The following is a 576,716-nucleotide window of genomic DNA, read 5'->3' on the forward strand; positions in this document are numbered from 1 at the left end:
AATCTTTAAAGCAAATTCTGTGGAAATTCGCTCTTTTTCAAATAATTTTCCGTTCAAAGCTGCCTCGAAACCTACATGGCCACAGTACTCTACAGATTCCACTACTTTTCATAAATTCTCAGCTGCTTCTATTTGCGTTTCTGCGGGTTTCTTTGAAGTGAAGGGGCATTTGTCCATATACTTTCGCGCTTTGCATTAAAACAAAATCTCATGTATTTTACGTCTCCGTAAAAATCTTTTTGGAGGTATTTTGAGGGGAATGACATGCACGCATTTTAACTAAATCGACATTCTTTATTCTGTTATTTGCACAAGGTCTTTTGACATCGTTAATTTTGGTGAAATGTTTTACATAAAACCATTTAAAGTGCGTCCAGAGGTCTGGTAAGGACTTGCATTATTTAGTCAAAATTAACCGGACGTTACGGGAGAAATTCGAAATTCCTTTAAAATTGAACTTAATTATTTGCACGCGGGAAATTCGACTAAATGCCTTTTGCAGAAGACAAATTTACAACCGAGCTAATATATCAGTGAATTGGCAGCATATTGAGGTTCGCACTGCTGTCACAGGGCGCTCTAAGCAATCTAGAATGCTCTAATCTAATTTGTATCATTTTCGTTTGTTATGTGTAGCGGAACTAAGGGTCAGTATAGCGCCGGCCTTAATACTTTTGAATTCTTTTTAATGGTTAACATTTATAATCGAATGTGAATAGCCTTGGAAATTGGAATTATTGGAAACCAATCATTTTGTTGGCAGCTGCCACGTGGACTGCATTCTTCCAACAATTTGAATTCACATTGAGCCAAAGCACGCTAACTAGAGCACCGAAGCTTGGTTATTGGTGCCTCTTCAACTTGAGCGCGTTTAGGAAATTCAATTAATTTTCATCTCAGATTTGATTAGCGTTAATATATAATTAGTATAGTTTAGATGTTTGAAACACAAGATAGTTTTTTCCGCGAGGAAAGCAAGAAGTTATTATTGAATTGTTTATAACTTATTTTTGTATATAGAATTTATTTATTTATTTTTAATGATAATGATAGTGACTATTAATCTCTAGTCTTATTTATATGGTTTATTTAATTTCAAAAAGATAATAGATTAATATGAATTCTTCAATATTTTATTTCTAGTTTGAAAAGCAGTTAGGGAAGCGTTCCAAAATTATCATAGATCAGTTCATTTATAAGGTCAAGAAGGTTGGTTGTGTGAAAATATTTTGAAAATTAGATTGAATGTGAGCATAAGATGGACAATCTAAGAGAAAGTGATTTTCATCTTCTACCCTCTTAATATCGCAAAGATGAAAGATTCTTTCATCCCATGGTGTTTTGGGAATTGACCCACACCCACTTTCACTATGAAATACATGAGAATTAGTTCTCATTTTAGAAATGTCCATTTATTCTTATAACTAATCAATACAGATAGATATTTTTAATATTTGAGATTGTGGTTGCTCAACTCCTTATAATATCTTAATTTCCTTTTTCCCTCTAACTCTTTATCAACCCATAATTTCAACTTTAATTTTGAAGTAATAATATATTATCTTTATGTTGCAAAATGATATCCTCCTTAATCCTCCCAATGGTAGCCAACACTGACCATCCTTATGTCATCCTTGCTTAAGTTGAAAGTGGGTGTTTTGGCTAGAATTAGAAGCAATTTTAGGAAACCTCTTGGCTTACATGTTGTATAACTTCTTATATATAAGATATCTAGTCATAACCATTCTTTCAAAGGGGGAAAAACTTGCCTCAATCAGGAGGATAAGGTAGGGAGTGTTTCCTTTAACTTTGAGATTGTAGGTTATAAACTGTTTTTTGATTTGTTCAATCTTTCTCCACATCTTCCTCCACAACTCTCTAGAGACATTGCAACTCCAAATCTCACATCCATTTAAAATAACAAGAGTGACGAGAGTCTAAAAGAGGTTTTTCTTTTTTCTTTTTATCCCAAATCCAAAGATCTACTGGTTGACAACTGTTTTCAAGCCCATAATAAGCTTTCTATCCTCAATTTATCCTTTTTTGAATGCTATAAAACCAATTGAGCTTGTGATGGATGTTAATTCCAAGATATTTATATGAAGAAACTTCCTCCAAGTAGTTGTTCTCATATATGAAGTATCATATATGATATTTTGGATTTAATTATTGTGACTTTAGTTTTGTTAGTATGAACAACCATACCTATCTTAGAGCATAAATCTTGGAGGATTCATAGTTTTTTTCCAAGATTGTAATGACTTCTTGCTAAAAGAACAATATCATCACCATAAAGGAGAAGATTTATGACTATACCAGGGAATGTGGGGCCAACACAACATGCATCTTCCAAACACTCTTCTATCTTATTGATGTTTATGCCAAATATAGTAGGGGATAAGAGACACTCTTTCTTAACTTTGATATTGCATTTAAATTCTTTGGACCAACCTTTAGTGGTCTTAACCTTAGCAATAACATTCTTGTACAACCTTGTCACAACAACCTCAACTTGAGAAAAGCCATTATCTCTTCTCGCCTACCTTTAGTGGGGTCTTAACCTTAGCAATAACATTCTTGTACAACCTTGTCACAACAACCTTCAACTTGAAAAAAACTATTATCTCTTCTAGCTTTTTCTATAACTTTTTCGTTACCAAATATCCTAAAAACAAAAATATAATAAAAATATTTATTTTATATTATATATATATATATAACTATTTATTAATTACCAAACTAACATACTAAGTTATACTATTTACTATCCTTTGGGTTCCATACTACATACTATTTCCTATGGGCTAAGATGGAAAACATTCTTACTTTTCTCTTGGTTTAAGAAGAATGTGAGATGATGTGAAATTCGCATGAAGCATTCTTACTTTTCTCTTGGTTTAGGAAGAATGTTAGATAATGTGAAATTCGCATGTATAATATTTTTTTTTGTAATGGATCGACTTTATGTTATGAGGCAAAATCTATACGTCTTTTCGAGTGTTATGGGCCGCCTGATGGGAAACTGGCCCAAAAACACCCAAGCTATCTGATAAAAAATATTGAGTGTGCGTAGCATGGCTACAAAATTTCTGATTACAAAAAGGTTGGTCTCCTGTAGAGGAAGAGCCTGACTGAGTATGAAAAAAATGAAAAGACTGAGACATGGGCAAAAGTTACATAACTGTGAACTTAATTGACCCTGGAGTTGACCCTGGAGTTGACCCTGGCATGAGCGCTTGAAGAAAATTGTGAGCTTTGAAACTCCTTTCGGCCACAAGCTTGCTTTACACTGCTGACCCCAGCGTGAGTAGGGGAATGTCCATCTGTAGGCTCTGCCATCTGAGCCGCGGAACCTTCACTGGGAACCGACAGACACCTTTGAGTTGCTGGATGAGTGACTCCAAGTGAGGCAGGCATGCGGAGACTTGAATTGTCGAGCCTTCGACTTAGAACTTGCCACTGAGTTCTGCTGGCTGTTCCTCTTGAGGGGAGGAACAAACTATCGAATTTCATATGGAAGAATTTAATTGAGTCCCCTGTTCTCGGCCAGTAGGTATGCCCAGACTCACAATGATAGAGCCGACCGTTGAAAGCCCAAATTTGTAGAATTGTTTGGCAAGGAACAGAATCATTGATCGAGCTGGCTCCATGATTGCATTAGGAGAAATGCTTTCCAATTCCGCCCCAGATTTCGGAGCCATGTCCATGCGAGGATGACGAGAGTGCCCATGCACATTATACTGCAAATTACAGCCTGTGAATGATAATGAACCCGGAGAGGCGACTAGAGGGAGAGATAAAGACTGTAAGGCCAGGATGCCACTATAAGAATCATGTCCAACCAGCATATTGGGGTCTGGAGGGTCTGAGTGCGATGCCCACTGCAATGAGAGTGTTCCATCACCTCGACAACCAAAGTAAGCTCGCACAGGGCCAATTGACGATTGGGAGGAGAGGATGAGCATGAAGGGCATGGCTTCTACCTAAAGATAACACCATACTCACCATTATTGCGGACATCCAATTCGCAGTCGAAGGTGGCGTAGTTATAGGGTGGCGCGATGGGGGATGGCGGCTCAATCTGACCCTAGCGCCGTCCTGCTTGATCTGAACTCGCATGATTTCATAATGGCACACTGATGAATAATTATGATTCACGACGATCCAGTAAGTAATTCCCCTGATGTTCCCACAGGTGAAACGATATGCAAGGTACAATCTATCACAGTCGATGTGAATGTGAAGCAGGTTGAATTGAGTGCCGGCGTGCTAGGGATTTAATGGCCTATCCAGATGTCCCTCGCCTTCCTTCATCGCCGTACACTCGCCGAGCGGTGTCATGGTTACGCACCCGCAGTGGGGGAAATTCACGTGTATAATATCATTTCCATATTTAAGATTGTTTACACAATAAGGGTTTTCTAGAAACACTGAGCTAGTGTGCATTGCTGCAAATGACCTTGCTATCTAAAGGAGGAATACTACGGGGTCCTTGAAATAATGTTTTTTGTAGGTGTTGAAAATGATAACCAGATTCGAGAGTGCTTTCTTGAATGGAGCATGGATTCCACTTCAAGTGATTTCGTTGGTTTTGCTTTTAGCCCAACTTGACACTGAATGGGAGCATCTTCTGCAACAACTTTTGAATATTCACTTTGATGTCACTTCATGAGCTTGACGCGGTAAGCTTTTATGTATTCACCCTCTTTGATCTTTTAATTTTGAGGGTCCTCTATTTCTTTATATTTTTTTGAATATCAGATAGTCACACTTGCTATCCCTTGCATGTCTACCATTCTCTTTTGCAAATGAAATTCAAAATGCTTGTCCACCTATGCTTGGTTACTCCAATATATTGAATTCCATTGTCCAAATGTGTTGAAGTAGTTACTTTTGAAGTAGTTGTCTTGTTTAGGATAAGATTCTTCTTTCTATTAGAGAAAGAGGTGTTGAAGGTAATATTTTGGGTTGTGGTTGGGACCAATGGCTAGCAAGGTGGTGGATTGAGAAGTTGGGCTCTAGAGGGATTTAAAGATTGAATATTTGTGAGCACAACCATACTCTCTTTCGACTAATCAAGATTTGTAGTGGTGGTAGTTGTTGTGATCATTGAACATGAAGCGACACTGCATAAAGGTATTGCACAAATTAGTCATGTTACTCTCTGTAGAGGAAGAAGTGGGTTGAATCTTCAACCATGACTTGATCATGGGAAGTCCAGTTATATTATTATTGTTACGCTAGATGTTTGCAGGAGTTGGAGGCTGCATTTGGGGAAGTAAGTACCTGTTGTAATTGTAATCATATGAATCGTTAAGATTCGTGTTGTGAATGGCACTAATGTTGAATAAGGATTCAACCTTAACATTTTGCTAATCCTCCAAACTTTCAAAGAATTAGTGGCCAATAAATGCAAGCTAGATGGAGGCACTATTTTGAAATTGAGGCACTATTTTGAAATTGCTAATCATTGATAAACTAATTTTGCTGCTGTTAAATCTGTTGCTAGAAAAACTATTGTTGTCATTGGAACAATTAATTCATCTGTTATAAGAAAAACTATTGTATTTGCTAGAACAAGTAAATCTATAGATCTATGATTTTCTAGAACAAGTAAATCTATAGATCTATGAGAGAGATGTCTTCATCTTGCTATTTTTTGTGGGGTGCCATGTGTGACACTTGTTACACCTCATTGCATTAGGGATACATGTGATTATCATCACACATTCTAGGTAATTGTGGGATGGTATCTTCATTCGATGTATTGACTTGAAGATGGTAACTTCCATTTGTTTGTGCTGAGTATTTTGGATTGGATGAGGTTCATTTCTTGTGAATAGTAGTGGTTAGGGCTCATTCATTTAGTTTCTCTTCATGGTTGATGGATTAGTGCACAAATGGACATGTAGTGATAATGCTTACACTTATATTTATGTATGATTGGTCTAGCCTCTCTAAGAGGTTGGCTTCAATGGTGATGATTTTATTGGTTGATTAGTTAGGACTCAAGAGGGTGCTTCTCATATATTCCCTCTTTCTTACATTTTGACCATTACTTGGCATTGAGTTAGCCTTTCACAAAAAAATACTTGAAGATATTTGTTGAAGTACCCTAAAACTTATGGATGCACAACTACTCTAACACTTATTGATGCATTTATTATGACTTGAAGATGTCACTTCCATTTGTTTGTGCGAGTATTTTGAATGGATGAGGTTCATTTCTTGTGTAGATTAGTGGTTAGGGCTCATTCATTTAGTATATCTTCATGGTTGATGGATTAGTGCACCAATGGACATCTAGTGATGATGCTTACACTTATATTTATGTATGATTGGTCTAACCTCTCCAAGAGGTTGGCTTCAGTGATGATGATTTTATTGGTTGATTGGTTAGGAGGGTACATCTCATACATTCCCCCTTTCTTATATTTTGACCATTACTTGACATTGAGTTAACCTTTCATCGAAAAATACTTGAAGATATTTGTTGAAGTACTCTAACACTTGGATGCACAACTACTCTAACACTTATTGATGCATTTATTATGACTATCACATATTAGTTAGGTTAGAATTTTATTTCTCTGTGCAGTTCGAAACCCTAGCCAAAAATCTAATTTGAAGAAGCTGATGAATTAAGGAAATCATGTCTTCATTTGGAGGGCCGATCTATTTAAGGGATCAAGTATTATATGCCAAGTTCGATGGGAGTCCAATTGGTTTTGAGAGGTTGAGTTAATGCATTGCAGGGTTGACTCAAGTGTTGATGACGTTGTGACCCTGGATCGAATTGAAGGTTGAGTTCTCAGTTTGTTATTCATGGCAGACCAATTTTCCAATTAAATTGAGGAAGGGCCGAATCCGGTAGCTGGAGTATTTGAGTTTATGGGAGTGGAAACCCCTGGAGTTGGTGGACCATGGGACAAATCTGAATCTTGCAAAGCTAGATATCTTGAAGCAGTGAATTGAGGATTTAATTGGCTAAGTCAATTGTCTGGAGCATAAGGAAACAACAAAAGGATGGATATAAGGTAACTCAATTAAGTTATGGTAGTCTCTCTCTCTTTTCCGGGAAGACGAATTCTTATAGCGAAGCTAAGTGAATGTAATTACTTGTTCCTCTCTTAATAAAACTAGTTGGTGTTTTGATATTCAAGCAACAAATGTAATGTGTCGTTTCTTGAATATTATTGAGCAAGGGTCTTATTTATTTGTGTGTCGAACATTGTTTATAAGTGTTGCTTGTAGAATTAACTATGAAAGGAACACTATAGAAATTTCAATTGCTTGAATAATTTCCTTTGCTGTAATCATTTTATTTATTTTCTTACAAGGGGTTGATGAAATACTGGTGCATTAATTGTTCGATGTAACTCATCAACAAAACACTTAGAGTTTTGGCAAGATAGGTGTATGTCCTTTTGAAGGGGACATTACACTTTTAAAGAATTAACATTGATTTACCCCTTAATTATCAGTCATCTTCTTGTTCATCAGGGTTGGGACATACAAGGGTTCCTTTATTGTGTGATGGGGCATTTAAGGCTCAAGAACTGGGTGATGGCTAATGAGGGAAGTAGAGCTCATGCTAGGCTTTTTCCCTGGATAATCAATGCCTCGACCATATTTTGCATTTTAACTTTTTGTTTTCTTTTATTGTGGCCATCTTATGCTTTTACCTTCCTTTTAGCTACATCAACCTCCAGGGCAAAGTTTTTCAGCCTTAGCTCAAGTGTGCATATTTGAGGGTGCTAAATCCCATTGAAACAATGACAACAAACCCGAAGGTTGGATTTGAAACCAAGGGAATGGTGGAGAGTGGTAAGTATGGAATGGTTATGGACACACTAATTCAATCCATGTTTCCCAAGTTGTGCCCTTCCTATAATCCTAAGGCCTTAGAGGAGGTCCCACTAGACTAAGGTCAAATACGAAACCCCTGGTAGGGTCAGAGAACAAGTTTACAATCAAGATTGGTCAATCATCCAGATGACCCCTTTACCCATGTTATGTAAGCTTCCCTTCCAGAATATCTTCAAAACAACCCACTAATATTCTGAGTTTGATTGGTTTAGTTCACTGAGGGTTTCTTACAAGCAGTTTGCAGTTGATGTACTATGGATATCTCTTTCATAGTTCAGAATTAAATTCTCATGAAAATTCTAAATACATATGAGGGGAGCATTTGAGAACAATAAATATCCACTTATAGTAAATCTTAAGCAAACATATCACTGGTGCATGTTAATCTAGGGGCAGCAAGTGTAGGTGATTTCTCTTATTGTGATAACAACGTGTGATGTATTTTTACTTTGATTACTTAGCTTCTTCTTTCATTTGTTGCTTATTAGAGTTTTACTTCATCAAAAAGTTACCAAACCATAAAGAACAATAAGACAAAGGACACAAGATATAGGCGATCAGCTAGGTCCAAAACCTCTCCAAACTGAGAGGAAAACCCACACAAATTCTTCTTATAGAATCTTCAATTGATGAATTCCAAGACCTAGACCCTTGACCAAATGACCCCTCCAAGACCAAGTCTCAATTCTTCTTGTAGAACTTGACTTCTAGTAAAGTCAACCCAAGTTTCTTCCTTACATCATAAGATCAGTCCTGTACCTTGATTGTAACTTTCGGCTTCTTTTGCACTGCAACCTTTCGATATCTTTAGAAACCCTAGAACAACACGTGAGAACAAAACATGAGCAACTTCATCTTCTATCTTCTTTGCTTATCTTCAACTTGCTTCCTTAACAACTCGGCTTGAGAAGGAAACTTCCTTTATTCAAAACTCGGCTAGTGATGATGACTGTGACATGTGAAAATTTCTAAAATGGAAATCCCACTGCAGTGATTAATATAATTTCTTCTACTTATTACCTCAGAAATAAGTTATCTACTGTATTCTTACAGAAAATATCGAAACATATTCTACTGCAGCCTTCACAATTAAAACATTACAGAAAGTAAACGTAAATAAAATGTTGGCACATATACAAACACAATGACACAGTTATTTTTGGACAATTGTCCTCGGAAAAACCCAATGCAGGAAAACCGGTGCAACAAATGAGGGTTTTATTATTCTTCAGCAAAAATCAACATGTACAAATTACACCCAGCAGTATAGAACAAGGCTTTTTGAGAAATATTTACAGACGTTCTTGAACAAGTATCTGACCCGAGAGAGAGGTTCCTCCACCCTCTGTGTCTCTCTGGCTTGTTCAACGTCACTTTTTTTGGCCTCTGGACTGGCCTGCACAATGCCTACGTCACTCAAGCCAGCGCTGCCTCTCCCAGCGTCAACCTGCCCAGCGCTGTCCCTTTTGCTGCTCTGCATCTTCGTCCATGCCTCCCTGACTGATGTTGAACCCTCTCTGTCTCTCCTCCACCTGCATCTCTCCCTCTAAATCAATTTTCTCTTGTCGAACTTCGACTAGTGAGAAAATCGATTTTACTTGGGCAACTGAGTATCTGTCTGGGTGTGTTTTTCAAATGACCCTCAAGCCCCTTCTTATATCTTCTTGTTGGGCAACCAACGACCTAGATTAAATCGTAATCAAAGGCTCAGATCGTTTTGGCTTGATCCGTGGCTTTTTCTAGAAGTTTCACCCCTGATTAGATTAATGACCATTAATATTTTAATTTTCCTAAGTTTAGACTTAGGAACACTATTAAAAATATTAATTATTTTAATAAAATCACTTCTGGGTGGAATTTACCAAAACGCTTTCTAGGTTCTTTGGAATACATGTGCTCAAGCTTCCCTACAAAATTTGAGGCCTAGAGCACATCCAATGCTACCCCAAATCAACACTCCCTCTTAGCTAGAGATGTGCTCTAGCAATATACTGCTACTGCATATTGCTTTGACTCTGAAGCATCGTCCTCTGCATTGCTGATATCTGACATGCTGTCCACCAACAACTGCGCTGCTGCTGCAACTGTACTGCTGCCTTTGACATTGCCACTGCCAATGCTACATCTGTACTACAACTCCCTCTGAATTGCTGCATCTGTGCTGTTGTTGGCACTACCACTGCCAATCGTCCCTGCACTGCAACCTGCTGCTGCTACTGAAACGGATTTTCAACCATACCCAACTCCTCTTTGAACTGAGTAAACTTAGCTCTTCTGAGAGCCTTTGTGAGTATATCGGCCACCTGTTCTTCTGTGGGAACATATTGTAGCTATATTGCCCCATGTTGAACACAACCTCTGATAAAGTGACAACATATATCTATATGTTTAGACCGATCATGAAATACTGGATTCTCAGAGAGTTTGATGCCACTCTGATTATCGTAGTAAACATTGGTCGCCTCCATCCTTTTTATGAATAGGCTCACTGTGAAAAATCTATCACTGCAACGACTGGTTTACTTTACCTACTTATTTTCCAATAAGTTATTTATGAAATTCCTTCAATAAACATTAAAATAAATTTTGCTGCAGATATCACACCATAATACAGAAACAAACACATGCACAAGAATCGACACAGATATTTTGGACAACAATCCCTGGAAAAACCCAATGTGGGAAAACTAGTGCAGCAAGGGAGGATTTTATTATTTAGCAATTCTTCAGTACAACAGGGTGCCAAACTGGCTTACCCAATAGAGAGAAAAATTCTCCAGCACTTCTCTAGTCTCTGCGTTAGCCTGGCTGACCTCTGCGTAGCTCCCAGACACTCTGCGTTAGCCCCTGCCTCTCTGCGTCAGCACTGGGCCTCTCTGCGTCACCCACGCAGGCCCTCCAGTGACTGCGCAGTTTGCTGTTGCCTCTGCGTCTGCCTCTCCAACCTCTGCGTTGGTCTCCTGGTGTTGTTCTTGACTCTCTGCTCCGTACTTGCTGCCTCCTGCTGCTCTCCAGACCACTAGTTCGAATTTCTCAGCTAACCCCGCTCCAGAAATCGAACTGACTGGTCTCCCTCAGTGTGTTTTCCAATTGACCCTCAAGCCTCTTCTTATACTTTTCTCGTTGGTCCATCAACGACTGAGATTAAATCTCTAATCAACGGCTAAGATTAGATTTGGCTTGATCCATGACTTTTGGACCCTTCTAACCCAGTTTTATATTAATACCCATTAATATTTTATTTTTCCTAAGTTTAGACTTAGGAACTCCATTAAAAATATTAATTATTTTAATATCTCCCAAATTGGTTAGAATCTGCCCAAACCATTTCTGGGTCTTGGAGATTTCATGTGCTTTAGCCTCTCCACCAATTTTCATGGCTAGAGCACATCCAATGCTACCCAAAATCAACACTCACATGCAATTTTCTTAGCCATATGGCTTCGCACATCGCTGTGCTAGGTGCCATATATTCGGCTTCTGCTGAACTTAGTGCTATCGATTTTTGCTTCCTGCTGCACCAGGATATCATCCCTGATCCAACACTGAAGCAGTACCCTGAGGTACTTTTTCGGTCTACTGAATTACCTGCCCAATCTGCATCGGTGAACCCATTCAAGCTGATATCCTCCCCTCTAGAGTACTTCAACCCATATCCGACTGTTCCACGTACATACCTAAGTATGTGTCTTGTTGCTGCCCAATGCACCCTTTTTGGTTCCACCATGAATTGACTAAGAGTGTTGACAACAAAACAAATGTCTGGCCTAGTGTTGACCAGATACATAAGCGACCCAATGAACTGTACAAGGTGGGATCTACTTCTTTATCCTCTGATGCATCAATTTTCTTCCAGTTTGTGATCATGGGAGTAGCCATGGGTCAACAATCCTGCGTTCTAAATATCTTCAGAATCTCTGTAGCATATCTTCCTTGTTCAAGGAAGATCTTCCCATTCTTTTGCCAAACTTCCAACCCCAGAAAATAATGCATCAATCCCAAGTCCTTCATGTCAAATTCGACTTCAAGATTCTTCTTGCAGTCTTGGATGAGCCTAGATGATCCAGTTAGGAACATGTCATCTACATATAGTACCAGGATAAATGGCTCATTCTCTACCAGTAAATAGTAGAGATCGAGATCAACATCACTCTTGACAAATCCTAATTGTTGCAAGTAACTACCAATTCGACCATACCATGCTCTAGGTGCCTGCTTGAGCCCGTACAGGGATTTCTTTAACCTGCAAACATGAGACTTCTTTTCATGAGTTTTGAAGCCTTTGGGTTGTTCTATATACACCTCTTCTTCTATCACTTCGTTCAAGAATGTTGTCTTGACATCCATCTGGTGAATCTCCCATCCCATTTGAGCTGCTAGGGATATAACAGATTTGATAGAGGTGTAACGAGCAACTGGGGCGAAGGTCTCTTCATAGTCTATCCCTTCTTTCTGAGCATACCCCTTTGCTACGAACCTTGCCTTGTACTTCTCTATGCTGCCGTCTGCAACATACTTGATCTTGTAGATCCATCGTGATCCTACAACTGATCTATTTTCTGGTCTAGGTACTACTTCCTAGACATCATTTGTCATGATGGAGTTGTACTCTTCCACCATGGCATCCACCCATACTTGGTGTTGAACAACTTCTTGAAAGCTAGAGGGTTCTCCAACCTGAGCTACCAATGATTGGTATCTATTTGGTTGTCTACACTGCTTCTTCTCGGCTCTAGGAGCTCCAACAAACTCCTCTGCGTCCCTCAGTGTCTGCCGCACCTCTCTGCTCGTTCTACCACTAGTGGTGGGAGGCTCAACCAACTCTTCCTCTTGATCTTGTTGTTCCGTTTGCTGAGAAGCATATGAATTTCCTCCCTCTAAGGAAATATTGGTACTGGTCATTGTACTCGACCTAGATGTATGTTCTCTTGTCTGTCCTTCTTGCTGCCCCTGCTGCTCTTGGACTAACGGAACATCTCCTGACTGATCTTCTGCAGGCATTTCATGAGATTTCTTGAAAGCTCTATCTTCCATGAACTTAGCATCTCGTCTTACTACAATCTTCCTACTGCTTGGAATGTAGATTCTATATGCCTTTGAGGTTTCGTTGTATCTTATGAGATACCCCTTCTCTGTAGTCTGATTCAGTTTGTTGCGCTTCTTGTCTGGAATGTGGCAATAAGCCACGCTTCTAAATATCTTGAGATGACTGACTTCTGACTTCTTCTCCGTGAATACTTCTTCAGGCGTTCTCTTCCCCAATGCTCTATGAGGAGTTCTATTCTGGATATATACTGCCGTGTTGCAAGCTTCTGCCCATAGATACTTAGGTAGATCTTGATCATACAACATGGCTTTTGCTGCCCCAACAATTGTTCGGTTCTTCTATTCTGCCACTCCATTTTGCTCCAGATTATATGGAGCTATCCACTCCCTTTTGATGCCCTCCTTTGCTCAGAAATATGTGAAATCTTTGTCTGTATATTCTCCACCATTATCTGAACGCAATACCTTTGTCTTTTTCCCTGTCATATTTTCAACAAGAGCCTTAAACTCACGGAAACGATCAATGACCTCATCCTTGGTCTTTAAGAAATAGATCCAAGTTTTCCTGGAGTGATCATCGATAAAAGTGACGAAGTATTCGCCACCACTAAGAGCCCTTGTGGATATAGGACCACAAATATCTGAGTGTATTAATCCTAATACATCCTTTGCTCTATTGTTACTTCCGGAAAAAGTTGCTTTAGCATACTTTCCTAGCGCACATCCTCTGCACAAGTCATCATGTCACTACTTAAAGATTAGTACCCTTGTAACAATCTCTCTGAGCATCCTCAGTGCTCCATGGTGTAAGTGCCCCATTCGCCTGTGCCATAATTCATTTTGCTCCTTCTCACCATTATAGTTTCTGTCTATCAGTGCCATTGGCGATTCGAGTTGCAACCTATACAACTTGTTGCTTCGAACCCCAATTTGCTTTTTCTTCTTCTAGCTTGGATGCTTAACTTATACTTTCTTCCCAATGAAGTATACATCATATCCATTGTCTTGTAACTGGGACACTGAAATTAAATTCATTCCTAATCTTGGCACATGCAAAACATTGGTGGCTCGGATGTTGGTCCCTGCTTCCATCTGAAAAGCTATGGTGCCCCTCCCTATTGGAGTACATTTCATTATGTTTCCCATATTTATTTGGAATTCCATCTGTTCTTCTTGATAGCTCGAGAAATGTTCTCGTACTCTAGCCATATGAGCTGAAGCCCCGCTATCAATGTACCAAATATCTGCTGATGCTGAATTAGCTAGGCATGCGGATTCTTCATCTAATCTGGTAGATAAATATGAGATACTTTGAGTATCCATTTTGTGCCAATTTCTGACGCTAACCTATCCCAGCAACTGCTGTAGGAAAAACTACATCCCACCTGAAATAGTCCTCCTTGCTGAATCTTCTGCTGCATTGTCCCTTCTATCACTGATAAATTTCGATTGGAAAAGACTTACCTCTTTGTCCGCTCACTCAGAGAGATTTTTCCCACGAAATCCAATCTCTTTGGTTTGAACTGCGTAATCCTCTGGGAGATTCGAATTTCTGCCCTTGCAGGAATTTCGAATTCCCTTCTTTTCTCAGCGCTGGATCCTCCAACTTCTCTCTTCTCCTTACCTGTAGCTTTGATACCATGTGAAAATTTCTAAAATGGAAATCCTACTGCAGTGATTAATATGATTTCTTCTACTTATTACCTCAGAAATAAGTTATCTACTGTATTCTTACGGCAAATATCGAAACATATTCTACTGCAGCCTTCACAATTAAAACATTGCAAAAAGTAAATGTAAGTAAAATGCTGGCACATATACAAACACAATGACAATTATTTTTGGACAATTGTCCCCGGAAAGACCCAGTGCGGGAAATTCGGTGCAGCGGATAAGGGTTTTATTATTCTTCAACAAAAATCAACATGTACAAATTACACCCAGCAATATAGAACAAGGCTTTCTGAGAAATATTTACAGACGTTCCTGAACAAGTATCTGACCCGAGAGAGAGGTTCCTCCACCCTCTGCGTCTCTTTGGCTTGCCCAACGTCACTTTCTTTGGCCTCTGGATTGGCTTGCGTAATGCCTGTGTCACTTAGGCCAGCGCTGCCTCTCCCAATGTCAGCCTGCCCAACGCTGTCCCTTCTGCTGCTCTGCGTCTTCGTCCCTGCCTCCTTGACTAATGCTGAACCCTCTCTGTCTCTCCTCCACCTGCAACTCTCCCTCTGAATTGATTTTCTCTTGTCGAACTTCGACCAGTGAGAAAATCGATTTTACTTGGGCAACTGAGTATTTGCCTGGGTGTGTTTTCCAAATGACCCTCAAGCCCTTTATATCTTCCTTTTGGGCAACCAACAACCTAGATTAAATCATAATCAAAGGCTCAGATCTTTTTGTCTTGATCCATGGCTTTTTCTAGAAGTTTCACCCCTGATTAGATTAATACCCGTTAATATTTTAATTTTCCTAAGTTTAGATTTAGGAACCCCATTAAAAATATTAATTATTTTAATAAAATCACTTCTGGGTGGAATTTCCCAAAACGCTTTCTGGGTTCTTTGGAATACACGTGCTCAAGCTTCCCTGCAAAATTTGAGGCCTAGAGCGCATCCGATGCTACCCCAAATCAACATGACATTCATGATTCGACTACAGTAGATGACACCCTGTAACTTTCGCATGTGTGAACAGATTGAGCCCAAAAGACAGTCCTAAACATTATTATCCTTCTCTTCTTCTTGGTTAAGTATTTCGACTTCCTTTTGTTCTTCTGTTTTTCTCTTGATTGAATCTCTTGATGATTGTCTCTCTCTTTCCAAATGAAGTCGAGCTCACATATATATATGCTTTCTGGCAGTTTGAATAGTCCCTTTATTTGGCCGACATGTCACCTAGTAGTCCGACTTGATCTTTCTAGAATGCCGACTTGATCTTTCTTGATAGACTTGGTCTTGGAGGGTCTTTTGACTCTAACATGGACTCAAATAATATGTAACGTGCCTGAGAAGGGTCTTCCAACCATGACAATAACTTTCTTGACTTGTAGACTCAAATGACAAACCCTAAGAGCTTACAATGGGAGCTAGACCTAAACATAAATGTACTTGAGCATGAAACCAATGCCTCAAGGCGAACAATAATAAATTTATTTTTCATTACATCAAATACATAAAATCATGATTACATATGTCATTATGAAGACCGAACCTAGTTACATATTTCAACAGTGCATACATTCTAGCCAAAATGAGAACTGAGATATCGAAATACCAGTGTATAATAGGGAGTGTACTAGTTGTAGATGCCTACACAGGACCAGAACTCCACTCAGTCCAATCGTACAACAATGTGTAATTAATACGTGGTCTTCTTCAGCAAGGAATTCATCTAAGAGTGGAGATTATACGCTGCCCTTCAAATGAAGTCCTTCTTGCATGAAATGATGGAACCCATGATCCTCTTGGTCCATTCTATGTATGATCTTCAGCTACAGGACAAAGCTAATGTTCTTCCTTCACACATTCTCTGCTGCTGAAATGAATATCTTCTTGTCCCCTTTTCAGCAAGAGGTAACTCGACTTTGGCTGCCCCTGGGTTATAGAGGTATGCACATCATTTGAAAGGTAAACTCGCCCTTCAAATGTCAACCACTTAGCATACCTTTCTCCACAAATACTATTCGGCCTTCACCAAGTATACTGCTGTAGATTTCACTGATTTGGTCTTTCCCTCTTTGTGCAAATCTGGGAGATGATTCGATCCACTTCTACTATGATGATATGGCTCAGTAGGACCTTGATTTATCTGTCTCACATTTGTATTCGACCTCCCTATGTGGAGCAACAATTCGACGTTGGAACTATTACTGGAACTCACAATAATTCGGTCCCTGTCTCTGCTTGTAATCTGGCCTCTTACTTCTGGCAAAACTTGTGGAGCTTGGCACTAGAACCCTTGATCCAAAATGAAGAGAAATACGACCTCATTTGGTCTATCAATTTCGGTCTCAGATCCTGGAAGAGGAATGGCTGCTCGGCATTATTGAATATGTCCTTCCCTTGGCTTGAAAATGAGAACTCAGCCTCCTGAACTTAGCAATTCTATCTGGCTTGGAAACAAGATTTTCATCCCTCTAAACTTCTTGCATTTCATCCCTTCTGGAAGATGGATCTTGGCCTTAGGAATTCGATGCTTTGGGACAAGAAAACATTCCCCAGAACTGCCTTTTCAATTTGGTGTTCGATGCTCCTAGCAACAATTATACTCGGCCCCTTTGAAGTAGGAAGAATTGCCCTACAAAACTGAATTAAAATGCCAAGTAATCCCCTTCAGTAAATCTCGTTAGATCTTCAGAAATAAGCACAAAAATAAAATCCCACTAGGGTGGCAAGAATTTCCACCGAAGGAGGGAAAACCAGCTAGGGTAGCAATTAAGTGGGGTTGAGGATCTCCCTTGAGACGCTCTGGTTGAACTCTCTTGAGCTCTTCTTCAGCTGAGAATAGAAATGGCAAGTTAGGATGATCCCCAAATGGCTCTTTTCCCTTCTTTATAATTTCTCTAGCAGCTCCTAGAATTTCTTCTCTAATAGTATTTTATTAGTTGGGGCCACTTTCCAGTAAATAGCCTTTGCTGCCTTTTCAATAAAATAATCATTTGCTGCCCCATTCAAATAAAATATTATTTTCCCTTTTTTAATCAATTTTACCAAAATTGGGCAATGCTCCAAAATTGGGGACATTAGATGTTAGAATGCCCAAATCATTAACTAAAAGCAGTTGATTGCAAAATGGTAAAAGTACCTGCCGAGTGTGACCCACTTTCCTTTAAGAGGAATGCCAGATGGTGAGAGGTGTATAACTGGTCTAAATGGCATAGGAATGTGGCATATCATCATAACTGAGCAATGTATAGGGCTGCTGGTTGGCACTCTGCCCAAGATAGGAGAAAATTTTCTTCTATGGGGTTACCCACTTTTGGTGGGTAACAGGCTTAATTGGTTCATCATTGTAAGTGGCATAACATTAGTTGATATACTCAAATCTATCATGCAATTGTGCAACAACATGTCATTGACTAGAAGAGCTGAAAAATGACTATTACTACCATTCTTCCTTGTTTGATTGTTTGCAATACTATAGGGTCATCCTTAGCAACTTCAGTAACTTCTTCAAAGCCCAAGAATTTTTTAACCTTTTTTCCTATGTTGGAATCTTTAACAGTAGGTGAAAAGGAACCAACACTCGTACCTTCATCAAATACCACGTTAAATCAATGTTCATGTCTCTATATGTACTCCTTGAAAGCCTACTGATAACATTCAGGATGGCTCCAAGCCTCCAACTATTTGGGTAGACTGTTTGATTATAGGAGCCCCTTGTGAAGTCTACCTTCCTACATAATGTTCTTGCTAACTTGCCTGATTTTTCCTCTAATAGGTAATCAACTCTTTTTCTCTCATTGCCCTCCTTATTTCTACTTGAGAGGGTGTTTCAAAAAACAATCAGCAATGGCACTTGTATTGATGCTCTTTCTTTTAATTTGCTTTCATTTGGTTCTTGGATATGTTACATGCCTTTGTCATGATGTTATTGATGACATCTCTTCACCTACAAAATTGATAGTGCCAAACTTCACTTGATTCTTCATTGCATTCTTCTCTTGATCATCTTAAAAAAAATTTGCTGCTTGCAAAAGGGCATGCATCTTGGCCATGAGGTTCGTCACAAGCATTGCACCATGAAATTGCTTTGTGATCAACCACATTATTATTGCTTAGAGGAACCAGGATTCTATGATTCTAATTTTGGTTCTAATTCGGGTTTCAAGGACCTCTTGGTGTATCCCATCCACCATTTCCCCTGGGAGGATATCTATTGGGTTGTGTCCTTTCCAGTTGCACTAATATGTTTTGCATTATTGTATTTTGTTATGTGAAATTGGTTTCCATGTGCTTTATAACTTCTGTTAAGGTAGTGATGGAATCAGGAGTTGGGTTAATTGTGTTTAATGCCTTGGATCTCATTTCATTTTTCATGGGATGGGATTTGGAAGAATTGGATTGATTTGATTGGCTTGCTGCAATCATGTTTCTCAGTTTTTATCATTAACTCTTGGGCTATCTTGAGTTTTTGGGGATCCTTTTGTCTCAACTGGAAATCAAGTTTGCCTTCAAATGCATCAAGGTAATAAATAAGGGTGGGCACTGCCGGAGGTTTAATGTCAGTATGCAGTCTCTGTACTATCTGAATAATTTTTTTTTTAAAATTCTGCTATAATCTCATTCTCATTTCTTTTAACAGTATTTGTTATCTTTCTTTTCTTCCCATATCTTCATGAAAGTGTTCTCCAACTCATGCTTAGTGCTAATATTGTTGTTTGGAAATCTTGTACACCAATCCTGGCCATGTCATCCAAGACTAGACAAATAGATTCATGACAACATCTAGGTACCTCAACATCTTTCTCAATTTCACTCATGAATGTCTTCCAATGATCTCTAGTAGATACGACATTATTTCCTTGAAACTAAGGCATTTTATATATAACTTTCTCTATTGCAACATGAGGGTATTCATTAATGTTCATGAAATTCAATGGTATGTACAAATCATCCAGCCATGGTGTAGGATTAGGGATGGCCATGTTGATTGAAATGGGATTTAATGGATTGCTTTCAGACGAACTCCTTATGTTTTCAACAATATTAAGGTCTTGATTGTTTGAATTGTGAGCCCAGTTTATTCTTTTCCTATAATACCTTTTAGGTTATAAGATTGGGTGAACAAAGTTCGAGAAGAGGTCCTTCTGGATCTTGGGCAGAGATTCACTTAGTGGATTCACTATATCAGTTCTTACAATATGTTTCAACTTAAATCTTGGGCTCATCAAATACTGAATCTAAAATATTCAAGACACAGGCTAATGGACTTCATCCTTGGCAACAACACCAAAATGTTATCTCTTAGGTTCTCACTTGATGTAAATAATATATCCACAGTCACCTTGGTAGCCTTATCTCTCCCTTTAGGCTAGCTCTCCTCTAGCTAAAGGAAGGTTTCCCTAAGACAATTTAAGTCGAAAAATAAGTAGTAAATAAAGTTACTGGAGGACTTTGGAAAATCTGCTTAAGTAGTAAATAAAGTTACTGGAGGACTTCCGAAAATATGCTTCTTAGGTATAAATTCCAGATTTATTAGTGTATTAGAACCCATGTCACACGGTTCGAGTTCAAGTTCGAGTTCGACAACGATTAAGTTTGATTCGAGTTCGAATTTTCCGATCAGGTTCGAATGAGGTTCGGCATTAGGTTCGACTATACATATTTTTCAATATATATATATATATATATTTATATATATATCTATATATGACAAAATAATAGAAAATTCAAAATCAATCCATAAACACATGAACACAAATTCTTATTAGTAAACATACATCAATAATGTAATCATTCTAACATCTAGTTAAATGTGCAAAAAGAAATGACATAATTTTCAGTCTTCAAAATTTAAATGAATGTCAAATACTAGTAATCTTTTAAAAAATCACATAATCAAAACATGATCAAAATTTAAACATACACATCATTGTAGGACATCTTCAAATTTCAAAATTTTAAACATCATCAAAGTCATAATATCATCAAAGTCATCAACACATGGAATTCCATCATTTGGCTCATCATCATCAATGCTAATATAATAAGGAAGTCATAAAGACCATTGCCAAATAGTTATAATCCATAAAATTGTTCTAGGAAATTCAAAAAACATAGATAGTCTATACTTATGGCCTACTAGACTCTAGTATGATCAAAAAGCTCTCAATCATCATGTGCATATGGCATAGTAAAGGCACTAGAATGGTGATCATCAAAGTCATCAATAGATGGAATTCCAACATTTGGATCATCTAGTGAATCACCATCAGTGCTAATATCATCTTCTTCTGGCTCTAAATCAGAATCAAACCATGGCTCATAGGAACTAGATGCATCTTTGGCCACACTACTCAAGGCCAACTTCAAATTATTGCGAACATAAACAAGGTCTTCCAACCTTGTAGACAATAATTTGTTTCTTTTCTTGGACTGGATATGGTTAAAGCTACTCCAGTTCCTTTCACAAGCAGAGGCACTTGATCCCTGGCTCAAAATACGAACTGCAAAACGTTGCAATTCAGGAGTCTCTGATCCATAAAACTGCCACCATCTCCCTGGAGGAATATTGGGCCTATCTTGTACTGCACTAGACCTTGCAAATATTCCCTCTTCCAACCTGTATGCTCGGAGCTGCTCTCTAATTCTCCTGCATTCTTCTTGATCAGGGACCAACCGTTCAACTGCATCATAAAGGCCATTCATGACTTCTGCATCATTTGTTCTTTCTATCCCAAAGAGTCTAGGATCCAAATAACAAGCTGCTGCATGTAAAGGACTATGCAACATATTCCATCTTTCATCAATCATCTCCCATATTGCAATGTACTCATTTTCCTCATTATTAAAAGATTTTGCAATGGCTTCTTTAGCACGATCCATGCCCTCATAAACAAAACCCATGGAAGGGGTATCACTATCAACCATGCGAAGCATATCAACAATTGGTTCACATACTTTTAAGACCTTCTGAGCATTGTCCCAAAAAGCATTCCCTAAAATCACCTGTTCCAACTCCTTTCCTTTAGCTTCCTTTGAAAGATGAGACTTTTCCCACTCATTGTTGCAAAAAACACCTCTTATACTCCCTTTTTATTCAACTAACCTTTTGATAGTAATATAATATGTGGCAAACCTGGTGTCACAAGGCCTGAGCAACTCTCTAGATGCATTATTCTTGTACAAGCTCAATGTGAGTTGATGGTTAAATATGAAGTGAGAAATTTGTTTCCCCCTCCGAACTGTCTCGTTAATCCATGGAAACTTTGCCAAGTCATGTAACAATAAGTCAAGACAATGGGCAGCACAAGGTGTCCAATATATTTTTCTGTATTTATCCATGACCATTTTTCCTGCTCCAACACAATTTGAAGCACTATCTGTTATAACCTGGACCACATTTTCTTCTCCAACCTCAAGAATAGCTTCCTCTAAAATCTTGAAAATAAATTCAGAGGTCTTCTTATTCCCTGATGCATCAACTACTTTCAAAAAAAGTACCCCTTTAGGGCAAGAAACCAACACATTAATAAGAGGTCTATGATTCATATCTGACCAGCCATCTGATAAAATTGTGCACCCTGTTTCCTTCCAAGAGTCTTTGATCTTCTGCAAATTGTTTGTAACTCTTTCTTTTGACCTCTTCAAAATAGTGGTCCTTATGGTCTCAGAACTAGGAGGGAGATATCCTTTACCAAAACCTGCCATCATCTTACATGCGTTGATGAAGTAAGGGCTTCTTGCCACATTAAATGGAATTGCACATTCAAAAAACATATCACCTACAGCATCATCAACTTCTTGTTTCTGCATGGGCTTCCAAAGAGTATTTAATGTGGCTGTCCCACTTGATTTACTGATCTTTGACTGAGATGAACTCCCAACACCAACCGTGCTTGAAGAAAGTGCAGATAATGAATTGTAATTCATTGCAATTTCTGTTTGAATACGTTGTCTTTTGTTTTCATTCACTTTCTTAGCCTTTTGTATATTGTCATAATCTTTCTGAAGTGTCTCCTTGAGCTCTGCAGACACATTCTTGCAACCTTCAATGCCACCTCCTTTGCCATTAGTGACAAACAATAAGTGGTCCATGACTCTAGTTAAAGATCCAAAATATTCATTATTACATAACTTGCATTTCAAATGCCTCCCATGAGGCCCGTCCAATTTCTCCACATATTTCCATCCTTCTGCCGTTGACTTTGGAGGTGCCATGACAAATATGTTTGCATTTTTGTTGGCAATGGCATATTAAAATTCGAATTTAAATAAATGATAAAATAGTGAAATTCAATTTTCAAATACAAATAAAACTTGATATTTTGATGAGCATCCAAATCATGCATAACTTGTTCAAATTTCAGTTTTCCAATTTCTTCAATTATTTCAAATTTAAATAACAGTAATTATCACTTCCTATTGTGCCTATAACATGTGTATTTAATGAATTTGAGGAGAAATAAATTGGTAGCAAGCTTTATTGAATTTCCATTAAAAAGTCAAAGCAGCCCAAACGACTGCAAAATGAAATAAAGTGGCATGTAAGGCTGAATTGTTGGCATAAATAGTTATAGAGGTTGATTCTCTGAAGTTTATTTAACAAAATGGAGGGCGATGGCATATTGGATCATATTCACCAAGCAAGTTATAATCCAGTAGTCCTGCTGTTTTAAACATAAATGGTATAGCAGCTGTACAAGTTGATTGTCTGAAGTTCATTAAACAAAATGGAGGGCAACGGCATATTACATCATATTAATTCATTAAATTATGATCTCATAATGTTGCTACGGAAACCATAACTTCAAGCACACTAATTAATTTCAAAGATTGAATGGTTATAGAGGTTGATTATCTATGGAGATTGGTGAGGTGCTTTACACTTAGTATATGAAAAATGGCCATGAAGTAATGAATAAACGAAATAAACAATAATGAACCTATCATTAAAAGAAAGTACAAGTTGGCTCCATCTAAAATAATATAAAGTTAAATTGAATAAAAAGTAAATAACTATTTACATAGGTGTGAGAGATAAAATATAGAAAACAAAGTTAATCAAGATTCATCTTAAACTTGGATATATCGAAAATCTGAAAGATTAAATTTATTGAGGTGTATTTTTTTTTAATTTTTTTGAAAACTCTGGCAGACCATCAACAGATAATTGATAATTGGCTCTATGGTGCAATCATGGAATTTTGAGTCCAACCACATTGCTTTAAAAAAATTCTATTACCATGACAGGAAAATAAAAAACTTAGGTCAAACCAGAATTGCCATGGTTTGCTAGAATAGGAATGTGGATTCACTGGAGATTCCGGACAAAGTTGAATAATTGTGAAGAAAATTGGAAAAGCTGGAATGTGCCAACAAAGAAAAAGAAGAGAACTAACAAACCATCAAAAACTGGTTAAAGAGACTGGAATGATTGGAGTGCAGGAAGTTACAAGTACATGGTCCTTGGAGAACTCTACCACAGGCCACTCATTATCAAAGAGGAGAAGGACAAAGTAGCCCTGATGGTGAACCCTCCCTACATAATGTGTCCCTCAATCTCCACTATCAGGCTGTAAGTTTGTAACTACCAGGTGTAAGTTGTAACCAAACTATGTGCTGCTTAACTGTATGTCTTCAAATTGTTTGACACAACAAATATTATGTAACATTTGTTTATGATTTTTCTTCATTTGACCCACTTTGTTATCAGAGAAAATGGCTTGATTCTGAGATTGCTTTTCACAACATCAACCTCTTCAGTTCTGTCAAAATCTTCGAAGGTTTTGATAAGCTACCAGCCTACATTCTGATTCAACTCATGTACATTGTAGAGTTACTTATTCTACTCATTTGGTGTAAGCCTTAAGGTATGAAATTATGAATCATGATCCGACAGACCTGCTACTTAGAGGCAGAGCATAGCATCATATGAGTAAATTATTCTCAAATTTTAGGCATTATGGGCATAAATAGTTATAGAGGTTGATTCTCTGAAGTTTATTTAACAAAATGGAGGGCGATGGCATATTGGATCATATTCACCAAGCAAGTTATAATGCAGTAGTCCTGCTGTTTTAAACATAATATCATTTGTGTAATTTATTCTCAAAGATGTTACTAAATGGTATAGCAGCTGTACAAGTTGATTGTCTGAAGTTCATTAAACAAAATGGAGGGCAACGGAAACCATTTAGGGCCATAGATAATTGGAAATTCTGAAACCAGTTAGAACCTGGCACTGGGCAGTTGGATTTCATAAAGTTTGACTGAATATCAAGTAATTCACATATTGTCCAGACAGATTGATTGACTTGAGTCAGATTAAGCTTCATACTCTGGTCAGGACTCAGAATGAAAGTATTTGATCCTAAAAGGCTAAACCAAGCCAACCATGGACATGTCACATGACAGTTTTAGGAATTTTTTGTCCAAGGTAAGCGGCTTAATGCTGTAAAGCATACACAGATTTATCATTTTGATTTAGCTGACATCTATTTAGTATTGCTATCCTAGATTCCTACGTAAGCGTCGCTTATAAAAAAAATGCACACATTATTTTGTATGTCGTCTTGACCCTGGGGCCTGAACCAGAAAATGAAATCGCTGATGAACTACAAAGACTCCCATCCCAAGCTCTGGAAAAAAATTCTGGACAGCCAAACACAGCTAAACCTACCATTGCAAATTTGCAACAATGGAAATTGATGAGACCACTGGCACAAGGAACAATGCACAGATAGAAGACATGAGGGCTCCAACAGAGAATTTTGACATAGCTCAAAAAAATATAGAGGCAGAAGTTCTAGCTATGGATAGAATAACAGAGGAAGTAACTGCTGGAATGATCAGAAGCACAACTGTTGAAACTCCAGAGGAAAACAGCACAGATGTTTACCAACAGTCTGTCTCATACCACAATCTGGAAGAACATCTTGCAGCATCAGCAGCAGTTTCAGAGCATTGTGAAATAAAAGAAATTGCAGATGCCCTTCTCACAAGCGAGAATACCTGGACTATGTATGAAACAGTACCGATAGAACAAAAGCATGAAAAAATAGATAAATCTAGCATCCAATGAAACAACAGAGCCATAAGTTCTATGCATGGATGCAAGAAAAAAGAGCATAGAAATTGGGGAACTCAACAGCTGTAATGCCCAACCCTTAGAAAAGTCAGAAAACATATAAGCTGATAACAGACAACCAGATCCATTTCAGGAATCAAGCAGCTTTGAGTATACTGTATAGGAACAACAATGGCAAACATTTTTTTAAGAAGGAACAATGAAGGGGCACCAGCCCAGAGCAACGAATCTGATGCAAGCAATATTGTGGCTCACCACCTCAGAAAAGATGATTGAGGGAATCTCTTAAATCTCGTGACTTTGTTTTTCAACGCAAGAGAAAAATTTAGATGCATTTGTCAGGGACAAACTGAATTAGTTTTCAAGGAAGAGTATGCAGTTTCAGACTGAGGACTCAGGAGCATACCAAATCTGATGATACTTCGGCCCTCGGGTGCTGCGTGCAAACTGGTGCCGCGGTGCGTGCAGCGTCGATGGTCTGGACTCTGCGTGCAGCACTGCAGCGTCGTGCCACTGCTCAAGACTCAAAGCCGCAACTTCAAACGTCTGCAAACTCACGACTAACGACTCAGTCTCACTACAAACAAACGCTCAGCAATCAAGTTTCAACCCGACAGTGTGTGCCAAAACCATAGCCCGCGATTGTTTATAAAGAATTATTTGGCGGGAACTTGGAAGAACTGCTACAAAGCGGTATGCGGCCCACTGTTTTTCTTCGAAAACTGTCCAGGAAAACCGTCCAGAAAACCATCGAACCTCAAAAACGCGATTCGGTTCGATCAGGTTCGACAGGTTCGATTAGGTTCGAATTCGACTTGAGGTTCGGCTTTCAGGTTCGCCGAACCTGAACGAACCTCAATTTTTTTTTACAGGTTCGGCGAATTTCGAACTTGAAGCTTCAGGTTCGCCGAACCCTGTGACTTAGATTAGAACGAGTCTTAATCGGTTCCTTGATTTTTGCTTTAATCATAGGAGCCAAAATGAGTTTCTTCTTTGGCATGCTTGAGCTCCTAAAAAATAGGAGTCCAGGACGAGTTATGAAGCAGTTAACCAATGTGTTAAAATAGAAGGCCGAGTTATTTGTCTTCTAGTGTGAGTTGTATTGGGAACAGGACAAAGAGTTTGAGTTAGCCTCCTAAAATTTAGGAAGGACGAGTTAACACTAGCAGTGAGCCTTTGTTAACTTGTGAACCACCAGTTCGACTTGCCTAATATAGAACTCACTAATTTTAACCATTCAAATTGCCTTTAAAAGGAGGAACGAAGGCACAAGTTTAATCATTGTTTTGGTGAGCACGAGTTGGTGAGACCAAGCAATAGGAAGCACGAGTTTGTGCGTGGAGCTTGTGAGAGAAAGAGAACGAGCCTAGGTGAGGCTTGTGGGAGTTTGAAGAAGGACGAGTTCCTTGGGTTAGGAAGCAGGGATCAAGGTGCAAGCAAGGGTGTTTCAGTTTAGTGTAAACAGAGAGAACATGGTTGTTCTCTAATGAAACTTTATTGTATTGTAAAAGATCCATTGTTCAACCTTCTTCAATAGAATTCTCAATAACAAGAAGAGGGTTTTCCTAGTTGGGTTCCCTAGACAATTCTGTGTTGTTGAATTGTGTAATTGTGATTTTATTTCTGTTCCTATTCCGCTGCAAAATTTGGTAGAGAAATTGTGTCTATATGAAAAGAAAATTGTTTTCAGATTGTTCATATTAGTAGATCAGAATTTCATGGATTTTCTACAGTCTAAATATAGGTGATTAAATAAATACTTAGTAGACTTGTGACACATCTAGTTTAGGGTTTTTCTCGAGGTAATTTTCAGATTTCTGCAGTCGAAAGTTAAGACTAGTTTAAGGTAGTATATGAGGATGATTTCCTATACTTAGTGCTGATCTTAACTAAGAATTTTTTGCTGTAAATTTCAGATTGAAAAATTGAAATAGAAGTTATTTTTTATAAGTTTTTTAGGTGGTTGAAAGGGAAGGACAATTTCTTAATTTCCAGCTTGGGTGCATGGGCCTCTTAAAGGGCAGTTCAACCAAGACTATTCAGACAAGTATGGCTGCAAAAGCATTGCGTGCTGTAACAATCCTAATATAACTAAAAGTTAATACAGAAATTTAACAAGAAAAAACTCTCTCAGAGATGTACCTTCAAGAAAATCACTTTGAGGATAGTTTTATCAAGGAATAAAGCCAAAAACAACTCCTATATGTGATAGACTATTTATATTTATTCCATTAACAAAGCAAATAATAAACTAGAGAGAAAAGGGAACATTCACACCTAGTTTACTTCCAATATAGCAAATGTGCTCCTCCTTTGTATTCAAAGATGAACTCCTTAAAGCAAACATCCACATAATCTTCCAAAATATAACTCTATGAACATGCTTGACATTAGAAAAATAGCACCATTTGTTCCACAAAGCCTTAATAAGAATATAGAGAAAAATGATCTCCAAGATTAATAGCACTTTAAAGATGTGAAAAATCGGTTACCCGATTCTTACTGCAGCAAACTGATTATATTTCACCTACTTGTTAAATTACTTGAGCAAGTTACTTGTAGTTTTCTACGGCAAATACTGAAATACATAAATTGCAACCTACACAAAATAAAATACTACGGAAAACTAAATACTGCATTGGAGAGAAATAAACACACACATCAACACAGTTGTTTTTGGACAATGTCCCCGGAAAAACCCAATGTGGGAAAACTAGTGTAGCAGTTGAGGGTTTTTAATTATTATGCAGTAGTTTTTGAATGCAATCTTTGGATGCCTTATTGGCTATCCAATACAAAGAATATCACTGGCAGAGAAATTAGTGAGAAATACCTCACACTATCACTGGCGATTTGACACTGATCCAGCCATTGAATGGCTAGCCCCAAGCTGCCTCTGTGCAGTCACTGCGCTGCTCTGCCTCACAACTGATAGGGATTGCATCACTCCCTCTCGCTGATCGATCTGCTCGCTCGATGCTCGATCCTTTGGCCCTCCGGTCTCACACCCCAGTTCCTGGACTTGGATCTGATCTGCTCTGCAAATTTGCGAATCTCATCAAGGGCTCTGCGCTGCCTCAACGTGGCTCTACGCTGCCTCTTCTGGATCTCTCTCTGCCTCCTCTGCAATGTATCCCCGGATCAAGAAACTCTCTAATCGGAAAACTATTCCTGCCCCTCACTGCAAGAAATCTCCTCGATGACTTCTCCTGCAATTGTTGCGCTGCGCTCTTGAGATATCGATCTCTTGATCTCACTCAATGTGTTTTTCCCAATGCCCATCAAGCCTCTTCTTATAATCTTCTCGTTGATCAATCAACGACCCAAATTAGATAATCAATGGCTCAGATCATCTTGACTTAATCCTTGTATTTTTCTAGAAGATTCACGCTGAGTTTACTTAATACACTTTAATTATTTTAATTTCCTAAGTTTAGACTTAGGCATCCATTAAAAATAAATAATAATTTTAATTAAACCTCCTCTAGGTGGAATTTCCCAAAACGATTTCTGAGTATTGTGGAATGCATGTGTCCAAGCCTTCCTGCAAAATCTTGAGGCTAAAGCACATCCGATGCTACCAGAAATCAACACTCCCTCTTAGCGAGGAATGTGCTCTAGTGCTACAACCAACTAAAGCATCACTCTGTCTCTGCATCATCTCTTGGTGTGTTACTGATGTCTGGCCTCACTTCCCACCAACTACTGTGCAACTCTAATTTGCGCTGCATCCGTGTTGCTGCTGACTCTGCTGAACTGCTGTCAACTACTGCATCTACACTGCAACTCTGTTGTTGCTGCCACTGCAACATCTGCAACGGTAAAAATCCAAAATACTGAACTAACTGCGTTTAGTATGATGCATCCGTCGTCTGAGTTCTGACTGCTGCTACACTCTGCGATTTCACTAAAGCCTTTGCGCTGCTGCTGACTCTGCTTTGTGCCAACTTCACTGTTGCCAAATATGCTCTGCACTGCTCAGTATCTAACCGCTACTAGCTACTGCATCTGTCACTCTAGCACCTGATTGCACCACCTGACACTGGTCCATCCTGCTACTGTTGACTATGGGCCTCCGTAGCAAGGTCTTGATCCAAGAGGTGGACTCCTCAAGGATCCTGCCCATCCTGTAGCTCTCTGAGGCTACAACTCTAGATCACCCCACCTCCGACTTGGAGGCATCTCGACAATCATGGCAAACTCTTCCTCCAACCTAGAGGAAAACCTGTCAATATCAGCGGATGTAGCTTGTTGATCCTGTTTCTCCTCCTTGTCCCTCTTTTTGAGAGGACACTGAGTGCTGTAGTGGCCCATCTCACCACACCTGAAGCACTTGATCTTTGAAACGTCCTTTTTCCTCCTGCACTGCTCTTGCTGCCCCTTTGATGCAAGGGCCACGTCCTCCTCTTCCTTCACAACCTTCGTCCCACTGCTGCTACTGCCACTGATTGTGGCCTTCACTAGATCACGCCTCATCTCCTGTTGTTGCAGATCAGCCCATACACATTCCCAATTTGGTAGGTGTTCTCTGCCCAGGATGCTTTGGACAAACACTTGCCAATCTTCAGAAATGCTATTCAGCGCTAATTGAACAAACTCTATAGGTTGGGGCCCTGACCCTACTGAAGCCAGTTGATCCTGGACTTCCTGAAGCCTCTTAAGGAAGGGGTCTATTCGCTCCCCTTTCTGCATCCTCGTGCATCTCAACTTCTCTTCTAAGTACATCTTCCGCTTCTCGGAAGATCCTTCGTATAGCGTAGCTAAGGCTTCCCAGATCTGCTGGGCAGTATCCCTGTCGGCTATATGGGATACTACACGATCTCGAACCCTGTTGAGAATGATCCTCTTAGTTTTCGCCATCTCAGCCTTGTACTTCTTGAGTGGATCTGCATTGGCGGGCACAACTACCACACTATTGACATACATCTTGAGATCATGCTCATCTAGAAGGCAGGAGATCCTAGCCTTCCAGAGCACATAGTTGGAGGCTCCTTCCAACCGATATTGATCTCTCAATCTGTAGTGCCCACTCTAGTTTCCTGACCCTAATATGACATTATCTTAGATACTTTAGTCTATCAGGAACTCAGGTTGAGGATCCAGAAACGTGACTCTATTATTAGTGAATGTGATGGTTATGTATGTTCTCTATTAATATTATGATTACGATATAATTAATGGCTATGTGTACTCTCTATTGATATCATGATGGTGATAGTAGTAAAGGATAGACATGTTTTCTATTGATGTTATAATGATGATATCTTGATCCATATGTATGGTTCCATTAAGGTTATGATGATGCTAGCCATGATGGAGGTATCCCCTATGTTAGCTACTTACATTAGCTCTGGTTCACAATGAACAATGATGTGAATGACCAGGTGATGGTAATAATGCTATTATGACAATGACTAACACTGAGAAACCTGGTTACTGATTATTATTGAGTATGGCAGGAAACCACCAGAGGCACTCGCACATGATGAGTTGACGACACCTGGTTTGATAAAAATTTATATTATTTTATCTTTGAAATTCTAAGTCGATTTTGAAACTTGCTATATATGTTTATCTATATTCTGATGATATGTTAATGGTTGCAGGCACAGATTAGTTGCTTGGCCGAATGATTCACATATGGGTGATGGGGTTGTACAAGTGGATGGAACTACATGGGAGGGGTGGGACAGTGTCCCTGATCTCACCCACTAGCACTCCTGCCGTGACTTGGGCTGGAAGGGTTGAAACACCTTCGCCTTGAAGATCACGATGCCATGAGGGCAGGTCCCAAAGTTGGGTCGCTCATGAGGATTTTACGGGGGGGCGCACATTAAGGCGGATTCATTGATCCTCGACACCATTAGTCTCACTATAGCAGGCAACATAAGAGATGATAGTAGTCTATGACGTTGCACCTATACTTTCCCCTCGTAGTCACTGAATGCTCGAAAGGCAAGTGGCGTGGCACCCTTGGAACTTCAAGGGAATTTCTCGAAGGGCACGACCAACTTGGCACCCTTGGCATCACAAATAAAATGTTAGGCGTGGTACCCTTGGAACTTCAAGGGAATTTCTTGAAGGGCACGACCAACTTTGCACCCTTGGCATCGCAAATAAATTGTTAGGCATGGCACCCTTGGAGCTTCAAGGGAAGTTCTTGAAGGGCACGACCAAACTTGGCACCTTGGAATCATTAAAAATAAATAAATTAATAATTATAATCAAGAAATGAAAACTAGGTAAATTTATATCAAGGGTAAATGATGTTAGAAACCGAGGTAATTAAATCAAGAATAAAACTTGGGTTAAGAGGATCATAGGAAGAAATAAAATAGATTACCTTAAAAACTCTACCCTTCCCATGTTGGAAAATATTAGGTAGATTATGTGGTTTAACTAGGTAAAAGGGGAAAGAGGGACATAATTGTAAGGATAAAGATTAATCCTAAACTAATTAAACCTAATTAAGAGAAGAAGAAGGTGAATTAAAATAAGAATAATAAATTAATTTTAGAGAAATGTAGAGAACCTCCATGTGGCAACAACCAACATAAGAATATCCATCTAAGAGATAACTTGAGTTAAATTAGGGAGTAGATAGGGGATCAAATCTTGACTCATTAATTGACTTTAGTAATGAACACAAATTAAGGAATAAAAAGGGGGGATAAAGAGGCAACTAGGAGAAGAAATAGGAATCTTGTTGAGGTGAGGAAAATATTAGTTTTAAATTAAAATTTAAGTAAATAATTTTGGGATACCCTTGATGAGAGAGTGACACATGGGTGGGTGAATAATCAAGCTATTGAATTATAAAAAAAAATTAATTATGCATGACATGCCAAGTGTCACCTATGAGGACTCCTATAAAAGAAGGGGCAAGCCATGGGAGAAGGGACTTTTTGGGAACCCTATGGTTGGATGGATGAGACTATGTCAGAGTAGTGATTACGATCCTATAGTGAGTTTGGTGAGGTAGAGGATTTTAGAGAGGGGACTCTTGAGCCAAGGAGTGCTCTCCTCTACCAGCTATTGCATTCCTCCATTGTATAATCCCATTGCAGTTCGGGGGTCTGCGTGGAAGAAGAGTACCCAAGGAGTAGGCTGGGAGGTTAACCGGTGGGTCATCGCATTCGGATCAAGTACGTCGTCATTCACTCTCGGAGGTGACCGACAACAAGAGAAGACAAGTAACGACAATTCAAGAGGAGTCTCATCTTCTAGTGAACGGTACATATGTGTTGCAATATTATTTTGTATGATTTCTTTATGGCCTTAGCTAAATATATGTAAATTTTATGATATGTTCAGTGAAATTTATTCAGGAATGTGTTACACAGTGCAAATTTTTTTTTTGAATTCCCAATGTCTTTCTCTTCTGGTTGTATTTTATTGTGATTTATTTTAAACATATATAGTATACAACTGGTCCTTACACAATCCTCCTGCTTCCATCTCTCCTGAAAATAAAGTCGAACTTCTTCCTCTTCTCCTCTACGCAGCTGTTGCCCAGCTATTCACACTCCCTTCTGGAGTGAGAAACCTAGCACATAGCTACTGCTGCTCTGTTAGAAATATTCGACTTCTTGGATGGAAGTCCTCCGAGGAAGAAATTCCCTCAATATGTGTTCTTCTCTCCCTCTGACGTTATTCTGCCAGCAACTGCTGCTAAATATTTGCGTGCCAGCTGAAGATCTGCTCTGCAAGGAAAAATATGCTGCTCCCTTCTACCTCTGGAAAATTTCGATCTGGAGATTGAATTTCTCTATTGACTCTCTTAGAGAAATCAACTTCTCCTCAAAACTTCGACCTCTTGGCCCAAGGACTACGTTGCCTCAGGGGTTTCGAATTGCTGCCTCTGCAGTAATTTTGAACTCCCTCTTCCTCTGCTCTGAGCTCTCCTGCTTAAGATCTGTGCTTTGATACCATGTGAAAAATCAGTTACCCGATTCCTACTGCAACAAACTGATTATATTTCACCTACTTGTTAAATTACTTGAAGAAGTTACTTGTAGTCTTCTACGACAAATACAGAAATACATGCACTGCAGCCTACACAAAATAAAATACTAGGGAAAACTAAATACTGCATTGGAGAGAAATAAACACACATCAACACAGTTGTTTTTGGACAATGTCCCCGGAAAAATCCATGTGGGAAAACCAATGCAACAACTGAGGGTTTTTAATTATTATGTAGTAGTTTCTCAATACAATCTTTTGATGCCTTACTTTCTATCCAATATAGAGAATTTGACTAGCAGAGAAATTAGTGAAAAATACCTCACACTATCATTGGTGATTTGACACTGATCCAACCACTGAATGGCTAGCCCCAAGCTGCCTCTACGCAGTCACTGCGCTGCTCTGCATCACAACTGATAGGGACTGTGTCACTCCCTCTGGCTGATCGATCTGCTGGCTGGATGCTCGATCCTTTGGCCCTCTGGCCTCACATCCCCGTTCCTGGCATTGGATATTATCTGCTACTCGGTAGATTTGTGAATCTCCTCAAGGGCTCTACGTTGCCTCAATGTGGCTTTATGTTGCCCAACGTGGCTCTACGCTGCCTCTTCTGGATCTCTCTCTGCCTCCTCTGCAATGTATCCCCAGATCAGGAAACTCTCCAACCGGAAAACTATCCCTGCCCCTCACTGCAAGAAATCTCCTCGATGACTTCTCCTGCAACTGCTGCACTGCTCTCTTGAGAAATCGATCTCTTGATCTCACTCGATGTGTTTTTCCAAATGCCCATCAAGCCTCTTCTTATAATCTTCTCATTGATCAATCAACGGCCCAGATTAGATTCTAATCAATGGCTCAGATCATCTTGACTTGATCCTCGTCTTTTTCTAGAAGATTCACACCCAGTTTAATTAATACACTTTAATTATTTTAATTTCCTAAGTTTAGACTTAGGCATCCATTAAAAATAATTAATAATTTTAATTAGACCTCCTCCGAATGGAATTTCCCAAATGTTTTTTGGGTATTGTGGAATGCATGTGTCCTAGCCTCCCTACAAAATCTTGAGGCTAGAGCACATCTAATGCTACCAGAAATCAACAAAAGAGTTATTACTAGTGGGCGTCTTCAGGATATAGAGTTTACAATCAACAACCTCAGTAAAATAATAATATTTGTATGAAACCTTATATCTATTGTACAAAAACATAAACTAGCATTATCCTCTCACTAATCAAAGAGGACAAGTCAAACAACAAATCAAATATGGTGGACCAATGCCACAAGTACAAACTTCAAGCATGCCGCATGTCGAAAATAGGTTCAATGGCTAGGGTTTGAGCCTCCTGGCCTCTACATGTGAGGGAAAATATTATAAGAGGGTTTTCCCCTCAATCTCCGCCAAGACCATGGTTGTGGTAAAGTGGCATGTGCGGTCTCCCAAGAGAAATACCACAATCAAATGATAGGATATGTGTGAAGCAAGGTTCTCCAAGTGGCACATGTAGCATCACAAGGTAATACACCCTCCTCTTATGTAACTGATTTGAAAATGGGGCACTTAGGCTTCTTGTCTAACTTACAAGAACCTCCCAAAACTTTAAATATTCCCAAGTCTTATTGATTAACCAATGTGGAATTAAGAAATGCTTGAAAATATAGGTGTACGCTTATTTTTATCTTAAACTGTTTAGGTGCTGTAAATTAATGTGCTAAAACTGATATATAAATACATATAGCAGTAAATAATGTAGTAGTAAAATAAGCACATAAGACAACAATTTAATTTGGAGTTCACCCAAAACTCTTGGGCTACGTCTCCTTGAGCTCTAGTCAACTTGACTAGGCTCTCTGGGATTATGGCAGGTCCTTTTTACAAGCTCTTGGCTCAACTCCACTGTTTTACACAGAAATAATGGGCTCAGAACACCATCTCTCCCTGGCTCTTGAAGCTCTCGGCTTTCTGGCTCTCGGCTCTCGCTTTGGCTCTTGCTCTTCGGCTTTGGCTTATTTGGCTATCTGCAATTTACAGCTTTCTGGCTTTTCACTTGAACTCCAAGTGACTCCCTTGGCTGCTCTGCGCTTCAACTTTTGCTTTCTGCGCTGCTTGTTTTCGTTCCCTCTGCTCAATTGAGCTCTCTCTGCTCTCAATTGCCCTAGCTTCCTGCTTTGGCTTAGCTTTTTTTAGCTTTTGCTCTTTTTTTTTTTGTTCGCGTTCCTGTCTCAGTGCTACTTATTATCTTCTTTTTCTATCATTTTGTGGCTTTTAGCCAATCGGCGCTGTCTGTTCATTTTCCCTCTCGGGCTCTCTGGCTTTCGGCCTCTGTCTGCTTGAATCCCTCTTTTGAGTGTTAGCAATCACTGCATAATGTCTTTAGGGGAGGTGGCCACCTGTTTCGTAACGGAATGGACCATTGGTACCCTTGAAATCCCAAAGAATAGCGTTCTTTGTTTCCACAGAGAAATACGTTAAAACACAGGAAAACTCGTCACTTTGCCATTTATCGAACTTCAAATATCCTGAATTCTGCCTTATATTTCTATCGGGTCCACCTGAAATTGCGATCGCTATCGCAAGTCGCCATGCCCATGTTTCATGGTTTTCTTTTGTATTTTTAAAAATACATTAAAATATTAAAAATCCCTTAAACGGCTTTTAGACGGACTTGAAATATTATGTAATGGCGTTTACAAACCCTTTCAGGTCCGATCGCATCGCATCGACGCCTATGTATATATGGTCCACTCCGTCGTATTACTCCGACATGATGTTGCGATGCGATTGATCGCAATTGCGTATCGCATGGGCTCGGGGTTCCCATATGGCATGACCGGTGCCGACGCCGATTGCGATCTGCCGATATCGGCGATTGCGATATCGCGCGTCGCGGGGTCCCGCCTTTGCCTCGTGGCATCGCCGATTGCGATCCACCAATATCGGCGATCGGCATATCGCTCTGCTCGATCCCTATGTTATATCACATGTGCCTTCCTCCGACCCGATATGCTGGGGATCGACGATCGGGGGTGGTTTCCCTTTTTCACTTAAATCTGCTCTTTTGCCCTGGTCCGATGTGATTTCCCCTTTTGAAGGGTTTTTGCCTTTTTAAAGGATTTTGCCTCTTTTTCTAAGGAACAAAGGGCATCTTCCTTAAGCGATAACTTCTACATCCTAAGTCCATTTTTGCCCATTCAAGTTGCAGTAGATTCAGGAAGAGAAGATCTCTGTAATGAGGCTATTTCCAGGAACTTCCTTGGACTTTCATTTTTCCTCTGTGAGGAACACTTTGACTTAGGAATCTATCCAAAATCAATTTTGGATCACGCCTTCCCACTAAAAGAACTTTTGGTCTCCAAAAGACTGATATACTGATCTGAACAGTACCTGAGAGTAATAGCACCCCCTTCTTTCAGCCTCCATACACTTGCCTTGCATAGTGCCTCTGAACCAAAGTTTCTGACCACTTCCTTTCTTGGATGGGCTGGTCTTCCCGGGAAGAACTGTCTTTCTCCTTGCCTTCCTGCAAAACTTCTGCTGAAATGGTCACAAAAGGTAGTTTGAATTTCCCTGCCTTGATCATTGATCCAAGGTGGCTCAAACAAATGTGAAGTACACCTGCTCCACAAAACTTTCATTTGTACCTGTTTGAAAAGCTGCCAACAACAACTGTTAACAACAACAGGTATACAGACAACAACTGGATGGACTAAACTCCTGCTTCAACAAAAGAAACAGATTTCACATCTTGTGAACACCTCCCTGTCTTACATCTGCATACAAATGATGGACTAGACAACAAGCCCACAAAACATGCCTTTAAAACAAATGACCCTTCAAGTCAAGCATGTAGGAAAAGACTATTTGGACTCTTTTCAAAAGATGAACATTTCATCACTATCTCCATCTTGGAGACCAAGCCAACTTTTCTCAAGTCAACATTACATTACATGCATGTTTAAGAACAAAGCAATCAACCCTTCAAGTCAATTACATATACATGTTTAAATACAAGGAAAACATCAACATCCCTGTGTTCATGCACATCATGCTCATGCATGCATTTCATCCTTCAACTTTCGCTTAAGCACATTGTGCTTTCGAAGCTGAAATGAAATATAATGTTGCAACAACAAAGTGAGTCTCCTACTCAACCTTTTTCCATTCACCATCTTGGTAGAAACTTGCAACTTGCATCTCATCAACAAAGAAATGCAAATAGATGCATCAATAGACATGCAACCTTAATTGGAAAAGAACTCTAACCATTTCTTACCAATCCAGTTCAAAGGTTTTTCCTTTGTCTGCACATCAACATCAACATGTGAATCATTCTGAAGCACATCATCCCTGGAAACTTCCTTTCCATTTCTACCATCTTTTCTTTCCACTTTCTTCAACTTTTGTGGAAGCATAGCTGGATGCAAAGTCCAACATTTTGCAGCAAGATGCCCTTGATTATGGCAGTAAGTGCAACACATGTGCATCCTCTTGACAGCATGATTTGCCTTGTCCAATGGACCTTTGGCTTTTTTCTTCTTTTCCTTCAAAAGTTTCCTGTATGTGGCCATTCTCTTCCAACATCTAGAAACATGATGGTTATCCAAACCACAAAAGGAACATGCAATTCTTTTCCCATGCTTATGTGGAAATTTATCATGCTTTGCAAAATCAAAAGGAAGATGATTAGAACCAGATTTATACCTGCCTCTTTCACCTTTATTGCCTTCATGAGGAGGTGAAGCAAATGAAGAAGTGACTCCCTTTGGAACACCATCAATCTCTTCAAGGTTGTCAGAGTTTCAACAACTCTCTGGTTCAAGTGTGTGCTTCTAAACCCCTGCATCCTGCAAGTGATGTTTCAAGCTATTGCATTCCTCCTGTACACAATATTCACACTCTGCATTGCAACCCCTTCTTGGAGCTGTTTCAGTGGCCTTCATGGTAGCTTTGGAACTCTCTCCACAAAACTGTCCATAGCCAAGACCCAAATACTTAGGCCTTTCCTCAACCATTATTGGCTCAACAATACCTTGTGCATGCTTTCCCAAGCCCTTTCCTTCATAGCCCATCTTGGACATTAGCTTGGAACCTATGCCTCTAGCGTGTTTTTCAAAAGAACCAATATAAGCATTCTTAGAAGAATTTGAAGACATACTGGAATGTTTTACCTCTTCTTCAAGCTGATACTTGACCAAGGCTTCTTGGGCAACAAAGAGCTGTGACTCCAACTCATGCATCCTCTTCAGGTTCATATTTGCAATATGAAGTTGCCTCTCCATTTCTTGCAGTCTGTCAAAAAGCAACTGCTTCTCTTCCTTCATGGAATTCAACTGCTTTCTAAGTATGCTGCTCTTTCTTCCATCCTCATACATTTCTCTCACCTTGTCCATCATGATGAACAAGTCTTGCTTCATGTCTCCATCAAAGAGTCTTGTGATGGAGAAGGAATTTGAGGATACACTTGGGGAAGTTGTCATTATACCAATGAACAAAGAACTTCAACAAGATTAATAAAGAGCTTATTTAAGCAACCTTTTGCAACAAACCTCTTGTGCTCCAAGGATTGCCTTGAGGTCCTTTGGGATAGAAGAATGCCTTTAGCCCTTCTTCCTATTTGTCCTTCCTGGACTGAGCTATCAATAGCTTTCCCTTTACCTCTGCAAACTCAGAAAATAGTCAGTCTGCAAAACAAGCATATAATCAGCCTCTTGCTGTTCAAACACCTTTCAGACAAGTAGTCTTTGCTTTGTCAATCAAGCATTCTGATATAACCTTCTTGAAGATGTGGTTAATCAATCTCAAGCTCTGATACCACCTGATCTGAAAATGGGGCACTTAGGCTTCTTGTCTAACTTACAAGAACCTCTCCCACTTCCAAAGCTTTAAATTTTCCCAAGTCTTATTGATTAACCAATGCGGAATTAAGAAATGCTTGAAAATATAGGTGTACGCTTATGTTTATCTTAAACTGTTCAGGTGCTGTAAATTAATGTGCTGAAACTGATATATAAATACATATAACAGTAAATAATGCAGCAGTAAAACAAGCACATAAGACAACAATTTAATTTGGAGTTCACCCAAAACTCTTGGGCTATGTCTCCTTAAGCTCTAGTCAACTTGACTAGGCTCTCTGGGATTATGGCAGGTCCTTTTTACAAGCTCTTGGCTCAACTCCACTGTTTTCCACAGAAACAGTGGGCTTAGAACACCATCTCTCCCTGGCTCTTGAAGCTCTTGGCTTTCTGGCTCTCGCTCTGGCTCTGGCTCTTCGGCTCTGGCTTCTTTGGCTCTCTGCAATTTACAGCTCTCTGGCTTTTCACTTGAACTCCAAGTGACTCCCTTGGCTGCTCTGTGCTTCAGCTTTTGCTTTCTGCGCTGCTTGTTTTCGTTCCCTCTGCTCAATTGAGCTCTCTCTGCTCTCAATTTCCCTAGCTTCCTGCTTTGGCTTAGCTTTTTTTTTTTTAATTTTAATGTTTTTCTTCGCGCTCCTGTCTCAGTGCTGCTTATTATCTTCTTTTTCTGTCATTCTATGGCTTTTAGCCAATCGGCGCTGTTTGTTCATTTTCCCTCTCGGGCTCTCTAGCTTCTAGCCTCTGTCCGCTCGAATCCCTCTTCTGAGCGTTAGCAATCACTGCATAATGTCTTTAGGGGAGGTGGCCACCTGTTTCGTAACGGAATGGACCATCGGTGCCCTTGAAATCCCAAAGAATAGCGTTCTCTGTTTCCACAGAGAAATACGCTAAAACACAGGAAAACTCGTCACTTTGTCGTTTATCGGACTTCAAATATCCTGAATTTCACCTTATATTTCTATCGGGTCCGCCTGAAATCGCTATCGCAAGTCGCCATGCCCATGTTTCATGGTTTTCTTTTGTATTTTTAAAAATACATTAAAATATTAAAAATCCCGTAAACGACTTTTAGACGGACTTGAAATATTATGTAATAGTGTTTACAAACCCTTTCGGGTTTGATCGCATCGCATCGATGCCTATGTATATATGGCCCGCTTTGTCGCATTACTTCGACGCGATGTTGCGATGCGATTGATCGCAATTGCGTATTGCATGGGCCCGGGGTTCCCATATGGCATGACCGACATCGATGCTGATTGCGATCCACCGATATCGGCGATCGCGATATCGCGCGTCGCGGCGTCCCGCCTTTGCCTCGTGGCATCGCCGATTGCGATCTGCCAATATCGGCGATCGACATATCGCTCGGCTCGATCCCTATGTTATATCACATGTGACTTCCTCCGACCCTATATGTCGGGGATCGACGATCGGGGGTGGCTTCCCTTTTACACTTAAATCTGCTCTTTTGCTCTAGTCTGATGCGATTCCTCCTTTTGAAGGGTTTTTTGCCTTTTTAAAGGATTTTGCCTCTTTTTCTAAGGAACAAAGGGCATCTTCCTTAAGCGATAACTTTTGCATGCTAAGTCCATTTTTGCCCATTCAAGTTGCAGTAGATTCAGGAGGAGAAGATCTCTGTAATGGGGCTATTTCCAGGAACTTCCTTGGACTTTAATTTTTCCTCTGTGAGGAACACTTTGACTTAGGAATCTATCCAAAATCAATTATGGATTAGTAACAAACTCATCAACATGTATGCAATTGGATGAATCCAAGGGAGGAGTCAATTATCAATATTATAGTGCCATGATCCCTTTGTCGTATCAACAAAACCTCAACGAGCTCCAGAGAAGGGGATGCCGTCATCTCTAGCATAGAATAATAATATATGGGTGAGCACCTCAACATATGTGCCAAGTAGGTGAGTGTACCTGCAAAGAGGCAATATGTCTGACATCAATGCATCACACTGAACCACACTATCCATCTTGGAGTCATTCACTAAAGAAGGGTAGACACATCATCATATCACTGGAACACATCAAGGTGCCACTAGTGCTATGTAATTAATATATCATTGGCTACTCAATGGTGCTAATAGGCTCTAGGGGCATAAATAAGCCACTCTACACTATCCCCTTTCCTCTAGACATCACACACCTAACTGTTGAGGTAGTTAGTTAGTAGGACCATAATGGTAATGCCAGGGAAAGTGTGTGTGCCCATAAAATAGCCCCTATATTTGATCAGTCAATATCATCAAAGTATATCCTCTACAAGTAGTTGTGATAAGGATCATAGATGTGACCTCATACAATACTAGGGGTAACATACCCAATTAATTTGGCACATTATTTGAGGTCACTCCACTTTTTGGAGTTGTTGTAATAGCTATATGGACCTTCTTTCAAATATTTCTATGGGATTTTCTTGAGGAGTGAGTTGTTAACCTCTTGGAGAGAATGCCCTAGCCCATTTTCACTATTGTGAGCATATTTTGGTTTCTCTAGGGTGTTGAATACTTAAATTAGTGGTGCAATCCCCTTCAACATTATTTTTAGCACACCTATTGAGGCATAACAACCATTTGACACATTATTCTAGAGTGCCTTCCTTCTTTTAGGCAAGGGTGGTTGTATTGACACATTCTTCTATCATGCCCTAGCCATTTATACTATTTTGAGTATGTGGTTGAAATTTAATTATGATTTATCCCTTATTTTAGTGGAGCACTGCTTTATATGGAGTATCCTGGCACATTTTTAGAGGTTATCTTGAGGGACATACTCTTTTATAATGCCATGTGGCATTATGGGGGTTTTTCATTTCCAAATTAACCAAGTTCAAGGAGACATTTTGCTTGTGGAGAGGACAAGTGGCATCCCCATTACGTTGTCCAAATATTTTTATTGCTTTAGGTTTTGACATGTTTTAAAGGTAGTTAGAGGATATAATACTTTATGTTTCCCTAGGAGAAGTCATGGATCTAAGAAATTGATTTTATTATTTTATGATTGAGTGTTTTCAGCTTTAACTCTATAAAAGAGAAGCTCCCTCACATTGTAATGGTTTTCGATGGTTTGAGAAAAGGCTTTATTGGCTTTACTTGTATTGAAGATCTCTTTGAAGGCTATGTGGATTTTTGGGTTTCTACTCATGTGTGCCATTCTATCTTTCATCTATTACTGATTTGTGTTGTTGGTAATTGCTCTTAATTCTGCTGCAATAAGGATTCAAGTTAGGGTATATTTGTCACTTGAAGGAGAGCTTTGGATGAGGTGCATTCTGCTTAATATTCTGGCTGTTTTTACTAAGTTGAGCAATTATTAGGATGCCATTTCTATGGAAGATGTATCATTGATTTTCAACTAGAAGTAAGATCTCACCTTAATTGTCTTTGCTTGTTTATACAAGCATGTCTTTGGAAGGGCTTTTCACTATTTCATTTTCAGCCATATAAATTTTGCAATCATTGGTGATTTTCTAAATGTTATTACAACATATTTTACTTCTAATTTTCATCCATATTCAGCCCTTACTTATTTTATGTAATATTCTTGTAATTCTAAAATTCCTAGAATTTATATTATGGATTTTCTTTGGAAAAGCACACCATGATTTTTGCAGGGAAATTCAACCAATTTAAACAATTAAAAATTCAGCAATCACAAAGCTGCAAATAATTTACTGCAAACCCAAGCTATTTTATTTGTAATTATGAGAGGAAATTACATCAATTTAAATTGAGAAAAACTGATGGATATATCATCCAGAAACTCTTGGCTGGGTATTTCCTTAACAATTTCGCTGGCTCCTCGGCAACTCGACCTTCTTGGAGATATTAATTTGGCCCACCAACTCGATGCTCCTGGAAATATAAAAATCGGGCGTTCTTAGTCTTTTGACACCAATGAAGAACATGAAGTGGTTCTCCCTCTTGACTAGCTAGGGTGGATGTTTCACTACCAGCTAGGGTGGATAGTTCTACCACCAAAGCCGGGATTTCCACAAGGGTTTCCCCTTACACCTAAGCTACTAGAGCTCTCGAAACAATGATCAAAATATCAATAACCAGTCATATCCTTGAACTCCCTTCTTTTTTTATAGTTTTCCCCATCCAAATACCATGGGTCGCCGAAATACCATGGGTCATCAAAATATCATAGGTTTTCCCTTTAAAATCCTTTTTAATTTAATTATTCATTTCACTTTTTAATGTTGCTTTTCTCCAAGTGGAAATGAAGAATTAAATTGATCTTCTTGGAAAGAGGCATTACATTTTAAGACACCATATGCCCTATTTGATATTCGGCACTAATCATTCCCCATCAACCATTCTCAAAGATAATGATAATAAATTATTGGATTTATATTTTACTAAAGAAACTCTTCATTATAGCCTAAGCCTCTATTGCATAAGTAATCCTGACCCTAGGGATACCCCATTGTTTTGGAGGAGAGCTGGCCTTGAAAGAGAAGAGGTGCTATTGTAGTGACAATGATAGCCCTCTTGAGTTACTGGTTAGGCTTGCATCGGTTTTTGGGACTTCGTAGCTTAAGTGCAAGATTAATTGATAACACAATGAATGAGGAGAGAAATTATTGGTAACACATTGAAAAAAGAGATAAATTATGTGATGATGTATTAATGAGGCTTATGGCTTTTATTTATATTTTTCAAGCAATCTATTGAGGTCATTCTGATACTGTACTCTAGGCTGCCTCATATAACATATTTTGTCATTTTGTAAGGCTGGCCCCATTACATGTGATTCTGTGTCATATTTCTCGATTCAATTGGTCTTACGTTTTTCACCAAAATAGCCTTTCTTTTTTGTGATTTTAGAGTCTCATAGGATGAGTAATATGAATTCTATTTTTGTAATAATCTTTTTAGTCAGGCATTTTTTTTTCTAAAGTTTCGACTTTATTAATTGATATTGAATAGTTACAAGGCTATAGGTGAAGGTTTTAACTCTGTAAGAATTATACTTGCAAATAAATTCTTAAAACTAACAGAAAAGATACAATGTAAATCACAGAGATTTTCCCCTAGAACCCAAAACTGAGAAAACCAGATTGATTTTTCATTATGAATATGTTCCTTTACAATGTTACAATATGTTATATACATGATGTAGCATTTATAAACTCCCAATCCATTAACCTTGGTTTAGAATATACTGCAGTTCCTTTGACCAGATACATGAAAGCATGGGCAAAACCAGCATGTGCCTGAAAACCGCTTATTGTAAACCTTCGAAAATGGATGCAAAAACCACCCAAAAGTATGTGGGGATAGTCATGCAAAGAATATAACACATACCCAACATTAGTTGCCTCTTTTAGGCTTTGTAATCAAACAAACTGAACATGAAAATTATAGAGCTTTTACTTACATGTTGCTATATTTAGAAAATATAGAACTTTAATTTCAGATTACTATATTTAACAAATTAGCTTTTACTTATACATATGATCATTTGACAAATAACACACACACTGTTGTCTGATTTTGTGAACATTAGACATAATTCTAACTGGTGCATATTTTTGAATGACATGGGTTTCATGGAAAAATACTGAAGTCAAAAAAATCAATACAAAACAGGTAATCTTTCTTTATCTTGTAATTATACTCCAATTTACAATCGAACATTTGACATGAACCTTATTGGCATGAATATGTTAATTTTGAGATTAGATATGTGTCCAAATGTCTACGGTCTTACAGATGATATGGTGTGCCTTTGTTCTCAGTTCAATTACTTTTCTTAGTGCTTCAACATTCAGATGTTATCATTTTCTATTTTTATGAGATGTATCTTTTATGTGAATATTTTATTATATAGTTGTGATCTCACTTTGCTTACCTGTCTCCTCTTAAAATATCCATTATACGAGTTCCTATGTCAGAAATGTGTTCTATGCCCCCTCGTAAGATATCATATACTAATTCTTTGCTAGATATTGAAAGTGAAATTAGGCTTCAATGTGCATTCAACCACAAACTTACAATGGTAACAGTGCAATGATGGAATTTTCTTTAGAAAAAGTTCTGAGATATTTACTCAAATAATTGATTGCTCCTCTAGTATGATTAGTTGTCATTTACGTAGTTTGCAGTTCTATGATAAAGTTAACAACAAAATATGTCATGTGGCTTGTCCTCAATATTTAAGGGTAGTTAATAGCAATGCAAGTAAAAAGAATGAAGCAGGAGAAATTTCTTCGAGTGATTGCAAATTCATAAACAAGGTTGTATAGTTGATAGATTGTGGCCTGTTATCCTTTAAGAGTAGCATGTCTCAAATAAAGATCTAAACTGGCTTTAGCTTTGATATCATCACTACCCATTTCGCTAACTATATCATATCAAAGTGAGTTATCATGTTTTGCTAAGAGCCCCAAAGATTTATTCATAAATGGTTATGGCTGCTGCTTTGTTTCTGACCTTGTAACTTGTGTCAATAAATTAAATTTGCATGTATTCATTTCTCTGCAATGATGTCCCATTTCTAAAAGAGGCCTAGGATAAGTTGCAGGAAACACCTAGTTTGGCCACATTCTAGTCTTGAAATGCCTAAAAACGTTTAAGTGAGTACAAAATGCTTTAGAAATGTCATTGGCCATACCTTGGTGTTTCCACCAAGGTGACAAACTCCTCTTCTCTATTCCCTATCTTTGTTTTGTCTTAAAGGGTCATTCAGATGGACAGGGCAATATTCTCCTATGGGTCACACGTCCCACTAGAAATGGCTGAAATGCCTTAAAAATGTCGTTTCCCATACCATACAACATTTCAAATCTTAAAATGGTAGAAATATCTTGGAAACATCATTAGCTGTGCTGCATAGCATTTTCAAAATTGGAAACACTATACGGTGGCATTTCCAAGGCATTTTGGCCATCTCCAGTGATGTTTTGGGCGCCTTTCTGGAAGTTTCTAGGATGTCCTAGGTTCCTGAGAGAGGCATGGGACTTGTTAAACCTCATGTTGACAGGGGTACATATATTTTATTCATTTGCATTTATTACCATTGTAATCCCAAAATCATTAGTCAAAATCCTTGTAAAAATCATGCGAGTCTTTGTATTTAGGTGTCCCAGGCCTTGTGATAGTCGACCATGGCTTGTCCTTTTGGGCTAAAACCTTGGTCTCTTTGTCCTATATAGGATTGGGAGGTTGTGGATAGATCTCAAGAGGACTCATGGTTTGGAGGAGCCTTGGTTATGTAGGGTAATCATTGGTGTATGGGCCAGTCCAACTCGTATCAAGGTCCACCTATGTCTCACAGCATGGTTATTTATGTAATCGAGTTTGTATGTGGTCTTGGCCTTGATGCAATATTCCTTAGATAGTTTTCAACATGGAAGTCTGACAAAATCAATAGTTTCACATTCCCCATGCAATTCACATTTCTTGATGCAAGTGGTCTCGGAAGTCAAAAAGTCAACTTGGTCCCAAAATGCTCAAATTGATGAGGAGATGACATGTGACATTGAAATTTTTGCAAACAATGAAGGCATGATGTAGTTACAGGTGGTCAAATGGTGCATGGGGCTTCTAGGTGGCCAAGCAGGGCTAGAACTTGTTAGTTTTCTACATTCATTACATCAAATTTGGTCTACAAAAAGGGAGGAACAAGGCCCATGTTTCCATTTTCTCATATTCCTAACGGCATTAGAGATCCAATAGTTGGGCGTGACGAAATGCTGTAGACAGTGATGATGTGCCAACATGGGGGTTACTTTAACCAATGAGGCTAACTACAGGTGAAATCAAGGAATTGTAAGGAAAATCAAATGAAAACCATGAAAAATTCACTAAGTTGTTGGATATCTCCAAAAAAGGTGGCAAGTCGACTTACTACTAGTTGTTTAAGTCAAAAAGTAGCAGTTGGAGGTCAAATCTAGTCATTCTATGATCAAAAGGTAAACATTGGGGGTCAAAGGGACTATTTGTTGATTTGTGGAAACAAAAGTAGTTGTTATAATGGAATATTGAGCATCTAAGGACTGAATTGAATTCCAAGAGGACCAGGTCAAGTTGCATGGACCAAGTCGAGCCTCAAGCTAGTCTTTTCGGTTGAACGTTGAGCTTCCAAAGGTTACTATTCTTCATTTCTTGGCCTTCCAGGCACATTGGAAAGGAAATGTGGGAATCCTAAAGGATTTGTGAGCTAACTCGAATCCTTAGGTGGGAAAACTTAATGTAATAAATATTTTTATCAAAAATTTTACTTAGTCTTTGACTTGGGGATGACAATGTAATACTTAGTTTTTGACTTGGGGATGACAATGTAATATCCCCCTACTAATATTACTAATTTAACTTGCAAAATTTTCAAATTTTCTTTTAGGTGTTTTGTCAAACACTTGGCAAGCAATTATTTATTCAAATTTTTCGCATGCATTAATGAGGAGCAATGCACAATAAAGTTAAGAAACCTCTGCTAATTAATTTTTATGCACTAAATTCACTAAATGCTCTGACCAATTTTTTTAAAACCAAATTAAGGGTTTACATTGTTGGAAATAATACTTAGAGGGGGGTGACTTAGTATTTCTTTAATATTTCAAAATTGGTTAGTTCATTTAAACATTCAGAGCATCAACAAGTAAAACATATTACATCATCACATCAATAACAGAACACAAAATATGTCGTCCAAACAAGCTTTGTTATGTATGGTTACACACACATTTACCAGTTGAACTGGAAGGAAGTACAAGACTCCCCAGGGGTTTTTACTAGCAGAGATGGAAGGAAGCAAATGTTCCTTGAAAAGGGTTTAGGCTCCCGTACCAGGGACAATGGCCCAATTACAACTATCCACTCTCAATGCCACTGCTGCCACTACTACTCCAACTGTCCACTGCTGCCACTGCTCCTACTGCTGCTGCCACTTACTACTGCTGTTGCCACTACTGCTACTGCTGCCACTGCTGTCAACTGCGCTACTACCACTGTCCACTCATTTTTCCACTGCTATCTCTGCTGATACACTCAATGCTCCCAGTTCAACTCCCTGCACACTTCACTACTACCACAACTGCTGCCACTGCTGCAATTTATAGCTTCTCTGCAACTGAAAACATCCTCAATACTCTTACTGTTCAAAAATCATTGTCAAAGAGACACTGACATCACAATCATCACTCATCAAGGGTTACTATCTAGGATTACAAGCATAAGGATTTTGACCAACATATCACTGGCATTGTCATATCTCCAAGTCATTTATACTGTACTGTCACAAAGATGAATGTTAGGAGTTCAAGCATTGTCACTGTCCTAGGGTCACTGCCATTATTGTCTTAGAATGGTGTCATATATCTATAGGCACTGTGAAGTCACAAATTTTCTTATATCATTCTTGTCGTATTATTGTCTCACTATTGTATCAAAACCACTGTCATATCAAAGTCACTACACATGGTTTACTGTTAGGCTTCAATGTTACTAGGTCACTTCCACAAGAATCACTGCTAGTCAAGGTTACTGTTGTGTAATGTAACAAGGTGACTGTGTTTCATAGTCATGTATCCACCTTCTATCCAACAATCACTCATACAAGCTTTCATACAATACTTAACACCATCAATCTCTAGTCATATATCTATAGGCACTGTGAAGTCACAAATTTTCTTATATCATTCTTGTCGTATTATTGTCTCACTATTGTATCAAAACCACTGTCATATCAAAGTCACTACACATGGTTTACTGTTAGGCTTCAATGTTACTAGGTCACTTCCACAAGAATCACTGCTAGTCAAGGTTACTGTTGTGTAATGTAACAAGGTGACTGTGTTTCCTAGTCATGTATCCACCTTCTATCCAACAATCACTCATACAAGCTTTCATACGATACTTAACACCATCAATCTCTAGAGAATATCACACTTAAATCAGATCATTCTTTGCTCAACCTCCACAGTGCTCAAGGTCATACAATACTCTGACTAAGTTAAGTCTGCTCCTATGCAACCAACTGCTCTGAATTCAATCACTTGTCAATGGAACCCTTTCAATAATATTATTAACATATTCAACAATCACTTGCCAGATATAGCATAAACTTTGCCCATCATCAATCACAAGCTTTCAAATCATTGGCAACTACACACAGGTCTTACAGTCAAGGTTATGACTTTTATTGATCCACTAAGATAATTGTTAGGGTTATTTAATATAGACATTTCATGCAACAACAACAATACTTCTTTGTGTCACAATCATCATAGTCAGATTACTTCAGATCACTCCAGTAATGCGATTCAGAGGATCACTTCAAAATGCGAATTTTGCAAGAATAGTGGTGCAAGTTTCAAAAGGCCTGGTGGTCTTCAATTTTTTTATTCTTGTCCTAAAACGATTGGCTCAATGAAGATGTATCACCCTGAACGATGCCACTGTTTCTAAACTCAGTTTCAAGAAAGGTCACAGGTGTTTATGTTGCCAAAAGAGTTGGTTGTCAAGGACCAAGGTTTCACAAAAACCATGATGCGAACCCCAGGGTATGTCCAAGTGGAAGTGTTGTCCAAGATACCACAAGTCCTGCAATATTCTTGACAACTGAAACAATAATTTTTTTGAATTCCAACAAACACCATAAGCAATAGTGAAGAGCCCAGAAAGGATAGATTGGTAGGTTCAGATGTCAATGAACAAGTTTGGTGTCAAACAGTGCTGCATTCATGCCATAAATATGCCTCTCTTGCTTCAGACTTGCCCTGCAAAGGGCTGAAAGTAACCACCGGGAACCCTTATCTGAATGAAAACCAGGAAGGAGTCGTATCTCAGTCAACACCTTGAATTTTTCCCATCAAACTATCAGTTATTAACGCTAAGAGTAATCTCTATTTAATTGGATCTACCCTAGAAGAAGGGCTGAATAAGATCTTCGATCTGGCTTCGAGATTTCTTGAATCGACCTTCACATTTTTCCAAAAGTCCGCAATTTTTTCTTAGATCTGCTTAAGTTCGTGCCAACATTATCTTTGGTTGGTATATTACTTCCTTCAGGCCACCCACAAACTCCTAAGGCCGTAGTCAAACCACAAATGAGATTTACTTGATTTGATGCCTAGAACAATGAATTTCCAATCACAAAGAACCCTCGTATGAATAATTCTTGCTCTTGAATGATAGACATGCAAGAGAGCCGAAGCTTGTTATAAAAACCACTGAGATGGATGCTCAAAATCCATCCACAGCGATTGATCACATATTTACAATCCAAACTTCAGTTTAGGCTTGGGGTTACGGAGAATCAATGAAATTTTCAACGAGTTGATCCATGTCACTAGGAAAATCACATGTCTGCAAAACTTAATCAAAAAACCCAGCGAATCCCTGTAGAAAACATTTACATCCCAACGAAAACCCTTACCAAAATAAAAAAAATATAAAACCCTTCCAGAATTCTTCAAGGCCGCAGAGTTTCTCCACAGGTCTTGCGACATATCACTTGAGTGTTTTTGTACATACTTTAGAGGGAGAACAAGGTATGTTTAAATACTTTTTAGAAGTCTTTGGACCACAAGCAAAATTAAATTCTGTAATGACCCATTTCAATCTATAAGCAAAAGAGTATTAGCATGCATACGATGTATGCATATGATAGCTACATATGCACACATCGCATGCTTTGCACTAGTATACTTATTAAATAATTAGGAAAAATGTTTAAATGAATGAAAAGGGACTAAAACACCTAAATTATCGAGAAGAGAAATATTACCTAAAATTTGACATTCAAAAGATACATATGAAATACTTCATACTTCTAAGGTTGTTAAATAAAATTTACAATTTGAATCATTCTAATATAAATATTGATCATTATAGAGTTTAAAGTTATAAGTTAATTATTGTTAATATATATATGTATATAAATATATATTTATAAGTTAAAGTTTTTAAATTAATATCATAAACATTTGATAACTATTGACTTTGTTATTATAATTAAAATTTTATAAAAGATAAAATTATTAAAGTTTAAAACATGTCAAACACTTTAAGATATATATTCATATCCTCACCTCACTTTACACGTAAAGTTTAAATCTGCCAAATAAAATCTGATGAGGGCGGTGGAAGAAGGCGGTGACCACCTAGGAAGGGTACTTATCCCAAGCATGCAGAGGTAGAAAGGGAGGTTTTTTTGGGGAAAGAAGAATCAGAGTCAGAGATTGGATTGAGAGCTGGATATCCGAATCAAAATTTCAGAATTGAGCAATTATTCTTGAGGCTTTTGGGCACGGGGGACCAAAATACTCTAATTAGGAAGTATTTTGGAGCTGAGTACCCAGGGCTGTGCTCAGCTTGGCTGGGAGGATTGGTCATTTGGTAACCAGAGCGAAATTGGAGTGAGGACAACCCAGAATCTGGGATCGACATCAAACTCAGAAGAAAACAGGTATTTACAGTGAATTGATAAGTTATGTGCTTAAATTTCATTGTATGCAATGTTCGAAGTAAATTTCTAAGTTTAAGAATTAAGAACCCGTACAAATTCACTTCATTAATTTAATTAATTGAGCCATCCTTAATTTAAGCCAATATTTGACAGTCCTCTTTATAAATGAAGAACCTCCTTTTTCATCACGAGCCCAATTAGATGAGGATCTTTCCATAGGTAACAGTCAATTATACGTTGCCACATCATTACTGTTGAACCTGTGACATCATTCAACCAACAATGTCATGCCACCTTAGCAACCCTTAGGGTTTTGGACCACTGGTTGGGGTCACTCACTCTCACTGAGTGTTTCTCTCAAATCGTGAAGGCACACGAGACACTCCACATATCAATGGAATCAACATAATGAGGAGAATCTGATGACGAGGGTTACGAAGGCAAACCCACTACTTTGTTGCTTCAAAAACTCCAAAAAAAGCGGGGTATGAGCATCGTCCAAAGAGTCCAAACCCTAGAGCTAGAGTTTTACCAATGCATCATCTTCATCCAAGACAACCAACATACCGAGGACATCAATGATGACATCTTGCACTTGTTGCACCTGCTTGTCATCTTGCACCTGCTTGTCATCCTACCCCTGCTCGGCATCTTGCACCTGCTTGACATCCTGCACCTGCTCGACATACTGCTCCTGCACTTGCTCCTGCTTTGACATTAATGACAACATACTCAACAATCTCACCCTTTTTCATTGACGTCAACCCACCTAGCATAACGAGGCATGTTGCATCATGCATCTCTTTCTTCCTTGATTCTTCAAAAATTCTCTCCCCCTTTGACATCAATGGAAAAGGGTGGCTGACATGTCCTTGACGATATCTCTATGTGATGTGGCCCCCCCCATTGAATCATTTCTACAAGCTCCCCCTGATAATGTGCTTTCCTACTACATCATCTCTTCCATTGCATGCTCCCTCTGAACAATATGTTGTCCTACAAACTCCCCTTATCTTTGTGCATCTATCAATTGTGTGAGACTTCATTGTGAAACCTGTTTTATCTACCAGACCTTGGTGGTCTTGTCTTTCTGCTTGGTGAAAGTCCTCCCTTCCTGGTTCTGCAGGGTCCGCGTCAAGCAGCTTCTACAATATCGTAAAAAATGGCCAAAATTATGGCATAAATAACACTCTACATCTGGTCTCAATAATGTAGAAAAGGTTTTGTAACTTCTGCTGTCAATGGCATATGCGATTTTGTCTTGTCTTCCAAAAAATATTCTTCTAGGGCTTTGATAAAACCCTCTATCAATACTCCTGCTATATCCCCTGCAATCTCGAGCTCTATGTCCATAGTTAGAACATGTGTAACAATAACCATGAAATGTGCTTGCATACTTGGGTGTATAGGGTGATGATCTGCTAAAGGTGTCTCGCCCTTGAGAGTATCCAAGGCTTTGCTGCTTTTCATCATTAAATGTTCTACTATGGATTGGCATCTTGAATGCATCATCTTGATTTCTTGAGGTATTGGTCTTCCAACTTTTGGTGTTGGTTGATTTGTGCAAGACTTTGACTTTGGGCTTCTCTCCATTTTTGGCATGAGGCTTCCTTTCATGAGACTTCTTTTCTTCCTTGACATGTGGTTGCTCTTCATCATTAGGATGAGGCTTCTCTTCTTCGACATGTGGCTTTTCTTCATTTTTGGAGCATGAGGACTCACCAACATATCCAAGACTTGTCTTGATAAGTGGTGATCTCTGGCAATTGATAATGTCATCCAAGACCCGTGAACTCCTCAATTTTTGTTTCAACTTGTCCACTTCTGCTCTCAATGTGAAAATTTCTTGTTCATGTTTCATGCAATCTTCTTCCTTCTGCTTCATTTGATTCCTTACAACTTCCTCAATCCTTTTGGCTTCTTCAAGTTCCCTCTTCAAGGTGGTGATTTGCTTGCCAAGTTCTTTATCGTACTTGTTCCATTTATTTGGCTTTTCCTTTTACTTGAGCTGGCTTATCAAGGTGCTTTGCCTCTTCTTTCTGGTGTTTGTTGTTTATTAATTTGACCTTGAAGCTGGGTGATTTCAACTACGGACCATCTCTTGTTGTTGTAATACTTCGTCTTCTCGGTCTTCATCTCGTCAATTTCTTTGCAAGCATTATTATACCAGCCTTTGACCAAATCCCTGTCCCATTCCAATTTAAATATTTTGTCTTTGAGGGATTTAACATCTTCTTCGAGATCAATAACCATCTTATCTTCAACTGCAGGTTCCACCAGTCAAATATGAATGCTATGCATTTGCCTTCAAGCAATAAAGCTTTAAAGAATTTGGCTCTGATACCAGTTGTTGGAAATATTGAGTCTGGGGTGAATCAATATTGCCTTAATATTTCACAATTGGTTAGTTCATTTAAACATTTAGAGCATCGACAAGTAAAACATATGACACATCATCACATCAATAACAGAACATAGAATATGTCGTCCTAGCATGCTTTGTTATGTATGGTTACATACACATTTACCAATTGAACGGGAAGGAAGTACAAGACTCCCCAAGGATTTTAATAGCAGAGCTGGAAGGAAGCAAATGCTCCTTGAAACGGGTTTGGGCTCTTGTACTAGGAACAATGGCCCAATTACAACTGTCCACTCGTAATGCCACTAATGCCACTACTACTCCAACTTTCCACTGCTGCCATTTCTCCTACTGTTGCCACTCACTGCTTCTGCTGCCACTACTGCTACTGCTGCCACTATTTCCCACTGTTTTCAACTGCGCTACTACCACTCTCCACTCATTTGTCCACTGCTATCTCTGCTGATACCCTCAATACTCCCACTTCAACTCCCTGCACACTTCACTACTTCCACAACTGCTGCCACTGCTGCGATCTATGACTGCTCTGCAAATGAAAACATCCTCAATACTCTCACTGTTCAAACACCATTGTCAAAGAGACACTGACATCACAATCATCACTCATCAAGGGTTACTATCTAGGAGTACAAGCACAAGAATTCTGACTAACATATCACTGACATTGTCATATCCCCAAGTCATTTACACTGTATTATCACAAAGATGACTGTTAGGAGTACAAGCATTGTCATTGTCCTAGGGTCACTGCCATTATTGTCTTAGAATGTTGTCATATATCTATAGGCATTGTGAAGTCACACATTTGCATATATCATTCTTATCATATACTGTCTCACTGTTGTATCAAAAACACTTCATATCAAAGTCGCTACACATGGTTTAGTGTTAGGCTTCAATGTTACTAGGTCACTTCCACACAAGAATCACTGCTAGTCAAGGTTATTGTTGTGTAATGTAACAAGGTCACTGTGTTGTTGTAATGACCAAAAACATTAACTAGAATCTGAAGTACAGAAAGCCTGAAGAATTTAAATTTGTACTTACCTTAACTGCGGCTGATTCTGCTGGTGCTGCTGATTCTGCTGGTGATGTCGTGGCTGTTTTGATCCAGTCTCCGGGAGACCAATACCACCCAGCCAGATTGAGCAAACCTAGCTGCTCAATCCAGAAAACTTCACAACAGAAGCTCTCTGTCCCTCCGTGCCCAGAACCTCAAACAGCTTAAAGCTCTTCCAATGGATAATTAACTTCCTCCTGGTTTTCTCCTGGTGAATTTCTGCTCCTGGTTCTTTCTGCTCCTCTCTTGTTTTTCCCCCCTTCTCTCGGTTCAGGCCTCTGCTATTTATTTACCGGCCTGGCGGTGGCCGCCCTCCCACTTGCAGCCACCGCCTTCCACGCATTGATGGCTCTCAGATATTTTCTTACTGTCCTCTGCGCTCTGTAATAAGTATTCAGTTGGTTGGACGCGTCTTTATTAATGGACTGTGGTATATATATAGATTCTTTAGGACAGCTTAGATTTACGTTTATAAATTCCCTTTATGTTTTATAACATTTCCTGTATATACGTTATAAAGTTCACTGATATCTTTTATAAATTTACATTATAAATGTTATAAAGTTAAATGACATATTTTATAACATTTACATTATATATGCTATAAAGTTTAAGTGATATATTTTATAACATTTAAATTATATATGTTATAAAGTTAAGTGATATATTTTATAACATTTCTTTATATATGTTATAAAGTTTAATGATATGTTTTATAAATTCATATTATAAAGTCTAATTATATACTTTATAAAATTTAATATATATATATTATAAAGTTTAAAGTTTAAAATTTTATTAATGGGTCGTTACAGTTGTCTAGTCAGGTCTCCACTTTCTATCCAATAACCACTCATAAAAGCTTTCATACAATACCCAACACGATCAATCTCTAGAGGATATCACAGTTAAATATGGTCGGGGCATACAAATTTAACACGTGGGAAAAAGTCAAACATGAGCTCTAACCCTTATCCATGGCCATCACCTTGGTTCCTATGGGCCCTAGATGAGCCCCCCTCCATCATTAAGGAAGCCATGTTTGTCCCAACCCCTAGTGAGCGACGAACTGCCTCACCTTAAGGGGGTATCCACTGCTATATATTACACATCATGCTCTACCCTAGAGCCTCGAGCTATTATGATGAAAAATCAATCAAAGGAAAAAGGCATATGAAGAAGGTTGGAAATACAAAGACCGGGGTAACTCATGTACCACGATTTTCTCCCTCCTACACCCATATACCCAAGTGTGGGCTTCCCCTATTATAGCTACCCTTGCACCTTGACATGTGGTCTGGATGATTCCCTTGATCCCCACTCCATTCCACCATTATATCATTTCCACCTACCACTTGAGGGATGTACCATGGACATGTCACCCCCTTTAGAGGTTGAAACCACCTAATAGGGTCCTTGGTTAACCCCCCTATTGAGCTTGGAGACACTTGTACATGCCAAAGCACAATATGGAAGGGCATGCCACCATGAAGTGCCTGTAATGTTCCAAACTAGGAAAAAAGAGTGATATGCAAAGAAAATAACAAATACAACACCAAAAATTTCAAACATTCAGCAAACACCCATATAAACTCCATAAATAACAACCAGCGTAGCCATTTTATTAATCAATTGGAGCAAGTACAATATTGTGGCAGGAATTCACCTGGGCTTGCCTCAATGGAAAGCGTGGCAAAATCTCAGGTGATGAAATGACAAGCCCAAATGCTAACAATAGCCACTCCAATGATGCTCTGCGCTGCCCAAAAATCTGCACTGTTTGCTGGAAAGAAACTGCTAGAAGCCCCACCTCCGGTGCTCAAAACATTCTGCAAAATTAACCTCAAGCTCCTCAACCAAAACCCAAAAAGGGTTTGGCTTGGTTTTGACTCCCGAAATTCAGCCCCCAAATACCACGTCCTCCTCCAAGTGCTGGAAAATACGGCCCGCCTATAGGTCACAGAAAAAGCCCCACAAATCACACCCAAAGGCTGAGATGCTCTCCTCTGAGTTTGCCCTTATTTCTCCTGGCAATCTTCAGCTCCCAAACTTGTCCCCCAAGTTCCCACATGTGTCCAGTGGGAGGCCTTTGTGCAGGCCTAGGTAGCTGCAAATCGTGCTACCCACTAGTAACAATCTCCTGCTCTAAAACTCCTCCAAAATGTTGATCCTCCACTGAAGCTCCAATGCCAAAATTCTCCTAGCAAATGTTGCTCGGAAGACCCCCGAAACAACCTCTACGTGCTCCCTTCCTGCGTCCTCCAGAAACACGCACTAGCTGAGCAAAAGGCTGAAAGATAAGCTCTAAAATCCCTCCGGCTCTCCTCCAAAGTGGTACAATTTGACCTTCCTAGGGTGGCACTCAAAGTCCCCCAAAGAAAGGGTGAGTTCTCCGCTTGGAAAACTCGGTGCTAAATAGTAAGTGACCGGCTAAGCAGCTCGAGCAACAAAAGTGAGTTCAATAGACAAAAGACCCTTTGTGAAGATGAACTCCTCCTATTTATAATTTCGTGGGCCTTCCTCCCCATGTGGGCCCCTCCTCCTTGCCTTTCGATTTCCCCTCCAAGGCTATTCGAACTCCCCGCTTAGCCAAGTGCCTTTTTTTGTGTGGTCCCACATTCCACCAACAAAATATTTCGACCTTCTTTCTCCCCTGAGTCCTTAAGTCAAAATTGGATGGGTTCCATGATCACCAAAATTATCCAAAATTGTAGGAAATCAAATTAGTAACAAAATAATTTAAGAAGGGACATTACAGTGCCCCATTGATTCCATGACTTGTAATCTCTTTTACTTGATTATTCTAATGATTTTTTGTATTGGAGGGCAAGGGGATGCATTGGATCTTATGCAGGATTGCAGGTGGGTCTCCATTTGGGTTGGTCTCCCTATACGGGGTCCTAGCCCTCCAAAGGGCCACATTGGCACTTGTAGGGTGAGCGTTGAGAGTCACGTGCCTCCAACATAGTAGACATTACTTCACGGATCAACAATGCTCATTGATTTCTCATGTTCTTCCTTTTGGATGAGGATGATGCACCTGCTTCACCATGCCCAGTCGGCTCGACACTTGCACCATACACTTGGCAGATGTTCCAGGGTCTAGAGGATCCGTTGCAAAGGGAGGGCTTACATCATCATTCTAGCCCTTATAGATGGTCTACAAGCATTTCCGATCCACTTGGAGACCCATGAGGATGTCCTTGTGCCCCCACAACCACTTGGGAGCACCACAGGTTCTTGCTTAGAGAACAAGGGGCCAACCCCTTGTCCACTATGTTTGGAGTCCATCTCTACATCATGGCACCTCTTGGACTTCATTGGACCTCTCCTCAAAGGCCCAACGACTCACTTTGTTGATCATTCGACCCTATTGAGAGGCTTATCTTTACATTACTGAGCTATTTGGTGGGTTTGTCACCAAAAGTATTGTTATTATGCACATTGATTTATTTTAGCAGATCATTTAGGCCATTTTAGCTAAATCGAATTCATTAGAGGGTGTATGAATAGAAGTGAGATGATTGATTTTGATCGTCATCACTTGGATTGGGTTGTTCTCTCTTGTGAGATTTTTGCTATTCCTTTTGGAGGACAAATTTGGATGACATGAAATGATGAATGAATTTTGATGTTTGGTTCTTCTCTCTCTCTTATCTTGGAGCTTCACTATTGGCATAATATGATGGTTGGATTAGGATATACTCTTTTACACATGTAAGTGATCTTTCATGCATATTCTTGTCATCTACTTTAATACATAAATGTTGCTAGGATTTTCGCTATAATAGGTCTGAAATTTACTACTTTTCTTATGCGAAATTGTGGAAACATTGGTCTTTTATAGCTTTGCAACATTTTATGTATCATGTGTGAATGGGCAAATGTTCCTAGAGATTTTTTCTATTGAACATATCTTGATAAGTCATCAATTATTGCACATTGAAGTATAAAATGTCTTAGCAGCTGCTCTCATGCACTTATTGTCATGCGAAGTTGTCTAGGAGGCTCCTTGTTTGGGTATAGTTCCTCTAAATCACAAATTTCATATTGACTCCATATTCCCCCAAGGATTAGGCACTGATCCTTCATTGGTGATCACTCAAAAAACATATTTTTATCACCTCTTTCTCTTTCTTTCTAGGTCTAGCCTCCATAGGTGGCCTAGGGCATCAATTTTCTCATGATTCATCCATTAAAAAAGTTTGATCTCTTCCTCACTACTGCGTTGTTGTGTCTTTTAGAGGCCCTCCAAATTTGAAGCAATTATGACTGTGAGATCTCGAGATATATCAAGCCCTAGCTCCGAGATCGATTCTTGCCCTTGGTTTCCCTTGGCTAGTGACCTCATTGGGATCATTGCATCAAAATTATCGAAAATTTCTCTTTTGATCCCTTTCTCCCCCTCAATTAGGTCAAGCACACCCCTTGTTAATCAATTCCATCCCCTTGACCTACTTTTGGGTCCACTTGGTCCCATGTGGTCCCACAACCTATTGAAGTTAATTTCACAAAGATCACTTGGAAATCAATTTTTCACAAAGATTTCTAGGACTAGGTATCTTCCTTACAAGTCTTATCCTCAAACCCTAACCCTTGAAATCCCCTTGGCCCTTCCTAGGGAGCCTTATACCTTGCTTATCAAACAAGCAAACCATACAAACGAGTTTGTCTTGTGAATAGGTCTTAGAAATAACTCCTCATTCTTTCATTGACTCGTTCATCTAGTGGTTGCCTTTATACTGGATCTCCTCCCATCAGTGAAAGTCCATAAAGAGCAGGGAGACTTAGCTGAGGTGAAAGTGGGCTATCGCTCCAATGTTGCCCTTGACCTAGTAGTTTCCCTTTTAGGATCCCCTCCCAAAACCCCTGCTAGTTTGAGTGGTAACATCACCTACAACTAGTATTCATGTGATTGGATGAAAGATCTTGAAAGAAACATGCCTTGGAAGAGGTAGTTGTATGAAGAAAAGCCAAATGTGGACTAGAAGATCACTTTCTGATGAAGAGAAAGATGACATGACTATTGGTTCAACCCTATGGTTCGTTAAAGGAAAGTGATGGATGGTTGATGCCCTACGAAGAAGATCTATAATATAAAGGCTCCATGATGAAGAATTTGAAGTTCAAAACATCAAAAGGAGGACCCCTACAAGCATTTGATAATACCATGATTTCCACCAAAGAGCAGAGCTGTTATTGTAAACAAGTCCCTAGTTAACAGGGAGCTTAGACAAGTCCTTGATTAAGAGGGAGCTTGGTTAAGAGGGAGTTTGAATATATTCATTTTTATAGGAATGAGCATATCCTCCCCAGTTGAGAGGGAGAGATAGACACATCATTCATGTCTTCATGTTATGAAGAAAGAATGGAGGATTAGGTAAGCATCTAAGATTGATTCTGATACTCTTTGAGGATGTGGTAGGGCATCCAATAAGCAAGAGTAGTCGAAGAGGAAATTCCTTGAGGACGTGTTATTCCAAGACAGGAATTGTCCTAAAAGGACATACCCTTTGAACACCCGGGTGGGGTATGTACCTTGAGAGACAATGATGATGGTGTCTATCAGTCATTTGTCTCGCCAGCATTGTGCTCTAATCTCGTGCAGAGATAGAGTTGTTAGTCAAGGCCTTGCTATCTGACAATGCTTATGATATGGCTTACCAATCCGCCTCTTCTTATGAGAATTCTTCAGTATGAGAATGTCCAAGTACCATGTATGGATTATGAATACCTCCCTAGTTAAAAGGGAGTGTTGAAAAGTGTAACTAGTTTCGGTCTTCATAATGACATATGTAATCATGATTTTATATATTTGATGTAAAGAGAAAAATAAATTTATTATTGTCATTCTTGAGGCATGGGTTTCATGCTCAAGGAAAATTTATTTTTATAGGTCAAGCACCCATTGAGTGCTTCTAGGTTTGTCATAGAGTCATGAAGTCAATTAAGTCATTGTCATGTATGGAAGACCCTTGTGGGCATATTGTAACATGTCAAGAAAATTATTGTAAGTAATTAAATGTGTCAAAGACCCTCCAAGACCTCGTCAAACAAGAAGCAACAAGTCGGCCTTCAAGAAAGAACAAGTCAGTCTACAAGGTGACAAGTCGACCTCATGAAGGGGCTATTCAACCTGCCAGAGAGACTATATATAATCTCCGCCATAGTATGACCAAGAAATTGTCTGATTTTTTGCCAATAAATACTCTTACATCTACAAAGAAAATATCCTTTGGCATAGTTTTGTAATGTGCAAACTAAGGAATTACCAAATAAAAGTTTTCTATTTGCTTATAGTGAATTTAAAATTTTCAGGAATAGTTTTCTTGCTATCAAGAGCTAGTTTTGTTATTCTAAGTATTCACATGGTTCTACCCTCTGACTGCATGATACAGATTGAATACTGTCCACATTTTAATGTTAGAGCACATCCTTTTAACTCCTGAAAGGTAGTTTGATAACTGGAAACAACATGCTTAATGCACGAACAATAGCTGAAGCCTTGTAGGCTTTCTCCATAGAATGATTTTACAAGAAATGGACAACAGTAGCACTGAATATGTTCTCATCTTAGTAGTCTAAGCAGTAAGTGGAAATTATTCTTTCCATCTTGAGGTTTACGCTGACATGGCATTGAAACTTTTATATGCATGTAATAGAAGCGTCATCTCTTGTAATTTATCAATAGCAATGTGCATAGTATGCCTAGAAGAGGAAAATGTTCACGTAAATGCGCTGGGAATTTCTTTTTTGTTTTGGCATATCACCAGTTTTTAAGAAATAAAAATCCCTGAAAGGTAGATGAATTGGCAGATGTAATTTTGCAGGCAACACCAATACTTTGAGCAGCGTAAGCGTCTACTAAACTCTGAGGGGCTGGAGCAAGATGTGGGTGACTCAATGAATACATCACAGAATCTTCAGGATGCTAGGTCACTAGATGTTGCCAGTTTGATGAATATATGCTTGGCTATACATGGGACAAGTCAACCAGAGTTCTCCTCAATTGAAGGTCGAAATTATATTACTCTATTTTCCGATAATTTTGGGTGGTCACTCTCTAAAAATTACTTAAATTATAAACAAGATCTATGGTTAAACCTGCTTGTCATGGAAGTATGGACTTAAAAGGTTAAACAAGAGTTTGTGGATCCTTGGAGTATCTACAAATGGAGAAAGTTACATCATCTTCTTGTGTGTTTTGTCTTTGGTGAGTTTTACTTTCACAATAGATTATAATTTAGACTCAACTCCTATCTGGACATTAGACGTAATTTATAACTCCACCAAACATTCAGGTGTCATTTGTCTGAGAGAGACCTTCACTTATAAAAGACTCTCCATTCTTGCAAGCAAATGCAGATTTTCTTTTTTCTTTTTTTATATGTTATGGTCGAAACTTAATGAAGTATTGTGTTGTGTTTATAATTAAGTTCTTTAGTTTATATTTATGATTTATAAGAATTTCTATTTAGATTTCTCAATTTATATTTTTTTATTTTTGACGATATTGATTGTTATTAAATCTTACAGATCTAGTTTTTTTTCCTAATCTAGTTTTGTTGTCTTTGGATTCTTATCGCTTTTTGCAATCCTACAACAATTTGGTATCCAGATTTCCATTTTAAGGGCTTTATGCCTTCAGCCAAGATTACTTTTCCATTGTCTGATTGCTCACACATGAAGGTGATTATCATAATCCTAACACTCCAAACCCCATGCTTCATAATTCTAGTGCTTTCCACACCAAATAATTTAAAGAAGAGGATGTCATGAGGCAACCACCCTCTATCTTGTCTATCTTCTAAAACAAGAGGTATATGGGCATTGAAAAAAATGAGCAAGAGTTTTTAACAAAATAAATGCATGATTATTTATTGATAAATCCTGGGCTAGCTTCAAACAAATACTAAATTGGATTCCAATAAGTATTAGGCTAGCTACCATAGGAAATCATCATAACAATTTCAACACATCAACCCACATTCAAATCAGGCACCAAAATTAGTTTCCTTTGTTTGGAAACATGCTTAATGCTAAGAAATTAATTGCTTGAATCATAATTTTGGATGTCTAATCCCAGTCCCAACAACTTAACGATCCCTAGAAAATCATAGTGTTGAAGTTTACACGGACTATCAGGCTTGATCATGGTTGCAGGAATTTGTGTCATTTTGAAGCAAAAGAATGACCACCCATTTGGGGATTTGACCTATTCAAAACTCTTCTCAAGGAATCATTTTTACCCTCTCAATGATTGTGAGGAGGGTTACCACACAAACTAGCACCCTAGCTCAAATTTCCAAAGGGGTGCTAGTTTTGTGGAACTCAAGAAGTTGTCAACTATCACCTCATCACCTCTCCCCTGTGATTCGGGCTTAGGGAAGGTTTCCCTATGGGTTAATTGGGCTCATTTCAAGTAATAAGAGTTATTCATTGAAAGGCTCGGACCTATAATGAATCCGTAGAAGCATAGCCCGCGACCTGTTAAAAGACTGCATAGACAAGATTGTTTTTGAACACACAACTTGAAGCAGCGACAGTCACTCCTCTGAAGCAGTTACTCCTGAAGCGTTACTCCTGAAGCAGTTACCGTGACAATAAGAACAGAGGGTAGAAACAAAGAGTTGTTTTTGTGCAAACATTGAGGCCTAGCGCAGATATCTTGTTGAAAAGCATCAGCAGATCTTGAAGATATTATTGAAGATCATGATGCATTGTTGAAATCATCATGAGGTAACTTTGCAGACTCTGTTGGGCAATATGAAGAATTGTGAAGACTCCTTCATATGAAGACAGGTTGTCATTGATGAAGTAGCATGGAGACTACAATGAAGCTGTAGATTGACAAGAATTCAGAAATCATCATGAGGTAACTTTGCAGACTTTGTTGGGAAATATGAAGAATTGTGAAGACTCCTTCATATGAAGACAGGTTGTCATTGATGAAGTAGCATGGAGACTACAGTGAAGCTGTAGATTGACAAGAACTCAGTGAAGAAGATTTTGGGAGCCGTGAATTACTATAAAACATATCTAGACAAAGTATAGCAGTGGGTTGGAGCCCAGAGGGTTGGTGCCTTGAAGGTTGGAGCCTCGAACAAACAAGGTAGGTGCCTTGAAGGATAGGGTTGGAGCCCTAGAGGATTGGTGTCCTCAAGAAACCAGGTCGGAGCCTGTACCAGAGAAGGGTTGGTTCCCTAGGGGTTGGAGCCTCTAAACGCAAGGTCAGTGCCCTAGAGGTTGGAGCCTCACAAAAGACCAAGTTGGTGCTTGGCAACAGGTTGGAGCCTGGGGAATTGAAGATCGGTGTCTTCATCAAGGGTTGGAGCCCTATATATTGTACTTGATTCATTATAAAGATTATATTAATAAAAACATTTATTCCTATTGCTTATTTTGTGTTTTAAATATAATTGATTTAACTGGTAAAAGTAACAATTGAAAAGGAATACTGATTCACCCCCCCCCCCCCCCCTCTTAGTATTTCCAACATTCTCAAATTTTTTATAATGATTTTTGCTTTGAAGAAGAGAAACAACAACAAATTCAAGATGAAGTTCAGGAGGATAAGATACAACCAGCTGAAGATGACGGGATATGGAACATGCACTTTGACGGTTCTACTAGCAAAGATGGTTCAGGGGCAGGTATCTGGATAATTCCTCTAGATCTTACTAGTCAGCTGCACTCTTTCAAACTGTACTTTGAATGCACCAACAACATTGTAGAGTATGAAGCTCTGATCATTGGACTAAATCTGTTGAGAGAGCAGAAAGCAAGGAGGATTCGTGTCTTCGGAGATTCAAAGTTGGTTGTGAAGCAAGTCTTGGGCGTATATCAAACCAAACATCTGAGGATGAGGGCTTATCGAAATGAGGTATGGGATATGTTTGACAATTTCTTTTTAGAACATAAAATTTCTACTATTTCTAGAGAAGAAAACACAATAGCAGACTCCTTAGCTACTTCTGCTAGTTCTTTTAAAATTCCCATTCATCCAAACAGAAAATATGAGATTAAAGCATAGGCCCTCTATTCCAGACAACATCAAGCATTGGCATCTTTTTGAAGATGATCAGCAGATCTGGAGATTCTTAGAGATGGTTGATGAATTTACAAATACCCCTGTTGATCAGAATGGAGATGAAGAACCAAACTTGAATGCAAAATCAAATGTTTTTATGAATGCTATAGCTGGACAAGAAATTATTCAGCTAAGCAACAATTTTATTCCAAGAGGTTTGGTCCCTCTAGAAAGACTGTTTGATAACAATGATGTAGCTGTAAAACCTAGGATTCAGCCAAGTGATAATGAGTTGGAGGATTATAATTTAGGAACAAAGGTTGATCCTAAGTTAGTTAAGGTGTCTAATTCTTTAAAGGTAGAGCATAAGCAACAATATGCTGAATTGTTAAAGGAGTTTTCAGATGTGTTTGCCTGGAGGTATGAAGATTTAAAGGTTTATGAGAAGAACATCATTCAACACACTATTCCACTTAGGGAGAACGAGAAACCTTTCAAACAGAAGCTTAGAAGGATCAATCCAAAGCTGCTGCCATTAATAGAAAAGGAGGTTAAGAGATTACTTGCTGCTAAGATCATTGTACCATTAAGATTTTCTAATTGGATTGCCAATCTGGTTCTGGTTAGGAAAAAGAGTGGAGAAATCAGACTTTGTGTAGATTTCAAAAATCTGAATAAGGTTTCTTTGAAAGACAACTATCCGCTACCCAAGATGGAATATATATTGCAGAAAGTGGTTGGAGCTGAGAGAATTTCCATGCTTGACGGTTTTTCTGGATATAACCAAATATTGGTGAATCCGAGAGATCAAGACAAGACAACATTCACTACGCCATGGGGCACCTTCATGTACTCCAAAATGCCTTTTGGGTTGATGAATGCTGGAGCAACATTCCAAAGGGCGATGGACATAACATTCGTGGATGAAAAAGATAAGTTTGTAGTGATTTATCTTTATGACATAACAATTTTCTCACCATCAGATCAAGATCACCTAAAGCATCTCAGACAAATTTTTCTAAAGTGCAGAAAATTCGGCATATCTCTCAATCCAAAGAAGTCACACTTTGCTATGCAGGAGGGTAGATTATTGGGTCACATAGTTTCCAAAGAGGGAATTAGAATTGATCTAGACAAAGTCGCAGCAATCAAAAAGTTAGAACTGCCCAGAAGTAAAAAGGAAATACAATCTTTCCTAGGTAAGGTTAATTTTCTATGAAGGTTTGTTCTGAATTTTGCAAAAATTGTAAAGGCAATTACCAACATGCTGAAAAAGGGAAGCGATATTAAGTGGACAGCTTCAGCTCGAGAAGCATTTGATGGAATAAAACATGCATTAACAAAAACTCCTTTTCTAATAAGCTTGGATTTCTCAAAGAAATTTCTGGTTTTCTCTTTTGCATCTAAACATACCATTTCCGGAGTACTGCTACAGAAAAACAGGGATAATCAAGAACAACCTATTTCTCTTTTTAGCAAATCATTAAGGGATGCAAAGTTGAAGTACAATATCATGGAAAAACAGACCTTCACTCTTGTTAAGACATTGAAAGACTTTAGAGTATATATTCTGCATTCTTAGGTTAAAGCTTTTTTTAAGTCAGCATGATAGTGATGGAAGAAGAGGTAAGTGGATCGCTGAGCTGCTGGAATATGACTTGTAGATCAAGCCAAGAAAGTTGATTAAAGGTCAGGACTTAGTAGAACTGATGACAAAAACAAATGTTGATGCTTTTGGTATGTATTTTTTATCAATATGTTCGAATGACAAAGATGACAAGATGAGTTTAAAAGTGTCTGATGAACTAAAACAGTGCCCATGGTATAGTGATATAATCTACGTTATGCAAAATTTAGAGGCTCCACTAGGGACAGCCAAAACCCGAGCAAGATTGCTAAAAATGAAAGCAATTAAATATTGTTCTCTCGATGGATATTTGTATAGGAAGGATCCATCGGGAATTCTTCTAAATTGTTTGATTGAAGATGAAGCAAAGAAGGTTGTAAAAGATTTCCATCAGGGAGTTTGTGGAGGACACCACTATTGGAAGGCTACAACAAATAAGATCCTCGGGCAGGTTTTTATTGTTGATTTGGGGTAGCATCGGAGGTGCTCTAGCCACGAAAATTGGTGGAGAGGCTAAAGCACATGAGATCTCCAATACCCAGAAATGGTTTGGGCAGATTCTAAACAGTTTGGGAGATATTAAAATAATTAATATTTTTAATGGAGTCCCTAAGTCTAAACTTAGGGAAAATAAAATATTAATGTGAATTAATATAAAACTGAGTTAGAATGGTCCAAAAGTCATGGATCAAGCCAGATCTAATCTTAGCCGTTGATTAGGGACTTAATCTCGGCCGTTGAATTCTCAACGAGAAAATTATAAGAGGAGGCTTGAGGGTCACTTGGAGAACACACCAAGAGATCAAGATTTTGACTTTCTGGGGCTGGGTTTGCTGAGAAAGTTGAGAGTGATCAAAGTTGCTGCTGAGGGGCAGTGAATACAAGAGCAGAGAGATAGAGATAGCATTGGGAGGATTAGCGCAGTAGCTGGAGAGAGGGATGCAGAACTAGCCAGGGCTCACGCAGAGGCAGCCAGGAGCTGCGCAGTGCCTCAGAGGGCTAGCGTGAGTGACGCAGAGGGCCAGAGGACTGACACAGTGCCTCCAGAGGCTAACGCAGGCCAAGCCAGAGTGACGTTGGGCTAACGCTGGGCCAGGAAGGGTTGACGCAGTCCCTAGAGGCTGATGCTGGGGTTTCGTGGGGCAGATTGGAGTTGTTGGAGTGTTTATCCGGGGTTTCAGTCGGAATATCTTCTTCTGAGTAGAGAGGTACTACTGCCGAGATTTTTCTCTATTGGGTGAGTCGGATTTGGCACCAAAATTGTATTATGAAACTGCGTAATAAATCAAACCCTCAGATAGCTGCACCAGTTTTCCCGCATTGGGTTTTTCCGGGGACATTAGTCCAAAAACAATCGTGTCACTTGTGTGCTTGTTTCTGTTTCCTTCAGTTGATGATCTGTAATGTGTTGAGTATGTACTTGTATTTATTTCCAGTATTTACATGGTAAATAACTTGTTAAGTAATTGAACAAGTAGGAAGAAATAAATCAGATAGTACATGAAGAATTTCTAACGGGTTAAACTTAGAAATTCCAACATGGTATCAGAGGGTGGTTGCAGATCATAGGAGAATTGAGGACATCAGCTGAGCAGAGCAGCAACAACAGAAAACAACTATCCCAAGTGACAGAAGATGTTCCTAACAGAGAAGCAGCAAGGAAGGGATGACGCAGTGCCTGCGTTATCAAGTTCGAGCCAAGACGAGGAAGCGCAGAGGCTGAGGGAGGCAAAGACAGGCTCACGCAGAACCCAGAAGGGCTGATGCAGTTGGTCGAGGAAGCTGATTTGCCCGTGCCAGGATTGCGCAGAGCCTAGGAGCTCTAACCTTCAATTTGCTGGGGCTTAGGAGGCTATGGGTAAGTTGTAGAGTGGAGTCAGAACAGTACCTAAGAGGGCAAGGCCAAGGAGAAGGGAGTTTCTACCGAGGATTTCTAGCCGAGAAATCCGGATCAGTGATGCAGCTGCACTAACGATCGGAGTGGGGGCATCTCGACATTGGCAGAAGGGTTTCCAAGAGGGAAATCGAGGCTCAGAGGGAGTCACACCAAGAACTTCCAAGAGGGAAGTAGAGGAGCAGCGAGATGGCGGTGAACGGGGTAAGAGACCAGGACAGACTGGATGGAGCCTCAAACTTTGTAGTCTGGAAGGCCAAAATCCTATCCGTTCTAGACAGGAATCGTGTCAAGCACTTCGCCTTGAGGATGATAGTAATCCTAGTTGACCCAACTGATAACGACAAGTACGAGGAGGTAATGGCAAGGGCCAAGAGCATCATTCTTGATGAGGTCAAGGACCATGTAGTACCACATATTGCCGAAAAGGACACGACAAATGAGATGTGGGAGGCCCTAAAGAAATTGTACTAGCATACTTCTGTGCAGAGAAGGATGTTACTAGAAAATCAGCTGCGGTCATACCAGATGCAGAAGGGAGAACAGATCGACCCCTTCCTCGGTCGATTGAAGGAGATCCGAGATCAACTGACTTCCATAGGAGCCACGCTGGATCAAGAATTGATGGTGAGAACACCCTTGAACGTAGTCTTAGAAGACTGAGAGGTGTTTGTCCAGAGCATACTGGGCAGGGAAACCCTTCCAGATTGGGAGGAAATGTGGGCGGCTCTTCGCCAAGAAGAGATCAAAAGGCTGAGCAAGGCGGGAAGTAGCAGTAAGGGGATCAGAATCAAGGAGGAGGAGGAGGTGGATGCTGCCCTAACATCTGAGGGAAAGCAGGAGAAACGAAAGAAGGACCTCTCCAAGGTCAAATGCTTCCACTGTGGGGAGCTGGGTCATTATGCGACCCAATGTCCAAGGAAGAAGAGCAAGGGAGAGGCCTTCGAGACCCAGGCTACGCCAACAAGGGTAGAGAAGTAAGTGGAGACAGACGATGACTGTGCCATGAGTGCACACACTCCACTTGAGCAGAAGTGGGGAGACATCGAGCTATAGTCAGACGAACTACAGGCGATGAGGGGCAGGATCCTCGAGGTACCCAACCACTTGGATTAGACCTTGCTACGGGAACCCCGAAGAGTAGTAGTACTGGCAGATGTCAGTAGAGATGGATGCGTATGGAGCGATAGAGGGAGATATAATGCAGGATTCCTAGGACAGCGTGAGGTAGCAGTGCGAGAAGCACGAGAGTGTTGCACCAAGTGTAAGATGGCATAGAGAGGTGTGCAATGGTGTGAGATGCACAGAGTTGTTGCAGCAGCGTAGAGGTCAGAGAGGTAGCACTTGTTAGTGACAGAGTGAGCTTCAACATCGGGAGTGTTTCTAGCCAGACGAAGATGTCAGAGTTGGGAGATTAGTTACTTACTTCTCAGTAAATGAGTTACAGTGCAGTAGTTAGCAGTGGTGTGCTATGGGCAGCACAATGCAACATGATGAGAGGGGTTGCAGTGCAGATGCAGATGCAGCAGTGGCAGGGCCATGGGCAGCAACACGGATGCAGAGTGAGCTGTTGTACAGATGCAGTAGTGCCAGTCGCAGGGTCATGGGTAGCAGTACATGATGCAGCAGTGTAGAGGATTTTGGGCAGCAGGCCTAGTACCAGCACAGGGACCGATGTCAAATGATCAGGGTGATGCTCAGTGAGGAGTATTACTAGAGCACAGTCCTCGCTAAGAGGGAGTGTTGATTTGGGGTAGCATCGAATGTGTTCTAGCCACGAAAATTGGTGGAGAGGCTAAAGCACATGAGATCTCCAATATCCAGAAATGGTTTGGGTAGATTCTAAGCAGTTTGGGAGATATTAAAATAATTAATATTTTTAATGGAGTCCATAAGTCTAAACTTAGGGAAAATAAAATATTAATGTGAATTAATATAAACTAAGTTAGAATTGTCCAAATGTCATGGATCAAGCCAGATCTAATCTTAGCCGTTGATTAGGGACTTAATCTTGGCTGTTGAATTTTCAACGAGAAAAGTATAAGAGGAGACTTGAGGGTCACTTGGAGAACACACCAAGAGATCAAGATTTCGACTTTCTGGGGCTGGGTTTGCTGAGAAAGTTGAGAGAGTGATCAGAGTTGCAGTTGAGGGGCAGTGAATATAGAAGGAGAGAGGCAGAGATAGCACCGGGAGGATCAGTGCAGTAGCCGGAGAGAGGGACGCAGAACCAGCCAGGGCTCACGCAGAGGTAGCCAGGAGCTGCATAGTGCCTCAGAGGGCCATCGTGAGTGATGTAGAGGGCCAAAGGACTGACAGTGCCTCCAGAGGCTGATGTACGCCAAGCCAGAGTGACATTGGGCTAACGCTGGGCTAGGAAGGGCTGACACAATTCCTAGAGGCTGACGTTGGGGTTTCGTCGCGTAGATTGGAGCTGCCAGAATGTTTATCTGGGGTTTCAGCTGGAATATCTACTTACGAATAGAGAGGTACTGCTGCCGAGATTTTTCTCTGTTGGGTGAGCCGGATTTGGCACCCAGATTGTATTCTGAAACTACTTAATAAATCAAACCCTCAGATAGCTGCACCGGTTTTCCCGCATTAGGTTTTTCCGGGGACATTAGTCCAAAAACAACGGTGTCACTTGTGTGCTTGTTTCTGTTTCCTTTAGTTGATGATTTGTAATGTATTGAGCACGTACTTGTATTTATTTCCAGTATTTACATGGTAAATAACTTGTTAAGTAATTGAACAAGTAGGAAGAAATAAATCAGATAGTACATGAATTTCTAACGGGTTAAACTTAGAAATTCCAACATTTACTGGCCAAATTTATTTTCAGATGTTCATAATGAAGTGGCAGCTTGTTTCAAATGTCAGATCTTTGAAGGAAAAGCTAAGCTATTGCCATTACCTCTCAAGCCTATCTCAGTAGAAACTCCCTTTCAGCAATGGGGATTAGACTTCATTGGAGAATTGACCCAACTTCTTTAGGTCAGCATAAGTGGATCTTGACTACCATGGATTACTTCACAAAGTGGATTCAATCAATTCCAACCAAGAAAGCTACAAATAGTGTAGTAATTCAGTTTTTAGAAGACATTTTCCATAGATTTGGCTGCCCAAGAAAGATCAAGTTCTGTGAGGAGCATAATGTCAAGTTGGGCCATTCTACGACTTATTATCCCTAGGGAAATGGCTTGGCAGAGTCATATAACAAAAGCCTAATCAAAATTATTAAAACGCTGTTTAAGGACAACAAAAAAGCCTGGCATACTAAGCTAAAATTTGCTTGATGGGAATGAACCATAACAAGCTTAGGAGGGATTCTCATCCTTGCAATATTATTAATGAAGCATAATTAGAGAAGGGGAGAGTTAGATCGACACCATTAGTCGAAGTTGCATAAGAATGTAGAGGAAGCTGAAGTAAAAAGGCGGAGTCGAGCTCAAAGGAGTGTAACGCTTAGTTTTTTTTTCTTAAAGTCCTCACGGAAGTCCATCGCTTAACAATGACGGGAGACGAAACTTGAGAAAAAGTAGTTACTTGATAGCGTCGGTCTGGAGGCTTTATTTCAGAAGGACAAGAGAAGCGCTTAACGGGAATAGGTGGGTTGACTGCAACTGGGCTGATGTGCGATCCCAACCAATCTAAGGAGGTCAGGATTGTGTGGAGTAAGTGGGACCGTGAGAGTAGCGCTAACTCCGAGCAAAAAGAAATCTGGATATGCTTTTAGAAAGAAGCGGGATCGAAAATTAACAGGATTCAGGTTCGACAATTAACGGAAAATCCTGGAATCAGTTTCCCTGAGGTTTCCCTTTGTGCGCTCTTTTGGGACAAGCTAGGGCAATGGAAGTTGGGAGAACATGGCAACTGGCCAATAGGAAGAGAGCTGGGTTAACGCGTACAAGACGACAAAACAATGAGTCGGACTAGGCTCCAGGTCCTTTGTTTCGGTCGCATACATGAAGCGGGAGAACAGTTTAAGATCTAAGAGATTGCAAAGGGGGGTTGTGCCTGTATACATATAATATATACGTGCTTGGTCTCAGGGGCTATTCTTAATGAGTTCGGCTATAGTGGTTTTGACTTGAAGAATAAGGAAATAAAGGGGATTGAGCCGCTCGTGAATGTGGCAATAAGGGAAAGGTCTGAGCTTGTGTTGAAATGATTATTTATCCACAATGATTGCTCTTGCTGTCTTACAATTAGAAGCATTATCGGTGATGATTTGGATGACATTGTATGGCCCAATATTTTCAATTGTTTGAATTAATGGTTATGCAATGTTGATGGCGGCCGTGAACCTTTCTAAGTACTCATGGGATGAAAGGAAGACTGCACTAGTAGCAGACACACCAATAACATTTATCAATGGCTTTCCTTTTACGTTTGTCCAACCATCAGATACAATGGATACCACATATTCATTCCAAGCATTTGTGAACCTACCCAAAGCATTTGTTATTTTGGATTTTTCACGATCAAGTCCCATGATTCTAGCTTTCTCATACCCAGGGCTCTTGTATTTTTTAGGGGCATCATTGATGGCGGAAACCATTTCATGCCAATAAGGTGAGCGAAGAACATTGACTGGTATCCCACATGCATAGAGAAACCATTTTTTTTGCATCCACATCATCCCTACACCCTTGTTCAAGGAATTCTGATATGGTTCTATGCCTTAAAGAGATGTCTATCCTTGTGCCTCCATATCCATTACCATGGGTGGATGCTGATGGATTTATTACTCTATTTGATTGTGGGATAGTTGTGTCATGTTCAAAGTCACCCATTGATCTTCTAGATTTGTATTGGGCTTCCTCCTCTTCCCTTATGTATTTGGCTCTTTTTTGTGCTGACACAGTTCCACAGGTTTTGATTCCTATTTGCTTAGTTCCATCACATGCCATTTTCCCACAGAGATGCTTTCTGTCACGGGTATACAAACCTGTGTCAGTGATTTTGTAATGGGGGCATGTAAATTTAGTGGTTCCACCCCCTTTCCCTCCTGAAAATCTAGTAATGTATTTCCACAAGGTGGTTTGGTCTAACTTGGTTTTCTTTCCATCATCATCTCAATTCTCATTATCCTCCTCCTCTTTCTCTTGATACTCCTCTTCTCCAGGTTTCCAAATCCACTAATATCCACTTCATCATCTTCATCACTTCTTTTTCTGGTCCCCAACAACATCGTAAGTAAAAAAGGAACCAACAAGAGAATGCCAAGTCATATACCCATCATGTTTGGTGGAGTTATAGTTTCTTGCCTGTAATAAAATGGAGGAATGGTAATTGGGAAAGAGTAGGAGAAGAGAACATCATTCATTCAACATATAAAGACATAAATGCTACATGGAGAAAAAAATGGGATTAGACCCTACCTCTTTGGCTCTCCAATGGTGGTGCCTTCTATCTCCCAACCTCTCTCAGATGGTAGCATTCAATCTCCCTTGCAAGTTCCTCAATATCAAACCCTCTCAATCTTCCTCACCTCAAGCTCCTCAAGCCCTCTCAATCTCTCTCAATCTCATGCAAATGATACATTGTGGGAGGGGAAGATGCATTTTATCCTTATGGCCCCTTCCTTCCCTCCCAAAAAAACCCGCGTGCTTTGTTTTGTCGTGGGAGCGAACTTTTTCGCGTTGGAGCAATCACTCCTTGACTTTAAAAGTCGCTCTCGGAGCGATATATGAGCGATCGCTCACCAATCGCTCCTGGTATTGCTCCCAACAGGGTAGGGAGTGGAAATATTTTTAGGGAGCACGCTCCCATGGCCGCTCCCGATGTGTTCTGGAGAAGAACGTTCTTTGGGAGTGGATTTAGGTGGGGCGGGGGGTGCTCTGTCACAGCCTTGGATCATCCTAGAGTTGTGGTGAAGTATATCAAGGTTGAGTTTCCTGAGGTAATTCATAGGAGTTTAGGGAAATCCAAGTTCTAAGTTAGGGCTGAGTTTACTCTCATAGCATCGAAATACTTGTAGCCTGTGTGGAGGTTGCAAGGAGGACGTGTGGCAGGATGTTTTTTGGAGAAGTGCTAAGTGATGGCAGTATTAGGTTTGTCCAAAAGTGAGTTTTGGATGTGTAAATATGTGCAAAGGAGTGTCTATTTGGAGTGGAAAAACAAATATTAGTGGGAGGCTTACATAAGCCCTAGTTTTGTGCAATTTGAGGAACAAATTTGCATATATGTGGGCAGTACAATGATTCCCTAGCTTAGGGTTTCTTCAGTGTAAGAATAATCACTAAGTTCTACCCTAAATATTTGTCCTTAAGATTGTAACAATTCGCTATGGATGTCTGTGCATGATTGATGGACGCCGAGACCTTGATGGGTCTAACAAGACGGTTGTCTTGTCACTGTAATTAGGGAAACATATCTATGATATCAAACGAGCTGTGCAGTGATCAAGTGAGGTCGAGTTGTGTCTTTGAGTTAGGACAATGGTGTAAAGTAGGCCAGATGGTAGGAGTTGTCTTGAAGTGAAGAAAGGAAGTAGATTTGCTGATGTGGAGGTCTATTCATAGGGTTTGAACAATAGTTATTGTGATCCCTAGTTCAGAGGTTTGAAGGGTCAAATCTTTGATGTGTGGGTTGGTTGATATTGTGCCCTAGTTGGTGTATGTAGGTGGGCATATCACTGAAAAAAGGGATGTGGCGTGAAGCCCTAGTTCAACATATGTAAGGAGGCATATTGTTGATATCTGGGTAGATTTGATGATGCCCTAGTTCAGTCATCTAAGGGGCAGCGAGAGGACTGATAAGAGGGCTGAGTATGAACGCCCTAAGAGAGCAGAGATAGGGAGCAACCTTATCTATGCTAGAGGGAAGTTTGGTGAAGTCCCTATGAGCAGTTTATATTGGTGGAGCAAAAGGGTTGCTAGAGGGCAGATCAGTGAGCCTGTGTTAAGTCATCTTGGAGTTGCCAAGAGGGTTGATAGTGGCAGATTGACGGATGGAGATGCAACATTTTGAAGTTGCAGAAGTTGCAGTGATCAACAAAAGAGGAGGCAAAGTACCTGCCAGATGTGTTCAAGGTATGTGGACTTAAAGGACTCTAGTGTGCACCTTCAACAAGTAGGTCAAGTGTACTTTGTTCAGGGAAAGATTGGTTGTCATAGTTGTTGACACCAAGCCCTAGTTGTGTCTTGTGTCGGGACTGTATGTAAGGGCCATGATCCTTGGTACGGGAGCCCTAAGATTGTTGTAGGAAAGTTTTAATATAACAAGTTGTGGGTTAAAAATTGTCTTGTGCACGAGATTGATTCACTGCTATATGTTTTTTGCTGTGTAAAGTGCTTGTGTTGTGGCATGTGAGTGTGTTGGTGATCGTGATCTTAGATGCAAACTTGATTCTTCAGTGCCATGCAAAATCAACACTTTTCTACTCTAGATCTCCCGGCAAAACCAACTCAGACTCAAGTGAAATCAACCATTCATTAGAGACAAAGATCATGCATGCATCTAAGTTGACCATACTTAAGTATCAAGGGCATATTAATACTTCAAATTGGGATCACCTTCAAATATCTAACTAGACCAAGTCTTGTGAAGGTTTTCCCTACCTTTGTATGGGTGGCTAAGTAGTCAATCATATTAGGTGCTTCCAACCCTCAATGGGAGGTGGCATTTCCAAGGTTAACCCTTCAATCAATAGGTGTTGGGATAAGTGTAATGCCCACCTACTATTACAAACAAAATACGAATTGTTGATTTTTGGGTAGCATCAGATGTGCTCTAGCTTTGAAATTTTGTGGAAGTGCTAGAACACATGAGATATCCAAGACCCAGAAATCGTTTGGAGAAATTCTACCTGGAGTGCATGTTATTCAAATAATTAACTATTTTTAATGGTGCCTAAGTGAAAAATTAGGAAATTAAAATAATTAAAGTGAATTAATGTAAATATGGGTGAGAAGCTTCTAAGAGATGAGGATCAAGTCTAATTTAATCTTAGCCTTCGATTAGAGATAAGATCACGGTTGTTGATATCTCAATAGGAAAAGTATAAATGAAGACTTGAGAGTCATTTGGAGATACACTAGGCAAATACTCAGTAACCCTTGGGAAGTCAATTCTCCAGAAGTAAGAGTTTGATTTCAGAGGGAGAGTTGCAGGGGGAAGAGGAGAGTATCAGCATCAGTCAGAGACTGAAAAGGAGGGGACGTAGTGCATCAGAGGGAAAACTCAGAGAGGCAGCGCAACAAAGGACGCAATCCTCAAGCAGAAGATGATGCAGAGGTGACGCAGTGGAGGCTGTAGGGTCTCTTGAGTGTCAGAATTTCTCTAGTGACTGGAGGAAAATTATCTCAGGTTTTTTCACAAAGGTTTCTATATGTTCTGCAAATCATTCCTTGTAAAGAGATTGTTGCTGAAGAATAATAAATAAACCCTCATCTGCTGCACCGATTTTCCTGCATTGGGTTTTTCCGGGCACTATTGTTGATCCGAATTGGATCCTCAAACAATTCCATGATTGGTAAGAATGAATGACAGACTTCAAGAAATCTTATAGCTATCAGAAATAACCTCTGAATAATGGCAATTTGCAGCCAGCACGGAGCAACGAGGACCTTCGGTCAAAGCGCGTTGACTGTTGGCCCATGGAGACCGCGCATGGCGCAAAAATGGCAATTGGGAAGCTCAGATCCGGAAATGGAGGCTGTTTCGCAAAACCCCTCGAGAAGGAAAGACCTCGAGCGCTCGGTCACAAGGGAAACCAGAAAACCGTGGAAAAGCGCTAAAACCGACAAGGCGGGTCTCGCGCTCAAAACTGGCAGAATATCGGAGGCATTTCAGGCAGTAAGTGGGTTTGGCCGAGGACCCAACAATTCCATACACTGAGTGACGCGTGTCCGGCGGGGAGAGAGAGAAACCACTTACATCGCGGACTAACGGTTGAGCAACTCAACCGCGCGATATAAGCAAAGACCGTAGGATCTGGGGGCTCCAGATCAACGACGAAGGTTCAACCCGATGGATGACCGGACTCGAGGGAGAAATAAACTGCGGCGCATAAGATTTGAAGTCCGATTTGACCAATGAATCAACAGAAGGATCTGTTTCACAGGGATCTGGGAAATAACAAAAAAATGACCATTCAGGAAGAACTGACACTCAGTTCGCAAAGAGACAGGTGGCCACCTCTCTGCGAAGCGTTACACAACGATGATGATGCAGGGCAGAGGAGTCCCAGCAGACAAAGGCAGGCGATCTAGAGAGCCAGAAGCAGAAACGAACAGTCAGAGGAATGAACTGGCTTTAAAGCCATGAGCTGACAAGAAGTAGGGGGATAGTGAGGCAGAGAAGCAGTGAAGAAGCTGAAGGCCGAGAGACACAGAAAGAGAGGCAAAGTTGCAGAGGGCAGAGAAGCCGAGCTGACCATCAGAGTAAGGGCAGCATCAAGCAGACAGAGACCAATTGAGGTCGAAATTCGGTAAGGGGAGTCTGTGAACTCTAAGGACTTGGGAATTCCAAGTGCCATCCTACTGATCATCCTCTGTCAAGTGAGACTCAGATTGAGCTCCTTATTGTAAGACTCTGCTTTAAAAACATAATAAAAAGGCCACCACTGAAGGCTGGACCAGGAGACGTAGCCCAGGAGGATTGGGTGAACTCCTTATTAAATTTTGTTGTGTTTATGTTTGCTTACTGTGATCTCTTATTGTTTCAAGTGTCTGTGTATTTCGCAATCTTATCGATCCGTTGCACAAGATAACATAGACACACACACCAGCACATGAGTCTGTAATACCTTCATTAATTTCCTGAGGTCACCTAGGGGTGATTTCAGATCAATTGTCCAAAAACAACTGTGTTGGTGTGATTGATTCTTGAGCTTGTATTTCACTGTTCTTTTTTCTATGCTATTATGTGACAACTGTAGTAGAATTTACTTTGATGTTTACTGAAGGGTTTTTTTAAATAACTTATTGTGAAAAATAAGTAGGAGAAATAAATTAGTTACTGCAGTAGAATTTCATGTTAGAAAATTTCACATGGTATCAGAGCTGAGATCGGGCAACAGGATTAGAGAATCTGCAATGAGTCGTGAACATGATGCTGTTAGAGCAGCAACTCAAATGGACTCATGCAGTACTCCCGGGAAAGAGGAAAGCACGAAGAATATAATTCATCATGACAGTTCTGTGTTGGCTTCCAGACTGGAAGAAGTCGCTTGCTTGTCAAGCTCTGCTTCCTCTGAGGTTTGGTATATTGATAGCAGGGCTTTTGCGCACATGGCAGGAATACGAGAATATTTCTCGAGCTATCAAGAAGAACAGATGAACTTCCAAATCACCATGGGAAATAAATAAAAATGTACCCCCTTAGGAAGAGGTACTGTAGTTTTTCAAATAGAAGCAGGGGATGGGCTTCGAGCTACCAATGTGCTGCATGTGCCTGGATTGGGAATGAACTTACTTTCTGTATCTTAGTTACAGAACAAGGGCTATGATGTATACTTCATTGGGAAGAAAGTATATGTCAAACATCCAAGTTGGAAGAAGGCCCAAATTGGAGTCAGAAGCAACACACTGTATAAGTTACAACTAGAATCTCCAATGGCACTGATAGGCAGCAATGGTGAAAAAGATTTGAATCAACTATGGCGCAGAAGGATGGGGCACTTACACCATGGGGCCTTAAGAATTCTCAGAGGAACCGTCACAGGAGTTCCAGAATTAAGTACCAAACGAGACGATGTATGCAGAGGTTGTGTACTGGGCAAGTACGCCAAAGTGACTTATTCTAGAAGTAACAATAGGGAAAAGAGTGTTTTGGGATTAATACACTCAGATATCTGCGGACGTATGTCCACAAAAGCTCTTAGTGGTGCCGAATACTTTGTCACCTTCATTGATGATCACTCCAGGAAGACTTGGATCTACTTTCTGAAACCAAGGATGAGGTTTTTGATTGATTCAAAGAGTTTAAAGCTATGGTTGAGAATTTGATAGGGAAGAGGATAAAAGTGTTGCGCTCAGGCAATGGTGGAGAGTATATTGATAAAGACTTCATTGGGTTCTGCACAAAGGAAGTCATCAAAAGAGAATGGACAACTCCATATCATCCGGAGCAAAATGGAGTAGCAGAGAGGAAGAACATAACTATTGTTGAAGCAGCGAGGGCAATGTTGTATGATCAGGATATGTCCAAATTCCTATGGGCAGAAGCATGCAACACCACAGTATATGTTCAGAACAGGACTCCTCACAGGGCATTAGGTAAGATTACTCTGAAGAGTGTCTTCACCAACAAGAAGCCTGAAGTGAGTCATTTCAGGATATTTGGGAGATTGACATACTGCCATATACCTGAAGAAAAGAGGAAGAAGTTGGATCACACTGTAGAAAAAGGATATCTTGTGGGATATAGCGAGAATGCTAAGGCATATAGAATCTACCTTCCAGGCAATAGAGATCGTAGTATGACAGGATGTAAAATTCATGGAGGACAGAGCTTTTGGGAAATCCCGAGAAATGCCTTCCGAAGAGCAGTCAAAAGATGATCCATTGGTCCAACCACTTAGACTAGCAAAAACCAGCACCGATATTTCTCCAAGGCATAAGAATCCAGAAGCATGACAATAGGTGGAATCTCAGGAGGAGAAAATAGATCACTCCACTACCAGTGGAAGAACGAGCCGGGAACTTCGACAGATACTACGGGATGCAGAGGATTTCATTGGAGCTCCTAGGAACGTGAAAAAGGAGCGTAGACAACGAGATAGATACCAAGCTTTGGTGGCTCGGGTTGGAGAACCCTCTAGTTTTCAGGAGGCCGTTCAACATCAAGTATGGGTAGATGCTATGGTGGAGGAATACAGTTCCATAATGACCAATGATGTCTGGGAAGTGGTACCTAGACCTCAGGATAGATTAGTTGTAGGTTCGAGATGGATCTACAAGGTCAAGTATGCTGCAGATGGCAGCGTGGAAAAATACAAATGCAGGTTCGTGGCTAAGGGGTATGCTCAGAAGGAAGGGATAGACTATGAAGAAACCTTCGCCCTAGTAGCCATGTATACTTATATTAGATCAGTGATATCCCTTGCAGCATAGATGGGGTGGGAGATTCACCAGATGGACGTGAAGACTGCGTTCTTGAATGGGGTGATAAAAGAAGTGTACATTGAACAACCAGAGGGCTTTGAGATACATGACAAGAAAACTCATGTATGTAGGCTGAAGAAAGCTTTGTATGGGCTTAAACAAGCACTTAAAGCATGGTATGGTCGAATTGATGGTTACTTGTGGAAGATGGGATTCGTCAAGAGTGATGCAGATCCCAACCTCTACTATTTGACTATAGAGAATGAGCCTCTAATTTTGGTGTTACACATGGATGACCTTTTTTTGACAGGTTCAAATAGGCTCATCAAAGATTGCAAGGAAAAACTAGCTATAGAATTTGACATGAAGGATTTGGGAAGGATGCATTATTTTCTAGGGTTGGAAGTTTGGCAGCAGAAGGGTGAAATTTTCCTTGGACAAGGGAGATACGCTACAGAAGTTTAAAGAGGTTCAGAATGCAAGATTGTAGACCCATGGCTACAACAATGATTACCAAATGGAAGAAGATTGATGCGTCTGAAGATAAAGAAGTAGATCCTGTTGATTTGGGGTAGCATCGGATGTGCTCTAGCCATGAAAATTGGTGGAGAGGCTAAAGCACATGAGATCTCCAAGACCTAGAAATGGTTTGGGCAGATTCTACTCGGTGAAGGAGATATTAAAGTAATTAATATTTTTAATGGAGTTCTTAAGTCTAAACTTAGGAAAAATAAAGTATTAATGGGTATTAATATAAGACTGGGTTAGAAGGTTCTAAATGACATGGATCAAGCCAAATCTAATCTTAGCTATTGATTAGAGATGTAATCTCGGCCGTTGAAGGACCAACAAGAAAAGTATAAGAAGAGGCTTGAGGGTCAGTTGGAGAACACACCAGAGTGATCAGTCATTCGATTTACTAGAGCGGGGTTGCTAAGTAAAGTCGAATTAGTGATCAGTAGCGAGGGGCAGTGAGTACTAGACAGAGAGGTAGAGATAGTGCCGAGAGACCAACGCAGAGGCAGAGAGGCAGACGTAGAAGCCAGAGTAGGCCACGCAGAGCCCAACAGAGACAGCGCAGAGGCCAGAGGGCCTGCGTCATCCATGCAGAAGGCAGCAAGAGTGACGCAGAGGGTCCCAGAGGTTGCGTAGTGCCTCAGAGGGTTGACACAGAGGGTTCTGAGGTTGACGTAGAGGCCAGGAGGGCTGACGCAGTGCTTCAGTGTTGTTGGAGAGGGTTTCGTGGGGCAGGTTTTCTGAATACCTGCTTCTGAATAGAGAGGTATTACTGCTGGCTATTTTTCTCTGTTGGGTGAGCTAGTTTGGCACCCAGTGGTACTCAAGGATATACTGCATAATAATATAACCCTCAGAATTGTTGCACCAGTTTTCCTGCATTGGGTTTTTCCGGGGACGAGTTGTCCAAAAATAACGGTGTCACTTGTGTGTTTGCTATTTCTTCCAGCTGTTGATCTGTAGATGGTTGAGACTGTATTGTGTTTATTTCGATGTTTATGTGTTCAAATAACTTGTTTGTATTTAACAAGTAGGAGAAATAAACCAGAAGAATACAAATAAAATTTCTACTTAGAAATTTCAACATGGTATCAGAGTGTTGGGGACAGATCACAGGAGAGATGAATGCATCAGCTGAAGCAGAGCATTTGCAGCAGAGACAGCTATCCTGAGTGACAGAGGCTGTTCCTTGCGAAAGCGACAGAAGAAGGGTTGATGCAGAGGGACTGCGTCATCAGTACGGGCCAGAGAGAGGCCAACACAGAGGCTGAGGAGGTCAGAAAAGGGCTCACACAGAGCCACGCAAAGACTAGGAGGGTTGACGCAGTTGGCTGAGGGAGTATTTTAGCTAGTGTCGAGATTGTGCAGAGCCTAGAGGCTTGGTCCTTCAGTTGTTGGGGCATAGGAAGCCGTGGGTATTTTGCGGAGAGTGAAGCTGGTGGGGTGCTATGGGCAGAACAATACTTAACGGGGCAAAACCAAGGTAGAGGGAGTCACTACCTAGGCGGATTTTTAGCCAAGGAATCCAGATCAATGTTGTAAGTGCACAAAAGATCAGAGAGGTGCGACTTGACGATTGGCAGGAGGATTTCTAGAAGGGAAATCGAGACTCAGAGGGAGTCTAGCAGAGAACTTCCAGGTGGGAAGTAGAGAGACTCAACAAGAGTCAAAGAGAGAACTTCCAGAGGGAAGTAGAGAGACTCGAAGAAGTCGACAAGAAGAGCAGAGAGATGGCCATTAATGGGTTGAGGGATCAGGACAAGCTGGATGGGGCGTCCAACTTTGTGGTCTGGAAGGCCAAGATCCTGCCCATTCTAGATAGGCATCGCGTCAAGGCCTTCGCCTTGAGAATAGTGGCGATCCCATTTGACCTGGTTGATAATGAAAACTACGAGGAGGCAATGGCCAAGGCGAAATGCGTCATCCTTGATGGGGTCAAGGATCATGTGGTCCAACATATTGCCGAAAAGGAGACGACAAAGGAAATGTGGGACGCCTTGAAGAAATTGTACCAGCATACTTCCGTGCAGAGGAAGATGTTAGTTGAGAATCAGCTGCAACAATACCAGATGCAGAAGGGGGAGCAGATAGATCACTTCCTCGATAGATTGAAGGAGATTCGGGATCAACTGACTTCCATAGGGGCCATGCCGGATCAGGAGTTGATGGTAAGGACCTCTCTAAACTGTTAAAACTGGCAACTAGGGCCAAACTCCATGTGGGTCATTATTTATGGCCGCCGATATTTTTCTTGGATTCCTCTCATCGAGAGGTGTAGGATTGATCTAAAGATCATCCGATTCCGACAAGTATTCATGGAGATATGAATTTATTTGTGTTATGTGACAATTCATCAAGGTCGGCCAACAACCAAATAACCCCCACTTGTCCTCCATGTTTTAGTATAAATAGAGGTGCCTTGAAAGTCATTTGGGACTCACCTCTTGTGATATCTTCTCTCCATTGTTTTGGGTTTTAGTGGAAGGGAAAGTCCTCAAGAGGATACGCTGTCCTAAGAAGAGGTCTGCCATGCCCTAAACCGAAATTCTACAAGGGACTTGGACGCAGTTCAACAAGGGACTAGAACGCAGTAAATCCAAGGGCTTGTATGCTGGTTGCAACAACCCTAAACGCTGAGATGAAGAAGCCCTACCTACAGCTAAGTAGAAGCCCTAACGCTGTTCTAAATAAGGGATGCCCTAACTGCTGTTCAGATTGAAACACAGTCATAAAGGATAGATCCAATCACTGTCATGAAGGGATCCTATTGTTGTCACCCTAACGCTGTCATGGAGGATCTATCCTACCTTAGCCGCAGTAAGGAAGTAAACACTAATGATGCCCTAAATCTAATACGTTGTCATGTGAGGATGATCTAACACGGTCATGATGAAGAAGGCTTTAACGTAGTGGAGAAGGCATCTATAACGTAGGTCTAAGAGACCTTATGACGCTGATCTATGAGACCCTAAATCTACTGTCAATGTGCCCTAGCCGCAGGCTTGTATGAAGATTTATTAGCAGAAAAAGGAGACATATATACAGCCTTCTAACGCTGTCCATGTGCTCTAAAAGCAGGTCTAATAAGAGACCTTAAGACGCTGTCAAAAGGAAGGCTATTCGCTGTCCTAAGGATGTTATCTACAACAATCCTATATACAATCTCTCGGAGGAATGACTTCAGACGAGGACAGTATATGGATCTGCCTTCTTGCAATGTATATCAGTGATATATATATGTGTGTGTCTGCACTCTTTCATGGTTTGATGAAAGTAAAGTTTCGAAGACATTCTCTTCAGCATTGCTATGTGCTAGGCCGCAGGCCATAGCACCATAGCTAGGACTACCTTGGTGCTGCTATCTTAGTTTGAAGACATCATGATGATGAATGTTGCAACATGATGTGATGGATGCAGTAGCATGGTGTTAGGTACAATAGTATGATGGTGCAGCATAGTGCACAGTGACAGTGGTGCAGCACAATGATGCATAGTGCAGTATGATGCATAGTGCAACATGATGAATAGTGCAGCATGATGATGAAGAGTAGCATGTTGGGTACAACATGATGAGGTACAACTCAGTGATGGTGCAGCATGGTGCAACACAGTGATGATGGACATGGTATGATGGTGCATCATGGTGCAGCACAGTGATAGGTACAACAAGGTGATGGAATCACCTATGTCCAGATCAGCTACCTCATGTGACATCTTCTTAGAGAATATCTCTGCTCTTATTTTGATAAGTCAAGATGCTGACTTGTGATGTATATGTACTATCTCTCTCTCTCTGTGCTGAACTATTGAAGAACATATAAGAAGAATTGATCAAGGGTTTCCCCACATTGGGGTTTGTCCCTGGATGGCTCCACATCTTGTGTCCTCTTGTCTTGGCTTGTTTTCTGTGATTTATGTTTATGTTCTATTTGCATTTTACTATCATGCTTAATGTGATTGCTAATCTGGAATTGATATTGAGCTAATATGGAAAATTGAAGTAAATTTGCTCTCAGCTTAGAACATACCTAAAATTAACGTAAACGCAGTCTCCGAGGAGTGGGAGACATTTGTCGAGAGCATTCTGGGCATGGCAAATCTTCCAGATTGGGAAGAATTGTGGGCAGCTCTTCGTCAAGAATAGATCAGACGATTGAGCAAGATGGGAAGTAGCAGCAAAGGAGTTTGGATCAAGAAGGAAGAGGAAGAGGATGCAGCTCTGGCATCTGCGGGGAAGCAGGAGAAGAGGAAGAAAAAGGACCTCTCCAAGGTCAAGTGCTTCAACTGTGGGGAACTGGGTCACTATGCGAACCGGTGTCTGAGGAAGAAGAATAAGGAGAGGCGTTTGACTCTAAGGCAGCGCTAGCAAAGGAAAAAAAGGAGGTAGAGGAGGATGACGATTGTGTCATGAGTGCTCATGTACCTCTAGAGAAGAGGTGGGGAGACATCGAGTTGTAGTCAGGAAGACTACAGGCGATGAGGGGCAGGATCCTTGAGGTACCCAACTTCTTGGATTATACCTTGCTACGGGAGCCCCAAAGAGAGAGTAGCAGGACTAGCAGATGTTGGTAGAAACGAATGAGGATGAAGCAGCAAAGAGTGCTACAGTGCAGGAGTCCTTGCATAGCATGAGGCTAGCAAGCTGCAATAGTGCGAGAGGCACGAAGATTGTTGCAACAGTGCAGGATGGCACAAAGAGGTTTGCAGTGGTGCGAGAGGTAGGGAGTTGTTGCAGCAGTGCAGAGGTAGTAGAGGGAGCACTTGATAGCGGCAGAGGGAGCTTCAGCATCAGGAGTGTTTCTAGCCTGGCAAGGATGTCAGTGGTTGGGTGGATTAGTTACTTCTCAGTAACTGAGTTGCAGTGTAGTAGCAGTGAGCAGTAGCACGATGCAGCATGATGAGAGGAGGTTGCATTGCAGATGTAGTGTTGGGAGAAAGAACCAGCAACAACACGGATGCAGAGGGAGCTGCCGTACGGATGCAGCAGTGGCAGTGGCAGAGCCATGGGCAACAATACAGGATGCAACAGTGCAGAGGATGTTGGGCGAGGAGGCCTAGCATCAGCACAGGTACCGGTGCCATATAATCAGAGTGATGCTCAGTGTGGAGTATTACTAGAGCACAATCCTCGCTAAGAGGCAGTGTTTATTTTGGGTAGCATCGGATGTGCTCTAGCCATGAAAATTGGTGGAGAGGCTAAAGCACATGAGATCTCCAAGACCCAGATATGGTTTGGGCAGATTGTACCTGGTTAAGGAGATATTAAAATAATTAATATTTTTAATGGAGTTCCTAATTCTAAACTTAGGAAAAATAAAATATTAATGGGTATTAATATAAAACTGGGTTAGAAGGTTCTAAATGACATGGATCAAGCCAAATCTAATCTTAGCCGTTGATTAGAGATGTAATCTCGATCGTTGAAGGACCAACAGGAAAAGTATAAGAAGAGGCTTGAGGGTCAGTTGGAGAACACACCAGAGTGATCAGTCATTCGATTTACTAGAGCGGGGTTGCTAAGTAAAGTCGAATCAATGATTAGCAACGAGGGGCAGTGAGTATTAGATAGAGAGGCAGAGATAGTGCCGAGAGACCAGCACAGAGGCAGACACAGAAGCCAGAGCAGGCCACGCAGAGCCCAACAGAGACAGCACATAGGCCAGAGGGCCTGCGTCATCCACGCAGAAGGTAGTAGGAGTGATGCAGAGGGTCCTAGAGGCTGCGCAGTGCCTCAGAGGGCTGACGTAGAGGGTTCTGAGGTTGACGCAGAGGCCAGGAGGGCTGACGCAGTTGTAGGAATTTACAGGGTAAGTTCCTTAGAAAGAACACCAAAAGGACACCGCTCACAACCAGATCACAGATCAATACACCAATATTTTTGACGTGGTTAAAACCCTCAAAGAGGGAAACAGTCCACGGCCTGCGCCAACGTGGCTACTACAGGCAATTTATTAATCAAAGAATGAAAATTTACATAAGCTTCTCTCATGCATGGATTACCCGAACAATGACCCTCCATGCGCTTTAAATAGAACTCATGGACCAATCGGGTGTCAAGCCACGGATCAAGTGTCGGTAATACCGAGGAGAGAGTGAACCGTCGGATCACTACATATCGTGACCGTCGGATTGTAAGTTACAAAATGTACAACGGTAAAGAAACACACTTTACCTAACTCTATACCTAACTCTATACTAGACCAAGTTGAACTTAACTATTTCCTATGTGTCGGAATATCCTAACATCCCCCCTTAAGAACAACTTGGGATAGGATTGAAGGATTTACAAATATGACACAATAGGAGAAGGAAGGAGGCACTAGAGCCTATCCCCCCTTAGTGACAACTTCCTGAACTCCAAGCATATATCGAAGTTTAGTGAACTTCGCCTCTGTGAGAGCCTTTGTGAAGATGTCTGCAACCTGATCATCTGTTGAACAATATTGCACTTCAAGAACATGGTCATGAATGAGCTTTCTGATGAAGTGCATGTGTAGTTCAATGTGTTTGCTGCGCTGATGCTGGACTGGATCTTTGCATAGCTGAATGGCACTTTGATTATCACACCAAAGTGTGGTTGGATGCTGCTGCTCAAAGCCAAACTCTGATAGGATCTGACGAAGCCACAAGGCTTCCTTACTAGCTTCCACGGCACCACGATACTCTGCTTCTGCTGACGAAAGAGAAATGGCAGCCTGTTTCTTACAAGCCCATGTAATAGGTCCTGAACCAAGAGTGAAGACATAACCGGCAGTAGACTTCCGATCATCAGGGTCACCAGCCCAATCAGAATCAGTGAAACCAACTAATAGAGGAGCTGCTTTGGCACTGTAATGAATCCCAAACTGTACTGTACCTCGAACATAACGAAGTATTCTTTTGGCTGCTTTCCAATGACTTTCACGGGGGTTTTGCATAAAACGAGCAACAAGGCCAACAGCAAAGGAAAGATCAGGACGAGTATGGGTTAAATACAAGAGTTTTCCTACAAGTTGACGGTATAAGGTAGCATCAACTTCAGGAGAAGTACAAGAGACTGAAAGTTTGACTCCAGACTGAAAGGGAGAAGGGGCTGGCTTACAGTCTTCCATGTGAAAATGACGAAGAATATCACAAGCATACTTGGACTGGGAAAGGAAATACCCTCCTTGGATTGCAAGACTTGAAGACCGAGAAAATAGTGTAAGTGTCCTAAGTCTGTCATTTCAAATTTCTTTTTAAGGCTGGACTTCACATGGTTTATAAGGTTGGGATCACTACCAGTAAGAATAAGATCATCAACATAAAGAACAAGGATGATAAGAGAGTTGCCCACTTTCTTGGTGTAGACAGTATTGTCAGAATAACACCTAGAAAAGCCAGATTCTAAAAGAAAGCTATCCATTTTGGCATACCAAGCCCGAGGAGCTTGCTTGAGACCATAAAGAGATTTCTTAAGTCGACATACAAGGCTGGAGTCTGTTTGTATGAAGCCAATGGGTTGTTCCATATAGATTTCTTCATGCAAGTCCCCATGCAAGAAGGCAGATTTAACATCCATCTGATGGACTTCCCATTTTAAAGAGGCAGCAAGGGAAAGAACAAGGCGGATAGAGTTCATTTTGGCAACAGGGGAGAAGGTTTCAGTGTAGTCAATGCCTTCAACCTGTGAAAAGCCCTTAGCAACAAGACGAGCTTTATGTTTATCAACTTTCCCATCTGGTCCATACTTGGTTCTGTAAACCCATTTACATCTAACAAGTTTGCGTCCCTTTGGTAGAGGAACAAGATCCCATGTATCATTTGTCAACAATGAATGATATTCTTCATTCATAGCTGCTTCCCAATGTGGATGGCCTGAAGCTTCTGCAAAAGTGTCAGGATCATGATTTACTGGAGCTTGAGCCAGTAAAGAAGAGGCTCTTTCAAACTGAGAACGTGTACGTCGCTGATCTGTAGGATCACCGGCAAGATCACCTGCTGCATCCCGAGTAGCACGGACCCATCTTGGAAGTTGAGGATCCTGAGAAGGTGGGGGAGGATTATCATCCTCACTTTCATCATCTGAAGAAGAAATGTTTTCAAAAGTAGAAGAGATAGGAAGAGGTGGCACATCCGCCGGACTAGGCTCGCAGGCCGATTTATTTTCATCAAATTTTACATCTCTTCTAATGATAACATTTTTGGACTTAAATGGAATAAGTCTATAACCTTTTACATCTTCAGAATATCCAACAAAAGTACATTTCTCACTCTTAGGTTCTAAAGCTTTATGCTTTTCATCTGGAATATGGGCCCATGCTTCACTTCCAAAAACACGAAAGTGACTTACATCTGGTTTAATGGAACTCCAAGCTTCTTCTGGAGTGATATTCTCTAGAACCTTAGTAGGAGTGCGATTGATTATATAATTTGCACAATTAATTGCTTCGGCCCAAAAACTAAGACTGAGTCCTTTAGATTGCAGCATACAATTAGCCATTTCCTTTAAGGTGCGATTTTTCCTTTCAGCTACACCATTTTGTTGTGGAGTGTATGGAACAGTATGTTGCATTTGAATTCCATTTTCGGTGCAAAAGTTGATGAATGTGTTTTTAACATATTCTCCACCATTATCAGTTCTTAGCTTAAGAATTTGATGTCCAGATTGTTTTTCAACAAAGGCTTTGAAGGCCAAAAATGTGTTAAATACTTCGCTCTTGAGTTTTAAGAAGTATACCCAAGTGCGTCTGGAGAAATCATCAATGAAAGTTAAGAAATACTTGCAGCCAGAGAATGAAGCAACAGGAAGTGGACCACATAAATCACTGTGCACAAGCTGTAAAGGGGCTGAGGCGTGCCAAGAGGCACGTTTGTCAAAACTGTCCCGATGATGTTTTCCGAGTACACATCCGGAACAAACACCATCTCTGCAAGATACCATAGGAAGACCTGTCACCATATTTTCTTTACATAGATGCTGAAGGGAGCGATAGTTTAAGTGACCAAATCGCTCATGCCAAAGTTTGCTCACTTCATCATTATGAGCAACAAATACTGAGGGAAGATTTGATGACCCAAAGTTGTGAAACTTATACAACCTTGTGGAATCATCAGCAATACCAGTAGCTAGAATCTGTTTAGGATCTCTTAGATCCTTGATTACAACATCATGAGGTGAAAATTCAACAATTTTACCTTCACCTGAATGAGTTATCTGATATACAGATAGAAGGTTGCAGGATAAGGTTGGAACACATAATACATCATTAAACTGACCATTGTCTAGATGAACAGTTCCAGTCCCTACAACATTAAGAGATCTATCATCACCAACATATATATTTTTGGTGTTACAATCATTTAAAGAAGAAAACATGGCTTGGTTTTTGGCCATGTGATAAGAGGCTCCAGAATCAATGAGCCACTCATGAGAAGGAGAAGAAGAAGATACATTTAATGCATAACCAGACTGAGATGATTGACAACGACATGCAGAAAGTGCCATTCCGGAAGTTGAAGTTGAAGTAGGCTCCACATGGATGTTATGTTTCTTCATTGCGGCTTCCAAGGCTTCCATCTTCTTAAAGCATTTAGATTCTAAGTGGCCATCTCGATTACAAAAGTTACAATGTCTATCAGTCTTCTTCCATTTGTTTTTATTGGTCTTATCATTTTGCTGAAATGATCTTTCATTTTGAGGCTGAGTTTGCTTAGGACCCTTGTTTGGTTTAGGACCATTCTTTTTAGGATATGACTTCTTAGGATTCTTTGAATTTGGTTGCTGCTGGGCGGCTAACGCTTTCTTGGAAGAGTTTCCAAGATTAAGAAGACCAAGGTGTAAGAGTTTTTCTTGTTCTCTTATTAAGGAATCACAAAAGGAGTCAAAGGAAGGGGCCTTGTAGTCTTTTCCTTGACAAATGAAAGCTTCCCTTGTAGAATGGAAAGTGGAAACAAATACAGAGTAGGCTGGTCCCAACTTAGTAAGGATGGAATAAATAAGGTTACCATCTTCTTTCTTAACCTTAACACCTTCCAAGAGATATCTAAGGGTCTTGAATTTGGACAAGAAATCTTCAATGCAAGAAAAATTATTAGGATCCAAAGTAAGCAACTCATTTTCAAGTTGATGGGCTCTAATTTCATTTTTAATCCCAAAAACTTTAGCGATTTTTTCCAATGCTTCATGAGGAGTCTCAAGTTCTGCAATATGGAATCTAAGATCAGGAGAAATAGACATCCCTATCAAACCACGTGCTTGATCTTGTCTATTTTCCCATTTTGCAGCCTTGTCTTCATCTTTTGGTTTCTTCTCTTGGTCTGTGGCTATTCTGTAGAGACCTTTACTTCTAAGTAAATCTTCCATGTAGGCTATCCATTGGAAGTAGTTAGTGCTGTCAAGAATGACTTGGCATGGACTTTCCATTTTTTTAAAAAAACTGAAGCTGAAGATGCTGAAAGTAAGTGTTCCAATGGATAGATCTCGAAAAATTAGGCTGTTTTAAAAAAAACGGCTCTGAAAAAGGCTTCCGGATGAAGAAGTTATGGCTTTTTGAAAAAAATTTGTTGAAGTTGCCGGCAAAGTGCGCGAATGTGCGGGAATGAAAAAATCCGCCCCCACAAAATGGAGACTTGAACCCAAGACCTCTACTCTCTTAAAATAGCTTTGAACCAATTGATCTATACAAAAAATTTGAGAGAGAGAGAGAGAGGGGGGGGGGGCCTTGGTTTGCGTGCTTGCCTTGAGAAAGCTCTTTTTCCCTACAAAACACAAAACACAAAACCCAACACGAATATGCAAAGAAAAACGAACCTTGCGGCTCGAAGTTAGCTTTAGCCAAAAAACTAGATATTTTAAAAAAAAACCTTGCGGCTCAAAGTTAGCTTTAGCCGAAAAACTAAATATTTTTCTCAATGTTTCTGATTTTCCGAGATCACACTAAGGTGCAGGGAAAAGAGCATACGCATGAGAAAAATCCTTCCTTTCTGTTTCTGATTTGCCCAGATCGCACAGAGTCGCAGGGCAAAGAGCATACGCAGAAATGAAAGGTATAGATCCGGTTAAAAAAAAGGCTAAATAAACCGAAACCGAAATAAGCAGAGAGAAAATAACAGTAAACTGCAAAACACTGTATACCTCCCGATCTGAAAAATGACGCAGCTAGGGCTACCGGAAACCTTTTCGCGTGAAACGAAAGGGGTTCCTCACTGGAACAGATGCTCCGAACGCAACAGAGCAGTCCTCTCGGCCCGAAAGCAGTCAGAAACAGCAGATCTAGGAAACGACAGCCGCATGCAGTTCTACCGGCTTCAGATTTGGATCACCAACGGACGCGACCCTCAAATAGCTCTGATACCATGTAGGAATTTACAGGGTAAGTTCCTCAGAAAGAACACCAAAAGGACACCGCTCACAACCAGATCACAGATCAATACACCAGTATTTTTGACGTGGTTAAAACCCTCAAAGAGGGAAACAGTCCACGGCCTGCGCCAACGTGGCTACTACAGGCAATTTATTAATCAAAGAATGAAAATTTACATAAGCTTCTCTCATGCACGGATTACCCGAACAATGACCCTCCATGCGCTTTAAATAGAACTCATGGACCAATCGGGTGTCAAGCCACGGATCAAGTGTCGGTAATACCGAGGAGAGAGTGAACCGTCGGATCACTACATATCGTGACCGTCGGATTGTAAGTTACAAAATGTACAACGGTAAAGAAACACACTTTACCTAACTCTATACCTAACTCTATACTAGACCAAGTTGAACTTAACTATTTCCTATGTGTCGGAATATCCTAATAGCAGTGCTTCAGTGTTGCTGGAGAGGGTTTCGTGGGGCAGGTTTTTTGAATACTTGCTTTCGAATAGAGAGGTATTACTGCCGGTTATTTTTCTCTGTCGAATGAACCAGTTTGATACCCAGTTGTACTCAAGGATATACTACATAATAATATAACCCTCAGAATCGCTGCACCGGTTTTCATGCATTGGGTTTTTTCGAGGATGAGTTGTCCAAAAATAACGGTGTCACTTGTGTGTTTGCTATTTCTTTTAGTTGTTGATCTGTAGATGGTTGAGATTGTATTGTGTTTATTTTGATGTTTATATGTTTAAATAACTTGTTTGTAATTAACAAGTAGGATAAATATACCAGAAGAATACAAATAAAATTTCTAACGGGTAATAGTTAGAAATTTTAACAGATCCCACCTTGTACAGGCAGCTCATAGGGTCCTTGATGTATTTGGTCAACACCAAGCCAAACATTTGTTACGCTGTCAACACCCTTAGTCAGTTCATGGTGGAACCAAAGAGGGCACACTAGGCAGCAACCAAGCATGTTCTCAGATATATACGAGGAACAATCGAGCATGGATTAATGTACACCCGAGACAATGATATCAGACTGAGTGGGTTCACTGATGCAAATTGGGCTGGAAGTTCAGTAGATCGGAAAAGTACCACTGGGTACTGTTTCAACATTGGATCAGGAATGACCTCCTGGTGTAGTAGGAAATAGAAGTCCGTAGCTCTAAGCTCAGCTGAAGCTGAATATATGGCAGCTAGCACAACATCGTGTGAAGCCATATGGCTTAGAAAGTTGCTTGTGAATCTATTCAGGAGAAGGATGGAAGCAACCAACATTTTGTGTGATAATCAGAGTTGCATCAAGCTCTCTGAGAATCCAGTTTTTCATGATTAGTCGAAGCACATTGACATCAGGTGTCACTTTATCAGAGACTGTGTCCAGCGGGGTGTAGTATAGTTACAGTACACTACGACAGGAGAACAGGTGGCAGACATTCTCACCAAGGCTCTAGGAACAAAGTTTGTTTATTTCAAGGAGAAGATGGGGATGATTGAGAATCCGTTTCAGTAGCCGAAACGGATAGTGCAGTACTTAAGAGGGAGATGCAGTATAGATGCAAAAGTGACAGTGGCAGTGTCATGGGCAGCAATATAGATTGCAACAGTGCAGTGGATGAAGGGCAACAGGCCGAGCATCAACAACGTAGAGGACCGATACCTTGGATCAGTGTGATATTTCTACTGGGAAGTATTGCTAATGTAGATTCCTCACTAAGAGGGAGTGTTGATTTTTGGGTAGCATCGGATGTGCTCTAGCTCCAAAATTTTGTACAAGGGCTAGAACACATGAGATCTCCAAGACCCAGAAATCGTTTGGAGAAATTCCACCCGGAGTGCATGTTATTCGAATAATTAATTATTTTTAATGGTGCCTAAGTTAAAACTTAGGAAATTAAAAAAATTAAAGTGAATTAATGTAAATATGGGTGAGAAGCTTCTAAGAGATGAGGATCAAGTCTAATTTAATCTTAGCTGATGATTAGAGATTAGATCACGACCGTTGATGTCTCAACAGGAAAAGTATAAATGAAGACTTGAGAGTCATTTGGAGATACACCGGGCAAATACTTAGTAACCTGAGGGGAGTCCATTCTCCAGAAGTAGGAGTTCGATTTCAGAGGGAGAGTTGTAGAGTGAAGGAAGAGGAGGGTATCTACTATCAACATCAGCCGGAGACTGGGGAGGAGGGGACGCAGTGCATCAGAGGGATAGCGCAGAGGGACAACTTAGAGAGGCAGCGCAACAAAGTACGCAGTCCTCACGCAAAAGATGACGTAGTGGAGGCTGGAGGGTCTCTTGAGTGTCAGAATTTCTCCAGTGATTGGAGGTTTTCTTGAAGGTTTCTATATTTTCTTTAAATCATTCATTGTAAAGAGATTGTTGCTGAAGAATAATAAATAAACCCTCATCTGCTGCACGGGTTTTTCTGCATTGGGTTTTTCCAGGGACTATTGTCCAAAAACAACTGTGTTGATGTGATTGATTCTTGTGCTTGTATTTCGTTGTTCTATTCTCTATGCTATTATGTGACAACTGTAGTAGAATTTTCTTTGATGTTTACTGAAGGGTTTTGTAAATAACTTATTGTGAAAAATAAGTAGGAGAAATAAATCAGTTACTCCAGTAGAATTTCATGTTAGAAATTTTCACACGAATATTAGCATACATACGAGACATCCATACGATAGCTACGTATGCATGGACCCGCATGTATCGCACTATATATACGCTGGTTAATATAGGGAAATGTCTAAATTAAGGCAATGAATTGATTATCGAAATAAATCCCTACCTCACCAGAATATCATGAATATGTCAAATTAGATAGGTAATACGTATACCACCTTAAATACATATATATATATGATAAACCCTTAACTAAAAGAAAATGTTAATTTTAATTTAAAATTAATAAAATAATAATTAAAATTAATTAAAATTATAAACTAAATAAATTAAACTAATTTATTAAAATCATATAAACTTTAATCAAATCAAATCCTACGTATTCAAATAAAATCCATAAAATCAAATGAGATTGATTTTATAAAAAGTTCCACATAACAAAAACAAAGACACGGAGATGGGAGGAAGGCAGTGGGTAGAGAAATAAAAGGAGGAAGGAAATCTTGAGGAAAGGGGGGGCCGAGAAGAGGAAATTTCCGAGAGTCTTACTTACTGAGAGGAGGAGTTTCAATTGTTCTTAAGTTTTTGGGCACGGGGGACTAGATTGCATCAATTGAGACGCATTCTAGAAATGAGTACCTAGGTTGTACATAGTTTGGCTGGGAGGTTTGGTCTTTTGGTAATGGGAGCGGGTGTAGGAGTAAATCAGAAACATCTTCAACCACATAAACCCAATCAGGTAGTCAACATTAGACTGATAAATTCTGATATTATAGATGCTGTTTAAATTCTTATAACAGGTTTCATGTTATGTTTAAGGTAAATATTTGAGTAAATTATTTCAAGCCCTACAATAAGTAAGTGGAAATGGAGGGGAAAGACTTCATGGCCAAGTGCTATGGTTAGGGGGACCAACTATGGGGAGTCCACATCTTGAGTGTATAGATGTACTGGAGAGATCGATTGTGGATGCATGAGTTACCATACTCAATGTGTTTTTTTCTAGCCCTCTGGTGCACCTTTTTCTTCTTTTTGATAATTGTTTTTATTTTGGTGCATAATTCAAGGATCAAAGCTTCCTCTTAATGATATAGCATTTAATTTACCCCTTAAGATGAGATAGTTTATCGCTCGTCAGGGTTGGGACACGCAAGGGTTACTTTTGATGAGATGGAGCATCAAGTGCTCAGGCACTAGGTGATGGCTAATGAGGAGGGTAGAGCTCATTCTAGCCTTTTGCCCACGCACTATTTTATGTTCTGACCATCTTTTGCATTTTGGCCTTTTTTTTCATTGTGACCATATTATTCTTTTTCATTCTTTTAGCTGCATCAACCTCTAGGGTAATGTTTTATGGCCGCACTCAAGGTTGTGGATAAGAGGGTAGTGCCAAATCCCAATGAACCAATGACAATGAAACCCGAAGGATGGAGATGGTATCAAGGGATAATAATGTGATATGGAGAATGTTAAGTATATTAAAGGGAGAATGAATGTGCTACTTCAATCCAAGTCTTCCAAGTAATGCCCCTCCTATAACCATAAGGCCTTAGGGGAGGTCCCAATGGACCAGAGCTAAGATAAACCCCCCTTGTAAGATGAGAGAACAAGTTTATAGTCAAGATCAGTCATTCATCTAGATCACCCCTTTATCCATACTAAATGCCAAAAAAATTACATAAAAGCATCCAACTGCAAAATTATCAAAGTACATGTTGAGTGGTAGCCCACCTTTATCCAAAAAGAATGCCATATGGTGAGAGGTGTATGACTGGCTCAGATGGTGGAGGAACTGACATATCATCATCAATAAGCAAATGTGTAGGGCTTCCGGCTGGTTGGCTGTCCAAAATTGGAGAATTTTTTTTCTCCTATGGGGTTACCCATTTTGGTGGGTAATAGGACCCAAATTGCTGCATCTCCTGGCAAAGAAAACCTTTTAATTTGGTTGAAGTAAATTTCAACCTCATAAGTCTATTCTAATGTTCTTCAAAAGGAGAAACCAAAGAAAAGTTTTTAACTTGGTTTTAGTAAATTTCAACCTCATAAATCTAATCTAATGATTCTGGGAAGGAGAAACCATCTTGATTAGACCTTCTTCAGTCCTGCTTTTGTCAAGGACTAATAATCCCCTCCCATAATTATAACCATAAGAATTAATTTACCTTGTAAGTACTTATATGGGCGTTTTTTCTCTTTGTATAACACATAAATCTTTGTGTTGTACAAAGATTGTAAGAAAGAATATCTTAACAAAGCTTCTTCGATGTTAGGAAAAAAGGTTCTCTTTCAAGGCATGATGCAACCAAGTATATCCTAATGACTTGCCTAAATTGATCAATGATCTCTACCCGAGTCAATGTAAGAAACTTGCATATTCATATTAGAAGAGCAGCAGAATAATATTATGCTGGTCAAGTATTAGTTATAACGACGTATTGACCAATAATAGGAGAATATAAGGGATGATCATTTATTGAAGAAACGTGCAATTAGAGAGATAATAGTTCAAGAAGGCCCAACGCACTGAAATCAATTTGTCCCATTTTGCATTGTACTTTAATTTCTTCTCCTTAATACCGGCTTGCCGTCAAAGTTCATGTGTACTACTGTTTCTTATTTGATTTCTTTTGGGCAAACTTTTGCAGGAGTGGGTAACAACAAGAAGGGAGTCTTGCAGCAGAGGAAAACTGGTCTGACAAATGAGAAAAATAAAAATCATATTCCTTCAACGTTCAATGGTAATCTTCCTGAATTAACAGGAAACAATAATATTTTTGCATTTACTACCAAGGTAGAACAGCATTGCCATTCACTCACTCGAATCAGAATTTGATTTCTCTAAAATATGCAGCATGTTTCTCCATTCTGAGCATCAACACAATTACAGCTATGCTACAATTCTGTAGTTACTTTTAAGTTGGACAATTTTGTAGGAGCATAATTCATGACTGTTTTGTCATTTTTCAAGCAGTATTAAAGACAGAGTATCATCTTGGGCAACATGTCTTTCTGAAGGCAGAGTAAGGATTTTAACATAATTTTGAAAAATTACTGAGTGGAATACATAATTTTGAAAAATTGCTTCTTAGCCTTTATGCAAGTTTCTTCTATTAAATGCCCTTTCTTTGGCTACATTTCCATAACACATTTGCAATATTAGTGCTGGAACTCAGTGGACACCTTCCTCTGCTGAAGAAGCCGCTAAGGCCTTCAAACATACGGAAGGTCTTCTTTTATTCAATTCTCACGACAGGCAACGAGGAGAGAAAGAAAATGATTTGAAGGACCACAGTTCTAAGCCAAATTGTCCTCCGAAGGGTAGGACAATCTTTCAGCCCATGCTTTGTATTGGCTAGCAACAATAACTTCAATTTTTAGTTACACCGAAATTCAAATAATGAAAAATTAAAGTTCAATATTTGTCACTTTGGCTAATGCATATCCCGTGACAAAGGCTCACAATTGTCATGGATAAAGTGTTTAGGTTTCTCGGTGAAATTCTGTTTATTTTTGCAGAATTTTCTCTTCTGGACATCATCAGTGATAGTAGCGATGGAAGTTTTCGGAAAAGGTCACCATTGGAGTTACATGCAGCTTTTGCCATCGAAGGTATGCTTAGATCCTATCATATGTATATTATAACATCATTTAATAATTGTTAATTTTAGGTATGTTTTATGCTTAGAACAATTTATTTCAATTTTCACAGTTAGGTCAATATCTTTTCCAGATTAGCAATCACATGAACATTAAAGTAAATTGCAGATAGAACATAAACATAAATCACAGAAGACAAACCAAGACAAGAGGACACAAGATGTGGCGCTAGCCAGGGACAAACCCCAATGTGGGGAAACCCTTGATCAATTTTTCTTATATGTTCTTCAATAGTTCAGCACACATAGAGAGAGATAGTACATTTACAACATAAGTCAACACTTAGACTTATCTAGGTAAGAGCATAGATCGTCTCTAAGAAGATGATACATGATATCAGTTGAAGACATGTTGCTTCAACTGATTCTCCAAGGTGACTCCTTCATCTATCATTGTGCTTCATCTCGTCACCATGCTGCACCATGCTGCACCCATCATCATAATGCTGGACCTCATGATCATGCTGTACACATCATACTGCTGCACCTTGCCTGCCATGCTGTCCATGCTTGCTGCTGTCCCATGTGCCTTTGCTGCCATGTCACAGCTGCTGTCCCACTTTGCCTTGCCATACCTTGCTGCTGTCCCATGTGTCTTAGCAGCACTATGTACCTTGCTGTCCCATGCATCTTAGCAGCACTATGTACCTTGCTGTCCCATTTACTTTGCTGCACTAGTGTGCTAGTCGCCTTGCTGTCCCATGCATTGTGCTGTCCCAACCTGCTGTTCATGACTGATCTGGTTAGGGCACTAGGCAGCCCTAACTCCACCTAACAGTCATCAAACAAGTCCCTTGATGACTACGGCCCACCTTGGCAAGCTTCTTCCATAGCTACGATGCTTCCTTAGGATGCATATCAGCCCTTCACAGATCCGCTGTCACCTACAGCAGTTATTCCTACCACAGCCCTCCACGTTGCTCCTTATGCTTCCTCACGCTGTCCCTTTGAGATGACTGTGGCCTGGTTAGGAGGGCCTTTCTAGGCCTCTCGGCCATCTAAACTTCACCTCCCAATTGCTGCTGTAGCAGTCCCTCACTGCGGCCCTATAAACAGAAATATACACCCCAAAACCATGCACAAAACAGTCATTAAACTTACCTATAGTCTGTGGCCTGATTTGCAAGGTGAGGCTGCAACAACGTGTCACAAAACTGCCCTCTTCTTGCCTCCTACAATGTGGCTAAGAGCTGCGGCTCTTCTTCTCTAAATTCTGCACCCAAAACAGTGAGAATATCTCCACAAACTCAACTACCTTCTAGACTGCGTAGATACCAGCGTTAGGGCTTCCTCCTTGATAGCGTTAGGGCTTCTCACTTGACTGCGTTAGGGCTTCTCACTTGACTGCGTTAGGGCTTCTTATTTCATGACTGCGTTTTAGGGCATCATCTCCATTAGGGCAGCATTGTCTTCTTAGGATCTCTCCTCCCACCAAAACCCAAGACAAGTGGAGAGGAAGAGATCACTAGAAGTGTGTGTAAGAAATGATTCTGAAGTCATCTCCTTTTATACTAAAACGTTGAGCACATGTGGGGTTTATTTGGTTGCTGGCTGACCTTGATGAATTGTCTTATAACACAAATAAATTCATAACTCCATGAATACTTATCGGAATCGGATGATCTTTAGATCAACCCTACACCTCTCGATGAGAAGGATCCAAGAAAAATATCAGCTGCCATAAATAAGATGACCCACATGGAGTTTGGCCCTAGTTGCCAATTTTAACAATAATGAATCAACACATACCGCTTCTTAGTTCCCGTATTTGCAAAATTTGAGGATCCTAGTTGGTTTCCCAGTATAAGAAAGCTACATTCATGCATTGCAAGAAAGCTCAATCTATCAAAGTCAACTTTCATTTTTCCATGTAGTTGCAACCCTTACAGAGAACGAGACACTCCTACTATTTCATGTTTGAGAAACAATGCTGTTATAAATTTTGAAATTTCAGCAAATGGCACTTGGATGCCTTTCTGAAATTGATGTTTTGAAAATATGAATCTTATGTCATATTATTGATGGTCTAACTCATGACTATGTATACACATTCAACTCTCCTTGCCCCTACATGCACATGGAGTGTGTTAGCAAAAAAGGTGAATACTCATAGTGTGTTAGACCAAAATGGTCATTACTACGAGTTTTTTAGAGTCCCCTCAAAAATTGATTTTTTTATTATCACCAAATATACAATATACATATGAATATTATGTTAACTACAGTTTGTGGCATTACTTTGTTTGATGTGTATTAAATGAGTTATGTTATCGTGTGTACACACATTTGAATTAACTTTTTTCATGCATTTTCAAACAATGCAAAATTGGTGGAAAAATTACATTCAACATTTGGTGTCATTGTTGGGTTTGAAAGCAAAGAGAGTTGTGTGATGCAAAAGGGAGTGTTATGTGATGTACAAGAGAGCGATGTGCAATGCACAAAGATTGTTATGTAGTGTTGAATTTTCTAAGTCTATCCGTTAGAAAATTAATCTGTATTCTATTGGTTTATTTCTTCTACTTGTAAATTCTGAACAAGTTATTTGAAACATTTAAATACCGAAATAAACACAACACAATCACAACATCGACAGATCATAAACTGAAATAAAACAAGCACACAAGTGACACCGTTATTTTTGGACAAATGTCCCCGAAAAAACCCAATGTGGGAAAACGGATGCAACTATTCAGAGGGTTATATTGTTATGTAGTCTTTCTGAGTACAATAGGGTGCCTAACCGACTCACCCGGACGGAGAAAAATACACGGCAGCAATACCTCTATATTCAAAAACAGGTATTCAGAAAACTTGTTCCACGAAACCCTCTCTGGCACAACTGAAGCTCAGCGCTGGCCCTTCTGGCCTCTGCGTCAGCCACCTGCTGACCTGTGTCAGCCTCCTGTTGACCTGCATCAGCGTCCTGCTGACCTGCATCAGCGTCCTGCTGACCTGCGTCATCCCTCTGACCCTCTGCATTAGTTCTCTGAGGCACTGCGCAGTCTCTGGGACCCTTTGTGTCACTCCAGCAGCCTCTGCGTGGATGACGCAGTCCCTTTGGGCTCTGCATACCCTGGACTGGCTGTTGCTCTCACTCTCTCTACTTCTCCGCTGGTCTCTCAGTACTGTCTCTGTCTCTCTGCCTCGTACTCACTGCCTCTCGCTGCATTGATTCAACTTTGCTTAGCAACCCCGCTCTAGCAAAATGAATGACTGATCACTCTGGTGTGTTCTCTAATTGACCCTCAAGCCTCCTCTTATACTTTTCTTGTTGGTCTTTCAACGGCTGAGATTAAATCTCTAATCAACAGTTAAGATTAGATTTGGCTTGATCCATGACTTTTCGAATCTTCTAACCTATTTTTATATTAATACCCATTAATATTTTATTTTACCTAAGTTTAGACTTAGGAACTGCATTAAAAATATTAACTATTTTAATATCTCCCAAACCGGGTACAATCTGTCCAAACCATTTCTGGGTCTTGGAGATCTCATGTTCTTTAGCCTCTCCACCAATTTTTATGGCTAGAGCACATCCGATGCTACCCCAAATCAACACTCCCTCTTAGCGAGGACTTTGCTCTAGTAATACTCCTCACTGAGTATCACTCTGATCATCCGGCACCGATACCTGTGCTAATGCTAGGCCTCCTCGCCCAACATCCTCTGCACTGCTGCCCATGGCCCTTCCACTGCCACCGCTGCATTTGTATGGCAGTTCCCTTTGCATCCGTGCTGCTGCTGGTGCAACACTGTTAGTGCCTCTCGCATTGTTGCAGCCTGCTAGCCTCGCGCTGCCCGGGGACTCCTGCACTGTAGCACTCTCTGCTGCTTCATTCGCATCCGTCTCTACCTACATCCGCCAATCCTGCTACTCCTCTTCGGGGCTCTCGTAGCAAGGTATAATCCAAGAGGTTGGGTACCTCAAGGATCCTACCCCTCATCGCCTATAGTCCTCCTGACTACAGCTCGATGTCTCCCCACTTCTTCTCAAGTGGCACATGAGCACTCATGGCACAATTGTCATCCTCCTCGACTTCTTTCTCTGCCCTCGCTGGCGCTGCCTTTGAGTCAGAAGCCTCTCCCTTACTCTTCTTCCTCGGACATTGGTTCGCATAGTGACCCAGTTCCCCACAATGGAAGCACTTGACCTTGGAGAGGTCCTTCTTCTTCCACTTCTGCTTTCCTGCTGATGCTAGAGCCGCATCCTTTTCCTCTTCCTTCTTGATCCCGACCCCTTTGCCGCTACTTCCCGCCTTGGTCAACCGTATGATCTCTTCTTGACGAAGAGCCGCCCACAGTTCTTCCCAATCCAAAAGACTCGTCCTGCCCAGTATGCTCTGGACAAATGTCTCCCAATCCTCAGAGATTGTGTTAAGTGCGGTCCTTACCATCAACTCCTGATCCGGCGTGGCCCCTATGGAAGTTAGTTGGTCACGAATCTCCTTCAATCGACCGAGGAAGACATCTATCTGCTCTCCCTTCTATATCTGGTATGACCTTAGCTGATTCTCCAAGAGCATATTCCTCTGCACGGAAGTATGTTGGTACAATGTCTTCAAAGTGTCCCACATCTCCTTTGCTATTTCCTTCTCGGCAATATGTGGGACCACATGATCCTTGATCCATCAAGGATGATACACTTTGCCTTAGCCGTTGCCTCCTCGTACCTTTCATTAGCTACCGGGTCAACTGGGATAGCCATCACTCTCAAGGCGACGCCCTTGATACGATGTATGTCTAGAATGGGCAAGATCTTGGCCTTCTAGAGCACAAAGTTGGACGCTACGTCCAGCCTATCCTGATCTCTCAGACCATTCACGACCATCTCGCTGCTTTTCTGTCGACTCTTCCGAGTCTCTCTACTTCCTGCCTGGAGGTTCTCGGTTCGATTCTTGCTGAGTCTCTCTACTTCCCGTTTGGAAGTTCTCGGTTCGACTCCTCCGAATCTCTCTACTTCCCGTCTAGAAGTTCTCTTTTGGACTTCCTGTGAGTCTCGATTTCCCTCCTGGAAATCCTTCTGCCAACTGTCAAGTTGCTCCTCTTTGATCGTCTGTGCAATGACAACAATGATTTGGATTCTTTGGCTAGAAATCCGCCTCGGCAGCAACTCCCCCTACCTTGGTCTTGCCCTGTTAGGTACTGTTCTAACCACAACACCCCACCAGCTTCGCTCCCGCAAACTGCCCACAGCTTCCTTCGCCCCATCAACTGAAGGATTGAGCCTCTTGGCTCTGCGCAATCCCGATACCGCAAAGCAACTCCCTCAGCCAATTGCGTCAGCCCTCTTGGCCTCTCCGTGAGCCTCTCTCTACCTTCCTCAACCTCTACGCTAGCCTCTCTCTGGCCCAAACTAACGACGCAATCGCTCTGTGTCAACCCTTCCTCTGTTGCTTTTACAAGGATCAGCTACTGTCACTCTGGACAGCTGATTCTGTTGCAAATGCTCTGCTCCGCTGATGCCTCCATTTCCCTTGTGATCTGCAACCATGCTTTGATACCATGTTGAATTTTCTAAGTCTATCCGTTAGAAAATTAATCTGTATTCTTCTGGTTTATTTCTTCTACTTGTAAATTCTGAACAAGTTATTTAAAACATTTAAATATCGAAATAAACACAATACAGTCACAACATCTACAGATCATCAACTGAAAGAAAACAAGCAAACAAGTGACACCGTTGTTTTTGGACAAATGTCCTCGGAAAAACCTAATGCGGGAAAACCGGTGCAGCTATTCAGAGGGTTATATTATTATGTTGTCTTTCTGAGTACAACAGGGTGCCTAACCGGCTCACCTGATAGAGAAAAATACACGGTAACAATACCTCTATATTCGGAAACAGGTATTCAGAAAACCTGTTCCACGAAACTCTCTCCGACACAACTGAAGCTCAGCGCTGGTCCTTCTGGCCTCTGCGTCAGCCCTTTGAGGCACTGCGCAGCCTCTGGGACCCTCTGCATCACTTCAACAACCTCTGCGTGGATGACGCAGTCTCTTTGGCCTTTGCACTGTCTCTACTAGGCTCTGAGTAGCCTGGATTGGCTACTGCTCTCACTCTCTCTGCTTCTGCGCTAGTCTCTCAGTACTGTCTCTGCCTCTCTTCCTTGTACTCACTGCCCCTCGCCGCTGATCACTGATTCAACTTTGCTTAGCAACCCCGCTCTAGCAAAATGAATGATTGATCACTCTAGTGTGTTCTCCAACTGACCCTCAAGCCTCCTCTTATACTTTTCTCGTTAGTCCTTCAACGACCGAGATTAAATCTCTAGAGTCTAATCAACGGCTAAAATTAGATTTGGCTTGATCCATGACTTTTCGAACCTTCTAACCCAGTTTTAATTAATATTTTAAAAATATTAATTATTTTAATATCTCCCAAACCGAGTACACTATGTCCAAACCATTTCTGGATCTTGGAGATCTCATGTGCTTTAGCCTCTCTACCAATTTTCATGGCTAGAGCACATTCGATGCTACCCCAAATCGACATGTAGTGGTGCACACAATAGAGTAATGTACATAGTGTTAGTTTTTGTAGCATCAGATGTGTTCTAGCCACGAAATTTGGTGGAGAGGCTTGAATACATGTATTTTAAAAAACCCAGAAATTGTTTCTAGAAATTCCACCTAGAGACGACTGACTTAAAATAATTAATATTTTTTTAATGGTGCCTAAGTCTAAACTTAGGAAAACTGATTAATTAAAGGGTATTAATTAAGTCATGGTGAGAACGTTCTATAAGAAGACATGGATCAAGTTCTAGTTAATCTTAGTCATCGATTATGTTTTAATCTTGGGTGTTGATGTCTTAACGAGAGATTATAAGAAGAAATTTGATGGAGGTTGTAGAACACACTTGAGACACCAGAAATTCGATTTTTCTGGGAAATCGATTTCCAGAGTAGTAGTCATGTGTTGCTAGAGGTGATTTAGTAAGATTGAAGTAGTGAGAGAGGGGCAGGGATAGTAAGGCTGAAGGGAGATTTTCCGGTTCAGTGAGTGCATAGCAGAGATATAGTGGGTTCCACAGAGGGGCAGCGCAGAGCAGATAGGCAGCGCAGTGCTTCAAAGGGGAAGCCGTATTTTGCTAGGGAGAAGCACCGATTTAGTGCCAGAAGCCGGAGTGGGAGCCTGGAGGCCAGACGAATCGATCCTCTAGACAACAGCTGACCAGTTAGTGAGAGAGATGCTGGTCCGAGTTGTGTGACACAACACTGTGTAGGCTAACGCAGGGATTGCGCTGAGGCAATAAAGAACAACTCATCTTGAACCAAGGTCAGTGTTAGATCACCAGTGAGAGTGAGATTTTTCTCACTAGACTTCTGTCAGTTATTTCTCTGTATGGATTGCTATATTTGAGCATCCATAGATTTGTACTCAGATTTACTACTGCATAATAATAAAACCCTCAGCTGTTGCACTCGTTTTCCCAAGTTGGGTTTTTCTGGGGACATTGGTCCAAAAATAACAGTGTTATTTATGTGTGTGTGCATCTATTCTTCCAACATTATTTTTCTTCCAAAGTATTGTATTTGTGAAGGCTGTAGTGTATTAGTTTCGATATTTACTGTAGGATGCAGTAAATAATTTGTTCAGTTTATTTAACAAATAAAAGAAACTTAATCAATTGCTGCAGTGGGATTCGGGGTTTCCGAATTTTCACCCATAGTGATAGTGGTGTGTTATGAATAAATAATTCATAATACAATAATAATAATTTAATAATTAATTAATTAAATTAGTAATTAACATTAATTAAATTAATTATGTAAGTGAAAGGTCAAAAGGCATGACCAATCAACCCTTGTGACCAGTCAAGGCCTATTTAAGCACACCATTCGAGGGAATGTAAACCACCATTCATATTTATATAATACAATGACTACTTACTTACACATACATATATCATCTACACACAGATACTCTTATGACATGGTAAAACTATGCTTCAGTGGTATCAGAGCCTCCCTCCACCGCATCTGCATAACACTGCCATCGTAGCCCTTCGTGTTTCTCTGTCATTGATCTGCAAATGTATCACTGTTCTATTGTCTTATCCGACCACACATGTTCTCTGATCGCTCCCACTGTTCCTCAACCACCTGCGTATGTGGAAGATCCGTTGTCCATGTCGTCAGACACGACCGCCGGACACGATTGCCATCAACAATACTACAATGGTCTGTGGTCTGTTGTTCAAATTGCCTGTGCGCCGCAGTCCATTCATCAACCACGTGCTGTCGATACACTACGTAAATCCCTGCCGGACAGGTCTCATATGTCACACACTTTTTTTTTTCACCATCACGTTGTTTTAAAAACAGAATTCGTGGTGGTATATAGCAGTGTTGTTAAAATCGCGATTTAATGAAAAAATCGCGATTTTTTCATCTTGCCGATCAAATCGCGATTTTTATACGAAAAAATCGCCTACTTTTTTTTTGCCGATTTTTACTGAAAAAATCGCGCTTTTTTCAAAAAATCGCGATTTTTTCGAAAAAAGCGCCATTTTTAACGAAAAAATCGTGGGGGTTCAGGACAACATAGTTTTATAACTTTTTTTGGGTTTTTTCATGCAATGTTTTTTGAAAGAAACAAATAATTTTTGAGTGGGGTAGCTTAATGATCAAGTCTAGGCCCTAGTATGGATATGCTATTCATGGTAATGTTAAATTCTTAAAGTAAAAGTGACATTCTCCTTAATCTTCATTTTCATCCTTTTACTTAAATTTTTAACATTACCATGAAATGACTCAGGATGTTTGAGAGTGGTTCCAGCCTCATTGGATTTCATATGGAGAAAGTAGAATTTTAGATTTCATTTAAAATCCAGTAGACTTATCAGTTTTTCAGGATTTCAGGATTGGGAGATTGTAATGTTTCCAGGTGACACCACATGCCCGGGCTACCCCTGCCACCAGTAGAGGATGTGGTCTACCTCCTATAGCTCCTACTTCTAGTTCTTCAACGTCTAGAGCACATCAGACTCCACTGCCATTTCCACCTGCACGGGCACCAGCATCTACATCTAGAGGGAAAGGGAAAGCTGTGGCATTTTCTCGCAAGAGGGGCAGAGGAAATCAATAGGATTAGACTTTCATTTTATTGTATATGACATTATGACATGATGAGATACATTATCATATTTTTTGTTGATATTTTGAGGCTGAGTTGGGACTCAGGAGTCAGGACTTACTATTCAGGACATGATTCAATGTTATGTGTGATTTTAGCGCTAGAAATGATATTAAACATCTTATATGTTAGTTTTTTTATCATATTTATGTGTCAATGTATTTATTTTATGTTGTAGATGGTTTAGATATTAAAAAAATTGAAAAAAAAATGAATATTTTTGTGCCAAACGCTTTTTTCCCGCTTTTGCCGATTTTTTCCGCTTTTTTCCCGGCGCCGATTTAATCCCGATCGCGCTTTTAACAACATTGGTATATAGGTCATAGTACTTTTATATAATTACAATTAATTAATTTATATAAGCTAATTAATTTATATAAGGTAATTAATTTTATTAATTTGATTATATAAATTCATGAAGTTAAGTTAATTAATTTAATTAATTTGATAATATAAAATAAAATAAAAAATATTTAATTTAATTAATTAAATTATCAAAAAGAAAAAATGGGTCTACAAGGAAGAAGAAGAACAAAATGGGAAGTAATAATAGTGACGATAATTTGAAGAAATTTCAAGAAGAACTTGACAGAAAGCGCAATCGCCTTGACGATATCGAGAGGAAGCAAGATGAATTTGGGACGAGTCAAGACCAAATAACAGGAGATATCATAGCAATAAAGAACATGATGAGCCATTTTATGGGAGGATCCAACCCACCTTTTAATCCCTCAGAGCCGCAAAGTCCAAAAACTTCGTAAGGCAAAATTTTTCCAAGTCATGGAATTCCATCGATGCACGAAAAGCTGCGAATAACGTATATACAGTTTGAAGGGAGTCAATACCATACAAAGTTCTTCGACAATGATTACCTCAAAATTAAAAGAGAGTTACCAAAATACGATGGTAAGGACCATAAAGGTGCCATTGTATGGGTAAATAAGATGGATGCCATTTTCAGAGCAAATCCACCAATAGGTGAACAAGAAAAGGTCATGACCGCATCCAACTACCTGGAAGCAGAAGCATATGATTGGTTCCTATGGTGGTCTAACAAATGTGCAACTTGCTCGTTCAATTGGAAAAATTTTAAAAACGCCTTGTTAAAACGATTTCACGATGAAGAAGAAGATGATGTTTATGAAAGATTTGTTCACCTCAAACAGAAGGGATTGGTAAGTGAATACATGCATGAATGGGAAGTGTTAGAGATAAGGAAAAGGGGATTCTTAGACGAAGAGCTATTAAAAATGTATCGTTGTGGCCTTAAGGATTACATTTGGGAAGAATTAAAATTATATAAACCCCAAACCATTGAAGATGCCCGACACGCAACCATAATTATTGAGAGAAAATATAAGCTCAAAATGTCATCATTCAGGGAAGACGAAGACTAACAACAACACTCGGGAAGAAAAGAAACTAACAAATGTAGGTATTATGGAGACAAATGGCCATCAGGACACAAATGCCTTCACAAGAAACTGTATACTTATGAAGTCAAGAAGGAAACAAACACTTCAAGTAATGAACTAGAAGAAAAGATAAAAATGAAAAATAGTTGTCGCAAATGTGGAGAAAACTGGATGTCAGGCCATAAATGTGAAGACACATCCCTGCGCTACTATAAAATAGTAGATGGGAAGCAAATTGAAGTACAAGAGCGTGATGAAGGAATCGTTGTCACACACAGTGAAGATTCAGATTCTGAGGAACCATCATTAGTTGCAATCTCATGTGACTGGAAAAACCTTGATGAAAATAGTAACTCATTCGGAGATCAAGAACAACAAGAAACTGCAAAATATGTTACACAACATCTTCGAAAGAAGAGCCAATTTCCAAGAAGGAACATTAAACTTACTACACCGTCAACAAACATGAGGAAGAGACTATGTCCTAAAACCCTAAGGCTCAAAGGACTCGTAAAAGATAGAAATGTCAATATACTTATATATTCTTGTAGTACTCACAACTGTATAAACATTGATCTTGCTAAACAACTCGGTCTTTGTATATGCCCAATCAAGGGCCTCACCATATCTGTCGCTACTGGGCAAAAGTTCAAAGAAATAAGAGAATGCCTTAAGGTTTCAATCCAAATACAAGAACTAAGCTACAAACAGATCTATTTTCCCTACCACTCAAATAAATGGATGTAGTTCTAGGTGCAGAATGGCTAATATGATTAGGAAGCTATACTAGAAACCTTAAAGAACAATTCATGGAGTTTAACTGGAAAGGACGACATTATAAACTAAAAGGTGTTAACACTCCTAGTTCCAAGGAAGGTACAATTACTCGTGATGAATGCACCAATCAATGAAAGGATGCCATTCCATCGCAACACTATTCAACTAGAGAAAACCCTTTTGGTTATGCTTTGAGGACAAAGCATCTCTAAGGGGGTGGCAATGTTATGAATAAATAATTCATAATATAATAATAATAATTTAATAATTAATTAATTAAATTAGTAATTAACATTAATAAAATTAATTATGTAAGTGAAAGGTCAAAAGGCATGACCAATCAACCCTCGTGACCAGTCAAGGCCTATTAAGCACACCGTCCAAGGGAATGTAAACCACCATTCATATTTATATAATACAATTACTACTTACTTACACATACATATATCATCTAGACACAAATACCCTTATGACGTGGTAAAACTATGCTTCATGGTGATTAGCATGTGATCACCTTGGGACTAGAGGAAGTAAGTGAGCTGGTTGGATAAGAAGCCATCTTGTCCAAATCCACCAAGGCTCAATGCGCATGACTGGAAGGTTTATTTCAGCACTAGAGATGTTTGTAGAGAGTGGGAATTAGTTTTGTACCAAAACGAAATCCTCATAGCATGCCTTGTCCAAGTCCAATGAAAAGGAACTAAGAGGATTGGTAGAGCAATTGTTGAATATTATTGAGCCTAGTTTAGGAGTAGAGACCAATATTTATAGAGAGGTAATACCCCTTCTTATATTATTCAAATAAAAGGAAGAGATACAACATAAAATGCTTTCACAAATGAAGCTATGAGGGTAGACATGTGCATCACACAAACCAACATCAGAGGAAGCCTCCCTAAGTCATTGTTACTCACCCATGTTGGCGTCCCCTAGAAGAAAAAAAATTCTCTTGTTGTTTTAGCTTACCAGCCAACAACCCTTTCATGATTGTAATATCCCTAAGGAAAATTAACAGTAAATATGCAAAGCAAACATAGACAAAAACACCATAAAACAGTGACAAACAATCAGATCACAAATTGGCACAAAAACTGTGTTGTTGAGCTCTTTTTATTAATGAAAATGGGTGTACAATAAGGTGCTGGAATGAGTGCACCTGGGCTTGCTCAAGGCAAGCTAGCAAAGCCCTTGATGATAAGTAAGACACGCTCCTCTGATCTGCTGCTATGCTGCTCAAGCTCTGCGCTGTAGCTAACCAGAAATATGTTGTTGGCTGAATGGAATTGCTGCTAGGGCCCTCTCCAGTGCTCAAAAAATTCTGGGAAATTAATCCCAGCCTCTCCACCAAATACCCAGAAATACCCACGAAGGAATTGGCCTTTGCTTGACTTCGGAAATTTGACCCTATTTCTCCTCTATGGCCCAACTGTTGGGTAATTCGACCCACCTGTAATTTCTACTACAAATGGTCTCCAAAATGGCTGCAATGCTCCCCAAAATGTCCCCTAGGCCCTCACTCAAAGTTTCAGCGCAATCCCCAATCACTCCTCCACCTCCTGGAGTGCTCCCACAAAGATTGCGCAACCCCTGCGCTGTTGTAGCTGCCTCTCTCCCAGAAATTTGACCCTCCTGCTGGAACTGTGAAAATGGCAGGTGAAACTCCCTCCTTGGGTTGGGACTCGAAGTCCACCGAAACAGGGGTTGAGATCTCCGCTCGGAGACACTCATGTGCTAAACAACACTTGCAAACTTGGCTTAGCTCAAGCATGCTCTTGTCTTAGACAATTTTGTAAATGATAGATGAATGAGCAAAATGAGAGTCTCTTCCTCCTTTTGTCAAGATGCCTCCAAAATTGCCCATGTGGGCCCACATCGAACTCCTCACACCAATTCCACTCCAATGAGAGTGTACTTCCCATGTGGGCCAAAATTCTCTTGTGGTGGCCCCCATGCTCCACCAAAGCCGCAATTTTTCCTCTAGCTCTAATGTTTGAGTGCCTCTTAAGCCAAAAGTCAAATGTGGGTCCTCTAAGCCCACTTCTCCTAAGTGCATCCATGTAATAAACCAAAAATGAGCAAAATTGATATTTACTTAGTAAAATACTAAGTAGGAATATCACAGTCCTCCTTGCCAAAACGTTGCTTGTCCTCAAGCAACTGCAATGAAGGATGTTGGAGTATCTGCTCCCCCTCCCAGGTGGCATCCTCATCCGACAAATTCCTCCATCGGATCAAAAACACCCTGATGACCTTGTTACGTAGATGCCTCTCCTTGGTATCCAAAATGGCCTTTGCTTCTAGCACCAAATGCTCCTCATCGTCCATAGGGGGTAGCCTTGTAGCTGCTGTAATGTTAAAATTGGCAACTAGGGCCAAACTCCATGTAGGTCATCTTATTTATGGCAACTGATATTTTTCTTGGATCCCTCTCATTGAGAGGTGTAGGATTGATCTAAAGATCATCTTATTTTGATAAGTGTTCATGGAGATATGAATTTATTTGTGTTATGGGACAATTCGTCAAGGTCGGTCAGCAACCAAATAACCCCCACATGTGCTCAACGTTTTAGGAGAAGAGGAGGTGACTTGATAGTCATTTGAACACACACTTCACTCTTGATTTCTCTCCACTTGTTTTGGGTTTTAGTGGAAGAGAAGTCTAAGAGGAGGAAGCCCTAGACACAGTGGGGAAGGAGCCTAAGCTTGAAGTCTAAATGCAGTCTTAGATGATGCCCTAGCAGCTCTACACATGACCTAAATCAAGGAAGACGCAGTCTGACCTAGTCAAGGAAGACGTAGTCATGTTGCGAAGGAGATAGCCCTAAGTTGGAGGCAAGGGAAGCTCTATCTTATCCGCAGCAAAGGAGAACTGAACAACATGGTTATAGGGGCTTGTTTCTTGAGTCTTTTGAGGGCCGAGTTTGCTGTAAGGGAAGCCGAGTTAGCTCACTAAAGGGTCGAGACAAGGGAAGGTTGTTTCAACCTGCGTGGAGGGTTGTTCCATGCTACAGGGAAGCCGAGTTAGGTAAGGAGAATTGCGGACTCTTTGTGGGCAGCTTCAAGGTAAGGGTGACACTATTTTGGTTGGCTATAGGTGACAACAAGTCCCTGTGGTAGGCCGCAGGCCTTGCCTAACTAAAATAGGGATAGCGTGGAGGCTTCTTGGGCTGAAAAGTGCCCAGAACAATGACAAATGGAGGAGACCCTTCCTTGATAAGGCCGCAGTCATTGAGGGATGTTTCAGGTGACTGTTTGACGGTTGTTATAGCACATGGGTGCCCTAATGTTAATTTTAGGCATGTTGTATGCTGAGAGCAATTTATTTCAATTTTCACAGTTAGCTCAATATCTTTTCTGGATTAGCAATCACATCAGCATTAAAATAAACTGCAGATAGAACATAAACATAAATCGCAGAAGACAAGCCAAGACAAGAGGACACAAGATGTGGCGCTAGCCAGGGACAAACCCCAATGTGGGGAGACCCTTGATCAATTCTTCTTATATGTTCTTCAATAGTTTAGCAGAGAGAGAGAGAGATAGAGATAGTACATTTACAACAGAAGTCAACACTTTGACTTATCTAGATAAGAGCATAGATCATCTCTAGGAAGATGATACATGAGATCAGTTGAAGACATGCTGCTTCAACTGATTCTCCAAGGTGACTCCTTCACCTATCATTGTGCTGCATCTCGTCATCATGCTGCACCTCACCGTGCTGCACCAAGCTGCACCCATCATCACAATGTTGGACCTTATGCTGCACTGCTATCCCAGTGTTTAGCACTGTTGTACCTAATGCCACAGTTGCACCATGCTGTCATCCATGTGCTTGCTGCATCATTGCAACTTTGTGTACTTGCTGCGCCAAGTACCATGTTGCTGTTCCATGTACCATACTATTGCTGCACCATGAACTTGTTGTTGTTGTTGCAATAGATCATACCATTGTACCTCATGTTGCACCTCATTGCAACATTCATCATCATTGTGCTGCACCCTTATTACAATGCTGTCACACCTTATTATATCATGCTGCTGCACTTATATCAATTCACTATTAGGGGATTCTCTGATTGCCACATTGTTGGATTGGTAAGGGTATTCTATCAGCTGTTTGGACAACCTTCACAACATCTGTCCCAAGGCTATGATCACCCTTCTCCAGCATTCCTAAACCACACGTTGGCTTGTTATACCCCAGCAGTCACAACTAGCCCTTACGCCCTCCTTGTTAGCCTTAACGTAGACCTGTAGGTGTATAAGGGACTGCGGCTTGCTACAACAAGCCTATCCCTTGTTGCGGTACCCCTTTCCAAGGGTTCTAACCCCACGAAACAGTTCCTTATGCCTTCGGCCGTCAAGAGTAGTCTGCGGCATCCAAGACAACCTCTAGGCCTCCACCAAAGTGACCAAAAACAGGTTACTGCTCCAGCAATTAACTCAGCCTTCATTGAGGAACTCAAGCCTCCTCCACGCTGTCTTAGAGCCTCCCTCTCTTGTTGTGGTTAGGGCAATTTCAGAGCTTTCATTCTTCCATAGACTGCGTTAAGGTTCTAGGGCATCCATCTAGGGTAGAGACCCTTTTCTAGGCTGCGTTGAGGGCTGCCCTTCTTGACTGCGTATACCTCTTCATAGGTTATGTTAGGGCTTCTCCATAGGGCAGCATTAGGGCTTCCTTGTGGCTGAGATAAGGGTTGTCCTCCATGACAACGTAGAGCCTTCTAGGGCATCTCCTATGATAGCGTAGAGCCTTCTCCATTAGGGAAGCATTGTCTCTTAGGATCTCTCCTCCCACCAAAACCCAAAGACAAGTGGAGAGGAAGAGATCCCAAGAAGTGTGTGTTCAAATGACTTGCAAGCCACCTCTTTTTATACTAAAACGTTCAGCGCAAGTGGGGTTGATTTGGTTGCTAGCCGACCTTGATGAATTGTCCCATAACACAAATAAATTCATATCTCCATGAATACTTATCGGAATCGGATGATCTTTAGATCAATCCTACACCTCTCGATGAGAGGGATCCAAGAAAAATATCAGCTGCCATAAATAAGATGACCCACATGGAGTTTGGCTGTAGTTGCCAATTTTAACAACCAGTCACAGTAAGAAACAACAACAACCACAGTCTTCTACACTTCCTATCTGCTGTAAGAAAGAGACATTGTTGCGTTTTAGGTGCACATCTTGTCCGCTGTTCTAAAGACCAGCCACGCTGAAGGGAGAGGTCTCTTTAGATGAGGAGATCCTATGTGTTGTCACAAAAGGTTCTTGTTTAGATAAAGGAATTGCTACCCATACCTTTGATGAGTAGAAGCTCCTAACACACAGATCAACAATGTACATATTGATGACAACATTGTGTGTATCCTAAGACTGTGGATCATAGTCTATCTTGCTGCTGGGCTAGGCCATAGGCCATAGCCAACAGCTAAGGCAGTGTGGCAGCATGACTAAAGCAGTATGGCAGCATGACAGAAGTAATGGTGCAGCATGGTGTAGGTCAGTGTTGATTGGTGCAGCCAATGTTACTTGGGAGCGGGAGCGGGAGCAGGGAGCGGGAGCGGGAGCGACCATTTTCAGAAGCTCCCGGTTTGGGAGCGAATCTGGGAGCGCTTTTTAAAAAATATATATATCTTTTATATTTTTTAATTTTTGATACATATATGTCAACAAAAACATGTAGAATGATGAATTAGACATAAAAAACATAAAAAAAACATAGATTGATCATTGAACCATATCACATCAATCATCTAGAAATTATAATCGTCATCAACCATGTCCACAAGTTAGTAAAATACATATTACAACTGCAACATATTGAGTCTTATAAATCATGATTCATCAAATTCAATCTTAAAGTTTCAACTTCAAGCTTTCAGAATTGAAAATTCAATAACATTTATCATTATTGATCACCAAAGTTGTACTTGTAAGCTAAGTTTAACCATTACAAGAAGTAATATTGAAGATATTTCTAAGTCCTAACTTCTAACTGTTAACATGATATGAAATGTTAAAAATTTATAAAATGAAACATGAATAATGAGATGAAATGAAACAACTTTAGTCTTTCACAAAGCATCATATTCATAATTCACAATCATTACCAATGAGTTATAATTGCCAAGGCCCAACTTCAAACTTCAAATTTTCATTGTCACAGTGATATAATGTTTACAAAAAATATCATTATGATATGAAAGAGTCAAGAGTCAAGAGTCAAGGACTCGAAACTCAACAGTTATGAAAACTAAAGTCTAATAGAAACTAAAAAAGACAAGTAAATTGTAAATCTACATGTGGCCCTTGCCACGAGAGTCTCCAGGAGTATAAGCAGGTCGTGGTGGTCTTCTAGGAGTCTCCCGCACATACCGACGACCAGAACTAGAACCTCCACGCGAGGGTGTAGATGGAGGTGGCGACAGCAAAGGAACAAGACTCGGACCTCGAGCACTGCTACTGGATGGTGGAGGTGGAGGTGGAGGTGGCATGGCTGCTGCAGCTGCTTCATTTTCATCCCTTACAAGTTCCTCTTCTAGTTCTTCAATATGTACAATGCCATCCTCCAAATTGTCATCCTCTGGGTGATTGTCCCAAATTTTATATGTGGGATCCTCATTAGCCCGATCACAGTAATGACTCAACAACCTCAAGTTGTAGTGCACATAAACCAAGCTTTCTGCTCGGTTTTCATTGAGTGTTTCTTTTCACATTATGTATATAGCTGTAGGTGCTCCAACACCTCTCTGCAGAAGAAGAATTTACAACCTGTGAAAGAACTTTTTTTGCCAATTTTGGCAAAATTCCGTGGCCGCTATATGTTTCCCACCATGTGAGAGTATCAAATTTATCTTTGTCGTCCATTGCATGGAAGTTACCATACAAACCAGTGCCACTGAAGTATCTGCCTATTTCAAGGCGCACAACTGCACATTCCTCCCTGTCAGGTACCAACTTTTCTAATGCTTCCAAATATCCTTTAGTTACCTCTAGATCTAAATGGGGTTTGGTCCTAACCCCACCCCCTGCTGCAGGTTGGCCCAACCAAGATGTAGAGTAGTATTTTGGCGTAAGGATATACGCCAAGCAATGTAGTGGAACATTAAGCTTATTCCACCGTTCACACACACAATCATGAATTAGTTTGTACAAGTTGGGATCTCTATTATGAACAATATCTTTTATTTGCCCCAACATGGTATCCATTTTCTCATACACCTCGCCAATCACTGGTTTGTCTGTATCTGCAAACCGAATCATGTGATAAATTGGCTTGGTGAAATCCAATACCTGCCTCACACTTGTCCAAAACTGCCCATCAAGAGCGGCCTCCTCCACCATTTCAAAACCTCCCATGTCAACTGCATTTGTAGCCCTTTCCTTTAATACCTGCCAATGTGGACTTGATACCATGCTAGCTAATGCCTCTCTTACCTTCAAAAGGCGCCTGAAGGTGAGGTAATAGCTACCAAATCTAGTCTTCGCAATCTTCAGCAACTCCAATCTCGAGTGACTGCGGAAAAGGCCATGGGTATTGCTATGATTTGTAATAAATTTTATCATTTGTTTGCCTTTCTTGTACAAATTACCAATCCATTGGTATTGTTCATTTTTGTTTTTGACAATATCATGCAACAAAAGGTTCAATGTTTGAACCAAACATCCAGACCAAAATATGTTGGGGTATTTATCCTCAATAATTGCTCCCGCTGCCTTACAATTAGGAGCATTATCAGTGATGACTTGGATGACATTGTATGGGCCAATACGCTCAATTGTTTCAAGTAATGCTTCTGCAATGTTGATGGCGGTCTTGAACTTGTCTGAGTAATCATGTGCAGCTAGAAAGATGGGACCACTAACAGACACAGCAAGAACACTTATCAATGGCTTGCCTTTTACATTTGTCCATCCATCAAATACAATGGACACCCCATGGTCAGTCCAAGAACTTGTCATTTTATTCAAAGAATGTGATATTTTTGCTTTTTCATGATCAAGGCCAACGGTTCTTGCCTTGTCATACCCAGGGCTCTTGTATCCTTTAGGGGCATCATTTATGGCAGAAACCATTTCGTGCCAATAAGGTGAGCGAAGAACATTGAATGGTATCCCACATGCATAGAGAAACCTGTAAACTTTTGAATCCACATCATTCCTACACCCCTCATCAAGGAAATCTGATATGGTTCTACGCCTTAAAGATGATGACCCTGTGCCTCCATGTCCATATCCACTGCCTTGGGAGGATGCTGAAGGAGTTCTTTGTGATTGTGACCTTGGTTCAAAGAAACCCCGTGATTTTTTTGTTCTGTATTGGGCTTCCTCCTCTTCCCTTATGTATTTGGCTCTATCCGCTGCTGACACCGCTGTACAAGTTTTGATTCCTATTTGTTACTCTCCATCCCATGGCCTTTTCCCGCAGAGGTGTCTTCTAGCACGGGTGTATGAACCTGTGTAATCAGTGTTGCAATGGGGGCAATGAAATTTAGTGGTTCCACCCCCTCTCCCTGTTTCAGCCCTGTTAACATATTTCCACAATGGAGTTTGGTCTTGTTTAGTTTTTTGAGGGTCATGTTCACCCTCCTCCAGCTCCTCACCGGGGTTTTCACCCATTTGACTTTCTCCGGCTTCTTCATCCCCCTCTTCAGTTTGGGGCTGGCCCCTCCGTTTCCTACTCTCCAGCACCATAATAACCATAAAAGGGACCAGGAAGAGGAAAATGCCAAGAAATATAGCCAGGTCCATGGTGTTTGATGTTTGTAGGGTTTTGATTCTTGAATCTGCAAATTAATTTAATTTATTGGGATTAATTAATTTAATTTATTAATTTAATTTAAATACATGATTTTTAAACTCAATAAGCTAAATTAAATTAACTAAATTACTACCTAACCAGCTAAACTAACTAAATTACTAAGTTACTTACCTCTGCAGGCTTGCTCCTCGCTCCTTGGCACTTGCTCCTCGCTCCTCAGCACTTGCTCTTCGCTCCTTTGCTCTTGCTTCAGCTCCAAACTCAAGTTCAATGAAGTAGAAATGAATATTTTTTTGGCCCATTGGCCTTTTAAAACCAAATTTTTTTAAATTTTTTAAATTTTTTTTTTTTTTTTTTTAAGGGTCCGCGGAATTTTTTTCCACCGGATCGCTCCCGGCCCCGCGTGAATCGCTCCTGGAGCGATTTTTAACGCCTGGGAGCGATCGGGGAGCGATCGCTCCCGAGCGTTAAAAATCGCTCCTGGAGCGCCGGAGCGATCGCTCCCTATGGCAATTCCTAACAGACTAGGGAGCGTAAATTTTTTTGAGGGAGCGCGCTCTCGAAAAGATTTTGGGAGCGCGCTACCGAGCCGCTCCCGCCCGGAGCGCGATTCGGGAGCGTGTTCGAGGGGGGGGGGCGCTCCCCCGCAACATAGGGTGCAGCACTAGTACATGGTGCAACAATGGTACATCGAACAGCATGGTACATGATGCAGCATAATGATGATAGGTGCAACATGGTGCAGCATAGTGAAGTGAAACATGATGATGAGGAGCAGCACAATGATGGGTGCAACAGGGTGATGGAGTCACCTTGGAGAATCAGTTGAAGCAGCTTGTCTTCAACTAAGTTCAACAACCTCATGTATCATCTTCTTAGAGATGATCTATGCTCTTATTTAGATAAGTCAAAATGTTGACTTCTATTGTATATGTACTATCTCTCTCTCTCTCTATTGAACTATTGAAGAGCATATAAGAAGAATTGATCAAGGGTTTCCCCACATTGCGGTTTGTCCCTGGCTAGTACCACATCTTGTGTCCTCTTGTCTTGGTTTGTCTTCTGCAATTTATGTTTATGTTCTATTTGCAATTTACTATTATGCTAATGTGATTGCTACTCTGGAAAAGATATTGAGCTAATTGTGAAAATTGAAATAAATTGCTCTAAGCGTAGAACATACCTAAAATTAACATGGTATCAGAGCTGAGGTGAAGACAAAGCCCAAGCCAAAGTGAAAGAGCAATCACTGAAAACAGTTCGGAAAGGACAAAAGGCTTTTCATCCCTCTCCAAATTCACGAAGGGTGAAGTCAAAGCAGAGAATATTATTAGAATGGCGCAACGGAAGCTTCTGATGGCCTACCTAAAGATCACTTCAATGGGAAGTCTTGATCTAAGGGTGGAAGGAAAGGCAGATACCTTGTTTGTAATAAGTTCGACCATTATGCGAAGGAGTGTCTGAATGGTAGGGATACATCACTTGATGATGATAACAATCATTCCAGGGACATCTTCAATAATTAGAGGAATGACAGGTGTTAGGATATTCCAACACATAGGAAATAGTTAAGTATAACTTGGTCTAGTGTAGATTTAGGTAAAGTGTGTTTCTTTACTATGTACTTTTGTAACTTACAATCCGACGGTCACGATATGTTTTAGACATTAAGTGATCTGACGGTTCATTCTCTCTTCGGTATTATCGACACTTGATCTGTGGCTTAACACCCGATTGGTCCATGATCTCTATTTAAAGAGCTTGGAGGGTCATTTGTAAGGTGACCATTCATGAGAGAAGCTTATGTAATTTTTTTTTCTTTTATTAATAAATTGCTTGAAGTGGCCACCTTGGACTGTTTCCCTCTTTGAGGGTTTTAACCATGCCAAAAATACTGGTGTATTGATCTGTGATCTATTTGTGAGCGGTGTTCTTTGGTGTTCTATTTGAGGAACTTACCTTATAAATTCCTACATGGTATCAGAGCTATTTGAGGGCTGCATCCATTGGTGATCCAAATCGGAAGCCAGTACAAGTGTATCTGACTGTCGTTTCCTAGATCTACTGTTTCTGACCACTTTCGGGCCGAGAGGACTGCTCTATTATGTTAGGAGCATATGTTCCAGTGAGGAACCCCTTTCGTTTCACGCGAAAAGGTTTCCGGTAGCCCTAGCTACGTCATTTTTAAGATCTGGAGGTATACAATCTTTATTTGCAGTTTTAGTTATTTATCTTTCTTTTTATTTTGGTTTATTTATCTGTTTGTTTTTTTATTACCGAATTTATACCTTTCATTTCTATGTATGCTCTTTGCCCTGCGACTTTGTGCGATTTGGGCAAATCAGAAACAAAAAGGAAGGATTTTTCTCATGCGTATGCTATTTTCCGCTGCATCTTAGTGTGATCTCGGAAAATTAGAAACATAGAAGTAAATATTTAGTTTCCGGCGAAAGCTAACTTCAAGCCATAAGGTTTGTTTTTTTTTTTGTATGTTTGTGTTGGGTTGTGTGGTTTTTTATTTTGTAGGCAAAAGAGTTTTTTCAATTAAGCACGCACCCCAAAGCTTCAGTGACTCAAAAAAAGCCTTCCACTTTTCCAAAAATTACTAACCTTTTAAACTAGTTCACTTGGTCCAAAGTTACTTTATGAGAATGCAGGACTTCCAATGGTGGTCCTACATTGTGGATTTACTTAGAAGTAAAGGTCTTTATAGAATAGCCTCAAGGCAAGAAAATAAACCTGAAGATGAAAATAAGGCAGCCAAATGGGAAAATAAGCAAGATCAAGCACGTGGGTTGATAGGGATGTCTATTTCTCCAGACCTTAGATTCCATATTGTAGAACTTGATACCCCTAATGAAGCAATGAAACAACTCAATAAAGTTTTTCGAATTAAAAATGAAATTAGAGCCCATCAACTTGAAAATGAGTTGCTTATGTTGGACCCGAATAATTTTTCTTCCATTGAATATTTTTTGTCCAAGTTCAAGACCCTTAGACTTCTCTTGGAAGGCGTTAAGGTTAAGAAAGAAGATGGTAGCCTTATCTATTCCATTCTTACTAAGTTGGGACCAGCGTACTCTGTGTTTGTTTCCATCTTCCATTCTACTAGAGAAGCCTTTATTTCTCAAGGACAAGACTACAAGTCCCCCTCTTTTGATGCCTTTTGTGATTCTTTAATAAGAGAACAAGAAAAATTCTTACTTCTTGGTCTTCTTAATCTGGGAAACTCTTCTAAGAAAGCCTTAGCCGCCCATCAACAACCAAATTCAAAGAATCCTAAGAAGCAGTATCCTAAAAAGAATGGTCCTAAAACAAGCAAGGGTCCTAAGCAATTTCAGTCTCAAAATGAAAAATCAATTCAACCAAATGATAAGGCAAATAAAAACAAAGGGAAGAAGATTGATAGACATTGCAACGTTTGTAATCGAGATGGTCACTTAGAATCCAAATGCTTTAAGAAGATGGAAGCCTTGGAAGCAGCAATGAAGAAGCATAACATCCATTTGGAGCACTCTTCAACTTCAACTTCAACTTCATCTTCAAGAATAACACTTTCTACATGTGGTTGTCAAGCATCTCGGTATGGTTATGCACTAAATGTATCTTCTTCCTCTCATTCTCATGAGTGGCTCATTGATTCTGGAGCTTCTTATCACATGGCCAAAAACAAAGCCATGTTTTATTCTTTAAATGATTGTAACACCAAAAATATATATGTTGGTGATGATAGATCTCTTAGTGTTGTAGGGACTAGAACTGCTCATCTAGACAATGGTCAATTTAATGATGTATTATGTGTTTCAACCTTATCTTGCAACCTTCTATTTGTATATCAGATAACTCATTCAGGTGAAGGTAAAACTGTTGAATTTTCACTTCACGATGTTGTAATTAAGGACCTAAGAGATCCTAGACAGATTTTAGCTACTGGCATTGCTGATGATTCTACAAGGTTGTATAACTTTAACAACTTTGGGTCATCAACTCTTCCCTCGGTATTTGTTGCTCATAATGATGAAGTGAGAAAACTTTGGCATGAGCGATTTGGTCACTTAAACTATCGCTCCCATCAAAATCTATGTAAAAAAAATATGGTCACAGGTCTTCCTATGGTATCTTGCAGAGACAATGTTTGTTCCGGATGTGTACTGGGAAAACATCATCAGGATAGTTTTGAAAAACGTGCCTCTTGGCACGCCTCAACCCCTTTACAACTTGTGCATAGTGATTTATGTGGTCCACTTCCAGTTGTTTAATTCTCTGGCTACAAGTATTTCTTAACTTTCATTGATGATTTCTCCACACGCACTTGGGTATACTTCTTAAAACTCAAGAGTGAAGTATTTAACATGTTCTTGGCCTTTAAGGCCTTTGTTGAGAAACAATCTGGACATCAAATTCTTAACCTAAGATTTGATAATGGCGGAGAATATGTTAACAACAAATTCATCAACTTTTGCACTGAGCATGGAATTCAAATGCAACATACTGTTCCATATACTCCACAACAAAATGGTGTAGCTGAAAGGAAGAATCACACCTTAAAGGAAATGACTAATTGTATGCTTCAATCTAAAGGACTTAGTCTTAATTTTTGGGCAGAAGCAATTGACCGTGCAAATTACATAGTAAATTGCACTCTTACTAAGATTTTAAAGAATATCACTCCAGAAGAAGCATGGAGCTCAATTAAATCAGATGTAAGTCACTTTTGTGTTTTTGGAAGTGAAGCATGGGCCCATATTCTAGATGAGAAACATAAAGCTTTAGAACCTAAGAGTGAAAAATGCTATTTTTGTTGGATATTCTGAAGATGTCGAAGGATATAGACTTATTCCACTTAAGTCCAAAAATGTTATCATTAGAAGAGATGTAAAGTTTGCTGAAAATATATCGGCCTACGAGCCTAGTTCGGCGGATGTGCCACCTCTCTCTATCCCTTCTACTTCCGAAAATATTTCTTCTTCAGATGATGACAACGAGGATGACAATCCTCCCCCACCTTCTCAGGATCCTCCTTCAGCTCCTCAGCTTCCAAAATGGGTCTGTGCTACTCGGGATGTAGCAGGTGCTCTTGCAGGTTATCCTACAAATCATCAACGTACACGTTCTCAGTTCGATAGAGCCTCTTCTTTACTGGCTCAAGCTTTAGCGAATTATGATCCTGACACCTTTGTAGAAGCTTCAGGCCATCCAAATTGGGACACAACTATGAATGAAGAATACCGTTCATTATTGGCAAATGATACATGGGATCTTGTTCCTCTTCTAAAGGGACGAAAACTTGTTAGATGCAAATAGGTTTACAGAACCAAGTTTGGACCAGATGGAAAAGTTGATAAACATAAAGCTCGTCTTGTTGCTAAGGGTTTTTCACAAGGTGAAGGCATTGACAATATTGAAACCTTCTCCCTTGTTGCCAAAATGAACTCTATCCACCTTGTTCTTTCCCTTGCTGCCTCTTTCAAATGGGAACTCAATCAGCTGGATGTTAAATCTGCCTTCTTGCATGGGGACTTGCATGAAGAAATCTATATGGAACAACCTCCTGGCTTTATACAAATAGACTTCAGCCTTGTATGTCAGCTTAAGAAATCCCTTTATGGTCTCAAGCAAGCCCCTCGGGCTTGGTATTCCAAAATGGATAGCTTTCTTTTAGATACTAGCTTTTCTAGGTGTCATTCTGACAATACTGTCTACACCAAGAAAGTGGGTAAGTCTCTTATCATTCTTGTTCTTTATGTTGATGATCTTATCCTTACTGGTAGTGATCCCAACCTTATAAACCATGTGAAGTCCAGCCTTAAAAAACAATTTGAAATGACAGACTTAGGACACTTGCATTATTTTCTTGGTCTTCAAGTCTTGCAATCCAAGGAAGGTATTTCCCTTTCCCAGTGCAAGTATGCATGTGATCTTCTATGCCACTTTCACGTGGAAGACTGTAAGCCAACCCCTTCTCTCTTTCAGTCTGGAGTCAAACTTTCAGTCACTTGTACTACCCCTAAAGCTGATGCTACCTTATACCGTCAACTTGTAGGAAAACTTTTGTATTTGACCCATACCCGTCCTAACCTTTCCTTTGCTGTTGGCCTTATTGCTCGGTTTATGCAAAACCCATATGAAAATCATTGGAAATCAGCTAAAAGAATACTTCGTTATGTTCGATGTACAATTCAGTTTGGGATTCATTATAATGCAGAAGCATCTCCTCTATTGGTTGGTTTCACTGATTCCGATTGGGCTAGTGACCCTGATGATCAGAAGTCTACTGTAGGTTATGTGTTCACTCTTGGTTCTGGACCTATTACATGGGCTTGTAAGAAACAAAGTGCCATTTCTCTTTCTTCAGCAGAAGCAGAGTATCGTGGCACCGTAGAAGTTAGTAAGGAAGCCCTGTGGCTTCGTAAGATCCTATCAGAGTTTGGCTTTCAGCAGCAGCATCCGACAACACTTTGGTGTGATAATCAAAGTGCCATTCAACTATGCAAAGATCCAGTCCAACATCAGTGCAGCAAACACATTGAACTACACATGCACTTCATTAGAAAGCTCATTCATGACCGTGTTCTTGAAGTGCAATATTGTTCAACCGATGATCAAGTTCCAGACATCTTTACAAAGGCTCTCACAGAGGCGAAGTTTACTAAACTTCGATTTATGGTTGGAGTTCAGGAAGTTGTCACTAAGGGGGGATAGGCTCTAATGACTCCTTCTTTCTCCTATTGTGTCATATTTGTACATCCATCAATCCTATCCCAAGTTGTTCTTAAGGTGGGATGTTAGGATATTCCGACACATAGGAAATAGTTAAGTATAACTTGGTCTAGTGTAGAGTTAAGTAAAGTGTGTTTCTTTACTATGTACTTTTGTAACTTACAATCTGACGGTCACAATATGTTCTAGACATTAAGTGATCCAACGGTTCATTCTCTCCTCGGTATTACCGACACTTGATCCGTGGCTTAACACCCGATTGGTCCATGATCTTTATTTAAAGAGCATGGAGGGTCATTTGTAGGGTGACCATTCATGAGAGAAGCTTATGTAAATTTTCTTTCTTTTATTAATAAATTGCCTAAAGTGGCCGCATTGGCTCAAGCCGTGGACTATTTCCCTCTTTGAGGGTTTTAACCACGTCAAGAATACTGGTGTATTGATCTGTGATCTGTTTGTGAGCAGTCTCCTTTGGTGTTCTATCTGAGGAACTTACCCTGTAAATTCCTACAACAGGTAATGCAGGTCATCAAGGAAATAACCAACTCTTCAAAGAAAGCAAGGAACCCCACGTATGAAGAATCAAATGTTGTTTCTGATAAGATAAATAAGCATTATCTCCTCCAGACTCTTTGGGAATCTGGCTTATTGATTGTAGTGCTTCAAGGTACTTCATTAGATAGAAGGGTGCTCTCTCTAATTTGATAGAGATGGAAACAATCGTGGGATTATACTTGGAGTCAATGCCACCTATCCAGGAAGGTGTAGGGAATGTTACCCCTCAATTGAATGAGGGTAACTCGATTCATTTACAAGAATCTCTTTTATGTACCTGATCGCAAGAAGAACTTGGTATCCATTTCGGCAATGGAAATCTAAGGTTTCAGGGTGGCATTCATCGATGGAAAGGTACATGTTTGAAAATAGAATTTTCAAAGATGCTTTTACTCATGGGTTCAGGGTTGGCAATTTGTATCAAGTTACAGGATGGTCCATTGGAGACCATGTCAGTTGACACATCTCATCTATAGCACCAGAGGTTTGCTTATTATGAGGACCTACCCGATGTGAGTCAGATGGTGGCAGGGATGCCTGAATTCAAGAAGAGCATGAAGGTACATGTCCGAGATGTACCGAAGGAAAATCTTACAAGGTGACTATTCCCCTCATATAGCAGGTCCACAGGTTTGGAATAGCCCGAGGGGTTTGAGATTCATGATCGAGAATCTCATGTATGCAGGTGGAAGAAAGCTCTCTATGGCTTGAAGCAAAACACCCCGAGCTTAATATGAAAGGATTTATAGCTGTCTGATGAAGCTGAGATTCACTAGGAGTGAAGCCGATCCAAACCATTGCTTGAAGGTTGTGGATGATAGACCTCTCATGCTGGCACCTTCTACGGACGATCTCTTTTTGACAGGTGCAGACCCTCTCATTTACAAAAGTAAGAGGGAGTTGGATTCCAGAGTTGGAATGGTGAATTGCAAGCCCGTGACTACCTCGATGGATCTTAACTTTCAGAAGTTATGTGGTAGAGATGCCGAACTTGATTTGGGAAATGCCTCTTAGTTTCATAAACCCATACTAGCATTGATGTTCTTGGTGAACTCCCGTCCGGATATATGTTTTGCAGTTAGCATGTTGAGCTCATATATGGATGAGCCTCACTGGATTGGTGCCAAGAGTCTTCTGAGATATCTTCGGGGCACAATCTCTCATGGATTGAGATAGACTGCTGGAAATATGAAGCTGCATGATTATTTGAATGCTGACTGGGTAGGCAGTGTGGAGAATCGTAAGAGCACTTCTTAGTGCTGGTTCTCTTTGGGTTTTGCTATGATATCCTGGATGAGTAGGAAGTAGAGGACGATTGCTTTGAGCACCACTGAGACTGAATACATAGCTACGAGTATGACCTCGTGTGAAGCTGCCTCGTTGTGAGCTCTTCAGTGAGCTGTTTGTACACATGATGGATATCACTGTGATCTTCTGTGTCAACCAGAGGGGGATTCGATTATTGAGGAATCTAGTATTCTATGATTGCTCTAGCATATAGACATCGGCTACCACTTTATTTGGGATATGGTGCATCGTTGAGCAAGAAGGCTTTATCGCATTGGGACTGATGTGCAGGTCATAGACTTTCTGTTGAAGCCACGAAGGAAAGGTCAAATTTGTGACTTTCCAGAACGACTTGGAGTCGTTGAGAGACCCTCTTATGAGGGTCCTGTATGATGCATGCATTGAGCTCTGGGAGCTCCGGGGGGCTTGGGGTACTTCTTGGAGCAACAAGCAGCCAAAGGGCGACTCACCCTCCCCTAATGGTGTGCTGTGTACAGGGTGAATGGTTCAGCCTTCCCCTGTGATACCTCGTGGCGAATTATGGACAGGATGAGTGGTTCTCCTGTTGAGGCATCCTACCCATGCAATCCGGGACTCATGGGAAGTACCTCTCATTTGGCCAATGAGTAGGGAAATGGGGTTAGGGACCATAGTAGTACCGATGGACGCATTGTGTATCTACCGTACTCCCTATGCTATGATGACCGAAATTGATTTGGGATCAATTGGAACTGACTTCGGGTCAGTAAGAGTTATATAGCTCACTCTCTTGGAACTGATATGGGATTAGTAAGAGTGGTATGACACACTCTCTGGAACTGACTTTGGGTCAGTAAGAGTGATATGGCTCACTCTCTTGGCACTGATCTGGGATCAGTAAGAGTGGTATGACACACTCTTTGGAACTGACTTCAGGTCAGTAAGAGTGATATAGCTCACTCTCTCTTGGAACTGATCTGGGATCAATAAGAGTGGTATGACACACTCTTTGGAACTGACTTCGGGTCAGTAAGAGCTCTATTGAACACTCTCTTTATATGGGACTGACTTCGGGTCAGTAGAGAATGGTATGAGACATTCTCGATCAATTCTTCTTCTTCATGGTTCAGCAGAGTAGAGTAGTGCAGAGCAGAGCAGTGCAGGGCACTGATGGCAGAGATAGTACCATCTGGCAGATGGATCAGTAGATGGAGTTCTCCCTAGTTGAGAGGGAGTGTTAAAATTGGAAAATAGGGCCAAACTCCATGTGGGTCATCTTATTTATGGCAGCTGATATTTTTTTGGATCCCTCTCATTGAGAGGTGTAGGATTGATCTAAAGATCATCCGATCCCGATAAGTATTCATTGAGATATGAATTTATTTGTGTTATGGGACAATTCGTCAAGGTCGGCCAGCAACCAAATAACCCCACATTTGCCCAACGTTTTAGTATAAAAGGAGGTGACTTGATAGTCATTTGAACACACACTTCGCCCTTGATTTCTCTCCACTTGTTTTGGGTTTTAGTGGAAGAGAAGTCTAAGAGGAGGAAGCCCTAGAAGTAGTAGGGAAGGAGCCTAAGCTTGAAGTCTAAATGCAGTCCTAGATGATGCCCTAGCAGCTCTACACATGACCTAAATCAAGGAAGACGCAGTCTACCCTAGTCAAGGAAGACGCAGTCATGTTGTGAAGGAGATAGCCCTAAGTTGGAGGCAAGGGAAGCTCTGTCTTAGCTGCAGCAAAGGAGATCTGAACAACGTGGTTATAGAGGCTTGTTTCATGAGTCTTTTGGAGGGTCGAGTTTGCTGTAAGGGAGGCCGAGTTAGCTCCCTAAAGGGCCGAGACAAGGGAAGGTTGTTGCAGCCTGCGTGGAGGGTTGTTCCATGCTACAGGGAAGCCGAGTTAGGTAAGGAGAATTGCAAACTGTTTGTGGGCAGCTTCAAGGTAAGGGTGACACTGTTTTGGTTGGCTATAGGTGACAACAAGTCCCTGTGGTAGGCCGCAGGCCTTGCCTAACTAAAATAGGGATAGTGTGGAGGCTTCTTGGGCTGAAAAGTGCCCAGATCAACAACACAAATGGAGGAGACCCTTCCTTGATAAGGCCGCAGTCATTGAGGGATGTTTTAGGTCACTGTTTGAGGGTTGTTATAGCACATGGGTGCCCTAACCAGTCACAATAAGAAACTGCAGCAAACGCAATCTTCTACACCTTCTATCCGCTGTAAGAAAGAGACATTGTTGCGTTTTAGGTGCACATCTTGTCCGCTGTTCTAAAGACCAGCCACGCTGAAGGGAGAGGTCTCTTCAGATGAGGAGATCCTATGTGCTGTCACAAAAGGTTCTTGTTTAGATAAAGGAACTGCTACCCATGCCGTTGATGAGTAGAAGCTCCTAACACATAGATCAACAATGTACATATTGATGACAACATTGTGTGTATCCTAACACTGTGGATCATAGTCTATCTTGCTGCTGGGCTAGGCCATAGGCCATAACTAGCAGCTAAGGCAGTGTGGAAGCATGAGTAAAGCATTGTGGCGGCATGACAGAAGTAATGGTGCAACATGGTGTAGGTCAGTGTTGATTGGTGCAACACTGGTACATGGTGCAACAATGGTACATGGGACAGCATGGTACATGATGCAGCATAATGATGATAGGTGCAGCATGGTGCAGCATAGTGAAGTGCAACATGATGATGAGGAGCAACACAATGATAGGTGCAACAGGGTGATGGAGTCACCTTGGAGAATCAGTTGAAGCAGCATGTCTTCAACTGAGTTCAGCTACCTCATGTATCATCTTCTTAGAGATGATCTATGCTCTTATTTAGATAAGTCAAAGTGTTGAATTCTGTTGTATATGTACTATCTCTCTCTCTCTCTGCTGAACTATTGAAGAACATATAAGAAGAATTGATCAAGGGTTTCCCCACATTGGGGTTTGTCCCTGGCTAGCGCCACATCTTGTGTCCTCTTGTCTTGGCTTGTCTTTTGCGATTTATGTTTATGTTCTATCTGCAATTTACTATTATGCTGATGTGATTGCTAATCTGGAAAAGATATTGAGCTAACTGTGAAAATTGAAATAAATTGCTCTAAGCATAGAACATACCTAAAATTAACATGTAACCTGTTGTCCTAGTGCCTTTTTCAGGCAAAACACATGAGAGATGTTGTGCACCTGGCTCCGCAGGGGTAGCTCCAACTCATATGCTACCTCCCCCACTCTCCGAGTGACATGCTATGGTCCATAGAAGCGGGGTTTGAGCTTCTGTGCCCCCTTTTGTTTGAGTGTAGACAGTCGTTACGGTTAAAGCCCCAAGAATACCAAGTCCCCTACTTCAAATTGCCTCTCAACTTTGCCTCTGTCTTCATAAAGCTTTTGCTGGTTTTTGGCCATCCGCATGTTGTTTTTCAGAGCCCTCAAGGTATCTTGGCTCTCCTGTATCTAGTCCTTGGCCCTTGGGGCCCTGCTATCTCCCAACATAATGTCAGCGAAAGACAATGCATTGTAACCATACAAAGTTTGGAGTGGTGACATACTTATGGACATGTGGTACATAGTGTTGTAGCAGTATTCATGCAAGTGTAGCCACTGTATCCATGCTCTCTGCTGACTTGTCACATAGTTACGCAAGTATCCCTCCAGCCACTTGTTAACTATCTCCGTCTTCCCATCTGTCTAAGGGTGATAGCTGGTACTTGGGGTGAGCTCAGTACCTACCAACTAGAATAACTCCTGCCAAAATCCACCCATGAACCATCTATCCCAGTCACTGACAATGGTCTTTGGGAGACCATGTAGCTGTAACACCTCCTTGAAGAACAATTTGACCACCTGTGAGGCTGAGTACCAGGTTGAGATGGTGAAGAAGTGAGAAAACTTCGTCAAGCGGTCCACCACTACGTAAATGCAGTCTTTGCCTTGTATTGTGGGTAACTCGGTAATGAAATCCATCGATATGCTCTCCCATTTCCCCTCCGGAATGGGAAGCGGCTGCAATAGGCTTGCGGGGTGTAATTGCTCACCCTTGTTCTGCTGGCATGTGTCACACTCCCTGATATGCCTTAGAACATCATCCTTGAGGTACGATATGTCTTTGTGAAACCCCGGTGCCCTACTAGTGGTGAGTAGTGGGAAGCCTGTAGAATCTTCTCCCTAGGTGGGGAGTTGGGTACCAAGTAGATTTGGTCTCGATAGTAGATCACCTTGTTCATCACCCTGTACTGATCATCTGTCCCCAACCCATCATGGACCTCAAACGTGAACCTGTCCTTGGAGTACTCCACTAGTAGCTGTGCCCTCCAATCCAGGGCAATGCTCATCAAAGAAAGAGTGGCTAGCCTCCTAGACAACACATCAGCCATTATGTTGTGCTTCCCTTTGACATACTCAATGTCAAAGTCATATGCTTGGAGCTTGCTCACCCACTTCTACTGCCTCTCCTGCAACTGTTTCTGCTCCAAGAAGAACCTGAGGCTGTTGTGATTTGTCTTGACTTTAAACCTGTTCCCCACCAAATATTGCCTGAACTTGGCCAACACATGCATGATGGCCAACATCTCCTTATCATATATGGAGTACAGTAGCTCATGGGGCAGTAGCTTCCGACTCTCGAAAGTTATGGGGTGCCCTCCTTGCATCAACACGACCCCCACACCCACTCCTGATGCATCACACTCCAACACGAAAGGCTGAGTGAAGTCAAGAAGTGCCAACACCGGACAACTACTCATGACCTCCTTGAGGCGATCAAATGCCTCCTGCGCTGTAGTGGTCCACTCAAATGCCCCTTTCTTCATCAAGTCAGTGAGGGGTGCTGCTAGTTGGGAGAAGCCCTTCACGAACTTCCTGTAATAAGTGCAGATGCCTACGAATCCCCTCAGCTCAGTCACATTTCGGGGCTCTGGCCAATCCCGGATAGCTCTAATCTTCTCCTCATGTACTCTCACACCGTCCACCCCAATGATGTGCCCTAGATAGAGCATCTTAGTCAACCCAAACTCGCACTTGGACAATTTAGCATAGAACTGTTGCTCCTCCAAAATGCGCAGTACTGTCTCAAGGTGTTGCAAGTGCTCCTTCCAAGTCTGGCTATAAATCAATATGTCATCAAAGAACACTAGCACGAACTTCCTCAATTGCCCATGAAACACGTGGTTCATGCATGACTGGAAGGTAGTTGGTGCATTGGTCAGCCCAAAGGGCATAACCAAGAACTCGAAGTGCCCATAATGGCACCGGAATGCTGTCTTTGGGACATCCTAGTCCCTCACCCGGATCTGATGGTACCCCGACTGCAAATCAATCTTCGAAAAGAACTTAGCCCCCCTCAACTCATCCATCAGCTCATCTATACGTGGGATGGGGTAGCGGTTCTTCAGTGTCTTCTTGTTGAGGGCCCGGTAATCTATGCACATGCGTAAGGACCCATCCTTCTTCTTCACCAGCACAACCGATGAAGCAAAAGGGCTAGAACTGGGCCTGATATGCCCAAGTGCCAATAGCTCGTGGATGGCCCTCTCTATCTCATCCCGATATGCCTTGGGATGTCGATAAGGAGTGGTGATGATGGCCTGCACTCCCGACTCCAGCTCAATAGTGTGCTCAAACCCCCGGTTAGGTGGTTGACCTGGTGGTATGTCCCCAAATACAACTGGATACCTGTCAAGAATAACATGTATCTCTAGATGTGGTGGCTTGGGCTTGCCCCCAGCCTCTGAGATCCTCAACTCCATAGCCCACTCAATGTCCCCATGTCTCAAATCAACCTCCATCCTATGGGCCGAAACAGTCTGTGGTGGGTATGAGTGCATTCCCCGTAGCAACACTAACTTGCCATCTGGCCCTACAAACTCCATCTCCAACTTCCTCCAGTCGGTTGTGACTTTGCCAAGTGAATAGAACCACTGGACTCCCAACACCACGTTGGTGTCCGATACGTCTACTAAAAAAAATGATCCGTCATGGAGTAGTTCCCCATGGTCATTGTGAAAGCTGGCACATAGTGAGTGCACTGCTTGGTTTTGTCCCTAGGCACAAGAACTGAGAATCCCTCAAATTCCTCAGTTGTGATGCCTCTCCTCTGAACCAACTGAGCATTAATGAAATTGTGGGTAGCCCCACTGTCCACCAGAACTGATACATGCTGCCCCTGAACAGTGCCTTTGATCCTCAAGGTCAAAAACTTGGGTACCCCACGCAGTGATGCAAGGACTCCTCCAGAGGGTGCAAACTAAACTCCCCCTGATGGTGGCGGTGGTGGTGGTCCTCCCTCCGAGGTGCTACACTGTCATCTCCACCCATCTCAAAATAGGTCACATCCTCTGCATCATTGTCAGAAAAGACCTCAATGAAGTGGGCCTTGCCTGCTGCACATCTGTGGCTTGGTGCCCATGGCTCCTGACAAGTGAAACACAGTTTCCTCCTCCTGAGGTCTCTCTGAGTCTCCTCATCCAGCTGCCCACGCCCTTGATTGGCCCTCGGTGGTGGAGCCCTGGTGTCTTTTCCCCTCTGCTAGAAACCTTATCTAGGGGGTAGTGGTGCTCGAGCCCTAGGTAGGGCATCCTGTAAATCTCAGGCTCTCCCTACTGCATCCTGTAATGTAGTGGGCCTGTTGGACCTCACTAACCCACGCAATGGCTCTGCTAGCCCATCCACAAACATGTAGATCCTCCTAGACTCCGACAAATCTAGCACCATCACAGACAATCACAAAAACTCTGAAATGTATGCTTCTGCACTCCCGATCTGCTTGAGCCTTGTCAGCTCCCCAAAATACTCCTTAGGATCTTTCCTCTCAAACCGCTCCAACACCCTCCCGGTGAAATCATCATAAGCAGTTACTCCTGGATGTCCCAACGTGGTCAGCCCATGGAACCACTAGTCATTGGCTCCCCCCTCCAAATGCAATGTGGCAATATTGATTGCCTCTCCTTTCGTCATTTGATTCAGTTGGAAATAAACATCCATCTTTTCAACCCATGCCTTGGCCGAGCTCTTGGAGGACCCATCGGAAGTTGGGAGAAACAACCTCCCCACAGTGCGTTGCAAGTATATCCCCTGCATGTAGCCTCCTCCACTCTCTACCTTGGGCTTATTATTGCCCTTCAACTGGCAGAAATCCTTGAAAGTAATGGCCCTCCCAAAATCAGGTCCATAGGACTGATACTCCAGGAAATAGTCCCCATAAGGCGCATCCTCCTCCTCCAGTTGCCCACCAACTCCAGATTGTAGGAATGGTGGACCTAGGGTGTGTGTTTGGAATCAATGGCATGTTGGCATTGAGAGATGCGTGGTGTTGCGAAGTGCCAGACCCTTCTCCAAATTGGAAATCCCCTTGGACTCCCTTACCCTTGTTGCCATTGCCATTTCGCTGGCCCATTCCTTCAATGTTCCGGGACAAGTCTTGCACTGCCTTTAGTAGGAGTTGGGCAAACTCCTTTTCCTCATTCCTTTTGTCTCCTTCATTGTTCCCCATGTTGGCTTCTTCTACTTTAGGCTCCGTAGTCACAGGATCAGGGGTAATTTCCAACTGCCTTTCTTGCTTCTGTACCTTTGCCTTCAGTATGTCACTTTCCGCTTATCCTCTGGTGTCATAGACTACATTGCTCCCACAGGCTGTTCCAAGTCTATGAGCTCTGATACCACTGTAATATCCCTAAGGAAAATTAACAGTAAATATGCGAAGTAAACATAGAAAAAAACACCATAAAATAGTGACAAACGATCAGATCACAAATTGGCACCAAAATTGCGCTGTTGAGCTCGTTTTATTAATGAAAATGGGTGTACAATAAGGTGCTGGAATGAGTGCACTTGGGCTTGCTCAAGGAAAACTAGCAAAGCCCCAAATAACAAGTAAGACACCATCCTTTGATCTTCTGCTATGTTGCTCAATCTCTGCGCTGTAGCCTGTAGCTGCCCAGAAATACGCTGCTAGCTGAATGGAACTACTTCTACGGCCCTCTTCGATGCTCAGAAATTTTTGGGAAATTAATCCCAGCCTCTCCACCAAATACCCATAAATAGCCACGAAGAAATTGGCCTTTGCTTGACTTCAGAAATTCGGCCCTATTTCTCCTCTATGGCCCAACTGCTGGGTAATTCGACCCACCTGTAATTTCTGCTGCAAATGGTCTCCAAAATGGCTGCAATGCTCCCCAAAATGTCCCCCAGGCCTTCACTCAAAGTTTCAGCCCAATCCCCAACTCACTCCTCCACCTCTCGGAGTGCTCCCACAAAAGATTGCACAACCCCTGCATTGCTGTAGCTGCCTCTCTCCCAGAAATTCGACCCTCCTGCTAGTAGTGCGAAAATGGCAAGGTGAAACTCCCTCCTTGGGCTGGCACTCGAAGTCCACCGAAGCAAGGGCTGAGATCTCCGCTCGGAGACACTCGTGTGCTAAACAACACTTGCAGACTTGGCTCAGCTCAAGTGTGCTCTTGTCTTAGACAATTTTGTAAATGATAGATGAATGAGAAAAATGAGTCTCTTCTTTCTTTTGTCAAGCTGCCCCAAAATTGCCCATGTGGGCCCACATCGAACTCCTCACACCAATTCGTCTCCAATGAGAGTGTACTTCCCATGTGGGCCAAAATTCTCTTGTGGTGGCCCCCACGCGTGACCTTCCTTGAGGCATTTCTTTCACTATATAGGAGGGGCATGTTACCCACCGCAAGTAGGTGACCCCTATAGGAGAATTTTTCTCCTAGATTTGTCTTCAGCCGACAGCCAACAACTCCTTGCAGCAACCTGATTGCTTGATGTGCCACTTTTGTGTGCACCTGAGCCAGCCGTTGTGTGCCCTCGCCCATCTGTTTTGATCATATGTTTGAAGGTGGGCCTTCCAACACAAAGGTATGAATTTTCATTATGTAATTGGGTGTTTATGCTTGATTTTCTTGGGCACATTTGGGCATGGATTAGTGGGGGCATTCGGCAAAAAAAAATGGGCTTGGACTGTTCTCTTGTTCCCTTGCCTCAACTTGATGGTTAGACTTGTATCCTAGTCCCATGGGGTCTCCTTTATGGGCTGTCAGCTTTAGGAGTGGCACTACATGGGAAACCCTAATTTTGGTTACATTGTCCCGCTTCTTGACACCATATATCTCGCTCCCTTCCGCTCATTATAACCCACACAGTTTCCCATCCGGGTCCACATTTGTCCATTGGCTCCACGAAGTGTTAGCCTCCTCCCCTCGTCCAAACTTTGGGTCGGGCCTCGAATGATGCCTTGAAGGTTGATGCAGCTAAAAAGAAAGTTAAAAGCATAATTTGGCCACTAACAACAAGAAATGTACCACAAAATGCAAAAGATGGTAGGGACCTAAAAATTTAGCGCGTGGGCAAAAGCCAAACATGAGCTCTACCCCTATCACTATGGCTATCACCCTGGTTCCTGGGGCTCCTATGAGTGCCCCCTCCATCATTAAGGAACCATTGATTGTCCCAATCCCTGGTGGGCGATGAACTGCACAACCTTAAGGGGGTAATTGCTACTTCATCATATGCATCATGCTCTCATCCCTTGGAGCCCTGAGCAGTAAAAGAAAGAAAAATCAATAAAAGGAAAAAGGCATATGAAGAAAGGTGGAAAAACAAAGGCTAAGGTAACTCATGTAACATGATTGCTCCCTCCTACATCCATACACCCAATGTGTGGTCTTCCTCATTATAGCTACCCTTGTACCATGGCATGTGGCTTGGATCCTTACATATCGCCCCATTCCATTCCACCATCATTTCACATGATACCTACCATTTGATGGATGTACCATGGGACCCGTCACTCCCTTAGAGGTTGAAATCACCTAATAGGGTCCTTCATTAACCTCTCTTATCGAGCAAAGTAACACCTGTACTTTCTAAAGACCATTTGGAAGGGCATGCCACTATGAATTATGCACTTTTCCCCTTGATTAACAAACTTATTTACTCAATTACACTAATGGATTTTTGTACTGGAAGATGAGGAGACGCATTGGGTCTTATACAGGATTGCGGGTGGGTTTCCATTTTGGATTTGGTCTCCTTATACGAGGTCCAAGCCCTTTTGAGGGTCATAACGGCAATTATAGGGTGAGCATTTAGAGCCATGGGCCTCCACCATAACAGATCATTGATTGGCACACCATGGGCTTCTTCAGCACCACATATTGTCTGTTCGTGCCCCAACAATACAAAGACGATGATGCACTTGGATCACATTTCCTAGACGGCCACACACTTGCACCTGAAACTTGGCAGATGATCCAAGGCCCAGATGGGGTTTGTCTCATTTGGAAAGACATGGGAGGACATGCATCATCTTCTATCCCTCACTGATGGAGCATCGACTTGTTATTGAGCCATTGAAGGTCCATGAGATCATGGACTGTGTCCCACAACCACTTGGGAGCAGTGTTTTAAAAACTGGCTGGATTGAACTAGAAACCGGTCAAACTGGTCGGTTCATAGGCTGACCAGGTCAAACCGGTACAAAAATCGGGTTTATGCCTCCTCTTCGCTCGAAATTCACACAAACTGGTCCTAACCGGCCGGTTTAGGACAAAACCAGCCGATTTATGGTCAAACTGGTCGGTTCACTGGAAAGGCCGCGACATACCCACACAATGTCATTTAGGAAGCTTCCTGGGCGTTTTGGAGGGAAAGTAAGTGTTGTTTGCCTACAAAAACACCCTCTCCAACCCTTTAAAAGGAGCTCACCCCCCTCATTTTCCTCACACGACTCATTTGGAGTTTTTGTGAGTTTGATTGGGAGCTTGGAGAGTGTTGAGTTTTTGCTAGAGTAGTGGAACAATAGAGAGTTTGAGCTAAGTAGTTGTCATCATGCCTCCAAAAGCCAAGGATATTACATGGGCTCATTGTGATATGATTGATGGCAAAATGATTTGCAAATATAGCGAAAAATCTATTGAAGGAGGGGGTATTAATAGGTTCAAGCAAGACTTAGTTGAGATAGGAGGCCATGTAAAGCCATGTGGAGCACCAAATGCAGTAATAGGGCATATTAGGGCAGAATACCTTCAGAAGTTTGAGACTCAAGTCACTAAAACAATAGAGAAGTTTGTGACTCAAGCAGTTGCAAAGTTTGGGAGTCGAGACTCAACCGAGTTTGATCATAATGAAAAGTTTCAAGTGATAATGCTGATCACTAATATCATATATGTAGACTTGTAGTAGGCCAGTGGCCCCATAGTTTGTAGGCTTTGTTTTTGAACTTTAGAGGCCATTTAGAGCCTCATTGATTATATATTTTGTTGTTGATATGTATTGCACTTGGTGCCATTTTGATATATTCACCTTTACATGGTATATATATGAGCAAAATTTGCATATTTTGTGTCTATTGGTTTGGAATCATGGTTTTAAATCTTAAAAATAATTTTTTTCATTAAAAAATAATTATTTCATGTGTTTTTTTAAAACCAGTTTAGTTCTGGTTTTTAAAACTATGTTTGGGAGCACCTCACGATGTTTTGCTTGAAATCAAGGACCCACTCCCTTGATCATCATTTTTGGAGCCCTTCTCTTCATCGTGGAACTTAGAGGACTCATTTTGGCCTTCCAACGACCCTTCCTACTCAACTATGCACTATTTCGTCCCTCTTGGGATGGCTTATCATTCATTTTTGTAGTTATTTGGTGGGCTTGTCACCAAAAGGGTTGTTATTTGCACATTAAAATATTATTAGGGGCTTAATTAAGCTAATTAGACCAAACTGAACTTGTGAGGCTCGTATAAATTAAAGAGACCTCATTTGTATTTAGATATCATCATCATTTGGAAGTTCTCTCTTAAAAAGAATTTAACACCTTTTCCTGGATGCTGCTTGGAGATTCTATTGATGCATTTTGATATCCTTGGAGGCTAAAATTTCGTACTATCTTCGAGCTACTTGTCTTTCAATGGTTGGATATATCTATTATCATTTTGTAAGTGCTATATTGTGGAAATTTCCTTTTGCATAATGTCTAATGTGTGGAATTATGGAGATTAACTAGATCTTGTGTGCCCTATTGAAGTTCATTGTAAAATATTTGTTTACTGCAAATTGCACATGCTACTCATGTTGATCAGTGGTTGTCATTGATGTCAACCTAAGCAGCACCGGGGGCCTACCCCGATCTTGCAGGGGAATTTTGACTTGACAACTTATTCTATTCTGAGTCAAGGATCTTCTAGACGGATTCTACTCCTCGAGATTTTTCCATTGATATATGGCACGCTAAGTAATTCTTCACGGTTTGAGAGATATTCATGTTTGAAGTTAGTAACCCCAGATAGTGGGCTAAAACACCATGGGGTTATGGCATGGCACTCATAATTGGTTGTGGTCATTGAATAGTCAATAATTAATTAAAAAAAGTTTGCTCCTAAAATCCCTCCAACATTCACTTGTTGAGGACTCTCCCAACTCAAGACATTCATATAAATAATGACCCTCATCCTCCTCTAGTAGGGATTTTGTGGCTTCAAATAGGTCATCATGGCATTTTCGTTATAACATTTTTTTTGCAAAGCTTCAGAAGCTGAAATTAAAACCCATTTGAGCCGAAATCTTGATGAACCTCGTCACTGAATTTCAAATCTTGGTTCGCTATATTTTCAGAGATATGATCTGAGGAAGTTAGGGTTTTTGTAGGCTTCCAAATTCCATGTTGTTAAGTTATGGTATGTTCTATGCTTATAACAATTTACTTCCTTTTTCTTATTATATTCCATAGATTAGAAATCACATGTACATAAAGTAAAGTGCAGATAGAACATCAAACGATCGATAGAAAACAAGCCAAGACAAGAGACACAAGATGTGGCGGCTAGCCAGGGACAAACCCCACAATGTGTGGGGAAACCCTTTGATCAAATCTTCTTATATCTTCAATAATTCAGCAGAGAGAAATAGTACAATAAATCTGATTCATATCAGCAGTAGCAAACCCTAGATCAGCAGCATCAGCATTAGCGGCTTCATCATCAAACTAGGGCAGACGATATCTCACAAACCGACCGTTGAATCAGCTTGATTCCACCACCAAAAGTTGTGGCTTCCAGAGGAGGTTTAGATGAACCTACAACACAGTTTAGATGAAGAGATCTTCTAGTCTACATAGATCAATCTTTACTTCTGCAGTTGCAGATTCAGTTTCGGCAGCGTCCGGCTTCAAACTAGGGCAGTCGATATCTTGCAAACCGCCCATCGGATTGACTTGATTCCACCACCGAAAGTTACGGCTTTCAGAGGAGGTTCAGATGAACCTACAGTGCAATTCAGATGAGGAGATCTTCTAGTCCACGTAGGTCAATCTTTACTTCTGCAGTTGCAGCTTCAGTTTCAGCAGCTTCCGGCTTCAAACTAGGGCAGTCGATATCTTGCAAACCGTCCATCGGATTGACTTGATTCCACCACCAAAAGTTGCGGCTTTCAGAGGAGGTTCAGATGAACCTACAGTGCAATTCAGATGAGGAGATCTTCTAGTCCACGCAGGTCAATCTTTACTTCTGCAGTTGCAGCTTCAGGTTCAACAGCTTCCGGCTTCACATGTGTGAGAGAGAGACCCTTTTCTGCGTAGTAGAGAAGAGACTCTTTTCTGTGCAGTAGAGAGAGAACGATGTGATGAGATGAGTGAGTCCAAATGAGGAAAATTCCTCCTATATTTATACACAACGTTGGTGTTTGAATAGATGTGACTATTGGGCTTCTGAGCCTACATGAGTTGTAGGTCGGCTTGATAATAATTCCATAATCAATATAAATTCATATCTCCATGAATACTTATCGGAATTGGATGATCTTTATATCCATCGTACACCTCTCGATGAGATGAATCTAATAAAAATATTATCAGCCATGAATAAGATGACCCACATGAAGTTTTTCCCTGGTTGCCAATTTTAACACTCCCTCTCAACTAGGGAGAACTTCATCTGCAATCTGTCTATCGGTCGTTACTATTCATCCATCAAATGCACTATCCTTGTATAGCCTAACCTTTGCCCTGCTCTGCTCTATTCTGCCTGTTCTGCTTTGTCTTGTTCTGCCCTGTACTAATCTCTATTGTTCTGCTCTGTTCTGCTTTGCTCTTGCATTGTTCTGTTCTGCTCTGCTTTTGTCCGAATTATGAAGAAGAAGAATTGATCGAGGATGTATCATACTGGCTCAAAAGTCAGTCTTAGAGTATGTACCACTGGTCCCAGACCAGTCTCAACCAACCCGAAGTCAGCTTCATAGTGAGTACAACTCCACTGGTCCCAGACTAGTATCATCCTCCAATGACTCAAAGTCAGTCTCAGAGTGCGTACCACTGGTCCCAGACCAGTTTCAACCAACTCGAAGTCAGCTTCATAGTAAGTACCACTCCTACCACTAGTCCTAGACTAATATCGCAATCTCAGAGAGTGTACCACTGGTCCCAGACCAGTCTCAACCGACCTGAAGTCAGCGTCATAGTATGTACTACTCTTACTGGTCCCACCAGTACTGCACTGACACGAAGTTAGTCTTGGAGTATGTACCACTGGTCCTAGACCAGTGTCAACTGACCCGAAGTCAGTGTCATAGTAAGGTACAACTCCTACCACTGGTCTTAGACCAGTATCATTGATCCTAGATCAATGGAGGTCATCCTAGCGTAGGGAGTATGGTAGATACAACGATGCGTCCATCGATACTACTATGGTCCCTAACTTCATTTCCCTGCTCATTGATCAAATGAGAGGTACTTCCCATGAGTCCCAGACTACATGGGTAGGATGCCTCAATAGGAAAACTAATCAATCCTGTCCTCACAGGAGAACACATCAATCCTGCTACAATCGCCATGGAGAACACATCAATCCAGGCCGCCATGGAGAACACATCAATCCAGGCCTCATAGGAGAACACATCAAACTAGGCCTCACAGGAGAACACATCAAACAAGGCCTCACAGGAGAACACATCAATCCTGCTACAGTCGCCATGGAGAACACATCAATCCAGGCCTCACAGGAGAACACATCAATCCTGCTATAGTCGCCATGGAGAACACATCAATCCAGGCCTCACAGGAGAACACATCAATCCTGCTACAGTCGCCATGGAGAAGACATCAATCCAGGCCTCACAGGAGAACACATCAATCCTGCTATAGGCGCCATGGAGAACACATCAATCCAGGCCTCACAGGAGAACTAATCATCCTGCTACACAAGAGAGCGAATCATCTTGTCCCACAAGAGAGCGAATCATCTTGTTCTAGTGCGCACCACCAGGGGAGGGTGAGTCACCCTGTGGTCGTATGTTGCTCCAGTAAGAACCGCAAGCCCTCAGAGCTCCCATAGCCCAATGTATGCAACATGCAGGACCCTTGTACAAGGGTTTCTTGACGACTCCAAGTCGTTTGGGAAAATCACAGATTAGATCTTTCCTCGGGGCTTTGACAAGGTGTATCAACCTGTACATCATCTTAATGCGATGGAGCCTCCTTGCTCATCGACTTACCATATCCTAGATGATGTCTATCTGCTGGAGCAATCGACGAATACGAGATTCCTCAATAATCGAATTCCACCTCTGGTTGTTACAGAGAATCACAGTGGTATCCAATGTAAATCCAAACAACTCACTGAAGAGCTTTTGCAACCAGATTGCCTCACACGAGGTCATGCTAGCAGCAATATATTCTGCTTCGGCGGTGCTCAAAGCCACCGACTTCTGCTTCCTGCTCATCCAGGATATCGAAGTAGATCCCAAGGTGAAACAACACTCGGAAGTGCTCTTATGGTCCACCACACTGCCTGCCCAATTAGCATCAGTATATCCAAGTAGTCTCACATCTCCAGCAGTGTATCTTAACCCATTGTGCCACGAAGATATCTTAGAAGATTCTTGGAATCAATCCAGTGAGGCTCAACCAAATATGAGCTCACAATGCTATCTGCAAAACATATGTTCGGATGGAGGTTCACCAAGAACATCAATTCGAATGAGTTTATGAAACTCAGAGGTATTTCCCAAATCTGGTCCGACATCACTAACATATAACTTCTAAAAGTTAAGATCCTCGAGGTAGTTACAGGCTTGCAGTCCATCATACCGAATCTTTTCAATATCTTTACCACATATTTTCCTTGAGATACGAAAATTTCCCCTGACTTCTGCCACACTTCAAGTCCTTGGTCCTTCATTTCAAATTCAGAAGCTAACTCCCTCTTACATTTGTGAATGAGAGGGTTTGCACATGTTAGAAAGAGGTCATCCACATACAGCACCAGTATGAGAGGCTTGTCATCTTCAACCTTAAAGTAAAGGTTAGGATCGACTTCACTCCTAGTGAATCCCAGCTTCATCAAGTAGCTATCGATCCTCTCATACCATGCTTGGGGTGCTTGCTTCAGCCCATAGAGAGCCTTCTTCAACCTGCATACATGAGATTTCAATCATAAATCTCAAATCCTTCGGGTTGCTCCACGTAGACCTCTTCCTTGATAGAACTGTGCAAGAACGTGGTCTTGACATCCATCTGATGTAGGTTCCATCCTTGTGAAGCCGCAAGGGCTATGATCAAGCGGATGGTCGTATATCTGGCAACAGGTGCAAATATCACATCATAGTCTATACCTTCCTTCTAGAAGAAACCACGAGCAACAAATTGAGCCTTATACTTTTCCGTACTTTCATTTGCTACATGCTTTATCTTGTAAAGCCATTTAGAAGTGACAATTGTCTTGTCCTGGGGTCTGGGAACTACTTCCCAGACATCATTCTCCATAATAGACTCATATTCTTTGGTCATAGCATCCTTCCATACTTGATGCTTGACGGCATCTGAGAATGATGGAGGCTCATTTTGTATGATCGTGCTCATGATGGTCAGGTATCCCTGATACCTGTTAGGTTTCTTACTTTCACGGAAGGTTCCTCGGGGTGCAGCATGTCCTTCAACATCATCAAGTATCCCCCTAAGCCATGAAGGCCTCTTCCTAGAAGAGGGAGGCTCAGGTGGATAAATAAGATCCATGGGTTCCTCCACATCAGGCATTGTTACATCATCTACCCATAGAGACAGTTTCCACAATCGTATGGTTCTTCCTTTTCGCCACACCATTCTGCTCAGGAGTATGTGGTGTAGTAGTCTCCCTCTTAATGCCAGCCTCAGATATGCTTGAGTGAACCAACTGTAATATATCGGAGGTCTTGCTTTGGCTTGAGGGGAATGGTCCCCTTTTGAGCTTTCCTTCGGCACATCATGGACATACACCTTCTTTCTCTACTCGGAATTCGGGCATCCCTGTCACCATTTGTCTTACACTGGGTAGAGCTTTATAATGAAGGTGGGAAAACCTCCGATGCCAAAGTTCGGACTGAAGAGATGTGTCATAAGACATGACACCTACCTGACTTTCATCGACCTGATAACATGAAACCCAAGAGTAAAGGCATCTTTAACATTATTTTTCGATACACGTACCTTGCCATCGCTGAAGGTTACCTTGTAGCCTTTGTCTTCCATTGCCGAGATGGACACCAGGTTCTTTCGGAGGTCAGGTGGATTTAATACATCCTGGAATTTCTAGCCTTCTTGAATGCTTGTCCTCTTCCTTGATTCCCAACTCTCCTCTTACCTTTGCTATTGAATTTGTCATTCCTTTGATTGCCATCAGAGGGATTTTTGATCATTGTCCCAGTGCGAGTCCTTTCTATTAGGGCACTCCTTTGCATAGTGACCTACTTTATTGCAAATGTAACCTCATCCTTTTCTTCCACCCTTAGGTCCAGCCTTTCCTTTTGATTTAGTCCCGGAATTATTTCTTTTCTTAGCATGAGAAGAAAACGCATCAAGAGGACCTTTAGGCATGGGAATTTCTTGCTCTTCTACCCTTGTTTCTTCTTGAATGCATCTAGCAATTAATTCCTTGAAACCAAGAATTAAATATTGTTCAGAGGAGTAGTCCTGAACACGTACCATTCGGATGGTAATCCTCCAAGAGTCATGAGTGCCATTCCCATGTCAGTGATAGCCTCCCCAAAAGATAGGAGATCGTTCCTAATTTCGGTGTTCATTAAGAAGTATGCTTGCATAGTCTCATCTTTACCCTTCTTAATTTCCTTCAGCTTATTTCTAAGAAACAAAACTTGATTTGCATCATTTACTTTAAATAAACTCACTAGTCTATCGTAGACTTCCTTGGAGGTGTCCAGTTCAGAGATATAGGCCACCAAGTGCTTCTCGATAGAGTCCCAGATGATCTTCTTTGTTTTGATTTCTCCGTTTTTCCATTTGTTCCAGACAACGGCGGATACATTTGATGGAGGCTCAACAATATTGCCTCTTACATGGTCCAGTACTCCTTGATCTTCTAGAGTTAGATCGATAGACATCTTCCATCTGTGATAGTTAGCTTTCTCACGGAGCTTGTCTTCGACATTAAAGAGTGTTGAGGACCCCATTGTTCTTTTAGGATAGCCTTGCCAATCTTCTCTTCGGTGATTGCTCTTGCTCTTGCTCGGGCTTTGTCTTCACCTCAGCTTTGATCCCATGTTAAGTTATGGTATGTTCTATGCTTATAACAATTTACTTCTTTTTTCTTATTATATTCCACAGATTAACAATCACATGTACATAAAGTAAAGTGCCGATAGAACATCAAACGATCAACAGAAAACAAGCCAAGACAAGAGACACAAGATGTAGCGTCTAGCCAGGGACAAACCCCACAATGTGTGGGGAAACCCTTTGATCAAATCTTCTTTTATCTTCAATAATTCAGCAGAGAGAAATAGTACAATAAATCTGATTCATATCAGCAGTAGCAAACCCTAGATTAGCAGCATCAGCGTTAGCGGCTTCATCATCAAACTAGGGCAAACGATATCTCACAAACCGACCGTCGGATCGGCTTGATTCCACCACCAAAAGTTGTGGCTTCCAAAGGAGGTTTAGATGAACCTACAACAAAGTTTAGATGAGGAGATCTTCTAGTCCACGTAGGTCAAACTTTACTTCTGCAGTTGCAGATTCAGTGTCGGCAGCTTCCGGCTTCAAACTAGGGCAGTCGATATCATGCAAACCGTCCATCGGATTGACTTGATTCCACCACCAAAAGTTGCGGCTTTCAGAGGAGGTTCAGATGAACCTACAGTGCAATTCAGATGAGGAGATCTTCTAGTCCACGCAGGTCAATCTTTACTTCTGCAGTTGCAGCTTTAGTTTCAGCAGCTTCCGGCTTCAAACTAGGGCAGTTGATATCTTGCACACCGTCCATTGGATTGATTTGATTCGACCACCAAAAGTTGTAGCTTTTAGAGGAGGTTGAGATGAACCTACAACGCAATTCAGATGAGGAGATCTTCTAGTCCACGCAGGTCAATCTTTACTTCTGCAGTTGCATCTTCAAGTTCAACAGCTTCCGGCTTCACGTGTGAGAGAGAGACCCTTTTCTGCGCAGTAGAGAAGAGAATCTTTTCTGTGCAGTAGAGAGAGAGAGAGATGTGATGAGATGAGTGAGTCCAAATGAGGAAAAGTCCTCCTATATTTATACGCAACGTTGGTGTTTGAATAGATGTGACTGTTGGGCTTCTGAGCCTACATGAGTTGTAGGTCGGCTTGATAATAATTCCATAATCAAAATAAATTCATATCTCCATGAATACTTAGCGGAATCGGATGATCTTTATATAAATCCTACACCTCTCGACGAGAGGAATCTAATAAAAATATTATCAGCCATGAATAAGATGACCCACATGAAGTTTTGCCCTGGTTTCCAATTTTAACACATGTCAAATAGGTGACGTTGGGAAAATCTTCATAACTTTCTCTCTGAGCATTGGATTCAAATTTCGTAAATAGTACAAAAAGAGGACAGATTGTAGTTTGTTGAGTAGCGTTTTCAGGGCCGAAGGTCGTAACAGTGACACATGGAACTTCTTACAAGTCTGTTCTATTGAACCAGTCTATAATCAGGTCATCATGGGAGATTGGGCATAACTCTTTCTTGAAGATCCGATCTTGATTAGACATGTGGCATTGGAAAGAGGACTCAAAGGGCTACCATAAAATGAAATTTCAGACCCTGGAGATCCGAAATTACATAGATACAACAGATTCAATATCGAGCTCCTAGAAGGCAAGAAAAAATATGCATTCAAGGATCACTGCAGTAAGGACCACACATCAACAATCAAGGGTAAGTCTCCTACAACAAGGTATGTATGACTAGTGTCTACATTTGAATTTTGAGTATCATCTCTGACATATGTTTTTGCAGGACAGTGTAAGTACATACAGGGTCTTGGTTATATCTCTATGTCTCTATATGTCACAGTTAGTTTTGATACCACATTTCATGTGTCCTATTCTTGATACTACACATTTGATGCTACACTAAGTCTGCTAAATCTATATGATGTTGTAAGTTCATGTTACTTGTCTTGTCATAGTTGATAGAATGGTCTTTATTGTTGTACTTAGAACTTGGTCCATCACAAGTCTAGGGTCAGTCATTAGTTTTTATTGTATATATCTTTATGTTAGTTTTGGATATAGTCTTGCATAGAGTCTAGGCCTATATCAAGAGTGGGAGTCTTTGTATACTGCTGCAACAAGTCAACATGAAAAGTGACAAGCACACTTCAGGTACACATTGTAATTTTAATTTGTATTTATTCATTATTATGCACTTACATGTGTTTTGTAGACAAAGGTAAGTTGAAGGGTATTTTGTTTTGTTTTAGGATTGGTTTCGCCAGGCAAATTTTGCATGCAGGTAGAAGAAGATTCAAGTACAACTTCAAGAAAGAATTTAAGAGCAGAAGTATCAAATCAAAGGAAGCATTGCATCGGGACATCCTTTGAAGACATGACAACCATCTGCATATTGTGAAGAAGTATCAAGGCCAAGAGTCAATGGGACATCCTTTGAAGACATGACAACCATCTGTATATTGTGAAGAAGTGTCAAGGCCAAGAGTCATCATTATAAAGTTGTAAAAGAATCATTTGTAAAAGTGTCATCATTGGAAGAGTCATTATTGTAAAAGAATTAATCTTCCTAGAGTTGAAAAGACATTATTGGGGGGTATAGGAGTCTCGGTTGGGATGATGTCATGGTTGGGTTGCAGGTCACAGTGTGATTGGGTGTTCGGTCAAAATCATTGTAAATCATATTGTATCATGGACCATTGTCCCTGGTACAGGAGTCCACACTTTTGCATTTAATTTTTGTCTTTATAGGGTGGTAGGGTTGTGTAAGGCAGGTGAATGAACTCACCTACAGGTTGGGGCCTGTAAACACTTCAAGGTGGTACTAGGGCGAGTTGAGGCTCAGTAGGGTGTTGGGGCATCCATTCAGTTGACTACTAAAGAAACCAGGGCGTTGGGGTGTCCTTCCAGTGGGAGCTAGAGAAGAATGCTTTTCTAGAATTATAGGAAGTTGTAACTTTCATTTCAGTTGGGGCTGAAGATTAAAGAATTGATTAGAAAAGCGTTTGGTGGTTTTTGACCCGGAGGGGGTTTTCCACCTAAAATTCTTGTGCCTACTGTGTTCTATTTTTACTGCATAAACATTAATAATAATTGAAGATTAACTAATGCTCTGAAAGATTTAAAAAGTGCTAATTGCTAAGGAATACTGATTCACCCCCCTATCAATATTTCCAATAACTCATTGCATGATATTAGATGTATGTTCTTAGTGGAAGGGATTTGGTTCTTGTTCCATGAAAAGCCATAGAAATTTAGTAGGTAATCGTTGAAGAGTGCTTTCTAGGGCATCACTTTTCGGCCTGCTTGAAGGCAAATTTTGGCAAATCTTTATTCATCATAGACTCCATAGCCCAAGAATAAGACACTAGTCCGAAGAAGATTGGTGGTGACCACTCTTTTCCCTTTCTTTTTCTCCTCTAAATTTTTCGGCATTCAAACCTAGATGACCTAGCTAGGGCTTCCTGTGAAATTAATTAGCGGAGGAATTTTTCGAATCCGCTTGGATAAGGCACTGAGTTGGTGTCTCCTCTAGCGATACTCCAGGTTTCATGTAGTTCTTGTTACCCACCATTTTGTGGGTGATATCCCTAGATTTAGAGGCATATAAACATCATTCAAAGCTTCCTGAGAGGTCCTAATCACCTAGGAACCTTGATCGTAGGAATTCTCATCATCATCGAATATCATTATCCCTAGGTCTAGGTCTCCTCATAGGCCTTTTTTGGAGAGCCATTAGCTTCTTCTTGAAGCACTGAACTATTATTTGAACCTCTCCTCTGAATGGGCCTTGGAAATCACATTATTCCTAATTGTTGATCCCACCATTGTTGGTGATTTCCTTCATACCGGGACTCCTCCCATCGGTGAAAGTCCGTAAAGAGCAGGGGACACTGACTAGGTGACATGTGGGTCTTTGTCCCGTTGTTGTAATTTGGTCTAGAAGTTGTCCCTTAGGTGACCCTCTTAGGACCCTTGCTAGATTGTGTGTCTTGTTCCCATGCAACATCATTGATATATCCATTTGGTGACTCCATTGGACGAACGAACCCTAGTTCTTCATCGAACTTCAAGGTCAATGCTTGTAGGGTGAAGCAATCATTTGTTAAGGCAATTTTCATTCACCCTGGTGACTCCCATGTTATTAATATATAAAGATAAATGCATAGCAAGAAACTTCATGGATGGTTCCTTGCCTTGGATATCACATGGATCCCAGGGTACCCAAATGGCTTGGATAGAACGCTTATGCAAAATAAGTTTTGTTTTGATGGTGACCCATGTTTGACAAATGATCACATAGCAAAATTCATCAAATATGCTTCTGAGATGAATGTGACTCATTTGGATAGCCTCATCAAGTTATTTATCAACCCTATTAAATATAAACATAGGGGTTGACTTGATTCATGTGAACCCTACAAGTGCCATTATGACCCTCTAGAGGGCTTGGATCCTGTATAGGGAGACCAAGTCCAAGATGAAGACCCACCTGGAATCCTGTATAAGGTCCAATGCGTTTCCTCACCTTCCAGTACAATTAATCATTAATGCAATTGAGTAACTAAGCTTTCTAATCAAGCGCAGAAGTGGGCACTTCATAGCGGCATGCCCTTCCAAATGGGATTTAGAGAGTACATTTGTTACCTTGCTCGACAAGTGAGGTTAATGAAGGACCCTATTAGTTGGTTTCAACCTCTAAGGGAGTGATAGGTCCATGATACATCCATCAAATGGCGGGTTTCATGTGAAATGATGGTGGAACGGAGTGGTGTGATAGGGAAGGCTTCAAGCCACATGCCATGGTACAAGGGTAGCTATAATAAGGGAAGCCCACACATTGGGTGTATGGATGTAGGAGGGAGAAATCGTGGTACATGAGTTACCTCGACCTTTGTTTTTCCACCTTTTTTCATATGCCTTTTTCCTTTTATTGATTTTTCTTTCTTTTATTGCTTGGGGCCCGAGGGGATGAGAGAATGATGCGTACGATGAAACAACGATTACCCCCTTAAGGTTAGGCAGTTCATCACCCACCAGGGGTTGGGACAATCAATGGTTCCTTGATGCAGGGGGCACTCATAGGGGCTAGGAACCAGGGTGATGGCCATAGTGATAGGGGGTAGAGCTCATGTTTGGCTTTTGCCCATGTGCTAAATTTTTATGTCCCGGCCATCTTTTGCATTTTGTGGTACATTTCCTGTTGTAAGTGGCCAAATTATGCTTTTAACTTTCTTTTTAGCTGCATCAACCTTCGAGGCATCGTTCCAGGCTTGCTCGAAGTGTGGACAGGGGGAGGGGGAGGATAACACCTTGTGGACCCAATGGACAAATGTGGACCCAAATGGGGAAAATGTGAAAAGGGCTTGTAATGAGCGGAGGGGAGTGAGATATATGGTATTGGGAAGCGGGACCATGCAACCAAAATTAGGGTTTCCCATGTAGTGCCACTCCTAAAGCTAGTAGCCAATAGAGGAGATCCCACGGGACTAGGATACAAGATTAACCCCCAAGTTGAGGTAAGGGAATAAGAGTACAATCCAAGCCCATTCTTTCCGTTGAATCCCCCCACCAATCCATGTCCAAATGTGCCTAAGGAAACAAACATAAACACCCAATTACATAATGAAAATTCATACCTTTGGGGTTGTAAGGCCCACATTCAAACACACAATCACAATAGATGAGTGAGGGCACACAATGGTTGGCCCAGGTGGCAGAGAAAGGTGGCACATCGAGCTATCAGGTGGCTGCAAGGGGTTGTTGGACGCTGGTTGAAGACAAATCTATGAGAAAATTTCTACTATAGGTGTCACCCACTAGTGGTGGGTAACATGACAACTGCTAGCCTTTCTAGCTTAGCCCTGACAATTTATTTCAACTGGAAATATATTGGGAAAATACTTTTCCCTCACAACAATTCGATCTGGCTTCTCTAGGCTACTCATACTCCTTGACACTCGCACCTCTGCCCATAAATGCGCATTGCAGCCTTAGATAAATTCATTCTACATTAGAAACCCTTCCAGGAAAGTTGTTCTGCCTCCCTCTTCCTCTGGAAACAATTCGCTTTGCCTCCTGGCTAGATCTGGGCACTAGCAAGTGAAACGATGCTCGTTTCGACAACTCGCACTAGGAATTTGGCTAGCTCGCACTACAGAACGCGACCTCCTCTGTTGGATAATTCAACCTCCTGTCCTGACTCTGGATCACTTGAAAACCTCCTCAGAAAATTCTCACTAGTGCTCCCTCTCTCCGATGCTCTTCCCTAGCTTCAACTGCACCCTTGTTGAATGTTGCAAACTGGGTAGTGAAACTGCTCACAATACAACTGATGCCTCTCTCCAAGCCCTCAAATTGCTCTTATAATCTTCTATTGGGAAACCAACGACCAAGATCTAATCTTGATCAATGGCTTAGATCACTTCGACTTTTCACTCCATCAATAGAAGTCTCTAGAGAAACATCGAATTACCTTAATTAATTAACTTTAATTTAGACTTGGGAAAAGTTTTAATTATGGTAAATTAATTTAATTAAGATGTGTTGCAAGCTTATCTCGCAAAACCTTTTCTGGGTTTTGGAGATCTTGTGTTCCTTAGCCCCCTAGCATCATCTGAGACTAGAACACATGTTCGCTGCTACCAAATCCATAAAAAACTAACAGTTTACATTATTGCTATATGTGTTTTTAGCCGTTGAAAATTGCCATAATTTATTCTCTTGTTTATCCATTGGCCAACCCTAATTTTACATTTGTTTATCATAGATGTTGAGGCTGTTTTCTTATTGTTTTTATAAAATATTTTCTTCTTGTAAATTGTTGATTAAAACGCTAGTTTATAATAGCAGGGTGTAATTTCTTGATTGCATGTGTTTGGGAATTATTACTGCAAAATATAGTAGCCTAATGCAAAGCCTTGCTATGCAATCTAGGTCTTAGGGCAACAATGGGATCCACCACCACTATCACTTTAGTGGTTTATCCCCTACTATTTTGTTGTTAGACAATATCCCCATAAGGGAGGCTTCTTTTCCAAGATTTATAGGTTATATCACCTAGGAATCTAAGCCAAATAGATTTTTAAGGGACTTGCAACTAAACACCCTATAGGATATTCAATAAAGATAGGCTCAAGGGTGGACAAAGAGTTTATGAGATAGATAGAGGTATTGGCAAAGCCTTGGAGGCCAAGATATGGTTTATAGATGTTCAAGTACGATTTCCCTCTAGCCACCATCAACTAAAGAATGCTCTTATAAGTTAGGGTTTCATAGGTATGCAGATTTTACAACATGCAAAATAGTATAATAGCAATAAAAATAACTAATGTTTCATGAAGCGGGGACAAAGCGGGTTCTTTTTTTGGAAGCAAAGCATCTAAAGCGTCATTTTCCAAAAATATTTGGAAGTGAAGTGTCGCGGAAGTGTTATATATATATTATTTTGCATTTATCTTTTAAAAAAACATCTACAATGCCAAAGTAGTTGTAGAAGATATGAAAACACACATATTTGTACATAATTCAAGATAGAAATGTCATTCATAGTACATTAATGATTAATTATTTGAGCATCAACCATCTTGATTATGGAAATTATCGACAAACATCAAACTTTTAAGGATATCACATAAATTATAAGGTAGAAAGTATCAAATTTCTAGGAATATAATAGAAAGTAACCATTAAAAGTTAAAACATTAAAATAACTAGGGGGTTAAAACATTAAACATTAAAATAAGTTGGATCTCCAACGCCCATGACTTTCTGACAATTCTAGCACCTGGATATGTTGAAACCAGCTGGGATCTGAATTGGGTATCTCTCATAATTTTCAAATCTTGTCCAACATTGTGATGTCATCCCCTGTCTGGCACATCAACATGCCCTATTGGAGCTGTAACACCTTTGGAAATTTGGAGAAATCAAGGCATGGATTTTGTTCATCTCATTCTATAGATCAAGTTTGACATATTATATGTCAAATTTTGTTAAGTTTTTCCCTTGTAAAGACTTCTAGAAATTTGTCCTGACTTGTCTCATCATCACACCAAAGTGGTTGATCTCTAACACCCTTGGAGATTTTCAAAATCTGAAATGAGAGTCTTGTTCCTATCATTGAGTATACCACTATTGACATCATGCAAGTCACAAACAACCTAATGCTTTGCCTAAAATTCCCTCTGGAATCTTTTCTTATACTGCCATCCAAGTTTGATTGAGATGTAGCTAGCCAGCAGATGCATAGATCAAGAAAATTCCACATGGTATGGAATCCTCTCATCATGCTCTACAATGTGAGATTTGGTTGACTTTTTGACCTCTTGGACTATTTTGCAATGGGAATCGTGAACTTCCTCTGGAAATGTGAATGTTTTCACAGAAGATGTCTATGTTGTGAGAGTTGCCATGAGTAATGTTGCACGAAAGCCAATTTCACCCACAAACTCTAAAAACACTAACCATGTGGAATGACATGGATGCACCTTGATTCGAGCTACACTGGCCCATACATTGGTGATCATCCCTACAAAACACAGGCTCCCATAAAACCTTGAGTTCTTGTGAGAATCCTACCAAGGTCCTCTAATCTGATCAGGGATGAAATTGCCTTGGTGAAGCTTTCAAGGGATAGGGCATTGTCCAACCAAACAAAGTAGATACAAACTCAAATTGATAAGACATAGGTCTAGGATACGTAATATAGGGCCTCACATGGTTTCTACATGGCTTTGACTTGTGACCTTACGCTTACAATGGTAGTCAATGGTGCACCGAAAAAAATCTATGTAGCCCCACTGATAGAGGGGTAACAATGTTGAGAAATCTAGGGCATAGGGATGAGGTGATTTCTCTTGAATGATAACTGCTTGTGATGCAACTTTTACTTAGTCTTTTATTAGCTTCTTTCTTTCTCTTGATTATATTAATGTTTTCTATCATCAAACAACTACCAAATCATAAATAAGCATGAGACAAGGGACACAAAATGTAGGCTATCAGCCAGGGCCAAAACCTCTCCAACTTGAGAGGAAAACCCAAACAAATTCTTCTTCTTATAGAAACTTCAAGAGACGAATTCCAAGACCAAGACCCTTGACCTATTAACCTCTCCAAGACCAAGTCACAAGGCTTCTTTGAGTGAGTTCTTCTTCCTTGAGTCAACGTTAGTCAAACTGCTTGCTTCTCCTTAGATCTCGACCACCCTTCAGATTTCGGCCTATTGGTTCAGACCTGCAACTCTCGGCCTCTTCAGAAACCCTAGGTTCAACACATGTGAGGGATCTATCCCTTGACTCCCTTTGCTTAGATGGAGACTCGTTCTGTAATTCAGCTTGCGAGTTAACTCGTTTTTCTTCCTTAATTCAGTCTTCTAGTGTGACTGTGATAACTCGGCTTCCTCTGCAGCAAGTGGTGCTAATCTTTCTCGCACGTGTGAGAGATATTCACCCAAAATAGACTCAAAACACTTTGGCTTCTTCTTCTCCTTTCCTTGCTGGATGAGAGACTTTTGTTCTAGTGATTCTCACACTTCTTACTCTATTTCAGATGCTTGATCGAATGGTTTCCCAAGAGAGGTCGAGTCCTCTCTCTATATATAGTGATCTGCCCATGAAATAGGCCGACTTGTGCAAGTGAGTAGGCCGACATGCTCTTCTAGAATGATCTCCATCTTCTTTTGAGGATCGACTTGAAGGAGTGCTTGTGACAAGGTCTTGGAGGGTTAATGACTTAAACAAATTCTCTTTTTACAATATGTAACATGCCCAAATGGGTCTTCAATACATGACATTGACTTACTAGACTTTATGACTTAATAACCAAACCTAATAGCTCACAATGGGAGCTTGATCTACAAAATAAAATTCCTTGAGCATGAAACCCATGCCTCAAGCATAACAAAATAATTTTATTTTTCTTCTTTTCATTAATTACATAAAATCATGATTTACACATGTTATGAAGACCGAACCTAGTTACATATTTCAACACTCCCTCTTAACTAGGGAGGTATTCATAATCCATACAAGGTACTTGGACATTCTCAATCTGAAGAATTCTCATAAGAGTCGTCGGATTGTTAACCCATCTGTTTAGCATCATATCATCCAACATTGTCACATAGCAAGGCCTTGATTAACAACTCTATCTCTCCACAAGTTCAAAGCACAATGCTGGTGAGACCAATGATTTATAGGCACCCTCATCATTGTCTCTCTCGGAACATACCCTACCTGGGTTCTCTTAGAGTATGTTCCATCAGGACTATTCTTATCTTGGATTCCTAGTCCTCAAAGAATATCGGTCCTCTATGAATACTCTTATCTTGGATGCCCTACCACATACTCAAAGAGTATCAGATGCGAGATGCTTAACCAATCCTCCATTCTATCTTCCCAAGTGAAGACAAGAATGATGTGTCTATCTCTTGTCATGGCCTTCACTAAGGCTTACGACTGTTAGTCCTGGTCTAGTGAATGACACATGAATTAGAGAACCATATCTGTCACTCCCTCTTAACCAAGGATTACTAGCCCATTCCATAAAAGGAATGTACCCAAGCTCCCTCTTAATCAGGGACTTGCCCAAGCTCCCTCTTGACTAGGGACTTGCTTCCAGCAACTCTTTAGGTGGAGATCATGGGACAACCAGCTGCTTGTAGGACTTCCTCTTTCGATGTCATGAACTTCTTCTTTAATATGAAGCCTACATCTTTTGGGACTTCTTTGTAGGGCACAGACCATCCATCACTTTCATTCATGAATCATGTCAGTCATGTCATCCTTCTTTTTATCAGAAAGTGATCCATTAGTCCATATATGGCCTTCCTTCATGCCTTGTTGCCTTCTTCATGTCATGTTTCCTTAAGGACCTTTCATCCTGCCACATGAGATCCATTGTAGAAGACATCCATAGTTCTTCCCTTGGCAGCCCTGCATAAGCCCATCCAAATATTGTTCAAAAATAGAAAATGAACATTAAATCAAAATTACCTTTGTGATGGTCTTTCATCATGACATCTCCTTGTTTGCATCAACATCCTGCATACATATTGACACATCTCCAAAAAGATATATAATGTCAAGGGTCTCTTTCTTTTTCAAACTTCATATCTTTCCCATGGAGATATCATAGTCAAATCTTTTAGTCCTTGGATGTTGATTGTCTTCTCCATAGTTGCATTTTTCATGATCTCTTCCTTTCTTTCTTCACACATTTCTTTTCAGGAACTTCCAATCATAGTTCCTCCAATTTTGTCAACCACCTCATATTTCATATGAGGACATATTATGTTGATTTCATCTTGTCAATGTGTGAATCATGCCTTCCTGCATCCTTCCAAAGGTGGAGATCCTTTTCTTTTGATCATGCTCTCAAGGTAGAGCATTCATTCATGATATTTGCAACCATATGACATGACTTAATTAAATATATGCATACATACCTCATTTCTTTCTTTAGGTCATCTAGACTTCCTTCAACAACTTCCTTGATTGAAAGAGCTCCAATCATCTTGACCTGCTTCGTATCTTATGACATCATACCTTTATTCCATGAATCCCATACAAGGTGGAATTCTCGAAACACTTGCTCCTTTCAATAGGTGAACCTTCCAGTGAAGATTCCAACGGAGGATCTTGATTATCCTCATCCGGCAAATGCTCCTCTTGAATGATGTATGATGAGATTTTTATACTAGATGACTTTCTTCTTTCCATAAGTGCTACTTATGCTTCTAATGAGGTTACCAAGAGCTACATCTTTCTATAGGTGGCTGCCATAGACTTCTATTTCAGCTATATGTAATGTCATGAGCTCTTGCTTTCAATCGTATGCTTCTATGATGCCATGATGCATCCTATCATGCTTCTTAGTACTTCCTACCATGATAGCTATACAACAAAAAAACAAAAACTTGAAAAGAACTAGGTGAGGAATAGAGATCTTTTACTTCCTCTTTCTTGGATTTCTTCTTTTCAACTTCCTCCACTTCTTCAGTGATTGGGCTTCTTCTCTTTCTCTTTTGTTGTCGTCCTTCTTTAGGACAATCTCTCTTGTAGTGCCCATATTCTTGACATCCATAGCATTGAATCTTTTCCATGTTCTTCTTTCTTTTCTGAGGACCAAATTTCCCAAACTTCCCTTTTCTCTTTGCTATAGCAGCATATGCTTGAGTTTGCTCATTTGATCCTACATCATATTTTTCCTTCAACCTAGTTTCTTCTATTTTACATAGTGACCATAGATCCTTGAATGGAGTAGCTTCCTTCTTCCCATAAATGCTTGATGTAAAGTTACCCCATTCCTCTGGAAGTGCATTTAGTACTATGGTAGTCATCTCCTTGTCAGAAATTAAACACACCCAAATCTTGTAGTTGGTCCTATTACCGCTCAAACTAGTAGGTGACTTGAAGGAATCCCAAAAGGGCAAATGCTAGAACAAGGGCAACAAATGGAGTCTTAGCCCACTGTCACCTCGGCTAAGGCTCCCTTCTATTTACGGACTTTCACCGTTGGGAGGAGACTCGATATGTATGGAGTCACTAATGAATGATAAGTCAATGGATATGAGTGACCCAGACCCTTTCCCAGAAGGTTTTGAAGGATGGAGCTTGTCATGTCCCCATTTTTATTCTTCTTTATAGTACAACCAGGGTGGATTTCCAGGGTCGGGGATGGCCAGGTTAGTGGATCAGGTTATGTCATCAGGGGTCCCGAGGAAGTTTTGAGGAGTTTCTATAAGGTCCGATGGCATTCGCTTGGTATATTCCATCATCGACAAGTGATGAGTTGGTACGCAGTTGGTGGGGAAACATTCACAGCCAGTACGACAGGAGCAATGGAGCATTGATGCTCCTTCTTGGTGGCATTGGGATCCAGGTGGATCTAGTAGTAGCAGGTTGAGTCAGAGATGGACATGGGATCCAAGTATTGGAGGATCCAGTTATGTTTCGATCACTTGGAGGCGGATGTGGACTAGTGGTTCGTATGGGATCCAGGAATTTGGTCTTAGGTGCGTTAGGCCAGCAGATTGGTCCACAGATCTGGATTGCTTGAGGGCAATCAATTTTGGGGTGGGAGAATTGTCATGTCCCCATTTTTATTCTTCTTCATAGTACAACAAGGGTGGATTTCCAGGGCAGGGGATGGCCAGGTCAGTGGAGCAGGTTATGTCATCAGGGGTCCCGAGGAAGTTTTGAGGAGTTTCTATGAGGTCCGATGGCATTCGCTTGGTATATTCCATCATCCGCACAGTTTGCCTTTCGTTCCGGCGCATTTCGACAACTTTCAGAAAACTGAGTTATTAGTGGGCTTAACTCAATTAATTATGCTTAAGGTGGCATTTTGGGAGGAATACGTGGCAAAACACCTTAGTGTAATAGCTTGTTGGAACCAGAGCAAGAAGATATATATGATGGGATGGTTAGATGAAGTTTCACTGACTTAGTGAGACAGGATGGCCAATTTACTATTTCCCGCATTAAAAAGAATATTTTAATTAAAATAAAAGAGGGAAAAGTGCTCCATGATTAAATTAATAATAAAATGATAGGTTCTAGAGGGATCCATCAAATCTATAAAAGAGGAGGAGGAGGCCATTGGAGGATATCTTGGAGTTGATATTGTTTCTTGTATGTGAAGTCAAGAACATAGTTCTCTACTCCATTGGTAGCCCCAGGACGAAAACCCTCAGGTGATATAGAGAGATTGGGCGAGCACCCATCTTCCCTTGGTGAATCCATCCAGGGTTCACAGGTTGCAGTGTATTGATTTTTCAGTTTGTTTTGGAGGCCGATTTGTGGCAATATTGTAGATCTATTTGAGGCCAACTTTTCATCTCAGCTACATGGGTTGTTTGTGCATGTAAAACCCCAACTTACCTAATATAATAAAGCTGAGAATTTTCTTGTTCAGTGTGTTATGGATTGCAATGCTCTGTTGTCTTTAATTTTACATGGCAATCTTCTGTTAAATGCATAATTAGTTTTTATGTGAAGTGTTTGTTCCAAATTTTCTGCATTTGGGACTGTTGTCGCGCAGAGTGTCTAGGCACCGCGACAATGCTTAGACTGGGGGCTGTCACCTTGATCCCTGATCTCTCCGTTTAAGCCGTCTCCCTAGGCTAAGGGGGGTAGACCCTATGGGATAAAGGAAGACCAACTGGGAATCAGCTGGCTTGGGAGACACAGTGAGGGAATCAAGCACTTGATTGATTTTAAAACTTGATTGAATTTTTAAATGTTTAAGACCAGTGCCTTCGATAGATGAAGTGAAAACTGAGTGATTAACTTGCTGTTGCTGCTTAGGAAATAGAAATATGAACAAACCCTTTAACAATTGCTTAAAAATATTTACTGAAATGTCTAGCATACGATGAGCATCAAAACATTCAAGCAACCATGATTAATTTTGATGACTTAGCAAGGCTCCAACAATTTAATCTTCAAAAGATAGAGTACTTTGAATAACCACAAAATTCTAACCAATTCATAAGATGAATCACCACTTTCAGATAGCTAACTTTAGATAAAACCTAAGCACATTTAGCTATGTCGAATACCACGATTTTTTTTTTCTTTCAAGGCTTTAAATCCACAAACTTAAAAAATCTTTTTGCTGAGCAAGAATCAATGCAAGATCTTCAAAAAATGACCAAACACATCGAGATTGGTTAAAAATGTTTTTTTGGGACATTTAATTTTTTTTATTATTTTATTTTTATTATTTTTTATATATATTTTATTATTTTATTATTTTTATTTTTGATTTAATATGACATCAAAACTAAAACTAAAAGCTAAAAAGAAATCAAAATGAGGACTAACACCTAATCTATATATATATATATATATATATATATATATATAACAAAAATATAAAGTCTAAATCTTGACTAAATAAAATTAAAATCTAACTCTTTATCATATCAAACATGTAAAAAAAATCAAAATCAAAATAAACAAAATTTTAAATCTAAACTAAATGAAACTGAAACTTAAAATAAACAATAAATATGTACAAATGAAATGAAATCTTAAACTAATAAAAAAAAATTCTAAATGAAATCGAAACTTTAACAAAGATAATTAAATTCTAAACTATATAAAAATAAAATAAAATCTAAATTCTAATTAAAATTTTCAAAACACTGAAATCTAAATATATGAAACTAAAATAAAAATTACGCTAACCCTAAGCTAAACTATACGCATACATTTAAATCGAAAGATGAATCTGCTGTGTGTAATGTGTTGAACGCAGGTCCGGAGGCGGAGCAAACTGGACTTCGGAGAGGTCGACGGATGGAGAGTAGTGAAGGAGAAGCTGTTACAGCTGCGCGGAAGGATTAACAGCGGGTGAGGAGTGCGATTCTTGCTGTGTGGATGCGGGTAGGATGCAACAAGCAACAAAGGAGTGGAAAGCGGATGGACGCGGGTTTGGGCAGCGTGGGGCTGGAATGGAGTGAAGACTGCATGCAGAATAAGGCGTGGAGAGGGTTAGGGAAGATGCAGTAAGCTTGGATAGTAGCAGATTCATTTTGCAGGTGTGCTGATGAGGGATGGAGCAAGGAGTTGCAGCGATAATGGGCAGATTTGGAGCTGTGGGTAGCATGGAGATAGATGAGAGCTAGGGTGAGGGGACGCAGATACAGCGACGTGCAGGTTTTTGAGGGTGTATACACCACAACAGCGAGGGGTGAATGAGGATGAGGGACGGAGAGATGCGTGGACAGGCAGAGAAGAATAGGCAGATGCATGAGGAATTTAGGGTAGCATGTGAGAAAAGGGAAGGTAGGTGGCCTCTTTTACAGGTCTGCGTGAATGGATAGTTGAGGCTGAAGAAAGGTGCTAGCAGAAAATGAAGGGAGAAGGGAGCTGCGGATTCGATACAAGGACAGAGAAATGACTGCGTGGAGAGGGTTTGGAGTGAGCGTAATGGGTGAGGGAGCACCCAGGCAATAGGAAAAAGCTGCGGACCCTGAAAAATTTCGAAATTTTTATGCAGCATGAAACCCCACCAGGCAACAAATCTGAAGAAACCAATCAGAAAACAGATGGTCGGAAAACCCTTTAAAATTTACCAGAACTCTTTTCCAGAAGTCTTGATTTAAAATTTTGAATCAGCTGCTTCCGATTGTCAAATGAAAAAACCCACAAAATTTTCCAGATCTTGAAACGAATACCCCTGCAAGAGCTGACTCTGAGGCCAGATCTTACCCTCCAGGGCCTAGATCTGGCTTCAAGATTGAATCTCACCTTCAGATCTGCAACTTGTAATGACAAAAACAAACACCCAGAAACAAAATATGCAAGAAACAAAACTAAAAACCCTAAAACCAGCTAAATAATTACAATATTCACAGTTTAAAGGCTCTAAGCAGCCAGATCTGTCATTATGCCACACATATTTTTAAGATTTTAAAATTAAGATGAGGTGCTTCAGAAAACCCTTCATGCATCTGCAACAGAAATTCTAATGATAAGCCCGGGATCAAAACCAGCTGGGCTATTTAGAAAATGCAATTCAGGAGTTGGCTGGTTCAGCCGAGAACTTCCCCGAATGCCCGATAATTTCAAAAAAAAAAGATTCCCTGCACAACTTAATTCAACCATTAACATAGAGAGAGAAAACCACAATGAAATTTAGATCTAATGGAGATACCTGCCATTATATTCAGAAATTAAACTATCATTCAAACCCTAGTGATCAGATAAGATACCTGTGTCTAAATCACTCTTCAATAAGCTAATATCAATGGCTGAAAGTAAATCTATGCAAGAAAATAAAACATCTTAAAACATTTCCCGTAGAGTAACACCAACAGAGATTAACCCCAAAGTCTTTCTTTATTTGCACATGAAAAACGATTACAAGAGAGCTTTCACTCAGCACACAACTCCAAGGTCGAATGATCTCAATGGACAACTGACCTCCTATTTAAAGAAAAATTTCTCAACGGCTAGTTCGAGTGATCCTTGTCAAAGCGATCTCGATCGTTGATGAGGATCAAAAAATCTTTTAATCTCATCCGTCGAAATTAAAATAATGAGGAAATTCGAAATTACCATTTAAATGCATTTTAATTAATTCAAAATTTTAATTTTTGAATTAATTTCCTCAAAATTTTGACTTTGACTTAACCCAAGGGACCAAGGGCCTAAAATTTAGCAAAATAATCATTTAACCTTAGTCCTTGGACCTCTTAAAATTTATTTTTTTAAAAGACCCTCGAATTTAGCCTTTGGAAAATTTAAAAATACCTAGGACCTAGGACTTATGAGGGGATAAAACATTTTTCTAACCCTCAAGACACTTTACATCATGATTTTTACATTTTTACATCTCAAGGGGGAAAACCCATTTGACATAGACCCTCATAGACTACCCAGTTCTGCGACACAAACATAATCTAGTAGATCAAGCAATTTGTAATAAAATAACCTAACCAAATAGTTAGGATTATTCCCAAATCACTTTTACATAGACTCGACCTAGCACACTAGGACTCCCCTAAGATTCTAATGACAAAATCCATTCTGGCTTTGGGGTTAGGCTGAAGGAAAACTCTGCCGACCATGGGTCAGTGAGACAAAAAACCTTCCGGAACGTAGATCATCACTAGAAGATTAGGTTTACCTAGGCAATTACATACATGACACAGATCTGCTAAGATTATTTACAATTTACACATGCAGACTGGGTTTACAAAATAACATGATCAGGCTGATGATGATAGTTGAATGGCACAGACACGTTGATCAAGCGATATCCCCTTTGCGAAAAAAGGGGGTGTACTACTACGGGTAGTTGACACGTGGTGGTCAACATCTGGCTCTACTTGGGGACACGTTGCTGCATTGGAGAAATGTGAGAATCCAGAATCTGCATCCAAACAACACACAACAAAACATAAGTAGCGTCCACCCAAAAATCATCATATAACTTTAAGCACAAGAAAGATATAAGCTCTTCGTTTATTAACTATCTAGTAACATGAAAAGGTAAATCTAATGCTAAAATAGAAATGAAATGCTGAAAAGACAAGGAGTAGGGTTAGAAATACAGAGGATGCCCCATGGCATCAGATGCATTCAATATAGTGTATGCTGAGCATTTGCCTGCTTCCGGGCAAATCTGTTGGCTGCTTCGCGGATGTCCTATGTCCAATTCTGCATACGGTAGGACTTTTTCCTATTCGAAAATCAAGCTGCTTACGACTATCTGATGTATCAAATCGCCTTCTCGTTCTCTTTCTCTTGCGTTTTTTCTTTGCGGAACATTCTGCTTCAAAACCCTCAGATGAAGTATGTAAGATATGTGTGACATGTCTTTCTTCATTTTGCATCTGATCTTTATCGTTTTTAATTTTATCTGGGTCACCTTCAATTAACCACTTTTAAATGGAATTAATGACCTCCTCATAATAAGATGTAGCTTGTTGCAACAAATAAGGAGGCTTCTGATCTATTGACATCTCCTTGTTTCTTCCATTCTCTGACCACTGTTGAAATTTCTGTACCTGTATTGTAATGGCATCCATCTGGCTAGAGTGTTCAATCTTCATAACATTGATTTCCTTGGCATGGTCTTCTTCCATATCTTTTATTACTATATCGTTCTTTTCCTTTATGGTCATCAAGCAATGCTGCATAGAGTTTATCTCTTTCTTATGATTTGCTTGCATGGTAGCCAATTGATTATTATAATCGAATGTCATGATAGTCATTTCTTCATCCATAGTTAATAACTTGTTTTGCATAGAATTAATTTCCCTATCATGATTAGCTTTCATGGTTTCCATTTCCTTATCTCGCTTTTCTAGGTGGGTGTATAAAGTTCTCATATCATTGGCATAATCAGTTACAAATTTTTCTTGATTGATCTCCATATTTTTTACCAACTGCATTAGTTCTTCTATAATTTGCTTCTAATTTTCCCTTTCATTGTCGACATTGATTTTACAATTTGTCCCTGCTTTTCCACTATCATGGATTTGATCTGCAATGGTACAGGTGGATGGCACATTCTGATATGAAGAATTGTCTTGAAATCTTTCATCGACAGCTGGACCCTTCATAAGATTACTTTCATTCTGTTGCACAATTTTAGGGGCACAATGTAAGAATTGAAAATGAAATTAAATAGCTTTTTACTTTGAACAGGATATGAAATCTTTATGAACATGCTTTGAAATTTCACAATAAATTTCATATATCAAATTGAATGATTTGATGAGAAGTACCTACCTGATTTCCTGCGAACGAAGAGACTTCAGATTTGCTCCAGCTTTCGCTCCCATTACCAAAAGACCATAACCTCCCAGCCAAACTAAGTACAACCTAGGTACTTAGTCCAGATTGCTTCTCAATTGCTGCAATCTATTCCCCCGTGCCCAAAAACTTCAGAACAAACAAGGCTCAGTCTTTTCTGTTGAAAAACTCTGTGTTACAAATTTTCCTCCTCCTTTCGACCCCCCTTTCCTCCAACCGTCCCTTCCTTCTTATAAGTCTCCATTTACCGACTTCCTCCATCTCCGTGTCCAAATTATGATACATGTTGATTTTATAAACAAAATCTGATTTGATTTTATTCGAATATCTTAATTTGATATAAAGTTTATTTATTTATTTTAATGATTTAATTTAATTTATTTAATTTTTAATTTAATTAATTTTATTTAATTTCATAAATTTTAATTTACTATACGTGGTTCATTACACACAAGGCGAGTTATCTTGATAACCATATCTATCTTTAAAAGCATTGACAATGTCTTGTAAAGAAGTGAGAGAGTCTTCGGGACAATTATTAAACCAATTCAAAGCATCACCCTCTAAAGAAAAGACAAATAGATGCATTTTGACATCTTCATGATCATACTGAGGAGGTCTACAATATATGAACATTATACGAGAAAACCTGCATAGATGCTTTCTAACAGCGACTGAATCACCACCCGAGAACAAAGACAATTTAGAAATGGCCACTACCGAAATATCATGGAGAACATCAGTAAAATGACAAGGGGTAAACGAATAATCCATGATGAATAATGAGGGACCAATTGGATGATAGAGAGAGATCTTTGCTCAAGAAAATCAAGAGATGAAAGAAGTGGAGTTGCCACTTGAACATGAATGTAACTCTAGGATCCAAAAGGCAACAAACAACTAGATATAAGGGAGGCTTCTTGTCTGGGAAAAATAAATGAAAAGAAATGGAGTCGCCACCCAAACAAGAAACGAACTGAGAAGTCCAGGTGCTAAAGGTACGATTAAACGATATGATGAAAGATAGGGTGATGAAAAGATCAAATGACGCCAAAAAATGTTGGCCGTTTGACAGAGTAATGAATGGCGGAAAAGATGAGATAATTGAAAAGATGAAACGACGCCAAAAAATGTTGTCGTTGCCGGCCCAGATGAAAAGATGAGAAATGAAAAGTCGTTGAAACGCCGAGAATATAATATCCTCGGCAACAGTGCCAAAAATTGTTGTCGTGCAGAGTGTTTAGGCACCGCGACAACATTCAAACCGGGGGCTGTCACCCTGATCCCTGATCTGCCCCCTTAGCCTAGGGAGATGGCTTAAACGGAGAGATCGAGGATCAGGGTGACAGCCCCCGGTCTGAGCATTATCGCTGTGCCTAGACACTTTGCGCGACAACAGGGACATTACAAATCTTGCTTGCTTTCTAAGCAAGGTACTATGTGCTTCTACGGAAAGGAAGAGGATTTTGGGGGTTAGGTGTATGGGAAAAAGCTTTGAAATGAGTTCCCCACAGCCTAAATCCTTGTTAGAATTGGTATCCTGGATGGTTCTTCAAGAATGGTCCTTTGAAGGAGCGGGAGCACACGGGGCCAAGTTGACCTGGTCTAGGGTATGAGGAAGGTATGAAACAATCAATGATATTCTTACCCTAGACAAGGTGGGAAGGATCAAAGAAATTATTTCACTTAATAATGTTGCTTTGACCCTGGGAAGTGCTAGCCTTGGGGATGGCAAGGCAAGTTTTGGTCTTGGAGCTAGGGCTTGGATTTTCTCCCAACTCCATTGTTGGAATGTTTTCAAATTTGGAGGAGAGCTAGAGGAAAGGCCAACGCAGAAGACCCTAGGAGATCGAACTTTTCTAGTGGCTAACTTGTCGGGAAATTGATGCCCTAGGCACCCCAATGTGGCTAGACTTGGGAGAAGGTGAAAGAATAAGTGTTTTGGTGACCACTCTTGGTATATTAGTGCCTTAATCCTTGGGAGAATGGAGTCTATGTCGATTATGTGTAAGATTTCATGGTTCCCAGTCAAGGAGGCTTCAAAATTACTTCACAAACCCTTCTAGGTCAAGTGAAAGCAATCTTGCAACTTTTATACTTCAAATGCACAAGAGGAATGGCTTATCAAGGTTAGTTTTACCCCTAGGAGATTTCGCTCATACTACATGGCCCATACTTGGAGAGAAACATTATAATAGAGACAATCCCACAATATTAAGCAATAATTTGCAGGCAACAATTAACCCTAAAACAACGAAAATCTCAATCCAACATACATGACAAAAGTAACAAGAATAACATCAAAATTTTGTACTTACATGCAGTAGAATATATCCAACCATTCACAAATGACAATAGAGAAGCTCCAAGAGAAGATAGACCAATAACCATACATCAAAATTCATCCATAAATGCTCCAATTCATCCTCTAGGAAAAAGTGTGAAATTCTCTAAAGAAGAGAGAGATCCAATCCAAAGTGATGATGAGAAATGATCTCACCTCACTTGTATTTATACACATCTTAGGAGTTCGAATTAGCCTAAGCCCCAAAAATAAAATAATGTGCTAATAATACAACTTTTGGTGACAAGCCCACCAAACTAGCTCATAAATGAAAAAGTAAGCCTCTCAAGAGGTCGAATAATATACTATGCATGTCGTAGGGCCCTCTTAGAGGCCTAATGAGGTCCATGGGTGCCATAACGAAGAGAAGGACCCTTAAAAGCAGTGGTCAAGGGGGTGACCCCTTGTAATAACTTGTGATGCTCCAAATGACATCTGGGGGCACACAAGTGTCCTCATGAGTGTCTAAACAAATCGAATATGCTTGTAGTCTGCCCTCAAGCACTAGGATGATGGTGTAGGTGATGCCACATTATCGTGGAAGTCTAGGATCATCTTCCAAGTGTATGTTGTAGATTTGGGGCCGACTGGGCATGATGGATCAAGTGCATCCTACTCGTCCAATAAGTGAACCATGAGCAATCTCTGAATGGCTTTGGGGATCCATGGAGTGAAATTTGCTGTTGTGGAGGCCCATGGCTCTCAATGCTCACCCTACATGTGGCAATGTAGCCCTCTGGAGGACTAAGACCTTGTATAGGGAGACCAAACCCCAAATGGAAACCATCTGCAATCCTGCATAAGATCCAATGGGTCCCCTAGCCTTCGAGTACAACAAGTCATTAGAGAAATTGAGTAAATGAGCTTACTTAATCATGGACCACAGGTGGGGACTTCATAATGCTTTGCCCTTCCATAATGGGCTTTGGGATGTGCCATTGTCTCCTAAACTCCAAATGGGTTAACCAAACACCTTATTAGGTGGTTTTTGCCTCTAAGGGGGATAATATAGTCAAGGTGCATCCGTCAAAAGGTGGTGGCATGTGATAGATAGGTGAATGAAATAGGGGATGAGAAGGGGTAGCCCTGGGTCACATGCTGGGGTACAAGGGTAGCTAATAAGAGGGAAGCCCACACTTTGGGTTTATAATGTGTAGGAGGGAGAAATTATGGTATTTGAGGTGCCTCGACCTTGGTTTTTCCGCCCTTATTTATATGCCTTTTTCTTTTTATTATTTTCCTTTGATTAACTGCTCGGGGCTGAAGGGGCTAGAGCATGATGTGTAAGATATAGTAGTGGAATCCCCCTTTTAAGGTGGGGCGGTTCATCACCCAGCAAGGGTTGGAACAATCATGGGTTCTTATATGATGAAGAAGACTCATAGAACCTGTAGGAACCAAGGTGATGGCGGGCTAGAGCTCATGTATTGGTTTTTTGCCACATGCTAAAATGTTTTTGTCCTAGCCATCTTTTGCATTTTGTGGTACTCTTCCTGTTGAATGTGGCCTTATATGCTTTTAACTTTCTTTTTAGCTGCATCAACCTTCATGCTTCATTCCAGGCCATGACCCAAGGTGGGGGCAAGGGGAAGGGGCAAGCTAACCCTATTTGGACCCAATGGAGGAATGTGGACCCAGGCGGGAAAAATGATCGATGGGGTGATAATGAAGCGAAAGAGGGTAATATAAGGGAATAAGGGAGCGGGACCACACAACCAAAATCGGGATTTCCCATGAAATACCATCCTTGAAACCAAATGGTCAGTAAAAGAGATCCCACAAGACTAGAATCCAAGGTTAATTTCTAAACGAGTTCTAGGGGACAGAAGCACAAACCTAGCCTATTCTTTCTGCCAAATCCCCCTATTAATCCATGCCCAAAAGTATCCATGATAAACAAACCACAATGCTCAATTTCAAAATGACAAGGCATACCTTTAAATTCGAGAGGCCCACCTTCAAACATACGATCATGGCAGATGGGTGAGGGATCACATGGCTGGCTTAGGTGGCAGAGAAATGTCAGTTTGAGCTAGCTAATGGTTGCAAGGCGCTGTTGGTTGCCGGCTAAGGACCATCTTGGAGAAAATATTTCTCCTAGCGATATTACCCACAAAATGGTGGGTAACAAGTCCCTTATTTCAGATATCCTCATAAAGTATGGAGCTATTCCTTCTTCTTTTGATATCCTCATCTTGTATAGTTCTTGTCTTAACGTGATTACTTGCCTTGTAGTGCTTACGGAAACCAACTCTACAAGTTTGTCATATATTTCTTTTGATGTTTGTAGTTTTGATACATAGGGAATGAGGGGATCCTTGATGGCTTCTATGAGAATCCTTTGAGCCCTTACTTCCCCTTTCATATACATTGCAAGTGATTGAGTATTTTCCTTTGGAGGTTTAGTGATTGAGCCCTTAACATGTTCCATGACCTCATTTTCTATGAGGTTCAAATCTATCATCTTCTTCCATGAAAGAAAATTTGAAGCCCAAACCAATTTGTTGCTTTCCTTTCAAAAAGACATTTTGACATATTCAAATGTAGACATAAATATACTTACTTGTGAGGATGCTCCTTCAACCTGTTGCCTTCTTGAATTTGATGATGATATAGGTATTTGAAAACTTCTTCTTGATGAATATGCTTTTCTTGAAGAGTGATCCTTGACTCCAAAGAGAGGGAGATCACCTTGAATTCTTTGATGATGATGACAACGTCCTTGACCTTGCTTCTCTTGGATGAGTTGACTTCAAGTTACTTTAATTTGTAGATTTCTTCAACTTGAGTAGAGGTAGGGTTTTTGTGGTCTCTTTGCTATTGAAATACTAGGTTCAGTCTTCATAAATGTATTTGAGTCACAATGAAATGTATTTATCAAAAGAATGAAGAAAATGTTTATTATTATTATTATGACTTATTAAAGCATGGGTTTCATGCTTGGGTCATCTTGTTTTAGGTAAAAGTCCTCATTGAGGACTTCTAGGATTTATTTTGAGTCATTAGAGTCATTGTCCATTAAAAGAGACCCTTCTTGTGCTTTTGAATCATGTAAAACGAATTAATATTGAGTTAAATATACTATTTGTCCACTCCACACCAAGTAAGCCTCAAAGAGACCAAGCCGGCTTCAAGAAGGACAATTCGATCTCACTGGAAGGCTATATATACAAGGCAGTTCGAATTCATTTGGAGCAATTCATTCTCTCTCTCATAAGTTCAATATCCAGAAGCAAGAAGTTGGGAAGTGCGAAGTTGGAAAAGAGTTGGAAAGGGTGTGAAGTTTGCAGGGAAGAAAGAAGACTTCAAGGTCTAAATTTTGAGCCATCTATCTCTCACTTTATAGGAGTATCTAGGGAGATCAAAGTTTTTCTTTGTCTAGTCTAAGCTGCTGCTGCTACTACTGCCTGTTGCTGGGTCGAAGCTGCTACTACAAGTTGACGCTACTAGGTCAAAGTTGCTATTGAAGGGTTATCATCTGCAAGAAGGATTGAGGGTTGACTTGGTGTGGAGGAAGTCTTTGTCTAGGTCAAGAGTCTTTGTCTTTGTCACAGCTGGTTCCCTGCCCACGCAATGTCTCCATGCCTCAGGCCTGCCTCCATCCTATGTGCTAAAATTGTCCGTGGTGGATACGAGTGCATACCCCTAAGCACAACTAACTTCCCATCTGACCTCGTGAACTCTGTAATGTCTCAAATGAGAAAAATTTGGAACAAGATCTTCACATAAAATTTATCATACATTTAATAGAGGATTTCCATGTAAAAATAATCAAATAAAGCACTGTAATCTTAGAACACAATGAACAGGAAATTCTCAACTTTATTATATTAGAAGAATTGGGGTTTACATGCAAATACAGCCCATATAGCTGAGATAAAATGGCCTTAGCCAGATCTACAATAATGCTGCAATCGACCTCCAAACAAACTGAAAAACAATAACTGAAACCTATGAACCCTGAATGGATTCACCAAGGGAAGAGATGGGTGCTCGCCCACTCTCACTGAATCACTCGAGGGTTTCCGTCCTGGGGCTATAGCTTGAGTAGAGAACCGGGTTCTCAACCTCACATACAAATATCAAAACCAAGATGTCCCAAATGATCTTCTCCTCCTCTTTTTATATATCTGATGGATAGATCTCCAAGCCTCTAGAAGCATCATATTTTATTATTTTATTATTATTCTAGAAGCTCCTCCATTGAATTTATCTTAAGTGATCCCTTTTTACTTTATTTTATTTTACTTAAGTCACTTTTGGCCCATTTCCTCTAATTAATTGTTTTTCCTTAGTTAAATGACTAATTAAAGTCATTTTTAACTAAGGAAAATGGTAAATCGCCCACCATACTCTCTTCGGCCACTGGAAATCACTTCTCAGCATCCCATATTGTAGATCTTCTCGTTTTAGTTCCAATGAGCTATTACATTGAGGTGTTCCATCAATTAATCTCCCCGGAATGCCACCTCGACCATAATTAATTAAGCTATGCCAATAATAAATCCGTTTTATGGAAATTATCAGAAAGTCACGGAACCAAAAACAAGATGTGCGAAACTGCTCATAATGATGAATATGCCAAGAAAATGACATTGGACCCCATGAAAACTCCTCAAAACTCCATCAAAACCACTAATGACATAAACATGCTCCATTGACCTGGCCATTCCCTGCACTAGAAATTCACCCTGGTTGCATTATGAAGAATAAAAATGGGGACATGAACATCCTCCCGCCCCAAGATTGGTTTCCCTCAAGCAATCCAAATCTGTGGACCAATCTGGTGGCCCAACGCAAATGAGACCCAATGCCCGAATCCCATACGAACCACTGGTCCATGTCATGCTCCAAGCTATCGAAACATGACTGGATCCTTCAATACCTAGATCCCATGTCCATCTCTGACTCAACCGGCTATTAGCAGATCCACCTGGATCCCAATGGCACCAAGGAGCATCAATGCTCCATGGCTCCTGATGTGCTATAGCTCTGGCTGTGAATGTTTCCCCACCAACTACATACCAGCACATCACTTCTCTCCAACCCAACCTTGGGCATAGGCCAAGGTCATCCCCAATCCGCTAATGCACAGGGCTAATGCTATGGAAACACTGGTGAACTGTCGGTCCACCTCCCACTGCTCCCTGAAACATATAGTAACCTCCTCATCTAAGTGCCCTTGTTGTACTGCGCCCCGAACTAAGGTTGATACTCCATCAAAAGGATACCAACTCATGATCTCCCGCCAATCTAATGTATGGACACCTGTGCAAGGGATACGTCTGCTATGTTGAAACTGGTCCACGCTCAACTCTTGAGGCTCTACCCAGTCAATCAAAATATGTCCAAGAAATTCTGCCTTCCTCCCTCTAATGGGAAGAAGTGGGCACACTGTGCTACAATCCCTATCTATATACTCCTGGAGAGGGTTGCTCCTTGAAAGTCTTGCGGCTTTGCCAGCTGCCTGTGCATCTACCCGCACCTCATTAGTGGGTCATCTTAAAGATGGATGCACCACTATCTCCGACAACTCTTGCCGTCTACTAGCCTCCTGCAAGGCTACCCTGTCAATCTTCAACATTTCCTGCGGACAAGTGTCTACAAATACTGCCTCCCTAGAGGCTGCCTGCACATCTGTCTGCTCCACTCTAATGGATGGCCCCAAGGGTGTCTGCTCATCCTCCATCATGGGCACAACATGAGCCACTAGCCGACTCTGCAACGCTGGCCCATCTCGCACGCTGTGTGTGTTATATGTCTCATGCTCCTCTATGTGCTCCCTATGTTGAATCATTAGTCGCTCATCTGCTCTCAGATCTCCTTCCCTCATGGGAACAATCAACTGCTCGTCATACTCCTCTACCACACATGGTTGCACATCTGGGCTACTGACATCAACTCCACATCACTGCTCGTGCTCCTCAGAGGTATCATCATATGAACCCATGGACTTGTCCGAAGAAGAGTCCTCACCTTGAGAGTCAGAAGGAATCTCCTCCCGATCTACCACTGCCATCTCCCCAACGTCACTCAAGCATGATTGGTTAGGTCCCCAAGGTCCCTTGCAGATAAAGAAAAGTCCCTTCCTCCTCATCTCATTCTTGCTGCATGATCCCCCAATCCTGAGCTACTCCTCCCTAGTGAACCGTCTCCTGAACAACACAATGTTCTTCTCAACCAACCTCTCGGCTAGTTCATAAGAAACAGGTGAGACCAACTGTTCTCTCCTCCAAACAGACTATAATCGAGATTGCAACTCTCGACAAATGGCATTAGGACCTCTCATACATGATGAAAGGATGGACTGCATGTGTGCTACGATTGTGTCAGAATGATGTTTCCTAATGCTGAAGAAGCATTGAAACATTTGTAGGATCAAACCGTCACACTCCAGATCAAACATGATCTCATAAGTCCTAGTCATGGCCATGCTGCCTAAAATCTCAAGCTTCTTCCCAAAGGTAGAGCCTTCACTATTGTCCAAGTCTCGGAAAGTTTCTATCAGCAGTTTGAAAACTCTCCTCGTAACATCATCACTGTAAGGAGCTATGGGGGCAGTCAGTGTCATGATGTTACTGAGACAAGATGCAATTGGAAGTCTAACCCCTTCACAAGGTTCCTCCAAGAACTTGTGTTGTATGAGAGCAAGCATCACTGGTTTTAGAGCCCAAATTAATTTCCTCCCTTCTAACTGACTCACTTTGGAAAGAAGGGTATCTAGTTCATCAAGTTTGAAAAGGGCGGTCACTGTGACCTTCCTGTGTTTCAGATCTGCCCCAATTTTAAATATTTTGTGTCTGATTTCTGGTTTCTTCTGCAAATCTCTTGGCTTCTCATGGTTAAGAATGGCATTGATCTCCTTGGAGAAAGGTCTATTTGCCAATTTTGTCTTCTGTTCTATATTCCAGTCCATTGACTTACGATTGTGCTAATTTAAGAGTTGCTTCAAATACTCCATCAGTAGAAACAAGGCATCAACATACAAGACATAACAATAATGCTCTCAAGACACCTTCTCAACAACACTCAGTGGCAGCATACATATCAAACCCCTCAACTCAACAGTGGATGGACAATCATATCAGTCTTTTATGTATAGCAGAAAAGATAATAGACTCTACTAACAATATACCCAAGGTTATGGAATCAGTGTTACAGAACAACTATAGACTCTTTAAACATTAAGACACATAATGACCTCACAGGGAATTTACTCCAATGACTCATGACACACTAATGCTCATTCTTAGGTTAATGTCATAATGATTTTCCTGAAAGTAAATGGGTACATTGTTTAAAAAGGGTAATTGCAGGTGAGTTTTAGAAGGCTCATACAACAGACTTCAAAGACAAGCCCAACAGACTCATATTACTCATTTCATACCCAGACATTAACATAAAACACCCAACAGAACAACTTCATTTGTACAGTGAGCATACATGAAAGATTGCACCTGGTGTGTATTCCAACAAGTAGTTCCCACGCAATATTACATGTTACCCAGGCTAACGACACCAAATTGACTCTCCGTGTGCTTGTCTATGCATACTAATTCCTTGTCATCATCAACAATGAATTATAGGAAGAGTAATGAATAGAATGCCTTCAGTATACCCACAAACATTCATCCAATGATATGAAGAAATTGGTGGCCCTTTATAGCAAAGATGCATCACTTTAAGCTGCCTAGATTCATTCAGGTTTCAAAACACATGCACAACCATGCCGTATTTAGCTGAAACTGCCTCAGAAAGTATAGGTTTGCGGTTCTGAACTTGGACCCCTCTCGAAATGAATATGACCCTCAAGAATGTTAATGTTTCGGCCTTCAAAAAAAAAAAAAAAAACACTGGCAAACTTCACAATGTGCTCTTGCTAGTTGGGGCACTCGGCCTCCCTTAGTGATATAGTTCCAGGTTGAATGATGAATAACTCATAGTTTGAATTCCTTCTGCCTGGTGAAAAGAGAGGTGAATAGAAAGGATATTCGACAAATTGATCTTCACGCTGAGACTTGCAATTTGGTTGTCTATTCGGCCTTTCTTCCAGCAAGAAATTTTATCCCCACATTTGCAGAGAGATATAATGCTCGATTTGCTAGGAGAAGGTTCTTGGCTTCAACAATTGCATCTCAGCCTTCTGAGTTGGTAAAATAGCAGCTTAAATGTGCCAAGCCCGCATCAGTTGAAACTTTGACCTAACACGTCCAACAAGCAATGATCAACCATTGCCTTTATTCTGCCCAAGAGCACGCCCATAAACGATCCCTTCAGCTGAGAAATTCAATCTCTGAGTTGAATTCTCTTCCAGAAGTTGACCTCTGACAATATTATGATACCAACAACAACATGTATACATCCGGCAGTCACAGGAAATAATGATAACGATAGCTGAACCTTCGAATGGATAACACCCCACTGTGTTTTGCTACAGGCGTCACACAATTTGTTTGTCCAACCATACTACTGGTAATAACTCGTCCCGACAGGGATTAAACAGAACCCACGCTGCAGGAATAGTGGAAGAAATACGACCCAGTGAAAGAGGCTCTCCCACGAATGGTTCACGAATCTTTGGGTCTTCCTCTGCAATACTGTGATCTTCTCAAATAAATCAGAGATGCAATTGATGCAATTCTGAGCAAATGCAAAGGAACCGCTGTTCGAATTCGGCTCTTATTCAAGAAATTGGATTGCGCACAGTATTGGACTAGGGAAATTGGATTTCCGTTCAAGACAAAAAAATGAAAGAGTCGACCCTTTATGTTTTTACTGAATTTTAATTCTCTGTGGCTTTTGAAAACATTGGCCCACCGTAACACTCCTTGCCTTCACCAAATATTTGATCCTTTAATGCATTTTGTGGTCATATAATAAAAATGGTCGGCCTTCTCAAAAGTTTATAATGTGATGGCCACTAATTTGATTTGACAGCTCCCCCTTATAATTCGATTCTCAAATTTGTCAAACAATTACTAAACAATTGACAAAATCAAGAAATTTGGCCAATAGTTTGGAGCAGAAATTTTGCCAAATTGATTTTTTTGCAATGAAATTAGCTCCAACAATTCTGGTACCTTCACAATAAAAACCCTTGAGCATTTAAAAATTGGAATTGAAAACCTGAACCCGTAGGCTGAGCCAAGATTAATGCTTTGATACCATTGTAATGTCCCAAATAAGAAAAATTTGGAATAAGCTCTTCACATAAAATTTATCATACATTTAACAAAAGATTGCCATGTAAAAATAAGCAAATAAATCACTGCAATCTCATAACACAATGAACAGGAAATTCTCAGCTTTATTATATTAGAAGAACTGGGGTTTACATGCAAATACAACCCATATAGCTGAGATAAAATGGCCTCAGACAGATCTACAATAATGCCACAATCGGCCTCCAAAACAAACTGAAAAACAATAATTGCAACCTGTGAACCCTGAATGGATTCACCAAGGGAAGAGATGGGTGCTCGCCCACTCTCATTGAATCACCCGAGGGTTTCCATCCTCGGGCTACTGCTAGAGTAGAGAACCGGGTTCTTAACCTCACATACAAGAAACAATATCAAAGCCAAGATATCCCAAATGACCTTCTCCTCCTCCTTTTATAGATTTGATTGATAGATCGCCAAGCCTCTAGAAGCATCTTATTTTATTATTTTATTATTATTCTAGAAGCTCCTCCATTGACTTTATCTTAAGTGACCCCTTTTTATTTTATTTTATTTTACTTAAAGTCATTTTGGGCGATTTCCTCTAAGTAATTGTTTTGCCTTAATTAAATGACTAATTAAAGTCATTTTTAACTAAGGAAAATGGTAAATCGCCCACCATACTCTCTTTAGCCGCTGGAAGTCACTTCTCAGGGTCCCATCTTGTAGATTTTCTTGTTCCGGTTCCAACGAGCTATTACACTGAGGTGTTCTATCAATTAATCTCCCCGGAATGCCACCTCGAGCATAATTAATTAAGTTATGCCAATAATAACTCCATTTTACAGGAATTATCAGAAAGTCACGGAACCAAAAACAAGATGTGCGAAACTGCTCATAATGATGAATATGCCAAGCAAATGCCATTGGACCCCATGAAAACTCCTCAAAACTCCATCGGAACCCCTGATGACATAAACCTGCTCCACTGACCTGGCCATCCCCTGTGCTGGAAATCCACCTTGGCTACACCATGAAGAAGAATAAAAATGGGGACATGAAAAACTCCATCTCCAATCTCTGCCAATCTGTGGTAACTCGCCCAATAGAATAGAGCCACTAAACACCCATCACCACATTGGTGTCTGAAACATCAACCACAAAGAAGTAGTCAGTCATTGAATAGTTCCCCATGATCACCATCAAAGAGGGAACATGTCGGGTGCATTGCATGGTCCTGTCTCTTGGCACAAGGACTAAGAAGCCCTCAAAAGTTTCCGTGGGAATGCCCCTCCTTTGTACCATCTGTGCATCAATAAAGTTGTGGGTAGCCCCATTGCTACATGTGGACCACTGTCAACCCTATTTGCTTTCTGCTCTACATCATCCTCATGTTTGTTGTCAGAGAAGACCTCAATATAATGGGCTTTCCCATGGTGCATCTGTGGCTTGGGGCCCAAGGCTCCTAGCAGGTGAAGCATAGATTCCTCCTCCAAAGGTCCCTCCTAGTCTCCTCATCCAACCTCCCATGTGTCAGTGCCTCACGCTGTGGTGGAGGTCTAGTGTCTCTGTCCCTCTGTTGGAATACGGGTCTGGTGGGTGCCTGTGCTCTGGCCCTGGGAAGCGCATCTTGCAAATCCTAGGCTCTACCTATTGCATTCTACAAAGTGGTGGGCCTGTTGAATCTCACCAAGCCCCTCAGTGGCTCTGCTAACCTCTCCATAAACAAGAAAAATCTCCTAGCCTCTGATAGATTTGGAACCATCACTGATATCCTCAGAAAATCAAAGATATGAGGGCACTATTGGTCTATTTGAGGTGCATCAGCTCTTTGAAGTTCTCCTCGTGGTCTTGTTGAAATTTCTAAGTCTAACTCGTTAGAAATCCCTACTGCATCTTCTGGTTTAAATTCTCCTACTTGTTTATTACATTAACAAGTTATTTATAAATATAAATATTGAAAATAAACATAGATGCAGTCTTATCTCATATACAGATCAGCAACTGAAATACTAGAACAAACACACGAAGGACACCGTAATTTTTGGATAAACGTCCCCGGAAAAACCCAATGTGGGAAAATCGGTGCAGCAGTTTTGAGGGTTTTATTATTATGCAGATTCTTGAGTACCACTAGGGTGCTAGAAATGGCTCACCTAACAGAGATTGTTACACGACAGTAATACCTCTTCTCGAAGACAAATATTTAGCTAGTTTGCCCCACGAAAATCCTTCTGGTGCTTCCTCTTGGCTTTGCGTCAACCCTACTAGCTTCAACTCAGCTCCTGAAGCCCCTGCGTCAGCCTTTTGATTCTCTGCGTCAACTCTCAGGCCTTTCCTGTCACCCATGCAGGCACCTCAGCCTCTGCATAGTCTCTAGTTGCCTTTGCGTAGCTTCTGTTGCCTCTGCGTCAGCCTCTTTGGTCATTGTGCTGACCCTCAGGCATTATCTTTGCCTCTCTGCTATGTACTCACTGCCCCTCGTTGCAACGGATCACTTGTTCGAAAGCCCTGCTCCAGAAAATTGAACTAACTGATCAATCTTGGTGTGTCTCCAACTGACCCTCAAGCCTCCTCTTATAATTTTCTTGTTCAATCTTCAACAACTAAGATTAGATTTGGCTTGATCCATGTCATTTATAACATTCTCACCCAGTTTTATATTAATACCCATTAATACTTTAATTTTCCTAAGTTTAGACTTAGGAACTCATTAAAAATATTAATTATTTTAATATCTCTCCAACTGGGTGGAATTTCCCCAAACCATTTCTGGGTCTTGGAGATCTTATGTTCCTTAGCCTCTCCACCAATTTTCATGGCTAGATCACATCCGATGCTACCACAAATCAACACTCCCTCTTAGCGAGGAATGTGCTCTAGTAATGCTCCACCACTGAACATCACACTGATCCTTCCGCATTGGTACCTGTGCTGATGCTTGGCCTGCTGCCCCACATGATCTGCACTGCTGCTTCCTGTACTGCTTCCCATGACCCTGCCACTGCCATTGCTACATTTGTACTGCAACTCCCTCTCAACATGCTGCCCATGCTGCCCATAGCACTGCCACTGCTAACTGCTGCACTGCAACTCAGTTACCGAGAAGTAAGTAACTGATCTACCCAAACTCTGACATCCTTGTCAATCTGGAAGCCTCCTGATGCTGAAGCTACCTCTGCTGCCTCTGCACTGCTACAAACACCTCTGTGCCTCTCGCACTGCTGCAACCACCTTTGTGCCTCTCGCACTGCTGTAATCCCCACTGCGCTGCTACAGACATCTGCACTCTAGCACTGCCTTGTCGCTCCATCGCATCTTGCTTCTATCGGACATCCGTCATCTTACTACTATCGTTAAGGGCTCCCGTAGCCGGATATGATCCAAGAGTTTGGGCACCTCAAAGATCCTGCCCCTCATCTTCTGTAGTCCTCCTGACTACAGCTTGATGTCACCCCACCTCTTCTCTAGAGGTGCATCAACACTCATGGCAGAGTCGTCATTAGTCTCAACTTCTTTCTCTGCCTTAGTCGGAGCTGCCTTGGAGTCATAATCCTCTCCCTTGTTCTTCTTCTTAGGACACTGGGATGCATAATGACCCAACTCCCCAGAATGGAAGCACTTCACCTTGGAGATATCCTTCTTCTTCCTCTTCCCCTGCTGTCCCGTATATGTTAGAGCCGCATCCTCTTTCTTAATTCGACTTCCCTTCCCACTACTCCCTACCTTGGACAACCGTCTAATCTCTTCTTGGCGAAGAGCTGTCCACATCTCTTCCCATCCTGGAAGAGTAGCTCTGCCCAAAATGCCTTGGACAAATGTCTCCCATTCCTCGGAGACTGCATTCAGGGTGGTCCTCACTATGAACCTCTGATCCGGCGTGGCCCCTATGGAAGTAAGTTGGTCACGAATCTCCTGCAATCTGAGGAGGTATAGATCTATCTGCTCCCCCTTCTGCATCTGATACGACCGCAGTTGATTCTCCAATAGCATCTTCCACTACACGGAAGTGCCCTGATACAATGTCGTCAAAGTATCCCACATCTCCTTTGCTATGTTTTTTTCAACAATATGTGGTACGACATGATCCTTGACCCCGTTAAGGATTATGCACTTTGCCCTCGCCATTGCATCCTCATACTTCTCATTATCAGTTGGGTCAACTGGGATAGCCATGGTTCTCAAGGCGAAGCCCTTGATGCGATGTCTATCCAGGACTGCCAGGATCCTGGCCTTCCAGATGACAAAGTTGGAAGCCTCGTCCAACCTGTCCTGATCCCTCAGTCCATTCATTGTCATATCCGCTCTTCTTCTGGACTCCTTCTGAGTTTCGACTTCCCTCTTGGTGATCTCCCTCTAAGTCCTGATTTCCCTGCTAGAAATCTTCCCTCCAAATGTCGAACCGCTCCTCTCCAATCCCCTTTGCAACTGCAACTCAGATCTGGATTTCTTGGTTAGAAATCCGTCAAGGTAGCAACTCCCTCTACCTTGGTTCTGTCCCGTTAGGTACTGTTCTGTTTCGACAGTAACAACACCCCACCAAATTTCCAATCCGCAATCTGCCCACTGCTCCCTAGGCCCTGACAACTGAAGAAACTGAGCCTTCCAGCTCTGCGTAAATCTGGAAAAGGCTGAATCACTCCTCTAGCCAACTGCCTCAAGCCTACTTGGCTGAGTAGGATGATGTGGCTCTTCGTGAGCCTCTTCTGCCTCTCTCTGACTCTGTGTTGGCCCTCTCTTTGGCTCAAAATGATGACGTAGGCCCTTTGCATCACTCCTCTGCTGTCTTCTGCTTAGGAGTAGCTTTGCCTCTCGGGACAGCTGCTATTGCTGCAAATTTCCAATATCGTTGATGCCTTCTGTCCTCATTTGATCTGCAACGCTCTGATACCATGTTGAAATTTCTAAGTCTAACCCGTTAGAGATCCCTAATGCATCTTCTGGTTTAAATTCTCCTACTTGTTTATTACATTAACAAGTTATTTATAAACATAAATACTGAAAATAAACACAGATGCAGCCTTAACTCGTACAGATCAACAACTGAAATACTATAACAAACACAAAAGGGACACCGTTATTTTTGGACAAACGTCCCTGGAAAAACCCAATCGGGAAAACTAGTGCAGCAGTTTTGAGGGTTTTATTACTATGCAGATTCTTGAGTACAACTAGGGTGCTGAAAATGGCTCACCCAACAAAGATTGTTACACGATAGTAATACCTCTTCTCGGAGACAGATATTTAGCTAGTCCGCTCCACGAAAATCCTTTCGGCGCTTCCTCTTGGCTCTGCGCCAGCCTTACTAGCTTCAGCTCAGCTCCTGAAGCCCCTACGTCAGCCTTTTGACTCTCCACGTCAGCGCTTTGTCCTTTTGCATCACCCATGCAAGCCCCTCAGCCTCTGCGTATCTTCTGTTGCCTCTGCGTAGCTCTAGCTGCCTTCGCGTCAACCTCTTTGGTCACTGCGCTGACCTTCATGCACTATCTCTGCCTCTCTGCTATGTATTCACTGCCCCTCGCTGCAACAGATCACTTGTTCGAATTTTCTCAGCAAGCCCCATTCCAGAAAATTGAACTGACTAATCAATCTTGGTGTGTCTCCAACTGACCCTCAAGCCTCCTCTTATACTTTTCCTGTTTAGTCTTCAATGACCGAGATTAAATCTTTAATCAAAAACTAAGATTAGATTTGGCTTGATCCATGTCATTTAGAACATTCTCACCCAGTTTTATATTAATACCCATTAATATGTTAATTTTCGTAAGTTTAGACTTGGGAACTCATTAAAAATATTAATTATTTTAATATATCTCCAACCGGGTGGAATTTCCCCAAACTATTTCTGGGTCTTGGAGATCTTATGTGCCTTAGCCTCTCCACCAATTTTCATGGCTAGAGCGCATTCGATGCTACCAAAAATCAACAGGTATTTCCCCTCAAAACGCTCCAACACCCTTCGTGTGAACTCCTCATACGAAGTAATACCTGCATGCCCCAAAGTAGCCAATCCATGGAACCACCAATCATGAGCCTCTCCCTCCAAGTGAAAAGTGGCAATCTTGATTGCCTCCACCTCTATCATTTGGTTAAGCTGGAAATAGACATGCAAATTCTCAACCCATGTCTTGGTTGAGGTCTTAGAAGAGCCATCAAAAGTTGGAAGGAATAACCTTCCCACTGTGCACTACAAATCGGTGCCATGGGCATAAGCTCCCCCACTTAACACCTTGTTCTTGTTGTTATTCTTGAGCTTTCATAAATCTTTGAAGGTAATGGCCTCTCTAAAATCAGCTCCATATGACTGGTACTCCAAGAAGTAGTCTCCCATGGGTATTGCTACTCCTGTTGCGTACACCTACCTACAGGTTAGTGAGAAAAGCCTTCAACCCCACAAGGTGTGGTTGGTGGTAGTGAACTCAGAGAAGGGGCTGTCACACTATTCCCGGCTCTCTTCATTTAAGCTATATTTTAGTTTAACTAAGGGGGGTGGTTGTAATGAAAAGTTAAGTTAAAAGTGATATGAGGTTCTAGGAGAGTGTTATAGTGAAAATGGATTACTTATAATGATCTATGAACAAAATACGATGTGAGCAATAAAATTCATTAACATAATAAAACCATAAAACTAGTTCCTTATAAAGAGTTTGCTCAACAAAATAAAAGACACATCCTGCTGAAAGTAAAGATAGAATGCTTCCAATAATGAAAGCAAAGTAACGCTGAAATGCAAACAAAAGACGTTAGCACAAGATATTTGTAAGACATAAAATCAATTCATGAATCAAAATATATCTTGCCAAAACTCAACAATTAGAAAATTTACTTTAGAAAAAAGGGTAAAATAAGAGATGTTAAATGCTAAATCAAGATGTTAATATGGAGTTAGATTTGAGCATGAAATGAAAACACTTATTACCGATTTGAAGAATCTTAATACTTGTTTTGAAATGTTTCTTGAAAATAAACATTGCAATAAGACAACTCAAAACATCAAGAGACAAGTAAAGTAAATGTGATGGAAGATGCTCTTGGTTAATTTTATTAGGTAGTTCTAAAGCAAGATTGCAATTGAGCTCTTAAATCCTCAAGCCTTACCCTCACCCAATGATATGGATCTCACAGTGAGAAGTCAATAGAGGAATAGAGGGTCCCTAAGATGTCTACTTCAACCAATTTATGTTGATGGTAAAATTTTAATGAGGCTCTGAGCCTTCCTATACTAAAATTCCTAGATGAGAGTGCAGATTGTGTTAATTCCCCAATTAAAATATACTTACATGCAAATGCTTCGTAAATGGAAAATGATATAGCTTGTAAAACTTTGAGAATTTAGAATGCAAATGAACTCATATGTGCTTACATGGAAAATAAACAAATGAAATAGATTGTTTTAAAGTTACGGTTGTTGCAATAGGATTGTTTCAAAAGTTACCAATGTGTGAGATCAAGAAAATGTGAAGCATGTACTTGAAGGAATAATCAAAACTTGCCACAATGTTGAATGTTTGCACATAAGATAAAATTTACTCAAAATTTACATGTTGAAGCTTATGCATGTGAGAGATTTAAAATTAGGAAAAATTGCATGTGGATTGAAATGAGTTAATTTTTAAGCATGAAATTAAGTGTTTTGAAGTTAAGAAAACTAGAAGCAAAAATTAGTCAAACCATAAGAATTTCCTCTTCAAATGAGGAAGGGGAATGCCATGGGAAAAATCCCAAGCTCTCTCAAAACATAAAATTTATTTTATTAGTGCTTGAGATGGGTTAAAATGCCTCTAAAAGGTTGCCCACAATATGAGAGAGATCTTTACAAAGTGTAGAAATTTAACAAGGCTAGATTCTCTCTCAAGAATATACAACAACAAGCTACAAGACTCAAGTCCCTTCAAAAGATAGTTGCAAGGCTCAATAACGCCCACTGCCTGAATGAACTTGCAACTTCCCCTGAAATGCTCACGGTCTCCCTTGAGTGCTCACAGCTTATTTTGAAAAATCAATCCTTGGAATGGGTGAGGGGGTCCTGCATGCACACAAGTAAGTAGTTTCTCAATGTCTCTCTTCAAAGCTTTTCATTGTCCAATGCTTCAAGCTTATGGGATGCAAATGCAAACAAAAAATTAGTTTAAAATAAATAAAAACAAACAAACTAAAATGCAAATTTAATGTACCAAAATACTAGCTCAAGTATTGGGAGTAAACCCCCATATTTGCCTAGTTTTGATGATAGCCCTTGAATAACAAATATGACTTTAAAAAAACTAGAATCAAATAAGTATTTAAATGATGATCAAATAACTATAGAGTAAAGAAACTCTCTCTTGCTTCGTTGGATGGAAGACTTTGGAGTGGAAGATGGCTAAGTCTTGGATCGCTATGGCTCCAGGAGTTGGTTGATCTCGTGAAGATTTCCCCCACTTCCAGATGGATTCCTGCACACAAAACGAAAATCTTTCCTACACACTTGAAAGAGATATTAGTTCATACATGGATTAGAGCAATATAATAAACAGGATAACCAAACATTTCTCCTAAAATGAGTTGGAAAGCCTATTCCTAGAATATTACTCTAAATCAATGGGTGTGCAAGATAGTTTGCACACACTAATCCAAATAAAATGGCAAAATACAATCTAATATTCATTCAATATGCAAAAATAAATGAACATAAAAACAATAGCATGAAAATAAGTCACGTCATAGCGCCAAGAGAACATAAGCCATATATCCCCAAAGTCCTGATTATATTAAAAATATTCAAGTACAAATAGACAAAGTCTCCTCAAGCCCAATAGCTCATAACATGATACAATATGAGAGTCCATAGCCTCATTATATAGAGAGTCAGGAGAAAATCCCAAGGAAAAATGCATGTGAGAACTGAACTTGGAGCAAATCCCAAGGAAAGATAAGTCAAGTTCGATGTGGAGAAGATAGAGATACCAAGGCAAATTGAATTCCTCACGTGGCACCCAAGGAAAATCGAATTTTCTATATAGCAAGTAAACATATCCATGACTGAACCAAAGTAATTAGATAACTCCAGTCAAACCATCGATACTCGAACCAAGTGTTGCCACCTCAGATGATGATCCCAAAGATGCTTTGTGTAGATCCTAGAAATTGCGTGATTTTCTCCCAGAGAAACTCATGGTCCTCCAAAGTGAATCTCGTAATCCTCTGAAGTGAAGTGCTAAGTGTAGAAGCACTTGATATAACAGTGAGAGAAGTCCCCAAAAAATCCTCAAACCAAATATTCGATCGAATATTCCCCTAGTGCATGAGCTCCTCTAATTAATTCGATTTTCCACATGTGCAACTGCTGCTTTATCTTTGGGAAATTCGATTCTGTGAAATAATGGTGTATTTATGTTGCAGTGCTCAATCATCCTCCACATGTCCGTTGACTCAACTCTTTCACTTAGGATAATTTCCAAGTCATTTCCACATCATTCTGTCACATGGAATAATTTATCTCTCTATTTTATTTAATTCTAGCCTAATTAAATGCCACAATTTCCACTAAACTTGGGAAATGTGGGTTTTGAGAGTCCATAACACATTATTAACCACTCAAAGTGTGTCATAGTAGAAATTGAGGGTGAGAGGTGTAATTTTTATTACTCATACCCCATACAACTTCTCTAGACTACACTTATTACAATTTAATTTGCAATTTCAACCAGTGTTGATAATATCGCCGAAATATCGGCGATATTCGCAAATATCGCGATATTTTCCCTGAGCCGAAATATTGCCCCCGAAAAATCGCGATATTTTCATGTTTTGAATTTCGCGCGAGAATTCCGAAATTTCGGCGATATTTTAGTAAATATCGCGAGACGAGGGTAAATATCGTCGGTTTAGGGTTGTATCGACTTATAAAATGGTTTTTGAGTTTTCGATGCCCGTCATTTTGTTTTCGTGCGAGCTGGAGAGTGAGACGGAACCGGTCGGTGCTGCGAAGGAGGGTTTACCGTTTGGCTGCCAAGAAAACTTAAAAGGTATGAATCATTGAATCCGACATCGTCTTCACACTCTTCAGTGCCGCTGCGTTTACTGTATGGCAGTGTATATACAAACGCTGGTTTACAAACGCTGGTTTACAACTGTGTTTTATCATTTATGCTCTGTTCATGTTGCATATAGTTCACGCTGTCTGTGGCCCTAGTACCTACAGTCTCTGCAATCCGCTACCATATGCGTTTAAAAATTAATACTACCAGTTTTCGTTTTAATCACCGCTACCACTATAATATATAATATATATAACCGTCAGGAATCCACGAAGACTGTAATCGTTGTCTTTAATAAAAACTTATAATATTGTGTATCTCAAGGACAGAAATAAGGGATATTGACTTGGATAGCCATGCAAAAAAATAACATGGATAGCGACAGAAAAAAGATATTGTGACGCTGCATGTCTAAAGATTTCGAGAGAAAAAAGGATTTTCGTGATTCGTTAGTAGTAATAGACGTCAAGACACTGCAAGTCTTCTGCAATCGCCATATGTGGCGCTGCAAATCTAAGTATCTCCATTGAAAAAGACAGTAGAACCTATTCATAATCAAAACTAAATAAATCTTATTATTATTATTACCGACTTATGTTAAAATTAATGCTCTCTATATATTTAAACTTTAACTCAAAAATATAAATATAGATTTATTTTGGAGGTGTATTTTGTAATTTTTTATTTTAAAAATGAATTATTTTATTTTAAATAAAATTTTGTTTTTATTATTGTTATTAATTTAATACTTTAAAAATTCTCTGGACAATTCAACTTGGGATGGTAGTGAAAATGAAGACTTACTCACAAATTCCTATAAATACAAAATAAAAATTAAATAATTAAAAAAATTCATTTTTATATTTAATTTAAATTTAAAAATATGATTTAATTTTAAATTTAAAAATATAATAAGTTTAATAAAAACTTATAATATTATATATTACTTATTAAGTTACTAATTCCAAATTTTTTTTGGTGCTGTAGGTTTCCTTTTGAGTTAGCCCACTACAAAATACAAATATGCCAAAAAACTTGGACCCATTTTGGGAGTATGGGATCCCTGATGGTGGGACAAATCGTGCATATCTTTCATGCAAATTGTGTGGGGACAAGATGACAGGTGGGGTTACACGACTGAAATACCATCTTGCTAGACTCACTGGACATGATGTTGGCATTTGTCAAGTTTCTAGTCCGGAGCTTATACGAAAAGCTCTTGAGGCAATTGAAGAAAAGGACAGAAAGAAGGAAGAGGCGGAAAGAAACAAAGCTGAACGTGCAGGTAGATCTTTGGGATATCTTCTCCTGATTTTGATGTTCAGGGTAGTGGCCCTACTGGCCCTAGTGGGAGGGGCTCCACAACTGGCACACCATCACATGCTAGCGCTACTGCTAGTGTGAATGCGAAGTCATCATTTTTTGTTCCACGAACAGGAGCTGGAGCACAACCTGGCATAAAATCGCTTTATAAAAAAAAAAGGAGAAGGAAGAAGCAGATAGAGTCATGGGGAGGTGTATTTTTTGGAGCGACTTACCTCTCAGCATCACAAAAACCAATCCATTTTGGCAACCAATGTGTGATGCTATTGCTGTTGTGGGCCCAGGGTACAAAAGTGCCACATATGAGGAGTTGCGGGGGCCAATTCTTCAAGCAGAAAAAACAGGACATCAACTCTAGATTGGCGGAGTTGAAACAGACATGGGAAGTCACTGGATGCACAGTGATGTCTGATGGTTGGACAGATAGGAAGGGTAGGACCCTTCTAAATTTCTTGGTACATTGTCCTAAAGGTACCATGTTTATTAAATCGTTGGATGCATCAGAACATATCAAAGATGCAACAACGATATGTGAGTTGTTAGATGGGTTCATTCAGGAGATTGGTGTGCAGAATGTGGTGCAAGTCGTAACAGACAATGCAGCTAATTATGTGTCTGCCAACAGAATGCTTATGGAGAGGCATCCCACATTGTTCTGGACTCCATGTGCAGCGCATTGTCTTGATTTGTTGCTTGAGGATATGGGGAAACTCTCCTTCATCAAGGAGGCAGTTGATATGGCTAGGAGCATCCCCAAGTTTATTTATAACCATGCTTTTGTTCTTAGCCTTATGAGGAGGTTCACTAGAAACAAGGAGTTGCGGCGTCCTGCCATCACACGTTTTGCCACAACCTTTATTACTCTTCAGTCTTTGCTTCGATGTCAGTTCGAGTTGAAGCAAATGTTTGTGTCTGATGATTGGCGTGCTTGTAGATACAGCAGGAGACCTGATGGGAGAGCCATTGAAAAAATGGTGTACTCTGAGACATTTTGGCGTGGAGTACAAGAAGCATGTGCAGTTAGCGAACCTATAGTAAAGGTTCTTAGATTGGTGGATGGAGAGAAGCCTGCAATGCCTTATTTGTATGAGGGCATGGATAGGGCCAAGGAGGCCATTCGTTCCTATTATGCAGACAAGGGTTCTGCTGGCCTTAATAGGCAGATGATATTATGGGATGTGATCGATAGTCGGTGGACAGGGATGCTTCATCGACCCATTCATGCAGCAGCACTCTTCCTCAACCCTGCATTTGCATACAAATGCAAATTTCGTTTTGATGGCGAGGTGATGGAAGGGCTCCATTCCTGTATTCAGAGGATGGTACCTGATTCTGAGCTTCGTAGCAAAATCAAGCGCGAGATACAGAGTTATCAGGATTGTGTTGGCCTATTTGGCTTTGATGATGCCATTAAGGAAAGGGCCCTCTTCATGCCACGTAAGTGACAAGTCATCACTCATTAGAAATTAGAAATTTGAATTTAATTATGTTTTAACTTTTAACTTTTAACTTTTAAGTTTTTGAATTTTTTATTTCATTATTTTGTTGTAGATCTTTGGTGGCGAAGCTATGGTGCAAGGGTACCAAATTTGCAAAATTTGGCTATACAAATCTTGAGTCAAACATGTAGCTCTTCAGGGTGTGAGCGCAATTGGAGTGTATTTGAGAAAATACACACCAAAAAGCGCAACAGGTATAACTTTGAACTCAAGCCTTCAGTTGAGCAATTACACTTATTGTAATTTTTACTTTTTAATTTATGACCTTCAAGTGTCAAGAGTCAAGAGTCAAGACTCATTACTTTTTTTGACACTCTTACAGGTTGGAGTTCGCACGCCTCAACGATTTGGTGTATGTGCATTACAACATCCGACTTCGAGTGAGGCAAATAGAATCACCAGTGGATCCAGATGCCATTTCCTTAGACAATATTGATGTATTGTCTCCGTGGAGGGTGGAGTCTCAGGAGCCCATATTGGAGGAGTCACCTTCATGGTTAGAGCCAGTGGCAGATGATCCATTAGAGCAGGGGCAGCAAGAGGAGGACTCGGAGTCAGAGGAGCAGCAGCACTTAGAGGAGGAGCAGGAGGAGGAGGACACTGCGGGAGCATCAGCATCAACACCATCTGCTATAGATATAGGAGAGCATAGCTCCATGCCTATCACTCATTATTTGACATTAGGTGCAGAGGCAGTGTCAGGGCCTTCTACTACTAGGGGCAGGCCTGGCAAACAACCCATCATGTTTTCCCGTAAAAGGGGGAGAGGGCAGTAGATAGATAGCTGCTAGTTTTATTTGTTATGCTACATGTAACTCATGATGATGAGATACTTTTATTATTATATGTGATGTTATTTTGTATTGGTTCTCCACATTTGAGTCCTTGAATGGACAATTATCAGGGATTAGCACGATTTGGTATCGCCTTTGATATATCATTTCTATTTGACATCATATATATCAGTGTTTTCTTCATATTTATGTGCCAATGTGTTTATTTCATGTTGTTATTGCTTTATATGTTTAAAAATCTGAAAAAAATGAATATATTATGCATTTTTTATGCTTGCTTTTGTTGTTTAAATTCTGAACATGAAGATGTTGCTTTAAAAATTAAAATAGTTTCTTGAGTGTTTGCTGGGCACTGTATAGTTATACTCATTTAATGCCAATTTTTTGTTTTTTTTTGTGCCCTAGGTTTGAATTAGTTCACTACAAATGTCAAATACGCCAAAAGCCTTGGACCCATTTTGGGAGTATGGAGAGGCTGTTGGTGGGGCAAATCAGGCATATATATCATGCAACTTGTGTGGGACCAAGATGTCAGGAGGGATTACACGATTGAAATACCATCTGGCTAAACTCTCTGCATATGATGCAGATGTGATGCCTTGTATGGTTTCTAGTGCAGAGGTTATACAAAAAGCTCGTGAAGCAATTGTTGAACAAGACAGAAAGAAAGCTGCTAGGGAGAGGCCAATGGTCTCAGATAGATAGCTGCTAGTTTTATTTGTTTTGCAACTTTTGCTACATATAAGTTTATAACTCATGATGATGAAATACTTTTAAAGTTTTATATATGTGATGTTGTTTTGTTTGAGTCCTTGATTGGACAATTATCACTATCAGGGATCAGCAGGATATGTGATGTTATTTTGTTTGAGTCCTTGATTGGACAATTATCAGGGATCAGCAGGATTTGGTATCGCCTTTGAAGTTTGATGTATCATTTCTATTTGACATCATATATATCAATGCCTTCTTCATATTTATGTGCCAATGTGTTTAGTTCATGTTGTTATTGCTTTATATGTTTAGAAATCTGAAAAAAATGAATATATTATGCATTTTTTATGCTTGCCGATATTTGCCGATATTTTCGCCGATATTTCCGATAAGATATTTTCCGGACCCTCGCCGATATTTTCCCGATACCGATATTATCAACACTGATTTCAACAGTGCAGAAAATCTAAAAAATTAAAAAATGACTACCTAGACCTAACCAAATTCTACGAATTTTTTTGTATAATCTAGTATGGTAATATACATCAACTATAGACGCTAAGATGTGTTAGGGGATCAACGTTCAAACCGTCACCCCGGATTTGGGGTAAAAAGTGAGTGAAAAAACCTAGAAAATTATCCACCTCTAAAAAAGAATGTTATACTTAGATCACAACCAATTAACCTTAAAATAAAATTTTTCTCAATGATGCACAATTAAAGCTATGCCAATAATATTATTCAAATTCACTTAAGAAACACAAGATGATATTCAATTATGGATTAAGTGCTTATATGAGTGAATTTAGTGCCAAATTAATGATCTTTAAAGACTATGAGAGAGCTTACAAGAGACAAGCAAACATTAGAATCCAAAAAACCAATGCTTAGCAACAAGTAACAATTAAAATGTAAAGCAATGAGAGCACTTATGTAAATTGTATTCCAATGTTAATATAGATCTATGACAGTAGTAATTAAAACCACTTTAGATCCTCTTTTGAGTGCAAAATGATAAGATTATGAGTAACTCACAAAGGAAAAGAAGTGTTAGTTTTCTTATCCTATGTCATCAATGTCAACAAGCACATTAGATAATGAAAACAATTTTTTTCTCACAACAAGGCATGAATTATTGAAAACACTTCAAGTTACTTATGATCTTATGATATTTAGTGACATAAATGAGCAATTATAACAACAGTGAGATAATCATGAAAACAGTGAGCTACCAATGAGTTTTTTCTTATGCCAAATGCATTAAACAATCCCAAATCACTTACTTCCTTAAGAACACTTCAAATGAAAATGTAAACCATGAAAATTTACTTATGTCACTGTTAAGATCAGATTCGATTATGTTATGGCAGTCAGCAATACATCAAAGAGAACTAGTCAATTTAAAGTTACCCAATTTATGCAACAATTAGCTAATGAACTCCAGGTAATTTTTAAATTATTTGTGGGCTTTTAAACTTAATTTTTATACTGTTATGAATGTATTCAGAGAGCTGTAGCAAACAATGAGATAAAATAGGGTTTAAAGATCAAACCCTTAGGCCTAAAGGCCTTGGAGAACTTTCCCAACTTGTCCACAAATTTTCCAAGAGTTATGCCACCTGAAAACACAAGAATTTGACCCAAAATCTCTGCAGCAACCCCAGCTACTAGCTCAGAAATCAAAATGATCAGACAAAGATGAATGGAGGGCAAAGGAGGGCTAAGAATAGAGCTAGAAGCCAAGGCAAGGCTACACCAAGACTTGGGAGGCTAACGACTAAAAGGAAAAGGCCCAAAAGGCCTGCGCTAATGCAAGAGGAGCCCAATAAGTGTTGCAGCTAGGGTAGCGGCAGCCTTAGAGGCCTGCAACTCAAGGGAAGGAGCCCTAAAGGGCTCACGACAGGCCCAAAAGGGCTGCTGTTTGGCTTGAAGGGAAGGCTGAGAGGCCTGCTATGGCTAGCGGAGGGGAGGAGAGAGGAAATGAGGGGAAAAGGAGGGAGAGCGGAGGGCTAGAAGGCTGACGGAGGGAAAATGAGGGAGGTTGAGGGGCTGAAAGGGCCATGACAGGCCTGAGGAAGGGCGTCGAGGCCCTCTAAGGGCTAGAAGGTTGCCCTAAAAGGGAGCCGCAAGCCTTAAGAGGCTACGACCAACCTAGGAAAGGCTACGACCAAGAAAAAGAGGGGGACAAAAGGCTAGAAAGGGTAATGGCTAGGCAAGGAGGGTTTGACACTAGGCTTGGAGGCCCTAAAAAATTCGAAACCCCTCAAAAAAAATTCAAATTTGCTTTAGATATTCAATATTACTGCAAAATTCTTCAGTAGCTGGCCTTGCAAAAAACTGAAAGGCTAGATCTTAACCTCAAGGGCCTAGATCTAACTCTAATCCAACAAATTTTCTTTGATCTCACCTGCACAAATAAATTTACAATTGGCCAAAACCCTAATATATAAAAAAAATCAAAATTCCCAAAACCCCAAAAAACCCCAACTGCAGAACACGGGTTAGGAAATAAAATAATTTACAAAAATCATTATATAAAATATATTTACAAAATATACAAATGTAAAATGCTTATAAAATTTTGGAAAATCGAATATTTTGTAGATCTTAACAATGGCTAGATGTATTTCGAAAAAATAAATGTTAAACCACAAACTTAGCGAAGTTAGAAAATCACATAAAATATTTAGAATCCAAACATGGTTGGCTTGTGCCCACAGTTTGTGAACTTGGAGCCCAAGCACTGGGGAACCTGCAAACTCTATATATTTTCTCAAGAAGAAACAGTTAGAATACACAATGTATCAAGTCACCTAAGATAAGCCCAAAACTTACCAATATAATGTTTTTATCATCTACAAATGAAATAACGATTTAATTAATATTTGAAGCACAATATAGGAATGCCTGTACCTAGCACATACCACAAATCAGCGAGACAAAGACACCATGAATTGCACCCCAAAGTCTTTTATTATGATGATCAAAACGTTCCTAGCGGGACAATGGCTTTACACCAGCTTTTACAAAGTTACATCAGAGTAGAGATCAAGATAAAAATAGAAGCAACAAGTCGTTACATCAGAGTAGAGCTCCAGATCAAGATGAAAATATAAGCAAAAAGCCTTCTATTTATAGGGTAATTCCTCCAAGCAGAAAATAACAGCTAGTTGGCTTGATCCCTGTCAAAATAATTTTGACCGTCGATAAATCTTTGATGATATTTTAATCTCTGCCATCGAAATAATTATTTTGAGGAATTTTCGAATTTCTCATTAAAACTATTTTTTATTAGCTCAAAAATAATTATTTTGAGTTAATTTCCTAAAAAATTTGACTTTGACTTAACCACCAAGGTCCAAGGGTCCAATTTTTCTTGAAATTTCCAATATTCCCTTAGTGGGGGACCTCCAAAAATTAATTTCTTTAAGACCCATGAATTTTTCCACTTGGAGAATTTAATTTCTCTAACATTTTAAATTTTGACTCTAATTAATTAATTTTTTGGCTTAGGATTTAATTTTAATTTTGCCAAAAAATTTAATTAATTGACACCTGAGGAGATTAATTATTTTTCCACCCTCAAATGTTTTATGCATGGTGCCTAAGTATGAGAGACCATGCACTAAAATATTTTTTACATAAGATTTTACAAATTCAATCCTCAAAGGGGGAATACCCATTCGTTATAGACCCTCAAATAACTTACCCAATTCTACGACACAATATGATCTAGTAAACCAAGTGACTTGTAATAAAATAATTTAGCCAATTAGCTTAAATTATTCCCAAATCACTTTTACAGAAGATTCGATTAGAACACTAGGACTTACCTAAGACTTTGATGATAAATTCCACCTCAGCTTTGGAGTGAGGTTGGAGGGAAAAAGCTTTGCTAATCATCCATGTTTAGAAACACAAATAATGAGAGACGAAAAACCTCCTAGGATGAAATTCGTCACTAAAATAATAGGCTTACCTAGGTTGTTACATACATACTTGGTCTTACTAGCATCATTTACATTACAATTTTGCAGAATGGGTTTACAATGACTCAAAAATTTTATGGCTAATGATCCTGATCCTTTGAAAAATTTGGCACAACTACTTCTTTGGAATTTTGACAAAATGTGTGCAATAGGACTAACACCAAGCTGTAGTTGTATTCCTTGTATCGATGATTATATGAGGGCCATGATCCTTGTTACGAGAGCCCTAGAGAGTTGTATTAAAGTTTGTTAATATAACAAAATTTGGTTGAAAAAGTTAAAAATTGTCTATTGTGCATGTGTTGATTTACTACTGTGTTTATTCCGTTGTGCAAAGTAGTCTTGTTGTGGCATTTGAGTTGGTTTTGTCAAAGATTCTAAGACCCAAACGTAGATTCTCTAGTGCTGTGGAAAATCAACAGTTGTTTCCTTGAGACTTCAGCCATATAGGCAATCATCCTTGACGAAGAGCATCTTTGAGAAATCTATGGACCTCACAAGGTGATCAATAAGATTGGGGAGGTTGCTTATGAATATGAATCACTAAAAGAAAGCAAGATTCACATTGTTTTACATGTATCTTGCCTTAAAAAGGTGCTTGGGCAGTGAGTCAAGACCACAATAGGGCTTCCACCCGTGGACGAGGAAGGGAAATTGGTCCTTATTCCTGAGGAGGTCATGGGCATGAGGGAGAAGAAGTTGAGTAGAGTCATCCGAGAGTAGTTACATTGATGGAAGGGATTGCTAGTAGATGATGCCACATGGGAAGGTGAAGAGATGTTGCAGTTGCTGAGGACAAACAAATTCAGGAAGGGAGGACTATGATGTCCCTTTCCAATCCATAAAAGCATGAAAGGGGTTGGAGTCATAGCCTATATGGATTCCATGTGCTATTGATGGAAAATAAGGGGGTCACCAGAATGAAATAAATAATAATTAAATAATTAAATAATGGTGGTAATTTGAAAAAGTCACTTTAGGAAAAATAAAGTGACCCATGGTTTTTGCTTACCACTTATGGTTTTCAAGGAGGTAAATATATTAAAAGGAGAAGGAGACTCAAGGGGAGAGACATGAAGAAATTATTTGTGAATTTAAAAGAGCTTGTGCAGCTTATGTGTGAGGGAGAAACCCTTGATATTTCCTAGTTTTGGTGTTGAGATATACACTCTAGCTGGTGGCGGTTGGTTTTAGTTGTTGTAAAGCCACCCTAGCCATTTATTTGTGATCTTGCAGTGATATCGGATTGATCCATCAAGGGTCAATTTGTCTTCCCTAGAAGTGGGCTGAAAATATTTTGCTATGGAGATTAATTCAGTTGGAAGGAGGTCGAGTTGTGCATCTTGCCGAAGATAATTAATTGTGTTCTAGAGGGCTGAGATTCTGTTCATAGGAGAAGGCGAAATTGTTTCATTTTAGAGGCTGAATTTGGTTGTAAAAGCAGGGGGGCGAATTGCTGTCATATTCTTCAGAAATCAAGTGATTATTTGTGAAGGAATGAAATTTCTGCTGAGTTATCATCTCGAATGGGCCGATTTGTATTCTAATTGGGAGGCCAATTTGGGGCTGAAAGAAGTTTAGGGCCGAATTACTCTTTCTCAGAAGGCCGAATTGCTCATCACAAGGGGAATGAGTTGCCATAGATCTTAGGGGCTGAAATTATCTTGCAAAGGTGGTCTGCTTTGAATCTTTGCTAGGTCAAATTGCATCAGCTAGAGAAGTTGAGTTGAGAAGGGTAGGAACAATTGCTTCAGGAGGGCTGAATTAATAATTTTGTTGTGGAGGTCAAGTTGCATTTCCCACAGGTTTCCTCTCAATTAATTGATGTAAAATCCCTTCCAGTTTTATTTATAAAGTCAAGTTGGGTTTTCAGTGTTTCCATTTTCAATTTTTGGGTTGTGTATTTGTGAAATTTAATTGAGAGCTGGAAATTTCATGGTGCGATTTTTATTGTGTTTCCAGAAGAATTCCATGATATATTTTTCCTTGGATATAATTTTCTAGAAATTTAGCCAAATAAATAAATAGAGATATTACATAACTCCACCACATAAGTCAACCATCCTCCTCATAGATAATGAAGAAATGAATGCTATGATTTACCCCAAACGCGATGATTAAGGTGGTGGCTAGGAAAATATAGATTCATCTCCTCATCACAACTCTGCAGAGAAGAATCCCTTTGACAATGCAAAAATGAAACATGCATTTTTATGCATTAACCACAATTATGTGAGCACGAGGAGATTGTTAAACTATACAAATGTTGAACACCTCTATATTCATCATGTGTTTATAGAAGTGCATAGAGTAGAAAGATGGATTAGAATCAATCAATCGAGAGATTGATGGAGAAATTAGTGGGATGAATGATGTTTTTCTCCAAAGAATGGAATCAATTAGTGGAGTGATTAATAAAAAAATTAGTGGGTGATTCATGGAGCAATTAATGGGTGTTTGTTTCCTTAACATATGGTAGGTGAGAGTTGGAGTGGCAAACGGGTTGTTTCCTAGCATACGAATATAATACATGGTTGACTAAGTCAACTATGACCAAGTCTTGTCCACGGATGGGGACAATGCCTATGTCATTGTACTTTGATTCAAGTCTACAGTAATTACTTTTTCTTTTATATATAATTTCAAATTGCTAAGATATTACGAAAACATTGTACTTTTAAGTGTAGAGATTAGTATGGTGAAGTGAATTACTATTTACACATACATTAGATAAATATAAGTTACATTGTCATCCAATAAAACATTTAGGAGCTACATGTTTCATCTTGTACAATTTTCCAATCTGTGTAGTTTTCTATCATTAGATAAATATAAGTTACATTGTCATCCAATAAAACATTTAGGAGCTACACGTTTCATCTTGTACAATTTTCCAATCTGTGTAGTTTTCTATCTATCTTGGGGAGAACAGGTTTCATGTACATATTTTGATCAGTAGAATATAATGTTAGTAAAGGTAGAAGGCGCAAATGAGAATTAATTTCCACCTTTTGGTATTTTAAGCATACATTTGCTATTTCATGATGAATTTACAATAATTTATGTTGATCTAAGTGAAGTTTTATTATTTGTTTTCTGTCGCCTATTTGAAGGCACTGGTAAAATGAGGAATCAAACTCCAAATAATTTTTCACTTTTAGAAGAAAGGAGTCCCATTCTAACAAGGTAATTCCTAAACTTGATTTAGTTGATTTTTATTTATTTTTTTCCAAGTAAAAACACAACAATCCTACATATGTTCTCCATGTGATCCAATGAGAATGTTATCTCTCTAATATTTCCTATATATCTAGACACTTGAGTGCCCCCCCTTAAGAAGGGAAGTTAGTTAAAAGGAGTGAAAGACAAAATATTTTTGTCCCCATTCGATCCCCTTATCTTTAATGACATCCAGATTGGAGACTCAAGGGGAGATCTTCAAACAATTGTTTCACTCAAGCGTATCTTTTTGTGCTTAAGGTAAAGACTTAGTTGAGGCTCAAGCCTAAAAGAACTTTAAGACACCAGTTTGACAGATTTCTGTCATATCATAACTTTCTATCTCCTTTCTGCCACTATTACTACCTTTAAACAGTCTTATGATCCTTTTTACATCGCTATTGAAATCTTTAATATTTATAATATAGAAATTTATGAAAAATAAAGACAAAATATGTCATTTCATCGAGTTCTTAAGGTACACCCTAAATATATCATCATGGTTCCATTACTGATTGTTTGGTTGCTTTTATACTTGATAAATTCGTAATATTAGAGTTTGTTATCATTTCCATATCCTTTATTATTTCCACCTTCAATTGGTGATGTTGTGTGATTTTTTTATACAATGACTACCTTGAAGGGATCAAAGACACAAAATAGGAAAAGGGTTCAACTTGAAAGCACAACCTAATCATTATACTTTTTTGCATATTATGGAACTAACAGGGGATTGAAAGTGTTTACATTGAAACAATGTAACCTTTTGACTAGTACAATATACTTTGACACTATACTTTGAAGGACATAGTGCTAAGTAAAAAGATCCCAATAATAGTTCCCTCGTCCTTACAACAGTACTTGTTCCAAAGTGTTCATTTTTAAAGAGTACAACTGTAACAAAAATAAGTATAGAGTGGAGATAATAGACAAATCTAAATGTATTAAATGTTGTAGAGAATATAGATCATGGGACTAGCTTGAGGCAGGTTGCCCATGTACATACTCATGTAATACTTTCTCAAGTACATCATCTCCAAATAGATTATCAATAGTGTTATTAACACATAATGGTTATCCAATTCGTTTAGCCATATAAACTAACTTTTAATAGTTGCATATTGGTCACATGTCAAGCAACTAACATTAGAGTTCACTAACATCATTTGATCACATAATACAAAAGAACACTTAATATTACTTAATGTTGGGGATCATTGTTTTCTCTTCTGACATCCACATTAAGTGAAATCTAAAAGAAAAAGGAAACACTTAGGCTCATAACATTTTCAAAATCATTATCTTTTGCAAAAGGTTGATTTCTATGTGAATTCTTCTTGTGGAGAGGTTTGAGAACTCGGTTCTCTACTTTAGCAGTATCCCCAAGACGGAAACCCTTGGGTGATCTTGGTGAGAGTGGACGAAAACCCACCCCATCTCCTTGGTGGATTCAGCCAAAATTCACAGGTACAGTGATTGATTTCAGTTCAATTTTGGGAGAGTCGGTTTTAGCATCAGAGTAGATCAGTTTTGGAGACCGGATTGTCTATCTCAGCTATTTCAGTTATTTCATCATGTACATTCTTTCAGTTATTTATTATAATGAAAGCTGAGATTATTTCTGCTCATTATGTTATTGAATTGAATGCACTCTAGTTGTTATATATTACATGGCAATCTTCTGTTAATTGAATGGTTATTTTATGGAGAAATTTTGGTTAAGCTAGATTTATGCAAAGTTAGCAAAATATCCCATTTGGGACATTATAGTGGTATCAGAGCCTTGGTCTTGGCTCACCTTGTGGAGTTGCAGCGATTATGGTCCGCCAAAATGCCCAACAAATTGTTGTCCCATGAGAAAATTGTCGGATGCATAATAATCATTCTACAAATTGAATCCGTTGTGAAAAGCCATAAAAAATCCGAGAATTAAAAAATGTTATGGAACCAAAATTGGCCATCATATTTAAATGGGCATAGATTATTAAGTGGAGCTGTAATTTTTTTTATTGAAGGGAGTCGAATCTTTTATGAAGGCCATTCGAAGCCCAATATTTCATTGCTGTGAGAATTTTAAATTATTAAAAGGGTCGTAAGACATTTTTTTTTCAAAGTTGAATTGAGGGCCGACTTCATGATTTGATCAAACCCATAATTGAAGACTCTCAAATATATTTCAAGGTTTAAGGAGATCATTTTACAGTGCAAATTTGTATCTATCGCAGGATGAGTCACATTGCAAATTTGTGACAGATCGCAATTTTCCAGAACGGAGTTGATGTCTTTGTTGCCAAAGCCACGCTCGCTGATCCTTGTAGTACTCAACCAAAAGATGTGCCTTCCAGTTGTGGCAGGATGCTCATGAGTGAAGTTTTGCGGGTCTCCTGGATAGGGCATCGACCACCACATTATGCTTGCCCTTGACATACTCTATGTCAAAGTCATAGGCCTGGATCCTGCTGACCCACTTCTGTTGTCTATCATTGAGGCCCTTCTGCCCCAGAAAGTGACAAAGATAGTTGTGATCAGTCTTCACTATGAACTTGTTGCCCACCAAGTACTGTCAGAATGTTAAATTGGCAACTAGGGCCAAACTTCATGTGGGTCATCTTATTCATGGCTGATAATATGTTCATTAGATTGCTCTCGTCGGGAGGTGTAGGATTGATCTAAAGATCATCCGATTCCGATAAGTATTCATGGAGATATGAATTTATTTTGAATTATGGAATTATTATCAAGCCGACCTACAACTCATGTAGGCTCAGAAGCCCAACAGTCGCATCTATTCAAACATCAACAATTGTGTATAAATACAGGAGGACTTTTCCTCATTTTCACTCACTCATCTTATCACACCTCTCTCTCTCTAGTGTGCAAAAAAGAGTCTCTTCTCTACTGCGCAGAAAAGGGTCTCTCTCTCACACATGTGAAGCTGGAAGCTACTGAAATTGAAGCTGCAACTGCAGATCCAAACTTTGACCAGCGTGGACCATCAAACCTCCTCTTTTGATTTGCGTTATAGGTTCATCTGAACCTCCTCTGAAGGCTGCAACTTTTGGTGGTGGAATCAAGTCGATTCGACGGACGGTTTGCGAGATATTGACTGCCCTAGTTTGAAGTTGCTGAAACTGAAGAAGTGAAGTTTGACCTGCGTGGACCAGAAGATCTCTTCATATGAACTGCGATGTAGGTTCATTTGAACCTCCTCTGAAAGCCGCAACTTTTGGTGGTGGAATCAAGTCAATCCGACGGATGGTTTGCAAGATATTGACTGCCCTAGTTTGAAGGAAGTCGCTGAAACTAAAGCTGCAACTGCAGAAGTAAAGTTTGACTTGCTTGGACTAGAAGATCTCCTCATCTGAACTGCACTGTAGGCTCATCTGAACCTCCTTTGGAAGCCGCAACTTTTGGTGGTGGAATTAAGCCGATCCGATGGTCGGTTTGTGAGATATCGATTGCCCTACTTTTGATGATGAAGCCGCTAATGTTGATGTTGCTGATCTAGGGTTTGCTACTGCTGATATAAATCAGATTTATTGTACTATTTCTCTCTGCTGAATTATTGAAGATAAAAGAAGATTTGATCATACGGTTTCCCCACACATTGTGGGGTTTGTCCTTGGCTAGCCGCCACATCTTGTGTCTCTTGTCTTGGCTTGTTTTCTGTCGATCGTTGAATGTTCTATCTGCACTTTACTTTATGTACATGTGATTGCTAATCTGTGGAATATAATAAGAAAAAGAAGTAAACTGTTATAAGCATAGAACATACCATAACTTAACATGGTATCAGAGCTGAGGTGAAGACAAAGCCCGAGCAAGAGCAAGAGCAATCACTGAAGAGAAGATTGGCAAGGCTATTCTAAAAGAACTATGGGGTCCTCAACACTCTTTCCTGCCGAAGACAAGCTCCGTGAGAAAGCTGACTATCACAGATGGAAGATGTCTATCGATCTAACCCTAGAAGATCAAGGGGTGTTGGACCATGTGAGAGGCAATAATGTTGAGCCTCCATCAAATGCATCCGCTGCTGCCTAGAACAAATGGAAAAACAGAGAAATCAAAACAAAGAAGATCATCCAGGACTCTATCGACAAGCACTTGGTGGCCTACATCTCTGAACTGGACACCTCCAAGGAAATCTACGATAGACTGACAAATGGCACTCATGACTCTTGGAGGATTATCATCCGAATGGTACATGTTCAGGACTACTCTTCTGAACAATAATGTAATTCCTGGTTTCGAGGAATTAATGGCTAGATCCATTCAAGAAGAAACAAGGGTAGAAGAGCAATAAATGCCCTTGCCTAAAGGTCCTCCTGTTGCTTTTTCTTCTCATGCTAAGAAAAGAAATAATTCTGGGTCGAAATCGAAAAGAAAGGCTGGACCTAAGGGTGGAAGAAAAGGACGATGTTACATCTGCGATAAAGCAGGTCACTATGCAAGGGAGTGCCCTGATAGAAAGGACTCACACCGAGACGATGATCAAAATCCCTCTACTGGCAATCAAAGGAATGACAAATTCAATAGCAAAGGTAAAAGTAGTGCTAGAAATCAGGGAGGAGAACAACCATTCAAGAAGGCTAGAAATTCCAGGATGTATTAAATGCACCTGACCTCAAAAAGAACCTGGTGTCCATCTCAGCAATGGAAGACAAAGGCTACAAGGTAACCTTCAATGATGGCAAGGTACGTATATGGAAAAATAATGTTAAAGATGTTATGCTCTTAACCTGCAAGATGATACAAGAATACCAAATATGCGCAGAAATATACCCAGAACATAGAATAGTGAGAAATAACAGCAGGTATTTTATTATTCAGAAAGTAATGTTCACTGGCCTCTTTGAGGGGGCAACCTCCAATAGAGCAGAGCTCAATTACAAAATAAGATACGATGCTCCTCGCAGGGAGTCTCTATCCTTTATATATGACTCATACATGTAATACCATGGAGCAATACCATGGTTCTTATTAATACCATCTATCTAATACCATGGCCCATTTGGAACTAACTGTGGTCCCGTTATTAAATGCGGGTTAACCACTTACAATTATTAATATGGGCTTTATTGACTCTTTACTTAACTATAACTATGAGTCGATCCTACTACATCAATAAGGGGGTTAGGGTGGGACCCTAACATGCCCTCCCCTTAAGAATAGCCTTGTCCTCAAGGCTGAAGCTGCGGAAACTGCTGAAGAATAGTGGCTGGTTCCCAGGTTGCATCTTCCAGAGAGGTGTCTTTCCATTTAACGAGGACTTCCTTGATCATGCGGCCACGCAAGTGTCGTTCTCGTGTGTCGAGGACCTGTTCAGGTTGGAGCCAGATTGACCCTTCGTCATCCAATTTAGGTAGACTAGTTTGAATTCTGCAATTGTTCCCAATCACTTTCTTGAGGCATGAGACATGGAAAACTGGATGGATTTTTGCAGTGGGTGGCAAAGCTAGCTTGTAGGCCACTTCTCCAATGCGCTGAAGTACTCGATATGGTCCGTAGAATTTTGGAGATAGTTTCTGACAACCCTTGTCTTTGAGTGATGTTTGCTTATATGGTTGTAGCCTCAAAAATACCTGATCCCCTTCTTGAAATTGGCATTCTGAGCGATGCTGATCTACCTGTTGCTTCATGCGGTTTTGAGCTTGATGAAGATTCTCTCTAAGATGGGCGAGCATGGTTGTGCGGTTCTGTAGGAGTTGATCCACTGCTTGTACCTTTGAGCACCCCTTGATATAAGAAGTAGGGGAAGGAGGGAGTTGACCATAAACTGCTTCATAGGGAGTCACTTTGGTGGTGGCATGATAGTTGGTGTTATACCACCATTCAGCGAGAGGTAACCTCTGTACCCAAAGATGTTACTTTTCTGAAGTGAAACACCTAAGGTAGGTTTCCAGACATTTGTTGATTGCTTCAGTTTGACCATCCATTTGTGGATGATAGGAAGTACTGAGTTTTAGTTGGGTACCTTGTAGCCTGAAGAGTTCCTGCCAAAAATTACTGGTGAAGATTGGGTCACTATTAGACACAATAGAAGTGGGCATGCCATGCAATTTGAAGATTTGATCCATGAAAGATTGAGCGACCAAAGTCAGTGTAAAAGGGTGGGGTAGGGCGCAAAAATGAGCATACTTAGAAAGTCGGTCCACAACCACCATGATGACTGACTTGTTCCCTGACTTTGGAAGACCTGTAATGAAATCCATAGAAACCTCCATCCATATTGATGTCGGGATGGGCAATGGTTGTAATGTGCCTGGTGCTTTGACTGTCTCCCCTTTGTGGCGCTGACAGACATCGCATTCTGCTACAAAAGTAAGAATGTCCTTTTTCATGCCTGTCCAAAAAAATGATCTTCTAGTGCGAGCATACGTCTTCTGAAAGCCTGAATGTCCTGCAGTGGGGGATGAGTGCAACTTCGCCAAAATGCGGCTTTTGAGGGTGGATGTTGGTGATATTACGACTCTGTCCTTGTAGCGAAGAATCTCATCCTGCCACGAGTAGCCCTTGGTGGAATTTGGATCCGCCTGCAATTGAGTAATGAGTTGGGAGAGCTAAGGATGTGAAAACCATTCACTGCAAGCCTCTTCAATCCATTCTGGAATGGGAAGGGAAATTGCGAGCAGGGTACTTTCCTCCTCAAATTGGCGAGATAATGCATCTGCTACAATATTTTCGCGCCCTTTCTTGTAAATGATCTCATAATCATATCCCAGCATTTTGGCGAGCCATTTATTTTGTTGTGGTGAGGATAGGCGTTGCTCCAAAAAATATTTAAGACTATGATGGTCTGTGCGGATTTGGAAACGTCGCCCCAATAAGTAAGGTCGCCAGGTATCTACTGCATGTAAGATGGCCATCATTTCCTTCTCATAGGTAGATTGTCCCAGATTCTTCCCACTTAGTTGTTGGCTTGTGAAGGCCAAGGGTCGACCTTCCTGCATTAAGACCGCCCCAATACCCGTACCCAAAGCATCACATTCAATGACAAAAGATTTGGTGAAGTTGGGTAGTGCTAAGACTGGAGTGGAACACATGGCATTTTTGAGAGCTATAAAGGCCTGTTGTGCTTCATCATTCCAGAGGAATGAATTTTTCTTGAGGAGTTGAGTGAGGGGTTTCGCAATGCGACCATAATTGCGGACAAATTTGCGATAGTAGCCCGTGAGACCCAAAAATCCTCTCAGGCTCTTCAAGGTCTTAGGTTGAGGCCAATCCTGCATTGCCTGGATCTTTTTGGGGTCCACCCTGACACCTTCACACCCCACAATGTGGCCCAAATACTCAACTTCTTCCATGCCAAAAGAACACTTGGACATCTTAACAAATAATTTATGCTTGCGGAGTAGTTGCAAGAGCAGATCGACATCCTGAAGATGTGCAACCCAAGTGCAACTGTAGATGAGGATGTCATCAAAGAAAACAAGGACAAATTTTCTGAGATATGATTTGAGGAGGTGGTTCATAAGGCTTTGAAAAGTAGATGGGGCGTTACAAAGACCGAATGGCATGACCAGGAACTCATAATGGCCTTCACGAGTTCTGAATGCAGTCTTTGGAATGTTGACTTCTTTCATGCGAATTTGGTGGTAGCCTGAGCGAAGATCCAGCTTAGTGAAGAATTGAGCCCCATTTAGTTCATCCAGGAAATCATCAACAACCGGGATGGGAAATTTATCTTTGATTGTCAACTTATTAAGGGCTCTGAAGTCTGGACACATACGCCATTCCCCATCTTTCTTGAGCACCATGACCACCGGTGATGAATAAGGACTAATGTTGGGACGAATGACTCCTGCTTCCAAAAGTTCCTTGATTATTTTTTTCTATTTCATTCTTTTGGGCGAATGGATATCGATATGGGCGCACATTTGGTGGTTGGGCCCCTGGGACCAAAGTGATGCTATGATCATGTTCCCCTCTCGAGTGTGGAAGCTCATGAGGCTTGTCAAAGACTGGCAGATGGTTATTTAAAATCTGTTGCATGTAGGATGAATCGGAAGCGAATTGGGTTCGACGGCCTGGATGGCATTAAATTGAACTATAACTCCATGATGGCCATTTTTTAACAATTTTTCCATCCTATGTGAGCTAATGATAGAGGGAGCTCCCGCCTAGAGTCCGCGGAGGGTATGTGTGGAGTTGTTCTGCTTAAAGCTCATATATAACTCTTGGAAATCCATTGTGATTGGCCCAAGTATGCGAAGCCATTCAACATCGAGGACAATGTCGCACCCTCCCATGTGTATGGCAAACATGTGGGTCTTCAACTGATAATCCCCCATTTGAAGTTTGACATTTTCACATCGACCTTCACATTTCATTGTTCCCCCATCCGCAATTTGGACTTGGAAGTTAGAAACGGCTCGTACAAAACAATGCACTGCTTCCGCGACTCTTTGATGGATAAAATTATGTGTGTTTCCACTATCAATCAAGACTACTACTGGGCGGTGCTTAATAAAACCTTTGATTTTGAGAGTTTTTAGGTGAATAAATCCCTGCCAAAGCATGCAGCGAAATAACTGGTTCGTCAGGGACAGTGTCCTTCTGGTTGTCCTCTGCGTCCTCCTCAGGTTTCTCAAGTGGTGTGGCTTCCTCCGATGAGTTGTAATCAGTAGCATCAATTTGAAAAAATTTGGGCTCCTTGCATTTATGACCTGGGGAGTATTTTTCATCACAGTAGTAACATAATCCCTGCTTTCTTCTTTCTGCCATTTCTGCAGGTGACACCTTTTGAACCTTAAGTGTTTGAGTAGTGCTGTGAGCCTGTGGGGGGCGACCCTTGGCGGTGAAATTTGGGCGATTGGACTGGGCCGCTAATGCACGTTCAACTTTACGAGCTACCCTGCAAGCCTCCGACCATGTGGGAGGGTGGTGCAGTTGGACATGAGCTTGTATGGCCTCTTTAAGACCACTGATAAAACATTTCGTGTAGAACGCATCTTGGAGACCCGTAGTGCAGAAAGCTAAGGCTTCAAAGGCTGTAATATATTCATCCACTGTGCTAGTCTGTTGCAGCTTAGTGAGACTACCCAAAAAAGCAGAGTCATGATCAAAGCGCTCTATAAGAGCTTTTTTGAAGGTGTCCCAAGTCAAGAACCTTCCATTGCAACGTTGATGCCATTGCCACCATTGCCATCTTTCATTGTCCAAGTACATGCTCCCCACCATAAGCTGAGTCTCATTATCTAAGATGTAATTCAGATTGAAATACTGCTCCATTTGTGCTACCCATGTTGCCGGTGAGAACCATCAAATTTATGCATATCCAACTTGGGTGGTCGCAGACGGGATTGTTGGTGGGTGCCCCAGAGGTGAAGAGAGTGGCTAGACTCACCCTCACTGTGTTCATTGCCAATATATGCCTCCTCGTGGGCTTCTGCCTTGCCCTTTGAGAGTGCGTTAGTTAGTGTCATCCGCTGATCTTGGAGGTCTTCCAAGGATTGTTCAAGTTTGTCGATCTTCTCACTGGCCATAGCTTGAGCCCTAGTTTCTACCATGCACCGATCCGATGTACTTGAAATTTGGGACTGCCCAAATTTTTTTTGCACTAACAATTGAATGGTACCACCTTGCTCAGCTCGTCGTCCTGATTCTTATGGGCTAGATCACCAATAAGCGCCCCGGGGGGTCTCAGACTTTTTCTTTTTTTCTCTTTTTTTTTTGTTTCTCTGAAGAGTTTTACTCCTTGCTTAGGAATACTGCAGTAGCCGAATCCCCAAAATTTTAATACTGCCAAAAGTCCTGCGAAAATCACGCCCTAGTATAGGAACCCACACAACTACTTAGATCTGGATGGTGGCTCTGGTGGATCTGAGAGATCTGAATGGCTGATCGGATAAATCTGAGTGGCGGAACAGATTGCTGCTACGGATCTGATGGATCTGAGCTGCGGGACTGATTTCTGCTACTGCTGCAAACCCCACTTGCGAGATCTGATCTGGCAGAGATTATGCGTGCTCCAGAGATAGAAAAGGGAACTATGGTCTCGAGGAGTGTCAGGTGCTACAGATCGCAATATACATAAGGGTCTGACAGTAGTACTCGGCCCAATTTTTCAGGGCACTAACCAAGGAGGATCAACCATACCCTTAGCCGTACAACCCGACTACCCTATCGTACGGGCGAGTAATCTCTCTGAGTGCTGTTCTCGGTGTACTGTAGCAGCCAGACGGCCGACGTTTTATCTATGGCGAGGTTTCAAGGGAGCTAGGGGGCTTCCGATATACCTAAGGGTACTTGGAAGACAGTCCGTGCGCGGTTCTGTCTAATGCGCTACTACTCAAAGGGGTACCCACAGGGGTTACAAGGGAGTCCAACAAGTGTGACCACCTCTTGTATTTCCTGCGTGCATGCCTCCCCAAATCCGTAGGTTTATGCGCTCAACAACAGATCCTGTGGTTTAAAGACGCCAGAACACGTCTCTAGCCAAAAAAAAAAATTGCTAAAAAATGGAGATCCCACCGGCCCTGGAAAGTGCTCTGATACGACTTGTTATGCTCTTAACCTGCAAGATTATACAAGAATACCAAATATGCGTAGAAATATACCCAGAACATAGAACAGTGAGAAATAACAGCAGGTATTTTATTATTCAGAAAGTAATGTTCACTGGCCTCTTCGAGGGGGCAACCTCCAATAGAGCAGAGGGACTGTAAGAAACTCCTCCTCCGGTGCTCAGAAAATTGTGAAACTTCAGCCTCAAACTCCTTGGCCAAAACCCAAAAAAACCAAGAAATGTTTTGGTCCGATTTGGACTTCCCAAAATCGACCCCCAAAGGCACTATTCAATCCCCAACAATTCTCCACTGTTTGCAACAAGGATACGGCTGAAAACCCCACCTCTTGTGCTCAGATAATTATGAAAATTTATATTTGGGATCCTTGTCAAAAACCCAGAAATGGTTTGGACGAATTTTGACCTCCCAAATTTGACCTCTTCTATGGCCCACACCCTCCAAACAGCTCCAGAAATACGGCCTGCAAGGAATGACCACAAAGTCCTCCTCCAAGCTCTGAAATGGAAGCAAACACCACTCCAAATATCTCCTCTAACCTCCACGGCAAAGCTCAGCCTCAAGGACTGATACTCTACCCACCAAATGAGCTCCCACACATTGCCTCTGCGCTAGCCCAGGTAGTGCGAAAGTCACACTACCAAGCCAGAAGCTCAATCAGCTCCCAAACTCTCCTAGATGCTGACAATCCTCCCTAGCCTCCTCCCTGAAAATCTCATGTCAAATCTCCACTGCTAAGCACCACCAATGAACTCAGCCTCCTCTCCACTGCGTCCCCCAGTAATACGCACAACCTGGAAGGGAATGCTACTGCTGGGAATCACAATGTGATCCTCCTCCTGAAGAAATGAAGAAAACCTTCCAAGGGTGGCACTCGAAGTCCCCTGAAGGAAGGGTGAGCTCTTCGCCTGAAGAATTCATGTTAAACAGCGAGTGACTCGGCTAAGCAACTCGAGCAACCAAAGAGAAATCGATATACTCCAATAGATGATTGAAATGAGGAGAGCTACCTTCCTTATATAGATTTCGTGGAGCACTTTTGCCTCCAATTTTACCTCCATCGTGGGCCCTCACTTAACCAACTACATGCAAAACGTAACCACCTTCATGCAAACCGAACTAGGGAGTGCATATTTCCCTACTGTGGGTGACCCCATGTGTAATTTAACCTAATGTTTTAAAACTCCGACTCGGCCGAGGGTCGACTCCGACTCGGTATCGACTCGGTTGGCTCGATTTCAATGACTCGGTTTTTGTAAAAAATACATTAATTTTTTTATTTTTTATTTTTATTTTTTTTTATAAAAAAACATAATTTTAAAGATTTTCATTCATGTTTCCAAACAAATAGCATTAGAATATAGATAGAAGACAACATATAATCAAAGTAGGCTCATGAATATATCCATTATATCAAAATGGTACCCAGTGCATTGTCCAATACATACATGATCATGATATAGAGATCAAAACAAAAACACATAACCAAGGAGGCTAGAAATGGCCTCTACAACAAAAGTAAACTGTGACCAGTACTACTGGCTACTGCTAGAGGAGCCGAGATCATGTGGATCAATCTCTGGATCAGAGTCAGACAGGGGGCCCCATGGCTTCTCCTCATCATCTCCAACTACAACTGTAGAAGTGGTAGCACTAGCAGGCTGTGCAGCAGCTGCTGAGATAGACGAGATATGCGCTTCTGTCGTCACTGAGCAGTGGCGCCTGCAACTGGAGGACTTGCTGGCTCTGAGGCCGAGGCCGGTACAAGTGGATCAGGATCTGAATTCAACTGAACATTATGTTCGAGTGATGCTATTGTCTGTATTTCATAATCCATATCCTCATTAGAAGCAAACTCTGCTGGATGACTCTCCACTACCCAATCTGATGTTGGATCAATGTATTCCAACACAATGGGATTTGAATAAGGTCTTTTGTTCAGCAATTGGTTGCGCCTGAGCAGGAGGTTGTATTGGACATATACTAGATCATTTAACCATTTTTGATCCAAATGGTTTCTCTTCTTTGTGTGAATCCTCTCAAAGACAGACCAATTGCGCTCACACCCAGTAGCACTGCAAGTTTGACTCAAAATACGACTTGCAAACTTCTGCAATTCAGGACAATGGCTACCAAAAGCCTCTCACCATTGTGCTGCAAAAAACATAGGAGTGTAATGAGTTAGCTCAACAAAATTACAAATTATATCCAACTTTCAATTTATAAACGATTTAACAAAATAAGTATTAAGAATTTGAAAATTGAATTTTTTTTTTACCTGACTCATCTGCTTCCCTTGCAATCTTTGCTAGGTTCTTCCCAAAGGTACTTGAGGCAGTGCTGAAGGTTGTGACCTGTTGGTGTATCTCCAGCTGATCACACTCCAATGGGATCATGCGATCAATGCAGTGAATCGATCCATCTCTAACCTCACCCCTCAAAGCTCCTGTTGCCTTAGCTTTATAATGATACCGTGGGTTCAAAAAATACCCAGCTGCATGTATAGGGCGATGGAGTTAATTGTTCCATCTTTCACCAATGATTGCCCAAATGGGCCCATACTTAGCCACTTTATCCTTGTATGCCCTCTTTATTTGCTCCTTTGCTTGATCCATAGCCTCATAAATGAAGCCCATAGCCAATCTTTCCCCATCCACCAACCGCAACACCTTAACCGCTGGCTCAGCAAGCTTCACAATCTCTGCTGCCTTTCTCCAAAATATTTCTTCATTAACTTTCTTTTTCAATTATTTTCCTTTCAGTTTGTGAGACCACTGGCTTTGACTCCATTCTTCACTGGAAAAAATCTTTTGCAAGTTTCTATGTTGTGAAGGCATAGATTGCAATGTCAAAAAATGAGTAGCAAATCTAGTGATGGCAGGCCTAATAATATCCCTACCCCCCGTGTGTTTCCTCATTAGGCTCAAAATCCATGAATGATTGTAGATAAATTTGTTATTCTTTTGGCATGATCTACAATGTTTTTGACCCAATCTAATTTGCCAATATCCTCAAGCATGAGGTCTATGTAATGTGCAACATAGGGGGTCCAAAAGATGGTTCTGTGTTTTTCCTCTAACAGTTTACTAGCAAGAACATAGTTAGAGGCATTATCTGTGATGAATTGAACAACATTAACCACCCCCACCTCCTCAACAACCTCATCCAATAGCTGAAACAACAATTGCCCATCTTTTACCTTATCAGATGCATCAACTGATTTTAGAAACATGGTTCCTTGTGGGCAGAAGATAAGAAATTTTATGATGGTATGGTTTCTTTGATCAGTCCATGACATGATGGTACATCCTGTTCTTGCCCATGAGTCCTTGAAATCTTTCAAATACTCATTAATGGAGGAAATTTCTTTCTGCAAACGATACCCCCTTAGCTCATGCATAATAGGGCCTTTGAAGCCTTTTCCAGCAGCATGTATGGCATCAAACATATGCTCATAATATGGTGAACGGGAAGCATTGAAGGGGATATCAGCGTCATACCACCATCTAGCTATGTAATCACAAGTAGTCTCTCTCAATTCTTTCTTCCAATGGTCATCTAAAGTGGGCTGCATATGAGTGGGCTGCATATGACTTCTACTAGCTTCAGGACCATGTGCATCTGATGGAGAGGAGGGAGTGAAATAAATTTTGATATTCATATCACCCTTTTACATTTTACCCTTTCCCTTTTCTTGAATAGACCCAAAAGAGGGAGGAACATATCGGAAGGGGTTGGATGCATCAGTACAAGGGATAGAGGAAGAACCCTCAAAATCAAAATGGGGGTTGGTAGCCAATATTTTTTGTGTATTCCTCTTCCTTTCAATTTCAGCCTCTAACTCTTTTTGCCTAGCCTTATCTTCTTTGAACTTCTCAAAGCTGGCTAACAAATCCTTCCTAATCTCCCCAATTTCTGGTAAGGTACATGGAGTAATTTGGCCTCTAATCCCCGCCAAGTGTTGTTGCAACCTATTAATGCCTCCAGGACCTTCCTTAATTTTCCTATGGCAAAATTTGCAATGCATTTGACTATCAACCATTTCAACATATGCCCAAGTAGCATCTTTCACTCTAGGTGCCATTTTTTGACTTGGAAATGAAAGCAAAAAATCTGAAAATGTAAACAAAAAAAACATTGAATCAATGTTCATTTCTTTCACAAAAAACACTCTTTAGGATTTCCAAATTTGCACATAAAATTTAATAAGCAAAAACAGATTTTTACAAGTGAAAAAAATTACCTCCAGGCACAAACTGCCTCCTCAAGCTTGCTCCAAGAAACCAACTCCTCAATGGCAAATGCTGCTCCAAATGGCTGCCCAAGAAGCTCCTCACTCCAACTACAATGCTTGCCCAAGACTCCTCACTGCTGCTCCAAAAACAAACTCAACAACTCCTCACAAACTCTCACTGAAATTCTCACTCAAATGCATGAGATGGCTGTGAGAGAATGAGAGGGGTTGGGTGGGTTAAATATGGTTTAGGAGAGGGGAATGGACCCCAAAGACAAAATAGACAAAATACAATCCGGTTTGGAGTCCCCCAAAAGAACAAATTAAAAAAAAATTCGTTGTTTTTCGTGGTTAATGGGCCACTGTTCCAACCTGGCCGAGTTATTGCGGGCTCGGCTGAGCTGGTCGAGTTGTTAGACAACTCGGCCGACTCGGTATTAACTAGGCTGGCTGAACCGTTTCCAAGGCCGAGTCATAATTTTTGGCTCTGGCTCAGACCAACTCGGCCGAGTCGGTTCCGAGCCAGTCGGTTTTGAAAACATTGATTTAACCACAACAAAATAACTTCTCCTAAGTCTAATCTGCTAATAAAAATCGAATAGGCCCCACTATCTCCAAAATTGGCCCCAAAATGCAATAATTAGTCTTGTTCCAAATTAATTTAGGAAGGGACCTGACATTGTTGCAATAAGATTCCAGTGTAGGAATTTTCACCTGGTATCAAAGTGCAGTTGATCAACTGGAGAGCTCAGAAACAAAGGAAAGGAATTTCGCTGCATAGCAAGGGCAACAGGCCGAAATTCCCAAGGGCAACGTAGTCTTTTGCCAAGAGGCCGAATTGCTTGAAGAAGTTCGATTTTTCTGAGAGGGGCAAAAAAATTCGATCTTTCTAGATTGAGTGATTCCAGAGGCAGAGGAAGCAACTTAGATTTTTCATTGGGAAGATCTCTAGCTGGACGCAGAGGGTTTTGCAACAGTTCGCAGATCTTTCTAGATTGAGTGATTCCAGAGGCAGAGGAAGCAACTTAGATTTTTCATTGGGAAGATCTCTAGCTGGACGCAGAGGGTTTTGCAACAGTTCGCTAGAGCAGAGCCAATGTCGGGGTGGAAGAGAGAAGAGCACAAACAGAGGGAAATTTTCCTCAGGGAACTTCAAGTCTCAAGAAGTTCGATTTTCCTTACAGATCGACAATATTTGTGAGCAAATCTTCTCACTCTAGAAGGGAGTGCGAGTAATAGAGCAACAATCAAGTAGAAGGAAAGAGGAAGTTTTCGACAGTTTGTTAAGATGGCCATTGTTGGGCTTCGTGATCAGGACAGGTTGGATGGAGTTTCCAACTACATCATCTGGAAGGTAACGATGCTTGAAAGCCTATATTGATGCTATACTAGCAGTTCCTCAGGATGTAGATCTGCAGAAAGAATATAAGAAGGAAATGGCGCGGGTGAAGCGGTTGATCCTAGATGGAGTCCATGATCATATTGTCTCACATATAATTGGAAAAGATATTTCCAAACAGATGTGGGGTGCTCTCTCCACGTTATACCAGGGTACTTCTGAGCAGCGAAAGATTTACCTAGAGGAGAAGTTGAGACTCATCTGGATGCAAAAAGGGGAAGACATAGACTCCTACCTTACCAGAATTTAGGAGGCCCGAGACCAGCTGTCAGTTGTTGGGCCAGCACCTCAATCCATGGAGATAGTGCGATTGGAACTCAATAACGTCTCAGAGGATTGGCAGGTTTTTGACCAAAGCATATTGTGAAGAGATAGGCTACCAGACTGGGATAGAATGTGGGTTGATTTACAGTAGGAGGAGTTGAGACAAGCTCTATTGAAGAGCTCCATCAGTGGCAGCAGCAACAATGAATCGGAGGTGGTGAAGGAGGAGGAGAATGTGACCCTCGCATCAAAGGGTCCCAGTCAAGGGCAGGGGGAGTAAAGGAAGAAGAAGAAGGACCTGTCAAAGGTCGAGTGCTTCAGATGTGGTGAGCTTGATCACTACAGTACCAAGTGTCCTCTCAGGAAGAAGGACAAGGAGGAAATGCAGGACCAACAGGCAGCTTCTGCAGACATCGATAGGATTTCCTCCATGCTGGAGGAAAACTTTTCTATGTTTGTCGATATACCTCCAGGGGTGAGGTGGGGTGACTTGGTGTTGTAGCCCTAGAGCGCTACAGTTCGGCAAGATCCTTAAGGAGTCCACCTCATGTGTAACAACCCATCTCAAATCCCGAACAACATAGCAATATTAGCATGCATGTGAGGCATGCATGTGATAGCTACATATGCATGCATCATATACAATGCACTAGTATAAGTATATATATATATATATACATCGACTATTCATGGAGAATGTCTATAAGATAAATGAATTAATTATCAAAGGTGTAACTAAATACCTAATTCTCGTAAATAGAAGAAATATACACTCACTAAGAAATATTGAGTTTATTCATATGGTTACATATATATAACCCAAAAGGTGTACTAATAAAACTAAACTCATAAACCTTATGATTAAACTGGATATTTTATAAGACATAAAATAATATGTAATATTTAAATCATCATGGTTTTATACTATTTAAATTAAAGTACCATCTGTCATAAATTAAAGTGACACCATCCGATGTTGTGAAAATCTGATTCTATTAAAGGCAAATATCAAATCTGATTCTATTAAAGGCAAATATCAAATCTGATTCTATTAAAGGCAAATATCTTGACAAAGCGGTCACCGCCTTACAAAATCTTATCCTTTCATAAAGACGGTGGACTGATGTGTAGAGGGGGAGGAACCTCTGCTATAAAAAGGGGGGGGTGTTCTATGTCTCGAGGGAGGATGGATGCCTGTGGATGGGGAAGGTGGTATTTACTGTGAGTGGAAATACTGAACAGGGTGCTGTTGAAGGAAGAAGGAGAGGATTTATCCATACTGCTTGTAATTCGGAACTATTGAGCCTTACTTGTTTTGAAGTCTCTGGGCACGGGAACGTATGCTTCGGGATGAGAGGCATACTGGATTGAGTATCCAGGTATACTCGGTTCGGCTGGGTGGTTTGGTCATTCGGTAACGAGAGAAGTTCTGCAGCATCCTCATCGCAACAGCCGTAGCAGATCAGGTAAGTACTCCATCAAGTCATTACATATGGTATCAGAGCGCTGGTTCAACTTTCGGACCTGTTAAGTTGTTAAAAGATTTAAATTATATCAAAATAAGGTGGTAGTAAAGCCATTCAAATCATGCATTCAATAATAAATCTGACTGAAACTGTCTGTTAGCACTCTGCAAACGTTAGGTAACCAGAACTGTAAGCTATTAATTACAAAAGTAATCCAGAAACTGTAATCTAAATGGTGTCATGGGCTGTGATCTAAATTATTACGATCTGAGCCTTCTGGACTGAGATACGAAGCTACTATGACAAATTCAAAGTGGTGCAAAATTCATCTCCTTTGATCATGTTTGCTTGTCCTGCAGCAGCTATGATGATATCTGCCTCACTTATTATACTCTTTGGATCTGAAGTTCTAGAATGCACCATTGTCACAGTTGCATCTAATTTGATTAGCAGCAATGCAACTAGTAATCCTACTATGTTCTATGTTACTCCTTCCAACCACAACTGCTCTTTTATTTGATATGGAGACCCCACTCCTTTGCAAGAGTTCTGTGCACCCCTTTGGTGTACATGGAACAGATAGAGGTTCCCTTCCCTTCATTGCAAGTTTGCCAATGATGAGAGGATGAAACCCATCTACATCCTTTTCTATGCTTATTGCACTCAGTATCTTCTCTTCATTGATGTGTCGTGGTAGTGGAAGCTGGACCATGATGCCTATTAAACAATACAATAATTAGAACAGAAATGCATTTATTACTTATTTTATGCAGGTTCCTTCCATTGATTGAAGACAGTGATATTAGATTCAAGTCTCTACTATATGCTATAGGAGCATCTCTTACCAGCAAGTAAACTGCATTCTATTATTTTCATTTCAATTTTACTTATTTTGATCTCTAGGCAGTGAATCTGCCTACCCCTGCTCATCACAAGGAATACAGTCAACTGAGATATAGGCATGAATGCTTCTAAATATACGAAGTTTCTGGAATGCATGGTAGATAAGATAAAATGTTACTGTAACCTCCCTGATATACTACCAGTATCCCCATCATGACTCTTATGAATATATTCATTTGATTTTGTAAAGAAAAGGCAGGCAGACTGATGATGAAACATTGACCATCCATCTCGAGAAATATTAAGAAAGATATTGCATTTGCTTAACATCAAGATATTCATAATATTTTCAGCGATCTCACAAATCTTGCTTGTTCACAAAATGCATGAATGAAATCAAACAGAAATACCTTTCATTCAAGCAAATTCATCACTAGCTTGAGCCACTGCATTATGAAACAAGGTCACCAAGTTTGAATTTGAATTCAAAATCAATACAGTAAAGAATTAAAATCGTATTAGAAAAATCCAATTTGGAAAAATTTGGGGAGTACACATCTAAAACAAACATAAATTCTTTTATGAATAGAAAGGAATATGTAGGAGAGCAACAGAAAATGCTTATGCAGAGGTAGCAGCCACCAAATCTGAAAGCCACAATCATGCGGATGGCCATAATAATTTCCCGGATTCTCTGTAACGATAATAAGGCTCTGTCCACGGCGCTGAAACTGGCTGGGGACGTGGTACATTTGGCGGAGTCCAGTGATATGGAGGATAGGCGCGTGGGCTGGGTTCGCCATACGCGGACATGGGACTCATTTTGCAGCTTCAATCAATCAAGCGGCACTTCGTCCGCTAAATTATCTCCAAGAAACACAGAAATTGATGAAAATCGATACCACAACTGATATCAAATGCGAAAAACGTTAATCGACAAAATTAAATAATCGCATTTAGATCCGATCGAACACAGAAAACTATGGAATTCGACACCGAAATTAAAACCAAACAGGAAGAATTGGATGATTAATATATAACTATACCTCACTAACGATATGCGCTTATAAATCCACTAACACCTGTAACGACCCTGCATGCATAAATCACTCGGTGCTCACTCATCGATTTAAAACACCTGACGCGTTGAAATTCATTCTTAGATGGCGATTAGTGTTAAACGATGAAATTAAGGATCTGAATCTTTGACGTGTGCCACTACCGTAAGATAAAGGGGCATGCGGTATGACGGTGGGAGCGTCCATCAAGAGACAGGTGTCAGTGGAATTGGTGTCGCTCGGTCTCGCTTGAGGGAATTGAAAGTATCAAGAAGCATTACAGTGTTTAAAGTGACTATGTTGTAGCCCATTTTATGGACGTCGTCGTCCCAGATACAGCACGGTGCAAAATTGTTGTGAGGATTCGAAGTTAGAGTCTTCTAGTGCCGGCAGTGGGGTTTCTGGAGAAAACAATAAAAATCGCGGAACGGAAAATTATGGTTGTGGTCAATTTTTTTTAAGATTATGGCCGACAAAGAGCTGAAGCCCCCATTTATTTGAAAATTCTGATCGGCTGTCTGCGTTTTCACTGCAATTTTCTATCTATGCAAAGATTCCGACGCTTCTCGTAGAGAAGAAAAGCATGGACAAACTGCGGGATCTTGTCGAGGAAGCCAAGAACCGCGCAGTATTGTATGCCATATTCATCATTGTATTTGCCAAATTTCTATCACTGACAAGCAATTCAGTTTTGTTCAACATTCCGCTATCGATTCTTATAATTTCAGTGCCCAGATATTTTCCTTGGAAGTAGAGATTCGGAGGAGGGTTCCTGTTCAGGAGTCTCATCTTTTGCATTTTCACCATAGACAGGAATCTCATATTGATCGGCTTCTTTTGCCTCCACCGATCTCAAAGAAATGGAAGAGGAAGATTGATTCTCCAGTCACTACAACAGCAGTGGAGGAGTTTACGAGGAATATTGTACAAGAGTTTATTACCGATTTGTGGTATTCGTCAATTACTCCAGATCAAGAACTTCCTGACCAGATTTGTTTATTAATCAATGAGGTACTTGGGGAAGTGTCTCAGCGGCTGAAACATATTAATCTCATTGACTTGCTCACCAGGGATATGGTGGATCTGATAGGGAGTCACATAGAACTTTATAGAAGAAACCAAGATTGTATAGGGGTTGATGTTATGGCGACCCTCTCTTCTGAAGAAAGGGATGAAAGGCTGAAGCACTACTTGGCTGCTTCTAAGGAACTGCACCCAGCCCTTATTTCTTCAGAGGTTGAGTGCAAGGTTCTCCAGCGGTTAATGGGAGGAGTAGTGGCAATTGTCTTAAGGCAGCAGGATGCTGAATGCCTCTTGTTCGATGTCTTGCTCGAGAGCTTCTAGCCTGTGCAGTTATGCAGCCAATCATGAACTTTGCAGTTATGCCACATTCTGCCACAGAACCAAACAACCTCAGAAGTAGATTCCCTAGAAAGGATATAAATGAAACAGAAACTGATGATCATCGAGGCGGAGGTCTAAGTTCTCTTTGTAATGATAAAAAAAAATCCAGACTATCAGGTAAAGCCTATATCTTATCCACAGTCTCTATCATGTGATTGGGCACAATTAGTGGAAGCTAAAAGAAAAGGGAAAACTCAGTTTCTGGCACCTGAAAACCCTGACAATCTTTGGATAAAGGGGCAGAGTAACAAGTTGAAGGATACTAGCACAGGTCAATGTAAGCCAGGTCCTTTGGAAAAATCATCAGTTCTATGGCAAGATACAAGAGGTACATTGAAATATGATGATCCTCTGATGACAAAGGAATCTATTCAGTGGGGAAACACATGCAAGTCAACTGAAACAGACATGCTTAATACTCCTGGAGATGCAAAAAGGACTGAGAAACTGAAGCATGTTCCAGCTTCTGACTCGCGGAGCAGTGGTTTAACAGAATGTAGAGATACAGATCAGAGTAAAAGAGTTTCACATATAAATGTCAAGCTAGCATCGGAGAGAGGTTATGAAAAGCAAGAAAATAGCAGAAGCCGAGAAAATCAACTGTTAAAAGTTCAACACAGACGATCAAAAGTAGTGGTACTGCATATGAGGGTTCTGAAAAGTTTGATAGATCATCTTTTCTGGAAGATAGGGTGAATTCTGTTGTCAAAATTTCACAAGGTTCAAGAGTAGGTGAAATACGAGATCATTTACACATTGGAAATCAATCAGCAGTGGAACGGCCTCATACTGTTAATGCATCTGTTCGCAAGCTGGAATGTTGGGTTCTTGGAGTCCATTTTGAAAGAGTAGGATTAAAGTCTATTGCTGTTTATTCAATTGCCGTAACAAATTCAGAAAAGAAAAGTTGGGTCGTTGACAGAAGGTTCCGCAATTTTGAGCAATTACATCGGCATCTTCGAGATTAGACGAAATAATCCTCTTTGGGGGTAAATGAGGGCTATAATTCGGTATATCTCGAAGATGGTGGTGATGGGGACACTCATTTCTTAGTACGAACTGATGGTTGGCAGTCTGACACTGATTTGCACGAAGAATATTTTGCTCCTCATTCAAATCTAAATTCAGGAGGAAATCCTACGAGTTCATCTTTTGAGAAAGGTCAGCAATCTGACAAAACATATGAGACCATTGACTCGGATGAATCGTCCGCCACTGGCTCTTTGACAGGGTTTGAAATTATGGTGATGGAACTGGAGTTCCTCCAGAGTGGACTCCGCCAAGATTAAGTGTTCCTATTCTGAGTTTATTGATAACATTTTTTTCAGCTTCAGAGAGGGGCTGGATAAGAAGGCAAGTATTCTGGATTGCAAAGCAAATCCTGCAGTTGCTCATGGAGGATGCTATTGATGACTGGCTATTAAGGCAAATACAGTGGTTAAAGAGGGAAGATGTTATCGCTTATGGTATTAGACAGGTGAAAAATGTTTTGTTGTCCGATGGCATCTTCACTTCTGAAAATGGCTTTCAACAACAATCAGAAAGTGCAAGAGCTGGCAACTTTGGTGGTAAAATTGCTGATAAGGTGATGATACACAGCAATATCTCCCCACCTCCATCATTTCAGCAGCATCTTGAATCAGCTCGGAGGGCAAGACTTGTTCATGACATAATTCTTGGATAAGGAAGAAAGTCGAAGATTACTTGGTTCCTGAAGTGGAAGTTGGGGTATCAATCCTTGCACCTTGGAATCATCAGTAGTATTTCTCAGAAGTTTCAATCTTGGAAGGTACCAGTGAAAGAATGGTTAAAGGTATGATCACCTATCTGATTCTAACCTTTCTATACTCAGTGATCTCTAAGTAATGTATCTATGGCTCCTGAATTTGTACTGATATTATTGATCCTTTAAAAAGCCAGGGATCAAATTGAGCAAAGTATTAACATCATATATCATCCTTGTTATTGTACTTCTTGGCATCTTATGGAAATCCGAATTGGTTTTTATTTCGGTGATTTAACCTCTCTAGGGTATGGTCCAAATATATATGAGTAAGAAGAATCGATAACAAGAAGTCGTGGTATTGGTCCTCTTGAAATCTCTGCAATCAAAATCAAGTCCCTTGGATCCAATAAACAAAGTCTCTCTGATGAGCTAGTATCTGCCTCTGTAGCCAAGTTATAATCTTTGTGGCATTTTAAATCTGAGGCATTTTTCTGGAAAGATCTATTGGTTGGCAAGGGCATCTCTGTAGGTTTGCAATCAAGATCATGCTACCATGAAACTTCTATCATTCTGAAGTTTATATGACGAGTTCGACCTTTCCTTCTTATATACCTCAATTTCAACTATATTAGTGATGATCCAAGTTATAACATATCTCTATGATAGACATTCTGTTAATTTTAGTTATGTTCTTTGTTAGGACAATTACTTCTTCGATGTTCCATATTATCCCAATTAACAGTTCCATTTCATTTGCAATACCAATCACATAAACCATTATCACATTGACGGGAACTGTAGAAAGAACAAATTTGATTGGGAAACTATAACGAAGAATACAAATGTAGAAGATTGTAGATTAAAAGAGAAAGGGACTCAAATACCGAGGATGCTGTGAATTGAGATGCTTCACACAGACCTAGGCAGCATTGACCTAGAGTGGTTGAAGGATATTCCACCTGATGATACAAACTGGCCTTTCCTGCCGATGATGATATGACTTCCTGATGAGGATAGTATGGACGAGCTTAACTCCTTGAAGAGTTGAACGAAAAGGAGTTGACGTATTCTCTAGAGATAAGTACTTCTTGAATATTTTGATATTATGCTTTTAATTATTATTAGTCTCTTGAAATTGTAAATTTTGCTTGGATGAATTCGTTTTATTATTATTTATGCTCTAGTAACAAACAAGTGGTAATGATGGTTATATTCTTACAAACTTCTAGATATTCATTTTTGTTTAGTCATCCTCCTTTATAATTACTAGGGGACTCACTCCTCAAACTGTCTTCTTCTATCTTGCATAGAAACCACAAGATGTTGAATGGTTAGAATCTGCTCTTGCCTTTTATAAATCAATGGTGCTCTGTAATGATATATTCTTCACTGTTGGATTGATGCAATTTAGGAACATCTTTAACAATTGTTGAAGGCTAGTTCTGTTGTTACATGCCTACCTCATGCATGAGCAGAACCATCACATAAACCTTAAACCTCACACATTCTACTGCTGGTGCATTTGATTACAGTTAATACAGTCTTTTGTTATTGACTCCTGTATATTCTCTTAGTTTCTAATAAATCTCTGAGTTTTGTGTGAAGGTTACAGTGATCTTTTTTTTTTCACATCAGTTATTATCTGTTAGCTGTAGGTAAACAGTTTTCCACTATACTCCCAGTTAAATGATAACAGTACCAGCCAATTGAGCTCAAGCGGGTATATATACCATTCACAATTATTCAACCAGGAATACACTACTATTAAACACCGTGTGATGAGGAACTAACTAAGAATTGCAACAGTCATTAACTCATTTATTTAGAGGCATAAAAAAAAATAATAACTGGTATAATGCATAGAACTTAAGTTTCGGACCCTGGAATGTGCGCTGGCAAAGGATCTGGAAACAGTAGTTTACTTGGCATGAATATCAAGTCCTTGGTAGTAGAACAGTCAATAGGATCGGATACTACGCAACATTCAGACCTAATTTAGCAATAAGATAAGTGATGAATACAACCTGAGCAAAGGTTCCATGAGCATAAATTCAACCCATAGGGCCAAGGTATTGAAAGAGTACTACCATTTAAACATAGAGCAATGTTCGGTGTATTATTGTTAAAGGAAATGTTGAGTTCAAAATATGTTCCCCAAATATGTTGCATACCATACTTTTGAGCTAGGTATTTCAATCAATTTATATATAGAAGAACACAACAATTAACAGTATTGTTAAAAAGAAGGAATTGAGAATTGTCCTTGCTAATGACTGTCCATATGATGCATTTTGTTACCAAGTAAGACAATAACCCAGTTAGTTGTTACTGAGCAAACACATACAGATCAATGAAAGTTTGGAACATAACGATATGTGCTCGTAAGATCAATATCAAGTGTCAGTTAGCAATTTAAAGTCATGAGTTTTATGCACAAACAATACACGAAAGAATGATTATATTGTAAATATGAAAGCTAATGACATGAATAGATTATGGCAAGGTATGTTATACTTTAGATGACATGTATGAAATATACATAAGCTATGTGTTTTTTTTTTTTTTATGCACATGTTATAAATGCATGGACAAGTGTTTATGATTGCAGATAAAATCCGTTACCAAATGACCACGTGATGACAGAAACTTCAGAACAATTAAGGCTCAAAGAGATTCCATGATAGGGTATTAACCCTGATTCTACTGGGAGGGGTGGAGGTGTTGCCCACCGTTTATCCTCTAAAAACCTGGGATCATGGGAGGATTGTGCGAGTCACGCTCCCCTAGACGTGTGATGATGATTGCCGGATGCCTACTGGGAAATCAGGTCGAGATAGTCGACGCTGCCATCCTTAGAGTTTATGCATGGTTAGGTCAGTATAGCTGACGCCATGGCATACTCCAGTAGAGGACGGATAGGATGGGAGCGGAAGAGATTAGGAAGGATAGGATGATTTTAGAATAGCTTGGGAACCTGGTTTGGGCAAGGCATGACTATTAAAATTGGAAATCTATCAGCGTCCAAAATCTCAAATTTTAAAGTGTCCTCACGATCATAAATGGAAATTCAATCACATAATACAATCCTTACATACCTTAAAGGAATTATCAATATACTTTATAAACCTTAACTTCGGGACGAAGTTCTTTTGAAGGAGGGGTGTATGTAACAACCCATCTCAAATCCCGAACAACATAGCAATATTAGCATGCATGTGAGGCATGCATGTGATAGCTACATATGCATGCATCATATACAATGCACTAGTATAAGTATATATATATATATATATATATATATATATATATACATCGACTATTCATGGAGAATGTCTATAAGATAAATGAATTAATTATCAAAGGTGTAACTAAATACCTAATTCTCGTAAATAGAAGAAATATACACTCACTAAGAAATATAGTTGAGTTTATTCATATGGTTACATATATATAACCCAAAAGGTGTACTAATAAAACTAAACCCATAAACCTTATGATTAAACTGGATATTTTATAAGACATAAAATAATATGTAATATTTAAATCATCATGGTTTTATACTATTTAAATTAAAGTACCATCTGTCATAAATTAAAGTGACACCATCCGATGTTGTGAAAATCTGATTCTATTAAAGGCAAATATCAAATCTGATTCTATTAAAGGCAAATATCTTGACAAAGCGGTCACCGCCTTACAAAATCTTATCCTTTCATAAAGACGGTGGACTGATGCGTAGAGGGGGGGTGTTCTATGTCTTGGGGAGGATGGATGCCTGTGGATGGGGAAGGTGGTATTTACTGTGAGTGGAAATACTGAACAGGGTGTTGTTGAAGGAAGAAGGAGAGGAATTTATCCATACTGCTTGTAATTCGGAACTATTGAGCCTTACTTGTTTTGAAGTCTCTGGGCACGGGGAACGGTATGCTTCGGGATGAGAGCATACTGGATTGAGTATCCAGTATACTCGGTTCGGCTGGGTGGTTTGGTCATTCGGTAACGAGAGAAGTTCTGCAGCATCCTCATCGCAACAGCCGTAGCAGATCAGGTAAGTACTCCATCAAGTCATTACATCATGGATCAATACCTTGCTACAGGGGTCACAATATTTAGTAGCAAGATGGATCAGTGGCCGTTGATGCAGTCAGTACCAGAGTGACAGTTGCAGACTAGTAACAGTAAAATGTTGGGCAACAGTGCAGTGCAAAGTCGGCAACAATGCAGTGCAAAGTCAGCAGCAACGCAGATTCTTCAGTGATAGTGTAGATGCTAGTAGCAGTGAAAGACTCAAGAGACAGATGCATCATAATGAACGCAGTTGATTCAGTGTTTTGGATGCTTTTCAGTTGTAGATGTTGCAGTTGCAACGACAACAAATGAGAGGGAGTTGCAGTGCAGATGCAGTGTTGGCAGCAGTATGGCAATGTCAACAGCAACACAGATGCAACATATATCAGAGTTGCGCAGTGGTTGGTCGACAGTATGGCTTGACATCAACATCGTGACAGGAGATGATGCAAAGACAGGATGTTGTGGTAGGGAGTGCAGCACTAGAACACATTCATCGCTAAGAGGGAGTGTTAGTTTTTGTAGCATTGAATGCGTTCTAGCCATGAAATTTTGGTGGAGAGGCTAGAATACATGAGATCTCCAAAACCTAGAAATTGTTTATGGAAATTCCACCTAAAAATGACTTAATTAGATTATTAACTAGTTTTTAAATATTTCCAAAATCTAAACTTAGGGAATATGGTTAATTAATCAGTATTAATTAAATGAAGGCGAGAATCATCTAGAAACTCACATGGATCGATTCGGAGATGATCCCAGCCATCGATTATGTTTTAATCTTGGTCGTTGGTGCTCCAACAAAGGATTATAAGAGGAGGTCGTTGGTGCTCCAACAGAGGATTATAAGAGGAGGTCGATGTGGTGATGGAGAAGACACTTGAGCAATTCGATTTCTTGGTAGATCGATTTCCAGAGTAGCAACAGTCAGTTGTCAGAGAGAGCAAGAGATCAAAGTGGTATGTGAGGGGCAGAGACAATGAGGCTGGAGGAAGTATTCCAGGTATAGTGAGTGCATTTGCAGAGAGGCAGAAGAGCCACAAAGAAGCTAATGCAGGGGCTGTGCAGTAGCTTCTAGAGGCAAGTTCGATTTGCTAAGAGGGAAAGACATCTTCAGTTCCAGAGGTCGGGAAGGAGTTCCAGAGTGCTGGAGAAGTATTTTTCCAGCTAGCAAAAGGCAGAACGACTTCATTAGAGACCAATCAGAAGCTTGATGTCAAGCAGACTGTGTAGAGCAGCGCGAGGGTTGATGCAAAGGGTTAGAGGGCCGAGTTTTCTGTAGGCAATTTGTGTCGGGTTTTCCCTGTGGGGTGAAGAAATTCTTGGATTTTTTGCTACTATTTTTCTCTGTAGGTGCTGATCAATGGTTGTCATTGATGTCAACCCAAGCAGCACTAGGGGCTACCCCGATCTTGCAAGGGAATTTTGACTTGACAACTCATATTATTTTGCGTCAAATATCTTCTTGATGGATTCTACTCATCAAGATGTTTCCATTGATATATGGTACGCCTCCCAGTTCTTCACGGTTTGAGAGTTATTTGCATTTGAAGTTAGTAACCCTAGTTAGTGGGCTAAAACCCTATGGGGTTGTGGCATGGCACTCATAATTGGTTGTGGTCATTGAATAGTCAATAATTAATAATATTTTTTTGCTCCTAAAATCCCTCCAATGTTCACTTGTTGAGGACCCTCTCAACTCAAGACATTCATATAAATAATGACCCTCATATCCTCTTCTTGTGGGGATTATGTGGCTTCAAATAGGTCATCGTGGCATTTTTGCTATAACTTTTTTTTGTGAAGCTTCAGAAGCTGAAATTAAAACCCATTTGAGCCGAAATCTTGATGAAACTTGTGACTGAATTTCAAATCTTGGTTCGCTATATTTTCAGAGATATGATCTAAGGAAGGTAGGGTTTTTGCAAGCTCCCGAATTCCATGTCAAACAGGTAACGTTGGGAAAATCGCCATAACTTTCTCTGAGCATTGGATTCAAATTTCGTAAATAGTCATAGAAAGATGACAGACTGTAGTTTGTTGAGTAGCATTTTCAGGGCTGAAGGTCGCAACAGTGACACGTGGCACTTCGTACAAGTTTTCTCTACTGAACCAGGCTATAATTAGGTCATTGTGGGAGATTGGGCATAACTCTTTCTTTAAGAATCCAATCTTGATCAGACCTGTGGGACTGCATAGAGGACTCAGAGGGCTACCACAGGACGAAATTTTAGACCATGGAGATTTGAAATTATAGAGATACAACAAATTCAATATCGAGCTCCTAGAAGGCAAGAAAAAACATGCATTCAAGGATCACTGCAGTAAGGACCACACATCAATAGTCAAGGTAAGTCTCCTACAACAAGGTATGTTTGATTAAGTGTTTACATTTGAATTTTGAGTATCATCTGTGACATGTTTTTGCAGGACAACTTAAGTATATACAGGGTCTTGGTTATATCTCTATGTCTCTATATGTCACAGTTAGTTTTGATACCACATTTCGTATGTCCTATTCTTGATACTACACATTTGATGCTACACCAAGTCTGCTAAATCTATATGATGTTGTAAGTTCATGTTACTTGTCTTGTCATAGTTGATACAATGGTCTCTATTGTTGTACTTAGAACTTGGTTCATCACAAGTCTAGGGATTGTCATCAGTTTCAATTGTATATATCTTTAGGTCAGTTTTGGATATAGTCTTGCATAGAGTCCAGGTCTATATCAAGAGTGAGAGTCTTTGTCTATTGCTGCAACAAGTCAACAACAAAAGTGACAAGCACACTTCAGGTACGCATAGTAATTTTTAATTTGTATTTATTCATTATTATGCACTTACATGTGTTTTGCAGACAGAGGTAAGTTGAAGGGTATTTTGTTTTGTTTTGGGATTGGTTTCGCTAGGCAAATTTTGCATGCAGGTAGAAGAAGATTCAAGTACAACCTCAAGCAAAAATTCACGCGCAGAAGTATCAAATCAAAGGAAGCATTGCAGCGGGACATCCTTTGAAGACATGACAGTCATCCGTATATTGTGAAGAAGTGTCAAGGCCAAGAGTCATCATTGTAAAGTTGTAAAAGAGTCATTTGTAAAAGTGTCATCATTGGAAGAGTCATTATTGTAAAAGAGTGATTGGTAAAGGAGTCTTTGTTGGGATGATGTCATGGTTGGGTTGCAGGTCATAGTGTGATTGGGTGTTTGGTCAAAATCATTGTAAATCATATTGTATCGTGGATCGTTGTCCCTGGTACGGGAATCCACACTTTTGTCTCATTTCAGTCATTATAGGGTGGCAGGGAGGTGCTAGGCTGGTGCATGAAGTCGCCTACAGGTTGGAACCTGTGAACACTTTAGGGTGGTAGGTTGGTCTAGGATGTTGGGGCATTCATTCAGTTGACTACTGAAGAAACAAGGGCATTGGGGTGTCCTTCCAGTGGGAGCTGGAGAATAATGCTTTTCTAGAATTCTCGGAAGTTGTTGCTTTCATTTCAGTTGGGGGTGAAGATTAAAGAATTTATTAGAAAAACGTGCAGTGGTTTTTGACCTGAAGGGGTTTTCCACCTAAAATTCTTGTGTCTACTGTGTTCTTTTATTTACTGTTATTACTGCATAAACATTAATAGTAATTGAAGATTAACTAAGGCTCTGAAAAGATTTAAAAGTGCTAATTGCTAAGGAATACTGATTCACCCCCCCTCTCAGTATTTCCAACAACAGGATTGCCAGATTTCAGCATCCAATTGTACTCAAAATTTCTCACTGCTGCATAATAATAAAACCCTCAGCTGCTTTACCGGTTTTCCCAAGTTGGGTTTTTCTGGGGACATTTGTCCAGAAATAATTTTCTCATATTTTATGTGTGTGCTAGCGTTTCTCAGCTTCCAGCATTTATTTTTTCCACAGAATTTATTTGTGAAGGTTGCAGTGTATTTATTTCGATATTTACCATAGGAGATAAATTGTTAATTAATTGATAATTAGGAGAAATAATATTAGTTGCTGTAATAGGATTCCAGTGTAGGAATTTTCACATTTTCCATGGCTTCTTGACTTTTAGTTGCCTTCTCCCCTTTGGATCTGCATTTTTCCATTTTTGAGGTTACCCATGCTTCTAACTGCTCTAGCATGCTTGCATAGTCTTGGTTATACTCTTCAATTTTTTTTGGGAGCATTTTACCTTTGGTCTTCAATGCCGGTCATTGAATCTTTTCCTCAATATCACCTACAGCTAGCCAGAGTCATGCTCTGATACCACTGTAATATTCCATTCTAGTTAACTCTTTAAATTTGAACAATTCCCTCAGTCTTTGTTTAACATTGTCACTGGTGCCTTTTCTTTCAAACAGTTTGATTGTATACTACTGTAGGTGTTTCTCGTAATTTTTAACTTCAATAAATGGATACAGTGAACAACAAGCATCTAAAGTAAGTGTCCAAGGGTCTAATGATATATTTAGTGTTTCAACATAGGCCCACAGATTTCAAGACAATTCTATACCTCTTTTGTCAAAACCAAAAAATTACATACCACTGATATTTGGAAATAATGCTCATAAAGTGATCCTTTCTCATTTAGAAATTTCATACACAGAGAACAGTTTGGAGAAATGGAACCTGATATTTGATAGCAACCCAATATATCTTCAAATATGAACACATACATCATCGAGAGAGACACTCTTCAGTAGAGGCATCATATATATAATAATGGGCTCTGTTGTCGCACAAAGTGTCTAGGCACCGTGACAACGCTCAGAGTAAGGGCTGTCACTCTTAATCCTTGCTCCGTTTAGACTCTCTCCTAGGCAAGTCAAAGGGGGTAGTCCCTAAGGTAAATGGATGAGAAAGCCTGTGAATCACGGGCTCTAGGAGATTTTAATGATGGACAACTTGATGAATCTAAGCAATTAAATCAGATTAATAGATTAAACGCCAGCGTAAAGAAGACACGACCATAAGATAGAAAAAATTATAGACTAGTGCCTTCGATATTTGAATTAACCATCAATAAAACAAGTTATCCAGAATGATTTTCAATATGTGACGAAAAGTGACAATCATAAATAATCCATATAAATGCCGAACACCGCATCACACAAGATATTCTAGATTTAAAATGATTATCGTTAATGACCAAGATCTAGAACAGTCAATATGATTTATCGTGCCTTGACCATAGAAAAATCATGAAAATTGCATTTAATCACCAAATAACACCAAGGAACTTTAAATTAGAATTTTAATTATTCCTTAGGCAATTAGTTGAATGAAGAAATCAAAATCTTTTAATGTGATGGAAAAATGAATCAAAGGGTTAAAAATTTTAAGATTTTAATGGGCCATAGGCCACATTAAAATATTAAATGTAAAAGCGCAAATCCCCTTAGTTTATTTTATTCTCAGTCACAAAATATTTTGAGATTTTCTTAATCTTTTAGAAATTTTTAATGTTTAAAATTTTTCTAATTTTATATTTTTTAAATGTTTTTTGTATTTTTTAAACTTTTTTAATGTTTTTTAAGACTTTTATATTTTTTTATGATTTTTTAAGTTTTAAAGATTATTATTATTATTATTTTTTAAATGTTTAAGATTTTAGAGTTTTTTAGATTTTTTTATATAATTTTTTTTTAAGATTTTTAAATGTTTTTATGACTTTTCAAAGTTTTTTTTTTTAGATTTTTATTTTTAAATGAAATAAAAAAGAAAGTAAATTGAATGAAACTAAAAGAGAAAAAATCATATGCTAACCCTAACTAAATAAAAATGAGAGCTAACGAATATATGAGTGAAATACATAAAAAAAGGGAATGTGGCTAACCTAAATATATACACAAAATAAAACAAAATCGAATGAGCTGACTAAACTGACAAACACTAACATCGAAAGGAAACTAATTTTGATCATATGACTATACAATATTAAAAAAAAAAACATTGAAATGCTGCTTTGTTGTGTGCAGGTCTGCATAACTCGACGACGACAAGGGTTTTACGCGCAGGTAGCTGATGGACGGGACAATGAGCGGGTAGTAGAAGAGGATTGCAGATAGGTATGAGGGCCGAGGGAGCTCAACGTTTGAGCGATGGGCAACGGAAAGAAGGGATGGAGTAGAAGAGGCACACAAAGGTAGCGAGATGGAGCAGGCTCGAAAGTTTTGCAGGTGGATGGAGCTGTGGGAAGGAGATGGGAGCAGCGGCAACGTAGGATGAATGGCGTGGAGAGGGTTAGGGATAGACACAGATAAGAGGCCGAGAGAGCTGTCTGCGGATAGGCAGCGAGGTGGGTTTGGGCAGGTTTGATGTCTTGGACAAAGTAGCTGAAGGCTTGCAGTCAGGGGTGACAATGGGAGGTCGAAGAGGATGGCCAGCATTTGGATGAGATTTCTAGGCAGCGTTAATGACTATATGTGGATCTGGACAGCGGGATGTTAGATGGCTAGAAATAAACGTGAGGAAGGCAAGCAGCGCTAGGGAGCCACGATGGGGAATGACACGATGGGGAATGAAGCTGCATGGAGAGGGTTGTTCTGGAAGCAATGAGAGGAGGGGATAGCCACGGGCCAAGAAAAAGAGATGATGGGTAGCGAGAACAACAAGGGTTTTAAAAAAAAAGCGAAATTTTCCTGCGACAAAAAAATGAAAACCCGAGGCAGTAGTAGACAAGTGGTCTAGAAACCCCTCAAAACTTTCCAGAAATCTTAATAAATTTTTAAATCCTTCTACTTCAGATTGCTTAATGAAACCCTCGTTAAATTTCCCAGATCTGAAAATTTATTTAAACCTTTGGACTGCAAAAACTGGACATAATCCCTGCAAAAAATGATGCTGACGGACCCTCAGAGTTCCAGATCTTACCCTCCAGGGCCTAGATCTGGACTCTGCGCAACTTTCAATTTCAGATTTGTAGCTGCAATACAACAAAAAAAAAACACCCAAACAATCTACACAATGCCCCATAAAACACTAAAACCTTGAAAACCAAAGTCAGAATACTAAAATTAATTACAGATCTATGTACATGAATGGAAGATCTATCAGAGCTAGGGAGTATGAGTCCGACTTTGCTCCCACGTCTGATGATCTGAGGCTCTCGAAAGCCAGATCTAACGATTTAGCATAGAAAAAATTATCTTTTTTAAATTTTAGAGGAGGTACTAAGCTCAACACCCTTCATGCATCACCCATAAAAAATTATTATGAGAAGCCCGAGATCAAATTCAAACTGGGCTCTTCAGAAAACACGGATCGAGAATTGGCTGGTTTAGCCGAGAACTTTCCGAATGCCCGATGATCTAATAATCAAGGATTTTCCTGCAAAACGCAATTCAGCCATCAACATAGAGTGAGAAAGCGATAATAAAATTCATATTTAATAGAGATACTTGCTATTATATTCAAAACTTAAATTATCATTCAAACCCTAGCGACTGAGCAAGATACCTGTACTCAAATCTCTCTTTAGAAGCTATTATTAATGGTAAAAAAGAAATTACGCATGCAAATAATACATCTTACATCATTTCCATGAAGAGTAACACCGGCGAAATTTAACCCCAAAGTCTTTCTTTATTGCTCATAAAAAGATTACAAGAGAGAGCTTTTCTCTTAGTACACGATCAAAAGATTGGATGACACTCACTGACAAATGACCTCCTATTTAAATGTAAATCCTCCAACGGCTAGTTTGAGTGATCCTTGTCAAAGTGATCTCGACCATTGATGAGGATCAAAAATTCTTTGAATCTCAACCGTCGAAATTTTAAATATTGAGGAAATTTCGAATTTTTCAATTAAATGCATTTTAATAAATTCAAAAATTAAAAATTTGCATTAATTTCCTCAAAATTTTGACTTTGACTTAACCCTAGGGACCCAAAGCATAAAATTTAGCAAAATAATCAATTAACGTTAGTCCCTGGACCTGTTAAGATTTAATTTTTTAAAGGACCCACGAATTTTACCTCTGGAGAATTTAAATTTACATAGGACCTATGAGGAGATAAATTATTTTTCTAACCCTCAAGACACTTTACATCATGATTTTTTTACATTTTTTACATCTCAAGGGGGAAAGGCCATTTGAAAAAGACCCTCACAGACTACCCATTTCTGCGACACAAGTATAATCCAGCAGACTAAGCAACTTGTAATAAAATAACCTAACCAAATAGTTAGGATTATTTCCAAATCACTTTTACACAAGACTCGATCTATAACACTAGGACTCGCCTAAGAACTTGGTGACAAAATTCATTCCGGCTTTGGGGTAAGGCTGAAGGAAAACTTTGCCGACCATCCAAGAATGGATTGGTGAGACAAAAAACCTCCCGGAATGTAGATCGTTACTAAAAAAATAGGTTTACCTAGGCAATTACATACATGACATAGATCTGCTGAGATTATTTACATCACATATATGCAAAATGGGTTTACATTATAACATGATAATCAGGCTGATGATGATAGCTGGACAGCATGAACACATCGATTAGGTGCTATCCCTTTTGTGAAAAAGGGGGTGTATTGCTATGGGTCGTTGACACGTAGTGGTCAACAGGCTCCAAATGTTACATTCTAGGCACTTCCAGTGAGTAAGATAAAGGAACAACACTTGCTATTATTTTGTATCAGTCATATAATAAGCAACTCGTGACCCATTCTGCATCCAAAACTCCCAACGCAGCCAATATTAATCTCTGTCACATCCACCAAATAACACACGCCCCTTTTATGAGCAAGGATGGGTTCCAGCAAGGTGTATACTCAATCCAGTAGCTAACACGCAGCCCAGAAATGAATGAACTTCATTCAGCAGTAAAGTGTGAAGTTGGCCTTTGAATGTAGGCTTGAGCCACCTCTCCACAGTGAGAATCAAGCCACTAATACCTTCAGCTATCCACCCAATGAGTGCAGGCCATTAAGACAATTTACATGTCTACTTTGGCTATGCAAATCGAATCCCAAACTCAGATTTTGGTCCTGGCTTCTTGGACTAATAATTCGGCCCTCATTTCTTGGTGTCTCATCCCTTTTCCGAAGATAAACTTGGCCTGAGGGTTTGATGCCAGAATTCGGTCTTCACAATGCTGGACCTCGGCCCTCCTTCAACAATATTAAACTTGGCCTCTAATGCTTAAGCTGCACCCTCCTAGGAAGATAGTAATATCCGACCAATTGTGGAAGAACGAGTAGGCCTGCAAATCCAATCATAAGGCCAATAACCTCTGATAACAAATATCGATAGATCTTCAATATTGCATCAAACAACCAAACCAATTGAGCACTAATGGAATATTTGGAGTAATCTTCCCTAAGGCTAACTATGGTGACACTCGAAGTCCACTGAAGATAGCTTTGAGTTTCGCTTGAAACTCTTGAACTCAATTGAACTCCTTTCAGTTTATAGATGAAATAGGTAGAATAGAATGAACTGCCATTGAACTCTTCCTCCTTTTATAATTTTCCGTGGAGCCTCCCTTTAGCTTCTACATCCTCCCTTTTTCCTTATTATTTTATTGGTGGGGGCCATTTTGCACTTTTTGCCGCCATTTGAATAAATTAATAATTTGCTGCCATTCAAATAAAATAATACTTTCCTTTCATTCTCCAATAAAATATTACTTTTCCTCCGTTCTCCATTAAAATAATAAGTTACCTCCCTTCTCTAATAAAATATTATTTTGCTTCCATTCCCCATTAAAATAATAGTTTCCACTTTTCTCCCACAAAAATAATATTTTCTCATTTTTATTTAATATCTCCGAAATTGGCAAAAATGTGCAAAATATGCTTGTTGTTCAAATGATGGGGACATTACATCCATTGAGGCCAAGGATATCACCTGTGGGATGAATCTGTGTTTTTCCTTGAAGGCTGATCATTCCAGAAATTGTAATTGAGCCAGATTAAAATTGCCAAGATTATCCATTGCCAGGCTGAGTACTCTTTGGTCCAAGTATAGTACTGGAGCACATCTTTCTGTTACTCTGCTGGAAGTTAAATTATCAGGTTCTTATTGAAATGCCTTGTAAACTCTCAGATCTGATCAATAAAATTGGTAATCTGCCTCTTTACTTTTCTTGCTGAAGGTGTTCTCTGTTTGGTTAACAAAGTGTTTGACAGAACGTATGTCTGCAAACTGTGTCTAAACTCTTCAAAGAAAAGTTTGGTTGCTAGTTTTTGCCCCCCAACTGTTCGAAGAAATTCCTCAGCGAGTGTTTTTATTCTAGTTACATAAAATCAGCTTGGTACATTACACATGGCAACCTTATGATGAGATGCTTCACCTTGATGAATAAAGAGGAGATTCTAGATAGATGATATAATTAATGACTGACGCTCCTCCTCCGTGAGGCCAACACATGAAAAGGTAAGAATCTGGAAAATGTGGGAGCTTGTTAAGAGTCAATAGCTCCTTAGTTTCCGCTAAGTGCAAAAGGTGTCAACCATAGATTTTGAGGGGCCCCAACGCATAATTAGAGATCCATTGAAGCCCCATTGACTTTTGATCTATCTCCTGGATGTAGAAGACATAATTTGGTTGATTGTGGAGAGGAATCTAGAGGGCTCTGGTGTGGGAGTTGAAGTCACCTAGAAGGATAACCTCCCCAACTACTGGGCATTGGGTGATGCCAACATACAAATTGATAAAGGGGTCCTCATCGAGCCCATAATGAATAACATAATAAAAAGAACCCAGAGGGAAGTAATAGACAACAATTTACATATCCTTTGAGAGCAATCAAGTTTGACCATGTATCCCAAGACTACCCTAAAATCTACATTTTTTTCTTTAGTGATCAAGTTTGACCAGGTCACTTATGAATTATTTACAATGAGTTAGGAAAAGGAGTTAGGAAAAGTATGAAATGAATAATACAAATATTTACATATTCAGACTAACTCTGTTGATGGACTAAGTCTCATCAATGCTTGAACTTGTGAAGCAAGTGAAGATATGCAATGCAATGAGTTAGGGACAAACAAAAACTAGGTTTGTAGACAAATTGTAGAAGTTTGCAAAACAATATAGATGTGGAAATTTTTGAGAGAAAAGTATAAGCAGTAATGGTTTACCTACATGTTGAGTGTCTAAAAGGAGGATCTCGATGCACGTAGAAATTTCTTAAACAACTTGGAGTTGAGAGCTCAAGGATAATTTTGGAGGAAAATTTCAAAAATGGTAAAAAATGAACAACTAAAAGGGCCCTAATCTTTAATCTCTAATACCAATTGGTCTGTGCAAATTTCAAAATGCTCAAATACAAATATGAACTATAATTTGGACATCCTAGTTTTGATTTTACACATTTACCATGTTTACAGATTTTTCCAAGGCATAAAGTAAACTGTTTATATCCTTAGAATTCTTAGGGCCTTTCTCAATCTAAACATTTTTAGATTATAGACATTAATCTACATAAAATTTCAGTTCAATTTCCTGTGGTTACATTGCAGATATTATTTCTTCTTGAGTCATTTATTGATGTTGTAATTCAACTTTCAAATGGGGTCATATAACATATTTTTAGTTAACTAAATTGAAAAGAAAATACTAACTGCAAACTCCACAAACTGAAAAATATTGCAATTACACGTTTAGATTGTCTTCTGATTGAAAGGTTTGCTCCAAATTGAATAGTCTGATGGCATTTGGCATGCAAATGTTTGTGAATTCCACGTATGTAACTTGGATTATAACCACCGTTTTTCTTTCTTGTAAAAAATTAGAAATCCACCAGCAACTCCAATGCCAAAGAGAGTGGAACAACTAGCTTCTCCTCCCATGTTAAGATATAATTCTTTCAACTCTGAGAGAATTTGGGGAGGGCATCACCAAGATAATTTGAGGAAGGTAAAATCCAGATGATTGATGCCACTTCTTTTTCTTTCATAATGATATTCTATACTACATTTAACTAGGCCAATCATTATGTTTCCACCACTAGCAGAAAAAGTGTAGCATTTGAAACAGATAGGATTGAACAGTTTAATGATGAGCAGAATGATGAAAAAGTATTAACACATCCAGTCTAGTCTCGTTTACCAGTTTTTATATGTACTTCTCGTTGGCATTGAAAAATTTGTTTCTAGAAATTGAGTTTAAATATGCAATAGAATTTAAAACACAATATTGTGAACCAAAGACTGTGGCTCGAACTAAACTATTTCAATGCACGGTAGTCTACTTATTCTAATTGAAATCTCAAATTTTTAGAGTTTTGTTATCTGAAACGTATGTTCTGTACACTGTTTCTTTAGACTTCAGCAAATTAAAACATAATTTAACTTATGTAAGTAATTTATATATTATTGAAAAATGAATTGATGGTTTACATGGTTGTGGCGGTGCTCCTCAAATAGGAGTTGACTAGCCACAAACCCCATATGACATGTCCTTTGGGACTGGTGTCCATTCATTATTAAATATTCAATCCTTAATTAAATCTATTTAATGATTGGTAAATTAATTACATATATATATATATATAGATATATATATATATTTATTATTATTTTCGTAATTTTATTTTTAATTCATAACATTGCCTCTCCCTTAAAAAATGCTTTGTCCTCAAAGCATAGGTAAGGTAGGGTGTTGTTGAAGGAAACGTTCTGACTCCCAAGATGAGTCTTCCTCCGGTAGTTTATTCCATTTGATGAGGAACTCCTTAATTGTCTTGGACCGTAATACTTTTTCTCGGGTAGCAAGTATGCCTTCTGGTTCTAAGACGATTCTTCCTTCTTCATCAGTTTCCGGTATTTCTGTTTGAGCTATTTGGTTTTTCCCTAGTACTTTCTTGAGGCTTGATACATGTAAGGTGTTTGGATTCGACAATTTTTTGGCAACTTAAGTTTATAAGCCATGCTACTTATTTAATTGGTTATTTGATACGGCCCATAATATTTAGGTGATAGTTTATTTTTCCCTTGTTGTTTTAATGACAATTTCTTATAAGGTTGGAGCCTAACAAAGAACCAATCTCCTTCCTCAAACTCTCTTTCAGTGCAATGTTGGTCGGCTTGTTGTTTCATTCTATTACGTGCCATAGTTAGATTTTCTTTTAATAAATTAATGACTCTTTGGCTTTCTTGTAAGTGGTCTTTTATTGCTAGAACCTTAGAATCGAGTAGTGCAAAGTCCTTCCACCTGGGTGTCTCATAACCATATAAGGCCTGGAAAGGCGTCATCTTAGTTGACGTGTGGTAGGTGGTATTGTACCACCATTTTTCTACGTGTAGCCATTGGGTCCATCGATTTTGTTTGTTCGTGACGAAGCAAGGAAGATATGTTTCCAAGCATTTATTTACAACTTCAGTTTGGCCATCTGTATGAAGGTGATAGGCCGAACTCATCTTGAGGAATATCCCCACTTGTTGGCAGTGTTGACCCTGCCGCCTACTCCTATCTACAAGTTAGTGAGAAAAAGCCTTCAACCCCAGAAGGTGTGGTTGGTGGCAGAGAACTAAGAGAAGGGGTTGTCACGCTAATCCCAACTCTCTCCGTTTGAGCTATCTCCTAGGTTAGCTAAGGGGGGTGGTCTCTAATGAAAAGTTAATTTAAAAAGGATGTGAGTTTCTAGGAGAATTGTTAGAGTTAAATAGATTATCTCTTTAGGATTTCTAAGCAAAAAATTGATATGAGCAATAACCATCATAAGATAAGCATCAAATACATAAACAGCCAGTGCCTTCCCAGTATTTTCTCTTTAAGAATTGAAATTGTATTTTGCTTAAAATGAAGAGAAATGCTTTCAAATGGAAAGCCAAAATAAACCTGAAAAGTGAAACACTAAATTGTTAGCACAAAATATTATAAATGCTTTCAAGATGAATAAGTCTACAAATCAAAGCATGGAAACTATCTTGCTCAAAAGGATACAAAAATAATTTAAATATTAGACCAAGATGACAACAAAGTATGCTACAAAAATAATCTACAAGACGCTAGGCCAAAGAATATGAGCAAACTCTCCTCTTTGACTAGCCATGACTTAGCTCTTTGCAATAGCCAGATATTAATAAATGAAGTACAATACATAAAAAGTAAAATTTTCCAAGTTTGATATTTTGATGCAATAAATAAAAGCTTTCAGAAACTTGAAAGAATCCCTGCAAGACACAAATAAGATATAGATGAGACTTTGGAATTCAAAACATGCAGGTTCTCCTTGAATATTTTTCAAGAATGGGTTGATTCCTCCGAGAATTTCCCCACGCTTGAAAAGTTTTACCAAATAATGATTCATCTACAAAACTTCACCACAAATCATTAAATCGACATGAAATTAAATGAGTGCAGTGGAAAGAATTCCTATAGATACATTTATTATCCACTAGAAGATTTTTTTTCCTAAAACAAATAATTAATTCTTATGCTAATATGAGATAGTTGCATACTAACATAACTTGAAAGAAGCATGAAAGAAATAATGGCATGAGGAAATAAATAGAAGCATAACAACAAGTCAAGAATTTACCACACATGCAAGGAGAAGAACACCATCATGCTTTACCCCAAAGACTGTTGTATTATATTGCAAGTAGTGAATACAATCCCATAGAGTCTCCTCAAGTACAATAGCTCGTATTACATGATACAATGTGAGAGCCCATGGCTCTATTATATAGAGAGTTGGGAGCAAATCCCAATGTAGAAGTGATTAAACAAGTGGCATGAGGTGACAATCCTAAAGAGAAATTTGAATTTGTTGAATGGAGCTCCAATGCCTATTGTCAAAATCGAAGTCTGGCAAGTGGACATCGTTTTTTTCTTCCCTTATGTGTCAAATTCTAATTTTATGATAGAATGAAAAGTGTATATGGGTGGTAACCCATGTGGGGACAATTTCGCACAAAAATCTGAACCAAATATTCTCCCAAATCCTCCCAAATGTGCATTAACTTTACAAATTCGAATTTCCAAGTAAACAACTTTCTCTTTTAATGCCAGAAATTCGATTTTATTTGAGCACATGTCATTTCTTTGATTTTAGGAGTCCACATCACCTTGGGACTTCACTTTAACTCCATAATTTTCCACCTCATTTCCACAACATTTAGCATGTGTGGATATTTATTTTTCTCCATTTATTTAATTTTTGGCTTAATTAATTGCCAGATTTCCCACTAAACTTAGGAAAAGTGGGTTTTGAGGGTTCAAAATACATTTTTAACTCATCAAAGTGTGTCATAGTAGAAAGTTGAGGGTGAAAGGTGCAAATTTCATTATTCATACCCCATACAACTTCTCTAGACATCACTTATTACATTACAAGTACAATTTTATTTGCAATTTTTGACCTGCGGGAAATCTAAAAAATTAAAAAATGACTACCTAGACCTAACCAAATTCCACGAAATTTTTTGTGTGATCTAGTATGGTAATATACATCGACTCTAGACACTAAGATGTGTTAGGGGTTCAACCTTCAAACCGTCACCCCGACTTTGGGGTAAAAAGTGAGTGAAAAAACCCAGAAAATTATCCGCCTCTGAAAAAGAAAGGATAATTAACCAGATAAAAAAAACACTCCAAGGTGTACTCATTTGCTGATCAAGTCCCAACATCCTAGGCTTGTTACATACTCAAAACTCATCATTACTAGTATCACTTATTACAATTCCCTGCAGGGTGTGGAATCTGAGTACAAGAAAGATGATGAGAAAATAGTAGAGTTAAAAAACTCTGTTGACTGATGATATTTGATGGTATAAGTGCCCTTTGGATCATCCTTGGGCCTGGAGTCTTCATATAATCATTAGGTGCCACTCCAGTGGTCAACAGGCAAAAATCCTTCCAAAAATTACCTTTAAACCTTTCGTCTCTATCACTTACTATGACTTTGGGAAAACCATGTAGTTTGTATATGTTTCTACAAAACATATCTGCAATTTTCTTAGTTGTGTCGGTTTTTTTGATAGCCATAAAATGGGCATATTTAGTGAGTCTGTCGACTACTACAAATATCTTGTCCTTACCGTCAGACGCAGGTAGTCCTTCTATGAAGTCCATCGAAATCTCTTCCCATTTTTGGTTGGAAATATGTAGCGGGTGTAACAAACCTGGGTTGGAATATTTTCACTCTTATTCCTTTGACAAATATCACATTTTGCCACATATTTCTGAATTTCCTTGCTCATGCCCTTCCAATAGAATGACTGTCGAATGTTGTAGTAAGTCTTGTAGAATCCGACATGTCCGACCGTGGGTGAATTGTGAGATTCTTTTAAAATCTTCATCTTAAATTTGGATGCTGGTGTTAGGTAAATTCTACCTTTGTACCATATTATGTCATTCTTCCACTCGAAATTGGCATATTGATTGATGTTTTTAATCATAAAGTCACAATCCTCATCTTTGGCATATTTGACTCGTTTTTTGTCTAGCCATTCTGCAACAACTATCATGGCGACACATGTTGTGTTGTCATCATCCTTACGTGAGAGTGCATCGGCTATGACATTCTCCTTCCCCTTGTGCAATATTTCTAGGTCAAAAGTTGATAGCCTCTCCATCCACTTCTGTGTGAAAATTTCTGAATCTAATATATCACAAACTCCCACTGCAATATCTAGTTTATTATCTCCTACTTGTTCTTTACATTAACAAGTTATTTATATGCATAAATATCGAAATAAACACAATTGCAGCCTTCACAAACATACAGATCAACCACTGAAATAAACTGAGACAACACAAGGGACACCGTTATTTTTGGACAATTGTCCCCGGAAAAACCCAATGCGGGAAAACCGGTGCAGCAGATAGAGGGTTTTATTATTATGCAGATTTCTGAATACAACTAGGGTGCCAGAAATGGCTCACCCTTAAGAGATTATCCTCTGTAGAAGTACCTTTCTCCAGAGACGAATATTCCGGCTAATTAGCTATCAGTTGATTGGCCCATAGTGACTTCGACTGTTCCCTAGCTTGACGACGAAAGTTGCTCCAAGCTATCTTGTGGAACTGCATCACCCTCCAGGGACTGCGTCACCCTCCTACGGCTCCGCGTCAGCTAATTAGCTCCCAGTTTGGCCCACGAAATCACCTCAGCGCAGCCTCTTCAGTGCAACGTCAGCTCTGTAGCCCTCTACGCTGCCTGTGTCAACTTCTGCAGCGTCTGCGTTGTCTCATTGAGACTTTCTCTGCCTCTCTGTTATGTATTCTTGGCCTCCTGCTGAACTGCCCCTTGCTGCAACAGATCACTAACTCGATTTCTCAGTAAACCTTGCCCAGGAAAATCGAATTGACTGATCAACTTGGTGTATCTCCAATTGACCCTCAAGCCTCCTCTTATACTTTCCCTGTTTATGAATCAACGACTGAGATTAAGTCTCTAATCAACGACTAAGATTAGATCTTCCTTGATCCTCGTTATTTAGAACTTTCTCACCCATATTATATTAATGCACATTAATATTTTAATTTTCCTAAGTTTAGACTTAGGAACCCCATTAAAAATATTAATTATTTTAATATCTCTCCATCAGGGTGGAATTTCCCCAAACTATTTACGGGTCTTGTAGATCTCATGTGCCTTAGCCTCTCCACCAATTTTCATGGCTAGAGCACATCCGATGCTACCAAAAATCAACACTCCATCTTAGCGAGGAATGTGCTCTAGTAATGCTTCACCATGGAAACATCACATTGATCCTCCGCATCGGTACGTGTGCTGATGCTAGGCCTGCTACCCCACATCCCTTGCACTGCTGCTTCCTGTACTGCTACCCATGACACTGTGACTGCCACTGCTACATATGTACTGCAACTCCCTCTCAACATGTTGCCCATGCTGCCCCTAGCACTGCCATTGCTAATTGCTGCACTGCAACTCAATTACCGAGAAGTAAGTAACTGTCTTCTCCCAAACACTGACATCCTGGTCAGTCTGGAAGCCTCGTGATGCTGAAGCTGCCTCTGCTGCTATCCTGTGCTCCCTCTGCTGCTATCTTGTGTTCCCTCTGTTGCCACTACGCTGCTGCAAACACCTCTGTGCCTCTCGCACTGCTGCAACCTCCACTGTGTTGCCTCAGATTTCTGCACTCTAGCCCTTCCTGGCTGCTCCACCACACTTTTCTCTACCTGACACCTGTCATCATGTTACTGTCATTAAGGGCTCCCGTAGCCAGATGTGATCCATGAGTTTGGGCACCTTAAGGATCCTGCCCCTAGTATGTAGTCCTCCTGACTACAACTCGATGTTTCCCCACCTCTTCTCTAGAGGCGCATGAGCACTCATGGCACAATCGTCATCAGTCTCAACCTCTTTCTCCGCCTTAGTTGGAGCTGCCTTTGAATCGGAAGCTTCTCCCTTGCCTTTCTTCTTGGGGCACTGAGATGCATAATGTCCTAGCTCCCCACAGTTGAAGCACTTGATCTTGGAGATGTCCTTTTTCTTCCTCTTCCCTTGCTATCTCGCAGATGCTAGAGCCGCATTCTCCTCCTCTTTCTTGACTCGAACTCCCTTACCATTACTCCCCGCCTTGTTCATCCTCCTGATCTCTTCCTGTTGAAGAGCTGCCCACATCTCCTCCCAACTAGGGAGAGTCGCTCTACCTAAGATGATTTGGACAAACATCTCCGAGTCCTCGGAGACTGCATTCAAAGCAGTCCTGACCATAAACTCTGGATCCGATGTAGACCCCACGGAAGTAAGCTGGTCCCGAATTTCTTGCAACCTGAGGAAGGGATCTATCTACTCTCCCTTCTTCATCTGATATGACCTTAGCTGATTCTCCAATAGCATCTTCCTCTACACGGAAGAGCCCTGCTATAAAGTGGTCAGGGTGTCCCACATCTCCTTTCATTAAGTGATTTTTGAGGTCTAAAATGGGCTTCCTAAGAAAAATGTACAACCAAATAAAGTTTATAAGAACCAATAGAATTCAAGATGATGATGTCAACCATGGGGGATGATTCACCATTTTTGGAATAAAAAATTAAAAATATTAAAAAAAATAAAATAATAAAACTACTTTTTCAACTCGTATTTTAAACTTATCTCCCTAATGTTTTACTCAAATTTCGAGCGGGAGTACTTGTTGGATGCAAACTTGAATTCCTCATCATGTTTTTTCATGTATTTCTCATTTTTTTTGTAGCAAGGTCCATCGAAAGTATGCAACATGGGTACTCCTTGGTTGAGGAATCAAATTATGCATCCAATGAGTGTTTCCGCTCGAAATTTGAGTAAACCAATAGGGAGATAAGTTGAAAATATGAGTTTTTTTTTTTGGGTTCCCTCTAAAATTTAATGATGTAATCAAATATTATTTTATTATTTCCACTATTGTTTTATAATTTCCTTAGGAGGCCCATTTTAGACCTCAAAACTCCCCTAATGGTTGTGTTCTTCTCAACAATGTGTTATGAGACGATCTTTGACCCCATCTAGGATCATGCACTTTGCCCTCGCCTGAGCCTCCTCATACTTCTCATTCTCAGCTGGGTCAACTGGGATAGCTACTACTTTCAAGGCATAGTCCTTGATGCGATGTCTATCTAGGACTGCCAGGATCCTAGCCTTCCAGAGGAAAAAATTGGAAGCTCCGTCCAATCTGTCCTGATACCTTAGTCCGTTCATTGCCATCTTTGCTTCTCTTCAGGACTCCCTCCGAGTCCTGATTTCCCTCTAAGTGATATGACCTTCTTCACTGCATTTCAGAGAGTATATCTTCTAGCATTTCATATCTCTTTTATGTCACCTCTCCTACTACATAGGGATGAGAGGACCTAGGACTGATTTCATATGACTTCTCTTCTGGGGACTATATCTATCCTCCTTTCTTATGCAAGGAATCTTGATGACCCAACCGATTTATAGATCTCCTTGCAAACACGAAGTCATTTAACCAAACTTGATTATAGAATGAAAAGATACTTACTTGACACGTGAAGATGAACTCTTCCACTTGATCACTTTGATGATGGATGAAGAAGATGTATTAGGGCTTCTTCTTGGATGATCTTCTTTTAAATGGGAGAGCCTTTCCTCAATAGAAAAGGTTGCTCCTTTTGATGAGGATGATTCGCTGCTTCCTCGGACGATCTTCTTCTAGGGAAAGGAGATGATCCTTGCTTGATTTATAGCCTTGAAGATAATGACAATACCTTCTTGCCTTTAATATGTTTTGCCTTCTTTTGTAGTGTCGATAAGGACTGCTTCTAGGATTTCCACCTTCTCCAAGATGATGTAATCTTCGATTTTAGGTTCCTTTGAGCTACCTTACTTTGTAGACAACTTGATGAGGGTCTTGGTGGCATTTTGATGATGACTATGGAGATAAAAGCTCTTGCTGTTGTAGACTATCTCCTTGATTATGTAGACAAAAACCTTTGTTGTTGTAGACTGATCCTTCAATTTTGACAAAGCCCTTCAACTTGCTTTGATGCCCTTCTTGAAGCTGATCCTTGAGTGTCTCTTTTTGTTGCCCTTCCTTTGACTTCAACACCTTAGCTCTGATACCATGTTGAAGAATCTAGGGAAAATCAAGTTTAATATGATTCTTCTCATCATGATAACTATTTGTGAGGTATTTTAACTTTTCTTCTTAGCACAATCTTCACTTGTTATTATTATAGTGTGTCTTCTTAGTTCATCAAATAGCTATCAAAACAAAAGAGACAAGAACACAAGATGTTGGCTTTCTACCAGGGCCAAAAACTCTCACTATTTGAGAGGAAAACTCACACAAAATTCTTCTTATAGAGATTCCAATTGACAAATACGAGAACCATGACCCTTGACCTATTGTGCCACTCCAAGACCAAGACACCAATCCTCTTCTTCCTCACTGCTGAGATCATCATCACTGCTACTTCACCAAAGTCATCATTACTGCACCTTCACTGAGATATTCATCATAACAACAAGATCATTGTTGTTGCACCATTGCCACACCTTTACTGAGATCTGCACCTTGTAACTCTGTCTCCATCAGGATTAACTTTGTCTCCATCAGGATCATGACTGTACCGAGATCATAATTGAATCTATCATGACTGCATCTAGAAGTATGCTGAGACAGAGTGTGTCACTGTGAGATCTCCTCATCACATATATAACGAGATCATGGCTGTGTCCAGGCTAAATGCTGAGACAGAGTGTGATATTGTGGGATCACCAAGATCCTTTTCATCATTGCTATGCTGAGATTTGTGACTGTGTTTTCTTCCTGCACCGAGATCTTCATGATACTGTCGAGTATGCTGAGACAAAGTGTTTTCTTCCTACACCGAGATCCTTATCATTATACCTATGCCGAGACTGTAACCATTAACACTGTGAAGAGACCGAAAAACTTCATATCAGTGGCACCCATCCGAAATTTACAGTGATGTTGTTCGTCTGAAATCTGAGCCTCACATTCATGCGAAGGATCTCAGATCGTACCCATCTGAAATTACAGTGAATTCGAGTTCCTGCACCCTACTGTACCCATCCGAAATCCTATACATCTGTACTCATTCGAAGTTTCAGAGATGTTCGGAATTCTGCCTTTTTGTGATGACCCTCGTCCCCTATAAATAGTGGTTAGCCTTGAATATAAGCCGACACGATAGTGAACTATTGTGTCTCCTAATTTTGAGCCAACATGACGAAGAGGATTGTGCTTGTCATTTGGAGGGCTACTTGACATTGTTTATGACTCAAATACGTTAGATACATGCCCAAGAAGGGTTCTTCAACATTTTCTTTGACTTTTTGGCTTTCCTATAGCACTTCAACATGTGCTATACCTATGCAATGAGCAAGAAACTCATTTTTACAATTTAAAAATAATAATATTTCTTTTCTTTTACAAGTACAAAGATAAAAAATTACATTTATGAAGACCGAACCTAGTTACACTTTCTTCAACAGAGGTATCGTTAATCAGGCCACTGTGTAATGTTCCTAAACAGGAAATTAAGTGATAAACAAAGCACGCAAATAGTTCAGCAATCAAAAAAACGAAATACACATCAAGCACCCATGAAAACACTGGAAATGGAGAACTATTGAGCCATTTTATTAATTCTTCAAGGGAAAATACAATGATAAAATAGAATGGTGCACCTGGGCTTGTCTCTAAGGACAAGCGTGAGAAAACCCAGGTGAGCAAGTGCTGATTTGAAGGCTGCCTAACTGCTGTACCAAAATTGATCTGCGTTTCCTAGAAAATGCATTGTTTGCTGGAATCGAAGGGCTGGAATCACTGCTTCCCGTGCTCAGAAAATTATAAGATTTCAGCTCCCTACTCCTTAGCCAAAACCCACCAAAACCCAGGAAGGGTTTGGCCTGGTTCAAACTTCTGAAATTCGACCCCCAAGGAGCCCAACCTCAGTTGCAACTGCAAAACTCGGCCTACTGGAATGAAGCTGGAAAACCTCCCAAAAACTGCACCAAATCACTGGGCTGAACTCTCCTATGAATCTCCTTCCTTCCCAACTGTGATTTCGGGTTGTAGCTCTTTCCCTCAAGACCCACGTGCTGCCTGGACTGGGACTGACCCTCTGCACTGCCCTTTAAGACTAGAATTCGAATTGCCTATTTGCTACACTCACTTGCTCCAAAATTCCTCTTGAATGTTGACCCAATGATGTCCTTCGAATTCCGTGGTTTCCCTGACTAATGGCTGGCCCAATGAAGCTCCTCCCTCTACTGCGTGTTCCCTACTTGCTGGCCAGAAATACACACTTCCTGGTGATGGCTGAATGGATGTGCTGTGAATCATTCCCGGAGCTCCTCAAGATTCTATGGCATTGCCTTCCTAGGGTGGCACTCGTAGTCCCCTGAAGATAAGGTTGAATCTCCTGCTTGAGAGATTTGTGGCTGAAAACTAGTTGACTCGGCTAAGCAGCTCGAGCAAACAGTCAAGTAAATTTCGATATGCAAGAGTGAATGAATGACCCAGTGAGAGGATCCTCCTCGTTATGACTTCGTGGGCTTCCCTTTGCCTCATGTGGGCCCCTCCAACAGCTATACGAATTCCCTCCAAGCAATTTAAATTGCCTAGTATGCATTCGAACAATGTTATTACTAGGATTTAACTGCAAAACCCTAGATTTCCATATTCAACAATCATTCAAATAGATTTCAGATTGTTATATCACACGTACTAGACAACTTAACTTCACTAGGGTTTAGCTACAACACCCTAGATTTCCAGATATCATCATCCTAGAATCTTAGACAAGGTCTTCCATTAAATCCTAAAAGTCATGACCATCAATGACTAGGTCAACACACATATCTAGGAATTCATAACCATACATAAGCATATCATATGTCCACAACATTAATACATCTGACCTAGACCAAGCTAGGGATTCAACCAAGAGGACACATCTATACATGCCTAGATTTCATCATCATGCAAATATGTTTCATATCATGTGTTAGTCAAACCCAACTTCACAAATATCAATAAGAGTTAGACACAAAACCATCTTGATTACACTAGGGTTTGATCAGACAAACACACACATACCAAGGAAATCATTTCTAAGAAAATATAAGGGTTTTGCTCACACATTCCACCAAACCCTAATGAGCTAGGGTTCCAATGTAGAACACACATTCCATCAAACCCTAATGAGCTAGGGTTCCAATGTAGAAACATAGCAAACCCTATACTACCAAATCTTCAAAGGTTCCAAGATTTTAGACCTTACCACTGAACCCTAACAAGTTAGGATTTCCTGATCATATCAAAAGTCCCAAGCAAGACATCCTCAATAAAACTTCAACTAGCATTTCACAATATCCCTAAGCAGCTTAGGATTTCAAACATTCACATTAGCATACCCTTTGGTTAGGGTTTTCTAGAACCTGTCTAGGGTTTTACCAAAAGAGTTAAGAGCGGTGTGGGTAGATTTATCAAGAGATGAATCTCCCAAAGAAGAATCATTAAGATTCAATACAGCTAGTCACAACAAAGTTAGTAATAGATCATCAAATGAATAATCCTTTCAATCAATGTATTCAAAGCATACCTTTGTTTCTTGACTAACCTTGTCTTGAGAGATCCTCCTCCTTGCAGATGTTTTCCCTAATCAAGACAACAAAGGGAGAAAGGTGATTAGTATTTAATATAATCAAAACTAAATGAATATATGAACCCAAAACTGAAAAAGGCATGAAACACTTATCTTTGGAAGTTGTTGAGGGCTCCCTCCAAAGCTTGAGGGACAACCACAAACTTAAAACAATACAAAAATGTCTTTTCCAAAATATGTTAAAAACTATAATTTTTAAAGCATATAAAACAAGATAAGTAAAGCTATAAGCAAAAGACTTAATAGTGTAAGTCCCTAATGTCAAGTTCTCCTGGCTTGAATTTCTTTGAGTCTCCTTCTACAACAAGGTTGGCTTGATCTCTTCCTCTCTTCTTATTCTTTGGATTCTCAAGACAGTCACTTTTGTAGTGACCCTTCTTATGACATTGATAGCACTCTATCTTGGACATGTCAACTTTCTTCCTCGGTCCCTTTGCTTTATTTCCTTTATGATGAGCAACATAAGCATTTGATACTCCTTCAGGATTTCCAACCATTGAGATCCTTAATTCTTCTTGACTACAAGCGGTCCATAATTCTTCAAAGATGGGGGCTACCTTCCAACTGTTGAGACCTGCAACAAATGCACCCCAAGAGGGTGGCAATCCTAATAGGGCAGTGATTACTAGTTCTTTGTCTGAAACAATCTCATCGATGGCTAAGAGATCATCCCTGAGTCTAGCTATCTTCACAAAGAAGGTTGCCACAATATCTTCTTTAGTCATCTTCGTAGTCCTCAGCTCATTCTTCAAACTTGCTACTTGATCAATGTTATTGATAGTGAACAACTTTGACAAGGCTTCATACATCTCCTGAGCATGATTGATGTTAGCTATGAATTGGGAAAGATTGTCTTTTATCCCTTCTACCATCAGAGTCATAGCCACCAATTCTAAATCCCTGAACTTCGCTTTATCGACATTTTTAGCTTCTTCTGTAGGCTTCTTTACATTTCCTTTTACCAAATCCAACATCTTGTTCTTCTTGAGGATTAGGTCAATCCTCTTCTTCCAGGATCTGAAGCTAGATGCTCCTTCCCTAAGATAGTGCCTCTAAATGAATCTGCCTTTTTCTTCCTTTTTCACTAAATCTCTGATACCATGTTGGAAAATCAGAGAGGTAGATTTTCTTGTTCTTGATAATTACTTGTGATGTTTCTTATTATTACGATTCTTTATATCTTCTTTCTTTTGTTCATCAAGCAATTACCAAAAGCAACAACACATAAAACAATAGACACAAGATGTAAGCACATGCTAGGGAAAAATCCCCCTCGAGGGGAAAAACCCAGTCAAGATAATTCTTCCTTTCAATAGTATGCTTTGAGACTCTTCACCCTAGACCAAGGCCAGACCTTCCCTCCAGACCAAGTCAGCCTCCAGAATTTTGACCTTTTCTCAGCGACTTCGACTATGTAGTAGCTTACGACAACTGACAGCTTCTGGCAACAGTACAACTTGGAAGATTTCGATCTCTCAATCTAGGACATGAAACAGAGAGAACTTCGGCTTCCCGACAACAACCTTTCCCAGCTACAAGAGAACTTCGCACTTCTTCCCAACAATAAGAGATTTTCGCACTTCTTCCCAACTACAAGTGAATTCGAACTTGATGAAAGAGTGATGCTCCAAATGAATTCAATGTCGTTCTTTTATAGGCTTCTTGTGGGGTCGAATAGGGTTCTTAGGACGAATTGAGTTTCCCTTAGGCCGACATGGTGTGGAGGTTACATAATTCATATTTGACTCAATACTTAATCTTTTTACATGATTCAAAAGCCCAAGAAGGGTCTCTTTAAATGTACAATAATTCTATAGACTCGGAATAAATCCTAGAAGTCCTCAATGGGAACTTTGACATAAAACCTGGTGACCCAAGCATGAAACCCATGCTTTAATAAGTCACAATAATAATAATAAAAATTATTTTCTTTATTCTTTTGACAAGTACATTACATGATGACTCAAGTACATTATTGAAGACCGAACATAGTTACATTTTCCAACACTTTTAATGTTATTCTTGTTTACTTTGTCATATACATTGGACTGAGATTTTAGTTGTTCTAGGGCTAATTGTTGCATGCATTTATTGCTTAAAATTGTGAAATTTTGTCTTTATTGTAGCATCTCTCAATGTATTGGCCATGTAATATGAGCGAAATCTCCTAGGGGTAATTCTATCAAAGAATTTGACCTTGATAAGCCATTTCCTTTGCACATCGAAGTATAAACGCTGCAAGATTGCTTCTCCTTGACCTAGAGGGCTAGTGAAGTGATCTTGAGGCCTCATTGATTAGGAATCAAGAAATCCTCCTCATATTCATCATAGCCTCCATTCTCCCAAAGACTAAGGCACTGATCTACCAAGAGGTGGTCACCAAAAATCACATTTTTTCACCTTCTTTCAGGTCTAGCCAAGTTGTGGTACCCAGGGCATCAATTTCCCGACAATCTAGCCCTCCAAAACATTTGATCTCCTAGGGTCTCCTGCGTTAGTGTTTCCTTAAGCTCTCCTCCAATTTTGAAGCCATTCCGACGGTGGAGCCCTAGCTCTGGGATCAAACTTTGCCTTAGCATCCCCAAGGCTAGTACCTAATAGGATCAAATCAGCGCCTTCAAGTGAAAATTCTTTATTTGATCCTTTCCCCACCTTGTCTAAGATAAGAATATCATTGGTTGCTATACTCATCCCCCTATCCTAGACTAGGTCCACTTGGTCACATGTGGTCTCGTTCCTTTTAAAAGACAATTCTTCAAGAACCATTCGAGATACCAATTACAATAAGGATTTTAGGGATTGGGAAGTTCCTTCACAAGTCATATCCCATCAACCCAACCCTTAAATCCTCCCTTCCTTTCCCTAGAAGACATTGCACTTTGCTTAGAAGGCAAGCAAGCCTTGTCTTTCTAACGCTTCTGGGAAAGGGATTGTTTGGGTCACTCCACATCATTCATTGACTTATCCTTTATTGGTGACTCCATAATATACTGGGTCTCGTCTAATCGGTGAAAGTCTGTAAATAGAAGGGAGCCTTAGTTGAGGTGACAGTGGGCTAATCCTCCATTTGTTGCCCTTGGCCTCATTTGCCCTTTAGGGATCCCCCTTAGGTCCCCTGCTAGTTTGAGAGGTAACAAGTCTCAAGTTATAAAAGGGTAAAATCGAGATGACTTGTAAAAATAAATTTTTAAAAAGATAAAAAATATAAAAAAGGTCTTTTATAACTAAGTAAATTAATGTTTCAGAAGCTATAAAAAAGGGGAGTTAAATACAAAAAGGGAGTTGTGTAAGTTTATAAAGGAGTTATAAGGTTCAAACATTTTTCTGAAAGGGATTATAAAGTAGAAAGCAAATATTAGTTTAAAAATTAGAAAGGATTATCATTAAGCCCCAAGCTCATCCCCAAAATAAATAAAAATGGAGTCTAATTCAAAAATGGACGAAGAAACTATGGATTCCATACATAACTCTACATTCTGGACTAGATGTCCATTTTGTCGAATAAAAGATCAGTATTTATCAATTTTCAAAAATCACACAATACTTTGTCCTAAATGTCGAAGATTGTTTACCTTGGAAGAATATCAAGGTAACACCCAGACGCAAATTAAAAGATTAAAAGAAGAAATCACAGAATTTCAACAAAAGAACAAAGCATCAAAAAAGAAATATAAAGATCTTGAAGACATATTTTACAATAAGTCAAAAGAAAAAGACGAGGAAATCTTGTGCCTAAGGGATGCTTATAAAAAATTACTTGAACAGATCAAGAAGTCCAAGGTTAAGAAGCAAAAATTAAAACAAGAAAATGGAAGTTATAAGAAGGAATTTAACGAGAATCTATCGAAAAAGGAAGAAAAATATTTGCACTTAAAAGACTTGAATCAAAGGCTATTAGAACAAGTCAAAAGTATAAAAGATAAAGAGAAGGATACTAAGGACAAAGTTAACGATTAAGAAAATGACGAACTTTTACGTCTAAGGAATCATAATCAAAACCTTCTTACACAAATAAAAAAGATTAAAAGTGACAAGAGGTCACTAAGTGACAACTTAGACCAACTTCAAGAAGAAGTATTGAAGTCTCCAACCATAACAGTGCAAGTTGAAGATAAAGGAACAAATACCGATCCAGTCAATATCATAACTCCAGAAGATGAGAAACCAACAGAAGTTATAACATATTCAGATGTAGCAGTTCAAACAATGGAAATTTCAAGCGATGATTCTGTAGCCAACTCAACAACATCAGTATTTGAAGCGAATTAGGAAATTTCCACACACATGATAAGGGGAAATCCAACCAGGAAAACTCCTTATCGACATCCGAACCATAAGAGCAGAGAACTATGTCATTCTATATATTCGAACCATTCAGAACAGAAACAATAGATTTCCATTCCAAGGAATACTGAAGTTTGCAAAATCCAGTCTTATGATAACAATTCATTGCAATTTTTCAGTGATCAGAAGATTCCACAGAATATTAACTTAGGATGGTCCGATCCATTCTCAGTCTAACAATTGTGTTTATCACTCAGAGCATCATATCGTGTTGTATCAACGAAGATGAATGTTTAAAGACGAGAAAATATTCGAAACGGGAAAAGAGATCAAGCCATTTCATCAGTAAGATTTGAGGACAAATCTTTTTGAAGAGAAAGGCAATGTTATGAATAAAAATATATATCAAACAATACAAATAATGTAAAACAATAATAATAATAAATAATGATTAATTAGTAACTAGTTAATGAAAATGTATGTCGCTAAGGACATAACCATTAGTGAAGAGGTACCTGCGTAGGGTATATAAACATGCGCTCATGCTCATTGTAATCATCTCATATATCGATTCTTTTATAATATTTAATATGCATTACTTGTCCTACAATGGATGTCTTTGACTTCGAAGTATTCTGAATATTTCCGCTGCATATACGAACCTTGTTCGTCACATACTCCAATTACTTGAGCATAGGTATGATACCATTGGCCCCCAATTATACATTGTTTTTGTGCATTACAATCTGATTCCTCAATGTTTGGCTCACATAGTTATAACGTGGCTCTTCCTTGACAATCTGCTACAGTACTATGAGGAATTGCACATGGTGGTTCGATTTACAAAGTCTTGACAGAGATGGAACTCCACCCCAGATTCACTTACTTGGACTATATAGCCCTCCTCTACAACCCTTGCTAACTTGGCCTGGAAACACAGTGACGGATTCCAAATTAATTATTCATGCCCTTGGTAATCCGCACGACCTCTTTGATTTCAGCAGGTGGCTTATTCGATCCTCTGCTCTTATGGAAATCTTGTCCCCTTCAAACCTTAAAGATTCGACCCTTGGATGCATAGGAATTTCAACCACTATTACAGAGCAATTCAATCCCTTAAACTAATGACTTTGTGAAAATTTGGATGCCCAAATTCTCACTGCAGCAACTGATTACGTTTCTCCTATTTGTTAATTACTGAACCAAATTATTTACTGTTTCCTACAGTAAACACTGAAACGAATACACTGTAGCCTTCACCATTTAAATAAAATATGGAAACAAGAAACTGAACAAGAAAGAAATACACAACACATCTACACAGTTATTTTTGGACAAATGTCCCCGGAAAAACCCAATGCAGGAAACCAGTGCAACAACTCTGAGGGTTTTATTATTATGCAGTAGTAATTTCTGAATACAATCTCTGGATGCCTTCTTGACAATCCAGTTACAGAGAATATCACTGACAGAGAGATAAGTGAGGTTACCTCACACTATCACTGGAAATCCTGGTTGATCTAGCCACTGAATGAATTGCCCCTGGCTGCCTCTGCACTGCCTCTTCACAGTCACTGCGTCAGCCCAACATCACACCCTCTGGGGACAGCGTCACCCCTTCAGTTGATTGATTTGCTGCCCGCGAACTTCGTGTTGCTGTTGGCCCTGCCACTGCACACCCTCTGGGGACAGCGTCACCCCTTTAGCTGATCGATTTGCTGCCCGGGAACTTCGTGCTGCTGTTGGCCCTGCCACTGCCAACTCTGCATCTGCATTGTGACCTTCTCCAACTGTTGTTGCTACTACATCAACAATGGAACAACATCCCAAATTTTTGAATTGGTGTTCAGTATGATGCATCTCGTTGCTGGAGTTCTCACTGCTGCTAGTCTGTGCTGACCCTCTGAAGCCTCCGCGCTGCTGCTGACCTTTGCTCTGTGCCATCTGCACTACTGCCAACTCTGCTTTGCGTTGCTCAGTCTCTGGCGCTATTAAGAGCTGCCCAAATTTCATCCCAGTTAGGCAAAGTCGCCCTGCCCAGGATGCTCTGGACAAAGAATTGCCACTCCTCAGACACTGAATTTAGGGCCAGTCTTACCATCTCATAACCTTGAGGTGTTAACCCCATAGATGCCAGCTCATCTCAGGTCTCCTGAAGCTTAGTGAGGAACGGATCAATGCGGTCCCCCTTCTGCATCTGCATAGATCTCATCTTCTGGTCCAAGTAAATCTTACGCTTCTCAGAAGATCCTTGATATAGCGTTGCCAAAGCATCCCACATCTCCATGGTAGTGTCTCTGCCAGCGATGTGACAGACTATATGAGCCTTTACTCCGTCGATGATCATTCTCTTTATCTTTGCCATTTATCCCTTGTACTTCTTGAGCGGATCTGGATCCATGGGCTCCACTACCACGTTTTCGACGTAGATCTTGAGAAAACACTCATCTAGAAGGCACGACATCCTAGCCTTCCAGATCACATAGTTGGATGCACCATCCAACCGATCGTGATCTCTCAATCCACTGGCTGCCATCTCTGCCAATCGAAAAAGTGGAATGACCTCCTCTCTTGCTACTACTCAGCAAATGAGAATTCGAATTCCCTGGCTAGGAATTCTTTGAGGAAGAAATTCCCTTAGGTGTCTCTCTTCTTCCTTCTGATGTCTTTCTGTGCAACAACTTCATGCAAAAAACTACATCCCACCAGAAACCCCTTCTTCGCTGAAGTTTTTGCGGCGTTGCTCCCTCTGTCACTGATAGATTTCGATTTGGAAATCCTACCTCTCTGTCGACTCACTCAGAGAGAGATTTGCCATGAAAATCTAGCCCTTCTGGCCTAAACTATGCAATCCCTCTGGGGATTTGAATTGTTGCCTCTGCAGGAATTTCGAACTCCCTTTCTCCTTCAACACTGGACTCTTCTGACATTGCTCTCTTTTTTCACCTGTAGCTCTGATACCATGTGAAAATTTGGATGCCCAAATTCCTATTGCAACAACTGATTATGTTTCTCCCATTTGCTAATTACTGAACCAAATTATTTATTGTTTCCTATAGTAAACATTGAAACGAATACACTGCATCCTTCAGCATTTAAATAAAATACGGAAACAAGAAACTGAACAAGAAAGAAATACACAACACATCTACACAGTTATTTTTGGACAAATGTCCCCAGAAAAACCCAATGCGGGAAAACTGGTGCAACAACTCTGAGGGTTTTATTATTATGCAGTAGTAATTTCTAAATACAATCTCTGGATGCCTTCCTGGCAATCCAGTTACAGAGAATATCACTGACAGAGAGATAAGTGAGGTTACCTCACATTATCACTGGAAATCCTGGCTGATCCAGCCACTGAATGAATTGCCCCTGGCTGCCTTTGCATTGCCTCTGTGCAGTCACTCCTTCAGTCGAATTTCTCTTTCTTGTGGCCCCCACATTCCATTAGAGTTGCAATCTCCCTTTTTCCTCCTAAGTCCCAATGTTGAAATTGTGTCATCTCCCAAAACTCATCTCTAATGCTGAAAATCAAAATTGGGAATATTACAATCCTTGCAACCATAATGAGATTCGGCCCCTAGGAAATTCAATAATTTTTCCTCATCTTATGGATAGGAAATTTGTCCATCAAGAATGCACAATGATCTTCAATGAATGTATAACTCAGCCTATTTAGTCAATTTTCTTGGATTACTAAATTTCTATTCCCTCTTATGCTGCCAAAACAACTTCTGTAGAATCAACCTGCAAAACACAATAATTGGCAGGGGTGGCTTTGCAATTACTGAAACCAATGCCACTAGCTAGGGTGTATATCTCAACCAGTGTTGCGAACATCATGATTTTTTCAAAAAATCGTGTTTTTTTCGTGATTCCTATTAAATCGCCTAATTTTATCGACGATTTTTTCAAATTGAAAAAATCGCGAGTCGATGGGTAGAAATTGTCGGGCTGTGCGATAGGGTGATTTTAAAGCTAAAATTTGGTTGTTTTCTCTCATTTTGCAGACAGAGAGTAGAGGTGAGAGCTAAGGAGGAGGATAACTCATCTACAAGGGCAAGAGAGGAGAAAAGTGAAGGACTTTAGCATCCCAAGCAAAAGAAATTCAAGTTTGGACCAAGTTTCTTCAGTAGGGCATGGTTTTCAAGTATGGGCATCAAATTTGGCCCTATTTTTTTGTTTGTCCTTGGGTTTCTATCACCATAATTTTTCCATGATTTTTGCTTGGATTTGAGTTTGTTTTTTTGTCATTTTTGTTGCATTTAGTGGAGAGGGTTTTTTTGGTCATGTTGTCACTCAGGTTGTACAGGCACTGCGACAACGATTAAGGTCGGGGACTGTCTCTTTGATCCCCGACCTCTTTGTTCTAGCTATCTCCCAATAGCAAGCTATTGGGGGTAGTACCTATGGAAATGTGAAGATGAATGACATGTTGGCAACCAAAGAGTCCGAGGGCAAGAGAGGAGGAAAGTGAAGGAATTTAGCATCCCAAGCAAAAAAAATCAAGTTTGGACCCATTTTCTTCAGTAGGGCATGGTTTTCAGGTATGGGCATTAGATTGGCCCTATTTTTATTTTTTTTCTTGTTTTTCCTTGGGTTTTTATCACCCATAAATTTTCCATAATTTTTGCTTGGATTTAAGTGTGTTTTTTTTGTCATTTTTGTTGCATTTAGTGGAGAGGATTTTTTTGGTCATGTCGCTCAGGTTGTACAGGCACTGCGACAACTAAGGTCGGGGGTTGGCACTCTGATCCCTGACCTCTCCGTTCTAGCTGTCTCCCAATAGCAGGCTATGGGGGGTAGTCCCTATGGAAATGTGAAGATGAAAGACAAATTGGCAACCAAAGAGTCTGGGAGACACGATTGAGTGGCCTATCTACTTGGTTAATTCTAGGAAGATTTAAGGATTAGATTAAATTCAAATGTGAGACCATTTCCGTATGGAGTCAACTTCTTGCTTATTATCAATTAGATACCAAGTAACCAGATGGACAATCACTGCTTAGGTGCTTCACTATCCTATATGCTATGCAAATCCTATCAACTAGGTGAAATGTAATGTCTTGGTTGATTTTAATTATATGCCTATTCTAAATGTGACCTTCCTCTTAACTGTTTTGGAACCAGTCTTTAGAGTAGGTTGTGGGATAGAAGCCAACGGGAAGCAAGCGAAGTCTTGATTAACGATACCTCCCTCTATGTTCCAACCTCCCGATGCCTCCGGTGCCGCAGAGACTTTGGCTCTGACAACTGTAAGGTCGCCGTGTTAACCACTAGAAAGGTGTTGAATCCCTCAAACTAAATTGAGAAACGGTGGCCCTAGAAGTATATCAACCAAGTTTATGCATGGAGGTATGTTATTAATGCAACTACACTTGGAAGGCTGATGTAAGGAGTATGAGTGAGTCTTGAGTTAAGATTACTTATGTGATTCAAGTACTTTAGTTATTATTAACTTCTATGACAAGAGTACTTAACAATAAATGGAGAGACAATCTTATCACCAAGAATGTGCCAATTATCAAGTGTCAATTTTAAACAATAGATCAATCCAAAGGTAAACTTATCTTCCACAAGATGCTTAATCAATGATATCAATTTAAAACACTTATCCAATAATGACAACTACTTGAGATAATTTAGAATCTTCCAAGATATTTTATCAAAATAAATGCCAATGATCTTATGCCAATATGAAGAGATGCTCACTTAGAATGATTCACCACCATACAACCAATAATTCTTAAATATGCCAATGCTTAAGATAGACAATAAAATTATCAAGGCTTCTTAAGATATGATGGCAAAACAAGATTGTGTGCTTAGCAATGATTCCTTTTGAGACTAACAATGTTCCTTAGACAATTAGATGGTTAACACAATAATGCTAAGTACATGCGAAGATACTCAAGAGAGAGAGAGAGAGATACTTCAATGTTAATTGTGATTTCAATGCCCAAAGCAACCTAAACCATCCAACAAGATTAGAGCTTAGATGTGTAAGTGCTTATTGAGTGATTTTAGTGCTATGTTAATGATCTTAGTGTTAACACAAGACAAGTAAATGTTAGATTCCAATAGCCTAACTCTTCTCCACAATGAACTAATTAGAGCATGAAACAATGAGAACCACTCAGTGATGTGGGGGAGCGCCCCCCCCCCCCTTCGAACCCGCTCCCGAAGCGCGCTCCGGGCGGGAGCGGGTCGGGAGCGCGCTCCCCAAATCGCTCCCGTAAAAAAATTTGCGCTCCCTGGTCTGTGAGGGAGCGCTTCAGGGAGCGATCGCTCCCGCGCTCCCGGAGCGCTTTTTAATGCCCGGGAGCGATCGGGGAGCGATCGCTCCCTGATCGCTCCCGGGCATTAAAAAACGCTCCGGGAGCGAATTTTAGTGAACCGGGAGTGGTTCGGTGGAAAAAAATTCCACGGACCCGAAAAAAACAAAAAATTTAACTAATTTTTTTGGGTTTATAAGCCCAATGGGCCAAAACAAAATCATTTCAATGAGATTGAGCTTGAGTTTGAGAGCAAAGGAGCAAGGAGCAAGAGCTGAGGAGCAAGGAGCCAGAGCTGAGGAGCGAGGAGCAAGTGCCAAGGAGCGAGGAGCAAGCTTGCAGAGGTAAGTAACTTAATCATTTAGTTAGTTTAGTTGGTTAGGTAGTTAGTTTGTTTAGTTTAATTTACCTGTTTGAGTTTAAAGATCATTAATTTAAATTAAATTAATAAATTAAATGAATTAATCCCAATAAACTAAATTAATTTGCAGATTCAAGACTCAAACCCTACAAACATCAAACACGATGGACCTGGGGATTTTTATTGGCATTTTCCTCTTCCTGGTCCCTTTTCTGGTTATTATGGTGGTGGAGAGTAGGAAACGGAGGGGGCCTGAAACTGAAGAGGTGGATGAAGAAGCCGGAGGAAGTCAAATAGGTGAAAACCCCAGTGAGGAGGATGTGGAGGGTGAACATGAGGGTCAAAAAACTAAACAAGACCAAGCTCCATTGTGGAAATATGTTCAGAGGCCTGAAACAGGGAGAGGGGGTGGAACCACTAAATTTCATTGCCCCCATTGCAACAATGATTTCACAGGCTCATACACCCGTTTGAGAAGACACCTTTGCGGGAAAAGGGCATGGGATGGAGAGAAACAAATAGGAATCAGAACTTGCGACGCGGTGTCAACAACAGATAGAGCCAAATACATAAAGGAAGAGGAGGACGCCCAATACAAAGCAAAAAGATCAAGGGGTTTCTTTGAAAGCTCACAAAGAACTCCTTCAGCATCCTCCCAAGGCAGTGGATATGGACATGGAGGCTCAGGGTCATCATCTTTACGCCGTAGAACCATATCAGATTTCCTTGATGAGGGGTGTAGGAATGATGTGGATTCAAAAATTTACAGGTTCCTCTATGCAAATGGGATACCATTCAATGTTCTACGCTCACCTTATTGGCACGAAATGGTTTCTGCCATAAATGATGCCCCTAAAGGATACAAGAGCCCTGGGTATGACAAGGCAAGAACAGTTGGCCTTGATCATGAAAAAGCAAAAATATCACATTCTTTGAATAAAATGACAAGTTCTTGGACTGACAATGGGGTGTCCATTGTATCTGATGGATGGACAAATGTAAAAGGCAAGCCATTGATAAGTGTTCTTGCTGTGTCCCGAAGTGGTCCCATTTTTCTAGCTGCACATGATTACTCAGACAAGTTCAAGACCGCTATCAACATTGCAGAAGCATTGCTTGAAACAATTGAGCGTATTGGCCCATACAATGTCATCCAAGTCATCACTGATAATGCTCCTAATTGTAAGGCAGCGGGAGCAATTATTGAGGATAGATACCCGAACATATTTTGGTCTGGATGTTTGGTTCACACATTGAACCTTCTGTTGCATGATATTGTCAAAACCAAAAATGAACAATACCAATGGATTGGTGATTTGTACAAGAGAGGAAAAAAAATGATAAAATTTATTACAAATCATAGCAATACCCATGGCCTTTGTCACTCGAGATTGGAGTTGCTGAAGATTGCGAGGACTAGATTTGGTAGCTATTACCTCACCTTCAGGCGCCTTTTGAAGGTAAGAGAGGGTTTAGCTAGCATGGTATCAAGTCCAAATTGGCAGGTGTTAAAGGAAAGGGCTACAAATGTAGCTGACATTGCAGGTTTTGAAACGGTGGAGGAGGCCGCTCTTGATGGGTAGTTTTGGACAACTGTGAGACAGGTATTGGATTTCACCAAGCCAATTTATAACATGATTCGGTTTGCAGATACAGACAAACCAGTGATTGGCGAGGTGTATGAGCAAATGGATACCATGTTGGGGGAAATAAAAGACATTGTTAATAACAGAGATCCCGACTTGTACAATCTGATTCACGATTGTGTGTGTGAACGGTGGAAAAGGCTTAACCTTCCACTACATTGCTTGGCGTATATCCTTACGCCAAAATACTACTCAGATTCTTGGTTGGGCAAACCTGCAGCAGGGGGTGGTGTTAGGACCAAACCCCATTTAGATCGAGAGGTAACTAAAGGATATCTGGATGCATTAGAAAAGTTGGTGCCTGACAGGGAGGAATGTGCAGCTGTGCGCCTTGAAATAGGCAGATACTTCACTGGCAGTGGTTTGTATGGTAACTTCCATGCAATGGACGACAAAGATAAATTTGATTCTCTCACATGGTGGGAAACATATGGCGGCGACGGACTTTTGCGAAAATTGGCATTGAAAGTTCTTGCACAGGTTGTAAATTCTTCTTCTGCAGAGAGGTGTTGGAGCACCTACAGTTATATACATAATGTGAAAAGAAACAGGCTCAACGAAAACCGAGCAGAAAGCTTGGTTTATGTGCACTACAATTTGAGGTTGTTGAGCCATTACTGTGATCGGGCTAATGAAGATCCCACATATAAAATTTGGGACAATCACCCTGAGGACGACAATTTGGAGGATGGCATTGTACATATGGAAGAACTAGAAGATGAGCTTGTACGGGATGAAGCTGAAGCAGCTGCAGCAGACATGCCACCTCCACCTCCACCATCCAGTAGCAGTTCTCGGGGCCCGAGTCTTGTTCCATTGCTGTCGCCACCTCCATCGACACCCTCGCGTGGAGGCTCTAGTTCTGGTCGTCGGTCTGGGCGGGAGACTCCTAGAAGACCGCCAAGACCTACTTATACTCCTGGAGACTCTCGTGGCAAGGGCCACTTGTAGATTTACAGTTTACTTGTCTTTTTTAGTTTCTATTAGACTTGTCACTTTAGTTTTCATAACTGTTCAGTGTTGAGTTTTGAGTCCTTGACTCTTGACTCTTGACTCTTTCATATCATTATGACATTATGATATTTTTTGTAAACATTATATCACTGTGACAATGAAAATTTGAAGTTTGAAGTTGGGCCTTGGCAATTATAACTCATTGGTAATGATTGTGAATTATGAATATGATGCTTTGTGAAAGACTAAAGTTGTTTCATTTCATCTCATTATTCATGTTTCATTTTATAAATTTTTAACATTTCATATCATGTTAACAGTTAGAAGTTAGGACTTAGAAATATCTTCGATATTACTTCTTGTAATGCAACTTGTTACTTTGGTGATCAATGATGATAAATGTTATTGAATTGAATATTATTTTAATTTATTATTTTACTAAGGTTGATGACGATTATAATTTCTAGATGATTGATGTGATATGGTTCAATGATCAATTTATGTTTTTTTATGTTTTTTATGTCTATTTCATCATTCTACATGTTTTTGTTGACATATATGTATCAAAAATTAAAAAATATAAAAAATATATATATTTTTAAAAAATCGCTCCGGGATTCGCTCCCAAACCGGGAGCTTCTGAAAATGGTCGCTCCCGCTCCCGCTCCCGCTCCCGCTCCCGCTCCCAAGTAACACTGGAACCACTTATATAACTTATAGTTCATTGTTAAGATAAATTTAGGACAGCGGCAAGTAAATCACTCTAGACCCAAGAAATGACAAGCATGTAAGAACCAAATATGAGCAATGAAGAACCCAATGATTTGCCAAGCGAAAATATGAGATAACCAACCTTCTTATGATATGTTTTTCAGTGTTATATCAGATCTAAAAGCACTTATGACAACAGTAAGAAAAGTGTGTGAATGGTGAGCTATCAATGTGAGAGTGTGTGCCAAAATATGCCAAAAATTTCTAGCTGCCAAAACAAGTTTGCCAATATGAAATTTTGATATTTTTAGCCCTTTTAAGATGTGATTATCAGATCTGATCACTTTTGTTATGCAGAGATATTCAGTCAATAATAAAGTTAAACCTATGCCCAAGAAACAATGCCCAATTCACCAAGTGACCAGTAAATTTTTAACATGAATTTCTTAATGCATTTAGGCAATTTATATGTGATTTTAGGGCACTTAGATTTAAATTTATTCAATGTTCTGAGTATATTCAGAGAGTTGTAAGAAAAACAGTGAGAGAAAATGAGAGTTTAGAGATCAAACCCTATGCCTAAGGCCTTGAATATTGTTTGCCCAAGTTGCCAAAATTTTCTAATGAATGCGCCACTTGAAAACACGAAACTTGAGCCAATTTCTCCTGCAAAACCCACCAATATTCAGTCCCAAAAATCCAAGTGACCAACCAGGGATGGAGGAGAGGCAAACTAGGGCCAAGAAAGGCTAACGTTAGGCCCTAGAGGGCCAGCGTTGAGGAGGAGGAGGGACGCAAGGCCTAGCTAGGCGTGTGTTAGGGAGAAAGAGGCCCCTTAGGGTTGTCGTAAGCCCCACAAGGGCTGCGGCTTAGGGTATAGGGAAGGCCGAGAGGCCTAGGGCCCACGGCAAGGGGAGGAGAGGAGGATGAGAGCGCTGGAAGAGGAAACGATAGGCTAGACGGAGAAGGGCGAGGCTAGGAGAGGGGAGATGGAGGGATAAGGAGGCAAGGGAAGGAGGAAAGGAGAGGGCTGAGGGTAGGGAGAGGGAAAGGAAGGAGGACGGAGGCGAGGCCGAAGCCCTAGGGGCTCACAGCCAGGCAAAAAATGGCCTTTAAGGCCCACAACCAAGAGGAAAAGGGTAGGTCGAGGCCTTTGAGGCCTGCGACTAGCCCTAGAAGGCAAGAAGGAGCTAATGCAAAGGCTATAAGGCTGATGCAGGGGGATAAGGAGGAGGATGTCGGGCCTAAGAACCCTAAAAAATCTGAAATCCTTGCTCCAAAACATTATTTTGCTTCAGATCTTCAATTTCTGCAAAATTTTTCAGTAGCCGACACTGCAAAAACTTTTGAGAGGCTAGATCTTACCCTCAAGGGCCTAGATCTTGCTCTATTCTAGCTATTTTCCTTTGATCTCACCTACACAAATAAATTTACGCTAACCCAAAACCCCAATATATACAAAAAAATTCAAAATTCTCAAAACACCCCAGAAAACCCCAGTTGCAAAACAAGGGTTAGAAAAAAAAATTTACAAGTGTATTATACAAATTATATTTACAAAATATACAAGTGTACAATGCTTAGAGAACTTTTGAGAAATAATTTTTTGTAGATTTTGATGATGGCTAGATGTATTTTGAAAGATAAATGCCAAACCACAGTCTTAGCGAAGTTAGAAAACCATAAAAAATATTCAGGATCCAAACATAGTTAGCCTGTGCCCATAGTTTGTGAACTTGGAGCCCAAGAGCTGGGGAACCTCCAAACAGTATATAATTTCTCAAGACTAAACTGTGAGGACAACAATGAATCAAATCACGTAAGATAAGTCCAAAATTTATGAATAGAATGTTCTTACCATCTACAATGAAATAACATTTTAATAAAAATTTAAATCACTATAAGAATGCCCGTACCCAACACATACCACAAATCAGTAGAATAGAGACACCATGAACTGCACCCCAAAGTCTTTTATTATGATTATTCAAAATGTTCCTAGCGGGACAATAGCTTTACATCAACTTTACAAAGTTACGTTAGCCAAACATTAGTAGCTTGAGAGACAAATGACCTCTAATTTATAGATAAATAATAAATCCTATGTTGCAGGAAACGTGGTATAGAGGTCCGTTTCCGTACGGAAACGGGTACGAAACGCGGAAACGTGTTTGGTACGGCCGTGAAACGCGTTTCCGACCGTACTGCCACGTTTCCCGAAATGGAAACGTGGCCAGTACAACCGGAAATGCGTTTCAGGGCCGTACGACCCACGTTTCCTCATTAACTTGTGTTTTTTTTTAATTTACTTTTAGGGTATGTTAGTGACTTCTTGTTGCTTCTAGATGCGTGTCTAAAGTTATAAAAGTGAATTTTTTCCCTAGTGTTGATATGCAGTTCATCAGGAAGTTTGAGGGATATGCAGTTCATGGTAATGTTAAATTCTTAAAGTAAAAGTGATATTCTCCTTTATTTTTCATTTTCATCCTTTTACTTAAATTTTTAACATTACCATGAAATGACTCAGGATGTTTGAGAGTGGTTTCGCCCTCATTGGATTTCATATGGAGAAAGTAGAATTTTAGATCTCACTCAAAATCCAGCAGACTTATTTGTTTTTCAGGATTTCAGGATTAGAGGGATTGCAATGTTTCCATTGGATTTTATCATGTACTAGGGTATGGAACTTGTATTTAATCAAGAGAACCAAGCCCTCTATGCAGGGGAAACTCCCAATAATCAAGATCATGTAGGGTACTAGGGTATGAAACGTGTATTTAATCAAGAGCACTAAGGTTGTTCGACTATGTAGGAGGAGACTCCCAATACAACAGTGGTCCTTCTAAAGAATGGGATGTGGATGCAGAAAATCCTTATTTGGATCTCTCTCTTGCAGCCTTATAGTCTTTATTGTACTTGCAACCTCATATATTAATATAAATAAAGGCTGATTTTGAGATTTGGATATATAATAAAGGTTGCTTTTGGATATTCCGATATTTTTATTTTCATTATGTGATCATTCATGAGTAAATGTGATGTAAATTAAATCTTAATGTTTAAGTGTAATAAATTATAATGTATCATTTATGCTTTATGATTTCACATATATATATATATATATATATATAAATATTTTCAATATATATATATATATATATATATATATATTTGTGTTTCCCCATTTCCAAAATTTGGGGAGGTCGCGTTTTGTATGGCTTCCCGTTTTGGAAACTCGTACCTGTTTCCCCGTTTCGTGCAACTTAAGATAAATCCTTTAAGTGGAAAATAACGACTAGTTGGCTTGATCCTCGTTAAAATAATATTGGTCGTCGATAAATATTTGATGATCTTTTAATCTTTGCTGTTGAAATAATTATTTTTGATGAATTTTTGAATTTATTATTAAACCCATTTTTTATTAGCTCAAAAATGATTATTTTGAGCTAATTTCCTTAAAAAATGACTTTGACTTGACCACCAAGGGTCCAATTTTTCTTGAAATTTCCAATATTCCCTTGGTGGGGGACTTCCAAAAATTAATTTCTTTAAGACCCACGAATTTTTCCACTTGGAGAATTTAATTTCTCTAACATTTTAATTTTTTGACTCAAATTAATTAATTTTCTGGTTTAGAAATAATTTTATTTTTTGCCAGAAAAATTAATTAATTGACACTTGAGGGGATTGATTATTTTTCCACCCTCAAATATTTTACCCATGGTGTTTGAGGGACCATGTACTAAGGTATTTTTTACATTATTTTACATAATTCAACCCTCAAAGGGGGAATACCCATTCTTTATGGACCCTCAAATAATTTACCCAATTCCGCGACATTATATGATCTAATAGACCAAGTGACTTGTAATAAAATAATTTAACCAATTAGCTTAAAGTATTCCTAAATCACTTTTATAGAAGAATCGATTAAACACTATGACTCACTTAAGACTTTGACGATAAATTCCACCCTAGCTTTGGAGTGAGGTTGGAGGGAAAAACTCTATCGATTATTTGTGTTTAGAAACACAGATGAAGCAGTCAGACGAAAAACCTCCTAGGATGAAATTCGTCGCCAAAATAATAGGCTTACCTAGGTTGTTACATACATACACAGTCTTGCTAGGATCATTTACATTACAATTTTTGCAGAATGGGTTTACAATGACTCAAAAACTGATGGCAAATGATCTTGATCCTTTGAAAAAATTGGTACTGCTTCCTTGGAACTTTGATAAAATGTGTGCAACAGGTCAAAAATGCAAAATCTTGATTGTTAGTTTTATTTGTTTAATTTCTTCTTGTGCCCTAGTTTTTTCCATGATTTTTGCTTGGGTTGGAATGTGTTTCTTTGCCATTATTGTTGCATTGAGTTGAGGGTTTTTTTTGTAAAAAATTCAAAATGTTGTATGTAAATTTTAATTTCATTTATTTAACTTGCAATTCTTCTTGTGCCCTAGGTTCAAACTTCAAACTTCAATCTTACATTAAAACTCAAGATTCATCAAAGTTACAAACATGCCAAGTAAACTGTAATATCCCTAATTTTGATTTTTCATTTAATAACCCGGGTGCTGGGGATATCGGAAGCCCAATCAGGCATTGGGATCCAGGTGGGACTACATATCATTTCGCAAGTATGCCAGTTGATTACGACCTGGATGGGTACAATTGACCTAGCAGTTGAGCGTGCACATTCACTAGGGGAGTTTTGGTCAACACCAGTGGCCAGCCAATTTATGTGCAGACTCCTTAGGTTGTCTTGGTATGATGACTGTACACGGGATCATGGGGTGATCAACATACTCTGCCAGGAGTTTGTTAGAGGAGGTGGCATTGGCAGGCCACTAGACGGTGCCTTGTATGGAGCTGGGGATTCTTCACATTTGTGTGGGGCACAGAGGTGGCATCACCACTGACACATAGGGAGATTCACTTCTTGGATCCCTTAGGGAGGATTTGGAGTGGAGATCCATTCATTGGCAGGTATAGTGATGCAATGGTGGAGGTGATGATACCGATCGGGTGTGGGCCAACATGTAGAGACACAACTCTAGGCCATCACATCAAGGGATGTGTGGGAGCATCTAGCGTTGAGTAGTGGTATACAGGTGGAGATGGATATGCATGGTGGTGTGATGTAGTGTGTTGGATTGCGTTGTGGGGTAGGAGTCTCTCACATCACATTAAGTACATTTGGGAAGTGACTGGTGCCTTGGCACAAACAAGGCACGGGACGGTACAGGGTGGTATAGCGATAGCCGGGGATATCCTGTGGTGTGCAAGGACAGGCTGCGTTAGATAGTGGCATATTGAGGAGTGTGGTGGTACTTGGTGCTATGCAGTGGCATATGGTGTGGCACGGTGGGCCCTTGGAGTGTTGCCTCCAATGAGACTTGTGGACAGGGACATTAGGTGTACCGTTAGGTGCAACTCACCCGGGATCGATGAGGACGCAGTTGAGCTCCTGAGGATGCCATGTTCAGCAGAGACAAGTCTTCGACTGGTTTATCAGCAGATCTGAGGCAAAGAGAGGGGCATCCATAGGGTTATTCTTCAGTACCCCTGCAGACTCTTGATCATACCCTTGGGGACCTACCCACCCATGACTCTCCAGTTGATGCATTTGGTGGAGGCACAGGCTGACGAATACAGGCTTAGGGACGACGTGGTTTATTGCCAAGGTAACATAAGTTCCACTCCTGGGCTCACGTGGGGAGTCGATTGCGAGGGAACTACATGATGCACTTCTAGCGAGACAGTTTGAGGTGTCATAGGAGCTTGAGGGACGGTGGATGGTAGACTTCGTCTACAGGAGGGCACCCAAACTCCGAGCAGTATCTAGGTGTATCATTAGGAGTTGGGATAGCGGATTTCACTGCGTGGTCTGGCAAGAGCAAGGTAGGTTGGCATGCGTGGGACAAACTCCTGATACTTGGGGTCCACCCATGGGATACATACAGGGGTCAAAGATGAGGGCCAGATGGGTTCTAGCAGGTAGCAACGCTACGCAACGACATCCCGTGAGGAGTGGGAGTTATGAGCTCCCAGTATGGTTGGGGGATCCAAGGATCTGGTTGGCGGTTGGATCACTCCACTTTGTGATGAGCAGGGTCATGGCAGAGGGTGATCCAGTTCACCTTGGGTTTGACACATGGGGGATCACTGAGACCTCCACTACATGGCGAGGTAGACTTATCCTCTTGTTGCTCAGGGTCGAGATTGGCAGTGGAGGGGTAGATATTGGCATCATGGAGATGCTCGGGCAGGATGAGCTTGGCCTTCACAGATTTTTCGCCACTAGGCCCCAGAGAGGAGGATATAGTCCACGCACGATGGGGAGTATGTCATAGTTAGAGTAGCGCAGCGTCAGCATGGTGGCACCACTTTGAGATTAGCAGGGGACTTGAGCATTACAACTCTTCACAACTCAATAAACTTTAGGGTTGAGTTGGATGCTACAGGGGAAGATGCAGATCTTCCATTGGGCTTTAGCGAGTCACTGATGGAGTGGGGAACTTCATTAGCATGGCAGGTTGGTCAGAGAGATGATATCAGGAGAAGCTCACGTGAGCAAGACGCTATCTCTGCAGGGATTGGGTGGTATCTTCGAGAGTATACTCTTGGAGTGCATGGGATGGCCTACGTGGTAGGACAACTTCACGAGGAGTTGGGCATAGTGTCACATTATCATGATCCCCTACTTATTGTTGCTATGAAGGGGACTTCTGATACTTATATCGTGCAGGATAGTGAGTGGAGCAAGGGGAGCTTCAGGTTGGACAAGATGGCTTGGGATCCTGGTATTGAGGGATTCCTTCATGTCAGGACGGTGCAGAGGTCAGGGACGATTCAGTGGCGCATCTGGGACCCTGGCACATTTTGCAGTGACAGTGGGGAGCAACAACTAGAGAGGATGCTTGTTCAGGCATTGCTTGAGGACAAGCAATTTTTGGCGGGGAGGACTGTAATATCCCCAATTTTGATTTTTCATTTAATAGGATTAACGAAGTTTATTGGGGAAGTGCTAAGCCTAGCACAATTTTGTAATCTGGGCATTGGAGACATTTTGGGTATGTGGGACTTAGGAGAAATCCAAAATTCCAACCTTAGTGGAATGTGGGGGCAACCCCTCATGGAATACACACCCCTTGGAGGAAAATTCAGTTGTGTGGGAAGGGGGTCGAAAGTGTTAGCTAAGAGACCCACAAGGAAAAAGGAGGCAACAATTATAAATAGGGGGTTGATGGCAGCAGAGCACTTTTTGATCATTTGACATTTTACACTTTGTTGCTCAAGTTGTTCCGCTGAGTCACAGGTGTTGTTTAGCACCAGAGTTTTCCAAGGGGAAATCTCACCCTCTTCTTTGGTGGACCACGAGTGCCACCCTAGGGAGGCAAATTCTACTCACCTTTGGTAGCTGGGAGGATACTACGCAATAGCACGAGTTTTGGCATCAGTGGGACACAGAAAAGGGAGCTACGCAGGGCTTGGAGAGGTATTGGGCTAGAGGGAAGAGATTTGTTGTTGCTGGGCTATTCCATCACATAAATACTTGCTAGAAGAAGGAAATTTCCAAGAGAAGTGGTGCCTTTCTCAGTAGAACGAATTTGGTGGTTGGGCCTGTGTTATTCTTCCCCCGGACTGCGCAGGGAGTGGTGGAGCTTTTTGTGGGAGGCCCAGTGAGAGGGATTGAGGAGATGGATTTGTTTGGGATTTGATTGGAGGGAAATTGGAGGAGATTTCTTATCTTTTGAGGAGCAGAAAACACTCCAACTATCACAGATGACATTTTCTAGTAGTAGAGGAGGGCCAAGCATCTTGGGGTCAATTTTGGAGCTTCAAAACTAGGAAAAACCCTTTATTTGTTTTTTTGGGTTTATTGATGAGAGGCCAAGATAAATTTGGCAGAATTTTCTTCGCAGATTTGAGGGGTCAAACAGGGATCCCAACTCAGCCAGAAGCTAGAGGAGCTAGGGGAAATTGGGCCAAAATTCCAAGGTCCACAATGACATTTGCAGACCGATGTCCACAAAGGCTCTTAGTGGTACGGACCGATGTCCACAAAGGCTCTTAGTGGTGCTGAATACTTCATCACCTTCATTGCTGACCATTCTGGGAAGACTTGGATCTACTTTCTGGAAACCAAGAATGAGGTTTTTGGTCGACTCAAAGAGTTCAAGGCTCTAGTGGAGAAACTGATAGGAAAGAAGATAATAGTGTTGCGCTCAGACAATGGTGGAGAGTATGTTGAGAAGGACTTCACCGATTTTTGCGCTAAGGAAGGCATCAGAAGAGACTGGACAACTCCCTACAATTCAGAGCAAAATGGAGTAGCAGAAAGGAAAAACATGACTATTGTGCAAGTAGCTATGGCAATGTTGTATGATCAGGATATGCCTAAATTCCTGTGGGTAGAAGCTTGCAACACGACAATTTATGTCTAGAACAGGACTCCACATAGGGCATTGGGAAAAATCACTCCACAGAAGGTCTTCACCTGGAAGACACTTGAAGTCAGTCATTTCAGGATATTTGGGAGTTAAGCGTATTGCGTATACTCGAAGAAAAGAGAAAGACATTAGATGAAACTGGTGAGAAAGGATATCTTGTGGGATATAGCGAGAATGCTAAGGCATATAGAGTCTATCTTTCAGGGAGTAGGAAGGTAGTAGTTCGGCGAGATGTAAAGTTCATGGAGGACAAAGCTTTTAGGAAATCCCTAGAAATGCCTTTCGAGGAGCAGTTGACAGACGAGCTGTTGGTCAAACCACTTCGACTAGCAGAAACTAGTGCCAGAAATTCTTTTGAAGATAAAGCTTCAGAACATGAGGAATCTCAGGAAGAGCAAGAGCTGATAAATGTGCCTACTACCAGTGGAAGAATGAGCTGGGAACTCCGACAGATTCTACGAGATGCAGAGGACTTCATTGGTGCACCTAGAAATAACAAAAGGGATCGAAGACAGCCAGACAGATACCAGGCCTTCGTAGCTCAGGTTGGGGAACCTTCTAGTTTTTAGGAGGCCGTTCAACATCAAGTATGGGGAGATGCTATGGTGGAGGAATACATCTCTATAATGGTCAATGATGTCTGGGAACTGGTACCTAGGCCTCAGGACAGGTCAATGGTAGGTTCAAGGTGGATATACAAGGTTAAATATGCTGCAAACGATAGTGTGGCGAAATACAAAGCTAGGTTTGTGGCTAAGGGGTATGCTCAGAAGGAAGGGATAGACTACAAAGAAACCTTCGCCCCAGTAGCCAAGTATACTTCTATTAGAACCGTGATATCTCTTGCAGCACAGATGGGGTGGGAGATTCATCAGATGGATGTCAAGATGACATTCTTGAACGGGGTAATAGAAGAGGAAGTATACATTGAACAACCAAAAGGTTTTGAGACACATGAGAAGAAATCTCATGTATGCAGATTAAAGAAAGCCTTGTATGGGCTTAAATAGGCACCTAGAGCATGGTACGGTCGAATTGATGGCTACTTGCAGAAGATGGGGTTCGTCAAGAGTGACGCAAACCCTAATCTCTACTATCTTGTCATAGAGAATGAGCCTCTAATCCTAGTGTTATATGTGGATGATCTTTTCTTGATAGGATCATCCAAGCTCATCAAAGAGTGCAAGAAGAACCTAGCCACAAAATTTGACATGAAGGATTTGGGACAGATTCATTATTTCCTGGGGTTGGAAGTTTGGCAGCACAAGGGTGAGATCTTCCTTGGACAAGGGAGATATGCTACAGAGATCTTGAAGAGATTCAAGATGCAGGACTGTTGACCTATGGCTACTCAAATGATCACCAACTGGAAAAAGATTGATGCATAAGAAGATAAAGACGTTGATCCCACCTTGTACAACAGCTCATAGGGTCCCTGATGTATCTCATCAATACCAGGCCAGACATTTGTTACGTTGTCAATAGCCTCAGTGATTTCATGGTGGAACCTCAGAGGATGCATTGGGCAACAACCAAACATGTTCTCAGATATATACAAGGAATAGTCGAGCATGGATTATTGTGCACTCAAGGCAATGACATCAGATTGAGTGGGTTCACTGACGTAGATTGGGCTAGCAGTTCAGTAGATTGGAAAAATACAATTGGGTATTGTTTCAACATTGGATTAGGAATGATCTCCTGGTGCAGTAGGAAACAAAAATTCGTGGCTCTGAGCTCAGCTGAAGCATAATATATGGCAGCGTGCATAGCTTCGTGCGAAGCCATATGGTTCAGGAAATTGCTTGTGAATCTATTCAGGAGAAGGATGGAAGCAACGAAGATCATGTGTGATAATCAGAGTTGCATCAAGCTCTCTGAGAATCCAGTATTTCATGATCTGTCGAAGCACATTGATATCAGGTGTCACTTTGTCAGAGACTGTGTCCAACGAGGAGCAGTACAGTTGAGGTACACTCCTATAGGAGAAAAGGTGGCAGACATCCTCACCAAGGCTCTAGGAAGAACAAAGCTTGTTTACTTCAGGGAGAAGATGGGGATGGTAAAGAATCCATTTCAGTAGTAGTAATGGATAAGTGTCGAGAGTTGTAGTGCAATAGTTAACAGTTGCAGTGCTATGGGCAGCATGATGCAACATGTTGAGAGGGAGTTGCAGTACAGAAACAGCAGTGTAGTGGATGTGGGGCAAAAAGCCAAACATCCGCACAGAGGACCGATGCGAAGGATCAGTGTGATGCTTCTATGGTGAAGCATTGCCAGAGCACATTCCTCGCTAAGAGGGACTGTTGATTTTTGGTAGCATCGGATGTGCTCTAGCCTTGAAATTTGGAGGAGAGGCTAAGGCACATGAGATCTCCAAGACCCATAAATTGTTTTGAGTCCACCTGTATGAGGAGTTATTAAAATAATTAATATTTTTAATGGGTTCCTAAGTCTAAACTTAGGAAATAAAATATTAATGGTTATTAATAAAGATAAGGGTGAGAAGCTTCTAAGAGACGAGGATCAAGTCTGTTTTAATCTTAGCCATTGATTATAGACTTAATCTTGGTCATTGATTCATCAATAGGAAAAGTATAAGAGAAGACTTGAAGATCATTTTGAGACACACTAGCAGATAATTAGTATCTCAAGGAAAAATTGATTCTCAAGTAAAGGAGATCGATTTCAGAGGGAGAGTTGCAGTGTGGAGGAAGAGGAGAGCATCAACAGCAGGTAGTGACTGAGGAGGAGGTGATGCAGGGACAATGAGAGATAGCGCAGAGAGAGACGTAGCCCTCACGCAAGCTGATGCAGAGGGATGCAGAGCCACACTGAGCCAAGCAGAGTGACACAGAGGTGACACAGGAGTGGGAGCAGGGTCTCCAAAGGGTCAGAAAGTCTCAAAGGGAAAGTCTCAGGTTTTTTCTTTCAGTTTCTCTGTAAAATCATTCCTTGTAAAAGCAATTGCTGTTGAAGATTAATAAAGCCCTCATTTGTTGCACCGGTTTTCCCGCATTGGGTTTTTTTGTTAGGATATTTCGACACATGGGAAATAGTTAAGTATAACTTGGTCTAGTGTAGAGTTAGGTAAAGTGTGTTTCTTTACTATGTACTTTTGTAACTTACAATTCGATGGTCGCGATATGTAGTGATTTGACAGTTCATTCTCTCCTCGGTATTGCCGACACTTGATCCGTGGCTTAGCATTCGATTGGTCCATGATCTCTATTTAAAGAGCATGGAGGGTCATTTGTAGAGAAGCTTATGCAAATTTTCATTATTTTATTAATAAATTGCCTGAAGTGGCCACGTTGGCTCAGACCGTGCATTGTTTTCCTCTTTGAGGGTTTTAACCACGTCAAGAATAATGGGGTATTAATCTGTGATCTGTTTGTGAGCGGTGTCCTTTGGTGTTCTGTCTAAGGAACTTACCCTGTAAATTCCTACATGGTATTAGAGCTATTTGAGGGCCGCATCCGTTGGTGATCCAAATCTGAAGCCGATACAACTGCATCCGATTGTCGTTTCCTAGATCTATTGTTTTTGACTGCTTTTGGGCCGAGATGACTGCTCTATTGTGTTAGGAGCATCTGTTCCAGTGAGGAACCCCTTTCGTTTCACGTGAAAAGGTTTCCGGTAGCCCTAGCTACGTCATTTTTAAGATCTGGAGGTATATAGTCTTTATTTGCAGTTCTAGCTATTCATCTCTCTGTTTATTTCGGTTTATTTAGCTCTCTGTTTTTTATTATCGGATCTATACATTTCATTTCTGCGTATGCTCTTTGCTCCGCGACTCTGTGCGATCTGGGCAAATCAGAAACAGAAAGGAATGATTTTTCTCATGCGTATGCTTTTTTTCGCTGCGCCTTAATGTGATCTCGGAAAATTAGAAACATTGAGGAAAATATTTATTTTTCGGCTAAAGCTAACTTCAAGCCACAAGGTTTGTTTTTTTTGTATGTCCATGTTGGGTTTTGTGGTTTTGTTTTGTAAGCAAAAAATAGATTTTTCAAGTAAGCATGCACCCCAAAGCTTTAGTGACTACTAAAAAAAAAAAAAAGAAAACCCTTCCTCTTTTCCAAAAATTACTAACCTTTTAAACTAGTTCACTTGGTCCAAAGTTACTTTATGAGAATAGAGGTCTTGAGTTGAAGTCTTTCTTTTTGTTGAGTTACATTTTCAAAAAGCACATGTAACTTATGTTTTAAAGTTACTTTATGTAAAAGTGTTCTCACCCATTATAAAAAGTGAGTCACTTATAATCCTAAAGTCTCTTTATCTTTTATTTAAGTTACAATTTAGTGGGTAGCTCATAAAGTACTATTGTAAAAGTGACTTTCACTTATTTATAAAAGTGAGTCACAATTTTTTTTTTAAAGTGAGCTAATTAGATTAAGTTTGGAAAGAGGAGGGATTTTTTTTAAATATAGCCTTATCATTCATTTCCACACATTCACGCACTTTGTCGGCATCTTCAACAACTTTTTTTCAAAAAGCCATAACTTCTTCAAACGGAAATCGTTTTCAGAGCCGTTTTTTTGAATCAACCTAATTTTTCGAGATCTTTCCATTGGAACACTTAGTTTCAGCGTTTACAGCTTCAGTTTCTATTAAAATGGAAAGTCCATGCCAAATTATTCTTGACAACACCAACTACTTCCAATGGTGGTCATACATTGTGGATTTACTTAGAAGTAAAGGTCTTTACAGAATAACCTCAGGACAAGAAACCAAACCTCACGATGAAGATAAGGTAACCAAATGGGAAAATAGGCAAGATCAAGCACGTGGGTTGTTAGGGATGTCTATTTCTCTAGACCTTAGATTCCATATTGCAGAACTTGATACTCCTAATGAAGCAATGAAACAACTCACTAAAGTTTTTGGAATTAAAAATGAAATTAGAGCCCATCAACTCGAAAATGAGTTGCTTACATTGGCCTCCAATAATTTTTCTTCCATTGAAGATTTTTTGTCTAAGTTCAAGACCCTTAGACTTCTCTTGGAAGGTGTTAAGGTTAAGAAATAAGATGGTAGCCTTATCTATTCCATTCTTACTAAGTTGGGACCAACCTACTCTGTGTTTGTTTCCACCTTCCATTCTACTAGAGAAGCTTTTATTTCTCAAGGACAAGACTACAAGTCCCCTTCTTTTGATGCCTTTTGTGATTCTTTAATAAGAGAACAAGAAAAACTCTTATATCTTGGTCTTCTTAGTCTTGGAAACTCTTCTAAGAAAGGCTTAGCTACCCAGCAGCAACCAAATTCAAAAAATCCTAAGAAGCAGTATCCTAAAAAGAATGGTCCTAAACCAAACAAGGGTCCTAAGCAATTTCAGTCTCAAAATGAAAAATCATTTCAACAAAATAATAAGACGAATAAAAACAAAGAGAAGAAGACTGATAGACATTGCCACTTTTCTAATCGAGATGGCCACTTCGAATCCAAATGCTTTAAGAAGATGGAATCCTTGTAAGTAGCAATGAAGAAGCATAACATCCATTTGGAGCACTCTTCAATTTCAACTTCATCTTCAGGAATAACACTTTCTACATGTGGTTGTCAAGCATCTCAGTCTGGTTTTGCACTAAATGTATTTTCCTCTTCTCATTCTCATGAGTGGCTCATTGATTCTGGAGCTTCTTATCACATGGCCAAAAGCAAAGCCATGTTTTCTTCTTTAAATGATTATAACACCAAAAATATATATGTTGGTGATGATAGATCTCTTAGTGTTGTAAGACTGGAACTGTTCATCTAGACAATGGTCAATTTAATGATGTATTATGTGTTTCAACCTTATCATGCAACCTTCTATCTGTATATCAGATAACTCATTCAGGTGAAGGTAGAATCGTTGAATTTTCACCTCACGATGTTGTAATTAAGGACCTAAGAGATCCTAGACAGATTTTAGCTATTGGCATTGCTGATGATTCTTCAAGGTTGTATAAGTTTAACAACCTTGGGTCATTAAATCTTCCCTCGATATTTGTTGCTTATAATGATGAAGTGAACAAACTTTGGAATGAGCGATTTGGTCACTTAAACTATTGCTCCCTTCAGAATCTATGTAAAGAAAATATGGTGACAGGTCTTCCAATGGTATTTTGCAAAGATGGTGTTTGTTCCGGATGTGTACTCGAAAAACATCATCGGGATTCGGGATAGTTTTGAAAAATGTGCCTCTTGGCACGCCTCAGCCCCTTTATAGCTTGTGCATAGTGATTTATGTGGTCCACTTCTAGTTGTTTCATTTTCTGGCTACAAGTATTTTTTAACTTTCATTGATGATTTCTCCAGACGCACTTGGGTATACTTCTTAAAACTCAAGAGTGAAGTATTTAACATGTTCTTGGCCTTTAAGGCCTTTGTTGAAAACAATATGGACATCAAATTCTTAAACTAAGATATGATAATGGCGGAGAATATGTTAACAACGAATTCATTAACTTTTGCACTAAGAATGGAATTCAAATGCAACGTACTATTCTATATACTCCACAACAAAATGGTGTGGTTGAAAGGAAGAATCACACCTTAAAGGAAATGGCTAATTGTATGCTTCAATCTAAAGGACTTAGTTTTAATTTTTGGGCAGAAGCAATTAACTGTGCAAATTACATAGTAAATCGCACTCCTACTAAGGTTTTAAAGAATATCACTCCAGAAGAAGCATGGAGCTCAATTAAACCAGATGGAAGTCACTTTCGTGTTTTTGGAAGTGAAGCATGGGCCCATATTCTAGATGAGAAACATAAAGCTTTAGAACCTAAGAGTGAAAACTGCATTTTTTTTGGATATTATGAAGATGTCAAAGGATATAAACTTATTCCATTTAAGTCCAAAAATGTTATCATTAGAAGAGATGTAAAGTTTGCTGAAAATATATCAGCCTACGAGCCTAGTTCGACGGATGTGCCACCTCCCTCTATCCCTTCTACTTCCAAAAATATTTCTTCTTCAGATGATGAGAGCGAGGATGACAATCCTCCCCCACCTTCTTAGGATCCTCCTTCAGTTCCTCAGCTTCCAAAATGGGTCTGTGCTACTTGGGATGCAGCAGGTGCTCTTGGTGGTGATCCTATAGATCAATGACGTACACGTTCTCAGTTTGATAGAGCCTCTTCTTTACTGGCTCAAGCTTCAGCGAATTATGATCCTGACACCTTTGCAGAAGCTTCAGGCCATCCAGATTGGGACATAGCTATGAATGAAGAATATCATTCATTATTAGCAGATGATACATTGGATGTTGTTCCTCTTCCAAAGGGACGAAAACTTGTTAGATGCAAATAGCTTTACAGAACCAATTATGGACCAGATGGAAAAGTTGATAAACATAAAGCTCATCTTGTTGCTAAGGGTTTTTCACAAGTTGAAGGCATTGACTATACTGAAACCTTCTCCCTTGTTGCCAAAATGAACCCTATCCGGTTTGTTCTTTCCCTTGCTGCCTCTTTCAAATGGGAAGTCCATCAGATGGATGTTAAATCTGCCTTCTTGGATGGGGACTTGCATGAAGAAATCTATATGGAACAACCTACTAGATTTATACAAACAGACTCCAGCTTTGTATGTCGGCTTAAGAAATTCCTCTATGGTCTCAAGCAAGCCGCTCGGGCTTGGTATGCCAAAATGGATAGCTTTCTTTTAGAAACTGGCTTTTGTAGGTGTCATTCTGACAATACTGTCTACACCAAGAAAGTGGGCAAGTCTCTTATCATTCTTGTTCTTTATGTTGACGATCTTATCCTTACTAGTAGTGATCCCAACCTTATAAACCATGTGAAGTCCAGCCTTAAAAAGAAGTTTGAAATGACAGACTTAGGACACTTGCATTATTTTCTTGGTCTTCAAGTCTTGCAATCCAAGGAAGGTATTTCCCTTTCCCAGTCCAAGTATGCCTATGATCTTCTACGCCATTTTCACATGGAAGACTGTAAGCTAGCCCCTTCTCCCTTTTAGTCTGGAACCAAACGTTCAGTCACTTGTACTTCCCCTGAAGTTGATGCTACCTTATACTATCAACTTGTAGGAAAACTTTTGTATCTGACCCGTACTCGTCCTGACCTTTTCTTTGTTGTTGGCCTTATTGCTCGGTTTATGCAAAACCCACATGAAAGTCATTGGAAAGCAGCTAAAAGAATACTTTGTTATGTTCGAGGTACAATTCAGTTTGGGATTCATCACAGTGCAGAAGCATCTCCTCTATTGGTTGGTTTCACTGATTCCGATTGGGCTGGTGACCTTGATGATCAGAAGTCTACTATAGGTTATGTGTTCACTCTTGGTTCAGGACCTATTACATGGGTTTGCATGAAACGAAGTGCCATTTCTCTTTCTTCAGCAGAAGCAGAGTATCGTGGTGCTGTAGAAGCTAGTAAGGAAGCCCTGTGGCTTCGTCAAATCCTGTCAAAGTTTGGCTTTCAGCAGCAACATCCGACTACACTTCGGTGTGATAATCAAAGTGCCATTCAACTATGCAAAGATCTAGTCCAACATTAGCGTAGCAAACACATTGAACTGCACATGCACTTCATTAGAAAGCTCATTCATGACCATGTTCTTGAAGTGCAATATTGTTCAATAGAGGATCAAGTTGCAGACATCTTTACAAAGGCTCTCACAGAGGCGAAGTTTACTAAACTTCGATTTATGGTTGGAGTTCAGGAAGTTGTCACTAAGGGGGGATAGGCTCTAATGCCTCCTTCCTTCTCCTATTGTGTCATATTTGTACATCCGTCAATCCTATCCCAAGTTTTTCTTAAGGGGGGATGTTAGGATATTTTGACACATAGGAAATAGTTAAGTATAACTTGGTCTAGTGTAGAGTTAGGTAAAGTGTGTTTCTTTACTATGTACTTTTGTAACTTACAATCCGACAGTCACGATATGTAGTGATCCGACGATTCATTCTCTCCTCAGTATTACCGACATTTGATTCGTGGCTTAACACCTAATTGGTCCATGATTTCTATTTAAAGAGCATGGAGGGTCATTTGTAGGGTAACCGTTCATGAGAGAAGCTTATGTAAATTTTCATTCTTTTATTAATAAATTGCCTGAAGTGGCCGTGTTGGCTCAAGCCATGGACTGTTCAGTGTTTCCCTCTTTGAGGGTTTTAACCACGTCAAGAATACTAGTGTATTGATATGTGATCTGTTTGTGAGCGGTGTCCTTTGGTGTTCTGTCTGAGGATCTTACCCTATAAATTCCTACATTTTCCGGGGACAATTGTTCAAAAACAACTGTGTCGATGTGATTGGTTCTTGTGCATGTATTTTTTCTCTGGGTAATTGTGTGATAAGTGCAGTAGAATTTCTTTTAATATCTCTGAAGGGATTTCGTAAATAACTTATTGTGAATAATAAGTAGGTGAAATAAATCAGTTGCTGCAGTAGAATTTCAGTTTAGAAATTTTCACAGGTCAGAGCCCGAATGAGATGTAGGGTTGGAGCCCTTGAGGTTGGTGTCTCAAAATTGACAAGATTGGAGCCTTGGAAGTCCAAGTTGGTGCTTGGCATAATACAGGTTGGAGCCTGGGAGATTGAATATTGATGTCTTCATCTAGGGTTGGAGCCCTACATATATTGTGCTTGATTTATTGAAGAAATTAATAAAAGCATTTATTCTTATTGTTGTTCATTTTGTGTTCTAAATATAAGTGATCTAACTGGTAAAAGTAACAACTGAAAAGGAATACTGATTCACCCCCCGAGTATTTCCAACAATTGGTATCAGAGTCGTACCTTCACACAAAGCCTAACAGCTTGAAGGTTGATCCTTAGAACACAAATGACAAAGCCAAGGAAGAAAACCTCCAATCCTCCTAAAGATGTCTCCTCCTCAACCATGAAAATTGAAGACAATCAAATTGGGAAGGTCCCATTGTTCAATGGAAATTTTGATGTATGGAAGATAAGAATGAGAAATTTCTTAATGGCTCAAGGCGTTGGAGTATGGGAATCAGTGATTATTGATAGCATGATGGACGATGAATCCAAAGAGTACAATACAAGAGCAATGAAGACAATTTTGAATGGGCAACCAAATTCTATAATGGCTAATTTGGAAAAAAAAATTCAACAAAAGATATATGGGACAAACTTCATGACCTTCACTCAAAAGGAGCATTGACCATGACCTCTTGTCAAGAAGATGATGGAAAGCAAGAAGGAAATCCAGAACCCATCAAGGAAGCTAAAAATAAGAATGATGACATCAAGGCCAAAGAAGACCTAGAAGAAGAAGAAAGCAAAGAAGGCATTGAAGAAGAAGACTAAACTTATAGCTGCCATGGAAGAGATTAACAATTTGAAAAAGGAAAATGAGGAACTTAAGAAGAAAGCGCAAGATGATGACTAGGACAAGACAAGGAAGGAAGTTGACCTTTTCAAGCTTCAAGTACAAGAAAGAGATGAGGAGCTCACCAAACTTAAAGAGGAATTTCATTAAAACAAAAGAAAGCATCATGAAGAATTCATATCCATGACAAATCAATTGGATAAGGCAAAGAAAAGGGGAGAAAGTTTGTCAAGCCACCTTAAGCAAAGACTCAAGAGCTTGAAAAAACTTGAAGAAAAGATTGGTCAATACAAGGAAGAGGTCTCCTCCCTTAAATCTCAACTATAAGAAGCGAGGAAACAAGCACAAGGAGCTGAGAAGGTGATGGAAGGTTTGGAATTCATGGAATGACAAGTTGATGAAGCAAAAAGGGAGAGAAACACCATGATATGCCAACTAGAAGAAAAGGATGATGACACCACCAAGTTATGATTAGAAATCACTTCTCTTAAGGCCCAATCATGTGATGCAACCAAGATGAAGGAAGAAATGGAGATCATTCTATCAAAAAAAGGATGAGGAATGCAAGAAAATGAAGGAAGAAATTGATATCCTTAAAAAGGAAGTTGATCATCTGAAGAAGAGCCTAAAGAGCTCTCAAACTCTAGATGACATCCTAGTCATCAAAGATCTCCTTTTGATAAATCAAGTCTTGGCTATACAAGTGAACCCTCAAGCAAGAATGATGCAAACCCTAATGCTTCAAACTACAAGGATGTGAGGAAGCTAGAAAGAAATATTGATGCTCCCAGTTCCAACAAAGACAAGGAGAAGAGTCAAGACAACTATGGAAGAAATCCTACTCCAAGGAGATTTGCAGATGGTGTAGGAATACAAACGGAAATAAATATCATCAAAGAATCCCAAGGCAAAAATACTTCAGAAGTACATCAAGGAAATCTTCATCTTCCAGGCACCAAAGTATATTTCTTGGTTATTGCTATTCTTGTACAAACTTTGGGCACATGGCAAAAGATTGTAGGGCATATCACAAAGACAAATCTAATGGTCCCCGTCAATCTCTTAGAAGCAATTTTACAAGAAGAAGTCATGATTTCTCATTCATGAACAAGATGGAGTGCTTCAATTTCCATAACATCGGACATATGGTGCGTGATTGTAACTTGACTTGGGTCCCTACACAAGCTAAATGTTGATTTGGGGTAGCATCGGATGTGCTCTAGCCATGAAAATTGGTGGAGAGGCTAAGGCATATGAGATCTCTAATACCCAGAAAGGGTTTGGGCAGATTCTAAACAGTTTGAGAGTTATTAAAATAATTAATATTTTTAATGGAGTCCCTAAGTCTAAACTTAGGGAAATTAAAATATTAATGTGAATTAATATAAAACTGTGTTAGAATGGTCCAAAAGTCATGGAGAAAGCCAGATCTAATCTTAGCCGTTCATTAAGGACTTAATATCGGCCGTTGATTTGTCAACGAGAAAAGTATAAGAGGAGGCTTGAGGGTCACTTGGAGAACACACAAAGAGATCAAGGTTTCGACCTTCTGGGGTTGGGTTTGTTGAGAAAGTTGAGAGAGTGATCAGAGTTGCAGCTAAGGGGTAGTGAATACAGAAGTAGAGAGGCAGAGATAGCATCGGGAGGATCAACGCAGTAGCCGGAGAGAGGGACGCAGAAGTAGCCAAGGGTTCACGCAGAGCTAGCCAGGGCTCACACAGAGGTAGCCAGGAGCTGTGCAGTGCCTCAGAGGGCCAACGTGGGTGACGCAGAGGGCCAGAGGGCTGACGCAGTGCCTCCAGACGCTGACGCAAGCCAAGCCAGAGTGATGTTGGGCTAACGCTGGGCCAGAGAGAGGCTGACACAGTTCCTAGAGGCTGACGCTAGGGTTTTGTGGGGCAGATTGGAGTTGTGGAGCAGGGAGTGTTTATCCGGGATTTCAGCCGGAATATCTACTTCCGAGTAGAGAGGTACTACTGCCAAGATTTTTCTTTGTTGGATAAGCCGGATTTAGCACCCAGATTGTATTTTGAAACTGCTTTAATAAATCAAACCCTCAGATAGTTGCACCGATTTTCCCGCATTGGGTTTTTTTGGGGACATTAGTCCAGAAACAACTGTGTCACTTGTGTGCTTGTTTCTATTTCCTTTAGTTGGTGATTTGTAATGTGTTGAGCATGTACTTGTATTTATTTCCAGTATTTACATGGTAAATAACTTGTTAATTAACAGAACAAGTAGGTAGGAATAAATCAGTAAAGTGCATGAAGGGTTTCTAACGCGTTAGACTTAGAAATTCCAACACTAAAACCATGACAACCAAGCTAGAAAAGAAAGTTACACAAATATGGAGAAAGAAACAAATTGGATCCGAAAGTCTCTTGGACACTCTAGCCAACAAAACATGTTGTTGATTTGATGAAGACATCCTTGACTGATGTGATATCCCAAGTGATTGATGAGACTCTGCCAAAAAGGAGACCATGCATACAGTTAGGGGGAGCTTGGGATCATTCTTGCAGAAGCTATCCATGAAAGGGCCCTATGAAATCCTTGATGAGTCACTCATGGACAATCATCCTTTGATAAATCATCTCTCGGGAGCAACTCCATTGAAGAACATAATCCCTTACTCATCCAATGGACTATTGTGGAATATTTCTCCCATTTGATCACAAAGCAAGCAATCTTTCTTGAGCTAAAGGAGTTTATAAAGGTCGGGGGAGTTGGTTCATCACATGAAGAAATGTAAACACATCTATCATGGACCACATTGCCATAAGGAAGAGCACCATAATAGGGAGAGCAACATACCTATGAAGAACTACTATTGAGAAGAAGCAGCTTGACAGGGGGAGTACTTGGGCACCCAGTTTTCCATTGATGTCAAAGGGGGAGAGAATGTTGGAAGGGCAAGGATATTGCCATCAATGACAGGGGGAGATTGTTAATCTAGGTTGTCATTGATGTCAGTATGGTATTTGGCCGGGATGACAAATATTATTGAGATGCCAAATAATGTCATAACTCTTGAAGATATCAAGACACTAACAAAGAAGTGCCAATCATGTACCTTTGATGAACTTGATGATGAAGCAATAACCTTAGATATTTTGACCTTGGATGATCTTGATGATGGAAGACTTTATGATGACATGGAAAAGTCAATGCTGCATATAATTAATGGCATATCACTATCTTGATGACATTATAAGTCTATGGTGAAGAAGCCCAACAGGAAGCCAAACCATGAAGAAGCCTAACTGCCCTACCTCAAATTCTGCATTAATAAACGACCAGTCACATTAAAAAATATTTTTTCACTACCTTAGAGCCAACATTTCATTATGACACCTACGCCATCTTTTAGACAATATTTTTGCCTTTTCAACGAGCTATTACTTGGCCTGAAACTCCAAGCGGTTTGGGAAAAATGGATTTTTGAAGTTAAGAAATTTATTTATGACAGTAAGCCGACCTGTGCTAGCCTACCCAAGTCGGCCTACCTTTAGTGACGTGTCTCTTCGCTTTGGCTTGCAAAAACCACTATTTATAAGGGTTTCAAAATTCATTTCCTCATCCATTACTTCGGTCAAGCATAGAGACAGATTTCGGACTTGAAGTGAGAAGAATAAAGAAGGACGTGGAGCTACAAATATATCTTTCTATGGTTTGGGTTCTGAACAAGGATTATTTATCATTTATTGGAAATTGGTACAGATCTCAGGATTATTTGCAGAATTTTCTTTTTGTTGGAGAAACCTCAGGACATCCCTTATTAAGTTACAGACTTTGTTGGAGAGACCTCAACCCAGTCTTTATTGTAGACCGAATTACAAACTTGCAATTTCAGGCTAGCACAAACCTGCAACTTGACCTATTATAGGTCTGTAACTTTGACCTTTCTCAGAAGCTCGAACCTGTTCCTTTATTATAGAACTCGGCCTGCTCAAACCTCATTTCAACCTTGTTACAGTGTATAGAGCTCGGCCTTACAAGGAATAGAACATAGACTGTATGGTTAATCATTGCAGACCTCAGATTGTGGATTGCCACAGACTTTGGGCATGTTTGTTACATATTTTGGGCTTATCACAAATCTCTACCATAGATACAATTTCAGACCTGTGCTGACCTTGGACCTGTAACACTTGAAACACTCTTGACGAGTTCTGGAGAGTGAGGAGGACAAATCTCTGTAATGCTATAAATTTGTGAAAGAGTTGTTGACATATTGCCTTGTGATTAGATTTGAAGGAGGATCTCTGTATCATATTTGGAAGGCTGACTTGGGGAAAGAGGAGTACTGTTGAGCTTCAAATCTGACCTTGGAAGACAGTAGTGGGCAGAGGCAAAGATTTGGATTTGGTTTGTATTTGGACTAAACCTTGGGCCTTGTGGATAACAACATACCTTAACTAAGAACATTCAGATTTGAAAAAGTTGACAACATCTGAAGTAGCCCACTAATATTCTGAAGGTCATCATCTGAATATTTGTTGAAGCAGCTTGAGATCACCATTTGAACCAGACTTGGGCCTTTAGACAATGAAGTTTGTCGATGACAATTTGAAGATATCCTTGTAGCAGCCATATTGAAGCATCCTTGAAGCAGCAGTGTTGAGGTACATTATAGAATCCTTAGAAGAATTACTTGGTGCAAACTTTGAGGCTTAGTGCAGCTTATTGTAGACACATTGTTGAGAAGCCCTAGCTGTCCTTGGAGTTAATCTTGGAGACCATGATGCATTAGTCTTCCTGAAGTAACCTTGGAGAAAGTTGTTGGGTAATATGAAGAGCAGTGGTGACACATTCATGGTAAGACAAGGTTGTCATTGATGATGAGACGTGGAGACTAAAGTGAAGGGATAACTGAGGATTGACAGGACTCGTTGAAGAAGACATTGGGAGCCGTGAAGTATAACCAAATATATCTTGACGAAGTAAAGCTAAGGGTTGGAGCCTTGAAAAGACAAGGTTGGTGCCTTGGAAGATAGGGTTGGAGCCTAGAGGATCAGAGTCCTCAAGAAACCAGGTCGGAGCGTGAACCAGATATAGGGCTGGAGCCATTGAGGTTGGTGCCTCAAAATTGACAAGGCTGGAGCCTTGGAAATCCAAGTCGGTGATTGCCGTAATACAGGTTGGAGCCTGGGAGATTGAAGATCAGTGTCTTCATCTAGGGTTGGAGCCCTACATATATTGTACTTGATTTATTGAAGAAATTAATAAAAGCATTTATTCTTATTGTTGTTCATTTTGTGTTCTAAATATAAGTGATCTAACTGGTAAAAGTAACAATTGAAAAGGAATACTGATTCACCCCCCCCCCCCTCAGTATTTCCAACATATTTGTTGTAGATGCATGGTGGAGAAGCTATGGTGGCAGAGTATCCAATCTCCAAAGGCTTGCCATTCGAGTGCTCAGCCAAACATGTAGCTCCTCCAGATGTAAGCGCAACTGGAGTGTATTTGAAAAAATACACACCAAGAAGCACAACAGGTTAAAAATATTCCAATTAAGGAGGAAGCATCGTATTTTTGTTTTTAAATGTGAATAAATAATTTTTTTTTTTTAATGTTTGCCACTTTTTGTTAAAATTGGCAACTAGGGCCAAACTCCATGTGGGTCATCTTATTCATGGTTGATAATATTTTTATTAGATTCCTCTCGTTGAGGTGTAGGATTGATCTAAAGATCATCCGATTCCGATAAGTATTTATGGAGATATGAATTTATTTTGATTATGGAATAATTATCAAGCCGACCAGCAACTCATGTAGGCTCAAAAGCCCAACAGTTGCATCTATTCAATCATCAACATTTGTGTATAAATACAGGAGGTCTTTTCCTCATTTGGACACACTCATCTCATCACATCTCTCTCTCTCTCTCTCTCTCCTACGCAGAAAAGAGGCTCTTCTCCTACTGTGCAGAAAGAGACTCTTCTCTCACATGTGTGGAAGGAAGGACGCAGATTTAGGGCTGCAACTGCAAATCAGAAGTTTGACCAGCATTGACCATCTTTCTCCCTCTCTGAATTGTGCTGTAGGTGGATCTGACTCTCCTCAGAAGGCCGCATTTTTTGGTGAAGGAATCAAGCCGATCCGACGGTCAGTTTGCAAGATATTGTCTGCCCTAGTTGAGGGCTGATCTAGGGTTTGTTGCTGCTAATGTAAATTAGATTTCTGTACTATTTTTCTCTGCTAAATTATTGAAGATAAAAGAAGATTTGATCAAAGGGTTTTCCCATATTGGGGTTTGTCCTTGGCTAGCCACCACATCTTATGTCTCTTGTCTTGGCTTGTTTTCTATTGATCATTTAATGTTCTATCTGCACTTTACTTTATGTACATGTGATTGCTAATCTGTGGATAATAATAAGAAAGATAAGTAAACTCCTATAAGCATAGAACATACCATAACTTAACATGGTATTAGAGCAGAGGTGAAGACAAAGCGCGAGCAAGAGCAAGAGCAATCACCAAAGAGAAGATTGGCAAAGCTATCCTAAAAGAACTATGGGGTCCTCAACACTCTTCCCTGCTGAAGAAAAGCTCCGTGAGAAAGTTGACTATCACGGATGGAAGATGTCTCTCGATCTAACCTTAGAAGATCAAGGAGTGTCGGACCATGTGAGAGGCAATATTGTTGAGCCTCCATCAAATGCACTCGCTGCTGCCAGAAACAAATGGAAAACTGGCGAAATCAAAACAAAGAAGATCATCTGGGACTCTGTCGACAAGCGCTTGGTGGCCTACATCTCCGACCTGAACACCTCCAAGGAAATCTACGATAGACTGGTGAGTTTATTTAAAGTTAATGATGCAAATCAAGGTTTGTTTCTTAGAAATAAGCTGAAGGAAATTAAGAAGGGCAAAGATGAGAGTATGCAAACATACTTCTTAAGAATCACCGAGATCAGGAACGATCTCCTATCTGTTGGGGAGACTATTATTGATAGGGAAATGGCACTCACAACTCTTGGAGGATTACCATCCGAATGGTACGTGTCAGGACTACTCTTCTGAACAATAATGTAATTCCTGGTTTCGAGGAATTAATGGCTAGATGCATTCAAGAAGAAACAAGGGTAGAAGAGCAAGAAATGCCCATGCCTAAAGGTCCTCCTGCTGCCTTCTCTTCTCATGCTAAGAAAAGTAATAATTCCGGGACTAAATAAAAAAAAAAGGATGGACCTAAGGGTGGAAGAAAAGGACGATGTTACATTTGTGATAAAGCAGGTCACTATGCAAGGGAGTGCCCTGATAGAAGGGACTCACACCGGGACGATGATGAAAATCCCTCTCATGGCTATCAAAGGAATGACAAATCTAATAGCAGAGGTAAAAGGAGTGTTGGAAGTCAAGGAAGAGGACAATCATTCAAGAAGGCTAGAAATTCCAGGTATGAATCTAACACTATTGACAATAAGCAGGATGAATATTATCTACCAGCTGCTCTATCTACCTGTGCTCCTTCGGACTCAATGGGAATTTGGCTTATTGATAGTGGTGCCTCAAGGCACTTCACTGGTTACAAAGAAGTTCTCCATAATCTAATAGAGAAAGAAACTAACCTGGAAATTGTCCTTGGAGATAATATGAAATATCTCGTAAAAGGTGTAGGCAATGTCTCTTTTAAATTGAATCAAGGTAATACGGTCCACTTACAGGATGTATTATATGTACCTGACCTCAAAAAGAACCTGGTGTCCATCTCGGCAATGGAAGACAAAGGCTACAAGGTGGCTTTCATCAATGGCAAGGTACGTGCATGGAAAAACAATATTAAAGATGCCTTCACTCTTGGGTTTTGAGTTGATTCATTATATCAGGTCAGAGGAAGTCCGCTAGGTGTCATGTCTTGTGACACATCTCAAGCCTTGATCGAGAATCAAACCAAAAAGAAGATCAAGATCTTAAGGATTGATAATGGAATTGAATATGAATCTAACGAGTTTCATGACTTTTGTAAAGAGGTTGGCATTAAGAAGGAGACTACTACACCATATACTCCTGAACAGAATGGTGTGGTGGAAAGGAGGAACCGTATGATTGTGGAAGTTGTTTGTGCCAAGCTCCATGATCAAAGACATCCGAAGTTTCTTTGGGCCGAAGCTGCAAGCACCATCGTATATGTACAAAACTGATGCCCTCATCAAGCATTGGGTTCCAAGACTCCTGAAGAAATATTCACTGGTAAGAAACCTGACATATCTCATTTTAGAATTTTTGGAAGCCCTGTATATTTTCATGTGCCGAAAGAGAAAAGGAATAAATTGGGTGCATCTGGAAAGAAAGGAATCTTCGTGGGCTATGGTGAAAATACTAAGGGCTATAGAATCTATGTAGCTGATCAAAGGGAAGTCGTGATTAGTCATGATGTCACCTTTGATGAAGATATGGCTCTCAACAAGGTGAACAATCTTCCTACAGTGAGGAGCTCTCAAGAAGCTGACATCAGGGAACTGAAAGGAAAAGAGTATGTCGAGATATTTGCACCTATTGCCATATATATCACCATCCGCTCGATCATAGCCCTTGCGGCTTTACAAAGATGGAACCTACATCAGATGGATATCAAGACTGTGTTCTTGCATGGTTCGATCAAAGAAGAGGTCTACATGGAGCAACTCGAAGGATTTGAGATTTATGATCGAAAATCTCATGTATGCAGGTTGAAGAAGGCTCTCTATGGGCTGAAGCAAGCACCTCGAGCATGGTATGAGAGGATCGATAGCTACTTGATGAAGTTGGGATTCACTAGGAGTGAATCCGATCCTAATCTTTACTTTAAGGTTGAAGATGACAAATCTCTCATACTGGTGCTGTATGTGGATGACCTCTTTCTAACAGGTGCAGACCCTCTCATTCACAAATGTAAGAGGGAGTTGGCCTCTGAATTTGAAATGAAGGACCTAGGACTAATGCACTATTTCCTAGGACTTGAAGTCTGGCAGAAGCCAAGGGAAATTTTCCTATCTCAAGGAAAATATGTGGTGAAGATATTGGAAAGATTCGGTATGGTAGACTGCAAGCCTGTAACTAACTTGATGGAGCTTGACTTCAAGAAGTTAAGCAGTAGTGCCGCTGGACCTGTTTTACGAAATGCTACGGAGTATCGGCAACTCGTCGGCGCATTAATGTTCTTAGTGAACTCCCATCCAAATACATGCTTTGCAGTCAACATATGGTTGAACCTCACCACATACATTGGATTGGTGCCAAGAATCTGTTAAGATATCTTCGTGGCACAATTACATATGGGTAAGATACACTACCGGAGATATGAGACTACTTGGATACACTGATGCTGATTGGGCAGGGAGTGTGGTGGATCGTATGAGCACTTCTGGGTGTTGTTTCTCCTTGGGATTTGCTTCTATATCCTGGATGAGTAGGAAGCAGAAGTCGGTGGCTTTGAGCACCACCAAGGCAGAGTATATTGCTGCTAGCATGGCCTCCTATGAGGCAGTCTGGTTGCGGAAGCTCTTCAGTGAGCTGTTTGGATTTACATTGGATACCACCATGATCCTATGTGACAACCAGAGTGGGATTCATTTGTCAGAGAATCCCGTATTTCATGATCTCTCCAAGCATATCGATATCAGGTACCACTATATTCGAGATATGGTGCAGTGGGGAGCTTTAAGGCTCTAACATATCGGTACAGATGAACAGGTCGCCGACATTCTGACAAAGCCCCTAGGAAAAGTCAAATTTTTTATTTTCCGAGAACGACTTGGTGTCATTCAGAAACCCATCTGATGAGGGTCCCGTATGATGTATGGAGTTCTTGTAGCTCCGAGGGGGGGGTGTGGGGTACTTCTTGGAGCGACATATGACCACAGGGTAAAAGAATCAAAACTTTCCCTGTAACACCCTGTGGCGACTATGTAGCAGGATGATTAGTTCTCTTGTGAGGTTTGGATGATGTGTTCTCCATGACGATTATGTAGCAGGATGATTAGTTCTCCTATGAGGTCTGGATGATGTGTTCTCCATGACAATTATGTAGCAGGACTATTAGTTCTCCTGTGAGGTCTGAATGATGTGTTTTGCATGACAATTGTGTAGTAGCATGATTAGTTCTCCTGTGAGGCCTGGATGATGTGTTTTCCATGGCGATTATGGACAGGATGATTCGCTCTGCTGTGGACAGTATGATTCGCTCTCCTGTGGACAAGATGATTCGCTTTCTTGTGGGACAAGATGATTCGCTCTCTTGTGGGACATGATGATTCACTCTCCTGTGGACAAGATTGATTAGTTTTCCTGTCGAGGCATCCTACCCATGCAGTTCGAGACTCATGGGAAGTACCTCTCATCTGATCAATGAGTAGGGAAATGAGGATAGGGACCATAATAGTACCGATGGACGCATCGCTGTATCTACTGTACTCCCTATGCTAGGATGACCTTCATTGATCTAGGATCAATGATACTAGTCTGCGACCAGTGGTAGGAGTTGTACCCACTATGACGCTGACTTCGGGTCAGTTGAGACTGGTTTGGGACCAGTGGTACATACTCTGAGACTTACTTCAAGTCAGTTGAGGACTGATCTGGGACCAGTAGTAGGAGTGGTACCTACTATGATGCTGACTTCGGGTCGGTTGAGACTGGTCTGGGACCAGTGGTACACACTTTAACACTGACTTTGAGTCAGTGGAGGATGATACTGGTCTGGGACCAGTGGTAGGAGTTGTAACCTTTATGACACTGACTTAGGGTCGGTTGAGACTGGTCTGGGACTAGTGGTACACACTCTGAGACTGACTTTGAGTCAGTATGATACATCCTCGATCATTTCTCCTTCTTCATAATTCGAACAAAGCAGAGCAGATTAGAACAGGGCAGAACAGAACAGAGCAGATCAGAACAGGGCAGAACAGAACAGAGCAGAGCAGGCAGGATAGAGCAGAGCAGAGCAGGGTTCAAGCTGTATAGGGCAGTGCATTTGTTGGTTGAGACTGGTCTGGGACTAGTGGTACACACTCTGAGACTGACTTTGAGTCAGTATGATACATCCTTGATCATTTGTCCTTCTTCATAATTCGAACAAAGCAGAGTAGAGCAGAGCAGATTAGAACAAGGCAGAACAGAACAGAGCAGATCAGAACAGGGCAGAACAGAACAGAGCAGAGCAGGCAGGATAGAGCAGAGCAGAGCAGGGGTCAAGCTGTATAGGGCAGTGCATTTGATGGATGAATAGTAGCGACTGATAGACGAATTGCAGATGGAGTTCTCCCTAGTTGAGAGGGAGTGTTAAAATTGGCAACTAGGGCCAAACTCCATGTGGGTCATCTTATTCATGGCTGATAATATTTTTATTAGATTCCTCTCGTCGAGAGGTGTAGGATTGATCTAAAGATCATCTGATTCCAATAAGTATTTATGGAGATATGAATTTATTTTGATTATGGAATAATTATCAAGTCGACCAGCAACTCATGTAGGCTCAGAAGCCCAACAGTGGCATCTATTCAATCATCAACATTTGTGTATAAATACAAGAGGTCTTTTCCTCATTTGGACACACTCATCTCATCACATCTCTCTCTCTCTCTCCTGTGCAGAAAAGAGGCTCTTCTCCTACTGCGCAGAAAGAGACTCTTCTCTCACATGTGTGGAAGGAAGGACGCAGATTTAGGGCTGCAACTGTAGATCAGAAGTTTGACCAGCATTGACCATCTTTCTCCCTCTCTAAATTGCACTGTAGGTGGATCTAACTCTCCTCAGAAGGCCACATTTTTTGGTGAAGGAATCAAGCCGATCCGACAGTCGGTTTGCAAGATATTGTTTGCCCCAGTTGAGGGCTGATCTAGGGTTTGTTGCTGCTAATGTAAATCAGATTTCTGTACTATTTCTCTCTGCTAAATTATTGAAGATAAAAGAAGATTTGATCAAAGGGTTTCCCCATATTGGGGTTTGTCCCTGGCTAGCCGCCACATCTTATGTCTCTTGTCTTGGCTTGTTTTCTATTGATCGTTTAATGTTCTATCTGCACTTTACTTTATGTACATGTGATTGCTAATCTGTGGATAATAATAAGAAAGATAAGTAAACTCCTATAAGCATAGAACATACCATAACTTAACACTTTTTCATTTTAAGAAATATATTTTTCAAAATAATTTCATCATTTCCTGCTTTTGTATTCTTTGAGAAGAAAAATACAAGGGGCAACTTCATTTTTAATTTATTAATTTTGACCCTTGTATAGGTTGGAGTCCCAACGACTCAATGACATGGTCTACGTCTACTACAATCTTTGATTGGGGTGAGGTAACTTGAGATGACACCTGATGTGGAGGCCATCTCATTGGATGGGATTGACACCACTATTGCATGGAGGGTTGAGGTCGAGAGGCCTATCATGGCGTCGATCCCTGATTGGTTAGAGCAGGAGGTAGTGAAGGGGGTAGAGGAGGAGGAGGAGCAACAAGAAAAGGAGGTGACACCACCTACCCTTGTCACTAGTAGAGGACATGGTCTACCTCCTATAGCTCCTAGTTATTCAGCTTCGAGAGCACATAGAGTCCACTACAAGCCCCAACGCCTTCTTCATCTAGAGGGAAACTGTTACATTTTTTTGCAAGAAGGGCAGAGGAAATCAGTGGTATTAGTTATTTGGTTCATTTCATTGTATATGATATTATGACTCATGATATGAGATACATTATTATATTTTTTGTTGATATTTTGAGGCTGAGTTAGGACTTAGTATTCATGACATGATTCACTGTTATGTGTGATGTAGCACTAGAAATGATATTACACATCTTATATATTAGTTCTCTTTTCATATTTATGTGAATGTGTTTATTTTATGTTGTGGATGCTTTATATATTAAAAAAATTGAAAAAATGATTTTTTTTTTGGGCCGATTTTTACAATTTTTTCCGATTTCGGACCCTCGCCAATTTAATCCTGATCGCAATGTTCGCAACATTGATCTCAACACTGAAATTGGGATCCAATGAGGGTTTGTACCTCTCTTAACAAGCTTCTTGAGCTCCTCAATCAGTTCACCAATAATTCTTCACATGTTTCCCCTTGAGTCTCCTTCTCCTTTTTAATAACATTTCCCTCCTCTGAAAACCATGGGTGGTAGACAAAAACCATGGGTCACTTTATTTTTCCTAAAGTGACTTTTACCACCTTTATTTAATTATTATTTATTTTATTCCGGTGCCCCCCTTACTTTTCTATCAATAGCCCATGGGATCTAGATAGGCTATGAATCCAAACCTTTATGCTTCTAAGGATTGGAAAGGGACATCATAGAATGATCCCTGCAACTAGAAAATTGTCTCTACTGACCGCAATTTGGCCCTCAACCTGGGAATTATTTCGGCCTCCAACAATAAATTGGCTCTCCAAAATAATTTAGTTTCCTTGGAGATATTTCACAACCCCCAATTAACTAGATCTTTGTAATGTAATTCCTCTTGCTAGAATAATCCCTGTCTACTACAAATATTGTAATATCCCAAATAGATAAATTTCTAATAATTCCGAGATATTATAAAATGTTCTGTTATTTAAGTTTTGAACATTCTCAACAACGAAAATTCTCACAAATATGCAAAAATAATTGAAATGAGAAACCATGCCAAATAGAGAGAAACGAAACAAATCGTTGATTTGGGTCAGCATCGGATGTGCTCTAAACCTCAAATTTTATAGGGAGGCTTGGGCACAGGTATTCCAAAGAACCCATAAAGTGTTTTGGGAAATTCCACACATAAGTGATTTTATTAAAATAATTAATATTTTTAATGGGGTTCCTAAGTCTAAACTTAGGAAAATTAAAATATTAATGGGTATTAATCTAATCAAGGGTGAAACTTCTAGAAAAAGCTACAGATCAAGCCAAAACAATCTAAACTTTTGATTATGATTTAATCTAGGCCGTTGGTTGTCCAACAGGAAGACATAACAAGGGGCTTGAGGGTCATTTGGAAAACACACAGACAGAGAGAGAATTGATTTTCTGAAGTGAGAAGTTCTCAGGAGGAAAAATCGATTGAGGAGATCTCTTGTAGTTGAGGGGCAGGGATAGCAGCTTCCGGAGAGAGAGATTCTCAGCCGGAGATACATCAGCAGAGAGAGGCAGTGAGTGATCCAGAAGCCTTGACGCAGAGGCTGATGCAGGGCCAGAAGGGCCACGCAGAACCAATGCAGAGGGAGAGAGAGGAGTCCGAAATCTACAGAGGAATTCGATTTTCAGACGCTGCGAGTGAGACTGGGAGGCAGAAATCAAATTTCCTGGGCAGCAGATTGACCAGCCAAAGAAGTGATGCAGCACCCAGAGAGCTTGACGCTGGGCTGACGTAGACACTGTGTAGAGGCAGCTAGAAAAGCCGGGGGGCAGTCAGTTTGGGGCTAGATCAACCAGGATTTCTCAGTGATTGTGTGAGGTAAAACTCACAAAGCTTCTGCCAGTATTTCTCTCTATAACTGAATAACCCTGTGAGGTATTCAGTGATGTATTTAGATTTTTCTACTGCTTAATAATAATAAACCCTCAGAGTTGCTGCACCGGTTTTCCCACATTGGGTTTTTCCAGGGACTTTTGTCCAAAAATAACTGTCCTATGTGTTTCTATTTTCCTTGCTTAGTTTCTATGTTTCAGAATCATATTTAATTTGGTCGAGTCTATTTCAGTAATTTGCTTCGATATTTCATGAAGAAACCTTAAATAAGTTTTTAACATAATTTACAATCTAGGAGAAGTAGATTCAGCTGGTTGCAGTATGATTCCTAAGATTGCTAGATCTAGGAATTTTCACATAGTATCGGAGTTGTTGATGTGAAACAAGGAATCGCTGATCTAGCACTGAAGCAAGGGCCAACTTACTGCAGCAAGCAATAGTTCGAATCCCCTGAGGGATAACACAGTTCTAGCAAGGAGGGTTGTATTTTCGTGGGTATCTCTCTATAAGTGAGCCGACAGAGAGGTAATACTACCAAATTGAAAACTTGACAAGGAAGAAGGAGCTACGTAGAGCTACGCAGAGCTAGAGGGAAGTAGTTTCTGCAAGTAGAGTGTTGGGTAGAAAAGCCGTCAGAAGGAAGAAGCAGATCACATAGTGAGGGAATACTTCCTTAGTGATTTCTTGCTGAGGAAATCAGTATTTCTCATTTGCTGAGCAGCAGAGAAGCAATAGATTACCAACTCCACCAGGGAGTGCGTAAGTCAACCTAGGAGCTACATAGTAGGGAGAAAGAGGGATTTGTTCGGCAATTTTCAGAGGATATGGTAACCAGTGGCTTGAGGGATCAAGACAGGTTGGACAGGGCTTCCAATTATTCCATCTGGAAGGCTAGAATGACTTTCCTTCTAAATGAGCATGCCCTTAAGACGTATGTTGATAATGTGGTAGATGTCCCAGCGGATGCAGATCCATTGAAGAAGTACAGAGCTAGGATGGCTAAGGCGAAGAGGATGATCCTGGATGGAGTCAAGGATCACGTGGTGTGCCACGTTGCTAGCAAAGGGACTGCTAAGGAGATGTGGGATGCCTTGGCCACATTGTATTAGGGTTCTTCCAAACAGCGAAAGATGTACTTAGAGCAGAAGCTGAGATCTGCTCAGATGCAGAAGGGAGAACGTGTGGATCTGTTCCAGACGAAATTGAAGGAAACCTGTGATGAACTGTCAACTGCGGGGCATACACCTCAGGATTCGAAGTTAGTAAGACTGTCTCTAAATTTTGTCTCGGATGAGTGGAAAATCTTTGTCCAGAGTATCCTGGGCAGAGCAACATTGCCAGGTTGGGACGAGATGTGGGCAGCTCTGAAACAAGAAGAGCTGAGGAGAGACCTGCTCAAGGTCAAACTTGATGGGAGCAGTAGCAGTAGTGGGTTGAAGCCCAAAGTAGAGGAGGAGGATAACGCAGCCCTTGCATCGAAGGGACAACAGTGGCAACATAGATGTAAGAAGGACATCTCCAAGGTGAAGTGCTTCAAATGTGGCGAGATGGGCCACTATGCATCCCAGTGTCCTTTGAAGAAAAAGGACAAGGATGAGAATTGTGATCCATAGGTTGCAGCAATTGAACAGGAGGAGGAGTTCACCATGACAGCCAAGATACCTCTAAAAGGGCGGTGGGCTGATATAGAACTGTAGTTCAATAGAGTTACAGATGGGCAGGATCCTTGAGGAGCCCACATCTTGGATCATCACCTTGCTATGGGAGCCCATGATTAGTAGTAGTGGGATGGTGGGGTTTCAGTTGGTGCCATGGAGTATTGATTCGATAGATGCATTGGTTAGTAGCGCCAGAATGTGAGTAGCGCAGACCAGAGAGGCAACAGTGCAAGGAGGCACAGTGTAGAGCCTCAGCAGCACAATGGCTTCAGAAGAGAGTGTGGGACTAGCAGCAGTCAGGATTTCAATGTTGATTTGGGGTAGCATCGGATATGCTCTAGCCATGAAAATTGGTGGAGAGGCTAAAGGACATGAGATCTCGAAGACCTAGAAATGATTTGGGCAGATTCTTCCCGGTTTAGGAGATATTAAAATAATTAATATTTTTAATGGAGTTCCTAAGTCTAAACTTAGGAAAAATAAAATATTAATGGGTGTTAATATAAAACTGGGTTAGAAGGTTCCAAAAGTCATGGATCAAGCCAAATCTAATCTTAGCCGTTGATTAGAGATCTAATCTTGGCCGTTGATGGACCAACGAGAAAAGTATAAGAAGAGGCTTGAGGGTCAGTTGGAGGACACACCAAGATTGATCAGTCAGTTCGATTTTCTGGAGCGGGGTTTGTTGAGAGAAATCAAACAAGTGATCTGAGTTGCAGCAAGGGGCAGTGAATACACAACAGAGAGGCAGAATTAGTACCAGAGAGACAGCGCAGAGCCTGGAAGGTTCCAAATGACATGGATCAAACCAAATCTAATCTTGGCCATTGATTAGAGATGTAATCTTGACCGTTGAAGGAACAATAGGAAAAGTATAAGAGGAGGCTTGTGGGTCAGTGGGAGAATACACCAGAGTGATCAATCATTTGATTTTCTAGAGCGGGGTTTGCTAAGAAAAGTCGAATCAGTGATCAATTTGCAGCGAGGGGCAGTGAGTACGAGATAGAGAGGTAGAGATAGTGTCGAGAGACCAGCACAGAAGCAGAGAGAGGCAGACGCTGAGCCAGAGGGAACACACAGAGCCCAGCAGAGACACTGCAGAGGCTAGAAGGGCCTGCGTCATCCACACAGAGGGCATCAGGAGTGACACACATGGTCGTAGAGGCTGCGTAGTGCCTCAGAGGGCTGACGTAAAGGGTTCGGGGTTGACGCTGAGGCCAGGTGGGCTGACGTTGAGCTTCAGAGGTTGCTGGAGAGGGTTTCGTGGGGCAAATTTTTTGAATATCTGCTTCCGAATAGAGAGGTATTACTGCCGGATTATTTTCTTTGTCAGGTGAGCCAGTTTGGCACAGAATTGTACTCAAGGAAAGACTGCATAATAAAATAACCCTCTGAATTGCTGCACTAGTTTTCCCAAGTTGGGTTTTTTCGAGGACGAGTTGTCCAAAAATAACGGTGTCACTTGTGTGTTTGCTATTTCTTTTCGCTGTTGATCTGTAGATGGTTGAGACTTTATTGTGTTTATTTCGATAATTATATGCTTAAATAACTTGTTCGTAATTAACAAGTAGGAGAAATAAACTAGAGAATACAGATAAAATTTCTAACGGGTAATACTTAGAAATTTCAACATGGTATCAGAGCATGGTTGCAGATCACAAGAGAGCTGAAGCAGAGCATTTGCAGCAGAAACAGTCGTCCCGAGCGATAGAAGCTGTTCCTAGCAGAAAGTAGTAGAGAAGGGTTGACGCAAAGTGATTGCGTCATTAGTTCGGGTTAGAGAGTGGTCAGCGTAGAGGCTAAGGAGGGCAGAAAAAGGCTCAGGAAGAGCCACGCAGAGACCAGGAGGGTTGACGCAGTTGGCTTGGGGAGCATTTCAGCCAGTGCTGGGATTGTGCAGAGCCTAGAGGCTCAGTCCTTCGATTGCTGGGGCTTAGGAAGCTGTGGGCAGTTTGCAAGGAGTGAAGCTGGTGAGGTGCTATTGCTGCCAAGACAGAATAGTACCTAACGGGGCAAAACCAAGCTAGAGGGAGTCGTTATCAAGGCGGATTTCTAGCTAAGGAATCCAGATCAGTGTTGCAAGTGCATAGGAGATCGGAGAGGTGCAAATCGACGGTTGGTGAGCGGAATTCCAGGATGGAAATCAAGACTCAGAGGGAGTCTAACAGAGAGCTTCCAGATGGGAAGTAGCGACTCAGAGGGATTCGAAGAGAGAACTTCCAGAGGGAAGTAGAGACTTGGAGGAGTCGAAAGGAGGAGCAGAGAGATGGTCATGAATGGACCGAGGGATTAGGATAGGCTGGATGGGGCATCCAACTTTGTGGTCTAGAAGCCCAGGATCCTGTCCATTCTAGATAAACATCGCATCAAGGCCTTCGCCTTGAGAACAATGGCTATCCCAGTTGACCTGACTAACAGTGAAAAGTACGAGGAGGCAATGGCCAAGGCGAAATGCATCATCCTTGATGGGGTCAAGGATCATGTGGTCCCGCATATTGCCGAAAAGGAGACGGCAAAGGAAATGTGGGACACCTTGAAGGAGTTGTACCAGCATACTTCCGTGTAGAGGAAGATGTTACTTGAGAATCAACTGCGGTCATACCAGATGCAAAAGGGGGAGCAGATAGATCACTTACTTAGTAGATTGAAGGAGATCCGAGACCAACTAACTTCCATAGGGGCCATGCCAGATTAGGAGTTGATGGTGAGGACCTCTCTAAATGCAGTCTCTGAGGATTGGGAGACATTCGTCCAGAGTATTCAGGGCAGAGTGAATCTTCCAGATTGGGAAGAATTGTGGGCGGCTCTTCACCAAGAAGAGATGAGATGGCTGTCCAAGACGGGAAGTAGCAGCAAAGGAGTTTGGATCAAGAAAGAAGAGGAAGAGGATGCAACTCTGGCATCTGCGGGGAAGCAAGAGAAGAGGAAGAAAAAGGACCTCTCCAAGGTTAAGTGCTTCCATTATGGGGAACTAGGTCACTATACGAATTGGTGTCCGAGGAAGAAGAATAAGGGAGAGGTGTCTGACTCCAAGGCAGTGCCAACGTGGCGGAAAAGGAGGTAGAGGAGGATGACGATTGTGCCATGAGTGCTCATGTATCTCTAGATAAGAGGTGGGGAGACATCGAGCTGTAGTCAGGAAGACTAGAGGCGATGAGTGGGAGGATTCTTGAGGTACCCAAAGTCTTGGATTATACCTTGCTACCGAAGCCCCGAAGAGAGATTAGCAGGACTGGCGGATGTTGGTAGAAACGGATGCGGATGAAGCGACGGAGAGTGCTACAGTGTAGGAGTCTCAGACAACACAGAGTTAGCAGGCTGCAGCAGTGCGAGAGGCACAGAGAGGGTTGCAACAATGCAGGATGGCATAGAGAGGTTTGCAACGGTGCGAGATGCAGGGAGTTGTTGCAGCAGCGCAGAGGCAGTAGAGGGAGCACTTGATAGCGGTAGAGAGAGCTTCAACATCGGGAGTGTTTCTAGCCTGATAGGGATGTCAGTAGTTGGGTGGATCAGTTACTTACTTCTCAGTAATTGAGTTGCAATGCAGTAGCAGTTAGTAGTAGCACGATGCAACATGATGAGAGGGGGTTGCAGTGCAGATGCAGTGTTGGGAGAAAGGACCAGCAACAACACGGATGCAGAGGGAGCTGCCGTATGGATGCAGCAGTGGCAGTGGCAGGGCCATGGGCAGCAGGACAAGATGCAGCAGTGCGGAGGATGTTGGGTGCGGAGGCCTAGCATCAGCACAGGTACCGGTGCCGTATAATCAGAGTGATGCTCAGTGTGGAGTATTACTAGAGCACAGTCCTCGCTAAGAGGGAGTGTTGATTTGGGGTAGCATCAGATGTGCTCTAGGCCTCAAATTTTGCATGGTGGCTTGGGCACAGGTAGTCCAAAAAACCCAGAAAGCTTTTTGGGAAATTCCACTTAGAAGTGATTTTATTAAAATAATTAATATTTTTAATGGGGTTCCTAAGTCTAAACATAGGAAAATTAAAATATTAATGGTTATTAATCTAATCAGTGGTGAAACTTCTAGAAAAGGCCATAGATCAAGCCAAAACGATCTGAGCCTTTGATTAGGATTAATTCTACGCCATTGGTTGTCCAACAGGAAGATATAAGAAGAGGCTTGAGGGTCATTTGGAAAACACAAAGAGAGATAGAGAAAATCAATTTTCTGAAGTGAGAAGTTCTAAGGAGAAAAAATCGACTGAGGAGATCTCTTGCAGTTGAGGGGCAGGGATAGCAGCTTCCAGAGAGAGAGATTCTCAGCTGGAGATACATCAACAGAGAGAGGAAGTGAGTGATCCATAAGCCTTGACGCAGGGCCAGAAGGGCCATGCAGAACCAGCACAGAGGGAGAGAGAGGAGTCTGAAATCTGTAGAGAAATTCAATTTTTAGAAGCCGGGAGCTGGGGTGTGAGACCGGGAGGCAGAAATCAAATTTCCTGGGCTGTAGATTGACCAATGAGAGAAGTGACACAACACCCAGAGATCTTGACATTGGGTTGATGCAGACACTGCATAGAGGCAACGCAGAGCCAGCTAGAAAAGTCGGGGGGCAGTGAGTTTGGGGCTGGATCAACTAGGATTTCTCAGTGATTGTGTGAGGTAAAACTCACAAAGCTTCTGCCAGTATTTCTCTCTGTAACTGAATAACCCTGTGAGGTATTCAGTGATGTATTCAAATTTTGCTACTGCTTAATAATAATAAACCCTCAGAGCTGCTGCATCGGTTTTCCCGCATTGGATTTTTCTGGGGACTTTTTTCCAAAAATAATTGTGTCCTATGTGTTTCTATTTTCCTTGTCTAGTTTCTATGTTTCAGAATCATATTTAATTTGGTGTAGGCTGCTTTAGTAATTTGCTTCGATATTTCATGAAGAAATCTTAAATAAGTTTGTAACATAATTTACAATCTAGGAGAAGTAGATTCAGCTGGTTGCAGTAGGATTCCTGAGATTATTAGATCTAGGAATTTTCACACAAATAATGGAACTCAACTTTATTTATATAATATATATTGTTATAACAAAAATTTAAATAACGGAGAGAGAATAAAAAGAAATGAAGCACCGGTTGAGGATATGAATGAATCGTTGATGCTCTTTGAAATTCTTAGGTGGAATCTCCTCAATGGTGTTGGGTTTTCGTCCAACACACAACAGTAAACCCGACTGTTTCCGTCTTGGGGCTTAACTGAAGCTAAGAATTCCATTCTCCAACAGTCACCTACAACAATGATCAACCAAACCAAGATGTCTCAAATGATTTGATTCTCCTTTTTTAGATCTAATGGATCCCTCTCCAACCTTCTAGAAGCCTTTATTTTATTATTTTATTTTCTCACTCTAGAAGCTTCTCCTCTTATCCCCTTTCTTAAGTGACTTTAATTTTATTTTAGTCACTTGGCCTTTTTCTCCATTTAGCAGTTTTCCCTTTTCTTATTAATTAAAGTGACTAATTAAAGTCACTTTTAATATGAGAAAATGGTAAATTGGCCACCATCCTTTCTTTGGTCACTAAAATCCACTTTTCACCATCCCATCCTGTAGATATTCTCGTCTTAGTTCCAACGAGCTATTACACTAAGGTGTTTTATTAAATATTCCTCCCAAAATGACACCTTAAGCGTAATTAATTTAAACAGGCTCAATAATAACCCCGTTTTACAGGAATTATCAGAATGTAGTAGAACCAAAAGCAAGTTGTGCGGATGATAGAATATGCCAACCGTACATCGTCGGATTCCTTAAAACTTCTCAAAACCCCTCTAGGACCTCTGATGATATAATCTTGCTCCACTGACTTGGCCATCACGTACCCTGGAAATCCATCCTGGAAACTGAAAATGGAGACATTACATATATCGATCTTCGAAACCCTGGATTTTGACGATTCTCAACCCTTCTTCCTCATTAAACACCAATGAAGAACTTGAAGTGGTTCTCCCTCTTGGCTATCTATGGTGGATGTTTCACCACCGAAACTAATTGCCACTAGCTAGAGTATATAGTTCCAACAGTGAAATTGGGATCTCCGCAAGGGTTTCCCCTCACGCAATAAGCTAATGGAGCTCCAATTTTCAATTCACACTATTCCAATCATGTCTCATTGAATGAGCTCCTTTTTTTATAGAGATGGTCATTCCGAATACCATGGGTCAATAACATTGGTCATCCAAATACCATGAGTCATTTTTTCCTTTTTTAATAAGTCACTTTATAATATTTCTTTTCCTTAGTTACTTTTTTTAATAAATTCATTCCTTGATATTTGATATTCTATAACTTATGGGAATTAGCTAGGCCACTGAAATGTCTCTACTATGAACATCTGGAAAAAGGGACATTAAAACCAATGTATAGTATAAGTTTTAAAAAACTGTATTACACATATTGAAGGGGCATACATAGATATATATTAATAATGCAAGAAAGTACAATAATACAATGTTATCTTGATACTATTAAAGTAAGTTCTAGCTCCAGGCTCCTTGATACTATCCTTAGCCCTTCATGATATATGAATGGACCAAGAATGACCTTTGGGGACTGTTGTCGCCCGAATTGTACAGGCATTGCGACAACGCTTAGGACAGGGGGCTGTCACTCTGATCCCTGCCCACTACATTATAGCCGTCTCCCAACAACAGTCTATTGGGGGTAGTCCCTATGGAATGAAGTAAAGGAAAGCAAGTTGAAAATCAACTTACTTGGGAGACGCGGATGAGTGGCTTAGTAACTTAGTTGAATTTAAACAAGATTCTTGATTAAATTAGATTTTTCTATTATGAGACTAGGGCCTTAATGGAGTCACAAATTCTTGCTTCTTATGAATTGAAACCAAATGACCATATGGACACCCACTGCTTGAATGATTGACTAACCTATATGATGTGCAAATCCTAGGACCGATGTGAGGTGCAGGGATCTTGGTAAATTTTAGTTAAATGCCTAGTCTAAGTGTAACCTTCCTTTAATTATTTTGAAGCTGGGCTCCAAGGTAGTTTGTGGGAAGAAGGCTAACAGGCAACAGGCTAGGGCCTGATTAACGATACCTTTTGTTAGGATTCTATCACCCAATTCCTCTGGCACTGTAGAGATTGTGCCTCTGCCCACTTCAAGTTCACCGTGTTAACCACTGAAGAGTTGTTGAGGCCCCTCAAGCTAGATAGGAAGGGTTGACCTATATCTCTTATCACCCTAGCTTATGTTAGAAGGTAAATTATTAATGCAAATCTAGATCTTGAATGCTTATGCAAGATATTATGAATGAGATTTATGTTGAGTTAAGATTTTCTTAAGTTGTTTAAGTACTTTGATTAGAAACCTTTTAAGAGTACTTATCAGTAGTGAATTGCAATCTTAAACAAGATAAATTGCTTATAGATACAAGTGCAAATTTCAACAATATTTCACAAGATACCAAGTAAACCAAGATGCCAAATGCTTAAAATAGTCAATCAAGATGTTGATCACAAATTTATGACAGTTTATACCAGCAATACTACTTCAAAAAATTCAGATCTTATCAATGTTGTAACAACAATGCATAAACCACTTCAAATGATGAAATTTGCCCAACACATAAAACACCGAAATTCTAATGACCAACAAATGTAATTCAACTTGTTTAAATCAATTTAAGATGATGTATTCAGTAAAATTTCAGATCTGATTTCTTGATTTTCAGCAGTAAAACTATGAAAAATGGATGGCCAACATTCCAAAAAATAACAAAATGCACTAGAACTTGAAAATTTCAATTTTAAAGCTTTTAAAGAGTTTGAATCAGCAATTTTCAGAACTGATATGTTTATTATCGCAGTGAGTTAAACACAGATCAGCAAATCAATCAAGCTAAAAATAGATGCCCAATATTTCCATAAATAGAAAAAATATCTAGAAATTGAAAATTTCAGTTTTTGGCTCTTATTAAGTATTTGACTCAGAAACTTCAGATCTGCAGAAATTTTCAGTTATGCAAAAAATTAAGCAAGTTTAAATGTTAGATCTAGGCCAAAACTCAAATACCCAAGAGGCCAAAATTTGTGAAAATGAAGATTTTGCAATTTTAGATGACCTTGACCATTTAGTTTGTGATTTTAAAGACTAATTATTAGTAATTTGCTTGTTGTAATAAAACTACAGAAAAAAGGGTTTAGAGGTCAAACCCTAGGCTCAAGGCCTTGAAAATCTGCTGGTGAAAATCGTTTAAACTGTGAGATTACTTTGCCGCTTGAAAAAATAAGAATTTTGAGACCTTAATCTCTCAAGGGCCTAGATCTAGGTCTTGTCCCACTTGGTTCCTCAATCTAACCTGCAAAAATGAAAATAGAAACACCCAAACCCCAATATATACAAAAATAAAACTAAAACCCCAACCCAAATTAGAAAAATAATTTACAAATTTAAATTTACAAAATTATTTACAAAATATACATGGGTTTTCAAATGGATTTTGAGAAAATAATTTTTATGATATTTTTTCCTTGAAAGAATGGTTAAAACGCTTCAGAAAAATTAATGCTCACTATAGCCCAAGCGAAGATTCAATCCACCATATAAAAACCAGAGATCAAAGCAAAGTAACCCTTGCCCACAGTCTGTGAACTTGGAGACCAAGGATTGAGTATCTGCACACACTATGTATTATCTCAAAATAACAATATAAAGCACCACGTAGGAAGCACGTAGTCAATACATACCGTAGATCAACGACAAGAACACCTCTAGTTGCACCCCAAATTATTTTATTATAGAAGAAAAAATAGTTCCTAGCGAGACAATAGTTTACAAAATGCTTCAACAACAATTCTAGCCAGAGATCAAGATGATTAGAGACTCAAAATGACTCTAATTTATAAATAAATCCTTCAAATTGAAAAATAATGGCTAGTTTCTTTGATCCTTGTCAAAATAATCCTGGCCGTTGATCAATACTTCAAAATCTTTTAATCTTGGCCCTTGATTTCTAATTTTTGAGGAATTTTCAAATTTATCATTTAATTCCATTTTAATTAGCTCAAAATTTATTATTAGAGCTAATTTCCTAAAAAAATTGACTTTGACTTAACCATCAAGGTCCAAGGGTCCAAATTTTCTTGGAAAAGACAATATTCCCTTGGTGGAGGACCTTTAAAAATTGATTCTTTCAAGAGCCACGAATTTTTCCATTTGGAGAATTTATTTTCCTAGACAATTTAATTTTGAGTCTGTAACAACCCATTCCGAATCGCGAATAACATGGAAATATTAGCATGCATGTGAGACATGCATATGATAGCTACATATGCATGCACCACATACATTGCACTAATATATGTGTTAATTACTCATTAAGGATGTCTAAATATAGAGTAAATAAATTAATTATCAAAGGTGCTAATTAAACACCTAACCCTCGTAAATATAATGAATATATATATATATATATATATATATATTAAGAGATAATGAATATATTGAGTTTCTCCACAAGTTTACCACCCCATATATATATAGATATACCCCAGTATATAAATACACTTATAACCTTAGATATAATTTAAATAATTTCATAAGCTAAATCCGAAACTTTATTGTTAAACCTTATATGTTATAAAATAAAGATTATTAAATCATTATATAACTATATGCTAATTTATTAAATCAAAATAAACGACTGCCTAAATTAAAAGAAAGGTGATGTCACACCATGTGTAGTGTCATTCGATTCAATTTAATTGAAACCATGACTAGGTAGCCACCGTAACTCAATTGAATGAAGAAACATGACAAGGCAGCTACCGTTTAACAAAAGATAATATTCTTTCATAAGACGGTGGGCGAATGTGTAGAAGGGAAGGAACCTCTGCTACTTAAGAAAGGGAGGGGGGGTTTTGTAAAGGGGGAATGGAAGGTTATTATTTTCTTTGAAGTTAGAGGAAAGAATTTCAAGAAGAGTTACTAATAGAATAAAACTGAGCGTTGGTTGTTCTTGAAGTTTTTGGGCACCGGGGCCAGAGTGCTGAACTCTCTAAGTATTTTGGAGCTGGGTACCGAGGTTGTGCCTAGTTTGGCAGGGAGGAATTGGTCATTTTGGTAATGGGAGCAAATTTGGAGCTTCAAAAGCTGAGGATTGACTTCAACACCGAAAGCAGGTATGTATGAGTGAACTATGTTGATAAATTACTGTTTAAATTACCACTGTTAAACCCTGGTAGGATTTAGAGAATTGGTTCTGGTTAGGTTATTACAGACTCTAATTAATTAATTTTCTGGCTTATGATTTAATTTTATTTTGCCAGAAAATTAATTAATTTACACATGAGAGGATTAATTATTTTTCCAAGTCTCTAATACATATGATTTTTCATTTACAAGACTCAAAGAGGGAATACACATTCGTTTTAGACCCTCAAGACACGTAATCCATCTGCGACTAAATATGATCTAGTAAACCAAGTGTTTGTAATAAAATAATTTAGCCAATTAGCTTAAATTATTCCCAAACCAGTGTTACATCAGACTGGACTAAAACACTAGGACTCACCTAATAATTTGACAATAAATTTCACCCTAGATTTGGGGGTTTAAGATGAAGGGAAAAAACTCTTCTGATTAGCCATGTTAAAAAAAACAGGTAATCAGTGAGGTTATAAAACCTCCTAGGATGGAATTAGTCATCAAATTATAGGCTTACCTAGGTTGTTACATAGACTCAAGGATTTACTAAGATCATTTACCATATATAATTTGCAGAATGTGATGACCATGACACATGGACGGCTAATATATTATCCAATTCTTGTTGAAAAAGTTGGCACTTCCGCTTCCTGGGAACTTTGACAATTTGAGCGCGACAGGGACAATAACATAGGTCTTTCTCTGGTTATGTTTTGGCAGCACAAGGCTATCAAATTCTGGCTTTTGATGTGTAACGTTCCCAATAAAGTTTCTCTTTATAGAATGGCGGAGGAGGGGAAGAGATAGGTTCAAGGATGAGAACCTAGTGAAAAACAAGTTATGCACAAGTTCTAGGACTCGTGATGCATCATGGCCTAGCCATCCTTTGCTGATCTCCTCGTAATTCATCAGATCTAGAAGGTTATAGGGGTGGTTGATCGGGGACAACAAGCAACTGGTCCTTCATATAGCTAGAAAAAGAATGACTGCTAAAAAAATGGATCTTGCTGGCACAAACATGTAATTTTGACACGATGACATCAACGGCCCCCCCTATGAGGCCTAGGGTGACAAATAGAGGTATAACAATATCCTAGTTATGTTTTCTTAAGAATACTCTTATTGACAAACACAAGACCTTAGGCTTAGCTTTTCTCCTATTGGAGTTGAGCTATCACCATTCCTCTGGAATCTTATAAGCTATGAAGATTTTTTTATTAAGATATTTAGGATAGTTTGAATTTTAATATGATTCTTGGTGATTGGTCTGCATCTTAGGACATCTTGATTCATTTGTCACTTATCCAGAGCTATAAATAAGAATAATAAGTTCTCTTTTTGGCTTCTGTGTTTTGGTTCATGTATGCAGGATTTTAACTTTTCCACAATGCCAACAAATGCATCTTTATTAACAGACGAGACCATGTTTGGTACTATTTCTCGGCTTCAGTATATAATTACATAGTTTGCATCCAATATTCCCCATATTGATCATGAAAGGCTAATTGATTCAGCTCCATCATCGGAATTTTAACCCGTGAAAATGTCTTGTGTGCTGATTTTCAGTTTCTAATTCAACATCTCAGCATGAAGAAAATCATTCCTATGTCTTCCTCTCTTTATTTGTCCCTTGTAAAACAATTATCTACTTTTTATATGAAAATAAAGGTATACCTGTGCATTCCTTCTAGGATCTAAAGCCAGAATCGATAGGATGATTAAGAAAAGGGAAGTATATTCTTGCAGCCTATGGCTTTATCCCACTTGCAGCCACATTGTGCTGAAAAAGATGAGGCTTGGGCATTCATTATTTGCATGATTATGCACACGGTACAAGCTCATAGGAAAATAATCCAAAAGTATTCATATAATGCAAGCTTCACCTTTACTCCAAGTATTTGAATCTTCAACTAATTGTCAAATTTTATAGTTTCCACATTTGTTTATGCCGCCTTATGCAGTTCCTACCCTTTGCATAAGAAAGATACCGCTTCTTCAACAGAATACTCAGGCAATTTGCAATACAGTTGCATATTAAATGGGTTAATTAGTTTCTTGAATACAGAGGGAATTTAATTCCCTATCAGTGATGTATGAATGGGAAGCTCAGAAGATTTAGCCTAACTTCCCAAGTGTTGAGCATTAGACTTGCAACAATTCTTTGGAAATATTCCATACTTTTCAATGGATTATCAAATTTGATATTGAAATTCTGTATGGAACAACAATAATAATTTCTTACATTTTCTTGCACTTTCATTGATCATTTATTATCATTAGACAGAGGCTTGTATTCCTGAGATTCATTTGTACTTTCTTGAATTTTGACCTTGCTTCTAGTCTTTAGAGTGCTATATATGCATTTTAGGTCCAAAAAACAAATTGTGTGTTATTTGATGGCTTAATATTGATCATTTTCTAAATCTGTTCCCAGAATCAGAAGATATCAAAACTTGGCCGCACCTAAAACAGTAACATTGAAATAGTTTGATAATTGGAAATGTAGGTATTGTCATTGCATGAAGGGCGGTCTATTTCAATGAATTTATTACCATTTATACATTTATTGGTCCAAAAACATTCTGCTTTATAAGTTTGTTGTAATATATTTCGTATTCTATTGTTTTGATTATTTTATCTTATTTTAGACCAGAGATGAATGATAGTGGCATGGAATTCAGTTGATGTTGCAACATCAATGCTGAATTTTTCAGCAGAAGTTAGTGTACTAAAGCAAAATGATATCAGCACAACAATGATGGATAAGGGGGTAGGGGCATAAATGACAACAGAAATCATATAACTTAGAAGCATGATGTTTGGAAGCATTTGGGAGATGATGGTGGCCCCCACAACATTTTCTGTAATAAAAGTTTGTGAAATATACACAGTGGAAGCACATTTGCAGGCACACTATGCATGAACCCTGTTGAAAAATGTGTAACTAGGTTCGGTCTTCATAAATATGAAATGTACTTTTTGATTCTTGTAAATTGTAAAATGAAAGAAATTTATTATTATTATTTTTGGAGCATGGGTTTCATGCTCAAGGTCTTTTACTTTATAGGTCAAGCACCCATTGAGTGCTTCTAGGGTTTGTCCTAGCTCAAGATGTCAAAAGAGTCATTGTCATAAGTTGAAGACCTCTTTGGGCAAATTGTAACTTGTAAAGAAAATTATTTTTTTCTTTAAAAGTGTCAAAATACCCTTCAAGACCAAGTCCGCCTAAAATGACGAGCCACATCCACGTTGAGGAGCCTATATAAGGAAGAAACTCGACCTCCTTGAAGCACATTCATCTCTCACTCATTCAAGCAAAGGAAGAGGAAGAAGAAGGCAGAAAAGAAGGAAGAGGACGAAGAAGAGTTGGTTTTGGGCTATTTCTCTCTCACACATGCGAAGGAAGGCTAGGGTTTTTGCAGTAGATCTAGGGGTTTTCTCTGCAAGTTTGATCTTGAAGAAGGGAAGGCAAGAAAGTCAAGCGAAGGTCACAAGAAGTCATCCTCAAGTTCTAGAAGTCAGAGAAAACCAAGCAAAGGTCTAATGAAGCCTTGGAAGGCTAAAACGAAGCTCACATGTGTGGCAACAACAACTGCAGGAGGGCCAAAAATTTCAGGTTCGCAGTGGAGGCTGAAATTCTGCAGACGGGGGTTGAAGTTGTGCTACTGAAGAGATTTGATTGGGTTTGACTTGTTCAAGGAAAGCACATCATCCATAAAGATTGGACTTGGTCTTGGAGTGTATTGGTCTTGGTCTAGAGGTTCTTGGAATTCGTCTGTTGAAGAATGTAATGTTCATTTTTTTGGTGTTCCTTAGGATGGACTTTTGGAGTTGGGGGCAGATAAGTCACAGGTGTAAGTTGCTGTCATCAGCAGGCCTAGGGGCTTTTGGAGGGTTTTTGAGGAGTTTCTATTGGGTCTAATGGTATTCACTTGGTATATTCCCTCGCACAATTTGCCATTTGTTTTGGCACATTCCGACAACTTTCAGAAAGTAGAGTTATTATTGGGCCTGACTCAATTAATTACGCTTAAAGTGGCATTCTGGGAGGAATACTTGACGGAACACCTTAGTGTAATAGCTTGTTGGAACTGGAACAAGAAGATCTACATGATGAGATGGTTAGATGTGAGTTTCAGGGACCTGAGGAGACATGGTGGCCAATTTACCCTTTTCCCGCATTAAAAAGAATATTTTAACTAAAATAAAATAGGGAAAAGTGCTCCATGATTAAAATAATAATAAAATAGGAGGTTCTAGAGGGGTCAATCAGATCTATAAAAGAGGAGGAGGAATCCATTACAGGACATCTTGGATTTGCAATTTCTTCTTGTGGAGAGGTTTGAAAACTCGGTTCTCTATTTCAGTAGTAGCCCCAGGACAAAAACCCTCAAGTGATCTTGGTGAGAGTGGATGAAAACTGTTAAAATTGGAAACTAGGGCCAAATTCCTCCTTGGGACAACTCATTTGATGGAGATGGTGATTGCATTGGGTTCCTCTTTTCGAGAGGTCCAAGATTGATATAAAGATTATCTCATTCGGACAAGCAGAAGTGTGATTTTGAATTTATGACCACACGTGCAATTGTTCAGGTCAACCTCAACTAAATGTAGGCTCAAGGAGCCCAATGGATGTGTCTCTTCGCCCACAAAAAATTGTATAAATAGAAGAGACCTCACACCTCATTTGGACATCCATCAGTCACACATTCTTCTCTCTCTCTTCGTCAGATTGGTTCATACAGCTTGGGCAACCTCTCTTTCTCTCACACGTGCGGCTAGGAGGATAGAATTTATGGGCTAAATCACATAATTGAAATTGCAGAATTTTAGATAGGTTGACTAGCGTTGACGGAGGTTGTTTGAACCATTTTGAGGGAAGAATTTCGATTTCCTTAAGACGCATTGACTAGGACAGAAATCAAAGTTTTTTGGGCAGTTTGACCTGCGTTGACTGCAGGTTGACTGAGTTTGACCAGAGTTTTTGTGACTATTTTGGGCTAACTTTGACCACTGTTGGAGGCTGAATTTCACTGCCTTTGACTGAGATTCATACGAGGTGTTTTACTGTTGTTTTGATTAAAGTTGACTTTTTGGTTAGGGATGAAGCTTGACTGCAGTTGACTGCAAAATTTGATAGGGCTGATTTGAATTTGTATTGACTTTTGTACCATCTCTGTGTGTTTAACTATTAAATAATAATAAGAAGATTTGATCAAAGGGTTTTCCCCACATTGGGGTTTTTCCTTGACATCTGCCAAATTCAGTGTTCTCTTGTCTTGGCTTGTCTTCTGCAATTTTGTTTTATGTTCTATCTGCATTTACTGTCAATGTGATTAATGGTTAATGTGATTGCTACTGGAAATAGTTGGAAATTGTTATTGGGCTACTAAAGGAACATTGAAGTAAATTGTGCTAAGCATAGAACATACCATTGCTATCTAAAATTAACATGGTATCAGAGCACAGGTGATGACAAAGCCCAAGCAAGGGTGAGAAAAGCAATCACTAAGGAAAGTTGTTGGACAAGAATTTTGAGCTAGCTTCAATGACGACTACATCATACTTCAAATATGAGGACAAGCTCAAGGACAAATCCAACTATCATGCATGGAAGATGTCTCTGGATTTGACTTTGGAAGAGTGATTGTTAATTTTTGGATAAAAATGGTATGTTCTATGCTTAGAGCAATTTTACTTCAATTTCTTTATTAGCCCAATATCAATATCTAGTTTAGCAATCACATCAACATGATAGTAAAATGCAGATAGAACATAAACAATAACAGTAGAAGACAAGCCAAGACAAGAGGACACAAGATATGGCACCAGCCAGGGACAAACCCCAATGTGGGGAAACCCTTGATCAATTCTTCTTATAATTCTTCAAAAGTTCGCACAGAGAGAGAGTACAATATACAATATTCACTTGCCCAATCACAATGAAATCTGATCAGTCAAACAACAGAAACAGAAAGTCCTAACCAGAAAGTCAACGCTGGTCAACAGGGCAGATTTTGACCTCCAAAATGGCTTGGTCAAACTCGGTTAACTCGGCCTCCAACAACAAGTCAAATTAGCCCAAAATTAGTTTGAAAAAGTCCAGTCAAATATGGTCAACAAAAGTCAACACTACAACAAACCCTAGCACAGTCAATGCTGGTCAAACAGAGGTCAAACAACCTCAGATTTCGTGCCTAGAATTGCGGCTTGCCCAAACAGAAATACCCCACACAAAACCGCAGTCAAAGATGGTCAACGCTGGTCAAAACAACCTTCTGCAATTTTCGGTCAACTCTGGTCAACGCAGGGACAACAAAAGAATAGTGCCTTCTTCGCACGTGTGGAGAGAGAGAAGCCTCAAAAATCCGTACCCAATCAAGAAGAGAGAGATGTGTGAGTGAATGAAGTGTCCAAATGAGGAGGAGGCACCTTGTATTTATATGCAAACGTTGAGGATGAATAGACATGACTATTGGGCTTCTGAGCCTACATGAGTTTGCTGGCCGACCTTGACAATTTGTCCATAATCAAAATAAATTCATAATTCCATTTGTACATGTTAGAATGGGATGATCTTTAGATCAATCCTACACCTCTCGGAGAGAGGAATATAATAAAAGTATCAGCTCCCTCATATGAGTTGTCCAAGGTGAAGTTTGACCCTAGTTGCCAAAATTAACACTCCCTATCAACTAGGGAAAACTTCACCTGCGAAACTGTCTGACAAGCAGTACCATTCTTGTCTCTGCTTTTCTTTGCTCTGCTGAACCATGAAGAAAGAAGAAATGATCGAGAATGTATCATACCATTCTCCACTGACTTGAAGTCAGTCTCCAATAATAGAGAGTGTGTCATACCACTCTTAACCGACCCAAAGTCAGTTTCCATTGATCCCCAATCAATATCAACATCCTAGCATAGGGAGTATGGTAGTACACGATGCGTCCATCAGTAGTACTGTGGTCCCTATCCTCATTTCCCTAATCATTGGCCAGATGAGAGGTACTTCCCATGAGTCCCAGATTGCATGGGTAGGATGTGCTAGTAGGAGAAGGTGAACCACTCATCTTGCTCATATGCCATAGGAGAAGGTGAACCACTCAACCTATGCATATGTCACCATGGGGTATCACAGGGGAAGGTGAACCACTCACCCTGTACATCGCGCACCATTAGGGGAAGGTGAACCACTCACCCTATGGTCGCTCATCGCTCCAAGAAGTACCCCAAGCCCCCCGGAGCTCCTAGAGCTCAACATCCATCTCATACAGGACCCTCATAAGAGGGTCTCTCCACGACTCCAAGTCGTTCACGGAAGGTTAAGAATTTGACCTTCCCCAGGGGCTTCGTAAGAATATCGGTGACTTGATCATCAGTCCCAATGTGTTGGAGCCTTATTGCTCCCCGTTGTACCATATCCCGGATAAAGTGGTACCTAATATCAATATGCTTGGAGCGGTCATGAAACACGAGATTCTCATAAAGACGAATCCCACTCTGGTTGTTGCAGAAGATCACAGTGGTATCTAGCACATGTCCAAACAACTCACTAAAGAGCTTCCTTAACCAAATAGCTTCACAAGAGGCCAAACTATGTAATGTCCCAAGCCAAGGAAATTTGGAACAAACCCTTCAAATCAAATTATCTAGCACTTAACACTTAATTGCCATGGAAACCCAAACACCAGAAATTTGTCTGGAACCATAAACTCACAAATTGCATAAAATCTCATTAAAAATCACAACATGAGGAACAATGAGAAATGCAGCAACCAAAATCTAGCTTTATTATATATAGATAGATGCCAATACAATAGTCGGGAATGACTCTTTGGTCTCCAAACCGAAACAGAAAAACAATCACTACACCTGTGGATTCTGAATGAATCCACCAAGGGGAGATGGGTGCTCGCCCAATCTCTCTAAATCACCCAAGGGTTTCCGTCCTGGGGCTACCAATGGAGTAGAGAACCACATTCTCAACCTCTCATACAAGAAAACTCCTCAAAACTCCATCGGAATCCCTGATGACAGAAACATGCTCCACTGACCTGGTCATCCACTGCCCTGGAAATCCACCCTGTCCGTACTATGAAGAAGAATAAAAATGGGGACATGAAAGTCCTCCCACCCCAAGATTGCTTGCCCTCAAGCAATCCAAATTTGTGGACCAATCTGGTGGCCCAATGCAATTGAGACCCAATGCCAGGATCCCATACGAACCACTGGGTGATGCTCTATTTTTGTGTCAGCCCACCATGACAGACCCCTCAATGCCCGGATCCCAGACCAATCTCCGACTGAACTTGGCATCAACAAATCCTCCTGGATCCCAATGCCACCAAATATCAAGGCTCCAAGGCTCCAACTGTGTTATAACTCCACCCATGAATGTTGCTCCATCCACCGCGTACCAACTCATCACCTCTCTCCAATCCAACCCCTGACTCGATCCACCGCTAATCCAACTCTCCTGATGCCGGGAAGGAATGTTGAAGAGTCGTCGACCTGAATCCCACTGCCAACTGGAGCATGTAGTCTCTGACATGTCTGGGGGTCCCTGCTCTACTACGCCCCTGACTAAGGATATCACACCATCAATAGGATACCAACTCATGATCTCCCGCCAATCTAATATATGAACACCTGTGCAAGGGATACGTCTGCTATGTTGATACTAGTCCATGCTCAACTCCTGAGGCTCTACCCGGTCAATCAAAACAAGTCTAAGGAATCCTGCCTCTCCCCCTCTAATGGGAAAAAGTGGGCAAATTGTGCTGCAAGCCCCATCTATGTAATCCTCGAGAGGGTTGCTGCCTGAAAATGCTGCAGCTCGGCTGACTGCCACTACATCGATTTGCACCTCATCAATGGGTAGACCCAAAGATGGATGCATTGCCATCTCCCCCGCCTGATAGGAAACTCCATGCTCCTCCAGTCCACCAATCTCCTGCCAAACTGTCCTCTCATACTCCAACATCTCCTGAGGACAAGTGTCAGCGAATACTGTCACCCTACCAATTGTTTGTACATCTGTCTGCTCCTCATCAACAACTGACCCCAAGGGTGGCTGCTCATCCTCCATCATCACGGGTTCAATATGAACCTCCAACTGGCCCTCCCTAGAAGGCTCGCCATGCATACTGCGCACATCCTCCTCCTCAGTTGACTCAAGATCCACCATATGTTGCTCATGCTGAATCACCACTGGTGACTCATCATCCTGAATGTCTCTCCTAGGACCCAATGACTGCTCATCATATGAATCTGGCCTACTGTCAACGATTCTACATGACTCATGCTCCTTGGAAGCATCCTCGTACGAACCCATGGACTCGTCCAAAGAAGAATCCTCACCCTGATGGTCAGAAGGAATCTCAATCTGCTCTACCTCCGTCATCTCCTCAGTGTCACTCAAGCATGAGTGGTCAGGTCCCCAAGGTTCCTTGCAGATGAAGCAAAGTCCCTTCCTCCTCAGCTCATTCCTACTGCATGATCCCCCAAACCTGAGTTACTCCTCCCTGGTCAACTATCTCTTGAACAATCCAATGTTCTGCTCAACCAACCTCTCGGCTAGTTCATAAGCAGCAGGCGGAACCAACTGCTCTCTCCTCCAAACGGACAACAATTGAGACTGCATCTCCCGACAAATGGCATCACGACCTCTCATACATGATGACAAGATGGACTGCATGTGTGCTATGACTGTGTCAGGATGATGTTTCCTAATGTTGAAAAAGCATCGAAACATCTGCAGGATAAGGTCATCACACTCAAGATCAAACATGGCTTCATAAGTCCTAGTCATGGCCATGACTTCTAAAATCTCAAGCTTCTTCCCAAAGGTAGAGCTTGCACTGTTGTCCAAGTCCTGGAAAGTCTCTACTATCAGTCTGAAAGCTCTCCTCATAACATCATCATTGTAAGGAGCTATAGGGGCAGTTAGTCTCATGATGTTACTGAGACAAGATGCAACTGGAAGTCTAACCCCTTCACAAGGTTCCCCCAAGAACTTGGGTTGTATGAGAGCAAGCATAGTTGGTTTTAGCACCCAAATCAGTTTTCTCCCTTCTAACTGGGTCACTTCAGAAAGTTGTGCATCTAGTTCATCCAGTTGGAAAAGAACTTTCCATGTGACCCTCATGCGTTTTAATTTTGTCCCAAGTGCAAAGATTTTGTGTCCTATTTCCTGCCCCTTCTGCACATCCTTTGGTTGTTCTTTATGAAGAATGGCATAGATCCCTCTTGAAATGGGTTTGTTGTACAATTTCGCTTTCTGGTCTATATGATAGTCCATGGAGGTACTATTGTGTTGGTTCATGAGGTGTTCTAAAAATTCCATTATTCAGTGGCATATACAAGGCTATGGCGTAAATACAATAGTGTTGTCATATATGGCAGTTATGAATCCAATGACAATTTTGCTCACATAGCAATAATATATACATACATCACTCATTCAGCCAAATCTAACATCCAATTCACTATTCTGCGTCCAATCCGACAAGATATTCAGCCTTATCTCTGTTCAATGGAGCCCACAGTCTCTTTTATGTCATGGAAGGATATTGTCTCTCACACAGAACTTAGCCAAAAAGAAAGACTCGATTTATTAAAATAGATTTATGAGTTTGTATGGTAGTTCCAGTGATGCATTTAGTCAAATAATCAGGTTCCACATTGTTGTAGGTGTTATCACAATTTTTTTCATATAAGATGCACAGTAGCAATGTCCAATATGGAAAACGCCTTATAACAACCAAATCTGATTTGCACCAAGTTCAGAAATATATTTATAACTGATACAAACTCGAATGGTGATGAAGATGATAGTCATGATAGTCATATTGTTACTAAATATCACAGAGATTAGAATCTGGGAACCTGGCGTGTATACACACTGAATCTTCAAAACAAGGCTCAGTCTCAATTCCTACAGCTGTTGCAAAGACCCCAAAGAATCAATTGCTTTTATCTTTAACATGTTTCCCCTGTATTAGTAGCAACCCAGTCACACTGCCCCTTTCCCACTGTGCTTCACCAAGACGACCAATCAATCACTGCGTTTCTCTTGGGACAATATGGAAAATTCCTTCAGGGACAGTTTCGAGCTGATCACGATTTTTCTGGGTTTTTAACTGACCTCAGTTAAGTATTTCGTCAAACATATCACCTATACATGATTGTAGGATTTTTCTGAGAGATTTCAGAGGTCTACTGCTTCAAAGGTGACAATGTGCAGTTCAACATATAACAATAGGCAAATTATTTTACTGGAGGAAATAACCCACTTCAGAATAAAATTGGTACCATCATTTATAAAATATCAGCTCATGGTATTGAAGCAATTTCTCATCAAAGTTCAACACTTCACAACAAGTTAATAATCTGAACCTAACTCAGAAATAATACACATAATGGAACCTGGTAATGGTGTGACAGCTCCTCTGCCTTAGTTCCTCTCGTCCAATGTCCATCTCAATGTACACCATCACACCGGCAGTTTGTTGCACTCAAAATGCTACGATTTAAAACTGCTCGCATTGTGCCCATGCTCCACGATAATGACATACAACCTAGCCAACCCGTAATATCGTTCTTTGTGGGAACAAAAACATGTCCGTCGAGCAATGGTGGCCCCACGACCTTGGTTGTAGCAAGAGATACAGCCCAACAGGTGTTAATTTTTTTCCCAGCTACCAAAAAGAAGTAACTCGACTCCCTTTTGCCCTCGAGAAAACTCGACCTAGTTATGAAATCTGTCCAGCAAGGAAAATGTGACTAGAGCCTTGTAGTGCCACAATAACCCATCCAATCACACGAGGAAATTCGTTCTCCATTTGCACCCATACGTATTTTCAAACCGGGTCACAGCCAATGCTCCATCTGATCATCGCATCACACACATACATCGCACGACTCTGTTATACTCATGTCACCAATACGCTCATGCCACCAATAAGCAGACCGCCAATGATTTTCTCAGATCGCACATTTAGAGCACCGCGCTTGCGCATTCAACACTTCATTCAACCTCTCTTCTTAGTCATTAGTTTGACCTCCTGTCAGTCACAGCGACACATAGGTATACACCCATTCTTGTCCACGCGCAGCGGGAATGGAGTCGACAGAGGGAGGAGTTGATCCAAGCAACGTGCGAACTGAATTGATCAAGGAATATTGGCTCGACTCATAAATTACAGTTGCACTCTTCTCACGAACTTCAGTCATCACAATGCATAACAACTCAGCTTGGCCTTCCGCTGCTACTATGACTCAGCAATAGGCTCATCCGTCTCCAGTTCACTAACTGTATCAACTTGGACCAGGGATTCAACTCCTTAATGGTGTACTCAATCTCTGATCTGTTACAGGGCATGGGTGTCACACAAGAATGCTCTATCGTTCATCTTCTGTGCAGGAAATGTACAATCACACCCACCTCCATGTACAAATATCCACGGGCAATGCGGACACAGCTTCACTGACTCCAGTCAACGATTTGAGGGACCCGCTGGCAATGAAACCATCGCTGGTTTTTAATAATTCTGAATGTGGCCCCATGCATAAGCACGCTCACTCTCAGCTAAGGAACGGGCTTGACCCATGATTGGAACTCGACCCATCTTCACAAATGCGTGCTTCAACGAAATTCAGTTCAACAAGAACTTCCCGTCCAAGTAGACCAAGAATCGAACCCTTGGGAATGACAAGATCAACTTCTGTCTGTGCACAGTTCCTTTATAGATTCGGCCACCGAACTTTAAAATTAAATATTCACCCTAAAAAAATACCCACGGCAACGAAACAAATAATTTGGCCTCTGTTTGAAACAATGCAATATTGGCCCCTTCCAAATTTTGATCAATGACTTCTCGCAATTCCAAAATAAACCCTTAAAATTGACACCGAAAATCCAAACTCGCAGGCTGAGCCAAGTTCGATGCTCTGATACCACTGTAATGTCCCAAACCAAGGAAATTTGGAACAAACCCTTCAAATCAAATTATCTAGCACTTAACAGGAAATTGCCATGGAAACCCAAACACCAGAAATTTGACTGAAACCATAAACTCACAAATTGCATAAAATCTCATTAAAAATCACAACATGAGGAACAATGAGAAATGCAGCAACCAAAATCCAGCTTTATTATATATAGATAGATGCCAATACAATAGCCGGAAATGACTCTCCAGTCTCCAAACTGAAATAGAAAAACAATCACTACACCTGTGGATTCTGAATGAATCCACCAAGGGGAGATGGGTGCTCGCCCAGTCTCTCTAAATCACCTGAGGGTTTCTGTCCTGAGGCTACCAATGGAGTAGAGAACCACATTCTCAACCTCTCATACAAGAAACAATATCAACTCCAAGATGTCCTCCAATGGCCTCCTCCTCCTCTTTTATAGATCTGATGGACTCCTCTAGAACCTCCTATTTTATTATTATTTTAATCATGGAGCACTTTTCCCTCTTTTATTTTAATTAAAATATTCTTTTTAATGCGGGAAAAGGGTAAATTGGCCACCATGTCTCAGGTCACTGAAACTCACGTCCAACCATCCCATCATGTAGATCTTCTCGTCCCGATTCCAACGAGCTATTACACTGAGGTGTTCTGTCAAGTATTCCTCGCGGAATGCCACCTTAAGCGTAATTAGTTGAGTCATACCCAATAATAACTTTGTTTTCTGAAAGTTGTCGGAATGCGCCGGAATGAAAGGCAAACTGTGCGGATGATGGAATATGTCGAGCAAATGCCATCAGATCCCAAAAAAACTCCTCAAAACTCCATCGGAATCCCTGATGACATAAACCTGCTCCACTGACCTGGTCATCCCCTGCCTTGGAAATCCACCTTGGTTGTACTATGAAGAAGAATAAAAATGGGGAAATGAAAAACTAGCAGCCATGTATTCAACCTTAGCGGTGCTCAAAGCAATTGACTTTTGCTTCCTGCTCATCCAGGATATTGAAGTAGAACCTAGAGAGAAGCAACATCCAGATGTGCTTTTGCGATCCACTACACTGCCAGCCCAGTCTGCATCAGAGTAACCATGGAGCCTCACATTCCCGGCAGTGTATCTCAGTCCATAAGTGATTGTGCCCCGAAGATATCTCAAGAGATTCTTGGCAGCAATCCAATGTATGTGATGAGGCTCGACCATAAACTGACTCAATGTATTCACTGCAAAACATATGTCTGGATGGGAGTTCACCAAGAACATCAAGGCCCCCATGAGTTGACAATACTCAGAAGGATTTCCCAAATTGGTCCTAGTAGCACTTCCACATAACTTCTTGAAATTAAGTTCCATCGGAGTAGTCACGGACTTGCAGTCTACCATCCCAAATCTTTCAAGTATCTTCACAATATATTTTCCTTGAGAAAGGAAAATCTCACCTAGCTTTTGCCAGACCTCCAACCCTAGGAAGTAATGCATCAATCCTAGGTCCTTCATCTCGAATTCGGAAGCCAACTCCCTCTTACATTGATGAATAAGAGGGTCTGCACCTGTCAGAAAGAGATCGTCCACATAGAGTACCAAGATGAGAGGTCTATCATTCTCAACCTTAAAGTAAAGGTTCGGATCAACTTCACTTCTTGTCAATCCCAACTTCATTAGATAGCTATCGATCCTCTCATATAAAGCCCAGGGTGCTTTTTTCAAACCATAGAGGGCTTTCTTCAACCTACATACATGTGATTGACGATCTTGAACTTCGAACCCCTCAGGGGTTGTTCTACATGGGATTCCAATCCAAGGCTAAAGAATACATATCAGAGAGGCAGCAAAGTGCGGGAAGAGGCAACAAAGAGCCTAGGAGGGCTGACGCACAGACTAAGGAGGCCAGTGCAGAGGACGCAGAGGGCTGTAGAGGTTGATGCGAAAGTCGAAAAGGGCTTCAGAGGTAGCGCTGGGAGAGTCTGTGGGGTAGACTAGGAGCTGATCAGCTGACGTAGAGCCAAGGAAGGGTGACGCAGTTCTAGAGGAGTGCTTGGAGCAGCTTTTGCTGTCCAGCACAAGGAACAGCCGAAGTCACTGTGGGATTGTTCATCCAGTTGCTGATTTGCTAGAATATCTGTCTCCGGATAGAGGTACTACTGTCGAGGATATTCTCTGAAGGGTGAGCCATTTCAGGCACCCTAGTTGTATTCATAAATTTGCTTAATAATAAAATCCTCATATATGTTGCACCAGTTTTCCTGAATTGGGTTTTTCCAGGGACGATTGTCCAAAAATAACAGTGTCCCTTGTGTTGTCTCAGTTTATTTCAGTGCATGATCTGTATATCTGTGAAGGCTGCATTTGTGTTTACTTCGATGTTTATGTAATTAAATAACTTGTTAATGTAAAGAACAAGTAGGAGATAGTAAACCAGAAATTGCAGTAGGGGTTTTTGATGTGTTAGATTCAGGAATTTTCACATGGTATCAGAGCGATTGCAGATCATAGGAGATTGAAGGCACTAGCTGGGAAATCTGAGAGTTTGCAGCAGAGAAGCAGTTGTCCCGAGAGACAACGTTGTTCCAGAGCCAGAGACACAGAAGGAAGAGTGACGTAGTGCAGAGAAGGTGACGCAGAGGCTCACATAGTGCCTGCATCAGCATTCTGAGCCAGGAGAGGAAGATGCAGTAGCTGGGAGGAGCCCACGTAGTGTTGATTTGGTGTAGCATCGGATGTGCTCTAGCCATGAAAATTGGTGTAGAGGCTAAAGCACGTGAGATCTCCAAGACCCAGAAATGGTTTGGACAGATTGTACCTGGTTTGGTAGATATTAAAATAATTAATATTTTTGTTGGAGTTCCTAAGTCTAAACCTAGGAAAAATAAAATATTAATGGGTATTAATATAAAACTAGGTTAGAAGGTTTCAAAAGTCATGGATCAAGCCACATGTAATCATAGCCGTTGATTAGAGATTTAATCTTGGCCGTTGAAGGACCAACGAGAAAAGTATAAGAAGAGGCTTGAGGGTCAGTTGGAGAATACACCAGATTGATCAGTCGTATATTTTGTTAGAGCGGGGTTGCTAAGCAATGTTGAATTAGTGATCAACAGGAAGGGGTAGTGAGTACGAGGCAGAGAGGTAGAGACAATACTGAGAGACAGTGCAAAAACAGAGAGAGCGAGAACAGCAGCCAATCCAGGCTAAGCAGAGCCCAACAGAGACAATGCAGAGGCCAGAGGAACTGCGTCATCCATGCAGAGGTTGCTGGAGTGACGCAAAGGGTCCCAAAGGCTGCATAGTGCCTCAGAGGGCTGATGCAGAGGGTCCTGGGGTTGACGCAGGTCAGCAGGAGGCTGATGTAGAGGCCAAAAGGGCTAGCGCTGAGCTTCAGTTGTGCCGGAGAGGGTTTCATGGGACAGGTTTTCTGAATACCTATTTCCGGATATAGAGGTATTGTTGTCGTGTATTTTTCTTTGTCAGGTGAGCTAGTTAGGCGCCCAGTTGTACTCAGATAGACTGCATAATAATATAACCCTCTGAATAGTTGCACCAGTTTTCCCTCATTGGGTTTTTTCGGGGACATTTGTCCAAAAACATCAATGTCACTTGTGTGCTTGTTTTCTTTTAGTTGATGATCTATAGATGTTGTGACTATATTGTGTTTATTTCGGTACTTAAATGTATTAAATAACTTGTTCGAATTTAAACAAGTAGAAGAAATAAACCAACAAAATATAGATTAATTTTCTAACAAATAGACTTAGAAAATTCAACGTGGTATCAGAGCGAGATTGTAGATCATAGGAAAGCTGAAGGCATCAGCTAAGCAGAGCATTTGCAGCAGAATCAGCTATCCCAAGTGACAATAGTTGATCCTTGCAGAAGCAACAGAGGAAGGGTTGACGCAGAGGGACTGCGTCATCAGTCCGGGCCAGAGAGAGGCCAACGCAGAGGCTGAGGAGGGCAGAGAGAGGCTCACGCAGAGCCACGCAAAGACCAGGAGGGTTGACGCAGTGGTTGAGGGAGCTATTTTTGCTGTAGCCGGGATTGCGCAGAGCCTAGAGGCTCAGTCCTTCAGTTGCTGGGGTGAAGGAAGTTGTGGGCAGTTTGCGGGAGCGAAGCTGGTGGGGTACTGTGGTTAGAACAATACCTAACAGGGCAAGACCAAGGTAGAGGAAGTTTCTGCTGAGGCAGATTTCTAGCCAAGGAATCTGGATCAGTGTTGCAGTTGCACAGACGATTGGAGAGGGGAAACTTGACAGTTGGCAGAAGGATTTCTAGGAGGGAAATCGGGACTCAGAGGGAGTCGAGAAGAGAACTTCCAAACGAGAAGTAGAGAGACCCAGCAAGAGAGAACTTCCAGGCGAGAAGTAGAGAGACTCGGAGGAGTCGACAGAAGAGCAGCGAGATGGCCGTGAATGGGCTGAGAGATCAGGACAGGCTGGACGGAGCGTCCAAATTTGTGGTCTAGAAGGCTAGGATCTTGTCCATTCTAGACAAACATCATATCAAGGGCTTCGCCTTGAGAGTGATGGCTATCCCAGTTGAACCGCTAGCCAATGAAAGGTACGAAGAGGCAATGGCTAAGGCAAAGTGTATCATCTTTGATGGGGTGAAGGATCATGTGATCTCACATATTGCCGAGAAGGAAACGACAAAGGAGATGTGGGAAACTTTGAAGACATTGTATGAGCATACTTCTGTGCAGAGGAAAATGTTCTTAGAGAATCAGCTAAGGTCATACCAGATGTAGAAGGGAGAGCAGATAGATGTCTTCCTCGGCCGGTTGAAGGAGATCTGTGACCAATTGACTTCCATAGGGGCCACGTCAGATCAGGAGTTGATGGTAAGGACCGCACTTAACGCAATCTCCGAAGATTGGGAGACATTTGTCTAGAGCATACTGGGCAGGAGGAGTCTTCCGGATTGGTAAGAACTGTGGGTGGCTCTTTGTCAAGAAGAGATCAGACGACTAACCAAGGCGGGGAGTAGCAGCAAAGGGGTCAGGATCAAGAAGGAAGAGGAAGAGGATGCGGCTCTAGCATCTGCGGGAAAGCAGGAGAAGAGGAAGAAGAAGGACCTCTCCAAGGTCAAGTGCTTCCATTGTGGGGAACAGGATCACTATGCGAACCAGTGTCCGAGGAAGAAGAGAAAGGGAAAGGCTTCTGACTCGACGACAGCGCTATCGAGGGCGGAGAAAGAAGTTGAGGAGGATGACGATTGTGCCATGAGTGCTCATGTGCCACTTGAGAAGAAGTGGGGAGACATCGAACTATAGTTAGGAGGACTACAGGTGATGAGGGACAGGATCCCTGAGGTACCCAACCTCTTGGATTATACCTTGCTACGAGAGCCCCGAAGAGGAGTAGCAAGATTGGCGGATGTCGGTAGAAACGGATGCGGATGAAGTGACAAAGAGTGCTACAGTGCAGGAATCTCCGGGCAGCGTGAGGCTAGCAGGCTACAACAGTGCGAGAGGCACGGGAGTGTTGCACCAGTGCAGGATGGCACAAAGAGGTGTGCAACGGTGCAAGATGTAGGGAGTTGTTGCAGCAACGCAGAGGTCAGTAGAGGGAGCACTTGTTAGCGGCAGAGGAAGCTTCAACATCGAGAGTGTTTCTAGCCTGATAGGGATGTCAAAAGTTGGGTGGATCAGTTACTTACTTCTCAGTAACTGAGTTGCAGTGCGGTAGCAGTATGCAGTAGCACGATGCAGCTTGATGAGAGGGGGAACAACAACGGCACAGATGCAGAGGGAGTTGCCGTACAGATGCAGTAGTGGCAGTGGCAGGGCCATGGGTAGCAGTACAAGATGCAGTAGTGCAGAGGATGTTGGGCGGGGAGACCTAGCATCAGCATAGGGACTGGTGTCGGATAATCAAGGTGATGCTCAGTGTGGAGTATTACTAGAGCACAATCTTCGCTAAGAGGGAGTGTTGATTTGGGGTAACATTGTATGTGCTCTAGCCATGAAAATTGGTGGAGAGGCTAAAGCACATGAGATCTTCAAGACCCAGAAATGGTTTGGACAGATTGTACCCGGTTTGGTAGATATTAAAATAATTAATATTTTTAATGGAGTTCCTAAGTCTAAACTTAGGAAAAATAAAATATTAATGGGTATTAATATAAAACTGGGTTAGAAGGTTCCAAAAGTCATGGATCAAGCCAAATTTAATCTTAGCCATTCATTAGAGATTTAATCTCGGCCATTGAAGGACCAACTAGAAATGTATAAGAAGAGGTTTGAGGGTCACTTGGAGAATACACCAGAGAGATCAATCATTCATTTTGCTAGAACAGGGTTGCTAAGCAATGTTGAATTAGTGATCAACAGCGAGGGGTAGTGAGTACGAGGCAGAGAGGTAGAGACAATACTGAGAGACCAGCGCAGAAGCAGAGAGAGTGAGAGCAACAGCCAGTCTAGGCTACACAGAGCCCAACAGAGACAACACAAAAGCTAGAGGCACTGCGTCATCCACGCAGAGGCTGTTGGAGCGACGCAGAGGCTCCCAGAGGCTGCGCAGTGCCTCAGAGGGCTGACGCAGAGGGTCTTGGGGTTGACGCAGGTCAGCAGGAGGCTGACATAGAGGCCAGAAGGGCCAGCGCTACTTCAGTTTTGCCGAAGAGGGTTTTGTGGGACAGGTTTTCTAAATACCTGTTTTTGGATATAGAGGTATTGCTGCCGTAAATTTTTCTTTGTTGGGTGAGCTGGTTAGGCACCCAATTGTACTCAGATAGACTGCATAATAATATAACCCTTTGAATAGCTGCACCAGTTTTCTCGCATTGGGTAGCAACCTCATCTAGAAGGCCAGGATTTTGGCAATCCTGGATAAACATCGCATCAAGGAATATGCCTTGAAAACCATAGCTATCCCAGTTGACCCTGATGCAAATGAGAAATATGAGGAGGCCATGGCGAAGGCGAAATGCATGATCTTAGACAGGGTCAAGTATCATGTCATACCACATATTGTTGAGAAGAACACAACAAATGAGATGTGGTAGATGCTAACCACTTTATACCAGGGCTCTTTCGTGCAACGAAAGATGTTATTAGAGAATCAACTAAGGTCATATTAGATGCAGAAAGGAGAGGAGATAGATCACTTCCTTCTCAGATTGCAAGGAATTCATGACTAGCTTACTTCCGTGGGGTCTACACCGGATCCAAAATTTATTGTCAGAACTGCTCTGAATGCAGTCTCTGAGGACTAGGAGACGTTTGTCCAAAGCATTTGGGCAGAGCGACTCTCCCCAGTTGGTAGGAGATGTGGGCAGCTCTTTGACCGGAAGAGATCAGGAGGTTAATCTGTTGATTTGGGGTAGCATCGGATGTGCTCTAGCCATGAAAATTGGTGGAGAGGCTAAAGCACATGAAATCTTCAAGACCCAAAAATAGTTTGAGCAGATTCTAACCGGTTTGGGAGATATTAAAATAATTAATATTTTTAATGGAGTTCCTAAGTCCAAACTTAGGAAAAATAAAATATTAATGGGTATTAATATAAAACTGGGTTAGAAGGTTCCAGAAGTCATGGATCAATCCAAATTTAATCTTAGCCATTGATTAGAGATTTAATCTCGGCTGTTGACGGACCAACGAGAAAAGTATAAGAGGAGGCTTGAGGGTCAGTTAGAGAACACACCAGAATGATCAATCATTCATTTTGCTAGAGCTGGGTTGCTAAGAAAAAGTGAATCAGTGATCAACAGCGAGGGGTAGCGAATACATTGCAGAGAGGCAAAGTTAGTACCAGAGAGACAGCATAGAGCTTGGAGAGGTTGATGCAGAGGCAGCTGGGAGCTGCGCAGAGCTAGAAGAGGTCAGCGTGGGTGACGCAGAGGGTCTAAGGGCTGATGCAGAAGCTTCAGTAGCTGAGCAGAGGCTAGTAGAGTTGATGCAAGGCCAAGAGGCTGCGCTGGGAGGATTTTTGTGGGGAAAACTAGGTGCTGGTAAGCCAGATAAGGTGACGCAGAGCAGTGGAAGCTGCAATTGTTGCTGTGGGATCATTCATCCGGTGATTATTCAGCCAGAATATCTGTCTCGAGGAGAGGTACTACTGCCGAGGGCATTCTCTGTTGGGTGAGCCATTTCTGGCACCCTAGTTGTATTATGAAAACTACATAATAATAAAACCCTCTGAATAATTGCACCGGTTTTCCCGCATTGTGTTTTTCTGGGGACATTGGTCCAAAAATAACGGTGTCACTTGTGTGCTTGTTTTCTTTCAATTGTTGATCTGTAGATGTTGATACTGTACTTGCGTTTATTTTCAGTATTTACATGGTAAATAACTTGTTAAGTAATTAAACAAGTAGGAAGAAATAAACCAGATAGTACAGAAAGAATTTCTAATGGGTTAAACTTAGAAGTTCCAACATAACCAAGGTGGGGAGTAGCGATAAGGGAGTTTGAGTCAAGAAAGAGGAGGAAGAGGATGCGGCTCTATCATCTATAGGACAGCAAGGGGTTCAAAAGAGGAAGAAGAAAGACATCTCCAAGGTCAAGTGCTTCAACTGTGGGGCGCTGGGACATTATGCATCTCAGTGCCTTAGGAAGAAAGGCAAAGGAGAAGCTTCCGACTCAAAGGCAGCTCCAGCAAAGGCGGAGAAGGATGTAGAGGTTGATGACAATTGTGCCATGAGTGCTCATGCACCTTGAGAAAAGAGGTGGGGTAACATCGAGTTGTAGTCGAGAGGAATACATGTAGGGGGCAACATCCTTGAGGTGCCCAAACTCTTGGATCACATCCGGCTACAAGAGCCCTTAACGATAGTAGCATGATGACTGGTGTCGGGTGGAGCAAAGTGTGGTGGAGCAGCAAGGCAAGGCTAGAGTGCAGAAGTCTATAGCAGCACAGTAGAGGTTGAAGCAGTGCGAGAGGCATAGAGGTGTTTGCAGCAGCATAGTGGCAGCAGAGGGAGCACAGGATAGCAACAGAGGTAGCTTCAACATCACGAGGCTTCCAGACTGACCCGGATGTCAGTGTTTGGGAGAAGTCAGTTACTTCTCGGTAACTGAGTTGCAGTGCAACAATTAGCAGTGGTAGTGCTATGGGTAGCATGAGGCAACGTTTTGAGAGGGAGCTGCAGTACAGATGTAGCAACGTCATGGGCAATAATACAAGAAGAAGCAGTGCAATGAATGTGAGGCAGCATGCCAAACATCATCATAGGTACCGATTGAGAAGATTAGTGTAATGTTTCTATGGAGAAGCATTACTAGAACACATTCCTCGCTAAGAGGGAGTGTTGATTTTTGGTAGCATCGGATGTGCTCTAGCCATGAAAATTGGTGGAGAGGCTAAGGCACATGAGATCTCCAAGACCCAAAAATCGTTTAGAAAAATTCTGCCTGGATGAAGAGATATTAAAATAATTAATATTTTTAATGAGACCCTAAGTCTAAACTTAGGAAAATTAAAATATTAATGTGTATTAATATACAATGGGTGAGAAAGTTCTAAGAGATGAGGATCAAGCCAGATCTAATCTTAGTCGTTGATTAGGGACTTAATATCAGCCGTAGAATTGTCAACAAGAAAAGTATAAGAGGAGGCTTGAGGGTCAGTTGCAGATACACCAAGAGAGATTAAGAATTTGATTTTCTAGGGCGAGGTTTGCTGAGGAAATCGAGTGAGTGAACAGTTGCAGTGAGGGGTAGTTCAACAAGGGATTTTGATCCAAGGCTGAAGAATACATATTAGAGAGGCAACAAAGTTCCAGAAGAGGCAGCAAAGAGCCTAGGAGGGCTAACGCAGAGGCTAAGGAGGCCAGTGCAGAGGACACAGAGGGTCGTAGAGGCTGACGCAAAAGTCGAAGAGGGCTTCAGAGGTAGCGCTGGGAGAGTTTGTGGGGTAGACTGGGAGCTGATCAGCTGACACAGAGCCAAGGAAGGGTGACGCAATTCTAGAGGAGTGCTTGGAGCAGCTTTTGCTGTCCAGCACAAGGAACAGCCGGAGTCACTGTGGGATTGTTCATCCAGTTGCTGATTTGCTAGAATATCTGTCTTCGGATAAAGGTACTACTGTCAAGGATACTATTTGAAGGGTGAGCCATTTCTGGCACCCTAGTTGTATTCATAAATCTACTTAATAATAAAACCCTCATATATGCTGCACTAGTTTTCCCGAATTGGGTTTTTCCGGGGACGAGTGTCCAAAAATAACAGTGTCCCTTATGTTGTCTCAGTTTATTTTAGTGCATGATTTGTATATCTGTGAAGGCTGCATTTGTGTTTACTTCGATGTTTATGCAATTAAATAACTTGTTAATGTAAAGAACAAGTAGGAGATAGTAAACCAAAAATTGCAGTAGGGGTTTTTGATGTGTTAGATTCAAGAATTTTCACTTTAATTAAACTCGCGGTGTAACTTATAGAAGAAGACGAGGCTCAAGCCAAAATGATCTGAGCCATTGATTAGACTCTAATTTGGGCCGTTGGTCACTCAACGAGAAGATTATAAGTAGAGGCTTGATGGGCATTTGGAAAACACATAGAGTGAGAAATCAAGAGATCGATTTTTGAAGAGAGTAGCGGAGCAGTTTCCAGAGAAGTGATCGAGGTGATTTCTTGTAGTGAGGGGCAGATATAGTTTTTCGGTTGGAAAGTTTTTCTAATCCAGGGATACATTGTAGAGGAGGCAGAGAGAGATCCAGAAGGGGCAACGCAGAGCCATGCTGGGCAGCATAGAGCCACGCTGAGGCAGCGCAAAGCCTGAGAGGAGATTCGAAATTTGTTGGAGAGTCGAGTTCTAGAGCCAGAAGCTAGGGTGTGAGACTGGAAGGGCAGAAAGTCGAAGTTCCAGAGGAAAATCAATCAACCAAAGGAGTGATGCAGTCCCCAAAAGCTGTGACGCAGAGCAACGCATTGATTGTGCAGAAACTGCGCAGAGGCAGCGAGGGGCTAGCCATTCAGTGGTTGGATTAGTATTGGGTCGCCAGTGATAGTGTGAGGTATATCTTACTCATTTCTCTGTCAATCAGATTCTTTGTATTGGATAGCCAGTAAGGCATCCAAATATTGTATTCAGAAACTACTACATAATAATACAAACCCTCAGCTGTTGCACTGGTTTTCCTACATTGGGTTTTTCTGGGGATGTTGGTCCAAAAACAACGATGTCACTTGTGTGTTATTTCTTTCTTGCTCAGATTCTTGTTTCCGCGTATTATTTAAAGTTGTAAGGCTGCAGTGGTATTTACTTTGATATTTACAGTAGAACATAGTAAATAACCTGCATGGATTAACAAGTAGGAGAAGTAATGTCAGTTTGTTGCAGTAGTGATTCGGGGATTCTCAAATTGTCACAAAATGTTTAACCCAAGAGACTTAAATGTTGAGAGAACAGTCACTCCAACCTCTTCTACTCACCCAAGGACAATATGGCATGCACTATTCCTTATTTTCTTTGCTACTCCCATTTGGTTTTGATATTGAGCATCACGTTGTGAACTATCTCCAACTTCCCATGAAAATTCCTCAAAAGGTACCTCAACAATTTCCGGATGAGGGTGCTTCACCGACCGCTTGAGGAGTATGCAGACTACTTCTTTTTCCTTTTACAAATGGAATAGGATTAGCGATTTCTGTTCTTAAACCCGTGGGAACATGATTCTGAAAATTTGAGACCAAACCTTCTAGGTTATGCCGTCCAAGCTTCTCAAAAAAGGCAGAAACTATAGGGGCAAATATTCCGACACTTTCTTGCAGGGACTGTACCATGCTTCTTGGTACCTTGAAAATTTCACAAACATTTGTAAGGGGTATTTCCTCTACCGGCTGCTCCGACATGAGTGCGACATTAAAGCACCAACACACACAAAGTGTTTGCTCCATTGGAAATCTAGTGATCTTGCTTCATGGGTTTGAAAATGACAGTGAACTCTTATCACGAGAACTTTCTCCATTTGGGAATGTTTTATCCCATAATCGCCTGATTGGTGCCTTATGTGCCCCACACATAAGAAATGGTTTCCTTACCCCAGCTTTATTAACAATAACCTGCTTGTAAAGTATTCTTTCAAGATCCTCTCTGTCTGGAAAGACATCTGCCTGTCTTGGGAAATTAACATCACCACCATCGATGAGATATACACAGGGTGGGCCACCCTGTGCAGCTTCTTCTTGGGCACGAAAGTGATTCTCATTGGGAAGAGGATAATAAGTCCCACCTTTGACAGTAGGGTCACATGCTACACGTAAACACCACTTTCTTTTATTTCTTGGTCCCTTTCTTGTCATAATCCCTTCAGAGGGTAAATAGCTCTTCATACAACTCATGTCCCCAATTGCTATGCTCATTTTCAAGATTAGCGACTGTGGCCAGCGAGTCCACAACATGCACCATGAGGCCCTTGTCACTAGTACTGACTTCCATTTCTGCGTACAACACAACTTCTGACATATGACTTGGCCTACATCTAACCAGGAGAAGTGAACCATAGGTGACTCCAAAAATACCCAATGCCTTATTGATGAAAGAATGGTCAAATAAGTGTCCATTAGTGGCCTTTGAGTTCTCAGCGAGTAACATTGGCCAAATCCCTTCATCAAAATTCCAAAGCTCAAAAATGGTAAGGATTACCAATAATGGCACAACAGCAATATCATGGAGAAGAGGGGTCCCGAGTTTTACTGTCCCAAATCTAGTTGATAGTTCACCCCTCTTCAGACAACTGGAGGGAAACTGTTGAAAACAAAGCAGCATCAATGTCCATAACTTCATTAATACTTTTTATGTGGACTAAATCAGGTTTCGGATGGAACAGAATTTGTGGGATTCTTGCTCCAATAGCTCCATTTGGAGGAAGTTCGAAGGCTTTAAATGCCAAAGTAGACAATATGTCTTAGAACAAACCCATTCCAAATGCAAACTTGGCTGGTATTTTTAATCAAGCAAAGGGATAACTGCATTCCACCTTCAAATAGCTGAAAAAGAATTTCCCATTCTGATAGGACCTTAATTTCGGTTAGGTTTCTCGCAGAAAAAGATTCCAAAATCAAGCTAGATTTGATGATCTTGAGCACTGCTGAAATCATAACCAAAACCATTTCCTGACCAGTCAGTCGACCTTGATAGATTCTTTGACCTGCGCTGATCTCTCGTGGTCCCACATGGTAATTTTTATTCCATTCCAAAACAAATTGCCTTCCACTAGCACCAATACACAACATTTTCTTATCAAAAACAAATTCCAATTTGGACCCTTCTTCAAAGCTGCAGGAGCTCCTCCCTTGGTGAACCTTCAATAGCTCAGGAATGTATGCACCCTGAATATCTAGAGAGAAGCCATCTTTGTCTCCAACAGGGGCCCCATTGATGTCTGCCTGTTTTCATAGAGGCAGCATCTTAGATTCTGCTTCCAGGTGGTAATATCTTTGTGCCTTCAGAGTTAACTCAGCATCATATGAGAAGTATAAGATAGGAATTTTCTCTGCATCTTGAGGCAGATTTGTAAAATCACCTTCAGCTTTCTTCTCCTGAGGAGTAGACTTCTTCAAAGCAGAATTGCAGGGCAGAAAGCGCATTGATACAACCTTGTAAATGGGATGGCCCCCATAAGATCCAACACACTCACGAGCAGTAATAACCAGAGCATATGCCCATGATGATCCTGTGACAGGCTTGGCAGCAGAGGTTGCCAAAGACCTCCAGCCTAGTACTAACTTCACTCTTTCCAGAATTGGATATGAGGAAAAATACTCCACAAAATAGACAGGTACTATATAGGAGCAAAATGGCTGCATCTTGACATCATTGCAAAATTATGGTGGCCTTATGCAAGCTCCCATGAACTGAACTGTATTCTTACGCCGGAATTTACTCATATTGATCCCTTCAACAATTTTCTTCAGTGTGTGCGTGGTTTGGCTAGATGTAGTTTCAAAGACTGGTACACAGTAAGGGGGCATTGAGGGACAGTCAAAAGTCTTCACACTTAATTTTTCTAGTGCGTTCCGAGGAATTGGTTCCAATACCACTAGACTTTTCACTGCAAATTTTGGATATATATCAGTCCCCGTTTCCCTTGAAGTTTCCAGAGATCTTGATGATTCAATCACACAGACTGTGGAAACTGAGTTATTCAGGGACTCTAAACAGTAGATGTGCTTCTTCTCTGCTTGAGCCCTCTCCATGGCAGATCTATAAATTTCAGCTTCTCTAATTTGGCCCTTGGCACCCTGATCTTGGACTTTACCTTCAACTATAGGAGTTGTCTCTTCTTTATTGGACTCTCCAACTGAAGGGACTAGGTCTTCAGCGAAACTTGCATCTCTAATGACCCTTTCATCCTCAGCTCCTGGGTCTTGGGCTTTAAGCTTGCAATTCCTCCTTTCTTTCCTTGCTAATAGCCAAGCTTCCAATAGTTCAGCCACTTCTAGGGTAGCTCTAGAACACTGCTCCATCAATTCACTTGTTGTCTTTTGCTGCCTTCTAGTGGCAGCTATTAGACCTTCCATGGTACCTTCCTATCTCTGATTCACTTGTCTTTAGGCCCACAACTGGCCAAGACCATTGCTTTGATACCACTATAATATTCCTAATTGGAAATATTAAGTGATAACAAGCAATGATCAAACATGCAAGCAGACAATTAGCACACACAAGCAGAATTACCAGCTACGCGAAGAAATTGTACCAAATGCTGATCCATTTTATTGATTTCATGGAGATGGAGTACAATAGATATGGGTAGATAAACTTGGGCTTGCTACAGCAAGCAAAGCCAAACCCAGGTGAGAATGATGTTGCCCAAATGTTGTGTTAAGCTCCCAACCCTGGACTACGCTGACCTAGAATGCATTGCTGCAGATATGAAATGGGATTTCTGACCTCCAGAGCTCCCAAAAAATTCTGAAATTTTTGCTGTAGCACTTCCTCCCTTCAGACCAACAAAACCCAGAAAGAATTTACCACCAATCGAGCTCCTGGAAAAACCCACAAAAAGCACGAATTGCCCAATATGCCCTCTGTACGAACTTTTGATAAACAGTTGTTGAACACCGCTGAAATTCTCTTCCAAACTCCTGCAAAATTCCTCCTCAACCTCCCTTGTTCCTCCGACACTTTCCCACCTCAATTCTTCCTTTCCTTGACCCCTTGCACATGCGCAATAAAGCTCCTGCACTGGCCCAAAAAGATCAGAATTTGTTTTGGGGTTTCCCCATGGATTTGGCCTGCAATCCTCCACCAATCTCCAGCACTTAGCCAAAGGAAATTTCTCTAGAATCCTCGGAATCTGCTATGCCTTAGAACTAATTTCCAGAAGAATGTGAGTTCCATTCTGCGTCCATTCTGCTCTCTGAAAACACTAATTTCTCCTTCAATTACTTCGGAATGGCCTGCAATAGTGAAATGGATACCCTCCTAGAGGGCACTCGAAGTCCACTGAAGGTAGAGGTGAGATTCCCACTCGGAAATCTTGTGCACTAAACAACATGGGTTGACTTGGCTTAGTAGCACAAGCAAGCTATGGTTCAGATAGGAAATTGGAAAAAAGTCCCCAAAATGAGGTCCTCTACCTATATTTATCTTTTCTGCTCCTTCCTTCCTCCTTGTGGGTCCCACTAATTGAATTCCCTCCTTTCTCTCTTCCCACAAGTTCAAATTCTCTTAAGGGGTGTGAATTCCCTTTTGGAGTGGCCCCCACTTCCCACTTGCTCTTTAATTTATCTTCTTTTCTAAACTTTGGGAACTTTCTTTCCTCAAAATTCAAGTGGGGTCTTCCTAACTCACTTTCCCTAAGCCAGCTATGTCAAAATACCAAAATCATGCAAGAATATATTTACTTAGCAAAACTTGCTAAGTGGGGACATTACATAATATCCCCACTATTTAATTCTACTAAGCAAGTTCCAAATTTTTTCAATTTTGGTGATGGGAGAAATTTTGTGCACAAAACTTAGGAAAAGTGGATGAAGAGGCACCGATTTAATTTTTATGAGAAGGGAGGCTCCAAAACATTAAGAAGAAGGAGAAATTAAATGGATAGTGGAATGTCGGGACCACCTCAAGGAGGGAATTCAAACTCCCTTGAGGAAAGTCGATGTGGAGGGAAGAGAGAAGAAAGGAGGTCGAATTGTGGAGCCCACAAGGATAGGGGGAGCAAAAAGTATAAATATAAGTGGAGGGCTTCATTTTGGGATGCCAATTTACCTTCTCAACTTGATGTTCGTTTGAGTTGTTCAACCAAGTCCACTAAGTTGCTTAGCACAAGGGATTTTTGGGCGGAAATTCCAACTCTACCTTCAGTGGACTTTGAGTGTCAACCTAGGAGAGCTCTTGGTTACATCGTGGAGTTGTTCCTGAGTGGATTTCAAGAGAAACGAGCTAGTTTAGCATGCAAGTTTCTGGAAATTAGTGGAGTATTTTGCCTTAATTTATGCTGGAGGTTTGTGGTGGATTGCAGAGATGAGTGTGGGGGAAAACTTCAGGCCGAATTTGTGTCTTCTTGGTCTTGCCCAGTGGTTCACTGGCAGAAATTGCGCAGGGATTGTGGGGCTAGGATTTTGAAGGGAGAAAGAACTGGGAGAGATCAGGGAATTTGAGGAGGAAATTACAGGGATTTGGAGGTGATTTCGGGGGTGCTCTGTAGTAGTTTCCAATAGTGCGTTTTGGTTAGGAGATTGAGGAATTCACACTATTTTGTGGGCTCCCAGGAGAGTTGGTTTGGAGCCAAACCCTTTCTGGGTTTGGTTGGGCTTGATGAAAAAGGAAACCACTACTAGCTAATTTCTCACAATTTTCTAAGCACATGTGAAGGCATATTTACCATTTTCCACCTAGTAGCAACAACGATAAATTTTTGGGTTAGCGCAAAATTTGGAGAGGAACTCTTCCGACACTTGGGCATTATGATTGCAACCTGGGTTTTTCCTTGCTTTCTGTAGCAAGCCCAAGTTCCTCTATTCATATCTATTTGTACTCCATTCTGCTTCAAAATAATAAAACGACTCAGAGTTTTGGTGCGATTTCTGGTGTAATCTGATATATTGTGTGTGTGTTGAAATTTTGTTTGTTGTTTGTAGTTTTTTCTTTTGTTATCACTTAATATTTCCATTAGGAATATTACAGCCACACCAACTAGTAGTCCACTTCTTCTTCCACATGTGGACATGCAGGTCCACAGTGATCAATGAAAAAATGGGTAAAGAACCCACCAAAAGTGGCCAATCCTTTCCTCAAGGTTAAGTTCTCTCCAAATGTATACACAAGGGCTTCATCTGCATAAACAAGGTTATCCTATTAGCAAGCATATCCAAATTTATGGTCAAAAGTGTCTCCTAAATTCATTTTTACATCCTAGAATGTCAGCCTTGAGACTTATATACATAAATCAGCCTAATCAAATAGTGTTTAGGGTTGACCCCCCAAGTTTGTAAATTGGCTCACTTCAAGTCCAATAAATTTTTCCTTGCCTTAATTTCCTATCCCACTAGCCCCATTGGCAAGATCTACCTCTACGTTGCTATTCCTTGGACCATATGTTCCATGGCATCATGCATAGAAGACGAATCTCTAATTCCCTACAAGATCCTAGGAATTTGCCACTTGGGTTTTGTCGTCCTATTTTTGTAGGCCACTTTTGATGTATTGCATGCAAAAATGTGTCATGTCTTGTTCCTATTTTTCCACCTATAATCCCAACATTCCACCAGACCAACTTTGAGTTCCTATTTCTAATCAATTCCTTCACATTTTGGAAAAATTACAATGTGGCATATCATCTTCTATTCATTCTGAGCATTTTTAAGCCAACTTCACTTTTTGACTCACGGGAACACATGCATTGGGAAATGTGAACGACCTCAGTAAATGTGAAACTAAAATTGTGAGATTGCTATGTTCAGGACTATTCGAGTAATATTGCACCAAGGCTAAGGACACGTATAGACTCTATGACTCATAACCATGTGGTAAGACATAGGTGCTCCCCCGATGTGGGTTGGATTGGTCTATACACTAGTGATCACCCCTACATAACCAAGGATCCCATAAACCATGAGCCCCATGGAGAATCGAGATCCATCCCAAACCTTTTGTGTCCTATACAAGACAAAGGGACCAAGGACTTAACCCAAAAGGACAGGCCATGGCCCACCATCACAAGGCCTGGGACACCTATATAGAAATAATCACATGGTTTTTACATGGATTTTGACTTGTGACCTTGGGATTATAATGGTGATAATGCATAGTGAAAAAATGGATGTAAGTGAGGGGTAACAAGATTTATCACTCACTCTTTTGCTATTATTAGAGATAAATAATTAAAGGTTTCAATGAAATTTTTCTTGTTGGTATACATTTTTTTTGCTTTTTAATTTCATTTCTAGATTAGTAGATTAGGTAATAAACTCCTACCTTCACCTTAGACATCAAGATGAAGCACTAGTCTACTCATCTTGGATGAAGTTTCTTATGTATGTCAGGGAAGCCTCTCATAGCCTTTAGTAGGGATTGGGATTAAAGAGTGGGGATTTGTGTTTAGGTCACAATGGGAACTTATCTTATGTGGTACCATTTTAGCACCCGAAGAGAACCTTTTCAAGACCACTAAATTGGTTAGTAACAAAACCTTGGTCCAAACTTAGGGAAATAGTAAATTAATCCCCATTATCCAGAAATATGTGTATTCTCCACTAGGGAGTATCCAAGGATGCTTCAAATGTCTTTAATAAGAATAAAATTCATGATAAAGCTACCAAGACACAAAACTAACCATGATACTCAAAGGGGTGAAAATTGGTGAGGTGATAAGCCATCATAAGCAAGTATGCCAGCAAGGAAACCATCCATGTGTGGAAAAATAGTGAGGAATGTGATGGAAAAATGTCAGTAGGGGTGTGTGTATGTTTGTTTCAATACCTTCACAGGAAAGAACTACACACTTATTGTAACAATTAGTTGCTAGGAAATTTTGGGATTTCTTAGTGAACCATAAGGGCCATGCTCGGGAAGGTATGTGAATCCATGAAATGCAACCTAGGAAAATGTAATGTCCCCATTTTTATTTTTCTCCATAGTACAGCCAGGGTGGATTTCCAGGGAAGGGGTGGCCAGGTTAGTGGAGCAGGTTTGTGTCATCAGGGGTTCCGATGGAGTTTTGAGGAGTTTTCATGGGATTTGATGGCATTCGCTTAGCATATTTCATCATCCACACAATTTGTCTTTCGTTTTGTCGCATTCTGACAACTTTCAAAAATTAGCATTATTGTGGAGCCTAACTTAATTAATTATGCTCAAGGTGGCGTTCCAGGGAGATTAATTGATGGAACACCTCAGTGTAATAGCTCGTTGGAACCAGAACGAGAAGATCCACAGGATGGGATGCTAAGAAGTGACTTCCAGTGGCCGAAGAGAGTATCGTGGACGATTTTCCATTTTCCTTAATTAAAAATGACTTTAATTAGTCATTTAATTAAGGAAAAATAATTAATTGGGGAAAAGGGGCCAAAAGTGACTTAAGTGAAATAAAATAAAATTAAAAGGTCACTTGATAAAGTCAATGGAGGAGCTTCTATAATAATAATAAAATAATAAAATGAGATGCTTCTAGAGGCTTGGAGTTATATCCATCAGATCTATAAAAGAGGAGGAGGACATTTGGACACATCTTGGATTTGTGTATTGTCTTTGTGGTGAGGTTTGGAGAACCTTGTTCTCTACTTTAGCAGTGGCCCTAGGAAGGAAACCCTTGGGGGATTTAGTGAGAGTGGGCAAGCACCCATCTCTTCCCTTGGTGGATCTATTTAGGGTTCACAGGTTGCAGTTGTTGATTTTCAGTTTGTTTTGGAGGCTGATTGCGACAATATTGTAGATTTGTTTGAGGCCAGTTTATCTCAGCTATATGGTTTGTATGTGCATGTAAACCCCAGTTTTCCTAATATAATAAAGCTGAGAATTTTCTGTTCATTGTGTTATGGAATTGCAATGCTCTATTTACTTAATTTTACATGGCAATCTTCTGTTAAATGCATGATAATTTTATGTGAAGAGCTTGTTCCAAATTTTTGTCATTTGGGACATTACAATGGTATCAGAGCTCAGATTATGACTCAGCCGTGGGAGAACTTTTCTATGAGTGAGGAGGACCGTCATAATATTACTTACATGAGGCAGAGGTACTGAAGCAGGGAAAGGGAGTTGGAGATTACTCCAAACACAAAGGATCGTGGGAAGGCTATGGCAACAAAAGATATGGGTGAGCCCAAGAGCAAGGAAGAAATGGCCTTCGACAGTCTCTTGAAGGCCTTCAGTGATTTGGCAAAATGGCAGAAGGAGATGTTGGATGAGATCAAGATGCAGAACTGGGAACGGAGCACTCACCAGGAGTTTATATTTGGAGAGACTTCAAGGGCCTCTCAACAGCTCGATCACCTTTCACCTACTGTGCAGCAGCGATCCTCGAGTGAGCCAACTCGAGCTACTTTACCTTCTTTTACACCGTTGGCACAAGGTGAAACAAGTGGAGGAGAGGATCCATTGTTGATGGGAGAGCATTTCAAGGAGTGGCAATCCATGGGAGTAGATTTCAAAGAGCCTCTATCTTTCAGAGATTATTGCCAGCTCAAACAGAATGAGAAGGGTAAGGGCTATGGAAGAAATGGAACACAGAATTATGAGCTACACCACACCATTGGGAAGATGTTTTTTCCCACCTATGATGGCACTACCAAGTGCACAACACGCGCTTGGGTAAAGAAGCTGGACATAGACTTCTAGCTCAACAAGATGACAGAGGTAGAAGCCATCAAGATGGATACATTGCATTTGGAGGGGGAGGCACACGATTGGTGGTTTCATGGCTTGTCCACTCTAGGGCATGCCGGCGTGACCTCCTATGAGGACTTCACACAGAGAGTAGTGGAGCATTTTGATCAGAGGGATCCAGAGGCTCACTTCAGGGAGTTGACTCAGCTCAGGCAGACAGGACATCCAGAGCATTATATTTCAAAGTTCTTGAGGATCTCAGTCATGGTGCTTGATTTGTCAGATGCTAGGAGAGTATATACAATTGTGGAGGGGTTGACAGAGCCATTGCAAGGACTGGTGAAGTCATGCAGACCATCTACTCTTCTAGAGGCAGTGACCTGTAAGTGAGATTTGCAGGGGGCACTATCTCAAAAGGGAGGTGACACTAGAGCACCTACAGCGCAGAGAGAAGCCCAGGGCCGGGGACAGTTGGATGATGAGACTAGGAGGGACCTCAGGAGGAGGAATTTGTGTTTTACATGTTGAAAGCCTTGGGCACCAGGCCATCGGTGCACAGTGGGAAAGGCCCATTACATCGAGGTCTTCTCCGATAGTGATCAGGAGAACGAGGTGGAGTTAAAGCTTGGTGGAGGAGACAACGAGGATCTAGCAGGGAGGGGACCACCACCACCACCATAGGGAGGAGCATCTTTTGCACCAGCCAAGAGAGTCCTAGCTTCTTTGTGCGAGATTCCCAATTTTTTGACCATGAGGATCAGAGGTACGATGCAGGGGCAACGTGTCTCAGTTTTAGTAGATAGTGGGGCCACCCACAATTTTATTGATTCTCAGATGGTTCAAAGGAGGGGCATCACCACTGCAGAGTTTGAGGGGTTTTCAATCCTAATACTAGGAGATAGGACTATGCAGTGCACTCGATATGTTCCTGCTTTAACAGTGACTATGGGGAATTATTCGATGACAGACTACTTTTTCGTGGTGGATGTACCAAACACCAATGTGGTGCTGGGTGTCCAATGGTTGTATTCCCTTGGCTGAGTTACCATTGATTGGAAGTAGCTTGTGATGGAGTTTGCTAGACCGGATGGCAAGCCGGTGGTTCTTCGGGGCATGCATTTGTACCCCCCTCAAACAATTTCGGCCCATAGGATGGAGGTCGATTTGAGGCATGGAGACATAGCATGGGCAGTAGAGCTGAGGATTTCAGAGGCTGGGGGGAAGGGCAAGCCACCACATCCAGACATATAGGCAGTACTGGATAGATATCTGGTAGTTTTTGGAGATATACCGTCGGGACAACCACCTAACAGGGGGTTCGAGCACACTATCGAGTTGGAGCTTGGTGTGCAGGCAGTCATTACTACACCCTATAGGCATCCCAAAGCCTATAAGGATGAGATTGAGAGGGCCATTAGGGAGCTATTGGCATTGGGCCACATTAGACCGAGTTCTAGTCCATTTGCTTCTTCGGTTGTGCTGGTGAAGAAGAAGGATGGGACTCTCCGCATGTGTATTGACTACAGGGCCCTCAACAAGAAGACCTTGAAGCACAGGTATCTCATTTCGCTTATTGATGAGATGATGGACGAACTTAAAGGAGGAAAGTACTTCTCTAAGATAGATTTGCGGTCAAGGTATCATCAGATTCGGGTGCGAGAGCATGACATCCCGAAGATAGCTTTTAGATGTCACTATAGGAATTTCGAGTTCTTGGTCATGCCTTTTGGGTTGACCAATGCACCGGCTACTTTCCAGTCGTGCATGAACCATGTGTTCAGAGGCCAACTGAGGAGGTTTGTACTAGTATTCTTTGATGACACCTTGATCTACAACAAGACATGAGAGGAGCACCTGCAGCACCTAGAGACAGTCTTGCGTATATTGGAGGAGCAGACAGATGTGCAACAACCTCCAGGGAGGTAGTATTTGCAGACACTTCTCCTCGAGAGGAATTGGAGATTGACGGATTAGTTTTGTAGGTGGCTAGTAGGTGGCAGGAGTTGTTGGAGATGGTGGTGCATCCATCTTTGGGCCAACCCATTGATGAGATGCGGGTAGATGCACAGGCAGCTGGCAGAGCTATAGGACATTCAGGGAGCAACCCTCTCCAAGAGTACATAGATAGGGCGTGTAACACATCTTGCCTGCCTAATAGTGAGAGGGGTAGGTTGCCTTAGATAGATCTAGTTGATTGAGCAGATAGAGAATCACCTGTTAAGCAGGGAACCATATCAGCCTAGTCGACTTGTTCCTTGCACAGGTGTCCATGCATTGGATTAGCGAGAGATCATGAGTTGGTATCCTTTTGATGGAGTATCATTTTTAGTCAAGAGCATTGTATTGCAGGAGCCCTCAGAGGTGAGGGATATCACATGCTTCAGTTGGCAACAAGATGTAGGTTGGCCACTCATCAATATTTTAGCACGGCATCAGCATGATGAGATTGACCTTGGTCTATGCCAAGGGTTGGATTGGAGAGAGGTGATGAGTTGGTATGCGATGGATGGAACAACAGTCATGGTTGGAGTTATAGCACAGCAGGAGCCATGGAGCCTTGATATTTGTTCTTGGTGGCATTGGGATCCAAGAGGATTTGTTGATGACAGGTTCAGTTAGAGATTGGTCTGGGATCTGGGCATTGAGGGGTTCGTTCATGATGGGTTGACATAGGAGCAGAGCATCACCTAGTGGTTCATATGGGATCCAGGCATTGGGTCTCAGTTGCGTTGGGCCACCAGATTGGTCCATAGATTTGGATTGCTTGAGGGAAAGCAATCTTGGGGCAGGAGGACTGTAATGTCCCCATTTTTATTTTTCTCCATAGTACAGTAGGGTGGATTTCCAGGGCAGGGGATGGCTAGGTTAGTGAAGCAAGTTTGTGTCATCAGGGGTTTTGATGGAGTTTTGAGGATTTTTCATGGGATCTAATGGCATTCACTTGGCATATTTCATCATCCACACAATTTGCCTTTCGTTTCGTCGCATTCCGACAACTTTAAAAAATTAGCATTATTATGGAGCCTAACTTAATTAATTATGCTCGAGGTGGCATTCCGTGGAGATTAATTGATGGAACACCTCAGTGTAATAGCTCATTGGACCAGAACGAGAAGATCTACAGGATAGGATGTTGAGAAGTGACTTTCAGTGGCTGAAGAGAGTATGGTGGGTGATTTGCCATTTTCCTTAATTAAAAATGACTTTAATTAGTCATTCAATTAAGGAAAAATAATTAATTGGGGAAAAGGGGCCAAAAGTGAAATAAAATAAAATTAAAAGGTCACTTGATAAAGTCAATGGAGGAGCTTCTAGAATAATAATAAAATAATAAAATAAGATGCTTCTAGAGGCTTGGAGATCTATCTATCAAATCTATAAAAGAGGAGGAGGAGGAAATTTGGAGACATCTTGGATTTGTGTATTGTCTTTGTGGTGAGGTTTGGAGAATCTGGTTCTCTACTTCAGCAGTAGCCCCAGGATGGAAACCCTCGGGTGATTCAGTGAGAGTGGGCGAGCACCCATCTCTTCCCTTAGTGGATCCATTCAAGGTTCACAGGTTGCAGTTTATTGATTTTCAGTTTGCTTTGGAGGTTGATTGCGACATTATTGCAGATTTGTTTGAGGTCGATTTATATTAGCTATATGGGTTGTATGTGCATGTAAACCCCAATTTTCCTAATATAATAAAGCTGAGAATTTTCTGTTCATTGTGTTATCGAATTGCAATGCTCTATTTGCTTAATTTTACATGGAAATATTTTGTTAAACACATGATAATTTTATGTGAAGAGCTTGTTTCAAATATTTCTCATTTGGGACATTACAGAAAACTGCTAGGCAAGGTCGAATGATCACGAATGTAAATTCAATGATGTCTTTCTTCTGATGTATACTTCTTTGAAACTGCTACAAGGGCATGAGATCATGCTACATAGACCCCCATGCAATATATGTGGTAAGGTGACTTTCTATCTAAGAAGCAAACTTGGGAATACCTAATGGAATACTTGTGCAAAAAATCTCAAAAGCTGGTAGAAAAACTAGTGGGCAACCCTAGAACTTTTCATCAAGAATATAAAGGTTGGAAAATTTGGTTGGTAAAACCCATTAAGCAACAACTAACCTAGTTGTACTTTTGTTAGACTTTTCTTCGAGAAGAAAGAAGCTGAAATAACCCAAGTGGAAAATTTTGGTAAGTAGGAGAAAACTTGGTTACCTTGCTTGACAAGAAAGAAAGGATTGTGCTCAAGGAAAGTGGATGGTACATAACTCTCTAATCATTGAGCAAAGACATTGTCTCTCCAACTGAGAAAAGGAGTTGATCCATTGAGCAAAGAGAAACAATTCCCTGAGCAAAGGAGTTTGTGTGCTTTGCTCCACAATCCATGCTCGATAAGTAAGGACTTGTGCTCAACTCAACAAACTTGCTCACAACCAAGTCCCAAGTAATTGAGTGAAGGACTTGGTAGATCCATTAAGCAAAGGAAGAAATGAGATTAAACTTTTCCTTTTTCACAATATGTCTACTCCTAGTCATGAACAATCATTGCCATGTGGACAATTATGGAAAGCAAGTATTTACAATGATGAAGGAATTGTTTCATGGATAGTTGAATGAATTCTTGGTGAGAGTAATGAAGAGACACTGAGGAACTTAAATATGAGGAGAGGAGATTCACATGACATTTAAATTCATGAGGGGGCCACAAGTTCTATAGATAAGTAGAGTACATCGAAAAAATTGACATAGAGCATAGTATAGGGAATAAGAATTTTGTTGTAGCAATTTGGAATGCTATACTACAATTCTCTAAAGTTCCACAATGAGTTTGTCCTATGTAATTTGTATTATCCTTGTGAACAAATAAGGTATAGGGGCACAACTTCATTTTAATTTTGGAATTTTCACCTTCATGAGTTTCTGGAGTGTAAATTGCATGTTTCTTGGTGTATGTTGTTATAGCAATTGTGCCAATGATTTCTCCTCATTTATTAAATAAATTAAAGAAGTCCATCATAACATAAGATCTATTGTAACAATTCAGCTATTGGAATATCCAAAGCAAATTATAGATCAATGCGAGCATTGTGTATTTGTAATTAATATAATGTTTTCCTTTTTCACTATCCATATTGATGTGAATGTATATGCACTTATGTGAAGTACAATTAGTATATGTTTCTGTAATGTCTCCATTTTCAGTTTCCTCTATAGTACACCCAAGATGGATTTCCAGGGTATGTGGTGACTAGGCCACAGGAGCAGGATGACATCATCAAGGGTCTTAGAGGGGTTATGAGTGGTTTTATGGGATCTGACGACATTCACTTGGCATATTCATCATCAGGAGCAGTTTCACACAACTTGTTTTTGGCTCCATTTCTTTCTGATAATTCCCGTAAACTGGGGTTATTATTGACCATAACTTAATTAATTATGCTTAGGGTGGCATTCCGGGAGGAATATTTGATGAAACACCTTAGTGTAATACTTCGTTGGAACCCAAATGAGAATAACTACAGGATAAGATGCTAAGAAGTGACTTCCAATGGCTAGAGAAAATATTGTGGGCAATTTACCATTTTACTAGATTAAAAGTGACTTTAATTAGTCACATAATTAAAAAAGGGAAAAAATTAATTAAGGGCAAAGGGCCAAAAGTGACTTAAATAAATTAAAAATTCACTTAAGATAAAGTCAAGGAGGAGCTTTTAGAATGATAATAAAATATTAAAGTAAAATACCTCTAGAAAATTGGAGATCTATCTATCAGACCTTTAAAAGGAGGACGAGATCATTTGTGACATCTTGGATCTGAGTATTTGCCTTTGGTGTGGTTTGTAGAACCTAGTTCTCTGCTTCTGTAGCCTCGGGACAGAAATGCTTGGGTGATTTAGTGAGAGAGGGTGAGAACCCATCTCTTCCCTTGGTGAATTCATCCAGAATTCATAGTTGTGTTCATTGATTTTAGTTCTATTTCAGAGGTCGATCCAACATTGTAGCAGATCTTTTGATGGCCATCTTTGCAGCTATCTTCTATAGAGGGTTTATATTTAAATTTCTCAGTAAATAAATAAAGCTTCATTATTTCCATTTCTTGTGTCTTTTGCAATTGTCGCATTTCTAAGATTTACTGCAAATCATATTTGTTATGCTGCAAATTTTATGATGTAAAGGCATAAGTTTTGATTGGGTTTAAAGAAGAAATTATACGTCATAAACCTCTCTCAGAAAAGCTCATCAAATTAAATCCTGGGATATTAACGATCTCAGATTAGGTTAGTTGTTGAAGGAAAACAAAAATCACACAACAAAGGGGGCACTAAAATTTGTGGCCTTATTTAAATTTGCATCACTCAAGAGTCAAGACCTTACCCTTCAAGGAGATCCATAGTGAGAAACATAAGCATCAAATGTCAGTTACATAAGCAAACACACAATTGGTTAGCTACCGTGGAGCATGTCATCTCTTTACAATGTTGTTATAAACTTATAACATGTGGGTCAATGTCCCGAGTTCTATCCAAAAATTTCTTGCACTAACTAAATTGCGAGTAGTTATTTACGTCACCACCTTGTGTTTCTTTCTTGTTGTTATTTTTGTTTATTAATAAAGGTTTTCTTTGTTTAATGATTTCTTGTCTTTCAAGGTTTTATTTGTTTAATGTTTATTAATAGTAAGAATATTGACTTTTCTAGCTAACCATGAAGAATCTTGTCCAGGATGGGAGGATGAAAACCAACAAATGGACATGTTTCCTGATAAATCTATCTTTTGTGAACTGCCACCAACTATTCCATCTATTGAAGACAACCTATATTCCTTGAATATGAGAAGAGTTAATAAAAGCTCTAATACATCTTGTCACGATGGAACCTATGAAATGGACTATTCTTTCCCAGACTGTTTTTGTTCACCAATAGACACAAGTGTAATTTTGGACAATCACTTGAGGACTTCACATGTTGTTAATACAAGGTATGTCTCTAGTTTCATATCTTCATTGACTTTAATGACTCCAAATATCTATAAAAAAAAATTGACATTGAACATTGTTATGTTTTCCATTTTTTCATTACAGGAATGTTAACGAAGACGTTGCAAAGCTATTTAATGAAGATGATCTAGGTATGTTTTACCACTATGGATGCTTGATCATCACCATTATATCACATTATGCAATGATCTTGGTAAACACAAATTTTACTATGTTTTTTTGTATATTTTGATTCTCATTGAAACCCTTAGCTGTAGACAAGTTTTCATTTGAAAAATAGTTGACTCACTTGAGTTTGACAAATTACAAGTCATATAGAAAACCATAAAAATGGGATGTTAAAAGGCGCTTCTATATTATTAATGACGATACACACACGCCAAGAAGAAAGCTCTTGCAATTTATCTGTTCAGAACTCACAAGTATCCAAAATTGCATGAACCATTTAGGAAACCATATAAATGGTTCCTTGAAAGGTTTTTATATCGTCAAGGAAGATCGACATACTTCTTTATTTGGAAGAAAACTCCAGATTTATCTATTCAGATTTAGTAGATATTCTGGATTTTAGGCCCGTCAAAACTTAAATTTTCAAATTCCATGACACTTCTGAAAGCATTTCGAAGAACCAGAACATCCACAGCTTGACAGTGTTAAGAATTTACTAAAATGATATAATATTGCATCTATCACTGGCCACTAGTAGAACCAATGCATGCTCTTCGTATGAAATTGAAATTTTAAAAGATTTAGTCAATGATCGCATTCCTATTCTTAACAAACTTTTCGCTAGCATTGCTATGAGAGCATACCCCTATAAGGTAACAACTTACAATTATTAATAAGATCATAACTATCTTTTATGAGCTTAATGGGTTGCTTTCTTGTTGAAATACTCATTTTTTATTCTAAAAGGACTAATTGGGTCGTATTATGACATAAGTGAGTGCTTAATCTTTTTACTACCGCATCCCTTGAAAAAACTGAACAACAATGCCTAAAATGGTTATCAGAAGATAAAAATACAGACTATTAATTGGTTGGATTGTTGACAAAAATAACCAATCTAATGTCACAATTAGACTCTTAAGAGGAGTTTATAAATAGTAATGATTAAGAGTCTTAAAGGAATTTATACCACAGTCTTAGGATTTAGATGGGATTTAACAGTGCGATTTAAATTATCTACCCCCAAATCCATAAAGCATGGGACCACAAAGTCCACCTACTAACCACCATGTGGGATGTAACCGTCAACAGAAGGTGAGCTATAAATGAAATTAATGACTACTAAGGGACTACTAAATTGATCTTAACCACAGTTACACCATAGTAACATGCATATTGCTCCCAAGTATTGGGGAGCTCATAACTCACATGTGCCCACTCCTGGGAGCTTTGGAGCTTGTCAAAAATGCTTCCTTTTTTCTTGAGAGCTTCTTTGGGAGCTTGGAAATGTTCTAGGAGCTTATTGAGAGCTTGATTTAGGTGGTCCCTTTTTTTGGGATCTTGTAGAAGTTCCTTGTCTCTTTAGGAGCTTCCAGAATCTCCTTGACAGGTAAGGAGCTTCTACAAATTCCCATCCATTTAGGGTCCAAAATATTAAGAAAAAGTGCAAAAAATCACTTGAATCATCATTGTTTCTCTTGTCAAAAAGCACCAAAAAGAAAAATCATTTGAATCTATTGATTGTGCATTTTTTAAACTTTTCAAGGTTCTATGAATTAAGAGGGCTTGCCCCTCTTAGGTATATATATTTGTTCACAATCAAAATATAGGCTACCGATGTGCTTATGTGCATAAATATGGATCTTTCTATACTATTACTAAGATATTGAACAACTCTAATTCATTTCTTAAATGTTTATAGCTAGTTCACAATATTCCTCTTGATTGATATATCAATTTAGGACCACAAACCACATCAAACTCAAAATATCAAAGGCTGAAAGTTTGATGTTAGTTGAAACAACTAGTTCATTCACATGACAAATAAGTAGTGGTTACGCTCTAAAAAGACATAGAGCCACCCACGCATTGACTAGTATTGGGAGAAATAATAGACCTTGAGACTGTTAATGTGATGTTCCCTCTACATAAAATTACCAAGCACCTACACCAATTTTGCAATTTTGCCTAAGTACATAAAATTTTGGGTCACAACTTAGGAAAAGTGGGTAAATCCAAAGAAGTAATTTTTGGTAGAGAAGGGACCCACTATAGGGAAAAAGGGAAAATCGTGGAGCCAGTGGAAGGTGGGGGCCACTCCATGAGGAAATACGCACCCCTTGGAGAATTCTACTTGGAGAGAAGAGAGGAAGAAGGAAGTTCGATGGGGTGGAGCCCACAAGGAAAGAAGGGGGTAGAAATTACAAATAGGAGTTGAAGCACTCATTTTGGGGCTTTTGAACCTTTGACATTTACACTCATCTAACACGCTTGAGTTGTTGAGCCAACTCTGCTAGTGTTGTTCAACACATGAGATTTTCATGCAAAAATGTCACCCTACCTTCGGTGGACTTTGAGTGCCAACCCAAGGAGGAGATCTAGACTACGTGGGGAGTTTCTCTAGTTGTTTGCTCAGGCAATTCGTGGGTTTATTACAACAGATTGGTTGCAGTAAGGGGAACCGGAATACACACTTCCTAGGAGAGCTGGTTGTGGAGCAGCGTATTTGTTGAGCTTTCTGGGAGAGCATTAGGGTACTTTTTGCTGAATATTTTGTTGGTTGGGCATACTCCTGTGGGTTTTGGTTGTAGCATTCTCACCATTTCAAGAGTTGCGTGGGCCCGTGTAGGGCTATTCCTGGGCCACACGTGGGAGTTGGGTGGATGCACATTTGAGGGTGAGTTGAGCTAGAGATTGGAGAGGCATTCGGATGGGAGTTTTGGTAACATTTACCATCATTTCGGAGGAGCTGAGCAGGGTCATTTCCAGGTGGGTCGAATTACCTAGTAGTTGGAGGAACACATGGAAATTGGGGGTAATTTCGGGGGTCTGAAATAGGCCAAACCCTTTTGGGTTTCGGTGGGTTATTTGAGAGGAGACCGCAGTTAATTTGCCAAAAAATTTTGAGCACCAAAAGAGGGTCAAACAACAGATTCTTCCAGCCAACAGTGCAGCTTTTCTAGGGCCAGCACAGAACATTGAGGGGGATATCTTTCCAGCATCTGGGTAGTTGTTTTCATCACCTGCAACTTGTTAGCTCGCCTTTGGCAAGCCCAGGTGCATTCATTCCATACTTATATTGTATCCCATCTGATTTATAATGAAAATGGCTCAATTTGGTGCAGTTTTTGGGGTATTTCTAGGTATTTAGTTTTATGTGTAAATTTTGTGATGCATGTACCTTGAATGCCTTGTTTATCACTGTTAATTTTCCCTTAGAATTATTATAGTGGTATCAGAGCTCATAGTCTTAGCTCAACCTATGGGAGAAGCCTTCAGTCTATGACATCAAAGGATAGACATAATATCACATACAGGAGGCAGAGGTACAAAAGCAAGGAAAGACAACTATAGATTACCCCTAATCCAAAAACCCTTGAGCAAGAGGTTGAGGAGCCAGATATGGGGGATAATCAGAATGACAAAGAGAAGAAAGAGGACGAATTTGCCCAAAGCCTCTTGAAAGCTATCCATGACTTATCTAGGGGCATTGGTGAGTTGAGACAACACAACAAAAGTAACAACAAGGGTAAGGAAATCCGGGGTGACATCCATTTGGGAGAGGGTTCGGGTACCTCACACCATCAGGCCACCAACCCACATAACATGCCCCACATTTACAACGCACCACCTAGGTCGACTATCCCCACATTTCTAGCATTCGGTGTAGGAGGGCCGCAGGTGTATGAGGACATGCCCATGGGAGACTACTTTGTGGAGTACCAATCATATGGGGCTGATTTCAGAGAGGCCATTACCTTCAAAGACTTCTGCCAACTTAAGGGTAATAATAGGAGCAAGGGGCCGAGTGGGGGAGGCTACATGCATGGCACTGATTTGCAGCGCATAGTGGGAAGGTTATTCCATCCGAATTTTGATGGTTCGCCTAAGAGATCAACCAGGGTGTGGGTTGAGAAGCTAGATGTCTACTTCTAGATCAACCAAATAATAGAGGTGGAGGCAATCAAGATTGTCACTTTACACTTGGAGGGAGAGGCCCAGGATTGGTGGTTCCATGGGTTGACCACTATGGGGCATGTAGGTGTTATCGCCTATGAGGACTTCACACGAAGGGTGCTGGAGCGCTTTGAGAGGAGAGACCCTGAGGAGCACTTTGGGGAGTTGACGCGGCTCAAGCAGACTGGTAGTGTAGAGACCTTATCTTTGATTTCTTAAGGATATCCGTGATGGTGCTAGATTTATCAGAAGCTAGGAGGGTATTTTTTATTTTGGAGGGTTAGCAGAGCCACTGAGGGACTTGGTGAGATCCAACAGGCCCACCACTTTGCAAGATGCAGTAGGTACAACACGAGATTTGCAAGATGCTCTTCTCAGGTCCAGAGCGCAGATACCCACTAGACCTATGTTCTAGTAGAGGGGAAGGGACACTAGACCTCCTCCACAACAAGATATTCAGGGGTGTGGGCAGTTGGACGATGAGGCTAGGAGGGACCTTTGTAGGAGGAAGTTGTGTTGCACTTGCTAGCAGCCATGGGCAACAAGGCACAAGTGTACCAAGTGTAAGGCACACTTTATAGAGGTGTTCTTGATAGTGAGTCAGATGATGACATAGAGAAGGATCTAGGCGTGAGTGATGATGAGCCACTAGTGACAGGAGGAGGAGGAGGAGGCCCACTAGGAAGAGCTCCTTTCCTACTAGCAACAAGAGTTATCGCTTCACTTCGGGGAGTGGTGAAGTACCTTACGATGAGGATCTTCAGCACGGTATAGGGGCAGCATGTTCCAGTGCTAGTAGATAGTGGGGCCACCCACAATTCATAGATGCCCAGATGGTGGAGAGGAAGGGCATACGCACAGAGTCCTTTGAGGGATTCTCGGTCGTGGTGCCTGGAGACCGTACCATGCAGTGCACCTGATACGTTCCTGGGACGACAGTGGTGATGGGGAACTATTCTATGATGGACCATTTATTTGTAGTTAGTGTCCTAGACACCAATGCGGTGCTTGGTGTGCAGTGTCTATACTCCCTTGGGCATGTTACCACTGACTGGCAGAAGCTGGAGATGTAGTTTGCAGGGCCCGATAGGAAGATGGTCTTGTTGAGAGGCATGTACTCATACCCCTTGCAGACAGTGTCAGCGCATAGGATGGAGGCAGACTTGAGACATGGGGATATAGAGTGAGTCGTGCAGCTCAGGATATTTGATGCAGGGGGCCAGCCCAAACCACCACATGCGGACATCTTGGCCATTCTAGATAGGTACCTAGCATTATTTGGAGATATCCCACAAGGATGACCACCTTACAAGAGGTTTGAGCACACTATCGAGCTAGAGTCGGGGGTCTAGGTAGTTATTATGACCCCTTACAAAAATCCAAAGGCCTATTGGGATGAGGTTGAGCAGGCTATCCATGAGTTGTTGGCATTGGTGCATATTAGGCCTAGCTCTAGTCCCTTCGCTTCATCAGTTATTCTGGTGAAGAAGAAGGATGGCACGTTGCAGATGTGCATCAACTACAAAGTCCTCAACAAGAAGACGCCGAAGAACTGGTACCCCATCCCCCGCATAGATGAGCTTAGAGGAGCCAAGTACTTCTCTATGATAGACTTGCGTTCGGGGTACCATCAAATTTGGGTCAGGGATCAGGACATCCCTAAGACAGCTTTCACATGTCACTACGACCACTTCGACTTTTTGGTTATGTCCTTTGTGCTAACCAATGCACCTGCTACCTTCCAGTATTTGCATGAACCATGTGTTCTGCAAGCAGTTGCGTTGCTATGTGCTGGTGTTCTTTGACGACATACTGATTATAGCAGGACGTGGGAGGAGCACCTGCAACATGTAGAGGAGGTGTTGATTTGGGGTAGCATCGAATGTGCTCTAGCCATGAAAATTGGTGGAGAGGCTAAAGCGCATGAGATCTCCAAGACCCAGAAATGGTTTGGGCAAATTCTACCCAGTGAGAGAGATATTAAAATAATTAATATTTTTCATGGGTTCCTAAGTCTAAACTTAGGAAAATAAAAATATTAATGGGTATTAATATAAAACTGGGTGAGAAGGTTCTAAATGACATGGATCAAGCCAAATCTAATCTTAGCCATTGATTAGAGATTTAATCTTAGCCGTTGAAGACACAACAGAAAAAGTATAAGAGGAGGCTTGAGGGTCAGTTGGAGATACACGAAGTTGATCAGTCAGTTCGATTTTCTGGAGTGGGGTCTGCTGAGAGAAATCGAACCAGTGATCAGAGTTGTAGCGAGGGGCAGTGAGTGCATAGCAAAGAGGCAGAGATAGTTCTGGAAGACCAGCGCAGAGGCAGAGAGGCAGACGCAGAGCCAGTAGGAGCCACGCAAAGGGCCAAAGTGACTGCACAGAGGGACAGAGGGCCTGCGTGGGTGATGCAGAGGGCCAAAGAGGCAGCGTAGAGAATCTGTAGGTTGACGCAAAGGCCAGGAGGGCTGATGCAGAGCCTTAGAGAGATGTTGGAGAGAGTTTCATGGAGCAAACTTTCCGAATATCTGCTTCCGAAGAGAGGTATTACTGCCAGATTAATTTCTCTGTCGGGTGAGCCAGTTTGGCACCCAGTTGTACTCAAGAAAAGTTGCTTAATAATAAAACCCTCAGAACTGCTGCACCGGTTTTCCCAAGTTGGGTTTTTTTGGGGACAATTGTCCAAAAATAACGGTGTCCCTTATGTGTTTGTCTATTTCTTTCAGTTGATGATCTGTAGATGGTTGAGACTGCATTGTGTTTATTTCAGTATTTATATGGTTAAATAACTTGTTCAGTAATTAAACAAGTAGGTGAAATAAACCAGATAGTGTAGGAAAAATTTCTAACAAGTTAGACTTAGAAATTTCAACAGGAGGTGCTTCATATTTTGGAGGGACAACAGTTTTGTGCAAAGCTATCCAAGTGTTAGTTTGGGTTGACTGAGATACTCTACTTGGGGCATATTATTGGGAGGATGGAGTGCGGGTGCATGAGGAAAAGATTAGAGCCATCCAGAACTGGCCAGTTCCCTAGAACGTGACTGAGTTGAGGCGATTTTATTACAGGAAGTTTGTAAAGGGCTTCTCATATCTAGTGGCACCCCTCACAGACGTGACCAAGAAGGGGGCATTTACGTGGACGGACAGGGCACAAACAACATTTGAGCACCTCAAGGAGGTGATGAGCAATTGTCCGGTGTTGGCTTTACCCGATTTCACACAGTCGTTCACCTTGGAGTGTGATGCATCAAATGAGGGCATTGGTGTTGTATTGTCACAGGGAGGCCAACCAATAGATTTTGAGAGTCGGAAGCTCCTTAGTCATAAGAGGCAGTATTCGATTTATGACAAGGAGATGCTAGCCATCATACATTCATTGGCCAAATTCTAATAGTATTTGGTGGGAAACCAGTTTAGAGTGAAGACTGATCATAACAGTCTTCACTTTCTGGGGCAGAAGGCCTCAATGATAGACAACAAAAGTGGGTAAGAAGGATTTAGGCCTACGATTTTGACATAGAGTATATCAAGGGCAAGCATAATGTGGTGGCAGATATCCTATCCAGGAGGCCCGCAAAACTTTCACTCATGAGCATCTTCCATGATTGGAATGCACAACTTTTGGTGGAGTACTCTAAGGATCAACAGGCATGTGAGATCCTGGATGGTACTCATGGGGATGAGCGCTACCGGGTGATGGCCAATGTCATTTACTACAAGGGCGCATATATTTGGTACCTGGTTCACAGTTGAGGGAGAAGATCCTCCATGCAGCACATGATTCACCATTATCAGGACACCAGGGGTTCCTGAAGACTTACAGGGCAGTCAAAGAGCGTTTCATGTGGAAGGGCCTCAAGGGGGACGTGTTGAGCCATGTGCAGGAGTGTGAGGCCTGCCAAAGGAACAAGGGGGAGTTGACCCATTTTGCTAGGTTACTATAGCCGCTCGCTATTCCGGAAGGGAAATGGGAGGGTATCTCGATGGACTTCATCACAGGAATTCCCATGGTGCAAGGTCGTGGACGAAGTATGCCCATTTCTTTGCTATTGCCAGGTACTTTGCTTCGCAAGTTGCGCAGCTGTTTTCAGGGAGGTCTTCTGGTTGAATGGTCTTCCCAAGACCATAGTCAATGATAGAGACAGTCGTTTCATGGAGGCATTCTCGTAGGAGCTTTTTAAGTTGGTGGGCACGGAGCTCACCCCCAGTACTAGCTACCACCCTCAGATGTGTTACCCACCATTTTGTGGATAGTATCCCTAGGAGAATTTTTTCTCCAAGATGGTCCTCGGCTGGAAGCCAACAACCCCTTGCAGCCACCAACTAGCTCATTGTGCCATTTTCTCCGCCACTTGAGTCAGCCATGTGGTCCCTCACCCATCTTCCATGATCGTATGTTTGAAGGTGGGCCTCTCGAATCTAAAGGCATGCCTTGTCATTTGGAAATTGAGTATTGTAGTTTTCTTATCATGGACACTTCTGGGCATGGATTAATAGGGGAGAATGGGTTAGGTCTGTGCTTCTGACCCCTAGACCCCTTTTAGGAATTAACTTTGTATTCTAGTCCCGTGGGATCTCTTTGATTGACCATTTGGTTCTAGGGATGGTATTTCAATGGAAACCCCGATTTTGGTTGTGTGGTCCCGCTCCCTTATCCGCTATTATTACCCCCTTTCCATTTGTTACTACCCCATCCATCATTTTTCCCACCTGGGTCCACATTCCTCCCCCGAGTCTACATAGGGTTAGCTTGCCCCTTCCCCTTGCCCACACCTTGGGTCATGGCCTTGAATGAAGCCTGGAGGTTGATGCAACTAAAAAGAAAGTTATAAGCATATATAGCCACGTCCAACAGGAAAATGTACCACAAAATGCAAAAGATGGTCGGGACAAAAACATTTAGCATGTGGGCAAAAGCCAATACATGAGCTCTACCCCATCATCATTGCCATCACCCTGGTTCATATAGGTTCTATGAGCCGTCTTCATCATATAGGAGCCCATGATTGTCCCAATCCCTGGTAGGTGATGAACTGCTCCTCCTTAAAAGGGGGAATTCACTGCTATATCTTATACATCATGCTCTAACCCCTTGAGCCCCAAGCAACTAATCAAATAAAATCATAAAAACGCAAAAGGCATATAAAGAAGGGTGGAAAAATCAAGGCTGGGGCACCTCATGTACCACGTGTTGATTTGGGGTAGCATCGGATGTGCTCTAAGCATGAAAATTGGTGGAAAGACTAAATGGTTTGGGTAGATTCTTCCCAGTTTAAGAGATATTAAAATAATTAATATTTTTAATGGAATTCCTAAGTCTAAACTTAGGAAAAATAAAATATTAATGGGTATTATTATAAAACTAGGTTAGAAGGTTCCAAATGACATGAATCAAGCCAAATCTAATCTTAGCCGTTGATTAGAGATGTAATCTCGACCGTTGAATGACCAACAGGAAAAGTATAAGAGGAGGCTTGAGGGTCAGTTGGAGAACACACCAGAATGATCAGTCATTCGATTTTCTAGAGTGGGGTTTGCTAAGAAAAGTCGAATCAGTGATCAGTTGCAGCGAGGGGCAGCGAGTATTGGACAAAGAGGTAGAGATAGTGCCGAGAGACTAGCGTAGAAGCAAAGAGAGGCAAACACTGAGCCAAAGGGAACACGCAAAGCTCAGCAGAGACAATGCAGAGGCCAGAAGGGCTTGCGCCATCCACGCATAAGGCAGCAGGAGTGACGCAGAGGGCCGTAGAAGTTGCGCAGTGCCTCAGAGGGCTAACGCTGAGACCAGGTGGTCCGACGCTGAGTTTCAAAGGCTGGTGGAGAGGGTTTCGTGGGGAAGATTTTCTGAATATCTGCTTTCGAATAGAGAGGTATTACTGCAGGATTATTTTCTTTGTCAGGTGAGCCAGTTGGCACCCAGTTGTACTCAAGGATAGACTGCATAATAAAATAAACCCTCATAATTGCTGCACCAGTTTTCCCAAGTTGGATTTTTCTAGGGATAAGTTGTCCAAAAATAACAGTGTCACTTGTGTGTTTGCTATTTCTTTCAGCTATTGATCTGTAGATGGTTGAGACAGTATTGTGTTTATTTTGATATTTATATGTTTAAATAACTTGTTCATAATTAACAAGTAGGAGAAATAAACCAGAGAATACAGATAAAATTTCTAACGGGTAATACTTAGGAATTTCAACATGGTATCAGAGCGTGGTTGCTTATCACAGGAGAGTTGAAGCAGAGCATTTGCAGCAATGACAACTATCCCGAGTGACAGAAGTTGTTCCTAGCAGAAAACAGCAGAGAAGGGTTGATGCAGAGGTACTGCGTCATCAATTCGGGCCAGAGAGAGGCTAGCGTAGAGGCTGAGAAGGGTAGAAAAGGCTCATGAAGAGCCACACAGAGACCAAGAGGGTTGACGTAGTTGGGTAGGGGAGCATTTCAGCCAGTGTCGGGATTGCGCAGAGCCTAGAGGTTCAGTCCTTCAGTTGTTGGGGCATACAAAATTATGGGCAGATTGCAGGGAGTGAAGTTGGTGGGGTGTTGTGGGCAGAACAGTACCTAACGGGGCAAAACCAAGGTAGAGGTATTCGCTACCGAGGCGTATTTCTAGCCAAGGAATTTGGATCAATGTTGCGGGTGCATAGGAGATCAGAGAGAGGCGACTCGATGGTTGGTAGGCGGATTTCAAGGAGGGAAATCGAGACTCAGAGGGAGTCTAGCAGGGAACTTCCAAACGGGAAGTAGCGACTCAGAGGGAGTCGAAGAGAGAACTTCTAGAGGGAAGTAGAGGCTTGGAGGAGTCGAAAGGAGGAGCAGAGAGATGGCCATGAATGGAATGAGGGATTGGGACAAGCTGGACAGGGCGTCCAACATTGTGGTATGGAAGGCCAAGATCCTGTCCATTCTAGATAGACATCACATCAAGGCCTTCGCTTTGAGAATAGTGGCTATCCCAGTTGACCCGACTGACAATGAAAAGTACAAGGAGGCAATAGCTAAGGCGAAATGCATCATCCTTGATGGGGTCAAGGATCATGTGGTCCAACATATTACCGAGAAGGAGATGACAAAGGAAATGTGGGATGCTTTGAAGAAGTTGTACCAGCGTACTTCCGTGCAGAGGAAGATGTTACTTGAGAATCAACTATGGTCATACCAGATGCAAAAGGGGGAGCAGATAGATCACTTCCTCGGTAGATTGAAGGAGATTCGGGACCAACTGACTTCCATAGGGGCCATGCCAGATCAAGAGTTGATGGTGAGGACCATAGTTGCAGGAAGCGCCCCCCCCCCGGATCCTAGGCCGGAATCGCGTCCCGTACGGAAGCGTTCCGGAAGCGCAAGCCGAAGCGCAATTCCAGTTTTTACGAAGCGCGGTTCCGAGTTTTTGGAGCGATTCCTGGTTACACTTACGTGCTTGTGACACTGGGTTACACTTTCGGGTTGGGTAGCCATGAATATTTTATTGTCAACGTTTATTCTTATACAACTACATGTATAAATTTCGTTTCGTTAATGTGACGTGGGAAAGAAATTACGCGTGGCCCAATTACGTAGAGCTTAGGGCCTTTTAATAAGACTGTTATAGTTATCGTTATTTATAGTCATGTGTTTAAACGAGACTCGAAGGTATAATTGATACGAAAATCCATTTCTTATAAATTAATGCTTAATTTAATTTCAACTTCAAAATTATTGTTATAGTGTTATAAATAGAAAACAATATATCACGATTATATTTATATTTTCATATAATCTTAATGCTTTTGAAAGTAATAAAATAAATAAATTTTATAATATATCTATATATATAATAAATTTTTTATTTTTATATATATATATATATATTCGAGTACAAAAATAAATATATTTAACAATTATTTATTTATTATATTACATAAATAAATTATGAATATATTTAATAATTCTTTATTTATTATCTTGTCAAAACATAATCATTTTTAATATTTTAAATGGAGAAGAAGTGAGTAACATGTTGCAAAGTATATAATACCATTTAAATTTATGATCCAGATTCTAGAACAAAGTTTTTGGAATAATAGCGCCATATTAATAGAACAAAGTTTTGGAATCATGGATGCCATATCTATCTTGATTTATGCAAAAATATGCATGTTTTCATGTCTTCTACAATTAATTTTGGTATTTGGGATGTTTGTTTTGAGTATAAATGCAAAAAAATATAAAAAAATATATATATATAGCAGACGCTTCCGCGGACGCTTCGCTTCCTAGATTTTTGAAAAATGACGCTTCCGCGCTCCCGCTTCCGCTTCCGCTTCGCTCCCGCTTCGTGCAACATTGGTGAGGACCCCCCTAAACGCAGTCTCCGAGGAGTGGGAGACATTTGTCCAGAGCATTCTAGGCAGGGCGAATCTTCTAGACTTGGAAGAATTGTGGGTATCTCTTCACCAGGAAGAGATTAGACGGCTGAGCAAGACGTGAAGTAGCAGCAAAGGATCCGGATCAAGAAGGAAAAGGAAGAAGATGTAGCTTTGGCATGTGCGGGGAAGTAGGAGAAGAGGAAGAAAAAGGACCTCTCCAAGGTTAAGTGCTTCAACTGTGGGGAACTGGGTCACTAAGCGAACCAGTGTCTAAGGAAGAAGAATAAGGGAGAGGCATCTGACTCTAAGGCAACGCCAGTGATGGCAGAAAAGGAGGTAGAGGAGGACGGCGATTGTGACATGAGTGCTTATGTACTTCTAGAGAAGAGGTGGGGAGACATCAAGTTGTAGTCAAGAGGACTACAGGCGATGAGGGGCAGGATCCTTGAGGTACCCAAACTCTTGGATCAGATCCTTGCTACGAGAGCACCGAAGTGAGAAGTAGCAGGACTGGCGAAGGTCGGTAGAAACGCATGCGGATGAAGCGGCAGAGAGTGCTACAATGCAATAGTCTTGGGTAGAGAAGATCTAGTAGGCTGCAGCAGTGCAAGAGGCACAAAGGAGGTTGCAACAGTGCAGGATGGCAGAGAGAGGTTTTACAGTGGTGCGAGAGGCAGGGAGTTGTTGCAGCAGCGCAGAGGTAGTAGAGGGAGCACTTGATAGCGGCAGAGGGAGCTTCAACGTCGAGAATGTTTCTAGCCTAACAGGGATGGCAGTGTTGGGTGGATCAGTTACTTACTTCTCAGTAACTGAGTTGCAGTGCAGTAGCACGATGCAGCATGATGAGAGGGGGTTGCAGTGCAGATGCAGTGTTTAGAGAAGGGACCAACAGTAGTACAGATGCAAAGGGAGCTATCGTACGGATGCAGCAGTGGCAGTGGTAGGGCCATGGGCAGCAGTACATGATGCAGCGGTGCAAAGGATGTTGGGCGGGGAGGCCTAGCATCAACACAGGTACCTGTGCCGTATAATCAGAGTGATGCTCAGTGTGGAGTATTACTAGAGCATAGTCCTCACTAAGAGGGAGTGTTGATTTGGGATAGCATCGGATGTGCTCTAGCCATGAAAATTGGTGGAGATGCTAAAGCACATGAGATCTCCAAGACCTAGAAATGGTTTGGGCAGATTCTTCCCGGTTTAGGAGATATTAAAATAATTAATATTTTTAATGGAGTTCCTAAGTCTAAACTTAAGAAAAATAAAATATTAATGGGTATTAATATAAAACTGGGTTAGAAGGGTCCAAATGACTTGGATCAAGCCAAATCTAATCTTAGCCGTTGATCAGAGATGTAATCTCGGCCGTTGAAGGACCAACATGAAAAGTATAAGAGGAGGCTTGAAGGTCAGTTGGAAAACACACCAGAGTGATCAGTCATTCGATTTTCTAGAGTGGGGTTTGCTAAGAAAATTTGAATCAGTGATCAGTTGCAGCGAGGGGCAGTGAGTACTGGACAGAGAGGCAGAGATAGTGCCGAGAGACCAGTGCAGAAGCAGAGAGAGGCAGACACTGAGCCAAAGGGAACACGTAGAGCCCAGCAGAGACAACGCAGAGGCCAGAAGGGCATGTGTCACCCACGCAAAGGGCAGCAGGAGTGACGTAGAGACCCATAGAGGTTGCGAAGTGCCTGAGAGGGTTTACTTTCTGAATATCTGATTCTGAATAGAGAGGTATTATTGTTGGATTATTTTCTCTGTTGAGTGAGCCAATTGGCACCCAGTTGTACTCAAGGATAGACTGCATAATAAAATAAACCATCAGAATTGCTGCACCAGTTTTCCCAAGTTGGGCTTTTCCAAGGACGAGTTGTCCAAAAATAACAGTGTCACTTGTGTGTTTGCTATTTCTTTCAGCTGTTGATTTGTAGATGGTTGAGACTCTATTGTGTTTATTTCGATATTTATATGTTTAAATAACTTGTTCGTAATTAACAAGTAGGAGAAATAAACCAGAGAATACAGATAAAATTTCTAACGGGTAATACTTAGGAATTTCAACACCACGATTGCTCCCTCCTGCACATTCCAAACCCAAGTGTGGGCTTACCTCTTATTAGCTACCCTTGTACCCCATCACGTGACCCAGGACTGACACTTCTCATCCCCTACTTCATTCACCATATATTTCACATGCCACCACCTTTTGAAGGATGTACCTTGAATATTGTCTCCTTTAAAAGTAGAAACCACCTTATAGGGTGCTTGGTTAACCCATTTGGAGTTTAGGAGACATTGGCACATCTGTTAAATTATGATATGTTCTATGCTTAAGAGAAATTTACTTCAAATTTTCTTATTAGCCCAATCTCAATTTCTAGAATAGCAATCACATCAGCATGATAGTAAAATGCAGATAGAACATAAATGTAAATAGTAGAAGACAACCCAAGACAAGGGACACAAGATGTGGCACCAACCAAGGACAAACCCCAATGCGGGGAAACTCTTGATCAATTCTTCTTATATTCTTCAATAATTCAGCGAAGAGAGAGAGATAGTACAATTACACAGTTATGTAATTTTATGACAGTAGCAACAAAACTCTAACCAGCAAAGTCAAAGTTGGTCAAACAAGTCAGAATTGACCTCAAGTCAACCTCAGTCAACTTAGCCTCCAATAGCAAGTACAGGTAGCCCAAAACAGTCCGAAATGATGGTCAAACTGTAGTTAATGAAGGTGCAGGCCTACAGTCAAGCCTAGATAGTCAACGCTGGTCAAACAGAGGTCAACGTTTACTATCCAAAACTGCATATTGTCTAGGAGAGGCTCCCCACACTAATCCGTAGTCAAAGATACCCTCACGCTGGTCAACGCTGCTGAAACAGTTCACCTGCACCTCAGTCAACCCAAGTCAACGCTGCCCTAGATCAGATTTGCGTCCTCTTTTTAGCCACACGTGTGAGAGAGAGATTCTCCTCTAATGCGTAGGAGAAAGAGAAGAATGTGTTGAGATGAGTGAGTTTATGGCACAAGGTCTCCTTCTTCTATATGCCACATTGAGGATAAGCTGGGGGTGCAAAACATTGTTTTGCTTGCTACCTGACCTTGACAAATTGTCAAGAATACAAATAAATTCATATCTCCATGAATACATGTTGGAATCGGATGATTGTTAGATCAATCCTACACCTCTCGATGAGAGGAATCCAAGAAAAATATCAGCTGCCATAAATAAGGTGACCCACATGGAGTTTGGCCCTAGTTGCCAATTTTAACACTCCCTCTCAACTAGGGAGAACTCCATCTGCTAATCCATCTGTCTGTCGATACTATCTCTGCCAGCGATGCACTTCTTTGCTCTGCTGAGCTATGAAGAAGAAGTGATCGAGAATGTATCATACCATCCTCTACTGACCCGAAGTCAGTCCCAGATAAAAGAGAGTGTCTAATAGCACTCTTATTGACCCGAAGTCAGTCCCAATGAAGAGAGTGTGTCATACCACTCTTACTGATCCGAAATCAGTTCCAAATAAAGAGAGTGTCTCATACCACTCTTATTGACCCGAAGTTAGTTCCAAAAGAGAGTGAGTTATATCACTCTTACTGACCTGAAGTTAGTTCCAATTGATCCCAGATTAATATCATCCTAGCATAGGGAGTATGGTCGTTACACGAAGCGTCCATCGGTACTACTATGGTCCCTATCCTCATTTCCCTACTCATTGCCCAGATGAGAGGTACTTCCCATGAGTTCCAGACTGCATGGGTAGGATGTCTCAACAGGAGAAGGATGAACCACTCTGTCGCCACGGGGTATCACAGGGGAAGGTTGAACCACTCACCCTGTACACAACAAACCACTAGGGGAAGGTTGGACCACTCACCCTATGGTTGCTCATCGCTCCAAGAAGTACCCCAAGCCCCCCGGAGCTCCCAAAGCTCAATGTATATATCATACAGGACCCTCATAAGAGGTTCTCTCCACAACTTCTTGTCGTTCTCAGAAAGTCAAGAATTTGACCTTTCCCAGGGGCTTCGTCAAAATGTTGGTGACCTGCTCATTAGTCCCAATATGATGAAGCCTTATCACTCCTCGTTGTACCATATCCCGGATAAAGTGGTACCTGATATCGATGTGCTTGGAGCGATCATGAAATACGGGTTCTCTGATAAACGAATCCCACTTTGCTTGTTGCAGAGGATCACGGTAGTATCCAGCGTATGACCAAACAACTCACTAAAGAGCTTCTGCAACTAGACAACTTCAGATGAGGCCATACTCGCAGCAATGTATTCGGCCTCAGCGGTGCTCAAAGCCACCTACTTCTGCTTCATGCTCATCCAGGATATTGAAGCAGAACCCAAAGAGAAACAACACCCGGAGGTGCTCTTTCAGTCCACCACACTGCCTACCCAATCAACATCGGAATAACCATGCAGCATCACATCTTCGGTAGTGTATTTCAGTCCATGAGTGATTGTGCCCCGAAGATATATCAGAAGATTCTTGGCACCAATCCAATGTGAGTGATGAGGCTCAACCATATATTGGCTCAACGTGTTGACTGCAAAACATATATCTGGACAGGATTTCACCAAGAACATCAATGCTCCTATGAGTTAACGATACTCAAAAACATTTCCCAATACTGGTCGCATAACTTCTTGAAGTTAAGCTCCATCGGGTAGTCACGGGCTTGCAGTCCACCATACCAAATATCTCCAATATCTTCACCACATATTTTCCTTGAGATAGGAAAATTTCTCTTGGCTTTTGCCAGGCCTCCAACCCTAGGAAATAGTGCATCAGTCCTAGGTCTTTCATCTCAAATTCAGAAGCCAACTCCCTTTTGCATTTGTGAATGAGAGGGTCTGCACCTGTCAGAAAGAGGTCATCAACATACAACACCAGTATGAGAGACTTATCATCTTCAACCTTAAAGTAAAGGTTCGGATCGACTTCACTCCTAGTAAATATAGCTTCATCAAATAGCTATCGATCCTCTCATACCAAGCTCGGGGTGCCTACTTCAGCCCATAGAGAGCTTTCTTCACCCTGCATACATGAGATTCCCGATTATGAATCTCAAACCCCTCGGGTTGTTTCACATAGACTTCCTCTTTAATCGAACCATGCAAGAACGCGGTCTTGACATCCATCTGATGTAGGTTCCATCCTTGCGAAGCAACAAGGGCTATGATCGATCGGATGGTGGTGTATCAGGCAACTGGTGCAAATATTTCATTGTAGTCCACACCTTCCTTTTGAAAGAAGCCTCGAGCAACAAAGCGAGCCTTGTACTTTTTAGCACTCCCATCAGCTCCATGCTTGATTTTGTAAAGCCATTTCGAGGTGACAACTGTTTTGTCCTTGTTAATTTATGGTATGTTCTATGCTTAGTACAATTTACTTCAATTTCTTCTTATTAGCCACTGGTTAACAATCACATTAACATATAGTAAATTCAGATAGAACATTAATAGATCGATAGAAAACAAGCCAAGACAAGTGACACCAGATGTGGCGGCTAGCCAGGGACAAACCCTAATGTGGGGAAAACCTTTGATCAATTCTTTTATAATCTTCAATAGTTCAGCAGAGAGGGAAATAATACAAATACATAAATCTGTAATTTTAGGACAGCAACAACAAACCCTAACCAACAAAGTCAAATCTGGTCAAACAAGATGAAATTGACCTCCAATATGTTTGGTCAATTTCCGGTCATCTAGGCCTCCAACAGCAAGAAGAGGCAGCCCATAAACAGTCTGAAAAACCTAGTCAAACTGCATTCAACTGAAGTCAACCTGCTGCCACAAACTAGGGCAGTCAACGCTGGTCAAACTAGAGGTTAGAATGCCTCGGTTTGTGTGCCAAAATCTGCGGTCTGCCTAGGAGAGGCAGCCACATCAAAACCACACTCCTAAAAGGTCAATGCTTGGTCAACGCTGGTCAAAACGACTTGCTGCAGCCTTGGTCAAAGTGAACGTAGTCAAACAGATCTGCGTCCTTTCCTATGTCCTTCTGCGTCCTCCAACTTCATCCTCTTCTTTCCCACGTGTGTGTGCTGCTCCTTGTGTGTAAACCCAATCAATAAAGGAGAGAAGAATGTGAGAGATGAGATGATTGAATAATGCCTCAATCTCACTTGTATTTATAATTTTATATGAAACATTGAGCATGTGTGCCACTGCCACACATTTCGCTGCTGGCCGACCTTGACAATTTGTCAAGTAAATACAAATAAATTCATATCTCCAAAAATACTTGTCGAAATCGGATGATCATTGGATCAATCCTACACCTCTTGACGAGAGGAATCCAAGAAAAATATCAGCTGCCATAAATAAAATGACTGACATGGAGTTTGGCCCTAGTTGCCAATTTTAACACTCTCTCTCAACTAGGGAGAACTCCATCTGCTAATCCATCTAACCGTCAATACTATCTCTGCCATCAAATGCACTGCCTTACACTGCTCAGCTCTTCTCTTCTCTTCTCTGCTGAACTATGAAGAAGAAGAAATGATCGAGGATGTATCATACCATCCTCCACTGACCCGGAGTCAGTCCCAGAGAGTGTGTCATGCCACTCTTGCTGATCCCAGATCAGTTTCATTGATCATAGGTCAATGGAGGTCATCGTAGCATAGGGAGTACGGTAGATACAACGATGCATCCATCGATAGTACTACTATGGTCCCTAACCCCATTTCCCTACTCATTGATCAAATGAGAGGTACTTCCTATGAGTCCCAGACTGCATGGGTAGGATGTCTCGACAAGAGAACCAATCATTCTGTCCCTAAGTCGCCATGGGGTATCACAGGGGAAGGTTGAACCTTTCACCCTGTACATAGCACACCACTAAGGGAGGGTGAGTCGCCCCATGGTCGCATCTTGCTCCAAGAAGTACCCCTCGCCCCTCGGAGCTCCCAGAGCTCAGTGCATCTATCATGCAGGACCCTCATAAGTGGGTCTCTCAACGACTCCAAGTCGTTCTCGGAAAGTCAACAATTTGACCTTTCCCAGGGGCTTCGTTAGAATGTCGGCGACCTGCTCATCTGTACCGATATGTTGGAGCCTTATTGCTCCCCGCTACACCATATCTCGGATATAGTGGTACATGATGTCGATATGCTTGGAGTGATCATGAAATACGGGTTCTCTGATAAATGAATCCCACTCTGGTTGTCACACAAGATCACGGTAGTATCCAATTTAAATCCAAACAGCTCACTAAAGAGCTTCCGCAACCAGATAGCCTCACAAGAGGCCATACTCATAGCAATGTACTCTGCCTCAGTGGTGCTCAAAGCCACTGACTTCTACTTCCTGCTCATCTAAGATATCGAGGCAGATCCCAAAAAGAAAATCCACTCGGAAGTGCTCTTTCGGTCCACCACACCGCCTGCCCAATCAGCATCGGTATATCCATGTAGTCTCACATCTCTGGCAGTGTATCTCAACCTATGACTGATTGTGCCATGAAGGTATCTCAACAGATTCTTGGCACCAATCTAATGTGTGGTGAGGCTCAACCATATGTTGACTCAACGTGTTGACTGCAAAACATATATCTGGACGGGAGTTGACCAAGAACATCAATGCTCCGATGAGTTGACGATACTCGTAGCATTTTGCAAAACAGGTCCGGTAGCACTACCGCTTAACTTCTTGAAGTCAAGCTCCATCGGCGTAGTCACGGGCTTGCAGTCCACCATACTGAATCTCTCTAATATCTTCACCACATATTTTCCTTGAGATAGGAAAATCTTCCCTGGCTTCTACCAGACTTCCAGTCCTAGGAAATAGTGCATCAGTCCTAGGTCCTTCATCTCAAACTCGGAAGCCAACTCCCTCTTACATTTGTGAATGAGAGGGTCTGCACCTATTAGAAAGAGGTCGTCAATGTACAACACCAGTATGAGAGGTTTATCATCTTCAACCTTAAAGTAAAGGTTAGGGTTGGCTTCACTCCTAGTGAATCCCAGCTTCATCAGGTAGCTATCGATTCTCTCATACCAAGCTCGGGGTGCTTGCTTTAGCCCATAGAGGGATTTCTTCAACCTGCATATGTGAGATTGTCAATCATGAATCTCAAATCCTTCGGGTTGTTCCACATAGACTTCCTCTTTGATCGAACCATGCAAGAATGTGGTCTTGACATCCATCTGATGTAGGTTCCATCCTTGCGAAGCAGCAAGGACTGTGATCGAGCAGATGGTGGTATATCGGGAAACAGGTGCAAATATCTTGTCATAGTCTATCCCTTCCTTTTGAGAGAAGCCACAAGCGACAAAATGAGCCTTATACTTTTCAGCACTTCCATCAGCTCCATGCTTTATCTTGTAAAGCCATTTCAAAGTGACAACAATTTTGTCCTGGGGTTTGGGGACCACATCCCAGACATCGTTCTTCATGATGGACTCATATTCCTCAGTCATAGCATCCTTCCATACTTGATGCTTCACAGCTTCAGCGAACAATGAGGGCTCATTTTGAATGATCGTGCTCATAATGGTCAAGTATCCATGATACCTGGTCGGCTTCTTGCTTTCCTGGAAAGTCCCTCTGGGTGCAATGTGTCCTTCAGCATCATCAAGTGTCCCCCTAAGCCATGAGGGCCTCTTCCTAAAAGAGGACGCCTCTTGCAGAGGGGGATCAATAGGGTCCATGGGTTCTTCCATTTCGGGCATTGTTTCATCCTGCTTTTCCTCCAGTTTGCTGGTGTCAGCTTCTCCAGATTTCCGTAGTATAGGAAGATTGTCAACTTTGTTAAGAGCCATATCTTCGTCAAAGGTGACATCATGGCTAATCTCAAATTCCCTTTGACCAGCCACATAGATTCTATAGCCCTTAGTATTTTCGCTATAGCCCACGAAGATTCCCTTCTTTCCAGATGAACCCAATTTATTCCTTTTCTTCTTTCGGCACATCAAAATAAAGAGGACTAACAAAATTTCTAAAATGAGATACATCAGGTTTCTTACCAATGAACATCTCTTCGGGAGTCTTTGAATCCAATGCTTGATAAGGGCATTGGTTTTGAACATATACAACGGTATTTGCAGCTTCGACCCATAGAAACTTCAGAAGCCTTTGATCATGGAGCATGGAATGAACAACTTCCATAATCATACGATTCTTCCTTTCCGTCACACCATATTGCTCAGGAGTGTATGGTGTTGTGGTCTTCCTCTTAATGCTTACAAAAGTCATGGAACTCATTGGATTCATACTTAGTCCCATTATCAGTCCTTAAGATCTTGATCTTCTTCTCAATTTGATTCTCGATCAAGGCTTTGAAGTGATGGAACCAGGGGAACACTTCATCTTTCATTTTCAAGAAGTATATCCAAGTCTTGCGAGAATAATCATCTGTAAAAGTGAGGTAATATAAATATCCTCCCAAGGAGTTCACAGGCATCATATCAGATATGTCGGAGTGAACCAATTGTAATATACCGGAGCTCTTGCTATGGCTTGAGGGGAATGGTTCGATTTTAAGCTTTCCTTCGGCACATCCTGGACATACACCTTCTTGCTCTACTTTAAAGTCGAGCATCCCTGTCACCATTTGTTTCACATCGAGTAAAGCTTTATAATGAAGGTGGGCAAACCTCCAGTGCCATAGTTCGGACTAAAGACGTGTCACAAGACATGACACCCAGCGGACTTCCTCTGACTTGATATAGAGAGTCAACCTAAAACCCAAGAGTGAAAGCATTTTTAAAAGTCTTTTTCCATACATGTACCTTTCCATCGATGAAGGCCACCTTGTAGCCTTTGTCTTCCATTTCCGAAATGGACACCAGGTTCTTTTTGAGATCAGGTACATATAGGACTTCTTGCAAATGAATTGTATTACCCTGATTCAATTGAAGAGAGACATTCCCTACGCCTTTCATGGGATATTTGGAGTTGTCCCCAAGAATAATTTCCAGGTTGGTCTCCTTCTCTATCAGATTAGAGAGAGCTTCTTTGTAACCAATGAAGTGCCTTGAGGCACCACTATCAATAAGCCAATTGCCCAACGAGTCCGGAGGAGAAGTAGTAGAGAGGGCCGATATCAGATAATATTCATCTTGCTTATTGTTAACAACATTAGATTCATACCTGGAGTTTCTTGCCTTCTTGGAGGGTTGACCACTTCCTTGATTTCCAGCATTCCTCTTTCCTTTGCCATTGAACCTGCCCTTCCTTTGATTGTTGTTGGAATTGCCCTTGGAGTGATTTTGATCATCGTCATGAGATGTGTCCTTTCTATCAGGACATTCCCTCGCATAGTGGCCAATTTTGTTGCAAATGAAACATCTTCCTTTCCTTCCACCTTTCGGTCCGGCCTTTCCCTTAGATTTTGCCCCGGAATTATTTCTCCTTTTAGCATGGGAGGAGAAAGCAGCGGGATTGCCTCTAAATGCAGGCATTTCCTGCTCTTCCATCCTTGTCTCTTCTTGAATGCATCTCGCCATCAATTCCTCAAATCCTGGAATTACATTATTGTTGAGAAGAGTGGTTTTGAATACATACCATTCGGATGGGAGCCCTCCAAGAGTTGTGATGGTCAGTTCCCTGTCAAGAATGACTTCCCCAATTGATAGGAGATCATTCTTGATCTCGGTGATCCTTAAGAAGTAGGCTTGCATACTCTCATCTTTGCCCTTCTTAATTTCCTTCAGCTTATTCTTAAGGAACAAAACTTGATTTGCATCACTAACTTTAAATAAGCTTACCAGTCTATCGTAGATTTCCTTGGAGGTGGTCAGCTCGGAAACGTAGGCCACCAGGTGCTTGTCGATAGAGTCCCGAATGATCTTCTTTGCTTTGACTTCACCCCTGGTCCACTTGTTTCTTGCAGCAACAGATACATTTAATGAAGGCTCAAGGATTCTACCTCTCACATGGTCCAACACTCCTGCTCTTCCAATGCCAGATCGAGAGACATCTTCCATCCGTGATAGTCAGAATTCTCACAGAGCTTGTCTTCAGCGGGAAAGTGTGATGAGGACCCCATGAAGTCTTTAGGATTGCTTCAACAGCCTTCGGTGATTGCTTTTTCTCTTGCTCTTGCTTGGGCTTTGTCTTCACCTCAGCTCTAATACCATGTTAATTTATGGTATGTTCTATGCTTAGTGCAGTTTACTTCAATTTCTTCTTATTAGCCACTGTTTAGCAATCACATTAACATATAGTAAAATGCAGATAGAACATTAATAGATCGACAGAAAACAAGCCAAGACAAGAGACACCAGATGTGGCGGCTAGCCAGGGACAAACCCCAATGTGGGGAAACCCTTTGATCAATTCTTCTATAATCTTCAATAGTTCAGCAGAGAGAGAAATAGTACAAATACATAAATCTGTAATTTTAGGATAGCAGCAACAAACCCTAACCAACAAAGTCAAATCTGGTCAAACAAGATGAAATTGACCTCCAATATGCTTGGTCAATTTCCTGGTCATCTAGGCCTCCAACAGCAAGAAGAGGCAGCCCATAAACAGTCTGAAAAACCCAGTCAAACTGTAGTCAACTGAAGTCAACTTGCTGCCACAAACTAGGGCAGTCAACATTGGTCAAACCAGAGGTCAAAATGCCTCGGTTTGTGTGCCAAAATCTGTGGCTTGCCTAGGAGAGGCAGCCACACCAAAACCGCACTCCTGAAAGGTCAACACTGGTCAAAACGACTTGCTGCAGCCTTGGTCAAAGTCAACGCAGTCAAACAAATCTGCGTCCTCCAACTTCGTCCTCTTCTTTCCCACGTGTGTGTGCTGCTCCTTGTGTGTAAACCCAATCAATAAAGGAGAGAAGAATGTGAGAGATGAGATGATTGAATAATGCCTCAACCTCACTTGTATTTATATGAAACGCTGAGCATGTGTGCCACACATTTAGCTGCTGGCCGACCTTGACAATTTGTCAAGTAAATACAAATAAATTCATATCTCCAAAAATACTTGTTGGAATCACATGATCGTTAGATCAATCCTACACCTCTCGACAAGAGGAATGCAAGAAAAATATCAACTGCCATAAATAAAATGACTGACATGGAGTTTGGCCCTAGTTGCCAATTTTAACAGTCCTGGGGTCTGGGAACCACATCCTAGATATCATTCTTCATGATGGACTCGTATTCTTCATTCATAGCATCCTTCCATACTTTATGCTTCATGGCTTCTTCGAACGATGTAGGCTCGTTTTGAATGATGGTGCTCATAATGGTCAAGTATCCCTGATAGCTGGTCGGCTTCTTGCTTTCACAGAAAGACCCTCTGGGTGCAATATGTCTCTTGGCATATTCAAGAGTTCCCCTAAGCCACGAGGGACTCTTCCTAGAGTAGGAAGGCTCTTGCAGACGAGGATCAATAGGATCCATAGGTTCTTCAACATCGGGCATCAAATCATCTTCCTTCTCATCTGGCTTCCTAGTGTCAACTTCTTTATCTTTCCTTAGAATAGGAAGATTGTCAACCTTGCTAAGAGCCATATCTTCGTCAAAGGTGACGTCATGACTTATCTCGACTTCCCTTTGACCAGCCACATAGATTCTATAGCCTTTAGAATTTTTGCTATAGCCCACAAAGATTCCTTTCTTCTCAAATGCACCCAATTTGCTTCTTTTCTCTTTCGGCACATGAAAATATACGAGACTTCCAAAAATTCTAAAATGAGAGACATCAAGTTTCTTACCAGTGAACATTTCTTCGGGAGTCTTGGAATCCAATGCTTGATGAGGGCATCGGTTTTGAACATATACGATGGTATTCGCAGCTTCGGCCCATAGAAACTTTGGAAGCCTTTGATCATGGAGCATGGCACGAACAACTTCCACAATTGTACGATTCTTCCTTTCAACCACACCATTCTGCTCAGGAGTGTATGGTGTTGTGGTCTCCCTCTTAATGCTAGCTTCTTTGCAAAAGTCATGGAACTCATTGGATTCATACTCGGTCCCATTATCAGTCCTTAAAATCTTGATTCTCTTCTCGGTTTGATTCTCGATCAAGGCTTTGAAGTGACAGAACCAGGTGAACACTTCATCCTTCTTTTTCAAGAAGTATATCCAAGTCTTGCGAGAATAATCATTTGTAAAAGTGAGATAATATAGATATCCTCCCAAAGAGTTCACGGGCATCATACTAGATATGTCAGAGTGAACCAACTGCAAAATGTCGGAGGTCTTGCTATGGCTTGAGGGGAATGGTCCCCTTTTGAGCTTTCCTTCGGCACATCTTGGACATACACCTTCATGCTCTACTTTGAACTCGGGCATCCATGTCACCATTTGTCTTACATCGAGTAGAGCCTTATAATGAAGGTGGGCAAACCTCCAGTGCCATAGTTCAGACTGTAGAGATGTGTCACAAGACATGACTCCCAATGGACTTCCTCCAACTTGATATAAAGAGTCAACCCGGAACCCAAGAGTGAAAGCATCTTTAAAATTCTTTTTCCAAACACGTACCTTGCCATCGATGAATGCCACCTTGTAGCCTTTGTCTTCCATTGTCGAAATGGACACTAGGTTCTTCTTGAGATCAGGTACATATAAGACTTCTTGCAACTGAATCGTGTTACCCTGATTTAATTGAAGAGTAACATTCCCTACACCCTTTACGGGATAGGTGGAATTGTCTCCAAGAATAATCTCCAAGTTTGTCTCCTTCTCTATCAGATTAGAGAGAGCTTCCTTGTAACCAGTGAAGTGCCTTGAGGCACCACTATCAATAAGCCAATTGCCCAACGAGTTCGGAGGAGAGGTAGTGGAGAGGGCCGATATCAGATAATACTCATCTTGCTTATTATTAACAACATTTGATTCATACCTGGAGTTCCTTGCTTTCTTGGAGGGTTGACCATTTCCTTGATTTCCAGCATTCCTCTTTCCTTTGCCATTGAACCTGCCATTCCTTTGATTGTTGGAGTTGCCCCTGGAGTGATTGTGATCATCATCATGTGATGTGTCCTTTCTATTTGGACACTCCCTCGCATAGTGGCCAAATTTATTGCAAACAAAGCATCTTCCTTTCCTTCCACCCTTCGATCTGGGCTTTCCTTTGAAATGACCTTTAGACCCAGAATTATTTCTCCTTTTGGCATGAGAGGAGAAAGCAGTGGGGTTGCCTTTGCTTGAAGGCATTTCTTGCTCCACCATCCTTGTCTCTTCTTGAATGCATCTCAACATCAATTCTTCAAATCCTGGAATTCGATCATTGTTGAGAAGAGTGGTTCTAAATATATACCATTCGGATGGGAGCCCTCCAAGGGTAGTGATAGTTAGTTCCCTATCAGAAATGACTTCTCCAATCGATAGAAGATCATTCTTGATCTCAATGATCCTTAAGAAGTAGGATTGAATATCCTCATCCTTGCCCTTCTTAATATCCTTCAACTTATTTTTGAGGAACAAAACTTGATTTGCATCACTAACTTTAAACAAGCTTACCAATCTGTCGTAGATCTCCTTGGAGGTGTTCAGCTCGGAAATGTAGGCCACCAAACACTTGTCAATAGAGTCTCGGATAATCTTCTTCGCTTTGACTTCACCCTTAGTGTACTTGTTCTTTGTAGCAGTTGGTGCATTTGATGGAGGCTCTAGAATTTTACCCCACATAGTCCAACACTTCTTGCTCTTCCAATGTTAGATCAAGAGACATCTTCCATCCGTGATAATCAGATTTCTCACGGAGCTTGTCTTCATTCGGGAAGTGGGATGAGGAACCCATGAAGCCTTTTGACCTTTCCAACTGTCTTCGGTGATTGCTTTTTCACTCTTGCTTGGGCTTTGTCTTCACCTCAGCTCTGATACCATGTTAAATTATGGTATGTTCTATGCTTAAGAGCAATTTAATTCAAATTTTCTTATTAGCCCAATATCAATTTCCAGAATAGCAATCACATCAACATGATAGTAAAATGCAGATAGAACATAAATGTAAACAGTAGAAGACAAGCCAAGACAGGAGACACAAGATGTGACACCTTCCAGGGACAAACCCCAATGCGGGGAAACCCCTGATCAATTCTTCTTATATTCTTCAATAATTTAACAAAGAGAGAGATAGTACAATTACACAATTCTGTGATTTTATGACAGCAGCAACAAAACCCTAACCAACAAAGTCAAATCTGGTCAAACAGGTCAGAATTGACCTCAAGTCAACCTCAGTCAACTCGGCCTCCAACAACAAGTACAGGCAACCCAAAACAGTCTGAAAATGATGGTCAAACAACAGTCAATGAAGGTGCAGGTCTGCGGTCAACCCTAGATAGTCAACGCTGATCAAAGGGTGGTCAAACAGAGGTCAACATTCGTTGTCCAGAACTGCGTCTTGCCTAGGAGAGGCTCCCCACACTAATCCGCAGTCAAAGATACCCTCACGCCGATCAACGCTGCTGAAACAATGCACCTGAACCTTGGTCAATCGAAGTCAACGCTGCCCTAGATCAGATCTGTGTCCTCCTTTCAGCCACACGTGTGAGAGAGAGATTCTCCTCTAATGTGTAGGAGAGAGAGAGAGAAGAATGTGTGTTGAGATGAGTGAGTTTATGCCACAAGGTCTCCTTTTATATGCCATGTTGAGGATAAGCTGGGGGTGTAAAACATTGTTTTGCTTGTTGGCCGACCTTGACAAATTGTCAAGAATACAAATAAATTCATATCTCCATGAATACATGTCGGAATCGGATGATCGTTAGATCAATTCTACACCTCTCGATGAGAGAAATCCAAGAAAAATATCCGCTGCCATAAATAAGGTGACCCACATGGAGTTTGGCCCTAGTTTCCAATTTTAACAACATCCCGAAACCCATTATGGAAGGGCGGGCCATTATGAAGTCCCCACCTGTGGTCCATGATTAGGTAAGCTCATTTACTAGATTTCTCTAATGACTTCTTGTATTGGAAGGTTAGGGGACGCATTGGATCTTATGCAAGATTGCAGATGGTTTCCATTTGGGGTTTGGTCTCCCTATACAGGGTTTTAATCCTTCAAAGGGCTACATTGGCACATGTAGGGTGAGCGTTGAGAGCCATGGGCCTCCACAGTAGCAAATTGCACTCCATGGATCCCCACAACCATTCAGAGATTGCTCGTGGTTCACTCATTGGACAAGGAGGATGCATCTGATTCATCATGCCCAGTTGGCCCCAGATCTACACCATACACTTGGTAAATGATCCAGGACTTGCATGATAATGTGGCATCACCTACACCATTATCCTAGCCCATCCAGGCAATCTACAGGCACCTTCGATTTGTTTGGAGGCCCATGAGGACGCTTGTGTGCCCTCAGATGTCATTTGGAGCACCACAAGTTATTACAAGGGGCCAATCCCTTGTCCACTTCTTTTGAGGGTCCTATTCTTCATTGTGGTGCCCATGGACCTCATTAGGCCTCTTAGAGGGCCCTACGACATGCATAGATTATTATTTGACCTCTTGAGAGGCTTACTTTTTCATTTATGAGCTAATTTGGTGGGCTTGTCACCAAAAGTTGTATTATTAATTTATTATAACGTTATTTTATTTTTGGGGCTTACGTAGGCCAAGGAGGCTAATTCGGACTCCTAAGTAGTGTATAAATACAAGTGAGATGAGTTCATTTCTCATCATCACTGGGATTGGGTCATATCTTCTTGTGAGATTTTCGCTATCTTTTGAGGATGAGACTTTTTGGATGAATGGATGAATTTCGATGTTTGGTTATTCTTATTTGTCTTGGAGCTTCTATGATTGGCATATCTTGGTGATTGGATATATTCTTCTTACATGTAAGTATTATGTTAATGCTATTTTGATTATTTATTTTTCTGTATTCATGATATTGGAATTTTTGTTATTCTAGGGTTAATTTGTTGCTTTTCTTGGAAAAAAATTGTGGAAATTAAATCTCTAAATAGTGTTGTATCATGATTGGGCCATGTTTGAAGGAATGAATGTTCCTAGAGACATCCTTGTATTGAAAAGTCACCAAATATTGTTGAACGAAGTATACATGACCTTGAAGCTACTTCCATTAAGCCCTAATACTTAAGAAAGTTGTTTTTTAGGCCTCCTTAACAAATGGAAATCAATCCAAACTCCAAATCTTCCATGACTCCTGTTAGTTTTTGGTAGCATCAGAAGTGCTCTAGCCTTGAAAATTGTTGGAGAGGCTAAGGCACATGAGTTCTAAAGAACACAGAAACCATTTGGTGAAATTCCACCCGGATTGTATTTTATTAAAATTATTAATATTTTTAATGGAGTTCCTAAGTCTAAACTTATGAAAATTAAAATATTAATGGGTATTAATCAAAATATGGGTGAGAATAATTGAGAAGGCGGATCAAGTCATGTTTTAATATTATCCATTGATTAGAGACTTAATCTCGGCCGTTGAAGACTCAATAGGAAAAGTATAAAATGGAGGCTTGGGGTTCATTTGGAAACACACATAGAGAGATTGAGGAAATCGATTTTCTGAGGTGAGAAGTTCTCAGGAGGAAAATCGATTGGGGAGATCTTCCAGCTAAGAGGCAAAGAGAATCTGGGAGGACTTTTCAGAGAATACTGACAGAGAGGCGGAGAGAGCTTGCAGAGAGGCAACGCAGTAGCAGTAAATCTGAATCTACTTCACCTACTTGATTTTTAAATTACATTCATCAAGTTATTCTTCTGAATACTGAAGCAAATTACTTATGCAACCTACACTAATTAAATATTTGATTTTATGAAACAGAAAACAGAGCAAAGAACAAGATACATAGGACACACTTATTTTTGGATACAATAGTCCCCGGAAAAACCCAATGCAGGAAAAACGGTGTAGCAGCTCTGAGGGTTTATTATTATGCAGGAAAAATATCTAAATACAAATCTAGGATGCTCATCTAGCAATCCTTTACAGAAAAAATACTGGTGGAAAATCTGAGTGAGTTTTACCTCACTTCACCCAGCAGAATTTCGGCTGATCTGACACACATTGGCTAACCCCAGCTATTTTTGCGTTGGCTCTGTGTCAACCCTGCGTCACCTTCTCTGCACTCTGCGTCAACTCTTCCGACAATGCCGGCAGTTCTGGATTCTTTGTGACAGGCAGCTTTTCTGCGTTAGCTCTCTCGACTAGTGCACTGCCTCTGCGTCATCTCTCTCGGCTGTTCTGGTAGTTCCCAATAATTTCGGCAGTTTTGACAGTTCTGGATTCTGCTTGACAAGCAACTTTTCTGCGTCAGTTCTCCCAGCTACTGCGTTGCCTCTCTACAAGCTCTGTCTGCCTCTCTGTTCTGTATTTTCTAGTAAGTCCTTCTCCCGGATTCTCTCTGCCCCTCAGCTGCAAGATCTCCCCAATTGATTTTCCTCCTAAGAACTTCTCACCTGTGAAAATCGATTTCCTCAACCTCTCTGTGTGTGTTTCCAAATGAACTCCAAGCCTCCATTTTATACTTTTCCTGTTGAGTCTTCAACAATCGAGATTAAGTCTCTAATCAACAACTAAGATTAAAACATGACTTGATCCGCCTTCTAAATCATTCTCACCCATATTTTGATTAATACCCATTAATATTTTAATTTTCCTAAGTTTAGACTTAAAACTCCATTAAAAATATTAATTATTTTAATAAAATACAATCCGGGTGGAATTTCACCAAACAGTTTTTGGGTTCTTTAGAACTCGTGTCTTAGCCTCTCCACCAATTTTCAAGGATGCTACCAAAAACTAACACTCCCTCTTAGCAAGGAAAGTGCTCTAGCAACAATCTTCACCACATGTTGCTCTGTTTCTGAAGCACCACCTTTTTGCACTATTGTTGCCACCAACATTGTGTTGTTGCTGTTACTGTACCACTGCCCATGACACTGCCACTGCCACTACTGCATCTGTACTACAACTCCCTCTCAAACACTGCGTCTGTTATGCTGCTAACACTGCATCCATACTACAACTCAGTTGCTGAGAGAAGCAACTGAAAAACATCCAAAATTAGTTGAACTTAACTGTGTTCAACATAATACAATGAATGTTGGAATCTGACTGCTGCTGATTCTGACCCTCTGAATCTTCTGCGCTGCTGCTAACTCCTGCACTATGCCAACTGCACTGCTGCCAACCTTGCTCTGCGTTGATCAATCTCTGGTCCCCAACTACTGCATTTGTCCTCCAAACACTCCACTGCATCATCTGACACAAAGTCCATCTTGCTATTGTTGAATCTTGGGCTCTCGTAGCAAGGAATTGATCCAAGAGGTGGACTCCTCAAGGATCCTGCCGACATGTAGTCCTCTCGACTACAGCTCAATATCGCCCCATCTCCCTCCTGGAGATGCTTGGGCACTCATGGCAAACTCATCCTCGTCAATCTTTGCTAAAGCAACCTTAGGATCATGTTTCTTATCCTTATCCTTTTTCTTCAAAGGACACTGGGATGCATAGTGGCCCATCTCTCCACAACTGAAACATTTCACCTTCGAAATTTCCTTATTTCGCTTCGGCTTCTGCCAACCCTTCGATGCTATAGCTGCGTTCTCGTCCTCCTCCTTCGTCTTTGTGCCACTCCCATTGATGCCACTGAGGGTGACCTTCACTAGGTCCCTTAACTCCTCTTGTTGAAGAGTCGCCCACATCTCCTCCCATGAAGGTAGTTTTTCTTTGCCCAATATGCTTTGGATGAAAACTTGCCATTCATCCGTGACTCCATTCAGGGCTATCCTCACCATCGTGGTTGGATGAGGAGTGAAGCCCACTGCAGCAAGATGGTCTCTAGTGTCCTGAAGACGTTGAAGATAGAGGTTCACCCCTTCTCCTTTCTGCATCAAAGTCCACTGCAATTTCTGCTCTAAATACATCTTTCATTGTTCGGAAGAGCCTTCATACAGAGAAGACAAGGCTTCCCACATCCCTTGAGTTGTATCCTTGCCCTGCAAGTGTGAGACCACATGATCTCAAACTCCATCGAGAATGATCCTCTTTGCCTTCCCCTGCTCGGCCTTGTACTTCTTTTGATCGCTGTCCACAGGAACAACTACAACACTATCGACGTAGGCCTCGAGATCATATTCCTCCAGAACAGCTAAGATTTTGGTCTTCCATATGACATAGTTGGAGGCTCCTTCCAACCTATCCTGATCTTTGAGTCTATGTGATGCCATCTCACCCAACTGTCGAAATGACTCCTCTAGTCACTGCTTAGCACTACTCAGCTGCTCAGCAAGTGAGAAATTCGAACTTTCTGGCAGAAAGTTCGATGAGGAGAAAATTCTCCTTCTACGTGTCCTCGTTCTTTCACAGTGGATTTCTGCCCCGGTAGAAACTGCACCCTTCAAGCATTGTGTTGAGGCTCTGCGTCACTCCTTCTGCCTCTGCAAATTCACGAATTGGAAATTGTACCTCTCTATCATCTCACTTAGAGAGAGATTTCCTCGGATCTGCTTCCCGGCAAGGACTACGCAATCCCTTCAAGGGGATTGGAACTACTGCCAAGTACAGCTTTCGGCCTCATTGCTCATCACTAGATCTGCTCTTCCTATTTCAAAATCAATGCTCTGATACCATGTGAAAATTCCTACACTCTAGGAACCCCTACTGCAGCAAATCTGAATCTACTTCACCTACTTGATTTTTAAATTACATTCATCAAGTTATTCTTTTTAATACTGAAGCAAATTACTTCTGCAGCCTACACTAATTAAATATTTGATCTCATGAAACAAAAAACAGAGAAAAGAACAAGATACATAGGACACGCTTATTTTTCGACACAATAGTCCTCAGAAAAACCCAATGCGGGAAACCAGTGCAGCAACTCTGAGAATTTATTATTATGCAGGAGAAATATCTGAATACAAACCTAGGATGCTCATCTAGCAATCCTTTACAGAGAAAATACTCACAGAAAATCTAAGTGAGTTTTACCTCACTTCACCCGACAGAATTTCGGTTGATCTGGCACAAGACTGGCTAACCTCGGCTATTTCTGCGTTGTCTTTGCATCAACCCTGCGTCACCTTCTCTGCCCTTTGCATAAGCTCTCCCGGTTGTTTCGGGAACTATCAGAACAACTAGGATAGCTGACACAGGGTTGACTCAGAGCCAACGCAGAAATAGCTAGGGTTAGCCAGTGTTGTGTTGGATTAGCAGGAATTCTGCTAGGTGAAGTGAGGTAAAACTCACTCAGATTTTCCGCCAATATTTTTTTTGTAAAGGATTGCTAGATGAGCATCCTAGATTTGTATTCAGATATTTCTCCTGCATAATAATAAACCCTCAGAGCTGCTGCATCGGTTTTCCCGCATTGGATTTTTTCGGGGACTATTGTGTCCAAAAATAAGTGTCCTATGTATCTTGTTCTTTGCTCTGTTTTCTATTTCATGAGATCAAATATTTAATTAGTGTAGGCTGTAAAAGTAATCTGCTTCAGTATTCAGGAGAATAACTTGATGATTAAAAAATCAAGTAGGTGAAGTAGATTCAGATTTGCTGCAGTAGGGGTTCCTTCGAGCCTAGGAATATTTAATTAGTGTATAGGCTGCATAAGTAATTTGCTTCAGTATTCAGAAGAATAACTTGATGAATGTAATTTAAAAATCAAGTAGGTGAAGTAGATTCAGATTTGCTGCAGTAGGGGTTCCTAGAGTGTAGGAATTTTCACAACTCCATCTCTCCCAAAAGACAAAGCACTGGTCCTCCTCTGGTGATCACTTTAAAGCTTATTTCTTTTACCTTCCCCTCCTTTTCTAGGCCTAGCCTAAATAGGTCACCTAGGGCATTAATTATTTCACAATATAGCCATCAAAATACTTCGAGTTTTCATCCACAATTGCGTTGTGTCCTCAAGAAGCCCTCTAATTTTCATGAGATTCCGATGGTGGGATTTTGAGATATCGCAAGCCCTAGCTCAAAGTCCAATTCTTGCCCTTGGTTTCCCTTAGGCTAGAAACATCACTGGAATCCTTGCATTTGCTTTCATTGAAAACTCATTCCTTGATCCCTTTCCCCTCCCTAACTAGGTCAAGTACATCATTGGTTTCTAAATCCTATCCTCTTGACCTAACCTCGGGTCCACTTGGTCCTGTGGGGTCCCATGCACTATCAAAGTTCATTCTTCAAAGATCACCTGGAACCCAAGTTTCCACAAGAATTCTAGGACTTAGGGATCTCCTTTATAAAACACATGCTTAAAACCTAACCCTTGAAATTCTTCCCAAGCCCTTCCTAGAGAGCCTTCCATCTTGTCTTCCAATACAAGCAAGCCACAATCTTGAGCCTCTCTTGTGAATAAGCTTCTAGGATCACCCTTCATCCTATCTTTGATCTATACATCTTTGTGATTCTTGTCATACTGGGTCTCCTCCCATCGGTGAAGGTCTGTAAAGAGTAGGGAGCTTTAGCTAAGGTGACAGTGGACTATTTCTCCATTGTTTCCCTTCACCTAGCAATTGTTTCTTTAGGATTCCCTCCTAGGACCCCTGCTAGATTGAGCGATAACATTTTGGCGCCATTCTCGGGGACTATTGATTTGGGGTAGCATCGAATGTGCTCTAGCCACGAAATTTGGTGGAGAGGTTGGGGCACATGAGATCTCCAATACCCAGAAAGGGTTTGGGTAGATTCTAAACAGATCAGGAGATATTAAAATAATTAATATTTTTAATGGAGTCCCTAAGTCTAAACTTAGGGAAAATAAAATATTAATGGGTATTAATATGAATCTGTGTTAGAATGGTCCAAAAGACATGGATCAAGCCAGATCTAATTTTATCCGTTGATTAGGGACTTAATCTCGGTCATTGATATGTCAACATGAAAAGTATAAGAGGAGGCTTGAGGGTAACTTGGAGAATACACCAAATGATCAGTCATTCTATTCTCTAGAGCGGGGTTTGCTAAGAGAGATAGAATCAGTGATTGGGAGAACAGTGGAAGGGCATTGAGTACAGAGAAACAGAGAATGCAGATATTGTGTCGGGAGAGCGGCACAACAGCCAAGGAGGGTGATGCAAAGCCAGCAAGGGCTCACGCAGGGCCATGCAGAGGCAGCCAAGTGTTGCGCAGAGCGCCGAAGGGGCCAGCGCAGCTCATGCAGAGGCTCCCAGAGCTGATGCAAGGTCTCCTGGGGCTAACGCAAGCTTAGAAAGGCTGATGCAAGGCCAACGTGAGACAGAGAGGGGTTGACAGAGTCCAGATTGGGCAGATGCTGGGGTTGTAGAGCAGTTTTGTGCTAAGGAGCTGCCCAAAGGATTTTCCGGGGTTTCAGCCAGAAGATTTCTCTCAAACTGTGAGGGATAGCTGCTAAGGAAATTCTCTGTTGGGTAGGCCAATTTCGGCACCCAGATTGTACTCTGGTATTGCTTAATAAGAAAACCCTCAAATAGTTGCACCAGTTTTCCCGCATTGGGTTTTTTCGAGGACATTGGTCCAAAAATAATGGTGTCATGTGGTGTGTTTGTTCTTGTTTCTTTTAGTTGTTGATCTGTAATATGTTGAGCATGCACTGGTGTTTATTTTTCAGTATTTACTTTGTAAATAACTTGTTAAAGAAAATAACAAGTAAGTAGGAATAAATCAGAAAAAGTGCATGAAGGGTTTCTAAACTAAGTAAACTTAGAAACTTCAACATGGTATCAGAGCGTGATTGCAGATCATAGGAGGACTAAGAGACATCAGTCGTGCGGAGCAATAGCAGCAGAAAACAAATGTTCCGAGGTGGCAGAAGCTGTTTCTAGCAGCGCAGAAGCCAAGAAGTGTGACGCAGAGCCAACTAGAGCCACGCAGAAGAAGCCGGGAGCTACGCAGAGCCTCAGAGAGGCCAACGTTGTTGATGCGGGGGGCCATCTGGGGTGTCGCAGGGCATCCCAGGGCTGACGTAGACCCATCTGGGGTGACGCAGAGCCAACGTGAGGCAGAGAGGGGCTAACGCAGTTCACAGAGAGGTAGTTGCTGGAGTCTAGAAGGTTGCAGGAATATTGCAGAGTGGAGCTGGTGAGGTACTATAGTCAGAATAGTATCTGACAGAGCAGGGCCAGAGGAGTTGTTACCGAGGGTTTCTAGTCGAGGAACCTGGATCAACAGTGCAGTTGCACAAGACGATTAGAGTAGGGGGGCATCTCGACAAGCGGCAAAAGGATTTCCAGGAGGGAAATCAGGACGCAGAGGGAGTCCAGAAGAGAACTTCCAGACGGGAAGTAGAGACTCAAAGGAGTTGAACAGAGAACTTCCAGGAGGGAAGTAGAGGAGCATCATGGCACTACACAGGGTAAGAGACTAGGATAGACTCGACGGAGCATCGAACTTCGCAGTCTGGAAGGCCAAAATCTTATCAGTGCTTGACAGGAATCGTGTCAAGAACTTTGCCTTGAAGGTTATAGCTATCCCAGTCGACCCCAATGATAACGACAAGTACGAAGAGGCAATGGCGAGGGCCAAGTGCATTATCCTTGACGGGGTCAAGGATCATGTGGTACCAAGAACTTGTACTAGCATACTTCTGTGCAGAGAAGAATGCTGCTTGAGAACCAAATGAGGTCATATCAGATGAAGAAGGGTCAATCGATTGACACCTTCCTCCGAGGACTGAATGAGATCCGAGACCAGTTGACTGCTATAGGAGCAACACCGGATCAGGAGCTTATGGTGAGGACAGCCCTGAATGCTATCTCAGAAGATTGGGAAGTGTTTTTCCAGAGTATCTTGCGCAGAGGGACTCTCCTACCTTGGGACGAGATGTGGGCAGCTCTTCGCCAGGAAGAGATTAGAAGGCAGTCGAAGACAGGTAGCAACAGCAAAGGGATCAAGGTCAAGCAGGAGGATGTGGCCCTAGCATCTGAGGGAAAGCAAGAGAAGCGGAAGAAGAAAGATCTCTCCAAGATCAAGTGCTTCCACTATGGGGAGATGGGTCATTATGCGACACAGTGCCCAAGGAAGAAGAGTAAGGGAGAGTCTTCCAAGACTAAGGCAGCGCCAGCACGAGCAGAGAAGGAAGTTTTGATAGACGATGATTGTGCCATGAGTGCACACGCACCACTTGAGCAGAAGTGGGGGGACATCGAGCTGTAGTCAGGCGGACTACAAGGAATGAGGGGCAGGATCCTTGAGGTACCTAGCCTCTTGGATTAGACCTTGCTACGGAGCCTCGACGAGGAGTAGCAGGACTAGCTGAGTGGGTAGAGACGGATGCGGATGGAGCGGCAGAGAGAGCTATAGTGCAGGAGTCCCGAGACAATGCAGAGCTAACAGGCTACAGTAGTGCAAGAGGCACAGGAGTGTTGCACCAGTGCAGGAAGGCACAATGAGGTGTGCAATGGTGCGAGATGCAGAGAGTTGTTGCAGCAGCGCAGAGGTCAGAGAGAGGGAGCACTTGTCAGCAGCAGAGGGAGCTTCAGCATCAGTGGGTGTCTCTAGCCCAACAGGGAGGTCAGTTGGGAGATCAGTTACTTACTTCTCAGTAACTGAGTTGCAGTGCAGCAGTGGGCAGCACGATGCAACATGATGAGAGGAGGTGCAGTGCAGATGCAGTGCTGGGAGGAAGGACCAGCAGCAACATGGATGCAGAGGGAGTTGTCGTACAGATGCAGCAGTTGTAGTGGCAGAACCATGGGTAGCAGTGCAGAGGATGTTGGGCAGGAAGGCCTAGCATCAACACAGGTACCAATGCCAGATGATCAGAATAATACTCAGCGAGGAGTATTGCTACAGCACAGTCCTTGCTAAGAGGAAGTGTTGATTTGGGGTAGCATCGGATGTGCTCTAGCTACGAAATTTGGTGGAGAGGTTGAGGCACATGAGATGTCCAATAGCCAGAAAGGGTTTGGGAAGATTCTAAACAGATCATGGGATATAAAAATAATTAATATTTTTAATGGAGTCCCTAAGTCTAAACTTAGGGAAAATAAAATATTAATGGATATTAATATGAATTTGTGTTAGAATGGTCTAAAAGACATGGATCAAGCCAGATCTAATCTTAGCCGTTGATTAGGACTTAATCTCGGCCGTTGATATGTTAACAGGAAAAGTATAAGAGGAGGCTTGAGGGTCACTTGGAGAATACACTAGATGATCAGTCATTCTATTCTCTAGAGCGGAGTTTGCTAAGAAAGATAGAATCAGTGATCAGGAAAGCAGTTGAGGGGGATTGAGTACAAAGAAACAGAGAAGGCAAAGATTGTGCCGGGAGAGTAGCGCAGCAGCCAAGGAGGGTAACGCAGAGCCAGCAAGGGCTCACGCAAGGCCACGCAGAGGCAGCCAAGTGTTGTGCAGAGCACCAGAGGGGCTAGTGCAGCTGACGTAGAGGCTCCGAGAGCTGACACAAGGCCTCCTGGGACTGACGTAGGCCTAGAAAGGTTGACCTAGGGCCAGTGTGAGATAGAGAGGTGCTGACGCAGTCTAGATTGGGCATACGTTGGGGTTGCAGAGCAGTTTTGTGCTGAGGAGCTGCCGGAAGGATTTTCCGGGGTTTCAGCCATAAGATTTCTCTCAAACTGTGAGGGATAGCTGCTAAGGAAATTCTTTGTTGGGTAGGCCAGTTTCGGCACCCAAATTGTACTCTGATATTTCTTGATAAGAAACACTCAGATAGCTGCACTAGTTTTCCCACATTGGGTATTTTCGGGGACATTGGTCAAAAAATAATGGTGTCATGTGGTGTGTTTGTTCTTGTTTCTTTTAGTTGTTGATCTGTAATATGTTGAGCATGCACTGGTGTTTATTTTCAGTATTTACTTTGTAAATAACTTGTTAAAGAAAATCACAAGTAGGTAGGAATAAATCAAATAAAGTGCATGAAGGGTGTCTAAACAAAGTAAACTTAGAAACTTCAACAGTGACACGAAACGTGTGTTTCGTTCCCCATACGACATATTGACATATCATTATTTGCGACTCCATTGGAAGAATGAAGCCCTGGTTCTTCATTCAAACTTCAAAGTCAATGCTTGTAGGGTGAAGCAAGCATCTATCAAGGCACCTACATTCACCTTGGCGACTCCATTTTCAATTCTAATGTGTAAAAATCCTGAGAAATGGACCATTTCGAGCTCCCTCCTTCTCCCTATGATGCCCTTAGTCCTGAAGAAGCTCTAGAGCACCCTGACATCAAGAAATGGGTGAGAGGTTGGATGCCTAAATTCAAAGGAAGTCCTAATCAAGATCCCAATGTCCATCTTGACGAATTCTCTTGGGCTTTAGCCCTGACAAGGATTGAGAATGAGGACACAATCATGAGATTGTTGGCCTTATCATTTGTAGGCCAAGCCAAATATTGGTATGATAGCCTCCCCCATAAGATTGCCACTGATTATGAATATTTTGAAGATGTCTTCTTAGAAAGATGGGGTGGCACCCCTCATAAAGAATGGACGGCTCATAGATACCCTTCTAAGGAAAAGCTTCAAGGAACAATCTTGAAAAGGGTCCAGGTAAAGGTGTGGAAGATGCCTCAGGTCCCCCTTTAGTGTCTAAAGAGAACCCTCCTCCCATTACATGTGATAAAACCTTGGAAAAGGAGGTTGGTGAAAGCTTTGGTAATCTAGGCGATGATCAATTTTTGTCAGGTCCACATGATGAACCGAATGACTTTGAGAACATGTGTGTTGAGAAAACTGAGTCTATGGAAAGTGAATTTGAGACTAATCTTAACTTTCTCAAGGATAGTACTCCCGATGAATCTCCTTTTGAGAACCTTGAGGAAGGTGGTCCCATTAGCCCCTTAGAGGATATTGAAGATTATTTCCATATTGAAAAGAAAAAATGGGAATTTTTTGGTCCTCAATTTCACTGTGCTCTTGTTTATGACACCGACAGGGAGGATGAGGTTGAGACCGGTCCTCCCTCTCTCCCGGGCATTATTTGTGACGACATATCCATCGATACCTTTGGGAAGGAGAATTATCATTTTCCCTTGCATGAAAAGGAGCAATTGGGGATGATTGATTCTCCTTTTTGGAAGACCCTATATTAGGTACCAGCAAAGATATGATTGATAAGGCCCTTACTCATACCTACCTTCCTCATGATTCTGGGAGTATATTTGAATCACTTGAGCCTCTAGAATTGGATTTTCAGGAAAAGGGTCTCGCCGAGACTTCACCTTCCCCTTTGCCCTTTTCTATTGTTCATCATCTTGAGTCTTCATCAAGTGATCCTCTCACTCCTTGTCATATAATCTCATTGAACCATGAGCCCGAGTATAGTGTCAAGGAAGATCCCCTCATTGATTATACTTTACCTCCTTGGACACATCCTCAAGGTTTTGATTACTCTATGACCTCCCCTCTCCAAAGTTACCATCACTTTGAGAAACCCATTTGTTGCCCCCCTTCTTGCCCTAACCCTTTGTTCCCATTTTATCACAACCTAGTGGCATCTACAAAGCATGATATTATAGACAATGATTGTGATAAAGAGTTCTTGAGGGTGACCATTCATTCCCCCATTGTGTACCTCGAGGGAAATCCCGGGACCTCTAGATTGACCTATTTGCTTTCCCCTAGGACTTTCCTTTATTTCAGATGGAGATCATATTTTCCCGCCTCCCACCTGCTTCATCCTCCATGTGACTATGTACACATTCGATTTGGGAGTTGCTACATGAGTAATCATACTGGCAAGCATATGTATATTGATGTAATGATATGTTGGTTGCACTAGCTTTATGATTACACGTAGTACTAGCCTTACTATATGCATGTTAGGATAGGTTGCATTGCATGCTACTTTTTTGTATTAGAAATAACATCATATGATATTTCTCATGGTAGATAGGTCCATATTCGCATATCTTTATTTTTCTGTTGATTTTATGGCCTAGCATATTAGCATGTGCGATCATGAGATGCTATGAAAGCATGCTACCCTGTATTTTTCCATTTGTTATATGTGCATGTGACAAGTCTACGGTAACCAAGAGATTGTTGGAGTTCTCGTGACCTCCCATTCAAGTAGCTTTGCTCACTTCTTTGAGAGATCACGGCTTAGTTGGAGCCAAATGTTACCCACCATTTTGTGGGTAATATCCCTAGGAGAAATTTTTCTCCGAGATGGTCCTCAGTCGACAACCAGCAACCCTTTGTAGCCACTAGCTAACTCATTGTGCCATTTTCTCCTCCACTTGATCTAGCCATGTGGTCCCTCACCCATCTTCCATGATCATATGTTTGAAGGCAGGCCTCTCGAATCAAAAGTTATGCCTTGTCATTTGGAAATTGAGCATTGTAGTTTGCTTATCATGGACTCTTCTGGGCATGGATTAATGGGGGGATTCGGCGAAAAGAATGGGTTAGGTCTGTGCTTCTGTCCCCTAGACCCTTTTTAGGAATTAACCTTGGATTCTAGTCACGTGGGATCTCTTTTACTGACCATTTGGTTCCAGGAATGGTATTTCACAGGAAACCCTGATTTTGGTTGTGTGGTCCCGCTCCCTTATCCACTTATATTACCCCCTTTCCATTCATTACTACACCATCCATCCCGCTTGGGTCCACATTCCTCCCCTGGGTCCACATAGGGTTAGCTTGCCCCTTCCCCTTGCCCACACCTTGGGTCATGGCCTGGAATGAAGCCCGAAGGTTGATGCAGTTGAAAAGAAAGTTAAAAGCATATATGGCCACATCCAACAGGAAAATGTGCCACAAAATGCAAAAGACAGTCGGGACAAAAACATTTAACATGTGGGCAAAAGCCAGTACATGAGCTCTACCCCATCGTCATGGCCATCACCCTGGTTCCTACAGGTTCTATGAGCCTTCTTCATCAAATAGGAGCCCATGATTGTCCCAACCCCTGGTGGGCGATGAACTGCCCCACCTTAAAAGGGGAAATTCACTGCTATATCTTATACATCATGTTTTAACCCTTTGAGCCCGGAGCAGTTAATCAAAGAAAATCATAAAAAGGCAAAAAGCATATAAAGAATAGTGGAAAAATCAAGGTTGGGACACCTCATGTACCACAATTGCTCCCTCCTACACATTATAAACCCAAGTGTGGGCTTTGCTCTTATTAGCTGCCCTTGTACCCCAGCATGTGACCCAGCGCTGCCCCTTCTCATCCCCTACTTTATTCACCATATTTGTCACATACCACCATCTTTTGAAGGATGTACCTTGAATATTGTCCCCTTTAAAAGTATAAACCACCTAATAAGGTGCTTGGTTAACCCCATTTGGAGTTTAGGAGACATTGGCACATCCCGAAGCCCATTATAGAAGGGCAGGCCATTATGAAGTTCCCACATGTGGTCCATGACTAGGTAAGTTCATTTACTCGATTTCTCTAATGATTTGTTGTACTGGAAGGCTAGGGGATGCATTGGATCTTATGCAGGATTGCAGATGGTTTCCATTTAGGGTTTGGTCTCCCTATATGGGGTCATAATCCTCCAGAGGGCTACATTGGCACATATTGGGTGAGCATTAAAAACCATGGGCCTCCACAATAGCAAATTTCACTCCATGGATCCCCACTGCCATTTGGAGATTACTTGTGGTTCACTTATTGGATGAGGAGGATGCACCTGATTCATCATGCCCTGTTAGCGCCAGATCTACTCCATACACTTGGCAGATGATCCAAGACTTTCACGATGATGTGGAATCATCTACACCATCATCCTAGCCCTTGCAGGTGATCTATAGGCATCTTCGATTTGTTTGGAGACCCATGAAGATGCTTGTGTGCCCCCACATGTCATTTGGAGCACCACAGGTTATAACAAGGGGCCAACCCCTTGTGCACTGCTTTTGAGGGTCCTATTCTTCATTGTGGTGCCCATGGACCTCATTAGGCCTCTTAGAGGGCCCTACGACATGCATAGATTATTATTTGACCTCTTGAGAGGCTTACTTTTTCATTTATGAGCTAGTTTTTTGGGTTTGTTTCCAAAAGCTGTATTATTAGAATATTATTTTATTTTTGGGGTTTATGTAGGCCAAGGAGGCTAATTTGAACTCCTAAGTTGTGCATAAATACAAGTGAGAACTTCATCACTGGGATTGGATCATATCTTCTTGTGATATTTTCATTATCTTTTGAGGATGAGACTTTTTGGATGAATGGATGAATTTTGATGTTTGGTTATTCTTCTTTGTCTTGGAGCTTCTATGATTGGCATATCTTGGTGATTGGATATATTCTTCTTACATGTAAGTACTATGTTAATTATATTTTGATTCTTTATTTTGTTGCATTCATGATATTGGGATTTTCACTATTCTAGGGTTAATTTGTTGCTTTTCTTGGAACGAAATGGTGGAAATTAAATCTCTAAATAGTGTTGTATCATGATTGGGCCATGTGTGAATGAATGAATGTTCCTAGAGACATCTTTGTCTTGATAAGTCACCAAATATTGTTGAACGAAGTATAAATTACCTTGAAGCTACTTCCATTAAGCCCTAATGCCTAACGAAGTTGTCTTTTAGGCCTCCTTGACAAGTGGAAATCAATCCAAACTCTAAATCTTCCATGACTCCATCTCACCCAAAGGACAAAGCTTATCCTCTGGTGATCACTTTAAAGCTTATTTCTTTCACCTTCCCCTCTTTTTCTAGGCCTAGCCTACATAGGTCACCTAGGGCATTAATTATCTCACAATCTAGACATCAAAATACTTCGATTTTTGGTCCACAACTGCGTTGGTGTGTCCTCAAGAAGCCCTCCAAATTTCATGAGATTCTGACAGTGGGATATTGAGATATCGCAACCCCTAGCTCGAAGACCAATTCTTGCCATTGGTTTCCCTTAGGCTAAAAACCTCACTAGGATCCTTGCATTGCCTTTCATTAAAAATTCATCCCTTGATCCAGTTCCCCTCCCTAATTACGTCAAGTATATCATTGGTTGCTAAATCCTATCCTCTTGACCTAACCTCGAGTTCACTTGGCCCTGTCTGGTCCCATGCACTATCAAGGTTAAGTCTTCAAAGATCACCTAGAGCCCAAGTTTCCACAAGAATTCTAGGGCTTAGGGATCTCCTTTATAAAACACGTGCTTCAAACCTAACCCTTGAAATTCTCCCCAAGCCCTTCCTAGAGAGACTTCCATCTTGTCTTCCAAGACAAGCAAGCCACAATCTTGAGCCTCTCTTGTGAATAGGCTTCCAGGATCACCCTTCATCCTATCTTTGATCTATTCATCTTTGTGATCCTTGTCATACCGGGTCTCCTCCGATTGGTGAAATTTCGTAAAGAGTAGGGAGCTTTAGCTGAGGTAATAGTGGGCTATTGCTTCATTGTTTTCCTTGACCTAGCAATTGTCCCTTTAGGATTCCCTCCTAGGATGTTCTGCTAGTTTGAGCGGTAACAAGATGGATGGGCAGACCGAGATAGTCAGCAAGTGGTTGGAGGGATACTTGCAACTACGTGACAGGGTAGCGGCGAGCTTGGATGAGGTGGTTGCACCTGGGGGAGTATTGCTACAATACTAACTACCATACGCCCATTGATATGTCACCTTTCCGTGCTTTGTATAGGTATGATGCTTTATCTTTTGCTGACCTTGTTTTTGGAGACATCAAGGCCCCAAGGGCCAAGGATTGGATTCAAGAGAACCAAGCCATCCTCAAGGCTCTCAAAGACAACCTACAGACCACCCAAAATCAGCAAAAAATGTATGCAAACAGGCATAGGATTGAGAGGCACTTTGAGGTAGGAGACTTGGTCTTTTTGTGCCTCCAACCATATAGACAGACCATGCTAAAGCAGAAGGGGGCCGAGAAGCTACAACCACATTTCTATGGGCCCTACAGGGTGAGGAGCGGGTTGGAGAGGTATATGAGCTGGAGCTTCCACCTAGGAGCAAAGTACACAACGTCTTCCATGTCTCATGCCTCAAGAAGGTTTTGGGGCAACATGTGACAACAACTACTGAACTAACCTCCTTGTATGATGAGGGGCATTTGGTACTTGAGCTAGAGGCCATTTTGGAGACGAGGGAGAGGAGATTGAGGAGTAGGATTATTCGAGAGTATTTTGTGCGGTGGAAGAACTTGCAAGACGAGGATGCCACATGGGAGGTTGAGCATATTCTACAACACCCGACATTATAGATGCTTGGGGACAGGCAACATTTGGGAGGGGAGGACTGTAATGTCCCAAATGGAACAATTTGGGGTTTTCTTGAAATTCTAATTCAGAAATACTTCAGATAAAATTTCCATTCATAAATAGAAGATTGGCATGTAAAATTTAACAACATAGAACATGCAAATAATGATAATGAGCAGAAGGAAATATCAGCTTTATTTATAATATATAAACTGGGGTTTTACATGTCAAAACAACTGAGATAGTTGAGATAGAACTAGCCTCAAGAATCTGCTCCAATGCTGCTTTGGCCCTCCACCAAAACTAAACTGAACTTCCGCTGCTAAGATCTCCTATGAATTTTGGATGAATTCACCAAGGGGAGATGGGTGCCTGCCCAATCTCTCTAAATCACCCAAGGGTTTCCATCCTAGGGCTACTTCTGAAGTAGAGAACTGAGTTCTCAAACCTCTCCACAAGAAGAAAATACAAGTCCCAGATGTCCTCCAATGACCTCCTTCTCCTCTTTTATAGATATGATGGACCCCTCTAGAACCTCCTATTTTATTATTATTTTAATCATGGTGCACTTTTCCCTCTTTTATTTTAATTAAAATATTCTTTTTAATGCGGGAAAAGGGTAAATTGGCCACCATGTCTCCTTAGGTCACTGAAACTCACATCTAACCATCCCATCATGTAGATCTTCTTGTTCCGGTTCCAACGAGCTATTATGCTAAGGTGTTATGTCAAGTATTCCTCCCAGAATACCACCTTAAGTGTAATTAATTGAGTTAGGCCCAATAATAACTCTATTTTCTGAAAGTTGTCGAAATGCACTGGAACGAAAGGCAAACTATGCAGATGATGGAATATACCAAGAAAATGCCATTGGACCTCATAGGAACTCCTCAAAATCCCTCCAAAAGCCCATGGGCTCACTAATGACACCAACCTGCGCCTGTGACCTGTTTGCCCCCAACTCTGAAAGTCCATCCTAACCATGTCATAAGGAACACCAGAAAAAGGAACATTACAAATCCTCTCGCCCCAAGATTGCTTGCCCTCAAGCAATCCAAACCTGTGGACCATTTTGGTGGCCCAACACAACTGAGACCCAATGCCCGGATCCCATACAAACCACTGGGTGATGCTCTGCCTCTGTGTCAACCCATCATGAATGGACCCCTCAATGCCCGAATCCCAAACTGATCTCTGATTGTACCTATCATCAACTAATCCTCTTGGTTCCCAATGCCACCATGGCTAATGATCGCCCAAGTCCCATGGCTCACATTGTGTTGTGTCTTCAGCTATAGCTGCTACTCCATAAAGCGAATACCAACTCATCAACTCTCTCCAATCCCGCCTCTATTATAAGCTGAGGTCAACCCCGCTCTGTTGATGTTGGGCTAGTGCTACTAAAAGACTGATGAATTGTCAGTCGGCGGACGTAAGGTAGGCTCTGGTGAGGTGAGGTAGATTCAGATAGCTAGTACTGACCTAACTGTTTTCCCCTGTTGTATTGTGCCCCGGACTAAGGTTGATACTCCATCAAAAGGATACCAACTCATGATCTCCCGCCAATCTAAGGCATGGACTCTGGTGTAAGGAACAAGTCTACTATGCTGATGCTGGTCCATGCTCAACTCATGCTGCTCTATCTGGTCAATCGACAATATCCACTGAGAGAACCCTACCTCTCTCCCTACAATGGGTACGAGTGGCCAAACTGTGTTGCATGCCCTGTCTATGTACTCCTGGAGAGGGTTGCTGCCTGGAAACACTGTAGCTCTGTTGGCTTCCACTGCACCTATCGGCACCTCATAAGTGGGTAGGCCCAAAGATGGGTGCACCACCATCTCTAGAAGATCCTCTCTCATCTATCTGAAAGTACCATACTCCTATGGTCTACTCATCACCCGTAAAACTGTCCTGTCAGGTCCCAACACCTCTTGATGACCAATATCTGCAAACACTAACTCCCTAGTGGTTACCTGCACATCTACCTGCTGCCCTCTAATGGTTGGCCCCAAGGGTGTCTCCTCATCCTCCTCCAATGGGGGCTCAATATGAACCTACAACTGGATCTTCGCAAAAGGCTCATCATGCATATTGTACACATCATCCTCCTCGGCCAACTCATGCTCCACCATATGTTGCTCATGCTAAACCATCACTGGTGACTCGTCATCCTGTATGTCTCCCATAGGTTCCACTCGTTGCTTACCATACACACCTGAATATAAATTTGGCATGTTGTCAACAACTCCATACGACTCATGCTCCTCAGAGGCATCCTTGAATGAACCCGTGGACTCATCCAAAGAAGAATCAACACCCTGAGAGTCAGAAAGAATATCCTCGTGCTCTACCTCTATCATCTCCTTAGTGTTACTCAAGCATGAGTGATCAGGTTCCCTAGGTCCCTTACAAATGAAGCAGAGAGCCTTCCTCCTCAGCTCATTCTTGCTTCATGATCCACCAAACCTGAGCAACTCCTCCCTAGTCAATTGTCTCCTAAACAACCCAATGTTTTGCTCAACCAACCTTTCGGCTAGTTCATAAGTAATAGGTGAAAGTTGAAACCAGTGGTTCTCTCCTCCAAATGGTCAACAATTTAGCCCACAACTCCCTACAAATGTCATCACGAACTCCCATAACTGAAGACAAAATGGACAGCATGTTTGCTTTGACCATGTCAGGGTGATGTTTCTTAATGTTAAGAAACATTGGAACATTAGTTGGATCATGTCATCACATCCCAAATCAAGCATGATTTCATATGTTCTAACCATGGCCATGATTTCTGGAACTTTAAGCTTCTTCCCGAAGGTAGAGCCTGCACTATTGTCCAAGTCCTGAATAGTCTCAACAATTAGCTTGAAAACTCTCCTCATAAAATCATCATTGTAAGGAGCTATAGGGGCGGTTAGTCTCATGATGTTACTAAGACAAGATGCAATTGGAAGTCTAACCCCTTCACAAGGTTCCTCCATGAACTTGTGTTGTATGAGAGCAAGCATAGCTGGTTTTAGAGCCCAAATCAGTTTCTTCCCTTCTAACTGGTTCACTTCAGAAAGGAGTGGATCTAGTTCATCTAGTTTGAAAATGAATTTCCATGTGACCCTCATGTGCTTCAAATTTGTCCCAAGTGCAAATATTTTGTGCCCTATTTCCTGCCCCTTTTGCACAACCTTTGGCTGTTATCTCTGAAGAATGGCATAGACCCCCTTTGAGAAGGGTCTATTGATTGTTGTGTTTGGTTTATTAAGGGAGTTCATAAAGGTTTGATCCATGTTTACAGTTTAATGATGGCAAGTACATCAAGCAAGGCTTTGACTGGCAACTCAACAAGGTATACAATGATTTTACAATGATATGACCAGTGGTCTCAAAACATACTCAGCCTCACATTTCAACTTCTAACCTTGATTGTAGGACACTTGGTTATGACAACACTCTAGTATTAATGATAAACTACAATGCATTAACTGACCAATATATGCACCCAACTTTACCATCTAACCAACAATAGATCTCTCTTTCATAGAGCTAATACATTCATGCCTACACAGACCGCTTACGAATGAAAAATTACAAGCTCTGGACACTAAAGGTTTGCTTCAATAATTACTCAATGAATTAAAATGTATAAGCACACAACAGGACAATTTATACCCAACAAAGCACTTCCAGCGCACAACACCACATCCTGTAATAGAACACAGATAGCACCACTGAATCTCAGTCAACGCACCTTTGTATTTTACCAAACGCAGTCAGCTAAAAAAACAATTGAGGCCTTGAGATCACAATCTGGTAGTAAGCTGGTCACTCCACCAATTGATATGTTAATGCCTTCATTCCAACCCAAGAGGAATTCTCATCCCTGGAACCAATCAATGGAGCGGCCTGAGGCTGCCAACAAAGCACGACCTCTTCACACTATATTCCCTTCAACGATTTTCACCAAATCAATTGCAATCTCATGCTCCTTTTCCACGCAGAATGACTCCTGGTGACTTTCCCAATTAATCAATACAAATAATGTGCATAGCTCCCTGCCCATAGTTCAACCGTAGAGAGAGATTCACGCTCAGGATTATATTCTTTGGTGGTTATGCCGAAGACTTGGTTCCGAGAATATTACAATGGTACTGCGGCCCCTGGGACGTGCTCTCAAATGGGGTCAACCGATTTGTGCAATAAGTGCAGTCCTCCGGAATCCACACCATCCAAATCTTTGTTACTTAGTTGGCTGTCACGAATGCAAATGATTTTTTTCTAGAGGTACCCTTCCTACACGCACTCGAATTTTCTTGTCATCATGTATGTAATTGAGCGTGCCTACACTTGTATGGAAAATTCCTGCAATTTACGTCCCCTAATTGCGTGACTTCCCGACGGATCTCCTATGCCCAATCTTCCACACTGCGCCCCAATTAACAATACCTTGGCAGCCACGACTCCAACACTTAATGGATCAAGCTAGATGCACTATAACAACAACCCATCCACGTTCAATTTGAGCCTTCGATCCTTGATCCGTTGAAATATGATGCGCAAGGGAGTTCCACAAAAAATGTAGTGTTTGACCTCTATTCTAGCAATTTGCAAGGCTCAGTTGTTAGGTCTGTTGTTGTGGTCTCTACGTGGAATCACGTCCCCAATATGCCTATTGCTCCAAACTAACTGAAATTATGCACAATGAATTCTTAATTTGCTTCCACCACGACAGCTACACAATAATATTTGCCCGATAATGTACTCTCGATTCCCTAATTCAACCATCGATCAAACTGCAACGCTGGTGCACAGTAGTATTACTTCTTTTCACTGTGATTCAATGGACAAACCCTTGAACGCAAAGGGAACTCCCGGTCAATAATTTTTCCCTCTTATCAATAATCTCATATCCAATCCATTTAATTCAAATTCTAAGAGAACCAAAAATATCCTCAAACGGCCACGATTTCCTCGGATTGCCATGATCTCCTGTTGCAGCAGTCTCCAATCATATTGTGTGTCACTAATTGGCCCAACCACTACAACATCCACGTATGCAGCATTAAAACAATTACACTTGGACCATCGCTTCCACAGGCAAAGACATATGAGAAAATGTGAACTTCACATGGGCCTGCACACGCTTTCAAGGCATTACGATCCACTCATTTCGCGTCACCTTTCAACAATCAATTTGATCCACTGAAAGATATCTCGGCCCTAATGGATTTTGATCTTTAATATAATAACTCTGATACCATTGTAATGTCCCAAATGGAACAATTTGGTTTTTTCTTGAAATTCTAAATCATAAATACTTCAGATAGAATTTCCATTCAATTTAATTATTTCCATTTAATTTTATTATTTCATATTCTATTAATTTTATAATATTAATATTTACGTATTTAAATATAATTAAATAAAGTTAATTATAAACATTAACTTAATTAATAATATTAAGTTAATATTATCTTATTAGTAGCTAATATATTCTTTCTCCTAGGGTTTGTAATTAGGAGAAATGGTTACATCAATTAACGAACTAAATTCATTTTTCTTTTAATAAACCTTTATTAATTTTTATACTCTATTATAACTTTTTATATAATTAGTAATTAAATACAATAAATTACTATTAGTCAATTATGGTAATAAATATAACATAACTAACTTATGAATTAATGAAACTATTTTTCCCTTTCCCTATCCCTTGGTCCAGTCCAGTCAAATATAGCTGTTGTACCTATCCCTTGGTCCAGTCCAGTCAAATATAGCCGTTTCCTAGTCTATTATAGCCGTTGGATGATCTTCCCTCTCTATTTAACATGCAACCATGATTTGGTTCCTCAACTTGTCCTGACGACGAACTACACTTGTTGGTTCAAAACACGTCGACAAATGATTGATGATGTGATTTACGCCGAAACCCCTCTCATAGACAAATCCTTGTCGCAAAGCTTTGAAAGATTAGAATTGTATTATGTGAAATTTTTGTGTTATTAATTTCATGGGTTTGTTTATACAACTTCAATTGATTGAATATCTTATTTATTGATCCATGCGTTCTTAGATATTTGTTGGTTTGAAGCGTTATAATTCATGTATGTTTAAATCTATAGATGCATATAAATTATCATGGGATTTTTAATGAATCAACCATGATTAGAACTAGTCGCTTTACTTTTGTGTTCTAAAAAAAAATCGCTACTATGTTAAGAGAAAATCGTTGAACCCACGAGAGGAAATATGTTAGACCCAACACCTCGCACTCGATTTGGAACGAAGGTCAATGGATGTTTGCACTAAAGGATTCCATCAGCCAAAGGATTTTTTAATGAGAAGACATTTAGGAATTGAGTAGTAACCAACAAACTTAGTAGACTAGACTAACAAGAAAGTCAACTACTTATTGGTTGTTTTCTTTACATGTAATAAAATCCACCACCTCAAACTTCTTGATTACCTCCCTTATCTAGGTTAGTGTTAAACAAACATGGAATGTGGACAACAGATAGGATAGATAATCGTGAGATACTTTATTATTCACAAGATATACATTTATAATACATATGTGTGACTCTTGGATTTATTTTCCAAGGTCTCTTGGACTCCCTTTGACTATTCAACTTCCACACCATAATTCTTAGCGAATTAGGTGTCCAAGATTCCCCCGTTAATCCGAAGGGGTATATACAAGTCCAAGAAAAGAGCTATAATACAAAATATAATAATGCATGACAACAATAGGCTAAATGTGCTCTCTGAGATGATGGGATAAGGTGGGAGAACTCGAGGTCTCAACTGACGATGGTTTAAGGATTACCACCAACACTTGAATGCTTAGTGTAGTTCTTGGAACTCTTCTATTGAATTTTCTAAATCTATCTGTTAGAGAATTAATCTGTATTCTGCTGGTTTATTTCTTCTACTTGTAAATTTTAAACAAGTTATTTAAAACATTTAAACACCGAAATAAACACAATACAGTCACAACATCTACAGATCATCAGCTAAAAGAAAACAAACACACAAGTGACACCGTCTATGTTGCCAGGAAACGTGACTTCGGGGACGGGGACGGCATTTTTGGAAACAGGGTGCGTGGGTTTGTCGGGTAATATAATAATATTAAATTTTAATAATTATATTAAATAAATTATAAATTTATAATTAATAATATATATGAAATTTGAATTTGTATATTTTTTCAACTTTAAACAAGAAAACTTTAATGATAATCATTTAAACATGCACATCATTGAACATTCAACATTGACATTGAAATTTCAAAATTTATCACCAAAAAATTGTTCATTGTTTACATATTAACATGAATCATGATATGGGACAGATTTTGTCACACACAGCTAAATGAGATACACTAGCCAAGTTTCTTACAAACTCAGGAGTACGCTCAAAAATCCTAAAGTATTCTAAGTTCTCAAAGACTCAACATTTTAAACTTTATTTTATTGGGCTGCCTTGTGTGTTTGGTGGGACAGCAGTGAAATATACGCTGCTAGCAGCCATAATTTATACTTTAATGTAGCCACAAGCCTAAAAAAAAACCACAAAATTTATATGTTAATGTAATGATTCAATTTTTCAAAAATTAAAATATATATACTATGAACTGTTTTACTTTTTCCTGAACAAATTCTGAACCATTTAATTGGATTTTGTTGATCCATGGTGAAATTACATTGCCGCAAGCAACACCATTGTTAGAGGGTAGATAATGAACTGGCTTGAATGTTGTGTAGATGATTGAGTTGAAATACATTCTCACTGAACGGTTTATATTGTAAAGAATAGCACAGAGCTATATTCAGTGTATGAATGCATTTATGTAATGCCATTCATTAATGCAAAAAATGATGAAGATTTTTTGTGCTTTATTAATCTAATTGCAACTATTTCAGGTTAAAAGAACTGAAACGTATACTTCTCATATTATAGTATATAGTATAAAAAATTAAAAATTTAACAAGTCTGGGCTGAGTAGAAGTAAGTTTGTGGCATTGTCATCTCTGTTTAGGGGTTCAGTTGGGTACAAGAGTTTGCATAGGGAGGCCGAGGTCTGTTCCTTAGTGAACAGTGAGCTGTTTTGTGTAAACAGTGGCATGAATCAAGCCCTACAGCTCAGCGTTTGACAACAACAAGGAGGAGGGACTATGCCGCAGTTGTAGGAGGCAAATTGAGTGTATAAAAGTGGACTGACAGTTGTGGCTCATGTTGCAGATAGTCCGAAACAGCAAGAAATTGTGACATTCATTCCGGCAAGCCTTTAAAAGAACCCAAAGAACCCAACCCGAAGAACCTAAGAACCCAAAGAACCCAAGAACCCATTAAAGGAAAATAACCCAAAATTTTTTTTTTTTGAAGAACCCGGTTCTTCATGGAAGAACCCGATTCTTTTGGGTTCTTTTTGGAAGAACCCGTACCCAAATACGGTACTTGGGTGCGGGAACCCGGAACGGGTTCGAGAACCCCACCCTCGAGTGCGGGAACCCATGCAACATAGGACACCGTTATTTTTGGACAAATGTCCCTGGAAAAACCCAATGCGGGAAAACCGGTGCAGCTATTATGAGGGTTTATTATTATGCAGTATTTCCTTGAGTACAACTGGGTGTCTGATCGACTCACCCGACAGACAAAAAATACACGACAGCAATACCTCTCTATTCGGAAATAGGTATTTAGAAAACATGTCCCACGAAACCCTCTCCAGCATCTTTGAAGCTTTGCGCTGGCCCTTCTAGCCTTTGTGTCAGCCTTCTGCTACCCTGCGTCAACCTCAAAGCTCTCTGCGTCAGTGCTCTAAGGCACTGCGCAGCCTCTGGGACCCTCTGCATCACTCCTGCAGCCTTTGCGTGGATGACGCAGTCCCTCTGGCCTCTGCGTTGTCTTTGCTGGGCTCTACGTGGCCTGAACTGGTTTCTGCCTCTCACTCTCTGCTTCTACACTGGTCTCTTGGCACTATCTCTGCCTCTCTGCTTAGTACTCACTGCCCCTCGCTGCTAATCACTGATTCGACTTTGCTTAGCAACCCTACTCTAGCAAATCGAATGACTGATCACTCTCATATGCCTTCCAACTGACCCTCAAGCCTCTTCTTATACTTTTCTCGTTGGTCCTTCAACGGCCGAGATTAAATCTTTAATCAACGGATAAGATTAGATTTGGCTTGATCCATGACTTTTGGAACCTTCAACCCAGTTTTATATTAATACACATTAATATTTTATTTTTCCTAAGTTTAGACTTAGGAACTCCATTAAAAATATTAATTAATTTAATATCTCCCAAACCAGGTACAATCTGTCCAAACCATTTCTGAGTCTTGGAGATATCATGTCCTTTAGCCTCTCCACCATTTTTCATGGCTAGAGCACATCCGATGCTACCACAAATCAACACTCCCTCTTAGCGAGGATTGTGCTCTAGTAATACTCCTCACTGAGCATCACTCTGATTATCTAGCACCAGTACCTGTGCTGATGCTAGGCCTCCCTGCCCAACATCCTCTGCACTGTTGCATCCTGTACTGCTTCCCATGGCCCTGCCACTGCCACTGCTGCATCCATACGACAGCTCCCTCTGCATCCGTGCTGCTGCTGGTCCATCCTCCCAACACTGCATCTGCATTGCATCCCCCTCTCATCATGTTGCATCGTGCTACTGCCAACTGCTACTGCATTGCAACTCAGTTATTGAGAAGTAAGTAATTGATCCACGCAACTACTGACAACCCTGTTAGGCTAGAAACACTCCCGATGCAGAAGCTCTCTCTGCTGCTAACAAGTGCTCCCTCTACTGACCTCTGCGCTGCTACAACAACTCCCTGCATCTTGCACCATTGCACACCTCTCTGTGCCATCCTGCACCATTGCAACACTCTCGTGCCTCTCACACTATCGCAACCTACTAGCCTCACACTGCCCGGGGACTCCTGCATTATAGCACTCTCAGCCGCTTCATCTACATCTGTTTCTACCAACATCCGCCAGTCCTGCTACTCTATCTTCGGGGCTCCTATAGCAAGGTATAATCCAAGAGGTTGGGTACTTCAAGGATCCTACCCCTCATCGCCTGTAGTCCTCCTGACTACAACTCGATGTCTCCCCACTTCTTCTCTAGTAGCACATGAGCACTCATGGCACAATCATCATTCTCCTCGACTTTTTTCTCCGCCTTCGCTGGCACTGCCTTAGAGTTAGACACCTCTCCCTTGTTCTTCTTCCTCGGACACTGGTTCGCATAATGACCCAGTTCCCCACAGTGGAAGCACTTGACCTTGGAGAGGTCCTTCTTCTTCCTCTTCTCCTGCTTTCCTGCAGATGCCAGAGCTGCATCCTCTTCCTCTTCCTTCTTGATCCGGACTCCTTTGCTGCTACTTCCCATCTTGGTCAATCGTCTGATCTCTTCTTGACGAAGAGTCGCCCACAATTCTTCCCAATCTGGAAGATTCGCCCTGCCCAGTATGCTCTGGACAAATGTCTCCCACTCCTCGGAGACTGCGTTTAGTGCGGTTCTTACCATCAACTCCTGATCCGGCGTGGCCCCTATGGAAGTCAGTTGGTCCCGGATCTCCTTCAACCGACCAAGGAAGAGATCTATCTACTCTCCCTTCTGCATCTAGTATGACCGTAGCTGATTCTCAAGTAGCATCTTCCTCTGCACGGAAGTATGATGGTACAACGTCTTCAAGGTATCCCACATTTCCTTTGTCATCTCCTTCTTGGTAATATGTTGGACCACATGATCCTTGACCCCATCAAGGATGATGCATTTTTCCTTGGCCATTGCCTCCTCGTACCTTTCATTAGCTACCGAGTCAACTGGGATATCCATTACTCTCAAGGCGAAGCCTTTGATGTGATGTTTGTCTAGAATGGATAGGATCCTGGCCTTCCAGACCACAAAGTTGGATGCTCCGTCCAACCTATCCTGATCCCTCAGCCCATTCATGGCCATCTCTCTGCTCTTCTCTGTCAACTCCTCTGAGTCTCTCTACTTCCTGCCTGGAAGTTCTTGGTTCGACTCCTACTGAGTCTCTCTACTTCCCGTCTGGAAGTTCTCTTCTGGACTCCCTCTGAGTCTTGATTTCCCTCCTGGAAATCCTTCTGCCAACCGTCAAGTTGCCCCTCTCCGATCGTCTGTGCAACTGCAACACTGATTCGGATTCCTTGGCTAGAAATCTGCCTCGATAGCAACTCCCTCTACCTTGGTTTTGCCCTGTTAGGTACTGTTCTGACCACAGTACCCCACTAGCTTCGCTCCCGCAAACTGCCCACAACTTCCTTTGCCCCAGCAACTGAAGGATTGAGCCTCTTGGCTCTACGCAATCTCGGCACCGGCAAAACAACTCCCTCAACCAACTGGGTCAGCCCTTTTGGCCTCTGCGTGAGCCTATTTCTGCCCTCCTCAGCCTCTGCGCTGGCCTCTCTTAGGCCCGAACTGATGACGCAGTCCCTCTACGTCAACCCTTCCTCTGTCGCTTTCTACAAGGATTAGCTCTGTCACTCGGGACAGTTGAATCTGCTGCAAATGCTCTGCCCAGCTGATGCCTCCAGCTTTCCTGTGATCTGCGACCTCTCTCTAATACCATGTTGAATTTTCTAAGTCTATCCGTTAGAAAATTAATTTGTATTCTGTTGGTTTATTTCTTCTACTTGTAAATTCTAAACAAGTTATTTAAAACATTTAAACACCGAAATAAACACAATACAGTGACAGCATCTACAAATCATCAGCTGAAAGAAAACAAACACACAAGTGACACCGTTATTTTTGGTCAAATGTCCCCAGAAAAACCCAATGCGGGAAAACCAGTGCAGCTATTCTGAGGGTTTATTATTATGCAGTATTTCCTTGACTACAACTGGGTGTCTAACCGGCTGACCCGACAGAGAAAAAATACACGGTACAATACCTCTCTATTCGAAAACAGTTATTCAGAAAACCTATCCCACGAAACCCTCTCCAGTGTCTCTGAAGCTCTGCGCTGGCCCTTTTGGCCTCTGCGTTAGCCTTTTGCTACCCTGCGTCAGCCTCAAAGCTCTCTGCGTTAGCCCTCTGAGGCACTGCGCAGCCTCTGGGACCCTCTGCATCACTCCTGCAGCCTTTGCGTGGATGACGCAGTCCCTTTGGCCTCTGTGTTGTCTCTGCTGGGCTCTGCATGGCCTGAACTGGCTGTTGCCTCTCGCTCTCTGCTTCTGCGCTGGTCTCTTGGCACTATCTCTGCCTCTTTGCCCAATACTCATTGCCCCTCGCTGCTGATCACTGATTCGACTTTGCTTAGCAACCCCGCTCTAGCAAATCGAATCACTGATCACTCTCGTGTGTCTTCCAACTGACCCTCAAGCCTCTTCTTATACTTTTCTCGTTGGTCCTTCAACGGTCGAGATTAAATCTCTAATCAACGACTAAGATTAAATTTGGCTTGATCCATGACTTTTGGAATCTTCTAACCCAGTTTTATATTGATACCCATTAATATTTTATTTTTCCTAAGTGTAGACTTAGGAACTCCATTAAAAATATTAATTATTTTAATATCTTCCAAAACGGGTACAATCTGTCCAAACCATTGCTAGGTCTTGGAGATCTCATGTCCTTTAGCCTCTCCACAAATTTTCATGGCTAGAGCACATCTGATGCTACCACAAATCAACATCTTCCAAATATGGCAACAAGTTGAATTCTTCTACTAGAGGAAGTGCTCCTTAATGCTTTGAAGAGGCAGACCTTCAACCTGGAAAAAAGGGAGGTCTACAACCTGCGGTGGTTTAAGGAAGGCCACCTACCAAAGGAACGCTTAGTGCGATTCCCATAACTCTTCCAAATTTGGCAAGAAGCTAACGTCTTCGTCTAGAGGAAGTGCTCCTTAATGCTTTGGAGAGAGAGGCCTTTGAGCTGGGAAAAGGGAGGTTTGCAGCCTGTGGTGGTTTAAGGAAGGCCACCAACCAAAGGCATGCTTAGGGTCTTCTCAGTCTCTAGCTACAACTTTGAATATGGGTATGGTTGTTTCTGGCTATAGGCTCAGGCAGTAGGTTTAGGTTGTGGCTGAGGCTCGCTTGATGTATCTTTGAAACTTGTAGATGACCATCAATTTCCCCCCTGTCAGATACAAGGTGAGATGATGGAGAAAACTCAATTGCAAGACTTTTTAATACTCTAGAAGAAATTCTGACATATGACTGAAATATCTTCTTGGTTGTTGAAGCCCATTGCCAAGAAGCGATCCATCCAAGGTGAATTTTTGTTCTTGCAGGAGGCTTGTTTTTGAAGCATCTGTTTGAAGAATGAGTGTGCTGACCACAATGCTCACATGGATGAATATCAAAACAATGATCTTTCACATGGCCAACTCGGTCACAATGTTGGCATTTGACAACTTTTGGCTGCGAATGTGGAGGAGCAGAATCTAGAATAGGTGAAGGTGAGTTGTCATGAAGAAATCGGCACTCTGAAATTTGATGGGCTTTGAATAATCTGGAATATAAAAGGACACCTCCTTATCATATCCAAAACCTATTTTGTGCTTGTTATTGACAAGCTCTTCCCAAGGTTTGATGATTGGCTTGGTAAGTGCAGGCTAAATTTCTGCACCTGCATGCAAATATGCTCTTGAAATGGGCACATGATGGGAGTCAACCTCAATGTCACTGATTTGACCACTTTCTGGCAGCTGATGGGATTCTATCTTAAACTCAAACAGAGGATTGTTTTGAGCAAAAACAAGTTCAGAATGACGCTTATGCTGTTGTAACTCATCTCGTTGTAGCTGTGTTTCTAGCTACAAAAACTCTATTTTCTCTTATGCATTTTGAAAACAAGTTTTAATATGAGACAAAGTATCCTTGCTGATTTTAACATCTCATCAATATTGGAATGAATTAAGGTATTTAACAGATCTAATGCATCATCAATTTTGGCCATCATGAATGGAAATCCAGAGACTTGTATACTTGTTCTATATAGTGAAAGAAGAAATGCTACAATATCACTAAATTTGCAAAGGACGCAAGTGCTTATTTTATTACATGGAACTTGGCGTGTTTTGAATCTTCCAACGCACAAATTTTTAAATTAAGAAACCAAATCCTTCACAAAACTGAGACCTCTTGGCGTGTCTTTACATATTCTTGAAGAACATTCAAGCTTACGGTTTCTTCACCAACATTAGTTTTCTATTTAACCATCTAGTAGACAATGCATGTTTCAAGTTTGGGATATATCTCTTGCTGATGTGGCCAAAATGATCTTGTCCTTATGTTGAGATCAAATCATTCAAACCAAAGCATAGTAAATAAAAGTGATGGGATTGTCAAATCCTTACACAGAAAAAATGTTGATGCTGATGTTAATGCTCCGAAGGAAAGTCCACGCAACTTGCTACCTTACTCTGTGACATCATTGACGATGTGCTGCTTGAAAATAGGTTGCTCCCAAATGGTAAAACTTGATGAACATGCAAATGCCCTGTCACCAAATTCAAGTGGTTTATTACTTGGAGCTCAAGAGATTGAGCATATCACAACTTCATATTCAATGCTGGAGGTTGCCTCGGACGAATTCGATGATAATGACGCATAGATAATGGGAGATATTTTGGCTACTACATACAGAGACGCTTTCGAGGAGTATCATGCAACAATGTCCAACGAACTTAAGGACTCAACTAATCGCTCATGACATTTAATAATACACAGAGATGTGCTAGCAGAGATAGAGTGGCATTCTAACACAGAGATACAAGTGCATAAATTCCAGGGTTCACTTTGAGAAAATTTATCCAATGTGTGGTTCCATAGCTTGGCACAAACCTTTCAAGGATACCATTAACGCAGGATATCATGCACCAATTTGTACGAGCAACAACATTCCACGATACTCCGATCTCTTCAATGCACTGTCTTCGAACTGTTGCGCACCAGTATTCATTCAATGATATAAAAAAACACCATAACCCCATTCAGAGATGCATCAAAGTTTTATTCAACGAAGAACTAGAGTTCGAGACCAACATTAAGGAGGGGACTTTAATAATTGCAAAGAAATGACCTTTTGTATTCCATATTTACAGTGTTCACAAACCAATCGTGTCAGCGCACCATTCAAATATAATATATATGCCACGGCTCCTTTATGGAGAGACAAAGCCTTGTCTGTCGAGCTCTAGGATAATCATCCTCACGACCCCCACCAATGTAGCCAATCTCAGTGCATTCACCACTAGCAACGACCAGGTTTGTGCTCTTCACAATCTAGGATCGAGCCCTTCTTCGTGACTTATTTATTTGAAACAAAGTATTAAAGGCAAGTGTCGACCAACATGGGAAATGGACAGTACAACAATCACTGAAATTGAAGAATTTCTGGATATTTGATTGTGGTATGTGTTTCAGCGATGAACAAAAGAATCTTTGAGGAGAAACAATGACACATAAGTCGATAAGCTTGTAACGTAAAACCTGTAATGCTTATTCAGTTCTTGCAGAGATGACAAGAAGAGTGAAAATGAGGATTTTATGTACGCAGGTTTGGTGAGCAAAGGAAATGCTCCTGACAAGGTAAGCAATGAGCAGAGATGGCAAGAAATTTGTTTTAAAACTGTACATGACAGGGATGCAGAGAATGACATTATGACAACTTTTAATTAGGTGTGGATGGTAGCGCTGAGAGCCAAAGCTCAAATTAAATTTATGTGTTTTCGTTTCAGAATGCAAGCACAATGGGGTAATGAAAACCACAAACCAGTGGTTGGGCAAGGCCACAAAAATAGTGGCTCAAATTGGAGCAAGACCAGAATTCCCCTGCTCTGATACCATGTTAAACACACATGGAATGTGGACAGTAGATAGGATAGATAATCGTGATATACTTTATTATTCACAAGATATACATTTGTTAAGATAGTCTTCGGCAAAATCACATAACCAATCTTTTGTCGACGCGTTTCGAACCAACCAGTGTGGTTCATCGTCAGGACAAGTTGAAGAACCAATCCGGCTTAGCATGATTAAATAGAGTGTGCAGAGACTCCAACAGCTATAATGCTAACGGCTAATTTGACCTAATGATCCTGGTCAAACTACTAAAATAGTTAATTAATATACATTTATAATACATTTGTGTGACTCTTGGATTCATCTTCCAAGGTCTCTTGGACTTCCTTTGACTGTTCAACTTCTAGATCGTAACCATTAGCAAATTAGGTGTCCAACAGTTAGTTTCGCTACAATTTTCCACTAGAGCTCCCATGAGGGATTGCCTTTGTCGATAATTATTTTCGAGTTCCCTTCGTAGACTATAATATATTTTTTCCACAGACATAGCGTTGTTCCCCCTATTAGCCGTGTTATTTCTGCTTATTTATGAGATCATATTCCTATGTCGTCTGTGTAAAGAGCTTGTTGCTTCCCATATTGTCCTCACGTTGAAAGACAACCTAGAAAGACATTCAATGAGGATCCCAAGGATCCTATCGCTTTAGGATAGAGACTGGACCTCTCTACCCACGTGGGAATTCCATAAAATTAGTATGATTTAAATAGATTTTCAAATTAGTAAATAGGTATGGCCAGATTAATGATATGAGAACACTTTTTGAAAAAATGAATGGTTAAGCTATAGGTGGGAAGGAGATTTAAAATAACAAAGGACCTACAAGTCAAAAGAAATATTCAAATATGCAATCTAAATAATTAACAATAGCACATAAATAAAAATTAAAACAAAAGAAAATAAAAAATAAAAAGACCAACATAAATTACGCCAACATTTCGAGTATTGTATTATTTGTTGTAATAAGAGTGTGTTAAAATTGGCAACTAGGGCCAAATTCCATGTGGGTCATCTTATTTATGGCAATTGATATTTTTATTGGATCCCTCTCATTGAGAGGTGCAGGATTGATCTAAAGATCATCCGATTCCGTCAAGTATTCATGGAGTTATGAATTTATTTGTGTTATAAGACAAATTGTCAAGTTGGCCAGCAACTTGAGTAGGCTCAGAAGCCCAATAGTCATGTCTATTCATCATCTACATTTTAGTATAAATAGGAGAGGACTTGAAGTCATTTGAGACACACATTCTTCATGTGATCTCCTCCTCTCCACGTCTTGGGTTTTTGGTGAAGGAGAGACACTAAAGAATACGCTGGGCTAAGTGTATGATGCCCTAGCCGCAGTTCAGATGTACCCTAGCCGTAGTCAAGGGAAGGCTCCTATCCACTGTCTAAAGGAGCTCCAATACACAGTCAACGTGATGCCCTAATCTGCTGTCAAGTGATGCCCTAATACGCTGTCCAAGAAGCCCTTATACACAGTCAAAGATGGAGGCCCTAATACACTTATACGCAGTCAAAGATGGAGGCTGTAATACGCTATCCAGGAGGCCCTTATACGCTGTCAAGGAGGAGCCTTAATACGTTGCCTGTAGAAGCCTAAACGCAGTCCTATCACGTAGTCAACAGAGACCTGTTCATGTAGTCAAGGAGACATGTTCACACAAACAAAGAATCTCGCATTTTCTTCTGAAATCTCGCATGAAGGTGTAGAGCCACAGTAAGGATTTGACTACATCTCGTTTGTTTTAGGTGTAGTCATGATCCCGGATAAATGAAGCAAAAATGACCTCGTGTGAGGACGCAGTAGTGAGTTGAAGTTTGGGCTAGATACAATCTCGGCATAGATCTCATCTTCATGATGACAATCTCGACAATACAGATAGATGCATCGCATGACAAAGAGCAGTCTCGGCATCTGATCTCGCATGACAAGGATCAGTCTCGGCATATAGATCTCGGTGGTATTCCTGTGGCAGTTTAGATGCAATGAACAACAGTAACTCAGATTACCTAAAGCAGATCTACTCTTTTGCACATTGTCTCGGCTTAATGAGGATTACGTTGGGTGTCATCTCAGTCTCACATATGTATATGTTACTGTCTCGGCATAACCACAATGATGAAGTAGGTTTCAGTATTGATCAAGAGCTTCTCGGCATACCTGTAAAAGGAGACATACAATGTCAATAGTCATCACAGTATTCAAAGCTAGTATTCTTGATATGAATAAGTATCTCAGAGGTAGTCAAGATGATAAGGATCATAAGTAGTATGATCATTACAGTATCAGCGTGATGAAAGAAGCAATAATCATCAAGTCAAGGAGAGTCAGCTTTGGCTAGGATCAGTGTATAGGATCATGATCTCACAATGATCTCATCCTACAATAATGTACAATCGTGATCTTCATAGGTGCAGAGATCATCTCAATAATAATCTCAAGGAGAAGTCATGGTGCAGCAATGATGCTCTCAAGAACCTTGCGTAATGAAGTTCTTGATGCAGTAGTGATGATCTCTGAGGTGCTACAAGGATGATGATCCCAACAGCATGATGATGAATGAGACGGCATGATGATGAATGATGATGGGCATGTTAGTAAGGAACAACATAGTGATGGGAGCAGCTCAGTGACCAAGTGTAGCACAATGACGAGTGCAACATGAGTACGAGCTGCAACACTATGAAAGGTGAAGCAGTCACCTTGAAGAATCAGTTGAAGCAATATGTCTTCAATTGATCTCATGCAGATATCAAAAGTCAAAGTGTTGACTTCTATTGTAAATGTACTATCTCTCTCTCTCTTTCTCTGCTGAACTTTGAAGAACATAAAAGAAGAATTGATCAAGGGTTTCCCCACATTGGGGTTTGTCCCTAGCTAGCGCCACATCTTGTGTCCTCTTGTCTTGGCTTGTCTTCTACGATTTATATTTATGTTCTATCTGCAGTTTACTTTAATGCTGATGTGATTGCTAATCTGGAAAAGATATTGAGCTAACTGTGAAAATTGAAATAAATTGCTCTAGCATAGAACATACCTAAAATTAACATGGTATCAGAGCTGAGGTGAAGACAATGCCCAAGCAAGAGTGAAAGAGCAATCACCGAAGACAGTTGGGAAAGGACAAAAGGATCAATGGATTCCTCATCCCTCTTCAAATTCACCGAGGTGAAGTTGAAACAGAGAATATTATCAGAATGGCGCAGCGGAAGTTTTTGATGCCTACCTAAAGATCACTTCATTGGGAAGTTCGGATCTAAGTGTGGAAGGAAAGGTGGATGCCTTGGTTGAAATAAGTTCGGCCATTATGCGAAGGAGTGTTCGAATCGCAGAGACACATCTCTTGATTACAATCATTCCAGGGACATCAAGGAAATGGTCGACCCTTCAAAGAAAGCAAGGAACCCCAGGTATGAAGAATCAAATGTTGTTTTTGATATGGTAGAAATGAAAACAATCGTGGGATTATACTTGGAGCCGATGCCACCTATCCCGAAAAGGGTGTAGGGAATGTTACCCCTCAATTGAATAACGGTAACTCGATTCATTTACAGAATCTCTTTTATGTACCTGATCGCAAGAAGAACCTAGTGTCCATTTCAACAATGGAAGTCAAAGGTTTCAGGGTGGCACTCATCGATGGAAAGGTACGTGTTTGAAAATAGAATTTTCAAAGATGTTCTTGAGTTCAGGGTTGTATCAAGTTGCAAGAAGTCCACTGGGGACCATGTCCATTGACACATAGCACTGAAAGTCTGTGAGTCAGATGGTGACAGGGATGCCTGAATTCAAGAAGAGCATGAAGGTACATGTCTGAGATGTACCGAAGGAAAATCTTAGAAGGGGACCATTCCCCTTATGTAGCAGGTCCACAAGTTTGGAACAACCCAAGGAGTTTGAGATTCATGATCGGGAATCTCATATATGCAGGTGGAAGAAAGCCCACTATGGCTTGAAGTAAAACACCTCGGACCTAATATGAGAGAATTGATAGTTGTCTGATGAAGCTGAGATTCACTAACAGTGAAGCCGATCCAAACCATTGTTTGAAGGTTGTGGATGATAGACCTCTCATACCGGCACCTTATGAGGACGACCTATTTCTGACAGGTGCAGACCCTCTCATTTGCAGAAGTGAGAGGGAGTTGAATTCTAGATGTGGAATGATAAATTGCAAGCCTGTGACTACCTCGAGGATCTTAACTTTCAGAAGTTATATGGTAGTGATGTCGGACCAGATTTGGGAAATGCCTCTGAGTTTCATAAACTCATTCGCATTGATGTTCTTGGTGAACTTCCCTCCGAACATATGTTTTGCAGTTAGCATGGTGAGCTCATATTTGATTGAGCCTTACTGGATTGATGCCAAGAATCTTCTGAGATATCTTCGGGGCACAATCTCTCATGGATACACTGCCGGATTATTCGAATGCTGAGTGGGCAAGCAGTGTGGAGGATCACTAGAGCACTTCTCAGTGCTGGTTCTCTTTGGATTCTGCTTTGATATCATGGATGAGTAGGAAGCAGAAGTCAGTTGCTATAAGCACCGCCGAGACCAAGTACATAGCTACGAGTATGATCTCGTATGAAGCTGCCTGGTTGAGGAAGCTCTTCAGTGAGCTATTTGTACACATGATGAATACCATTGTGATTCTTTGTGACAACCAGAGGTAGGATTCGATTATTGAGGAATCCCATATTCGATGATTGCTCCAGCAGATAGACATCAGATACTGCCTTATCTGGGATATGGCAAGTCGATGAGCAAGGAGGCTCCATTGCATTGAGAATGATGCACAGGTCACAGACATTTTGTCAAAGCCCCAGGAAAAGATCAAATCTGTGACTTTCCCGAACGACTTGGAGTCGTTAAGAGACCCTTGTAAAAGGGTCCTACATGTTGCATACATTGAGCTCTGGGAGCTCTGGGGGCTTGGGGTACTTACTGGAGCAACATATGACCATAGGGTGACTCACCATCCCTTGTTGGTGCACTTTGTACAGGGTAAAAGGTTCAACCTTCCCTTGTGACACCCCGTGGCGACTATGGAACAGGATGATTAGTTCTCCTGTGGGCCTGGATGATGTGTTCTCCATGGCGATTGTGGAACAGGATGATTCATTCTCCTGTAGGCCAGGATGATTAGTTCTCTGTGGCATCCACTGGACAGGATGATTCACTCTCCTGTGGACAGGATGATTAGTTCTCCTGTCGAGGCATCCTACCCATGTAGTCTGGGACTCATGGGAAGTACCTCTCATCTAATCAATGAGAAGGGAAATGAGGATAGGGACCATAGTAGTACCAATCTACGCATCGTCGTATCTACCGTACTCCCTATGCTAGGATGACCTTCATTGATCTGGGATCAATGATACTGGTTTGGGACCAATGAGAGTGGTACCCACTATGACACTGACTTTGGGTCAGTAGAGGACTGGTCTAGGACCAGTGGTACACACTCTGAGACTGACTTCGGGTCAGTGGAGGATGGTATGATACATCCTCGATCACTTCTTCTTCTTCTTCTTCATAGTTCGAGCTAAGCAGAGCTGAGCAGAGCTGAACAGAGCTAGCAGAGCAGAGCAAAGCTAGCAGAGCTGAGCAGAGCAGTGCAGGGCACTGATGGCAGAGATAGTACAGTCAGACATATGGATCAGCGGATGGAGTTCTCCCTAGTTGAGAGGGAGTGTTAAAATTGGCAACTAGGGCCAAACTCCATGTGGGTCATCTTATTTATGGCAGCTGATATTTTTATTGGATCCCTCTCATTGAGAGGTGTAGGATTGATCTAAAGATCATCCGATTCTGTCAAGTATTCATGGAGTTATGAATTTATTTGTGTTATAAGACAAATTGTCAAGTCGGCCAGCAACTTGAGTAGGCTCAGAAGCCCAATAGTCATGTTTATTCATCATCTACATTTTAGTATAAATAGGAGAGGACTTGAAGTCATTTGAGACACATATTCTTCATGTGATCTCCTCTCCACGTCTTGGGTTTTTGGTGAAGGAGAGACACTAAAGAATACGTTGGGCTAAGTGTATGATGCCCTAGCCGCAGTTCAGATGTACCCTAGCCATAGTCAAGGGAAGGCTCTTATCCACTGTCTAAAGGAGCTCCAATACACAGTGAACGTGATGCCCTAATCTGCTGTCAAGTGATGCCCTAATACGCTGTCCAAGAATCCCTTATACACAATCAAAGATGGAGGCCCTAATACACTTATATGCAGTCAAAGATGGAGGCTCTAATACGCTGTCCAAGAGGCCCTTATACGCTGTCAAGGAGGAGCCTTAATACGATGCCTGTAGAAGCCTAAACACAGTCCTATCACGCAGTCAATAGAGACCTGTTCATGCAGCAAAGGAGACCTGTTCACGCAGTCAAGGAGACATGTTCACACAGAGAAAGAATCTCGCATTTTCTTCTGAAATCTCGCATGAAGGTGTAGAGCCGCAGTAAGGATTTGACTGCACCTCGTTTGTTTTAGGTGCAGTCATGATCCCGGATAAATGAAGCAGAAATGACCTCATGTGAGGACGCAGCAGTGAGTTGAAGTTTGGGCTAGATACAATCTCGGCATAGATCTAATCCTCATGATGACAATATCGACAATACAGATAGATGCATCGCATGACAAAGAGCAGTCTCGGCATCTGATCTCGCATGACAAGGATCAGTCTCGGCATATAGATCTCGGTGGTTTTCCTGTGGCAATTTAGATGCAATGAACAACAGTAAATCAGATTACCTAAAGCAGATCTAGTCTTTTGCATTGTCTCGGCTTAATGAGGATTACGTTGGGTGTCTTCTCAGTCTCACATATGTATATGTTACTGTCTCGGCATAACCACAATGATGACGCAGGTTTCAGTATTGATCAAGAGCTTCTCGACATACCTGTAAAAGGAGACATACAGTGTTAATAATCATCACAGTATTCAGATCTAGTATTCTTGATATGAATAAGTATCTCAGAGGCAGTCAAGATGATAAGGATCATAAGTAGTATGATCATTACAGTGTCAGCGTGATGAAAGAAGCAATGATCATCAAGTCAAGGAGAGTCAGCTTTGGCTAGGATCAGTGTATAGGATCATGATCTCACAATGATCTTATCCTACAATAATGTACAGTCGTGATCTTCATAGGTGTAGAGATCATCTCAGTAATAATCTCAGGGAGAAGTCATGGTGCAGCAATGATGCTCTCAAGAACCTTGCATAATGAAGTTCTTGATGCAGTGGTGATGATCTCTGAGGTGCTGCAAGGATGATGATCCCAACAGCATGATGATGAATGATGATGGGCATGTTAGTAAGGAACAGCATAGTGATGGGAGTAGCTCAGTGACCAAGTGTAGCACAATGACGGGTGCAACATGAGTATGAGCTGCAACACTATGAAAGGTGAAGCAGTGACCTTGAAGAATCAGTTGAAGCAATATGTCTTCAACTGATCTCATGCAGATATCAAAAGTCAAAGTGTTGACTTCTATTGTAAATGTACTGTCTTTGTCTCTCTTTCTCTGCTGAACTTTGAAGAACATTAAAAAAGAATTTATCAAGGGTTTCCCCACATTGGGGTTTGTCCCTGGCTAGCGCCACATCTTGTGTCCTCTTGTCTTGGCTTGTCTTCTACAATTTATATTTATGCTCCATCTGCAGTTTACTTTAATGCTGATGTGATTGCTAATTTGGAAAAGATATTGAGCTAACTGTGAAAATTGAAATAAATTGCTCTAGCATAGAACATACCTAAAATTAACACAAGCAAAAATCAATATCATGTATTGTATTGTTTCTCAATTTTTTATGCACTATTGTTTCTCAATAGTGCATAAAAAATAGCAGAAATTACACAATCTGACAATTGTATATATATTGACAGGCGAATGAATTCATTAACTGTTATAACAAACCAATAATTCTCAAGTCAGTTACTAGTTTGTTATTTTTTCTCGAAATAGATTGGTGCCGATGACCGATGAAAAAAAGATTGATGAAAAAAAGATTGAATAAAACACGTGTACTGATGGTATGTAATATTTTAAAAGAACTATGGTTAATCAGAGAAGAAGTGCCATGCACTAGCACATCCAATTAATCAACAGGTCAACTAAATATTTCAATTCGTGCGTCCCAGATAGTATGTACTATGCATATTAGTGAGAATATATGAATTAATGAACCTTCAACAAACTATAAATCGATCAGGTCAGTATATAGCCCACAAATTTGGATCAAAAAACATGCCGAACATGGAAGAAAACAGAGGCACAAAAATAAAAAATTATTCAAGAATGCATATGATAGAACCTCCAAAACCTTTGTCGATCAATCCACACAAGTGTAATCAGACCCTAAAATGTAAGCCTCATAACCCATGAAACCAACACCCTTTTCAAAATGAGTTTGAGGGTTTTATATACAGAGATTTAAGTAATTGTCTTGGTAATTGTCCCTTAACTGCTTAACTAAGTGAAAACAAAATTAATTTCAAAAATCATATTTTGTTTCTCGCATAGTTGAAAACTTTAATCCCTTTCCCCTTTGACTTGAACTTGAGGGCTCCACGCGTTCTTGGCTTGAACAGTTATAGTAATCCTCCATCGAAATAATTTAACTCAGATTATAATCATTTCATGATTAATATCTTGCATAATACAAATAGATTTTAGTCTTTAATAAGTCATAAGGAAATTGTATGAATAAAATTTACAACAGACACATCTTCTTTACCTCATTACCTCAATTTTCTTCCAAAATAATCGAGGAAAAATCACAGGTAAACTCCATTTACATACCTTTCATTTAATTTAAAGTGTTTCCTTTGATTTTGCCTATGCAGTAAAACCTGGTAAAACCCTTCGAAATATAACGAAACCCTAAATCTTGTTTGATTATTTTCTTGGTTCAATCCTCCACTGTAATTTTCGATAAAGCCTTCAAACAATAATGAATACCCTAAATGCTAGAATAAATTTCACAGTGGAATTGATGTAGGTAAGCATAGTTTGAAATGAATTCCCAACCAGAGCATTAATGAAGTTCAAATGAAAATAAATGAATTTCGTTGTCAAAAGTCCTAAAATCTCCAGCCAAGATGCAGGCTTTGATAGAATCTAGGGATTGGAGTTGCTTTAAATCAATGATCCTCTTCTTGTATCGGGTGGAGAATGGAAGGTGGTTTAACGAGCCCTTTTTGACCCTATGCGTCCTAGCCATTGATCTTGTTTTGGGTGAAAGATCTTTGTTTCATATCGGGTGCTGAATTGGAGGGTGTATAAACACGCTCCTCCAACCTGACGACCATCATATGTGCGATTTCAGGTGAGTGGACCTTAGGCATAGCTTAATACGATGATTTGATGAAGTGGTTCTCCGTTAACGAAATCTGGTTTGCTAAATATATTACCCTTTAGCCTTCTTTCAACGTAGCATGATTTGACAAAAAGGGTTTCGTGTAAATAATTTTAATAAAACTTTATAAACAGGGTCTTGGGAAATAGTAAATGCACCCGGTATAAACTCAAATGTTGGCTTCCTTTATTGAGTAATTAATAATTTTAATAACGCCAAATATTTCCTCAACTTTTGTTTAATGTATTATGATTTAGTAAATATTTTAACACCAGCCTTTGTTTAATCAAATGTAATTCATACGCATTATAAAATAGCGTTTCATACTTGTTCAGCGGACCCTCTCTCTGAATAAAATTCAACAATTTTTTTTTTATTAAAAGTGATCTTTAAATTCACGGAGCCATTGCCTCGACGTGTCGTCTCCACTGTTTTTCATCGCCTGCTCGCCACAAGCTCAGCCAACCAGCGCCTAAGACGGGTCATTGCCATACATGCGACAAATCTCGTAAGTTATTAATTTGCTTAATCCCTCATACATGCAGTTTTCCTGCTAAAAGCTTCTTTCGCCACCCCTCTACCCTGGCTGCTGCAACTCTGGAAAATTTTTGCTTAATCCCCCATGCATGCAGTTTTCTACCACCCTTCTACCCTGGCTGCTGCAACTCTGAACTAGCTTGCAGTTCTCCCCACGCTTGTTCTCTCTACCCCTTCTGCTTTTTCTTAGCTCTGTTATCTTAGCAATTCTCCCCTCCATCCTGGCTGTATGCTATCCTAATATTTCATGGAGCTCGCGCGTTCTGGGTGTCATGGTTCCGTCTCCAGGTCAGTTAATTTCCTCCTTTCCTTCTAGTCTTATTTTGTTTGAATGTTTTAAGTTTTTCTGCGTTTCTCCAGTATTATCTGGCTGTGGATTCTAAGGGACTTAGACTGCAAATGCATCACGGCTAGCTATTTCTGTTTTTAGTGCCATTCACAGTTCTGATAGGATGTGTCCAACCTTCCTCAACAAACTCAGGAACCTTTTTGTCTTTTACAAGCCTTGTAAAGATGTCAGGTTCAATATCGGAGGCTGGTGGTGCATAGTAAAGGTTTACTGTTGCTGCGTCCTCTGTGATGAACCCTTAGCATAATCCTCTTCCTATCTCAGTGGTTCCGACATCGAACCCTGTTCTGTTTCTATTCGTTAATCTCCAATTGAGACCTCGAATCGAACTCTGTTCCTCTGTCTTTGCCTTCCGGTGGCTTGGCCGAAGCTACGTCACTTCCCGACCAATTCAAATTTTCCGGCCATCGCTATCTTGTCCAGGCATTATGCTCCAATAAATCCCCCGGTACGAATACATCCGTTTCGGGATTTTGAAGTGCATAGGATCATACCTTTCTGGTCTCGGAAATAGATATCCCCGTACCCTGCTACACCTTCCCTTGTCCTCCTTCTCTTGTTTCTTTTACTCTGGTCATTACTACCTATGTAGCAGTGCCGTAAAGGTGGTTGGCTTTGACAAATATCTGTACCCATTCATAACTATTGATCCATCCCGTCTGTACTTATCCTCGTTTTTTCCCCTTTTGGCGGTGCATGGAGGGAGTTTATGACTCCATTGCACCTGAAGAACTTGTCAAGGCTGTCGTCAACGCGGAAAATGCCTGGTCAGCTGCCGCCCTGGCATCCCTCGACAGCCTTGTTGTCAAGCCATCAATGTCAAAGGGCTCTTCGCACATAAACAACACAGGTGGCAATTCAAAAAAGCAGCATCAAACCTGCCAACACTTCACTTCCCCCTCGGGCACTCCGCATTGAAATTGCCCAGCTGGATGAGAGGATTGATAGCCTTCAGCAGAATGCACTCATCGGGAAATGGCATTTTCCTGAGATGTCTGACGAGGATATGAGGATCTGGCTGGCTAAATTCTGGAAACGGTCATAGGTTATGTTCCAGTGATTTCCAGCCTTATGCGAGACTGGTACTGTTTCCATTTCCTCTGCGCTGAAGATGCTGAAATTATCCGCAGCCGACCTTGGGTGTTCAAGCGAAGTTTTCTCGCTTTATACAAGTGGTACATAGGGTTCAACCCTCTGAAAAACACCCCGGTAAACAACCTTATCTGGCTTAAATGTCCCAACCTCCCTCTGGAACTTTGGTCAAATGAATCCCTAGAAATGATAGGTAATGCCATTGGGCGGTTCGTTTACGTCGACCCCTGGTGTCTGGGTGAACGTGACAAACGCATTGCCTGGATTCTAATTCAGAAACCTTTCAAAGGCGGCTATCCCGATCATATCGAGATCAGTTGGAGGGATCAGGTCATTAACCAGAGATTAGATTTCTGGGGGATTCCGTTTAGATGTGCTGCCTGTAAAAGAACTGGACACTTGGTCAAAAATTGCCCTAGTGCTAAATTATTTGATCAAAGGAGGCGCAACAAAAAATCCTTCCTTAGCGGCAGTCAATCATCGCCCACATCTTCTACTCCACTTCACAATCCCCCACCTCCTCCGTTAAAAATTTCCTCTCAATGCAGCCCGCCACCCTCAAATTGCCCGATCATCTGTGACGACTCAGGCTGCCGCGTATCTCCGTTTTCTGAGCCTACAGAGGCCCCCCCTGTTCCTTCTCCGCCCCCCATGCATCAGAAGGACTTTATTTCGGACTCTCTTCCTGGGCCTTCAAACCGAAAAGATTTCTCTGTCGGCTCCATTCCTATTCCCATCTCGTCTTCATCTCCGCATCCCCTTCATATAGACAGGAAAGGGAAATCGCAATGTGCCCATCCGACCCCTCCTAACTCTCCTGTTTCTTCTCCTGTTAATCTCATTGACAGTGACCTTGACCTTTTGCTCAGCCGAGACTCCCTTGAACTGGTACCTCTCTCGGTTCATAAGCCTGGCCCAGCCTCGCCTGTTATCAGCCCAGAATCGGCTAAAAATATCACTGTCCGGAAGAAAGGAAGAGGTAGCAGTCGTCACTTCCGGGGCAGATCCTTTCTGTCAAATGAAGGTATCAGGAATATGTCACTTGTTGAGATCCCCATTATCGATGCTTCCAATTCTCAGCCCCTTAGAGCGAGCCAGGCTGCATCTCCCTCCAAATGATCCCCATCATATCTTTCAACATTCGGGGCCTCGGCGTGGACCCAAAATTCATCACGCTAAAAAGTTTCTTTTTTCATTCCAGGGCTTCAATCATTCTTATCCAGGAAACCATGCACAGGAAGGAGGACTCCTTGTTGTATTTCAGGAAAATGATGCCTACATGGCACATGGCTGCTACAGAAGCAAATGGATTATCAGGCGGTATGATTACCTTATGGGACCCCACCAAGGTCAAAGCCAAGGCATACAGGTGTTTTGCAGGTATTCTAATATCGGCTTCTGTCAGAGGAGTAGATGCTCCGATCAACATCCTCAACCTCTACGCTCCATATAAAGCTCGAACCCCTTTCTGGACCAGGCTTTTTGCATCCGAGCTTTTCAACATGAACAATCTTCTCATTGCAGGCGACTCCAATGTAGCATTGTATTCCAATGAGGTCTGGGGTCAGGGGAAGATAAATAATTGTTTGGCGGACCTCATCAACTCTGAGATGATTAATAAGAACATGGTCGACATTATTCCTGCCAAAAGAAAGCCGACCTGGTCAAACAGCAGGATTGGAAAAGCCTATATAGCCAAAAGGCTTGATAGAATGTTTATTCATTTTAGTCTTATCGACAAAATGGGTATGCCAAAACTCTCGGTGGAAAATGTCATGATATCGGACCATTTTCCTATCCTTATTTCCTGGCCGGCGAAAATCTTCAGAAAAGGCTATTCCTTTAAGTTCGACAACAGTCTCCTCCTTGACTCCGCTTTCAACACCTTCATTCAGAATGCATGGCAAGAAATCAAAGGCCGGGACAAACAATTTATTTTTACAACTTTCAGGGAAAAACTGGCTGAGATCAGGGATTTGGTGAAAAAATGGCAGTTTCGAAAGCACCAGCAGGATAAAGAAAATCTTCATCGGATTCAACAGGAATTGGACCAGCTGCTGGACTCGACTGATTTCTCCACGTGCTCTTTTGAAACAAAATGCCGCATCAGAGAGCTGGAAAATAAGAGATTCTGTTTGCTAAAACAAGAAGAATCGAAATGGAGGCTCAAAAGCCGTGCCATATGGTTGCATGAGGGTGATAAAAATACGAAATTCTTCCATAACTTCGCCAATGCAAGGAGGGAAAGGAATTTCATATGGAGAATCAAGGATGAACATGGTGGTTATGCGGTCTCCCAAGAAGACATCTCAGAGCTGGCTGTAAGCTTTTTCAAAAAACAATACAGTAGATCCAATGAAAGCTGCTTCAGCGATATAAGATGGGGAATCGACCTGATGCCAGTGATGTTTGATCAAGAAAAGAATGAGGCACTGTTCCGCCCTGTCGATAAAGACGAGCTCCTTTCGGCCATGAAATCCTTCAAAAAGGACAAGGCCCCTGGGCCCGATGGATGGTCAATAGATTTTCTTATCCATTTTTTTGACCTCTTCAAAGATGACTTGCTGGGTATGGTGGAGGGCTCCAAACTCTCAGGCAACATTCACAGCCATCTTTCGTCCACCCTGATCGCCCTTATCCCCAAGAAGGACGAGCCTGAATCCTTCCAGGATTTCCGCCCTATCTCCCTCTGCAACATCTCCTTCAAGATCATCACTAAAATCATTGCAGCTAGGATTAAAAGCACTCTGGCAATTCATCTCTCTTCAAATCAACACGCCTTTTTAAAGGGCCGAAATATCCATGATGCAGTGGCCTGTGCGCAAGAATGCCTGCATTCAATGTCTGTGCACAACTCCAGGGCAGCCATTCTGAAAATCGACCTGCAGAGGGCCTTTGACGTCTTAGACTGGGGATACCTACACTGTCTTCTAGCCAAAATCGGGATGAATCCGGATGCCATTCGATGGATTATGGGCTGTATTCAAACAGTCAACTATGCCATTTTGATCAACGGCCGGCCTTCTCAGTTCTTTCAGGCCGAAAGGGGCCTCCGGCAGGGCTGCCCGCTGTCGCCCCTCCTTTTTATCTTGGCCATCGATGCTTTAAGTCTTCATATCAACCATGCAGTGGAGTTAAAAGATTTTTCTCCGGTCAGGGTGTGCAAACATATCCATATCTCCCATAACCTGTTTGTAGACGATATTCTCTTATTCGCTATGCTATCCAGGACTACATGGCTGTGCATTAAATCAATGTTGGACCGTTTTCAAAAAGCCTCGGGCCTGGCCATCAATAAAGCCAAAACGATTCTCTTCCATAACGGCTCGGATGATGCTCTGGTTTCCTGGATAACACAGCTTCTTGGAATCGAATCCAGACTTCTGTCTGATGGTTTCAAGTACCTTGGTTTTCGCCTCAAAGCAAAGGCCTACAGGACGTCCGACTGGCGTTGGCTTATTGATCGTTTCTTCTGCAAGATTGCACTGTGGGAATTCAGATCCCTTTCTCTGGGCGGCAGGGTTGTGCTTGTTAAATCGGTTTTATCGCAGCTTTCGGTTTTCTGGGGTCACCTCTATCTCCTCCCGGCTCGCATCATCCAAGCCATCAACAGAATTACAGCAAACTTCATATGGGGAGCAAATGCTGAAAGGCGTAAAATGCATCTTGCGAAGCTGGATCTCTTAACTCGGCCAAAAAAGCAAGGCGGTTGGGGCCTGTTGGACATAAAACTCTTTGGGACTGCACTTCTCTGCAAAACCCTCTGGAGAGGCATTTTCGGCACCTCCCCCTGGAGTGATATTATCCGCCATAAATACCAAAAAGGTCGTGGCATCGAGTTCTGGTTCAGGTTTCATACAATTGGGTTGCAGCACGGGTCTGCCATATGGCTTAGCTTCAGACGGGTCCAGCGTTACTTCCTCAGCAATCTCAAATGGCAAATTCACTCAGGTCGAAAGGTTCTTATTGGCATAGATTCTTTTGCAGGTTTCAGGGGTAATTCTTTTGTTCCTTCTTCTATCCTATTCCATCTACACAGAGCTGGCCTTTTCTCATGGGACAGAGTTATCAAAGATTGGAGAGGCCCCTCTCCAGTGCTCATGGACGCTCTCGACATTGGCATTCCTCTGGAACTGTCCCCACAATGGGACATTCTTAAAATCTCTCTCCTTCAGGGCGGTATTGTGCGTTCTGCTGATGATGACCATTTGGTCTGGTCATTATCTCCTTCCTCCTCTCAAGCAATTGTCAAGGACATTTATATGGATCTTATATCATTCTCAAACAGACTGATTTGCAAGCGTTTTCCAGCACTCTGGTGGAATCTAGGCTGCCCCCTCAAAGTGACCTTATTCACGTGGCTGGTGTTCTTCAACAAAAATCTGACTTGGGAGTCCTTGCGAAAGCGCTCTTGGCATGGGCCTAGTAGATGCGCCCTCTGCAAGCTGGAGGAGGAAACCAATTTTCACCTGTTTTTCAAATGTACTGTTTCCCAACAAATCTGGTCCGATCTAGCACAGCTCTTCTCCTTTCCGCACCTTTGCTTCATTTCTGTTGATGCTGCTTTTGCATGGTGGGGTAGACAGATTGCCTCCCTTCGTCCAATCCTTCCCATCGCTTTATGGAGCCTCTGGAAATGGAGGAACAAAAAAAATTTTGACGACTCAAACCTCTCCTCCATATATGTCCTATCTCTTTTCTCCGCTCTCTTTTCTCCAAGCCGCTGAAGCTGAACCTTTGTGGTTTTTTTGTCTCTATTAACATGGCTGGCTCTGCAGGCAGCCCCTTTTGGTTTTCTTCCTCCATCTTTAGATGCTACGTATTTTGACTATCAGTCTTCTCTCAGGCGATCTTTGCAACAAATCCATCAGATCTATTATGTCTGTCTCTCTTTTCAGATGATCATCCATCGATCTTTAAACAGATCCATCATATCTATTTTGTATATATTGCCTCAATATAATATAAAGCTTTTTCTTTCTGAAAAAATCTATTTATTCATGAAGACATAAATTGAAAGAGAAATAAAACGTCATGGTAATTGATTTGCTTTTATGCTCTGGTGAACGATGTGTTGGATTATAAACAAGATTGACGGGAAGTTGAATGTTCACAGAACTACTTAATATCTAATTTCATATATTTTTGCCAATCTAAATGGTTGTTTGTTTGTGTGGATGGAACTATAAATAGCTAGCTTTGTGATTCAAATTATTGACAATTTAACCATGCAAACGTGAGTAATAAATAATATATGAATAATGAAATTTGATTTGATTTCAAATAATATATAAACCATTGAATTCTTTGTTTTCCAGATTCACAGTGTAAAATATGCATATCATCAATGGAAGATTGATAGTTTCTTACAGGTTTAGATCTAAATAGGGTTGTGCTTGTAAAATATTTTTAAGTTTTATTTTTAATATTGTAAATATGAATAAGTCATGCAATAATGATAATGATAATAGTTCATAAGTATGGATTGATTTCAAATGAGCAATTCTTTAAAATAACTCTCAAGATGTAGTACTATTTTTATCTTAACTTTCTATTTCAACCTAATACCTTATGACATGATTTGTTACCACTATTTACTTAGGTTAAATTATGTTGTCATAATTTATTAGTTTAAATTTCTTTAAAATAACTCTCAAGATGTAGTACTATTTTCATCTTAACTTTCTATTTCAACCGAATACCTTATGACATGATATTTTACTACTATTTACTTAGGTTAAATTATGTTGTCATAATTTATTAGTTTAAATAAGTTTATTATAGTTTATTTTTATATTTCCCCCATTTTTGGACACCACTCCCCTTTTGTGGACAACTTTCTCATTTTTGTGGAGTTCTTAGTTATGATAATAATTTCTTAATTATATTTAGTTACATGTGCTAGTTAGTGATGCTAATCTTTTAATTGTTTGTGTTTTTAGTTTATATATGATTAATAAAATTGAAAAAATAATACACACACTTTATGAACATGTGACATTCTTTGAACAACGTTACTTATGTCATTAATTCCATTAAAATTTGTTCTAATCTATTTTACTGATTCACCTTTTGCATGGCTAGGGGTAAGCTATAAGGAGTCCAATATGATTCTAGAAAGTTGAATAAGGCCAGATGAAATAGGAAAAGGCTTGTGTGGGTGAGAATCCACAAAGGTAGACTGGTTTTTTGAGGAGGGTTGGATTTGGCAAGAGCTAAAAAACTCACCCTAGCTATCATGGACTACACCTCCTAGTCCTGCCTCACTCGGGTTGCCTTTGGCAGTCCCATCAAATTTTATATTGATCCACCCTCTCTCCGAAATGTCCAAGTCTAGTGGTCCTCTAAGGTCACTTGTTTGTCAAAAAGTATCTAACATTTCTTTTAATCATTAAAAGCATGTGAATTTTATACAGTCAAGTTCAACGCCTGTATGCTCTTGAGAGTGTACAAATGCCACTCCTTTGAGCTATTTAGTGACTAACACCTAACCTAAACCTTGGTCGCCTATGTCGAAGTTCTCTACTTTTATTGCTTGATCTAGTTGCTCGAGAACATTTTTTCAAAAATTGGTTACGAGCACAATTGCCCACAAAGCCAAAATGTAATATCTCCAATTTTGATTTTCCGCATTAGAGACGATTTTTGAAAGAGGAGGCAATTCCGACATTAGGACTTGGGAGGAAAAAAGGGAAATCACATCTTTAGTGGAGAGAGGGGACCATAAGGAGAGAAAATTTGACCAAAGTAGCAATTCACACTAATGAGAAGAGAGAAACGAAGGGGTGCGAATTAGTGGAAGGTGGGGACCACCTAGGGGAGAGAGGGCCAACAATTATAAATAGAGCTTGGAGGTCTCCATTTGGTATCTTTGATCGTTTGACAATTTAACATTAGTTCTCTTGAGTTGCTTAGCCAAAACAACTGTGTTGTTCAACACAAGGAATTTCCAAGCAAGAATTCCACCATCATTTCGGAGAATTTCGAGTGTCTCCTTAGTGAGGTAATTTGGGGAGCTCAATTCAGATTTTCCATTGGGCGTATTTGCAGGTTATTTCAGCTAGTACGTTTTTCTTCTAGGGCGCAGAAGTGGTTCGAATTGCTTCTGGGGAGATTAGTTATGGAAGAGTAAAACACCGAAGAATTTACAGCGGTTTTCCCCTAATTTAGCCGGAGATTTTGTGGTGATTAGCAGGGTTGAGTTTGAGAGAATTCTTGGGGCCGGAATTCAACATTTTTGGAAGTGCACAGGGGTCTCTAGGTATGCTTACGCAAGGATTGGAAGAATAGAGGTTGAGTAGAGATAAGCATTGAAGATTGGAGGTATTCCTCACGGGATAATTTAGCCAGAGTTGGGAGAGATTTTTAGTGGTGTATTTGGGCTTAATTCAACAATATCAGTTTTGTGGGGCTTTTTATGGCCAAATTGGGCAATTTGCACTTGTTGGGGGTCACCAGGGATTGGTGGATTTAGTCCAAACTCTTTCAAGATATTTTTGGGTTTTGTGAGAGGAGGCTAGGATTAATTTTACAAAATTTTCTGAGCACTTTTGAAGGCAGACTTCCTAGTTCCATTCAGCAGCCAACAATAGAAATTGTTGCAGGGTGCAGTTTACCCCGGGCCCATTTCTATCACTTGAGTTTGTGAAATATTTCTGGGTTTTTGTTGGAGCTGGTGTGGAGAGCCTACATTTAATTTACAGAATTTTTGGAGCAGATCTGAGGGACGATATCTCAGTGCACCTACAGCATCAGTGGCAGCTATTTTTTGGTTCAACGCAGAGACTTGGGGAGAGCAGTTTCCAGCTCTTGGGAAGCTCCATTTTCACCTGGGACTTGACTAGCTTGCAACAGCTAGCCCAGGTTCCTCTGATCTCATTTAGTGTACTCCTATCTATCAAAATTAATACGATGACTCAGTTTTTGTCCATATTTTCGTGTTCAAATGTGTATGGTTGTACATTTCTGAATTTAGTAGTTGTAGCTAGTTCATTGCTTCTGTTATCTACGGTATTTTTCCATTTAAAATATTACACAAAACTAGTATGCTGATGCAATCCCTAATAAATATGTTTAAAGTGGCTTTGGAATGAGCCTATCTAGGACTCCCTAGCTTTGCTTTTTCTGGTCTGAGGAGATGCATCTTTTAAAAGGATGTTCTTGGATTGAAAATTAATATGAAACCGATATTAGATTAAATCAAAACTTTCCTCATTTTTTAGACTTAAAACTGTTAAACGGGTAGCAAAATTAACTTTATTACTCAGCAAATACAAGATTTCAAAACATTCTTAAACATGTGGTTACAAGTAAACGTTTCTTGAGTGGCTTGGTATGCTTTTCCTTTGCATGGCATTTGTTAGATGTGATTACTGATTATTTTGAATAATGTTGATAGAGCTTTTGGATAGATAATTGTATGGTGTAGGTGACATATCAATAAAGCATAGTTTTCACTTAAAGGACCATAAATCAAATTTCTTTCCGAATTACTCTTTGTTTCTAATTTATTATCCTCAAAAAAGACAAATTCCCATTTTAAAATAAAAGGTGCTAAGGATGAACACATAATTTAACCAGAAGAATGTATATGTGCATCTTATGCTTAGTACGATTCTGCATGTGGTTTGTGTGCCCTGTCCATCTATTTAAAAAAACATAAATCTTCACGTTGCAAATATTATGTGGATGTGTAGACTTATATTCAATTCAAAACAATATGTTACAGTTATTCTGGGATAGTTTCTTTCTCTCATATTCCTATGTATTGTGGTAAAAATAGACGACTGTGTCATGTCTGTCTTTCTGTCCTAAGTTTTTCTCAAACACAATCTTTGCTGGTCTGAATTAGATTGGAGTCCCATTTCACTATACAAAGAACTTGAAACAAAAGGGAAAGGTTACAGATCTACCAGAGAGGAGATTCACATTAAATCCATGAACTTGCCCACAGAACATATATTAATTGAGAATGGACCTTATCATAGATTATACAAGAAAGCAAGGATAATGCATAATTCTGATTGTAATGCCCCCAATTTGGACTTGTCAACATCAAGTACCTCTGATCTGCATCCCATGATGCACGTTGGATCAAAGAATGGTGACAATAGCTGGGATGATGCCTTCAGGTTGTATCAATTTTCCAGAGAACACGTATTCTTGATTTCATGTACATTGTGCAGAATGAAGTCAAAAGTTTAACTCCGAATGCTTCTTTAATTAATGCCATGTCTGATTTGCAGTGATGAATCATGCTCATCCAGCATGCAAAATATTGCTTGGCCTCAAGTTCCTCTTGGTTCGTAATAAAAAGATTCAGTCTTTGTTCTTAAATTCATGAATTTTCTAAACTTCTTGTCTCTCTTTTGTACAACTTCATAATAATTTCATGCTGTTTGGAGCAGAAAGAAACTTTCAAGCAGTTGAAAACGAGCCAAGTACTGCTGCGAAATTTCTGTCATGTAAAACAAAAAATAACGGTGGCATAAATACTATCAATTTGGAAGCACCAGAGATTTACAGCTGCAGAACAATATCGCCTGACTATCCAAATTTCCATCAACAAAGGCTCGGAAAAATGGGAGTAGCTGTCAATCTTGACGAGTTTGAGATTTGTAATTCTAAGGCTTTGTCAGGAGACTCCCAAACAAGTCCTTATCTTGAAGAGCTTTCTCCCATGCAAGAAAAATCAGATTTAATGGCTTGCAAATCAAGCATAATCAATACGCAAGCTATTGATTCATTGACTGCACAATTATTTAAGAGTGATAAAAGAATCCCTGTGTTCAGGAGGAGCTTTGATGCAACTTTTGAACCGAAGTTTGCTACCCCCTCAGAGTCTCTACCCAAATCCAAGTTGAGTGTGTCAAGAAATCTCGGGTCGGAAGACGAAAGCGTGTCTTCTCCCATATCTTATTTTGAAGGGAAGGAAGGGATAAAATATTTGACAATCCCACAGAAATTCACTCTTCAGAACGATTCTATACACAAACAAGACAGTAAGCTCAAACTAAATAGATTTCATAACAATACTAAAGTAGATCAAGTTTCCAGATCAATGGATCAACTCAAAGTCGTGATCCATGAACATCTAGATGCTCAAAGATCAAGAACACAACGTGATAAACAAAGCTCAGTCTACCCTCCTAAACACCAGACAAGTTTAAAGATTGAATCTTCCTTAATACCCAGAAACAATCAAGAGGACATCCAGTTTACAGAATCCCAAAATAATAGACATGATGTCCATCATATAGAAACTCAAACAAAAGAATGTTCTTCAAGTTCATATGCAGAAAGACAGGACGCCCCTATATCCGATAAAAATAAAGAAGCGGTCACATCTGCTGGAAAGCTCCTCAGCATCAAACCCGAGGGAGAATCAGATAACGAAGCTGCGTAAGTTCACCCAGCACACTATATGGGGATCAACGCCCTTATTTTGATGGTAGCACGTTTTTTGTGCACTTTAGTTTTCAATCCTTTTCTTTAGCAGTTCCAGTAATTTACCTAAATCCGGGATTCAGTTAGATCCATTATTTTAATTGAACTTATGGTTGTTTTTGTTCAAGGAAACTTCATGAACTCATTAGTCTATTATATATCATTTGTTATTTTGTTTGTTCCCTGTTGCTAGATATTTTACGAGAAACCATCTTCCTAGACCGTCTCTGATTGATCTGTCAGGTTTGTAGCATCAATTCTCTCTATTGAAAATTTTCTGCTATTTCATATGAGTGTTTACATGAATTATATATATCATACATGGGGCACAACATGGACTACTCATAAAATACTATGTGTCTGCAAAGGATTTGAAGGGACATGCCTGTGGGATGAAAACTAGAAAGATTAATCTTTGTCGTGCACTCGTGTAGAGATGAATGGAGAAAAGTTTAAAATCCAAGAAAACGAGGTAAAGGCGGATAACAGATCTGATTCGGAGTACCAAAGCATGCTTGAAAGTTACATTTTGCAACTTAGGTGCATGTACAGAGCATTACAGGAAACCCTTGATCAGGAACATATTCAATAAAATCTTCAATCTGCCTTTTTAGCGATGGTGGGTTGTTGTATGATTTGAATAGCATAGGAAGCTATTACAACATTGATATGATATATAACCTAAAAGTTTTTGTGGGGATATAGAAACTTCCCTCGTCATTAAGATAGTGTTTTGTAGATCGCTGATGTGTTTTCCCTGTCAATAATCAAAATTTGCAGAACTAAAACATAGTTGCATCGTTGGCCTGTTCGAACAATCTTAGAACTGCATTATCGTGCCATTATTTCATTTCATATATATAATATCACATTTTTTTTAATATAAAATATCAACTTAAATATATCATTAATTAAATTAATTTTTTTGTTTTATTTTTTTACAAATTCACCGGGATTTTATGGGGATAGAAACTTCCCTGGTTATTAAGATAATGTTTTGTAGATCACTGATGTGTTTTCCTTGCAAATAATTAAATTTGCAGAACTAAAACATAGTTGCATCGTTGGCCCTGTTCAAGCAATTTTAGAACTGCATTATCATGTCATTATTTCATTTCATATATATAATATCACATTTTTATTTTAAAATATTAACTTAAATATATTATTAATTAAATTAATTTTTTTTTCATTTTTTTTATAAATTCTTGGAACTTTAAGTTTGGATTATGTTTTAAAAATGTTTTTCTTGGTTATGAGTTTGTGTTTTTCGGATATAAAAAAATAAGTTAGAAGCCCAAGACTCAAAGGCATTTAGCAAGAATGAAAACATGCCCTTTATAAACCACTAGAGAGGTGGCATGGTTTCCCTTGAATAACAGTGATGAGTCACCACTAGAGAGATGGCATGGTTCTCCTTGAATAACAGTGATGAGTCAATCTGCATTTGTGCATAAAAACCAGCAATAGATATCCCTACTGCTGGTTTCACAAATAAGTTATGATAAGCTTTTCCACTGAAGAAAATCATTCAAACTTTAAAGCATGGTTATATAAATAGAAAAGTACTAATAATACATTTGAAAAAGAATGCATTTGGAACGAGATAATAATAATATAGTGAAATAGAGCTCACATACCTATGGTGATTTAGCCAAAGTATTATTGTCACTGCGTTTTGCTCTTCTTTTTCTGCTGTTTTTTGCTTCTTCATTTTTAATTCAAACACATAGTATTGTTACTTTGTAATTTACAACTTTTTAGTGTAAGAATTCAAACAATTTACTTTGTTATACAAAATAAAATAAAAAAGTTTAATAAATGTAGGGAAATAATCTAATTAGCAAGAACCATGTTATAAAATATTAGGTAAACTTTAAAATATAAAAAAAAAATAATAATAAAATAATAAAATTATTAAATTTATAATTATTTTATTTTTATAATTAATAATAAAATGATTAAATTTAAAATTATTTTATATAGGCTAAATTATAATTCTAACTTTTAATTATGAATTTGTAACCTATTAAAAATTATTATGAGATAGTTTCATGTGAATTTATGACAAAGTATATGAGTTCTTTTCATGTGAGCCCATGAGGAAGTAGTATAAAGTAGTGTAATGGTTGACAGGGATACTATGCTCATTAATAATAAATCCAAATTATTAGTCATTTTAAATGAGCTTTGATAAATACAATTATTTTTATCTGATTTAGTTTATGAGATTTAATTTTACATATGGAAAATTGCAATAATAATACATGGGAAATTAGGATTTCAAGACACTTCCTCCCATCATATAGAATAATTTAACAATAGATATATTTTGAATATATTTTCTATTTTAAAATTATATATATATATATATATATATATATATATATATATATTATTTTAAATGCTTTTATTATTTGCGGAGCATGTGAGACAAAACCTAACCCTTGGGCTATACCTACAATAGCAATGGATCATTATCCTTCTTTTTCGGGTCCACCATGGGATGGAATGCAATGCAATGGAGAGATATTCATCTAAGGCTCTTTCTTTGGGATGGCCTTGAATAGTGAATAGTTCCTCTCCCTTTGGAGCTGCTCCTCGAGAATAGGTCCTATCCTTATCATGATTGGCCCAATCATGAGAGAAATATCATGACATGATCGGGGCGACCCCGATCATGAGTTAATAGGAAATCGGAAACGTACATTGCTATTCTAGCTGAAATACCTGGAATAATCATACCACTTCATACAACCTTTAGCAGATGGTTTGAAATTAGCTATCAAAGAACCTATTTCACCATCTTTCATTACGGTGCTCCCAGCGTACACGGGCACCAAGAGGCAAGCAAAGAACAAAACAGTTTCAGCTTCCATGAGACCTTGGGGGGTCTTTTGACCTCTATCAACGAGCTGTCATAGTATGCTATGAAAGGGAGAGTTTGAAGCTAAGGACTGCTTGTTTCATAAAAAAAACTTTTGAGGAAAGTGGGAAAAGAAAGATCGAGTACAAAGGGGAGAAGGATGGATGGAACAACGAAAGAACTGGGGAGGGCCCACCTCGCACAAGGACAAGTGAGAAATCTCTCCATTTCGAGAAGAAACTCAAGGATCGAAGATCAAAGTAAGAAGATCAAGGATATTTAATATCCTTGATCTTCTTACTTTCCTTGTTCTTCTTACTTTGATCTTTAATCCTTGAGTTTCTTACTTTCCTTGATATTTTTCCTTTGAAAAAAGTTAACTTATCTAATAAAAAAGGTTAACTTATTAGTAAAATTTGAATTTTCTGATGAAAAGTTGACGGTAAATTTTTTATTAACATTATGCCCCATCTCGCTAAAAAGAAGGTCCTTAAGCCTCATTTCCGCCCTATCAGCGCTTGTTTTATGATCATTTCCTTATGGGTTTTACAACCATGTACGTTTTCAAATAATAATAATTAATTACTAATTTATATTTATTTATAAAAATAATTATTTAAATATTAAAAAATTAATTGAATATTAATAAGATAGAGAATGTTGAGTTCACATATTCTATAAAGTTAAGAGTGATTAGAATAGTTGAAAAAAGTTTGAAAAAAATCATAATATAAAAAGACAAACGGAAAATAACTCTTAAGTAATATATCTATTGAAGATGTAAGGATGTTGTTACTACATAATATTTTTATTAGAAATAAGATGTGTTTTTATATGTTATCTTATTCAAGAATTAGTTTAACATTATATGAAAATGGTTTAGCAATATTTCTTTTAAATGCAAATCAAAAATATATTTGTGTTTTTTGCTCAAACAATAGATATGTTGATTTAATGATTCATGCACGAGTATCTAAAGAAAGTCAAAGGATAAGCATGCAACGTGGGCATTAATAAGAAAGAGAATTAAGCTAGAAAGGAAGTGTATGGCAATTAGGAAGGAATAGCATAGATGCAATGGAATGTGTTTCTAAAAAAGGAAGTAGAAGTAATGCATAGTTTAAGGGGTAGAGCTAGCGCACAATTTCAAACTAGAGGAGGAAGGCGTACTAGAGATTTAAACAAAACAAATTTAAGGAAAAATGAATAAAAATTCAGTGCACATGGAGATGAGTTATAGGGGACAAGTATAGAAGTCCATTTAGGAGCACAAAGGCAATGTAAATGTATTGCAAAATAGACCATGAAGAACATTGTGAGAGCCTATAAATTCCACAAAGGGAACAATACAAATGGGGAATAAATAATTAGATTCAAAATTGAAGTGATAGGAAGTTGAATGGATGGATACATCAATAGAGTAATAGAAGATGGATAGTGGGGAGGTTAAATAGATATAAGCAGAAATAGAAGAGGGAGCCAAGGTTAGTCCTCTCTCTTTCTCTCTCTCTCTCTCTCTCTCTCTTACACACAGACACAGACGCACACACACATACAAACATGTAGAGAACTCTTGAAAGTTCTAACTTGTATACTATATACTCCCTTGCATGATTATCCATATAAATATATTGAACCCATAAAGTGTGTATTTGGTTTTGTGTGTATTTGATTGTTAACTTGTGTTAGTGCCATCTATGTGACATGATTTGTAGATTTTTTGTGTGGATGAGATGGTCAAATTTGGATCATAATACATTTATTGTGTCATTGGGTATCAAACCAAGTCTTCATATATGGAAGAGAGAGAATTGAGCCAAGAATAAGTGCTTAGATAAGGAAAAAGTGTTAGCTTTCAAGATTACTCTATAATTATTTACACTATGCTTGGGGTGCTACATGAGATTTCCAATAAGTGGTGTATCTTCATCCCCTATAAAATATGATGCAGATTGTCATATGAGAGATAGTTATTGATGGATTTGCATAGTTGAGATAACTTACCCAAGGGATGCTTGACCACATATGGTTGTTGGATTAGCATTCTTCTCTTAGACATTAGATTTTTCTTGACAATTTGGTGGATGCCCTGGCTCCATCAAGGATCCACTTTCTTGGAGATCAATCTACATGGGATGAAGAGTGATTTGTAACTTAGACGAGGGTATTAAGCCCTAGTTGACATTATAGTAACTTAGGTTCATGTTCAAAGTATTAGATATGGCTGGGTTACCCTTGGGGCTTTGAAAATATTCTTGCAAGGGTAACTAACCTAGCAGAGTACATTACTTAGTGGGCTCAATAGATTCCATGGAGGCTTGCAATGCAACAATGTCAACTTGTCTTGCTTAACTACATCTCCTTGGAGCATTTTTGTGCACAACATCACCTCGGAGCATGACACATGTATTTTAGAGTGTAGCATCTCACTTGTGCTGGCCTACAAGTGCTCATTAGAGGTTGTTTGTAAGGGTCAAGCTCACATTGTGTGTTGACACCCTAACCCCCCCCCCACCCCCCCCCCCCCCCCCCCCCCCCCCCCCCCGCCTCTTGTATGAATAGAGGAAGGAAATAATCTTTCCATTCATATTTGTTCTTTCATCACTTGTATTCATGCTTGTGATGAGATTTGATCTAGAGAATAGTGCACATTACTCTCTCTCTCTCTCTCTCTCTCTAGAGTCCACGTGTGGTTGATGTCTCTCTCTCTCTCTTTAGAGTCCACATGTGGTTGATCTCTCTCTCTCTCTCTCTCTAGAGTCCACATGTGGTTGATTTCTCTCTCTCTCCTAAGTTAGCATTTCTTGGTTTTCTTAGAGTATCTTGGAGCATCTTCGAGGTATAGGGTTAGTGTTTGTTCATTGGAGATTAGAGATTATGGTTTTATGATAAACTCCAAGGATGCAATTGTGAAGAAGAGGAGGACAAGGCATCTTGTGTTGGAGGATGTGTTGGACTGAATTTTGCATGTGTATCTTCTTGGTTGCTAAGGTTTTGTTGAATTGCCTTAATTTGGGAGGATTTGTACTAGCCGTGAGAGAAGGCTATCATATGTACTTGTACTTCATCTTAAGCATATTGATGAAGTTTTCAGCTTTATAAAACGTGTACACTTCCTAGATTTGATTTTCAATTATATGTGTTCCATTAGAGAAATTTTGAGGTAAAAAATGGGCCTTGAAACAAAAATGTACAACCAAAATCAACTTTATCAAAACTAGTAGGATTCAAGATGATGATTTCAACCATGAGGGATGATTCACCATTTTTGGAGTAAAAAAGTAAAAAGATTAAAAAAAAATAATCAACTCCTATTTTCAACTTATCTTCCTACAGTTTGACTCAAATTTTGATCGAGAGCATTCATTAGATGCAAAATTTAATTTCTCATCTGAGGAGTACTCATGTTGCATATTTTCAATGGAACCCACTACACGAAAAATGATAAATACATGAAAAAATGTGATTGCAATCACATTTCTTCATGTATTTCTCATTTTTCATGTAGCAGGGTACATCGAAAGTATGAAACACGGGTACACCTTGGATGAGTAATTAAATTTTACATCCAACAAGTGCTCCCACTCAAAATTTGAGTAAAATCGTAAGGAGACAAGTTGAAAAAAACATTTTTTTTTCTTTTTTCTCTCTAAATTTTGATGATGTAATATAATCTTATTTATTATTTCCACTATTATTTGATAATATTCCTTAGGTGGCCCATTTTAGACCTCAAAATATCTTTAATGTTTATGCATTGTTATTTACAACCATATATGTCTTGCTGATTTGATATAAGTAAAATGAAATTTGTCATATTTTTGTTAACCATGATTTGTATTGGTTCATTATATTGTTTGTCATCCATATTGATGCTTTCATAGTGGAAGAAGGGGAGAAATCAGCTCACATTACCATTTTTACCAGTTGGACCTAATTTGGCAAAGTTTTAGTCTAACGAGGCCATAATTTTCCCCAAAAATTTTTGGTAATTCTGGTAGGATTTTGAGAAAATCCGGCATAAATTTTTGGAAATATGGGTTACAACTTTCAAACTTCAGGATTTTGGGTGCCCCATGGGTTCTTGATTGCTGAATCTATTTACACCATCAAGAAAATGATTCAAACACTCAGAGGATTGGATTTCTTGAAAGAAAAGTTCTCTGATTCTAGTGAAAAATTCATTGTTCGAGTGAAATTATGACCTCAGTAGACAACGTCATTTGGAAAATCGAGGTCTGAAACCTTCCAGGATCACCTTTTCTTATTCTACCACAAAACTTTCCAAAGGCATGAGAATCGCCTCAATCAGAGTTCGTATGTAGAAGTTATGCCACTTGAAAGTTGACCTTCCTATTTTCACCACCATAATTTGGGAGGATGCCACATCAACCCCCATTACTCATGGAAAAGGGGCTCCCCACGTGATCATGATGAATAAGACTCTTGAAGAGTCCATATTATAACTCTAGTTAAGTGTTGAAGGAGCCAAAATTAACCACTAGTAGGCTATCGGGTTATGTTATACTTGAGCCACTAGGAGGAAAAAGGGTTCCATTCTTTTTTAGTACATTTTGTTCCATAAACGAGCAAAGTATCTAAGAGGGATAGGGAGAGAGCACACAGATATGATTTCTGCATTGTATTAGCTCATGGACCACATGTCTTACTTCTTTGTACTTGCATCCATTTTTCTATTTAGATAAAGAGAATGAAGAAGCCTCCCCTTCCAGCTAGGTTTTCTCTTGAAAGGGTTTTCCAGGATATATTTTGTTTCAATTGTGGTTTGTGATTTTTTATTTCATTGTTCTCTATTTTTTTCATAATTATAATTTGATGCATATGAAATAAATAGTAATCGATCCAAAAATCTAAGGAGAAATAAACCTTCATAGTGTAGATTTCAAATTTTCTAATATATTTTAGTAGATATATTGGGATGAATTGTCTTGTGGAATATCCATGATAGTTTACGGATCATATTGGTATCAGAATAGGTTTGTGTGGGTATATTGTGGAGGTTTGTAGAGGATCCATATCAACTAAGAAAAAAGTCATAAAACCCCATTCATGGTTGTTGAATTTGTCAATAACCCTCTTAATCTCATAGAGTAGCGTTTTCCATGGCTAGAAGCACAAGTTGCAGACATAAACCATAATGTGAACTTCCTCATAGAAACCCTAACCAATAATCTTGGGTTATTTAGAGAAGATGGGGGTTCTAACGCAAAAATCCAATCAAAGGGGAATTCAAAAGACCAAGAAGAAACCAAGGAGCCAAAGGAATAACCCAAAAAATATCAACCTAGTTTGAGTGCAATTTCAAAATGGAAGCAAAATTTGATGTCAAGTTGTATCTAGGTGAGATTGACATTTTGAGGAAGAACATAAGATTTCTCTTTCTCGATTGAAATTAGAGGGCCATGCCCTGACCTGGTGGAAAATCCACACAAAGACCTTGAGGTTGGAGGGAGATCGCCTAGTGACTAAGTGGGAGGATTTCAAAGCCCTCATAAAGACACAATTTTTCCTATCGGGTATGTAGAGGACAAGTGGATTCGATGACATTATTTCAGGTAGAAGCAGGGCAAAGTGTACAAGAGTACACCATACAGTTCAAAAATATGGCCATAATGTTGGGTATCTCCCAAAAGAATCTAGATGTACTCCTCAAGTATATGGGGTGTCTACTTAACCATCTTTGGAAGCAAGTGATGTTGTTCAAGCCCATGTTGATGGACGAGGATTGTGTACATGCACAATACCTGGAGAGCATAGGCCAAAAGAAATGGAAATCAAGTGGGTTGAAGTAGAAGGAGCACTAAGAAGCTTCTAAGGAGGGGGAGAAGAAGTGGAAACAAGGAAAAAGATAAAAAAACAACAACCACAACACACCAATACAAATATCCCAACAACCACTGTAACATTGATGGTCATACATAGAAGTGTTGGAATTTTCATTCAACATTTAACCTAAAGAAAAAAAAGAAAGATGAAAAGAAGAAGAATCTTATGGCCACTAATTCAAGAAACCAAGTTGAAATAAATTCAAACATAGATGGGAATATCATCTATACATCAGTTCAAAAGGAGGTGAATTTGAATATCCTTCAGCAATAGGAAGAGAATGAAAGGACCAAACTCTTCCATATAAAGATACATTTTAAGAACACCAATATTGATACTTTGTTTGACTCAAGATCATGGGAAAAATCTCATTGTAGTAAAGATGGTCAACAAATTGGGATTATAAGTTCATGATCATCGAATCCCATATCCATGCAAAGATGAAGCTAACAAAAGAGTGCAAAATTAGATTTGCTATTAGTGTTGATTTTATTGATGAAGTAGAACTAGATGTAGTTCCCCTTGATGCATGTGGAGTGGTGTTTGGAAGTCCATATATGTACATGTGGGATGAAATCTTCATGCTAAGATACAACTAGTACCACCTCATCAAGGATGGAAAATCGTTCACCATCAATGCACACAATGACAAGTCCAAAATTCCACTAGTAAGTGCAAACCAAACCAAGAAACTGATCAGTTCCAAAAAAAAATATTTTACTATTTTAAGAGAAAAACAGTCTATGGAAGAGTCAGTACGAGAAAAAGCATCTGTGGAGGGATGTAATAAGAAAAAAATGTTGATAGGTGGTTGTCATTGATGTCAACCCAACCAACACTAGGAGATGTCCTGCAAATATGACATGGAAATTCACAATTTTTCGAGTCAAGCTCATTCTAGTTGGATTCTTCTTGGAAATATGTTTTCGGTGCTATGTGGCACACCACGTAGTTCTTCATAGTTTGAGATATATTCAAGTTTGAAGTTAGAGATCCCAGTTAGTGGATTAAAACCCCAAAGGGTTGTGACATAGCACACATTCATTGGTTGATGGTCATTAAAAATCTATCATAAGGGTTATTTCTTATATTTAGTGGACAAGTCACCTTAAGGAAGGATGTTATACTCTTTTCCATCTATCAAAAGTTCCCTTCACCATTTAAAAAGAGAAAGAAACCCAACTACATCAACCACAAGGCCAATGACCTTCCTAACTTAGACTACAAGGAATATACACTTTGAATTTTAGAATTCCTAATACTTCAACACCTAAATATTGGAGCCCCTCCTAACCCTCCAACGTTCATCCCCTAAGCCTATAAAAAGGATCCTTACCTTGTTATTGTGAATGTACTTGAACGATTATCTTGAGAAAGGTGTTCTAAAATCTTCGACCACCCTTGGGCCTCTAACGCATGCATCAAATAGAAGGACTAGGGTTTGGTTATTGTTTGTTTCATGATATTTTAAAGGTCTGTCCTATTGTAGAGAGGAGAAAAGATTCTAAAGTTTGATATTTGGACATATGGTGGAGGACGGTCCTCATTTAGGGAACAAGGTACAAGACTTATTTTTATCACTGTTTGGAGGCTCGTTTTTTTTGCAGGTCACTCTTTAGAGGAAGAGCGAAAGTCCTGTTGAAGCAAAGACTCACAAATTAACACCTTACAACCTTCGATCCTCAAGTAAGTTTGTTTTAAAGATAATTCGGATATGTTCTAGTTTCCATTAAGTCTCGGACATGTACTTACCATTTGAACCTCAAACCCAAGGTATATAAGAGTGTCATTGCATATTTTCAATAGTTATTTTTAGGATCTCTTTGTGTTTGTTTAGGACTTTATTATCTTTTAAATGGGATCAACTTGAGTCATTTGCATTGAATTCAAGGTAAATCTTATTTAGGGCACAAAAATCAAAGATCCATTTGTATGTTTTGTTGGTTTAGGGTTTTTATTGTATTTTGTTTTGTTAATGGGATCTGCCTTTTATCCACTTGTTGCAGGACCAAATATCCTTTGTGTTCAGGATTTACTTTCTCTTTGTTTTGGGACTTTTGGGATTCACATTTTGTCTTATGTCGCAGGCATAAAACTTGAAGTTTGAACAACTCTGTGATGAGTATTTGATGCTTGAAGGTCTGAAAAGATTCGATGAGAAACAATATTGTTGAGGAAGAAATCTATAGCAGTTGCAAATAAAATAGTGAACACTTTTAAAGTGAATAAAACACTTGCAAAAACACATCTTCAACAGTTAAAGTGCATGTCATCAAATCCTATAGTAGTTTATTGATAGATTTTTGGCTCCGCCTCAAGGCATCAAACTTGTTTAATCATCAAAGATAGTATGGAAGATCCATATTGAAGGTAGGGAAGGTACTACAAGCAGTGAAGCAGTAAAAGAAGAGCAAGGTACTACAATAGTGAAGTAGTAAATGCAGAGTAGGGAAGCATTGGTTCATCATCAACAACAATAGTATCTCATTTGACATTCGTAAAATTCAAGTCTTGTAAAGAGTCTGTACATTGTACACGCATTGCAGAAGTCATTTTTGTTTTGGTGCAAGTGTTTGGTTTGTAGTTGGGACAAAGGTTTTTACTCTGTTGACGGTGTTGGACCCGCCAACATTTAGGGGATCTCCCCGGTATGAAGTCCCAACTAGACCTCAAACCATTTGGTGTAAGAGTCTCATCTGGTATGATGATCTGGTTCCCATTATCTTAAAGATATGCCTTAGCTTACTTTTCACCACATGAGAGTGGTATACTTAGTCTTCAAACAGTGAGGTTTGTGTGCCTGGTGAGTGCTTAGTGTAACTTGTGTCTAAGTTCTTTCACTGCAAAGGGAGAGGGTGAGAGTGAGTCTCAAGTCGAAAGGGAATAGTCCCAACTCAGTTAGAGACACACAACATAGCAGGATCTGCGCAGCTTTCGACAGAGTAGTCCACACGGATGCGGCAACCACAAACACAAAGTGAACAAATAGCACGTACAACACCCAACAGAGTAGTCCACACGAGTGCGACGGTCGTTATAAAATTTTTACAAGAATGAGTTTGTCGAGTGTCCGGAGTAGTCCACATGGGCGAGACAACGATAACAACTGATACAAAACATTTCCAACAACATATGCACTAAAACAACTGAAATAGTTCAACTATCTTAGTACAAGTTAAAGAAACATGGATTACAAGCGTCCAAAGAATAGTCTTATAAAGGAATACAATAGATGTGTGAAAACGTGCTGGATTGTGATAGGTTTCTGAATTAAGCGAAAGTTCCAAAACACATCCGTACACCATACATCACTAACCTCGATAGCGGGGCATTGGAGCCACTGCTCGCTCCTCAAAGAAAAGACTACAGACTCTGAAGGATATGCGGGAGGAGCCAAGGTGAAAAGTCCTTTTCATGTACAAATGAGGGGTATATATAGCTAAGGGTGAACTTGACCCTTGTGAACCTTCGACTTCCCTCATGACTGTTCGACTTACATCACTGTTTAACTTCATCCGTGGGTCTCTTGGACTTCCACATTACATTAATTACACAAGTATGAACCAAAGTAGTGATGTGGTCGAGGCGACTCATGACACTGCTGGTATGCACATGTTGGTTGTGTTGTTCATGTCGAGTTGTTGTGCTGCTGAGTGATGAGTGTGCTCGTGGTGTACCATAGCTTCACCTCCGCATGGCAAAGTGCGTGGAGTCTTTAATGGTATTGGTGTTCACTTGATGGTTCATGCATGTGCATGTGTCTCCTTCACTTGCTACTTGGTATACTTCGTGTGTTCGTCTAACTGTGAGTAAGCCTTCTAGCATGCGCTCCTTGTTCATCATGTTTGTCGTCACGCCATGTGGCATCCATGTACCTGTTTCTAAAATCACGCATGATGAGACGACATCAAATCCAGAAATCCCCTAGTCTACTATGATGCATTGTCTTTCGTTTCCAGGTGTAGGTGACCGGGAGAAAGGACAAGGCTCTTAAACAATGCAGAGCACATGTCCGACGGGGATGCGAAGCTCCGGGACACTATCGAGAAAAACTGCGCAAATCTCACTAAGAGGCTGGGTTGAGCAGTCCGGGACAACAATGACATCTGTGGGATCTAGCTCAGCTGGGAGGAAGAATTGCGCAGTCTTTCCGAGCAAGACAGTGCGGGCATCAGGAGGCACTGGCAGTGAAAACTGCTCAGATTTCCAAAGGAGGCCAGGATCGGGCTGCGAGAGCCTTCTAGTCAGAACTGCGCAGATCTGGGAGGCAGCCAGGCAGGACATGTCTGCATAGTTTCAGGGCTGAGCGGGGTTCCAAGAAGCAGGTGGACTGTCCATGAAAACTGCACAATTTTCAGAAGCAGTGGAGAGCAATCCAACAGGGGAACTGCCCGACAAAGCTGCGCAATTTCTAGGGATAGTGTAGTGATAGGCCGTAGGTGCCTGTCCTACATCTCTGCGCAATTTCTTTAGGCAGTGCAAGCAGGAAAGTGATCCGGATTTAAACAGGAACGCAACAAATTACAGAGATAACCATATACACAAAGATGCAGCGGAAATAATACTTCATTTCATTAATGGAAAATACTGAAATATGCTTACAACCAGAAATGGAAATAAACCAGCCAGGGCGATGGTAGCTTATCACTTAGAAGAGATGTGGTGGCTACATGCCTCTGAACTGTGTTACAATGAGGCTCGAAGGCCTATTTATTGTTGAGAAATAATGGAAAACCCTTAACATTCCAAAACCTAACCCTAGAAGATGAAACGCCAAACTGTGGGCTCCATTTGGGTAAATTGGTACATCAATTTCCCGGGGTCGTAACTTTGGCATATGATCTCTGTTTGACGCGTACGATAGCTCATTAGAAAGATCTATCCGAGAACTACCACTTTGGGAGGCAACATGGGTCCATCGACCCATGTTGTCCTAGATTTCCCAAAAAACGTCGTTTAAGGCCTCAAAACGGCTCCGAAAGTTTCAGACCCAAAAAACTGCTAAAAATAGTAAACTATGCTACAATTTAGGAAACTGAAAAGCTGAAAGAGACAATTGTGGGGGTCCAAATGGGATAGGTGGGTGGCCACCAACATCCACCTGGATCATTCCTCCCCCCTTAGGAAGCAATGGTCACCATTGCATTGAGTTCCTCCATCTGCTGAACTTGGTCCCTGGTGAGCTGTTCTGCAATCTCTGATGTCTCCAGATATGGTGGGAAGCATGGTCGACGACAGTCCACATTGAACACTCGGTGCAAGTGAAGGAATGGAGGAATGTTGTGCTTCAAAGCATTTTTGCCCGTAACCTTGGTACTGGTGTAAGGACCATGTCAAAGTGGTCTGAGTTTCTAATGGGTTCTGGTAAGGCGTTCTCTCTGCAGATGTAACTAAACTTTGTCACCCACCTGAAACTTGTGTGGTACCCCTGTGGGTGAGGAGAAGTTGTTCCTGTGTTCTGTCATGACCGTATCCCTTTGCTGCTGCTGCTACGTGGAGGAACCCTTTGCAGGGGTCATGGATGTAGCAACGATCTTCCCCTTACTTTGGGAGTGAACCAAACAGATGAATTTCCTGGTCTGGGAGATGAGCTTGCTGCCTTTCTTAGTAGTGATCAAAGAGGTGGCAGTAGGTGAGGCTACCTCTGGTATCCTGTATAATAAACTACTCAAAGAAATAATGACAGCACGAGGCCTTGACTCATACACAGCATGTCGCCTCCACAAGTATGGTTGGCCTAATAATACATCACAAACATCCAGAGGTGTAACATCACACAATACCTCGTCTGTGAATGGTTTGATGCTGTAGGGAAGGCGGCACTGCTGGCGAACTTTGAGATCTCGTCCCTCATGAAGCCACCCGATACTGTACGGTTGCGGGTGTGTTGTAGTCGTTAGGCCCAACCGCTTCACGACCTCTGCTGAAATGAGGTTCTTTTGGCTGCCACTGTCCATAATGAATTGCAGTGGCGAACCCTTTACCCACATCTGTGAGTGGAAAAGACGCTCCCCTTCCTCTGGATTTTCGGGCTCATTTTTCTGGATTTTAGCGATGGCAACAGTGGCGCTAGGATCCGCATCAATGATTTGCTTCCCTTTGCTATTCCCCTTGTCGGGTTCTGGCTCAGGGTCGGAACATGCATCTGATTTGGAAGCCTTCAACTCGGCCACCAGCGACTACTTGGTCCGACACTCACTTGTGTTATGAGTGGGACTCTTGTGGAACTCACACCACTTTCCTGTGTCCTTCTTCGGCTTCGTGGTGTTGTTCTTTTCTTGCGGCTTCGAGGGGTTGTCTTGGGTCACCCCGCCTTGGCTTTGTCCTTTGGGCTTCGAATTTGCAGATCCAAAGTCTCGCTTCTTCTGTTTGAACTTTTGCTCGATATTGACAGCGTATCGGCATGCTGTGCCGAGTGAGGAGATGTTCAAGAACTCCATCTCTTCCTAGATGTATCTGTGTAGGCAGCCGTGGTATTTGAGTACCAGATGCAACTCAGAATCTTTGATACCCAACTGTGTGCGAAGGGTATGAAAAATGTTTGTGAACTCTGGCACATCTTGGTCTCGTCCCTGCCGCAGTGTGGTCCATTTGATGTATTTGTCCTCATAGCTTTTGATAGGGTAGTACTGCTCCTTGACGGCATCTCGGAATGAATCCCAAGTGGGTGCGGCTGAAAATAGTGAGCCTGTGCTTTCATCCTTCTGCTCGTAGTAGGTTTCCCACCAGTCCTTGACGTGGGGGGTTGCTTTAAGAAGAGCAAAAACAATCTTTTCTCGACTCGAAAATTCATGAACAGAAAAATACCCTTCTAGCAGATTTAACCATTTATCTACCGCATCTGCGTCTATTTTACCCTCGAAGATGGGGATTTCAAAATTCACTTGTACCTTAAACGGTGTGGCATTTCCAGAGTAGCTGCTGGAAGTCGATGCGTCGCTTCTGGGTAGCCGCTGAAGGATCTCGGAAAAGCTGTCCATCATCGCGTTCCTTTGTCGCTCGAGGGCTTCTTCGAGCAAGATTTTGATAGGATCTCCTGCTCCCTTGTCTTTCTTCTCATCTGCCATGGGAGGCCGTCGGGATTTGCGAGGCTAATCTTGCAAAGGTTCGACCAGTTCAAGCCCTAACTCCTTATATCCCGACCTCGTTGGGGACATGCAAAGAAAAACAGAGAAAAAGCAGACCGCTCTGATACCACTAATCCAGATTTAAACAGGAACGCAACAAATTACAGAGATAACCATATACACAAAGATGCAGCGGAAATAATACTTCATTTCATTAATGGAAAATACTGAAATATGCTTACAACCAGAAATGGAAACAAACCAGCTAGGGCAATGGTAGCTTATCTCTTAGAAGAGATGTGGTGGCTACATGCCTCTGAACTGTGTTACAATGAGGCTCGAAGGCCTATTTATTGTTGAGAAATAATGGAAAACCCTTAACATTCCAAAACCTAACCCTAGAAGATGAAACGCCAAACTGTGGGCCCCGTTTGGGTAAATTGGTACATCAATTTCCCGGGGTCGTAACTTTGGCATACGATCTTCGTTTGACCCATACAATAGCTCGTTAGAAAGATCTATCCTGGTCCATGGACCCATGTTGCCCTAGATTTCCCAAAAAACGTCGTTTAGGGCCTCAAAACGGCTCCGGAAGTTTCGGACCCGAAAAACTGCTAAAAATAATAAACTGTGCTACAATTTAGGAAACTGAAAATCTGAAAGAGACAATTGTGGGGGTCCAAATGGGATAGATGGGTGGTCACCAACATCCACCTGGATCAGCAAGCTAGACTACTTCTGCGCAGCTTTGGAGATGAGTGCAGCGCTAGGTCACTACTCCAGTCAAATTCTTCGGTTGACCAGTTGGAGGCTTGATAGACAGGCTTGTGGGAAGCACATACTGAGATGGATTCATACTTATGCGTTGTTATGGGTGATAGTTAGCCGGGTTGATTCCAGAATTGTGCAGTGCAGACTGCCTAGAGGGCAGCCTCAAGCTCTGCGAAGTTTTGGGCAACAGTGCTTAGTCATTGAGGGTTGAGACTGGGTAGTGCAGCTCAGTGGAGATTTCGCTGATGGAGGGTGGTCTGGTCGACAAACTTTTAGAAAAAATGGCTAAGTGTGTGAGCGAGTGAACTCGTGTATACATGATGACAAGCCACCTCAAACCGCAAGACAACATATGCTCAATGTGACTAACTATGGGATTGTGTTAATGGTGAAAGTGGTAAGTGCGACACTTTGGATAGACCTTTGGATGGCCGTGACGACACTTGTGCGACAATGCTTACAACATTGTGTGTGAGTGCGACGGGTGTTTACATAGTCGAAACAACTCATGCACACACAAAAAAACCTTCGATATCAATAGAACAAGGTCGCAAGTATGACACAACAATCAACATGCCGAAGACGACAGTTGGTCAAACAAGCGAAAAGGAAGCAAGACATGTAGAGGAAACACATAAAATGACTTTTTTCATGTTTGCACACATTCATGTTACTAAAAGCAAGATGATATGACAATGACAAGCAGTCTTGCAAACTCAACTAAGAGGTGTACTTCGAAAGGTGTTCTTTACTTACCATACTTACCCTCGAGATGATCATGCACTCGACGGAATTTGCATTCGTTCTTTATCTTTTGCCATCACTTAGTCTCTTGGCCCTTTTCCTCGACTCCTTGGGAGTGATCTCAGCATGTCACCTTTTTCCTATAGTCACTAAGAGATAGATAAGCGTCGTTTTAGCGGGTAGTTACTGCTGTCGGAATGAGGCCCATCTGCGCAGTTTTGAGGCACAAGAAATCGTTGCGGGATGGAGGTCCTGGGATGACATCTCTGCGCAATTTATGAGTGCAGTGCAGCCCGAGTAGCTGAGAGTAAATGTTACGTAGTTTTTGGATGCAAGGCACTGCCGCAAGATGGGTTTTGGGAGGACACATCTGTGCAGTTTCAGGTTGCAAGGCAACATGAGGAGCTGAAGGACAATACCATGCAATTTTTAGAGATAGGGGGTTCCAGCTGGGGAAAGACACTAGAGAAAACCACTACGAAGTTTGCATGCCAAGGGATGTTGGGGTCTCTACGCACTATGTAGTTCGAGCAGGCAAGGGAGGAAGCTTGATGGTTGCAGAAGCAAAGTGCACAATTTTGGGAGGCTGGATGAGGCTAAGTTGCTTGGGAAATTGGCTAAGTGTGAGATCAATGAAACATATGTAAACATTGATAAGACTTGACTGTGATTGCACACGAACACTTAGTGATGCAACATAGACCATCCAAAATGTATAAAACATACTCTGTTTGATGCAACAACCTTCGTGACAAGAGTGCGTGAAGTGAGTGTGAAACATGTCTATGTGATGATAACAACTCATACGCACACGATTCCCTTGAAGCAAAACAACATTCCCCTTGCATGCCAAACAATAATCCCTATGCCGAAAGATGACACATGTTGCATAAGGATGAGAACATGAACAACTCTTAAGATCAAGGAGGGGACGCTTGAGATCATCAACTTACCAACAAGTGACCAAGGACGATCGATCGCAGAATCCAAGGTAGGCTTTGAAATTTGCATGCGAGCCAAAATTTTGGAGGGTGGTTGTAGTCGCTACAACATTGGCGACATGTTGGTAAAACTCCAGCTCTCTATATGGACCTTGTTTCGTGAAAAGCGAGTCTAACCCTTCCAGAAGTATTGTTTGATTCTTTGATCGTGATGGCTTCCGTACTAACTTGTGTGAAAGATGTAGTCCCTACCATTCCCTTGATTGGTCAACACACATTCCAAGGAAAGTCAACTTAGTTGTTTCAATTGGGGATGAGGATTATATGGATGCACAAGCAATATAATTGTCAGAGTTTAAGTTTCATCTCTAGTGTTGCTTCGTTGCAAGCAAGCCTGGATAGTACCCCGGCGGAGTCACGCAGGAACACAAGCATCACTCCGCTGCCAACGAGCCTGGTCAGTACCCTGGTGGAGTTACTTGTATCAACTCTCTACACATGAAGCTTTTCTCTTCTTTCACCTTATTCGTTTTTAATATTTTCATTCTTTTAATTTTTTTCATTTTTTCAAAGAATTGTAGATAAACACTTATTTATTTTAGAGGCAGAAGAGGGATCTCGACTGATTGAGAGACGAAGAGGTTTTTCCTTCAGAGAAGTATGTTATGTATACCTTTGACATACTTATTAAGGTTTTCCCCCTCACCTTACTCTACTTGACTGAGCTGACAAGGGTTAACCCAAAAGAAACGATTAGAGTAGGCGGTACTAGTTAATAGTGCAAGCATTGTGTTTTCACCAAGTCTCACTCTGAATAGAACGTATTTTCCATAATGGCATCATCGAATGAAGACAAAAAGATCTTCATAAAGAGAGAGGACAACAAATAAACAGATGTTGATAGTTATACAAGTCCTCTTAGATTTTCTTGGCTTGTCTCGAGAGCCAAACACGGTTTCATGTAAGGCTAACCTACGAGTACAAACAAGCAAAGAAAGCAAAAGGTAGAGGTAAAGTGAAATCAAAACAAGTAAGCAAAGCAAGAAAGCAAGCAAACCAAACAAAGTAAGCAAGCAGAGAAAACATGCAAACCAGGAAACAAAACAAGGCAAGAAAGCAAACACTACTCTTACTCCTACGCTAAACAGTGCATGGGCCCACTCATGTGAAGTGATATTTCCAATACAGCCACTGGGGCATTGGATGGTCCATGGTGGCGAAGGTATGGTAAAAAGGAAAGATATGCATGTAAACCAGTGAACAAGAAAGATAGATCAACAAAGACCAACACGCTCCGAGTTCTAAAGCATCCATAGAAAAGAAAAATGTGAATGCATAAGACAAACATTCTACGGACTTAACATGGTGTTGTGACACAATGCATGCAGATGATAAGCATGTGCACTCTCTTGACTGTGACATACAATCAAATATGAGAAAGAGAGACAACTTACGCCTTGCAAGTGTGCTTGTTATATATGATTCCTCCAATGCATGAGCGATGCGTTCATGTGATTCAGGTGGAGGAAGTGAAATCTGAATATTAGATTGAGCTTCAATGCATACAAATGAGCGATGAGAAGCCTTGGGTGTTTCAAAAATTTTCTGATTACAAGTGGAACTAACCTCAGGATAGCTAGGGCCTAACATAACCATCAGCTCAGGCTAAAGTGCCTCGACAACCTGCGGGGTTTCCACTTCGTCAATAGATAGATCATCGAAGATCGATGGCTTAGAAAGATTAACAACGAGTGAATCAACATCATGATCAAATGAAGAAGTACATAGATCACGACAACCACGATCAGAAAATTCGGGATGTTTGTCGGCATCCTCATGATTTGATGAATCACGCAGAGGGGTAGTTGAGAAACAAGGATGTTCACCCTCTGTGTTTTTAGAAATGATAGATGACAGATGGGACAGATTTTCAGAGGAAGGTGTGTCCTATCCGCAATGTAATGACAAGCTGACATCCGGTGTGTCCTGTGAATGATCGGAAGTAGAAACATCCGGAGATGAGTTTTCACAAGGGAAATTAAAAGTGGCAGAATCACAAGAGATGTCATGATAGAGCGAATGAGGCGCGGATGGAAGGGAGTCATCCTTCATCGCGGGTTCTTCTTCAGATTCCTGCACACACTCATCATGAATGATAGCACAGGTTGGCTGCACAATGCCAACTCCGTCAACAACTTGATCCTCATTCACAACAAGTGTGGAGTCTAGAATGGAAGAACATAAGACAGTACAATCCGGAGAATCAGTAGAACGCGGGGACGGAGGTTGACATAAAAAGTCCATATGACAACCAACAAGTTTGCAACCCAAATCTACGCAAATATCAAGAGCATGTGCAGTAGGAGGATGTGACAATTCAACAGATGTGTGCGCACCTTCTCCCACCTTGCACTACGGAGCTAGAGTTGTTTGATGAGAAGAGGAAGGACAGTCACTTGTGACAACAACCTTGTCCGTCTTAGATTTAGCAGCTCTAACACTAAGGTACGCTGGGATGTATTCGAATGATTCTAAGAATTGTGGATTTTCAGATATGTAAAGAAGATAGTTAAATCTTCCAACGAGGAATTCCCAATCAATTTCATCTTCGGGAATCGATATGAAAGCTTACGAAAGCGCATGTGAAATTGTTCAACGGATTCATCAGGTTCTTTCCATAATTTTATAATTTCTTTATTGAGTGCTTTACGGTCAAAATGATGGAAAGCACGACCTATCTCTATGATCAACTGAGTGAGGGAGTGAATATAGTCCTTGGGCAACATGGCACACCATAGCAGTGGGTGCCCTCGAAGTGTGTATGCAAATAGTGAGCAGGTCATGTAATCTTCATGGATTTTATACTCGTGACAGGTAACTGTAAAGGAAACTTTGTGTTCAAGCCAGGCCATTCTGCCTTCACCTTCATATGTGTGTTGTGACAAGGAATTCCAGAGCTCCTCCGAGATTTCAAAGTCATTTCCATAAGACATACACTTCAGAGGAGAAATTTTATGGTTAGTCATGATGAGTATGTGAAGATTCAAAATAGATGGTGCAGACTCAGCTTGTCATTTGGCCCTCCTTCTAGCGCCAGAAATGTTGACAGTACTGGACCCGCCAACATTCAGGGGATCTCCCTAGTATGAAGTCCCAACTAGACATCACACCGTTTGGTGTAGGAGTCTCATCCGGTATGATGGCTCGGTTGCCATTATCTTAAAGATATGCCTTAGCTCTTGCTTGTCAGCACATGAGAGTGGTATACTTAGTCTTCAAACAGCGAGGTTCGTGTGCCTAGTGAGTGCTTAGTGTAACTTATGTCTAAGTTCTTTCACTACACAGGGAGAGGGTGAGAGTGAGTCTCAAGTCGAAAGGGAATAGTCCCAACTCAGTTAGAGACACACAACATGGATTTGCGTAGCTTTCAGCAGAGTAGTCCACACGGATGCAGCAGTCACAAATACAAAGTGAACAGATATCACGTACAACACCCAGCGGATTAGTCCACACAAGTGCGACGGCCGTTATAACAACTTTACAAGAATGAGTCTGTCGAGTGTCCAACGGAGTAGTCCACACGGGCGAGACAATGATAACAACTGATACAACACATTTCCAACAACATATGCACTTAAACAACCGAAATAGTTCAACTATCTTAGTACAAGTTAAAGCAACATGCATTACAAGCGTCCAAACAATAGTCTTACAAACGAATATAATACATGTGTGAAAACGTGCTGACCTGTGAGAGGCTTCATAATTAAGCGAAAGTTCCAAGACACATCCATACACCATACATCACTAACCCTGATAGCAGTGCGTTGGAGCCACTGCTCTCTCCTCAAATAAAAGGCTACAAACTCTGAAGGCTATGTGGGAGGAGCCAAGGTGAAAAGTCCTTTGCATGTACAAATGAGGGGTATATATATCCAAGGGTGAACTTGACCCTTGTGAGTCTTCGAATTCCCTCATGATTGTTCGACTTACATGAATCTTTAACTTCATCCGTGGGTCTCTTGGACTTACACGTTACATTACATTGATTACACAAGTATGACCCAAAGTAGTGATCTGGCCAAAACGACTCATGACACAACTCGACATGACACTGCTGGTATGCACATGCTAGTTGTGTTGTTCGGGTATAGTTGTTGTGCTGCCGAGTGATGAGTGTGCTCGTGGTATACCATAGCTTCACCTTTGCATGGCAAAGTGCGCAGAGTCTTCAATGGTCTTGGTGTTCGCTTGATGGTCCATACATGTGCATGTGTCTCCTTCGCTTGATACTTGGTATGCTTCGTTCATCCTTGTTCATCTCGTTCGTCGTCACACCATGTCTCATCCATGTACCTGTTTCTGCAATCGCTCATGACGAGACGACATCAAATCCATAAATCCCTAGTCTACTATGATGCATTGTCTTTCGTTTCTGGGTGTAGATGACCAGGAGAAAGGACAAGGCTATGAAACAACGCAAAGCACATGTCAGGCCGAGATGCGAGGCTCCGGGACACTGTCGGGAAAAACTGCGCAGAGGTCACTGAGAGGTTGGGTTGAGAAGTCCAGGACAACAATGACATTTGTGGGATCTGGCTTAGCTGGGAGGCAAAATTTCGCAGTTTTTGTAGGGAAGGCAGTGCGGGCATCAGGAGCCACTGACAGTGAAAACTGCGCAGATTTCTAGAGGAGGCCGAGATCAGTCTGTGAGAGGTTTCTGGTCAGAACTGCGCAGATCTGGGAGGCAGTCAAGCAAGACATGTCTGCCTAGTTTCCAAGCTGAGCGGGGTGTCGGGCAGCAGGTGGACTGTCCATGAAAACTGCGCAATTTTCAAGAGTAGTGGAGAGCAGTCCATCAGGGGAACTACCTGAAAAAACTACACAATTTCCAGGGACAGTGCAGTGACAGGCCGCAGGTGCTTGTCCTTCATGTTTGCATAATTTCTTCAGGCAGTGCAAGCAGGCAGTCTGGCCAGCTTCTACGCAATTTTGGAGATGAGTGCAGCCCTACGTCACTTCTCTAGTAAAATTCTCAGGTTGACCAGCAGGAGGCTTGATATATAGGCTTACAAGAAGCGCAAACTGAGATGGCTTCATGGGTAAATTTTGTGTTGTTCTAGGTGACAGTCAGGCGGGTTGATTCCAGAATTGTGTAATGCAGAATGCTTGGAGGGCAGCCTCAAGCTCTACGCAGTTTTGGGTAACAGTGCTTGGTCACTAAGGGTTGAGACTGCGCACTGCAGCTCAGTGGAGGTCCGACTGATGGAGGATGGTCTAGTGGATAGATTTTCAGAAAAAATGGTTGTGTGTAAGCGAGTGAACTCGTGTATACATGACCTTACGAATACACACTCAACATGACTCGATGATAAGACCCCTCAAACCGCAAGACAACATATGCTCAATGTGACTAACTGCGAGATTGCCTAATGGTGAAAGCGAAAAGTACGACACTTCGGATAGACCTTTGGATGACCGTGACGAAACTTGCGTGACAGTGCTTACAACATTGTGTGTGAGTGCGACAGGTGTTTACATAGTCGAAACAACTCATGCACACAAAGGCAAACCTTCAATATCACCAGAACAAGGTCGCAAACATGACACGACAATCAACATGTTGAAGACAACAGTTGGTCAAGCAAGCGAAAAAGAAGCAAGACATGTAGAGGAAACACATGAAATGACTTTTTTGTGTTTTCACACATGCATGTTACTGAAAACAGGATGATATGACAATGACAAGCAGTCCTGCAAACTCAACTAAGAGGTGTACTTCGAAAGGTGTTCTTTACTTACCATAATTATCCTTGAGATGATCATGGATCCGACGGAGTTTGTATGCGGTCGTGATCTTTTATCATCACTTAGTATCTTGGCCCTTTTCCTCAACTCCTTGGGAGTGATCTCAGCATGTCACATTTTTCCTGTAGTCACTGAGAGATAGATAAGCATCGTTTTAGCGGGTAGTGACTATTGCCGGAATGAGGCCCATCTGCGTAGTTTCTAAATGCAAGACAGACAGGGCATTTTGGAAAACACTGCGTAGTTTTGAGGCACAATACACTGCTCTAGGATGGGGGTCTTGGGAGGACATCTCTGCCCAATTTCTGAGTGCAGTGCAACCCAGGCAGCCACGGGATGGGTTCGAGGAGGACACATTTGCGTAGTGTCAGGTTGCAAGGCACGTTGAGGAGCTGAGGGACAATATTGCACAATTTCTGGAGACAGTGGGTTTTGGCTAGGGAAAGTTACTAGAGAAAACCACTGCGCAGTTTGGATGCCAAGGGATGCTGGGGTCTCTGCACTACGGAGTTCCAACAGGAAAGGGAGGAAGCTTGATAGTTGCAGAAGCAAAGTGCACAATTCCGGGAGGCTGGATAAGGCTAAGTTTCTTGGGAAATTAGCTAAGTGTGAGATCAATGAAACATATGTAAACATCTATAAGACTTGACTGTGATTGTACACGAACACTTAGTGATGCAACATAGACCATCCAGAATGTATAAAACATACTCTACTTGACGCAACAACCTTCATGACAAAAGTGTGTGAAGTGAGTGTGAAACATGTCTATGTGATGATAACAACTCATACGCACGCGATTCGCTTGAAGCAAAACAACATTCCCCTTGCATGCCAAAAAATAATCCCTATGACACATTCTGCATAAGGATGAGAACATGAACAACTCTTAAGATCAAGGAGGGGAATATTGAGATCATCAGCTTACCAATAAGTGACCAAGGACAATCGATCATAGGATCCAAGGTAGGCTCTAAAATTTGCATGTGAGCCAAAATTTTGGAAGGTGGTTGTAGCCGCTACAACATTGACGACACACTGGTAGAACTCCAAATCTCTATATGGACCTTGTTTCGTGAAAAGTGAGTCTAACCCTTTCGTAAGTATTGTTCAATTCTTTGATCGTGACGGCTTCCATACTAGCTTGTGTGAAAGATGTAGTCCCTACCATTCTCTTGATCGGTGAGCACACATTCCAAGGAAAGTCAACTTAGTTGTTTCGATTGGGGATGAGGAGTATATGGATGCACACACAATATAATTGTCAGAGTTTAAGTTTCATCTCTGGTGTTTCTCCGCTGCAAGCAGGCATGGACAGTACCCCGACGGAGTCATGCAGGAACACAATCATCGCTTCGCTTCCAGTGAGCCTGGTCAGTACCCTGGCGGAGTCACTTGTATCACCTCTCTGCATAGGAAGCTTTTCTCTTTTTTTGCCTTATTCGTTTTTAATTTTTTAATTTTTTAATTTTTTTCATTTTTTCAAAGAACTGTGGAGAGGAACTTATTTATTTCAGAGGCGAAAGAGGGATCTCGACTTATTGAGAGCATAAGAGCTTGTTCCTTCAGAGAAGTATGTTATATATACCTCTGACATACTTGTTAAGGTTTTCCCCCTCACCTTACTCTACTTGACTAAGTTGACAAGGGTTAACCCAAAAGAATGGTTTAGAGTAGGCAGTACTAGTTAACATTGCAAGCGTTGTGTTTTCACCAAGACTCACTCTGAACATAACGTATTTTCCATCAAGACATCATCGACTAAAGACAAAAAGTTCTTCATAAAGAGAGAGGAAAACAAATAACTAGAGGTTGATTGCTGTACAAGTCCTCTTAGATTTGCCCGACTTGTCTCGAGAACCAAACACAGTTTCATGTAAGGCAAACCTACAGGTACAAACAAGCAAAGAAACCAAAAAGTAGAAGTAAAGCGAAAGAAAAACAAGCAAGCATAGCAAGCAAGCAAACCAAACCAAACCAAGTAAGCAAGCAAAGAAAACATGGAAACCAGGAAGAAAAACAAGGAAAGAAAGCAAACATGACTCCTACTCCTACACTAAATAGTGCATGGACTTATTCACATGAAGTGATATTTCCAATGCAGCCACCGGCACATTGGATGGCCCCTGTTGGCGAAGGCATGGTAAGCAAGAAAGATATGCATGTAAACTAGTGAACAAGAAAGATAGATCAACAAAAACCAACACACTCTAAGTTCTAAAGCATCCACATAAAAGAAAAGAGCGAATGCACAAGACAAACATTCTACGAACTTAACATGGTGTTGTGACACATTGCGTGCATATGATAAGCATGCACACCCTCTTGACTGTGACAGACAAGCAAACATGAGAAAGAGAGACAAATTACGCCTTGAAAGTGTGCTTGTTATGTATGGTTCCTCCAATGCATGAGCGATGGGATCATGTGATTCAGGTGGAGGAAGCGAAATCTGAGTATTGGATTTATCTTCAATGCATATAGATGAGTGATGAGGAGCCTTGTGTGTTTCAAAAAATTTCTGATCAGAAGTGGAACTAACCTCAAGATAGTGACGACCTAACATAACCATCAGCTCAAGATAAATTGCCTCAACAGTCTGTGGGGTTTCCACTTCGTCAATAGATAGATCATCAGAGATTGGTGGCTCAGAAAGATTAACATCGAGGGAATCAACATCGTGGTCAAATGAAGAAATACATAGATCACGATAACCATGAGCAGAAAATTCGAGATGTTTGTCAGCATCTTCATGATTTGATGAATCATGTAGAGGGGTAGATGAGAAACAAGGATGTTCACCCTCCGTGTTTTCAGAAATGACAAATGACAGATGCAACGGATTTTCAAAGGAAGATGTGTCCTCTCCGCAATGTAATGACAGGCTGACATCTGGTGTGTCTTGTGAATGATCGGAAGTAGACACATCCATAGGTGATTTTTCACAGGGAAAATCAAAAGTGTCATAATCACAAAAGATGTCAGGATAGAGTGGATGAGGCGCGGATGGAAGGGAGTCATCCTTCACAGTGGGTTCTTCTTCAGATTCCCACACACACTCATCATGAATGATAGCGCAGGTTGGTTGCACAACACCAACTCTGTCGATAACTTGATCCTCGTTCACAACAAGTGTGGAGTCCGGAACAGAAGAACACAAGACAATACAATCTGGAGGATTAGCAGAACGTGGGGACGGAGGTTGAGGTAAGAAGTCCATATGACAACCAACAGGCTTGCAAGCCAAATTTGCACAGATATCAAGAGCAGGTGGGGTAGGAGGATGTGACAGTTCAACAGATGTGCGCGCACCTTCTCCCACCTCGCACTGCGGAGCTAGAGTTGTTTGATGAGAAGAGGACGGACAATCACTTGTGACAACGACCTTGTCCGTCTTAGATTTAGAAGCTCTAACACCGAGGTATTTTGGGATGTATTTGAATGATTCTAAGAATTGCGGATTTTTGGATATGTAAAGAAGATATATAAATCTTTCATCGAGGAATTCCCAATCAATTTCATCTTCGGGAAATCTTCATGCAAGATTATGAAAGCGCATGTGAATTAGTTCAACGGATTCATGAGGTGCTTTCCATAATTTTAGAATTTTTTTATTGAGTGCTTTACAGTCAAAATGATGGAAAGCACGGTTTATCTCTATGATCAACTGAGTGAGGGAGTGAATAGAGTTCTCAGGCAGCGAGGCACACCATAGCAGTGGGTTCCCTCGAAGCATGTATGAAAACAACGAGTAGGTCATGTAATCTTCATGGATTTTATACTCGTGACACATAACTGTAAAGGCAATTTTGTGTTCAAGCCAGCCCATTCCGCCTTCACCTTCATATGTGTGTTGTGACAAGGAATTCCAAAGCTCCTCCGATATTTCGAAGTTGTTTCCATAATACATACACTTCGGAGGCAGAATTTTGTGGTTAATCATGATGAGTATGCGAAGATTCAAAACAGATGATGAGGACTCAGCGTGTCAATTGGCCCTCCTTCTAGCGCTTGAAATGTTGACGGTACTGGACCCGCCAACATTCAAGGGATCTCCCTGGTACGAAGTCCCAACTAGACCTCACACCATTTGTTGTGGGAGTCTCATCCAGTATGATGGCCCGATTGCCATTATCTTAAATATATGCCTTAGCTCTTTCTTGTCAACACATGAGAGTGTTATACGTAGTCTTAAAACAAAGAGGTTCGTATGCTTGGTGATTGCTTAGTGTAACTTGTGTCTAAGTTCTTTCACTGCAGAGGGAGAGGGTGAGAGTGAGTCTCAAGTCGAAATGGAATAATCCCAACTTAGTTAGAGACACACAACATAGCAGGATTTGCGCATCTTCCGGCGGATTAGTCCACATGGATGCGGCAGTCACAAACAAAAAATGAACAGATAGCACGTACAACACCCAACAAATTAGTCCACACGAGTGCGACGGTCGTTATAACAAGTTTACAAGAATGAGTTTGTTGAGTGTCCGACAGAGTAGTCCATGCGGGCGAGACAACGATAACAACTGATACAACACATTTCCAACAACATATGCACTAAAACAACTGAAATAGTTCAACTATCTTAGTACAAGTTAAAGCAACATGCATTATAAGTGTCCAAACAATAGTCTTACAAACGAATACAATACATGTGTGAAAACGTGCTGGCCTGTGAGAGGCTTCTGAATTAAGCGAAAGTTCCAAGACACATACATACACCATACATCACTAACCCCAACAGTGGGGCGTGGGAACCGCTTCTCACTCCTCAAAGAAAAGACTACAAACTCTGAAGGCTATGTGGGAGGAGCCAAGAAAAACCCTTTGCATGTACAAATGAGGGGTATATATAGCCAAGGGTGAACTTGACCCTTGTGACTCTTCGACTTCCCTCATGACTATTCGACTTACATAAATCTTTAACTTCATCCATGGGTCTCTTGGACTTACCCGTTACATTACATTGATTACACAAGTATGACCCAAAGTAGTGATGTGGCCGAGGCAACTCATGACACAACTCAACATGACACTGCTATTATGCACATGATGGCTTTGATTTTCATGTCGAGCTGCTATGCTGTTGAGTGATGAGTGTTCTTGTGGTGTACCATAGCTTCACCTCCGCATGGAAAAGTGCACAGAGTCTTCAATTGTCTTGGTATTCGCTTGATGGTTCATGCATGTGCATGTGTCTTCTTTGCTTGTTACTTAGTATACTTCGTGTGTTCATCCAACCCTGATAAATTCTTCTAGCATGCGCTCCTTGTTCATCCCATTCGTCGTCGTGCCATGTCGCATCCATGCACATGTTTATGCAATCACTCATGACGAGACGACATCAAATCCAGAAATCCCCTAGTCTACTATGATGCATTGTCTTTCGTTTCCCGGTGTAGGTGACTGGGAGAAAGGACAAGGCTCTGAAACAACACAGAGCACATGTCAGGCCGGGATTCGAGGCTTTGGGACATTGTCGAGAAAAACTGCACAGTGGTCACTAAAAGGCTGGGTTGAGCAGTCTAGGACAGCAGTGACATTTGTGGGATCTGGCTCAGCTGGGAGGCAAAATTTTGCAGTTTTTCTGGGGAAGGCAGTGCAGGCATCAGGAGGCACTCACAGTGAAAACTGCACAGATTTCTAGAGGAGTTCGGGATCGGGTTGCGGGATCTGCTGGCCAGAACTGCGTAGATCTGGGAGGCAGTAAGCTAGGAAATGTCTCTGCAGTTTCTGGGCTGAGCGGGGTGTCAGGAAGAAAGTGGACTATCCATGAAAACTGCGCAATTTTTAGGAGCGGTGGAGAGTATTCCAGCAGGGGAACTGCTTGATAAAACTGCACAATTTCCAAGGACAGTGCAGTGATAGGACGTGGGTGCCTGTCCTTCATGTCTATGCAATTTCATCAAGTAGTGTAGGCAGGCTGGCTGGATAGATTCTGCATAGTTTTGGAGATGAGTATAACCTTGGGTCACTACTCCAGTCATATTCTCTGGTTGACCAGCGGGAGCCTTGATACATAGGCTTGCGGGAAGTGCAGACTGAGATGGCTTCATATGTAACTTTTGCATTATTCTTTGTAACAGTCAGCCGAGTTGATTCCAGAATTGTGCAGTGCAGACTTCCTCTAGGGCAACCTCAAGCTCTACGCAGTTCTGGGCAATAGTGCTTTGTCACTCAGGGTTGAGACTACGCAGTGCAACTCAATGGAGGTCCGGTTGATGGAGGGTGGTCGGTCAACAGATTTTCAAAAAAATGGCTTAAGTGTGTGAGCGAGTGAACTCATGTATACGTGATCTTACGAACACACACTCAACATGACTCAATGACGAGACACATCAAACCGCAAGATAACATATGCTCAGTGTGACTAACTGCGGGACTATTTAATGGTGAAAGCGACAAGTGCGACACTTCAGATAGATCTTTGGAGGACTATGACGACACTTGCACGACAGTGCTTACAACATTGTGTGTGAGTGCAACAAGTGTTTACATTGTTGAAACAACTCATGAACACGAAGACAAACCTTCAATATCACCATAACAAGGTCGCAAGCAAGACACGATAATCAACATGCCGGAGACGACAGTTGGTCAAACAAGCGAAAAGGAAGCAAGACATGTAGAGGAAACACCTGAAATGAATTTTTCATGTTTTCACACATGCATGTTATTGATGACACGATGATATGACAATGACAAGTAGTCCTGCAAACTCAACTAAGAGGTGCACTTCAAAAGCTGTTATTTACTTACCATATTTACCCTTGAGATGATCATGCATCTGATAGAGTTTGCATGTGGTCTTGATCTTTTTCCATCACTTAGTCTCTTGGCCCTTTTCTTCGACTCCTTGGGAGTGATCTCATCATGTCACCTTTTTCATGTAGTCACTAAGAGATAGATAAGCGTTGTTTCAGCGGGCAGTGACTGCTGCTGGAATGAGGCCTTGGGAGGCCCATTTGTGTAGTTTCTGAATGCAAGACAGAGAGGGTAGTTTGGACAACACTGTGCAGTTTTGAGGCATAAGACACTACTGCAGGATGGGGGTATTGGGAGGACATCTCTATGCAATTTCTGAGTGTAGTGGAGCTCGAGAAGCTGAGAGGCAATGTTGCGCAGTTTCTGGATGCAAGGCACTGCCATGAGATGGATTTTAGGAGGACACATATGCGCAGTTTCAAGTTGCAAGGCAGGCTGAGCAGCTGAGGGAAAATACGACACAATTTTTGAAGATAGTGGGTTCTGGCTGGGGAAACACATTGGAGAAAACCACTGCGCAGTTTTGGATGCCAAGGGACGCCGGTGTCTACGCACTGCAGAATTCCAACAAGCAAGGGAGGAAGCTTGATGGTCGCATAAGCAAAGTGCACAATTCATGTAGGCTAGTTGAGGCTAAGTTGCTTGGGAAATTGGCTAAGTGTGAGATCAGTGAAACATATGTAAACATCAATAAGGATTGATTGTGATCGCACACAAGCACTTAGTGATGCAACATAGACCATCCAAAATGTATAAAACATACTTCATTTGATGCAACAACCTTCGTGACAAGAGTACGTGAAGTGAGTGTGAAACATGTCTATGTGATGATAATAGCTCATACACACATGATTCCCTTGAAGCTAAACAACATTCCCCTTGAATGCCAAACAATAATCCCTATGCCCAAAGATGACACATGTTGCATAAGCATGAGAACATGAACAACTCTTAAGATCAAGGAGGGGAAGCTTGAGATCATCCACCTACCAACAAGTGACCAAGGACGATCGATTGTAGGATCCAAGTTAGGCTCCAAAATTTGCATGTGAGCCAAAAATTTGGAGGGTGATTGTAGCCGCTACAACATAGTCCTAGGGTTTGTTGCGACAAGGGTTTAGGCCTTAGAGTTGATGGTTAGTTAAAGAAAATTTATTAAACATCATTGTAAAGTGGATCATTGTCCCTGGTACGGGAGTCCATGATTTTTGTATTTAATTTTTGTTTTTCCTGGGTGGTAGGGTGGTGTTAGGGAGGTGGTTGAAGTCACCTTTAGGTGGGTGCCTAAAAACACTTCAAGGTGGTAGGTTGGTGCTTGCTATGGTGTTGGTGCATCCATTCAGATGACTGTTGATAAAACCTAGGGCATTGGGGCGTCCTTCCAGTGGGTGTTGGAGAAGAATGATTTTCTAGAGTTCTAAGGAGTTGTAGCTTTCTTTTCAGTTGGAGGTGAAGACTTAAAGAACTTATTAGAAAAACATTCAGTGTTTTTTCCACCTAAAAATCATTTTTTTCATTGTGTTACTATTTATTTATAGTTTAGATATTGTTGAAGAATAAGTAATGCTCTAAAAATATTAATAAGTTACAATTGTAATAAATATTGATTCACCCCCCCTCAGTATTTCCAACAATTGGTATCAGAGCAGGTTCCTTCAATAACAGTCTAACTAGAAGGAGATCATGGAGTGGCATAAGCCGAGAATCCTTGTACTAAATGGAAACAACTATGCATTTTGGGTTGGAAATATGAAGTCATATCTTCAAGCACAAGGGTTTGATGTTTGGAATGTTGTGTTGACTGAATACAAGGAGCCATCAACTCGTCCCTTAGATGATGATGGACAAAGGCTTTACGAAATCCAAGCTAAAAATTCTCTCTTGACTGATGTGACAAATCCCATATATGTGAAAATAATGCACTGCAAGTTAGCAAAAGATATCTAGGACAAGCTTCAAAATACATATGAAGGAGATAAGAAGGTAAAGGAGGCCAAGCTCCAAATCCACCGAGGACAATTTGAGCAGCTGAGAATGAATGAAGAGGATAACATTTCATCCTTTTTCCTTTCTGTTGATTACATGGTAAATGCTTTAGAATAATTGGGAGAACTTGTGGATAACAAGATAGTTGTTCGAAAAGTTCTAGGATATCTTCTAGAAAGATTCGCTACTAAAGCCTTTATGTTAGAGGAAAATGATGATTTGGAAAAACTCACCATGGACCAGTTACATGGAATAGTGATGGCATATGAAATAAGGAAATAATTAGATGGTCCATCCAATCGAGAAGCAACATTCATAACATCCAAGAAGACCGAGAAAAATAAACAGGAATCAAGACCAAGCTCCAGTTGTTTTTGTGAAGAAGAAGAATACTCAGATGAAGAAGTAACTAACTTTATGAGAAAGGTAAAAATAGGAATAGGTAAGTTCAAAGGTAAACTTCTACTTATGTGTTTCAATTGTGGTGAGATTGGTCACTTTGTAGCTAAATGTCCTCATAAAGGAAAGAAGGATCAAAGAAGATTCAACAAGCAAGATAAGAAAAAATGTTTTTTCTCTAAAGAAGGCAACTCCTCTTCTAAAGAACGAAGTGACAGTGACAAAGAAAATAACACATGAAGAGTGTTATTCATGGCTAAGGAAAATAGGAAAGAAGCTCTTGAAGAAGAAGAAGAAGAAGATAAGATGAATGAAATCACATTTCATAACGAAATGATCAGAGTTGTAAAAAATGTTAAGGCTGAAAGAGGAAATATCAAATTTCTGGAATATGAACTGAAGATAGCAAAAGAACGTGCCAAGAGCCTTTATGAGAAGAATGAAGAATCAAAGGAAGTCATTATCATCTTTAAAGTACAATTGGAAGAAGCCAGAAAAACTGAAGAATCTCTTAGAAGAGAACTTGAAGAAAGCAACAAGGCAAGGTAAGAGTTAGAATCAGAAATAGTCTTTCTACGGAAGGAAGCAGAGAAAAGAGGCATTGTTCAACAGAACTTTGCAAACAACTCTAGAGTATTAGACAGAAAACCTATGTGGAAGCTGCTAAAGGATCTATCAAATAAGGGAGCTTCCCAGTAGAACCAAAAGTTCAAGATGTACAAATTCAGCAAGAAGACCCTTAGAGAACAGTTCCATGAAGAAGGTTTCCTCCTCTCAGGTATCAACCCATCTTTCATGGTTTTTGTTATTCATGTGGAAAGTTTGGACATAAAGTTGTAAATTTTCAAGCTTATGGTTGGAACAGAAGCAACTTTGGAAGGCCCTTTAGGAATGGTTATCCCAGAAGTTCACAGGAAAATTACAGGAAAAATTACAACAGGTTTGATTACTTAAGAAATGAAGTAAAATGCTATAAATGCAACAATTTTGGACATTTGGCTAAATATTGCAGGTTTATTGCTCCCCTAAGGGAATCACAACATAATCAAAATGATCATGTATGGAAGAATAAAACTGAAAGATGCACTCTTGCTCTAAAGGCTCAAAGCAAAAAAAATGTATGGTACGTTGATAGTGTTTATTCAACACATATGATCAGAGACATGAACAAATTTACATCTTTGAAAGAAGGAAAATATGGAACAATGTCTTTTGGAAATGACAAATATACAAATGTTATAGGAACATGTATTGTCAAGCTTTGAAGCAAGGGTGCTATAACATAGGGTGTGCTTCTCATTGAAAATATGAATCACTATCTGTTGAGCGTGAGTCAAATGTGTGATCAAGGACATATGATGTTTGTTTACTCAAAGAAATGTGAAATAAGATGAGAGGAATCTGGCCAACTGGTGGGTACTGCAACTAAGACTCCAAATGACATATACACTTTGGATGACATGGTTAAAGGTTGTTTCTTGGAAAAAATATGAGAGTTGGCTCTAGCACAGATGGATGGGACATAAAAACTTCAACAATCTTGTCAGAATCAGTAAAAAGGAAGTTGTGAGAGAAATTCCATTGATTTCGAAACTAACCAACATTAGATGTAAACATTGCAGGCATGGAAAATAGACAAGAGTTGAATTCTATATGAAAGAACATTTCACATAAAAACCATTGGAATTGATACACATTGATCTATTTGGACCAATGCAGGCTAAAGGATTGGATGGTGAGTTATATTTCATGTTAATGATTGATGATTATACCAGAATGACAACAGTTAGCTTATTAAAGAAAAATTCGGAAGCATTTGAATGTTTCAAAATCTTCAAGGAAATGGTTGAAAATGAAATTGACTTGAAGATCAAATGTTTGCAATTGGATAATGATGGAGAATTCACATCCAAATCATTTCAGCATTTATGTGAAGAACATGGAATAAAAAGGCAGTTCTCAATAGCTAGGACACCACAACAAAATGGAGTTGTCAAAGGAAGAATAGAATTGTAGAAGAAATGGCCAGAACTATGCTAAATGATTCAAAATTGGATAACAAATTTTGGGTTCAGGAAGTTGATACCACTGTGCACATATTGAACATAGGATTACATAGGAGCAATTGCGATAAGACCCCATATGAACTATGGAGAGGAAGACAAACAAATGTCAAATATTTTCGAGTATTTGGAAGAAAATGCTACATCAAAAGGGAAGAACAGAAAACAGGAAAGTTTGATTTTCGAGTAGATGAAGGCATCTTTATTGGCCATTCATGCAAAAGAAAAGCATATAGATGTTACAGTCAAAGGCTCAACCGAATAGTTGATAGTGTTAGTTAAAAATTCAATGAAGTTCATGGATCAAAGAGTGAACATGGAAACTCATCTTCAAACAAATATGATACACGAAATACTAAATTAGAAAAGGTTAAGGATGAAGCCCCAGAGCAAACAAAATTGAATGAAGAAACAATTACCAACTAGGAAGAGACAAGAGATGAACGTCAAGCACCATCAAATATTCCTAAAGAATGGTATCAAAAGAATCATCCTTCAGCTCAGGTCATTGGGGATCTCAATGAAGGCATAGGAACCAGAAGAAATTGACAACTTCGTGTGCCACAACAAGCCCATATTTCTCTCTTGGCCACATTTGAGCCGAACAAATTTGAAGAGGCTAGTCATGATGAACATTGGGTAGCTACTATGAACGAAGAGTTGGATCAAATTGAGAAGAATGATACTTGGGAATTGGTTCTGCGACCTAAGGATAAAAATTTCATTGACACAAAACGAGTTTTCAGGAAGAATTTGAATGAGGATGGACATGTTACTAGGAACAAAGCAAGGTTGGTCTGCAACGGGTTTGCACAAGTTGAAGGAATCGATTTCGAAGAGACATTTTGTCATGTTTCCAAAATGGAAACTATTAGGATGTTCTTGGCTTATGCATGTTCAAGGAAGATCAAAGTATATCAAATGGATGTGAAATCAACCTTTCTAAATGGAGAGTTAGAAGAAGAGGTATATATAGAACAACCTAAAGGATTTTTGCTCACTGACAAGAAATATTATGTTTGCGTGTTAAAGAAGGCATTGTATGGTCTCAAACAAGCTCCTAGGGATTGATATGCCCACCTTGATAAATACTTGTAGAAACAAGGATTCAAGAGAGGAAGTGTCAATAACAACCTTTATGTAAGGTTTGAACATGATAGCTTGACGATTATTGAAGTATATGTGGATGATATAATCTTTGGAAGTGATGATGACAGGTTAAGCAAGAAGTTTGCAACAGATATGCAGAGTGAGTTCGAGATGTCGTTACTTGGTGAGTTGACATTTTTATTGGGACTTTAGATATCTCAAGAAGACATGGGAATATTCATTTATCAAGCCAAAAATATCAAGGAAATGTTGAAAAGGCTTCAGATGGAAGATTGTAAGCCAGTCAACACCTCAATGGCGACAGTTCGCAAGTTGAGCATAGATGACTCATCCAAAATTACATATCAAAGCATGTATAGATCTATGATTGGAATTCTTTTGTATGTAACAACCTCTAGGCCAAATGTGATGCAGGAAGTTGGACAGGTAGCTCAATTCCAAGCAGCACCAAAATAATCCCATGTTGTTGCAGTGAAAAAGATCTTTCGATATCTCAAGGGAACAAAAGAATATGGATTATGGTATCCTAAAGAAAATGAGTTAACCATTGCAACTTATACATATGAAAATTGATCAGGAAGTGTTTATGATTGTAAAATCACTAGTGGAACAACTTTCTATCTAAGTGGTTGTCTGGTATTGTGGTTGAGCAAGAATCAATCTTCAATCTTCTTATCCACAGCAGAATCAAATTACATAGCAACAACAACTTGCTGTATGCAGGTCCTCTAGACGAAACAAACATTGCAGGATCTTCAAGTGAAGTTTAATGAGCCCATTCTGATATTCTGTGATAACACCAATGCTATAAGTATCTCCAAGAATCTTGTCATGAACTCAAAAACAAAACACATTTTGATTAAGTACCATTTTATTAGAGAACAAATAGCATAGAAGAACATAAAATTTTGAATATATTGGGACAAAAGAACAAATTGATGATATCTTTACCAAACCTTTACCACATGAGAACCCCTCCTAACCCTCCAATTTTCATCGTCTAAGCCTATAAAGAGGAGCCTATAAAAATGAGCCTTACCTTGTCTATTGTGAATGTACTTGAATGATTACCTTGAGAAAGGTGTTATGAAATCTTCAACCAACCTTATGCAACTATGTGGGCATCAAATAGAAGGATTAGGTTTTGGTTATTGAATATTCCATGATATTTTAAAGATTCGAAAGTTTGATACTCAGGCTTATGGTGGATGACGACCCTTATTTAGGGCACAAGGTACAAGACTTATGTTTATAACTGTTTACTAGCTCAACTTTTTTGAAGGTCACTCTTTAAATGAAGAATGAAAGTCCTATTGAAGCAAAGACTTACAAATTAACACCTTACAACCTTTGGTCCTCAAGTAAGTTTGTTTTAAAGATAGTTTGGATTTGTTCTAATATCCACTAAGTCTTAGACTTGTACTTACCATCTGAACCTCAGACCCAAGGTATATAAGAGTGTTGTTGCATATTTTCAGTAGGCATTTTAGGGATCTCTTTGTGTTTGTTTAGGACTTTATTATCTTTTGTATGGGATTCACTTGAGTCATTTGGATTGAATTCAAGGTAAATCTTATTTAGGGCTCAAAAAACAGAGATCCATTTTGTATGTTTTGTTGGTTTAGGGTTTTTATTGTACTTTTTTTGGGTGATGGGATCCACCTTTTATCCACTTGTTGCAGGACCAAATATCATTTGTGTTTAGGGTTAAGATTATCTTTTATTTTGGGACTTTGTTTTGTTTCTCTATGATGAGTATTTGATGCCTGAAGATTTGAAAAGATTCAATGAGCAATAATATTGTCGAGGAAGTAATCTACAACAATTGCAAATAAAACAATGAACACTTGTGAAGTGAAGAAAAGACTTGCAAAAACACATAGTCTACATCAATGCATGTCATCAAATCCTACAACAGTTGATTGACATATTTTTCGCTCTACTTCAAGGCATCAAATTTGTTCAATCATCAAAGGCAGTATGGAAGAGCCATATTGAAGGAAGTGCAAGGTACTATAAGCAGTGAAGCAGTAAATGCAGAGCAAGGTACTACAACAGCGAAGCAGTAAAGGCAGAGTAGGAAAGCATTGGTTCATCATCAACAACAACAGTATCTCATTGTACATTTGTAAAATGCATGTGTTATAACGAGTCTGTACAATTATACACATATTGAAGAAGTCATCTTTGTTTTGGTGCAAGGATTTGGTTTGTAGTTGGGATAAGGGTTTTTGGTCCTAGGGTTTGTTGGGACAATGGTTTAGTTCCTAGAGTTGTTGGTCAGTCAAATAAAAATCATTGAACATCATTGTAAAGTGGATCATTTTCCCTGGTACGATAGTCCATAATTTTTGTATTTAATTTTTGTCTTTTCGAGGTGGTAGGGTGGTGGTTGAAGTCACCTTCATGTGGATCCCTGAAAACACTTGAGGGTGGTAGGGTGGTGCTAGGGCAAGTTGGTGCTTGTTAGGATGTTGGTACAGAATAACTAATGCTCTGAAAATATTAATAAGTTACAATTGTAAGAAATATTGATTCACACCCCCCCTAAGTATTTCTAACAAAAAAACAACAATTGGAAGATTTTTTATAGGAATATAGGGATGTGTTCCAGTAGACTAAAGGGATACCACTCAGAGGGAAGTGGAGCATTAGATCCAACTATTTCCAGACTCCCCATTGCCAAACTTTAGGTTGTATAAGAAGTCTATTATAGAAGAAAGTGAGGTTAAGAAGCGGTTGCAACAACTACTAGAACATGGTGTCATTTGATTGAGTACATCACCATGTGGTTCATGTTGGCATTATGAGATAAGTGTTGTCCTTGATGGCAAACCTCACTGATGACAAATCATAGTACAGAAGGTCAGCAGCAAGGAATTGATGATCAGACTATAAGAAGAAGAGAAAGTTCATACACGCAAGTTCGTTAAGTCCAAGTCGCGTGTACACGCTGGTTGGCTTCAGCAAAAGCGCGTGTATGTGGAAAAGTACCTTTGGTCCATGGCGGTTATTCCTTGGAAGTTGTGCCTATGGTTTTGGACCTTGGCGTCTCGACGGACGTGTTGATCCCTAGTTTTGAAGTTGATGGTATTGGATTTCTATGGTTTTGGCTCTTGGTATTGAACAAGGCCTAAGGCTATATAAAGGGAAGGAAATCATTAGGCAAGATCATCTGAAATGTCTTGAATATCTGATGAAGCATTAGATCCAGTATGCAGGGTTATGGGTTGATGATGCATTGCTTGATCTGAGCTAAGGAGAGATCGGGATCAAATGGTTTGAAATGAACTATCTTTATGATGCTTATTCTAGATCTACATACTGACGCATGTATTGTTCTATAAATGTTATGAGTATGACTGATGTCTGGTACAACTGCAAGTTATGAGAAATTATTTTTAGATCTGTACGCGGGTTGTCTTTGATAAAAGCGCGTATACACGCGGGTTTGATTCATCGAAGTAGCGTATACATTGTAAATCTTAATATTTGAAGTTGCAGATGGATCTGATGGTAATGACAGAGTTCTGTGTCTGCTCTGTGTTCTGGTGACTGTTGTTAACAGGGTTTCAGTGATTCAGAGCTTGATGATTGTTTTGAGCTTCAATGATAGTTATGGGTCCAGTATGAAAATTGGATGAAAAGTGGCCTTACAGATTATGTGTTGTGCTTCAGTGTATCCAGTCTGAAAATTGATGAAACGTGGTACCTGGAGGTGAGAAGATTGTAGGCAAGCACCTACGTACTAGTATCTAAGCTAGTACAAAAGCTAAAGGAGATCTTTGGAGCATTGTAGCAGGTAGCAGCCTGCGTACTAGTAAATGGATCGGCTAGTACAAGAGCAAAGGGGTTGTAGCTCCCGTACTGGTATAAGACTGCACCAGTACAAATATTGTAAAAGGATTTTCTTATTAAGAAGAAGATTGAGATGACTTGCAGCAGGTGGTTTTCACCCACATTGGGTTTCCACCTTATATCTTTGTGTTCATGTGTGTGGCTCTTGTGTGATGTTCTGTTCTGTTATTCTGCACCTGTTTACTGTTAATATGCTTAATAATGATCTGATGCATTTACTGAAGATTAAGCTAACTGAATTATAAGATCTCTGGATATACGCGAGTTTCATTAGACACAGTAGCGTGTACACGCGGGTTCACTTAATTGAAGTAGCGTATATGTTTCTGAGTATGAAATTGAAAAGTTTGATTGATCTGATAATACTGATTCACCCCCCCCTCTCAGTATTATTTCCAACAATTGGTATCAGAGCAGGTCCTTTGGTAGAAGCTTGATCGCTTGAAGGAGATCCGTGGAACAATGGGAAGAAGCTTAAGAAGAAAGCTCATAAGAAGAAGAAGACATCTCAGAAGGACTATGACAGTGGGAGAGTCGATTGGGGATTAGGTATAAGAAGCTCTTCAGATTCAGAATCAGATTCAGAATCATTATCAGGTATGAATGTGTTATCCTCTGATGTTCCTGCTATATTTCCTTGTGAAAGTGATGGAAGTGATAGTGAAACTACTGAACATGCTTTTATGGGTGAGCAAGAAAAGTGTCAAATAGAGGCAATGTTTAGAAGGCTTGCAGACAAAGTTAAAGATCAACAAGATCTATTGAACAAAAGGGAATGTGCTTTCAAAGAAGAAGTTACCAAACTAAAGGCCCAACTAGAAGAAGGAAACAAGGTAAGAAAGCTTCTCAAGGACAAGGAAGACCAATGTCAAAAATTGCAGCATGAAGTGACATCATTAAGAAAAGAAGTCAACGAAAGAAGCACAACCATCAAGAAACTCAAAGATAGATCCAGCTACTATGAAAATCTTGAAGCTACAATCCCCTCACTAAAAGGAGATCTTGAAGAATCAAAGAAGCAGAATACAGATCTACTCCAAGCTATTGCAAAACAAGAAAACGAAGTCACCAGCTTAAAATCTCAACTAGAATGTGCCTTCGAGTTCGTCAAATGCAGCAGGATCTGAATGAAGAACAAGAAAAGGAGATTCTCAAATTAAGGCATCAGTTGGAAGAAGGAAGGAAAGATGGAGAAGACATGAAGAAGCAATGTCTAGAAAAGGAGGAACAACTTCAAGTTGAGGTAAATATCTTGAAAGGTAAAATAGAAGAAAAGGATAAACTTTTGAGATTTCAAGATAGTACTAAAGCCTTGGATGATATTCTTAGTAGTCAAAGGTCTCCTGCTATCAAGACTGGTCTTGGTTTTCATGAATCTGTTGAAGGTGAATCTAGTTCACAAGGTGAGGCAAGGAACTCTAAAGAGAAATTCAAAATGATCAACAAGGAGATGAAAGGTCAATCTCATCATCAACCAAGGAAAGAAAATCTTCAAAGAAAATCTTTTACTCCTCCTATGAATAATGTTGAATGTTATGTATGTCATAATCTTGGACATGTTGCAGCTAGATGTAGAAGAAGAAGAGTTCAAGACTATTATGCGGACAGGTCATCTCAATCAAGGTACTTTAATGGATATTGCTTTGCTTGCAATATGTATGGTCACAAAGCTGCTGATTGCTACAGAAGGAACATGAAACATGTTAGATGTTATGCATGTAACAAGCTTGGACATATAGCAAAGGAATGCAGGAACAAAGGATGGACATCACACCGAAAGGAGAAAACCTCATCACACTTGAAGATATGGAGGAAGAAGGAAGTACAGTCAGCACAATGTACTGAGACACAGCACAGCACAGACATATCAGACTCAGGGGGAGCTGAAAGTGTAAACCTTCAGTGTCCTGAATCTCATACGCAAGTTCCTTAAAGGGAAGTCGCGTATATACGCGAGTTCGACACTGCAAAGTCGCGTATATGTCAGTCTGAGGAAAAGCAGTGGGGACAGGCTCAGAAAAGGGATCTGATATGATTCAGTCCATTATTTGCTCTATTGGTTAATAGCTACAGTCTGCTGAGGATGTGTGGAAATGTTTTGTTACTTGTATGATGTCTAGAAGTGTTTTGATCCTAACTTGAGGATGAAGATGTTTTGATGCTTACTGCTGATATATGCATGATCAGATCTAACAAATGGCACTGGTTGAGGGGGAGCATATGCCTTTAGTAATTCATTGTTGGCATTATGGTTAATAATCCTTGGTGATGATTCTTATATGGCTAAATGATATATCTTGTGGTTGTGAGTTGTCTATGATAGACTCTCATATGATTCTTGAAGTTACATAGAAGATGTTCAGATCAGATTATTCTTTGATGATGCATATATGGTGCTTACATGGTGATCTTCATAAGGACAAGGAGAAGTACAAAGCTTGAATACACATCTTCCTCACTTGATGATGAGTCACTTATATACTGCTGTTGTCATATGCATAAAGATCATACAGTTATGATGCAGGCACTCTTGTGAATAAGGATTGTTGCTGTTGATGATATCAAGAAGTTTTGTCAAATGAGCTTGAGCTCAAGATACATAGTGCTGATACATGGATGACTACTCAAAGTTGCTTTGTTGGAGACATGGTGATGAGTTCTTATCTATATGATGATAGGTTGATACTTACATATGTTGATTGATGCAGATGTTCCCAAGTAATGATACTTGGATCATGTAGAGCTTGATGAAATGGCTATGGTGGTTTCACACATGTGAATGACTCTGAATTCTGTTCAAAGGGATGAATTGATGCAGACATACCTTGTTATAGGTTGATGACTTATTCTCTACAGGACATTTACAGGTTGCTGATATGGAAATTGGTATACGCGAGTTGGATAAGGACTATCCGCGTATATACGCTTGTTTATGTGGATGCAGACGCGTATATGGAGTTTTGAAGGAAATCAGCAGGGACAGATGTTGGTTGCAGAAAGTCTGATATGGGTCTGACAGAGATCATCTGGCACAGGTTCAGGGGGAGCAGATAATCTTCCAATGATGCATTGTTGGCATTATCTTAAAGCTTTTGGTTCTAGTTCACATTTGTTGTTGGTTTCAGGTGGAACAAAGGCGAAAGGAGAACAGAAGGATCTCTTGGTTGCTGATCTGAATGGTGATTATCAGATGCTGCTGGTGACTTTCATAAGTCTTGGTCTAGTTCTTACGTCTCTATGTCATATATCTCTTTTGTGGTATCTCTTTCATGGTGTCAAGGTCATGTAACGGCCTATTTTGGTTTCCCCACTATGCCTGGGATGATTGATGCAATGTGTTTGGTTGTCATATGTAAATTTTTTTGATGTATCCCCACTTGGTTGGGTGGATGAATCAATTTTTGTATATCCTCACTTAGTTGAGAGATGGATGTATGTATGAGTCCTAAGTGATAGGAAGGTCTTTTATGATGTATAGAGTCATGTTCTTCTTGAAGAACATCTTTTGTAGATCTTGCCTACAGTCAGGGAGAGCATGAACAGCACACTTCAGCAAGTACAGAGATTCAGCATGTACTCAGAGGGAGCATGGACAGATTGGTACACCTTGGCATATACAAAGGGGGAGACTATTCAGAGATTTCAGCAGGTACTCAGGGGGAGTATGGACAGTGGAATGATTCAGCAAAGGAAGAGAATATCTTGGTCCACCCTTTGCCCTTGATGTCAAAGGGGAGAGTGATTTGGTGTTGTTGCCATCAAGTCCAAAGGGGGAGATTGTTGGCATTATGATGCATGTGTTGTACTTGATGGCAACCCTCTCATAGAAGAATATCTCACTTATGTATAACTGGATGAATCTTCAGAGAGATATCAGATGTGACTGATGGAGGACAGCTCAAAGGAATCAGATGATAGTTCTAAGTGTGACAAGTTAGCTTTGCCATCAAGTCCAAAGGGGAGATTGTTGGCATTATGAGATAAGTGTTGTCCTTGATGGCAAACCTCACTGATGACAAATCATAGTACAGAAGGTCAGCAGCAAGGAATTGATGATCAGACTATAAGAAGAAGAGAAAGTTCATACACGCAGGTTCGTTAAGCCCAAGTCGCGTGTACACGCTGGTTGGCTTCAGCAAAGCGCGTGTATGTGGAAAAGTACCTTTGGTCCATGGCGGTTATTCCTTGGAAGTTGTGCCTATGGTTTTGGACCTTGGCGTCTCGGCGGACGTGTTGATCCCTAGTTTTGAAGTTGATGGTATTGGATTTCTATGGTTTTGGCTCTTGGTATTGAACAAGGCCTAAGGCTATATAAAGGGAAGGAAATCATTAGGCAAGATCATCTGAAATGTCTTGAATATCTGATGAAGCATTAGATCCAGTATGCAGGGTTATGGGTTGATGATGCATTTCTTGATCTGAGCTAAGGAGAGATCTCACGGTTGATCTAAGGAGAGATCGGGATCAAATGGTTTGAAATGAACTATCTTTATGATGCTTATTCTAGATCTACATACTGACGCATGTATTGTTCTATAAGTGTTATGAGTATGACTGATGTCTGGTACAGCTGCAAGTTATGAGAAATTATTTTTAGATCTGTACGCGGGTTGTCTTTGATAAAAGCGCGTATACACGCGGGTTTGATTCATCGAAGTAGCGTATACATTGTAAATCTTAATATTTGAAGTTGCAGATGGATCTGATGGTTATTACAGAGTTCTGTGTCTGCTCTGTGTTCTGGTGACTGTTGTTAACAGGGTTTCAGTGATTCAGAGTTTGATGATTGTTTTGAGCTTCAATGATAGTTATGGGTCCAGTATGAAAATTGGATGAAAAGTGGCCTTACAGATTATGTGTTGTGCTTCAGTGTATCCAGTCTGAAAATTGATGAAACGTGGTACCTGGAGGTGAGAAGATTGTAGGCAAGCACCTACGTACTAGTATCTAAGCTAGTACAAAAGCTAAAGGAGATCTTTGGAGCATTGTAGCAGGTAGCAGCCTGCGTACTAGTAAATGGATCGGCTAGTACAAGAGCAAAGGGGGTTGTAGCTCCCGTACTGGTATAAGACTGCACCAGTACAAATATTGTAAAAGGATTTTCTTATTAAGAAGAAGATTGAGATGACTTGCAGCAGGTGGTTTTCACCCACATTGGGTTTCCACCTTATATCTTTGTGTTCATGTGTGTGGCTCTTGTGTGATGTTCTGTTCTGTTATTCTGCACCTGTTTACTGTTAATATGCTTAATAATGATCTGATGCATTTACTGAAGATTAAGCTAACTGAATTATAAGATCTCTGGATATACGCGAGTTTCATTAGACACAGTAGCGTGTACACGCGGGTTCACTTAATTGAAGTAGCGTATATGTTTCTGAGTATGAAATTGAAAAGTTTGATTGATCTGATAATACTGATTCACCCCCCCCTCTCAGTATTATTTCCAACAATTGGTATCAGAGCAGGTCCTTTGGTAGAAGCTTGATCGCTTGAAGGAGATCCGTGGAACAATGGGAAAGAAGCTTAAGAAGAAAGCTCATAAGAAGAAGAAGACATCTCAGAAGGACTATGACAGTGGGAGAGTCGATTGGGGATTAGGTATAAGAAGCTCTTCAGATTCAGAATCAGATTCAGAATCATTATCAGGTATGAATGTGTTATCCTCTGATGTTCCTGCTATATTTCCTTGTGAAAGTGATGGAAGTGATAGTGGAACTACTGAACATGCTTTTATGGGTGAGCAAGAAAAGTGTCAAATAGAGGCAATGTTTAGAAGGCTTGCAGACAAAGTTAAAGATCAACAAGATCTATTGAACAAAAGGGAATGTGCTTTCAAAGAAGAAGTTACCAAACTAAAGCCCAACTAGAAGAAGGAAACAAGGTAAGAAAGCTTCTCAAGGACAAGGAAGACCAATGTCAAAAATTGCAGCATGAAGTGACATCATTAAGAAAAGAAGTCAACGAAAGAAGCACAACCATCAAGAAACTCAAAGATAGATCCAGCTACTATGAAAATCTTGAAGCTACAATCCCTCACTAAAAGGAGATCTTGAAGAATCAAAGAAGCAGAATACAGATCTACTCCAAGCTATTGCAAAACAAGAAAACGAAGTCACCAGCTTAAAATCTCAACTAGAATGTGCCTTCCGAGTTCGTGAAATGCAGCAGGATCTGAATGAAGAACAAGAAAAGGAGATTCTCAAATTAAGGCATCAGTTGGAAGAAGGAAGGAAAGATGGAGAAGACATGAAGAAGCAATATCTAGAAAAGGAGGAACAACTTCAAGTTGAGGTAAATATCTTGAAAGGTAAAATAGAAGAAAAGGATAAACTTTTGAGATTTCAAGATAGTACTAAAGCCTTGGATGATATTCTTAGTAGTCAAAGGTCTCCTGCTATCAAGACTGGTCTTGGTTTTCATGAATCTGTTGAAGGTGAATCTAGTTCACAAGGTGAGGCAAGGAACTCTAAAGAGAAATTCAAAATGATCAACAAGGAGATGAAAGGTCAATCTCATCATCAACCAAGGAAAGAAAATCTTCAAAGAAAATCTTTTACTCCTCCTATGAATAATATTGAATGTTATGTATGTCATAATCTTGGACATGTTGCAGCTAGATGTAGAAGAAGAAGAGTTCAAGACTATTATGCGGACAGGTCATCTCAATCAAGGTACTTTAATGGATATTGCTTTGCTTGCAATATGTATGGTCACAAAGCTGCTGATTGCTACAGGAGGAATATGAAACATGTTAGATGTTATGCATGTAACAAGCTTGGACATATAGCAAAGGAATGCAGGAACAAAGGATGGACATCACACCGAAAGGAGAAAACCTCATCACACTTGAAGATATGGAGGAAGAAGGAAGTACAGTCAGCACAATGTACTGAGACACAGCACAGCACAGACATATCAGACTCAGGGGGAGCTGAAAGTGTAAACCTTCAGTGTCCTGAATCTCATACGCAAGTTCCTTAAAGGGAAGTCGCGTATATACGCGAGTTCGACACTGCAAAGTCGCGTATATGTCAGTCTGAGGAAAAGCAGTGGGGACAGGCTCAGAAAAGGGATCTGATATGATTCAGTCCATTATTTGCTCTATTGGTTAATAGCTACAGTCTGCTGAGGATGTGTGGAAATGTTTTGTTACTTGTATGATGTCTAGAAGTGTTTTGATCCTAACTTGAGGATGAAGATGTTTTGATGCTTACTGCTGATATATGCATGATCAGATCTAACAAATGGCACTGGTTGAGGGGGAGCATATGCCTTTAGCAATTCATTGTTGGCATTATGGTTAATAATCCTTGGTGATGATTCTTATATGGATAAATGATATATCTTGTGGTTGTGAGTTGTCTATGATAAACTCTCATATGATTCTTGAAGTTACATAGAAGATGTTCAGATCAGATTTATTCTTTGATGATGCATATATGGTGCTTACATGGTGATCTTCATAAGGACAAGGAGAAGTACAAAGCTTGAATACACATCTTCCTCACTTGATGATGAGTCACTTATATACTGCTGTTGTCATATGCATAAAGATCATACAGTTATAATGCAGGCACTCTTGTGAATAAGGATTGTTGCTGTTGATGATATCAAGAAGTTTTGTCAAATGAGCTTGAGCTCAAGATACATAGTGCTGATACATGGATGACTACTCAAGGTTGCTTTGTTGGAGACATGGTGATGAGTTCTTATCTATATAATGATAGGTTGATACTTGCATGTGTTGATTGATGCAGATGTTCCCAAGTAATGATACTTGGATCATGTAGAGCTTGATGAAATGGCTATGGTGGTTTCACACATGTGAATGACTCTGAATTCTGTTCAAAGGGATGAATTGATGCAGTCATACCTTGTTAAAGGTTGATGACTTATTCTCTACAGGACATTTACAGGTTGCTGATATGGAAATTGGTATACGCGACTTGGATAAGGACTATCCGCGTATATACGCTTGTTTATGTGGATGCAGACGCGTATATGGAGTTTTGAAGGAAATCAGCAGGGACAGATGTTGGTTGCAGAAAGTCTGATATGGGTCTGACAGAGATCATCTGGCACAGGTTCAGGGGGAGCAGATAATCTTCCAATGATGCATTGTTGGCATTTGGTTCTGGTTCACATTTGTTGTTGGTTTCAGGTGGAACAAAGGCGAAAGGAGAACAGAAGGATCTCTTGGTTGCTGATCTGAATGGTGATTATCAGATGCTGCTGGTGACTTTCATAAGTCTTGGTCTAGTTCTTTCGTCTCTATGTCATATATCTCTTTTGTGGTATCTCTTTCATGGTGTCAAGGTCATGTAACGGCCTATTTTGGTTTCCCCACTATGCCTGGGATGATTGATGCAATGTGTTTGGTTGTCATATGTAAATTTTTGATGTATCCCCACTTGGTTGGGTGGATGAGTCAATTTTTGTTTATCCTCACTTAGTTGAGAGATGGATGTATGTATGAGTCCTAAGTGATAGGAAGGTCTTTTATGATGTATAGAGTCATGTTCTTCTTGAAGAACATCTTTTGTAGACCTTGCTTACAGTCAGGGAGAGCATGATCAGCACACTTCAGCAAGAACAGAGATTCAGCATGTACTCAGAGGGAGCATGGATAGATTGGTACACCTTGGCATATACAAAGGGGGAGACTATTCAGAGATTTCAGCAGGTACTCAGGGGGAGTATGGACAGTGGAATGATTCAGCAAAGGAAGAGAATATCTTGGTCCACCCTTTGCCCTTGATGTCAAAGGGGGAGAGTGATTTGGTGTTGTTGCCATCAAGTCCAAAGGGGGAGATTGTTGGCATTATGATGCATGTGTTGTACTTGATGGCAACCCTCTCATAGAAGAATATCTCACTTATGTATAACTGGATGAATCTTCAGAAGAGATATCAGATGTGACTGATGGAGGACAGCTCAAAGGAATCAGATGATAGTTCTAAGTGTGACAAGTTAGCTTTGCCATCAAGTCCAAAGGGGGAGATTGTTGGCATTATGAGATAAGTGTTGTCCTTGATGGCAAACCTCACTGATGACAAATCATAGTACAGAAGGTCAGCAGCAAGGAATTGATGATCAGACTATAAGAAGAAGAGAAAGTTCATACACGCAGTTCGTTAAGCCCAAGTCGCGTGTACACGCTGGTTGGCTTCAGCAAAAGCGCGTGTATGTGGAAAAGTACCTTTGGTCCATGGCGGTTATTCCTTGGAAGTTGTGCCTATGGTTTTGGACCTTGGCGTCTCGGCGGACGTGTTGATCCCTAGTTTTGAAGTTGATGGTATTGGATTTCTATGGTTTTGGCTCTTGGTATTGAACAAGGCCTAAGGCTATATAAAGGGAAGGAAATCATTAGGCAAGATCATCTGAAATGTCTTGAATATCTGATGAAGCATTAGATCCAGTATGCAGGGTTATGGGTTGATGATGCATTGCTTGATCTGAGCTAAGGAGAGATCTCCGGTTGATCTAAGGAGAGATCGGGATCAAATGGTTTGAAATGAACTATCTTTATGATGCTTATTCTAGATCTACATACTGACGCATGTATTGTTCTATAAATGTTATGAGTATGACTGATGTCTGGTACAGCTGCAAGTTATGAGAAATTATTTTTAGATCTGTACGCGGGTTGTCTTTGATAAAAGCGCGTATACACGCGGGTTTGATTCATCGAAGTAGCGTATACATTGTAAATCTTAATATTTGAAGTTGCAGATGGATCTGATGGTTATTACAGAGTTCTGTGTCTGCTCTGTGTTCTGGTGACTGTTGTTAACAGGGTTTCAGTGATTCAGAGTTTGATGATTGTTTTGAGCTTCAATGATAGTTATGGGTCCAGTATGAAAATTGGATGAAAAGTGGCCTTACAGATTATGTGTTGTGCTTCAGTGTATCCAGTCTGAAAATTGATGAAACGTGGTACCTGGAGGTGAGAAGATTGTAGGCAAGCACCTACGTACTAGTATCTAAGCTAGTACAAAAGCTAAAGGAGATCTTTGGAGCATTGTAGCAGGTAGCAGCCTGCGTACTAGTAAATGGATCGGCTAGTACAAGAGCAAAGGGGGTTGTAGCTCCCGTACTGGTATAAGACTGCACCAGTACAAATATTGTAAAAGGATTTTCTTATTAAGAAGAAGATTGAGATGACTTGCAGCAGGTGGTTTTCACCCACATTGGGTTTCCACCTTATATCTTTGTGTTCATGTGTGTGGCTCTTGTGTGATGTTCTGTTCTGTTATTCTGCACCTGTTTACTGTTAATATGCTTAATAATGATCTGATGCATTTACTGAAGATTAAGCTAACTGAATTATAAGATCTCTGGATATACGCGAGTTTCATTAGATACAGTAGCGTGTACACGCGGGTTCACTTAATTGAAGTAGCGTATATGTTTCTGAGTATGAAATTGAAAAGTTTGATTGATCTGATAATACTGATTCACCCCCCCCTCTCAGTATTATTTCCAACAATTGGTATCAGAGCCAGGTCCTTTGGTAGAAGCTTGATCGCTTGAAGGAGATCCGTGGAACAATGGGAAAGAAGCTTAAGAAGAAAGCTCATAAGAAGAAGAAGACATCTCAGAAGGACTATGACAGTGGGAGAGTCGATTGGGGATTAGGTATAAGAAGCTCTTCAGATTCAGAATCAGATTCAGAATCATTATCAGGTATGAATGTGTTATCCTCTGATGTTCCTGCTATATTTCCTTGTGAAAGTGATGGAAGTGATAGTGGAACTACTGAACATGCTTTTATGGGTGAGCAAGAAAAGTGTCAAATAGAGGCAATGTTTAGAAGGCTTGCAGACAAAGTTAAAGATCAACAAGATCTATTGAACAAAAGGGAATGTGCTTTCAAAGAAGAAGTTACCAAACTAAAGACCCAACTAGAAGAAGGAAACAAGGTAAGAAAGCTTCTCAAGGACAAGGAAGACCAATGTCAAAAATTGCAGCATGAAGTGACATCATTAAGAAAAGAAGTCAACGAAAGAAGCACAACCATCAAGAAACTCAAAGATAGATCCAGCTACTATGAAAATCTTGAAGCTACAATCCCCTCACTAAAAGGAGATCTTGAAGAATCAAAGAAGCAGAATACAGATCTACTCCAAGCTATTGCAAAACAAGAAAACGAAGTCACCAGCTTAAAATCTCAACTAGAATGTGCCTTCCGAGTTCGTGAAATGCAGCAGGATCTGAATGAAGAACAAGAAAAGGAGATTCTCAAATTAAGGCATCAGTTGGAAGAAGGAAGGAAAGATGGAGAAGACATGAAGAAGCAATATCTAGAAAAGGAGGAACAACTTCAAGTTGAGGTAAATATCTTGAAAGGTAAAATAGAAGAAAAGGATAAACTTTTGAGATTTCAAGATAGTACTAAAGCCTTGGATGATATTCTTAGTAGTCAAAGGTCTCCTGCTATCAAGACTGGTCTTGGTTTTCATGAATCTGTTGAAGGTGAATCTAGTTCACAAGGTGAGGCAAGGAACTCTAAAGAGAAATTCAAAATGATCAACAAGGAGATGAAAGGTCAATCTCATCATCAACCAAGGAAAGAAAATCTTCAAAGAAAATCTTTTACTCCTCCTATGAATAATATTGAATGTTATGTATGTCATAATCTTGGACATGTTGCAGCTATATGTAGAAGAAGAAGAGTTCAAGACTATTATGCGGACAGGTCATCTCAATCAAGGTACTTTAATGGATATTGCTTTGCTTGCAATATGTATGGTCACAAAGCTGCTGATTGCTACAGAAGGAACATGAAACATGTTAGATGTTATGCATGTAACAAGCTTGGACATATAGCAAAGGAATGTAGGAACAAAGGATGGACATCACACCGAAAGGAGAAAACCTCATCACACTTGAAGATATGGAGGAAGAAGGAAGTACAGTCAGCACAATGTACTGAGACACAGCACAGCACAGACATATCAGACTCAGGGGGAGCTGAAAGTGTAAACCTTCAGTGTCCTGAATCTCATACGCAAGTTCCTTAAAGGGAAGTCGCGTATATACGCGAGTTCGACACTGCAAAGTCGCGTATATGTCAGTCTGAGGAAAAGCAGTGGGGACAGGCTCAGAAAAGGGATCTGATATGATTCAGTCCATTATTTGCTCTATTGGTTAATAGCTACAGTCTGCTGAGGATGTGTGGAAATGTTTTGTTACTTGTATGATGTCTAAAAGTGTTTTGATCCTAACTTGAGGATGAAGATGTTTTGATGCTTACTGCTGATATATGCATGATCAGATCTAACAAATGGCACTGGTTGAGGGGGAGCATATGCCTTTAGCAATTCATTGTTGACATTATGGTTAATAATCCTTGGTGATGATTCTTATATGGATAAATGATATATCTTGTGGTTGTGAGTTGTCTATGATAAACTCTCATATGATTCTTGAAGTTACATAGAAGATGTTCAGATCAGATTTATTCTTTGATGATGCATATATGGTGCTTACATGGTAATCTTCATAAGGACAAGGAGAAGTACAAAGCTTGAATACACATCTTCCTCTCTTGATGATGAGTCACTTATATACTGCTGTTGTCATATGCATAAAGATCATACAGTTATAATTCGGGCACTCTTGTGAATAAGGATTGTTGCTGTTGATGATATCAAGAAGTTTTGTCAAATGAGCTTGAGCTCAAGATACATAGTGCTGATACATGGATGACTACTCAAGGTTGCTTTGTTGGAGACATGGTGATGAGTTCTTATCTATATAATGATAGGTTGATACTTGCATGTGTTGATTGATGCAGATGTTCCCAAGTAATGATACTTGGATCATGTAGAGCTTGATGAAATGGCTATGGTGGTTTCACACATGTGAATGACTCTGAATTCTGTTCAAAGGGATGAATTGATGCAGTCATACCTTGTTAAAGGTTGATGACTTATTCTCTACAGGACATTTACAGGTTGCTGATATGGAAATTGGTATACGCGACTTGGATAAGGACTATCCGCGTATATACGCTTGTTTATGTGGATGCAGACGCGTATATGTAGTTTTGAAGGAAATCAGCAGGGACAGATGTTGGTTGCAGAAAGTCTGATATGGGTCTGACAGAGATCATCTGGCACAGGTTCAGGGGGAGCAGATAATCTTCCAATGATGCATTGTTGGCATTATCTTAAAACTTTTGGTTCTGGTTCACATTTGTTGTTGGTTTCAGGTGGAACAAAGGCGAAAGGAGAACAGAAGGATCTCTTGGTTGCTGATCTGAATGGTGATTATCAGATGCTGCTGGTGACTTTCATAAGTCTTGGTCTAGTTCTTACGTCTCTATGTCATATATCTCTTTTGTGGTATCTCTTTCATGGTGTCAAGGTCATGTAACGGCCTATTTTGGTTTCCCCACTATGCCTGGGATGATTGATGCAATGTGTTTGGTTGTCAGATGTAAATTTTTGATGTATCCCCACTTGGTTGGGTGGATGAGTCATTTTCTTGTTTATCCTCACTTAGTTGAGAGATGGATGTATGTATGAGTCCTAAGTGATAGGAAGGTCTTTTATGATGTATAGAGTCATGTTCTTCTTGAAGAACATCTTTTGTAGACCTTGCTTACAGTCAGGGAGAGCATGATCAGCACACTTCAGCAAGAACAGAGATTCAGCATGTACTCAGAGGGAGCATGGATAGATTGGTACACCTTGGCATATACAAAGGGGGAGACTATTCAGAGATTTCAGCAGGTACTCAGGGGGAGTATGGACAGTGGAATGATTCAGCAAAGGAAGAGAATATCTTGGTCCACCCTTTGCCCTTGATGTCAAAGGGGGAGAGTGATTTGGTGTTGTTGCCATCAAGTCCAAAGGGGGAGATTGTTGGCATTATGATGCATGTGTTGTACTTGATGGCAACCCTCTCATAGAAGAATATCTCACTTATGTATAACTGGATGAATCTTCAGAAGAGATATCAGATGTGACTGATGGAGGACAGCTCAAAGGAATCAGATGATAGTTCTAAGTGTGACAAGTTAGCTTTGCCATCAAGTCCAAAGGGGGAGATTGTTGGCATTATGAGATAAGTGTTGTCCTTGATGGCAAACCTCACTGATGACAAATCATAGTACAGAAGGTCAGCAGCAAGGAATTGATGATCAGACTATAAGAAGAAGAGAAAGTTCATACACGCAAGTTCGTTAAGTCCAAGTCGCGTGTACACGCTGGTTGGCTTCAGCAAAAGCGCGTGTATGTGGAAAAGTACCTTTGGTCCATGGCGGTTATTCCTTGGAAGTTGTGCCTATGGTTTTGGACCTTGGCGTCTCGGCGGACGTGTTGATCCCTAGTTTTGAAGTTGATGGTATTGGATTTCTATGGTTTTGGCTCTTGGTATTGAACAAGGCCTAAGGCTATATAAAGGGAAGGAAATCATTAGGCAAGATCATCTGAAATGTCTTGAATATCTGATGAAGCATTAGATCCAGTATGCAGGGTTATGGGTTGATGATGCATTGCTTGATCTGAGCTAAGGAGAGATCTCACCGGTTGATCTAAGGAGAGATCGGGATCAAATGGTTTGAAATGAACTATCTTTATGATGCTTATTCTAGATCTACATACTGACGCATGTATTGTTCTATAAATGTTATGAGTATGACTGATGTCTGGTACAGCTGCAAGTTATGAGAAATTATTTTTAGATCTGTACGCGGGTTGTCTTTGATAAAAGCGCGTATACACGCGGGTTTGATTCATCGAAGTAGCGTATACATTGTAAATCTTAATATTTGAAGTTGCAGATGGATCTGATGGTAATGACAGAGTTCTGTGTCTGCTCTGTGTTCTGGTGACTGTTGTTAACAGGGTTTCAGTGATTCAGAGCTTGATGATTGTTTTGAGCTTCAATGATAGTTATGGGTCCAGTATGAAAATTGGATGAAAAGTGGCCTTACAGATTATGTGTTGTGCTTCAGTGTATCCAGTCTGAAAATTGATGAAACGTGGTACCTGGAGGTGAGAAGATTGTAGGCAAGCACCTACGTACTAGTATCTAAGCTAGTACAAAAGCTAAAGGAGATCTTTGGAGCATTGTAGCAGGTAGCAGCCTGCGTACTAGTAAATGGATCGGCTAGTACAAGAGCAAAGGGGGTTGTAGCTCCCGTACTGGTATAAGACTGCACCAGTACAAATATTGTAAAAGGATTTTCTTATTAAGAAGAAGATTGAGATGACTTGCAGCAGGTGGTTTTCACCCACATTGGGTTTCCACCTTATATCTTTGTGTTCATGTGTGTGGCTCTTGTGTGATGTTCTGTTCTGTTATTCTGCACCTGTTTACTGTTAATATGCTTAATAATGATCTGATGCATTTACTGAAGATTAAGCTAACTGAATTATAAGATCTCTGGATATACGCGAGTTTCATTAGATACAGTAGCGTGTACACGCGGGTTCACTTAATTGAAGTAGCGTATATGTTTCTGAGTATGAAATTGAAAAGTTTGATTGATCTGATAATACTGATTCACCCCCCCCTCTCAGTATTATTTCCAACAGTTCACCCATCATCATTGTGCCAAAGAATGATGGGACTTGGCAGATGTGTATAGATTATAGGGCTTGAAATAGAATGACATCAAGAACAGGTTACCTCAACCCAGGATAAATGATCTATTGGATTAGATGCAGCAAGTGAAATACTTCACCAAACTATACAAAGTATAGATATCACTAGGTTCCAGTTAGAAAAGAAGATACCTAGAAGAGCACCTTCAAAACCAGTCAAGGTTTGTATGAGTGGTTAGTCATGAAGTTTGGCCTATGAAATGCATCAACTATGTTTATGAGGTTAATGAGTGATATATTGTGCCCTTTTATAGATATATTTGTTATTGATTATTTAGATGATATACTGGTATATATTGCTACCTAAGAGGAGCAAATCTCACATTTAATGCATGTGCTAAAGACATTAAAAAAGAACCAACTATTGGAAAATCTTAATAAGTGTGATATTGTACAACAATGTTTGGTGTATCTGTGGCATGTGATAGGTGGAGATTTGAAGATAGATCCTACCAGGATTGAGGTCATCATGAAGTGGTCGATGTCTACCAATTTTTTTGAGGTCAAGAGTTTCGTTGGGGTAGCACTATACCCGAGGAAATTCATATCCTTGTTTTCGGCAGTAGCATCACCACTCCATGCCATAACAAAAATTGGCAAGAGTTTTTGGTGTGGAAAGGGTCAGCAGAGTGTGTTTGAGGAGTTAAAGAAAAATATTAGTCAAACATTGATTTTGGTGTTACCGAACTCGCAATAACCCTTCAAAGTGGAGACAGATGTAAGTGGGTATGCTAATGGATTGGTCTTGATGCAAGGAGGAAAGCCTATATTCTACCATTCTGAAGTATTTCACAGGGAAATTCTCTACTACCCTTCCTACGACAAGGAGCTCTATGCCTTGGTGCAAGCTATGAATAAGTGGAAACACTACCCGAGGGGAAAGGAGACAGTAATCCACGTAGATCACTAGCCACTACAACACCTATAGGCCTAGAGTAAGCTAAAATAGACTAGACATTACAAGTGGATGGGGTTTTTATAACAGTTCCATTTAGTGATCAAGTATAAGAAGGGAAACATAAACAAGTTGGTTGACATGCTTTCAAGGCCACCCACATCAAAGATCATTTCTTTGGGAACTTTGACATACATGGATGCATACAGAGAGGCATATTTAGAGGATGAGGAATTAAGGGAGGTGTTTTAGCAGTTGCAGAGTTAGAGTCATGTGCATGATGGTGAAAACAAAGTTTACTACCATCATTGAGATGGGTTACTCTAGATGCTAGGTAATTATGTGTTCCTAAAGGTGAGTGATCGTAGGTGCTTAGATAGGTTCACACCTACAAGGTTGCAAGCTACTTTGGTGTAGGGAAGATAGTGGCCAACTTGCAGAGGTATGCATATTGGCCCAAGATGCAAGAAAATGTAGTTAGGTTCATAAGAGGATGCATGCTTTGTTGTACTAGTAATCCTATTAACAGGAAATAAGTTCTATATTATCCCTTAACTATACCAACTCATCCTTGGGAAATCATTTCCATGGACTTTGTGGGAGGTTTACCAACAACCAGGAAAGGACATGAATAACTGTTCATGGTAGTTGGAAGGTTCTTCCAAATGTGTGTTCTAATTCTCTATAAAGTGACCATCATTGGAAAAGAAACAACAGACATGTTCTTTGGACAGGTCTAGGTGCACTTGGGGATACCGAGGAGCATCATTTTAGACAAGGACACGAGATTTCTTAGTGCATTTTGTAATACATTATGGGAGAATATGGACACAAAGTTGAAGAGGTTTGCTACATTCCATCCACAAACATATGGGAAGATAGAATTAGTCAATATGAATTTGGTGTAACTTTTGAGGGGTTACAATAAGAAACATCCAAATACTTGGGATGAAAATCATGTATATATACAACATTCTTATAACAAAGTAGTGCACACTTCTACTACTAAATCCCCATTTGAAACTTTTTTTGGATATTTTCCACCTTCATATTTGGATATTGCATAGGGGGGCGGCTAGGAGTGAGAGAGGATCTTATAGGTATGCCTTAAGGGTAGAAAAAACTAAATAGAAGATCAAGGAAATCCATGTACAAGTACAGGAGACTGCAAAATTCACTAGAAAAATATAAGGTTGGGCATGATCATCACAGAATATAGAAGCCCTTCAAGGTGGGAGACAAAGTATGGTTACAGTTGAACAAGGAGTGGCTACAGGGTCCTAGTAAGAAAATCAATGCTTCATCACATTATGGTTCCTTTGAGATTGTTAAAAATATGCAACTAAGGTCATATTCCACTTTGTACAACTCATTTCATGGAGATGATGATGGCATTGAATTCCTATTTTCGAGAGGACAAAATTGACCTAAAGATCACTCAAATCAGATAAAGGCAAGTGTACTTATGATGGAAAGCCCACATATGCACAGTTGGACAAGGTCGGCCCTAAAGCAAATTGGACACCCATGGAAGCCTATAAATACAGGTGACCTCAAGCTCATTTGGAAATCATCATCAAGCATCTTCTTCTTCTCTTCTTCATTGATTGGCTCGCACATGTCTAAGGTAGGGATGACAACAAAGGTTCGTAAAGGTCCGAAATTACAGGGTCCAAGACTCGCATCTGTTTTAAATTTTTTGGGCCATAGTCATTGGCATCACAAGCTCAAGGGAGCGGCTAGAAATATTCAGTCGCACGCACAACTCCTCATCCATGCGACCGAGAAGTTCTACTTAGATTTGACCGAGGACTGAAGTTGATCGCAGTTGACTTCATACAGGAATATTTGTCTCCAATATATTTTGATGTTGGAAACATATTACTAAATATTATTGGGTTGTTTTGCTGGATGATATTGTATTGGTCTCATTGTACTCTTTGTTGAACATTTTATGGCAATCTAATAGAAGAAGATTTTTCAAAGGGTTTTCCCCCTAGTGGGGTTTTTCCCTAGTCTTTGACCAAATCTGATGTCTCTTGTTGATGTGTTGATTGTCTCCTTTGTCATTGCATTTATTGTTCTATCTTCAATTACTATTGATGAATGGAAAGACTAATTGTATTCAAAAAGATTGCTAGTTGAAGTATTGAGTTGGGCTAAATTAATTGATTCAACATAGAACAATCTGAAAAATTATCATGGTATCATAACTAAGGTGAAGGACAAGCCCAAAAGGAGACAAGCATTAAATCAATCATCTTTGGAAAGTTGAAGGACCTAATCTAGTCAAGTCAAGATGTCTTCCTTCTTCAAGTAAAATGACAAGTTGGGTGACTCATCTATTTTTGTTGCATGGAAAGTCAGGTTGGAGATTATAGTTGATAACAATGATGTTATGGATTACATTCAAGGAAAATTACTTGAGCCTCCATAAAATGCTTCTGCTTCTGCCAAGAATAAGTACAAGAAAGGTGAGTTAAAAGAAAAGAAAATTATAGCTAATGGTTTACAAGATAATCTACTTGCATATGTTGGAAATTTGAGAAGGTATAAAGATATGTATGATAAAATAGTTAGCATGTATGAAGTCAACAACTTGAATGAAATCATCTCCTTGAAATATCAACTCAAAGACATAAAAATGAACAAGGGAGAGTATGTGAAATCCTACATTATGAGGATATCTCGCCTTAGAAATCAATTGCAAAGAGTTGGGGACATTGTGTCTAGCAGGGAATTGGTGATTGTAACTCTAAGAGGTCTCCCTCTTGTATGGGAAACCTTCATCACTACCATAAACAACAACAATATCCTCCACTTATTTTATGAAATAGTTGGAAAGCTCACTCAAGAAGTATCAATGATGATATCAAGAGGAAGGATTCAAAAGAATGAAGAAGGAGAACCCATTGCATTCATCACACAAAATAAGAAGAAAGGAAAAGGAGGTCCATCAAGAAAGCCTCCACCTCGAGATACAAAAAGGAGGAATGATAGAACATCATCTCACATTGAATGCTACAATTGTCACAATAAGGGTCATTATGCTCGATATTTCCCCGAGAAGAACAATGGTCCACGTTACAACACTAGAAGTAACAACATGTTTGATGATCGAAGAAGGAGAGATGACCGAAGGAATGATCGCAATGGAAGAGATGAAAGAAGAATAAGATATGCTCCAAGTGGCTATGAATAATATCGTCGTCCTCAAAAGAAGTCAAGATACTCCAGGTATGAAAGTAATGTTGGCAAATAATCTGAATATATTCGTATTTCCGCTCTTACTAGTTCCTCTCCTTGGAATTCATGGGATAGTTGGTTGGTTGGTAGTGGGGCCACTCATCACTTCTCTATTTATAAGGAATTTCTCTCTAGTTTGGTGGAGGGGGGGTCAAATTTGAAAATCATTCTTGGAGACAACTCCACTCATCCTGTTAAAGGTTTTAGGTCCGTCAAATTTCATTTGAATTCAGGAGAATCTATTTTACTCCACAATGTGATGTATGTCCCAGGGTTAAAGAAGAATTTGGTATCAATATCTGCTTTGGAAGACAAAGGGATGAGGGTTTCCTTCATCAGGGGAAATGTTCTTACTTAGCCTATTGGATCACCTATGAGAGATACATTCACATTAGGATCAAGATATGAAGGACTCTACAAGGTTACTAGAAAACTAGTTCTAGCATTGGTCCATGATACTAATCATCTAAGCGACCTATGGCACCAAAGATTGGCCCATCTACATTATGATTCTCTTCTGAAATTGGAGAAACTGGTCTCAAGGATTTCCAAGGTTCAAGCCCAACATGTTGGAGTATGTCCAAGATGTACCCGTGCGAAGAAGACAAGGCGACTATTCCCCTCCTGTGAGAACAAGACAAATGACATCCTCCATCTCATTCATTCTGACTTGGGTGGTCCAATGTATGTACACTCTCTTGGTGGCCATATTTATTATATCACCTTCATTGATGACTTTTCAAGAAATACGTGGATATATTATTCGAAGCACAAGGATGAGGCCTTTGAAATATTCAAGGAGTTCAAAGCTTTGTTAGAAAATCAAGATATTTATGTCTGGCAATGGTGGAGAGTACACTTTGAATGAATTCATTGAATTTTGCAAGAAGGAAGGTATCAATAAGGAAATGACTATTCCCTATACTCCCGAACAAAATGGAGTAGCTAAAAGAAGAACAAGTCTATTGTAGAAGCCGCTCATGCCATGCTCCATGATCAAAAGTTGTCGAAGTTCCTTTGGGAAGAAGCAACAAATGTTGTCGTATATGTTCAAAACAGGGTGACTCATCAAGCATTGGACAATAAGACCCTCGAAGAAGTGTTCATAGTTTTCAATCTCGATGTTAGACATCTCTGTATTTTTTTCTACCCTGTATACTTTGATGTGTGAAAGGACAAAAGAAACAAGCTAGAAGCCACGAGAAGAAAATGTACATTTGTTGGATATTTTGAAAATTCTAAGGCATTTAGAATATATATTCCTGGTCAAAGGAAGGTTGAGATTAGCAGGGATGTAACATTCGATAAGGATGTTGCCCATGGAAAAGCAAGGGACCTTCCTCTGCCTCCTCCTCCTTAGAAGAATGATGATATGGATATTGTGGATGGCCCTGTTGTGCCCGAATCTGAGACAAATATTGTTGATGATCCCATGGAGCCCATGGATCCCTTAGGTCCTCCTCCATATGATCCTCCCATCGTGAAGAGGCCACTTTGGCTTCGAGACACATTACAGGATGATGAGAGACGAGCTCCGATTTTAAGATCATTTAGAGAAAGGAAGAAGCCATGTATATACTAGGGATATGTTGCAGCCATGAGCACTATGATTCAATTTGAAACTCCCACATTCGAAGAAGCCGTAAAAGAACAAGTTTGGAAAGATGTTATGATCGAAAAATATGAATTGATTATGAAGAATGTTGTATGGGCTGTTGTGCCGAGACCAAAAGGGAAATATGTGGTGACCTCGAAGTGGTTATTCAAGATCAACCATGGATTTGATGGTTGTATTGAGAAATACAAGGCAAGGTTCATGGCTCGAGGTTTCTCCCAGAAAGAGGGGAAGATTATGATGATATATTTTCACTTGTGGCTCAATATACAACCATTCATTCGATAGTATCCCTTTCCGCAAGTCAAGGATGGACCTTTCATCAGATGGGCGTGAAGACTGCATTCCTCCATGGCATGTTACAAGAAGAAGTGTATGTTGAGCAACCCCAGGGATTTGAAGTAGAGGATTGAAAGACACATGTTTGTAGATTGAAGAAGGAATTGTATGGTTTGAAGCAAGCCCCCAGAGCATGGTACATCCACATAGACAATTACTTGATGAAGTTGGGATTCACAAGAAGCAATGTCGATCCCAACCTCTACTTTAAGGTAGTACAAGGTATGCCATTGATTTTGGTTTTATATGTTGATGATCAAATATTGACATGTAGTGAGCCTCTGATGATCGAGTGTAAGAGGGAGCTAGCCTTTGAATTCAAGATGAAGGAACATGGACTCATGCACTACTTTTTAGGTCTTTAGGTGTGGCAAAGGCCCGATGAGATTCTCCTGTCACAAGGAAAACATGTTGCAAACCTATTGGAAAGATTTGGAATGATAGAATGAAATTCACTATCCACACGAATGGAAATGAACTCCAAGAAGTTATATGGAGAAGTTGCAGGACCCGATTTGGTGAATCCATCAGAGTATAGACAGTTGATTGGGGCTCTGATGTTCCTAGTAAACACATGTTCAGACATATGATATGCAGTGAATACATTGAGTCAATTCATGAATGAACCTCTCCATGCACACTGGATTGCTGCCAAACACATTTTGAGATATTTTCATGGGACTATCACACTTGGTATGAGATATTCTGCCAAAGATGTTCGCATTCATGGATACACTGATTCTGACTGGGAAGGAAACATTGTTGAGGGGAAGAGTACATTTGGATGTTGTTTTAGCCTTGGATTTGCCATGATATCATGGATGAGCAGGAAGCAGAAGTTTGTAGCATTGAGTACCTCCGAAGCAGAGTATATTACCGCTAGCATGGCTAGTTGTGAAGCAGTTTGGTGGAGGAAGCTCTTTGGAGAGCTATTTGAGCAGGTCCTAGATATTACAGTGATACATTGTGACAAAAAGAATGGGATCCATCTGGGAGAAAATATTGTATTTCATGATAGGTTCAAGCACGTAGAGATTCGATATCAATTCATTCAAGACATGGTGTAGAGGGGAGTCGTTCGACTCCATCACATATCAAAAGATAAGAAGAATACAGATATTATCACCAAGGCTTTTCCAAAATGGAAGTTCTTGGTCTTGAGAGAGCATCTTGGACTAATGGATGTGACCCCTCCTGAAAAGGGGCATCACTGATCGAGAAAACAGATCCAACTCTTCTCCCTTATCTGAGCTCCTAGGGTGAGGAATTGAGATAGAGGGATCCTGGGGTTGAGGGATCTTTAGATACTAGGGTCGTAGATGTCTCTCCCCTATGTGTTACCCATATGGTTGGAGATGTTGCTCACCTATCTTGGTCTTTGAGGAGTGTACCCCAGTTTTCATCATACCCATAAGCTCGGCTTGTTGGGATCATGGTAAATTTTAGGGGCGAATTTTAGCCCAAGGGAAAAATTTAAGGGGTTTTTCATTTAAGGGGTTTTTCATTTTAGAGGGGCGAAATTTTTATAAAACACCCATTTCATATATTTAGTCCAATTTTTATTTAAAAAATATTTTTTTTTTCATTTTATCCCCAAAAAAGGGGCAAATAAACTATGAAAAGACTCATTTGACCCGAATTCACCTGGTTTGGGAGGTTATATTCCATTACAATCGCCTGATTTTCTACTTTGCAATGTTAAATTCGTTTGTAATCACCCATTTTCTGGTTTGGGAGGTTGTATTTGGTCCCAACAATTAAAAATATAAATAAAGTGGAGGTATGGTAAATAAATAAAACATTTTTTTATACTTACTCCATAGGTATGGTAAAGAAAGAAAGAAAGAAAGAAATTATTTTAACGTCCACGAGGCTAAAAATAGCCTATGAGACAGGTTGCTTCTTCATTTGCTTGATGTATTCGGCCCTTTTTCTGTGAAGCTTCAAAATAAATGCTCCTAGTTTCTCCCCACGCTAAATAGATTATCCCAAGAGCTAGTTGCCAGCATATGTGCATAACTTTCCTTGTTGTCTTTGAAGGCCTCACATTCTAAAATGAAATATTTTTCTGTTTGCACTTTTCCCCAAGAACAAAAAATGCACACTCTTTCCTCCTAAATAAATAAAAATATAAATAAACTAGAGGCATGGTAAATAAATAAAACATTTTTTTATATTTAGTCCATAACCCTCTTTCTATTTAAAAAGGCTCAAAAAAGAGGTTTTATTTAAGTGAATCCTATGGGCCAAATACCATATTTATAAAAGAGGTATGATAAATTAATAAAAATATAAATAAACGAGAGGTATGGTAAATAAATAAAACATTTTTTTATATTTACTCCATAAGTCACCTTATATTTACGAACATGCAAGGGTGTAAATAAATAAAAATATAAATAAAGTGGAGGTATGGTAAATAAATAAAGCCTATTTTTATACTTACTCCAAAGGTATGGCAAATAAATAAAAATATAAATAAACTAGAGGTGTGGTAAATAAATAAAACCTCTTTTTATATTTAGTCCATAACTGAGGTTTTATTTAAGTGAATCCTATGGGCCAAATACCATATTTATAAAAAAAGCATGGTAAATTAATAAAAAATAAATAAACGAGAGGTATGGTAAATAAATAAAACATTTTTTTATATTTACTCCATAAGTCACTTTATATTTGCAAACACTCAAAAAATGCCTTATATTTAGGTGAAGCCTATGGGCCAAATACTATGGACCAAATACCATGGGCCAAATTATTATTAATACCATGCAAAAAAAACATTATTACTTAATATTAGTATTAATAAAAATAAAGATGGCACATGGTATTGACCCATGGTATTCACGTGGAATGTAGTCTATTTAAAGGGGGGAATTAAACCAGCATAGATCCATCTTTACTCTAAATCTACTAAGCCGAAAGGGGTCAAATATCGTGATATGAAAACTAGCATATAGTGAAAAAATATTTGATCCCTCTTGGGGCTTGGTAGATCAAGAGTATTGTATAAAACATCTTAAGGTGAATAGTTAAAACTACATTTAGTCCCTTCACAAAATTTAGTAAAAAATACCAATATCTCCATTAATATTGGTTTCTCTAATTTAACAAAAAAAAATTCAAAACAGTGAAATCTTATCACTCTTTCTGCATCACCCTCGCACAAGAGAGATAGTCCATGCCCAAATTTTCCACCATTTTTCAAATGTTCTCAATATGATATCTTCAAGAAAAAGTTAAGGTATTGATGTTGGATTAGTTGTTTGAAAAATATGTTGGTTTGTACAACGTTTCATCTTCTTTGTCTCAATATGATATCTTCATGAAAAAGTTAAGGTATTGATGTTGGATTAGTTGTTTGAAAAATATGTTGGTTTTTACAACCTTTCATCTTCTTTGTTATTCTTAGTTTGTCATAATGATCTGTAGGGGTTGGGCCACTGCACCATATTGTCCTAAAAGGGGAATTGTCCTAAAAGGGGGAGATTTTGCACCAAAAAGGAAATTAATCTGCATGTTACAACGCTGTTAAAAAATGCAAGACGTATGAAGGTAGTGAATTATGCTAATAAGCAATTTAGATTGGGACAGACGTAATTAAATTTTATTATTTAATTGAATATTTTCAATTAAAATAATAATAAATCTACATTTATATATTTATATATTGATTGGAAGGCTTCTGACAACGGTCACTTCTTTCCATTATATCCCCTTCAGACCTTTGGGATACCTACTACTTTCTTATATTATATAGTTGGGGCTTGCTACGTGTTGGGGTAAACAAACTTGATGTGTTTTTTTTTTTTTTTATCTCGCAGTTGGAGTCTATGGAATAAGAAAGAAATTTGATAGCTTGACAAAAGTGGTAGAGAAAAGATTAATCTCTCCTACCTTGACAGAACTAGTGGTCAAGATCAACACCTACAAGAACTTTGTTGTGGAATATTATCAAAACTAATAGAAGGATATGAAAGAGTGTACAGTAAGAACCTTGACAAACACGACCACTGAAACTTGCAACATTGTTTGTAGGAAGAGAAAATTATGTTTCTTTTTTCCAAACATGTATGTTAGTATATTACAGTTTAATGAATATGTTTTCCTATTATCATATATGGTTTCATACTTTAACAAAACATTCGCCAAGACTTCACAATGTTTTATTATTCAGTGAAAGATTTGCCAAGATCTTACAAGATTTTATAATTCAGTGAAAGATTCGCCATGACTTTACAAGATAATATAATCTGGTGAGAGATTCGCCAAAAAATTATATATACATATTATATTATTGATAAAATCGCCTCCCATTTTTCCTATGTATCATGGGGATTCGCCCATTTATTATACATATAAATTTATGGTGGTTCTTAAAATTTTCCTTGGTTAGGGTTCCCACTCCCTGTCTGGCCAACGGGTTGAGAGTGTACTTTGGGTTGTATAAACCAAGATGATTATTGATGCAGGTGTTCTACCACATGACTCTTCAGGGTCATCGTTGGGAAGATCAATAAGCAATAGGATGGGTTGAGATGTGATCCCATATATCACCTATTTCTCTACATGGGGTTGTAGATGTTTAGCTCCCCCATGAGTTTCTGGGTTGAGATGTGCTCCCCAATGTAAATTTAGGTTGAGATGTGCACCCTGATATTGTTTTGGGATTGAGATATGATCTCCGACATTATAGAGGGTGGAAGCTAATGCTCCCCGATTCTTCTTCTTTAGATTCGAGAATGTTTCAGCAGATAGAGTTGAGCAGATATGGGACACGTGATGAGAGGATGACATGTTGATCAATGGACAAATATCGACAGGTAAATCTTCCTAGTTAAGAGGGAGTGTTAAAAATATGCAACTACAGTCAAATTCCACTTTGGACATCTCATTTGATGGATATAATTATGGCATTGAATCCTCTTTTCGAGAGGACCAAAATCGACCCAAAGATCACTCAAATCGGATAAGGGAAAGTGTACTTATGAAGGAAAGCCCACATATGCACATTTGGACAAGGTTGGCCCCAAAGCAAATTGGATACCCATGGAAGCCTATAAATACAAGTGACCTCAAGCTCATTTGAACATTATCATCAAGCATCTTCTTCTTCTCTTCTTCATTGATTGGCTCGCATAGGTCTAAGGTAGGGACGACAATAAAGGTTCGCAAAGGTCTGAAATTACAGGGTCTGGGACTCACATCTGTTTTAGGGTTTTTGAGCTATAGTCGCTAACTTTCCACAGGGAAAATTCAACCACAGTCGCAGGAATCACAGGATCAAGGGAGTAACTAGAAACCTTTAGTCGCACGCACAACTCCTCATCCATGTGACTGGGAAGTTTGACTCAAATTTGACCGAGGACTGAAGTTGACCGTAGTTGATCGCAAATGGGAAAAGTTGTCTATGATATATTTTGATGCTGGAAACATATTTCTAAATATTGTTGGGTTGTTTTGCTGGATGATATTGTATTAGGATCATTGTATTCTCTTTTGAACATTTTATGGCAATCTAATAGAAAAAGATTTTTCAAAGGGTTTCCCCCTAGTGGGGATTTTCCCTAGTCTTTGACCAAATCTAGTGTCTCTTGTTGATGTGTTGATTGTCTCCTTTAACATTTCTTCAATTATTATTGATGAATGAAAAGACTAATTGTATTCATAAAGATTGTTAATTGAAGTATTGAATTCGGCTAAAGTAATTGATTCAACATAAAAGAATTTGAAAATTTAATAGAGCTATTGGAAAAGGTGGGAGATAATGACTATAGACTCAGTCTGCCCCCATATGTGTGCATTTACTCAATGGTGAATGTAGAGAATCTAAAATTGTGTGAGCATTCCATGCTAGATCTGGAAGAGGAACAAGTCTTACCATCTATGGAGGATTTGGCACCAGATGCTTAGGTAGATTTGATAAATGATACAATTTTGCAAAAGAGTTCTAGAACTACAAAACAGGGGCAGCATGACCTTTGGTAGATTGGGTTGAAAGGTCAACTTTTAGGAAAATTTAAATAGTACACCTGAGAGAATGTGGAGAAAAATTTCCTCGCCTCATTTAGTAGAATATTTTGGGGATCAAAATCATCCCAAAATGAGAAGGTGTCATACGGATTGGATCATTATATTGTTTTTCATCCATCTTGATGCTTTTAGAGTGGAAAAAGCTGAGGAATCAACTTACTGGACCATTTGAAACCGTGGGACCCAATTTGGAAAACAAGGGTCAGAAACCTTTCAAGAGTAATTTGAGGCATCCAATTATGTTTTTAAGGGGTGAAACTAGACCACTTAAGTGCAACACTATTTTTTTATATTCTACACACAAATGCGTTTCCAATGGCACAATAATTGCCTCAATCAGAGTCTGTATCCAAAAGTTATGCCACTCGAAAGTTGACCTTCCTATTTTGACCACCATAATTTGGGAGGATGCCACGTCAACCCCTATTACTCATGGAAAAGGGGCTCACCACGTGATGATGATGAATAATACTCTGGAAAATTCCATATTGTAACTCTTGTTAAGACTTGAAGGAGTCAAAATTAACTACTAGTAGGGTATCGGTTTGTGTTATAACCAAGCCACTAGGAGGAAAGGGGGTTCCATTATTTTTTAGTGCATTTTGCTTCATAAATGAGCAAAGTAGTTGAGAGATCTAGGGAGAGATCACACATTGATGATTTGTGCATTGTAGTAGCCCATGGGCCACATGTCTTACTTCTTTCTACTTGCATCCATTTTTTTATTCAAAGAAATAGACAAAAGTGGCCTCATCTTTCGGTTGGGTTTTCTATCAAAAGGGTTTCCCAAGATATATATTGTGTCAATTGTGGTTTGTGAGTTTTTATTTCACTTTTTCTCTATTTTCTGCATAATTATAATTTTCATGCATATGCAATAAATAGTAATTAACATATCCATAAATCTAAGGACAAATAAAACCCCATAGTGTAAATTTCGGCTTTTCTAATATATTTTAGTAAATATGTTGTCACTAATTGTCTAGTGGAATATCCACGATAGTTTATGAATCATACCACTTCAAAGAGATTTTTGGAACCTATTAATTGGGTTATGAGTTTCCCTAAAAAGGATGAAATTTATCCCTTTAGTTTGGTATATTTTTGCCTTGAATTGCGAAGAAATATGTGTTTTTTATAAATGAAACATTGTACTCTTTCGATCATTGTTTTGTACATTGTTTTTCAACAAGCTTAAGGTTGAAAATTAATAAGGTTAAGACCAAATAAACCTTCTAGGTTGAAAGTGAAAACTCTATTTTGGATTGAATTTTGAAGTTTGAGAAATCTACACATGGTGTTAGAGCTTGTTATGGTTGAGATCACTCTTAAGTAAGAGGGATTTTTTATTTGTCCCATGGGGGAAACTCAATTAGTGATCGAAGCAATGTGAAATCAAATCCCCCTGGTTGTGATCCAATTTACAGAGAGGAGGACATGTCGTAGACCCCTAGAGGTTTATTAGTAGTTACGCGTTGGGAGGATTGTTGGGTTCCTCTGGGATACAAAAAAAATAAGAGAGAGTTTTTATTTCAACTAGAGTGTGCTTGGGAAAATTGTTAGACATAGTGGGGTGAGAAATCCTAGGTTGCTTGGGAGAAGCATTTGTACCCTAGAAAATTTTATCTACTTCATATATTGCTAATGTTTTTCACTTAGACTTATTCAATATGTGTAAGTTGGCATTCATGTAAGATATTGTAATACATTAGATGAAGCTTCAAACATTGATCCATGGAAGCCTAAGCTTCAGATTCTTATGGAGGAGGTCAATATTTTGAGCATGGTTTGAAGAATATTCTAAAACCTATCGATCTAGCACCTTTGGCTACTCATATCAAGAAGGAATCCATATTGAAGAGTCATTATTGATTCTATGAAGAATCACTTCATCTCTCTCATTTCAGATAAGACAACATGTAAGAAGATGTTTGATTCTATGGTTAAGCCATTTCAAAATTCTTATGCTTTTGGATAGATGCTTCTATGAAACTAGCTCTCAGTTATTCAAATGAGAAAGAAAAATAATATGGTGAGCTACATAACCAAGATCAATGAACCAAAGGATATATAGGTAGCCATGGAACTAATATGGAGGATCAAGAGTTAGTGTCCATTGCCCTAAAAGCGCTTGATCCTACCTGAATTCCTTTTGGATTTATCTTATGCAAGGAGAAATTAAATTGTAATTTTTTTCATAACAACAAGGGAAGTAGATGTTATTGCTATTGTCGGGAAGATGAAGAAGAATGTCAATCCTATGACTTCAAGAAGTATGGGATAGATACAAGAAAGAAAGAATCAAGTAAGGTGATATGCTTCCCATGTCATGAGATGGGAGATTATGTATGCTAATGTTTATTGAAGAAAGGAAAATGCATTAATAGGTTGCAACTAGGATTTTTGTAGGTGTAGAGGAGATTAACTCTCAATTTGAGACTACCTTTCCCATGAATTTTCGTTATCTTATAACAATATGTCTACTATTGGTTGGTATGTGGACAATGGAGCTTTGAGACACATGAAATATGATAGGGATATTTTTAGCAATATGATGGAGTAAAAGGCATGGTTATGGAGCTTGGCCATGATGCCACTTACCTTATAAAAGAAGCTGGATCCATTTCATTTCAAATTCCTTTTAGTTAGACCATGTTTTATTGGTTCCTTGTTTGAGGAAGATCCCCCTTTTAGTATCTTGTATGACATATATACATTAGAGAGTTTCCTTTGAAGGACAATACTACACCATCAATGATATAGTTTTGCTAGTTTTAGGACTTTAGCTAGAGGTGGGAGAGAGGGTGGCCTTTATAGGTTTTTGGTTGATCTAGTGGCATGTGCACATTCTAGAGGAAATATGGAAGGTTTTTATATCTTTAATGTCGCACATGCATGGTAAGATGTCATGGAGATAGGTTTATCATCGATTGCAAATGCTCTAATAGGTTGATGAGGATCCCATAATATATTTCAATTCACAAGATTCTCCTTGAGTGATCAAGAAAAATGTAGATATTTTTGTTACATATTTAGAGGCTCCACATCATATACGATCACCTAGATCTTTAGTGAGAAAAAGCATACCTCCTAGAAAATATACTAGTCATATTGCATTGGTTTCTTCCATCTGTGAGAGGTTTTATTATGAGACCGATTTCATCCATAAGCCTTCTAGTTGTTCATTGGATAAAAATTATGATTCCTTGATAGGGGCTCATTCTAAGACAAATTCTAGAGCTTTAATTGATAGAAATATTATAGAGTAATGAGCCAAGGGTCATGTGTTTTCTCATACAAATTTAGTTTCCATGATGATACTCTTGCTAAGGATTATGGATTATCTTAGAAAAAGGAAGTTGACCATGATGTTACTCTTATTTTAAAATTCTCTTAGAATTTAAGGTGCATGATAAGGATACTTTCATGTTCATAGGATGATGATGGTATTGAATGGATTGTTTCCTATACCATGAGCTCAAGACTTGACTTATATGGATCTCTATCTTTATGAATTTGATAGATGTAATATGCTTGTCTTGATCTTGTATGGAGATGTGATATTCTCTTTAGGATGTACAAGAAAACTAATGATGTGTTTCTCATTGATTTTGGCATGTGTTGCATACTTGGAGGATGATGGAGTTTGGCTTGTTACTTCTGTTCTAGAGAGATTTTTTTTTTATTCGTAAGTGCTCATTATTTATTAGAGGATCGAGATGTTGTGATAATGTGGATAAGGGGCTATTTATAGATGGAAATGGTTGATACAAATATTACAATAGGTACAACTTTGTAGGTAGTCTATTTTATGGATTTATAGAGGGAGTCAATAGGTGGAAATGTAAAAACTTTCCTTGTAAATAAGAAGTGCTAATGTCATTGTTACTTTGAAAATGTTTACACCATGCTTGGATGGTCTGAGATGGATTGGAATATCAAAGATAGTACTTGATGGATTTGTTTTCTTAGTGGACGTTTGACCTCAAATGGTTGTCATCTTAGTGTTATTTCCTTAGCCATTGCAGTTCTATTAATAATTTGGTTGACTCCCTTCACTAGGGCGCCATGAAGGATCCACTTACTTGGAGAGCACCCTACATGCGATGAGGAGTGTTGTGTAGCTTGGAGGATGGCATCATGCCCTAGTTGGAATGTATTAACTTGGATTTTTTTCCTAAGGATTGGAATGGCTCGGTGAGTCTTAGAGATTTGACAGTGTTCTTGTAGAGGTAGCTAAACTAGTGGAATACATTGCTTAGGAGGCTTAATAAATTCTATGGAGGCTTGTGATGGAGGGATGTGGACTTTCCTTTCTTTGCTACATTATATTGGAGCATGATACATGTACCTTAGAGTGTATCCTCTCACTTGTCTTGGCCTATAAGTTCTCATTGGAGGTTGCTTGCAAAGGCTAAGGAACATATTGTATTGTTGGCCTCCCTTACCTCTTATATAAATAGAGAAAAGAGAGAGTGTATATATATATACTCTTATGATGAGATGTGAACTAGAGAAGATTGCACACTAGCCACTCTCTCTATATTTAGTCTTCATGTGCTCTCTCTCTCTCTCTCTCTCAACTCAATAAGTATTTTTGGTCTTCTTGGAGTATCTTGGATCATCATGGAGGTTTAGGGTTATGGTTTATCACTTAGAGATTGGAGATTAGGGATTTGTGATAAAACCCTAGGGTGGAATTATGAAGAAGAGGAGGAGAGGACATATTGCCTTTGAGGACGTGTTGGAATGGTTCTTGAATATGGATATTCTTGGTTGCTAGTGTTTTGTTGATTTATCCTATCTAAGTTTTGGATAATTGGGAGGATTTATGCCAGCCTTGAGATAAGGCTATGGTATGTACATGTATTTCATTTATTACTCAAGTTTCCAGCTATCCAAAACCTGTGCAATTTCCAAATTTGATTTTCAACTCCATATGTTCTTTATGCATTTTTTTACAACCATATATATCTTATTAATTTGGCATAAGTAAAAGGACAATTGTTAATTGATTTGACATCTAAGTGCATAATATAAAGGGTTGATTTTATTGTTTTCATACTAATTTTATATTTTTGTTGTTACTATTGTAAAAGAGCATGCTCATATCTAGTGATTGGCTGATGAGTTTCCTTAAAAGGGATGAAACTTATCCCTTTGGTTTGATATTGTTTCCATCTTGAAGTGCTGAAAAGTTTGGGTTGTTTGAAAGGAAAACATTGTACTCTTTTCATTTTTTTCTTGTACCTAGTTTATAGTGGCCCCAAGGATGAAAATTAATAGGGACAAGATTCAGGAAGCCTTCTATGTTTAAGGTGAAATTTCTATTTTGCATTGAATTTAAATTCTAATAAATTTCCACACAAAGGTTGTGTGGGTGAATAAATGGCACAAAGATAGGAGAAGAATATTATATATATATATATATATATATATATATATATATATAAGGCACTACGGAAATGGATATAAGAATTGGAAAGATGATGAAGACACAAAGAACAAAAATGTGTGGTTCAAAACTTGAAGAAGAGGAAGTAGGACAAGGAGATGTTGTGGATTGGATTTTAAATTCTTGAAGGGTAATAAATAAATAAAAATAAGAGCTTTATTGATATGGAGGAAACTTGAATGTACAAGAATCGATATATTAGCTCAATGGGAAAGACTCAATATTATGAACTTGAGAATATGGAAGACCTTTAGAGAAGGGAGTTTGAAAGGAAGGTGGTGAGAGGAAATGTTGCTATTTGGTGGGATTATGTGTGGAAAGAATGATTCCATAATGGTTTTGAAAATATTAGAAGGTGGAATGTGTTTGTGTGAAATTTTAAAGAGGAAATTTTCCCCTATTAATGACAAACAAAGATTGTCCAAGCAATTGACAAATTTTAAGTGGAAGGGATGAAGTGTACATGCATATATGAAATAATATTACAATTTGTTTCTATGCATTAGAATCACAAGGATGAAGACCAACAAGCCTCTAGGTATGTGAACATATTAAAAGCTTTCATTTAGGATGAAATAATTTGCACAAGTTACATTCAATTAAAAAAGGTGTATTTATTTAGCACCAAAGGTAGAAGAGAAAGTAGTGTGGAGTGTGAGCTAAAATAATTTCCATGAAGGCTAAGGAATGGTAGTAGAAGTAGCAAGTAAAAATCCACATCCATTGCACAAGGAGTAGGAAATGTTCCTAAAAATTTAGCAAAAGTTTATGCATTATGGAAAGGCTTTCCCATAGCATTATAAGAAGGTTTGAAATATTTAGCTATGATCAGGGCCTCAATTGGTGCTATTAAAGATATGACTCATAGGGCCCTTACTAGTGATATAAAACTCAATTCCCTCTTATCAAGAATCAAGTCTCTAGCAAGCAAATTTGATCACACTTATTTTTTTTACATTAAGCGAGAGCATAATGTTGAGGCTGACTACTAAGTGAAGTTGGATTCAACATTAGAGAAAAGGGTTTTAATGGTAAGAGGGGCATCCCCTAATGAATCCAATCATCGACCCCTTTCTCCTCACATGTGTCAAGCGGTGCAAAATCCAAGGTGCTTGTTGGGTTTTCAAGGTCCATACAGGGGAACATGTATGACCATGATTGTTCTCTCACTTTAATTTAGTACACACGTGGGTAATCTAAGCAATGCCTTGGGATTCTATAACATAATTTGGAAAATGGACTCATTCAAATTTATTTAGTTTTTCTTGGAGGATGAGACTCCCAAGGTTTAATCAAGGGTTTTTCCTTCATTTTATTTAAGTGGTGTTTCTCATAGAAGGGGAAAAAATCTAGTTGCTCATGGATTTATGGCCTACTTTTGGTAAAATATGTAGAATAGGTATTTAATCTACCCCCTCCCCCTCTGCCCCCGCCCGCCATGCAAATTATCAACATATGTCTTAATTGGTATCCCCTATATTCTTAGCTTCTACTAGTTATCTAAGTAAACGGTGCTTTGGTGCTTATCTACTTACACATCTCTCCTGGCGTTGTACAATCACAAAGGGGAAGAAGGTTTAGTTTGAATATGGGATTGGTATGGTCTTACCTCTGTAATAATTTTCTTTTTAGTACTATTTTTGTCCAATTTTCTTTCTCTAGCAAGCTAGCTATGGATAAACTCAAATCCAAGGAGGTGTGGAAGCTCCTCTATAGACAAGAACATGCCATCCACACTAAAAACACAACATTGTCAACAATATTGACCAAGTTGGTGGGGATGGAATATAGTAATGAGGCACATAATGCCATTGTCATGAACTTCCTTCATGCCTAGAGCCAATACACAGATAACATTGAAGCTAAGTATATTTGCCTCACATCTCTACTTTTAGTGTAATGTATGGATGTTTGATCTCTTAGCTCAAATAATATAGAGATTGGCCATTTGGCTCATGCAATCCAAGTGGAAGAGGACTCAACACATCAATGAAAGGACCTAATGGAGATAGAAGAACAATACCCTCCTTACTTAGTGAGATAATAAGTGCGAGATAATGCTTAGATTTAAATATAAATATATGTTTTTCTTTTAGTTTGTAATCCAGGAAGTTCTGTAAAGCTATTACAATGTAAAAAAAATGGAACTCTAGCCTTGCAAAAATATTAGAAAATGTATCAACTAGATCATACTTTTTTTTCTCTTCAACCTTTTGAATCTATTGCTTTGAAAAATGATATATACCACTAATAGCTTCAATGAAACCATTGCTATTAATGCAAATATTGTTTTGGTTAAAAAGAAAAAGCATACCACCACATCCAATATGAATTTAGATACAATAAAAGAAGCGTTACATAATTCCAAGGAATAAAATGCATATCGCAACAAAAGTAGGTGTTGAGGAGAAGAAGAGGAAGAGAATATAATACTTGCACATGTATCATTACTATTTCACATGTGGAATGGAAAGATATAATCAATTTGAATGCCCACAAAGAGAATGCACATGTATTTTTGAAGAGAACAAATTGTAGTAATGGTAGAACAAGATGGGAATTTGATGATGAAAGTCATGATAACATCGATGAAATAAAATTAAACATAAGAGGAAGAGAACTAATTGTTGAACATCATCTACAAAATAAATTGAATGCTAGAGGTAAGAGGTCCAAGTTAATTATTGGAAACTAGAACCAATGTTCCACTAAGTCTCTGGGATGGGGGAAATGTGGGAACAGGGTGACACATAGGGGGGGACGTGTGGGGGCGCCCCCAAATTTTTGGGAAATTTACGGAAGATGGGGGGACATTAAGGTGTGTGTGTGTGTGTGTTATAAACATGATTCAAATTCAAATTCGAAGTCAATAATGAAATATGATGATTCATACATCATAAATGATTCATTGAAATAGAAATAGTAAAATATTGTATACAATGATTTAAATTAAACGTTCATCATTCTAGAATCTATATTGATTTAAATTCATCAATCATTCTAGAATCTACATTGATTTAAATTCATAAATCATTAATCTAGAATCTGATTAGTACTAAGAAAATAGTAGATACTAAAGTTTGAAGACTATAATAATAACTTAAAATTACTCAAACTCAAAAATGGTAAAGAGTGATGAGTCAAAGGCTTGATCTATGGTCATCAATATCTAGAGTTAAGACTCAAAATTTAAAACTGAAAATTGACAATGAAAAATAAATCAATGTTATTAGAAATGGACTGATCATCAAATCAACCCCAAAATTGGGAATTGGAAAAAAACTAGACCAAAAATCAGTTGACCAAAAAATATTTAAATATTTAAATTTTGAAAAAAAATACATAAATATTTTTGTGCATCTATAAGAATCCAAACCGTTATACAAAAATATACAAAGTTTCTCATGTATATTTAGCAAGGAAGGATGCATATAACTAAAATAAATCAAGTGCAACCTATATTTGAACCAAAAATACATTAACAAAGAGGCTTTAGATGGCCTCCATAGTCCAAAAAAAACATTCTACAACAAATTCCTACATATCATCAAAGATCATTTCCTATATTGGGATCCTCGTCATCAATATCACCCTCTAAGATTTAGGATAAGATAGAAAAAACTTAACAAGTCAAATTGATATTTTGTTTAAGTGATGGGTACATATTTACTAGGGTCATGACAAAGAAGTTCAACAATCAATGCCACCGACATAGAGGTACATAGAGGACTTGGGTGCTTTTGATTAAATGTTAGTTCCATACCCTCATATATAATAGAATCGAATGGAAACATCGCAATCCTCCTAATCACTAAAGCCTAAAATCTATCAAGTCTATTGGATTTTGAATGGGTTCTAAAATTCTACTTTCTCCATGCGAAATCCAATGACGTTAGAACCACTCTTAAACATCTTGGAATAATTATTGGCAATGTTAAACATTAGTTTAGAAATTTAACATTACTATTAATTACATAACATTAGTAGGTCCCTAGGGTTGAATATTAGGCTCCCCACTAATAAATTATTGATTTTAGGCAAAAATTTAGGGGGACACCCACAAGAACCCTTTTTGGAGAAACACATCCCCCATATTTTGGATGTTGGGCCCAATTTTGACATGATTTCAAAGGTCATTTTACGTAATATTCTATAATTTTTCCTTTATTCCTCATTCATTAATACCTTCACTACCATATATTTTTCCATCCTAATCTCCTACAAACTTCATATGACATATGAGCATTAATATTGTCAATTTCCATGATTTCATGGTTACTTCGAATGGTTGTCTTTTCCTAAATTGCTTCTAAAAGTTTGGTTTTTTCCAGATTTTCCATATCTACAGAAAAACCTATAGCAAATAGTTGGAAGAGGTAGTTTTTACACGTCATTTGAAAATCAATGAAGATGAATCAGGAAATTATAAAACATGGGCATTGCAAATATTATGGTTGTTTAGGTGATTTGCCAATAGAATCCTCAAAATTCCCAAAATAAGGAATGTTTGGATGAGGTTTCAAAATGGATTTATTAAGATAATTCCCTAAATTCCACACCTCCATGTTTGACCAGCATGTCTTGTGTGTGACTTTGGCCGTGTATATTTTAGGAGTTTTGATGTCGTTTGATCTTCACATGATCTCCATTATCCTAAATCTAAGATAGGTTGGTTGGGTTACCACTAAAATTAGAAGGGTTGGTAAGGTTCGACTAGGATTTTTATGTGGTAAGCATTATTATTAATACACCCAATGTCACCCCCAACATATTCCTCTTGTTTTAGGCCAACTCCTACAAAATGTTACATGCGGTATCCTAACACAACAACTTAAAAAAAGAAATAATAGACTATTGCCTAAAAGAAGTACGAGAAGAGGTAGGAGTTAATATAATAAAAAAATTCCGATATGATTAATGATATAACAACAGACTTATATTTCATACCAACAAAGTAAGATACTCAAAACATCAAGGAAACAAGCTTGAAAGTGACACAAATTGAGTATAAGAAATTCCTTCCACAATACAAGATGAATTGGAGATGTTATACATGTTTTATATGGCTATAAGAAGAAAATGAACTTGATATTAAAACATGTAACTTTTGTAATTCTGAATATTTCACCAGGACAACGAATATAAGGCCACTTTAGAGGCCCATAATTGGATATTTGTGGACATAAAACTCATGGACTTGACTGAAGATGCTAGTATTATAAAATATGTTTCCAATAAGCACAAGAAAATTTTTTTTGGATAAGTAGTTAGATAGATATTCAATCTGCAAATCAACTACCCAGAGAATAGCCCACAATTGTGAGGGCTAAAATTCGCTTAGCCTAAAAAGATAATTAGACTTGCAATTTGTTTTGGACAGACACTATATGTTCTTAAGGTAATAAATAATCAATGGACAGCCTTTTTAGATGAATTATGAGGGATACAAGAGAATTTATCTCGATTTCACGTATCTGAATGCAAGTGTTTTGCCTCTAATCGCTTATAACTATTGTAGATTATTTCATGAACCTGTAACCAACATTAAAACACTTGGAAAAAACATTAGCACAAAAATTTAGAGAAATATAAAGGGAATAATACAACCTTAGAGATTTAGAGTTTTCCCAAACTATGGTTTTGTGGTGATTTGTCCATTGAAATAGTCAATAAATGCAATCTAAACCACAAGTTAGCAAAAAAATCCAATATTGGATTTCCTTAGGATTTTTTATAATATGTAATTTGTATTTTTTTTAGATATATAATTTTTTAGGGTTTGTATATTTATTGCTAAATAAAAATTTACAAAAAAACCAATAAATTTTGAAAAATATCTTTTTAGAGAAATTGATCGCAAATTGTTGGAACGAGGATAAGATCCTTCTTCGACAACAATCAAGGATTGGTAATTATGTCCTCTCTTGATTTGGTATCTCAATGCTTGAGGTTTTGGAATGCTAGGTGGAACACCAATGATAGAACCTAAGCATAAGAGAAGACAAGTAATAGAACCAAATCCTAATGGGAGGGCCTTCCAAAAAGTAAATGCTCTAAGCAAACAATGTTATACAATATAAGGTTATTTACCTCTAGAGGGGAGATTGAATCATGTCTTAAAAGAGAACAAAAATACCTTATATGAATAAAGAGAAAGTGTGAGATAAACCCTAGACCTCCTATTCCAAGTCCTCCTGGATCAATTAGCTTAGCCTTGTAGTAACTTTGTGCTACTCCAAAAATTGCCTTTGAAAAATATTTGATCAACCAAACAAAATAAGAGAATTCACATGTAAACCATTTTGCTTCATGGAAAAATTCACATTGTATTAAATAACTCAACAAGTTCACAATGTTTTTCCAAGGAGGAGGAGACCTGTATTTATAGATGAGGCTCTTCAAAATTTCCTCCTTGGTCTCCCACAAAATAAGTAACTTGCCATCCACAAAATGCTTGGAGGCTCTCTCTCTCTCTCTCTACATATATACATACATATATACATACATATATACATACATACATACATACATATATATATATATCCCCCAAATAGAGGAAAAATGCTACATAGATGTGGCCAAGAAGGATCATTTTGACTCTAGATGTCAAAATGTTCCACTTGTCATTGCACAGAAATGTTCCTTGAATGCATGAGAATGATTTTTCAAGCTCAAAAATTGGTCATAAAACCCTGAATAAATAAAGTGATGTCAAACATTTCTTTGGATTCCCTCTTGATTTGGCTTGAAATAATTTAAATAGCCCTTAGGGACTACCCTTGATGTATAAGTATCCTTAAGTTTGCTTGAGAAATAATTAAATTTACTCAAGGAGGGTGTTTGCACTTAGAAATATTATCTTGGCCATGAGATAAATTCCCAAGGTAACATTTTCAATCCAATTTATAGATTGAAGGCTAGCCCCTTCAATCCAGAGAGGGCTCTCTCTGACCTTTACATTGTGGCTAGATATTTAGATAGGTTGTGTTGATGTAGGGTTTGGTTGGACCTGAAATCAATATTTCATTGGGTGATGGAGTCAAATAGATAGGGTTTAGATAGGTTTACCAAGATAACTGGTTGTCTGATCAGGATTGATAAAGGCAAGGTGGATAGCAGATCCTAGACCTTTGTCATTTGTTGTAGATGGATGAAGAAAAAGAAGAACAATCCACTACAATAGGGCATACACAATGAATCCTATGGTAGCTTTAGAGGATCAAGATGGGAACCTTTGAAAACTTAAATCAGAGCATCAAAACAAAGATGAATTATGAATTAATTTATCTTTTCCAAACATTCAGAAGGAATGCATTTATGAGATTATTAAAGGAGAACTTGAAAAACACAGAGAACATACATACTAAAACCAACTATCTCATGGATATTTATATCACTGGTCATAATCTACTGATCTTGGCAAATGAAATAAATAAATCATTCAAAACACATAGACAATGACTATATATTTTCAAAAAACCCAACCCTTTCTCCATATTTTTCATGTAATATATAGGAAAATACAATAGAGATTCAGATCCACAATTTGTGGAAAGTATTAATTACAATAACCATCAAGATCCAAAAGAAATGGATTTGAAAAACCATCTTTAATCTATTCTCTAAGTTGAATTTGGTGAGGTGGCCTTGAGTAGTTGACTTGGCATTTTTATAGGAAACATAATTTCGAAAAATCTGGAAAATTCCTAAAAATAGGGTCCAAAGATGCATTCAGATATTACAAACCATGATACCTATCAGAAAACAAAGGGAGTTTTTTGTTAACTTATCCATTAGATCCAAAAACCTCTTTTTTTTTCCCAAATTCATCTCCATATGTTTGAAAACTACTTTTGAAAGCAATGACTAAAACATGAAAATACAGAATTACAAAATATGTAAACCAAGCCTCACACATTCCTCTGTAGTTTCTAAATAATGAGTTTTGGGTATAATGTGAAAGAGGTTTTTTAAAATCAGCCCATTCACAACAAAAACCTCTTGTGGTTTTTTAAAATTCATTACCACCTGCTTCGAATCTCTCTTTGAATATAGCAACTAAAACAAGAAAAACAGAGTGTTGGTAAACCTATTACTTCAAGGTTGTTTTTCCTTATGTTGACTTGTATTCTCTGCACTTCCTCAGCCACAAAAACCTATGATATATGACCAGAGTATATCAAAAAATAATTTACTACTTAAAGATTAAACTGAGTAGGCCAAATTGTTGAGGGACCATTAGGGTTTGTGCAACAAAACTAGGGTTTGTGTAATACTCTGCCCCATGAAGTAAATTGATCATTTCTCTATGTCTTCTGCAACTTGAGCAAGGATATCCAGCTTGTTTTGACTCCTTGTCATCCTTCTAGTGATTTTTTGTGTACTTTTAGGGTTTTTCTTTTCTTCTTCTCAACATGCTCTGTTTTCCTCTATCTTTTTCTATTCTTTGAAGTTTGCTCTGTTTTTTCTTCTTCATCAAGGATGATGATTGTTTCTTTGTACTTAGGATTAATTCTATCTTTGAAATTCAACCTCAGTTTTTTAGTAGGCCGAGTGTGCGGTATTTTTCCTGAACCCTAACCTCGGTCTCAACTTCCTCATCCATTATTTCAACTTTTTGTTTACCCTTTTTGCTCTTTGATATTTTGTGTTTTGTTTCTTCCTCCTCTATTATAATTATTTATTGGCTTCTTTGGCTTTTAGTCCTTCCTTCATAAACCTCAACCTATGGCATATTCACATCAACCTCCTCATGTTTTTCAACTTGGGGTTGGCTATATTGTCCTTTGGTTTCCTAGGCTACAACTTGAGAAGGAACTATGTTTTGGCCTCTTTTTGATCTTCTAGGTACAAGTGGGTTTGGGTTCCTTTGCCTCATTTTCCTTAATTGTTCTACTTGCTTATTCAACTCATGAGTATATAAAATCTTAATGAGATTGTGATGACAAATATCATGAGCTTGTAATTCAGGTCTCTTCCTTTCCTTAGTACACATTTTCAACAAATTCTAATGTAGGAAATATGGCAAATTCATTTTCCTAAAACCTGCTAAGTGACAAAGAAACCTCATGTGGTATAGGTAAGCTTTGGAATACCTACCTTCACAAGTGAAGAAAAGATGGACAGTTCTAAGTGCAATAGCCCATTGAGGTTTCAGTTTGCTTTGGAGGACCCCTGCATCCTAGTTTTGATTTTGGAATTCAAATCCATATTCAGCAACCTCTGCTTCTTGAAGCACCTTTCACCTTCTGGTTGGAAACTCGTTGCTTCAACAATCGACTCTTCTATGACAGGGAACAATAATGTCCTGATTCTAGATGTATTATCATAGAAAGAGAAGAAAAATTTGTGGCATCAGCTGAGGTTATACCCATTAAAACATTGAAAGACTGGTTCCCAACTTGCACTTTTGAAAAGATTAAGAATTTCAAGGTACACTTCGCAGTACATTCCATTAGGTTGAACCTCTTCACATGGCTAGACCGACCCATTTTTCCAAGCTCCAAAACCAACAACACCTTCACTAACCTTGCAATAACTCAATGGAGGGCTGCAAAACAACTAACCCTCTTTCTACATTGGAAAACAACAAATCTAAGTTTGCTGGAAAAATGATGTTTAGGCAAAACAAAGTAAACTAGGGTTTGGTTTAAAATGGCTCAAATGGGCTCAAAACTCTAGGAAAATGTCACTTCATGCAGGGGGAGGACGGTTATTTTATAAACCACCACTTGGACGCTCAAAAAAGATGACTTAACAGGTCATAAATCGAGTTTTAATTTATTTATTTTTAAAGTGCTACGAAAACATTTCGTAGTGTCATGCTACGAAAACATTTCATAGCGCTACGTGATTTTTTGCTATAGGCCAAATCATAAAGTGAAACTTTGCATAAAATTAGGTTTAGGCAAAAGGATTTAAATTACACATTTCCCTAGGTTTGGCCAACCTTATAATGAATACAACACCCCCCTTTTCATTATTATGACTTGCAAAAAGATAGACTGACATCCCTCACTTGACATGAAGGTGTAAACCTGATGTTAACAGAGGGCTCGACCTCCATCCTTGGTCCTCAAACTTCCCAACGATTACCTTACTTGAGAGAAAATACTTGGATTTAACATTCAATTTCACATTAATTTCATTATTTAACCCTTGGAGGCTTGCCTATTCATTTCCTTCTTTAACATATTTCTTGGAGACACTTATTTTTCTTGCTTGAAGGGCTTGATCTTCCTTTCTTGGAATGCTAATAGCTAGGCTGATTTGGAGCCCTTTGACCTTTTCTTTGAGTAATTTTGAGTTGACAATTGGGTGATTATCCCATGGGGGCTCCATTTTGCACCATAGGACTTCAACATTCCAATATTTTCTTGATATTTTCCTTTACTCCATCCAGCAACCAAGAAGAGAATGGTTCCATGCCCCATGTGTGGTATAAATTCTTGAAAGAGCTTGATTTAATGTCACTTTGCTTGAAAGTTGAGTTTATTTGGCTTGTTGATGACACTTGCTTGTCCTATATTCTTTCTCCACTTCATTATTTTCCTTCAAATCTTGTTGCTTGCAATGCCACATGGAAAGCCTTCTTTCCCCAATGGGGGTTCCATTGTTGTAACTATATATATGTGAAGGAATTATGACATCTTCCAAAGACAAGTGGTCCATCTTGGCATAGAGAATCAGTTAGACACTCTATTTGCCTCAAAATATGTAGATGATGCCTTAGGAGATGCAAATTCATTGGGAACCGTGAGACTATCAGGATGTATGACCAAGTCCAAAGGAAAGTGTGAAATACATAAGACACACAACACATGTGGAGTAAGCAGGGCACTATGATTGGAAGGAATAATGTCAAGGAAAAGTACATATGGTGATCACTCTTACAAGGTTTTATTGATGCAAGTGCTCCCTTAAATGGTGAGTCCTAGTAATGTCTACTTCATGATAACCACACACCATATCAAGGAATAGGAATACCCATCAAGGAAGTTACTTCCCACTAGGGGGAAGTCAGTAGTTCCACAAAGGAAGAGATACCATGAAATAAACAAAATCGGGAGTAACCTTGGCCATCCATTCCCACAAGGATCTAAGATTCACTTTCACAAAATAACACACACCCACATGGTTGTATAGGGATATAAGGAACATCCTTTGGGCTTATATGGTGTGGATTTTTTTTTTTGGAGTACCTCCACTAAAAGAGGGGTTATATCTAGCTCCAACTATGGGACAAGTGCTCTTCAAAATTTCCATCACTCAAAGACTTGCATCCATGAGACAAAAACAAGTATCAAATTCTATGAAAAAATAAAGGAAAACAAACTAATCTATATGTAATGCATAAATGAAATCACATCAATAGTTCAAACCACACAAGTATGATCTAATACTCATGCTAGAGAGGTTATTCATCCCACTCTACTTTAACATAGGAAAAAATTAATGCTAGGAAAAATCATAAATCTCGTGTAACCATTTGATAAGTTCAACTATACCATATAGTTTACCTTTATACTTGGTTAAAAACCAAAATAATAAAATATCCAACCTTGAGAAGAGATATGCTAGAACTTCCTTCTTCTTTTGAGAAAAAATTGAGGTAGGATCACAATCAAATGAAGGACTAGTATAATGCCAATATTTACTTGTGATGTTGCAAGATTCATGGATCCAACAATGAATGGGGATAATATAGTCATGATAATTGGACAACTCATCAACATTACTCATAAAATCCATGATCAAGGGAGGCTCCAAAGGCGACTCCAAAATAAACTCACAAGAAGATTGTTCCCCCTCTCTACTTTTTTTGGTTATGTATGCATATGAACAATGTGGAGAAAAATCAAATTTAAAATATGAGATTATTAGCACTTGATGTTGAACATGTTACAACATGTCAAACAATTTCTCAAAAGAAACAATGCTACCTTGAATCTCATTGTCCTGCAACTTTTCCCTTAATCCCCCAATATTGTTATTGGTGAACTCTTGCATATCAACCATATTGATGAATTGATGCAACTGAACTGGTATCATGGACTGGTCTTCCCTTTTCTCAATTATGTTTTGTTGTTCACATGCCACAAAATATGCAACCTTATTTTTAGATTCATCATTGTTTGTGTTGATCAGTGGTTGTCATTGATGTCAACCCAAGCAGCACCAGGGGCTACCCCGATCTTGCATGGGAATTTTGACTTGAAAACTTACTCTATTCTGAGTCAAGTATCTTCTAGATTGTTAGGAAACTAGCTCACAAAATGATAAAAAGATAGATCAACACCTTAGAATTCAGCCTCTTCAAGGGAGCAACCTCCTTTACATTACACAAATGAACAATTCTTGGATGATACAAATGACAAAACCTCCTTTCTATATATAGGAGTCTAAGGGGTCACAATATAACCAAGCCAACCTAAAAATAATAATATAAAAGCACAAAAATAACTATAGTGGGATTCTATGAGGCACAATAATAACAATATGGGGACAATAGGGGCACAACAATAACAATAAGGGATACAATGACAATAGTAATGGGGGAATCACTAGTATTATAGAGACCTAACATGCCCTTCTCCTTCAAAAAAGTGTTGTCCTCAACGCTTGAGTAGTTCTGGGTGCTTCTGTATAAAATTTTCATCCTCCCATGTGGAATATTCAACGGGTAAGTTCTTCCACTTGATGAGATACTTTGAAATTGATCGATTTCGTAGCTGTCGAGTTCTTGTTTCTTTGACTGCTTCAGGTTCCAATATGATTTTTCCTTCCTCATCAAGTTCTGAAAATATTGTTTGAACTAGAATCTTGTCACCTATAACCTTCTTTAAGCATGAAACATGGAAAACTGAGTGCACTCGGGAAGCTGTAGGAAGTTTCAATTTGTATGCCATAGTACCTATCTTTTGCAACACCTTGTATGGACCATAATACTTTGGTGATAATTTATTATCCTTCTTAGCTTGCTTGAGGGACATTTGTTTATATGGTTGTAGCCGTAGGAATAACCAGTCACCTACATCAAAACTTCTTTCGCTGCGACATTGATCTGCCTGCTGTTTCATTCTATTCTGCACCAAGGTAAGGTTATCCTTTAAGAGTTGGAGAAATTGTTGCTGATGCTCGATGTGATCTTCCACTGCTTGAACCTTAGAATTTTCTCTTAAATATGATGTGATGGATGGTGGATGATATCCATAAAGTGCCATAAATGGGGTCATTTTTGTTGCAGTATGGAAGGAAGTGTTATACCACCATTCAGCCAGAGGCAACCATTTGACCCATTGTGTCTGTTTATCAGATACAAAGCAACGAAGATATCCTTCCAAACATTTGTTTACTATCTCAGTTTTCCCATTAGATTGAGGATGATAAGATGAGCTATAAGCTAACTGAGTCCCAAGACAAGAAAATAATTCTGTCCAAAAATTTCCAGTGAAAATGGGATCTCTATCGCTTACAATAATCTTTGGGTTTCCATGTAGCTTTTGAATTGTTTCCATAAATGTAGTATAAACTGTACTCGCTTTAAATGGATGAGATAATGCACAAAAGTGTGCATACTTGGTAAGTATGTCAACTACCACCATGATAACACTTTTTCCTTCGGACTTGGGTAAACCTGTGATAAAATCCATTGGGACCTCCTTCCAACCTTGGCTTGGAATGGATAAGGGTTGTAATAGTCCTAGGGTCTTAATTGTTTCAACTTTATTTTGTTGGCAAACCAAACATTCCACCACAAACTTTTGAATATCTGATTTAAGGCCATCCCAAAAAAAATCCTTCTTAACCCTGTGGTAGGTTTTTAGAAATCCTGAGTGCCCTCCTAAGGGAGAGGTGTGTAATTCCCTAAGAATCTTTTGTTTGAGTTGGGAATTCTTACATAGGTATAATCGATCCTTGTACCATAACAAATCATTTTTCCAGTTAAATGTATCAGATGTACTGGGATCTTGTTGTATCTTTTGAATGAGTGCCCACACTTCCTCATCATTCTTCCATTCATCCCTTGCTTCATTTATCCAATCTGGTTGGATAATAGAAATGGCGCAAAGAAATGATTCCACATCCTCATCTTTTCTTGAGAGTGCATCTGCCACAACATTTTGCTTCCCTTTTTTGTAGATGATTTCAAAGTCACAGCCCAACATCTTTGTGACCCATTGTTGTGATTTTTTGAAGATAATCTTTGTTCCAAAAAGTATTTAAGACTATCATGATCTGTTTTTACCTTGAAGTGTCTTCCCATTAGGTAGGGTCACCATTTCTTAAGTCCATGTAGTATTGCCAGCATTTCCTTCTCATAAATAGCTTTGTGTAAATACTTTCCTTTGATTGGACGACTTTCGAAAGCAATGGGTCTTTGTTCTTGCATTAAAACAGCACCAATTCCATTTCTTTAGGCATCACATTCCACAATAAAGGTTTTTGTGAAGTCCGATGTAGCTAAGACTAGTGCTTGGCACATTGCCTCTTTAAGATGTTCAAAGGACTTCGTTGCTTCTGGAGTCCATGAGAATGCATCTTTCTTCAATAATGTTGTTAGAGGTGTTGCTATTCTCCCATAATTCTTAACAAAACTTGCGATAATACCCTGTCAACCCAAGAAATCCTCGTAGATGCTTTATGGATGTGGGGATTTTCCATTCCTTAATGGTTTTAATTTTGCTAAGGTCTACCTTAACACCTTCATGAGATACAATATGACCTAGATATTCCACCTCTTGTACTCCAAATAAACATTTAGACATTTTTGCATATAATTGTTTCTCCTCCAATAGTTTGAGCACCATGTCAACATGTTGGACATGATCCTTCCAAGACTTGTTGTAGATTAGTATATCATCAAAAAATACTAACACAAATTTTCTAAGGAAGGGTTTGAAAATGGCATTCATCAAACCTTGAAATGTAGAAGGTGCATTAGTAAGGCCAAAAGGCATGACCAAAAACTCATAATGACCCTCATGAGTTCTAAATGTTGTTTTTGGAATGTCTTCAGTCTTCATTCTGATTTGATGATATCTTGAACGAATATCCAACTTTGTGAAGTAAATTGATCCATGCAATTCATCCAATAATTCATCAATGACAAGAATGGGAAATTTATCTTTAATAGTGAGCTTGTTGAGCTCCCTATAATCTGGACACATGCGCCATGGTCCATCCTTCTTGTGAACCAATACTACTGGAGCAGAGAAAGAACTTTGATTAGGTTGAATTATACCAGTCTCTAGCATTTTTGCAACCATACGTTCAATTTCACTCTTTTGGACATAGGGATATCTGTAAGGCCTGATGTTTGGAGGAAAACTTCCTGGAATCAAATTGATAGCATGATCATGATCACGAATAGGTGGGAGGCCTTTGGGAGTCTCAAATACCTTGGAATGATTGTCCAAGGCTTTTTGGAGATCTGGAGAAATGGATGATTTTGATGTGGGAATCTCTAGTGAACATAATTGTGTAGTTATGCCTCGTTGTTCTTTCTTTAGAAGCTTTGTCATTCCATTAGAGATGATTATCTTTCCTAGTTTCCCTGAGATACCCTTAATTCAATTTCCTTTCCTTCTGAGGAGGATTTCATGAAAAGTTCTTGAAAATTAAAAGCTATTGTACCCAAGGATTGTAGCCATTGGACTCCTAGTACAACATCAACACCACCCATTGGAATGGAAACCATTGGGCTATTCAATACATATTCTCCCATGGATAGCTTGATATTATGGCACTTTCCTAACCAATATATGGTTCCTCCACTTGCAACCATCACTTGACACTCTGGTGTTGGATATAGGAAGCAATTCAATTCTTTGGCTATCTTATAATGAATAAAATTATGGGTACTTCCCGAATCAATCAACACTATTACATTTTTCTTCTTGATATGCCCTTCTATATTGATAGTTTGAGGAGTGGTAATTCCAGCCAATGCATTACAAGATATGGTCAGATTCATTTCTTCTTTTTCTAGGGTTTTTTCCTGGTGTATATCCTCTTCTTTTGACGTTTCTTGTTCCTTTTCTTCCTCCTCTTCACAATCTATGTAAAATAATTTCTTCTCGGCACACTTATGATCCTTAGTGTATTTGCTATCACAACTGTAACAAAACCCTTTTGCTCTTTTTTCTTCCAATTGTTGTGGCATCAACCTTGTAGGTTGTGGATTGCTAGGGGTAGCAACACTTCCATCTTTATGATTGTGAGTGGTAGGCTTCCTTGTTGCCATAATTTTGCTTTCGATTTTTCTTGCCAACCTGAATGCCTTCTCCAATGAATCTGGTTCCCAAAGGCGAACCTCATGTTGGATGTTATCTTTTAAAGTCCCTATGAACATATCAATCCTATGCTCCTTTGGAATATCTTTTACCCTTATATTCAATTTTTGGAAGTCCTCAATTTGCTCCATCATTGAACCCTTTTGTTTGGGATTCATCAATTGGCTAAAAAAAGTGTTGCTTTTTGTATCCTCATAACGTGCTATCATTTCATCCATAAAAATAGCCCAAGTGACAATTTGTTTACGAGATCAAAGCCATCAATACCATACAAACTAATTTGGTTCCAAATATAAAGTTACAATGCGTACCTTTTGTGTGTTTTGCACATTATGGAGATTGAAAAATTGCTCCATCTGTAGTATCCATGTTTTGAGATCCTTGCCATCAAACTTCCTCATATCGATCTTTGGAACATGGTGGTTCTTCGATCCAACTTTAGAGTCTATGAAATCATGATTAACATTTATTTTGTTCTCATCATGAGTTTCATTTACTACCCTTTCGCCATTAGTAAGCATTTCTTGTAGAAACTTTGTCAAATCTATCTTCAAATCTGTCTTCAAATCGTCCATCTTAGTTTCCACGCCATCCATCTTAGCTTCTACGTCGTCCATCTTAGCTTCCACGCCATTCATCTTAGCTTCTACGTCTTTCTTTAAACCATCCATCTTATTTTCTGTTATCTTTTGTGTGCGTGAAATTTGTTGCACTTGGTTTCGTAATATTGATATATCATGTTGCATTTCTTCCTCTTCTTCATGAGTCATGCTAGAGCTTTCAGGTTGCTTACTAGGTGTTTCCATTTTCTTTCTCCGGGGCATCAATTACTGATAATAATGCTTCACTATGCCCTTTGAATTCTTTCAAACTAATTTTTCAAACCAAGCTTATGCAAAAATTTTAAAAAATACACACATTTTTTCACTTGTAGGAGCTCGATATTGAATCTGATGTACCTCTGTAATTTTGGATCTCCTAATTCTGAAATTGTGACCTACAGTAGCCCTTTGCATCCTCTTTCCAATGCCACTAGTCTGATCCAAATTGGATTCTCGAAGGAATAGTTATTCCAAATATCCCACGGTGACCTGATTATAGACTAGTTCAGTAGAGTGAATTTGTACAACCTGCCACGTGTCATTGTTTCGACCTTTGGATCTGAAAAATATATACATGAAACTACAGTCCGTCCTATTTCTGTAACTTCTTATGAAATTTCAATCTGATGCTCAGAGAGACAGTTATGACAATTTTTCCACGATGACCTGTTTGGAATATAATTAGGGGGTCTGCAAAAACCCTAACTTCCTCAGACTATATCTCCGAAAATATAGCAAGACAGAATCTGAAATTCGGAGCCGAGGTTTAGACTGATTTCGTCTCAAATGGGGTTTGGTTTTAGCTTCTGAAACTTTGTGGCGAAAGAGTTATAGCGAAAATCCAATGATGACCTGTTTTAGCTTAAATTTTGGAGCTTGCAAAAACCCTAACTTCCTCAGATCATATATCCGAAAATATAGCGAGACAAGCTCTAAAATTCGGACCCAAGGTTCAGCACGAGTTTTTCACAAATGGGTTTTTTTTTTCGCTTTTGAAACGTCGCAGAAAAAAAAAGTTATAGCGAAAATTCCACGATGACCTATTTGGAGCAGCAAAACCCTAGAATCCAAAGCTCTGATACCAAATGTTAGGAAACCAGCTCACAAAAAGATAAAAAGATAGATCAATGCCTTAGAATTCAGCCTCTTCGAGGGGGAAACCTCCTTTACATTACACAAATGAACAATTCTTGGATGATACAAATGAAAAAACCTCCTTTCTATATATAAGAGTCTAAGGGGTCACAATATAACCAAGCCAACCTAACAATAATAATATAAAGGCACAAAAATAACAATAGTGGGATTCTATGGGGCACAATAATAACAATATGGGGACAATAGGGGCACAACAATAACAATAAGGGATACAATGACAATAGTAATGGGGGAATCACTAGTATTATAGGGACCTAACATAGATGGATTCTACTTGTCGATATGTTTGCATTGATATATGGCATGCCAATTAATTCTTCATGATTTGAGAGATATTCATGTTCAAAGTTAGTAACCCCAGTTAGTGGGCCAAACCCCTATGGGGTTATGGCATGGCACTCATAATTGGTTGTGGTCATTGAATAGTCAATAATTAATAAATCGTTTTTGCTCATAAAATCCCTCCAACGTTCACTTGTTGAGGACCCTCTCAACTCAAGACATTCATATAAATAATGACCCTCATATCCTCCTCTAGTAGGGATTTTGTGGCTTCAAACAGGTCATCGTGGAATTTTCACTATCAGTTTTCTTTTGTGACTGCTTCAGATGCTGAAATTAAAACCCATTTGATCTTAAATCTTGATCAACCTCGTGACTGAATTTTAGATCTTGGTTTGCTATATTTGTGGAGATATGATCTGAGGAAGATAGTGCTTTTGCAGGTTCCCGAATTCCAAGTCAAACAGGTGACGTTGGTAAAATCATCATAACTTTCTCTCTAAGCATTGGATTCAAATTTCATAAATAGTCATAGAAAGAGGACGGATTGTAGTTTGTTAAGTAGTGTTTTCAGGGCCGAAGGTCACAACAGTGACACATGGCACTTCGTACAAGTTCACTCTACTGAACTAGTCTACAATCAGACCATAATGGGAGATTGCACATAACTCTTTCTTTAAGAATCCAATATTGGTCAGATCTGTGGGGTTGGAAAGAGGACTCAGAGGGATACTACAGGATGAAATTTCAGACCATGGAGATCCGAAATTACATAGATAAAACAGATTCAATATCGAGCTCCTAGAAGGAAAGAAAAAGCATGCATTCAAGGATCACTGCAGTAAGGACCACACATCAACATTCAAGGGTAAGTCTCCTACAGCAAGGTATGTATGATTAGTGTTTACATTTGAAATATGAGTATCATCTTTGACATATGTTTTTGGAGGACAACGTAAGTACATACAAGGTCTCAGTTATATCTCTATGTCTCTATATGTCACAGTTAGTTTTGATACCACATTTCGGATGTCTTATTCTTGATACTACACATTTGATGTTACATATTCTTGATGCTACACCAAGTCTGCTAAATCTATATGATGTTGTAAGTTCATGTTACTTGTCTTGTCATAGTTGATAGAATGGTCTTTGTTGTTGTACTTAGAACTTGGTCCATCACAAGTCTAGGGTATGTCATAAGTTTTATTGTATATATCTTTAGGTCAGTTTTGGATATAGTCTTGCATAGAGTCCAAGCCTATATCAAGAGTGGGAGTATTTGTTTACTGCTGCAACAAGTCAACAACAAAAGTGACAAGCACACTTTAGGTACGCATTGTAATTTTAATTTGTATTTATTCATTATTATGCACTTACATGTGTTTTGCAGGCAGAGGTAAGTTGAAGGGTATTTTGTTTTGTTTTGGGATTGGTTTCACCGGGAAAATTTTGCATGTAGATAGAAGAAGATTCAACTACAAATTCAAGCAATAATTCAAGAGTAGAAGTATCAAATCAAAGGAAGCATTGCAGCGAGACATCCTTTGAAGACATGACATCCATCTGTATATTGTGAAGAAGTGTCAAGGCCAAGAGTCATCATTCTAAAGTTGTAAAAGAGTCATTTGTAAAAGTGTCATCATTGGAAGAGTCATTATTGTAAAAGAATCAATTTGCGTAGAGTCGAAAAGGCATTATTGGGAGGTATAGGAAGCTTTGTTGGGATGATGTCATGGTTGGGTTGCAGGTCATAGTGTGATTGGGTGTTCGGTCAAAATCATTGTAAATCATATTGTATCATGGATCATTGTCCCTGGTACGAGAATCGACACTCACCTCATTTCAGTCATTATAGGGTGACAGGGAGCTGTTAGGCTGGTGCATGAAGTCGTTTATAGGTTGGAGCTTGTGAACACTTCAGGGTGGTAGGTTGGTCTAGGATGTTGGTGCATCCATTCAGTTGAGTAATGAAGAAACCAGGGCATTGGGGCATCCTTCTAGTGGGAGCTGGAGAAGAATGCTTTTCTAGAATTCTAGGAAGTTGTTGCTTTCATTTCAGTTGGGGCTAAAGATTAAATAATTTATTAGAAAAGCATTCAATGGTTTTTGAACCGGAGGGGGTTTTCCACCTAAAATTCTTGTGTGTAATGTGTTCTTTTATTTACTATTATTACTGCATAAACATTAATAATAATTGAAGATTAAATAATGCTCTGAAAGGATTTAAAAGTGTTAATTGCTAAGGAATATTGATTCACCCCCCCCCCCCCCCCCCCCCTTCAGTATTTCCAACAATTGGGTATTAGAGCTTGGTTCCTTCAGTAACATCTTAACCATTGGAAGTCAGTTTTCAGAGCATAGAGATGGGAAATTCAAAGAAGCAGGTTACAAGGATTTCAAAGGAAGGTACATGTACAACAAAATATGAAGAAATTGAGTACTGTGTACTAACCCCTGATTTTGATGCAAATAATTCCTGGATATGGGAATCCAAGATGGAAGTACATTTGCAGGCACATGGAGCATGGGAATCAATTGTTTCTGGAGACACATCTACCAACAAAGCTAAAAGTTACAATTCCAAGGCCATGAATGTAATTTTGAATGTTTTGCCAAATTCTGTGAAAACAAAAGTTGGTCAATGTTCAACAGCTAAAGCTCTTTGGGAAAAGCTTCAGAATATCTATTCAACAAAGAAATTAGGTTAATATGTTATTGAAAATTTAGATCCTTTTGATTGTGATAAAGAAATGGGAGAAATGAGTAAAACAGAGTTTCAAAATCAAGTGATCAAGGTGATAAAGGAACTCAAAAGTCAAAAGGAAAAGAAAATACTTTTGGAAGTATAATTGAAGACGAAAAAAGAACTCATCAAAGAAAATGAAGACTCTAAGAAGATGATTAGTAGTCTTAGAACTCGATTGGAAGAAATCAAGAATACAACAACACGAGACCTCAAGAGAGAAGTCCAACAAAAGCAACAAGAACTCGACACAATGTTTGCAGAGATTAGCAGGATCACATAACAGATGCAGGAAGCAGAAATTGAAAGGAACGAATCTGATCAAAGATACATATCCATTGTTGACCAAAAGCAAAAGGAATTAGAAAAATATTCAGTAGAAATAAGCAGGCTCATGATTGAAAATAAGAAGCAGAAGGAACAGATGCAGGTTCTTAATTGAGAAGTAGAGAAGACCACTCTTCTCAAGCTACAGGTTGAGGAGGAATAAAAAATAAGGAAGATCTTGAAAAGAGGGTTTCAAGAAGATATTTCTCAAAAGAAAGAAGAACTTGATGCAACCCGTGATGAGATCAACAAACTCAAGGGATCGCAAAAACAACACTTACAAGATAAGACATATGAAGAAGCAAAAATGAAGGAAATTAAAGATGGTAAAGCTCCAGTTGATGAAGGTACAACCTCCACATCTTCGCGGGATGATTCTAAGAAGGAAGTTGATCAAAGTGAAAAGCCAAAGAAGAATGTTGCAACTCCAAAGAATAATACTAAACCAATCAAGAACAAAGGACCACAACAAACTACAACACCACCTCCAAATAAGAATGAAAAATCTTCCAGGTATGTTCATTTATTTAAAGGTTATTGTTTTTCATGCGCTAACTATGGACATATGGCCAAAGATTGTAAAGTTATTGACATGTACAACTATCAAGGACCATCGCATCCAAATGAACCATTCAAAAGCAAGTTTGCAAGATCACGAGACAAGTTCCATCATGATTTTGTCAGAAGAGAATATGTGCTAGATGGGCCAAACATTGAATGTTTCAAATGCCATAATTATGGCCATTACGCTCACGGTTGCAGATATCAAATGGGATCACCTATGGACAACATTGAATGCTTCAAGTGTCATAACTATGGGCACATGGCTCGAGATTGCAGGAATAAGAAGGTCTGGAAAAGGAAACAGGTACAGGAAGACAAACTAGATAACAAGGTTTCAGCAGTTATGCTTTCAGGATTTGTAAAAGCAAAAGGTCATGATGAATTAGTAGCTGCTTTAGATAATGACTCAAGTCAAGATGGCCCGTTAGTTGACTCACTATTTTGAACAATCTGGCTTGTTGACTCAATGTTTGTAGAGGAGGAGTCTATGCAGCAATATATGGCACAAGTCTACGATTGACAGGAAGGTAGTTTGAACAAGATGACAATTTCATTACAGTTTCTTGCTCGAGAAAAATCAAGGTCTACCAAATGGATGTTAAGTTAACTTTTCTAAATGGTGAATTGGAGGAAGAATTTTACATTGAACAACCCAAAATTTTTCTGGTCCCTGACAAAGAAGACTACATCTGCAAATTAAAGATGGCTCTATATGGTCTCAAGCAAGCTCCTAAGGCTTGGTATGCTTGTCTTGACAGATACCTACATCAATAGGGATTCAAGAAAGTAAGTGTTGAAAGCAATCTTTATGTGAAAGTGGATTCAGATAACCTAACAATTATCGAAGTATATGTGAATGATATAATATTTGGAAGCAATGATGACAAATTAAGTAAATACTTTGCCACAAAATGCAAAGTGAGTTTGAAATGTCTATGATTGGTGAACTGACATGCTTTTTAGGGCTTTAGATTTTTCAGTAGGATAAAGGAATATTCATATATCAAACTATTGACGGTGCTGGACCCGCCAATATGTCAAGGGGATCTCCCCGGTAAGAAGTCCCAATTAGACCTCAGACCGTTTGGTGTAGGAGTCCCAGCAGTGGGTCGTAAAGCAATGCCTTGACTGCGATGTTGCATAGAGGCAAGTAAGATAACTCTGTCAATAGCAAGGGTGTGACTGCTGCAATGAGTCAAGGAAGGTGTATGAGAGGTTTCTAACACAGGTGGGTTGATATGAGTGCGCCCCTTGGAAACCTATAAGTGTACTCAGCTAGAAAGGGAACACACGAGCGAAGATGCATCACAAGCTAGAAAGAAGGTCAGTCCGACAATCCAAAGTGATGGTTAAACCAACAACACATCTGCAACAAGATTCATATAATTTCATACAAAAGTGTTCATACACAATTACGTAAGTTAAACAACATACATTGCTACAGCAACCGGAACAGTCCAACTACAATAACAACATATGCATGAAAACGTGTTGGCTCTTATTATATAAAGAAGTGTAAGTTCCAATCATACAATACATCCATGTAAACCTGCTAGCCCCAACAGTGGAACTTTATAGCCCCATCTGCCTGCTCCTCCAAAGAGATGAACTAGCTCTATGCAGTGGAGAAGCCAAGGCGCGTTACAATATTTTCTAAGCTCTTTCCAAGATAGTCTTATCAGAAGCTTGGCTAACCAAAAGCCACTGCAATGAGTTATGAGGGACTATTATAGCAAAAGGTGGGGTGGCCCTTGACATTCCCCTTTGTGACTGTTCAACTACCCTCATGACTCTTCACCTACTCTAATATTGTTACATCCACTATTGACACTTGAATTACACTTGACATGACTCAACATTACAATGCACATGTACCCATGTGAACACAATGGCTTGAGCAATCCAAACTAGACATCACTTTGACTTAGACAACTATAGAAGTCCAACTGCTCAACATCCTCATGCTGATCAACAGTAACATATTGATGCCAAGCTTTGTAGTCCCTAATAGTGTCCGTGTGTTCCGCGGTGACATTTGTCTGAAACCTGACCTTTGCCTCCATAGCATCCAGGTACACTGCTCGGGCTCCTCTGTCCAACTCGTCTGAAAGCATGCGCATCATTCTCTTCAATGTGGCCAGACTAGCAACATACTTGTGCATGGTGTCTGCATTGATAGGCAAGTCTGGGCTGGTGGTGATATGCATCAACTCGTCGAAGTACGAGTCAAGCTCTAGTAGGACCTGCTTCTTTATCTTCATCTAGGTGAGTGTCCCGATTGATGGGATTGCATGCGTGCACACCGCAACATCCATACTCTTGAATACTCGTGCATGGGTAGCCTGTATGATAGTGATGAACTGCGATAGCTCTTCATAATTCTGGATTTGATTCCAGATACGTGCCTTCAGCTCAACCGCATTGACCCTCATCATCTTAGGCAAGTGAAATGGGGCTCCCTTGTACTTCATCGTCCATGTTTGCATGTCATCAACAGCAGCATGCACGTTCATCAAGATGCATGTTCTTCTAGCACATCACTACTGCCATCCGTTGAGATGGACGACTCCCTTGTGCACATACCAAACTTGGAGTACAATGCTCGCATAACTGTATCAAGGGACAATACTTCATCTAGTATTGCCTTCTTCAGTTCAGCTTGGGCAGACATTATCACCAAGTCTCCTCCTTGCTTGGTCGTTTGTAGTTCCTTTGCCATTTTCTCATTCTCAGCCATTAGGAAGCAAACACTTGAGCTAGTGGCTTCGGCATATACTCTAGTTTCATCGGCCAAGGCAGCTGGATGTTTGTGCACATCAGTCATGATCACTCGTTCTTCAACTTGCACAAGAGATGTTTGATCCTTCGGAGTTGACACTTTGCGAGACTGCACAACTCTATGTTGGGATTCATTAAACGAGATGGTGTGCATCTCTTCTTCCAGCTAATCACCAAGGATCTTCGTGCCTCCTTGGTCATCCGAAACTTGCTCCTCTTCTGGATGCATTGAAGCAGGTGAGTCAACCTTCCGCAATTTTCTTAGGGAAGCTACTCAACTTGCAGCTGGACCAAGTCCAGATGAACAACCTATGAGGGAAATGCATCAAGCTATGATCGACAGGCTACCTTTGTGCATGAAAACACGAAAGCTTATGTACTTAATGAAGCAAGACAAGGTGCTGTGAAAGGTTGGTAGGGAGGCTCCAAAATGGGCTAAGGAAAAATTTTGGAGGGTCGTTGTAGCCGCTACAATAGTTGACGACACACTGTTAGAACTCCAGTTCTTTGAATGGACCTTGTTCGTGAAAAGCAAGTCTAACACCTCCAAAAGTATTGTTCAGTTTTCAGCTCATCTTGGTTTCACACTAGCTTGATTGTATGATGTAGTATCTGCCAAGATCTTGGTCGATTGACACACATTCCAAGCCAAGGCAATGCAGTTGTTTTGATTGGGGTTGAGGGGTATATTGGTGCACAAGCAGTATAGTCTTCAGAGTCTTAGTTTCATCTCTGGTGTTGCTCCGCTGCCAGCAGGCCTAGACAGTACCTCAGCAGGGTCACATAAGAACACAAGTATGGCTCCACTGCCAACGATCCTGGTCAGTACCTTGATGGAGTTACTTGCATCACCTCCCTGCGCAAGAAGCCTTTCTCTTCTTTCGCCTTATTCATTTTTCATTTTTCATTTTTTGACTTTCCATTTTTTTCATTTTTTCATCTGTGCATAGCACTTATTCATTTCAGAGGCGGAAGAGGGATCCCGACTTATTGAGAGCAGAAGGGGTTGTTCCAGCAGAGAATTAGTTTATTGTATCTCTAACGTTCCTATTAAGGTTTTCCTCCTCACCTTACTCTACTTGACTGAGCTGACAGGGTTAACCCAACAAACAACTGATTAGAGAAGGTGACACTAATTAGCGCATAAGCGTTGTGTTTTCACCAAGTTTCACTTCGAACAATACATATTTTCCTTCGACTATCACGGACTAAAAGTAACAAGCTCTTCATACAAAGGCAAGATGACAGATAACCAAGTAGCGATAGTTGTACAAGCCCTCTTGTACTTCACCCATCTCGTTTCAAGAGTCATACATGGCTTCATGCAAAACTAACCTACGAACGAAACAAACGAACTAACAAACTACAAAGCAAAGCAAGAGTAGAAGAAAAAGTGAAAGCAAAGCAAGTAAGCAAACAAGAAAGAAGACAAACAAGAAAACAAAGCGAATAAGCAAACAAGCATGCAAGAAAACTAACTGAAAGCAAACACTACTCCTACTCCTACACTAACAGTGCATGGGCCTAATCACGTGAAGTGATATTTCCAATGCAGCCACTAGCGCATTGGTTGACCCATGTTGGTGAAGGCTTGGTTCGCAAGCAACCCAGTTGTGCGAACCAACAAGCAAGAAATATATAACAATGAAGACAACCACACTTCGTGTTTCACAGTGCCCACAGGACATAAGTGAGTGCAAGTGCATGACGAGCAGTTCATGGACTTATCATGGTGTTGTGTGACACTGCGTGCAACTTTGAAGCACAAGCACACTCTTGACTGAGACATGCAAGCAAACGAAAGAAACAAAGATAACTTGCGTCGTACACGTGTGCTTGCAATGTAAGATTCCTCCAATGCATGAGCAATGGGATCGTGCAGTTTGAGTGGAGGAAGTGTGATCTATGTGTGAGATGGATCTTCAATGCATACAGATGAGTGATGAGGAGCCTTGGGTGATTGAACAGTTTCATGATCGGAAGTGAGACTAACCCCAAGAGAGCGAGGACCTGACATAACCATCAGCTTGGGCTGAAGTGCCTCGACAGTCTTGGGTGTTTCAACTTCATCATCAGGTAGATCATCATAAATGGTGGCTTCGAAAGATCAACTGTGATAGAGTCATGATCATGATCAAATATGGAAACAAATGGATCACGACCGCCACGATCAGAAAAATCAATGATTTCATCGGCATCCTCATGATCAGATGAATCAAACAGAGGGGTAGATGAAAAGCGAACAAACTCATCCTCTGTGTTTCCAGAAAAGACAGATGAAAGATCAAGTGGATTTTCAATGAATAACTTATCCTCTTCATTGTCAAATGATGGACCAACATCCAGCGAGTCCTATGAGTGATCAACAATGGGTGCATCCGTGGATGAAGACACATATGCAAAATCATGGATGGCAGGTTCACCAAAGATGTTAGGAAAAAAGGAGGGGGCTTGGACAGAAGGGAGTCATCCTTTGCCGAGTGTTGATGCTCAAGCTCCCACTCATACTCTTCATGAATGACAGCGCATGTTGGTTGTGCAACACCAACTCCACCAATGGGTTGTTCCTCGTTCACAACAAGTGATGAATTCGGAACAGACAAGCATATGACAATATCATCTGGAGGAACACCCAATTGTGAAGACGGAGGTCGTAGAACAGAATGCATATGAGAACTTGAAGGACTAACAACCAAATCTATGCGAAAATTAAGTGAAGTGATGTTGGGAGGATGTGAAATATGAATATGTGTGTGAGCATGATCCTTAGCATCACTTGGTGGTGGTGGAGCTGTTGAATGAGAGGAAGGTGGACAGTCAGTCGAGACAGTGACCGCATCCACATGAGATTGCGCAACTCCATCAATGAAGAATGTTGAGCAAGGCTTGATCTCAAGCTTCTTCTTGGGATGGGAAGATTTCTTAAGGCAATACTCGAACTGATCCCAAAGATAGGAAAATTTCATTTGGCTCCTCGAAGGTTGAAACTGCAAGTCACGGAAGCGCTGCCAAAAATAAATAACCGATTCATGCAGAGCCTTTCGTTGCTGTAATAGTTTTTGGTCAAGATGGTATGGATCAAAATGATAGAAAGTATCTTCAATAAGATCACAAAATTGCTCAAGTGAGTGCACACTATCAGTCGGTAGGCTGAGCAACCATCGACGTGTAGATTCGTGAAGTGTGTGTGCAAGCAGCAAGCTAGCTTGTCCGTCAGAACCCCCATCTTCCTCATGAAGCATGGAAAGAAAGTCATGTAAGTACTCATGCTAGGCCAATTCGCCTTCACCATCATACATCTAAGTGGATAAGAGATCGAAAAACTCCCCCATGATGGAGACATCTTCATGATTCGAAAAACATTGTGGAGGGAGAGGAGTGCAAGAATCCATGAAATGTATGCAGAGGTTCAAAACTAGATGGGAGGACACAACTTGTCATCTGGCCCTCCTTCTAATGTCAAAAATGTTGATGGTGCTGGACCCACCAACATGTCAAGGGGATCTCCCCAGTAAGAAGTCCCAATAATACCTCAGACCGTTCGGTGTAGGAGTCCCAGCAGTGGGTCGTAAAGAAATGCCTTGACCACGATGTCGCACAGAGGCAAGTAAGATAACTCTGTCAGTAGCAAGGGTGTGACCACTGTAGTGAGTCAAGGAAGGTGTATGAGAGGTTTCTAACACAGGTGGGTTGAGATGAGTGCACCCCTTGGCAACCTATAAATGTACTCAGTTGGGAATGGAACAAAAGAGCGAAGATGCATCACAAGCTAGAAAGTAGGTCAGTCCAACAATCTAAAGTGATGGTTAAACCGACAGCACATCTGCAACAAGATTCATATAATTGCATACAAAAGTGTTCATACACAACTACGTAGATCAAAAAACATACATTGCTACAGCAACCGGAACAGTCCAACTACAATAACAACAAATGCATGAAAACGTGTTGGCTCTTATTATATAAAGAAGTGTAAGTTCCAATCATACAATACATCCATGTAAACCTGCTAGCCCCAACAGTGGAACATTACAGCCACATCCACCTGCTCCTCCAATGAGATTAACTAGCTCCATGCAGTGCAGAAGCCAAGGCACGTTTCAATATTATCCAATCTCTTTCCAAGATAGTCTTATCAGAAGCTCCACTACAATGAGTTATGAGGGAGTCTTTATAGCAAGGGGTGGGGTGGCCCTTGACATTCCCCTTTGTGACTGTTCAACTACCCTCATGACTTTTCACCTACTCTAAGACTGTTACATCCACTATTGATACTTGACTTACACTTGACATGACTCAACATTACAATGCACATGTACCCATGTGAACACAATGGCTTGAGCAAGCCAAACTAGACACCACTCTGACTTAGACAACTGTAGAAGTCTAACTTCTCAACATCCTCATGCTAATCAATAGTAACATATTGATGCCAAGCTCTTTAGTCCCTGATAGTGTCTGTGTGTTCCACGTGACATCTTTCTGAAACCTAACCTTTGCCTCCATAACATCCAGGTACACTGCTTGGGCTCCTCTATCCAACTCATCTGAAAGCATGCGCATCATTGTCTTCAATGTGGCCGGACCAGCAACATACTTGTGCATGGTGTCTACACTGATAGGCGAGTCTGGGCTGGTGGCGATACGCCTCAACTAGTCGAAGTACAAGTCACGCTCTTTTCGGACCTGCTTCTTTGTCTTCGCCTAGGTGAGAGTCCCGATTGATGGGACTGCATGCGTACGCACCACAACATCCATACTCTTGAATACTCGTGCATGAGTGACCTATATGCTAGTGATGAACTGCAGGAGATCTTCATAATTCTGGATCTAACTCTGGATACATGCCTTCAACTCGACCGCATTGACCCTCATCATCTTAGGCAAGTGAAGTGGGGCTCCCTTGTACTTCATCGTCCATGTTTGCATGTCATCAACAACAGCATGCACGTTCGTCAAGATGCGTGCTCTTCTAGCACATCACTGCTACCATCTGTTGAGATGGACAACTGCCTTGTGCACGATACCAAACTTGGAGTACAATGCTCGCATAACTGTATCAAGGGACAATACTTCATCTAGTATTTCCTTCTGCAATTCAACTCGGGTGGACATTGTCACCAAGTCTCCTCCTTTCTTGGCCATTTGTAGTTCCTTTTCCATTCACTCATTCTCAGCTATTAGGAAGCAATCACTTGAGCTAGTGGCTTCAGCATATACTCTGGTTGCATCAGCCAAGGAAGCTAGATGTTTGTGCACATTAGTCACGATCACTCGTTCTTCAACTTGCGTACGATATGTTTGATCCTCCAAAGTTGACACTCTGCGAGACTGCACAACTCTATGTTGGGATTCATCAAACAAGATGTTGTGCATCTCTTCTTCTGACTGATCACCAAGGATCTCCATGCCTCCTTGGTCATCCGAGACTTGCTCCTCTTCTAGATGCATTGAAGTGGGTGAGTCAACCTCTTTGTGGTGAGGCATGAGGTCAGTGTCCTATTCCAACTCCTGCTGCTCCATGTCTGAATCCAACTGTTGAAGTGCCTGTTCTATCTCATGTGAAAAGTCTTTCCCCTACAATGGTTCACCCTGTTCACTTGATGCCAGCTGTTCAAATGAATCAACTACTTGTATCGGCGCTGCTTCGTCTATTTGCACATGTTGTGCCCCTTACTGTATATGTTTCTTCTACGCTTCCCTCTCTTGTTTGTGCAGATCTTGTTCCTTTCAGACTTGCTCTCTCAGCTCATGCAAATCCTTCTCTGCTTCTCCCATTCTCTTCTTATCCTTCTGCCTTCACACGATTCGCTTGTCACGCTGCTGCCTCTTTGCCTCTATAGCCATATCTTCTTTCTCTACAAGTGGATCTGCTCAAAACTTGCAGCTTTTCTCCTCCTCCATGCGATTGACAATATTCCTCTTCCCTTTGTTGCGCACTAGTATGCTTGGCTCTATTGCCACTGCTGCTACTGTTGATGCTCTCCGTGATGCTACTTCACGCTGCTTCGCTAACCACTCCACAGCGAAGCCGACTGGTTCATTGGGTCTGGAGAAACTATAGCAATATCTCCATGGGTCCTCCTCGGCCCATTGAAATGCCCCGTAGATATAGTTGAACTAAAATCTTGTGTAGTGATCCTTCATAATGCAATGTGGGTCATTCGGATTATAGCTTCAGAGGTCGAATGGGTACTTCTTCATCAGTCTTGCTTTGACAATCGCTTGCTTGATACTCCGGATCTCATATAACCCAATCCGCAATAGAAGAGTGGGCCAAGGTGCCTTCTTCTTCCGAAGTCTAGTTGGAAATCCTGCCGAGATGTGATATGCTACTTCCTGCATGAAAAGTACGTCCAAGGAAAACTTTGGTAGAACATGCAGAGGCTTCTCCGCACTGAACATTTGGATGAAAGTGCCGGACAGTGAGGCATACCAATCTGCAATGCCTATCAATGCCTCCATTGCTTCCTTTGACATGTAGGGTGGATCCTGTTCGAATATCATCTTGTACACAGGGGCGAAAAAATGATCGGACAACTGTGTGATTACTCCTTTGAAGCTGCATTCAGACAACAACTTGAAATATGTGTTCACAGCAATCTCCGCCAATGACCATGCCCACTCCAAGCCCGGGAACTCCTATCGGGCACAGATTGCATCTAGGATGTAGGCAGACATGTAAATCTCTGCATGCATACCTCCGGGTGACTGTCGAGCCTTCGTTACTTGTTCCTTCAGCTAATGAGCTAGTATGCCGGACCAGTTACATGGTTTTCCTTCTCTAGCCAATTGGTCCAGTGCAACCACCCAACTCTGTGGGAAGGTTTCCATGCTTGCTTGGTTATACGGTCAATAAGCAAATATAATCAAGTATTGGTACGCCTTCCTCGGTATCTTTGTCTTGTAGACCTGGTTGGGTGTCAACCTAAATCGAGTTGGCTCCTTTACCTAATTCTTTAGAATGTCTCTAGAGTTAGCACTGTTGTTAGGTAAGTTGAATGGAGTCTCCATGACAGTCACGGGCTCTGACATCTGATACATCTCATCATAATCTCATTCCCAGAAGGTCGCAAGCTTTGTCCCACTGACACTGCTCAAGATCATCGTCTCAAGATTAGTGTGAGAGACGATCCAATGTATCATGTCCGTGCATGGGAACACGGGATATCTGCATGTAATCCGGTATAAGTCAGACTTGTGAATGTTCACATACATCTAATGGTCTTCGAAGTTTTCCCAAAAAGTGCCTGCAAATGTTTCATTGACCTCTTGCCACTTCAGTTTGATGTCATTGTCTAGATACAACTTTGTATCTTCATATATCGACAGACTAGAGGACACTTGCTCAATTGCTGCTCCAGTTGCATTCCCATTAGTGTCCTGAGATCCTGTCCTCTTGGAAGCCATTGAGACAGATGAACACCTAAAATATCTGGAGACAAGAAACATGCATGGCAACAAATCTGTCAGTGAAAACAAAGAAACTTCAGGGAATGACACATCACATACCTGGGAAACTAATGGGCAAGATTGCGCAATTTCTTCTGGGAGGTTGGGTGACTAGCTACCAGAACTGCAAAAAAGGAAGTCTAAGCTGTCTGGGAGGTAGGACTGGCTACTACATTTGCGCAATGCACAATCCAGACTGGCTGCTGGTTGCTGGGATTGCGCAATGTGCAACTGCAGCTGGGAGTGGTTGCAGGCCCAGGAATTGCATTGCACAATTTTCTGGGCCAGCAGTCACTACCCCTCAGAAATGTGAAAAACAGTCTTGGAGGATAGTGCTGGGCAGAAATGCCCATTTCTGGAGAGGAAGGCAGAGCCTTCCTTCCCCAGATTGCACAATGCAGTCTCAGTGAAGGCAAAGCCCTGGCCAAGGTTGGCTCGACTCGCCGACAGGAAACTAAAAGCAAATCAAACAATGAATGCATGGCGAAACTAAGTGATAGCAAAAGTGATTGATAGTGCATGCAAAACATGAATGAAACATTCAACAAGCAGATCAACATGCATGTGGGTGAAGCGATTTGCTGGTTCAGCGAATGTTCGTGCAAAACAGTTTCATGCATGCAACAATAATGAGATAGCAACCAAAACTGAAACAGAACTAGGACAAGCTAGTATACATGTAAACGTCATCAAGCGTTCAAAGAAATCAAGCAAAAAACACTCACACAATTGAATACACAAAAAGCGACAGAAATGCTGAAAAAGACAAGTTTAGGCCACTTACCATGAATAGTTGAGTTGGATGTGTCGAAGAGTCCTGGATGTGTTGTGGGATGTCAGAGCTCCAAGATCGATGTGAAATAATGAGCTCTGATGCGTCGAATAAATAAGTTTGGGCTCATGACGCGCATACCACAAATCTATGAAAAAGAGACACTTGGAGTGAAATTTCTAAAACAAATTTGCATGTAACCCCCAGCTGCTAAAAATAGCTTCCTGAATCATGGGATGCCTTTTGCATGTTTCCTTTTTCTATTCTGGGAAGAGAATGTCATGCATGCATGCAAGTCAAGTTTCCTTGGCCCGGGTGGAACTGGTCAATCAGACTGCTCATGCATGCAGCTGCTTAACTGCTTGAGAAAAATGTGCATTTCTGGCTAGGATCTGGGATGACTGCCTAGGAGCTTTGAGGAATTTTGGGTAGACAGCTGATTGCTGCCCAAATTTGCGAAAATTCTGTTCTGAGCAGCCCTGCTGGGGAAATTTGCGCAATTTCTGTTGGGAGTGTTGGCTAGCAAAATTGCATAATTCTAGAGCTCAATAGGTTGCCAGACATAATTGCACATTTTCTGGAGGGAAGGCTAGTTTCCCTCCAGAAATGTGCAATTTTCTTGGGGAAGCTGCTCAACCTATAGCTGGACTAAGTCTGAATAAACATCTTGTGAGGGAAATGCATCAAGCTATGATCGACATGCTGCCTTTGTGCATGAAAACACCAAAGCTTGTGTACTTGACAAAGCAAGACAAGGTGTTGTGAAAGGTTGGTAGGGAGGCTCCAAAATGGGCTAAGGCAAAATTTTGGAGGGTGGTTGTAGCTGCTACAACACAAACCAAGTACATCAAAGAAATGCTCAAGAAATTCCAGGTGGAATATTGCAAGCCAGTCCTTACCCCCATGGTAACATGTTGCAAGTAAAGATTAGAAGATTCGTCAAAGGATGTGGACCAAAGGTTGTATAGATCCATGATTGGTAGTCTCCTATATGTGACAGCCTCCTAGCCTGATGTGATGCAGGTAGTTGTAAAAGTAGCAAGATTCCAAGCAGCACCAAAAGAATCTCATATTATTGCTGTCAAAATAATTCTTCGATATCTTAAGGGCACAACAAAATATGGTCTAAGGTATCCCAAAGAAAATGATCTGTTATCCAAGCTTATACAAATGCAGATTGGGCAAGAAGTGTTGATGATCATAAGAGTACCAGTGGAGCAACATTCTATCTAGGTGGTTGTCTTGTTTCATGGTTAAGTAAAAATCAGTCTTCATTCTCATTATCCACAGCAAAAGCAGAATATATCGCGGAAGCAGCTTGTTGTACACAAGTTCTCTGGATGAAACAAACTTTCCAAGATCTTCAAGTCAAGTTTGATGAGCATATTCCCATATTTTTCGATAACACCAACGCCATCAGTATCTCCAAGAATCTTGTGATACATTCCAAAACAAAGCACATTCTAATTAAATATCATTTCGTTTGATCCAGGTGGATCTTCAGACACAGTGGCATGGAAAATCTCAAAATTCAAAGTGGCAGAAAAGCAAGTATCTTGACATCAGATCGAAGTGCTCGTCACCCTGATTCAAACGGTGCGAACGACACTCCAATCCGAGTCCAGACAATGAAGTTATGGCAGAAAGAAGATTGCCTTGTTCCTTTGGAAAATGAGGTTTTTTCCCTAAAAAATGGGTTTTAACCTTAAAAGGGAAAATTGCAATCGGAGGGTCCAAGGGGGCGGACTTAAGGTAGGTGGATGGGAACCCCCGATCAGCGATCTCCGATTAATCGTAGTCGGGGGCATGCTATGTGCGATATCGGGGCCTTAGAACCAGCGACATGCGATATAGCGATTACTGATATTGGCGTCGGATATCAGCGTCGGTGAAATACAAGGCATAAGACCCGAACCCTTGGGCCGCAATGAAGTGATATGCTGATGTGATACGCCGATATCGGTGATCGGCGATCGACGGTCGGCAATCCCCCGCTAACAGGACTATGGAACCAGCGATATGCCGATTGCGATATGGGGACCGGACCCGATTGTGTTATAAAGCCCGATTTCATATAATTTGAAATCTGGGTAAAAGGCTTTCGGTCGGGTTTTTCCAATGTTTTGTGTATTATCTGTTTAAGTGGAAAAAGGCCATTTTAAAGGGGTTTGTTGCATAGAAAGGTCGGACGGTCGACCCGTCGATCCTTTCGAGACAACGACTTCTATTATAAACAAGACAACCTCCGATTTAAGTGTGCCTATAACCAAAAGAAAGATTATAAAACCCAATGCACGTAGAAGTGCAGGGGGAGGGGATTTTTGGGCACACAGTTTGAGGCAGCAGCTTGCAGGAGGGGTGATTGATCATTTTGTCTAAATTGGGAAAATTTTATATGGTTTCTGCCCTTCTCGATGCCACAAACATAGTGGTGCTATCCATTTCTTCATCTGAGTTCTCCTCTTCTCAGCCATTTTTCAGAATGGAGGTATAATACTCCTTTTATGTAATTGATGATTGTATTCTCTTCTTTTCATGCCATTTAATGAATGAAGGCCTCCCCATTGATCAAGCAGGGCCGGAAACGTAGTCCAAGTTAGACGAACTCCATTATCAAGTCTTGTTGTCTTCCTTTTGTGCCTTTATGTGTTTCTTCTTCTTTCTGGTGTGCATATTAAATTTCTCTGTTAAGCTGCAATTTCTACATGTGATTCTTTTCATACATCTATAAGAAAAAGATCCCTGGATCAAGTGGTATCAGAGCAGGTCTTTTTAGATGTGAATTGCATGTTTGTATGCTAACAAGAAATAGACTCCGAAGAGGCGAAGGGGAACTAGAGCCTTTCAATCCCGAAGCAGGGCGTGCACATCGAAGGAGAAACATGGCAAAAGATGAAGCTCATCTTGAAGAGGAGCGCAATTTCCGCAAGACCTTCTATTCAATGGCAGAGAATGTTGGTAAGTTGGTTTTAAGGTTGGAGAAAGCAGAAGAAAGAAACCCTGAAGAACAAGGTTTAGCACATGGAAATGGTGGAGAAGAACCCCCTCCTCCTTCCACGAGTGAAAGTTCTTCTTCCTCTCACCACCATAATCACAGAAATCCCAGGGATGCATCTAAGAAACCTTTCTTTAAATTAGATGTTAAATTTGATATTCCCATGTTTAATGGTGAAAGTAATGCAAAGAAGCTTAATAATTGGATTAGGCAGATTGAGGTCTACTGTAGAATCCAGCAGATCGTGGAGGATGAGGCAAAGATTTAGCTAGCCTCTCTACGGCTGAGTAGCACCGCTCTCGTTTGGTGGGAGAGAAAATTGCAGAGCATTAAGAATGTGGGTAACCTCTTTTCCTCATGGCTTGATTTTATTTCTGCGTTAAAGGAACAGTTTCATCCCTCGGGATACAAGCAAAAATCTTTAATGAATTGGCAATATTTAAGGCAAGGCAAAGATCAGGATGTTCAGAGTTTTATAGAGGAGTTTAGAAAGCAAGCACTGAATTTGGGTATTGCACTTGATACACCTGAAATAGTAACTAAGTACATTGGCTCATTACATAGTTACATTAGGCATTCATTATTGTTGTTTGAACCAACCACTATTGACTCAGCCAACGTAAAGGCAATTCATATTGAGAACAGGGGCAAAAATGAAAGAGATGATCATTCCAGAAAACCACCGTTCAAACCTCCCAATGGCAAATCTAAAGCGAAATGGAAAGGAAAGGAGAAGAAGACGGCAGCAGCCAAAGAAGGAGAAAGGCCGTATTGCAATCACTACAAAAAGGAAGGCCACGATGACGATCACTGTTGGAAACAACACCCAGAAAAGCATCCAAATAAGTATGGAGGAAAAGGGAAGTAGAAGACAGTGGCAACTACGCAGCAAGACCTTGGATCAGATTCCGGAGATGAAGCATTGATCACAGCAGCGAGAACAAAAGGTACTCTTACATCTCATGTTAATTCTGAATCACATGAAGGCACTAGTTCTGTAAATGAGTCCCTTCCTAATGATCGAAAGAGAATTGAACTGTTTCATATCATAGTTGTCATAAATCATACTAAACTCTATTTGATACCGGATCCCAAGCAAACTTAATTGCAAAATCCTTGGTAAAGAAACTCGGCTTAGAAACAAAACCACATCTGAAACCTTACTCGCTTGGATGGATACATGATAAAGAAAAACTGAATGTAACCAAGCAGTGTAAAGTAAAATTTGTGATCGCTTCTAAGCTAGTGGATGAAGTAGAACTTGATGTGATACCATTGGATATCTGTGGCATGGTGTTAGGGAGTGAGTATCTATATGATAGAAAGGCAGTCTTTTTCCGTCATGAAAACAAATACCAAATCACAAAAGATGGGGTAGAATATATAGTAAGGGCTCATAGTTTGCTAGCCTTGTAAGCGCAGGACAAATGAAAAGGCTAGTGAATTCCAGTAAGGGGTGCATGCTGATGGTTGTAAGGGAAAAAATGCAGAATTAGCTGATGCTTTCCAGGGTTGTGATCAGGAACATAAACAGGAATTATCTTAATTAATTTCTAATTATGATGAGCTGTTTCAAGAACTAAAGGGATTACCTCCTAAGAGGGAAATCCAACATGAAATCCATTTGCAGCATGACGCTCCTTTACCAAATATTGGCATGTACAGGATGTCGACCATTGAGATGGAGGAAATCAAGAAACAGGTGCAGGAATTGCTGGACCCAGGGGTCATAAGGCCGAACACTTCTCTATGTGGCTCACCGATCGTCTTAGTGCCAAAGAAAGACGACACATGGAGGATGTGAATGGATTACCGCGTGCTAAACAAAATCACGGTGAAAAATCGCTACCCTCTTCCACGTATAGATGATTTATTAGATCAGTTAAAGAATGCTATCTATTTCACCAAATTGGATTTGCACAGTGGTTATCACTAGGTCCGAATTACAAAGCAGGACGTGTGGAAAACTGCCTTCAAGACCAAACAGGAGCTGCTCGAATGGATGGTGATGCCATTCGAAATTTGCAACGCTCTAACCACTTTTATGAGGGTCATGAATGATCTCTTTTGGCGTTTCATTGATGAATTTTTTCTTGTATATTTAGATGATATACTTGTCTTTAGTAAAATTTGGAATGAACATGTGTGTCATGTGAAGAAAGTGCTTGATGTATTGAAAAAAGAAAAACTCTATGTAAAGTTGTCAAAGTGTGAGTTCGAGAAAACCTCTTTGGGTTACCTAGGTCATATTGTTGGTCATGGTCAGTTAAAAATTGATCCTTCTAAAGTTGAAGCAATTGTAAATTGGCCTAAGCCTACTAATGTAACCGAGGTCCGCAACTTTTTAGGTGCAGTCCAGTATTGGAGGAGATTTATTACCAATTTCTCTGTTATTGCAGCACCTTTGCACACATTGACAAGTGTGAAATAGGTCTTCCAATGGGGAGGAAGACAGCAGAAGTCCTTTGAAACATTGAAGGAAAAGATCAGCACCGCGCCAGTCTTAGCCTTACCCGATCTCCAATAGCCATTCGAGATCAAAACCGATGCCAGCGGTTATGCCATGGGAGTTGTACTGATGCAACAAAAGAAGCCGATTTGTTACCATTCTGAGAAGTTTTCTCAAGATGTGATAAACTATCCCACTTATGACAAGGAGCTTTATGCCTTGGTGCAGAGTGTGAAAAAGTGGAAACACTACCTGATTGGCAAGGAGACCATCCATACGAATCATCAGCCCTTGCAGTACCTTCAGTCACAGATCAAGTTGCAGCAATCTCGTCATTTTAGGTGGATGGGTTTTCTTCAACAGTTTCATCTAGTAATAAAGTATAAGAAGGGCACTAACAATAAAGTGGTCGATATGCTATCTTGCCCTCCTATTTCTGCTTCTATTATTTTGCATAATGCCTCGTTATCTTTTGAGAGTTATGCTGAATAATATGCTAATGATGATGACTTTAAGGAAATTTATGCAAAACTAACCCATGGTTCACAGGTGGAAAGCTATCATTTGCAGGGGAAACTGTTGTATCACCTTGGAAAATTGTGTATTCCCACAGGGGAAAGAGTACATGTAATTCGAGAGGCCCACACCTCTCTTGTGTCTGGACACTTTGGTGTCGAAAAGACTTTATGTCATGTACAAAGATTTTGTTTTTGGCCTCATATGAAGAAAATTGTGACTCGCTATGTAAAGGGTTGTGTGATGTGTTCTGTTTCAAAGCCCTCTAATAGAAAACTTGGGCTCTACACACCACTCCCTATTTTGAGTCGTCCATGGGAAAGTGTGTCAATGGACTTTGTAGGAGGTTTGCCTTTGTCTAGAAAGAGTCATGACTATTTGTATGTCGTCGTTGACCATTTTAGCAAGATGTGTATTTTAATGCCTTGTAAAAAGCAGATTACTGTAGAGCAGACTGCTTATCTTTTCTTTCAGCATGTTTGGGTCCATTTTGGGCTGCCCACATCGATTGTGTCAGATCGGGACTCTCGCTTTCTTGGAGAGTTTTGGACCAACTTGTGGAAGATGATGGACACCAAGTTGAAAAGAAGCACGACATTTCATCCACAGACTGATGGACAGACAGAGGTTGTCAACTACACCGTGGTACACTTGTTACGAGGCTATTGTGGGAAACATCCTAAGTTGTGGGATGAGCATCTCCCATATGTGCAGCATTCCTACAACCGAGCAGTGCACTCATCTATGCAGCGTTCACCATTTGAGACATGTTTTGGTTACCTGCCAAAGGACCCTTTTGATATGGTCTTTGGAAGGGAAGATGACTCCAGTGGACGTAATGATAGGGACAAAGCTCAACAGTTCATTCAGCGAATCCAGTTGATTCACCAAGTAGTACAAGAGCAGTTGGAGAAAAGTCAAGCCCGTTACAAGGCTCGACATGACAAACACCGAGTCGACCATCAATTCCAAGTGGGTGACAAAGTGTGGTTCCACATCAGCAAGGACAGGATGAAGGGAGAAGGGAAGAAGTTGCGACCAATCTGGTATGGTCCATTCACCATTTTGGAGAAGATTGGAAACAATGCCTTTCGTCTCGACTTGCCGATATATATGCAGATGTACTCAGTAGTGAATGTGGAGAACTTAAAGCTGTATGAACCACCATTGATCATGGACACTGATGAGGTGGGCACAGTTCCTACAGTTGATGATTTTGCACCAGAATATCTCGATGAGTTACCTGAAGACATCATCCTTGACAGAAGAACCAGGACTTCACGGTGAGGAGATGTGGAATACCTTCAAGTTGGTTTCAAGGGGATGCACCCCAGCAAGGCAAAATGGCTGGAGAAGGAAAGGGTGAGGGAACAATTCCCTCACTTGCCAATTGACTAATGAAAGCTTTTGGCAGTCCAAAAGCTCCTCAATGGGGAGGATTGATCCAGGTGGATCTTCAAACACAGTGGCATGGAAAATCTCAAAATTCAAAGTGGCAGAAAAGAAAGTATCTTGACATCAGATCGAAGTGCTCGTCACCCTGATTCCAACGGTGCAAATGGCACTCCAATCCAAGTCCGGATGATGAAGTTATGGCAGAAAGAAGATTGCCTTGTTCCTTTGGAAAATGAGGCTTTTTCCCTAAAAAATGGGTTTTTAACCTTAAAAGGGAAAATCGAAATCGGAGGGTCCAAGGGGGCAAACTTAAGGCAGTCGAACGGGAAACCCCGATCAACAATCTCCAATTAATCGGAGTCGGGGGCATGCTATGTGCGATATCGGGGCCTTAGAACCAGCGACATGCGATATAGCTATTTCCAATATCAGCGTCGACGATCGGTGTTGGTGAAATACAAGGCATAAGACCCGGACTCTTGGGCCGCAGCGAAGCGGTATGCTGATGTGATAGGGCCGACGCGATACGCCGATATCGGCGATATCGACGATCGGCAATCCCCCGCTAATAGGACTATGGAACCAACGATATACCGATTGCGATATGGGGACCGGACCCTATTGTGTTATAAATACCGATTTCATATAATTTGAAATCCGGGTAAAAGGCTTTCGGTCGGGTTTTTCTAATGTTTTGTGTATTATCTATTTAAGCAGAAAAAAACCATTTTAAAGGGGTTTGTTGCATAGAAAGGTCGCACGGTTGGCCCGCCAATCCTTTTGAGACAACGGCTTCTATTATAAACAAGACAACCTCTGATTTAAGCGCGCCTCTAACCAAATTAAGATTATAAAACCCAATGCACGCAGAAGTGCAGGGGGAGAGGATTTTTGGGCACACAGTTCGAGGCAACAACTTGTAGGAGGGGCGATTAATCATTTTGTCTAAATTGGGCAAATTTTATATGGTTTCTGCCCTTCTCGATGCCACGAACGTAGTGGTGCTATCCATTTCTTCATCTACGTTCTCCTCTTCTCATCCATTTTTCAAAATGGAGGTATAATACTCCTTTTATGTAACTGATGATTGTATTCTCTTCTTTTCATGCCATTTAATGAATGAAGGCCTCCCCATTGATCGAGCAAGGCCTGGAGCTGTAGTCCAAGTTGGACGAACTCCGTTATCAAGTATTGTTATCTTCTTTTCATGCCTTTATGTGTTTCTTCTTCTTTATGGTGTGCATATTAAATTTCTTTGTTAAGTTGCAATTTCTACATGTGATTCTTTTCATACATCTATAAGCAAAAGATCCCTGGATCATCGTTAGAGAGCAGGTCGCCGAAATGAATATCAAGCTTGAATATGTTTGCACAAAGGAACAAATTGCTGACATATTTACCAAACCATTACCTCGTGAAGCATTTGAGTATCTTCACCAAAATCTTTGGATTCTCTCAAGTTTTCATTAGACTCTTTCTCTTATCTACTCGAGTATAAAGGGGGAGTGGAGGTGTGTATAGGTCCATAGGATGGTTGTTTGTCACGAGGAGTTACATTTTTCCATGGATGAGAAAGGATAGAGAACGAAATAGGAAGAGGTGTCATGATCACAGGGGAGTACTTGTGTTTCCATCAATGCCAAAGGGGGAGATCGTTGATCAGTGGTTGTCATTGATGTCAACTCAAGCAGCACCAGGGGCTACCCTGATCTTGCATGGGAATTTGGACTTGAAAACTTACTCTATTCTAAGTCAAGTATATTCTAGATGGATTCTACTCGTCGAGATGTTTCTGTTGATATATGGCATTCCAAGTAATTCTTCACGGTTTGAGAGATATTCATGTTTGAAGTTAGTAACCCCAGTTAGTGGGCTAAAACCCTATGGTGTTGTGGCATGACACTCATAATTGGTTCTGGTCATTGAATAGTCAATAATTAATAAATATTTTTTTCTCTTAAATTCCCTCCAATTTTCACTTGTTGAGGACCCTCTCAACTTAAGACATTCATATAAACAATGACCCTCATATCCTCCTCTAGTAGGGATTTTGTGGCTTCAAACAGGTCATCATAGAATTTTCGCTATAACTTTGTTTTTGCGAAGCTTAAAAAGATGAAATTAAAACCCATTTGAGACGAAATCTTGATGAACTGCGTGACTGAATTTCAGATCTTGTTTCGATATATTTTTGGAGATACGATCTAAGGAAGTTAGGGTTTTTGCAGGCTCCCGAATTCCATGTCAAACAGGTGACATTGGGAAACTCATCATAACTTTCTCTTTGAGAATTGGATTCAAATTTTGTAAATAGTCACAGAAAGAAGACGGACTGTAGTTTGTTTATTAGCGTTTTCAGGGCTGAAGGTCGCAACAATGACACGTGGCACTTCATACAAGTTTTCTCTACTGAACTAGTCTTTAATCAGGTCATCGTGGGAGATTGGACATAACTCTATTTTGAAGAATCCAATCTTGATCATACCATTGGGGTTGGAAAGAGGACTCAGAGGACGAAATTTCAGATGATGGAGATCCTAAATTACATATATACAATAGATTCAATATCAAGCTCCTAGAAGGAAAGAAAAAACATGCATTCAAGGATCATTGCAGTAAGGACCACACATCAACAGTCAAGGGTATGTCTCCTACAACAAGGTATGTATTATTAGTGTTTACATTTTAAATATGAGTATCATCTCTGACATATGTTTTTACCAGACAGCGTAATTACATACATGGTATCAGTTATATCTCTATGTCTTTATATGTCACAGTTAGTTTTGATACCACATTTCAGATGTCTTATTCTTGATACTACACATTTGGTGCTACATATTCTTAATTCTACACCACGTTTGCTAAATCTATATGATGTTTTAATTTCATGTTACTTGTCTTGTCATAGTTGATAGAATGGTCTCTGTTATTGTACTTAGAACTTGGGCCATCACAAGTCTAGGTTTTGTCATCCATTTTTATTATATATATCTTTAGGTCAGTTTTGGATATATTTTTGCATAGAATCCAGGCCTATATCAAGAGTGGGAGTCTTTGTCTACTGTTGCAACAAGTCAACAACAAAAGTGACAAGCACACTTCAGGTACGCATTTTAATTTTAATTTGTATTTATTCATTATTATGCACTTACATGTGTTTTGTAGGCAGAGGTAAGTTTAAGGGTATTTTGTTTTGTTTTGGGATTGGTTTCTTGGGGAAAATTTTGCATGCAGGTAGAAGAAGATTCAAGTACAACTTCAAGCAAGAATTCAAGAGTAGAAGTATCAAATCAAAAGAAGCATTGCAGTGGGACATCCTTTGAAGACATGACAACCATCCGTATATTGTGAAGAAGTATCAAGGCCAAGAGTCATCATTGTAAAGTTTTAAAAGAGTCATTTGTAAAAGTGTCATCATTGGAAGAGTCATTATTGTAAAAGATTCAATCTGCCTAGAGTCGAAAAGGCATTATTGGGAGGTATAGGAGTCTCTGTTGGGATGATGTCATAGTTGGGTTGCAGGTCATAGTGTGATTGGGTGTTCGATCAAAATCATTGTAAATCATATTGTATCATGGATCGTTGTCCCTTGTACAGGAATCCACACTCTTGTCTCATTTCAGTCATTATAGGGTGGCAGGGAGGTGCTAGGCTGGTGCATGAAGTCGCCTACAAGTTGGAGCTTGTGAACACTTCAGGGTGGTAGGTTGGCCTAGGATGTTGGGGCATACATTCAGTTGACTACTAAAGAAACCAGGGCATTGCGGCCTCCTTGCAGTGGGGGCTAGAGAAGAATGCTTTTCTAGAATTCTAGGAAGTTGTTGCTTTCATTTCAATTGGGGCTAAATATTAAAGAATTTATTAGAAAAGCGTTCAATGGTTTTTGACCTGGAGGTGGTTTTCCACATAAACTTCTTGTGTCTATTGTGTTCTTTTATTTCCTGTTATTACTACATAAACATTAATAATAATTGAAGATTAACTAATGCTCTGAAAGGATTTAAAAGTGCTAATTGATAAGGAATATTGATTCACCCCCGCTCTTAGTATTTCCAATAGTTTGTGTCATAAAAGGGATTCCCATCGAAATGGAAACAATTCCATTTTTGTATATTAATATGGATAAACTTATCAATATTTTGAATCCCTCTATTATCATTTTTTTAAGATGAAGGCTTATGGGTGGGAGGAGAAGGAAATACCTCCTCATGTATATTGTCCTTAAGCTTTAGGATAGAAGCTTCACCATACCTACTTGTGATTTTTGTAATACAAGATGATTTGTGCATCCTAAATTTCTTCTATTTCATTATCAAGATCATTTGATGGGCATTCATCATATACTACCATTAGGTCATAGATATTTTTCTATAATCTTCTTTCTAAGTCGAGAAAGATACAAACATCTTCAACTTCTTTGGAATTCCCAATCCAATGCTTTTGGAATTTATTCATTAATTTTGGGAATGACTTGACCTCTTTTGGCTTGAGCTTACAATACCAATCTCATGCATATTTTCCCTACTTTGAGAATTCAAATGCTTTCATTAAGATATATTCATACACCATATTAATGTTTACCACATAATCTGTAAAAGATGCAAGATGTCTAGAAGCCAACCATAGATTTTCATTGAACTTTGGAATGTTTCTAATGCTTGTATCAATACGGAAATCATGGGACATACTTGAGAAATCCAAAGGAGAAAAAAAAAATCCAAAAAATTTCTCTTGTTAGAAGCCATAAATATAAGTACCAAAGATGTGGAGTCACCAATATACCTTACCCTTTTTTTCTTTAAGTGTAGTTACCTTTTGTACAATACCTTTTTCCTATTATGTTGAAGTGGAATTGTCAAGAAAGACCTTATAGATTATTTAGTAAAAATTTCACCTAAATATAAATACAAATGGAAAGCTTACCCAACCTTGTAGAAAAGATGATAATGATATGTCGTTGTAACACTAGATTAAACAACCTTGTCTAGGAAAGAGTGCTAAAGAATGTTAGTTGTGGACGAGAACGATTAACAACTTGAATACATGTCTTTAAAATTTCATTGGAACATTGGATTGAAAAAACTTCTCCCCTAGCAAGGTTTTACCCAGACTTCTATGCGGTAAGCATTATTATGAATACACCCATTCTCACCTCATGATATTCCTCTTATTTTTGGCCAACTCCTCCAAAATTCCACAAGCAATATCCCTACACAACAACTCAACCAAATAAACAATATACCAGTGTCTAAATGTAATATATATAAGAGATAGGATTTAATATGATAATAAACCCATGATATTATTAATAATATAAAAACATACTTATATTGCAGACCAACAAAGGAAAATACTCAAAATGTCAAGGAATTAAGCCTAAAAGTACTGCAAATTGAGTATACGAACTTCTTATTGTAATAGAATATGAATTATAGATGGTATACCTATTATATATGGTTGTAAGAAAAACATAAATTTGTTGAACATACCTATAAATTTTGTAATTCTGAATATTGCATTAGGACAACAAGTAAAATGCCACTTCAGACACCGAAAATTAGCTTTTGGTAGACCTAAAACTCAATGGAATTGATTGGAGATGCTATTACTATAAATTACCTTTGCAATGAGTATAAGAACAACAAATTTGGATAAGTATTTAGAGAGATATTCAATATGCAAATCAACTACACGAAAAATAATTCATAACTACAAGGGTTGAAAATTTACTTAGCCCAAAAAGATGATCATACCTACAATTTGTTTTGGAAAAACAATATATGATATTAAAGTGATAAATAATCAATGGAACCTCTTTAGATAAATTATGATGGATACAAGAGAATTTATCTTGATTTCATGTATCCCAAAGCAATGATTTTCCTTTAATCACTTCTAATTGATGTAGATTATTTCCTGAACTTTTAATCATTCCTTAAAACACTTGAAAATAATGTTAGCATGACAATTTAGAGAAAAAATAAAGGGGTTCCTAAAACCTCGGGGCTTTAGGTTATTCCCAAAATGAATTTTGTGGTGATTTGTCCAATGAAATATTCAATAAATTTAATTTAAACCACAAGTTAGTGAAGAAATTCACTATTGGATTTTTCATAATATCTAATTTGGATTTTTTTTAGATATGTAATTTTTATGGTTTTATATGTAAATGCTAGATACAAATTTACAAAAAACACAAAAAAATGAAAAATAATTTTGTAGAGAAATTGATTGCAAATTGTTGGAACAAGGATATGATCATTCTTTCACAAGACTCAAAGATAATAAATTATGTCCTCTCTTGATTTGATATATCAATGATTAAGTTTTGGAATGTTGGGTGGAACATCAAGGATATGACCCTAGCATCAAACAAGACAAGTAATAGAACCAAAATCCTACTAGGAGGGTCTTCCAAGAAGAAAATCCTCCAACGAATCAACCGACAAATATATAAGATAAGGTTATTTACCTCTAGAGTGTAGAGCAATTCATGTCCCAATAAAGAATAACAATGCATTGTATGAATCAAAAGAAAGTGTGAGATGAACATTGTGACCTCCTCTTTCAAGTCCTCTTGGATTGATTAGTTTAGCCTTGCAGTAACTTTGTGTTGCTCCAAAAATTGCCTTTGAAAAAATATTTGATCAACCAAACAAAAGAAGAGACTTCATATGTAAACCATTTTGTCTCATGAAAAAATTCACATTGTATTAGATAGTTCAACAAGTTCACATTGATTTTCCAAGGAGGAGAAGGCCTATATTTATAGATGAGGCTCTTCAAAATTTCCTCCTTGGTTTCCCACAAAATAAGTAACTTTCCATCTACAAAATGCTTGGAGGATAGTTATGATATTTTAATTTTTGATTTTTAATTTACATTTAGTAAACCCAAAATAAAGGGAAAATGCTACATAGATATGGCCAAGAGGGGTTGTTTTGACTATTAGACAAAGTGTATCAAGGACAAGTGTTCCTAAGGCTTGGTGTCTAGCCTAAGAAAAAGTGTCCAACATGAACCCCTTGACATAACTTTTTAAGAAGTTAATGTGGCTTTATGAGATATAAAATCATAAAGTGACTTTTTGTAAATTAAACAAAAATGTGACTTGGGGAATAAAGTGACTTAAGTGGGTCAATGAGAGATTAAATACCCACCCTTGATCTCAATGGCTAAGAGAAAATATCAACCACTGGATCTTAGGGTTAGGTCACTTTTCATGAGGAAAACAAAATGCATCTCAATGGTGGAAAAGGGAACCATTTTCATTCATGAGTTTTGAATGAGGAGATGAGAGCAACAAGGAGAATTTGTACAGAAGAGAAGAGGATCTACAACAATGAGGGTACAAATCCCAAGGAGAAGGCATGATTTCTAAGGCAAGGTATAATGTAGAAATTGAGGCACACATTCTATAAATTGTACAATTGCGTCAATGTAGAAATCAAGGAGGATATGGTGCAGTAAATACTATGGTCGTATAATACAAAAATTAGCATGAAGTTCGAGGAGAGTGACATGAAATTTGAAGGGGTTTCCATTGCATTAATTACAGTTTGAATCAACATGAAATTCAAGGAACATTGGCCACGAATTTTGAGGTAGCTAGGCATAAAAATCGAGTTTGTACAACATTTATTGTTGTTTATTTATACATTAAGTTGCACAAATTTCTAAGGAGAGAATAAAAAACAAGGCAACAAAGGCACATAATTCTTGGTACTCTGGTATGAATTTCTGACACGATTTCTAAGAGATGAGCTTGCATTTATTGTTAGTTTATTACTGCTGTAAAATTTCTCTAAGAAATAAAAATATCTCCTCTCTCTCAATGGTTTTCCCTTCATGGTTTTTCCAGGGGCTATTGACCAAAAATTCTTGTGTCAAAATTTTGTGGGTCTGCTATTATTTTTTCTCAACAAAAATTAGATTAGACTCTTGTGTTTTAATTTTGGAATTTACAAGTTTTTATGACAACAATAATTAATATGTGGATTGGCATTAAAATTGATGACATACCATGAAACTTGAAACTGCATTGGGCCTAAGTGAAAAAATTCTACATGGTATCAAAGTTTGGTGGCCAAAATTACTAAGAAAGTGACCAATAGCAAGCATATCAACAAGAATAAATAGGGATTTATGGTTGAGAGGGAGCAATTTTTACCTTTGGACAGATTTGAGATTTTTTGTTGGATTGAGCAGGTCAAATGGCTATAAGTTTGGGGGTTTAGGACTAGTTGAATGGGGCTAATCATATTATTCCATGGAAGGAAAGGTTTGTAATGGTGCTCCAAGAATTTGAGATGTGGGACATTGTTGAGAAGGCACTAATACCTCCCACTAATCTAATACAGTTGGAAGAATTCAACAAGAAGAATGTCAAGGCAAAGAGATTTATCCTAGATGTCATTAAAGATAACCTCATTCCCCATGTTTCAGTGAAGACATTTACTTTTAAGATGTGGAAGTCCTTAAAAAATATTTACCAAGGCACTAATGAGAACAAGAAAATGGTATTGTGAGAAAAACTAAGGCAAACCAAAATGACCAATATCTACATAGTTTCATCATACCTCACTAAAATCACTCAAGTGAGAGACGAGTTGGTAATAGTGGGAGAGGTCATTCAGAAGAGAAATTTATTAGATCAACCTTGAGTGGATTTTCCAAGAAGTGGGATGTCTTTATTGATGCACTTGTATCCCATGAAAAAATTCCAATTTGGGAGAGATTGTGGGACTATTTTCATCAAGAGGAGATAAGATGAAATTCCAAGAGTGGTATCTAGTATGGTGGGGATGATGAGGAGAATGTTACTCTTATGGAAAAGGGAAAAAATAAGTCCAAGAATGGTGCCATGAGTGGAACCAAGAAGAAGGGTAAGCAAAAGGAGAAGGAGAAGGAAATGATCAAAGTGAGATGATTTTCTTGTCAGAAGATGGGACATTATGCAACTATGTGTCCTAACAAAAAGAAGAAGGATGTTGCAACTTCAACAGAGGTGGGTGAGTTTTCTACATTGTCTGAGAATGAGTTTTGCTTGGTGTTTAGTCATTCTAGTAGCGAGACATCCTTTATTTTATGGTACATTAACAGTCGAGATTCACACCACTATGACAAGTTTTAGGAGCAATTTATAGATCTTACTGAGAGGGCTATATACATTGTGTTGGTTCTTGGTAATGAACCCATAGTCATAGCAGTTGGTATTGGGATTATATCCTTTCAGAGGGAGTCACAAACTCCCATGAGAGTCACAAAGGTCTTATATGTTACGAGGTTGAAAAATAACTTGATATTTGTTTCCACTATTGAGGACAAGGGGTATGAGGTGGTGTTTTGTGATGGGTAGGTTCTCATGTATCCTGGGGGGATCTAGTATCACTTCAACCAAGGTGATTGAATTCCATCTTGGGAAGTTATACAAGTTCATGTTTCATCCATCTAAAGCATTTGTTTCTAACACCATAACAATGGATTGTGTGAGTTGTGGCACAAGAGGATGGATCACTTGCAATATGGGGCTCTGAGAGTATTGAGAGATATTGTTACAAGGTTACCATATTTCACTACTGAGCACCAAGATGTGTGCAAAGGATGTGCATTGGGAAAGTACACCAAGACTACTTTTCCAAGTAGTGATAGTTGGGTAGCAGGGATCCTTGATTTGGTTCATTCTAATGTGTGTGGTCCTATGCCTTCTATATCATTGAGTGGATATGAGTATTATGTCACTTTCATTGATGAATTCTCTAGGAAGACATGGATTTTCTTCATGAAGACCAAGGGTGAGGTCTTCAAGAGGTTCCAAGAGTTTAAAGCTCTTATGGAGAACCAAACAGGTAAGAAGATCAAGGTGTTGAGGTTTGACAATGGGGGTGAGTATACCTCCAATGAGTTTAAGGACTTCTATGTGAGAGTAGGAATCAAGAAAGATTTGAAAATTCCTTACAACCCACAATAGAATGGGGTTTTAGAGAGGAAGAAAAAGCCATAGTTGGGGTAGAAAGAGTCATGCTTCAGGATCAAAAGTTACCTTTCTTTCTTTAGGATAAGGCTTATAACACTGCAATATATTTGCAAAATAAGAGCCCACATATATTTTTGGGAAGTAAGACTCCTATGGAGGCTTTTTCTAGGAAGAACCTTGAGGTTGGGAACTTTAGGATATTTGGGTTTCTGATTTGTTCCCGTGAACCTGAGGAGGAGAGGACAAAGATATAACCCACGACTGAGAAGGGTATTTTTTGTGGGGTGTAGTGAGACCTCAAAGGCTTATCGCATATATATTCCTACCTTGAGGAAGGTTGTTGTAAAGTGAGATGTGACATTTGAGGAGGAGAGAGCCTTTAGGAGGTCACAATAGTTGGATCATGTAGAGAAACATGCACCTCAATAAGGGACTTCACCATAGGGCATTAGACCACAGGGTACAAGTTCATAGGGGTCTGGAGGATCGCAGGTCTCAGAAGTCATAGGCTCACAACTAATAGGATCTAAGGTTACAGGATCACAAAGCACAGGTTCCCAAGGTATAGGTTCACCATTGACTACAAGTGCATCATCTTCAGGGACATAGTCTTCAGAGGAGGATATACCCACCCCAACAGAGGAGGCCACTTCGGGGAAGAGGAAGCCAAGATGGCTTCACAATACTTTGAAGGAAGCCCACGAATCAATGGGAAGTCTCAATAGGGCTATTAGAGATAACGTACCACCATAGTAGTTTTGTAGTTATTTTTCCATGGTGAGCGTCATTGTTGAGTTTGAATCTTCTATCTATGAGGAGATAGTAGGCCAGCGGGTTTGAAGGGATGTCATGGTGGAAGAGTGTGCTTTTTTCATGAAGAATAATGTTTGGGAGATTGTGTCAAGGCTTGATGGGAAGTCACTAGTGACTTCCAGATGACTCTACAAGATTAAGTATGTTGCATATGGCAGCATTGAGAAGTATGAATCTCATTTTGTGGCTCGAGGGTTCTCACAAGTAGAGGGAGTTGATTATGAGGAGACCTTAGCTCCAGTTGCTTGATATACTTCTATTCAATAACTGGTCTCTATATTAGCAAAGATGGGTTGGAAGATCCACCATATGGAGGTGAAGGCCACATTTCTGAATGGGATTATATAGGATCAGGATGTGTACATTGAGAATGTTGGGTGTGCAGCCTAATTATATTCCTCATTTAGAGATATTTGTTTTAGCCGGATGTATACCCCAAGAACACTGTACACCCCTCCATGTGAGGGGGGGAGGGGTGCGGGGGAAGCACCCTCGAAACTAAAAATAGATGTAACATTGCCTTGTAAAATATTGTAATTTCATAGTCAGTATGGGTCGTTCATTAGGCAAATGATCTTACGGTAGAAGTTATGTTTAATTTATGGTTTTTTTCCCTGGAAGGCAACCCCTCGATTTATATGAGGGAATTGTATTGCAGTTGTGTATTATTATTCTAAGCAAGATAGAGAGAAGAGATTGTGTGAGAGCGAAGAGGAAATTATAACGGATCTAATGTAGGTTGTATCTCTTCATTTTATTGGATAATATAAATAAAGGACTGGTTGTTTCTCTGTGGAAGTAGCCCAAATTGGATGAACAATGTATATATGTGTCTCTCTTGTTTTATGTGTTTTATGTGTTTGTGTTTCTCCAATATTTTATGTCTACCATTGCTCTGTAATATAATTTTCTAACAACTAGTATCAGAGCCGAAAGTCTATTTGGATGATAAACTTGTAGGAGAGAAGGTTTCTTGGTTCGAGTGGGAGCAACGGCAGAAGATGTTAGGTTTACGGTCGAGAAATTTAACGGCCAAAACTACCATTTGTGGAAGATGTAGATGGAAGCTTATTTGTATCAGAAATATCTGTACCTACCATTGAGCGGAAAAAAAGAAGAAGCTGACGAGTATTACAAACACGGAATGGGAGATTCTCGACAAAAAGGCACTTGGAAAAATACGTTTGTGCCTAGCAGTGTCGATAGCCTTTAATATTTCAAAGGGAACGACAAAAGAGGGTTTAATGACGACATTAGCCAAACTATATGAAAAAACCTCGACCTCAAACAAGGTATTTCTTATGAAGCATTTATTTAATATGAAGATGTCAGAAGGTGGATTTGTTGCTGATCATTTAAATGAATTTAATACGGTTACCAATCAATTAAGTTTTGTAGGGGTAAATTTCGATGATGAAGTTAGGGCTCTGTTATTTCTATGCTCATTGCCAGAAAGTTGGAATGGTTTAGTTATGGCCATTAGTAACTCTATCTCTGGATCTAGTACTTTAAAATTTGATGATGTTGTCGATGCCATCCTTAGCGAAGAAATGAGACGGAAAAGCTCTGGTGAGACATGAGGTAATGCTTTGACTATAGAGACTAGGGGAAGAAAAATGGAAAGAGGAAAGATCCCAGAATATCGTAGTAAGTCAAAAAAAGGCAAATCCAAGTCCAGATCGAGATAGTGTGCTGGAAATGTGGGAAGAAAGGACACCTGAAGAAAGACTATAAGTATTGGAAGGGAAAAGAAGGAGACACGCGGCAAAAAAACAATCATGAAGCGACTGTGATAGGTGATGTGTTGCGAGATCCTTTGATTCTTTCATTAGAAAATATTATTGATTCCTGGGTGGTATATTCAAGGACCTCATTCCATGCCACACCTAATAGGAAACATTTTCATGATTATGTTCAAAAAGGTTTGAATAGGTTCGTCTGGGTGATGATAATCCCTGTAAAATCATTGGAATGGGTAAAGTTTTCATAAAACAACAGAATAGAAACCAATGGAAATTGAAGGAGGTAAGGCATGTTCCAGATCTAAAGAAAAATCCAATTTCAACAGGGAAATTAGGAGGTGAGGGTAGTGTAACTACTTTCACATATAAAACCTTAAAGGTCACTAAAGGAGCCTTGGTAATAGAAAAAGGAGAAAAGGTTGGTACATTGCATTTATGCAATGGTATTTCTGATTTTGTTAATGCTTTAACCTCCACAGATGTAGATACAACATTTGGCATCATAGGCTCGGGCACATGAGTGATAAGGGGATGTAGATTCTTCACTTAAGAAATTTGTTTTCAGGTTTGAAGCATGTTGATTTGGATTTCTGTGAGAATTGTGTTTATGGAAAACAAAAGAGAGTTAGATTTCTTAGAGTTGGGAAAGAAAAGAAGAGCGAAAAATTAGAGCTTGTGCATATAGATGTATGGGGACCTGCTCAAGTATCATCTCTTGGTGGCTCTCGTTATTATGTTACTTTTATTGATGATGCAACAAAAAAAAACCTGGATTTATTGTATTCGAAATAAATTTGATATATTTGATACTTTCAAGAAATGGAAAGCTTTGGTTTAGAATGAGACAAGAAAGAAGTTGAAGTGTCTCAAATTAGACAATGGAGGATAATATTGCAGCAAAGAGTTTGATAAGTATTGTTCAGAGCATGGAATTCGCAAAGAGAAGACAGTTCTAGGAACACCACAGGAAAATGGTGTGTCAGAAAGGATGAAAAGGGAAATCATGGAGCATGCAAGATGCATGAGATTGCATGCATGATTGCCTTTACAATTTTGGGCAGATGTTGTAGATATTGTTGTTTATCTCATAAACAGAGGGCCTTCAAGTTCTATGGATGGTGGTATTCTAGAGGAGGCATGGGCATGTAAAAATGTAAACTACTCATTTTTAAAGAATTTTGGTTGTGAAGCATTTTTCCACATTAATAAAGAAAATAGAACAAATCTTGACTCAAAATCAAATAAATGTACCTTTATTGGATATGGTGTTAATGATTTTGGTTATTGCTATATGATTATGAAAATCACAAAATCAATAGGAGTAGAGATGTCATATTCAATGAAAGGGTCTTGTATAAAGATCAAATGCAGGAAAAGAAACATGAAAAATAAAATAGAGAATACAAAATGCTTGATGAGATCACAGAAAAACTAAAGGTGTTTGAAAATCATAATGATCAACAACCACAAAAACAAAAGAAACCACAATAGAAACATGCACCTCAAACACCTTAAAGTGGTGTTAAAAGATCTACCAATACAAGTAGACCCCCTGAACGATACTCTCCTTCATTATATTATGTATTGTTGACTGATTCTGGTGAACCAGAATGTTATGAAGAAGAAATGAAAGTAGAAACCAAGAAGAAGTGGAAGTTAGCCATGAAAGAAGAGATGGACGCCTTGGTACATAACCAAACTTGGGACTTAGTCAGGTTGCCTGCAAGTAAAACAACATTGCAAAATAAATGGGTTTATAGGGTGAAGGAAGAAGATGGAGGTAGAAAAAGGTATAAAGCTAGACTTGTGGTGAAGGGGTTTGCACAGAAGAAAGGTATGATGAAATATTTTCTCTTGTTGTTTAAATGACTTCAATAAGAACTATTTTAAGTCTAGTAGCAATAGAAGATTTGCATGTTTAGTAGTTAGATGTAAAGACGACCTTTCTCCATGGGGATTTGGAGGAAGAGATTCATATGCAGCAACCATAAGGGTATGAGGTCAAAGGGAAGGATAAACTAGTGTGCAGGCTAAAGAAGAGCTTGTTTGGCCTAAAACAAGCTCCAAGGCAATGGTATCTAAAATTTGAAAGGTTTATGTCTGAATAGGGTTATACTATATGTCACTCTGATCATTGTGTTTATCTCAAAAGGCAAAATGATGGCAACTATATTATATTGTTATTGTATGTAGATGACATGCTTGTTGCAGGGTGTAACATGCAGGAAATAAATTTGCTCAAAGAAAAATTGGAAAATTCATTTTCAATGAAGGATTTGGGTGCTGCAAAACAAATCCTTGGTATGAGAATAAATAGAGACAAGAAAATTTTCAAATTAACATTGTCTTAGAGTGAGTACATACAAAAGGTGTTGGAAATATTTAATATGAAGAATGCAAAACTAGTTACTATACATTTAGCTAGCCATTTCAAACTAAGTAAGGAGATGTGTCCCAAGATTCAGGAAGAGATGGATTGTATGTCTAAATTTCCATATGAATTAGATGTTGGGCCTCAAATATGCCCATTTTTTCCACCGTGCAATACCACTATTCATAACCTAAATTCCTATATGTTTAACTCATTTCATACCATAATTCCACAACTTGCCGCCAATTCATATCCTAACTTCGTAGTTGATTATCATTAGTTTTCTTAACTTTTCAATGATTAGAGATGACTTTGCTATGATTTTCTAATGATGGTTTTTCCAAGTTCATTTACTGCAGAGATCCATTGCCGAAATTCTTCATGATTCAATTAAACTAGTTGCTACAGGTTAAGTACAGAATGGATGTAGATTAAAATCTTATTTTGTGATCAAATGAAGAAGAATATCGGGATTTTGAGACTTGGATCTTGTTCAAAGTACCCTCATTTAGGTAACCAAAAATCATTTGTAAAAATTCATCATCATGATGAAGTTATGGTCAACGCAATTCTTAAGTACAAAATCGGTGATGAAATTATGAGTTAAGTACAGAATCACTAGGTTTGACAGTTTCGGGTCCGCCACAGTTTCGGGTCAGCCACGATTCCATATATTTTGGGTTGAATATTTATTTATTTCTTTTTCAAGCTATATGAAGCTGCAATCAGATATTCTATATCTCAATCATGCTATGAATGGATCATGAGATTTCCCAAGACAAATTTTCCAAAAACATCATTTGAAATGTATTTTTATAGTTTTGTTGGCATTTGGCTAAGATCGTATCCTTGAGTTTTGGATCTCAAATTGTGAAACCATAGTATATAAAGGGAGAGTCACATAGAGGAGAGTTACACACAAGAGTTACAGGTTACACATAGAGGAGCTACGTAGGAGAGGAAGCACAACTACAAGGCTATTGTATATTAAACTTTTGGTTTTGGATGAATAAAAGATGATGAAATTGTTGTAGCTTTGGTGTCCATTTTGTGAATTGAGCTTTTACCTGCAACACATGGACAGGAAGGGCCACCTGAACCCATTGTGTTTGTAGGGTTAATTTAGATTATGTAAGTGTGAATTTTAGTATTTATTTCATTTTTCCTTTTATATTTTTATTCCTTGCAAATGGTTTGAATTAGATTTAATTGTTTTTTCAATTTATTTATGCATTTTAGATTATGTAATTGCTTCCTGATTTATGGTGTGATCCCGGGAATAGTTTTAGGAAGTGTGTTTTGTTTCAGTCAATAGATTTATATTTCATTTCCAAGTTGTTTGCTAAATAGTTTTTAGAATTCCAGCACTTCAATTCATATTCTAGATTCATTTATGTTTTGTAGATCTTAGTAGAGGGCAACAATTTGAGTAGAGGGGATCGAGTGCATTATTGTTGGTTTCACTTTGCAGGCTGTCGAGTATACACTCAGCCACATTTTTACTCGGCAGCATTCTGCACTCGGTCGCATTTTTCACTTGGCCACATTCTATATTCAATTGAATTCTGTACTTAACCACATTATGTACTCAACCGCATTATGTACTCAAGCTACATTATGTACTCAAGTCGTGTTCTGTACTCAAAATTGCTCTAATTTAGTTAATTAGCAAAATCTAGTTTGGAAGCATGAATTGTGTGATTTCAATAGAGTAATTATCATAGTTAATCATTTGTTTATTTTTCAGTTTATGGAATTAGAGACTATTTGTTAATAAATTGTGTTGCGTGAACAATTAGCTTTAGGCATAAATTTTATCTTTTACATTTTGAGTTGTTTTGAATCAAGTAGAACTCATTCAAATAGATCATTCATTATTTTCCTTGATTTCTCAATAAGTTTTAATTAGTTCATCATTTGATTAGAGTTATTCATTTTCTTGAGCATGTTTTTATCAATATATTAGTTTCAAACTAGGAATATAAATTTCGCACTTAATTTAGGAATAGTTTAGGTTAGATGCTTTGACCTTGCATTACCTGCGCTTGTGCCTCAAAGCTTACGAGTCCCAGATTGATAATTTAATTTTGGAATTATAACATATGTGATTTCCCCAACATCACTTCTTGGTACATAACCAAACTTGGGACTTAGTCAGGTTTCCTGCAGGTAAAACAACATTGCAGAATAAATGGGTTTACAAGTTGAAGGAAAAAGATGGAGATAGAAAAAGGTATAAAGATAGACTTGTGGTGAAGGAGTTTGCACATAAGAAAGGTATAGACTTTGATGAAATATTTTCTCCGGTTGTTTAATTGACTTCAATAAGAACTATTTTAAGTCTAGTAGTAGAAGAAGATTTGCATCTTGAGTAGTTACATGTAAATACGACCTTTCTCCATGGGGATTTGGAGGAAGAGATTTATATGCAGCAGCCACAAGGGTATGAGGTCAAAGGGAAGGATAAACTAGTGTGTAGGTTGAAAAAGAGCTTGTATGGCCTAAAAAAAGCTCCAAGGAAGTGGTATCTAAAATTTGAAAGGTTTATGTCTAAACAAGGTTATACTAGATGTCACTCTAATCATTGTGTTCATCTCAAAAGGAAAAATGATGCCAACTATATTATATTGTTATTGTATGTAGATGACATGCTTGTTGCAGGGCGTAACATGTAGGAAATAAATGTGCTCAAAGAAAAATTGGAAAATTAATTTGCAATGAAAGATTTGGGTGCTGCAAAACAAATCCTTGGTATGAGAATAAATAGAGGCATTAAAATTTGCAAATTAACATCGTCTTAGAGTGGGTACATACAAAAGGTGTTGGAAATATTTAATATGCAGAATGAAAAACCAGTTACTACACATTTATCTATCCATTTCAAACTAAGTAAGGAGATGTGTCCCAAGATTCAGGAAGAGATGGATTATATGTCTAAATTTCCATATGCATCAGAAGTTAGAAGCTTAATGTATGTAATGGTATTCACAAGGCCTGAAATTGCACATGCAGTGGGATTTGTAAGCAGGTACATGAACAGTCCAGGAAAAGAACATTGGATGGAAGTGAAGTGGATTCTCGGGTATTTGAGAGGTGCCACAAATCAAGCATTATGCTTTGGTGGTTCAAACATTTCTTTACAGGGATATGTTGATGCAGATATGGAAGGTGATAGAGATAACAGGAGGAGAACCACAAGGTATGTCTTTACTATAGGTGGAACAGCATTCAGCTGAGTTTAAGAAATGCAGAGTGTTGTTGCACTTTCAACAATGGACGCAGAGTATGTTGCTACTATAGAGGCTAGTAAAGAAATGATTTGGTTACAAAGGTTTATGGATGAATTGGATAATAAGAGAGAGATGGGCAGGTTATACATTGACATCTAGAGTCCCATTCATATTACAAAGAATTCAACATTTCATTTCAATACTAAACATATACAACTCAAGTACCATTTCATACGATCAGTGTTCGAAGATGGACAGTTGAAGCTGGAAAAGATACACACTAGTCAAAATCCTGCAGATATGTTAAAAAAAGTTGTAACCATGGAGAAATTGATATTTTGTTCAGTTTCAATTGGTCTTCAAGTATGATGATAAAGATGAGAAACAACCAGGTCCAAAGTGGAGTCATTGTCGAACAAATGAAGCAGCAGTGGAGTTTCTATAATCAGTCTCCAAGTGGGAGATTGTTGGGTGTGGAGCTTGATTATCTTCCTGATTCAAAGGTATTTGTTTCAATCAGATGTATATCCCAGGAATATTTTACAACCCTCCACGCAAGGGGGGTGTGGGGGCCAATGTGCCCCCGGAGAGGGTTCGTGGGTAGCGCCCCAGAAGCTAAAAATAGATGTAAAATTTCCTTGTAAAATATTGTAATTTCGTAGTCAATATGGGTCGTTCATTATGCGGATGATCTGATGGTAAAATTTATGTTTAATTTAGGTTTTTTTTCCCTAGAAGGCAACCCCTCGAGTTATATGGGAAATTGTATTATCGCTGTGTATTATTATTCTGAGCGAGATAGAGAGAGGAGAATGTGTGAGAGTGAAGAGGAAATTACAACGGATTTGTTGTATTTTGTATCTCTTCATTTTGCTGGATAATATAAAGGAAGGACTGGTTTTTTCTCCATGGACATAGCCCAAATTGGGTGAAGCACATATATCTGTGTCTCTCTTATTTTATGTGCTTTTGTTTGTTTCCGCAATATTTTGTGTCTACCATTACTCTGTAATATATAACTTTCTAACAGAGGATTCACAGGGCTTTGAGGTGCATGGGAGGGAATCTCATGTTTGTAGGTTGAAGAAGATGTTAGACATATTGAGAAGGGAGGGTGAATCAATATTTCACTCAATTAGTCAACAACTATAACTTTTTACATTTTCTTTATGATTTACTCAAGATAATAGTAGAAAATAACATAAGCATGCACAAGTACACCATGAGTAACATAATTTTTCAAAGCACATAAGGGCATCACATGAACACCAAGATTACGGTGGAGACATTTCTGGGAGAAAAACCACCCTACAATTGTTTATCTTCTTCCACTAGTACAAATGGGGCAAAAATCCTACAACTATTAGTCAGATATGCGACTTATTGGCATATGCTTTTCGACACATTGGTGCTCATCAAATCGTCGCTAGAATTATGTCGAATAATCAAAAATTTAGTAACCGTCGGATATTCAACAGTATATATGCCGATTATCTGACACATAAAAAGGCTGAAATGGTCATTAAAAAATCGATGTTTATAAGTCGGTTTTGCAACACTACAAATCGGCGAATATCTGATAGATAAAACGTTGAATATTCGATAGGTCGTGCACTAGTCTTTGACACATAGGTCGTTTTGTCTGGCGGAAAAAACTGACATTTAGGTGTCAGGTAATCGATGACATAAGTAAATTGTGTGATAGAAGTGTTGATGCTCTGATATTTTCAAGTTGACAATGAAGCTTTAGATAAGTGATGGACGAGAGTTATGTTTGATGAGAGAGTTAAGGTACTGAGGCTTCTATCCATCAATTTTATCATCGAGTATCTAACGAGTACTCTGATCAACAGGCAACGAATATTCGAACGACATGACTTTGTTTTCGAATATTCAATAGAGTCCTGCATTTTAAAAAAAGTCTATTTTGTTGAATATGTGACAGGGATATGAATTTAAAATATATATATAATACGCATACGTAGCAGAGGACCCCATAGCTAAACCACTTACCGTTTTCAAGGGAAATTTACATTGGTTAGTGGTTTTTCATTGAGTGTCACCAAAATAGATCTCAATCATAGATCTCCCACTGAATGGTTTGACCAAAGCCACCTCCGGGAAAAGGTTGGCAAAGCTACTATACAGAGCTCTGGGCAGACGTGGCCAACATCACAATGATGGGAAGCATTTCTATTAGCGCAGGAGGAGCCCACTTGACATCCTGGCCCGATGGAGTTACCCCAGTAGTAGAGTTATGGTGCAAAAGTCTTAGCTTTGGGATGAATGGAGTGGGATGACGCTAGGGGACTAAGCCATCCTGACAAACTTACCCCAGCAGGTGCATCCTTGAGGATTGCAAACGCTACACAAAGCGAAACCGTTGGGCGATGGACACCGAGACATGGAAGTAGAGCTACGATCAATGAGGAGTCAAGTGGGAGGTCCCCACACGTGGTAGTCGTATTTGGAATTTTTGGGTACCCAAAGGACCCATTTTGAGTGACATGTGTCACCTATCGTAGGTCGACACGTAGCACAAGTGATGTCAAAATGACATGATCTCATTGGTCAAAGCCTGGATGGTTAAAGATCAGTGCACAAGGGAAGCATTGGGAAAGAGGCATATGACTTATGAGGCTTGTGTCAAAACTAACTAAGCCCATGAGAAATTCTATTAGCTCTTGTTGTAGTGGGGGGACCCCACCGAGACAGCTCATCCCATAAGGAATACCCTGGTGTCTTTTGAAGGGGCACATGACAAATGTACCAGGAGATAGGCATCAAGACATGTTAGCATTGATAGGTTGGAAGAGTGGAAACAAATGAGAATGAGATCAGGTGGTCCCCACAGGACACATCGATCCGACCGGTGTATAAAGAGAAATAAGCTTAAAGCATCGAGATAAAAGGGGCTACGGGGTAAGCCCTGACCCTTGGTCATTTCATGTATAAATAGACCAAGGGCGTGGTGTATAATGAAGGGGCACAAATAAAAGGTTTCGAGCTTGGGAGCTCCATTCTTAGCATCAGCCTATGGTCATTTCGCGTAGAAAAGAAACCAAGGGCGTGAAGATTACAATGAGTCGCTGAGACTCTTAAGGTAGCTAAGCACTTTCCCGTGGTCATTTCATGTAGAAATAGGCCAATGGTGTAGAAGATTAATAAAGAAAATTAAACCCACATAGGGTATAAAGCGGATTAGCGCCCAAAGGCCTATCTAATGGTCGTGGAGATATGTTCTTATGGCAAAAAATAGGTAAAGGGTTGAGAAATATGTCTTAAAGGAAAAAAGGAGAAGCTATCAGTTTGGCGACAGTTAATCCAAATTAAACAGCGGATAAAAAATAAAAAAAGGCCATCTAAAACCTATAAAACGAAAGAATTGCTAAAATTAGAGAAAGAACTCAGTTTAACCTACAATCTTGCTACTTCATGCAAAGATGAAGTTGTGTAACATCTAGAGGAAAAAAAATGATTACTGGGAGATGATTCTACTTTATCTTGTCAAAGAAAGTGGTAGTCCCCACCTTACATCCTTCAAATATAGGAACCCCATTCCCCATTCAAATTACAAGTTGTTAAAGCAAGGGATACAATGTGCAAGAAATTGGTGCAAACCATGAGCACAGTATGGGTTGGGATGAATATTCAACCCACTTCTCTTACTTAGACCAAAACTATATTTTTACCAAACAAAAGAGGATCAACATTGGAAAATAATTGAAGAGGCAACATGATTTTATCATCAAGGGGAAGTCACTAGATATACATCCCAAGATATCAAACAAGAATGTAAGAAGAAACATGACCAAGAGGAATAACATAAAGAATAACAACATTAAAAGGTACATTTTCCAAAGTATTGAGGGGCCTCTTAGGCTCATAACATGTCATCATACATAAGACATTAGGCATTAGGTAAATATGGATACATATATGAACTAATGTAATAAATGGTTAGTTGGAGTAGGTGTAATCATTTAAGACATCCTTTCAATGTAAAAACACATATGAAGAATGAATAGAAAAGTGGTTGGTTAACCTTCCCAATATGATATCTTTGTTATGTAATTAATTTCAACTATTGAAGATAGTTGAATGTTCAAGAACTAACTTCTCTAAAAAAAGCATTACTAGCAGCATCTAGAATATCATACTAAATTCAACATTTAATGTTGACAATAGGTGAATGTTGTGGATAAGAAACCTTGTATCTTACATCATCTCCATTCCAAAAAAGGTACAATGGTTCAAAGCCTTCTTTGTTAAGAAAGAGGAAAATAGGAATTTCTTAATCCATGTATTTATGGACCACTGAATGGGAAACAAAAGCTATGCCATCCCATTAGAAAAAAACTATATTAGAAAAAATGTATGGTAAGAACTTTTGTTATTACACTCTAGGTTACATAGATAGTAAAAGGAAAACAACTTACAATTGGAAGTACCACAAAAAATCCAATGAACTTATAGCTAGAAGTACTAGACAAAATCCAATGAACTTACATGTGTTTTGAAAAATCTAATCCCTTGTTGTAAGAAATAGCATAGGAAAAAAGTTTGGATTGTAAAGATCTATATAATATATTTTATTCATCGACGGGTCAGCCCCACCAACGAAAAAACAATGCAGGAGTTAAAGGGTGCGCAAATTTTGTGGTACAGTGGACCTGATATCACAAATGGCTCGACAGTTATATGGAATGGTGCCCCCGAGGGCAGACTTGGGAAATTCGCTATCTGGGCGATTGACGACTGTGATCAACCCTGAAAGCACACCCTCGTGAAAAAACTTACCACTTAGGGTGTCCCTGAGAGCGGTAAGAAGTTTCCACCCATAGCATAATGCCACGACAAGCGAGTGGGATCATGCGAGCAAGTATTTATGTCAGCAATTCCACCCCATCACCACATCACCCCTCCTCACTCCACCTCACTCACCCTTTTCCACGTCACTTGCCACGTTGTCCACCACACCATCCATCTGTACTCCTTGGTCCTCATCGTCATAACTCTATTTTTCCATCTCTCTTGTCTAAAAAAACCCCACTTTTGCCCAATTCACTCATTTAATATGTTTTGTTCACGTCGACTGCTACCGTCCTCAACAACTTTAACTCTTTCACCAATTTCCCGCAAAATTACCAAGTATTTAAACTCTATAAATTTTAAAAGAAAATCAAAATGACTAAAAAGATTGCTTTGTCTGGGTCCTCGACCCATATTCCTCTCATGGACATGGAGCATGATATATTTGACCCCGTCTGTCCACTTAATTTAATGGAAATTCGTCAAAGTGTCCTTGCTAACTAGATTGAATAAGAAATCTCATTGAGAATGGTCAAGTCGAGTTTGGTCTCTGCAATAATCCCTCAAACATATTTTTTCCCAAAATTCATAAGTTGGTTGACTTCGTCCCTGTACTCACAGAGGTGTTATGTAATGAACTCTTTGGGAGAAAACATTTTGCAAGTCTCCTCATTGTTAATTCACCAAGTCCTTGATTTTCCTCAATCTAATAACTATACCACTTTATTTAATGGAACCCTCTTGTATGTTTATTAAAATCTGTCATCAGAAGATACAAATAAATTGTACAACCTTGTTTTGCCTCCGAGTACATTCCCGCCTTCTAAGTCAAGCCAATTTCCCATAGCTTGTTTTTCTGAGAATTTGGGGCCTGTTTTGCAAATAATTGTGAGAATTTTGGGAAGAGATGAAACCTCAATAATAGACTACCAAACTATAGGGTTGTTTCATTTAATGATGCAACTTGATGTTGTACTAGATATTCCAACCTTTTGGGAGCATTCAATTAACTCACAGCTCCTCAATTTTAGTATTGTTGGGTATTTTAGGTTTCCTTCTTTATTGGTGTACCTCTTCCTGTATGTGCATGTTGAGAAATTTATGGACCTAGTTCTAAATGTCATGGATGTGAATAAGCAAAAGCAAATAGTGGTTAATTAGACTGATTTAGTCAGAAGCAAACAAAACAATGAGGAATTTTCATATTACATTGCATCTTTCATGTCAATTGTGTATAGAATTATCAATAATTTTTCCCCTTGAAGAATTTTACCAAAGGCTTAGTCTTTTTTACAAATGAGAAAAGATCTAAAAGTTGGAGACTGGTTTTTATTTGAAGATTATGTAGAAATCAGATTGTATGGAGCAGAAATTCCACCATATAGGCTTCCTTCTTTTGTGCCTATGAGGATATTTGCATTGGAATTCATCAGACAAAGCCTGTATGTGGATCAGTTGCACTTTGTCCTAGCTAGAAAAGGATTTTTGTTCAAATTACCAAGGACTATTGGCCCATTTATTGTGAACAATAGACAAGCAGCAGAAGAGGTTGAGAGAATGCTGCAAGCAATAAATTTTCAACAGGGAGAAAAATGGCGCTATGATCCACATCATATCATCTCAAAGAGGAGATTAGAGATATCTTGTGCCCCTTATATCCATGAACCAAAGCCTGAACTGGAGAAGTTAGCAAATGGTGGCTTGGTTGAGACACAAGGAAGCATGGAGGTAGAAACTCTGCTTCCCACTGAAAAGGGATTGAAAAGAGATGTTGCAGATGTCATTGATCTTGAGGGAGAAAGATCTATGGTAAAAATAAGGAAAAAACACAAGGAGGTGAAATAGAATTTGAACAACTCATTGAAAGGCCTTCCAATGAAGTTGGTTTCCAATTGTAGTTGGGGGGGTGAAGTGTGTACTATCATCTCCAATTCTAGGTGAAGAAGAACATAGTTCCTTGAATGCTTTGAAGGATTCTTATGAGCAGATTGAAAAGAAAAACAGGAAGATAAAGGCCAATGTTATCACCCAATTGGAAGCTCAATCCATTTATGATTATCAAGCCATACTTCTTTCAGCAATGGATTTGGAAATAAATCAATAAAAATTTTCCTTTACTCATCACGTTTCTCAATCAATTTCTTCTAGAGTTGATTTTAGGATAGTTAGTTTATCTGTGAACACAAAAGATATTTCTTTTTGAGACAAGCTAAACTTGCATAGGCAAATAGGAGAATTAATATACAATGATCTCAGTAAATCATCATTGGTAGCAAGCAAGACAGAGGCTTTATTAGGAAAATTAATAAATAGGCTGAAGCTGGAAAGGAATAATTCTCGAGCTCTTCATAATCAAAATGAAGAATTTAAAATTTTGATAATTAAGCTTGGTGTGAATCCAGAGGATAAGGCGGTTGTTCAAGCTTTGATCCAGAGTGTAGAGTCTGAGATCCAGTCATTAAGGAGAAAATTGAAATTGCCTGCCACAGAGCATGTTCAAGCTCTAGAGTTGGCTTAGATTGAGAAAGAAAAGGATATATTAACTCATGAGCTAGTGGAAATAAATAGAGGGGTAACAAATATCAAGGAGCTCAATGCAGATTTATAGCAAAAAATGGACAAACTTGTCTGCACAATTTTGGTGCATCCAAACTCAAATGATCCTACTGATAAACTCACCAGAGTCATGACAGATCTGAATATTTCAGAGGATGAGTTGAAGAAATTACAAAAAATTCTAGATGATACAAAGGAGAAATTGAAGCACAAAGAGAGACAATTAAATATGGCTAGAGAGAATGCAGCTCAGAATCACAAGAATTACCAGTCAGCTTGTGATGAAATTAAGGAATTGAAAGGGAAACTAAAAGGGAATATTTCTCTAATTCAAGTGAGACAAATCATATGGAATGATATTATTCAGCAAGTCAAAATGGTCTGAGATCATATGGTGGTCATGGCTGAAGAAAAAGCAATGATAATAACTTCTGAATATCTTAGGAGAGTGCAAATTTGGACAAAATAATGATTGATTATCTAAATGCCAAATCTTCCCAAGAATTGAGGGCAATGGATATTGTAGACAAAATAACTATGGTGATAGAGATAACCAAGATGGTTCAGAGAGTTAGTGACAAAATTTAATTCTAATTTTGACAAGAGTCTTTGAGCAGGGTTACCCTCATGTTGGGACTAGAAAGGAAATCTCCTTCCTTGGGAACAATATGAAGTATTGTTGGTGGAAACAAAGAGTAATATCAATGCCTCTCATGAGAGAACAACCATTTTAAAAGGAGCAACAATTGTGAATTATTTGCAGAGGGATTTCCAGTTTCTATGGTTAGTCAAAACTTTGTTCACTGAGAAACCAACATACACCAAGGTAACCAATCTAAGGATGGCCTATAATAGGATGATATAGTTCCCAGCTCCAAACTTAAATCTGTGGAAAAAATGCAAGATTTGGTGTCACCAGTGAAGGTTCGAGTTGTGGGGCCAAGAGCTTCATCAAGTGTCACTGCCTCATAATGACTAAATAAGTTATGAAGTAGTTTTGATAGTTGACAGTTTCATAACTATTTCCAATGAATTTATTTGTTTAAAAACAAATCAAGGGACCAATTTCGGGGTTCCAAATTTTGGCCTCAGAGAGAGAATTTTTTTTGCGGTGTAATGTACAAGATTTTCTTTGAGAAGTAATAGTAATTTCTAGATGATTCCAACTATCTCTTGATTATGATATGTTTACTTCCTCCCACTGTAAGTCGTTTATGTTTTATTCTTCCTTGGAAAATTTGTAAAGAAGATGTTGGTTCTTTTTAATTAAACAGTTTTACTTATGCTTTGAATAGCTCATAGTATATGTACATATTTATTAAAATAAAACTTAAACTGTACTCCACATTTTCATTTTTCCACTTCTTTAGTCTTTTATGATTTCAACTAAGATTTGGTGTAAAATATTTTGTGCACGCAACCTTATACATTGGATCTTCCACTTATTCTTTCTTTAACCATACTACAACTTCAGTAAGTCATTTTTCACAGATAGTGTGGCCATCTTGAGAGGGTTTGTCTTTTCTCCAAGAACTACCCATACATTACATTTTTAAAGAATATCAATAGGAAAACCATGTATAGAAAGATAAAACAAAGACTTTTTATTTATTCTTCATAGATGTCCTAGGTGCTGGCCTCTTGTCGCGGAGACCTGGTCTTATGGAAGAAAAATAGGTAAATGGATGAGAAATAAGTGCTAAAGGCAAAAAGGCGGAACTATCAGTTTGGCAAAAATTAAGCCAAATTAAACAGTGGATAAAAAGGTACAACAATTCAAATCATTCTTTGCTAAGAAAGAGGAAAATAGGAATTTCTTAATCCATGTATTTATGGACCAATGAATTGGCAACAAAAGTTATGCCATCCCATTAGAAGAGAACGATATTAGAAAAAAATGTATGGTAAGAACTTTTGTTATTACACTCTAGGTTACAAAGATAGTAAAAGGAAATGAACTTACAACTGGAAGTACAAGATCAATGAACTTACAATTGGAAGTACCAAACGTAAGTCCTAAACAGATACAAAGATAAAATTAGCTACAGTCACATTAGAAGATAAAATTTGTAGTATAAGTTCTATGCATAGTTGAAATGTCAAGATTGGTATATATGTATAGACAACTAAATCCCATACAAGTCAATGAGACAAGGAAAGTTACAAGTGTCTCTCTTGAAGATCTCTACAAAGAAATTTTCATGAAAGCAGTCGATATCTTAAGACATGTACACTACATAACCAAACAGTAAGGATGTCTACAATTAGAATTCTTTGCATGATATGAATAAAATTTACTATACCCCTTGAAGACAGTTTTTTTATCATGATATGTAGGAGCACGCCTAACAACAGTCTCCATGATCATAAAAGAAAAAGATACAATCTCTAAGAAGGAACTATCTCCTTTGTTCAGTGATGGGAAACTTCAAGTTCTATAGCAATAAAGATATGTTGACAAAGAATACCTCTTACAGTCACCTTCATGAAGTCCAATTCTAACCAGTAATGAATAATACATGTGCATTTATATAAATAAGAAAAAATCACCATGGAACAAACAATTAGAAGGATCAAATTTTACAAGCAAGTGATGTAGATCATGAAAACGTTATGAGGAATTCTCTCTAGCATCCTTGGCACCAAGACCTCATCTATCTCAGGTAAGTATTGCCTTTATCTTTTATGTTTTGGTTATCCAACAACTTGTCTTCAGTTTGCAAAGGGAAACAAGCTCAATGAAACAAACAAAGGCAAAGGTATGTATTTATAAGATATTTATGATCAAGATTTGAGTCATATTAGGGTTTAGCAAATTTAAGATTGGTAGTTTCTATCCAATAGTGTAAAACCCTAGGTAACTCATGAAGAACCCTAGTCATAGGGTTTGTAAAAGATATTTTGATTTCCAAAGTTTGTAATTGGAAACTTTAATTGCCTAGGAAATCCTAGATTGACTTCATAGTTTTTGGTATCGTATAGTTTTCTTTGTTGTACTTGTCATTAATTATTGCAGGTATAAATTGTGATTCATGAGAGAGAGCACTCCAAGGAAAAACCCTACAAGGTTTGTAAAAGGAGAAACTCCAGGTATGTCTATTTGTAAAAACTTATTTATTAAAATTATTTTAAAATTTGCTTTGTACTAATAACTATTTTATGTTTAGCATTTTGAATTCTAAAAGATTCTTGCTAGGAAGAGAAATCACTATATTGAATCTACCTCAGTCATATATCTTGTCATTTGTTCATTTTTGTGGAAACCCTAATTTTTAGGGTTCATTATAAAACTCTAACTTGTTGATGCTTAGAATATATTTTCGATAATATTGAAACCCTAGGCTACTTAGGGTTTGATCTTGGAGAAAACCTCCCTCCACTCGACGAAGCAGCGACGAAGTCAACATTGACTTTGTTGTTGCTTTGTTGGATTGAGGGTGTTTTTATCCAAGATTATCCAAATCCTAATTTATTCTCTACTGAACAGGGCCAACCACGTGAAGGTGGAAGCTCTCATAGCCCCTCTCCCCCCCCCCCCCCCCCCCCCCCCCCCCCCCCCCTCCATCACTCTCAGTTCCCCAGTACCCAATCTACCTACTATATAGGAAACATTTAAAAGCAAGACATTAAGATACATAAAAAAAAAAAAAACAAACAAACAAATAGCAAACATTCATTCATTTGTAAATCCACAAAATATTTCATCTCAATAAATTTTATCATAAAAAATATGTTTACATAATATGAAACAACGCCATGTAAATAAAGAGACATATAGCAATTATTCATTAACATATAACATTCATTCGTTCATTCATTAAACATAGATGCTTAAAATGTTTAGGGAAGAGTGTAGTCAACATTGTTGGAATGATTGATATATTTTCTACTATATTTATTGTAACTAATCTATATATTGGTTGCATTTTATAATCTATATTAATCTGACAAAATTCTAACATATATTAGTTGTCAATTCACAATAATTTGTGATTATGATGACAATTTAAGTACACACGAGTGTATTGTCCATGATGGGAGGCATGAATTGTCCTTCACACATTTCCCATTAATGATTATTATCTTGAATGGGCTAGCACTGGTCTATCATTACCATCTCAAAATGACCTTGCAGATAAAAATTTACCATGTCAGTCATCATCACTTTACAATGTCTCATAGATGACTCCTTCTACAGATTATATGTATGAATTTCTGGTAGACCATCCCCTCTACCTAGCCTATGATTGATTGTGAGAACAGGTGACCAAAGCACAATTTATAACTAGGGTATCTTGTCAACAAATATCCATCAATTGTCCTTTATTCATTTTTTATCACAATCAATCATAGAATAGGTAGAGGGGATGGCCTTCCATAAATTCATGCATATAATCTGTAGAAAGTTTCATTCATGAGATAATGTGAAGTGGTGATGACAAAAATTGTAAATTTTCATCTATTGGGTCATTTCAAGATGATGAGATACACTAGTGTTATCCCATTTAAGGTTATAATCATTAATGGGAAATTTGGGGTGACAATTCATATGTCCCATCATGGACATTACACACATATTTACTTAAATTGTCATCACAATCACAAATTGTTTTGATTAGGCATTGAAGCAGGAGTAGCTAGCACCTAAATTAGGAGTGTGGTAGTGTATGGTGGAGTGAGATAGATATAAAAATTAGTAGATGGTTGAATTATCATGGGAATGGATTGTGTAAAG

The 576,716-nt window shown here is 40.1% G+C and overlaps 1 protein-coding gene and 1 pseudogene across 2 annotated transcripts; both read left to right on the forward strand.

Annotated features, from left to right (window-relative positions):
* Positions 1-3,175: 3,175 nt before the first annotated feature.
* On the forward strand, positions 3,176-433,499 carry LOC149158122 (uncharacterized). 2 transcript variants are annotated; one of them, XM_089436138.1, is made up of 13 exons: positions 3,176-4,682; positions 62,197-62,381; positions 98,100-98,192; positions 98,426-98,474; positions 98,615-98,772; positions 98,971-99,063; positions 198,463-198,535; positions 237,299-237,422; positions 310,257-310,317; positions 349,299-349,554; positions 349,658-349,704; positions 432,916-432,965; positions 433,157-433,499. In XM_089436138.1, exons 1-12 carry the CDS (start codon positions 4,669-4,671, stop codon positions 432,951-432,953), a joined length of 1,191 nt encoding a protein of 396 aa, XP_089292264.1. In that variant the 5' UTR covers positions 3,176-4,668; the 3' UTR covers positions 432,954-432,965; positions 433,157-433,499. The 2 variants fall into 2 exon arrangements, with proteins under 2 accessions (XP_089292264.1, XP_089292263.1); XM_089436137.1 differs by lacking the exons at positions 3,176-4,682; positions 62,197-62,381; positions 98,100-98,192; ... (6 more) ...; positions 349,299-349,554; positions 349,658-349,704 and adding an exon at positions 430,823-432,677.
* LOC149158123 (uncharacterized) lies at positions 218,941-221,446 on the forward strand (annotated as a pseudogene).
* Positions 433,500-576,716: the final 143,217 nt, after the last annotated feature.

Source organism: Pinus tabuliformis, chromosome 5_2 (assembly GCF_031772625.1).
Source record: "Pinus tabuliformis cultivar Carrire ecotype Pingquan chromosome 5_2, CPIR1, whole genome shotgun sequence".
Classification (NCBI taxonomy): Eukaryota; Viridiplantae; Streptophyta; class Pinopsida; order Pinales; family Pinaceae; genus Pinus; species Pinus tabuliformis.

Excerpts from the sequence above, each read along its gene's own strand:
- LOC149158122 (XM_089436137.1), top strand. The coding sequence starts at position 431,668 with ATGCTGTTTGGAGCAGAAAGAAACTTTCAAGCAGTTGAAAACGAGCCA. Across the intron at positions 432,678-432,915 it reads GAATCAGATAACGAAGCTGC|ATATTTTACGAGAAACCATC; the intron begins GTAAGTTCACCC and ends CCCTGTTGCTAG. Across the intron at positions 432,966-433,156 it reads GTCTCTGATTGATCTGTCAG|AGATGAATGGAGAAAAGTTT; the intron begins GTTTGTAGCATC and ends GCACTCGTGTAG.